Source organism: Tenrec ecaudatus, chromosome 3, assembly GCF_050624435.1.
Source record: "Tenrec ecaudatus isolate mTenEca1 chromosome 3, mTenEca1.hap1, whole genome shotgun sequence".
In the NCBI taxonomy this organism is placed as follows: domain Eukaryota; kingdom Metazoa; phylum Chordata; class Mammalia; order Afrosoricida; family Tenrecidae; genus Tenrec; species Tenrec ecaudatus.
In genome coordinates, this window is record NC_134532.1 from 107,893,537 (window position 1) to 108,470,252 (window position 576,716).

General features: G+C 42.2%; 4 protein-coding genes and 1 long non-coding RNA gene across 8 annotated transcripts; 1 reads left to right on the forward strand and 4 right to left on the reverse strand.

Annotated features, from left to right (window-relative positions):
- Window positions 1–308: 308 nt before the first annotated feature.
- ALPK1 (alpha kinase 1) lies at window positions 309–153,439 on the reverse strand. 2 transcript variants are annotated; one of them, XM_075543911.1, is made up of 15 exons: window positions 153,258–153,439; window positions 103,348–103,531; window positions 77,939–78,117; window positions 71,099–71,253; window positions 38,540–38,738; window positions 31,531–31,590; window positions 28,595–28,681; window positions 27,689–27,765; window positions 26,636–26,731; window positions 24,778–24,882; window positions 21,911–24,023; window positions 20,911–21,064; window positions 15,049–15,211; window positions 13,246–13,432; window positions 309–660 (listed from the first exon to the last, which is right to left on the reverse strand). In XM_075543911.1, the coding sequence occupies exons 3-15, from the start codon at window positions 78,057–78,059 to the stop codon at window positions 479–481; spliced, it is 3,699 nt and encodes a 1,232-aa protein (XP_075400026.1). In that variant the 5' UTR covers window positions 78,060–78,117; window positions 103,348–103,531; window positions 153,258–153,439; the 3' UTR covers window positions 309–478. The 2 variants fall into 2 exon arrangements, with proteins under 2 accessions (XP_075400026.1, XP_075400027.1); XM_075543912.1 differs by lacking the exon at window positions 103,348–103,531.
- Window positions 153,440–164,483: 11,044 nt separating this feature from the next.
- Window positions 164,484–167,760, reverse strand: LOC142442698 (uncharacterized). The gene is made up of 3 exons (XR_012783458.1): window positions 167,534–167,760; window positions 167,195–167,297; window positions 164,484–166,830 (listed from the first exon to the last, which is right to left on the reverse strand). It is a non-coding gene; the product is annotated as an uncharacterized LOC142442698 (long non-coding RNA).
- TIFA (TRAF interacting protein with forkhead associated domain) lies at window positions 166,636–180,541 on the forward strand. 3 transcript variants are annotated; one of them, XM_075543913.1, is made up of 3 exons: window positions 166,636–166,801; window positions 176,929–177,285; window positions 179,125–180,541. In XM_075543913.1, exons 2-3 carry the CDS (start codon window positions 177,280–177,282, stop codon window positions 179,698–179,700), a joined length of 582 nt encoding a protein of 193 aa, XP_075400028.1. In that variant the 5' UTR covers window positions 166,636–166,801; window positions 176,929–177,279; the 3' UTR covers window positions 179,701–180,541. The 3 variants fall into 3 exon arrangements, with proteins under 3 accessions (XP_075400028.1, XP_075400030.1, XP_075400029.1); XM_075543915.1 differs by lacking the exon at window positions 176,929–177,285 and having other exon boundaries at window positions 166,636–166,805; XM_075543914.1 differs by lacking the exon at window positions 176,929–177,285.
- Window positions 180,542–192,741: 12,200 nt separating this feature from the next.
- AP1AR (adaptor related protein complex 1 associated regulatory protein) lies at window positions 192,742–245,714 on the reverse strand. The gene is made up of 10 exons (XM_075543916.1): window positions 245,320–245,714; window positions 215,996–216,044; window positions 211,282–211,308; window positions 208,218–208,243; window positions 202,360–202,456; window positions 201,050–201,148; window positions 198,966–199,024; window positions 196,613–196,686; window positions 195,716–195,844; window positions 192,742–194,684 (listed from the first exon to the last, which is right to left on the reverse strand). Exons 1-10 carry the CDS (start codon window positions 245,400–245,402, stop codon window positions 194,419–194,421), a joined length of 909 nt encoding a protein of 302 aa, XP_075400031.1. The 5' UTR covers window positions 245,403–245,714; the 3' UTR covers window positions 192,742–194,418.
- A 42,363-nt stretch (window positions 245,715–288,077) lies between these two features.
- On the reverse strand, window positions 288,078–336,876 carry FAM241A (family with sequence similarity 241 member A). The gene is made up of 2 exons (XM_075543917.1): window positions 336,558–336,876; window positions 288,078–290,791 (listed from the first exon to the last, which is right to left on the reverse strand). The coding sequence occupies exons 1-2, from the start codon at window positions 336,711–336,713 to the stop codon at window positions 290,546–290,548; spliced, it is 402 nt and encodes a 133-aa protein (XP_075400032.1). The 5' UTR covers window positions 336,714–336,876; the 3' UTR covers window positions 288,078–290,545.
- Between the last annotated feature and the right edge of the window lie 239,840 nt (window positions 336,877–576,716).

The following is a 576,716-nucleotide window of genomic DNA, read 5'->3' on the forward strand; positions in this document are numbered from 1 at the left end:
GGGTTTTCTGTTTGCTTGTTTCCTATTTGTGTTTTGTATGATTTTCTTATATGAAATCCAGGATAGATGATCTACAGATACAGTAACTGGATTGATAATTGCCTATTGGCAAGGCAGGGGAAGATGCAGGGTGGGGGTGAGGTGGGGTGATGGGGAGCTAACAACAATGAGTATGGGGATAAAATATTCTGCAGTTGATTGTGGTGATAACTGTACAAATCTTAATATGATTGAATGATTTAATTGCATAATTTGTGAAGTGTATGCCAATAAAGCTATTTTTAAAAGACTGATATCCTAGGCATTAGTGAGCTGAAATACACCAATTCCTTTAATAAAATCATTGATAAGAACTAGCCTGATAGCCTTGCCCAAGCCTAAGGGTACCAGGTTGGAAGGAGGGAAAAACTTATTGTTAGTAAACTACACAAAGGTCTATTGTGTTACCAATCCAGATAGTCTATGACTTATTCAGTTTCTATACAGAAGGTCTAGTCAAAGAAAGACGTTGACATATTTCATTACATTTCTCATGCTGGTTATTAAAGAAATAAAATATCCCCCTCTTTCCAAAATTGGTGGTGACATCTTTCTTGTCAATAGAGTGAATCTGAGGATCTGTGAGGTAGATGAGCCCTTTTCCATTACCAGTCACCCAACCTGGAAGAGAAACAAATGCATCTGAGTATCAAATTTCCTATAAATGTCAGTAAAATGCTTCAGGGAAAAAACTATATATATGTATATATTTATTTAAAGAAACTTAAACAACTTACTTATACTGTGGCCTATGATGCCAGGGTTATGTGTTGGGCTGCTAAGTTTGAAACTGCTAGTTGATCCCTGAGAGAAAGAGAAGGTTTTCTGCTCCTCTAAAGAGTTGCAGCCTCAGAAACCCACACGGGCAGCTCCGCTCGGTCTTGAAGGATTACTACGAGTTGGAATTGACTCAGTGGCAGTAAATTTTTTGAGTTATGCTTATTAAAATTATGGTAAGGGATTTGTTGTTAAATAGGACAGCCATCAGGAGCCCTGGTGGAGTATGCATTGGGATGCTAACAGGAAGGTCTGCAGTTTGAAACTACCAGTCACTCCATGGGAGAAAGATGGGGTATTCTACTCCATGAGGATTTACAACCTTGGAAACCCAAAGTTCTGCTTTGTCCTGTAGGGCCACTAGGCGTCAGAATCAACTTAGTGGCAGTGAGTTTGGTTTGTTTATTTTATTTTTGTTTTAGTTCAGTTATGTTTAATAGGGAAATATTAGTAAATATACTTGTAGTAGTTACATAATCTGGTGTCAACTTGAGACTATTAAGAGTGAAGCGGTGGAGTTAAGTCTGTCGATCAGGTCACAGCTTGATGGCCTCATTTGGTGGTGCTATAGAGATAAATAGTTCACTGGAGGCCAGACCCACACTCTGTTGACAAGCCACATGAGCTATACTGATGGAGCCAGAGCCCTGGAGCTGGAGGAGCCACGAGGAGACCCACACCAGTGCTGAAATGCTTCTACCGATACTGGATCCACAAGACTTTCTACCTACTAGCCTGTGATCTTCCTGCATTCAGTGTCATTGCATGTGTTGCATGAGTCTGAAGAGGAATTTATAGACTGATATTGGACATATGGGCTAATATCAGACTTATGGACTTGAACTGGATGGGGCTGGAATGTTTTCTTAATATGCGACTACTCTTTGATATAACACTCTTACACACATGAGTGCCTCTGGATTTGTTTCTGTAGTCAACCCAGATGAACACAATACCAGTCAAATATGGTACTCAGGTAAGAGATTTTCAAGGAAAGAGGGAAAAATGACATGCACTTACCCAATGTATCACTACTCTTGAGTTTATTTAGACTCTCAGAGACCCTATTAGATAAAATAGACCTACTCCATAGGGTTTCCATAGCTGTAAATCTTTATGTGAGCAGACACACTCATTCTCTCACAGAGCATCTGATGAATTTGAACCACCAACCCAGAGGTTAGCAGCCTGATAAATAATCTGTGATGCTACCTGGATCCTTAAAATGAACTTAGCATATTAAAATCATGATATTGATCTCTCACTACTGCACCTAAACCTATGATATTGGCGATTTCTTTCCTATTCAGAAGTTTCTTTAGTGCTCTAGTCAATTTATATACTTATCCATTTACTCAGTAAATATATTTATTGTGTGCACATAGTCTACAAAGGGCTTTTGTAGACCGGGAATGCAGTAGGAGAGAACAAGTCAGTCTAAAATCCTTGCATCCTTTGAGCTAACTTCTTGTGATGGAGGGTAAGTCAATAAACAATATAAATTAGAGAAATATAGACTGTAAACAAAACAAAATTATATATTTACTATATAAATACATATAATATAAACCCAGTGCTTTCAAGTTGAATTCCAACTCAAGGGATTTCTGAAGGACAGGAGAGAACTGCTTCATAGAGTTTTCAAAGCATACATCTTCCCAGAAGTGTCCTGTGCCATCTTTCTGTTGCTGAGCTTTTGGAATGTGCCAATTGCAATGAGCATGTGCTTAAACTACTATTCCAATAGGACTTATTTTAAAATGTACGACCAGGTTTTATAGGGAAAGTCTTTTGAGGTGGTTACAAAATATTATTAAAAAAGTATACTAAATGTCATTTAGTATACAAGTACAGAAGAGTATGGGTTCCACTGCTGGTCTCTCAGATTGCCCAAGTGTGGTGACTTGCATATTTCTGTGAAGCTGGAAGGTGTCACTAGTATTTCAAATACCAGCAAGGTCAACCAAGAGGAACAGGCCTCAGGAGTGCTTCCGGAGGATGAAGATGATGTAGTTAAAGAGCTAAACAAAAAAGTTTGAAGGGCAGCTCGAGAGACAAGTAAAGTATTATTATAATGAAATGTTAGAAAAGCAAAAAGGAATAACTCATTCGGAATAAATTAACCTGGAAAAAAATTCGCACTTCTATTTGCAATATTGAAAGATCCTGAGTAAAATTTTGAACAACGTAGGAGGTATCAGAAGAAGATGGAAGGAATACAGAGGGTCACTGTACCAAAAAGAACTAGTTGAAGTTCAACCATTTCAAAAGGCAGCATGTGATCAAGAATCACTGGTACTGAAGGGAGAAGTCTAAGATGGACTGAAGGCAGCAGTGAAAACAGTTCAGGAACTGATGGAATACCAATTGAAAAGTCTCAACAAGCTGATGACTCATTGGAAGCACTCACTCTTCTATGCTAAGAAATCTGCAAAACAGCTGCTGGTTAACTGATTAGGAGCCATTGATATTTCACCCCTTTGAAAGAAATATGACTCAATATACAGTGGAAATTATTAAACAATATCACTAGGATCACAACCATTTAAAGATTTGGTGAAGATCATTGAACAACTGCTACAGTAGTGTAGCACCAGAAAGCTATCACAAATTCAGACCAGATTTAGGAATGGGCATTGCAGGAGTGAGATCATTGCTGATGTCAGGTGGATCTTGGCTGAAAGCGGAGTATACCAGAAACATCAGAACAAAACATTGCCTTGTCCAGTGCCATCCTCACAATTGTGCGTATGTTTGAGTTCATTCTTTTTTTGTTTTTTTTAATGAAAACATTTTAGGGGCTCATATAACTCTTATCACAATCCATACATACATCAATTGTGTAAAGCACATCTGTACATTCTTTGCCCTGATAATTTTAAACAAAAAATAATAAATCTTTTTATTGGGGCTCATACAACTCTTATCACAATCCATGAGTTCATTCTTTTAGCCATTGCATCAATCCATCTCCTTGATGGTCTCCTCCTCCTCCTTCTTTTTTTTCCTACCCCCTCTACTTTACCAAGCATGATACCTTTTTACAGGGACTGGTTTCTACTGATTTCATGTCCAAGGTATGCGAGACAAAATCCTACTACTTTTGCTTCCAAGGAGCATTCTGGCTATAGTTCTTGCAAAAAGGTCTGTTCTTTGAGCATTACTTTTAGTGCTACATTCAATATTCTTTACCAGTACAAGAATTCAAAATCCTCTTCAGTCTTCCTTATTCAATGTCCAACTTACACATACATATGAGGTGATTGAAATACCATTGCTAGGTCTGGCACTTTTTAGTCCTTAAAGTAATATCTTTGCTTTTCAATTCTTTTAAAAAATCATTTTTGGGGGGCTTATACAATTCTTATCACAATCCCTACATACATTCATTGTGTCAAGCACATCTGTACATTTGTTGCCATCATCATTCTCAAAACATTTGCTCTCCAGGACTTCCAGGAAAATGGTGACAGAGTAACACATACCAGAGGGACTCCACAGAATTCAGCCCAGGAGAGTTGCTTAGAGGGTTTACCTCAGTGGAGGCCGGCTGGGGCTTGAACTTGGCCCCGCCACTGTCTCTGCTAGAGCCGGGACTATTTGGAGCCTGTGGGGCAACTTGGTCTCAACACAGCCACAGTTTGCCACCACCTGCCCCGGGGTAGGGACTGAATCCTTGCAGCTCCACGGGCAGGGATCGAAGTTCAGCTATGTTGTTGCTCTTGTTTCCATCTCCTCTCTGCTCCCCACCCACCCCCCACCCCAGTCTTGGAGGGCTGCGCAGGGGCATTTTTTCAACACAGCCACAGCTTGCCTCTGCCGCATCTGCCTCTGAGCAGGGGCTAAACCCTTGCAGCTCCACTGGCAGTGATGGGGACTCAGCTACATTGTTGTGTTTGTTTTCATTTCTTCACTGTATACCTCCCACCACACCCCACACAGGCTCAGCGGGCTTGCTTTTTAACTCCCCCCCCTCCTTTTTGTCTCTTTCTTGGTCTCTCACACACTACTGCTAACCTTCAGACCACTCCCCTTAGCCTAGGGTATTTATTTATGCCTGTGCCACACCCAGCTAGGTGAGCTCCACCCTGTGGAGCTAGTCCGAGGTTAGGAAAGGCCCTGCTGACCTCCACCAGGGGATACTCTGCTCAACATTTTACAGGGGAATTCCTGCCTGTGTGCCTGGGGTCTTAAGGTAGCTCAGTCAACACTGCTCAATGTTCCAAGCTGCTGCAGGAACTTCTGCCCAACTTCCACAACACCAAAGCAGGCAAACCACCAGCCTTCTGGGTCACTTCCCTGAGAGGGAAGCCATAGGAGGATAAAGTGGTAGGTTAATTCCATAGTGAAATAAGCTGTAGGCAGTTTGAAGAAGCATTCCTATAAGTCTCCCAGAGAGAGCAGTGCTCTTCGACTCCCTGGAAAATGGCACCTCTAAAACAACACAATGCAAACAGCCATCAGCCCCAATGACCCGAACGAAAAAAACAGGAGAGACAAAAGGCAATCGCAGAAGATGTCTTGAACATAATGACATGCATAGAAAAAGCAGACATTGAGCTGCCACAGAAAGAAGTTTGCAGAATGCTACTTGGAGTCATACTGGATATGAGGGAAACAATGCAGGAGCAGGATGTAATTATAGAAGAGGTAAAAGCCATAAACCAAAGGGAAATACGGGAGTTTAAGGAGGAGATAACAAAAACCAGTAGCAGACTCACAGACCTTGAGAATCAACTAGAGGAATCAGAGAACCGCATCAGCGACTTGGAGGACAGCCAAGCAGACTTTAACAAACATGAACACAAATCTAGTAAGATTATCAGAGAAGCTGAAGAAAACTTAAGAACTATGTCTGATGCTATGAAGGGTAAGAACATTAGAATTATTGGCTTACCAGAGGAAGACACAACAAAGAAGTCATCTGCAACAATAGTGAGAGAATTCTTGGAGGAAAACTTCCCCAGCTTAATGAATGAAAACCAGGCAACCATTCAGGAGGCTGAAATAACACCAGCTAGACTGAATATCAAGAAGAAGTCACCAAGGCACATTATAGTTAAATTACCCAACTTTGAGGAAAAGGTGACAATCATGAGAGCAGCTAGGGAAAAACAAGCAATCACATATAAAGGTTCCCAAATAAGAATATGCTCAGACCTATTAGCAGAAACTATGAAGAAGAGGAGAGAGTGGAGTAACTATTCCAAAAATTGAAGGAAAACAATGCAAACCCAAGAATATTCTACCCAGCCAAATTATCAATCAAGATAGATGGGGAAGTAAGAGTCTTCCCAGACAAGGAAAACCTCAAAGAATACATTAGAAGAAACCCAGCCCTACAAAAGATCCTTGCCGACCCAGTATGGGCAGCAGAACAACACTTACCAAGCATAAATAAGAGACCACCACATAGAACAACCTCACCCAGAGGGCAAAAAAGAGAAAACAGACTTCAAGATAGCATTGACTTAAAGATGGAAAGAATTCAAAGGCTACTGAGGTCAGCTTAAAAAAAAAATGCAAAAGGGGCATAGGGAAAAAGCTACGGTATACAAACATTCCTGGGGTGAGTACCAGGTAATATGGCAGGGACCAGACAAAATACAGGGATACACATGGTAGACAGCTAAAAAGGAGGTGAGGAAAGGAAAAAAAATAATATAAAAGAAAAGGGTAGTGGGGCACAAGGCACTAACCCACCCAAGGGGAGGGTATTGTTTGTGTCTCCACAGGGAAAGAGGGACCAGACTTCAACCGGTGCTCCAAGATGTGAATGCAACATGCCGGCATGGAGTAGGAAACCAGTGGAGAGGTCTGGGGATCAGCCCCAACCCCAACTACTAAGTGGAACCCTGCCCTTATCCTCAGAAGAATTTATTTCAAAGGATGGCACTGAATCTACAGCTCCGGAAGATGGACATATCTGATTGGAGCACATGGGAGCAGATGAAGAGGAAGGAGGAAAGAGTGGAGTACATGATGGCCCACCAGGCCGTGAGGTCGATGGTCCCAATTAGAACAGTCAGTCGACAGAGAGGACCACATGGCTGGCCCCACTATGAGACATGATGCCCCTCACTGACCCATAGCCCTACAGGGGACAATACCAGAGACCCAGTGTGGGAATTGCACCCAATTGGATCCTGCCACACAGACACAAAACATTAAGGGGGTGCAACAGAACAGCAAGGGAATGGAGCGATGAGGTCCCCAGGGAATGTTGAAGGTGGACTTTGGGGCCAGTGTGTGGTGCCCCAACAGACTGGAGTAGAAAACACTCGTAAAGGCCAACAAACAATCCTTGAACTAACTACAAACTTTTTTTCTTGTTTTGCTTTGTTCTTTGCAATTGGTTTGTTGTTGTTGTTTTGTTGTATATTGTTGCTTGGCTTTGTTCTGTCTTAGTTGTGTGCATGTTATTATCTTTGCAGGTCTGTCTAAATAAGATAGGCTCGATGAACAAATGGAGGAGAAAACAACAGGACTGATAGTTCCAGGGGGACATGGGAGAGGATGAGGTGGGGTGAAAGGTAGTGGTGTTAATAAACCCAGGGACAAGAGAACAACAATCGATCCAAATCAGTGGTGAGGAGGGAGTGGGAGGTCTGGTTGGGCACGATCAAGGGTAATGTAACTAAGAGGAATTGCTGAAGCCGTGGTGGGGACTGAGCATGATAGTGGGACAGGAGGGAAGTCAAAGGAAATAGAAGGAAAATGCTGGGAGGCAAAGGGCATTTATAGAGGTCTAGATAAAGCCATGAACATATGCAAATATATTTAAACATGAGGATGGGAAAATAGATCTATGTGCATATATTTATAGGTTTAGTATTAAGGTAGCAGATGAACGTTGGGCCTCCACTCAAGTACTCCCTCAATGCAAGAATTCTTTCTTCTATTAAATTGGCATTCTATGATGCTCACCTTCTCTACACAACTGCTGAAGACAAAGAGCATGAACAACCAAATGTGGTGAAGAAAGCTGATGGTGCCTGGCTATCAAAAGTTATAGTGTCTGGGGTCTTAAAGACTTGAAGGTGAGCAAGTGGCCATCTGGCTCAGAAGGAATAAAGCCCACATGGAAGAAGCACACCAGCCTGTATGACCACGGTGCTGCAGGGATCAGTTATCAGGCATCAAAGAACAAAAAATCATATCATTTTGTGCTCACCTCCCTCATATGGCCGCTGAAGACAAATGGGTGCATACGAAAAGGTGGCGAAGAAAGCTGATTGTGTCCGGCTAGCAAAAGATATAGCATCTGGGGTCTTAAAGGCTTAAAGGTAAACAAGTGGCCATCTAGCTCAGAAGCAACAAAGCCCACATGGAAGAAGCACACCAGCCTGTACAATCACAAGGTGTCAAAGGGATCAGGTATCAGGCATCATCAAAACAAAAAATCTTCCCATAGTGAATGAGGTGGGGAGTGCAGAGTGGAGACCCAAAGCCTATTTATAGGCCCCTGGACATCCCCTTACAGAAGGGTCTTGGGGATGAGATGAGCCAGTCAGGATGTGATGTATCAACGATGAAAAATACAACTTTCCTCTAGTTCCTAAATTCCACCCCCCCCCCCCCCCACTGTCATGATCCAAAGCCTACCTTGCAAGTCTGGCTAGACTAGAGGATATACACTGGTACAGATGGGAACTGGAAACACAGGGAATCTAGGGTGGATGATCCCCTCAGGACCAGTGGTGTGAGTGGCGATCCTGGGAGGACATAGGGAGGGTGGGTTGGAAAGGAGGAACCGGTTACAAGGATCTACATATGACTTCCTCCCTCGGGGACAGACAACAGAAAAGTGGGTGAAGCAAGACGTGGGACAGCGAAAGATATGACAAAATCATAAATTATCAAGGATTCATGAGGGAGTGGGAGTGGGAGGGAGGGGAAAAATGAGGACCTGATACCAGGGGCTTGGGTGGAGAGCAAATGTTTTGAGAATGATGAGGGCAATGAATGTACAAATGCGCTTTACACAATTGATGTATGTATGGATTGTGATAAGATTTATACAAGCCCCTAATAAAATGATTTAAAAAACAAAACATTTGCTCTCCATTTGAACCCCTAATATCAGCTCCTCATTTTCCCACCTCTACTCTCCCTCCCTCATGAACACTCCATAATTCATAAATTATTATTACTTTGTCATATCTTACAGTCTGACGTCTCCCTTCACCCACTTTTCTGTTGTCCATCCCCCAGGAAGGAGGTTATATGTCGATCCTTATAATTGGTTCCCCCTTTCTATCTGACCTTCCCTCCATCCTCCAGGTATTGCCACTCTCACCACTGGTCCTGAAGGGGTCATCTGTCCTGGATTCGCTGTATTTCCAGTTCCTATCTGTACCTATTACATCCTCTGGTCTAGTGAGATTTGTAGGGTAGAATTGGGATCATGATAGTGGGGGGAGGAAGCATTTAAATACTAGAGGAAAGTTGTATGTTCATTGTTACTACTCTGCACCCTGACTGGCTCGTCTCCTCCCGCAACCCTTCAGTAAGGGAGTGTCCAGTTGCGTACAGATGGGCTTTGCATCTCCACTCTGCACTCACTCTCATTTACTATTTGATTTTTTGTTCTTTGATGCCTGATACCTGATCCCTTATACACCTCTTGGTCACACAGACTGGTGTGCTTCTTCCATGTGGGCTTTGATGTTTTTGAGCTAGATGGCCACTCGTTTACCTTCAAGCCTTTAAGACCCCAGACACTATATCTTTTGATTGCCAGGCAACATCAGCTTTCTTCACATCTGCTTATGCACCCGTTTGTCTTCAGCGATCGTGTTGGGAAGGTGTGCATCCTGGAATGTCAATTTACTAGAACAAATTGTTCTTGCACTGAGTAAGTACTTGAGTGGAGGTCCAATGTCCATCTGCTGCCTTACTACTAAATGTATAAATATATGCACGTAGATCTATTTCACCACCATCCTATATAAATATATTTACATATGTACATGTTTGTATTTAGACCTCTATAAATACCCTTTTGTCTCCTAGTTCCTTGCTCTATTTCCTTTTACTTTCCTTTTGTCCCACTATCATGCTCAGCCTTCATTTGGGTTTCAGTAATTTCTCTCGGTTACATTGCTTGCTGAATCCCTACCACACCTTTCACATCCCCCTTGCCATTAATTTTGGATCATTTGTTACTTCCCTGTCTCTGGGTTGGTCAACCCCACCTCCTTATCCCTGCCTTCCCCTCTCCCATGTCCCCCCGGAACCATTGGTCTCGGTGTTTTCTCCTCCAGACTGTTCATCCAGCCTATCTTATCTAGATTGATCTGTAAAGATAATAATATGCACCAAAAAACAAGACATAGCAAGACAAAGTGACAAAAGAGAACACAACGATGACAACAAAAAGAAAACCGATGACCCATAAAAGAATAAATTAATTTTTTTAAAAAAGAAAGGAAAAAATTTTAATTTTAAAAAGGAAGAAAAACCTGTAAATAGACCAAGGTCTGGTTTTTTACCTAGAAGCATGTCCTCCAGTAGAGTCCAATGGAGTGCCATGCTCTGGCCCCAGAGTCTATCCTTTGCACTCCCTCGGGAGCTCCCTGCTCTGCTTCCCCCATTGCTCTGCTGCACACTTTTCAATTCTTTATAGAAGTTTTGTGCAGCAGATTTCCTCAATGCAATGTGTCATTTCATCTCTTGACTGCTACTTCCATGAGCACTGATTGTGGATTCAAGCAGGATGACACTCTTGACAACTTCAACTTTTCTGTTCATCAGGATGATTGGCTCAATTGCGAGGATTTTTATGTTCTTCACATTGAGTTGTAACCAGTATTGAAGGCTGGCATCCCTACTCTTGATCAGCAAGTGTTTCAAGTCCTCTTCACTTTTAGAAAGTACATTTATTAATCAGCCTTCTTAAAATCCTAATGCAGCATTTTTCTTTATATAGTACAGCTTCTCAGATGACATGCTCAGAATACAATTGAAAAAGTATGGTGAGAGGATAAAACCCTGATTCACACCTTTTAAAAATTGTAAACTGTGTAGTACTACCGTATTCTGTTCCCACAACAGTCTCTTGATGCATGTACAGGTTCCACATGAACACAATGTAGTATTCTATAATCTCCACTCTTCTGAAGACTACAGTTTGTTATGGATCACACAATTGAATGTCTGTGCATAAATTAATGGCAAGTAAACATCTTTCTGGGATTCTCTTCTTTCAGCCAAGATCCATCATCTGACAGCAGCAATGATATTGCTTGTTCTACATCCTCTTCTGAATTTGGCCGGAAACTGTAACAGCTCCTTGTGAATGTATTTCTGCAACCAATGTTGAATGCTCTTCAGTAAAATTGTACATGCATGTGGTATCAATGATATTGTTCTATAATTTTTAATTCTTCTTTGAAATGGGTACAAATATGGATCTCTTCTAATCATTTGGCCAAACAACTGTCTTCCATATTTCTTGGCTTAGGAGAATGAGTGCTTCCAGTGCTTCATCAGCTTGCTGAAACACTTCAATCGGTTTTCCAACAGTTTCAGGTGCTTTGTTTTTCACTAAATAGCTTCAGGAAAGCCTTGAACTTCTTCCATCAGTACCACTGGTTCTCGATCATATATGAATATAGATTTTTCCTCATTTTGAGTCATTAACAATTCAGGCCCTAAAGGGTTTACTCCATCCATGTCATTATGGTCAACTCTATCTTGACAAGGCAGTTCTTCCTCAGGCATAGTTTGAGTGTCTTTCGATCTGAGGGCTCATCTTCTGGCACTCTCTCTGACAATGTTCCGCTGCTATTTCAAGGTTTTTAATATCTTACAGTGTTTTGAGGCTATCCAAGTAAAAAGTAGAAAGATATTCACCTGTATTGCATGGACTATGCAAAGGCATTCTTCTCTGTGGATCTGAAAAAATGATGGGTAGAATTGAGAAGAGCGAGGATTCTAGAAGACTTCATTGTGATCATGGAGAACTGTACAATCGTTAGAACAGAACAAGGGACTACTGAGTGGCTTCTAACCAGGAAAAGTGTTTATCTGGTGGTCCTTTCACCACGTTGAGTCAATCTATATTCTGATCAGATCATCTTAGAAGTTGGACTATATGAAGAAGAATCTAGCATCAGGCTCTAGGAAGGCTTATTAATCCAAACAGGAAGAAAACACTCAGCACATCTTAGCCTAAAAGAATTGGAGAAAAAAATGTAAGCCTCAATTTACAACATTGAAGGATTTTATGGGCAAAATACTGAACAATGTGGGAAACATGAAAAGAAGATTAAAAGAACACACAGAGCCAGTGCGCCAAAACCAATTAGTCAACATTCAGCCATTCCAAGAGCTAGCATATGACCAAGAGCACTGGTACTGAGGGACGACGTCTAAGCTGCATTGAAGGCATTGATTGAAACATGGCTCTTGGAACGAGTGAAATACCGATGGAAATGTTTCAACAAGCTGATGAAGCACTGGAAGTACTTATTCCAGGAAATTTGGAAGACAGCAGCTATCTGATCAACTAACTGGAAGAAATCCTTTCCTGTACCCTTCCAAAGGAAATTGTCCCAACAGAGTGAGAAAATTATAGAACAATATTATTGTTATCAAATGCAAGTAAAATTTTGCTGAATATCACTCAACAATGGTTGCAACAGTACATTCACAATGAGTCGTCAGAAATTCAGGCCGAATGCAGAAGAGGATGTGGGACAAAGAATATTATTGCTGCTGCCAGGTGGATCTTGGCAGAAAGGAGAGAATAGAGGAAGGTGTTTACTTGCCTTTTATTAACTGTGCAAAGACATTTGACTGCATGGACCATAACAAATTATGGATAGTCTTGAGGAGATTAGGAATCCCACACTACATTGTGCTCTTGTGAAACCTGTACATGGATCAAGAGGCAGATATGTGAACAGAATAATGGAATATTGGATGGTTTCAAATCAAGAAAGGTGTGCATCAGAGTTGTCTCTTCTTACTATACATAATATGTATGCTGAGCATATAATCTCAGAAATGGAACTATTTGAAGAAAAGTGCAGCATCAGGATTGTAGGAAGGCTTATTAACAACTTATGATAGGCATATGACATAAGCTTGCTCTCTCGCTGATGGAGATCAAGGGCAGTAACCTTGAGGTTTGAGGCCAATATAAAGAAAACCACAATCCTTACAACTGAGACTCTGCTCCCAGAACTATTTACAGCCCCAGGGTTCTAGGGTGGTTGTGAGTCAAAACCTACTGGACAGCAGTAGGTCTAACTCTTATAGAAGATTTAGACATTTTCTTCAACATCAAGTGCTACAGGTAGTGAAAGCAAATGACTTAATTAAAAACTGGGACAGTGTATTAAATAATGGCAGGCACAACTAGTTCTCAAGTTCACACTTACATATTAAAATTGAAAAAAATAATTCCCATTTTCCACATACCTTGCAAATCAACCACCACATCTCTATGTTTGGAAAACTCATAAGTAAAATGGCCATAAGCCAACCCATACTCAGTGGCTTCATATTCTGTCTTCACCACTCTCGTGTTATTCGATAATTTTACAAATTCTCCCAGCATATACGGTTCCACGCTGATACATCCCTTTATTGTCTTGTCCTCTAAAATCTGGGGAAAAAAACAAGAAACAGAAATGGGGAGGAAGCAGAACATTATAGTAAAGGCCTTGGGCTATGTAGTTAAGTAGCTTTGGGTTTGCACCTAGGCTTTGCCACTTGGGAGCATGGATATTTAACTGAAATTTCCGTTTCCTCGTCTATGATAGGGCTAAGTAAGAGCTACTTCAAAGGATTGTCAGTGGATCGTATGAGAAACATATCAAGTGCTTCCACTGTCTATGGCACATGGCGCTCTTGTTAGGTGACACTGAGTCAAGTTCTGACGCATAGCTGCCTTATGTACGACAGAATGAAACCCTGCCCAGGCCTCCATCATCCTCACAGTTGCAGCCACTGTGTCAATCTTTCTCCTGGACGGTCTTCCTCTTCTTCACTGCTCTTCTACGTTACCAAGCATGAAGTTCTTGGCATATGCTACAACCTAAAATTACTATCATTCTTTTATTGACAGGCTCATCCAAAAATTAGGTCTTTAGGTTACCTGTGTCCTGGCTTGCCAGCGAATGCATCTAGATCACACACTGGATTCTGGGTTAAAATTCCAGCTCCAGTATTTTTGCCATTTGTTTCAAAAGTTACAGTCGATGTTTACTATTAAATGCCTGGCCTAATGCAGTACTCCACATGAAAGAAACAAAGCAAAAACAGCAACACAACCCATTGCCATCGAATGCCTTTGGACATAGGTGCAAAACTGATGATCACTGTTCTCATTTTGAATTATAAAATATGGGTCTGATAGAGCTCCGATCCACCTTTATTGATTTTATTGTGTTTAACCTTGTATGCATAAAGTAGCTCATACTTGGGAGAGTGGAGCACTTTTAATTCAAAAGAGAGAGAAAACATATATTTAAAGCATTATCTTGGGGAAAAGCGATTAATCTCGATGGTCCCAGAAGGCAGAGCTGTGACCCACAGAGAGAAATCAGAACTGTGAATCAAAGCAAACAACTTCCTAATAATTAGGATTATTTGCATGTAAAATGGTGGTAATTTTTCTTACCAAAATGTTTAACTAACGGCTTAGTAGTCCCTTGGTTACAAGAGACAGGGACTAACACATGTAAAATGGGATTGGTGCATCTTATTGTGGAGATAATTTGTATTATATATGATCTTTACAGTATTTTCTCAGAAGGCCCAGAGGCAATGCAAGAGGAAAGCATGGTAAACATGCTAACTTGACCAAGTGAGATCACATACCAGGATGGATTGATATTTAAGGGAAGATCCGCAGGGCTGCATTCATTCAAGGTGGGAAGGTGTCATATTTCTTGCAGATGAAGCAGAGAGGAGACTGATAACTGAGTTTATGGGCTTTCACAGAATGAAGTGGAGATGAGCAGGTGGGTAATAGAAATCTACCCCAATGCACAAGGAGCACCAATATTATAGTGGTTACTTGTTGGGCTATAGTCCGTATGGTTAGCAGTTCAAGACCACCACTAGCTCCAAGAGAGAAGACTAGGCTTTCTTACCGTTTCCGAACTCACAGGGGTTGCTATGAGTCAGCATTGACTCTGTGGCAGTGAGTTTGGTGAGTTTAACCTAATTCATATGTGCAGGCCTGTTTAACTGGCCCCTTGCTTTTCTTAAACTTACCAGTAGTATTGCAGATGGAATATAGAATATCTGTGTTGGAATCTTTTGTTCATAGAGTCTCTTATTAAATTCTGTCACATAGTGCTGTGCAGTCATCTGCCGCTCCACGTCAGTGAAGTGGTGCCAGAGCTCCTTCTGCTCCTTATACTCTTTCCCAACGTATCTGTGAATGGAGAGAAGCCACACGAAGAGACGCAAAAGTAATTTCACTCACTGCAGAGTGAGGGAGAGACCAAAAGAGATATGCACAAGTGCTTGACACTTGACTCAAAAGAGATATGCAAAGGTACCTTCCCAACACAATCACTGAAGACAAAATGGATGTATAAGCAAATGTGGTGAAGAAAGCTGATGGTGCCTGGCTATCAAAAGATATAGTGTCTGGGGTCTTATGGAAGCAAGACAACTTCATCATTCTTCCACAGTGAGCAATGCTTGATTTTCATCCACAAGTGCTTCAAGTCTGCCTCACTTTCAGCCAGCAAGGTTGTGTTATCTACTTATCTCAGGTTAATAAGTTTTCCTACAATCCCAATGCTGCATTCCTCTTTATGTAATCCAGCTTCTCTGGATATTTGCTCAGCATATACATTGAATAAATATGGTGAGAGGATACAACCCTGACACACACCTTTCTTGACTTTACGCCATTCAGTATTATCTTATTTGGTTTACACAATTGCTTTTTGATTCATGTACAGGTTCAGCATGTACAATGATGTGTTCTTGAATTCTCATTCTTCTCAAAACTATCCATAATTTATAATGGTCCACACAGTCTAATGCATTTGCATGGTCAATCACACAAGTGAACATTTTTCTGTTATCCTCTTCTTTAAACCAAGATCCATCTGACATCAGCCATCATATCCCTTGTCCCATGTCCTCTTCTGAACCTGTCCTGAACTTCTGGAAGCCCCCTGTCAATGTACTGCTGCAATCATTGTTGAATGATCTTCAGCAAAACTTTACTTGTATGTGATATCATGATATTGTTCTATAATTTGCATATTCTGCTTGGTCACCTTTCTTTGAATAGGTACAAGAAAGTATTTTCTACAGTCAGTTAGCCAAGTAGCTGTCTTCCAAAATTTCTTGGTTTAGATGAATGAGTGTTTTTGAGTGTTTCATTAGCTGTGTAGACATCTCAATCGGTGGTTCATCAGTTCCTGGAGCCTTGTTTTTTGCTAATGCTTACAGTATGTCTTGACCTTCAGTACCATTGATTCTTGCTCATATGCTACCTTCTGAAATTGTTGAAACCAACATTAAGTCCAAGATATGGGACCATTCCTTGGGGAGATCAACCAGCTACTTGGTGGTAGGTTGATTACATAGGACCACTTCCATCATGGAGGGGACAGCGTTCTGTTCTTATTGGAATAGACACCTACTCTGGATATGGATTTGCCTTCCCTGCAGGTGATGCTTCTGCCAAAACTACTATTCGTGGACTTACAGAATGCCTCATCCACCAGCATGGCATACCACATAGAACTGCTTCAGATCAAGGAATTCACTTTACAGCAAATACAGTACGACAATGGGCCCATTCCCATGGAATCCACTGGTCATATCATGTCCCTCATCATCCTGAAGCTGCTGGCTTGATAGAACAGTGGAATGGGCTCCTAAAGACACAATTACGGCGCCAACTAGGTGGCAACAAATTGTGGGGCTGGGGCAATGTTCTCCAGGAATCTGTATATGCTTTAAACCAGTGGCCAATATATGGCGTTGTGTCTCCAATAGCCAGAATTCATGGGTCCAGGGACCAAGGGATGGAAGCTGGAGTGGCACTACTCACTAGTGATCCACTTGCAGCATATTTGTTTCCTGTCCCAGCAACCCTGTGTTCCTCAGGCCTAGAGGTCCTGGTCCCGAAGGAAAGAACTCTCCCACCTGGAAACACAGCATGGATTCCACTGAACTGGCAGCTGAGAATGCCCCCCTGGCCACTTTGAGTTTCTCATGTCTTTGGATCAACAGGTCAGGAAGGGTGTCACTGTACTAAGTGGTGTGATGATCCTGATAACCAAGGAGAAATTGGACTGGTGCTACATAATGGAGGGAAAGAGGAATATGTCTGGAATCCAGGAGATCCCATAGGCCGACTCTTAGTGTTACCATGCCCTGTGATTAAAGTAAATGGTAAGTTACAGCAACCCAATCCTGACAGGACTTATAATGACCCAGACCCCTCAGGAATGAAGGTCTGGGTCACCCTGCCAGGCCAAAAACCACAGCCAGCTGAGGTGCTTGCTGAGGGCAAAGGTAATACAGAACGGGTAGCAGTAGAAGGTAGTTCTACCTATCAATTACGACCATGTGATCAATTGCAAAAGCGAGGTTTGTAATTGTCAATGTATTTTCTTTTTATGTGATTATTGCATATCTTTCCTTTGTTCAGGTATGATATATCAGATACAATTTGACTCACTGTGTTTTCATTTATATGTATGACAGATGATTGATGATGAGTATAAGTGTGATTTCATCAATGTCTGGAAATTATATAAGTATATATGGCTAAAGAATTGTGTACAGGTGCCAGGTTGGCAAGAGGTGCATTGAGATAGTTAGTTTATTGTTCCAGCCTGGCCGATAAACACAAGTGGGATTAATTGAAGGGCGGAGAGATAAATGGTTTGGTGAGCCTCACCTTTCTTTTCTCTCACTCTTTAATCATTGGACCAGAATGCAGCTGCCTTGCTTGTTCTGTGCCTCGATTTAAAGGGCACACTACCTGTGGAACACCTAGCCTGTGGACTGTGTCACTGTACGTTAAGGTCTCTTTAAGCCCACATGATTGGAATGTACATCTCTGGAGCTGGGGACCGACAGTTGGTGACCTGCCTTGCTGTTTGCTGCCTGGGTATATATAATGCAACTCTCTCTACAGAGGAGGAACTGGTGGCCCTCAAGCCTTAAAGGACTGCTAGTGTCTCACTGCTTTATAATTTAACTGTTAATTTCTTGTATTGTATATCTATCTGTATATAATTTTACGGTTCATTTCTTATGTTATCTATCTATCTATCTATCTATCTATCTATCTATCTATCTATCTATCTAATTACTAGAAATTTGGTTTTGTCTCCCTAGAGAACCCTGTCTAACACATTTTGGTACCAGGAGTGCTTCTAGAGAATTAAAACCATAAATATGGGTTTCTTAAATCTTCTCTCCAACCTGATTAGTCTTAACAGCACTAATGCTAGTTCAACACCCCAAAGCACGGATGAGTCTGCTACTCTTTCTAATCCATGGTGTGAAGTAGCAAAGATAATGCCTAAAGTAGCACCACCGAAAGATGAGATGCTGCTTAAAGGAGAGGCTCTGAGTGATCGCATGTTTGATATTTTCCAGGACTTTTCTAAGGATGACAAGTAGAGGGAAGCTGGTTGGCTGGCCCTTCCTACAATGGGAAGTGTGATTAAGGAGAGGGATGATCTCAGAGCCTCAAAAGCACGCCTCAGGTGCAGACTAACGGATTTGAAAAGTTCCATCTGTGGCACAAAGGAGAATCTTCTCTCCTCTAGTAAAAGAGCTGACATTGCTGAGAACCAGGTCCAGAGTCTGAATTACAATGGCAGCTGAATTGCAGATCTAGAGTAGTGTCTGAAACCAAAGTTGAATTAGTTCTTTCTGTTACCCTGACTATATTCGTTCCATCTTCTTTTGATGTTCCCTTCAATTTTTGCCCATAGAATCTTTTGAGATTTACAACTCAAGGCTTGACTATTTCTTCTTTGGTTCTTTCAGCTTAAGATATGTTGAGTGGTTCTTCCCTTTTGGTTTTCCATCTCTAGATCTTGGAACATTTCATTACACGTCTTTTCTTTGTCTTCTCTAGCTGTCCTTTGAGGTTTTCTGTCCAGAAAGTTTCTGTCTTTGAATTCGACATCTCTTCCATTTGCCATAGTTCTTCTGCAATTAAGAACACGTTTCAGTCTCTTCTGACATCCACTTTGACCTTTTTCTTTTGCCTTTTTAACGACTTTTGCTTTCTTCATGTATGATACTCTTGATATCCTCTCACAAATGTTCTGATGCTTGAACTCTTTGCTGTAGCCATTTTGTCAATCCATCTCATTGAGGGTCTTCCTGTCCTTCTCAAAAGTCAAATGGGATAGACTCAAGGTCATATTTTGGCTCTTGTGGACTTGTGTTAATTTTCTTCAACTTCAATCTGAACTTGAATATGAGCAGTTGATGGTCTGTCTGTTCCATAGTTGCCCCTGCCCTCGTTTTAGCTGTTAATAATGAGTTTCTCCTTCATTTCTTCACACAGATAATAGTGCATTTGATTTCTGTGAATTCTATCTGGAGAAGTCCATGTATGTCGTTACCATTTATGCTATTGAACAAAAGTATTTACGATAAGGAAGTAGTTGGTCTTGCAACTTTACAGTAAGTGCATTTATGTGCTTTCCATTATCCATTAACTTTTTGAAGAAAACTTTACAAATCACAATGTATTTTTGCTGTTTAATGAATACTTCAATTTCTTTTACCCTTTAAAGCGTTGTTTTAATTTGGGTAGACAACAGGATCAAGTGTAAATGAAAAGTTTTGGCTAATGTTGTTGTTATTGCTAGGTGCCATCAAGTGGGTTTCAACTCATGCGACCCTACTCACCACACTGAGGGGCCTGCACCGTCCTCACAACCGTTCCTGTGCTGGAGCTCATTGGTGTGGCCACTGGGTCAGCCGTCTCCAGGGGCCTTCCTCTCTTTCGCTGTGCTCCCACTCTACCAAACATGAGGTCCTTCTCTAGGAACTGATCTCTCCTGACAACATGTCCAAAGGACGTGAGATCAAGTCTTGCCATCCTTTCTTCTAAGAAGCATTCTGGCTGCATTTTTCCCCCAGAAAGACTTGTTTTTTTTGGGCAGCCCATGACACTTTCAATATTCTGTGCCAGCATCAATTCTTCTTCAGTCTTTCTTACTTAATGTCCAACTGTCACAGGCATATAAGGCCATTAAAAAAGACGTGGCTTGGGTCAGGCTCACCTTAGTCCTCAAAGTAACATCCTTGATTTTCAACACTCTAAAGAATTCTTATGCAGCAGACTTACCTAATGCAGTGCATCTTTTGATCTCGATATCATTTAAAATGCATACATGTTGCAAAAATATACCTCAAACTCAATAAGAATCACTTGAATCACTAATGTTCCTGTGAGATTTCATCAAGAAAAAAGACCAAACAAAATCGTCCAACTCCACAATGAAGTAGGATTTTACAAGATGACTTTTTCTCTAAGGATTCTTGGTTCAGTACTTTGTGTGGAGAGTCTTCAAACTCTTTCTATTTGATGTGTAAGTTTTATCACTAGTGGTTCCCTCCCCATCCCCCTACACCAAACTTCTCTGGAAGCTGTCCCAAAGCTTCAGCAATCACATCCGCCCGGAGACAGGCTTCATCCCTGGAGTCGGAAGCTCTCTGCACCCTTCTTGCAGGCTTACTAAATTACTTAAGATGTGACTTTCATGGTCTACTTAGCCTTTTTGTACACATTTTTTTTAGTGAGAGTCTTTAAGAATCTTTGTTCTGGCATGTCCAGAAACTACATTTAAGAAATCTATACAGTCGGGTGAATAATGTTTCCTTAATGGATTTGAAAATAGGTACATAAAGGATCCAGTACAACAGATAATCTACCATGGATTAACTGGATTAATTAAACACATAGTGTTTAATTAATTTATCAATTAATTAGAAGGAGGAAGAGGAAATCAGAAAACATATATTTTGGCCACTTCTTTCAACTATTTCAGCCACTCAGGAATTGTTAGTTAGCAGAGTGTAAATTAGTTTTTTAACATGAATGGTATAGGTCGTTTTATGCAATACCTCCCCAGAATTTCTTCCTGATGAAGATAATGAACCCAAAAGGCCCTTCTTTGCTTTCCTTTCTTCTTAACATTCAGGTAGTCCCCCAAATATACAGCCGTTTCCTGGGCTGTCCACAACTCAGATTTCTTGGAATACTTTAACAGAAGAGCATCTAGAAAAACAGTTTGATGACAGTGGGTTTAGTTGGGAAGGCACAAGATTATGATTCATGAGCAGTTTCATCTCAAGTTCTTTACTCCTTGATACACTTTCTTCACTTCTAACCTCTGCCCCCCTTTTTTTCTTTGCCATTTCTAAGTTGTTATTAGACACATTTGACACTGTGGGATTGCCCCAACTCAGGCTCTGGAAGTGAACTTGGGCTGCCCCTTAAGCATGTGTAGCTGCTCAATCCAAGTAGAGTTGGGACCTGACCAGCTCATCAACCGACAAGAACTCTCTGAGGTGAACAGGTGTGAAAATCTCTGCCCAACAGAAGAATGATATTTAACTCGGTAAAATACTGTCCCCCTAGAATTTGAAGGGGGAAAAATAGTGAAGCCAGCTGATTGGTAATGAGTATCAAAAGAGAAGATAGATGCTGAGTCGAAGATATGTATAGATAGATGGTATGTATAAATAGATGGTATTTATAGATAGATGATATGTATAGATAGATGATATGTGCAGATGGATGATATGTATAGATAGACCATTGAGATGGTTGGCAATGACCATTCAAAGCTGCTTTCCACCCTGATTGGGGGCTCTTGCTAAGTCCCCTGAGATTCACGTCTCTTCACGGCCTCCCACCTCCTCACAATAGGTTCTCATAACATGGGGTAACCTGAACCACTTTCTAGTCTTTGTAAACGTTAGGACCCACCATAAAAAATGTGAGGGAGCCCCATAGAGGGTGTACAGTCCTCCATATACTCCCACGGCACAAAAGGAGCCTATGCCTTGCAAGAGGGTGAAGTGGGCAACATCACAGTTACACTGATAAGGGCATACGTACTGTGCGCTTGGTGGAGTTGACTGGGCTTAAACACTCCTGTATTCTCCAGCCGTCGAAACAGCCAATCATGCTTCACTCCTGCTAAGAGTTTGGCAAAGTCATCAGGCTCCAGAGTACGAGCTGCCAGGATCTCTTGCCTTGTCTTTCCTGGCAATGAAACGAAAGAGCTTCCACTGGAATTCAGGATGGACCAAGGGCTGTCCCCATCACAAGAGCCACTGGAAAACACAGATGATCCGGAACGCCATGCCAAGGATGAGCTGGAGTTCTGGCTGTAGTTTAGCATGTTTCCAGGTGGATCCCCTTCCTCTGTGGTAGTGCAGTCCTCGTTAGGGACGGGGGAAGGAATGTTGACAGAGGAATTGGAAGTCTCAGCCCCAAGAGGTGGCCTCATCGCTTTCAGCTGATGAGGGGCACATCTACTCGTGGAGTGAGCACCTGGGTGGTCCCGCAGTTGGCTCTCCTTCTCCACTGTGGTGGCATCAGGGTGGATGGGCTGCTCTTTGGCTGAGCAACCACCTCCATTTCCTAGGTCACAATTTTGGCCAGGCCAGTAGGACGTGAATGAGCTACATGTTGACATGGAGTCATCCACGACATTTGCAAAGTCGAGGGGCACATCTTCTGTATTTTCTGCTGCCTTGTCTTTTCCGCCAACCCAGAAGGGTCCACTTTTAAATGTGAGTCCTGTGTCTCTTTTACTGATTTCTTCTTTCTCCTCTTCCCCATGTCTCTCTTCAGCACTGTGGATAATTTCTGCCTTTTCTTCTAAGATGTTTTCCACCTGGACTAATGAACACGTGGGTATGTTCTTAGGCCTGTTAAGATCACAAGATGCCCAAGGCGCAGAACCACATGACAACCTGGGAGGAGCAGAAGCATGTCTGGCTTCTAGATTTCTGATATCCTGGGTATCCCCTGGGCCACCTTTTAATCGCTCTGTAGCAGAGGTGAAGAACATGCCTGTTCCGTTGGGAGGAGAGACGCTTGTCAAGGGCATGGGCCCAGGTAGTTGTCTTTGAGCAGAGTCGACATTGCCAGCCTGGCACCCCTGGAGAGAAAGGTGACTCTCTGAAGAGAAGGCATCCACCACGCGGTTTCCCTCCTTGCTTCCCGGCTCTTCAGAGAAGGCGGTGGAACACTGCGTGTCCACAAGATCTTCTTGGTTAGCTTCTTTTTCATCTGACTGATCAGCATCGTAATTGGCTTCCTCCCAACTTGTAGAAGAACTGAGCCCTGATAACTTGCTCCAAGAACTAGAACTCTGGCTGTCATTCAGAGACGAGTTCAAAACAGCTCCCCGGCCATTGGTGCAGCCTGGCGGCTCCGTCTCAACCTCCCCATCTTTATCCAGAGCCTCTCGAAATGCATCCGAATGCACCCAGTTTTTCCGTCCCGGGCCCCGCAGCGGTTTCCCCTGCCCATTCCTGCCCGCTGGGGAGGAAGGCATTCTTCTGCCTTGTTGATGAGGTGGTTGCTCGTCAGCAGTGCTCACAGTGTCGGCGCTTTTTGTCTCTGTTTTCAGAGCAGTGACACAGACCCCTCTCCCTTGGGGTCTGCTTTTGCTGCTCTCGCAAGTGCTGTCAAAAACCTCACAGACCGAAGTATGGTGCTGGGAATAGGCTTCCAGGATTTCTTGGAAATCCACTTGCCCGGGCAAGAGGACCTTATCCCAGGAGCTCACGAAGCCCTCGGGGACGTAAGACCTGCCCTTCTGTTCACAACCGTGCTCTACAGTTGGGAAGCTTTCGACTTGTAAATGATCCTTCACCCGGGTGACAGCTGACATGATTTCCCGAGACAGGCTGGCTCGGTCCTGGCCCTCGGATGAAGCACTGAACGAGTACAACTTTCCCACCGCCTCAGCACACAGCCGACGGGCTGCGGCGACCGCCTCGGTGTCTCCCCGGAGCCGCCGGTGCACCGTGGTGAGACAGAAGGCAGCTTTGACAAACGTATGGAGCTCCTGCTTCCCAGCAACTAGTTCCTCGTCTCGCTTGGTGAGGAGGCCCATTTCAAAGGCCTCTTTGGCTTCATACAGATACACACTTTTCATTTCCGGAGGGCAGTCACCGGAGCTGCTGTACGACAGGAAGCACGTGCCGCGGATAGTCTAAGGAAAACACGAATCGCACAGCGGAGTCAGAAACCGGGAGTCAGGAGACCCGTTGCCTGTCTAGAGGCCAGACAATAGACACGCTGAAGGAAAGCATCCAAATGCCCGATGAAAATGTTGGGGAAAACGCACACGGGAAGACCGAATTAAGGAACTGGGGTGGTTTTGATGTATCAGGAGGAGGGGCGGGGATAGGTGTGATTGATTGGCAGGAAGGGTAGGGCATTCCCTTGAACTACCAACCTATTGTAGCCCTGATATGTTTTGAGGAAAGTTGATCAATGTGTTGCTGTTTCTTGTCTTGTGCACATAGGTTCTATGCACCAGGCCCAGACACGGTCATGGCATGTTTCTGTGAAAGCAAGGCTGCTGTGTGTAAACACATCACTCATTTACTGCATCAGTACAACATGAGAGGTATCTTAACATGACACATGGTCTGGAAAACCAATTCCAGAGATTTACACTCACTCTCTAGGGCTAATGTAGGAATGTGTATTTTGAAAGGGCTTCCTGGGTGACTCTGGTGGTCAGGTAGGCTAAGGAACCATTGCTCTGAAGCACAGCAGGTTATATCTCATAGTCCCACCAAAAAGCTGCCCCTGGATGGATCAAAGCTTTCCATACAGGGAGCCTGGCCACCACAGGCAACCACGTGACACAAAGCCTATTTACCACGATTAGCCATTCCCTCTCCCTAGCTCTGCGGAGAACTCTGGGGAAAAGGTACAGTGAGGGCTCCCTTCTTTACCATGGCGGTGAGAACAAAGAGGGGTGTGTACGGGGTGAAGGCAGCCGCCAGCTTGCAGACTTCTGCCGCCGAGAGCAAGTGGTGGTCGAACTCCCGTAGGAGACCCTGCGGACAAGCAAGAGGCAAAGCAGAACGCAGGTGAGTGCTTATTCATCAGCAGAAGACAAGCAGGCTGGGAAATCATTTCGCTTTTGTCTCAAGTTCTGATGGGGTCCTGTCCCTTATCACATGTCAGAACAGAATGTCAATGAGCTTAGCTCTTTGGTTGGAGATGTGAGGAGCGCCAGTCAAAACACAAAATGAGTAAAATGGTGATAAGTGTTCCAAAAGAAAGAAAACAACGAAGAGAGAGGGAGGAGCTCGGTAGGAAGGGAGTCTGTTATTCTGAACACGCATCAGGGTCACCTTCATGAAGCAAGGACTCGAACTCTTTCTGTGTGGATCTGACTGCATGAGCAAGATTTAGTCCACTGACAACACGCACATGTGTTCTTATACTACACTACTTAGAACGAAGTCTAGCTACTTTAGCTGTTCTGTCTATTAAAAAAAACAAACCCAGCCCAGTATAAACGAGAACATTACCAGTGTCCAGCGAACCCCAGTGTGTTCATCACAAGGATCTGTTCGCGTGGCTTGAGGCAGCAGTTCAACCTTTGTGCCAATGCTCTGGACCCTTTTACATGATCTAGGTTTGCTCCAAAATCTGCCCGTTGCTGGCTGGGCAAACAGTGGAGATGATTTCGGTTCCCTTGTTGCTGTGGCTAGGTGCCATGCAGTCGGTTCTGACCCAGCGTGGTCCTATGCATGACAGAATCGAAACACTGCCTGGGCCCGCACTATTCTCATAATTCTTCCTGTGCTTCAGTCCACTGTTGCAGCGCTGTGTCAGTCCATCTGGATCTCCACTTAGTTAATGAAAAGACTACCTTTTGCCTTATGTGGCAGATAAGTAATCTCCTGTCAACTTGCAAAGGGGTGGAGTCTAGCCTGTCAATCACATTGCAGCTTGATGACATCATTTAGAGGCTCGAAGGAGATAAGCAGCTCACTGGAGGCCAGATTCGCTCTCTCTTTCTTTACTTCGTCGTCCTGATCACATGCCACATGGAGATATACTGATGGAGCCAAATTCCTGGAGCTGGAGGGGCCACGTGGAGACCCGTGCCAGTTCTGAGCTGCTTCTACCGCTACTGGATCCATAAGACCCTCCACCCACTGGCCTGTGATCTTCCTGCATTCAGCATCATTGCATGGCTGCGGGAATCTAAAGAGGGCTTTATGGACTCTTATCAACATATGGGGTCATATCGGACTTATGGACTTGATCTGGACGTGGCTGGGATGTTTTCTCAATATACAAGTTCTCTCTTATAAGGGTTTTTTAAAATTTTGGTGTAGGTTTTGTATATATCACACACATTTTCTAAACCATAAAGCAATCTATAAATATAAGTCATTATTTTCATGGACAAGAACCTGGAACAAGGGATGATGCTCTGATGTGAGCAAGTGATGATTAAAGTTTTAAAATAATTACTCTTTTACTTTAGAATTGAGATGGTCCAAATTTAGAAACAGGATTTTGTGGTCATTTGAAGAAAAGTAAGCGGGGTTAAAAGAATTGATCATTTCTGTGCTATTCATTCATTCAATCTTCGTCAGTCCTATTTTGGAGAACCCTCTCTGTGTTTGATTCTGTAGGAATGATAACCCCCACAGGACACATAGGGGCCATCTCTGTAGATGCTGTCACCCAGTGCTCCCTGACCCCTGAAGAGAAAACCGTTGACTAATAACCTGGACAGCATTGTAGGAGATGCCACGCTGCATCTAGTTTCCGACATGTGATAATTACCAAGTTAATGTGTGGATTGTTTTTAAGCTTTTCATACTCTTTCTTGCTCATGGAAACGAAGATATCAGCCAATATGCCTAGTGATGTGGATATGCCCTGTAAGGGAAACACAAGCAAAACATACATTAGGGGTTTTTAGTTCATTACTGTTTGAACACATGATGAAGCCTCCAGCGAATCCCCTCTGGCCATGGACCAGTGGTGTGAACAGCCATGCTCTCAGGCAGAGGGCATTGTGAAGTGGATTATTGCAGATGCAGGTAGGTTAAAATTTAACACTTTATCATTTGATCTCCCCTTTGGCCTATTTAAAATTTGTTCTGGTTTGGAGGTTTTCTTCTGTTTTACTTTTATAATGTTGTTGTTGTATGCTTTTCTCTCTACGATATCCAGAATAAGTAAATCAACAAAGACAATAACTGAGCGAATGGTTTCTTGGGTGTCTGGCAAGGAAAGTTGGGGGGAAATGGAGAAGGCATACAATGAGTATAAGAAAGAAGAAAACACTCTAAAATTGACTGTAGCCATGATTATACAACTCTTATTTATATGATGGAACTATTGAATAGTGCATTATGTTGATTATGTGCAAAAAACCCGTTTTTGTTTTAAAAATTAAAAACCAATAAAAATTAATTCCATTTGGATTGAAAACCAACCAACCAGCAAACAAACAATAAATAAAATGTGACTAAAATATTTACTTTCCCATTCAACCCAAGGAAAAATAAGACTCGTATTAATTTTACATAAAGCAATGTGGCTTTGGAATCAAACAAAAAGCAAATGTACTCCCCCCCAAAAAAAACATAGAAGAATGGACAGCTACAGATCAATACATAACTAGTTTCAAACAGAAATATATACTCAGAATCTAGATATAAGCAGAAAAGAGAAGAAAGTTACTTCAGGTCTCTCACCTCCTGCTTATGCAAAATAAATAAAAATAGGACAAATGAAATTAATAACAATAAACTGAATTATATTAAAAATGAGAATATCATTCAGAGACAAATATAGAAAAGGAGAAGAAGGTACTATAGAATAAATAACCTTTTTGTCGGGCTGAGGAAGTGTCAAATAGCCTATGATTGAGGCCCATATTAATTCTGCAGCTTCGTACCACATTCCTGGGGGGAAAGAGAGCGAGAGAGCGAGCTGTGAGACAGGGGAGAAACTGCTGGTATCACTGCTCTCCTATTAGAAAGCATCTATGGATCCGAAGCCCAGCAAGGCCCGCCCACCATTCAGACTCTGCCGACCCAGCCTGCGGTCCAGCTGGTGTACACATTCTGAGGATGCCCCGGGGCAGACCCCCAATTCTCTCCACCTGGCCTGGGAGAGGGAAGGGCTGCAGGCTGGGTTTGCTAATTAAAAGGAAAAAGAAGAGAAAAGAAAGGCAAGAAAGAGGAGAAAGAAAGAAAACCCTGGAAAATGAAGGTGACTACAGAAAGCAGACTTACTGGATCCTATTAGGAGAACTCCAGGCTGAATTAGCTGGACAGAGCAGTCTGTTTCCCCAGCTTGCTTCACACAGACACTGGGAAACAGTGAGAAGGGTCTCCACTGTGGACAAGAGTACCAATTTCCATCCTCTAAAAACTGCTCAACACTTTATTTGCATTTTAAAGCACGTGTCGGGTTCTGCAAACTTGGCTTAAAAAACTCTCTGAATACCCATCAGTGAAGGCCTTGGGTTTAGAGTGAGACATAACCATATCCCACTGAGAGTCAGAGGTTAGAAGTCATGCCGAAGGTCTTAGGGCATATATCAGTAGAAAATATGCTATTGTATTAATTTTCATTAAACTACAAAATCTTAGATGCTATTCCCTTTTGGACAAAGAAACTAAGGAAAATGGAGATGGATCAGATACAGGAAGAAAATTCCACAGTAAAATCTATTGGTCAGACTTTATAAATGAACCTCTGGAACAATAAATGTTTCATGAAATGTACCTAGCTTTTGTAGAATCTGGCCTCTGATTTGTATACAAACGGACTGCACCAGGACTTTGTCACTTTCATTTCTGTACAGCCAGGTACCTAAAATAAAGCATGGAGACAGAAAACTAATTTTGGCCTTGAATTATTGAAGAAGTGGTTTGTCAAATGAAAACTCTGGTAGATGCCTTCATGAGTATATGTGATACAGATTTCAGAAATGATCTCTTCTCTCCAGGAAGGATCCAGTTCAAACTTTGCCACAGCTCACAAACCCTACCAGACGATTTCCCAACTGGTCTCCAACTCTTCATCCTTTGCCACTGTGCTTTCTTCACCCTGACTTCATTTGTGGTCCTTGTAGTAGTAAGAGGTCTTCCCCGTGGTCTCTGTACATGCTGTTACCTCCGCCTCAGATTCTCTTTTCTCTGGCTCCTTGAGAGGCCAGCTCCTTCACTGGCTTCAAGTCTCAATATCAAGGCAATCGCCTCCCAAGTCCCATCAAGTTGATTAAGAAGATAACAGTGTTATCTCACTCATCTTGTGGTTGCTTCATGGAGGGTGTGACATCTAAAACTGGCAGGGATGTCAAGTCTGATGACTGCACACACACCAAAAAGGCATGAGGATTTATCACTCACACAATGAGGTTTCCTGGGGAGAGAGGGCAGTCATTCTATTGGACCTGAACAAAGGTGAGGAGCGAGTGGCTCTGGGTTTTACAGTGGTCAGGAGGTGGGGCTGGAATAGCAGTTTTTGAAAGCTTGGCTGAGGTTTCTGTCTAACTTTAAGAATATACTTTAACCTAAATATCCAAAATATGTCAACATGTATAAAACAACAAATGTAAAAACATTCACCTGATCCTTTTCCCATGGCGGCTTGAGGTGATCTGTCAAAATGGCTCACTACTCAATTGAGGCAGAAAACCCCACAAAATCATGCAAATTGAGAGGGTCAAATCTTTGGATCCATTATAAGGACACCCATAAAACTTCCCCGGCCATCAGGGTATGCTAAGTATTTGAAAGATGTCACTTGCCCTTCTGACATTACAATGGTGGACTTCGTAGGGGTGCCCAGACCAAACAGTGGGGTTGGACCCAAGGTCGGTGGACCAAAAAGAATGCTCAATTTTTGTAGCACCTGCTTAAAAATGCCAAGAGTCCTGTTGAACTGAAGGGTTTAGACGTGGATTCTCTGGTCATGGGGCGCATCCAGGTGAACAACCCCCCTGACATGCACCACCGGACTAACAGAGCTCATGGTTGGATCAATCCATACACTGAAATGATCCTGACTGAAGAGGAACAGAAGAGGAGGCTGCACAGAAAAAAAAGCCATCCCAGGAGAGACTGGAAGCAACAACTTATCACTTGGAAGTAAATTAATCTTGAAATAAAAGTCAATAAAAGTGAAAAACAGTCATGAAATATTTTTACATTATTTCCCCCCTTCAACATTATTGGATATTATATGAGGGTTTGCGGATTACATCATTAGTTTGTAATTGACAAGCTACCAACCCCCCAGTGACTTGGTTTGTTTCCGTCCTTTTGTCCTCTCCCTCGTGCTGTGCGTCCCGCCCCCTTCATCCCAGTTAACTTCTGTATATTCACCCAGTAACCTTCCCCTTACACTCTTGGCAACCATCAAGGTCTATTTCTGTAGAGTCTTTTCTGATTAAAAAAATATAGCAGTGGTCTCATATGATGTTTGCCCTTCTATGACAGACTAATTTCACAGGTGGGGTGTTTTCTGATCAGCTTGCCCAGACGTGGAGCCAGAGGAAGAGAAGGATTGGGCGAAAGGCTATCAGCAGTCAAACACCAAAGAGAGAGTTGGAGATTTTATTACACCCACATTCATTAGTCTTTGTTATATCACCTTCTTAATTTCTTCCTAGATTTTAGTGTATGTGTGTGTGTGTGTGACATAGTAGATGGGAAGCATATAAACATATGCCTACTATAGGTTAGTTGGGGTGGCCACCAGTGAGGTGTGTGCAGTCAATATTTCTGTTCCGAACAGTATCACTACTAGAAACGTCCACATGCTTCAAGGAGATCGGGCCTAATGTCTACTTGTACTGAGCTTAAATGTCCTACTGTCAATTGTGTTCCACTTACTGGAAAAAATGTCCATGTAAATGCCCAGACATTCAGAGAGATAGCAGAAATGTGAAATTGTGACCCAGCTTTCAGGAATGGGTTCCTTCCATGTTTACTTAAATGTTGAGAGGACATTCATTTCAAAATAATCTTTTTCTAGAGATTTTTATATTGCAAAACCAAATTTATTTCCAAAAGCTTTAAATACATTAAACTTACTCTTTTAACTCTGAGCCGTGTATTCCTAAACACAGTGATTTTAAGTTGGGAACAGAGCCCCTCCCAAGGCCCACAGAATTACTTGCTCTAACTGCTTCTTTCCATTAGATGACACACTCTCCAATCAAATGGTATTAGCAGCCTTAACACACGGAAAAGAAGGGAAGCCAGGCGGAAATGCTGCCTGACCAAAGTGACAGCACTCACCAGTGGCCAAGTCCGGCCCAGGTGGTTCTGGGTGCCTCTCATCCTCAGTAGCTATTAGGTCATTGAGTTATTCTTTTTTTTTCCTTGTTATTTCTTTTTTTAAAAATCATTCTACTGGGGCCTCATACAATTCTTATCACAATCCATATATATATGTTGTGTCGAGAACATATGTACATTTGTTGCCATCAGCATTCTCAAATATTTGACTTCTACTTGAGCCCTTAATATCTGCTGCTCATTTTCCCGCTCCCTCCCACTCCCCCCTACCTCATGAACCCTTCATCATTCATAAATTATTATTATTTTGTCATATATTACATTGTCAGATGTCTCCTCCTGAGTTATTCTTAAACTAGAAGTCTGGTACGGCCTGAGGGTACAAGCCACAGTTAATAAATAGATGTTTCTTACCTGTCGCACCATTGTTGCTTATTAGACTGCTCAGAATATACTCTGCTTTTAAAAGTTTCCCTGAAAAGACAAAGCAAAATTCAACCAGCCAACCCCAACACAAAACCTTCAAATGCCACACAACCAGTTCAGGAAGTGGGGCTTGCTGACTCATGCGAGTGGAGCTGAATGCCTTCAGCCTGAAGCTTACTGGAGTGGGGTGTCTTTGGGCACTTAATTCATGGAGCTAACTTTATTGACCCATGGAACTGGAGTGGAATGCCTTTGGGTTAAAGCTTAAATCCAAGTGCAATGCCCCTTTGGGTATTTATTAGCAGACCAAAATGTTTTGTAATATGTCCTGGTGAACAACTACCCCGAGCATTTCACACAGGCATTACAATTGGTTAACTTCCTAAATAAGCCCTTTACTCATAAATTTTGTCCGTGAATTTGTGTAGCCATTGCAATGGATATTAGAACCTAGGACTAGTAACTAATGGTATGCATCTCATCAAGGACTATGCAGAGTCTATGGAACAGGAGGACTAGGAGACATACACCTGGTTGGATTTTAGATAACTGTGGACATTGTGGTGAACCCATCACTTGTCTATCAGACTGTGCCTTGCATGTTACCAGGACACTAGAGGTCATGCCACTGGTGCTACAAATACCAGCAAAATCACCCATCATGAACAAGTTTTAGCAGAGCTTTCAGATGGAAAACACACTATGAAGAAGGAATGGGTCATCCACTTCTGAGGAATTAGCTACCCAAAATGTGTGGCAACAGTGGAGCATTGTCAGGTACCGTGCTGGTGATGAGCCCTTCAGTCGGAAGGCACTCCTAATCTAACTGAGGCAGAGCTGATCCTCAAGGTAGAGTTGTGCACGGAACTTCATTTGCTGACAGAACTTGACTCCAAATGATAAGGAAACAGCTACAGACACCCATTAATAACTGGAATGTGGAATGTACAGTATATGAATCCAGGAAGACTGAAAGTTGTCCTGGCTGGTTGAAAGGAATGGGAACGCATGAAGACTGGAGTCTTAGGCATTCATGAGGTGAAATAGGCTGGTGTTGGCCATTCTGAGTCAGGCAATCACATGGTTGACTCTGCTAAGTGGGATAAATTCCAGAGAAATGGTGCCATATTGCTTATCAAAAAGGACATTTCTTGATTTTGTTTGCTTTTGTATTTTTCTCTTCTCATTTTTCATTGAGGGATCTTACATCTCTTATAGCAATCCATACATCCATTGTACCAAGCACATTTGTACATATGTTGCCATCATCATTTCCAAAGCATTTTCTTTCTACTTGAGGCTTTGGTATTAGGTCATCTTTTTTCCCTTCCCTTTCCCCAGTTCCACCCTTGTGACCCCTTGATAAATGATAAATTATTATTTTCAAAATTTATACCATCTTCTATCTCCCTTCACCCACATTTCTATTGTTCATCCCCCTCAGGCAGGGGTGGGTGGTGGGGTTATAGGTTGATCATTGCGATCAGTCCCCCTTCTCCCTCTACCTTCCCCCTACCCTCATGGTATTGTTATTCCCATTACTGTTCCTAGGGTATTTATCTGTCCTGGATTCTGTGTGTCGAGAGCTTTTATCTATACCAGTGTACATGGCTCCTGTGTAGCCAGATTTATATGGTAGAACTAGGTCATGATAATAAAGGTGCGGAAGCATTAAGACCTAGAGGAATGTTGTGTGTTTCCTTGCTGCTATACTGTACTCTGGCTGACGTGTCCCTTCCTGAGACCCTTCTGTGAAAGGATGTACAATTGTCTATAGATGGGCCTTGGGGCGCCACTCCAACCCTCCTCATTCGCATTAATGTAATTGTTTGTTTTGGCTCTTCTGATGCCTGATCTCATTGACATCTCGTTATCACACAGACTGGTGTGTTTCTTCCATGTGGGCTTTGTTACTTCCCTCCTAGATGGCCACTTGTTTAACTTCAAGCCTTTAAGACCCCAGACATCATATCATCTAACAGTCAGTAACCATCAGCTTTCTTCACCACATTAGCTTCTGTACCCATCTTTAGCAATCGTGTCTGGAAGGTAGGCATCACATAATGCCAGGTTATTAGAACATAGTGTTCTTGCGTTAAAGGAGGGCTTGAGTAGATGCCAAATGTCCATCTGCTTCCTTAACACTTAACATATAAATATATGTGCATAGACTTATATCCCTATCATCATATATTGATATTTTACATATATGCATACCTATATTTCTACCTCTATAAATGTCTTTTGCCTCCTAATTATTTCCTCTATTTCCTTTTACTTTCTTCCTGTCCCACAATCATGTTCAACCTTCATTCAGCTCTCATAATTTCTCTAGGTTATATTGCCCTAGATCAAACCCCACCAGGCATTCTATACATTCCTTGCCATCAATTTTAGATCTCTTGTTGTTCCCTTCTCCTTGGGTTTGTTGGCTCCCCCTCCCTTTCCCCTGGCTCCTCCTCTCCCATGTCCCCAAGGAACTGTTGGTTCCATTATTTGCTCCCCGGGATTGTTTATCCTGCCTATCTTATATTGTTTATCCTGCCTCTCTCATATAGAAAAAAAAAGAGAAGGGGTGGGGGGGGGGAGCCTATAAAAAGACCCGCCTTTTGATCCTTTTGAGTCTTTTTTGGATCGAGTCTGATGAGGTGCCAAGCCCTGCTTTCTGAGTCAGAAGTCTATTATCAGAATTCCTCAGAAACTTCATTGCTTTGCTTCCCTTGCTTGCTCTTTGGCACTCCCTTTGTGTGGGGTGGGGGGTTGGTTAGATTGTTTATGTCTCCACAGGAAAGGGAGAGAGGGACCAGACCTCAACCTGGTGCCCAAAGCATTGAGGGCAACATACTGGCATGAAGTAGTGAACTAACAGAGGGCTTTGGGGGGCAGCTCCAATCCCAGCTACATCAACCGCTGCCCCAGAAGAATGCACTACAGAGGACAGGGCTGAAGATAAAGCCTATGGAGACTGGCAGGTCTGCCCAGACCACCCGGGAGGAAACAAAGAGGGGGAGAAGGAGAGAGAGAGAGAGAGAGAGAGAGAGAGAGACCCACATCCTGGCCCACCAAGCCTTGAGGATGACATCCCTGCTGAGAGCAGCCAATGCTCAGAGAGGACTGCAGGGCCGGCCCCACCATGAGACATGATGATGTCCCCTCACGGGCCCATAGCACTATGGGGGGGGGCAGCACTGGAAAAACAGTGCAGGAATTGTGCCCAGTCTGACACCCTCATTTCAAGATTTATCTTCAAGCATATTGCTGTCTGTGATAGGATAGGGTCTAAACAAGGAAAACCAATTATTCAGCCATTACTCAATTTTATACACAAACCGCTAAAGTCAATGTTGAAGAAACTGAAATATTGTACCAGTTTCATCAGTCTGAACTTGATCAAGCATGCAATCAAGGCACATTGATAATTAGTGGTGGTTGGAATGTGACAGTTGGACAGACAGAAAGGATCGGTAATTGGAAAATAAGGCCTTTATGATAGAAAACAATGCCGGAGATCACAGAATTTTGAAAGACCAGGAAAAATTTTTCAAGACCAAAGATTTCTTCATTACAAAGATCTTATTTCAACAACAGACACAGTGACAATCCAAGTGGCCCTCATTTGATAGAACACACAAGAATCAAGTTGTCTACTCTGGGAAGAGACCATGAAGCTCAGCATCAGCAGCCAAAACCGGGCTTGGGTCTGCTTGCGAAACAGATCATTATTTGCTCATATGCAAGTTCAGGGTGGAGCTGAGATTACTGAAACAAGTCTAACTCAGAATATATCTCACTTGAATTCAAAGACTCTCTCAAAACAGGTCTGATGCCTTGAACACTGAAGACCAAAGAGCAGGCGAATAGTGGGAAGACATCAATAGCAACACACATGAAGAAAGCAAAATATATTAACGAGACAGGGAATAAAAAAGAGCCCAAAGTGGAGGTCGGAAGAGAGTCTGAAACTTGTTCTTGAGTGTACAGAAACTCAAAAGACAAGAAGAAACGATGGCACGGACAATGACCAGAATATTCCAAAGAGTGGCCTGAGATGACAAGGGCATTTTCTTTTCTTCGCCAAGGGTACTTTCCATGTGGGAGAGACAAACTGCTTTTGCCAGAATATGAACTAGGATTAAATTGTTGTTTTAGGCTATTACATTTTGGGGTGCTTTGGTATGAAGCAGACAATAACTAAAAACTGGCACTTCCTTTTTGGTTTCTCTGCTATTTCTCCTTAGCCCTTCCTGGCAGGAAACACACCATGGAGTTCAATGATTTGAATACTTATTGCCTGTCTTCCTCACTAAGATGTGTTTGCCATGAATCCGAACTGATTTAATGGCAAGAAACAAACAAACCATAAGCCCATCAACAACCAAGGTCATTTTCCTGTGGAATTCCCATTATCGCCGCTGTTGCCCGGCCCTTGAGTAGCTTCTGACTCAAAGTGCCCCAGGTGGGCGAGCAGAACTGGCCCACAGAGTGATGTTTCTCCCACAGAGCAACTTGGTGGATGCCAACAACCCCTGTCGGCTAGTTGTTGCGTGTGAACCATTGTGCCACGCAGGGCTTCTTTCACAAGAGCAGTGACATCACAAGAAGTTGTGTTACCTGGTGCAGTAACTCCTGTTGTCACACTACCCACAATCCCCCGCTCCTTCCTGGGCCTGAGTGGGCAGCAAATCATTTCCTCCAACCGTGAGTGAAGCAGCCTGGCTGCCCTGGTGCAGGACCAGGCATCTTGCTGTTTGGTCTCATTCCTCCTGGCCCTGCCCACAGTGACAGCTCTCTGTCAGCCCTCCTCTCTCCCATGGACCATGGCACCGGCCCTCCGAGCCACTCAGAGGAGGGTGTTGTGAGGGACGATGTGAGGTGTGACCCTGAGTGGCAGGTGAAATCAATTCCAGTGATGCCACTGCTTGTTGGGGACGACACCTCCCCTAGCACTGCCGGCCTGCCTCCGGCCGCCGCCTCTGTGGATCGGGGTTCACTGTGGTGTTTCCTGTGGGACGGTGTCAGGGAATGTAGTCCCTCTGTACTGCTCCCACGACCCCACACTCTACCACCCGCTACTGATTCCACTGCTTGAGAGTGTACCTTTCCACATGGCCTCAGAGATTTGGGTCCTGAACTTTTTTGTGGTTTTTTTTCTGAATTATTTACCTGGGTATTGCTCCTGTTTTGAGTAGGAAACATTCAGATTGACCCATACTTAACAATGACTTGGAATTTTCATTTCTTTTTCAAGAAATTTATTATTTTTTTGTTTTCACCCCAAAGCTCAGAGCAAACAAAAGTCTCTCTTGCCACATCTCGGGGCAGACAGAGAGAGGCCCTTTTTCTTAGCCTATTCAGCCCTCTAAGGGATCTAACTTTATACAAATGATTTACTCCTCTGGTCCCCTATGAGAAACTAAGGGACAGTCCATTCCCCCCTTCCCATGGGATTATAGACAACCCCGTATAGCCATGGTGTTGTCGCCTAGTTGACCACTGTGCCAGGAGCATTTATTGAATACTCTGATTTTGAACAACTTGTTATGTCTGACAACTCACGACATGACACAATTTCTCTTTAATACACCAACAGCAGCCCTTAAGGCTCTGTCAAGTAGGTAGGATTGCTAACTGTAAGGTCGGCGGTTCAAATCCACAAGCTGCGCTGTGGGAGAAAGAGGAGGCGAGCTGCTCCTGTAAATCTTAACACACGAGGCTTGCTGCAACTCAGAGTCAACTCGATGGCAATGATTCTTTTCTCTCTCTCTCTCTCTCTCTTTCTTAAAATACACCAGTTCTATGTGTTAGAGGCAGAAGATTCTACAATGGCTCCAACCTCCATGTTGATGGATTTGGAAGTCTGAGCCTTTTTTCCCTCTAACTTTTCCTCTGAAATACATCTAAAAGCCCAGTCTTATTAAGCAGCCCAGCTTGTAATCCGCCATGGTCACCAGGGCTCCTGGGGATCAGTACCATCAGAAACCAGTTCTGTTGTGATCCATAGGGTTTGTACTGGTTCATATTAGGAGCTGGATTGCCAACTGTCTCCTTCAGGTCTGTCTTTATCTAGAAGCTCTGCTGAAACTGTCCACCATGGGTGACCTGCCAAGCGTCGAAATACTGGCCAGCACTATAGCAGTCCACGTGTCAGCAAACTGACAGATAGTTGGTGATTGAAAACAATAGCAATGGTTAACACCAACCGACAGCTGGATGAGTCCTATGTTTTTGGGGAGATGCAACTTGCTTTTTAAGATTTCATGATGTTTTTATTTAATTCATTAGTCTCTCCCTCGTGGAATCAATCATAGAAGGCTGCATATTTGTAAACATAATGGTTATTTTTAATTTAAATTATACAAGGGCTCTACAGAAGTGGATTTTGTCATAATACCAATATCATAGCCTCCCCTCCCTTGCAAGCCTCTTCCAAACTAGATGCTAGGCTGGAATGCCAGCCTCATTAAGGGAGAAAAAAAAAGATACTTTAAGATCTAATCAGGCACTGTACTGATGTTCTAAGTGGTAAAAAAAAAAAATTACTTCAGTAGGTTTGTCAGTTCTGTTGTTAGTCCAGTCAAGGGGCCCCATAGAAAAGAGACAGGGGAGCAAAGAGAAAATAGCAGAATTCTAATACGCTTTTTAAAAGTTCTTGGTCAGAAGTATAGCAATTCAGATGCCCCTGTTTGAAAGCAGCAGGACAGACTTGTTAGAGGACAAAAGCTCCAATTAGTATTTTCCACACCCTTTCACAATTTTCTCCCCTGCTTTTGGCTTTGACACTCTTTATGCCAGGGCCTTTGTACTGGCAAAGAGGCGGGTGCACGGGTATGGAGGCAGGGTGGGGGCAGGAGGAAAGGAGGCTTGAAAAGATGGTACTCGGGGGCCCTTAGGATGCCACAAGGACTCCCCTCAGAAGTCAAGTAGCTCCCAAGGGAAGGGAAGCTGAAGAGAGACAACCATTGCGGGCCAGCAGGGAGGCCAGCAGGAGGGAGCCTACCTGAGTTGACAGAGATTCGGGCTTGGCGAATAACCACCTGCGGAGCAATCGGTGTTGCTGGCTGCAGCCTGTGGAGACCTTTGGAGACCTGGAGGAGTTTGCTGGAGACATCGAGCCCGTACAGGAAGCGGTCCATGAGGAACACAAGAGCCGACGCCGTAGCGCAGTCCTGAGCCTGGATGGAGGCTCTCAGGGACTCCTGAAGGAACGAACATCCAAACAACATCCCTAACCAGATAGAAATATTGCCCAGCAGGAAGACCAAGGCAGTCTGAGGACCGAGCTCCACCTTTTAGGTATTTTCATTAAAAATAACATTAACAACAACAACAAAAACTGAAGAAATAGATCTGATGAAGTGACTGGACCAAAAGGCGGTGGGGTGGGTGGGTGGGGGGTGGGGTGGGGGGGGTGGGAGGTAACTTTTAAATGTGAATTGTGAGGCCCAGTATTTCACTCATTTTCTCGCTCCCATTGCAGTTCTGAAATGCTGTGTAGATGATAAACACGTGTTTCCCGTGCTAGCAATGCAAACGGTTCGAAAGTGTGCAGAGTAAAAATGAAGTTTCCCTTCCTCTTCTACTGCTTAGCCATTTCCCCCCTCTTGCCTCATTTTATCCCTACTCTCTTCTGATAACAGTTTGGGAGAGATTCTTCCAGAACTTCCTCTGTACTTTGGTGTACACTTAGACACGAATTGGATGCTTGCCTCACCTTCCCTTCCCTTCCTCCCTCCTTCCCGTCTCTCGTTCTCAACATCAGTGAGACCACACTGACAGACGGCTGCGCTGCTGGCTTCCTTCCATTATCACTCCTCTAGGAGACTGTACCACATCCGTTCATCAAACAAAACTGTGCTGTCTTTCTTGCCTACATTTTAATCAGGGATAAATAGAGACTTGTAAGGTAACATTGTAAATTTGAGTTTATATTATCATTTTTAGTTCATAAACAAAAGAAGAAAACAGGCAGGCAATGAGAGTGGAACAGAGTGAAAGTAGACAGAAAGCAAATCTTTATGGAAAAACTTTTGATCTTATTTTTTCCACCTTCTATTTGGGTCAATGTTTATAGGGGAATGCAGTCTCCTATTTGACAGTGTATGCAAGCTCTTTTATGAACTCAGTTGTGATCCCTTCATTGTACCAGCACTCTCCCCACTTTCTCCCCACCTTCTCCATTGCCATTCACCCATCTGGTCTCCCTCTTTCTGCCTGCTGATGTTGCTCCATCTCCTGCAGTTGCTTGTTCTGTTCTAGTGTAAAAAAGATCTAAATTCAGATACATTCTATACAAATCACCTTTTTAAGTCTTAAATAGGACAAAGACAAAGCATCATGAGGGAGACAACCAGCATGAGGCCATAATGGCATCTGTAACAACATAATCTGCTGTTAACTTGAGACTATTAAGAGTGAAAGGATGGAGGTTAGCCTGTCAGTCAGGTCGCAGATTGATGGCCTCATTCAGAGGCACTAGGGAGATAAATAGCTCACTGGAGGCAGGACACACACTCACTCCCTACAAGACATTCCGATTGACAAGCCACATGGAGACACACTGATAGAGCCAGAGCCCTGGGGCTGGAGGAGCCACGTGGAGACCCATGCCAATGCTGAGATGCTTCCACCACCACTGGATCTATAAGACTTTCCACCACTGGCCTGTGATCTTTCTTTCTGCATTCAGCATCATCACATGTGTTGCACGAGTCTGAAGGATGTATAGACTGGTATCAGGGATATGGGCTCATGTCGGCGGCCTTAATGGACTTGATCTGGCCTGGGCTGGGATGTTTTCTCAATGTACAATTTCTTTTTTATATACAGCTCTTTCTTATACACATACAAGTGTCTATGAGTTTATTCCTCTAGTCTCCCTAGACTGACACAGCATCCAAAGGGTTCACAGACACATAACTCATTACAGTGTATGGAAAACAAAAGAAATTTGCCATAAAATCACAGTGGGTGGCAGATCAAGGCATCATTTAGAGTTGGGAAGAGGGCTGTCATTGGGATCCATACACGATTGCAGATTAGAAAAGTTCATAGGAATGACTCTGGAACTTTCGGCCACTTTGATCAGTGTCTGACTCAGCACCATGTAGCCGTGGTGCCCCAATTTCCAGTCAGGCAAGTCTGAGGCAGACACTGCCCCTTCCCTCGGGCTGGCTCCGCTCCTGCCCATGCAGCTGATGCAGACTCAGCTTAGTCAGCTTTATCAGCACTGCCCGTTTTCTTACCAGGAGGCTAGGACCCAAAGCGTTGCTTTCTTCCCCTCATAACTATCAGCAGTAGCACTTCGTGGGCACCCTCATGTACCAGGCACGGCGCTATGTCCATTGCATTTGTTAATTCACTCAATTCTCTCAACTGTCCCGAGAGGCAACTTTTACTATTATCAGGAAACATTTGACGAGAAGGGTCAGTGACTTGTCCAGGGTTATCTGATCTGTAACTACAGGTGGGATTGCAGCAAAGGAGGTCGACGTCCAAATGCCATGGGCGTCATTGCCACGCTGTTCTTGAGGTTAGCTCTCACGGAGTCGCCTGGGCCCATGGGACCCCATGCACAACACAACCAAGCGCTGGCCTGACCCGCCCCATCCACAGGGTAGACACGTTGTGGACTGGATGGTTGTGCTTCATTTCGTTCTCAGTGACTAGAAGTATATAACCAAGTATTTTTTCCTAGTCCGTTTTGCCTGTGAATTCTGCTAAGCTCTGCTTAGCATTGCAGTGGCATGTAAGTCTGTACGGATGGAGTGTCAGTGACTGTGGGCAGGGTCGTCCACTCACTCCGTATGGCTTTTCTACCCCTAGCCTTTGTAATTTCCTCCAGTCGCCTTAGTGGGACATGCAAATAAAGTGCAAAGGACTCCAGTGAGGGATTGGTCAGTTCTTCCAGTTCTCTGCGCATAAGAGAGCCATTTCAGAAGGAGGCAAAACACCCTTTGGCCCCAAAGAAAGAAGAGCTATCAGTGTAGAACACACACGCCCTGCCTAAAGTAGTGGAGGCAGCAGGGGGCTGAAGCACCAAGACCAGGAGACAGGCCAGAGCCGCATTTCTGTGACTGTGAGGCAGGGTGACAGGAGGGCTGCCTGACCCACCGAGCAGCGGCCACAGAGTAGGTAGCTGAAAGGCTGAGGCCCAGCGACATGTCTGGCAGCCTGGCTGGGAAGACGTGCTGCAGGCAAGTGAACGGCATCCTTACCGTTTCGTAACGTGTTCACGCTCCTAAATAAACCCTCATAATCGCGAGTTGTGTCCGTCGGTTCTGTGCGAACCCTGCAACTCATTAGTGAACGCAACAAAGAAGTAAAGACCTTCGGAGGGATGGTGGGTGTCAAAATAGGGCGGAGCAGGACAGAGGATGGCACATGCCTACAAATGTAGTCTCTTTCTCCTTTGTGTAGCAGCTGAGTTCAGCTGTGGCCCTCACTCCATGTTCTCACTGGGCAGGATGGACCCTGGTGGGAATTGAACCTGGGTCTCCTACAGGGAACGAAAGAATTCTTCCCTTCTACCACCCTGGCTCTGCCCTCTGCCCTCTGTGTGAACAAGCTGGCGGGTCTGTGCATCGCTAGCCTGGTGCACACAGCACATCACGATGAGAATGTGGTTGGCCACACCGTGCCGTGCACTAAGCGCTGTTGGCAGTTGCCGGTCGAAGCCGAGTTTAATTGAACAACTTGGAAAGGACGAGGATCTGTGTACAGTGGAACAATAACTCCGCTTCTCAAAACCCGGCCCTACGACAGCTCGTTTAGGTTTCAAGGACGATTCGCAGATCTTCTCCACCTTGACATGCAGCCCACGAGAGTTTCTGCCCTGCCGACTCCCCTGAGGTCGGATTTCTGGTTTTACTTTTTCAGTGTGATGAGGTATGGTGACACCCATGAGACATAGATCCCTATTCACAGGGTAGTAATTATGAGAAGCAACATTAATAATGCCTCTTCTTTACCCCCTCCAATAGATGCTTGCTTAGCTTGTTAAAAGCATTTAACCTAAAAGAAATTCTTATTAAATGAGGACAACAGCAATCTGCATGCATGTGTATGCTTTCATTCTGAAGGAGTAATTATTCTCACGGAAAAGGGGATGCCAAATGTTAGGGGAAATCTTCTACTTTCTTCTGGTTGAAAACCAAAGAAGCCCATTGCCATTTAGTCCATTTGGGCCATAGGAACCGTAGACAGCCAAGGGGGAATGACTCCCTAAGGTATCTGTGGCTATAAATCTTGTCAATCCTTCTATGGAGTGGCTTGTGGGTTTGAACTGCTGACCCAAGGTGCAACCCATTATACCACCAGGGATCCTTCCATGTGAAGGAGCTCCATTGGCTGCAGTATTCTTAGCACCTCTCTGCATCACCCATCACTGTGCCACAGGGGAGCTGAAGTGGCTAATCGGAATGGAAATTTGGGAAGAGTAAACTGCACATGCCCAGCTTCACTTCTCCTCGCTCTTGGGACCAAGTTGTCCCCAGGAGACAGAGGTATAACTCAGTGTTTCCATATCATAAGCCTTGCTTCCCAGGGCATTCAGCTTCAGCCCCTAGGTCCCACAACCAAGTGGGACATTGAAGTCATTCTGAGTTTCAGTTAGCAAATCCCCTCTGCCCTAACCTAACTCAAATTTCCTTCATCTTAGTCTTTACTGGTAACAAAGATAATACTCAATCTCTTGGCTGCCTATCTCTTTTGTTGGATTTATCAATTTGCACAGAATCCAGGATGAGTAGAGCAGTGGGAATTTATTGGAGTCCCCCCCCCCCCATGCCCTGCAACGTTTAATTGTTGTCTGACTCCCATAACTGTTTCCAAGGAAAGCTGCTCTGTCCACGGGGCCTGGCTTCTACGCAGTCTGTTTTCTGTTACTTGACCTTGACATATCTTCATCCTCTCTGCAGCTCACCAGATCACGGCTAATCTGAGTAGAGAAGGGATAGCTGGCCCCATGATTCTGTGCGCCAGCTTGAAAGAAACAAGCACTGGACCCAAAGCCAGAAAGCATCGTCCAGGTGCTGCAGAGCAGAAGGTAGCAGCAGCGAGTCGAGTGCAGCTGAGCCACGTAAGGGGTTTCACTGAAGGTCCAGGACAGAGGATCTCTTCATGAGCGCTCTTCTCGGGGCACAAGTCTCTTTGCTGCCACACGTGTATCTTCTTAAGGATGTACAACCCGCTTTACCAGGAATTTTCCGGAGGGAGTCTCTGTTCTTTACAACCAAAGGAAAGTGAGCTAAAACCAAGATTCTTAAAACTGCAATTAGGAAGTTAACAGGTTGACCATTACGTTGAAAAATAATGTTGTGTCCTAAGTAGACAATTTTAAACCATTTGAGCTCTGGTGTGGGGTGGTTATGCATTGGGCTGCGGTCCTCATGGTTAGCAGTTCGAAACCACCACTGGCTTCTAGGGAGAAAGACTGGGCTTTCTACTCCTGTAAACAGTTACAGGCTCAGAAACTCACAGGGGGTCACTATGAGTCAGCACTGGCTCGATGGCAGTGAGTTTTATTTCTTATTTTGGTTTTGGACATTCATAAAATATAAATTCAAAGATGTAAAACAAGATCGATGAATTTATGTGTGCCCAGCTCTACTAATGCAGGTCTCTGAGTAAGAGCCAGAAACACACAAAGATGACAAGGTTTCCAAAAGCCCATGGAAAATCCCTTTTCCCGCCAGTCTTTTGCAGCCTCCTCATCTAGTTTTTTTATTTGGCAAGCTCAGTTGCGGAGGGCAGATTTTTCCCCTTCCTTCAACCACTGTCAAGCATTTGAAAACTTTTACTTGGAAAGAAGGACTCTCTGTGTGCCACCTTCTTTGTGACTCCGAGCCTCGGAGGGTCCCCAGTAAGCCTCGAGGACGCCCGTCTGTGCTGTGCTGCGGTGGCCCTGAACGCTCCCTCCTGCTGTGCGTTTCCGTCCCTTGGTGACAGTCACGTCTACTTAGGACACAACATTGAAAGACAGGGTCCCTCTCTCTGGAGGGGCTTCCTACCGTTTCCATATGACAAACACGAATGACTTCCGTTTGGAGAGTCAGGAGAAAGACGAGGCTTTCTACTCTTGCAACCCACTGCAGTCACAGAGACGAAGAGGGGGAGCCCTACCCTGCCCGACAGGATCGCTTTGAGTCGGGATGGCTGTGAGGGTTTGGCCAGTACTACTCGGTTGATGAAATATACTCACATCTGTTATTTCCTTTATATTTTACAATAACTCTAAATCGAAATAAGCTAAGTGTGGCAGTGACATACTCTCCTGTCAACCTGCGAAGGGGGCGGGGTCTAACCTGTCAATCAGGTTGCAGCTTGATGACCTCATTTGCAGGTGCCACAGAGATCAATAGCTCACTGGAGGCCAGATACACACAGACTCTCTGCTTCATCTTCCTGCTGACAAGACACATGGAGCTACGCTAGAGTCCTGGAGCTGATGGAGCTACATGGAGACCCATGCAAGTGTGGAGATGCTTCCACTGCCACTGGATCCACAAGGCTTTCCACCCAATGGCCTGTGATCTTCCTGTATTCAGCATCATTGCATGTGTTGTATGAGTCAGAAGAGGGATTTATAGACTGGTATCAGACATATGGGTTAATATCAGACTTATGGACTTGATCTGAACTGGACTGGGATGTTTCTTAATATATTACTCTTTGATATAAAGCTCTTTCTTATACACACATGAGTGTCTATGAATTAGTTTTTCTAGCCATCCCAGACTAACACAATAAGGAAACTGAGGCCAAGAAGCTAAGTGACTCCCCAAAGTTAAAACGTCAGCAAGGGCCAGAGTCAGAAGGCAATGGCAGTAGCTTAGTTCGCAGTCAGTTTGTCTTTGACATTGCAGTCTGAGCAAGGCGACTTGCCCTACTCTAAAATTTTAATAGCAAACCATGAAAAGATCAAATTGTTTTCTAACTTGACCGAGCCTCAAAGCAAAGTTTAAGAATATTTATAAGCAAAAACAAGATATTCACATTATGTTGATAGCCACCATAGTGTCAGATGGCAAATGTTTGTCATCGAGTCAAAGTTACTAGGGATGAAAGAACCCGCATTGCAGAGAAAAACGGATCAACACTGACAGTTTTAACGGCATGTTCAAGAAGATAGAGTAAAAATTAAATAAAAGAAGTAGAGACAGCAGAGTTGCTTCATATTTAACCTTGGGTCAGGTTATATATTAAGCCTGACCCAAGGCCTTGCTTCATATGAATGTGAAAGTTGGACATCGAATCAGGAAGACTGAAGGAGAGTGGATGCACTTGAATGGTGGTGCCGGAGAAGAATATTGAAATGCTCATGGACTGCTGAAAGGACAGACTGATCTGACCTAGAAGACATATGGCCAGGGTTCCCTGGAAGCCAGGATCGCAAGATTTCATCTTACACACTTTGAAGACCCTCAGTGAGCTGGGTGGACACTGGCTGCAACCACAGGCTCAAACCTAACCATCGGGAGGGTGGTGCAGGGCGTACAAGGGTTCGTGCTGTTGTACATCAGGTCATTATGGGCCAGAATCCATTCAATGGCACCTAGCAACCACAATATTTAACTTCTCTGCTCCTTGGTGATGTCCACTGCGCACTGTGGACCATGTCTATTGTCGTTGCTACTTCAGGATGAGAGGATGGGTGGGTAATGTAGTGGTGCCCATACAGGGCACAACACCTTATTTTTTAAAAACTGAAAGGAAGTCAGTTAATGCAACCTTATTCCCTGCATGCCCAAGGAGCAACACCAGGCAGGGACAGTCCCCTCAAATAAGCGGCAGAGGAATTTTCAAGAAAGTACAAAGGAAACCACGGGCTGTACACTGAACAACAATAAAGACACATCTCCCCAAGCAGCTAAGCCTGCAATTTCTTTTCATCACTTTCTTCTGTTCACTAACTTCGAGGAGGGATGTTACTGGAACCGAGCAGGAAAGGGGGAGCAGGCTCTGTGGCCCTCGGTGAGGGAAGCTGGCTCTCGAAAGGGAGCCTTCTCAGCCCCCCACGTGCGAGCTGCCGTTGGCTGTCCCCCATAGAGAAATCCCTACCCCAGCACCTGTAACTGACGCCCCAAACGCCCCATTCTACACCCGCGTGAACACGCCATATATCTGAGCAGAGAACATTGCCTAGTCTATTTCCCCCCTTCTACTCTTAATAGATCGGAACACAAAAGCCCGAGAGAGGGTGACCTGGCAGACAAAAGGGCCTTTGAGTCCCTTGGAAAAGTAGACTTGGAGGAGGATGGAAGGAATCCAAGTGGCCCTATTATTTCCACTTGCACTAATTAGACATTTTTCTGTCCGCTATTGAGCACCGCTGAGAGGCCAAACTCACGGAATTCATTTCTAAAGTGTTTACAGAAGTTTGCATCTGTTTGTGTCTCTTCAGGAGGAAAATAAGCACTTCAATAGCATTGTGGAAAATCTAAACGAAGCATCCTATTCTGAAGGGCCTGGCATGCCCGCAGCTGCATAATTTAGCTCTGTTCAGGGCTCAAACCTCCCTCTCTCTCTCTCTCTCTCTCTCTCTCTCTCTCTCTCTCTCTCTCTCTCTCTCTCTCTCTCTCTCTCTTCACAAACCTGCCGTCGCAAAACGCAGAGAAGTCAACCCACGGGAATCTTTTTCTTTCCTCTTTCTCTCTTTTGAAATGGCGGCGTGCTGTGCGGGACGCGCAGAGTTCGGGGTATCATTCTTGCAGCCCCTCTGTCGTGTTTCTGCCAGCACTCTGGGACATTAATACCCACTTTCATTCGCTGCCAAGTGAGCGGATCGTGAATTCCTCAGCAGCAAAGTAGAATACATCCCCATCCTGGGAATCTCCCCCAGATGTACCGGGGAGCCTCTGACTTCAGAAGGAGAGGCCTGAAAGGAGCCAGAGTGGGTGGTAGGTAAAGGACACGGAAGACAGCGCTGCCCTACATGTAACTGTGCCTGGGTGAGGCACAATTAGACTAACATGAAAGAGACCCCTCCCGCCCCCACCTCCACCCCACCCCACCCCCAAAAAGAAAGAAAAAGAAAACAACACACACAAAAAACCCTAGCCCACTGACTACAGGGCAACGCCTTTGAAATGCATATTGGTCTACATGGTATTTGATGAAGGATTCTTGTTTGTTTGTGTTTTCCTCCACCTGCAACTGAATGAACTGTCTATCACACAGGACACCAAAGTGTGATCTTTTGGAGTCGTGGCATATGAATGGGATTTTGGTATTATAATGAACATAGTGTAACTCAAGTTCAAAAATAACAGGGATGTTCTTCCTTTTGTCTTTCTACAGAGATTGGCTTAAGTGCAAGACAGTCCAAACATACTCACTAGATTGTGTTGTTCTGGTTATGTGAACACGTTTAAACATAAATGTATGTATGTGGCTAACCGAGTGGGCTGAATTTCACAAGCTCTCTCTGTCTCTCTGTCTCTCTCTGTCTCTCTGTCTCTGTCTCTGTCTCTCTCTCTCTCTCTCTCTCTCTCTCTCTCTCTCTCTCTCTCTCTCTCTCTCTCTCTCACACACACACACACACACACACACACACGAGCTGGTTTCTCCTATCAGTTTTCAGGGTGGAAATGCGGTGTTCTAATTGAGTTTATGGCACAAAGGGAGTTTCATGACTACGGGGCTGAGTCAGGTGGTAGAGGAATTAGACTTCGCACTGAGATTTCAATGCACAGATGATTGAAAAATGCTGAAGAGCCTTTTTCAAAAGGCTTTGGCTGAACAGCAGCAAGGACACGTTTGTGCTGTTTTCATGGCTCCTTGCATTAGCGCGAGCCCCTCCCAGCGCTGAGCATCAAGTTTGGGTCCCAGCTATGGGTTCAAAGCCACGATGTGTTCACAGCAATGATAATGGCAGCTGTCCTCAGGGGGGGCTGGGTGAGGGGGCTCAGAGCCGAAGCCATCTGGCATTGCAATTGGCAGGAGCGGTGTAAAGGGAAATTATTGCTGCATAGCAAATTGGGAGATTGGAGAAAAGGCAGGGGGCAGGGGGAGTGTCCTGAGGTGAGGAATTAGCAGACTAACCAGATGAAGAGATTGACGCCTGCATAGTGATAGACCCCCAGTTCAACTGAAGTCTGAGCAGAGCTGACTGATCAGGGCCAGTGGGACACTGAACATAGCGTGTTCCATATGTACACATTGGAGAGAAGGGGAAAAGGGAAAGTCCTTAAGGTCTATGTCCATGATCAGGAGTCCTGGCAGCAGAGTGGCTTCAGTGTTGGGTTGCTAACCTCGAGGTTAGTGGTTCAAACTCACCAGCTGTTCGGTGGGAGAGAAAGATGAGGCTGTCTGTTTCTGAAAAGATTTACATTCTCAGAAACCCTACGGATTGGCTGGATGACAGTGGGTTTGTGTTGTAATGCAGAATCTCTCAGTATTCACTCCACCTTTCTTGTATTATAACAGTGCAGCAAATCATTGACTAGGGCTTTTCTAGCCCTAGTCTTGCTAACTCCCACTAAATGACTTTCTCCTGATGGGTGTGGTAAGAGGAAGTGAGAGAAGAGACTGGCAGAATGGTACAATTCTGTTGTGAGTGGCTGTGACAAGCTTCATGGTGATCGCCATCCTGCTGGGCATAAAATGAGCCACTTCAGAAGCAAAACTTGTTGCCAGCAAGTAGATGTCCACCCATAGCGACTCTATAGGACAGGGTAGAACTGCCCCTGTGAGTTATGGGAGTACAAAGGCACATCTTTCTTTCCTGGAGCAGCTGGTGGCTTTAAGTTGCTGACCTTGCAATGAGCCCTACCAGCAAAAGAGAAAAGCCAGGAGAAGTGTGGTGTGACCTTTGGACCCTGAGATTCCTGATCACTGCGTCTCCTTGGCTCAGGAGACGGCTGTGACACCAGAGGAGCAACACAGAGGTGGCAGGAGTGGCAGCAGCAAAACCAAGAAGAGTCAGAGCACAAGACACATACACCAGTAGACTCTCCAGCCCACAGAGCAAGTGAGGCTGGATGCTTTGGGGTAGGAGGCCGGCTCGTAGAGCAGGTGCCTCTAAGTTCATCAATGGAAGAGGTAAGTTTGCTGGTCTCCAGAGCTAGAGCTGAGAATCTTTTAGCCGAGGCTTCTGATGGAGTGGCATTCCCTTTAAGTATTAACTGGAAATCCTGCGGGAACTTTTGTAACAAAAACAGGGCATAGGCCAAGTGGAGAGGCCAGCTGGAGGTGTGGCAGAGAAGAGGCTGTCCCCACTAAAGAACTGTATCTGGAACACTTCCTACCTAAATCATTGTCTCATGGTTTCCCTAACGGCCCCCTGGATCATACCATGAGCATCGTTTGGGAATTCTGTCTGGCCACTGCAATGAATTTCTGAGCCCATCAGAGAAGCAGCGTCCACTGGGAGGTTGGAAGGTGAAGGCATGCGGGATTGACCTCAGTCTTGTAGAAATCATCCTTGGACACTTAATGCTCACGGTGGTGATTTTTCCACCCTCTTGAATAGCTGGAGGAGGTCAAACATAGCACCCCCGTATATCCCCCCCATAATGTGTACATTCCCTCTAGCTCTATACCGAAAGATAGCAGTTTGTATCATTTCTCCCTGCCCTCTCCCTTTGACACTCAGAGCTACTAGAAATGCAGTTGGCTGCCTATTTAAGGGGCTGGGACGCAGTATCACAATAGGTAATCCCCTAACAGAAAGTTCTGGCAACGAACTGTCCCTGGGAGTTGTGGACCTGCATGCCTTACCTGTCTTCTAGACCCCAGGGTGCTGTGGCCACCCTTGCTATTGGCAATTTCAATGTCCACACTCTTGGTTCACCCAGGGGACTAACCCCCAAGTGATCTCCTCTCCTCTCCAGTGATCTTGTCCTCCACCCCGCATCAGTGGCCACGCCCATGGTCAGACCCTGGAGCCTGCCACCTGGACAGCATTGCAAGTAGAATCTCCATAGAACATTCAGTGCTCTGGTCTTCTCTCTCCTCTTCTTTTCCTCTAGATTCCAACACCAATCAGTCGGCACCCCTTCCAGGATATCCATACACTCCATTGGCCTTACTACTACTACTACTACTACTACTACTACTACTACTACTACTAACACACACACACACACACACACGCACGTACCTCCCCCCCAAACAGGGGGTAAAGCTCTGATGAAGTAAGGGGGATAGTGCATTTGGAGTTCGGTCCACCAGGCCAGGCTGTTAATCAAGCATTCTATTTAGAGGTTCTGAAAAGATTGCGTAACAGTGTGGGGCCAAAAAGGCCTGCTTTGTGGCCGTCTCAGGACTAGTTATGCCACCAAGACAATGCACCCACCTCAAAGTAATGTGTTTGTTCTTTAACACCTTAAAGAGGTCGTTTACAGAAGATCTGCCCCATGCAAGCAGTACATCATTTGATTTATTGCCTGTTGCTTCTGTGGGAGCTAATTATGGATCCAAAGGAAATTAATTCCATCATAACTTCAACCTTTTCTCTGTTTGTCATGATGTTGACTATTGACCAAGTTATGAAAAAGTTATGTTGAGTTATAATCCACACAGGCAGATACATTTGCATAATCAATAAAATACAAATACACATTTTTCTGGTAGTTTTTACTTTCAGCCAAAATCCATCTGATTCCAGCAATGATATCCCATGTTACATATCCACATCTGAATTTGGCTGGAATTTCTAGAAACTCCCATTAATCTATGCTGTAAGAGTTGTTGAATGAGAATGTTGAATAAGAGTTGTAAAAGGTGAAAGATTTATTCAATCTGTTGGATGATTGATCTTTGGCAAAGTTTTACTTACATGTGATCTTAATATTAGTAAAAAAAATCTGCATTCTGTGGGGTCACCTTTCTTTAGAATGGGCACAGATATTATCTCTTCCAGTGGGTTGGAAGAATAGGAAGACCTCTAACATTGTGAAAGTGTCAATACTACCCCCATCATTCTTTAAAGAGAGGGAGAAGCGAATTCTCAATTTTCTGTGGAAAAGAACAAGGCATTTAGTACTACTAAAGAAGAGCACAGTAGGAATCCTCTCACTCATCTGTCTCAAACATACCTCACAGTCACCTTAGTCCAAAAGCACAATGATGGACACACAAATCAGTGGAACAAAATTGAGAACCCAGAAGGCAATCCATTTGCCTACAGCTGACCTTTGATGAAAAACCTGAGCACATTAAACAAAGACTTCAGCATAAAACCTACAATTACAAAGATCATCCAAGGAAAAAAAACTATGGCCAAGTTCAGAGCCCCTAATATCTGCACAAATCCACTGTCAAATGTAATGGAGACGACACCAAAGGCAGAAGGCAAACTAGGGTGAGTGGGGCCATCTGAAAATTAGACAGTTACTGTTGTGTCAAAAATATGTACAGCACTATTCACAAGAGCCAGAAAAGATGGGAAACAGCCCAAGTGCCCATCAGCAGGAGAATGGATAAATAAATAAACATTGGCACATGCACACAACAGAAGAGCTTGTGATAGTAAAGAGTAGCGATTGAATCTCTGAAACACCTCAAAACAGGGCATTTTGCTCAATGCAATCAGTTAATCACAACAGGTCAAGTATTACACGAGACCACTAATAAAAAAAGTCCAGAAACAATTTTTTTATACTGAAAGAACCATTCTTTGATGGCTTCTAGGGCCGAAAGGGGGAAGGAGGCAGGGAGAGTCATGAGCTGGAAGACAGAGACGTCTTACCTTGGGTGAAGGGGAAGGCAAGACTACTAAGAGGGAGGTGGCCATCAATGATGGAGGCAGGGAAGACCCTAAGAGGTCTTGTAAGAGTTAAAGGCAACAGAGGCAAATACTGCTGTATACTCAATCCTGCAACAGTGGTGATCTATGCACTGGTGTAAGAGAGAGAGTGGGAATATACCAAAACACAAATATAGATGAACCTCAAACTCACTGCCATAATCGGTTATGAGTCATAGGGACCTGATTGGACAGAGAACAGCCCCTGTGCCTTCCTGAGACTGTACTTTTTATAGAGTGGAAAGCCTCACCTTTCTCCCTTGGTGTGACTGTTGGATTCCCACAGCTAACAGCTGACCTTGAAGTTAGCAGCCAACGATGCCAGCAGAGCTCCTACAAAGATAGGTGATTTGGACAAAGGATTCTTTTATATGTGTATTTAATTTTATTGTAAATATATCCGTGAATGTGACAAAACCTATAGGGGAAAAACAATGAAAATATCTTAGAAATAACCAAATATCTTGAGTTCCTGAGAGACCAGGACCATAGTCTTGGGGGGGAGGGGGAACACCAAGGCCAACTGGTACAACTGTTCGCAATGAAAATAGTCTACATTCTACTTTGGTGAGAGATAACCGGGGTCTTAAAAGTGCTTCAAGCAACCGCCTAAGAAGCGACGATTGTTCTCTCCCTGCCTGCAGGAAAGAAGAGACAAAAATGGAAAGACACAAGGAAACAACTAGTCTAATGGACTAATGGATTATCCAAACACCAGTCTCTGTAACCCTGAGGCCAGGAGAACTGGATGGCCTCTAGCTATCGCTATTAGTTGCTCTGGAAAGAATCACATTAAAAGGTTCAGAATAGAGTAGGAGAAAATGTGGAATAGAACTCAGTTATGAGGTTGGGTTTACTGGTCAGATAGAGATTGGTTGCCCCCCCCCCCCCCCAACACACACCTCCAAGGCTACGGCCCTCGTCTACTCTTCAAGTTTGGAACGGAACTCATCATCATGACAGAATACACAACCATTTAAGAGTAAAAGAGTAGTATTTACATAAGGACAAAGTTAGGAAAGATGAAGGAAGGGAAACAGGAACCACAAGGAGGACGTAGGGTAAGTGGCAATATATTGAGGGGTCATGATAAATAGTTGGAACAAAATGTAGAATGTAAACCTGACAATCTATTCCATAAATGTTCACCTAATTCACAATCAAACATTAAAAGCAAAAACAAAGACTTCTCTAACAGAGTGAAAAGAAAACCTACAGGCTGCAGAAAAAATGTTGGCAATGACATATGGAAGGTAGGACAAATCTCTAAAATTTATAGAAAAGGTCAACACATCAACAACAACAAACCACAACAGTCCAACTAAAAAATGGGTAACGGATATGAATAAACACTTCACCAAAGAAGTATAAACATGAAAAATATTGATAATAACTCATTAAAACCTCAGCCAATTGCTATTAAGTTACCATCTGACTCGTCGCAACCCTGTAGGACAAAGTAGAGTTACTCCTTTTGATTTTTGAGACTGTGGATTGTCTTTCTGGAAGCAGAGAGCCTTAACTTTCTCCCACAGAGCGAATGGTGGTTTTGAGTTGTTAACCTTATGATCAGCAACTACATCACTAGGACTAGATGATACAAAGTCAAAAAGGGACCAGGCTTAATGGTCTGATGGAGACTTGTGGAACACGGGAGATGATGGCCCTTAGGACTCTGTTCGTCTGTAGTAATAACACCAGGAGGTATTAACTCCTTCTAATAAAAACCAACCCAATGAGCTCAAAAGGACAGCAATTGCTCAGGAACAAAGACCAGAAGGCAGGGTGAGCCAGGAAAGAAAGATGACCGGAAATGGTCAAGACAGGGAGGAAGTGGGGTGAGTGCTATTGACATTTTAGGGATTGCAATCTATGTCACAAACCAAAATGTGTATGAATTGTTCAACGGGAAACCAAATTTGTCCTGTAAACTTTCACCCAGATCACACACCCTCATGAACATACAAAGATTTTTTTTAAAAGCCCAATTCCAAGGGCCTATTAATGTGCCGAGCTTAAGAATGTTCAGTATCTGCCCTTTGTTTATTTCATTAAATACAGCATGTGACTGCACAGCATGGAAGGATGGTGGGAAGAACGGGGAGTGGCAGAGAGGGGGTGGCCTGGCGTTACCGACCCTTTAACCATGCTTTATATTAGGAGTTGAGACACCTCTCAAGCTGTCTAAGCCAACCATCTGCAATCGGGAAATATAAATTTTACTCTGCAGTGTTGTCGTGAGGATTTGACGTTGTAAAGAACACGCTGTTAGTTGCTGCTGACTTAATTCGGCCTCCTGGTGAATTATATGAGATTGCCAGTGCATGACATACAGTGACACACAAAATGGCACTCTCTTATGGCTCCACCTCCTTTACACCGTGCTGGGTACATGAAAATGAACAAATACAGGGAAATGATACTGCCGAGGCAGCTCTCTACTTTGTCCATATGTTTGAAAGGGGTGGCTCGTCTCACTTGTTTGCTGGACTGGATGAATATGTCACTCACTTGCTCACTCACTCACTCACTCACTGCTAGGGAGTAGATTCTGCTTTCTAGGGTTGTCGTTGATTTTTTTTTTGTCTTCCCAACACTTTAACCTGCTCAATTTTTGATGATGTGTGAGCTGGGCTGCTTTGGCCACTAGTTTTAGTCCAATCAACTCTTCTAAGACTTGGCTCAGTCTTCAGCCCCCATTATGGACATCAGATTTATACCACAGGGTCAGTTCTCATCAAAGGGATAACTCGCATGCCTGATTCTGTGGCAACCAATGTTTCGTTGGTAGAATTTTCAGGACAAGAGACCATTTCAATTTATCTTCCATTGAGACTTGAAAGGACCATATTCAATGGACAGTTTCTTGGCACAGTTTTCGAGTGGGTTTAAGTCCTTAGCGACTTTAATCATACTCTATATTAAAGTCTGCAAATACATCAGCCTTGAGGCTAATATTTAGTCCCCCAAGTTCCTATTCTCTTGGCAGCTAATTTTTTTATTAAATGAACTAAATTGTGAATAAGGCGAACCTCGTATCCCACTACTTCTCAAAGAGAAGAAGTATAATGTTCCAGTAGAAGAAATAAACATTTTAAATGCTGAAAATGAGACGTGATGACATTTCTGTTGTATTGATTCTTCTCTGAATAACCAAGTTAACTTACAGGAGCAGAGGGAGCAGAGTGGGTGGCTATAGGGAAACAGAACAGAATGCAGCGAGAGAGAGGCTGCCCCAACCCGACAATGTTTTTATTACTTGCTCTTGATTCACACTCATGGTGACATCATATATGCAGAACAGAGCTCCGCTAAGGTTTACAAGGCTAGAACGAATGCAGAAACAGACCCCCAAGTCTGTTTTCTGAGGCATCTCTGGGTATATTTAAATGGCCAAATTTAGCATGAGAAACGTGTGCTTAACCACTTAGAGATTCCCTAGCCACACAGGCCAACTCCATTGCCTTCCAATTGATTCAAACATGCAGCAGCCCTCTAGGGCAGAGTGGCATAAGGAGTTACAGGTTGGGCTGCTAACCGCAAGATCAGCAGTTCTAAACCACCGGTCACTTCAAGGGAGAAAGATGAGACTTACTACTCCTGCAAAGAATTACAGACTGGGAATCCCCCAGGGCAGTTACACCCTGCCCTGGAGGGTCACTGGGAATTGACTCAATGGTCTTGAGTTGTGGAGTTGAGGGCAGAATAGAAGTGTCTCAGCCGGATTTCCAGGCTGTAGATCTTCATGGAAGCAGAGTGCTGCATCTTTCTCTTGCTGAGTTGCTGCCCATCTTTGACCTACTTAACCATAGGATTTCTAAACTTCAGGTGTAAACATCTCAGGATTTGAAAGCTCAACTTTGCTTCCTGTGGCTTCTACTGCTCCATTGTCCTCTGGCTCCCACTGCCGGGCTCTGTGACATCAAAACCTCCTTGGGTTAGTTTCTCCACCTATCAAAGATCTAGTTTTAAATAAATAATCTCAATATTTTGGCCCCACCCCCACCCTGCCCAAACCATGTTATTAGGGGTGGATCCAGACATCACACCATTCAATAGTCCAATCGTATCAAGTAGTGCTGTACAATTGTTACCACGATCAGTTTGAGAACATTTTCAAAATTCCTTATTTGGCTTGGGTGCTCTATCACTCAATCACGAGGCCACTTGTTTTCATCAATGTCAGTTTTATGTCTCTGTGTGTATAGGGCTAAGTGAAACAGTGTTGCTACTAGGGTTCCAGTCATCCATGCTTAGACTGATTCCCAACAGGACGGGTCTCTGCCATCAGGGCTAGGCTGCTGCAGACTTGTTCTCTCAGGATGGCGCTTGCCCTTGGCTTCAGACAAAGGTCCAATTAAACCTGCGGTTTCCAAGGAGCTCTGCTGGGTCAGGGACATTCCAGGCAGAGAAGTCAGCTCAGAATGTGTTGTTATCTTCTGTATTTGTTCTTTGGGTTTGTTTTGGTTAGTTCATAGGGTGTGCCTCAGAGGTGTTTATGTCATCAGAGGTCAGCTTCCTGAAGCTGTGTTATATACTTTCTGATATATATATATATATATATGTAGTTTTTCAGTATATGAAACCCTGGACTGGTGGGGAAAGCAAATAGAAGAAGGGCTTTGGGGGGTGGGGGATATAGTTGTGGGCAGATAAAAGAGAGATGATGTGAAGAAAGAAAAAGAAGGTTTGGAAACTGATTGTGGTAGCCATGGTACAATTCTGCTTGATGTGATTGAACTGTGGAATGATATGATGTATGTATTAACTCCCAATTAATAATAAAAAAAGAAAGTGTTATAAAATGCTTTTGATAAAAAGAAAAAAGGATGTGTTGTTGTAAGGTGCCCTCCAGTGGGTGCCACCCCAGGGGTTCCCTAGGAACAACAGAATGAAAGACCGCATGGTTCTGAAGCACGCTTACGGATGCAGCCGCGCTGCCAGTCCAGCTCACGGCGGGCCGCCTTCCTTTTGGCTGTTTCTCCACGTTAGCAAACATGATGCTCCTTTCCTGGGACTGCTTTCTCCTGACAGCATGTCCAAAGCAGGAAAGATGGAGTCTTGCCATGTTTGCCTCTAAGGCGTGCTCTGATAATAGTGAATTTAGGGGTTCCTAAGGGGTTCCTAAGGGGTGGTGATTTAGGGGTTCCTAAGGGGTAGTGATTATGTGTTGGGCTGAGATTCAAAAGGCCAGAAGTTCTACACCCCCAGCTGCTCCTGGGGAGGAAGACATGGTTTTCTACTCACATAAAGAGTTACAGTCTTGGAAACTCACGAGGGCGATTCTACCCTGTCCTGTAGGGTCACTATGAGTTGGCATTGACTCAGTGGCAGTAAGTTTGTCTTTATTTTTTGGGGGGGAGGGTCTAAAGGCTAATCTTAGTAGATTTTCTCAGAGGACACAGGATAAGCCTAAGAATTTTTATGAAAACGTTTAAAGGAAATTGAAAGCTACAAAATCCAGGGCTGTTGCTCTGAGGAATTTGTACCAACAGTATGGTGTACCTGGTCATTCTGTGAGGGGAGCAAGGGTTTCCTGAGAGAGAAGTTTGTTGGGAAGCCTTATCTCATCCACCCTACAGCCCTGATTTGACCCCATCAAGCTTTTTAAAATTTAAAAGTTTTATTGATATATAATGCACATATCATACAATTCAATAGTCAAAACATATTTAAAAGTCATACAATCATCACTACAATAAATTGTCAAACATTTTCTTGTATTTTCTATTATTTGCTCCCTGTTTCTCTCCCAGCCTCCTCTGCCACACTCTCAAGAATCTGTTCATCCAGTTACTGCAAACTTATTTTCTATATTTTTGTTTAAGTTTTTATAATTTTTATAGTGATCTCACACTTTATCATGTAAGATATGCCTTTCCAGGGACTTGTCCCTCCTGGTAACACGTCCATAATAGTGTATAGCGATGCTCTTATGTGTACTTCTGTCTTGTACATATACAGGTAAGTCACAAGAATAGAAATCCTTATTAAACAAAATGTTTCTTGACATATCTTCCATCTAGGTCTATGCACTTTTGAAGGTGTTGTTTCCATGTCTACAGCCATTCCTTGAAGGCCTGTGACCCCCAAATAATAGTTTGGGCACCATCAAGGTACTAAAATTGTGTCCCTTTGAAATGTTCTTTGAGTTTGGGGAATAGACAAAGGTCTGAGGTGACAAGGTCAGGACTATAGGGTTGGTGGAGTAAGGCTTCTCAAGAAAATTCTCATAGCACGACCCGTGCTGTCTTCATCATAATCCCCCAGGATCACCCAGTGTCCTTTGAGAAAGTCTATCAAGGTTAATGCTTTGGTGGTAAAACAGAGTCGTTTATAACCTGGGAACAAGCAGATGGATTCTGGGGCTAATTAATTCTAGCCCCAATCTAAGAATAGGTAGTTCTCATAACATGGCCCTGCTCAATACTCGCCATCATGAAGAGATCCCTGAAGACAAGGGTGCTAAAGGGAAGTGTGGGAAAGAAAGCAGATGGTGCCCAGCTATCAATTGGATTACTGTCTGGTGTCTTAAAGGCTTGGATTCTAGCAAACAGCCATCTAAGTGAGGGGTCAACTAAGTTCACATTGAAAAAGCACAGCAGCCTGTGTGATGCAAAGATGACAAAAATTAAATCCAAAAATGATGAAGGGAAAAGCATGAGAGCGTAAATTTGTGGAAGGCTGTGCGGGACAGTGGGAGCCCAAAATCCATCTACAGAGTATCCAGTCAGATTAAGCCTCTGGTAGATCCCTTCTGGTCACAGGCAAGAAACTCAAATAGCCTGACTATCAGCGATTATGGTAAACTTGGTAATAGCGGATTGAACTAAAGTATAATATCATAATTGTTCAGCTAACCTCCCTCATTACCCAACCTGAATTTGCTCTAAGCTTAAATATTTCCTGCTTTTTCCACACAAAAAATTTCTTTTCTAGATTTTTTAATATTTCTGATGGTATTTTCTTTCTTACAATTTATTTTTATGTTCTTATTACCACTACTATTATTTTTGTCTTTCTGTTTCATTTTGTTTCTGTGAAATCTCCCGGTTTATGAAGCACACAAGAAGCAAATGCATAGAGAAAATAACAATTATTTATCAGGAATGGGGAGTGGGAGGATAAAAGGAATTAGGGAGCAAATAATGAATGCAGGAGAGAGGAAGGAGCACTAACACGGATTGTGATGATGCATATAAAATTCTTTTAAAAAGCAACTTAATTATGGAAGTGTATGATGTGGGAATTTTATATCAAGAAGACTACAAAAAAGAAAGAAAGAGAAAGAAAGAAAGAAAGAGAGAGAGAAAGAAAGAAAGAAAGAAAGAAAGAAAGAAAGAAAGAAAGAAACAAAATTTGACCAATGGTTACCGGGGGTGAAGAAGGAGGAGTGTTTGGTTAGGGGCCGTTGAGTTCATGTTCATGGTGGTGGGATAACTTGGAAAAGGCTCTCAATAATGGTCTCACAGCACGAAGAGTATAATTCATGGCACTGAATTATACAAGTAGAAGATGTTCAATTGGAGAATGTTTTGTTGTGTATATTTTTGTCACAATTAAAAAAATAATTACACTAATAATAATGAGTACAAGGAAGAGCAAAATGTTCTAAGATGATTGTGGTTATGATTGTACAACTCTTCCTGATATGGTTTAATTATTGAATTGCATGATATGTGGAAGAATTATCAATAAAACTGTTAAAAATAGATAAAAGATTACCCCTTCGGTGTTATTGGAGTTTTTTTATTGCTTCTTCCATTGAGAGGATGGGAGAGACAGAGTCAAAGCTCATTCCAAAGTTCTGATATGGCTAACTGGTGGGCGTGAAGGTGCCATTTACTGAGTTGGCGTTCATAGGAGGAAAGACTTGGTTGGGAGGGAGACAAGATTAGAAGAGGGTGAATTCACTTTGGAACCTACTGACTTTTAGCTGCTCGCTTACATATTGAATTGTGTTCCCTAAAATATATGTTGGGATCCTGACCTCTATAGCTGTGGAGGCAATCCTTTGTACAGGGTTTTCTCTGTTATGGTAAATAAGTCGTGTCAAGTAATGTCATGTCAATGGGTCCTAATCCTAAAACTTTATTGTGGAGTAAGGCTTCTCAAGAAAATTCTCATAGCACAACCCGTGCTGTCTTCATCATAATCCCCCAGGGTCACCCTGTGTCCTTTGTGTCCAGAGTTTTAAAGTGCTGCATAGACGCTTAAGACAGTAAACCTGGCTAGACCAGAGCATTCACACTGGCACAGAGAAGAGCTGGAGACACAGGGCATCCCGGGCGGATAAACTCCTCAGGACCAATATTGAGAGTAGTCATACCAGGAGGGTAAGGGGAAAGTGGGGGAAGAAAGGGGAAACTGACCACAATGACCTACCTATAACCCCCTCCAAGGGGGTTGGACAACAGATAGGGGGGGTCAAGGAAGACATCAGACAGTGCAAGGCATGGAAATTAATAATAATTTATAAATTATCAAGGGTTCATGAGGGAGTCAGAGGGGGAATATATGAGGAGCTGATATCAAGGGTTCAAGTAGTAAGAGAATGTTTTGAAAATGATGATGGTAATAAATGCACAAATGTGCTTGACACAATGGTTGGATGTATGGATTGTGATAAGAGTTGTATGAGCCCCAAATAAAATGATTTATTAAAAAGAAAAAGACAGTAACTATAAATAGGGGGAGACAGATGCCATGCCACGTAAATCAAGGAATGCTGGGAGAGACAAGGTCTTCCCCTACAGGCAACAGAGAGTGAGCCAGTGCCGTGAATTCCTAAGTCTAGCCTACTAAACACGATAAATAAATTTCTATTTTTTAAAGCCACTGAATTATAATGGATGATTTCAGCAGCTCTAGGAAATCTGGGTTATTCAAATGGAGATTTTTTTAAATTGTTGACTATACTATAGTAGTCTGGATGGTACAAATGGTTTGCAAACTAAAGGTAGGCATTTGGACCCATTCAGTAGCTCCATAGAAGAAAGGCCTGATGAACTGCTTCTGACCCAAAGCCCATCTGTAGACAGTGGGACAGCCCCTCACAGAAAGGTCACAAAGAAGGAAAGCTTCAACCAGGGTGCAGTACAGCACCGATGATACACACACATTCCTCTAGTTCTTTAATGCTTCCTACCCACCACTATCATGACCCCAGTTCTACCTTACAAATCCAGCTAGACTGGAGCATGTACACTGGTACAGATAAGAGCCCTTGACACAGGGAATCCAGGAAAATAACCCCTTCAGGAACAGTAAGGGGAGTAGCGATACCGTGAGGGGAAGGGGAAGGTGTGGGGAGAAGGGATTGTTATACATGGATTGATGTATAACAACGCCCTTCCCCAGGGGGATGAACAACAGAAATGTTGGTGGAGAGAGACAGCAGATGGTATAAGATATGAAAATTTTAATAATTTATACTTTATTAAGGGGTCACGAGGGTTGGAGGGTAAGGAAGGGAGGGGAAAAAGAACTGATACCAAGGGCTCAAGTAGAAAGAAAATGGTTTGAAAATGATGATGGTAACATATGTACAAATATGCTTGAAACAATTGATGTATAGATTGTTATAAGAGCCCACTATAAAATGATTTATTAAAAATTTTTTTTTAAAGATTACCATTAAAAAAACCTCAGTGGAGCAGTTCAACTCCACAACGCTCAAGGTATCCAGGAGTTGGAATCAACCTGGTACCGGTAGCACTGGGTTTAACAATTTTTTACTTTCTCCAGTCATGTTTAAAGATGAAATAATATAGAAGGTGCTATAGTCTACTTCATCTTTTCTTTTGGAAATTCTTATTATTGAAATGTTCGACTGAACCAGTTTTGTTCCTGGCTGGCAACTGTAGTTTGAGTCATTCAGTAATGGATCTTGCTTTCTGGAACTGAACTCACCCCCCAGTTAGAATACCAGTTAAGATTCAAAGGGCAGCCTTTGCCCAAGGACAAAGTTCAGGGGGTTAGGCAAGAAGGAGGCCTGGAAACAGGAAACACAGGGAGGAAGTGGGGTAAGTGATGGCAAAGACGGTAAGTTGTGGGGATTGCAACGGGTGAGATGAAACAAAAATATGTGTGAATTGCGGAATGCAAAACTGACTATCTCTTCTGTAAACCTTCACTTAATTCACAATAAAAAGTTCTTTTTTTTTAAAAGATAATGGATTTTCCCAACAACTATTGAAGCTCAGCATACGAAAGCAAAAGGCAAAATGAGGGAAAAAGTGAAAGAAGACAGTGAGACACACACAACAGTAAAAGGCAAACCAGAACAGAGACCAACCGCCCTGCCATGGGAGTGAGTCCAGCTCCTCGTGACCCTCTAAAGGATGTCTGAGGCGGTCACCTTTCTTCTGTGGAGCCATTGGTGGGTTTTAACCGTGGACCTTGTGATTGACAGCACCACACTGATAGCTCCTTTTACATTCATAATCCTACAGTATCAAGAATAGTAAACAATAATCCACGAGTGGATACATAGACATGTAAACTGAGCAAGGCTAGGATGATGAATGGGAGGATACTCATAAATATATATATATATATATATGTTTGAGATGAGATATTTCTGCATATGTATTAGGATATGCTATAAATATATGTATGTATACAGTAGAGCCTGCAGGGCAAAGTTATGAAAATTTCTTGGCCATAACCAAATACCTTGAAGAATTGAATAGATGGATTTAGGGGTTTCGAGCCACAGTCTTGGGTGATATCTAAGTCAATTGGCATCACGTGGTCCACATAGACAATATTCTACATCCATATATGGTGAGTAGTGACTGAGATCTTTAAAATTTGTGAGCAGCCAACTGAAATACAACTAACTACTGGTCTCTCCCCATTCCGAGCAAAGAAGAGTGAAGAAAACCAAAGACTCAGGTAACGATAACTCCAGAGGACTCACGGACCATGTAACTATGGCCTTCATTAGCCAGAGAACAGAAGAAGTAGATGGTACCCAACTACCAATACCCACCTGCTCTGATTGGGATCACAATAAAAGGCCAGAGTGAGAGAAAAAGGTAGAACAAAACTCAGAATCAGAAAGAAGACCCGACTTACTTGTCTAATAGAAATTGGCGAAATCTTTGAGACTATGGCCATAGGTACCCTTCAAACCCTCAGTGATTGCCTGTCAGCCAAATAATAGATGTACACTGGGAACAATAACAGAGTGCTGGCGGCACAGTGGTTACACGTCGAGCTGTTAACTGAAAGGTCCGTAGTTCAAAACTGCCAGCTGCTCTGCGGGAGAAAGATGGGGCTTTCTCCTCCTGTAAAGAGTTAGGCTCTCAGAAACTCACAGGGGCAGTTCTGTCCTGACCTGTAGGGTCACTATGAGTCACCACTGACTTGATGGCAGTGCGTTTGAGTTTTTTCTAGTTTAACCTCAGGGAAGAGGACAGTCCTCAGGACAATGCTCCATCAGAGATCAAAAGGGTGGGCTTTGCCTGAAAACCAGTGTCAGAAGTCAGGGAGGGGCAGGAAGAGGAGGCCCAGGGGAACCCAGGGAGGCAGTGTGCAGAATACTGTTGAGAAGATTGCAAAGGATGCCTTGAAACAAGAATGTGTATGAACGACTGGATGTAACACACCTGGGATTGCTGAGTGAACTTCCCGACAAAGCCCGTCAACAACAAAAGGGAGACGCACTTGGCAAAACCGACTTGCCAATGGCATCAGGGAGCAAATGGCCCCCAGTCATGCTTTTGAATTCTCTGCCACTGAGGAGAAATCCAGCACCAGGACGAAAGGAGTCTTTGTTCAGGTAAGAACTTAAAACCCAAAAGCGCGCTCCCAAAGGGAATTGTATTGCTTCTGCTGACAGCATCTCACCCTTTCATCACTATCCTCACAGAGCATAACTTTCTTCACCTTGACATTTTCATTTCCTAATAAATTTATACTTTGGTTATTTTTAACTAAAGCTCCTCTTCAACCTCTCTGCTCCTAAGTTAATCACATTAGATGTCTTTTAAAAAGCATTGTCCTACAACCTTGCCGTGTTCATTTTTATTTATGCTGATATTTGAACTCTTGACTCTTTAATCATCTAAACTCACTGACATTGAGTCAATACTGACTCATCATGACCCCCTGCAGGTTTTGGAGGCTGTAACTGCTTACAGGAATAGAAAGCCCAGTCTTTCTCTCTCGGAGCTCCTGGTGGTTTCAAACTGTCAACCAGGAGGATGGCACCCCAACACGTGACTATCCCACAGGACTCCTTTCATAATCTAAGGAACGTGGTCATGCTTTGGACTGCTAGCTGCAAGGTCAACAGTCCGAAATCACTAGCAGCTCCTTCAGGAGTCCTGGTGGTGTTGTCGTGACATGTTGGGCTTCGATCTGCATGGTCGACAGTTCGAAATGGCTTTCTGCTCCTATGAACACTTACAGATTTGGAAACCCACAGGGGATCACTATGAGTCAGCATGGACTCAATGGCAGTGAGTTTTTGGAGACCAGGTCCTTTAGAGAAAGATGTGGCTTCCTAATCCCATAAAGAGTTAGTCTTGTAAGGTAGAATTGGGATCTTGATTTGGGGGGGGGAGGGAAAGGAGGAAGGAAACATTCAAGAACTAGAGAAAAGTTGTATGTTTCATTGTTGCTATACTGCACCCTGACTGGCTCGTCTCCTCTCCATGACTCTTCCATAAGGGGATGTCCAATTTCCAACAGAATGATTTAAAAAAAAGAGAGAGAGAGATAGTCCTACAGTCTGGGGAACCCTGTCCTACAGGGCTGCTATGAATCAAAACGGACTCGGAGGGCAGTGAATGTTTTCTAATCGTCTAAGTAGCTCAGCACTAAAATAAACACCCTCAAATTGATAGGTACCAAAGTTGCCTGGAGAAACATAGTAGGAAATAGTCTGGCCGTGAAGTGGATCAAACTTTATTCATCCACAAAAGGTTTTCACCCTAGTTACCCGGAGAAAGCAAATCGATGTTTATATTGTTGGCTCTCTTCCAATCGCTGGAAGGTAGGATAAATGTCTAATATAATGCCGATGGCATAAAGCCTATCAATCTATCAGATCTCCCGTGGTCATGATTGTGGAGTTGAAGAAGAATGGAGGACATCCTTGCTCTCATAGCTCCTTGGCCTGGGAGTGAATCAATCTATGAAAACCACCGTTTCCTTGAAGAGGCCACGTCCTGAATCGAGGGCTGATGGAGCATCCGTAGTTAATTTCTCCTTGCTTTGGTGGGAACGGACACCGGGAGAGGCTGACTCCCACCAGCACCTGGACCCCCAAACCTGCCCAGGAGATGTGCCGAATCAGGGCCTGCCAACAGTTTTTCCTGGCCCTTCAGCTCCACCTGCCCCCAGAGTCAGAGGCCTGCAACTCCAACACAGCCTTTCTCGGCCTTGCTCAAAGTGTCAGTGGGAGAGGTTCTTTTAAGTTTTAATTGCATCGAAATGGTTCCTTTTAGATGAGCAAACGCCAAAGTGGGGGGGATCGCCAAAGCGGGAGTGGGGTGGGGTAGTCACAAATGATCCTAGTTAAGGCCGCTCTATCTTCATCCCCTGGTGCCCGGGAGGGAGGACAGACTCTCCTAGCTAGAGCCACTGTGACAGCCCAAAGCGGAGCTCAGCAGAGACCACTGCTAAATGCCTTCCACGCATTCGGAGAGTCCATCAAAGGTTTCGCGGACTGGTATTGACTGGTATTTAGAAGGGCGCACTGTTCCCTTTCACAGACTGCAGGGCCCTGCTCCGACACTTGAAAAAAGTGGCCCATGCTTTTCATCTTCCCCTTTCAGAGTGTAAACATTGTTTTGAGTGAAAAGAGCCGAAGGAGCGCTTAGTTTCCCTTGGAAATTTATTTTTAAATAAGAGAGGGAGAAAATCCTTTTTGGGACTAATACTAATAATACAGGTCAAAGTGTCAGGCGATATACAATTAGATGGAAAACAAAAAAAGGTCCCCCCTCTTTTTCCCACAGTACAATGGCATTGGAATATAAATTACCGATGAAGATGAAATAATACTTCAAAGCACGCGGGGCAGGGCAGGGCGGTGTTTACAAAGTATTTTCTATGGCACGATGAGACATTAGAGACGATGGTAACCCATGCACTGGGGGGGTGTTGCTGAATAGTCTAAACTAGCATGAGGTAGGATTTTAAGTCCTCGTAGCCTGTGACCCCACGATATGCTTTGTTCCACAAGGGCAGCTGCAGTTATCAACAGATGTTTCAGCAATAAATAATTGGTATCATCTCGGAAAAGACCCATCTACCTGGGGAGAGGGCATAATACCCAAAACACTGCCCGGCTATTACAGCCACATTAATCTCCCATCTCTCCAGGTTTCTTGGGGAGTGTGCTGCAGGTGTTTTTTCTGGGAGAGAGCGGACAAACCCTCTCAAGTCGGCAAGCTTTGTGTGGAGTGTAAAAGAGGTTGTCCCCTGCCATAAATTTCTGTCTGTGGCCACACACCAAAGGGAAAAGGGCTAGGGGTGGGGGGATGGGGAGATGGGGAAGGGGGACAAGGGAGAGAGGAAATAGAGGAGGCAGCGGAGATAGAAAGTAAACCACAAAGCATATAAACTTTTCTTAATTAAGTTCATCTTCAGAGATGAAAATAGGAGGATAAATGGCCTTCATTTATGAGACAACAGAAAAACAATTGCTTATGACTTGCCTTTAAGACTGATAGGCTATTTGGGTACCGTAATTAGCTTACAGACAAAATGCCTGCCCTCCAATTGTAGTGCTTAGTTTAAAATGGAGAGCAAGAATGTAATGGGAAGGATTCGACTCAAGGCAAAAAAAATAAAATGAAGGAAAAGTTTCAACTTAGGAATAAACTGTAAGAAAGAAGCACTGAGAATTGAACAGACAACACCTTTATTTATTATGTCCTCATGGAGTGCCACGGTGAACTGGTGAGTAAAATGTGACCCAACTTTAGTAGCATTTATATAGAAAATAAGAGCAAAGTCCGTCATAACCCCAGCACGGCACTCACTCCCGCTACTCTGGAGAGCCGAGATCTTCAAGCAGTGCAATGCTGAGGGGCCTGTCTCGTATCGTGAGCTCAAGACCCCCATAGTTACAAAACAGAGTGGTTTAGCAATTGGGCACTGGGGGTCTGCCGCAACAGGAAAGCAGACCAAAAGTCTTTGGGAGGGGCAGTTGCTTGATTGATAGCTTGCTAGGTGAGCTAAGCAAAATGAGTCTCCAGAGTCCCCAAAGCTCCCTGATTAAATATATGAAGAAGGCCTAACCGATTCGTTCTCAGATCTGCCATGAAGTGACCTTGTGAATTTGCATATACCAAAACCCCAAACCCAAACGCAAACCAACCAAACCACGGCCATGGAGTGGATTGCATCGGTGAGCCACACTCCAGAACAGGGTACCATCACCCCAACGGCTTCCCAGGACTGCAAAGACGGCCACCTCTTTCCCACGTGCACCATTGACCTTTTGCTTGGCCACATGGCCCTTAACCACTGTGCGGCCAAGGCTTCATAAATCCTCTATGGCTCTACGTCCCCAATAGGAAACCTCTGTGCAATGGAGAAGAATAGGGGGAGGAGTAACAGAGTGTGAACACAGACTCACTACTATAAGCAGCTTGTCTCCCAGTTGAGTTCCCAAGTGCAGTTTAAAAGGCGGGGAGGGAGGGGAAACGATGAGGAGCTGATTCCAAGGGCTCAAGTAGAAAGCAAATGTTTTGAGAATGATGATGGCAACAAATGTGCAAATGTGCTTGACACAATGGATGGATGGATTGTGATAAGAGTTGTGTGCACCCCCAATAAAATGATTTTTGAAAATAAATAAAGGGCAGCCCTTGAATGGATTTATTTAAACAAAACAAAACCAAAAAAGCATTGTCTTTGGGTTTCGTGGTGATGTCACGACCAGCTTTGAATAGGATGGGGGGTGGGGGCGGGGAGAGGGTGTCTGGTGACTCCTGAATGGAGCTGGAGACACGGCACGTGGTTACAGGGGTATGAACACCTGCATCACATCCTCCCAGCCTGTGGTCAAAATGCAGAGATGTTTTCTAACCCTGAGGGTGAGATCGTGGACCACTCCCTCTGTGAAGCTCCTCAGCTTCCACCTTGCACATTTGTGAACTTCCTGTCAGCCTCGCACAGCTGAGTCCCGCCAGGTTCCCGAGCCAAGGAAGCAGACACTGGGGGTGGCTTGGTCTAAATAGTAGTTTTCTGAATTAAAGGACAGCAGCACTCAGTGCCATCGAGTCGATGCCTCCTCAGAGCAACCCTACGGGACAGGTAGAACGGCCCCTGTGCGGTTCTGAGACTCAGTCACTGTGTACAGGAGCAGAAAGCCCGTCTTTCTCCTGCCGCTGGTGCTTTTGAATGATTGACCTTGAGGAGGTTCCTAGCTCAATGCATAACCTCTATGCCACTGGGCACCCTCTGAATTGGTGGGAGAAAAGTCCTTTTTAGCAATTTCTTCCACAAAATGTCTTCTCCTACAACCTTCATTCTGGATTTTCCTCCTCCTGCTTCAAAACCCCTTGATGGCCCACTTGCGTCTTTTCCATAGGGCTCTTTCAGATTTCCACTGGCCCTGGCTCCTCCACTTCCCCTTGATCTCTTTGAGCAGGGCTTCACCCCAGGGGTTCTCCAATGCAGAGGGCAATGCTTGCTGGTTCGGTGGAGGGAAGGGACTGAGATTTGGTGTTCCCAACACGTTCCATAGGCTCCACGGTTGTGTTGGGACCTCGCTTGGAGAACCACCACCACACGGTTGCGTTTGTCCAATCACACCGTAGCCCCTACTGACATTTAATTATTAACTAGCAACAACGAAATAACATGGAAAATTCAGTGCCTCCGTCACACACTCACATGCCAGGTGCTCAGTAACCATACGTGGCCACCACGGCATGCAGCCCACTCGTGTCCTCAATGAAGTTCCTCCAGGGCAGAGTGGCAGGCCGCTGAAAACACGGCCGAGAGCCGCTCTGCGCTTCCAGCTTCCTCCCTTGGGCTTGCTGAGGGACACGGCCGTCAGAGCCTGGTCCCCGCGCAGACAACTCTCCCTGCACCTTGATTTCCTCATTTGGAAAACGGGGGTGATAATGATAACAACAACTGCGGGTTCTTTTGAGAACGTAATGAGCTGATGCGTGTGAAAGTACTTTGGAAATGCCACAGCGATGTACAAATTATACCTATTTTCCTATTTCCCTGCTAAGCATGCTTATGAAAGCCTTACTTTACCCTCAAATTCTTTCCAAGTATTCCCTTTCCTTCACCTGCCATCCTGTCTGCTTACATCTGCTTTGTTTGTTTGCTTTGTAGTTTGGGGAAGTAGGGGCTTATGGTTTCTACTAAATCTCTAAAGATGTTGCAAAGGGTGCGTAGAGCCAATTGCTCCAATCAGCAATCAGCTCGCAATCGCTCCAATCAGCAAAGATGGCGTTTCCACATTCATTCTGGGATGACCATGTAAACAGATGCACTAGGCTGTGATCCACAAGGTCAGCAGTTTGAAACCATGAGCCACTCCTCGGGAGAAAGACAGGGCTTTCTACTCCCACAACGAGGACGCTCACAGAGGCAGTTCTCCCCTGTCCTATAGGGTCATATAAGTTGGCATTGATTAGATGGCAGTGAACTTGGCTTTGGGGTCATTGATTCTAATGCCTGGCCTCCAGACACATGTATTTTCCTGTGAGGGAAAAAAACAAAAAAAGCTAGTAGATCTTCTTCCTTGACAGTCATCTGAGAGAAGGTGTGTGAAAATCATGTTACCAAAAAGGGAAGTAGCATATCTCACAGCATCCCCAGAACCCGAGCCTGGATCTGAAGCTCCTATCTGTGTCCTTGTGCCTTTATTGACCAAGTTCAAGAATAAACCCGGCTTTGACTTCGGAGATAAAAGGAAGGCACGGGACCTCAGGTCAGACTCTGGCAAGGCACACTCTTGGTATTCCTTCACTAGCTTAAAGAGTTGGGTCATATTGACAGAACAGCAGTGAAGTTTTAAATTTAAGTTACCTCGTTTCTAGAAAACAGCTTTTCAGAATAAAACCTCTCTGAGGTATAGTGAAGTCAGAACTATGGGCAGCAAACCAAAAACTGCCATCGAGTCGCAGCTGCCTCAGAGTGACCCTGTAGAGCAGGGTAGAACTGCCCCTGTGGGTTTCCAAGGGTGCCAATCTTTACAAGAGTGGAACACCTCATCTCTTTCCCGGGGACCTTGCGGTTAGCAGACCAACAGAGAAATGCAGTTTGGTTCCAGACCACCCAAATCCATGAAGCGAGTCACATAGTTGTGTTTTGTTTTGACCCAGTGCAAATACACATTAGGCTCTTGTGATCCTGTCATCTGTGAGGTGTGTCATGGCCTGCTGGGAAAGTTTTACATATTGTTGGGAATTGCCAAAATATGACACCGTTTGTAAGAGAAATCCGTTTGTAAGAGAAATCGGTATCTGCGAGTTGCAGGGAAGCTAAGCACATAAAATGAGGTGTGCTCCTCTGGTTCTGGCCCACCGAGAATGCCCCAGTCTTTCCAGATGGGTTTCCACGAGACACGCCCCCCCCCCCCGCACCCCCATGCTACTTCACTTTCATTGGATGCGGTTTGTCAACAGAAGGGCTTGCTGACAGGAGCAGGCAATGCCTATCCAGTAGCTATTTCCTCCACATTAGTCAATCTGGCAGAGTTAACCATAAGCGAAAGGGGCTATCTTGTTCTTAAATGAAATCTAATCTATGAGACCACTTAGGGTCTAAATGCCTCGCTGGGGGTGTCCAGGGAGGGACAGGTGGAGTGGCTCTTCCTACCAGTAGCTGCTGCAACCAGCCGCCAATCAGGTCCTGCAGGTTTGCTTTGTCCTCTGGGCCCACGGCTTGTTTGTACTGCCACTTTTCAGGCACGAAGGGCCACTTCATTTCCTTTGCCTCCTGGATCAGGGTCCTTAACTCGCTGGGGAGTGAAGCTGAAAAGGTTAAAGTTCAGGTAAGGCAACCGCATTCAAAGAAAAGGCTGTTGAGTTACTAATGTTATGATGAAGTACTCAGCTGAAAAAAAAAAAAAGCCCCTCTCTTTTGCCGGCTGGGTAAGCTGCTGGTTTTGACTCAAAGATAATGGCAAGAAGCTATCTGTCAGGGGTGGGCCTTGTCTACTTTGCCCTACAGGAAAACTGGGGTAGTCAGGCATTAAGAAACGTTTTTAGCAGGAAGGAAAGCATTTCCCTGACTATCTCTGCATGAAGAATCAGAGAGCGGGTTAGGAAATATTATTTTCCCTGTAAAATGAGAAAGGGGGCCAGATGGAATGGCATTTTAAGCTCCTGGCAGCTGGGTAACACAGCGTCCATTTGCGCAGCCCTTTGTGGCCTCTTCAAGACTTCACCTTATCTTGTACATTCACCGTGGACCACACTCAACAGAGGAAGTGAACAGCACAGACATCAATCAGCTTTTAAGTGGAATCTGTGTGTCACGGAGATGCCCATGTTTTATACTGATAGAGTGACCCCATTACTGGGCAATACACCTGTTTACACAAATTTCATCCACCGAAACGTTCTGGGGACTGAAATTTTTCTTCAGTTTGGAACCCAAACCAGACGGACTTGACGCAAGACTACTTGTAATCTTGTTTATACTTTGAAATTAAAACGGTAATAATAAAATCATAATTTTGTTGTTTTAAAAGTGTAGGTAACACAACATTGGCCAATTCAAAGATTCGCGTGTATTTAACTCAGTGGGATCACTCGCAGCCTTCATCTTGTACCACCATCACCACTATCCTTAAACAATGCTCCCTCTCCATAAACACACACTTAATGTTTCTTAAACAACAATTCACCTTATGCCTCCTACCTGGTAATTACATTAAGCTTTAATCTGTGCAAATGAAGTGGCTTCAAAAATTCATGGAAAAATTCTATTAACTTCCAATTTAATTTTTTTTCATGAGTTTTTGAAGCCTCCACTTAAGGTGTTTATTTGTAGCATCTAGCATTAGGACAATTATATACTTGTCATTTTTATGATTGACTTATTTTATTTATTTATTTTTCTTTCAGGATTGAATTTTAAAACTTTTCCCCAGCAGTTTTAAAGCCACAGAACTCACATAGCATACAATTCAATAGTTCAATCACATCAGGAAGAGTTGTACAATCTCAGGACGTTATATATGCCAATATATTGCCTACTTGCCAACATGGGTTTGAATGAGTAATCAGAGCTTAGTATCACTGTTTATCTGTGAAGGCCTTAATTCCTCTTCATAGTTCATATTTTTGCTCAATAATTTTTCTCCAAAACCATTGTATTAGGAGTTCTTACAGACATCAGACCATTCCATAGTTCAATCACATCAAGCAGTATTGGACAATTGCCGCCCCAATCAGCTTCAACATAGTTTCTTCCTTCTTGAACCCTCTGATATCAGCTCCCCTTTATCCTCAGCCTGCCACCGTACCTCCCAGGAACCTAATTCTACTTTTTGTCTCTATAGGATCATCAATTCTGAGTTTCAAATACAAAAAAAAAAAAAAACAGAAAAAAACGTAGCAAAAATTCAAGAGGGCTAACAACAATGTCAAAATACATCAGAGATAAACTCTCATATATATATAAAAGTATTGAAAACCAGATCAGACCCAGTATTTCAGAGGGGGAATCCAGTGACAAGGATCTAACTGTTCAAGTCTCTCTAATACTGTGTTTAGTATCAGCTTATTCTCATCCCTCAATTATGGGTAGAGGGACATCACCGAGGCTTTTTTCCTGTGTACATCTCGCAAACGTATCTTGGACTCTCAATGTCATCTAGTGCCTTCTACAAACTAGAATCCCACAATTTAACCTCCAATACTATTCCCTCCTTCAGTTTTGGATTACATGATTTACTTATGATTTTCTTTTTAATATAAATTCCAGTGTTACCCTACTATAGATAGGAACAGGCTGACACATAGGAACAATTGTGAGGGTGTCGCCGGACTGGGCGGTGTGTTGTTCGGTTGTGCATAAGGTCGGATCCGACCCAATGGCCCCTAACAACAAGAAAGAGACACGGAGCCCTGCTGCATGCCACAGCCTGAAGGAGCCACGAGCATGCTGTGCTGAGTCAAACATCGTCTGCTTAGCTTACTTAGTGGGCTGAAAATATTGCAGCAAAATGTTTAATGAGTTTGGTTATAGCTGGTGCCTCAGCTTTTGCTCAAATGTAAATGTAACACCTGGCACATATACCATGCCAACTGCCTAACAGTTGAAGTGTATTGAAATCCATATGACCCCCAGGGTTTGGTGCAGGGATTATGGTCCGTGGCTTGAATCCACCTACTTCTGCGCCAGGGAAAATGCCGGGTAATCTGCTCCCGAACAATTTCAGTCGGGAGGAAACCCGATGAGGCAGTTTTACTCTGTTCGGTCGGGTCACTGTGAGTTGGGATGGGCTCGCTGGCACACAACAACCTGTGTGTTTGTGACTACCAGGTAGATCAATCTCTATGTACTTGCTTCATTGGCATCTGACACTGAGTGTGTGTCTCCACCTTCTCCCCATAGTCTCTTTTTGATGACCTTTGTTGGCACCTTTTTTTCTAGCTCTGCTTGTTTCTACCTGTATTATCGATGGTGGCCGATGGCACTACCACCCACTGCACTGATTCATCCCAATCAGAAACAAGTTCAAAAGTAATTCATTTAAAAACTCTCTTCACTCTCATGCCCTGAATCGAATTGGTTATCAAATCCTGTGGATGCCAGGCCCTATTTTCCCTTCTTCCATCCCAGTGATTTTTGACAGAATCACTCCTTCTAATTCCTTTTTGTGAAACACAGGAGGATGGGCCAGGCCACGGCTCTGCATACAATTCTTCAGCCATTTTTCACACGTTGCTCTTGTTTTCAGGATTGCCTTTCCCTCGGCCCTTTTGGGATTGAGTCAAGGTTCACTGACTTCAATGTTCAACACAAATAGTGTTGCATCATGAAGCCTGCTAAGACCTCATAGTGGTTATACCATATCCCTAAAGTTACAGATGGGCCTTTCTTTTAGAATGTATCCCATTGCTATGTGGTCACAATGACTTCTCACTGGACTCTGAGAATCATGTCTTAACCTCTTCCTTAAACTGCGTCATGGTTGTTAAAAGACAGATCCGCTTCCTGTCAGCGTGGGATATGCCAAACAAAATAAAAGATATATGACAGGGGTAGCAAGAGACAAAAAGAAGGGAATGAAGAAAACCTCATGTTGTCCCGGTTCATGATAGCTTTTGTAGCCTTACCAACAACCACTGGCTAGATGTAATGAAGTCCGGCTCAACAAGGGATTGGGCGTGGGGGGTGGGATAGTAGGTAGGCCAGGCCAATAAGTGATGTAGATTGATTACTGCGGAAGACATACAAGTATCACACTGACACCAAGACCTCTTCAGCAACCTGGAACAACTGAACACGAACTGCAATGTGTCAGCTTCCTGCCAAGGAAAGCAGAGGCCCAGGGCTTGGGAACTGCCTGGTCACATTCTGTTGGAAAGTCTGGTCCTCTTGCCACTGTGGACACTCATTTCATTTCTGAATATGCTTCTAATGTTTGGGTAAAAAAACACCTTGAAAGGACGCTGCCTGATAGCCCATGAATAGGAGGACCCTTCAGTGCTGTTTGCCGAGGACGATCCTGGTCTACGGCTACAGCCCTGGCGAAAGGAATAGCAGCTCTTTTCACTCTTAGAACTGATAAGTGACATGCACATGCCATTCATGCATAAACACAGGTAGTCAAAGGACAAGAGAAATGTGATGGGGGGCGGTTTCATAAAATCTCACCATACGCTGGGACTGACCTGTTGGAACATTTTCACATTTCTTCATAATAGTAAGGAAATTTTATTATTTACAGCTCCCTGAGGGTTATGTCAGGAGATTACTGAAATAAAAACATTTGTGTGTATTAATATATAAAGCTATATATTTAAAACCTGTAAATTGCTTTCTGTTCATGGGAGGGGATTTGCAGTCTCAGAAACCCACAAGGGCAGTTCTACTCTGTCCTATGGGGCTACTAAGAATAGGGATCCATTTGATAGCATTGAGTTTAGCTTTGGTTTGGATCTCTGTGACACGCGTTATGACATGGACAAACTTTGATCTTATTCTGTTAAGTAGAATAAGACAGAAAGGGGATAGGTATTATATGATCCCACTTACATGAAATATCTAAACTAGACAAATGCATAGAGACAGGGGGAATGGGGAGCTAAATAGTTCAACAGATGCAGTGTTTCTGTCTGGAGCAATGAAAATGCTTCAGACATTGCAAATAGAATTTAAAAACATTGAATACGATTAAAGTGTAGATATGTTAGCACACACACATACACACAATCCTATCAGATTGGACCTCAGTTTCTTCTGCATCTCTGGGAAAGATTGTCACGCCTGCTGACCAAGGCCATTTCTGAGGGAAACGGACAGGGGTGGGAGGAGGCGGAGAAAACTGCAGTGTTCGTGTTCCAGAATTCACTGGACGCGCCATGCCGCCCGAGGTGACCCTGTATTAATAATGCCTTTCTCTCGGGCTGACGACATCCGCGGCGGCGGATCAGCGGCAGCATCAGCGCCTGGGCGAGCTGAGCTGCCCAGAAGCCACCTGCCGAGGAAGGGCTCCACCACCGGCCTGCAGCCAATCAGCACACGCGCTCGGCTTGCGGTCAGTGAACACGGTGATTGTCACTGGCTCGGCCTGGGAGGTTTGTCCCCTCCCTTGATTTGTGGGATTCTGCCAACCCAGGGTCAGCATCGCCACGCAAACCAGAGCCTCCTCGTCTCTTCTGACCACATAGTACCCGCAGCAGCTTACCTGAAAGGCCGTGTCGAATTTAGTGATTTTATAGCCGTGATTTGCCTTATCTGGAACTAAACTGATTATTTCTCTTGCTCTGTTGCATGTGAGGAGAAAAGACCAGGACAATGCTAGCTGATTAGGGTGTTTAGTCTTCCCCGAGAGTCCTCCGAGGTTAAAGGAATTGGGGCTGATGAGACAAAGGAAGCCATGTCTTCAAAGGGCCAGAGAGAAACTCTTCAGAAAACACACAGACCCAGCACACCGCCTCCCCGGAGCTCAGTTCAGCAGCAGGCATGGTCCAGGGTGCCCAGTACCCCCGCTCCCTCTGCTGACAACACGGGGGTGCTCTCAGCTGACTGGCAGGTTTTCCCCGACAAAGTCACACATTAATTTAGCCATTCAAGAAAGAAAAATGCATGAAGTTCTGCAGCCACTGGATAGCGGGCATTTTATCTTGCCAGAGGCACACGTGACAAGCGACAAACTTTTATAGCCTTTTAAAAGTGCCCCTGTTCCGATCTACATGCCAATCGATGAGGAAAGGGGAGCCCGGGTGGCGTAGTGGGTAGGCACTGGACTGCTAACCACAGGTCAGCAGTTCAAAACCACCAGCAGCTCTGCTGGAGAAAGACGAGGCTTTCTACTCCTGTACAGAGCCACAGTTTCAAGAACCCACAGGGGCAGTTCCATCCTGTTCGACAGGGTCACGATGAGTCGGCATCGAAACGATGACAGTGTTTGGAGCTTTTCGTTTGGGGGATAAATGAGAATGAAGGTCTTGGGGTCGCAGTGGTTAAGTACTCAGCTGCTGAGTGGTCAGTAGCCCCAACCCGCCAGCCTCTGTAGCAGAAGCGACTGTGGAAACATCACCCCCCAGCCCCCCGAAATGGTATGGGGCAGTTCAACTCTGTCCGATAGGGTGACTGTGACTTCAATGGACTTGATGACAATGTGGAGGAAAAGACACTCTTGGAACTCGATATTCCCCTGACATAGAGAAAAACTGCAAAACGCACACAGGAGATGTCTATGTTATACGGGAATCTTATTTCTGGAGGGAAAATAAGGCACTAAAATGGAAAGAATGATATTAAAAGGAAGTAAAAAGGACACATAGAAATGGAGGAATAAAGTATTAGAGTCCAAAAACTAAAGCTAACTAAAGAAGGAATACTGATTACCTTAATTATCTAGGTTTTGTGATCAAAACTTCCTAAACAACGACTTATCAAAAACTGTGAATGTGAAAACTTTGATATAAGCAAAAAGTCCAATGTGTCAGCCCTGATAATCACTCAAGTAGGATTTGTCAATATGAATAGATTTACTTCACATATAGCATGAATGTATCAAAAAAATTTTTTAAGAATAGGAGAGATTGGACTAGTGAGATGACATATTTATGGTAACGGTAGAAGTCTATGGAAACTGATGAGGCACAAAATCCCATTTGGGAAAAAAGTATGTTCCACCATTCAGAAGTTGCTTCCATTTTTTAATAATTGAAATTTACGTGCACCAGCCAACTTGGACCCTTTGTTCTTCTTGAACTAAACTGTTTCTTGCAGCCTCATGTTTACTGAAGCCTAAAATTAGAACTGACAGCAATTCACTGCAACAAAGTGGGCTTCCTCCCCTGCCTGTCCACCCGTAGCCCATGTCCCATTCATGCCCTAGAAATCCACTCATCTCTCGGTGGTCATCTGCCAAGAGAAGAAAAATAGGGCAGAGATGAGAACGTGTCATTCAGGCAGGGGAGAGGAGCGTGAACCTGCTGGCTCACCCTGTTGTCTCCATCAGGACCTCACCTCTGCCATGCTGGTCCTCGCTCTTGTCCTGCTCCGGTACAGCTGACGCCTCCAGCAAGAGCTGGTCCAGCATTTGCTTGCACTCTTGCAGTAGTGCGGATACAGCCTTTTGAATATTCATGATGCTCACCCTCCCTCGACGATGAATCGGCGTCCCTGGGTCTACAGTGATCAATTACCTAGGAAGAGACATCGATTCTCAATAAAGGAGGCCCGTCAAGGCGAGGTACCTGGTGAACAAAAGGGAAGGAAACATGATTAACAGAAGAACCATCAATTATCTGTAAGACTCAAGCAGGGAGGGATAATAGAGCAAACACATGAAACTCCCTGCCAGCCCCGAGGACTTTATTAGGGGAGTGTGTGAAATTAGTGCGGGGTCCGGTCTAGAGGGGCAGCACCTCGTAGGCATTGAAGAGCAGAGAGGCAAACTCCTTCTGGTCACCCAGAGTGGAATCACTAGAACTGAATGAAGGAGCATATCCCATGATTTCCGTATCTTCTGTGCCTCGGGATCCCAGAAGCAACACATCTGTCTCTGTGGAAGCTACGGGAAGCATTCAGCTAACAGTTCTAAGATTCAGGCCCACGCACACCACAACAGGACATACACCACTCTCATAACCCACTGCTGACTTCCCCTTGTGGAAATATTCTTCCTACTACTTAGTACCCTGTAATGGGGACCAATAAAGACCACATTTCAATATCATGTGGACCAGCGGATGCCACATTTGAAGCTCTTCAGTGCCAAGCCCGTTGCTAAATAAAATAAAGGAATAAGAATTGTCAAACACTTGATAAAGAAGTAAGAATTGCTTCGTACTCAATTCCTAGCTTGATCGCATGGATGGAGCTACTTATATCGCCATTTAGCATATATGAGGCTATATACTTATATGTGTAAATATGTGATATGAGGAACCATGCAAGCAAGGTCACTTCAAGAACAAAACTTAGTGGATGGGGAAAAGATAACAGGGAGAAGAATATAGAAATAGAAAAAGATAACATGGAGAAGAAAATATTCTGAAATTGATCATGGGGATGTTTGCACAAATCATCTTCATAAGATTGAATGATTAAATTGTATGATTTGTGAGGGGGAAAAACAAGTGTGTAGACTTAGAGATTGTGTCAATAAACAGCAGCTCCACAGATTGATATTATTGCTTAATAAATGGTTCCATGACTTTAAAAAATAAGTATAAAACCTTATTCACAGTATAAAAATACTGTCTGGTAAATAAATAAAAGATGGCTACTTTATTGACAAAAGATATAGTGTCTGGGGTCTTAAAGGCTTGAAGGCAAACAAGCGGCCATCTAACTCAGAAGCAACAAAGCCCACATGGAAGAAGCATACCAGCCTGTGCAATCACGAGCTGTCGAAGGGATCAGGTAGCAGGCATCATCAGAACAATAAATCATATCATAGTGAATGAGGTGGGGGGTGCGGAGTGGAGATCCAAAGCCCATTTGTAGGCCACTAGACATCCCCTTACAGAAGGGTCTCGGGGAGGAGACGAACCAGACAGAGTGTGATGTAGCAACGATGAAACATACAACTTTCCTCTAATTCCTAAATGCTTCCTCCTCCCCCACTATCATAATCCCAATTCTGCCTTACAAATCGAGCTAGATAAGAGGATGTACACTGGTACAGATAGGAACTGGAAACCCAGGGCAGATGATCTCTTCGGGACCAGTGGTGGGAGTGGTGATACTGGGATGGTGGAGGGAGGGTGGGCTGGAAAGGGGGAACCAATTACAAGGATCTACATGTGACCTCCTCCCTGAGGGACCGACAACAGAAAAGTGGGTGAGTGGAGATGTCGGACAGGGCAAGATATGACAAAATAATAATTTATAAATTATCAAGGGTTCATGAGGGAGGGGGGAGCGGGAACGGAGGGGAAAAATGAGGAGCTGATGCCAGGGGCTTAGGTGGAGAGCAAATGTTTTGAGAATAATGAGGGCAATGAATGTACAAATATGCTTTACACAATTGATGTATGTATGGATTGTGATGAGTTGTATGAGCCCCTAATAAAACGATTAAAAAGAGGATTAATCCACCAACATACCCATGCAATGAACAAATGCAATAATTGAAAAGGCTAGAACAGTGAATTTGGTACAGTGTTTTCTTCCACCTAATGACCTCACTTTAAACAGTTGTTTTACACTCTGAAATAGCAAAACAAACATTTTCTCTCTTCTTTGTTTTTAATGGCTTAACAAGAAGAGAAAAATAAAGAAAGAGGAAATTATGTAGCAGTATAAATTTAGAGTTTTTCATGTTATCCTTATATTTTGGGTTTAAAAACACACACACACAGGCTTTACCTAAATAGAATTGCCAAAACAAGCCTTTAGGATGCTATACAACTGTTGTAATTAGAATAATCATGTAGCTGTTGATGAAGACACAGGCACACCCATGAATATAACACATGTTCTCAACATCCACCTAAGTAAGGCCTTGTTTAAGCATAAGTTTAATCCCCGTTCTGTTCAACATATTTTGGAAAGTATTCCTGCATGGGTTGGGTTTTTGGACTCTGGTTTCCAATGCCACGTGTCAATTAGTCACAGTGTGTTTGTGACACAAGTTGGCATTAGCTTACATCTCTGAATATTTCACCCATAGGTATAGCAGTTATGAGTTGGGATGCTAACTGCAAAGTCAGGAGTTCAAAACCAGCAACTGCTCCTCAGGAGCAAGATAGGGTTTCTACTCCAGTAAAGAATTACAGTCCTGGAAACTGGGTAGTTCTACCCCGTCCTTTCGGGTCTCTACAAGTCGGCATCGACTCGATGGCCATGAGCTTTTGGGGAAGAGAGCTAATGAAGGAACTGGAAAAATGTTTCGGGAGAAAATGCAATATTAATTTGGATGGCTGTGAATGGTATTCCAGATGAGTCCCAGGTGTCTGCCTTGTTAAAGCTCAAAACTGAGTGGACAATCGTCCCATATTTTGAGACAAGGAACAAGAAAGAGATCGTGTAGGAAAAGACATAAGTACATCTTACAGTTTACATTTGGAGCAGCAAAGATAGTAAGGAAGATGTGTCATGCTGTGTTCTATAAGCAATCAGATTTTAACCATGAACATATTTCTTTACCGAAGGCAAGAGTTCAAAGATAATTACTGTTTAGGATTCACCACTTCCAAAAAATGTACCAAAGATAGTCGTTACAACTTTTTGGAAGTTAGAGCATTTCCCTGTAGATCCCCAGGATAGACAATAGGAAGAAAACGCTGTAACATGAGAAACACTTTGGAATCCAGCCATCTGTCCAGACTGTGTGGCTCATTGTTAGAGAAGCCTGTCAGAGGCTGGGCCCAGGACATTTTCCTTCAGGCAACAGTCCCCCTGGACATTTTGGTCAGCTTCACTTATAAAGGAATCATTTTCAAGTCCACACATGTCAATGTTTGCTCTTCTGAACTGTAGCATCCTGTGAGCTATGCATTTTAAAACTGAATAATGAAAGCCTTCTCATTTTTTTGGTAGCCTATAAATTGTTTTTCTACTTGAAGGCCCCCTCGCCAATATTTTTAGTGAAAAATCAGAGGCGAGCAGCCGTACAGAAACATGCAAGCCGATAACCGAACCTACAACATACTTGGCTTTACAATAGCATCAGATACCCAACAAGGGTTGAACCATATGTTCTAAGGCTCAGATGCACACACATGACCAAAGGATCATATGTTCAGATATTCTGCATTTGATTTCTATATTGGCATGGCTCAGTTCTATTGGTGACCTAGAATTTATGTGAGTGGCTGAATTATTAGAAATTTACAAATCAGCCAACGTTGGAAATAAAAATCCTCACAGACACCCCCAACAAAAAAGGAGTAAAAAATAACCCACAATAAAACCCCAACCCGTGGCATTGAATCCATTCTGATTCAAAGCAACCTTAGAGGATAGAGCAGGATTTCGAAGGCTTTGATCTCTTTGGAAGCAGACTGCCGCATCTTTCTTCTGTCGAAAATAAGCAGAATGGAGTCCAACTTCTTCTGGAATAGATGTAGGAGTGTTTGTCCCTGGGCGATGGATTCGAGGCAGGGGCAGAGAAAGTCAAAGGTCTCAAAGGTGTTGCAAGGTGTGCTGCCAGTCAACTCGGTAACAACCCAGCAGCCGGTTCATCAGCAGGCCCAAAGGGTTGGTGGAGATACATAAAAAAGAATGAGGCTAAGCCAAAGAAGATGGCTACAAATGTATTAAAAACTCCATGAAACAGAAATATCAGAATGTGAAGCTTTTGCTTCTTGACATTTCCTCCACTGACATCTATACACTTCTCAAGGGTGTGCGTCGATTTAGCTCACCATTCTTTCTTTTTTAAAAAAATAGTTTTATTAGGGACTCACACAACTCTTATCACAATCCATACATACATTAATTATGTAAAGCCCATTTGTATATTCATTGCCCTCATCATTCTCAAAACATTTGCTCTCCCACCTAAGCCCCTGGCATCAGCTCCTCATTTTTCCCCTCCCTCCCTGCTCCCCCCTCCCTCATGAACCCTTGATAATTTATAAATTATTAGTTTGTCATGTCTTTCCCTGTCCGACATCTCCCCTCACCCACTCTTCTGTTGTCCGTCCCCCAGGGAGAAGGTCACATGCAGAGTTTGGTGCTCTTTGATTGACATCACAGTAAAACGACAGTCCTCTGCGCCATGCTTTGAGTTTGAGGAACGGAAACAAGTATGAAGGGGCAAGGTGAGGGCTGTATGGTGGCCATCGGGTAAGATTTTCCGTGACATTCTCATAGGACAGCCCTTGTTACTCTTAAAGAAAGGCAGGTCCATTGCCATGATGCAAAAAAAAAAAAATCCTTGGCACAACTTCTTAGGCATTTTTAAAGCAATACAGTGTTCATTAAAAAACAAAGCAAAACAAAAACTTCATAATCAGCCTCTGTGATTCTCCTGTGTCCTTTGAGAAAATACACTAAGATGACCCCTTCTTAATCTTAAAAAGCAGTCTCTATAACCTTGAGTAAGTAAAAATCAACTAAGGAGGTGATTAATAAATAAGATCGCAAATGCATTTCAAAACAATTCATAGATGAAAAAAGAATTCATCATGGAAATAAGGAAATATTACAACTAAAATGATCATTAAAAATGCTCAAATTCAAACTCACTGTCATCAAGTCAATTCTGACTCATTTAGCCCTAATAGGACAGGCAGAGCTGTCCCTGTAGTTATCAAAGGCTGTGACTCTACAGGAGTAGAAAGCCTCATCTTTCTCCCTCAGAGAAGCTGGTGGTTTCAAACTGTCAACCTGGCAATTAGCAGCCTAATACATATCCCCTGCACTACCAGGGCTCCTACCATAAAAAATGCTACCCATACACATGTGAAATGGCGGCACAGTGAAACTTGCTGTTGTTAGGTGCCCTTGAGGCCGTTCAACTCACAGTGACCCTATGTACAACAGAAAGAGTCCTGCCCAGTCCTGGGTCATTCTCACAGCTGCTCTTATGTCTGAGCCCATTGTTGCAGCCACTGTGCCAATCTAGCTTGCTGAAGGGCTCTTGCCTTTTGCTGCCTCTCTACCAAGCAAGATGTACTTTTCCAGAGACTGGTCTCTCCTAACAACATGTCCAAAGTACACGAGAGTATATCTCCCAGATGTCCTAAGTTGCATTCTGGATGTACTTCTTCAGAAACAGTCTTGTTTGTTCTTTTTGGCAGTCCATGGTACTTTCCATGATATTCTTCCCAAGCACCATAATTCAAAGGCATCCATTCTTCTTCAGTCTTTCTTATTGAATGCCCAACTATCACATGCATATGAAGTAATGGAGAATGCCATGGCTTGGGTCAGGCACACCTTAGCCATCAAAGTATTCTCCTTGCTTTTCAGTCCTTTAAAGGTCTTGAACAGCAGATTTTCCTGATGCAATGCATCATGTGACCCCTTGACTGCTCCTTCCATGAGCTTTGATTGTGGATCCAAGCAAGACAAAGTCCTTGGCAAGTTCAGTCTTTTCTTCATTGACCTTGATGTTGCCTACTGGCCCTGTTATGAGGAAGTTGCGTAGTTTTCTTTACATTGGGTTGTAATCCATTCTGAAGGCTGCAGTCCTTGATCTTCACCAGCTAGCGCTTCAAGTTCTCCTCACTTCTAGCAAGCAAGGCTGTGTCGTCTGCATATGGAACATTAATAAGCCTTCCCCCAATCTTGATGCCACGTTCTTCTTCATATACGCCATCTCCTCTGATTATTTGCTCAGCATGTGATTGAACAAGCAAGGTGAAAGGACACACCCACGACCCACACCTTCCATTGGTCAAAGCACATTATATGGTCTACTTCAGCAACATTGGACATCACACTTGTGTTCATTGTGGATGTCAAAGCCAGCAAACACCAGCCCAAACAGGCTGTGAAGAAGCTCTGTGAAATTGATGTAGCCAAGGTCAATACCTTGATCAGGCCTGACGGTGAAAAGAAGGCATATGTTCAACTGGCTCCTGACTATGACGCTTTAGATGTTGCCAACAAAATTGGAATAATCTAAACTGAGCCCAGTGGGCTAATGCTAAGTATAAACTTTTCAATATATATAAAAAAAAGTGAGAACCAATGGTTTAAAACAAACTGGGGAGAACAGACGTCTGTCTAGAAACAAAGCAGGATATATTGAAAACTAGAAAAGATCAAAAATAGGTTAAAAGGGAGATCAAATAACCAGGTACCACATTTTCACCTAATCATACCTGCCACAATCAAGTTTACAATAGCCTCTGTCTGCCTGTCAATCCCCTCGACTGTGGTCAGAGGGGATCCACCAGAAGCTTAAATTCTATAGGGACCCTGAAGATGAGTTTGGCGCTCACACTGCCATCCATAGCCTTCTGGAAATTGGATGCTCACTATTTACACTCTGTTACCTTTCCCCCATTCAGATTTGGATTTCGTTATTTATCATCCTTGTATCACAAATTTTGATGGGCTTCTCCCATGTAGATTTAGTTCATGCCTCACATAGATGGCTGCTTGTTTGAATATAAGCCTCCCAGATGCAGTTCTTTTGATAGCCGGACACCATCTGGTTTCTTCATTATACTTTTGCTACATTATCTCTTCATGAGAGGGAACTTCAAGCAGGGCCATGTCATGAGAACTAATTTTTCTTGGATTAGAGCTAGAATTAAGTGCGAGCCCCAAATCCATTCCCTTGTATATGGATTATGTACATTTCTGGTTTACCTTAAAGGTCTCACTCTCTTTTTATAACAAAGAATATTATCAATCATCCCCCAGGGATATAAGGTAATTCTTTTGATTGTGTTATTAAATTATCTAGTGGCATAAGTTAACATACTATTGAGAAAAGGAAGTTATTCAAAGATAGACCGACTCCAAACCACAATCCTTGGGTGGTTGACCTGTACAGATTGAACTCTTAAGGGATGGAGCACTATTTACATTGGCCATGGAGGTTGGTGATAGGAGAGAATGCCCAGTAACTTCATTCACAAGGGCAGAAGCTTGTGTATCAGATTACTACATGTCATCGTAAGGAGGATATTAAATTAGCAAATATTGAATAGATGGTGGCTGGGAGCCACTTGTCATTGGACACCCACAAGGCAAGGGATCCTAACAAAGTTGCAGGGACCACTGATTCCACAGTTTTGGGATGGCAGCCATCTAGGAACAGTTTTACTAGAAAAATTTTACCAAAGTTTGTGGAAATAATAAGCTCAATGTTATGCTAATGTTCTCTACACCACCAACAGGGATAAAAGTAATTTGATAAAACACAAGATGTATAATTATATAAATATGTATCACATTAAATAATGCATATAATTATACATTATATTACTGTGATATTATACATTGTATTATGATAGAATATACAGTAGACTATAACTGTATAGAATATGATTAGAAATCATTATGTGTCCCAGAGACTGGGAAAATATCTTTAGCAATAACACATTAGACAAGGCCTATTCCTAAAATCTACAGTACTCTGCTAGCTTGCAATAATAAAAAAAATAATTGTCCACTGCGGAGGTGAGCAAAGAACCTGAACAGAAGTTTCAGAAGGGCAGAAATCCGAATGTCCAATAAACATATGAGAAAATGTTCCTGATCATTAGCCATAAGGGAAAAGCAAATTAAAACAACTATGAGATATCACCTAACACCCTCAAAGATAGCCCACTTCAAAATATCAGAAAGCAACAAGTGTTGGAGGGGCTGTGGTTAAATAGGAACTCCCGTCCACTGCTGGTGGACCTGTAGGTATGTACAAGTATTATGGAAATCGATTTGGTGATGTATAAAACAGATGGAAATCGAGTTACCATATAATCCAGAAATCCCCCTACTGGGCATATACCCAGAAGAGGCAAGAAACAAACCACAGCCAGATATCTGTGCTCAAATGTTCATCACGGCACAGTTCACAATCACAAGGAATTGGAAACTACCCAAATTTCCATCAACTGACAAATGGATTAGAAAACTGTGGTACAAAAACCATCATTGTGTGATCACCTTCCTCACATAAACACTGAAGACGAAGGTGTGCATAAGCAAGTGCGGGGAAGAAGGCTGATTGTGCCAGGCTATTGAGAGATATAGCGTCCGGGGACTTAAAGGCTTGAAAGCAAACAAGTGGCCATCTAGCCCAGAAGGAACAAAGCCCACACGGAAGCAGCACACCAACATGGGTGATCATGAAGGGCCGAGGCAACCAGGTTTCAAACAACAAAGGCGGGGGTGGGGGGGGGAATCACATCACTGTGAATGAGGGGAGTGCGTGATGAGGACCCAATGCCCATCTGTAGACAGCTGGACATCCCTTCCAGAGGGGTAGTGGGGAGGAGATGAGTCACTCAGGGTTCAGTGTAGCAACAATGAAACTCAAAACCTTCCTCTAGTTCTTGAACGCTTCCTCCCCTCCCAATTATCATGATCCCAATTCTACCTTGCGGACCTGGTTAGATCAGAGGATACACATTGGTACAGATGGGATCTGGAAATACAGGGAATCTAGGACGGATGAACCCCTCAGGACCAGCAGTGGGAGTGGCGACACTGGGAGGGACGGGGGTGTAGAAAGGAGGAACTGATATCGGGGATCTACATATAACCTCCTCTCTGGGAGATGGGCAATGGGAAGGTGGGTGAGGGGAGACGCCGGACAGTGTAAGACAAGATAAAGTAATAATTTATAAACCATTAAGGGTTCATGGGGGAGTGGGGAGGGAGGAGGGAGGGGGAGGGAAAAAAGGGCAAACGAGCTGATTCCAGGAACCCAAGTGAAAGGCGAATTTTGAGAATGACGAGGGCAACAAATGCATAAGGGTGCTTTACTCAATTGATGTGTGTATGGATTGTGATAAGATTGTATGAGCCCCAATGAACCGATTTATTAAATTAAAAAAAACTGTGGTACAGGGGATGTCCTATTATCTACATATGGGCTTTGGGTCTCCACTCCACACCCATTCACATTGGTGTGATTTTGTTCTGGGTCCTAGATGCCTAATACCTGATCCCATCACAAGGATTGACATATAACCCCCTCCCAGGAGGACAAACAACAGAAAAGTGGGTGAGGGGAGACAGCAGATGATGTAACCTATGAAAATAGTAATGTGTAATTGATCGGGGGTTCATGAGGGAGGGAGGTTAGGAGAGGAAGGGAAAAAGTGAGGAGCTGATATCAAGGACTCAAGTAGAAGAAGAATGCTTTGAAAATGATGATGGTTACATATGTACAAACGTGGTTGACACAATGGATGAATGTGTGGATTGTGATAAGAACTGTAAGAGCCCCCCAATAAAAATAGTTAATGAAAAATAAAATAAAGTGAGATCACTGTAGATAAGGGAGCAACAACAAAGTGTGGTGAAGAAAGTAGATGGTGCCCAGCTATCAAATGGAATTATGTCTGGGGTCTTAAAGGCTTGTATTTAAACAAACATCCATTTAAGCAAGAAGTCATCTAAGTCCACAGGGAAGAAGCACACCAGCTTGTGTGATCCAACGATGACAATTACAAAACTCAAATCTGGTGAGGAAAAAAGCATCAGAGCAAACATTATGAACACCGAATTTGTGGAGGGCAATGGGGGACGGTGAGGACCCCAAACCCACCTGCAGAGTATCCGGTGAGACTGAGCCACTGGCAGATCAGCTCTAGCCACAGGCAAGAGTCTCCACCAGCCTGACTATCAGGCAGAGGAGACCATTGCAATCTTTATTTTGATGGTCGGACTTCTTGCTTAGCCAGTTGCCCACCCTTTAGACCCGACCTGAATTTGTTCTGGGTACAAGTATCTCTTACTTGTCCATGACAGAAATTTCCTCCCTGGCTTTTGAATGTTGATAGGGTCTTTTCTTTCTTACTCATTATTTGTATTGCTGTCTTTATATTATTAATATTTTATCTTTGCCATCTCATTTCAATTTTGTTTTTTATTGTTTCTGTTGAGTTTCCCAGTTTGTGAAGCACAGGAGGGGTGAATGCATAGTGATAATAACTGATACAGGGTCTATAGGAGCTGTAGGGGTGGGGTGGGGTTGATAGGGAGGGAGAGGGGGTTTAGAGCATAAATAATGAGGGTGGGAGGGAGGGGCAGGGGGTTTAGAGAGTAAACAATGAGGGTGGGAGGGGAGAGTGAGCATTAGAGTGGACTGATTGCACAACGCATTTTAAAGGCTCTTTAACCAAAGGGGCAGTGGCGGGGGATGTCCTAAAATGGATGCAGTGATTATTGTATAATTCTTCATGTTATGATTGAATGATTAAACTATTGAATTGTATGATATGTAAATTATGTGCCAATAAAACTGTTGCGGGGGTGAAAACTGTGCATGCATAAAATGGAGTACTACGTATCCCTTAAAGCAGTGATGAACACATGAAGCACATTGCCACATGGGAAGAACTGGAGGAAATCATGTTAAGTGAAGTAAGCCAAGCACAAAAGGACAAGTACAACATGAGTCCACTGAGGTAAGTTTAAAAGTGCAGTCATAAGGGAAAAGCTACTATATACATACATTCCTGGGGTGAGGTTCAATTCTATGGCAGGGAGCAGACCCAATCCAGGGATACATGTGGCAGCAAATTAAAAAGGAGGGGGAAGAAAGAAAGAAAGAAAGAGACATGGGTAGTGGGGGAACAGGGCACTAACCCACCCAAGAGGAGGGTGTTATTTATGTCTCCACAGGAAAAGGAAGGAGGGACCAGACTTCAACCCAATGCGCCAAGATGTGAATACTGGCAACACACCAACATGAATCAGGGAACCAATAGAGAGGTCTGTGGGACCATCCCCAATCCCACCTATGTGGATACCCTCCACCAGCCCCCAACCCTACCAGAAGAATGCACTTTGGAGGACAGCATGGAAGCTACAGCTCAGGGAGAGAGGCATGGCTGAACAGAGCACACAGGACCAAACAAAGAGGGAAGGAGAGAGAATGGAACACACCCTGGCCCACCAAGTCCTGAAGACAATTTTCCTGCTCAGAGTAGGCAGCCAATGCACAGAGGGGCCACAGGGCTGCCCCACCACGCGTCATGAAGTACCTCACTGACCCATAGTGCTATGGGGGACAACACTGGAGACAGTTCGAGAATTGTTCCTGATCTGACCCCACCACACCAATGTGAAACACTAAGGGTGTGCAACAGAGCAGCAAGAGAGAAAAAGCAATGATGTCCCTGGGGAATACCAAAAATACTGTAGACTTTTTGGCCAGGGTATGGCACCCCATCAGACCCAACTGGCCCCATCAGACCCAACTGGAAAACACACCTAAATGTCAACAAAAAGATCTGAACTTACTTATAAGCATTTCTTTTGTTGTTTTTTTTTAAATTTTTATAGTTGTTCGTGTTTTATTTTTTGTTGTTTTGCTTTGCTCTGCCATGTTTTTATGATTATTATGGTCTCTGCATGTCTCTCTAGATAAGATAGGTGGGATAAACAATCCGTAGGAGAAAACAATGGGACCGATGGTTCCAGAAGGACATGGGACAGAGGGAGGCAGGGGAAAGGAAGGGGGTTGTCAACCAACCTAGGGACAAGGGAACAACAAGTGATCTGAAATCAATGGCGAGGAGGGTATAGGATGCTTGGTGGGGCTTGATCAAGGGCAATGTTGCTGAGAGGAATTATTAAAACCCGAATGGAGGCTGAATATGATAGTGGAACAAGAGAAAGGCAAAAGGAAATTTAGGAAAGAACTAAGAGGCAAAGGACATTTATAGAGGTCTAAATACAGGCATGCACATATGTAACTATATTTATATAGAACAATAGGGAAATATATCTACGTACATATGTTCAGTATTAAGATAGCAGACAGACATTGGGCATATACTCAAGTACTCCCTCAATGCAAGAACACTTTGTTCTAATAACCAAGCATTCTGTGACATCACTTTTCTGACGATCGCTGAAGACAAAATGGGTGCATAAATAAATGTGGTGCAGAAAGCTGATGGTGTCTGGCTATCAAAAGATATAGCATCTGGGGTTTTAAAGGCTTGAAGATAAACAAGCAGCCATCTAGCTGAGAAGCAAGAAAACCTATATGGAAGTAGCACATCAGCTTGTGTGATCATGAGGTGTCGATGGGATCAAGTATCTGACATCAAAGACCCAGAACAAAATATCATGTCAATATGAGTGAGGGGGCTTGTGGAGTGGAGACCCAAAGCCCATCTGTAGATAATTGGACATCCCCTTACAGAAGGGTTACAAGGAAGAGATGAGCCAGTCAGGATGCTAGCACCGATGAAGCATACTAATTTTCTCTAGTTATTTAATGCTCTCCCCTCCCCTCACCCCCACTATCATGACCCCAATTCTACCTTACAAATCCGACATGTACACTGGTACAGATAAGTGCTCACAACACAGGGAATCCAGGACAGATAAACCCTAGGACTAATAATGAGAGTAGTGATACCAGGAGGGTAAGGGGAAGGTGGGGGAAGAAAGAGGGAACTGATCACAATGATCTACATATAACCCCCTCCCAGGGGGATGGAAAAGTGGGTGAAGGGAGACATCTATCAGTGTAAGACATGAAAAAAATATATAAATTATCAAGAGTTCAGGAGGGAAGGAGGGTGGGAGAGGGGAAAATTAGTTGATATCAAAGGATAATGATGGTAAGATATGTACAAATGTGCTTGACATAATGGATGGATGGATGGATTGTGATAAGAGCTGTATGAGCCCCCAATAAAATGATTTTTTTAAGAGAAAGAGATAGCTTTTAATCAGCAATGGATGATGTGGTAGTTACATAATCTGGGTCAACCTGTGGAGGAATAGAGCCTAGCCTGTCTATCAGGTCACAATTTGATGACCTCATTTGGAGACTCCACATAGATAAACAGCTCACTGGAGGCCACACACACACTTCCTAGGAAACATTCCTGATGACAAGCCACCTGGAGACAGGTTGAGCCTTGGAGCTGGAGGAGCCACGTGGAGACCCATGCCAGTGTTGAGATGCTTCTACCACCACTGGATCCACAAGACTTTCCACCCACTGGTCAGTGATCTTCCTGCATTTGGAGTCATTGCATGGCTGTTTGATATTACTCATATGGGATAATATCAGACTTATAGACTTGATCTGGAATTTATGGACTAGTATCGACATATGGGGTAATAGACTTGTGGACTTGATCTGGACTGGGTTGGGATGTTTCCTCAATACAGCATTGCTCTTTTATATAAAACTCTGTCTTATACACATATGAGTGTCTATGAATTTGTTTCTCTAGTCTACCCAGACTAATAGAGAAGATAAGTCAAAAAGTATTGCTAATCCACATGTATTTCCCCTTGACTTTTTATAAAACTGAATTACCTTTAAGATGGGTTTAACTACATCTGTAACAATTGACTTACAACTTTGCAGCCACATTTTATTCTCTTAAATTGGCCATTACAATAAATGAGTTTGAGCAAAACAGCTTTCATGAAAAAATTCAGTGTGACCATAGAGAGCCTTCACGGGCGATGCCACTGGGTGCACTAACTCAGAGCAAGCTGCTTGATGCTCACCTGTAACAAGGCTATTTACATCCCTCAACTATCATTAGAAGGGATTAATCAAAGGCTTAATCCATGTGTAGACTCTGCAAATGGATTTCAGGATTCCACTGCCATCATAGTTAAAAAAGAATATTCTTTAAAAAAATCATTTTATTGGGGCTCATACAACTCTTATCACAATCCATACATACATCAATTGTGTAAAGCACACTTGTACATTCATTGCCCTCAACACTCTCAAAACATTTACTCTCCACTTAAGCCTTTGGCATCAGCTCCTCATTTTCCCCTCCCTCCCCCCCCCACTCCCCCTTCCCTCATGAACCCTTTATAATTTATAAATTATATTTTGTCATATCTTACACTATTTGATATCTCCCTTCACCCACTTTTATGACAACAGAATAACAGAAAAGAGAATATTCTTATGATCTTTACTTGTGGAAAGATTTGTTAAACATTTGCAAAAAATAAACATTTTTTTACTCTTCTTTGCTTCAGATGGAGAAATCAATAGTTGACTACTTAAAGCCCCAGTTAGTACTCACCAAAGTAGGATGTAGAACATCATCACTGTGGACCACATTATGCTACTGACCTTGATGTCCCCCCCAAGACTGGGCTTGAGTCTCTCAGACCCAGTGAGTCATTCCTTCAAGGAATGTGGTTGTTAATAAGAAGTTTTCATAATTTTTCCCCAGCATAAAAATGTTTATATGTGTTGCAGTACACACACACACAGAAATATTTTCTGTCACATTTGTATTCATGAATGGACTTTCTGATGGGATAAGTGGGGGGTGGGTACACACAGGAAACTCTCAAGAAAGTGGTACACTCTGTTCAATAAATGGAATTTTTAGCCTATAGGTGTTCATCATGTTCTGTGGATGTGGTTGTTAACTGCCATTAAATTGGCTCCATTTCATGATGATCCCACACACAACAGAAGGAAACGCTGCTCAGTCCTGCACCGTCGTGATGATAGGTTTTGGATAAAAGTGATATGACCCAGAGGGTTTTTATTAGATGATTTTTGGAAGTAGAACATTGTCTTTCACCGAAACCTATGCAGTACTACTGCAACACACAAGCTTCCACTGGCAGATAGGGGTGGATGCTCATGGGATGCATTGGGAGCAGGGAGGGAATTGAACCCATCTCCCTTATGGAGGCAGAGAATTCCACTTTGAGTCATCACCACCTGCCATGTGTTGCACCCATTACTGTGAGGTTTTAGGCATCTGCTTGCTATTCTATTTCACATCGTGCAGGAGGTTCTAGCTAATGATATAAGGCAAAGAAAGGACATCAAAGGTATTCCGCTGGGGAAGGAAGAAGTGAAACTATCATTATTCATAGATAATATGATTTTATATATGAAAAATCCTAAAAGTTCCACAAGAGGAGTACTAGAAGCAATAGAGGAATATGGCAGAGTAGCAGGTTACCAGATCAACAAACAGAAGTCTATTGCACTACTGTACACATTGAGCAAGGACACAGAAGAGGGGATTAAAAAGGGGGGTACCCTTCACAATAGCCAAACACAAATTGAAATATCTAGGGATATACCTAACTCAAAAAACAAAATATCTCTATGAGGAAAACACTATTAAAAGAAACCAAGGATGATCTCAACAAATGGAAGGAGATCCCATGCTCGTGGATTGGCAGACTCAATATTGTAGAGATGTCAATTCTACCCAAGGCACTATATAAGTTCAATCCTATCATGATACAAATTCCAGCAACTTTCTTCAAAGGGTTGGAAAAACAGATTACCAACTTCATATGGAGAGGGAAGAAAACAAGAATTAGCAGAGAACTCCTCAAGAAGAAGGACAAAGTCAGAGGGCTTGCTTTACCTGACTTTAGCACCTACTACACAGGCATAGTGGCCAAAACAGTGTGGTACTGGTATAACAATAGATATTCAGACCAATGGAAAAGGATTGAAAACCCAGAAATAAAATCATCAGCATACCGACAACTGATTTTTGATAAGGAGCCCAAAAATATCAAATGAGAAGTAGATGCCCTCCTCAATTCATGGTGCTGGAAAAAATGGATACATAGCTGAAGAAAAATGAAGCAAGACCTTTGCCTCACGCCATGCACAAGAATAAACTCTAAGTAGATCACAGATCTTGAGGTAAAACCCCAAACTATCAGGGCCATCAATGAGGGAATTGGGACAAACCTGAGAACCTTGGCACAGGGATTACATAGGCTATCAGAAATCGGGAAGGACACTAACACAGAGGAGGCACAAATTGACCAGTGGGACATACTAAAAACAAAACACTATGTACACTGAAAAAATTCACCAAGAGAGTAATAAGAGACTACAGAATGGGAAAACATCTTTAGCAATGACACATCAGACAAAGGTCTTATTACTAAAATCTATAATACATTGCTGAACTACAACAAGAAAAAAAACAATTGTCCACTCAGGAGGTGGGCAAAGGACCTGAGCATGAGTTTCTTAAGAGCAGAAATCCAAATAGCCAATAAATATATGAGAAAATGTTCCAGATCTCTAGCCATAAGAGAAATGCAAATTAAAACTATGAGATACCACCTAACACCCTCAAAGATAGCCCAATTGAAGAAATCAGAAAGTAACAAGTGTTGGAGGAGATACGGAGAGATAGGAACTCTTTTCCACTGCTGGTGACCTGTAGGTATGTACAACCATTATGGAAATTGATTTGGCGATATCTAAAACAATTGGAAATTGAGCTACCTTAGGATCCAGCAATCCCCCTACTGGGTATATACCCAAAGAGACAAAAAACAAACCACGGCCAGACATTTGTGCCCCAATGTTCATCGTGGCATAGTTGACAATTGCAAGGAATTGGAAATAGCCCAAATTCCCATCAACAGATCAATGGATTAAAAAACTCTGGTACACACATACAATGGAGTAGTACGCATCCCTAAAAAGCAGTGATGAACGCATGAAGCACATCGCCACGTGCGAAGAACTGGAGGAAATTATGCTAAGTAAGTAAGCCAAGCACAAAAGGACAAATACTACATGAGTCCGCTGAGGTAAGCTCAAAAAAAATTTTCAAAAGGGGAGTAGGGAAGAAGATGTTATATACATACGTCCCTGGAGTGAGGCCCAGGTAATGTGGCAGGGGCCAAACTAAACTCAGGGATACATATAATGGTAGCACATTAATAGGGAGGATAGAAAAAGGTATGGGTAGCCAGGGGAACAGGGCACTAACCCACACAGGGGGAGGGTGTTGATTGTGTTTCCACAGGGAAAGAGAGACAAAACTTCAACCTGGAACTCCAAGACAAGAACACAACACCCTGACATGAAGCAGGGAACCGATAGAGAGGCCTGAGGGGTCGGCCCCATTACTAACTAAATGGACAGCACCACCACCACCACCACCCCCCAAGAAGAATTCACTTCAGAGGAAAGCACTGACGCTACAGCTCAAGAAGAGGGGAAAAGGGACTGGTCTGGTCAGAGCACACAGGAGCCAATGAGGGGCATAGGGGGCAAAAAAAGAGAAAAGAGTGACACACATCCTGGCTCACCAATCCCTGAGGGCAATGTTCCTGCTCAGAAAAGTAATGCTCAGAGAAGACCACAGGGCCACCCCAACCATGGGACACAGCGTTCCTCATTGACCTATAGCACCATTGGGAACAACACTAGACACACAGTGGGAATTGTACCTGCCATGAGCTCACCACGCTGAAGCCAGTCCCTGGGGGCATGCAGCAGAGCAGGGAGGGGAGTAGAGTAATGAAGTCCCCAGGGATAGAAGCGGTGCCCAGGGCATGACACCCCATCAGAGTTGACTGGAGAACAACCATGAAGGAAAACAAATAGACCCTGAACTACTCATACATTTATGTGTGTATGCGTGTGAGTGTGTGTGTGTGTGTGTTGTTGCTGTTGTAGCTATTGTTTTACTTTCTGTTGTTGCTTCATGGTACTCTGTCTTGTGATAGTACATATTATGTCTACCTGGAAGGAAAAGGCGGAATAAACAAGCCAGAAGAGAGAACAATGGGATGACAGTTTGGTGGGAGGGGGCATGGGGGTAAGGGTGGCAGGGGAAAGGAAGAGGGTGTTAACAAGTCCAGGGACAAGGGAATACCAAGTGATCCAAAATCAGTGTCAAGGAGGGTGTGGGAGGTCTTGCAGGGCTGGATCAAGGGCAATGTAACCAAGAGGAATTCCTAAAACCCAAATGAAGGCAGAACATGATAGTGGGACAAGAGGAAAGTACAAAGAAACAAAGGAAAGAACTAGGAGGCAAAGGGTAGGCATAGGGATTTAAATACAGGCATCTAAAGATGTAAATATATTTATATATGATGAGGGGGAAATAGATCTATGTACATATAGTTATAGGTTTAGTATTAAGGAAACAGATGGACAGTGGGCCCCTCCTCAAGTACTCCCTCAACTCAAGAACACTTTGTTCTAACAACTCAGCAGTCTGAGATGCTAACCTGCCTGGCATGATCGCTGATGACAATGGGTGCACAAGCAAATGTGGTGGAGAAAGCTGATGTGCCCAGCTACCAAAAGATATAACACCTGAAGTCTTAAAGACCTGAAGATAAACAAGCAGCCTTCTAGCTGAGAGACAACAAAACCCACATGGAAGAAGCATACTGGCCTGCCCTGACTCGATCACTGAGGACAAAGTGGGTTCATAAGCAAAAGTTGTGAACCAAGCTGATGGTGCCTGGCTATCAAATGATATAGCATCAGAGGTCTTAAAGGCTTGAAGACAATCAGGCGGCCATCTAGCTAAGAAACAACAAAGCCCACACGGAAGAAGCACACCAGCCTACCCTGACATGAACGTTGAAGACAAAGTGGATGCATAGGCAAATGCAATGAAGAAAGCTGATGGTGCCCAGTTGTCAAAATATATAGAATCTGGGGTCCCATAGATTGGAAGATAAACAAGGGACCATTTAACTGAGAAACAACAAAGCCCACATGGAAAATGCACACCAGCCTGTGAGATGACAAGGAGCCGAAGGGATCAGGCATCAAAGACAAAAAAAAAAAATCATAGCATTGAGAATGAGGGTGGGTGCAAAGTGGGGACCCAGGGCCCATCTGGGGGAAATTGGACATCCCCTTGCAGAATGGCTGTGGGGAAGTGACGAGCCAGTCAGAATGCAGTATAGCAACAATAAAACATACAATTTTCCTCTAGTTCTTAAATGCCCCACCTGCCCCCGACTATCATGATCCCAATTCTACCTTACATATCCGATGAACCAGAAGATGTACACTGGCACAGATAGGAACTGGAAATCCAGGAAATCCAGGAGAGATGAACTCCTCAGGACCAGTGGGAGAGTTGCACTATCAGGAGGGTGGGGGGAGGGGGAGGGAGAAAGGTGGAACAGCTGACAAGGTCTACATATAACTCCCTCCCTGGAGGATGGACAGCAGAGAACTGGGTGAGGGAGACGTTGGATGGTGTAAGCTATGATAAAATAATTATTTATAAATTATTAAGGGTTCAGGGGGAGGGGGAGGAGGGAGGGAGGGGGGAAATGAGCTGATCCCAAGGGCTCAAGTAGAAAGCAGGTGTTTTGAGAATGATGATGGCAACATACATATGAATGTGCTGGACACAAATGATGTATGTACGGATTGTAAAAAGAGTTGTATGAGCCCCTAATAAAATGTTCTATTACCTTGACATCATCATCAACCGGTCTAAGATCAAATGGTCAACATGTATCCAAAGATGAGAGAAGGAAGGGCAGGGAAGGAGGTTAGACAACTGGGAACAAAACAAGCAGAATGGAAACAATAAGAATGCTGATACATTACAACAATGGTAACCAATGTCGTGGAACACTTTGTATGAGAATGTTAAATGTGAAGCTAATTTGCTAAAACAGACATTTTAAAAATCGTTTTATTAGGGCTCATACAACTCTTATCACAATCCATACATACATCAATTGAGTAAAGCACCCTTATACATTCGTTGCCCTCGTCATTCTCAAAATTCACGTTCCACTTGGGTTCCTGGAATCAGCTCATTTTCCTTTTTTTCTCTCCCCCTCCCTTCTCTCTCCCCCCCCCATGAACCCTTAATAGTTTATAAATTATTATTTTATCTTATCTTACACTGCCTGGCGTCTCCCCTCACCTTCCCATTGCCCATCCCCCAGAGAGGAGGTTACACATAGATCCCTGAGATCGATTCTCCCTTTCTACACCCCCTTCCCTTCCGGTGTCGCCACTCCTACTGCTGGTGCTGAGGGGTTCATCCGTCCTAGATTCCCTGTGTTTCCAGATCCCTACTGCACCGCTGTGCATCCTCTGGAATAACCAGGTCCGCAAGGTAGAATTGGGATCATGATAATTGGGAGGGGAGGAAGCGTTCAAGAACTAGAGGAAGGTTTTGAGGTTCACTGTTGCTACACTGAACCCTGAGTGACTCATCTCCTCCCCACTACCCCTCTGCAAGGGATGTCCAGCTCAGACAACATTTTTAAACACTTATTTTTTTTTAATTAGATAATAAGAACTTTTCAGAGCATGGGGAATCTAGACTATCAAAAGTGGGCCTCATTTTATTGCGATTGAGTCCTTTTAGACTCCTAGTGACCCCACAGGGCAGAGAACTGTTGCTGTGGGTTTCTGAGGCTATCAATCAGAAAGAGTGGCTGGTGGCTTTGAACTGCTGAGTGGTCTGTTAGCAGCTCACCTTGTAGCCCACTATGCCACCAAGGCTTCTCCAGGTGTGAAGGAAGGATCTGAAAACAGCATGAGCTCAGACTGCCAGGAGAAGCACCCCCTCTTATGTTAGGGAACAGTGGTTAGGTTATTGAAATAATTAATAGGATGGCGTTCTTCGAACCATTAGGTTAACAAACAAATTCATCTATGAAATGTATTCCAGAAACGTTACGTGACTTTTCATCTCATTGGCATAGAAATCAAAGGAATGGGCTATGGAGAAAATTTTAAAACAAATTATATATTACAGAAAAATTCTGTAAATGAAAATAAAGCTCCGTCCTGTCTTTCCTGTATTAAGAGTTTCAGCCTGCGGGTCGCACACACATTGTGAAAGTGGAAGAATTGGATGTAAAAACTGTCCCTCCCTCTGTCCCTTGCCTTTGTGACCCACGCCCTCCAGTTCCCTTCAGCTGAATGTGTTTACCTACCTTGACTGTTCTAGAAAGCGCAATGAGACTGTTCCGGGTCATGAATGGGTTACCTGTCGTTCTTTGGAAGAAAGAAAAGAGAAAAGAAAAAAGAAAAGGCCATCACTGTAGGGGCTGCTGCCCATCCTCTCTGGCTAAAGTTACTCACTTCATTAGCCATGGTGACATCTGACGAACTATTAGCCTGGCCTCCATGACTAGGGGAGCGATAACTCGGGTCAAGGTGAGTCAAGCCTGCCATCTGGTCATGGCTCCAGGCTCTTGTACTGATGTCTTTGAAATGGTACTCCCAGCAAAGTTTTCCTTGAAATTCTGCCCAGAAAATTGGAGAAGTGCCCTCACTTACACTCCTTTTGTATGATCTTAGATTCAGAGCTGCCAAGGTACTGGGAAGCATTCATAAAGCAGGAGCAAAAACAAGATCATAAAATTTAAAGAGTCTTCAATTTGAGAAGCATTCTTTATGAGGCAGACATTGCCCACCCAAAGACCTTGAGAGGAAGTAGGAGGTTGGGAAGTGTGCCGAAAGCCACCGAGTAGGGATATAAAGATAGGATAAGAATGAAGGGGTCTAGTCGGCTCTCGAAGAGGACGTTCTTCCTTGTGGGTTCCTCGAGAGCTCTCAGGAATCTTTGCCTTCCACCGGCATGTCTCAGGCCGAGTTTGACAAAGCTGCTGAAGAAGTTAAGCACCTGAAGATCAAACCAGCAGATGATGAAATGCTGTTCATCTACAGCCATTTCAAATAAGCTACTATGGGGGACATAAACACAGAAAGACCTGGTTGTTGGATTTCAAAGGCAAGGCCAAGTGGATGCCTGGAATTAGCTGAAAGGGACCTCTAAGGAAATGCCACGAAGGCTTCCAAAGACAAGGTAGACGAGCTAAAGAAAAAAGTATGGGATATCCTGGATGTGGTTGTGCCAGCCAAGCCTTTGGTCCCATCAGATGTAACTCTGCCTTGTCCTTTCTATTATTGCGGTTGAAGTAATGAAGATTACCAATTAACCCAGTTCCTCAAGCTGTCCAAGATAAGGCTTTTCCAGGTGACGAGCAAAAACTGGTTACTAACTTTATTTGTAGATCAATTAAATGTGAATTTGCTACTTCAAAATAAAGAAAAGAAAAAAGGATTAAGGGGTCTTAATCTACCTTAAGAAAAATCCTTTTGCTTTCCATCAAATAGGTACCAACATGTCACTTGGAGAACTTAAGTGTGCCAGACCCAAGCTTTTAAATCACCTCATATGAAATAAATAGATAGATAGATAAATCACCTCATATGTATGAATACTGAACCATGACCAAGAAAGACTCAAGGAGAACTGATGCATTTGGATTATGGTCTTGGGGAAGAATAACCTCTCTGGGGAGAAACGTCACCAGAACGCTCCTCAGAATCAGGATGGTGAGACTGTGTCTCACATACTTTGGACATGTTCTAGGAGACACCAATCCCTGGGAAAGGATTTCCTGCGTGGTAGAGTAGACTCACTTGGTAGAGGAAGAGGAAGACTTTTAATGAGAGGGGCTTTGTTCTTCTAGCCGCTCATGAAATGTTCAATATTCTTCACAAATACCATAATTCAAGAGCATCAATTCTGTTTGGTCCTTCCTTATTCGTGGTCCAGCTTTAGCACGCAGAGGGGACAGATGGAAATACCAAGGCTTGCTCAGGCACACCGCAGTCCTCAGAGACAACCTGGCTCTTCAACACGTTTAAAGTCTTGTGCAGCACATCTGCCCTGGTCTGCTTTGCTCTCCTGACTACTATTTCAGTGAACATTGATAGTCGATGCAAGCAAATTGAAATCTGTGACAATTTCGATATCACCGATCATGATGCTGTCTATTGGTCCAGTTGTGGGGATTTTTGCCTTCTCTATAGAGTGGTAATCCATACTGAAAGCTAGAGTCTTTGCTCTTCATCAGCAAGGGATCCAAGTCCTCGGGATTTCAGCAAGCAAGGAGTGCGTCACTGGCATATTGAAGGTTGCTAAAAAGTCTTCCTCCAATCCTGACGCTTCATTCTTCCACATATACCCCAGCGCAGGAAATAGAATTACTTAGTATACATAAAATATGAAGACTAATACCTAGTATGTAATAAGTGCTTAATAAGTAAATACTTATAAAATGCTTAATAAGTATCACTTATTATTCTAATAAACATTTCCAAGGAGTAAAATTTCATTTCTAAAATTTCCATCCAATTTAGCCTACATTGCTTCCTACTTCAGTCTGACTGCTTAATGACTTCATTGGCATTTATGTGTTACGAAAAAGGAAACTGACCATTTACAGGCTCCTGATATTTTTTTCCTATCATGAAGCCACGTGATACGGTGATTATTCCCTAACAGCTGCAGCTCGATCTTTAATTAGGGAATAAAATTTGAACTGTTAGTGCGGATCATAATATTACAATATTGAGCATTTTCATCGAGAAAGATGAGAATATTTATTTGCTGGGAAAACAAAACCAAAACACCCTGGTCGATTCGGGCCCATCAGCTGTTTGCCTGCAGACACACAGTCGCTCCTCTGTCTAAGGTGTCAGGGAAAAAGCTCTGAAGTGGCCAAGGGAAAGAAGAGCATCCATACGATTCGAGATCACACAGCACCCCCACACCCCTCCCCCAGCCCTCCTCTCCGCACTCTGAGACACACACAAAGCTCTTTATTTATTTTATACTTATAATGTCAAAGGCGCCTGGGGGTGGGCCTGTGGACCGGGGATTGGCAGACCACACTCCTGGGCTGACATCATAAAAGTCCACCGTGTGGCTGTGTGATTCACACAGCGTGTACATGTCACCAGCAGTCGGCCAGTCTTGGCAGGGAGCCTCCTGCTGGCCTGGGAACAAATACAGACCTACACTTCTTGAGCATCAAGCAGCTACAGTGGGAAGCGACTTGGAGAAGCATACACTTTGCAGGCCCCAAGTCCAAGGTACTGCTCAGCAGACAAGCACTCACACTTCAAATTACTTCAACATAGTGGCGACTGGGCCAGCCGGGCAGCAAGGAGCTCTGTATGACAGAGATTTGACAGCAGGATGTTACTGCCCAGGCGTGATCTTACAGAGGGTGGAGGGGGTGGTGTGTGTGTGTGTGTGTGTGTGTGTGTGTGTGTGTGTGTTGGGGGGCCTGGTGTGGGGGGTGGTAAGGGGAGCAGTGTCTCTAAAAAGAAAGCAGCACATCATTTTTCCGTTGACTCCTTGACAAGATCCCAAGCACCCCGTGGTATGTAAAAGCGTACAATCCTTAGTAAGGTTTAGCCGAGCATCTAGAAAGACCTGATTTGAAAACCAGGCCAGTTTCCGCTCTCTCCACCACCTGTGCAGTCTCCAGGCTGACTTGGAAAATGAGGACAGTTTTAGGGTTTCAGGATTCCAAGCTTTTCTTTTTTACAAGAGTTCTGTTACTGAGTAAACTGCGGCTCAGTCATGGGGCAAATGTGCTCTGGGCATCCATTGCCTGGGTTGGGGGATCACTCCATTGTTCCCCAGCCACTCCACTCACTTTCTTTGATAACTCCTCAAGCGGAAGAACTCTCATTTTCTCCTGTCTCTAATAAGGAAGATCAAGATCTGAGACTAGCGCGGAGACCCTCCCTGGCTTTCAGCTGGGGAAAGCATATTGCCAGCAGAGAACTAACAGGGATAAGAACATTAAAAGAGAAAAAAGAAGAGTAAATCAAAATAAGTGAGTCATGGTAGCTTTTTATACAGTGTATTCCCCCCTGCCCCAATTGTTTTCTCTAATAACCGATTTAGAAGTTTTTTTTAAAGATAAAATATCATGGATTTCTACCATGCTCAATGTTAGTTAAACATCTATTGGGCATCTGTTGTGTACAGTCATGGGTACTTTGGACAGTTTCCAAAGACGCCAAAATCAATATTTCCAGCCTTCAACACAACCTGGCTTGAAATAAGTTTCGGTACATGATTCAACTTGCCACAAACTCCAAAGCAGCATTCTAACCCACAAGACGAGCTACTTAAATCGGGACAAGTTGCCGGATTTCCTCCTTCCCACCGTAGTGTTGTATAGAGGCAAAAGCTTTCATTACGAGAGTCTGAAAAGAGAAAAATAGAGGAATTGAGTTATCTTACTTTTACACGACTTCAGCGAGGAAGGTAGCACGTGATGTGGTCCTCATTTGAAGAGAAAGAAAGCCAAAATTTCAGAGATTTCTCCAAGTTCAGATGGCAAATCTCTTGGATTTTCAGCCAAGAGGGATAAGGCAGGCCTTACCACGTCCCATCTACGGTGGCGTATGCTGCAGGTACTGGGCGTCTAGTATGAAAGAAATGAAAATGAAGGAAATAATCACACTCAGAACCAGGGTGCATTATTTTGGCAGAGGGTTGATTCTGGGACAGAAATGTATGTTCCAGTCTGTCTAAAGAGGCGGCTCCTGGGCCTGATTTTCAAATTAAAAAAAAAAAATCACCGAAATGACAATGGTGGTCAATTTCCTAGGGAAAGAGTATTCAGATTTTGATCTTATCCAAGCGACAGTATAATTCCAGAGGGACCAATAATGGGGAAGGAGAGAACTGATGAGGTCTAAGGGGTGATCTCATTTATAGATGGATCCTGACAAGGAGTGAATCAGTCTCCTCCCAGGAGGGACCCCTACAGTCAGCTGAGAAGCGGGGTCGTTGTTTATGGGCATAGTGAATTTCCCCCATGACAATAACCGCCTAATTACTTTAAGTGAAACACTGCTAGTGGTAGGAAGCTGAGCGATTCAGTGCCACACTGTCCCCTCCTGTTCCTTGTCAACTCTGCGGGCCACCCTCAGCCCTGCTTTGCCCCCTGTCCCACAGCAACTGGGCTGGTCCTGAGATCGTCATGGGAAAGTGGTACCTGTTTATCAAGGATACCCAAACCTGCAAATCTCCCACCCGGGGGAAGAAATGGGCCAAACGAATGGGTGTAAGCTTCACCCCAGAGCGATTCCATTTCCAGGCATGTCATATAGTGGCCTTCCAAGTGTAATTTCATTTCGAAGCTAACAAGCCTGAAAAATCCTTATCCAAATGACTCAAGAAAGGTAGGGTTGGGGCAGTATAAGAAGATACTTTTATTTTTAACCAGGTGACAAATTCTCATTCTAGGAACACGTCACAAAATCTATCACAAAGCCGACCAACCCCAGAAATTCGCTTTGCAAATTGTTGCTGAAGCGGCCCTCTAAAACTGTGCAGTCCTGAAAGTGAAACCCCTAATTTGTTAACATGAGAGCTGGATGACCTCTTTCCTTGCAGAGTGAAAACAGGAGGGTCCTGATATGGGATCGATACTAGAAAGTCACAGGAATGACATGAAGAAGGGAGCGTTCACATGTCCGGTGAACCAATAGGACTGTGGCTATGTTCAAACAGAGCTCTTATCTTTTGGACATACGTTTGGAACTATTTACAGCTATTTTATGCGATCTGAGATTTGCTGTAAATAATTTGGTGCGTGTTGGCGCGAAGAAAGGAAGGGTCTACGTTAGGTAAGGGGTACCATCGAGTGTTAAATGCTGAGGCGAGATGAATGTACAGCAGGCTGCTTGTACGCAGCTCTCTACTTTTGCATATATGTAAATGTTCTACAATAGACATTTAAAAAACGGTTCTGTTTTTGTGATGAGAAGCAATAAGGGATGGTCTTGATGGATTCTGAAAGGAGCAAGAGATGATCCTGAAATCACTTTAAATCTGCCTAGTCAGAGGTTTCGCTCACCAACAAAATTGGGTTTCAGCCTCCCCTAAGTGAAGACTATGTGTAAATGAATCTCCTGCCTCGGCCAACTCTGTCATGAAGTCCAGGTATGCACATTGGGAGTCCCTGCTTAATGTGCTGGCTCCAATGCGTTGCGTTTACAGTCACAGCCCACACCCACTTCTCTGCCCATCATATACTTCCAGACTGCCCTGCTACACTGTCCTGTAGTATCGGCTTAGAAAGAAACCCCTACTTTAAATATTACCTAAAGAAGAATACAACTTTTTGCAGAAACAAAAAGTTCAATGTGCTGTAAAACTAATCATACCAAATACTTCAAAGCCAGTAGCATGAGTAAATGAACATTGTCTGTGAAAACACGAGACGCATGCCCCCAATTGACCCTGTCAGGGGACATCAGAGGCTACCACTGAATGAGGATGGGAGTCATGTCTGCTCTTACCCAAACTAAGAAAAGCATTACTTCTATTACTCTACTTGTTACCAAGTTTAGCAAATTAAAATAAAAAATCTAACTGTGGAAAGACAATCTCCAAATTTATTTCTCTTTGAAATATTCTTAAATATGAAAAAAGTAGTCTGATGTTTTGAATGCTTAGCCTATTTGGACTAAGTTAATTAGTATTTTGAATCTGATGCTATATCATTATTGCTGCTACTGCTATCACAAAAATATATCTATAGAGAGAGAGGTATGGAGGGAAAGGATCACTGTTTATCATACATAAAGGACAAGGGATATTTTTTGTGGTTTTAAATCAGGAAAAGTGTACACTAAGAATGCATTCTTTCACCATACTTATTCAATCTGCATGTAGAGCAAATAACCCAAGAAGCCGGACTTCATGAAGAAGATCGTGGCATCAGGATTGGAGGAAGGTTCGTTAAGAATCTGCAATAGGCAGATGATACAATCTTGCTTGCTGAAGACAAAGAGGGCTTGAAGCACTTCACACTGAAGACAGAAGACCACAGTTTTCACTACTGGACCAATAAGCACATCTCGATAAATAGAGGAGCTACTGAAATTGTCCAGGAGTTCATTTTACTTGGATCCACAATCAATGCCCATGGAAGCCTCAGTCAAATGGTGTATTGAATGACAAATATCGCACTGGGAAAAGCTGATGCAAAAGACCTCTTTAATGTGTTACCATGCAAAGATGTCACTTTGTGGGCTATGGTAAACCAGATCATGGTATTTTCAACTGCCTCATAGGCATGAAAAATCGGGACAATAAATAAGGAATGCCAAAGAAGAAGACGAACTAATGCCTTTACACTGAATTTGGCAGATAGTATGGAGTACCACAAAAGCAAACCTTGAAATGTTTTAGAAGGGACACAGGCAGAATGCTCCTTAGAAGCTAGGATTGTGAGAATTTATCTGTTGATCTTTGGACATGTTGTCTGGAGGAAGCAGGGCTCAGATGAGGACATAATCATGCTTGGTAAAGCACCTCTACCAAGGTACTTGGAGGACTAGAGTAAGAGAGGAAGACCCACGGTAGACTGACACTGAGCTGCATCAATAGACTCAAGCAGATCAACAATTATGCTGGTAATGCAGCACCTGCCGGACTTCTGTTTTGTTTTCCTTGGGGCCACTAGGATGCAGAGCCAACTCGATGGCACCTAATGGCAACAGCATGTGCTGTGCAAAACACTAAAGACACAAGACCTTATGATGTAGGCTTGAGTATCCCTGCCCTATAGATAAGAAAGCTGAGGGTCAGGGAGGTTAAGTAATAGACTGCAAGTCACATATAGGATAAGGATCAGATTCATCATTTCAAGAATTTGAGCCTATTGGTGTTTCTTAACACCATTGTCTCTCTGTCTACAGCAGTCCTGAATATTTCACCATGCGTCAAAACATAAAAAGCTGTATTTTAACAGAAGCCATGTTAAATGTTCTTATACTTCCAATAAAGTAACTCTGGAAATATATTTTTTTTCCAGATATATATGAGGGGGTACCAAAAACGCTGGAATTGCGCTGGGCTGAGGGGAGCTTTCATTATGCAATCTTCCCTTCTAGGCGAGCATCAATCAACTCGCTTTGAGTTAGTGCACCCAGTGGCATCATCTGGGAAGGTTCTCTCTGGTCATAGTGAGGTTTTTTTTGTTTTGTTTTGTTTTTTTGTAAAAGCTGTCTTGCTCAAACCCTGGTTTTGTCATGGTCAATGTAGGAGAACAGCATGTGGCTGTGAAATTTTGTTTCCTGCTCAGGGAAAACTTTCACAGAAACTGTTGGGATGTTGAACACAGCTTTCAAGGACAGCGGTATGGGGAAAACTCAAACGGATGAGTGGTTTTCTCATTTCTAAAAAGGTAAAATGTCAATTGGTGGCAAACTTCATTCTGGATGTCCATCAACTTCCCAAAGGAACGAAAATGTCAATGCCTAGTGCATTTGGAGTTCATTTCACCAGGCCACACTGCTAATCATGCTTTCTCTTTAGAGGTTCTGGAAAGATTGCATATAAGATTGCACACAAAAGGCCTGATCTGTGTCAGATGGGAGACTGGGTTTGTCGCCATGACAATGCACCTGTTCACGCAGCCATCTCAGTGCGCCAGTTTTAGGCAAAAAACAGCATGCTCTCTTGTTCCACACACCTGACTTACCTGACTTTGCTCTGTGTGACTTCTTTTTGTTTATGTGAATGGAGAGGGGCATGAAAGTGCAGCAATCTGATGACGTAGAAGAGGTGAAGAAGAAAACGAGGGAGGTACTGTCAGCCATCCAAACAGATGAGTTTGAAAAATGCTTCCAAGAATGGAATTACAGATTTGACAGATGTATTAAGTACTTTGAAGGTGATAAGGTGGTTTTGTAGAAAGATTTAAATACACAGCTTTGAATTTTTTTTCAGGTTTTTTTTGGGCAGGGGATCAACCCCTCATGATGTGTATGTGTGTGTGTGTGTGTGTGTGTGTGTGTGTGTGTGCGTGTGGTTACACACTCTCTGACATTATCAGTGAACCTCTATCTAACCAAATTACATTAATCAAATTCTACAATTCCCCTGCAGATATTAGACAGGGATAGCTGAAAAGCCAGGGCCTAATCCAACTGGTCCTTCCCTCTATTTTTCACATTGGAAGGACAATGCCTTACAACCAAATTCCCCCTAGACTCCCATGAGCACCAGAGTGTGCTCCCTTGCCGCTTGCCATCTTCTCCGAGCACGGAGTTCGGTCTCGTACCAGATCATCACAGACATGGCAGTGCCACCTGCAGGGACTTCTCTCTTTTTACCTCTTATGAAAGAAGAAACTTTAGTTTAAAGATTAGACTTTCCCCTCCTTTTTTTTTTTCCTTCTAAAGCTGGGTCTACCAACTGGCATCGGCTGTATTAAAATCAGGAGAAACCTCAATCAAAAAGGCCCTCTCAGAAGGCAGGCTTTCTGGTTAATATGCACCAACATGAAAGGCTTTCTTTTCATCCTATACAACTACAGTGTGTGTAAATTGCAGGGGGCTCATTGGCATAAATCTCGGCTGCGACCTCTGAGGTAAACTGGATTTACATTACTTTCTGACAAGAATTAAATGAAGGCCTTGTGGATATCTCAACAGCCTTCTAGACGGCAACAGATGGGCATGAATGTGCTCCCTAGGAAAACCATCAGTGACATCTGTGTCCTCCAAATTCTGGTGGTCTCAGCCAATTAACAGGGGAGGAGAAAAAAGGGTGGGGGCTGGGGCGGGCACTGCACAGCCCCCAGCCAAAACCAAGGCAGAAGTGTTTGTGTTTGGAGATGGGATCAGGCTGGCCCGAAGCAGTGAGGTTAGCACTTCATTGTCGTCATTCAAATGGGGAATGTGGCTTACAAGTTATTTGTATACCACATGGAGGATAATATGATTTCTCTCATCTGACTGGAGGAGACGCCCCTCTCTGGCAGCTGATACCATATTTCAGTGCAAGCTGTTTTCGAGGGCTGTTTACTATTGTCTCTTCTGAGCCCGGGCGATGGCACTGCTGTCTGCTGGTTTCTGGGGTGCATTCAAGTGTTACAAAGCAGGTACATTGTAAGACGAAACAGAGACCTTCCTCAAAATATCCTTCCCCCAAATCTACTCCTTTCCTCCTCGGAAGTGGTGTTTACTGATTCCACACGGAAGCTGAAAGAAATCAAGGTTTCCTGGTTAAAACTGGCCAGCCAAGGGAAATCAGTTCTGAGAGTTTATATGAGGTGAGCGAAAGTAGTCTTTCCAAAGCCATGGCCCCACGAGCCATCAGCCCTACTACGTGACCTCAAATGTCAATATCTGAATGCCTCCATGTCCAAGGTACAGGTAGAAGGAAAACTGCACAGAGAGAGGCAGAGGTTAAGATTCCCCTTCAGCATCTCTGTGTTTCCACACTTCCTTAGGAAAACCCATTTGCTTGGGTTGTGTAGGGAAGACCACCAGGACTTGATAGTAAAATGGGCAGAAAGCGGCAGAGAACTAATATTTCCTAGTTCAATACCAGGAGGCAAGAGGGAACATTGATTCAAATATTCCAGTTCCTTAAAAATTCTGGACTCAAAGTCTATAAAGTTTGGATTTACCACTTTCTGCATCTGAGACAATGGGCAAATGACATAGCTTCACTACTCCTGAGTGTCCTTCTTTGTAAAACTGGGCTAACAATGATACCAACTACTTATGATCAAATGATCCAACACAACACTTGGAAAATGTTTCTGCCATTACTTTGAGACTATTTTCCCCCCAATGAGTCCTTGGTAAAGCATATTGAGGTAAAGAGTAATAAAAGATCCCTAGTGGGAGAGTGGGTTACGCATTGGGCTGCTAACTACAAGGTCAGCAGTTCGAAGTCAGCAGCCGCCACTGGGGAGACAAGGCTTTCTACTCCTATACAGAGTTACCATTTGGAAAACCACAGGGGCAGTTCAACTCTGTCCTATAGAGGACTCGATGGCTGTGAGTTAGGTTGGCCCAAGGGTAGGGTGATGAGTCTTTAAATTAGTTTTCAAAATGAAAGGCGCTGCCCAGTGCACCACCAGAGTTACTTTATGCTAATTTAACCCAAACCCCTGAGACCATTGAGTCATTTCTGGCTCATGTCAACCCCTGATGAGATTTCTGAGATTGGGAGCAGTTAGTCACAACTGTCTCCTATGCAGCTGGAGTGGCGGTGGGGGGTGAGGGGGAGAGTTAGCAATCCAATGGTCAGCCTACAGCATCACCAGGCCTCATTTATGTGAAACTCAAGGACAAAGTCACTGCCATGGGGTCAGTGCTGACTCATGGCGACACTACAGCAAAGGGTAGAACTGCCCTGTGGGTTTCTGAGACTGTAACTCTTTACGGAGGCAGGAAGTCTCATCTTTCACCCTATGCTAACAGAAGCTTTGGATATTCAGAAAACTGATTTTTCCAAAGAAACACATTTTCACTGCTTTTAGGAGTCTAAGGTAATATCTTAAGGTGACATATTTCCTTTGATTGGAAAGATTTTTAAGTCATAACGGCTAAACTGTACTTCCTAAGTATCCAACGAAGCAAATATTTTAAGTTATAGATTGTCAAGGGGCACATAAAATAATACACTTGAGAGCCCTAAAATGAAATTAAGCCATGAGTTGTAACACTCCCCCATGTCTTAATTGCAGAAACCTGGGTGGCTGACTCGTTCAGTTCTAAAGTGACTCCAGGGTGCAGGTTTAGAAGACAAGGGCTGAGTGTGGTAATAATTTGAGTGCCAACTGTTTGTATCTGTGTCCTAGGCATTAAGACACTACAATTCCACCAGACAATTGTTTGGAACTACAACGTCAAAGACAAAAGGGGAGCTTAAAGGGCCAGTAGACCTTCAAAACAAGACAATGTAATGGCTAAGCTGTGAATACTCACCTTGTTAGGCTTCTAAAGAAAAATGCCCACGCCTGTATTCTTAAACCCTATGTTCTGCTGCTGTGAGTAAGTTTCTGATGACTAAATTATAACAACTTAAGCCACGTGAGCCTCAGCACACTGACAGATTGCTTCCAGGGTAAATCAAATCACTGGGCCCCAAAGAAGGCATTCGCTTTTTCTCCAAACTTCCCAAGGCAGCTGCAGAAAGCCAGCGGCCCCAAGGTGAAGAAGCAAACAGTCACCTTTGGCACCAACTGTGAAGGACTTATCTTTATTAAACCGCCCCGCTCCGTGTCATTTGGTCTTGGTTGGTGCTCCTCTCTGTGTGGTGCGGGATCAACTGCCGAGGGCCTTCGTCCGCACTGGGATACAGAGGAGAAAGGACACCGAACAAAAGCACCTGTTGTTTCCTTCGTGTAATGACCTTAGAAGTGACCACTGGCTGCATTTCCCCCAAGCCCTCCTCAGCCCTTCCCAACACTACATCTCACACACCATTATTGCATGTAAAAGGAGAAGAGTGGAGGAGAAGATCAATAAATTTAAAAGCTCTTTAAGGAAAGACATAATGAATTTGGTACAGCACATATTTTTAGATCAAAGATGCCTTTGAAGTGACAAAACCCTAATCCATAAACTGCAGAGGCGCTTCCTTTCGCTCCCAAACTGCTTGTTGTCAAATAAAATGGAAGTTAAGGAAATGATCTTTATCTGAAAATGGCCAAAAGAAGCCATCACCTAATGACAGCCTTGTCAGAAGCGACAATTGGGGAAATTGTCAGGAAGGCAAGGCCTAACAAGCAGGGGAGTGGACTCGCTATGTGCACTAATCTGGTCACGCAGCCCCCCCACACAATCGCAGTCAGCTTGCTGTGTGAAACAGCTAAGGCTTTGTCAGTATTAACAGAGACTGGAAAGAGTACTCTTTCATGAATATGTATTGCCACCCCTTCAAGGCTACAGAGACAAACCTTTCAAAACTGAGATATAAAACACACACACGCACACACCGCTGATCAACAAAAACCAAGAGAACCTCAACTACTCAGTTGAGTGTAGTGAAATGCTAGTAACTAATGAAAGATCACGCGCGGTAGAGATTGAGCCAATGGCACCCTCCGCGGCATGTTTGCTGGGGTCTTTATTTCCCAGCAATTGAGAGGCACTCTTTACTGGGCTTTCAATATGGGGGGACCCCGTGTATGAGTTCCAAGTTGCTACACATTGCTTCATGAATGGCAATGCACACGCCTTACAATGAGTTCAGTGTCCCAAAGCCTAAGGCACCCAGAGATTCTGAATCTGTGAAAATGACTTTAATAGTCAACAAATGCACTGGCAGTTTTTCGAAGCGGATCAAGCCTCATGTTGGCTTCCAGTGAAGTAGTAATCACCCTCTACGGGGAAATAGATGATGGAGAGATCGAACTTTCTAATATTCCGCAGAAGGATATCATTGCAGAAAAAAATGAAAATGGGAAAATGAAGAATTTTAAGTTGAAATGGGGATGGGAATAGAGCTCTTCTGTAAGCCTTTGTACTCTAAATATAATAGTGCTTTATTTTTAAAAGCCATATTATGTGTATACTACCCTTTACTACAAGGATAAATTATTTCATATTCATCTCTGGACACGAATCTAAGGAAGACACATGTTTGAATGACTCAACTTCAGGTTTTCTACTAACACTGGAATTTTATTTACATATGAATCCTGTTTTGTGTTGTGTGCCTGTGTGTTCATATTTTAGAGACACGTAGGCATAAGCAGAAAAATGAAAAGATGCTTCTTTTCTTAACTTTTTCTTCTGATATGTTGAAGTTTGGTTTCCTACTGTGCAAGAGACAAAGCTCAGTTGTGAGGGATTTGGATATTACGCAATGTTTGCTATAGACATTTACATTTCATTAGCATATTCTCCTGGACGGGAAATCCAGTTCTGAATGCCCCAGTGCTCTAACGCTAATCCTCTTTAAAGACCTACCGGCTACATTACATGTGGCCACATCAGCAGTGGTACCACAGCTCCATCACTTTGAAGACGACTGAACAGACTCCTCTTGCATGCCTGTCTGTACCCAGCCCCATAAACTGCCGTTTCTGTGCTGTGAAATCCTTCTGTTTTCATCAGGGAGAATAAGAAGGAGGGTGCGATTCACATTTCCACTCTGAGAGCAAGGCTGCACTTGAAGAGGAGATGTTATGCGGACTTCACTTTATCCTAAGTGTCTGTCTACAATCTTTTCAAGTAAGATTAAAATAGACTAGGCCCAAGTATTTTTGATCCTTTGATTAGAATCAAGTGCTAACGACATCTTCTGTCTAGGGAATCTGATCCTGGATCATCAGGGACTAGAGATACCGTGATGTCACGGGTCCTTTTGCTTTTACTCTTAATTTTACGGTAGAATATTAAACATTTGGATGTAGCAATTCATACATAACTCACTCTCACACATACAAAGATTAATCCGCTGGTGGTACCCAAGGGAGCAGCAGAGAGATAAAATAACAAACAATAAAAATTGCAGAAAATGCATGTCATTTTTACGGATGATAAACAATGGAAAGCAAATGAGTTCTACTTTGCTACTGAGGATACTCTCTAACTAATGCTTAGATCAATTTTTAAGGAAAGTGCTGTGCTGTCAACAAGAATGCTTTTGTTCTTATTTTATAATATTTATTTATGGATTATTAATTTAATATTTGCAATAATTTCTATTGAAGATGTCCATTATTTGGCTTAATGTAATAATCATGCTCCCCTATGATTCATAATCAGGAGACACTGATTTTTGTTTGTTTGTTTGTTGCATGTTTTTTAAAAATCATTTTGGGCAGGCTTACTCTTACAGACCTTATCACCATACACACATACATACATTGTGCCTAGCACATCTGCACATATGTTTTGCCATCATCGTTTTCAAAACATTTTCTTTCTACTTGAGTCTTTAATATCAGCTTCTCATTTCCCCCTCCCTCCTTCATGAATCCTTGACAATGTATAACCCCGCCCCCCACCATGTCTTATCCCAACCGCTGTCTCCCTTCACCAGGTTTTCTGTTGTCCATGCCCCTTGGAAGGGATTATACGTAGATGATTATGATTGGTTCCCCCTTTGTGCCCCCACCTTACCCTTACCCTCACCCTCCTGTTATCACTACTCTCACCACTGGTCCTGAGGGTTTTGTCTGTCCTGGATTCCCTGTGTTGTGAGCTCTTCATTGTAGCAGTATACATGCTCTGGTCTAGTCATATTTGTAAAGTAGAATTTGAGGTCATGATAGTGGGGGGAGGAAGCATTAAATACCTAGAGGAAAGTTGTAAGTTTCAATGGTGCTATACTGCACCCTGACAGGCTCATCTCTTCCTGTGACCCTTCTGTAATGGAATGCCCAATTTTCTCAACCCCCACCATCATTCACATTGATATTATGTTTTTCTTCTGTGTCTTAGATGCCTGATACCTGATCCCATCGACACCTCATGATCACACAGGCTGGTGTACTTCTTCCATGTGGACTTTGTTGCTTCTCAGTTTGATGGCCACTTGTTTATCTCCAAGCCTTTAAGACCCCAGACGCTATATCTTTTGATAGCTGGTGCACCATCAGCTTTCTTCACCACATTTTCTCATGCTCCCAGAGATTGTGTCCAGAAGATGAGCATCACAGAATGCCAGATTATTAGAATTAAGTGTTCTGGCATTGAGGGAGTACTTGAGTAGAGGCCCAAGCCTTAATACTTAACATGCAAATATAAGTACAGAGATCTATTTCCCTACCATTATATAAAAATATATTTACATATGTAAATCCTGTATTTAGACCTCTATAAACGTCCTTTGCCTCCTAATTCTTCCTCTATTTCCTTTTACTTTCCTCCTGTCCCACTATCATGTCAGCCTTCATTCAGTAATTCCTCTTGGCTACATTGCCCTTGATTAAGCCCCACTAGGCATCCTATGGCCTTCTCGCCATCAATTTTAGATCACTTGTTGTTCCCTTGTCCTTGAGTTGGTTAACACCCCCTTTCCTTTACGCTGCCTCCTCCTCTCCTGTTTCCCCTGGGAACTATTAGTTCCATAGTTTTCTCTTCTGGATTGTTTGTCCCACCTATCTTATCTAGATAGACACGCAGAGACAATAATTAGCATAAAAATAAAACAGAGCAAAATAAACCAACAAAAAGCAACCAAACAGCTGGACGCACGGGGAATCCAGGGTGGACGATACCTTCAGGACCAAGGGTGTGAGGGGCGATGCTGGGAGAGTGTAGGGTGAGTGGGTTGGAAAGAGGGAACTGATGACAAGGATCCACATGTGACCTCCTCCCTGGGAGATAGACAGCAGAGAAGGGGGGAAGGGAGACTCCGGATAGGGCAAGATATGACAAAATAACAATGTATAAATTATCAAGGGCTCATGAGGAAGGGGGAGCTGGGAGGGAGGGGGAAAAAGAGGACCTGATGCAAAGGACTTAAGTGGAGAGCAAATGCTTTGAGAATGATCGGGGCAGGGAATGTGCGGATGTGCTTTATACAATTGATATATGTATATGTATGGATTGTGATAAGAGTTGTATGAGCCCCTAATAAAATGTAAAAAAAGAAAAGAAAAAGCAACCAAACAACAACAATAAAATAAAAAGACAACAACAACAAAAAGAAAATCCTGTAAGTAGTTCCAGGTCTGTTTGTTGACTTTTAGGTGTACTTTCCAGTCGAGTCTGATGGGGTGCCACACCTTGGTCCCAAAATCTATATTTGGTATTCCCCAGGGACTTCTTTGCTTTGCTCCCCTTGCTGCTCTGTTGCATGCCCTTAGTGTTTTGCCCTGGTGTGGTGAGGTCAGAGCCGACACAATTCCTGCACTATACCCCCAGTGTTGTCCCCCATAGTGCTATGGTTCAGTGAGGGACATTGGAGACACTGATTTTTTTAAATCATTTTATTGGGGGCTCATAAAACTCTTAGCACATCTCCCTCACCCACTTTTCTGTTGTCTATGCCCCAGGGAGGAGGTTATACGTAGATCGTCATAATTGGTTTCTCCCTTTTTCTTTCTTCCTTTTTTAAAAAAATCATTTTATTAGGGGCTCATATAACTCTTATCACAATTCATACATACATCAATTGTGTAAAGCACATTTGTACATTCATTGCCCTCATCATTCTCAAAACATTTGCTCTCCATGTAAGCTCCTGGAATCAGGTTCTCAATTTTACCTCTCTTTCCTCGCTCCCCTCTCCCTCATGAACCCTTTATAATTTATAAATTATTATTTTGTCATATCTTTCCCTGTCCAATGTCTCCCTTCACCCACTTTTCAGTTGTCCATCCCCCAGGGAGGAGGTTATATGTAGATCCATGTAATCAGTTCCCCCTTTCTACCCCACCTTCTCTCCACTCTCAAAGTATTGCCACTCACACCACTAGTCCTGAAGTGATTATCTGCCCTGGATTCCCTGTGTTTCCAGTTCCTATCTGTACCAGTGTACATTCTCTGGTCTAGCCAGATTTGTAAGGTAGAATTAGGATCATGATAGTGGGTGTGGGTATGCAGGGGGAAACATTTAGGAACTAGAGGAAAATTGTATGTTTCATCATTGCTACATCGCACCTTGACTAGCTCGTCTCCTCCCTGAGACCCTTCTGTAAGGTGATGTCCAGTGGCCTACAAATGGGCTTTGGGTCTCCACTCCACACTCTCCCCCTCATTCACAAAGATATGATTTTTTGTTCTTATGATGCCTGATAACTGATCCCTTCGACACCTCGTGTTCACACAGGCTAGGGTACATCTTCCATGTGGACTTGTTGCTTCTGAACTAGATGGCTGCTTGTTTACCTTCAAGCCTTTAAGACCCCAGATGCTACATCTTTTGATAGCCAGGCACCATCAGCTTTCTTCACCACATTTGCTTATGCACTCATTTGGGAGACACTGATTTCTATATTAAAATAATATATTTCTTTTTATTCGATTTTTAAGAATCAAACCTCATCATATTGTTTCCTCTTGTTTTACCTTTACTCCAAGGAAGAGGATATGTTGAGAGTCAGATATTTTATTCTAAATCAGTAGTGTCTCACAAAATGCTGAAAAAAAGAATAGTAAGGGGTGTCAGGTAGACTCTATCAGAGGCCTCGTGGTGTAGTGGGTTATGCATTATGAACTGCAGTGTCAGCCATTCAAACCTACTAGTCTCTTAGAGGGAAAAAGGATGAGACTATTTGCTCCATAAAGCGTTTATCTGTGAAATCCAATGGGACAGTTTTATTCTGTTCTACTTTCCTCTAGTTCTTAAATGCTTCCTCCCCCACCCACTATCATGATCCCAATTCTACCTTACAAATCTGGCTAGACCAGAGAATGTACATTGGTACATATAGCAACTGGAAACACAGGGAATCCAGGACAGATGCCTCCTTCAGGATCAGTGGTGAGAGTGGCGATGCCTTGAAGGTCGAGGGAATGTGGGGTGGAAAGGGGGGACCAATTACAAGAATCTACATATAGCCTCCTCCCTGGGGGATGGACAGCAGAGAAGAAAGTGGGGGGTGGGGAGACATCTGACAGTGTAACATATGGCAAAATAATAATAATTTATAAATTATGAAGGGTTCATGAGGGAGGGGAGAGTGGGGAGGGAGGGGGAAAATGAGGAACTGATATCAAGGACTCAAGTAGAAGGCAAATGTTTGAGAATGATAATGGCAACAAATGTACATAGGTGCTTGACACAATGTATGGATGGATAGATGGATTGTGATAAGAATTGTACGAGCCCCCAATAAAACGATTATTTTTAAAAAGATGCTATGAGTCAGTGAGTTTTATAATTTAATAGTTAAAATAGTGCAGTAAAGCACTTTAGTAGATGGGAATAAAAAGTCAAGGGGAGAGTTAAGTGTGGGTAAGAATTATGATATGTTAAATGAAACATTTCAACCTGTAGGCTCAGAAACAGTTTCAGGAGACAGCAAGGTTAATTGACATAACATAGTTCACAAAGACAATGTTATACATCCTACTTTGGTGAGTAGTGACTGCGATCTTAAAAGCTCATGAGCACCCATCTCAGGTGCAACTATTGGTCTCTCCCCTACTAGAGAGAAGAAAAGTGATGAAAATCGAAAGGTCCATCTAACGAACCATGCCAATATCAATCTCCATGACTCTGAGAGCAGAAACACTAGATGGTGCCCAGCTAAAACAACTAACTGCTCTAAAAGGATCACTTTACAGGATAGAGTGGGATAGAGTGGTGAGGGAGAATATGGACGACAACTCAAAATAACATGAGACCTAACTTATCGGTTGGATAGAGGCTGATGGGACCCTCCAGATCAGGGCCTTTCGGCACCTTTCAGTTCAACCTCATCACTATTAGAACAATCAACCATTTAAGATCAAAAGGACAGCATTTCCCCAAGAAGAGAGGGTTCTGAAAGAAGGAGGAATGGGAACAGGAAATGCTGAGCACTGGTAACTACACAATGGTATGCTGAGGGGGTTGAAATGAATGAGTTGAAGCAAAATGTGTTAAGTTGTTTAATGTAAACCTCATTATCTGCTCTGTGAAGTTTTATCTAAATCACAATAACTGGAACCCTGGTGGCCTATTGGGCTACACAATGGGTTACTAACCACAAGTCAGCAGGTCAAAACCACTAGCTGTTCCTCTGGAGAGAGGTAAGCCTTTCTCCTCTCATAACAATTTAGTCTTGGAAACCCACAAGGGGCAATTCCACTCTGAGGTGGAATCGACTCAATGGCAGTGAGAAATCACAACATAATGTTTTGTTTCTAACAAATTTAAAAAAACAGATAACATTTCAAATCAGTGGAGAGAAAGAATGGATCAGTTTAGTAGACAGTATTGGGCACTGGATACATATATTTTAAGGATAACTTTAAAACACACATTGGTTGAACATGTATACTCAAAAAGAGGAACTCACAGTCTAGAAGAGACATCAAATAAAAATTTCAAACTGCTTTCAGAAGAGGGTGTGGCAAAATAGTTCTCACTGTTGGTGTCCAATGGATGTTGGCAGAAATCAGAGACTAACAGAAAGATGTGTGCTTATGATTCATTGACTGTGCAAAGGCATTCGACTGTGTGGACCGTTACAAACTATGGAGAACCTCAAAAAGAAAGGGAATCCCAGAACTCTGCGTTATGCCTGTGTGGAACCTGTGGATGGATCAAGAGGCAGTGGTGTGAACAGAACAAGGGAACACTGTGTGACTTAAAATCAGGAAAGGTGTGCACCAGGTTATCCTCTCGCCATGCTTATTTAATCCATGTGCTGAGCAAGTCATCAGAGAAGCTGGCTTATATGAAGAAGTGTGCTGCCTCGGGACTGCAGGAAGGCTTTTTAAGAACCTGCAGCGTGCCGATGGCACAGCCTGGCTTGCGGAAAGTGAGGAGGATTTGAAGCATTTGCTGGTGAATATTAAGAACTGCAGCCTGCGATATGGATTACAACTTAATGTAAAGAGAGCCCAAATCCTCACGACTGGACCAGTGGGTAACATCACGATAAGCGGAAGTTGACCAGGATTTCATCCTCCTTGGGTCCACAATCAGTGCTCATGGAGGCAGCAGCCGTGTTCCATTTTGAGAGCAGCAATGCAGAAGAGTGACTTTGCAGTCTTCCCTCCTGAGTATTGGAAGGCATCCTGGAAATCACTGGCGGCGGGAGGCTAAAAGTTGAGAGACGTAATGACAAACTTCTATGTGAGCGCAACTCAAGTTTATAGAGCTGAAAGCAGACCATAACAGATAGATGTCTGCTTTTGTTTGATTAACTATGCAAAGGCATTCAACCCTGGGTCATCACGAACTATGGACAACATTGAGAAGGATGGAAACTCCCAAACACTTCATTGTGCTCATGTAAAACCTAGACAGGCCAAGAGGTAGTCATTGGAACAGAACAAGGGATACTGAGAGATGACTCCAGAACGGTGTGTATCAAAATGGCATCCTTTCACCACATTTATTCAATCTGCATGATGAATAAGCAATAATTCTAGAAGTTTGACTATCTGAAGAAAAATGTGGCATAGGGATCAGAGGAAGAGTCATCAACCACCTGCAAAATGCAGGTGACCTCGGCTGCTGAAAGGAAAGAGAACTTGAATCTTTTACTGATGAAAATCAAAGACTACACGTTCAGTATGGATCACACCTCAAGGGAAACAAAATAAGAATTTTCACAATAATGGAGAAAAGATTGAAGGTGTCAGGGGTTTCATTTTGTAATGAACATCCATGGGCAAATATGCAGCAAAAGACCTGTAATACATTAAAATACCCAAGCCATGGTATTATCAATCATCAATTGCCTGATATCCATGTGAAAGTTGGACAACAAATATGAAAGACTGGAGGAGAATTAATACATCTGTATTATAGCATAATAAAGCATATTGACTATGCCATGGTCTGCCATGAGAATGAACAATCCTGTCTTGAAAGAAGTAGAGCCAGAATGCTTCTTAGAAGGAAGGATGGTGAGACTTTGTCTCATGTACTTTGGACATGATACCAGAAGGGAAGCAACGCAATAGCACCTACAATTCCATACAGATACAATAGAAAATAACTTAGAAAACATAGATGATGATTAAATGTTATGATATCCTTAGGAAGAATGAATTTTCACTTTGTCTTTAAATAACTTATTTAAAGTTTATATGCCTTAATTTTAATCATGACTGCATCTAATGACAACTTGAAAAATTCCTGAATATGTAATAACTGGCTCCCATGAGTCAGTAAACTATAGTTCCAGCCCACAACACAGAGTCCAAGGAAAGTTTCCAGTAGGAGAGTGAATAGAAAAAAAATAGAATATAAAAAATTAGAGTATTAAGATGAATATGGTATCAGTGAGTTAATTTTTTATTTTAAAATTCTCTGAAAATATTTAAATGCACATATTAACTTACATATCTAATCACATCCCAATTCTCATTGTTTGATTAGTGAGGAGCTTCCATAGATAGACAAAAGTAAGCATTCAGAACCCATATCAAGAGGCAGCTGTGCAAACAGAACAAGGGACTACTGCAGGCTTAAAATCAGGAAAGGTGTGCATTAGAGTTGTATCTTCTCACCATACCTATTTAATTTGCATGAATTACAGCTCAATGTAAAGAAAACCAAAATGTGTACCACTGGAACAATAAATAACATCATGATAAATGGAGAAAAGACTGAAGTTGTCAAGGATTTAATCTTCCTTGGGTCTATAATCAAGGCCCATAGAAGCAGCAATTAATAAATCAAAGGACACATTGTATTGGGTAAATCTGATGCACAAGACCTAGCTAAAGTGTTGAAAAGCAAGAATGACACTTTGAGAACTGGTATAGCTGACCATGATATTTCCACTCGCCCCATATGCATGTGAAAGTTGGACATTCAGTAAGGAATCCCAAAGGAGAAGCAATGGAACTGAACTATGGTGCTAGCACAGAATACTGAAAGCACCATGGACTGACCCAAGAACAAATAAAATTGTGTTGAAAATGTACAGCCAGCATGAGTGTGAGAAATGAGGATGGTGAGACTTTATCTCACACACTTTTGACACTGGCAGGAGTGACCAGTCTGTGGAAAATGACATCATGCTTGGTAAAGTTGAAGGGCAGTAAAAAAGAGGAAGATCCTCAATGAGATGGATTGACACCAGGCTTTCACTTAACAATTGTGAAGACGATGCAGGACTGGGCAGTGTTTTGCTCTGTTGTAGAGTAGACGGCTGTAAATAAAAACTGACTTGATGGCACTTGAGAAAGTAAGAAGAAGCAATGGACGGTGTATTCTTGACTGATTATACTAAACTTCTCCATCATCCCTTTCCACAAACACAGTTGATTTGATTTTATGCATTCCATCTTAAGTTCCACATGTATAGACATGATTTGTGTCATTACAATAGGAATTCCCTAAGAATAAATCAATGTTCTTGTAGAATTCTATCATGAAATCTCTAGAGCCATTTCTATTACCCAGGTGGTATTTTCCCATTACTCACTCATTCTTCTTTGTTTCCAAGTTTCTCATTCCAATTACCGGTAATTATCTATGCATCCTGATTGCATCCAGACTGCAGCACTTTGTAAATATCTCCAATTTCTTTATTTTTGACCACATCATATTAAACAAAGAACATATTGGGTCTCTCAAAGGTTTCATTTTACTTGAATAAACAATGTCCATGGAATCAGCAATCAAGAAACTAAAAGATGCGCTCCATTGGGCAAATGTTCTTTAAAGCCTTAAAATACAAAGATGTCACTTTGAAGACTAAGGTATGTCTGGGCCCAGACATGATATTTTCAAATGTATGTGAATTGTATTTTCATATATATGAAAAAGGTGGACAATAGAAAAGGAAGACTAAAAAAGATCTGACCAACTTGAATTATATTGGATAATCTTTGTTTGTTCATAAGAACAAACAGGTATATCTTGGAGAAAGTATAGCCCAAATGTTTTAGAAAGCAAGGAAGATGAGACTTTGTCTCACTTTCTTTGGACAGGTTATCAGAAGGGACCAATCCCTGGGGAGGGACCTCATGCTCGGTAAGTAGCGTCTTAGTATGGAAGAGGAAGAGTCTCAAAGCAACGTTTCAGCAGGTAGCTACAACACTAGGCTCACACATGCCTGCTATCACGAGGATGGCTCACGATCAGGCAACATTTTGCTCTGTTCTGAATGAACTCACCAGGATTTGGAGTCAACTTGAAAGTACCTACTAGCAATGTTCAAATGGAGCTAAGACAGGCAAAGCGACTGAGTAACTTGCTTTCTGTTAAAACTTGTTTTGAATATTGTTATTGCTCTAATGTCAGTTTCTGCCATCTTATTTTCTACTGATTCAATACGAAAAGAAACTATCTAAATCTCACTTAGACTCCTTACTGATGAGACTAACTGCCACCGTGCATTCGTATCGATGTCCACTGTGTGCGGCTGCTGAGCTTGATTGCTTCGCTGCTGGCCTAAAGTGAGACGCTGGATTGCCCAAAATGAAAATGACTTGAAGCTCCTACTATATTGAAGGTAAAAGATTATACCTGAAAGTAAATATAATAAAAATCCTCATCCCATCAGGGACCAATAAACAGCATCACGATAAATAAAGAAGAAATTGAACTTGTTGACGATTTTATTCTGCATGGATCACAAATCAACATCCACAGAAAGATTCGAGAAACCAAATGATGCACTGCATTGTCCGATGCTTCTGCAAAATGCCTCTACGCAATGTTCCAAAGCAAAGCTGTCACTGTGATGGCTTAGGTGTCCCTAATCAAAGTCACAGTATTTTTAATCGCCTTATTTACATACAATGTTGGGCAGTGGAAATAAAGACTGAAGAAGAATGGATACACTTAAATTACTGTATGGCAAGGAGTGTTGATGATACTTTGGACTATCATAAAAATGAACAAACCAGTCTTAGGATTTCTCCTTAGACATAAGAATGAGGAAACGTAGGCTCATTTACTTTGGGCAGAAAGACGAATCACTAGAAGAGGACTTTGTAAAGTGAAAGGTCAGGACAAATGAAGGAAGCCCTCCATTAGAGGGGTCCACACAGTAGCTGCGACAATGAACTCAAGCACACGCGTGATCATGCAGAAGGCGCAGGATCAGGTAATCATCTGTTTTCGTTCTACGCAAGGCCGCCACAAGACGGCATTCCAGTACTGGCAACCCACAAAGCAGTACTAAATGGCACCAAGATGGCGGAAATCTGCTAATCTAATGTAGTTTGAGAAAAGAATTTAAGGAGGATTTGCTATATGTGATCTGCTTAGTGACCCCCTTAGCTATGTAAACCTTAACATAAAGAAAATAAACATCCTCACAATAAGACCAATAGATAAACGGAGAAAAGACTGACGTTGTCAAGGATCGCATTTTACTTAAAGACACAACTAACATTCATGGAAGCAGTAGTCCAAAAACAAACAAACAAACAAAGTGTTGACTTAGGGAAATCTGCTGCAAAAAACCTCTATAAAATGTTCAAGAGCAAAGACATCCCTCTGAGGACTTAGGTGTGCTTACAGAATGGTGCAGTCGCTTATAACATGGTTGGTTATGGGGCCAGCTGGATGACAACATCTTAAGAAGTCTAGATAAAAATGGATTATACTCTAAATTATTATATGGCTTTGTTTCACCTATAGACAGATGCCATGGGTCCAGGAACCAAAAGGAAGACGTAGGAGAGAAACTGCTCATACTGCCCTGCTCATTCTAAAGAAATGCTTTTCATCAACACAACTTTGCATTCTGATGTTTCATAGGTTTAACACTCAAGGAAAGAATGACCTGAGAGAACTGGAAGGTGAAACTGTAACATAGCCATGTGAGCATTGTTCACGCCCCGGGTGGATAAGCAACACATCATGCTTCAATTGATCCTGAATACAATGGGGCAGGGAAAAGTGTGTGTCTGGAATAAAAAAAAAATCCCTGTGGCCCTTCCTATGCTTGGTGGTAAAAGTCAAAGGAAAATGACTACAACCAACTACATCCACTCTATTAAGGGCTTAGACCCCCCAGGAACGAGCCATAAACTTCTGGATTCTGACTCCAGTACAGGGAACAGGGAATGCAGAGTGGAGAAAGAAAGTTAAAAATACCTACTCGTGCCTCTGAAATCCACTGCAAAACAGGGGCAGCTGAGGGCCTCGCTTTTCATCTGGTACTGATGCTGGGCTGGAGGTCCAGGGGGTTCCTATTTCTTGGAGGCTACGAAGGCCATGACATCCACTACTCCATTGCGGTAGCCAACTTCATGGCCATACTAGGAACTGAGCTTGACAAAGTGTTCGTTAAGTGCAATGCCTGCCCTAGACTCGAAGGAGGAAGGGTGGGTATTACTGCTGTAGTTTGAGAACACAACTTGATCCTCAGACTACAAGACAACTTGTAGCCCAGGATGTCCTTTAGGGCATCACCCAATACCTGCTTCCCCACCCCCTTGATGTCATCATACTTGGCAGCTTGCTCTAGGCAGCAAGTGAAGCTCCATGACTGGTACAGTGGGGGTGGGGAACATGGAAGGCCAAGTCAGTGAGTTTCCCAGTCAGCTCTGGGATAACCTTACCCACACCTTTGGCAGGACCAGTAGATGCGGGGATGATGTTCGGGGCAACCCCACAGCCATCGTGCCAGAGTTTCCCAGAGGGGCCGTCCACAGTCTTCTGAGTGGCAGTGATGGCATAGATTGTGGTCACGAGTCCCTCCGTGATGCCAAAGGTACCGTGGATGACCTTGGCCAGGGGCCAGGCAGTGGTGGTGCAGAAGGCATTGCTGACAATCTTGAGAGAGGATCATCCTTCTCATAGCTCACACCCATCGAAAACATGGGGGCATCAGCAGAAGGGGCAGAGAAGATCGCCCTTTTGACAGCACCCTTCAAGTGAGCCCCAGCCTTCTCTATGGTTGTGAAGACACCAGTGCACACTACAACATGCTCAGCCCCAGTTTCACCCCACTTGTCAGCAAGATGTGAGTGAAAACTCACTCCTGGAAGATGGAGATGGACTTCCCATTGATGATAAGCTTCCCGTTCAGCCTTGACAGTGCCAGTGAACTTGCCGTGGGTGGAATCATACTGGAGCACGTGAATCATGGAGTTCAGGTCAATGATGGGGTTACTGATTTCAACAATGTCCACCTCACCAGAGTTGAAAGCCACCCTGATGACAAAGCACCAATGTGGCCTAATCCATTACTCCAGACTCTGCCATTGAACCTCAGGGATACAGCTGGTTCTGCACACGAAATTGCAACTACCTGCCGCAAGGAGGAGCAGAGAGCCTCATTTCCTCTGTATAGTAAATATATAAACCCTTGCCTTTGGGAAAGCAGTTCATGGCCTGCCTGAATACCTTTGCCATACAATGACCATTTGCCAGGCACAGAGCCTACATTCCTGTATGTCCCATCACTGTGCAGGGTCCACATGTCCCTGGGTATCTCTATTACCTCATATCAGATTCTCATTGTCACCTCCATAGGCTAATGCGTTCCTCTTAGCTTATCTAGTCTTTCTTTCTGAGTCTATTTCCATGTTCCTCCTTCCCAGTGTGTAGCATCTTCCCTTCACCACCCTTTATGAACCTTTCAAAGCTTCTGAATTGTCTGTTAAATTCTATACTTAATATTTTAGATTAACAGCAACATTGGCGCATTTAGAAACTCCCTTAAAAACCAACATTGCTCCATCCTTAGCAAGAAGGCTTTCTTTCTATTGGCGTTAGCTGTAAAGTACACAGAATTGCATCCAGGTGCTGTCGTGAGTCCACTGCACAGATCATGACCCTCAGAAAGAAGTGCTCTCCACTAGAAATATCAAACTGGCATTTTAGGCAGTAAATTGACCTCTTAAGAATATTTTGGTAAAAATAAGGAGAATTTATTGGATACAAGCTATTGATATTTTAGCTTTATTTTTAAGGAATAATACTTGTCTCTCTGTGGTGCCATTCAGTCGCTTGCTCTGGCTCTTCTGGCCACAGTTTTAATAACTCCCACCAAATGATCAGGTGAGGCCATGCAAATAGTATGTATGAGACGTTCCTGTGGGAATTGGTTAGGGTTGCCATCCTACTAGGTAGGGATGAGCCAGCTCAGAGGTAGGAACAGGGACTCTCACGACCATCAAGAAAGAAGAAAAGATGGGAGCATAGCCTTTGGACCCCAATATCCTGGGCTAAAGCTCTTCCATCTAGGGGTTTGTAGCTGTGACGCCAGAGATGTCATGGAAAAAAGTGGCAGTAGCCACTGGCTTCCTCACCCATGGAATCATATTTGCCAACACACAGAGGCAAAGCCAAATGAACACCCTTGGGCTAAGGCTTATGGAGGAGTGCTGTGCCCTTTGGCATTTAATCGCAGCAGTCGAGGATTCTTGTAACTCTTGCCAAAGAAGGCCAGAAGCCAAGGGGCCACATGGTTAAGAAGCTAAGGACCAGAGAGAGACATGCTTTCTGGCAGGGCACTCCTGAGGGGCTGGCCCCAGTCCCAATTACATGGACTGCCCCCATCCCTGCAGAAGAATTCACTTCAGAGGACAGCACTGACACTATAGCTCAGGGAGAGGGTCATGTCTGATCAGAAGGGAGAAGAAGAGAGAGTGGAACACATTCTGGCCACCAAGCCCTGAGTTCAATATTTCTGCTCCGAGCAGCCAAAGCACAGAGAAGACCATAGGGCAGGCCCAACTAAAAGACACGACATCCCTCACTGTGAGAATTGCACCTGATCTGACCCCAACACCCTGAGGCGAAACACTAAGGGTGTGCAACAGAACAGCAAAAGCAACAGAGCAACGAAGTCCCCAAGGAATACCAAAAATAGACTTTGGGTACAGGGCATGGCACCACATCAGACTCAACCGGAAAACACTCCTAAAGGTCAACAAACAGATCTTGAACTATTCACAGGCTTTTGTCATTGGTTTGTTGTTGCAATTGTTGTTTTGTTTTCTTCTGTTGCTTTGTTTTGTTCTGTCTTGTTTTTTGTGCATATTATTGTCTCTGCATGTCTGTCTAGCTAAGATAGGCTGGATAAGCAATCTGTGGGAGAAAACAACCAGAACGATGGTTCTGGGGGCACATGGATAAGGGGGCGGAGGAAAGAAAAAGAGGGTGTTAATCAACTCAAGGACAAGGGAACAACAAGTGATCCAAAATTAATGGCGAGGAGGGTGTAGGAGGCCTACTGGAGCTTAATCAAGGGCAATGTAACTGAGAGGAATCACTGATGAAGGCCAAACATGATAGTGGGACAAGAAAGTAGAGGAAAGAACTAGGAGGTAAAGGGCATTTATAGAGGTCTAAATACAGGCATGTACATATGTAGATATATTTATATAAGATGATGGGGAAATAAGTCTATGTGCATATATTTATAGGCTTAGTATTAAGGTAGCAGATGGACATTGGGCCTCTACTCAAGTATCCCCTCAATACAAGAACACTTTGTTCTATTAAACTGGCATTATATGATGCTCACCTTCCCAACAGGCTCACTAAAGACAAAGTGGGTACATAAGCAAATGTGGTGAAAAAAAGCTGATGGTGCCCAGCTATCAAAAGATATAGTGACTGGGGTCTTAAAAGCCTGAAGATAAACAAGTGGCCATCTAGCAGAAAAGCAACAAAGCCCACATGGAAGAAACACATGAGCCTGTGTGGTCATAGGTGTTGATAGGATCAGGTACAAGACATCAAAGAACAAAAACTCATATCGTTGTGTGTTCACCTCCATGATAGGATTGCTGAAGACAAATGGGTGCATAAACAAATATGGCAAGGAAAGTTGATGGTGTCCAGCTATCAAAAGACATAGCATATGGGGTCTTAAAGGCTTGAAGATAAACAAGCGGCCATCTGACTCAGAATAACAAAGCCCACATGGAAGAAGAACACCAGCCAGTGTGATCACAAGGTGTCAAAGGGATCAGGGATCAGGCATCATCAGAACAAAAATCTTACCATAGTGAATGAGTGGGAGAGTGCAGGGTGGAGACCCAAAGCCCATTTGTTGGCCACCGGACACCCCCTTACAGAAGGGTCTTGGAAGGGAGATGAGCCAGTCAGGGTGCAATGTAGCAATGCTGAAAAATACAACTTTCCTCTAATTCCTAAATGCTTCCTCCCCTCCACCCCCCACCAACTATCATGATCCCAATTCTACCTTGCAAGTCTGGCTAGACCAGAGGATGTACACTGGTACAGATAGGAACTGGAAACACAGGGAATCCAGGGTGGATGATCCCTTCAGGACCAGTGGTGTGAGTGGCGGTACTGGAAGGGTGGATTGGAAAGGGGAAACCAATTACAAGGATCTGCATGTGACCTCCTCCCTGGGGGACAGACAGTAGAAAACTGAGTGAAGGGAGATGTCAGACAGGGCAAGATAAGACAAAATAATAATTTATAAATTATCAAGGGTTCATGAGGGAGGGGGTTGGGGGGAAGGAGATGAAAAATGAGGACCTGATGCTAGGGGCTTACATGGAGAGCATATGTTTTGAGAATGATGAGGACAATGAGTGTACAAACGTGCTTAACACGATTGACGTATGTATGGACTCTGATAAGAGTTGTATGAGCCCATAATAAGAAAAAAGAAAAAAATATCATTGTGGATGATGGGGAGTGTGGAGTAGAGACCCAAAGCCCATCTGTAGGCAACTGGACATCCGCTTACAGAGGGGAGGAGATGACCCAACAGGGTGCTATATAGCACTGATGAAACACACAACTTTCCTCTAGTTCTTTAATGCTTACCTGCACCCCCCCACCACTACTATCATGATCCCAATTCTACCCTACAAATCCGGCTTGACCAGAGGATACACACTAGTACAGGGAATCCAGGGCAGATAAACCCCTCAGGACCAATAATGAGATTAGGGATACCAGGAGGAGAAGGGGAAGGTAGGGGAGAAAGGGGAAACCCATCACAATGACCTACATATAACTCCCTCCCTGGGGGGTGGGCAACAGAAAAGTGGGTGAAGGGAGACATAGGATGGTAAGACATGAAATAATAATAATAATAAATTTATAAATTATCAAGGGTTGGAGAGGGAGGGGGAAATGAGGAGCTGATACCAAGGGTTCAAGTAGAAAAAAAATGTTTTATGAATGATGATGGTATCAAATGTACAAATGTGCTTGACACAATGGATGTATGTATGGATTGTGATAATAGTTATATGAGCCCCAATAAAATGATTAAAAATAAAATAAAATGATGATGGCAACAAATGTACAAATGTGCTTACACAATGGATGGATGGATGGATGGATGGATGGATGGATTGTGATAAGAGATGTATAAGCCCCCAGTAAAATGATTTTTTTTAAAGAAAAAGAAAGGCACCCCGGCCAGAAGAACTGTATGCTGATCATTTCTGATTCTGAATGGTAATGAGTTAACTTTATAAATAAACGCCATCATCATGAGTTCTCTGTGGCCATGGCAGTGGATGATCAAATCAGAAAGAAGTGCTATGGGAGGGGTGGCTGGTGTCAGGACTGGTCAAGGAGGAAAGAGGATGGCAGCCTGGGCCTGATGAGTTTGGTTCTCTCTCTTCCTTCTGAAATCAAGGTGGTCAGGCACAGCTTCCACCGTTTTTTACACCAGGACTCTTCTTAAGTAAAGTGCTTAGCTTATTTACACTGATACCCTTTCCTTCCTACCTTCTAAGTCTTACCAAGCACATAGATTTGTTCTTTCGTTCATTCGGGACTTTAAAGTGTAACAATGGGTTCATGCATAGGAACAGTTGTGGGGATGGCGCAGGACTGTGTGGTATTTCATTGTGTTGTGCATGAGGTTGCTTTGAGGTGATGACACCTGACAACAACGGTGGGCGGCAACTATCGCTTTGTCCATTTGTTGTCCTGTGGTGGCGTGTGTGCTGCTGTGCTGCTGGAAGCTATGTCACTGGTATCTCAAATGCCATCAGCGTCATCCGAAGTGAACAGGTTTCAGAAGTGTTTCCAGACTAAGAAGAGACTCCGAAGAAGGTTCCATATGTCCCTTTCAGAGGAAAAAGCCACTGAAAACCTTTGGGTAGCAGCAGGATATTGTCTGATACAGGGAGTCTCACGCACAGCAGAACTTTGTCAGATATAGTACCAGTAGATGAATCCCTCAGGACAGAAAAGTTGACCATAATGATTTGGATCGAATAAAGCCTTCAAGGGCAACGTATCCACGAGGAATTACCAAAACCTGAATGAAGGCCAAACATGATAGTGGGACAGCAGGAAAGTAAAAGGAAATAGAGGAAAGAACTGTAAGGCATAGGACAGTTATAGAGGTCTAAATACAGGCAGGAACATATATATGTAAATAAATTTATATACAATGACAGGGGATAGAGCTTTGTACACATATTTATTTCTAAAGTATTATAGTAGCAAATAGACATTGGACCTCCATTCAAGTACTCCCTCAATGCAAGAACAATTTGTTCTACTAACATGTCACTCTGTGATGTTCACCTTCCCTGACATGATCACTGAAGACAAAATGGGTGCATAAACAAATATGGTGATGAAAGCCAGTGGTGCCTGACTATCCAAAGATATAGCATCGGGGGTCTTAAAGACTTGAAGATAAACAAGTGGCCATCAAAGCCCACATAGAAGAAGCACACCAGCCTGTGTGATCACAAGGTGTTGATGAGATCAGGTATCAGGCATCAAAGACCCAAGCAAAAGAAACAAAAAGCCTATCAATGGGAATGAGGGGGAGAGCAGAGTGGAGACCCAAAGACCATCAGTGATCAAGTGGACACCCCCTGTTAGAATGGCCACAAGGAAGAGAAGGGCCAGTCAGGATGCAGTATAGCACTGATGAAACACACAACCTTCCTCTAGTTCTTTAATGCTTCCTACCCCCTCCCTACTATGACCCTAATTCTATCATACCAATCTGGCTAGACCAGAACATGTATACTGGTATAGATAAGAGCTCAAAACACAGGGAACCCAGAACAGAAAAAACCCTCAGAACCAATAAAGGGAGCAGCAATACTAGGAGGGTAAGGGTAGGGGGTGGGGAGAAGGGAGAACCGATCACAATAATAGATGTATGGCCCCCATCCTAGGGGGGCAGACAGCAGAAAGGTGGGTGAAATGAGACAGCAGTTGGTGTAAGACATGAAATAAAGAAGAAGAATTTATAAATTATCTAGCGGGCATGGGGGAGGGGAGGAAATGAGGAGCTGATGCCAGGGACTCAAGTAGAAAGAAAATGTTTTGAAAAAGATGATAACAACATATGTAAAGATGTGTTTGACAAAATGGATATATGTATGGATTGTGATAAGAGCTGTAAAAGCCCCCAATAAAATAAAATTTAAACAACCCTTCATTTGCTGATGGGTCATAACTCAAAATAAGAAGAAACAGCTGCAGCTATCTCTTACTAATTGAAACTTGGGATGTACAAAATAGGACTCTAAGAAACTTAGAGGTCATTAAAAATGAAATGGAGCACAAAATGATTGATATTCTAGGCATTTATGAACTGAAATGGACTGATATTGGCCATTTTGAATTGGAAAATCCTACGGTTTACTATGCTGGGAATGACAGATTCAAGCATAATGGTGCCACATTCGTGATCAAAAGGGACATACATATGAAGACTGATCTTGATGTTCAATGCTGTCTGTGGTAGGATACCATCTATCCAAATACAAGGAAATCCAGTCAATACAACTATCGGTCAGATTTAAACACAACCACTAACGCTGGTGAGGAAGAAATTGAAGAATTCTACCAACATCTTCAATCTGAAGTTGATCAAGCATGCAATCAAGATATATTGATAATTATTGGCCATTGGCATGTCAAAGTCTGAGACAAAGAGGCAGGATCCGTAATTGTAAAAGATGGCCTTGGGGATAGAAATGAAGCTGGTGATCACAATATCGGATTTTGCAAGATCAGTGATTTCTCCACGCAAATACCTTTTCTCATCAACACAAAGGGTGATTACACACAGGAACATAATACACACAGAAATCAAACTGACTATATCTGAGGGAAGAGAAGAGGGAGAAGCTTGGAATCAGCAGCCCAAAGAAGGCCAGCAGCCAACTGTGGAGCAGACCATTAATATGTAAGTTCATATGTAAGTTCAAGTTGAAATTGAAGAAAACTAAATCAAGTCCAGAAGAGCCAAAATACAACATTGAGTCCATTCCACCTGAATTTTGAAAACACCTCGAGAGTAGATTTGACACATTTAACTTAAATGACAGAAGGCCTGATGAGATGTGGATTGGATCAAGGACATAATACATAAAGAAAAGCAAAAGGTGGCTCTTCCCATAGTGGACTGAGGTGATCTTCCCAAATGGTTTGTTATTCACTTAATCCAGAAAGCCCAACAAAATCATGCAAATCAAGAGGGTCAAATCTTTGGGTCCATTTTTTAAAATCCTGTGAAATAAGGGTATGCATATCCCGTGCACCTCAAAGTCTTTGAAAGATTTGACTTTGTAGAAGCAATGCGTGCCGTTCTGGTGTTACAGTGGTGGGGTTCATTGGGGTGCACCCCAAGGTCAGTGGCCCTTTGGTAGCTATATAATCTGGTGTCAATTTGAGGATTAAGAGTGTAGGAGTGGAGTCTAGCATGTTGTATAGCCAATGAGGCCTCTGTATGGGCATGACCTTCTCCTGAGGATTCTGGGAACTCCAGCATTTCCTTCTTGGAAGTGGGATACACACACATTCTCTCTCTCTCTACTCTCTCCCTGTAAGACATCCCTATGGAGAAGACCCATAGAGACAGGCTGATGGCAGCCATATTTCTGGAACCCAAGAAGCCACATGGAGATCCCTGCCAGCACTGAGATGCTTACAATGCCACTGGATCCACAAGACCTCCGACTCACTGGCCTTTGATCTTCCTGCATTCAGCGTTATTGCATGTGTTTTGTGAATCTGAAAAGGAATTTATAGATTGGTATCGGACATATGTGCTAATATTGGACTATGGACTTGATCTGGACTGGACTGGGATGTTTCTCAATTTTCAACCGCTCTTGCATATAAACTCTTTCTTATACACATATGAGTATGTCTATGAATTTGTTTCTCTAGTCTACCCAGACTCACACAGGCTAAAAAGAGTGCTGCATTTTTTTGCTGCACATGCTTAAAAATATGCAGAGTAATGCTGAACTGAAGGGTTAAGATGTGGGTTCTCTGGTCACTGAGCACAACCAGGTGAACAAAGCCCCTAAGATGGCCTCAAAGCTGGACTTTCAAAGTTCATGGTTTGATCATCCTATACATGAGCTCCCCGTGAGGTGATCCTTACTAAAAAGGAACAAATTGTTCCTAAATCAGAAGAGGAGAAAGAAAATCTTATGGCGTGGGAGTAAATTAAGTCTAAAATAAAATAAAAGCAGATGAAAATTAAAAAACAACAACAATCAAAAGGCCGTTAAAAGACAGGAAAGAAAGAAATCATCAAAGTAAATGTCAGAAGATATTCTGAAACCTGTTCTGAATTATAGACTGGCTAAGGATACTGGAAGAAAGAATGAAGTCAAGGAGCTGAACAGAGAATGTCAAAGGGCAGCTTGGGAAGACAAAGTCACATATTGTAATGACATGTGCAAAGACCTAGAGTTAGAAAATTAAAAAGGAAGAACACACTCAGCATATCTTAAACTGATCAAATGCAAGAAAAAAATTCAAATCTTGAGATGAAATATTGAAAAAGTCTATGGCAAAAATATTCAATAGTCAGGAAACATCGAAAGAAAATGTAAAAAATACACAAGGTCACTGCTCCACAAAGAACCAGTCGACACTCAGCCATTTCAAGATGTAGCACATGAGCAAGAACTAGTGGTACCGAAGGGAGCGGTCCAGGTTGTAGGGAAGGCATTAGCTAAACACAAGGCTGCAGGAATGGTCGGAATGCCAATTGAAGCCTTTCATCAAGCTGGGAAAGCACTGGAAGCGCTCACTCATCTTTGCCAAGAAATGAGGAAAACAGCTACCTGGCCAACTGATAGGAAGAGACACATTCCAAGGAAAGGTGACCCAACAGAATATGAAAATTATGGGAACAATATTATAAATGTTACGTGCAAGTACACTCTGTTGGAGATTATCCAGCAACCGTTGTGGCAGTACATTGACAGGGAGCTGCCAGAGGTTCAGGCTGGATTCAGAAGAGGATGTAATATTCCTGGGACATAATTTCAGATGTCAAATGGACCCTGGCTGAAAGCAGAGAATACCAGGAAGACGCTGACTTGTGTTTTATTGACTGTGCTAAGGTGTGAGTGATGACACACTGTGGCTAGGCTTGAGAAGAATGGGAATTCCAGGCACTATGTTGTGCTCATGCAGAACTTGTACATGGATCAAGGGGAGGTTGAACAGAACAAGGATTAACAATCAGGAAAGATGGGTAGTCCGTGTCTTGTCCTCTCGACATACTTAATCAATAATGGTATGCTGAGCAAATAATCAGAGAAGCTGGCTTATATGAAGAAGAATGTGGCACCAGGATTGGAGGAAGGCTTATTAACAACCTGAGGTATGCAGGTGACACAACTTTGCTTGCTAAAAGTGAGGAGGACTTGAAGCACTTGCTGATGAAGATCAAGGATGGCAGTCTTCAGTAGGGGATTAAAATTAATGGTAAAGAAGAACCAAGTTCTCACAAATGGACCAATAGTTATTAACATCGTGATAAATGGAGAGCAGATTGGAGTTGTCAAGGATTTTGTCTTGCTTGGCTCCACAAGCAATGCTCCTGGAAGCATCAGCATCAAGAAATCAAAGGATCCATTATATTTGGTGAATCTGCTGCACAAGACCTCTTTTAATTGTTGAAAATCCACAAGGTTGCTTAGAGGACTAAGGTACACCTGCCCCAAGTCATGGCATTTTTGATCACCTCATATGCATGTGAAAATTGGACATTGACTAAAAACCAAAACACAGACTCACTGTTGATGCTGACTCATAACAACCCTCTAGGACAGATAGAATGCCCCCCGTGGGTTTCTGAGACTGTCATTTTTCGCCAGGGTAGAAAACTCAGTATTTCTCCTGTGGAGTGTGACCGGTGATTTAGAACTGCAGACCTTGTGGCTAGCAGCCCAACCCGTCACCACTAAGGTACCAAACTCCTTAAAGGATGAGACCTCCAGTACTTCAGACGTGTTATCAGGAGAGCCCAGTCCTGGACTAAGACAGCACACTTGATAAAGCAGAGGGGCAGCGAAAAAGAGGGCAATCCTGGATGAGATGGGTTGGCACAGAGGCAACCACAATGGCTCAACCATAAGAACAATTGTGAGGAGCGATCAGGACTGGGCGGTGTTTCGTTCAATCTGAGTCCCAGCCAACTAACAACAGCAACAACTATGTGCTAGATATAATGCTGCGGGGGCGGGGGGGAAGATGACTACAGCACAAATTCTCGATGCCAGAAGTGGCATGTGTGGGGAGCCTACTGTGCAGACAATAACTGAGCCCTAAGATAAATGACAGTGCGGAGGCCCCATGAACGCCTAGAAATGTCCCCTCACTTGACCCCAGAACTGAGAGGGACTTTGGGAACAGTGACCCTGCTTCATAATGCAGCAAAAGGTCATCCATTTATCATGTTGGGGTCTTTCAACAGCTGAAACCAAACCAAACCAAACACTTTAGAAATGTCACGCTAATTTTTCTACAACGCCACACTTCACAGGTAGTTGAGATCTGGGAAGGTAAAACTAATACTTCAAAGTAACAACTTTAAGGGAAAAAAACACACGTCTTCAGGATTGTACATAGATCAAGTAAAAGCACCAAAGAACTCCCTTAAGAGTCCTGAAAGCACAACAGCAGCCAGCCTGTGAAATGCTGCTAATAAAAGACAGTAATTGGCCTCTAAAGGATTGCCTTGGGGAGTGTACAGAACAAACACTTAACCGTGGCAGCAAGCTAGCAAGGGCACACACAAATTTCTTATATGGACCAAAAGCTGTGAATACCTTGGACATGTGGGATGTGTTTGGATAATTCAAGTGTGTTACAGATGATCTTCTGAAAGGGTAATTTTTCTATACTTCGGAGAGACTTGCAGGAAATCTATTTGCATTCCCTTCGTGGGACCCCCTTTCCTTGTTTCAGCAATGAGCAGCCTAGGAGAACACTAAGCCCCAAACCAGTTCTACAGGAAGGGAGTGCCCTCTGTTTCTTCAGCAGGGCACAGGACCGAGGGGGGATTCCCTTCCACAGACCAGAGCCCAGTGTGCTGGCAAAGAAGCATTCGGCTAGGAACTGAATGGTCAGTGGTCTGGACCGACTGGCCGCTCTGCGGGACAAAGAAAGATGCAGCAGTCTGCTTCCTAACGATTCTAGCCTTGGACGTCCATTGGGTCAGTCCTATTTTGTTCTGCAGGGTCGCTATGAGTCAGGATGAACTTGATGGTACTGGGTTTGGTTTTCCTTGCACAAAACAAAGAACACCCTTCTTGCCAGATCTTTTTATCTTTTCTCTGTCCAAGCTCGCCATCTACAGGCCATACCGTTTTCAGACTCCTTTTTAGATCTGCGGAAGAATTCACACTGCCGCCCGTTTTAAGCCAGGAGAATGCTCCTGAGGGGCAAGGAGGGCAAGATTTGGGACATGTTGTCAGGACAGACCGGTCCCTGGAGAAGGATTGCATGCTTGGTAAATTGGAGGGGCATCCAAAAAGAGGCAGGCCCTCAACGAGAGTGACTGGCACAGTGGCTGCAGCCATGGGCTCAATTGACCAAGGGACCATTGAGAGGATGGCGCAGGGCAGGGTTTCGCTCTGTTGTGCATATAGGGTTGCTATGCTTCAGAACGGATCTGACGGCCCGTAAGAACAGCAAGAACAACCTGTTTAAATGGATTGTGCATTTCATTGTGTCTGAGATGACACAACAGACAATTACCGACTGCAGACAGCATGTCTTGATATTTACTGAAGCAACGACAAGCAAGGCGCTTGCAGATGATGAGTAGAGCCAGTAGGTGGTCAGAGTCCCTGAAGCCTCCCTGGGAAAGTAGTAGACTAGTTCTGGTTGAGGTGCCCAGGGGACCACTAGGGGGAGCTGTCTACAGGAAGGAGAAAGGTGCATTCCACTCCAGAGAGATGGGGCCTGTTGAGAGTACATGAGCTGTGGGGAGTCAGTAGTAGACTTTGAGAAAGAGACAGACTTCTAAAGAAGGATTCTCCTTGGGAGACCTGTGGTGGGAAAATGCCCTTCAAAAGAAGCAGCTAGGAATGGGGAAGAATTGGACAAATAAAAGAGGTGTTCTACCGTCCATAACCAGTCTATGGGAAGACCCAGGGTCAAGGGTGGGAAGACGCAACTAGACCGAGTGACTGGGATGCCCTTGTAGATCTTGCAAACACGACGTTACAGAAAAGGGCAGAGCATGCCAGTTAAGGGGTGAGACAATGACAGGGAGAACTACAGACCGCAAATGAATTAACCACTTGAGTCCTGTAGTGTAGTGGCATAATTTCACGTCAATTTGATAAGTAAGTGTAGGGGTGGAGCTAGCTGTCAGGCAGGTCACAGCCTCCTTGTGGGCGTGGCCTTCTCTTGAGGATTCTGGAAACAGTCTGATTCTCTCCCTGCAGGTGGGCCACACACTCCCTCTGCTTCACCATCCCGCTGATGAGCCATGTGGAGCCACACTGAGACCACAGCAAGCCATGCGGCCGAGACCTGCGCCAGCCCTGAGCTGCTTCCACCGCCACTGGATCCACGAGACTTTTCACGCATCGACCTGGGATCTTCATGCATTCTGCTTCACTGTAGGTGGCTGCCTGAGCCTGAAGAGAGATTTATGGACTACCATCGGACTTATGGGCTCAGATCAGACTTACGGACTCGACCTGGACTGGGCTGGGTTGTTTTCTTGATAGACAATTACTCTTTGATATAAAGCTCTTTCTTGTGAGTGTCTGGATTTGTCTCTAGTAAAGCCAGCCTAAAGCGAGTAAAGCAAGCCCTAGCGGAAAGATTGGTGATTTGAGGCCACCCAGAAGTACATTGGAAAACAGCCTGGTGCTCTGGTTTCAAAAGGCCATGCCCTTGAACGCGCTATGGCACCTGGGGGGGTGGGGGTGGGTGTCAACGTCAACCAGCTCCTAAGAATGACTAGATTTGAATATGCTTATAGGTTAAGGAAAAATGTCAGAAGGACACTAAAAAGAAAAAAGGATTGAAGAGAGGGACTATTCATACTGTGAAATAACCATAAAAAAGACCAAAAGGTGGACGTAAGGGTACGAGGAAGAACATTGTTTCTCGGAGGAGGAGGGACTGGGGAATAGAAGGAGTCATGATTTAGACAAAATCTGAGAGTCCGTGGTCGGGAGCCCTTTGTCCTAAAATGAAAAGCTGAGCTTTGGGGTGGCAGGAGTGAGTTAGGCTTGGAAATAGGGTCCCCGAGTGAATCCATTCTGTGGCTCACTGGAAAGACAAACAAAGATGACAAAAAGATGACAGAGTATCATTACAGGCGCAGCTGTGGTTCACAGGCCCTGGATCCGCTTTCTCAGTCTGCCAGGGGACTGTCTCAGCTTGGACTAGACACTGGAGACAATCAGGTTTAGCAAGACCATACCAACCCCGAAACCCACAATTCTAACTCACAGCAACCCTTTCTATAGAGTTTCTGAGACTGGAAATCTCCTTGCAAGCAGAGAGCTTCTGTAATCCTTCTGCAGAGCACGGGTGGGCGTGAACCGGTGGGTGCTCGCCAACCTTCTGGTTAGTAGGCCACTGCTTACCCAACAGCGCCATTAAGGAACTGTATCCACCCGAGGCCAAAGGGGCAGAATAAAGTCTAAAGTGTTGTCAAGACACAGTCATCCTCTTTAGTCAAGAGATCTACACTCAGGGGGATTCTGAGAGAGACGAGAAGAGGCTCCTGTGCTGGGCAAACCGGGAAACTGGGTATCGGGAAGCTCTGGTGTGGATGGCAAATGCATCCAGGAGAAGGGAAAGAGTGAAAATGAAAAGCGAACGGGCTTTATTTAAATGTAAGGTAGCCCGGGTGTCACAGCGGTTAAGTGTGGTGCTGCTTACTGGGAAGGCACCAGCTAAGCGTAAGCTGAAGCTGTCTGCTTCCTAAAAGATTCACAGCCTGGGAAGGCGGATGGGGCAGTTCTGTTCTGTCCAGCAGGGTTGCCATGAATGGATCAGAGTCCGCTTATGGCAGTGTGTCTGGGGGTTGGTTCACATTAGCAGGATGTTTGAGGGTCACACAGAAACTACTCTAAGGCCGCTTAGATATTTTACCATGTTTACCAGTCTATAAACGTCACCGGGTCCACTTTATATATTATTAACAGAAATACATAATGCAAGTGAGTATTAAGAACCTGTTCTTGGTTCTATTTTTAATTTCACATTTTGAAGCTGAACTCTAGCAGATTTATTTGAGGCCCTCTGATAGAATGCCTTACATTTTTCTTTTCTCTCAAATGTGTGTATTTCATATCTATTTTCCCCACTTCAAGAGAGTGTACATCTGGCTAGTTTCCTTGGTCACTCACATAATTCCTAGCACATACTCATATTAAGTGCTGAAAAGGAGCCATATCAGGAGCTCTGGTGGTATAGTGGCTACACACTGAGCTTTCATCTTCAAGGTCTGTAGTTCAAACCTACCAGTTGCTCCATGGAATTAAAAAATGAGACTTGCAAAAAGGTACCATTTAAAAATGTTTATATCAGGAGAGATGGTTGAATTTAGGTACCTCTCTTAGTTACATAATCCTGTTAATTCCTCACTGCATATTTGATACATGCAACATAATTATTTTCTATTTCAGGAACATCTGTGATGTTCAAAGAAGATAAAGATGCCTTTCATTAACTAAATAATCCAGTTCTCTACAAAGTTCTTGACCTAACGAGAAGCAGCATCCTTAACCTTAATCCATCATCTAATACGTTCTCCTAAAATTGACATGAAACTTTCAGAGCATCTCTCAGGAGTCTGAAGGCAACTGTATGTCATTGTTTCTGGCTCAGAAAATGAATCTGTTTTGGATTTTAATTCAGATGTAAGCGACAACAATGGTCACATTACTCACATTACCACCTGCTGCAATGCCTTTCTGTAAGTCAACAATTTGTAAATTAGTTGTTTCTAATGCCTCATTGTCTCCCTCTACTGGTCACGCATATTAACACAGGTATAAGCGGGCAGCAAAGTAGCCAGACTGGTTCAGTGCTTATGAGCTTGGTTGCCAGCGGAAAGATTAGTAGTTTGAACCCGCCAGCCGCTCCGTGGGAAAACTAGGGAAGAAACATATAGCAGCCTGTGTCCATACGCATTTCAGCCATGGAAACCCTGAGGGCAGTCTACTCTGTCTTACAGGGTGGTTAGGGGTTAGAGTAAAGAGCAGTGGTCGTATATTGGTGATATTGGTCTAATTTTAACTTGTCAATGAAAACAAATCTCTGAGCTCTATGAAACAAATAATCAATCCCCTATAACTTATGATATTTAGCACTTATTAAGAATGTTAATTACTCTTTTTTAACTACATTTTAATAAAAATGTGGTAATCCTTATAAATTCCATTAGGAAAAAAATGGATGATTCCATTGTCTTTAAATTAGTTGATATTTCAATTTTGCAATGGTGGACATTATCAACGTGGAAATGGAAATTTGCATAGCGAAGCGCGAGCACATGAATCCGGGTTTACTAAGTCACCAATGTGTCTATGGCACATGGTTAGCCATTCAAACCTTCCAGCTGCTGTGTGGGAGCAAAAACAGAGTATCTGTTCCCATAAAGATTTGCTGTCTCAGAAATGCTGATGCGTCGGAATCCAATTTGTAGTAGCTCTAAACAGCCTTGACAAGAGTGAAGCGATTTTGAGCTGACAGAAGCCATTCTGAACTATAAATGAACTAGCTATGAACTACAAATGAACTAGCTGATGTTAGGGAGGCAGGCTGTGCTCACAAGTGCAACGGACTGCACCGAAGGAAATGTAGGTTTAAAGGGCTTGGAAGAACAACTGGAGGGATTATTGTTCAACTAAGAGCAGTGATTGTTCAACTAAGAATGGCTCACCGCAATATCCTGCTTCTGTACTCTGCTTGCTTGCACACCTGCACATTGCAAAAGTATAAGAACCTTTGGAAAATTAGACAGGCCACTGCTCAGTCTCCTCTCAAGAGGGCTGACAGTCCCTGCTCAGGTAATAAAACTTTTTCTTTTGAACTTGTTGGAGGTCTGGGTTGTTTTCTTTCTGGGAGTAGACAGTAGGATACAATAACTTGATGGCAGTGGGTCTGGGTTGGGTTTATAACGTTGAAGGACGTGCTTGAATTAATTAGGAGGAAAAAGGAAACTCTCGGGGTATTTTATACCGGTCATTCACAAGCTCCCTTTCCATTTATTGACTGTTCCGTGGGTCCTTGCACACAAGACAGCGAGTCAAGCGTGTGCATGATTTCCTTAGTCATATGATTCATGCTGCTTCCGTTGACCAACTGTCAGCCTCCCTTCATCGATATGGTCTTTCCTGCCTCAGTCTCCTTCATGCTGTTAGGTACAGGCTCTCAGATTTGCCACCTTGGACCACTAACTAGTCTCCAGAACAATCTCCCTACCACCTATCTCCTTTCCTTTCCCCCACACTGCTTCACCCTTTGCCAACACAACGGCTCCTGCCACACCCTTCTTAGACCTCACACGCAGAGAAGCTCTCAGATGAAACCCAAGCTCCTGAACGAGGCAGCGAGGACCCAGTCTTCTACACCTAGCATCACCTGCCACGCAGCAGGGCTTCTGCCCTTGTGGCCTTGCCCGGAACCAGTAACCAGTCACTGTCTAACTGACCGTAGCTCTCCACTGGGTTTCCAGTGACTGCTTTTGTAGAAGACGATCGCCCAGGCTTTTCTCCTTAGTCTTCCTCCATCAAGAAGCCCCGCTGGAGTCTGTTTGGCATCCGACTGAGGGACAGATGGTGGCTGCGCTGAGGCTGTGCCCTAAGTGTGCCAGAGGTGTGTTTCCAGCACGCTGTGCTCAATTCTGGCAGCATTTGTCAGCAGGCGCCGGCAAGCATCAGCTTCCTGAAGGACCTCCATGGACTCAGACCCTTGGGGGTGGCCTCCACATCTTCTTCATCCTTGTTTGGATGTCCACCCCCTAGCGCTCTGAGGAGTGCATAACAGAACACACCTGGGGGACCTCTGCTTCTGCTAAGTGCCATTTGGAGATGTATGACATCATTGTTTGCCCATACAAAATTAGCAACTTACAAATCAACCTGCTGTCTTTGGCCAAATATTTCATTAGCTCACCCCTAATGGGATAGCTGGAACAGCTTCTCTTTGGTGAGGCCTGTGATGTGAGCTGGGACTGATGGTTCCGTGGGCTGTATGTTCCCCACCCCTCTAACAGAGACTCAGTGTAGTGAGTGAATGAATGAATGAGGAGCTAAATGAATTTGCTTCTCTCCATTTTCGTCTAATGGAATCTGTTAGGCAGCTTAGCCTAGGGAATTGGGAAGTCCATTTACGCATGCCCAGGAGAGCCAGCAAAGGACAAAGCTGGATTTTCCCGCCGGTGGGCTCGGATGGGCGTTACACCTGGAGCAGCCCACCTGGGCCAGGTGACTGCAATTCAGCCAATGGGAGTGACCTGGGGTCATTCACCACACCTCCCCCAGGAACCCTTGAAAAGGCAGGGACCAGAAGGGAGAGGGGCTTTGTCTGGTCGTCTTCGAGGGAGGAGAGAGATCCTTGCGTGACCCGGGGCAGTCTCTGCCAGGCCGCATGGTCAGAGGAATCCTATGGGTGCCGCGTAAAACCTGAAGCTTCTTTTAACTCTCATTAAATTCACTTGGATCACGAGCCCGGCTTCGGCGTGAAATCTTTCTCGCGCGGAGCCAAGGACCGAGGCTGAAATCTAGTCCCGGAGAGAGAGACCTTACAATGCCACTTTCTAAAGGCTTTCATGATTTAGAATTAATTGCCATCTTGGTCTTTCGTTGACATTATAGCGGAGTATTTCAGAACTGGCTGCATAGCCCCTCTCCCTTGCCCGGTAAGAAATGCCCAGAGGCCAGCTGGTAGAGTAAGAGGGACATCTTTAACTTCGAAGAGGACGACATGGGCTTGGCATTCCAGCCCCGCCAGTCTCTGTCAACTTCAGCCAACAGCTACCTCACGGGGTGGATGTTACTTTCTTCATCTGGCCTAATATCACTGCCTTTAGGACCGATTTTCATCAGATTAATTTTAAAAAGTGAGAGCTCATGGTTTTCTTATTGCATTATTGTGGGAAACAGACCAGGGAAGAGAGTGTGTGTGGGCAAGCTCTCCACGTTCATACATTAAGGAGTCTGGGAGGCCAGGGCTCCTGTGGAGGGAACGTTCACGTTCATGGTCTGGTGATACATCCCACTCAAATTATCCTAAGTAAAGTTATTCCCCATCATGCCACCCCCCCCATAATAAAGCCAATTTTATGGTGCTACTTGCAAGCACATGGCTGCTACTATATATAAACTTGAAGGTCAACTGCTTAAAGGCTATCTGCATGAAGTTATCTGCCATCAAAGGCTTCAGACCCTACTGCCTGTCCCACCCAAAGTGGGACTCACTCCCTTTTGATAAGAATCATAGATTGCTCCCCTGCAGAAGAAGAGCTCACAGATACCTAAGGTCAAGACGACCAAGGTTAGGCTGCCATCTTGACTCTAGAGCCTGCCCAGCTTGTTACATTTGTGCCTTCCTGTCACATGTGTGCCCCAACTGCCACCCTTTCCTATTGTGTGTACATCCCTAGCTTGTCCCTTTCCCGCTCCGCTTATGCCTGTTCCACAGCCCCTTCCTGTTACATGTGTGTTTACTGTGGCTTGTGAGATTACATTACACTCTCTCTGATCAGACCTGCCTCTTGAAGTCATGACTTAAACGTAAGCCCTTGCATGCTTTATCTTGTCTGATGTCTCTTTAATTAACCCCTCAATACACAACCCCCCCCTTAGACCCATCCGGTTATGGGGAGGCTGGTCACCCCCAAAATTATAGTATTTATTCCTTTGCCTTAAGGATGAAAACAATTTCATTTATCTGTAGGCTCTGAGGGTCTAAAAGTTTCTCAAGACCCAGTGCCATCAAATTGATTCCAACCCATAACAACCCTGTATGAGGCTTTTGAGAGTGGAAATTTTTACAGGAGCAGATAGCCTCATTTTTCTCTCAAGGAGCGGTAGGTTGGTTTGAACTGCTAACATTGCAGTTAGCAGTCTAATGCTGACCTGACAGCACAACCAGGGTTGCTACATATAAATAGATTCTGACTCATACCACTCTACGAGTGACAGAACAAAACACTGCCCTCTTCTGGGCACCTTCGCCTTGTTCTGAGGCTGGACCCCACTGTTGCTGCCACCATGTCAATCTTCCTCTCTGACTCTCTCCAGGGACTGGTCCCGCCTGGTGACACAGACAAAGCGTGGGAGACCTCCACAAAGTGTGGACAATTCTCCATAAAAATAGATCGGCACAGTGGCTGCAACAATGAGCTCACATACAACAAGAGTTAGAGGATGGTGTGGGACCAGGCTGTATTTTGTTATGCTGCCATACGTGTGGAGAGGTTTGCTACAAGTCAGACCTGACAACGACAGACGTCGCTCCAGACAGGAGGATGGGAGTAAGAGTGTAAAGAAGAGTTCCCAGCACACCCCTCAGCCGAGGGTGGAACGTGCACCACCATCAAGCCAATTCGGACCCACGGAGACCCTGGAGGGCAGGCAGGACTGCCTCTGTGGGTTTCTGAGACGAACTCTTCACGGAGCAGAGAACCTCATCTTTCTCCCGGGAGCACGAACGAATACAATTTGAGAGCCAGCTCCAGAAAGTGGGGTTGGTGACAGGAGGCAGAGATCAGCGGACGGGACGCGAGTACCCTGGAGTCAAAGCGATCGTAACCGAAGCTTGCACGGTCAAGACAGGCGCCTGGTCCCTAATGCAGACGCACTTGCTTGTGTTTTTGGTTTTAGATTAAGGTGGCGGAAATCATCCTACTGAGGACAGTGTAATCCCAGGATGGTCTCCAGGGACTCTGAGGAGAGGGAGGGCAGTGAGATGCTTTACCTTCTCTGTGTAAAGACGTTGCTGTCGCTGTGGCCAGGAATGCAGGCGTCACGGTGTTGTGACCGCTTCGCCGCGGTTTGGCAAGCGGTGCCTTTAGAGCAGAACCTCCCGGGCTGCTGTTTGTTGTTACAGTAGCTTTAAAGGGAGAAATATTTAGTTATGGACTTGGTTCACATATTTTAAGAAAATGTTGTTAATAAAAAGAAAAGCAAGAAAAAATGAGGGGGTCAGTTAGGTAGGTTAGCGTTCAGTAACCCATGCCCAGAGGGTCAAGCTGCGGAAACAAAGGAGTGGCGCCCTGCACATGCTCAGAGGTTCAGGTTTCCCGCCTGGTGGGTACGCATGGGTGGGCGCTGCACCTGGATCGGCCCACCTAGGCCAGGTGAATTCAATTCAGCCAATGGGTAGACCAGGGGTCATCCACCATGCCTCCCAGCAGAATCCTTGAAAAGGCCAGAGTCAACCGGGACCTTTTTGCGTGACTCTGCCAGCAACTTCCAGTCTGCACGTTTGGGAGGAGCCCAGCGGGTGCCTGCATAAACCTGAAACTTCTTCTAAGGCTCATAAAACTCACTTGGATCACAAACCAGGCTTCGCGTGAATTCTTTCTCGCGCGGAGCCAAGGGCCGAGGTATATCTCTCCCCAGAGAGAGCTAACAGGGGCATCGAAAGAGAAAGTAATGTTCATACTGTATGAACAGGAGGTCCAAAGTAACTAGGACATTCCACTTTATGAACATTGGGTTATATGGCCCCTTCTTTTAAAAAACTACTCCTTTGTAGGTCTATGGTGTGGTAAACTATTTAACATGGCTCTTCTCGCTCTTCGCTTTGTAACTCCCAACAAAAGGCTTGTTCCTGTTGGGTCTGGATAAGAGAAGGTGAGGTACGATGCTAATAGAATAGCCCGGTTCGGTTGTGATGTAATGCTTGTTAACAGGGTTACTCCTGAACGCTTCACATCCTAACTCGTAGCCTTTGAACTTCCCTAATAAAGCTCCTGACCATAGCTCGGGTCTGTGAGTGCTGTGTGGTCATTTCAATGGGTGATCCAGTCCAGCTGAGAAGCAGAGAGGCTGATGAAGGGATAGCTGGTGTCAGAAGTGGTGAGAGGTTGGAGGGAGGAGGCTTAGGCTGCTGTCGAGTTTGATTCTCCATTGCCTTGGTGAGGTCAGAGAAGGTCTGACATTGCACCCATGTTCTTGTACATGTCAAATAAAGAGAAGGTAAATGTTTATCTACCAAAGACTGCGTAATTTTTAAAAAATGTGTTATCGTGTTAGTCTCAGTAGACAAGAGAACCAAAATTCATGGACACTCATATGTGTATAAGAAAGAGCTTTATATACAAGAGCAGTTGAATATTGAGAAAACATCCCAGCCCAGTCCAGATCAAGGCCATAAGTCAATATTAGCCCATATGTCCGATACCAGTCTATGACTTCCTCTTCAGACTCATGCAACACATGCAGTGACCCTGAATGCAGGAAGATCACAGGCCAGTGGGTGGGAAATCTTGTGGATCCTGTGACAATGGAAGCATCTCAGCACTGGTAGGAGTCTCCGGGGTTCCTGCAGCTCAGGGCACTAGCCTAGCTCCATGTGTCTTGTCAGCTGCAATGTCTTGCAGGGAGTGAGCCTGTGTCCTGCCTTCAGTGAGCTATTTATCTTCTTAGCACCTCCAAATGAGGTCATCAAGCTGCTACCAGATTAATCGCCTAGACTCCACCCCTTCACTCTTAATCTTCTCAAATTGGCACCAGATTATATAACTACCACTGATATACTAAGTTCTTTTTTCAAAAAGTAAAATAAGATTAGTACAGAAGCATATAGTAATTAGTAGTAAAAGTTCTAGCAAGTGGAAAGAAATCCTCCCCTAATAAACATAATTTTCCTCTAAGAAAAAAAAATATCATATCATATGGAACTAAGGAAAAGAAAATGAAATAAGCTGTAAGAAAGCAAACATCTTAAGGAATTCGTATCTTTACTTCCATATCTTTGTATGTATCTAATAGCTGATTAATCCTGGAAACTGTTTTTCACATAGTGTTTTCAAGGTTGGTGTATTCCTCAATCCCTCAGGTCTTACAGTGAGTGTACTATAACCTCTCTAGCATTTTCCTTTTGTTAAGAAGCTTCTCTTTCTTGATTATTAGAATATCAAGAATCTCTGTGACTTTTCTTCCTATTTAGAATGATGTCCTCCCAGGATGGATACCTGGCCTGCCTGGCACTCCACTGAAACCTGTCCCCAACAGGTGACCCTGCGTGTACTTGAAATACCAGTGACACAGCTCCCAGCATCACACATGCCACCAGTGTGACAGACTGTCAGAGTGAACCCACGTGTCTGAAAGAAGGAGTCCTGGGGGCCGTCAACCCCCACTCCCCCCCCCCCCAAACACCCAATGACCCTGTGGGAGAAAGATCGGCTTCTAGACAGAGTCACATTCTCAGAAACCCAAAGGGCACATCCAGCTGCTTTATAGTGTCGGTGTTGACCCTAAGAGATTCGATGGCAGTGTTTGTTTGATCGCTTGTTGTTTTTTAAAATGCGTTTTGAGTCTTGTAAGAAGTATAGCCAGGGGGGCTCCTTGGAAGCAAGGGTGGTGAGACCTTGTCCAGTTTATGTTGGACATGTCAGGTGAATCGCTACCTGGAGAAGGACCTCATGCTTAGTAAAGCAGAAGGTAAGTAAAGGAAACGAAGACCAGTGGGAAAGCACAATGAGCTCTAGGCTCAAGTATTTCACAATTGTTCCACGACAGAAATGTCTTCTCTGGCTTTTTAAATGTTGGTGGTCTTTCCTTTCTTAGTCCTAATTATTATTATTTCCTTCTTTATGTTTCATTTTGTTTTGGATTTTTCTCGTTTCTGATAGGTTACCCAGGTTTTGAAGTACAGAAGGAGTGGGCGCATAGAGACAATCGCTGATGCAATGGTTTAGTGGGAATGGGGTGGGGGGTGAGGACCATTGGGGAGCAATGGATGCATGCAGGAGGGGGGAGGGAGCATTAGAACTGATTGTAATGATGTATATACAACTCTTTTAAAAGGAGATTTAACTATGGAAGTGGATGATATGTAGATATTAAGAAAACTAAGGCAAAAAAAAAGAAAACAACCGTGACCAGTGGTTACCCTGGGTAAAGGAGGAAGATATTTTGCTTCGGGCACTTTGGGTTCATGTTAATGGTGGTGGAACAATTAGGAGAGGGATGACAAAAATGACTGTACAACACAAAGAGTATGATCAATGGCACTGGATTATACATGGAGAAGTTGGATATTGTGTATATTTTGCCAATTTTGAAAAATAAATGACACAAATAATGAATATAAAGAAGAAGAAAACATCCTAAAATTGATTGTGATAAAGCTGATACAACTCTTCTAGATATGATTGAACTACTGAGTCATAGGATTTGTGGACAAAGTGCCAATCAAATCCCTACTGTTGTGGGACTGGCACTGAGCCAAATGCTTCATTCCATTATGCACAGGGGCACTCTGATTCAGAACCAACTCACGAGTTCCTAACGACAATCATGGAACGATTCCCAGAAATGAAGCTCCCGACGATGACTGTGTTTATGGCACATTCGGGTACATTCTATGGCCTTGACCTAGGTGAGGTAGCCTGGGTGGTGCAAATGTGATGGCTGTGAAAATCTGCCCAGAGGTTCTTCAGAAGAAAGCCCTCACTATTCACTTCCCGCCAATCAGCCACTGGAAACCCTGTGGAGCGCTGTCCTACTCTGACACGCTGACCCTGTGTGTCAGGGCCTACTCGTGAGTTAGAACTGACTCTACAGCCACTAGGTCCCAGTGGACCTAGGAGGATACTTAAGCGCCCCTGGCTCGGAGCTGCCCATTCTGATGTGAAAAGGACAAGTTGCCCCTTCTGTGATCCATATTTTAACCAACAGCGGCTGTATTCGGCTTCCCTTCAATTGCGTGACAAACCAAAAAGACAGGTGAAGTACTAGCTCGATAATGTATTATCAAATATTACATGCATCTATAATTCGGGAATTTGTATTACCCATTGAGTTCTGTAACCGAGGACCTGTGAAGTGAAAACCCGCTGCGCTTGTTTAGAGAAGATTTAGGTTTCAAGTCTACTAAAAATCACAAAACAAACTCATGGCTTATCAATTCCGATTCTTGGCGACCCTATAGGACAGAGTAGAGCTGCCCCTGTGAGATTCCGAGACTGTATCTCTCTAGGGGCGTAGAAAGCCCACCTTTCTCCTGCAGAGCTGCTGGGGGTTTCAAACTGCTGACCTTGCAGTTAGCAGTCCAAAGTGTCACCTGCTAAGCCACCAGTGCAGCATATCCTCAACTTTAGCTATTTACACACTGTCTTCACAATTTTTGCAAGATCAGAATATTTTCTGTAATGCTAGTTTAATATGCTTCTTTAAAACATCAATAAATTGGCCCATTTGTTTTTGTACCTAAGACATCTTCATAAGAAATAATACCCATAAGATCGTACTCCTGTGAATGAATTACATTTTAAATTCACCTTAAAATAATCACATCATTCAAAATCCAAAGTATGGCCTGAATTCAGCAACCTAGCATCAGCAGTATGCAAACCCTCGAACCCAAAAGGAAAACAAATCCATTGACATCAAGTCCATTTTGACTCATGGCGACCCCACTCGACAGAACAGAACTAACTGCTCCGTGGGTTTTCCTGGCTACCATCATTGTGGAACTAGATCGCCAGGTCTTTCTCCTGTGGCACTGCTCATAACTCAAACCCACAGCCATCAAGCTGGTTCTGACTCATAGCAACCCTGTCGGAAAGGGAAGGAAAGGGGTTGGGTTCACACCGCTAGTCTTTAGCTTAGAAGCCCATTAGAAACTACTTGTATTGGGGACATTGTATTCAAGTGCAAGTGACATCAAACTATGATCATCCTTTCCCTATACTCCAGAAAAGGCAGAATAATAGTCCCAGATAATATCCTGACTCAGAATCTTAGAAACAAAGTTGGTATCACAACATCTTGCAAAATGATTTCACTATCAATAACAAGAAGAAAGATTTCTCCACTCCGAAGCAGGAATACCACATTATGGAACACATGACAGCAAACATTTCAGTTCAGATTCTTCAAAGTTGCTTAAAAATGGAACAAAGGAAAACCTCTAATGGTGGGAAGTCATCATTCTGTGAGATAGGCTACTCACTGCCATCGAGTCGATTCCACATCCTAGTGACCGTACAGGACAGGGTAGAACTGCCCCTGGGGCCTTCCAAGACCATAAGTCTTTAAAAAAGTAGAAAGCCTCATCTTTGTCCCCCTAAAGGATGTTAAAAGCAACACGCAGAGTGTTGTCACGGTAAAGAGATCAGTAAAATTCTTTTGGAATGCAAGGAGCTGGGACTTCCAGAAATATCTTGATGTGCACACTCATTCTCAGGGAAAGTTTCAGGTTCTAAACCCAAGCCTAGACCCCATCGTACTTACTTTCAGATTTGAGTAGTATTGGTATATAGTTTAAAGATAAGGCATGCTCATCGTTTATTTATATGAGCTTTTAGAATATCTGGCACCAGTTGGGATAAACCCTGTCTGTACCATTTAGTAGGCATTCGCTTGCAACTATGAGGTTGGTGGTTCAAACTCCCCATGTACTCTGGTAAAGATTTACTGCCTCAGAAATCCTACACATGGCTTTAAGATTCAAAACAGACTTGGTGACAGTGGGCATCATGCTTCACAAGTGGATTTTTTGGAAAATATTTCAATATACTTTCTGAAAACTTTAAGTATTGAGCCCCTTATCATTTAAGATGAAGATGCTATAAAATTGGGGCTGTCTTTTAGGGGGAAAGAACTTGTAGGATTCCTGTCAAGACGCAGGCTGTGAGGAGGAAAAGTAAGTTGCTTCCAGGACGGTTTTAAGAACGGTGTTTCCCTTGAGGCTGCAGGTTGATGGAGTTGGAAAGGACAAGATGGGAAGAGAGATGCAGATCCTTTCATCAGTGGGCCAAAAGATTTGAATTGGCCTGTGCGCAGGTCCAGGGTTAAACGCTCAGCTGCACCTCACAGGTTGGAAGTGGGGATTCTTGCCCCCTCCCCCGCAGCTCCTTAGGGAAATGACAGGGCAATATGCCTCTGTAAAGACGACCGTCTAGAAAACCCTACAGGGCAGTCCGATTCTGTCCCAGGAGGTTGCTGTAGGTCAGCATCGACCAGGTGGCACCTCACAGCCAGCCTCACTTCTATCCACTCCTACGAGTCGATTCCAAATCACCGCAGTCCTAGGAGGGAGGAGAACCGCTCCCCGGGGTGTCCGAGGTTATAAATCTTGGCAGAGGCAGACTGTCTCAACTTTCTCCTGAGGAGCAGCTGGTGGGTTCCATTTGTCGACTTCTCTGTGAACAGCCCTGTGTTTAACCCACTGTGCCACACAAGACGGACAGACATGTAATTTGCTGATACCACCACTCAGGGGTGGGGGCGGGTGGCACACAGATGCTCTGGTACCATGAGTAGTGTGCTTCACCCAAACTCAGACCGCTGGCTGGGAGGCAATCCCACAGAGAACAGAGGTGAGTGCAGCTGACGGGTCCCTGGCTATGACCTTTCCAAGATTCTGCACGTGTGTTTGACTCGCCAGCTGTTTGGATGAGTAGCCAATCCCTGCCCTGTATGCACCGCCAGGGACCCCTCTCTTGCTGTGCTGCACGCGGTGTTGGGAGCAGAGGAGCGGGGAGGGGAGCACACGGGGGGGGGGGGGGGGCGGGGGGGAATGTGAAGACAGTGCTCAAGCAACCTAGGTGGGCGTGCCCATGATAATGATTACACGTGAGACAGAAAAGTTTGCTCTTTCTCAGGAGGTGCCAGCCAGCCCAAAGTGGATCCTGGCTACACTCAGCATTTGCTACACGAAGCAAAAAAGTCAATCAAAGGGAGCAAGCGAAAGAGGGGCAGCTGAAAGCAACGTGACACACAGATGCAGCGCTGGGCTGTGACCTAAAGCCCTTGCCTTCTGGGAATCTGTCTCCGTCTGCATCCTGACCCACCTGCACACGCCAAACAATTTTCATTTAAAAAAAAACACCAATAATTACAGCTTCCCAAAGTACTGCAGAACCTCCACTTTGAAACACTGCATTTCCTAGTGAAAGACTCTGCAGGTAACCGCTTTCCCGGCTGGCTTCCCTCCTTTACAATGCTTCTCCACGCCCACAATGCCTGTCAGCTCTTCCCCAAAGTAACCGGGAAGCTGTGGAGCTTTATCTGTCGTGTCCCAGCGTCCGGATCCATGGCACCATAAAGGGATGGTTTTTATCACCACCACGTCTGGCCTCCTGGCAGGAGGCCCAGTGACGTTTTCCATGAAGCGTTCCAGCGCCTGGAAGCCTCCGATTTAACCTGGGAGCCCCGCTGTTCCCCAGCAGGTCTAGCAAGTCCTGTGACGTTCCTTTGCGATGGTGTGGGCTTCGCTTTCTCTTCCTCATGATCCCTGAAGTGGATTGACCATCGTAGCCCTCCCTGTGCCTTTTAGAGGTGCAGAGCGCACTGAGGGCGATTTCACCACGGACGCAGCGACCTACAACTTAAGCAAGCACTTCCTGGCGGAGTCAGACACTTTGGGTCCCGGAATTCATTCAGTTATGACAGGTAAAGGCTGCCACTCACCTTTATCTCGCAGAAGAGGAAACGCGTCTTCAGACCAGCACAGCAGGCTCTGTGGGGGAGGGGGGAAGGTAATTCTGACACCGCTTTCCTGAAGTGTTCTGTTTCTCCTAAACAGCCACGGTTTCAGGAAGTGGGCATTCGAAAGCAAACAGCCTGTCACTGTCTCAGAACAGGATTGTGTAATCCAGCTCCGGGACTTGGCAGCCGTTTCTCCCCCGAACACACGCCCCCTTTTTAGAGCTTGCTTCTTCGAAAGGTCTTCTGGGAGCTGTAGTACCAGGAAAAAAGTCCCGTCCCTTAATGATGAAAAGAGAAAGAAGAAGCAACACCCTCACTGCAGCGAGCCCATGCCTTAGCCACCACCACAATTCAGATGCTTCAATTCTTCCGGGGTCTACCAGCGTTCCCCCGCCTATGAAAAGGCCACGGCTTGGGTGGGAACGCTGGTCCTTAACGACATGTCTTTGCTCTTTAACACTCTAAAGAGGCCCTTTGCAACAGATTTGCCAGGGGTAATTGACTTAAAGGCAACACAACAAGCAAACAAACAACAAAACACTGTTGTTGTTAGCTACTTTAGAGTAGACCCAGACTCCTTGGGATCCCATGCACAAGAAGATCAGACTGGTGTGGTTTTCACTGGCCAAGTTCTCACACGAGAGCTGGTCAGATCTTTTTCCTCTGTCCTGCGTAAACCTGACCAGTCACCCCTTACAGGAGGATTGCAGGGAGGAGCCTAGCCAGTCAGGGGGCAGGATAGCACAGGTGAAACACACAACTTTCTTCTAGTTCTTTAATGCTTTCTCTGCCCACACCCCCCCCCCCCACCACCACTATCATGATCCTAATTCTACCTTACAAATCCGGCTAGACCAGAGCATGTACACTGGTACAGATAAGAGCTTGAAGCAAGGAATCCAGGACAGATTAAACCCCTCAAGACCAATAATGAGAGTAGCGATACCAGGAGGGGAAGGTGGAGGAGAAAGGGGAAATCGATCACAATGATCTATGTATAGCCACTTCCCTGTGGGACGGACAACAGAAAAGTAGGTGAAGGGAGACATTGGACAGTGTAAGACATGAAGAAATAATAATAATTTATAAATTATAAAAAAATTATAAATTGTCAAGGGTTCGTGAGGGAGGGAGTGGGGAAGGAGGGGGACAAATGAGGAGCCGATACCAAGGGCTCAAGTAGAAAGAAAATGTTTTGAGAATGATGATGGCAACAAAAGTACAAATGTGCTTGACACAGTAGATGTATGTATGGATTGTGGTAAGGATTGTATGAGCCCCCGATATAAAATTAATTTTAATAAATAAACCTGTCCAGCCTCACAGAAATGCTCAAGCGTCCACTGAGGGACATGGGTGGTGGTGAAGAATGTGATGAATTATTGGATAGGGATCGAACCTAAGTTTCCACGTGTTGTTTTCATTGCTGTTCTAAGGGGCTGTCAAAGTCACTCTCACTCACAGTGACCCTGTGCATGACAGACCCGGGTCCTGTGCCATCCTCACAATTATTACGTTTGAGCCCATTGTCGCAACCACTGTGTCCATCTGTCTCTCTTGCTCTCTTTGTTCTGCCCTTCCACTGTACTAAGCATGATGTTCTTCTCCAGCGCTGGTCTCTCTTGATGACATGTCCAAAGTACATGAGACAAAGTCTTGTCACCCTTGTTACCAAGGAGCATTCTGGCTGTACCTCTTTCAATACAGATTTATTTGTTCTTTTGGCAGTCCATGTTACTGCCAATATTTTTTGTCAGCACCATAATTTAAATCCATCGATGCTTCTTCAGTCTTCCTTATTCAATGTCCAACTTCCACATAATTATGAGGTGACTGCAAATAGCATGCATGGCTCGAATCAGGCACACCTAGTTCTCAAAATGAGACTTCTTTTCTCTCCTATCCTTCAATGAAGTCTTGTGCAGCCGAGTAACCCAATAAAATATGTCATTTGATCTGTTGACTGCTTCTTTCATGAGCACTGATTGTGTACCCAGGAAACCTCAAACTCTTTACAACTTTAATTATTTCTCTGTTTATCATAATTGACTTATTGGTCAAGTTGTGAGCATTTTTGTTTTCTTTTTATTGAGTTTTATTTTAGTTCTTATTGTGGCAGATTCTTATTTTAAATCATTTTATTAGGGGCTCATACAACTTTTATCACAATCCATACATACATCAATTGTGTAAATCACATCTGTACATTCATTGCCCTCATCATTCTCAAAGCATTTGCTCTCCACTTAAGCCCCTGGCATCAGGTCCTCATTTCCCCCCTCCCTTCCCACTCCCCCTTATAAGTTATTATTTTGTCATATCTTGCCCTTTTTATTGAGTTTTAATCCACACTGAAGGCTGAAATCCTTGCTCTTCATCAGCAAGTGCTTCAAGTCCTCACTCTCAGCAAGCAAGGCTGTGTCATCTGCATGTCATAGATGGTTAATAAGCCTTCCTCCAATCCTGATGCACATTCTCCTTCATGCAGTTTAGCTTCTAAGATTATTGTGGCAGTTACATAATCTCTCAACTTGCGAAGGGGTGGAGTCTTGGCTGTCAATCAGGTCACAGCCAATGAGGCCTCTGTTTGGACATGGCCTTTTCCTGGGGATTCTAGGAGCTCTGGTCTTCCTCTCTGGAGGTAAGACAGACACACACTCTCTGCTTTGTTTCCCTCTGAGATATTCCAGTTGACAAGACACATGGAGCTACGCTGACGGAAACAGAGCCCTGGAACTGGAGGAGCCAAGTGGAGACCCATGCCAGCGCTGAGATGCTTCCACCAGCACTGAATCCGCAAGACCTTCCACCCACTGGCTTGTGACCTTCTTGCAGTTGGCATCATTGCATGTGTTGTGTGAGTCTGAAGGGGAAATTATAGACTGGCATCCACATATGGGCTAATATTGGACTTACGGACTTGATCGGGGATGTTTTCTTAATATGCCATTACTCTTTACAGAAAGCTTCTTCTTATACACATCTAAGTGTCTATGAAATTTGTTTCTCTAGGACTAACACAGTGATCTAGATATGCATTAAATAAGTATGGTGAAAAGAGAGAATACTGATGCACACCTTTCCTGATTTTAAGCCACTCAGTAGCCCCTTGTCTTGTTTGAACAGTGGTTTATGTATAGGTTCTGCATGTACATAATGAAGCCGCAGCATTCTTGAATTCCTCCTCTTCTCAAGGTTATCCACAATTTTTACCGATCCACACAGTTCAATGATTTTGCATAGTGACATAAACAAAAGCAAACATTTTTCTGGTGTTCTCTGCTTTCAGCCAAGATCCTTCAGGTGTCAACAGTACTGTCCCTTGTCTGACATCCTCTTCTGAATCTGGCCTCAACCTCGAGGCCAGAGGTGGAGAACCTTTTTGGACAAGGGCCATTGGATATTTATAGCATTTGTGGGTTATTCAAAATTAGCAACTTTAAAATTAGCTTTATATTGAGTTAAACATTTAATTAACTCACCCTAATGTGGTGGTGGGAGCCCTGGTGGCGAAGTGGGTCCACATTGAGCTGCCATCGCAAGGACCACAGTTTGAAACCATCAGCTGCCTCCGAGGAGAAAGACAGGTCTTTCTACCCCATAAAGGGCTACAGTCTCTGAAACCACAGGGCCAGTTCTGCTCTGTCCTATAGGGTCATTATGGGTGGGAATAGAGTCAATGACAGTGTTTGGCTTGGTTTTACTTTGTAAATCTGGAAAGAGACCAATAGTTGCACCTTGGATGGCCACCCACAAACAATTGTGACCCTAGATTGTCTATATCCTACTCAGCAAAATAAGATATAGATCATTGTTTTTGTGGACGATGTTATGTCAATTGACCTCAGTCCCTCAAGACTATAGTCCTGAGCCCCTAGATCTAGTGACTCATTCCCTCAAGGTGTTTGGATCTGGCTAAGAAAATTTCATAGCTTAGCCACCTGCATGCTCTACTGTATTTATGGATGGTTATATATTGGATTGGTAACTGTGAGGTCAGCAGTTCAAAACTACCAGCCAATCCTAGGGAGAAATATGAAACTTTCTACTCCCATAAAGAGTTACAGTCTCAGAAACTCACAGGGACAGTTATGCTCCATCCTATAGGTGGCTGTGAATTGGAACTGACTCAATAGCAGTGAGTTTGGTTTGAGTTTGGGTGCAGGGATCTGGAGAAATAGCCTCTGTTAAACCTGTATCAGTGAGGATCTCCTCACTAATTAGTCCAGTCTCCTTCCCACCCTTGTTCAGCCTGCATGTGTATGCATCCACTCGCATCTTGCTGTGATTGCAGGATTGAGTATTGATAGAGTTTGCCTTTACTCTTGCACTCCTCTCAGAGTCTCCCTCTGCCTTGATCACTCTTCTTAGCAGATGTGGCTTTCCCCTTCACCCAAGGCAGTACGTGGCCACCCTCTTGTTAGCGATTTGCCCTTTTCCCTCCTTCCTTGGGAACCGTCAAGGAACGCTTCTTTGAGTGTGGATAAGCATTTTCTTAGGTTTTTGTAATAGTAGTCGCATACAGTATTTGTCCTTCATGACCAATCAATTTCACTTAGAATAATGTGCTCGAGGTTCGTCCCTGTTATGAGGTGTTTAGCAGATCCCATGCGATTCTTTAATGTTGTGCAGTAGTCTACTGCATGGATGTTCCATAGTTTATCCGTGAATGAGTCTTCGGGCTGTTTCCATCTTTTTGCTGTTGTGAATTGTGCTGCAACGAACATAGGGGCACATATATCTGCTTGTTTCACGGTCCTTATTTCTCTAGGATACGACAATGTGATGGGATTACTGGATCACGTGATATTTCTGTCCTCACCTTTAAAGGAAGCATCATCGTCCACAACGGCGGCACCATTTTACCACCAGCTGGGCAGAAAGGTGTCAGGCTCCCCACACGCTCCCCGGAATCTACGATTTTCTGGGTTTTGCCATTTACTGTTAATATTGGAGTGAGCTCCTTACTGTTTGGATTTGCGTCATCCTAATGGTTGTGACCTGCCAGCAGACTCATTTAGTCTACATGCTGAGCAAATCCTCAGAGAAGCCGAATTATATGAAGAAGAATGTGGTACCAGGAATGGAGGAAGGCTTGTGAACAACCTGCAATCTGCAGAGGACACAACCTTGCTTGCTGAAAGTGAGGAGGACTTGAAGCACTTGCTGATGGAGATCTAGGGTTGCAGCCATCAGTATGGATTGTAACTCAATGTAAAAAGCCCCAAATCCTCGCGATCGAACCAAGAAGTTACACCGTGATAAACTGAGAAAAAGCTGGGGTCATCAAGGGTTTTGCTTTGCTTGGATCCACAATTGACACTCATGGAAGCAGCAGTCGGGAGATAAAAAGATGTACCATATTAGGTAAATCTGCTGCACAAGATCACTTTAGAGTATTGAAAAAGCAAGGATGTTACTTTGAGGACTCAGCAGCGCCTGACTCAAGCCATGGTATTCTCCATTTTATCATATGCATGTGAAAGTTGGACATTGAATAAGGAGGATTAAAGAAGAATTGATGCATTTGAATGGTGGTGTTAGAGGAAACTATTGAAAATATCATGGACTACTGAAAGGACAAACTGATCTGTGCTGGAAGACAGATGGCCTGAGTGCTCCTTCATGGCAAGGATAGTGAGATTTCATCCTTCATGCTTTAGCCATGCTGTCAGGAGAGACCAGTCCCTGGAGAAGGACATAATACTTGGTAAAGTAGAGGGACAGTGAGAAAGAGGAAGGCACGAAAGGGAACGGATCGCCACAGTGGCTGCGGCAGTGGGGGCTACGGCGTTGGAACAACTGTGAAGATGGCGCAGGACCGTGTGGTGTTCTGCTCTATTGGGCATAGCGTTGGTCCGCATCGGAACTGACTCGATGGCACCTTCCAACAGCAACAATGGCTCATAATCACCGCTATTTCTCAGATGTCTGTTTGCAGCCAAGATGACTTCTGGGGTGATTTGTCTGTTCCTGTCGTCTGTCCAGTAGATTGATTTTGGTTTCTTGTTGTGGTGCATTGTAGTTTTCTTTGTATAGGTCTTCTGTATCTCTGATTACATTTATTTCTGAGTATTTTGCCTTTTGCATGGCTATTACAAGTGGTATTGTTTTCCTGAATTCCTTTTTTGTGTTTTTTGTTAGTTTAAATAAATCCAAGTGACTTTTTTGATCAAGTACCCTATTTTGCTGAATATTTCAATTGGCTCCAATAATTGTCTTACATTCATCTATCCTGTATTTCAGATAAAGCAAATCATATCACAAAACTCAACAGCCACAACAAAGTAAAACACAGAAAACTCAGTCTAAAAGAAAGCAGAAAATAATGAAAATGAGTACAAGTTAAAAATGGGTCAAAGGGAAAACAAATGCTAACATGTCTTGCTTCTCCAGGCTCCAGTTTTATCCTGACCATCTTATCATTTTCTTGAGAGCCTAAATATTGTCTCAAGCCTTTAACATATGAAAAAATCAGGAGACATCGAAGCATTAAGTCAGACAAAAAAACCCCCTTGTCAGGCGGGGGGGGGCGGTTGATTCCTTAATGTGGTTTACACAGGCTAAAAAAATCCCTCTGTGTGTGTGTAACTGATATATAGCAAATGATAAAAATTGCAACCGTTAAAAAATACACATAATGAAAAACATGTCCCTCCTCTAGTTATTCTTAGAATTTAACCAGTTTTTTTGGTTTTCTTGCAGATAGCTCACACATTTATAAGCATGTTTTCTCATAAATTGTAGATGTTTTATTCTGTACTTTGCCCTGCCTCTCCTTGACTTTAATTAATAAGTACTTCAAGTTGTCTGGGCTTTTAGCTAGCCAGGTTGTTGTCGTCTGCAGATTGAAAGTTGTTCACGAGTCTTCCTCCAAGGCGAATGCTGAATTTTTCTTCATCCAGTTCATTTTCTCAGGTTATTTGCTCAGCAAATACATTAAACAGGTGCGGTGAACAGACAACTCTGACACCACCTTCTCTGCTTTTAAATCATGCAGCGTCACCTGGCTCTGTTTGAACAATTGCCCCTTTGTCTCTATATAGGTTCCTCATGAGGGCCATTAGTGCTCTGGGATTTCTATTTGCAATGTTATCTGTAACTTCTTATAATCCACACAATTAAATGCCTCTGCACAGTCAATGAAACACAAGAAAACATCTTTCTGGTAGTCTTGACTTTCATCCAAGATCCATGTGAAGTCCACAACGATATTCCTCCTTGCATGTCCTCTTCTGAATTCAGCTTGAATTTCTAGCATTGTTGATGTTCTGCTGCAACCATTTTAAATCATCCTCAGCAAAATCTCACATGTGTGTATTAATATTATTGTTTGATAACTTGCATTTTCTGTTGGATCGTCTTTCTTTGGAATGGTCATGGAGTTATTCCCTAAATCACCCCCCCCTGCCATGTCTTGTAGATTCTGATTGAAAACAACTCTATATAGGGTTTCAGAGGCTTGAAAGAAGAGGCGTTGTACTCCTCTAAAGAGTTAGTTTAGAAAGAGAGAGAGAGAGAGAGAGAGAGAGAGAGAGAGAGAGAGAGAGAGAGAGAGAGAGAGCTAGTTTCAGAAACCCACAGGAGCAGTTCTGTCACGCCCTAAAGCAGTGATTCTCAACCTGTGAGTAGAGACCCCTTTGGGGTCAAACGACCCTTTCAAAGGGGTCCCCTGATTCATAGCAGTCACAAAATGACAGTGATGAAGTAGCAGCGGAAATAATTTTATGGTTGGGGGTCACCACAACATGAGGAACTGTATTATAGGGTCGCTGTATTAGGATGATTGAGAACCGCTGCCCTAGAGGGTTTCTATGCGTCAGAATGGACTCCACAACGGTGTGAGGGAAATCATTAAAAAGCAGAAAGCCTCATCTTTCTCTCCAGGTGGAGCTGGTGAGTGTGAACTTCTGACCTGGTGATTCACAGTCCAATACTTATCCAACAGTGATACCAACACTCTTTATAGGAAATGATTAAGAACTGATCATTCAAACAGTTAATCCCCCTCCCTTTTTTGGCATCAATAACACATGTCTAACTTTTTCTTTTGTTTTGCTTTAGCAAGAAATCCTAGGCCCTTTTCCAGGGTGTTCGCTTCTCTGACTGGTTCTTTTTGCTCTCTACCTAAATTGGTAGCCCCAAACTCCTTACACCTTCTTAAGAGTCATTCGCTTGTTTCGTGTAACCCCGCAGGTTTCTTTAAATTTACAAGAAAAGAACTTCAGCACAGTTTTCCTTTAAAAAGGTTTGACGATCATGAGCCGATCTGGGTGCAAGAGAAAGTTGGCATGCTGTTGGGCCACTTCAGAAAGAAAGAAGTTGGCAGAATCAGAGGTTTCTTGAGATTACACAACCACCATAGAAGCACACTCCAAATTCCCTTTGTTTTCACAAAAGAGACCTGTGAAGTGGACCTCAACAATGCTCTCCAGCCAGCATGTTCCCACCCGCAAATTTGTGAGGGCAACATGTTAGAAGCCTTACAACTGTGAACTTCGCTGAAGTGCTCTCATAGAAGTTTTATTGTTGAAAATGTGCATATTTTTAGATCTTGAGGTGAGGATCTTGATAAAAAAGCTCTTCCTGTAATGCCTACCTCATTGTGTAATTGGAGTTTTGCTACATCCTGTGACAGTAAAGAAATTTAATTTTTTAAAAGAATGATGCTTATTCTTATTTTTTCCAAAACCTTATTATTGCTCTTTTATTTATTTTTTAATCATTTTATTGGGGGCTCTTACATCTCTTATCACAATCCAGACATCCATCCATTGTATCAAGCACATTTGTGTATATGTTGCCATCATCATTTTAAAAACATTTTCTTTCTAGTTGAGTCCTTGGTATCAGCAATTATTTCCCCTTTCCCACCCTCCCTCCCTCGTGAAACCGTGATAATTTATCATTTTTTTCATGTCTTACACCGACTGCTGTCCCTTCACCCACTTTTCTGTTGTCCATCACCCTGGGAAAGGGTGATATGTAGATACTTGTGATCAGTTCCCCTTTTCTCACACTACCTTCCCCTTACCTTCTTGGTATCACTACACTTGAGGTTACACAACCACCATAGAAGCAAACTCCAAATTCTCTTTGTTTTCAAGAAAGAGACCTGCGAAGTGGACCTCAACAATGATATCCTGAGGTCTTTATCTGTCCTGGGTTCCCTGTGTTTCAAGCTCTTATCTGTACCAGTGTACATGCTCTGGTCTAGCTGGATTTGTAAGGTAGAATTGGGGTCATGATAGTGGGAGGAAGGAAGCATTAAAGAACTAGAGGAAATCTGTATGTCTTCTTCATGCTGTCTTGCACCCTGACTGGCTCGTCTCTTCCTTGTGACCCTTCTGTAAGGGGATTTCCAATTGTCTACAGATCGGCTTTAGATCTCCACTCCACCCTTTCCCTCATTCACATCAATATGATTTTTTGTTTTGTGTCTTTGATGCCCAAAACCTGATCCCATCCACACCTCATGATCACACAGGCTGGTACGCTTCTTCTGTGTGGGTTTTGTTGCTTCTCAATTAGACAGCCATTTGTTTCTCTTCAAGCCTTTAAGACCCCAGATGCTATATCTTTTGATAACTGGGCACTATCAGCTTTCTTCACCACATTTGCTTATTCACTCATTTTGTCTTCAGTAATTGTGTCATGGAAGGTGAGCATCACAAAATGCCAGGTTATTAGAACAAAGTGCTCTTCTATTGAGGGAGTACTTGAGTAGAGAACCAATGTTCCTCTGCTACCTTAATACTTAACATATAACTGTATGTACATAGATCTATTTCCCTGTCATTATACATAAATATATTTACATATGTACATGACTGTATTTAGACCTCTATAAATGTCATTTGCCTCCTAGTTCTTTCTCCTATTTCCTTTTACTTTCCTCTTTTCCCACTATCATGCTCAGCCTTTATTTGGGTTTCAGTAATTCCTCTTGGCTACATTGCCATTGATTAGAGCCCACCAGGCATCCTATGCCCTCTCCGCCATCAATTTTAGATCACTTGTTGTTCCCTTGTCCCTGGGTTTGTTGACACCCACTTCCTTTCCCCCCACCTCGCCTCCCCCTCTCCTGTGTCCCACTCAGAACCGTGGGTCCCATTGTTTTCTCCTCAGGATTCTTCATCCCTCCTATCTTATCTATATAGATATGCAGAGATAATTATAAGCACAAAAACAAGACACTATTGCTCTACTTTTAAAACCTCTACCTTGAATGAAAAATAATAAACTCTGTAGTTAATCTTAAACAATGTCTTCACTTAAAAATAAGTGTTTTGATGCTTTCATACTGAGTTTATTCATCAAGTGTCTGTTATGATTTACTTTGCCTAATTTAGACATTAACAAGTTACAATAGTTTCTTTTAAATTTTTCCTCTGGACATCTTCATAAAACTTGACAAATTGGAATTCTGTAGAGAAATGGGTACACTGCCTGGCCCTTGGTCAGGTTTCACTGTGATGAGGAAGTCAAGGCTGTGGAAAGTCTGATGATGAGAATAAGCAGCAGCAGGCAACCCGGCAACTCTTCCTCCTGCTCAAGGCTGTAAGGAACATAACCGTCTCAGGTGTGCATGGCTAACTGTCAACATCTACAAGTCATTTTCAGTTTGTGAAGTCCAGTATTTTTAACCAGTTGCCAGAGGAAGAGGGAAAACCATTACTGAGATTACGTTCTGAATCAGAATTGAAGACTTATTCAAAGTCTCATTTTAGGCCATCTAGTAACTAAAGGAAGAGTCCTGGTGGCAGAGAGTTTCGACACGTGGCTGCTATTACTGGAAAGGTAGTGTTTTGAACCCGATCAGAGGCTCGGAAGGAGAAAAACCCAGCAATATACTTCTACTGCCATCCATCAATTCCAACAGCCAAGAAAACACTGTGGGGAAATTCTGTCACGTGGGGTCACTATGAGTCAGAACTGACTTGGTGGCATCCAGCAATAACAAGAGTCAGCCACATAGTCATTTTAAGAGAAGATATAATCTACATTACCCTAAATTTTAACCATTGTGATACTTTTTTCATTAGTACTATTAATAACACCCCGGTTTAGTTTGGCCTTTGCCATTTATAAAGCACTTCACATATTTCACTTGATTCAATTTGAAAGATTATGGACCAGAGACTCCATTTCTGATCAAATCATTTTATTATATGAGTTTATTGGTAAAATTAAACTGTGTGCCTTATCAACTACCTGCTCTAATGTTCCTAGCCGGAAGATGATACTCTGGCTGTCTCTCTTCCAGCAAAAAAGTCATAAATGTTGATGATTTACTAAAGCTTGTAGTCTTTACAGGAATTGGTCTCACCCATAGGTGGATCTCTCCTTCTCTGGGACTACCACTCCTGTTTATAAGTATCTATGAGAGTTCAAAAAGTCAGCCCTCGGGTAGCGCCTCTTGATGATGGAGGAAAGCAGATGGGACTCCTATCGTTTTATTGCCCGGGAAATTTACTGCAACCAAGAAACCATCTTGAGGTCAAAGATACAGTTTAGACAAATAAGTGGCTTTATTTCTCCATTTACCAGCATCAGTGGGGGGTCCCCCCAACAGTGAAATAGGTCAGTTTGCTCTCTCACCCCAATCTGTGTCAGTCCACATTTCTCAATCTTTTTTCCTCTGGTTCAGAGTCTGGCTTCCACATTCTACAGGGTAACGATTGTCTTCGGTTTCCCACCACCCTCGTGGTCTTTGTCGGGTGCACTCTGACTGAGGGGGCCTCCCCATGTGCCCAGCAGAACTGCTCCAAAGGGTCTTCTGTACAGAAGCAGATCTCTGGGCCTCTCTTCCAAGATGCGGCGGTTGTGTTCAAAGCACCAACCTTGGGGTTAGCGTTTCAGTGCAAACCCTTGGTTCCACCTAGTGGTCTCCCTTCGCCCTTAGCTCATCCCAACCCTTTGAAGCAAAAAAGAGGTTCCTTTAATTGACTTTGATCTATAAAGAACTCCCGGGAGGTTTTGTGTTTCCGTTTCACCGCATAAGAAGAAACTAGTCTTTACTTTCGGAATTGCAGATCTTTGCTGTGCACACCCTTGGGGGTGGGGGTGGGGGGAACAGTGGGGGAGGCGGGGGACAGAAATGCAAGGGGCTGCACTGCTCTGCTGTAAGACAAGAGTGCCCTGCCTGGGTAGCAAGCTGAGTTGAAGCTCTGGAGTCCATAAACCCTGCCTCTGCTCTTATTGGCTGGTCATTTTGGCATTCTCTGGGACTCAATTTACTAATCTGTCAGGGGGATTTGTCCTCGGGACTGTCAGGATTGAATGAAATAACGAAAACCACGATGAAGGCAGGAATGGTTTGAAGCACTTGCTTTGTTCGCATGGATTCCAGTCTTTGTGAAGTCGGCAACAACGTGTCTTCGTAACTGGATGATCAGCTAACATCACGATCAATGGAGAGAAGAGTGAAGTTGTCAAAGATTTCTTCTTGCTTGGATGCACAATCAGTGACCGTGGAAGCAGCAGTCAAGAAACCAAATGACCTGTGATTTCGGGTTAATAGATCGCACAAGATCTCTTTAAAAGTCTTGAAGACCAAGGATGTCATTTCAAAGACTAACGTGCACCTGGCCAAAGCCAAGACCTTTTCCAGTCACTTCATAGTCGTCTGAAAGTGGGATAATGAATAAGGAAAGCGGACGCATTTGAATCATGGTGTTGGGGACTAATATTGAAAGCGCAGCGGACTGCCAGAAGGGCAAACAAGCTGTTCTGGGAAGAGAAGTAAGGACAGAATGCCGTTAGGAGGCAGCATGGTGAGACTCCGTCTCATGTACTTGGGACGTGTCATCAGGGGAGGCCAGACCCTGGCGAAGTTCTTCAGACTTGGAAGAGGGTCAGCACACAAAGGAAGGCCCCTCCAGGAGATGGGCGGATCCAGTGGCTGCGATAAGGTCTCAGACATAACCAACAGGGTGAGGCCCGTGCAGGGCCGGCCCGGGCTTCCTTCTGTTGTACACTGGGTCGCGATGAGTGAGGACCGATTCCAGGGCACGAAAAACAACCCACATCGGGTTGACAGGACACACTTGGAAATCAGGTAGCCCTTAGTTCAGTGCCTCCACTGCCCGTCCCCTGCACCAAGATCTGCAAAGGCGGAGTGGGGGATGGAGATAGCTTTTAAATGAGAAAGTGATTTTGTTCCCTTATTTTCAAAATCTAGAGTTGGCAAGTTGCGTCCTCTCCAGAGGTGCCCCCTGTTTGGGGGAGACGCAGCTCCTAAGTCGCTTCGCTGCAAACTGGCTGAAGGCTGCAACTGCACGGCGAACAAGGGACTCTTCCTCTGAAAGGGTGTCCGCGGGCAAGTCACGCGCCCAGAGGGCTGGGCTGGGCGGAGCCTGGGAGGGCCCCCCGGCTCGGCGGGAATATAGCCTGCAGTCGGCCGACGGCGCGCTGCACTGTCAGCCAGGCACCCGCCTCCCTCCCGGGAAACCGGCTTGATTGGGCTTTTCGAAGGGTTCTCACCCGCTGTGTTCACAACTTCTTCCCGCAGACCGGCTCCTTTTGTGAGTATGTGTGCATTCTGCTGAACAGCCTGGTCAAGAGAGGGTAGTAGCCCTGTTAGGAGAGGGCAGGTTATTCCGGTTAGGAGAGGGTAGGTCAGCCCGGTTAGGAGAGGGTAGGTTAGCCCGGTCAGGAGAGGGCAGGTTATTCCGGTTAGGAGAGGGTAGGTTAGCCCGGTTAGGAGAGGGTAGGTTAGGTTCCAGGCCCATTTAGGCTCTCCAGGAGGAGCTGCCGCCTGGTCCCTTGTGGACATCCAGCGGTGCGCCCAAACCGTCCCTCTGCCCTCCCCCCTTCCCCTTCCTCCCCCATCTGGGTCGCCCGAGTTTGCCGCCAACCGAGTCCGGAAAGCGACGGTCCCGGGGCCAAGTCCACCGGACTCCCCAGCTCCGAGCTACCTGCGGGGCCTTTTGGAGACGCCGGCCTGTTTCTCTCCTGAAGGCGCTTTCTGGGTGCGGTACCGAAAGTGTCCGCCCGCTGCTCTTGGTGGCTCGCCTTGCCCTGCAGAAGAAGCTCACGCTGTTATTAAAGAACGGCTGAGAAAGCTATGCTGAGCAGGATCCCAACGTGAGACAATGTATGACTATTTACAGATGCAAAAAAAAAAAAAAAGGAACTGCAGGAAGTGGGTTATGCGTGTTTTCTTTGAACTTAGTTTAACCTTAGTAAAATTGTTAATTCCCCCGCCTTCCCCTCCACCCCACCAATTAAGAACAAATTTATGATGTATAGCTCACAGAGCAATTGCAAACGAGCCCTCCTGCCGCCATCCCACTGACACCCTATCGCAGCCTGGGGTGGGGGGCTTCCGGGCTTTCTGGGGCGCCCAGCCTCTGCATCGGACGCCTGTGCTCCAGCCTGCCTTCTTTACTTCAGTCTGGTTCATTAGATGCGAGGTAAAACTCTGTTCGGGGACTTTCCCAGCTTTCAGATTAAAATGTGGAATTTCCCAAAGCCTCTTTCTCAAATCTTGACTCCACCATGAACCTCAGCGGATGTCCTGTCCGCAGTCTTTGTTCCGGCCAGGAGGTGGTACCCACTCAGGGCGGGAAGAAACCGTTGCTCTTAGATTTTCCTCCTGCTGTTGCTGGTTTGCACGACTGGACTCGGCTCATGCCTGTTGCGAGAATTGATTCTGCCAAACAGCTCTGCTGGCCAACAGTGACCACGACCGTGATGCCTCGCAACGGGATGTAGGGGAAACGGGACTGGAGACAGAACTTTCCTTTGCTGACCTTCCAAGTTTCTCTTCTGCTCTTGTTGGTTCAGTATTTGATGTTTGTCGGGGCTAAGTTGTGGGAAATCTTTCCATAAAAAATGAAAACTTTCTGCCTTTAAAACAATCAGTTGGGTGATGCCTGTGGGGGTGGATCTTCCGTAATGCATTACTGAGCAGAAACCATCAACACTGCTTTTGTTTTCTTTAATAAAACACGAAAACCTTTTCTTTCCCGAAGCATGCTAGACTTTGCTGACATGCATCATTGCCCAGGGCACCACATTTTCTGTTTAACGGCTTGGCCACCTGGCTGCCTTTGGCAGAAGTAGTCTCTCTTTGGTTTTGTGTTCATGGCACTTTAGCACTGCATACCCTTCTGAAAGAGTGGGCCATATAGCTCTTCATTGTTTTTGCTGGACTTTGACAGAGTATAGCGAAGGGATAAAGCAATGGGTGACTGTACACACACATACACACACACACACACACACCACCTGTATGCATACCCATTCAGCTCTTTGAGAGGAGCTCTGGTGGCAGAGTGATTATGAGTTGGGTTGCTAACCTTGAGGTCAACTATTCAAACCCACCAGCTACTCTTTGGGAGAAAGATGAGACTTTCTTTCCTGTAAGAGTTACAGTCTTGGAAATCCTCACAAGTTCTACCCTGCCCTGTACAGTCGCCTGTGTCAGAATTGCCGCAATGACAGTGAGTCTTCCCCAGGAGAGAAGCTGGAGTCATCCCACTAAATCTGACTCCTCCCTTTCTAGATCTAAAATTCCCAGGTAAGTATAAACCTCTTGACATACAGGGTGTAAAAAAGTGCCCTGGTGGCATAGTGGGTAGTCACTGGGCCAGTAACTGAAAGCCCAGGCGTTCAAGCCCATCTGACACTCCTAGGGAGAGAGGTGAGGCTTTGTGTTCCTGTAAAGATTTAGGGCTTCAGAAACCCACAGGTGCAGTTCTTTTCCAATCTACGGGCTCACTGTGAGCCGTAATTGACTAGACGACTATGGGTTGGGTTTGGTCTGTGGGTCTGTTAGACTTTTCTGACACAACAATACCTTCTCTGTTTTGCTCTTGGTAATAGTTTCTGGCAGCAATGTTTTGGTTTGGTTTTTTTTGAACATCTTTGTATATTCATCCATTGCAGTTCCTCAGTTTATAGATCTCACTATATGTCAGATACTTTCACAATGTTTTACAATTTTGGATGCCAGCTAGTCAGTGTACCAGTAAGGGATGTTTAGTTAACCTCTGGCTTTGTCTGAACCCCTCAAAATTAGGTAGTTTGTGACCTTTTACTGAACATATTTCAAGTAGATTTTGAATCATATTGACATTTTAGGGCAGAGTAAAAGGACCCTTTTGGGTTTCTGAGATTGTCAGTCTTTATGGGAATAGAAGCTGTTCCCCCATGGAACAGCTGGTGAATTTGAACTGCTGACCTTGTGGTTAGCAGCCCCCATGCATAATCCACCACACAAGCAGAGTTTTGTTTTTTTATATTAAGTGCACGTGGCAAAAAATTTCAAAGGCACACTATGGACAGTGAAAAGTTAGGCTCCTTCCTGACCCCGGAGCTTCCGTTTTCCACTCTGGAGACAAACACTGTTACCACTGTTGTTGTTGTTGTTTTCCTGTTTCTTTGATATTTTATGTCTAAGAGATTCAAAGAGGTCTTTTTGATTACCTACACACCAGGAACTTAAAATAACTCATGAACTTTAACTGCTTGCGTCTTTTATTTGTGTTTCTGTGTGTGTGTGTGTGTGTGTGTGTGTGTGTGTGTGTGTGTGTGGCGGGGATTTGTGTCTGACCACTCCAAATGTCAGGGATTCAAACCACTTTGTTGACGGACCTGTGGTTTGGGGGATTAACAGACAGATTAGTTTATCTGTTCCTTCAGATCAGAGGTCAGAGTTTATTCCATTTTGGATTGGCAAAACAACCTGCCATATTGCTAGTGAGTAGAGTCCATGGTAGTGTTCATACACCGAGGCTTTGGAGTTAAGAGTGTTCTACATAGATTGGTGCTCCAGAGCCTGGCCCTCTCGTGACAATGACAAGGCAGCACCGAGGGCTACTTTTCCTCCCGACCTGGAGTCTGGGTTGGAGGTCTTGCTGGTTCTAGCGCACACACACCACTCTGCCCCCCTTTTTATCAACTATGTACCTTATAGTTTGTGAGCCAAGGAAGCACTGATTGTAGTGGTTAAGAGTATTCCTAGGGTGTTCGATTTCGGTTTTATTCCTGTCTTTGGAACACGGTTTATGACCCAAGTTCTTTAAACTAGTTTTATGACTAGTATTTATGACGAGTTCTTTAAACCCTGTGAGATTCAGCTCCCTCGTTTATATAGTGGTGATAGTGTCCAGGCCTACTATTGTTTCATAGCTCCCAAAGTTAGGTGGATGGGTTTCTCAGCTCAGGCTCAATTGTGGTGCAACGGAAAATGCCCTGTCACATGTTTTTGTAGTCTGATTTCAGCCTTTTCCCCTGGGACCCAGGCAGAGTTCCTTTTAGAGATTGCTAATGTTGTGGCTGCTAACTCCAAGGGCAGCCATTCAAACCTGCCAGAGGGAGAAGGAGGGGACTTTCTGCTCCCAGAAAGATTCACCACCTTGGGAGTCTAAGTTCTACTCAGTCCTGTAGGGTCCCTATGCGTTGGAACCGACGTGATGGCAGTGAGTTTAATTTGGGGTTTGGAATGTTGTGACAGAGACGAGACAGATGGCCGAGCCATGTGCTGGTTTTCAAAGCGTCTGCTTCCAAGTAGGACACATCCAGTGTCGGCTTAACCTAACAAGCAAAGTAAGCACGAGCTTAGCGTGAGCTTACTGTTAAAATCCTGAATTGGATGAGACTGATGCACAGAGCAAATCAGTTTTCCAATTCATACACATTTTGTTTCCTATCATTGTTTTCCATCCTCACAATGTAGCATCATTATCTATCCCACTTCCTCCTTGTGTTTCCTGGTTCCATTCCTCCTTCTTGCCTAGCCTTCTGAACTCCGTCCTTGGGTAGATGCTGCTCTTTGATAGCAGATGGCTGATTATTCCAAGGTATGCTTACCTGTTCAGTGTTAGCATCCCCTTATAGACATATCTATTATTTGGCTGAAAATTCAAGGAGTCAGCAGGATTCAGCCCTGAAGGATGGTTAAGGGTCATTGTGGGAGTCACCTAATCTGCTGTCAATTTAAGGATTAACAGTGTAGGCTTGGAGTCTAGGTTGCCAATCTGGAGATAGCCAATGAAACTTCTGTGTGGGCATGGCCTTCTGCTGAGAATTCTGGGAAATCTGGGACTTCCTCCTTGGAGGTGAGAGACACTTCTCTCTCTGCTGACTTCCCTGAGAGACATTGCAGCTGACAAGATCTCTGAAGCTGGAGAAGCCACGTAGAGACCCCTGCCAGTGCTGAGATGCTTACAACACCACTGGATCCAAAGACTTTCTACCCACTGGCCTGTGATCATCCTGCATTCAGCATCTTTGCATGTGTTTCGTGAGTCTGAAGAAGATTTTATGGATTGCTGTCAGATATGTGGGTTAATGTCGGAATTAGGGACTTGATCTGGACTGGGCTGGGATGTTATCTCAATGTTCAATTTCTCTTGTATATAAACCTCTCCCTTATACACATATGCATGTTTATGAATTTGTTTCTCTAGTCTACCCAGACTAACACAGTCATGGTCTTAGGGGTTCTACCAGCCACTAAGCCAGCATTTTCTGGTTGTTTTATGCTGTTGAGTTTTGGTCCCTATCTTTTTGTCCACTCTATCTGGGGTCTTCTAATGTGATTATTTTCAGAGAAGGTGGTAGTTGGGCACCATCTAGGGCTTCTGGTCTCAGGGCTGTGGAGGCTGATGTTTGTGTGGTTCATTAGTCCATTGGCCTAATTTTTTCCATGCACTTTTGATTTCCCCCACTCTTTTATTGTTCTGAATGGGGAGGTTGGAATTCAGAGTTCCGACTCTAAGGAAAGGCTTTCTCTCTCCGGTAACTCTGGAGGAATGTCCATGTCTCCTTTCCACCTCGTGGGACCCAGCATTCCTTGAAGGTGTCCATGTGCCTTGGCATCAGTCTTGGGTCTAGGAGGTTGTCAGTGCAGGGCTCCTGGGTCCAAAGGATATGCTCCACTCCTACCTCTTCTTTCTTGATAGTGAGTCACTTCTTGCTCTTTCTCTTTTTCATTCCCGTAATGCAAAAGGTGATAAGAGAAACTGTGTTGCATCTCACCCTAAGCTCTTTCTATTTTTTTAAAGATCATTTTATTAGGGGCTCATACAACTCTTATCACAATCCATACAGACATCAATTGTGTAAAGCACATTTGTACATTCATTGCCCTCATCATTCTCAAAACACCTGCTCCCTACCTTAGCCCCTGGCATCAGCTCCTCATTTGTTCCCCTCCCTGCCAGCTCCCCCCTCACCCCAAACCCTTGCTAATGGATGGGTTCATCACTTATGATCACAGAATGATTGCACCATTACACGACTGCCAAACCACTGAGAGACATAGCTCAGCACATGGTCCCCCAAAGTTGGCCCATGTCTGAGGGTACACAATTCAACTTAGAAATCTGTAGTGACGAGTTCCATAAGTTTTTCATGGGAAAAGTGTACACTACAAATTAGCAAGCAGTGACACATAAGTCTGTGATTACTGGGTTTATTGGATCATCTGCACCTGGCTACATCAGTTCCATTCACAGTTTTTAGTGGAGTCGCAAGTAACATTTTTTTTAAGGGGACAGAGAGAGTTAGCGTAGACCAGATAGGGAGGGCTGGCAAATATATTGACAGTAATCTGCTCTACCAGTGTTTATGGGAAGGCTATAACTGCTGATGTGGTCCAGCTGCAACAAGGCCCAGGGGCCCTTCAAGGTGGGTTACAGCGTCGGTGAGTAGGAGACAGAAACCACACGACTCAAAGGTTGCAGGTGACTGTTCCAAGTTTTTTTAAATAAATCATTTTATTGGGGCTCATACAACTCTTATCACAATCCATACATACATCAATTGAGTAAAGCACCCTTATGCATCTGTTGTCCTTATCATTCTCAAAATTTGCCTTCCACTTGGGTTCCTGGAATCAGCTCATTTTCCTTTTTTGACTTCCAATTTTATTCATGCAAAGCTTCATCTTATATATTCTTTTTCTTGGCTTATAGCTTATGGCCTGAGGTCATACATCAGAAAATTCTCAGGCCACAAAACCATAACAAGTCATGTAATCACATATCTTTACTCTTGATTAGATACACATCATTATTCTTGGTTAAAAATTAGTACATCTTGAAACTAAAACTGTCTCAACCACAAGGGTGATAGACATAAACCTTCTAACAATAACTGAGCACACTTTATCCAACTAGGACGCATTGTTCTAACTATGAAATCAATAAAGTATTAATACATTGCATTATAAAAATTACTTGACAGGCTTTGGCTGTTCTTTCTGTTCTTCCTTAGGCTGTTCCTCTAGGGCTTTCATTTCTTGTTCTTTCTTTTCCACTAAGTTCCCATAAATGAAACTCCCAAAAGTCTTTCTGTACCAAGGTATGAGTTGCCTCACAATGGGTAGCTTTGTTTCAGTGAACTTCAAGTTGCCTCATAATAGGTAGCTTTGCTTCAGTGGACTTCAAACACCACGGAGGCCCTCCTCTTGCTAACCTTTCCATAAAACTTAAACTACTAAAAGGAACTTATACACCTTTTTTGTTAACCTTTCATATGCCATTCTTTTATAAGCCCTCGTATAATGTAAATCAGGGTCAGGAACTCAATTGTCTTCGGGTTCTTTCCTGGAGGGGGATGCCATATTCTACCCCCTATGCAGTCACCAAGATAAGGAAAGGGAAAGACTGTGGGAAGAGGATGATAAACTTTTTTAGAGTCTTGCGCAAAAGCTTCCAACCAGCCTCTGGGATTTCCGTGGATTTCGGTTGCAATAGCTCATCCTGCTCAAGATCTAACATAAATTCCTTAAGAGGGGTTACTGGCTTCCAGTTTCTAGTTTTATTATACAATACACTTTGCACACAATCAGGGCATGGATCTTTCAAAGCCATCGGAAGGGGAGTAACCTCAACTTCTGGGGAATATTCCTCAGTTGACATCAGTTGTTTCCTAAAAGGGGAAGTGATCGAAATTATCAGGAACCAGAGAGCAGCTACAATTAATCAATAATGATATCAGGCCAATAATTTCAAAGGGTTCACGGGAGGGACTTCCTTGGTGGAGCCTTCTTTGAATGCCCCTCCTCCATGCGCTGACCTTGTCAAGACCCACGGTTGGAAGTGGTCTCAGCAAACTGTGACCTCGACTCTGTAGTTTCGCCCAGAAATACATCAGATCCTGAGAATTCATCCCAACACATTCATTAAGCACTGATTATAACCAGAATGCCTGTTTGATTTCTGCTATAATAGATTCATCTGTCCTGGGTGGTGGCTTAGTCATAGGTTATACACTGAGCTGCTAAGTTCACGGCCGGCAGTTCAAACCTACCAGCCACTCTGCAGGAGAAAGATAAGGCTTTCTCCTTCGGTAAGAAGTATCCCTGGTGTATAGTTACAGTGGTAACCTGTCGTGATGAGATCCGGAAGGCCCACACTTCGAAACCACCTGCTACTCCTCAGGAGAAAGATGGGGTTTTCTACTCGGATGAACAGTTACAGTCTTGGGAAATCAAAGGGGGCAGTTCTATGCTAACTCTGGGGTCACTGTGAGTTGACATCGATCCCGCAAGACAGTCTACTCTGGCCCATTGGGTCTCTCTGAGTTGGAATCGACTTGAGGGCAGCGAGTTTCGGTTTTCTGGGGACTGCGAGTACTCACCAAAAGACCCTTTGGGCAGCTGATTTAGTTGAAAGCTGATAAATAAAACTAAGCTAAAAGCAAAAGCAGAAGTGGGAGCTCCCAAATGACCGTCTCTGTGTGGAAGAGACAGGGCTTTTCTCGTGTCCTTTTGGTACTCTTCCTGCCCGGAGTCTGAGCATGAACCGGACGACCGGAGGCCACTGACAGATGCTTGCCAGCAGCTAATTAAGTCGTCTCATAATTAAGACATCTTTAAATCAGAGTGCGTATAGATGTTAAAATTCTAGCAATTTGGATTCAAAGTCTTACCTTCCTGACCTGAGATCTTAAAGATGCTGCAATATAAAGTAATTTGCTGTCTTCCCCCAAATCAAATTTGAAAATGAATTTGTAATTAGAGAGTGGTTATGCACTAACTGTGAGGTGAGTAGCTTGAAGCCACCAGGAGCCCCACAGGAGGAAGATGAGACTTTCTACTCCGATACTAACATGCAATTGAGCGAGGGCTCATGAGAGGGGGAGGGTGGAGGAGGACGGGGTACAAAGAGGAGCTGATACCAAGGGCTCAAGTAGAAAGAAAATGGTGTGAAAATGATGATGGCTCATTGTGAATGAGGGGGAGTGCGGAGTGGGGACCCAAAGCTCATCTGCAGGCAACTGGACATCCCTTACAGAAGGGTTGTGGGGAGGAGACAAGCCAGTCAGGGTGCAGTGTAGCAACATACAACTTTCCTCTAGTTCTTTAATGCTTCCTGCCCCCCACTATCATGATCCCAATTCTACCTTACAAATCCAGCTAGACCAGAGGATGTACACTGATACAGATAGGAACTGGAAACACAGGGAATCCAGTACAAATGAACCCCTCAGAACAAGTGGTGAGAGTGGCGATACCGGGATGGCTGAGAGAAGTGGGGTGTAAAGGGGGAACCGATTACAAAGATCTACATATAACCCCCTCCCTGGGATATGGACAACAGAAAAGTGGGTGAAGGGAGACGTCAGACAGTGTAAGAAATGAAAAAATAATAATAACATAAATTATCAAGGATTCCTTGAGGGACAGCAGAGAAGGGGGGAAGGGAGACTTTGGATAGGGCAAGATATGACAAAATAACGATGTATAAATTACCAAGGGCACATGAGGGAGGGGGGAAAGGGGAGGGAGGGGACCAAAAAAAGAGGACCTGATGCAAGGGGCTTAAGTGGAGAGCAAATGCCTTGAGAATGATTGGGGCAGGGAATGTATGGATGTGCTTTATACAATTGATGTATGTATATGTATGGATGGTGATAAGAGTTGTATGAGTCCCTAATAAAATGTAAAAAAAGAAAAGAGGAGAAAAAAATGATTAGGGCAAAGACTGTACAGATGTGCTTTATACAATTGATGTATGTATATGTATGAACTGTGATAAGAATTGTATGTGCCCCAATAAATTGTTAAAAAAAATTATCAAGGGTTCATGAGGAGGTGGGGTGGAGAGGAAGGGCTAAAAATGAGAAGCTGATACCAAGGGCTCAAGTGGAAAGCAAATATTTTGAGAACGATGATGGCAACAAATGTGCAAATGTGCTTGACACAATGGATAGATGTATGGATTGTGACAAGAGTTGTATGAGCCCCCAATAAAATGATTTTTTTTTAAAGAAGAAAATGATGACGGCAACATATGGACAAGTGTTCTTGATACAATTGATTTGTGGATTGCTATAAGATCTGTAAGGGCCCGCAATAAAATGATTAATAATTTAAAAATACAGAATAACCAGGAAGAAAACAAGCGCTACAGGCTGGGAAGCCCACAGGCGTAGTCCTACCTTGCCCTGTTCTGTCGCCACGAGTCGGAATTGACTTGATGGCAGGCCGTGAGGTTTTTTGTTTTTAATGCTCAAAAACTTTTTTGCTTAGCTTTGTCACTTGTTGAGTAATTGAATACCTTGAGAGTTTATTTTCTAACTGTTGACATTGACAAGACACAAAGAAAGAAAAGATTGTATTTTTAAAATAAATGGCAGCAAAGCACAAAAAGATAAGAAAAACTCAGTTTTTTTTCAAACTTGTTTATTATAGATACATCTGCTATCCATGACACACACCGACAATAAAACTATATATCAGCCTTCCATGAGACTGCCAGTGCGCAATCCTAAATACAGCACAGGCAAGTGAGGGTCCCTGGAAGAAAGGATCCAGGGACAGCCGGCATCCCTGTAACTAACGTGTAATGTATCACCACTGATGGCACTGGAGGCGTAGTGGCGGCATGTTGTGCTGTCCGACAAAGTCAGCAGTTCGACACCACCAGGCACTCGTTTGGAGAAAGATGGGGCTTTCCACTCCTGTATAAAGTAGAGTCTCAGCAATCCACAGGAGGCAGCTCTACCCTGCTCTTTAGCGTTGATGTGAATCAGCAGCTACTCAATGGCGGTGAGTTTAGTTTTGGGGGGGGTTTTGGTGGCATTGTCGTGTATGTGTTGGCCTGCTAATCACATGGTCAGTGGTTCAAACCCACCAGCCGTGATGGGTTAAAACCCCCAGAAGAAGATGAATTTGTCTGCTGTGGGGAAATTGACAAAGCCTTGGGAACGTTAGGTAGGATCTCTGAACGGAGTACACTTGATGGTGGTGATTTTATGTGGGGGGGGGGGGAGGGGTACTCAGCCATTGAAGACTGCCCAATGTGGAAGTATGGGGAGAACATCTCTAGAGACATCCTTCCTTGACAAGCTCTATATCTAGCAGTAAGCACGGTATGTTTCTGTAGTGTAAGAAAACAAATTTCTTCTCTATGTGTAGTAGGTGGGTGTGTAGATGCCCGTGGGCGCACACAGCTCTGCGTGCTACGTAAGGAAATGTTCTCAGGTTGTGAAAACAATTTTCTTTAAGGAAAGCCCCAAGGAGCTAGTGTGGGGCAGGTCATTTCAGTTTTGAAGACTTTCTACTGAGCGGGGAAACATTTTTTTTGGTTTAGCATATATACATCTTTTTAAATAGACTTGTTTTAAAATGGAATTTCCATATCTTAAGAGACAGTCACAATGCTTTGGGAACTAGGTCTCCTGTCCTGGCATAAGACTTTAAGGACGCTGATGATTATTAAAGGTAGCAGAAGGGGCTACAGCAGGTGGATTGTGCTCCTAGTGGTTCACTGCACCCGGCCCAGGCAGCCCTTAGGAACTACGGGCCAAGATGATTTCTCCCAGGACTGTTGCAGGCTTTGATCCTTAGAATTTCCTCCTGGCTAATTTTGCATACAAAACAATTGAATGTCTGTGGTTTATGACTATAAAATAAAATGATCATGCAACACATGTATGACATTAGTCATTTACTTAATAGAAACGTAAGCGCGATAAATGAAAACCCACTGCCATGGTGAATTCTGACCCATGGTGAATTCTGACCCAGAGCAGGCTCGTTTAGAGTTTCTGTGATAGGCGCTGAGGAGAAAGCTCAACCTTCTCCTATGGTGCAGGTGGGGGATTTGAACTGCTGACCTTGCAGCTAGCAGTCTGATGCCTAACCTTCAGCACCACGGGGTTCCTTTATAAACGAGGACACCAGGATACTCCTTATAGTTATTTGTTTATAATGTTTAAAATTCCTTTCATTGGGCTGCATCTAATTAGAATCTAGTTCATCACCTGTCTATTCTTTTCTTCGGATGATCTGGGCGGGCCTTCAAACTAAAGGGAATGCTCTCCTCCTGGTTTTCTTTTGAAAACACCTGGGTAGTAGTATTTTCTAGCCCTCATTCACTATGTCATTGCGAATGCGCCCCCTCAAGTCAGCGTGGTGCGTCTGTCACAGCCTCCCAAACCACCGTCCCCTTTATCTGCGGCCTTGTGTAGCCAACTGGTGTGGCACCAGTTCCCATGCGGTTCTTGGCTGTAGGTCCCACCCTGATGCCCAGCGCCCCCGAGTGCGCAGTAGCACCGCCCCACGGTGTTTTCATGGCTGGCCCTTTAGGAAGCTCCTTGCCAGGCCTATCTTCCAAGGTGCCTTTGGGTTTGACACATCAGCCTTTGGGCGAGTCTCCAAGCCCTTGCCTGTTTATAGCCCTCGGAGCTTGTTACCACGCTTCACCTATCTGCCCCGTGTCCGCCGCCATCGGATCTGCTAGATCCTCCTAAGTATGCCACGATTGTCTTCTCACAGCCTCAATAACCCGCCACCGCCGCCGGTGATTTTTACCCAGATGTCAGCCGGCGCGTGGGCGAGCGCCATCGCCTGCCTGAGAACTAACTGGTGGCTTTCTTGTTACAGGCTGCTCCCATTCCGGTGCACACCATGTCCAGTTTCGAAGATGCTGACACCGAAGAGACGCTCACGTGCCTCCAGATGACGCTTTACCATCCCGACCACTTGCAAACAGGGAGGTTTCAAGCCATCAGGTTTTGCCACCGGGAGAAACTCCCCTCCCACAAGGTGGTCAACTTTGGCCGGCATTCCAGCACCTGCCACTATATCTTTCAAGACAAGCAGGTTTCCAGAATTCAGTTTTCTCTGCAGCTGTTCAGAGATTTCAATAGCTCCGTTCTCTCCTTTGAGATTAAGAACATGAGTCAGAAGACCAGCCTGATCGTGGACAACCATGAGCTGGGCTACCTGAATAAAGTGAAACTGCCCCCAAAGTGTATCCTCCGGTTCGGCGACTACCAATGCCTGGTCGAGAAGCAAGACGGGGAGTCGCTGACATTTTTCGAGACTCAATTTGCTCTGTCTCCAACATGCCTCTTACAAGAAAACCTCTGGCCTCTGCGGATGCCTGTGCCTGAGAATGGCCCCCAGTCAACCCTCTATAGCACTTTGCCTACAGAAATGGATGAAAACGAATTATAAACGAGGAGGCAAAGCAGAGAATCGCGGTGTACATCTGAGAGGGCTCCTGTACAGAAGACACTGCGTGACGAAGGAATTGTGTTCTCCAAACAAACCCACTGCCATCGTGCCGCCCCTGACTCGTGGCGACCCTGGAGAAGGTTTTTGAGGTCAGTCTTGACCGGAGCTGCAGCCTCCTCTTCCTCGCCCACAGTGCCTGGTGGGTTTGAGGCGCTGACCTGGCCGTTAGCCGGCCAGCGCGGACCCAACAGCGTTCACAAACCAAAGTTCTGCGGTGTGGATTTTGGCCTTGCCGACAGTTCTGTGCTGTGTTTTGTGTTGGGAGGGAACGACCCTTGCTGTGGTCGTGTCATTTCACACCAGCCCATGGTTCCCGTTGTCAGGGCTCTAAGCAGATGGAGTCTTCGCGGCGGTGGGAGCCGCTGGTTCCAGAAGTGCCGCGTGCTGGGTGGAGCAGTGTGGTACATTCGGGACCGTTGTCTGTGATACTGTGGTTTTCATATGGAAAGAATTGTCTGACAAATAATATTGTGAGTCTTTTGTGGTTGTCTTTATATGGGCTAGTAGAGTGGATTGCCCTCCAGGATGACCGTTCTCCTGATCTAAATCCAGCCTCAAAAAGGCCTAGTCATATAAATATCTTAAAGAACCACTGGGCTTTGTATTTAGAATGATTTTTTAAAATAATTTTCCTCCCAGAGTTTGAAAGTTTGTCCGAAACGGAATTCTCAAATCCCGTGAATGTAGTTTCTGACAGCACCGAGAGAGTCAGTTCCTCCCCTGACCACTTTCTGTGGACCTGTTGCTGCCGCAAGAAAAGAAGGGCTGTGTCATGTGAACATTTACAATAAAGTTTTCTAATACAGATTTTGTTTTCAAGACAGTGGTCGTTCTTTAAACGATTCTCATCCAATTGATTGTAACCGGTCATTTAAAAACAGGACGCCCACTGTCACAGAGTTGACTCTGACTCATGCCAGCTCATGCGGGTCACATCCAACTGTCCTCTGTCGGGTTTTCAAGGGCCGATTTCCCTGCAGTGGACAGACAGCACTCTCTTCTGAGATTCCCCCGAGTGGACTTGAACCACCAATCTTTCGGTTCATAGCCAATCATGTCTACTGTGGGCGGTAGCAGCCCAATGCGTAACCACCACGCCACCAGTAGAGGGGCATATTAATCGGTGCCACTGTGTTAGTTCTGGGCTGCTTTTAAAATTTTAGCTGAAACATAGTGACCTGGTTATGTTTCCCAATGGTAAGATCGTATATGCCATATGATTGTATATAACACTTTTCTAGAAAATTATGTTTCTCCAATCGAATACATTTGACTGAAATTGGGAGAAATGTTCCTTTTAGGCTCTAACCGTAGCATGAGGGGTGCAGTTTGTATGAATGAGGGTGGGTTAGGGCATGCGTTCACTAAGTTTGATATTTAAAAAAAAACACAAATATATAAGTATACAAGTATATAGGCCATAATTCCACTGCCAAGAGGTAACTAGTGCTGCTGTTTATTGTGTTTTGTGTGAGTGGACATTCATGTCAGCAGTAATTGTGCAGCTTGTGGCTTGGAAAACAGGTATGTTTTCCTCTCTCTGGAGCTAAAAGGGTAGGGCTGAAGGTGGAGCAGTCCTGCCGGTGACAATAAGCCTGCTGAGCCATATGGAGACACACCTCTGCTCTATGCTGGTTGTGGGCAGTGGCAGTTGGAAATGAAGGGACCTAGTTACTTTGGGCCCAACCAGCATCTGAGACCTGAGGCAGTGTTTGGGATACGCATAGGTGCACATGTGAATCAAGACCCAAAGGATGCAGTATGCCTGGCCCCAAAGTTGACCTAGGTTCCTGTTATGGATGCAATTGTGTGTCCCTACCCACCCCCCCACCCCCCGCCCCCTGCCACCCAAAATGCATTAAGTTGCCTAGGCCATGATTCTCAGCATTATCTTCTATTTTGTGATCTGATGTGATTATCCTATGTGTTGTAAATCCTAACCTCTCTGATGTTAACGAGGCATGATTAGTGGCAGATAGGTTAATCCCACAGGATGCAATCTCCAGGTTTAGGCTCTATCTTGAGATGGTCTCTTTTGAGATATGAAAGAGATTAAACAAGCAAGGAGGGATAAGAGAAAGAAGAGCCAGGAGAGGAGCTTGTCCTTGGACCCAGGCTATGTACAGTAGAAACTCCTAATTCCAGGCGAAGATGGATGAGAACGGCCTTCCCAAGAGCCAGCAGTAAGAAAGCCTTGCGCCTTGAATTCAGACATACAGTCTCCTAAACTGGGAGAGAATAAAAGCCTGTTTGGTGGTCCTTCTGTTCCAGCAGCATTCGGTAATATGACATTTCTATTAATCAAACTTCCAATAGCAAAGCCACACACACTTGTTCGAACCTTTAAACACACACGGGCTCCGTTCCCACTCATGCTGTGACTGAGAACTTGAGAATCTAGCCTTTCCCCTCACTTCCTGTATTCTCGAACCCCAGAGGACCTATCAGTCCAAGGGATGGTGCTAAGAATCTCTCCCCTCTCCGGATGCCATGTCATCATCAATCAAAATTTATTTAATCCACTCTTATTTACATTTTAAAAAGAATCACCACAGAGTGTAGAACAAAAAAATGTAGAACGCCTGTGCTTAGTAAAGGGCTTATATGTGTCCAGAATTTCATCAATAAATTAATAATAAGACCAAATAAAGCTCCCTGCCACCTAGTCAATTTTAACTCCTATTGATCCTTTAGGGCAGAGTTAAACAACCCACTTGGGTTTCCTAGACTCTCAATTTAAAAAAAAATAATTTTATTTACATATTGTTTTAGTCCAGATTGACTAGAGAAACAGATTCATAGACACTCATATGTGTTTAAGATAGAAGTTTATATCAAAGAGTAATTGTACATTAAGAAAATATCCCAGCTAGTCTATAAGTCTGATAGTCTATAAGTCCGATATTAGCTCATATGTCCAATACCAATCTATAAATTCCTCTTCAGACTCATGAAACACATGCAATGATGCCGAATGCAGGAAGATCGCAGGCCAGTAGATGGAAAGTCTTGTGGATCCAGTGGCAGTGGAAGCATCTCAGCACTGGCAGGGGCTGGCAGGTGGCTCCTTCACCTCGAGGGCTCTAGTGTAGCTCCATGCGTCTTGTCAACAGGAATGTCTCACAGGGCGTGATTGTGTCCCACCTCCAGCGAGCTACCTCCTGACTACCTCCAAATTGACAAGCTAAACTCCAGCCCTTCACTCTTAGTAGTCTTAAATTGACAACAGATGATGTAACTACCACACAGATAATTCACATGTCAGACAAATTCCGTAGTTAAAACACATTAAGCAAAGTTCTGCAATCATCGCAATAAATTTCAGAACATTTTCTTCTTTATTGTATTCCTTGTTAACCCTCTATTTCCCTCCCCACTGCCCACCTCTGCTGCCACACCCCTAGGAAATGATTGATCTAGTTACTGTCTTTATAGGTATACTTATTCTGGATTTTACATCCAGACAAACATACAAAACAAAAGCAAGAAACAAACCCAACATTGACAAAATAAAACAGCAACAGCCTCAACTGAGTTAAAAGGGCGCTCAAATGGTAGGCTACAATGAACCTAACTTGGTTGTGGTCCTTAGGCGTGGTCCAGTCAGATCCGACTGAGCAACATGATGTGCAACAGAAGGACACAGTGCCCGGTCCCGCGCCATCCTCCCAACTGCTCCGAGGGTTGGGCCGGTAGTCACAGCCCCCGTGTTAATCCGTCTTGTGAGGGCTCCTTCTTTACTAACAACATTATTCAAATGTGTCGGTTCTTGTCTGGTCTTCCGTATTTATTGCCCACCTTTTATATGCATTCGAAACAATTGAAAACATTTTAGTTCCATGCAGAGGCCTAGCTAAGAATAAGCAACTGAAAGTTCATGTGATTTAAGTGCTGGTGACCCACTGAAAGCTTGTTAGGCTTTCCTTGCAAGGAGTGGAAAGATTCCTTTCTGTTCCACGTTGCAAATTCAAAATTTCACCAAACCGAAACCAGACTTACCGTACCCTGGCCGATGCTGATTCATAGTGTCTTTATAGGGCAGGGAAGAACTGCCCCTGTGAGTTTCTGAGACTGTCACTAACACGTAACGGGAGTAGACAGCCCGTCTTTCTCCCAAGGAGCAGCTTGCAGTTTCAAACTGCTGATGTAATTTTCCACATTAGCATTGTTGAGTTGAGGACAGTGGTGGTAGAATGCTTGTGCTCCAGGTGGGAGACTTGGCTGGTTTCATGGCCAGCCAGAGAGGCTTGTGTGGCTATGATGCTGAACAGGTTTCTGAGGCGCTTTCAGACTAAGATGGACTAGAAGGAAAGGCTTGGTGATCGACAGGGGCCAAAGTCAGCCAAGGAAAACCCTCCAGATCACAACGAAGCTGCAACCCTGATGGGGATGGTCCAGGAAGGGCCGGTGTTTCATTCAGTTGTGCGTGTAGTTGCCTGAGTTTGTGGTCAACTCCACTCCACGTTGGCCGATGCGTTTTAAATGGCCTAGTATAATTCAGTCATGTGATGCATTTGTAAAATAGGCTATGTTTTTTGTAGTCTTAAAGTCCCAAAGTGTAGTAAAGCCTTAAGCGGTTGAATGGTGCACAGGTTAAACAGGAAGCAATGAGGGGCTACTTGAGTTAACCCCAGGACTCCACGATGCCAGATAGCTATGTCTGTCCAGAAGCTCCCATGTCCTTCCTCTGCAGAGTTAAGGAAAGATACCGTCAGGTTTAGGCGAGGCTGAGGGGCGCAAATGGAGGAAGGCAGTCACCACTCAGTTATACCCCTAGCAGAGAGGTTGGAGACAGAAGGAAGATCCATTTGCGTCTCAAACCTGACATCGACTGTCTTGAATGAGAAAATGGCCTGCAAACGTCCAGGAACAGGAGTCACTGCCTGCCGGTCTGGCCTGCTCTGATGGTTTGTGTGTTGCTGGCATGGGGGAGGCTATGCTATCAGTATTTCCAATACCAGCGGGGTAAAATAAACCACAGTGGACACGTTTCAATGTTGTTAAACGTGACTACGAAGAAAGGTCTCGATGATGTTTCCAAAATTGAGTCAGGGAGAACCTATGGACCACACAAGTCTTGTCTGATACAGTGTTGCTAGAGCGCTCCAAACAGAGACCCCCGCACTGGATTCCAACATCCGAGCGGCCTGACGCTGCTGCGGGACGTGACATTCTGGTGGACACGGGTCCCCAGGAGTGAGGGCCAACTGGGTGGAACCAACAACGATAAGAACAGGCAGCCGGACTGGCCTTCGATGCCGTGAGTAGAGCTGAATTCCTGGTAAGCAGGATGTCTTCGTGCCCACCTGCCTGGAGGTAAGGAGAGAAGAGGAGGCAATTATGTGTCCCAATAGCTCCCAAGAGTTCTCACTCACTGCCACTGAATTGATTCTGACTCGCAGTGGCCCTGGAGGGCAGAGTGGATCTGCCTGAACAGGTTTCTGAGACTGTATCTCTTTATGGGAGTAGAAAACGTCATCTTTCTCCCAAGAAGCCCCTGGCCATTTCAAATGGTTGAATTTGGTGTTTTTTAACGCCAGGGCTCCTGAGTTCGCTCACTCATTGCCAGCAAGTTGATACCAACTCAGAGAGACCCCATAGGACAGGTAGAACTGCCCCTGTGAGTTTGCAAGACTGTGACTCTCTACTAGAGTAGAAAGCCTCATCTTTCTCCCAGAGCAATCTGGTGGTTTCAAACTGCTGACCTTGCGGTTAGCAGCCCAGTGTGTAACCACTATACCACCAGGGCTCCAACCAGAAGAGTTAACAGCAGGAAATTGCCTACTTCTGATATTGCACTGAACTAGCAGAGGGAACACCTATACTCAAATTAGTTGCGGGTCAAAGGTAATAAAAATGCGGTTTGTTTCTAAGCTTTTTGGCCAGTCAGTATGGCACGGTGGTCCTGTCACTGAGGTAGCACAATCTATGGGTATTCGTTTAGATTTAAATTGGCCAAAGCAAAACAATTGGATTATTCTGAAGCCTCTTGATATGCTGTCTATTGGCTTGTCGAAAGTTTCCTCCAATTTGGCTCCTTGAGTGTAATGAACTCACTGGCACCCAGTCACTGTTGACTCCGAGCGACCCTATAGGACAGGGGAGAACTGCCCCGGTGAGTTTCTGAGACCATAACTGCCTCCGGTGTCAAAGCTCCATCTTCCGGCCCAACAAGCAACCGCGGCGCCACCAGGGTTCATTGAAGAGTATATTTTTAGTATCTTCACCAACACTAGATTTCTACCCCCAAACACTGCTCATCTGGCAAGGACCGCTGGTGATGCTGTGGGTGAGGTGTTGGTCTGCTAACTGCAAAGTCAGCGGTTCAAACCCACCAGCTTCTCCATGAGAAAAAGACAAGGTGTCTGCTCCCATTCAGATTTACCTTCTCAGGGGCAGGAACAGGGCGAAGGGAGGTATAATTAGAAAAAGATTTAGCAGCATCCTGTTGGTTTCCTTTGTAAGAGAACCCTGGTGGTCTAGTAGTTTACGCATTGGGCTGTGATCTGCCTAGTCAGCACTTGGAAACCACCAGCAGAGAGAGAAAGGTTGGGCTTTGAATTCCGTGGACAGTTAGTCTCGGAAACCTACAGAGGGTTCACATTGACTCCATGGCAGTGAGAGTGGATGTTTCCTAAATACTCAAAATAAAATCCATCCCTCTAGATTCCTTATCCCTTAAACAGTGACCTCAACAGCAGTTTGGGTGGCTTAAAAATAAGAGGAAGAAAAATAAAATTGAACTGGATTTGGAGTCTTTAGTTACGAGTTCCTCTCAAACAACGATGTAGTCTCGGGACCCTATGTAGGGTCCCGGTGAGTCAACATTGACTCGAGGGCAGAGGGTGCTTTGATTTGCTAACCTGACAGCCAAACTTGAAATCTTGTTTTAAACTGCATTTCTGAAATGCCCATGGAGGGTTTTGTATTTAATCTTAGTTATTGGCCATTGCATGGTCTTCAGGGACATAGCAGAAAGAAAGAAAGAAACAATTTGGCTTTTCAGCTTCTGTAATGGAAAGTGGGGACTATCCCCAGTGTAAGAAGGGGGTTTGGATTCAAATATCTACCAGTGTTCTTGGTCAATTTTTACATAAGGTTGTCTTTTTCTAATTGATCTAAAAGAGTCATTTTTCCCATCCTCATATATATATATGCATGTATATGTCTTTGTCTAGACCTCCATAAATGCCCCTTGACTCCTAGCTCTTTCCTCCATCTCCCTTGACTTTCTTCCTGCCCTACTACCATGCTCCGTCCCCACCTGGGCTACAGCTATACCTCTTCTCTACGCAACCTTACCCTTGATCATTCCCCACCAGGCCTGCCACTCCCCGCTCACTACCATTTTGGGTCCCATGTTGTTCCCTTGTCCCTATGTTTGTTAACACCACTTCCTTAACCCCCTACCTCCCCCCAGCCCAAGTCCCCCTGGAACTGTCGGTCCCATTGTTTTTCCTCCAGATAGTTCATCCAGCCTGTCCTATTCAGACAGACCTGTGGAGACACTAACATGCACGAAAACAAGACAGAGGAAAACAAAGCAACAGTATACAACCAGACAACAAAACAACAAAAACAAGCCACTGACAAAGAACAAAACAAAACACTTCATGAAAGAAAAGCTTGTAGTTAGTTCAAGGATCGTTTGCTGGCCCTTAGGAGCGTTTTCCAGTCCAGTCTGTTGGGGCACCACGCCCTGGCCCCAAAGTCCACTTTCAGCATTCCCTGGGGACCTTGCCACTCCATTCCCTTGCTGTTCCGCTGCACTCCCCCAGTGCTTTGCCTCTGTGTGGTGGGATCAGGTCAGGTGCAATTCCCACACTGTGTCTCCGGTGCTGTCCCCTGTATCGCCCTTAGTCACTGAGGGGCATCATGTCTCATAGTGGGGCCAGCCATGTTGTTCTCTCTGTGGACTGGCTGCTCTACTCAGGAACATCATCCTCACAGCCTGGTGGGCCAGGCTGTGCTCCACTCTCTCCTCCTCCCCCGTCATCTGCTCCCGTGTGCTCTGATCAGATATGTTCATCTCCCGGAGCTGCAGAATCAATGTCGTCCTTTGAAACAAATTCTTCTCGGGGGAGGTAAAAGAGTCGTCTTTTAAGGGTAATCTTTTTTTTTATTAAACATTTTATTAGGGGCTCATACAACTCTTATCACAATCCACACATATACATACATCAATTGTATAAAGCACATCCGCACATTCCCTGCCCCAATCATTTTCAAAGCATTTGCTCTCCACTTAAGCCCTTTACATCAGGTCCTCTTTTTTTCCCCCTCCCTCGCTGCTCCCCCCTCCCTCATGTGCCCTTGGTAACTCATACATTGTTATTTTGTCATATCTTGCCCTATCCGGAGTCTCCCTTCCCCCCTTTCTCTGCCGTCCCTCTCCCAGTAAGGGTAATCATTTAATGGTTTTACTTATCACACAAAAATTTATCTCTTGAGATGAGCCAGTCAGGGTGCAGTATAGTAACAATGAAACACACAACTTTCCTCTAGTTCTTTAATGTTTCCTCCCCACACATTATCATGATACAAATTCTTACCTTACAAATTGGGCTAGACCAGAGGATCTACACTGATACAGATAAGCACTGGAAACACAGGAAATCCAGGACAGATAAACCCTCCAGGACCAATAATGAGAGTAACGATACCAGGATGGTAAGGGGAAGGTGGGGTAGAAAGGGGGAACTGATCACAATGATCTACATATAACCGCCCCCTTGGGGGACAGACAACAGAAAAGTGGGTTAAAGAAGACATAGGATAGTGTAAGACATGACAATATAAAAATAATTAAAAATGATCAAGGGTTTCTGAGGGAGGGAGGACGAGGAGGGAGGGTTAACATGAGCAGCTGATACCACAGGCTCAGGTGGCAACATATGTACAAATGTGCTTGACACAATGGAGGAGTAGGAGGCAAAGGGCATACATAGAAGCCTAAATACAGACATGTCCATATGTAAATATATTTATGATTATGGGGGAAAAAGACCTATGTGCATATATTTATAGGTTTAGTAGTAGGGTAGCAGGTGGATATTGGGCCTCCTCACGCACACTTCCTCAACACAATAGCACCTTGCCCAGCTAAACGGTCATTCCATGATACCCACCTTTCTGACATGATCGCTGAAGATAGACGTATGCATAAGCAAACATGGTGAAGAAAGCTGATGGTGCCCGGCTATCTGGGGTCTTAAAGGCAAACAAGCGGCCATCTAACTTGGAAGCAACAAAGTCCACAGAGAAGGAGCACACAAGCCTAAGTGAACATGAGGTGTTGAAGGGATCAGGTAGCAAATACAAAAGAACAAAAACCATCATTGTGTGATCACCTTTCCCACATAAACGCTGAAGACAAATGTGTGCATAATTAAGTGTGGTGAAGAAGGCTGATGGTGCCTGGCTATTGAGAGATATAGTGTCTGGGGACGTAATAAGGCTTGAAAGTAAACAAGTGGCAATCTAGCCCAGAAGCAACAAAGCCCACATGGAAGCAGCACACCAACATGTGTGATCGTGAAGGGACGAGGAGAACAGGTTTCAAGCAACAAAGGCGGGGGTTAAAATCATATTGTGAATGAGGGGGGTGTGTGATGGGGACCCAATGCCCATCTGTAGACAGCTGGACATCCCTTGCAGAGGGATAGTGGGGAGGAGATGAGTCACTCTGGGTTCAGTGTAGCAACAATGAAACTTAAAATCTTTCTCTAGTTCTTGAACGCTTCCTCCCCCCACCCCAATTTTCATGATCCCAATTGCAGACCTGGTTAGACCAGAGGATTCATAGCGGTGCAGTTGGGATCGATATGGAAGCACAGGGAATCTAGGACGGATGAACCCCTCAGGACCAGCGGTGAGAGTGGCGACTACAGGAAGGAAGGGGGTATAGAAAGGGGAACCGATCTCGGGGATCTACATGTAACCTCCTCTCTGGGGGATGAACAACAGGAAAGTGAGTGAGGGGAGACGCTGGGCAGTGTAAGATAGGATAGAGTAATAATTTATAAGTTATTAAGGGTTCGTGAGGGAGGGGGGAATGGAGAGGGAAAAAAGGAAAATGAGCTGATTCCAGGACCCCAAGTGGAAGGCAAATTTTGAGAATGATGAGGGCAATGAATGTATAAGGGTGCTTTACTCAATTCATGTATGTATGGATTGTGATGAGTTGTATGAGCCCCAATAAAATGATTTACAAAAAAAAGTTGGCAACACCGAACTTTTGTTTCTGATCAATTAACATAGCAGTCGCAAATATGAGACCAGTCTAATCTAGGGTGCTTTTTTGTAAGTTATAAAAGCCCTTTTTGAAAACCCTCACAAAATGAGCAGTTCTGAGACTTTCTGATCGTAGAACAGCAACTCATCAAGCCTCTCATTCCGCTTCATCTCTCAGCTTACTCTGCTGGCGACGTGGCATATGACATGACACTCATTCGAGAAATAGCTATCTGACCTTTGGTTAGCACTGAGGATAAAATGCGGAATCAACACAGTAAATGTCTCAGACCTTAGACACATACCACTTCTAGTGAAACAAACCAATGTGCTTCTCTTTGAAGCTGCATGAAACATGGCCCGGTGACAGGAGAAAAGGCCATACTAGCTTTGTATAGAAAACTCCCTCCCATGCTCAGCCTTATCCACGGTAGCCATGGTTATGGGATTTACTGCATGACTGTAGGGCGATGATTGCCCAGACCTGAGTCACAATGACCACGGCATGGCCAAGGGGTTAGGTGCTGTGGTTGATCGTTCATTTTTAATCACGTGGGGAAAGTTGTGAAGGATCCAATCCTTGGAGAAAGAAGTCAGATTGCACGCTCTTAACAGACAAAACGGGCAAGGAGTTACTGGACAGAAAACAACAGAGGGTGATGTTAGAGAGCTTTTAATAACTGGATGCGATTTTTCTTAACGAGTTCAGTCTCATTGTGCTTTGCCTGGACTATTACAAAAATTTCTGTATACGTACTCATGTCTTCATTTAGTTTGGAAGTTTTCTTCTATTATATTAGAAGTTACTGCTACCATTCCCTCAAGAAACCCAAATCCACATAATACACTTAACATTCCCTACACTCTGTGCTCAGTTTTGTTTCACAGTCCTTTGCATTTGAAATAACTATCATTTTTGTTTTATTTATTAATTTATTTTATACCCACTTATCAGAGCATCTCTTGGAGGCTGGTCTGAGTAACTCACAATTTCACAGTGCCACTGTTATCTGCTGCCTTTAAAGCCTATTTTAATTAACAGGATATTGTCACTGATTTCATTTGTTGCAATGGGTAATATATATAGAATGTTTTTTTTAAAAACCAAACAAACAAACTAAATCCCTGCAGATTCCTTATCCCTCACTTGATCAGTGGTTTGAGCAACTTAAAAAAAAGAAAGAGTAAAAGTAAAATTGAATGGGACTTGGAGACCTTGTGACAAACACATTCATCTAAAAGACAAAAACAAATTTTCATGAGTCATAAGTAATGCACAGCAACAGACTCGGGATGCCGTGGTGGCTGAGCCTTGCTTCTGTGGCCGATGTGGAATAAACACGGTCGCCCGAGCACCAAGCCCGAGCTGCTGTTACCCTGCTGTTATGTTTGATTGTACACGCTCTTTTTTCACTTCCGAAATGTAGCTATTCTTCGTCATTACTGAATAAAACTCATTGCCATTGAGTTGATTCCAACTCCCAGTGAGCCTGTGTTTAATAATAACTGCCCAACAGGGTTATCTTGCCTGTAATCTTTTCAGAAGCCTATAGTCAGGCCCTTCTTCCAAGGTGCCACTGTGAGGATTTGAACTATCAGCTTTTAAGTTTGTGCCCCAAGCACCATTACATTCCAACAGTAAATATAAAGCCAAGGCACAGATTCCTATACCTTTCCCCTCTTACAACCCATTCGCTACTTAGCAGTCAGTCTTTTGAAAATGTCCTTCAGATCACGGTACCCCTGGCTTCGGAAAGCGTCAGTAGCTTCCTATTATGCCTCAGATACAACTCACTCTCAGCCAGGGCCTCGGAGGCTTTGCGATGTCTCCTCTCAGTTGACTCGCTGCCTCGAGTAGATTCAGACCCGTAGGAGCCCTACACCAGCAGCTAGAAATGCTCCTTGGGTTTGGGACTGTGACTACTGCTGGGCACAGAGAGCCTCATCTTCCTCCCAAGGAGCAGCTGATGGATTTGAATTGCTGATCTTGCCGGGAGCAGTCCAACATGAACCCCCCTACATCACCAGGGCTCTACAGTGCAGGCCCTGATCTTCCTCTCGTACTGGCTGGGACCATCTTCTCCCTTACTCATGAGGGCTCAGGCACAGGGCTATTTCTACCCTCAGAACACACCAAACGCTTTCCTACCTCAGGAGCTCTGTGTTTGCTATTGCTTTTGTTCATAACCAGGCTTTCTTGTCTACTTCCTGCTTAGCAAAAACAGGTTTTAACTCTAAGCTCAGGAGACCTCTCTAAAGCAGACACGTGACTCCCCAGCAACCTATCATCTCTTTCTAAATTGCCACCTGTCATTTTCTTATTTATAGGCTCACTTTTCTTGCCTCACAATCCCTCTTATTAGCATGCAAGCTCCCCCAGAGCAGGGCCTGGCACCTCGTTTTACTGCTGCTGTTAATGTCCTGACAGCCACAGGAGAGTCTCCAATATTTGTTGAATAAATAAGTTACTTCTAGTACATTTTAATTTTTAGACAAAAATAAATGAAGACAAGACTTAAACTGCTTTTCCTCTGTAGTTGAAACATATAACTGAACATTTTCAAAATGGATTCCATCTTGCTTTCCCATACTTTGTTCCTTTGAATCTAAATATTAGATTTAATAAATTAATGATTTTATATGCAAGGCGTAAGAACAGTTAGCATGTTTATGGAGTACAATCAGCAAATAATTTAACCATTTATCACTTTTAAATGTAAAAATGTATTTATTCACAATCCTTGAGAAGCTACCATTCCTTCAAAAAATTCTTTATGAACAAAATGCCAAGAAAAATTACAATAGTAGCTTATGTGAAACCCAAAATAGACACCTGATGTATACAAACTTTAAAAAGCATAATGCAGGCGATGTGAACGCAGATTACTTTTACAATACGACCAATGACACAGCTGCAACTTAAATTCGGTTAAGACGGACAAAAATAATAGCGCTGCCCAGTGCAGTATATGTACACATTTAGGCCACATGATTTTTTTTTAAGTACAGCAAGAACTCTTAAGTTACTATTTATATCTGGACCTTCCAATATTGTTGAGGACATGCACTGCCACTGTTGCCAGAAAAAGGAGGAGAAAACACTAAGAAAAAACAAACCCAAACCAAACCAGAACTAGTTGGCTTACTGAAATACACAGCACAATCAAGAACAAGCTTCTTAGACAGTGCTTTGTTAAGGAATGTTATAGCCTTGGCCATTTCACTTGATACACAAACTTTAGGGAAAAGAAGAGCTAATTTTATACCACAAAATGCAGTTATAGGTATCGATATGCTTAGTTCCATCTCATCGAAGCACCTTGTATTATAAGACAAAGGAAAGCTTAACAAAATCAATAAATCCTTAAGTATCAGAAAGGATTTCTGTTATTTTGAAATACCCGTATTACCACGCTTTCGACTTTCTTTTCCTAATAAATCATGCACAGAGTATGTTCTGTGTAAGGTCATTCACTGGAAATGTGGAATTAAAAAAAGGCATAGAAATTTTATATACCAATTAACTTAAGTCAGTATTCATTATAGTATGGCATGTAAAATGAGGTTAAAAACCTAACTGTGCACTTTCTTAAATATGACTTTTGATCATTATCTGTTCTAAACGTCCAGCCCCCGAAAGGCTAATTTCATCATGCTTCCTTTGCTCAGGCTGCATCAACATTATACGTGTAGGATATGCGGTCAGGGCAGAAATAAAGTGAAACTTCAGCACAACGGTTGTCAAATTGTGGGTTGTGACCCCTTTGGGGGCCCAACGACCCTTTCACAGGGGTCGCCTAAGACCGTCGAAAAACATATTTCTGATGGTCGGGGATTACCACAACCTGAGGAACTGTATTCAAGGGTCGTGGCATGAGGAAGGCTGAGAACCACTGCTTTAGCACTTCCTTGGGATCATCTGCACAAATTGATTGTGCTTACTATGAGACAATAAAATTCAAACAAGTCATTGAAACTGATAGTGCTGGAAAAGGGAACACTACCCCGAATCTGAATTTGGCAAGTCCTCCTCATGCTCCCTTTACATCTGCTGAAAAATAAATGGAAAAAAGGGGGGGGGGAAATCCAAACCCTCAGTATAGGCTTAAGACATTCCAAGTGAGATCAATAAGACTATTTTTTAAAGTGGAAACCTACAATAGGCGACAGGCATTTGGTAATGAAACAAGATGATGAAAATAAACGTGATCCGTGAGATGACATCATCTTGAAAAGCGGAAGGCAGATGATGAAATTGCACTTAATTCTGAGGCAAGTCAGAGATCTCCTATTACTCCTACTCCTTTCCAATGAGCACTTGCAACACGGCTTCTTACCGCCCCTTTACAAAAGGCTCAGCACAACCTTTCATACATTCTGGCTGGGTTTGAACATTTGGTCATAACTGATAAACACCATGTCCCCCTATCGTTTCTGTTGATCTGCATCAGATAGCTTTATGCTGGAATCAGACAGTTCTAATACAGGATTTACAAATCCAGAATACTCGGAATTGCCATTATCGTCCATTTCGGCACTGACAAAATCATTCTCCCACTCCAACCCATTGGAATCATCGGAGGCAGATGTAGGGTGACTTCCAGTCTTCTTGCTGCTGTACTTCAGTGCTGCTCGGAGGATGTCTTCCTCGGTTTTGGAGCGTTCTCTCATTGGAAGCATTCTATTCATGCCTATCATTTGACAGAGGATTATTAGAACTATTATTATAATTATTAGAAGCGAAGAAAGCTATCTTTAAAACTTCCCAGTTAACATTATAGCTTTTATTTAACAATCAGATTTTATTTCCATGTTTTCTAAAAAAAACCTCCAAAAACCTAGAAAACTAGTCCTTGGGAGGATTTCTTTAAGGGAAATTGTTAGGAGCCTAAGCACTGGGCTGCTTTGCTAACAGCAAGGTTGGCGGCCCGAACCGACCAGTCACGCTGCGAGGAACGAAGAGGCTGGCTGCTCCCTCAGGAGGAGCTCTGGTTTACCCAGCGGGTCACTATTGAGTCGGAATAACTCAGGTGCAGTGGGTTTGGTTTTGGGTTTGAGGACTCCTCTACTATACCTTACATAAAAACAAACATTAGGACCCACTTTGAAGCCGCACTGATCATATAAAATGAAATTTCTGAAGAGCCATAAATAAAATAGAATGGATGGAAGACTCAATTGCTATTACTTTTAAATGGCCAAATCAGTATATCCGCCAAAGTCTCCCTACACTGATGAGGACTTCATTTCTCAGAGAATAACAATAATTTAAGTGATGAGAACAACAACACATACTTTTCTAGCTGCTCTTGCAAGTACTGTAACTCTTTAAGGGAGTAGAAAGCCCTGTCGTTCTCCTTTGGTGTGGCTGGTGGTTTCGAACTGCTGACTTTGTGGTTAGCAGCCCAATGCGTGACCATTATGCCATCAGGTTGCCTTTAGGAAGCAATAATTCTTCACGCAGAGTCTTACAGGTCGGGTTAAAACATTCAAAGTTAACATTTATTCTCTAAATCTCAAGAAATAGTAAACATTAAGCAACTCTCTAAAAAACTTAGACCAAATGATAACCATTAAAACCTTAAGGGCATAACCATTTTTTATGCTGATTTCTCAAGGTCTTGTTTTGTTTCAGTTCAAGTACAGTAAAAAAACATGGGAGAATTATATAAATTAACACAGATTAAAAAGGTTTTAAGATACATTTCAGATTACAACATACCTTCTTCATCTTCCCATTCCAGATCTAAGGAGGTGCTGTCATCATTTCCACTAGTTGACTTAGTTTTGGTCATTAAATCACAACTGCTTTCAGTATTTGGTGTCAACACTGTGGCATCGGATGAGAGTCCTGGAATGTGCAAGTGATACAATGTAATCTGTACTGCCTTACCATCCCAGCTGTTTACTTCCCAACAATCGCCTCTTCAAGATATTACTTTTAATGTCGTAAAAATTAATTATTGAAATTATTATATTGATAAGCCCCTGAAAGTACAGTATATGGGCAGGTTGGTTTTATAGTTGTTGGTTTTCTTTTTGTTATCTTAAGCACAATCAACATGCAGATTTAATGAATGACAAAACTGTTGAATATAATGAATGTGACATAGTATTTTTAATAAGACAATTGGAAAAGGAGATGGAAATATGAAACAAAATCTTTAAAACAAATAAGAATACAGACTATATTTTCAAAAGGGATCACTACTCCTTTTCTTCCACTATTGGGAAGTGTAGGAGTTTTGATGTGAAAGAAATATTTTTACCTTATAAATAATTTGCAATCATTAAAATTATTTAACGATCACACTTTTATACTACTTCTTCCCCCCTCCCTTTTCTCTCTCTCTTTTTTAGCCTGGAGTGGAGGTTAGTAATAGAGCAGATATATTTGGGAAAGGGGTGGTTGGTCCTTATTAGACATCTACTGAAATGGCCTGACATTTCTCTTTGCTCTTCCTTCTTTATAAAAGTGCAAGATGATGCCCTGTAATTCAGGACTGGTAGGTCAGGAAGGCAGGTAGTCCTTCTCTCAGAAACAGAGCCAAGATCTCCAATGATCTGTTTAGTGCGGCGTAAAGTTAAACTGTACAAAGAAGATTTTTAAATGACTTACTACTACTTCGAAAAACTTCATACTGCGACTTTACATTTCTTAAACAGGATTCAGAATCATCTTCTGGTCCTGAACTGTAATAGAAGTGAAATACACACACACATTGCAGAGGCAACATAAATATACATCTAAATTAAATACGACATCTTGGCTTGAAGGTCTACCGCACAGAGATTCGTAATCACTGTCTGCACAGTTAGAATAACCTAGTGAAACCATCTTAATTTTTTTATTCCCCGCAACAGTTTTATTGGCATATAATTCACATATCATATATAGTTTAATTATTACATCAAGAAGCAGTGCACACTCATCACGACAATCAGCTTTAAAACATTTTCTTCATTCCTGTACTAGCTATTAGCTCCCTATCCCCCTCAAACCCCATGCCATAACCTCAAGGAACCATTAATCCAGCGACTGACTCTCCATTTACATCTTGGACTTTATATACAGAGAAACATTAAAAAATAAACAAAGTAACAAAAAACTAACAATACAAAATGAAACAGATAAAAACTTCAATCAAATCAAAAGCAGAACATATTAAAAAGTAGAACCGATTTAAATGGATCATGAGGAAGATTAAATTATAGGGTGCTAACATTTAACCCACCGGCATGGGTAACACTGCACTTTCCAATGCATTCTGCGTGAGAGGAAGGCTTTACTTTTCTTAATGCTGATGTAAGAGGCATGTAATCTTGGTTAATCCTCAAACCCAAACCTCCAAAGCTCAGCCTTAATTCCAACTCCACAATTTCCAACAAGGAAGCGTCAAAAAGCCGATTCAGATGAGTATAAGGAACTGGTAGAAATGTGACATGGAAATGTCTTTCCAGCAACAGATCCCACATTAACTTTACTCTCAGAAAGCAGAAGGGCTAAGGAACACGTAAAAGCTTATGGCACCCAGTGTACTACTGTGTCATTTTCTATAGGGAAGACGGGACCATTCTTAAGAAAATGCAATTAAGTTAGTTTAAAAAAATAATTACTTCCTAATTCTGACTTGCTCCGTTTCCGACCTGGGCCGGTTCACCCTCCTTAGGGAACCTGGTGGCCCCTGCTCCTGGGAGATCACCATATTGATGCCGAACTTAGTGCAGACAACTGATTCGCATAGCACACTGCAGCCCAGAACTCCTGGACTCAAGCGAGCCTCCAGCCTCAGCCTCCCGAGTAGCTGGGGCTACAGGCGAGCGCCACCACGCCCGGCTACTTCCTAATTCTAAGAAAGCAAATACTCTAGTGTTTCTGTTTCTAGGGAATATAAGTAAGTAAAATCATGAATACATATGCAAACACCCAAGGGTGAACTCTGGAAATAAAATTTTATATGACATCTCACCCTCATGAAGAGATCTCTGAAGATATGAGTGCTGTAGCAAAATGTGGTGAGAAAAAAAAACCAACAGATGGTGTCAGAGTATCAGAAATAGCATCTGGGTCTTAGAGGCGTATCTTAAAATAAACAGCACTCTAAGTAAGGCATCAACTAAGTCCACGTGGAAGAAGCACATCAGCCTGTGCGATCCCGATTATAAATGACAAAATCCACTTCCAGAGGAAACAACAGCCGCCTAGCTCAAACTGTGAACACCTACCTGGTTTGTAGGAGGATACGGATGATGGTAGAAAATCTACGTGCAGGGTCACACATGGACTGAGCTTCTGACAGTCCCGAGGTGTGAATAGCCTGGCTATCACACAGAAAGCATCGCAGAGTTGACCATGGTAGATGTAGGTAGATTAAAATGTAGTATCTTACTAGATCTCCCCACCTGACCCATTTTCAAGTTGCTTTAGTTTTTAACATGCTCATTCTTTTCAACTGAAATATTTCCGTTTTGTCAAGTAATTGTTGGTTTTGTTTATTTGCTTGCTGTGCTTTGTATGATTTTCTGTACATGAAATCCAGGATAGGTAAATCTATAGGGACAGTAACTGGATTAATAATTACCTAGAGGCATGACCCTGGTGGTGTAGCAGCTATGCACTGGGCTGTTAGCCAAAGGTCAGCAGTTTGAAACCACCAGCCATTGTGAGGGAGAAAAGACGAGGCTTTCTACTGCAGTAGAGAGTAAGGGTCTCAGAACTCAACCGAGCCAGTTCTGCCCTGTCCTCTCGGCTCTCTCTGAGTCAGAACTGACTCGGTGGCAGTGAGGGGCATGGCAGGAGCCAACAACAGTGAGCACGAGAAGAAAATGTTCTCAAGTTGATGGCGAGGATGATGGCATGAGTCTGCTTCAAACAACTAAAGGATTAAACTGTATGATCTGTGAAGTATATGCCAATAAGACTATTTAAAAAACTGTATGACAGAAAGGAAAAGACCTGTTTTACTATTTACCTTTGATATTCTCCACTGTGGGAAAGATGGTATCGCTGTACAGTCCTCTGCCTTTCTTGCTTTGGAAAGAAAATAAAATATAAAATCAATCTGGTATGAAATTCTGTTTCCTAAAACCCCTCATGCAATGTTGAAATGTACTTTTTTCTAGTTGCTAAAAATAAAAATGTGAGCGTCTTTCCACTATAAGCTGTGCAGAGCACAACGCGGCCGTCAAGTCCTCGCTGTTCACCCTGCCACAGCCTCAGCCTGAGGGGTAGAATCTGTGTCAATTTATGAACGTATGAACCATCACTGATCAGGAAACAGAGTTATTAAAAAACAAAGGACACTTTAAGCAGCTATGTTGGTGTCCTCAATATTCTCATTATACCCAAGAAGTTCCTAATAAACTAAAAAGATGGGGTTGGATAGACAAAGAATCAATAAACCAGCACTTGAAATTCTGTCCTGGGAGAAATGCGTGGTAATAAAACTCAAAGATCAGCAGGCCTGTCGGAGTGTGGCTCCCACAGGTAGTGGTGTGTCCCTGGTCTGCCCTCCACACGCTCCTTCAACCGCAACTACACACTCAGGGTGGGGGCGGGGGACCTCGTGAATGTGATGTGCCTGCTCCTGCTGTTTACACAGTTACGTAGTCCTAATATCGCCTGTGTAGCCAGGACAGGGAGAAACATGGGAATCATCCACGTGGAAGCTGCCTGTGGAATTCTTTTAAAGTCTTTCAAAGATGAGCAATCGATGACTTTAATACAGTAAAAAGAATTGCGTTTATTTATTTATTTTTCTTTTTATCATTTTATTAGGGGCTCATACAACTTTTATCACAATCCATACATACAACAATGGACTTACGTTTATTATAATCAGAAAAACAAAACAAAACCTTCATTGGTTAGTTGAAGGTGGGAGCTAATTTGTTAATGACTCTGCTAATGCACCTCCACCCCAACCCTGAGAGCAAGCGCAAGAGCAGAACAAGAGCAAGACCAAGGGGGCAAGGGGTGGGGAGAGGGAGAGGGGAAGAAAGAGGGGGGAGTGGGAGGGAGGGGGAGGGAGAGAGAGGGGGGGACTCAGTTTACTTAACAATCACATAACAATATGCTGGACACCATTTTCTGTCTCTAAATTACAATGATCAGTGTGTAGCCTGATCTTGCACTACGGGGGTCAGCCTGCCGGGTGTGAGCTCCGGCTTTGCCATTTATTGGTTGTATGGCCTTAGGCAAGTTACTTAACCACTTGGTGCTTCAGTTTCCTCATCTGTGGTGTGGTGATTAAAACTACTACCTGTTTCCTAAAACTGTTGTAAAGATTAAACAATGCAAGGCATGTAAACTACATAGAGCAGTTCCTACTCCTCGTCAGGATTGCATAAATATCTGTTACTAACAACCACCGTATGGCATACGGGAATGCCGTAGTCGGATACCCCAGTGCCATCAAGATTCTGAGGGCAGAGTGGACCAGCACCTTAGGGTTTCTGAGGCTGTAAGTTTTTACGGGCACAGAGTGCCTTGGCTTTCTCCCACGGAGGAGCAGCCGTGGGTTTGAACTGCAGACATTGTGATTAGCAGCCCAAATGCTTAGCCCACGGTGAAGGCAGGACTTCTCCACGTTAATTTACAATATGGTAAATTTAGTCAATTCCCTGCCGCCCCAAATCATAAGTCGAAGACATCTTAAGATCCAAACTCTCAATGACACAAGAATAAAGATGAGAAATCAACAAAATCCCTCCAGCTTACCTGATTCTGTAAAGTGTAAGAAATTCTAGCAGTTTGAGGATTGAAAGAAAAGCCCACAAGCCCAAACTTCACAAAGAGCACAAACAACCCTTTCTGAGTCACCCTGAACATCCCCTCTCTGAAAGAGCACTTGTGTTTAGAACACTGGATTCTGGAAAACTGCAGCTTTAGGGTAAACAGGAAGCAGCTTATCCGAAAGGTAAATATCATTTTTTCGTGGCAGGCGTGTGTGTTAATAGGTGGGAAACAAGAGGCCCTGGATTGGGGGGGGAGGGGGGGTCGCAGCAGGAGCAGTCGGAAAAGCAGCCCCGTGTGAGCTGGGGTCCTTCCCCTCACCTCCGAGCGCTTTCGCTGCTCTGCTGCCCTGGCTGCTTCACGCTGTGCAGCGTATAAAGCTTCTTCTTCTAGTCTTAACTTCTCTTCTTGTAAGGCTAACTGTACATGAACAAAACATAAGGATTAACAGAAAGCAGAACCTGTCTACCTGCTCTGAAAATAAGATGCTTCTCTCTGAAAAATTAAATTAATGAAAAAAGGAAGGAGAGAAAAAGAATTGATCTCTGTAAAGCACAACAGACATGGAATCTTACTGACTGCCCATGTTTCAAGTTCTCATTTTACAGAGTAAATCAAACAGCAAGCACATTATTGAATTCTTCAGAAGTTGAATTGTGAAGCAGTTCCATCTAGTTTGTATCAATACTGACTTGTTGCTTGTTTTTTTAAAATATGCAGTGATTTTCAGACGCAACAACCGCCCACATATGGCCCTGAGTAACTTTGGCATGCGTGAGTCTACGGTCTCCATAACTGAGGTCCACCACCCCACTGTCCGCCGCAGTGAACTCAGTTTGCACAACACTCATACATTGCTCTGTAACTGGCACTTGATTTCTTAATTACATTACTAAGTAGCTATTGAAAATACCCCTTCAAATATGAATTATAATAGATTACACTTCAACTCTAACTTAAAAATTAATTTTCAACAAATTTTTCCCTGTAAGCAAATAGTAGTATCAATTGTGTGTCTTAAATTAATGTTTTTGAATCATTACATATCTGTGGAAATGGAATAAGACTACTGTATTTTTATTCAAAACACCTATGAAAGATAGCATGCTTATCAAAATACCAGGGGAAATTGGGTGGTTGGAAAAAATGTGTAATATGTACATTTGTATAAAAATATAGTAATTCTAATTAGTTTAGTGAACAGAAAAACTACAATTACAGATCATTTATGTGAAAACATTTAAATAAATATAACACATGATTTCTAAAAGTACAACAAAAAATATTTTTTAAAAAGCAGGCCAACTTGTGAAATATCATGAAGCAGCAATTTTGTCAAATGTTGGTGTTTAATATATAGGTTCATGTTCTTATCAGAGCTCCCACTAGGGAATTAGAAAATTAATTACTTTTAAAAGAATGTGTTATCTTCATTTTTTTTGGCAAACACATGATGTTTGATATATTAAGTCAAACTAAAATTATATTATAATTCATTAACGTCAAACCACTTCTAATTTGCATATATGAAATTATATGCCCAATGACTGTCCACACATATTATTTAATAACACTCCCCTTAAACCGACACTTTAAGAAAGCTCTATTTAAGTTATAGAAAGATTATTTACCTCTTTTTGAATTTTTATATCAAGTTCTTTCTGTTTTTCAGCAATAGAATCATAATGCCTTTCTCTTAGGTCAATAATTTCTTCCTCAGTAAGAGGCCTGGAGAGATAAAGGAAGAGGAGGGAAGAAAGGTATAACAGAATCAAAAACAACCTCAGATGAATCTGAGTCCAAATAAAATGCTTCTAAAATGACAGTGAAATTGTGAAATTTTGCTGTCAAAAAGGGACTGAAGTAATTTGATGTTATGGTTTCAGGTGTCAGGGCAACAAGTATATATTCAAACATGGGCTGTATTCTGATATAGATATACAAGGAGAACCAGATGACATATTATTAGTTTTATTTTTAGAAGAAATGTGAATTCCATTACCTTCGATCTCTATCCATCTCTGGCACCCTATGTTCACATGTCTTGGACTTCCAATGTCCATCATAAAGTATAAATGTGGGCACCGCACGCCCTGGTCTCAGGCCTCATCCTATTCTGGGGCTTTTAGAAGCCCGCCTTTAATGCCTTCCCAACTGACTTATCCTTTACATTACTTCAAAATCTTCACACTCAGTTCCTTTCACAAACGCTTCTTAGAAGAGGATTTCCATATCACTTTGAGAAACGGGGGCATCAACATTAACCCCTTCAATTTCTTGATGTATTTCCTCTGGTTTAAGAAAATGAAAGCAGACGTCCAAAAGAATGCTGGACTTTCTTTTCATGTATTATATTAGATATAATATATAATAAAACAACCTAACCAGCTCAAAGTACTCTCCATTATACTTAATACATTTGTCAAATCTCAGATTTCATTCTTGGAAACATTTTTCAAACTCATCTATTTGGATGGCTGACGTCACCTCCCTAGTTTTTAAATTCACCTCTTCTACGTCATCAAATCGCTGTCCTTTCATGTTCCTCTTCATTCATGGAAACAAAAAGAGGTCGCTCAGAGTGAGGTCAGGTGAGTAAGGTGCGTGGGGCAAGGGAGACATGCTGGGTTTTTCTTGGATAAAAAGTGGTGCACTGAGATGGCTGAGTGAGTGGGTGCATTGTCTTGGTGGCAAAACCAGTCCCCTATCAGCCACAAATCAGGCCTTTTTTTGTCTTGCACTATTATGCAATCTTTTCAGAACCTCTAAGTAGAAAGCTTGATGAACAGTCTGACCAGGTGGAACGAACTCCAAAGGCAGTAACCCCCTCACAACAACTACAACAAACAAACGAGCATCGTCTTGATCTTTGATTTCACTTGATGAGTTTTGGGGGGGACAAGACAACAAGGATGTCTTCCTCTGCTTTGACTGATGCTTGCTTTCGGGGTTCTAAGAACAGCACCAGGTCTTCTCACCAGTAATGACCTTGGAAAAAGTCTGGGTCGCCTTGGAGCTGTTCCTTCAAAGCATGGCATGTTTCCACTGGATGCTCTTTTTCCTGGTCGGTCAGAACCCGAAGCAGAGATTCCACGGCACTTGTGCTCAAAGACCGACAACAGACCACTGAAGAGATGGGGACGGACGTTTCTGGACTACCTTGGAGCTCAGTTCCAGGAATTTTAATGGGAGAGGTCTCTGGGACCTTGCTCTGTCAATTAGCACTAATCTAATACTTTTGTCTCCCCCCCCCCCTTTTGCATCTCTCCCATGTAAAGAAAGGAGGAAAGGATGTAAAGAAAGAATAAACTTTCTTTAAACCTACATCTACTTCTACTCCTTCCTTCCTTCCTTCCCAATTCAGTCAAAATTCCTGCAGTTAAATGTATAAAATCAGTAATACATCCAGTACTTACTACATACCATATACTGTTGTAAGTGCTCATACATTCACCAAACTTATTCCTAACAATTCAATAAGGTACACAAACCAATTACACATGAGAAATTAAGACTAAGAGATTAATAATATGCCCATGTACGTTTTTGGCAAAGCTTGGGTTGTTGTTAGTTGCCATTTAGTTTCGGCTCCTAACAACCTCACAACATAACAAAACACTGCCTAGCCGACACCATCCTCACAATTAATGGTACATCTGAGTCCACTGTTGCAGGTACTAGATAAATTCATCTTGGGGAAAGCCTTCTTTCTTTTCACCACCTTTTAGTTGACTGAGGCTGCCACCCTTTGCCAGCAACTTCTCTCTCCTGATAGCACAAAGTACGCGAGACGCTCTCTTCACCCTCACTTCTCAGCAGCAGCTCTGGCTCTCCTTCTTCCGAGGCAGACTTACACTTCATCGGACGATTCCTTCACTGCTGCTTCCCGTAGCAGTGATTGTGGATCCAAATAAAATGGAATCCTCAATAGCTCGAATCTTTCCCCCATTTATCATGATGCTGTATAGAGATCCAGTTGTGAGGACTTTTGCTCTTTATATTGGTTGTAATTGAATCTTCAGGTTGTGTTTTTGATTTTCATCAGCGCATTCTCTGGTTCTGTGTGAATGACTGCTGCTTGGCTCATGTATAGGTTCTGCATGAGTAAACCAGAATTCCCAATCTTCTCAATGCTGTCCACAGTTTGTTTTGATCGGCCAGGCAAATGCCTGGAGACTTGTTTTTCACTAATACTTCGTTAGTCCATCTTCTCACCACTAACTATCATGCTTCTCTTCGCTTCACTTGCTTCAAGTCCTCCTAGCCTTCAGCAAGCAAATGCGTGTCATCTCCATGCGGCATGTTAGTAAGCCTTCCTCCAATTCTGATGCCGTGTTCGCTTTCATTATAGCCCGACCTCAGCATGGTTGTTCGGCATGCAGATTAAATAAGTGTGGATACAAGCCTGATGCACACCTTTCTGATTTTTAAACCACACAGTAGTCCCTTGTCTGTTTGAATGATTGCTTCTTGGTCCATGTATAGATGATGCATGAGCACAATAGAATTCTTATTCTCCTCAATGTTATACAGTTTGTTAGGATGCACAAGTCCATTGCCTTTGCACGGTCAACAAAACACAAATAAACATCTTTCTGGTGTTCTCTGCTTTCAAGCACGATGCATTTGATGTCAGCAGTGATACTCTCTTGCCATGTCCTCTTCTGAATCTGGCTTGAATTTCTGGCACCTTTCTGGAGGTGTATTGCTGCAGGTGTTTTTTAAATATCTTCAGCAGCATTTGACTCAGATGTGATAGTAATTATATTGTTTGTTAATTTCTGCATTCTGTTGGGTCTTCTTTCTTTGGAATATACACAAATAGGGATCTCTTCAGTGAGTTGACCAGGTGGCTGCCTTCCAAATTTCTTGGCACAGATGGGTGATTGCTTCCAGTGCTTCATCAGCTTGTTGAAAGATTTCCATTGGTAGTATGTCAATTTCTGGAGACTTGTTTTCACTAATGCCTTCAGTCAGTCTAACTCCTTCCTATTACTACTATGCTTTTTTGTTTTTACATGCAAGTCTTTTGCCTTCCACTTCATCTGTCTCTGTTTCCATAATGTCCGAGTCAATTCTAGAAAGGTATTTAGTGGCTTCCATGTCACAAAATACAATAAAATTTTGGTCCTTATTTCTTCAGTTTCATAGGAAAATCTGTCAGTCTACTTCAATTTCCTCCCTGGAATGCTTATTTATCTAGTGTTGCTACAATACAAATACTACAAGTATTTTAAATAATACTTGTTAAATTTATTACTTTATCAGTTTAACAAAAGGAAATTAATTTGTGGGTATGTGGTTAATAAGCTTAACATCCAAATGAAGGTTGACAGCTCTAGGAGAAAGCTTTTTCTCTCTGTTGGCTCTGGAAGAAGGTTTTTGGGTTATTTCTTTTTTTTAATTAAAAACGATTTAAAAAATCATTTTATTGGGGACTCATACAACTCTTATCACAATCCATACGTACATCAATTGTATAAAGCACATTTGTACATTTGTTACCCTCATCATTATCAAAACATTTGCTCTCCACATAAGCCCCTGGGTTTTTGTGTTCTTTCAACATCTATGAATCAGTCCAGCATTCCTTTTGATCTCCATGCTCTACAAGGTTCTCAGCCCAGGGATCCCACATCGAAAGGATACAGTTTGTTCACATTTTTTCTTTCTTAGCGATAATCAGGTCCTGGCCAAAAGGCAGACATTTTTTACTTTCATTCTTTCTCTGCCCCTTACAGTCTGAACTGATGGTTTTGGGGTTTCTATCTATCTATCTATCTATCTATCTATCTATCTATCTATCTATCTATCTATCTATCTATCATCTATCTATCTATTTATTGCTGTGGTAGTTGATTAGATCCATTACTCACAGATTTAATCTCTTTAACAAAGGATTGGGAAACTGACCTTGGTGAACATTTAAGGACATGGGTACTGAGTTTGTATGATAGTATTTTCCAAATATTTAGGATCTATTTTCATTCTGCACAATTTTCAAATTCTTATTCCTTTCTTTTTGCATTTTATTATAAGCAGCAAGGAGGACCCATGTGGCCTTTCAGATCAGACTTGTAAGTTCTCCTGTCACCATTTGAACATAAGTCAGAGAGGCCTTTGCTATTCCATGAGAAGTGCCTCGCTCCCTCCATTTTCCGATTACACGTTCATCATTTTCCGATTACACGTTCATCATTCTCTTTTAAAGCCTCACTCAAATCACATTTAACATCCACATTTCTAGCAACATTCTCTATATCTACGTATGTTCCAAGATAGTAGAGGCTTTCTCTGTAGCTCTCCTCACATCTTTCTGAATCCTCACCACAACTGCCTTTGATTCTTAATTCTACCAATAGTTTCTTCAAGACTTTACTATTATGCACCTTAAAACTGTACCAAGCCTTACCCACTACCCAATTCTAAAAATACTTCCACATTTCAGTATCCATTAGTGAGGCATCCCACTCCTCCAGGACCCGATTCCTTAGTGTCTAGTGTTGCTATAACAGAAATACCAAACTGTAATGTATTCTCTCCGCGTTTAGCAGGCAAGAAGTCTGGATTCAGGGTGCCAGCTCCTGGGGAAGGCTTTCTCTGCCCTTATCTCCATTCAGTATCTACTGATCAGAGTTTCCTAGAGATGTCCATGCGTCTTGGCATCAATCTTTCCCAGGCCTAGGAGGTTCTCAGTGCAGGACCCTGGGTTCAAAGGATGTTCTCCATTCCTGCTTCTTCCTTTTTGGTAGTAGTCAGGTCCCTTCTCTCTACTCACTTCTTTCTGCTTTTATCTCTTGTAAGATACAGGGTGATGTAAGCCCCCCGGGGGCCCAGGAAATCTCCATTTACATTGGATCAGGGCTATGACCTGAGTAAGGGCATATTACCACGATTTGCTAACAACCGATGAGTAAAACAAATTTTGGAATGTCCAAAAGGAAGGAAAAGAGAGACAAAGTTATAAAACTTAAAAAAACCCAAACCCTCTGTGTGAAGTCACTTCCACCTCATCAGCGACAGTACAGGGCAGAGTGAATCAAAGGTATTTGCTTGAGCAGCAGATGCCTTCCTGAGGCTCTAAGTCTCGACAGAAGCACTGACTCGTCTTCTCCTCCCACACCAGACGGTAGGTTCAAGCAGCCAACCTTTCAGCCCCACCCTTACCCACCGTGTACCATTATAGTCTTAAAAAACTTAATAGGAAAGGTATTTATCAATATGAGATTACAAATTGTTTTGGACATAACTTAGATTTAATAGGGAAGCACAAAGGCACTCAGGTAAGTTAAATTCTTTCATGCTCAAAATAATCTTTTGAGATACTTATTATTTGTCTCAAGTTTAATACAGAAAGGATAAGCAAAGTTCTGAAATGTGATCTGTTCAATGTTATCAAAGCAAACAAATGACAGAGCAAGGACTCTAAAAGAGGTTGCTACAGTTCACATAAAAGAAGAGGTTGTTGGTTTTTTTTTAAAAGTCTTACCTATGACTGCTTCCTGGGCTTTCTCCCTGTATAAAAATTAATTAAACAGATAAGTTTCACTTAGCTGAAATCTACTTAAGGCAAACGAATATAATTTTATGTAATCAAAAATATTTTCTACACATATATTTTTATCACTGTAAAATATTCATTATTAAGTATCCTAAATAATTTTTTCATATTTCTCAAAGGCAAAGGTTAGTTTAATATTTAAGCTTAATTACATAACATTCATTTTGGGGACACTTCATTCTGAATGATTTAAATTAACTTATAAAATAGCACAATATAAAATGACTCTCAACAAAACCAAATGCCAAACGTGACAAAAGATGAAAAAGAAAAAAACTCTCTCAACCAACCAACAAACAATAGCACCTTAGAAACACAAATGAAATAACAAGATGTTGGGATGAACTACATTGGAGCCTAAAAGAACTGTTCAGTGAGCACAAAAAGGTACAAAGATTACCACGATTACAGTGACCACTGGGTATGAAAAGAAACTAAATTTTGTGAAACATTAAGATATTTGGGAGAAACGTAGATGCACTAACAAAGGTAGTCCTAACACGTTCTACCAGATGATAATATGTATTATTATTTCTTAAAGGTTTTAAGCCTAAATGAATCTGAAAAATGTTGAATGAGTTTAAACAGTGTTTTAACAATAGTTCTGAAAGCCTTTAATGTGCTACTTTATACTGTGATAGTAAACAGTCTAGGACACGCTAAAGAATATCTTAAGGTTTTTTTTTTTAAAGAAAGGTTCGGTATATTTCCTCTCTCCTCAGCAAAAAAATGTGATGAAAGGTCAAAGCTTGCTGTGAATTTATAATCAGATCGATTTTTTCAGATATGTGGGAAGTACACTCGAGGGAGGTTAACCAATTTGCAAATTCACACAATTCGTCTGGTGACAAAGTTGAAAAATGGTACATAAACTAGGCCTTCCTAACTATACAGCCAGTGCGTAAGAAATATACACATATCACTGACTCTGGAATGCATCTGAAAATTGTTTTAGATGAGAAGAAATATAGAAATCAACATTTAATAAAGTGAATCGGTCTTATACTGAATAAAAAATTACTTTATCCAATAGCTAATAGAGCTGCAATAGTTAAAGTAGAAACAGACTGTACGATCAACATGTACAAGTGCCATACTCAGAAATCCATGAAAATGGCTAGAGAATGTGTCAATAGAATGACATGCGTGCTTACGGACTGGAAGACTACAGGCTCCATGAAATCAACAGGTTCCGTGTAATCCTCATCAAAAGGATTTTGTTATTGTTACAGAAACAGAAAAGCTGATTTTAAACTCACATTGCAAAGGACCTGGAATCACCAAAACACTCTTGAAAGAGCAGAATAAATCAGGGCATCAGACTTACAGTTCTGGAATTCAAAATGTACGACTAAGCTAGAAAACTCAAATCAGCACAGCGCTGAGAGATAAGGACAAACATGCTGATCAGTGAACAGAACTGAGAGTCTAGACATAAACCATACACTTGTGGCTGATTTTTCAGAAGGCACTGAGTCCATTCAATGGAGAGAGAATACTGTTTTCAACAAATGGTATTGGGACAACATGCCAAAGAAAGCTTAGACCCCTGCCTCATACCATTTGTCAAAAAAATTCAGAATGGTTCAAATACCATTAAGTCTCTTAAAATGCACTAAAGGTAAATTTTTAGAACTTTTGTGCATGAGCAAAAACAACTACCCATAGACTAATTGGGACTTCATCAAACTTAAAGAAAATGAAAAGATAACCCATGGAAGAAAACATTTGGAAGTTGTGTATCTGAGAAAGGCTTAATAGCCAGAAATCATAAAAAATTCCAATTAACTCAAGGGAGCCTTGGTGGCACAGTGGTATGTGTTGGGTTGCTAAGCACAAGGTCAGCAGTGTGAAACCGCCAGTGGCTCTGAGGGAGGAAAATGAGGCTTTCCACTCCCATAAAGAGTTATAGTCTTAGAAACCCAGTAGGTAGTTCTACCCTATAACTGAACAACAAAAAGAAAAAGCAACCCAATCAAAAAATGGGCACAAGACTTGAAAAGATATTTTCTATGGAAGACATACAAATGGGTAACAGTCATATGAAAATAAGTCCAATGTCATGTCATTAGCAAAATAAAATACAAACCAAGGCCATTGTGACATACCACTTCACTGCCCCTAGGATAGCTATTATTGGAAAAACAAGACATCATGTTTTGGCGAGGATGTGGAAAAACTTGGAACCCTTGCACATTGCTGGTGGGAATGTAAAATGGTACAACCATTATAGAAAACAGTTTGGCAATTCCTTAAAAATCTAAATGTGGAACGTCTATAACTCAGCAATTCTACTCCCAGGTATGTATTCAAAAGAGCCGAAAGCATGGACTGAAGAACACTGTTTAGTGCAGCATCGTTTGGACTTTTCAAAAGGTGGACCAATACAAATGTCCATCAAGAGATAAATGAATTAAAAAACAACGAAAGCTTGTTCAACCACAAAGTGAAACCAGTTCTGATAAATGCTACAGCATGAATGGAGCTTGCAAACTGCATGCTAAGTGAAATCAGGCGCGGAAGACAAATCTTTCATAACCCCACTTACATGAAATGTCTATACTAGGCAAACACATTGAGACCACAGTAGCTCAGTGTGACTAGAGGCTAGGTACAGGGGATGGTTATATAACACTGAAAATCTCAGTAGTGCCAATGAACGATATACTTCAAAAGGTGCCTACTCTGGACTGTGCAATATTTTCTTATCTAACGGCAAGAGAATAGAATTCCCTTTTGAAGTTCCTTGAATTCTGCCAAATGCCTAAAACCCTGTTTACATATACTTTAAATACATTGTGCATACGTATATGCAATATTACAAAGTGGAAACTTTTAATTTATTCACTCAGATACATTAATAAAGTAAGAAAATTATGCAGAACAAAATGAAAAGCAAAAATTTCAATGGTAAAACCCCAAATTAAAACTATGAGAATAAGAGGACTGATTAAAACAAATATGGGTTTTGCACTACTATGGAAATACTTACTTCATCACTTTCTACTAGATTCTCAAACTGAAAAAACCAAACAAACAAAAAACAAGAAAGCACGTGTTAGGAGGAGTATTTATCAAAGGCATATATCTCATAATAAACTATAAGCTGCTGTTTCAACTTAAAAATAACACACTTTTATATGTATAAGATAGTTCTGTCAAAGACTTTACATATCAGCTTACTCAATATATTCAAGTCTCATAAAACAGGGCAATACACCTTTTGTATTTATGTCTTTACATGAAAGATGAAAGAGAATTATACCATTTTTCTACATAGATGTTACAAAAAGTTATCAACTGGATAGAACATTTCATACTGGTGTTTTAAATCTATAATTTTAAAATTTTCACTTCAATTGAGTTCATAACAAATTATTCAAAAAGTATACAAATAATTTTTATTTAATTCCATTTAATTGGTGGCAGTCTGAACCCACCACTGGCTCCATGGGTGAAAGATGAGGCTATCTGCTCCCGGGCAGATCTACACTTGCAGTTGCTCTCAGCCTTCTGATGCCACGGCCCTTTCAGACAGCTCCTCATGCCGTGGTGACCCCCCAACCATAACATTATTTTCGTTGCTACCTCATAACTATAATTTTGCTACTCTCATGATTTGGGCAACCCCTGTGAAAGGATCCTTCAACCCCCAAAGGTGTTGCGACCCAGAGGTTGAGAACACAGTCTTAGAAATCCTAACGAACAATTTAAATGTGTTCTTAGGGTTGTTATGATTGGAAACTGGCTCAACAACAATGGGTGATTTTTGGTTTTTACTGAACCTCAATTTAATCTCTCTGCTAATCAAATATTTCAAGAACCTGGACTATATGAAGAACATGACATCTGGACTAGCTAAGACTCATTACCAATTTATGATAGGCAGATGACGCGTCCTTGCTTGCTGAAAGTGATGAGGGCTTGAAGCACGTACTGAAGATCAAAGACTACAACCTTCAGCATGAAGCCAACAGAAGTCTGCCCAACTCGACCACTAAGTGACATCATGACATATGGAGAAACTACTGCAATCGTCTAGGATTTCATTTTGTTTGCATCTACAATCAATGCCTTACAAGAAGCAGTAACGAAATCAATGGACATTCTGCTTTGTGCAAATCTGAAGCAAAACGTTCCCAGATTATAAAAGGTCATATCTTGAGAACTCCGGTGCAACAAACCACGATATTTTTACTCACTTCATATGCATGTGAAAGCTGGACAATGAAGAAAGAAGACCAGAGAAGAACTGATGCCCTTGAATAATGGTTCTGGGGAAGAACACTGGGTACCATGGAAGACCAGAAAAACGACAAGCTCTCTTGGACTGGTACAACCAAAGTGCTCTTTAGACATGAAAGTTGCTTTGGTGGTAGTTAAATAAATTACAGAACCAAGTAGACATAAAACTTGGCATGTTTGTGCTTTTCTCCAAATACTTTTAGTTCTCTGCCTTTTGGAGACACAATGGGATTTATCCACCATCTGAAAGATAATCTAGTGTACTGAATGACATTGTTTTCTGACACTGGTTTGACTGGCTCACGCCAAAACTGTATGTTTCAGAGATGAACTTTTCTATATAGTTCTTGGCTGTCCTATGTTTACGTTTAATATGCTTTATCATGTCAAAACTGAAAGTATATGAGTGGGTACCTACCCCCCGAAACCCTGAATTTTTCCTTCAAAAGCTATGTATTTAATTTTTTTTTTTTTTTACAAAACTACCTTATCACCTTCAAAGTACCCTCCATTACACTGAATATATTTGCCAAATATGTGATTCCATTCTTGGAACTAGTTTTCAAACTCATCTGTTTGGATGGTTGACAGCACCTCCCTCATTTTGTTCTTCATCTCTTCTATGTCATCAAATTGCTGTCCTTTCATGTCCCTCTGCATTCACGGAAACAAAAAGGTGTCTCACTAAGCGAGGTCAGGTGAGTCAGGTGCATGGGCAAGAGAGGCATGCTGTTTTTTGCCAAAACTGGTGCACTGAGATGGCTGCGTCAACAGTGGCATCCGCCCTCCATCTGCTACAAATCAGGCCTTTTTGGTTGCTCACTATTATGCAATCTTTTCAGAACCTCTAAATTGAAAGCTTGATTAACAGTCTGACATTGTGGAACAAACTCCACATGCACTACGAATCAACATTTTCATCTGTTTGTCCAGAGCTAGGTTGTCTTTAATTGACATTTCACTTTTGAAAGGAGAAAGCCACTCGCACACTTGAGTTTTTCCCGTAGCGCTATCGTTGTAAGCTGGGTTCAATACCGCAACAGTTTTTGTGGCATTTTTCCAGAGCTGGAAACAAAATTCACAGCCCCACGCTGTTCTCTGAAATCAGCCATCACAAAAAGCGAGGTTCAAGTGAAACTGCTTTGCGAAAAAAATTCACTGTGACTAGAGAGAACCTTCCTGGGCAATGCCACTGGGTGCACTAACTCAGAGTGAGTTGCTCAATGCTCTCCTAGTGGGGAAAATGAGTACTTCGAAAGTTCCACCCGGTGGAGTGTCTTTCTGGTATATTTTTGGGGGTACCCCCACATAGGTTCCTATTTAACAATCTCTACAAAAATGATTCAAGAATGTGTCATCATTCACATTCATCCATTTAAGTTGTGTTGTTTCCAGGACTCTAGTTTGTCTAGCCCCTTATCTTCTCGTCTTTATTTTATAGTAAATTTTGCCATTTAGTCTCACATATGCTCTCTGTTGGAGCAGTACACTGACGGGGAGTTGCCCGAGGTACAAGCCGGATTCAGGAGAGTCCATGGAACAAGGGATATCATTGCTGATGTCAGATGGGCTTGGCTCGAAGCAAAGAATACCAGAAAGATGTTTATTTGTGTTTCATCGACTAAGCAAAGCCATTTAACTGTGTGGCTCTGAAACACTGGAAACTTTGAGAAGAATGGTACTACCAGAATGCTTCAACGTGCTCAGGTGGAACTTGTCCATGGATCAAGAAGCAGTGTGCAAACAGAATAAAGGGATACTACATGGTTTAAACTCAGGAAAGGTATGAATTAGGATATCCTCTCACCATACTGATTCAATCAATATGCTGAGCAAATCATCAAAGAAGCTAGATTATATGAAGAAGAATGTGGCAACAGGATTGGAGGGAAACTTATTAATAACTTGAGATATGCAGATGACACAACCTTACTTGTTGAAAGTGAGAAAGACTTGAAGCACTTGCTGATGAAGATCAAGGATTGCAGCCTTCAGTATGGATTATAAATCAACATCAAGAAAAACTAAAATCCTCACAACTGGACCAATAAGTAACAATATGATAAATGAAGAAAGGGTTCAAGTTGTCCAGGATTTTGTCTTATGTGGAACCACAATCAATGATCATAGGGCCCGGAGTAAAGAGTTCAAAGATATTGCATTAGGTAAGTCTGCTGCCCCAGACCTCTTTTAGAATACTAAAAAGCAAGAATGTTACTTTGAGGACTAATGTGTGCCTGACCCAAGTCATGATATTTTCATTAGCCTCATATGCATGTGAAAATTGGACACTGGATAAACAAGACCAAAGAAGAATCGATGCATTTGAATTGTGGTGCTGGCAAAGAATATTGAAAGCACCATCAGCGGCTAAAAGGATAAACTGATCTGTTCGGGAAGAAGTATGCCCAGAGTACTCTTTAGAGACAAACATGGCAAGACCGTTGTCTTACATACTTTGGACATGCTTTCAGGACGCCATGTTTAGGAAAAAGAGGAACAGGCAACCATCTAGCTCCATGATCACGGCCTTGGTGAAGCATTGACTAATAAGACAGTATTCTCGACCGGAGTTTTCAGGGTGAAGGAGGACGAATGAGAAGCGGATACTTAAGTACATATACCAACTCTATAAAAAGAACAGGGCCTTAAGTAGTAATCGTACATTAGAGCTCAAATTCTGAGCACCCCATGTGCAGACGGCCAAAGCTGACAATGAAAACAAAATCCAGTTGGCTTTCCCCACACGGATTAAAGCCTTCATTGAATTCCTTCTGACCTTTGACCTTTGGGTGTGACTTGTCTTGCTCTTGGACAGAGTGCATCAGAACATGATTACTACTGCTGCTTCTCTAGCCAGTCCAGGGAGGGGCAGTGTCACTTAGGGGCTTGCCTGTGTGGGTTCTTGGTCTTGCATAGTCATGAATCATGCCCTGACTGCTTTGGTCAGAAGGCCCTGGACCAATCTTGTAAGGTCTTCTGTCTAACGTAATGCATGTGTCCCATCACGGTCCCATTCCCACTTCTTTAGTCCCACCAGTAACCATGATGTATCAATCTGCTGCCAACTACGCTTTTGTGACAGTTCCTTTGCCTTCCCATGTGCTTTTTAAAGCTCTGTAACTCAGCAAACTCTTAGGTACCATTATGACCCATGTTAAGAGTTTCCCTTCTCAGGAAGATATGCCTTTGTCTTAGGCAAGGCCTAATAAGTGTTCTCTTTAAATGACACTTGAGATTCGGGATATCTTTTGTGCCCTAAAGCAGTTTCAAACGATAGTTCTCTCTATCCCCCACTCTGTTTGACCCCTTTCCTTGTTCATCACCACCAATTTTGAAATATTAAAATCTATACTAAATTTCAGTCCAAATACCTTGCTCCTAAAAAAAGGGAAAACCACAAGTCCCTTCTGCTCTCTTGAGGGTTCTTTTAATCCAATCAAATTTGTGACTCTACTTACCTCTATAGTTAAGTGCTCACCTCTTGAGCATGTTCTAAAATACTTGGATCTGGAAAGAAAGAGAAGAAAATTAACTTCAGAAAGCACATTTAAGCCTAAAACAGAATTAACAAAGTGACATGAGATAACTTTTTCAAGAGCAACTTTAAATTCTCTGACATATAGTATCTTATATTTATAAAAAGGAAACATCAAATTTACTTAAGAATAAAAGTAATCCAGATTTTTAAAATTTTAGAGTATATAAATACTGTCTAGTTAACCAATATTTCTTCCTACTCATATTAACAGTCGCTGAACAGTACAAAATATAATTAAGCCTCCAAGTTATCTCATTTGTTTTATTGTACCAAGAAAAATAGCTTGTTAAAATACTGCGCAATATAATGTATAATAAGAGTATGTTGTCAATTTTGTTAAAGTTATGCAAAACAACATTGTGAAGGGCTTCCTTCATTCTCTTTCCACCCACTGACACATATTTAATGTTATTACATTATGAACATTTCCAGAAAAAAATCTAGTGCCCTTAGCTCCCTATCCATTCTGTGTGCCTACTCTTTCCTAGCTTCCCCATTTCCCAAACCAGAAGCATGAGTTGAACCTCCGAGTAGCACTGTGTTCGGGCCTTCAGATTGCTGTTTAAAAGTGCTACGTGCTTCTTTCCTTGCAATGATCATTCTTTTCCCCGAATGAAGCATCTGTCTCTGACTAATCCATTTCCCCACCCAGGCCACTGAATTGAACAGCTGAAAAGTGGAATAAGGTTCGGTAATACTAAGTAGAGCGTCTTAATATGAGCCATGAGTATGACTTCACTGCTGAAGCACAGCCTAAAGCTAGAGCTAAGGAGCATACTGTCCAAAGCAAGGGCTCTCATCGGTGCACCACACTTAGATGAGGAGACCACAGGACCCTGTGCTCTGTGCCAAATGGACAGAGATCTACGGCCCACGGGATGGTCTGTTACAAATACCTCCCTCTTTCTGGGATCCTGCTGCAGTGAAGACAATCATGTTACTGCCTGACTCTAACTCGCCATCTGACCATACTAGACTAGACCAGCGCCATCCCCAGACCTCATGAGGCTGGAAATGGAGTCTTACATGGAACCTCAGAGGGGAGAGTCAAGATGCTTCTAGGTAACTGCCAAAGATTATGCTCCCTCATGATCTCCAATAAGGGAAAATCAAAGAGTGCCCTGAGCAAAGAGGAATGAAGAAAATCAAAGATGCATGTAAACACCTGGTCTAAAGGACTGATGGTGCATGTGAACCAGACTCCACCACCTCGGTGCCTGGCTACCACTGCTGATGAATGGTTCTGAAAGGGGCCACATCAGAAAGTCCTGTATAGCAGAAAAGTTTGGAACAAAATTCAAAACCATAAAAAGACTGCCTTACTGATTGGAACGCCCAAGAAAATGGTCTTTAGTTACCTTTCAGGCCTGGAACTGAATTCACCCAAGGGCTCAATTTTAGCCAAACAATAAATAGACCTACATAGCGAACAACAATAGTACTGAGGTACCCACTCCTTAGAACAATCAAGCACTGGAGACCAAAAGGGTAGCTTTTTCCTGAGGACAAAATTCAGAAGGCTGAAAAGGGTAGGAAAGGAGGAAAAATGGAAATGAGAACCCCAGGGTAAAAGTGGGGTAAATGATAGTCCATGGCGGGAGTTGTAATCAATGACATGGAACAATAAATGTAAGGTTTGCTGCCTGGAAAATTGATTCACTCTGTAAACCTTTAACCAATTCACAATAAAAGTTTTTGTTTTTATTTTACAGAGTGCCCTGACAGCATTTACCATAATATGGTCGAATATATAAGCCGACCAGAGTATAAGCCGAGGCTCCTAATTATTACCTGGGAAACCAGAAAAACTGATTAACTCAAGTATAAGCCTAGGGTGGAAAATGCAGAAGCTATTGGTGTGTTTCAATAATAAAAACAAATGAAAATAAAATTGCTAAAAATTGAGACATCAGTGGGGTAAATATAAAACATAAATAAAAGGACAAGTCATTTAACATTAGTAAACCAGCACAGTAAGTGGAAAATAGGTTCAACAAAAACAATAAGGTATCAACAATGATACCTTAATAGTACTATTCTCTGAGCTCAATCAACAACCAAGCTAAAATGTAAAGAGTTAAAATCCTTCAAAACTGGATTCCTCATCATCATCCGTATCCCAATGCAGAGCTTCAGCTGGTGTGAGGTCATCATAGACACTGTCCTCACTGAGATCGCCGTCATCACCATCACTGCTGTCATTTTCATACAAAGTGCAGTCTTCACTGCCATCCATAGCATTGCTAATACTACATTTCTGGAAGGCACGTCACACCCTCTCTTCTGGAATGTCTTCCCATGCATCTTGAACCCACTTTGCTATTAACTGTATGTCAGGCTTCATGAGATTTCTTCCTTTTGTTAGTCGGGCTTCACCAGATGACATCCATTCATGCCACTGACCCATGTATAAGCCGAACCCATTTTTCAGCACATTTTTTTGTGCTGAAAAACTTGGCTTATACACGAGTATATACAGTAGGTTATTCCCGAGGGCTAGCCATATTCCTGCTGGTGTTACTGAAGACACTCAAAGCCCCAAAACAAACTAATTGCCATCCAGTCAATCCCAACTCACGGTGACCTTATAGGACAGAGCAGGTTCCCAAGACTGGAAATCCTGACCGGAGATTCAAGACGCTGAATCTTCCTTCCATGGAACCATGTGCTTTCCAACTGCTGACCTTGCAGCTCGCAGCCCAGTGCTTGTCTGATTGTGCCACCAAGGTTCTGTGAAAGAAATGTCCCCTTGAGCCCAAGGGGCTCAATTTGGGTTTCTGTCCCACAAGTGTTGCCCTGGTTAGGTGCCAGGGCATTTGTTCAGACTCACAGTGACCTCAGGGACAACAGAATGAAACACCGCCCGGTCCTGCACCATCCTCGTAATTGTCCTGTGTGAGCCATTGTTGCAGCCACTGTGTCCATCTATCTTGCCGAGGGCCTTCCTCTCTTTAGCTGTCCCTCTATTTTACCAAACAGGATGTCCTTTTTCCAGGGACTGGTCTCTCCTGATAACATCTCGAAAGTGCATCTCCACACTAGTCTTGGCTAATGCATAAACATGGCTCTCTGATATAATGTCAAAAGGGCATATGAGCAAATACCAATAAACAATTCAGATTGGAGGTTTAAGTAGAAGGTAAGCAGAAAAACACAAATAAGTTTGGGAAGCATTTAAGTGCTCCTTTTCAAACAAATTAGATTGAGACCTCATCACTCACAAAAGGCAAAGATTGGTTTCTACTATCACAATGCTAAGATTATATCGATAGATTTAAGTAGATATTGAATTTGGCAAAGACGGAGCGACATTGTTAAGAGGAGCTTTACCCTGGGATGTATCTGAAAAGAAGTTGAGCAACAGTGACATATATTTTGGACGTAATTAGAAACCCAATGGCTTGAAACTGCCATTCCAGCCAAGAGCTCTCCATTACGTACGTAACAATGGAAAGAAATCAAAAGCAAAATCTTCCCATCTTCCCGAAGGCTTAAAAGCCAGACAAATGTGGGACGTGGGTTTTTTTCAGCGTTTCCTGTTACAAGCTGTCCTTGAGATTTTGTCTTTTCCATCTCAGCTTTGTCCTGGAGGGAGACTCTTGGCGATCACTATTACTGCTTCTTGGTAGGTACACATGGGAATGCAACCAAAGGGTAAGCAGAGCAAGTGGACAAAGGAAGGGAGATGCTTAACTATTATAAATGGCCTCATGTTTATAGGTTTATTTCAAAAATACTTATTGTTTGTCTCCTAAGTGACGGGTAGTGGCAATGTTCTAGCTGCTGGCAATACGAGTACCTACAAAACAGCCCTACCTTGGTAGAAACACTCTTGGCGATGAATGACCATAAGTAAAGTGATAAATGCGTGCTGGGAACTGCTTCCAAAAACAATGAAAAATACCTGAGTAAGTCTAATGTCGGGACCGAGGGGAAGGGGTCATTTCATTTATGGCGGTCAGGGAAGGCCTTCCTGCTAGAGTGAAATAAAAATGAAGGGACCGCCCCCTCCGCAAGGAAACAAAGAACACAAATGCCTGGAGGAGAAATGTCTGAGCAGAAGAGGAGCACCAGCACAGCTCCACACTCCGGCGGGGGCAGGATGGCTGGAGTGGGGACGAAGGAAGGGTGGTGAGGAGTGGCTCAGAGCAGAGGCTTCTGTTCAGCTGTCTCCCCTACCCGCCCACCACGCAGAAGATTTCAAATGCTCTCCAGAACAGAAGAGTATCACAAACCTTCTTGTATCGAACTAAACAAATGAACAAAAAACCACACTCCACGGCCACTGGGTCCATTCACTCATGGTGACAGAGTAGAACCGCCTGTCAGCAACTGAGACAGAAGTAAGAAGGCTCATCTTTCTCCTGGTGGTTACGAACCCACGATGACCCCATCAAGTCTCAGACAAGTTAAAAATGGTCCATTGTCCAACTTACTACATTTATACCAGCCCCACCCCACCTTAACTTCTTTGTTTTGCTTAAAGTATTTTAAAGCAAATCCTAGAAAAGGTATTTTACTTTTTGCTCACTTTTAATTCGTAATTGTGAAGAGTCTTTAAAGAAAATTTTAAATCACGTTTATCATACCTAACAATTTTAAAAATAAATTCTTTAGTATCATCCAAGACCCAGTCTCCCTGATTGTTTTTCCACTTGCTTTGTTCACTTCAGGATTCAAAATCAGGGCACACACTGCATTGGCTTGGTCAGCCTCTCTTCTTGAAAGACCAAGGGCCTGTCTCACCGGGTGCCATCAACTTGTCATAGAAAAATTCTCACATGCTGGATTTGGCTGTGTTTCTTTCCTTCTTCTTAATATTGTCTAACTTTTGCCTCTATCCCCTGTATTTCTTTTCTTTGTTTGTTTGTTTTTTAAATACTTTATGGTATTTTAGGAGAAAGTTCACAGAGCAAATTAGATTCCCACATAATAATTCCCACAGAAACTATTCTAGGATGCTAATTACGTTTGCATAATATATCATCCCTGTGGGGGGAGGTCAGATACTTACAGGCCTCCTCCCTGAAGGCAGTTGCTGCCAGACTGCTGTCTCTCCACACCACAGGGTGGGGCTGCTCCTTGCTGCTGGAGACAATGGATTACTTCTCCCTGACACTAGAGACCATTAGCTTGGTTCCTATAGGTGGAGTTCACACCCTACCATAATGGTCTGTGTCAGCTGAGCCAGGGAACAGGCCAAAGCGGCTCTGTGACATCCAAAGTTAGGTTGCGGTTGCCATCCTGTATCTACAATCCACCCGTCTCTTGCCACACGAATACCCCCAATCCCTCCTCTTCCTATTGCCCCTAGATCACCCCCTTCCATTACTGCATTACCTATAGCATAACCCCTTCCTGTGATGTATGTCTTCACCTGTAATTAGGGAGCTTACATGTTCCCAGAAAATATAAAAGCCTTGGTTAGCATTAAAGATTCTCTCCCTCCCTCCACGTGGACCAACAAGCGAGAGTGAGAGTCTTGGGGAAACTTCTAGTCTCAACTGGCCCAGTAATTCTGGACTGTTTAAGAATTTGAGTTTTGTTATACATGTTTTTCTACTGTTCTATCTATCCACCTATTATGGCCTGAGAATGTTGTTGGTCAGGGTAGCGGGGCAGCATCTAGCTGTTCTGGTCTCAGGGTAGATGAGGCTCTGCCCGGAGCCTCCATTCTTTGAGTGGTTTTCTTCTTTCTCTTTTGTTCAAAATGAGTGGAGACCAATAGTTGTATCTTAGATGGCTGCTTGCAAGCTTTGAAGACCTCAGATGCTACTCACTACATTGGGATAAGAGCTTTCATGAGACTAGTCCTAAATCCTCAAATCTCTCGCAAGGTGTTGTTATGTTTAAGTACCATAACTATGTCCCTTACATGACTCATTGTATATGAAGTAAATAAGCAGTGGTGCACAATCACAGAGATCTTGTTAAAATTTTAAAATGTGAAGCTATTGTTTCCTGACATATCCTACATCTACATCTGTACACTTCAGACAGTGGCGCTTTCATCTCTAACCCCGCCTCTAAGAATTCTGTACTCTTCATTCAAAAGGGAAGTCTCAGTATCCTTCAGGGACGCATCGTGTTCCTTTTCAGCGTTCCTTGAGTTGAGGAACAAAACGAAAAGTTTCCCAACAAATTCGCCGTAGGGCAGCCCTTGCTACCCTGAAAGACTAAGCAGGTGCACTGCTGTGATGGAAAATAGTTCCTTAGTGTGACTTTCCTGACCACTACTATTTTCAATTTTCAAAAACTTCTTCCTAATAAGCCCCTGTACTCACCATGTCCTTCTGAGAAAATCTATCAAGATTATTCTTTTGGGACTCCCCCCAAAACAGTCACGTCACCATAACCTCCTCAGCTGACCTCTCTGCCTTGAATTTAACTGGCCAACAGAGCCTCCAGGAAGCCATGGTTTTGACTGGACCTTCTGAGATGACAAGTGGTGCTTTCTGAGACAATGTCGCCGCAGCCATCCACTGACCCCAGAGACATATTTAAACATGGTTTACTTGGAAAAAAACCATGCATATGTAAATTGGACAGCTAGGGGCAATACACTTTGACTTACCCTCCTATATGGACATACATACATGCACACACATACCGATATCTATACATATACCTATGTATAAGTCTATCTGTGTAAGCATAAGTACTCACATATCATACCCAAATACATCTATAACTATATATGTGCTTGTGTAACCACGCACATTTTCATTAGTGTTGGTATTGTTGAAAACTATATTGTCATATCCTTTCACAAAATGTCATTGTCTCTTGTATGCTTCTTAAGAAAACCAAAAACCCTTGCCACCAAGTTATTTCTGACTCACAGCAATATATAGGGTTTCTGAGGCTGTAAAATGTTATGGGAGCAGATAGCCTCATCTTCTTCCCATCAAGCAGCTGGTGGGTTTGAACTATTGACCTTGTGGTTAGCAGCTTGCCTGACAGCACCACAAGAGCTCCTTAGTGCACTTCTCAGTGGCATCATTTGCTTCAGGCAAGCTGTGGCACCTCACCACATCAAATGCCCCCCCTGCATTCTTCGTAAACTGCTAATGTGATGTAAGAAGTTGAGTATATTGAGTTCGGTCTTTTCAAGGCAAGAAATGGTCTTAAGTGGTATTATGTACTCACTATTACATCAAGTCCTGAAGAACTGCATTCTTGCCTGACCCCACTTTTACGTAATCTAAGATTGATCTACAGGTTCAATATGTCAGTGTTGTACATCCATTATAAAGTTCCCCATCAACATTTTACCTAATGGATGTAACATCCATTAATAATTACTGCTCAGCTCCATTATTTCAGTAACCCAAAAAACCCCAAACCAGTTGCTATTGAGTTGATTCCAACTCATGGTGCTGTTTTCACCACCCACACCTCTGGGCTTCCCATTATTTCATTAGAGGGGGCAAAATCATGACTTTCTAATGCTACCAATCCTTATAAACATATTAGCTCTGTATGGACTTTACTTGCAGATGACCTGACAAGAATTCAAAGAGGAACACGCTAGTTTTTGTGTGTTTTAGTCGAAGAGCAAGGTTAAGCAAGGACACGGGTTAGGAAGCCCTTGGAGCAAAAGCAGAGCAGAGATGCGATGATGGCTGGGCTCACAGTGGTAACAGCGGAGGTAGTGAGAAGCTGTTTCGAACGCAGGGCTGGCAGAATTGGTGAATGTGTGTGGAAAGGAAGCATCCTGGATGGCTCTAAAGCTATTAGTACTAGGTAAAACCAGGAGAATGGAGATGCTGGGAATGGAGCAGGAAGGTCATTTTCAGATGTAACAGCCTTTAACATAGAGACAGAGCTGGAACCTTGGTGAGGGCCTTCTATTCAAATGATAAAGCCATACCTTTAACATAAACATCAGTGCAAAGACTCCCTCACAAATGTTTTATAACTTAGCCCCGAGGCTACTTCTCAATTCTAGACCACTAAGAGTGCTCTTCTTTCTTGCTTGACCTAGAAACCCACTGCTATGTAAGTAATTTCTACTCACAGTGACCCTACGGGACAGAGAAGACCTGTTCCCTGGGGTTCCATGGTAGAAGGTAGCGCATTTTTCTCCTGCAGAGCAGCTGGTGGGTTAAAACTGTTGATTTTTCAGTTAGCAGCCCAACATGTAGTTCATTAGGCAAGCAGAGCTCTTTCTTGCTTGCTTAACAAGAGCAAAACCCCAAACCGACTCCCAGTCTATTCAGTCTACATAGGATTTTGAAGCTGTAAATTTCTCAAAGGTTCCCAAAGTTCATGTGCCCACTGTCCCCCTTCAGACAATAAATTAATCCGTGCCCCAGGGCAATGGAAATCTGTTGTTTATGCTCACAATTTGCTTTTGGGACCCCAGCCCCTGGGTTGTTTGAGTATCCCCAGGGGGTGGATTGCCCATTTTGGCACACACTGCTTTACAGGAAGCTTCACCTTCCCTCCCTATCTCAAGGAAAGCTGCTTACAGGCAAAGAAGCCGTGTGAGCAATTGCCCTTTCCCACATGTCTGCTTCATCCTACTACCAGCACACACCATCTACTGCTTCTTAAGGATTTCCTATGCCTGTGTAAGGAAAGCACAGTGAATTATTTCCCAAGAAAACAAACAAAACTATAAAGGCATTGCATAAGCAGTTACCTTGACAAGCTAACTTAGAGCTACCTTAGGGGAACTAGTCTAAACTGTAAGACTTAAAAGAAGCTGAATTTTAAAGAATGAATGTGTTAAGTAGAGGAAATGGAAGAGGAAACAGAAAAGTAAACGTTAGCAGATCGTAATATAATGGGGATCAGAGAGAGCCTTACTAGATTTACTGACTACCTACTATAGATCAGGAACTGAACTTAATTTTTTAGTCTATATAAAGGTTTCTAAGATGCTTCATTTTGTGTGTCAATGTGGCTACACTACAATTCTCAGTGCGTTGGCCAGACACTTGCCTGGATCCTGATGCGATTGATGTAAATGACCGCCTTCCATGATATGATCTGATGTGATCATAGGAGTAGTTGCCTTCGGGGTCTGGCCTGGCTCCAGAATGTACACAGATCTCCTGACAGAACTCACACTCTCTTTTAGGACTTACAGCCTTCTCAACGTCTGACCTACAGATCTTGGAATGTAAGCCCGCAGAAGTCCCCAGCCTGCTGCCTCACCTAAAAGTTTTAGACTTGCCAGGCCCACAACTGTGTGACCCAACTAATTCCTCTCCCTTTTCTGATATAAATACTTGTTACTAGTTTTGCTTTTCAAAAGAAGCCAAACTAAAAGAAAGAAAAAAATCCAAACAAAGACATTTCCTTTCTACAATAAGGAGGCTATACATACTGTTAACCTGTTGCATGGCAGTACAGAAAGGAGCCACAGGTCACCCATGTTATTTATTTCTTCACAGTGGGCTAGGACCATCAGCCCAAAGGCTGCAAACACCAAACTAAAATTCTTTGGCATCTCCCAAATTTTAGCCATTTAGAACTTGTGTGCTTTGTATCTCCCGCCCACTCCCATGAAAATAAAGCTAACAAATATCTGCTAACCATTGAGAAATAAACCTTGCACGTGTTAAAAGACCTCAAATTCCTCCTTTGGCACATCTTGGCATATCTGACCCTGGTGTGCTCACTTTGCTGGAAGCCTCCTCTGTGATCTCATTCCCACCCAGTCCCCTCACCCTGCGGGCGGCATGAGGGCTCTGACTGTGAGTATGCTAATGGTGTGCATGAGGCTGTTTATAATAATGGAGTTAGCACGTCCTCCTAATGTTTATTATTTTAAAAGGGATTACATTAACAATAAAAGGTTTTTATTTAAATATTAAAGGTGAGTAAACCTGGTGACATTTAAAGTTAAAAGCAAATCTTATCTAATATTCTCATCACAATTTCTTAGTAAGTAACCTAAAAAATAAAGGAGGAGATGGCCATCCTATTTTCCAGACTATTGTTAGCATCTAAATGGGTCAAAGCTCCCTAAATTTACTAAAAATAAGAGTTATAAAGTCAGTCAGTATGGAACAATTCTAAGAGTTTCTATTATTCCTTCCTTTCATATTTGCAACATTTGATTAAAGCGATTGAATTGCAATTGGATTGCATCTGTAACGATAAATCAACAACTCCATAGGAAAACACTTAAGTTCATAGAGACCAGATGGATGAATGTTGGAGGTATCACAAAAAATACACGAGAAGATGACAGCAGTCCATCCGGAGAAGCAACTTCTCCTACCCTTAGGCAAACATCCATAGTAAGCTCTTGATGATGGGAGATGGCTGGATACTCTGGTAGTTAGGATATGAAGGGGAAAAGGCTATGGATACCAAAGCTTAAAATAATTCATAGAAATACCTCTGGTTCTAATAACTCTATTTTAGTAAACTGGAACAATCACCATATTAAAAATAAAGATTTCTGGGCTCTCCTCTCGGGTTCTGATGTACAGGATCTGGCTTCTGTATTCTGTTCTGCTCACCTAACCTCCTATCCTTATGACAATACAATAGTGTTTTAATAATTATAGCTTACAATCTGATAACATGTTCCTTGGGTAGTACTAAAGTTAAGGGCTTGGCTGCTGACTAAAAGGCTGCCAGTTCAAGACCAGCCATGGGCTCCTCAGAAGGCAGGCATGGCGATCTACTTTCAATCAGTCATTGAAAACTATGGGGCACAGTTCTATCCTGACACACATGGGGTCTTCATGAGTTTATCTGCTTGCATCAGAATGGACAAGAGACCACCTTCAAAATTTCTGAGCCCTTTTGGGCCCTTTGCTCTTCTATAAAAATTGTTGCTCCATATAAATCCTGTTTGGATTTTTATTGGAATTGTACTGAATTTCCAGATCAATGGAGGGAGCTTTCACCTTTTAAGCATAGTAGACTCTAACCGTGAATATATATTGTTTTCCATTTATTTATTTTTCCACGTTGAATTTTAAAAGTATTACCTACTACTGATCTATACCTAGACTCTTATATTTTTCATTACTATTTTAGAATGTAATTTTAAAAACATGATTTCTGTATATAGGTAAATTCCTCATGCAAATATTACTCACACCAGAAAATAAATTTCTGATAATACCAAGTGTTAGGAAATGGAACAAAATAAACTCACTGTAAATGAGGGTATAACCTGGTATAATCTTTCAAGGAGTTTGAGCATATGCTAATGAAATTGAAGACATACATAACCACTCCTACATGGAGATTAAAAACAAACAAAAAAGAACTGTTGTCACTGAGTCAACTCTAATTCAGGATGTCCTTGTGTGCTGTAGAGCAGAACTTCTTCATCAGGCTTTCTTTTCTTGGCCGTAACCTTTCTGGAAGCAGATCTCCAGACTTTGCCTTTGCAGTGCTGCTGGGTGAATTAGAACGGACAACCTTTAAATTAGCAGCAGATTGCAAACCACTCACACCACTCATTTAGGGACCTCACTCATACAAAGGAGGCTTCAAAACATTCCTGGAAAAATAGAACTAAAAGATAATGGGCTATTTCCACTACTATTTTGAAGCCTTGTCGTATGTGTGTGTGTGTGTGTGTACACAGCAAGAAATATATATCAATGTTGGACAATAAACCTGGAAGACTGAACAAGAACTGATGCGCTTGAATTATGATATTGGCAAAGAATATTGAATATACCATTGATGCCAGAACAACAAACACATCTGTCTTGGAATAAATGCAATTAAGAGTGACTCTTAGAAGCAAGAACGTGGGACTTTGATCTCAGGTACTTTGGAAATGTTCTGAGGAGGGATAAGTTCCTTGGGAAAGACACCAAGCTCGATAACGCAGAGTCAGTGAAAAGAGGAAGGCCCTCATCAAGATGGCTTGATAGCATGGCTGCAACAATAGGCTCAAACACAAGGAACAATCGTGAGAATGGCGCAGGCCCAGGTAGTGTTTCACTTGTCTTGTACATCTGGTATGAGTCAAAGCTGACTCGATGGTCCCTAAAAACAACACATACCCCTCCCACAAAACATACCCTAAGAACCTATCACACAGGGATACAAACATATATTTATAAGATGCTAATAACCGAAACAGTTCGTGATAGCAGAAAAACCGGAAAATAATCTAAATGTTCAAGTACAGGAAGATGGATGTATTATAGTACTTCAAACAACGGAGTTCGTTGGCAATACACATGGTTAACATGCTCAGCTGCTAACTGAAAGGTTGTAGATTCAAGACCATCCAGAGCCACCTAAGGAATAAAGCCTGGCAACCTACTTAAGAAAAATCAGCCACTAAAAACCCTACATGGGGTCTCTAAGAATTGGAATCTTCTCAAAGGAACCTTCCCTTTAAAAAGTCCATATAATGGAATGCTACCCTGAAGTAAAAATAAATGAATGAACTAGAGCTACATACATGGAAATGGGGATTGTAAGTGAATAAATAGGTAGAATGACCACTCTCACTCACTGACTGATGTACAAAATCACCAATCCTACCTGGATTTCGAGTTACTACAAGGGGATGATGGGCAATGTCAAAAACACCTGTGACTCCAACCTAAAGTGGTTAACCTAAGGAGTCGCTCCTGCCACCGCTAGGAACCAGGGAAATCCTGGAGAAATCAGTGGATGCATGTGAAGAGAGTGAATAAATGCATGAATAAATGTTCAAGATTGAATTTGAAACTAAGTCAGAAATGATGGTTTGGACTAGCGTGGAGTCAGTGTGAGAAGTCGCTGGATTAAGGAAATATTTAAAAGATCATGTAATCAGTTTGGGAAGTGGACTGAAAATGAAAGATGCTGAGAAGTTTGTGAGAATTCTAATAGGGATATAGTATAAGACGAGAGTACAAGAGAAGCAGAAATGGCTCACATCCAAGACATAAGACTTGGACGCCAGGGGGAAACGTGTAAGGGGCAGTGTGTGGGGAGGCATTGGAAGGGTGTTCTAGGGACATAGTGTTGCCCCTGTTGTGTGCTGTTGCTTCGAATTCACAGCAGCCTTATAGACAGAGTGGAGGGGCCCTACAGTAATGAAGTAAGAGCTGTAAAGAAAATTTCAAAGGGCAGCTTCAGAGACAAAGTGAAATGTAAGGAAGTGTGCTAACACTGAAGAGTCAGAAAACCAAAAAAAAAAAAAAAAAAGGAAGAACATACTCAGCATATCCTAAAGGGAAAGAACGGAGGAAAAAATTCAAGCCTCTAAGTTGCAATTATGGGCAAAATATTGAATGATACAGGAAGCATCAATAGAACATGGAAAGAATACATAGTCACTGTACCAAAAATGTAGTCAATATTCAATATTCAACCATCTCAAGAAGTAGCAAATGACCAAGAACATAACCACTGATGACTGGAAGGATTTCCTCTACTCCTACTTCACAGGCAAGGTTGATGTTCTCAATCAAGTTGATTGGAATGCCAGGCTGTACTCTCCTGGGCTGCCTCCTGTAAAACCCAATTATGATATGACTCTGACAAATGCTTGAGTGGGCCTTAAGTCAAAGACGGATGAATGCCAAAGAAAGTGATTTCCGTTCATTCAGCGCAGCAGACCTGAAGGATCTCTCTTCCCAGCAGTTGAGTGGGTTTCCGGCAAAGATGCTTCAGAACGCACCACTTCCATTGGGGCACATAAAGCGAATGCAGTCAGAGTACAGCTGGAGTGCCATTAACAATTCGGAAATATGATTCAGGTGGTTACGGCTCTGCATTCAGTCCAAGTGGAAAGAAGCGATTCCTCTGGCTCTGAGAATGGCAACCGAAAAAGGAAGAAGTTTATGCAGCCCTTATTTAAGGATCTGGCTGCCGGTGACAGATCCCGAGATGCAGCCGTCAGCACCTATGAGCAGCACAAAGCCAGCATGCATACCGTGGCGGCCATGCTGGTGGGGAAAGACCTGAAAGTGGATTAGGCCTGGCCTCTGGCTGACCCTGGAGAGGCTTTCTTTTAAAGTGAATGCATAAAGAAATAGATGCTTTGGTTTGGATGTTATTATAAATGTTTCAAAAAATTATTTGAGAGCTATATTTATTTTTTTAGAAATGAAATCACTATTATGTGAATAATACCCTTTAAATTTTTTCAATGTCCATACATAGGGCTGGAAGCTACAGTTTGCCGATGATCCCTGGTCTGCTTGAGAAGGTGGGAGAAGATAGAGATTAGACACCATGATTCAGCTGTAAGGGATTGATTGTATTGCAAGTGCCATCCTGCTGGGTATAAAAGGAACCATCTGAGGAGCAGGAAGGGAGGCTCTCACTACTAGCAAGAGAAAAGCCGGGGGTGGAGTGTGTCCGCTGGACCTGAGCTCCTTGTGCAGTGAACCTCCATGATCCAGGAGCGGGCTATAGTGGAGCAGCAGCAAGCGGAGCCAGCACCTGAGGCAGAGTGGTGGACTTGCCAGCCCACAAAGCTGACTGATCCGGGGCAGGAAGCTGGTTTGTGGAGTAGGGTTGACTGTGGGCCCTTAATTGGGGGTGCTGGGTTTGCAGACCCACCGAGAGCTGGAGCCGAGGGCCTTCATGCTGAAGCTTACAGCCCAGAGTGGCATGACCTTCGGGTACTGGCCACCCTAATGGAGCTCTGTAACATTACCTGAGCAGGTCAGAGGCTAGGTTAAAAGGCCGTGTGTAGGGCCAGATTGAGGCCTGCCTGCAGGCACAGCAGAGAAGGGTCTTGACTACACACCTATATCCTGAGCATTCCTCACTTGACTTGTAACCTGTTAACGTCAAAATAAACCCCATCCCTGTGAATAGTGTGGCCTTGCAATCAATTATCACACCCAGCTGAGAAGGAGAGGGAACCTTAGGAGTGATGGATGAAGGGTGGAGGTGTATCAGCCGAGGCGATGCTGATGTAGTGTGATTTTCCTTCCCCAGTGGCAGAGTGGTTACGTGTTGGGCTAGCTCTTAAGATCAGCACTTTGAAACTGCCAGCTGCACCGTGGGAGAAAGGACTTTCTATTTCTGTGAAGAGTTAGTCTTGGAAATTCAGAGGGGCAGTTCACTCTCCTACGGGTTACCACGATTTCAGCACTGACTTGATGCAGTGCGATTGGTTTCTGAGAAGCTGGACGAGGTCCACGTCACACATCATTCTTTTCACAGGATTTCAAAATGTTCATGGAAAATTTCCATTCTCTTTTCATTACATTTTCCCACGAACTTTTAGGAGCTCCCTTGTCTACTCGTTTATATGAGTGAAAAGGGAGCTAGTGAAACACGGGGTAAAGCAAACACAGGTCAGTTTTTCCCTCAATAGTCTAATGCAGTGTTACCCCAAATGGATGACACCACCCTATGGGGCTCTAGGGTGACCCAGGGAGCTGCAAAAGCAGATGCCAATGCTTTACACTGGCGGGCGGGTGGGGGAGTATTTTTTCTGATTGGGGGTAGGTAAGCAAGCCAAATAAGTTTGGGAATGTATGGCCTAGTTTCCCAAAGTTACTACAGGACCAGACTATACTTTTAAAATGTTCTGTGCCTGATACAACATTCATCTGTACATAATGCCTACGTCCTCGAGAGCCAAAGTAAAGCATGCCTCTGTAAATCCATTCCATTCCATTAGGACCTTAGGCAGCAGCGAGTCTGTGGCAGGTTCTAGAAGCAGCACCCTCTGAATGACGGTGGCATGTAACAGTTTGGAAGAGTCCAAGAGGAAGAAATGCATCACACAGGTGGGAACTCTTTCTTCAGTAGACATATTTATGAATGTTTTAAACAGCAATATGTAATCTTTTATTTTAAAAATCTCATCAGGCCTGTGAACAGTTGACCAAGAGTGCAGTCTTAAAAATATTTCTGTTTTGCAGAAATATTTGCATAGCAGGCAAATCTGTATTAAAATGAAATACGTAAATAAAAGACAACTGATGAAACACCTCACAAATTCTACATTGTTACTATTAAAATAAAAGGAGAGCCTTTGCCTATATCTTTTTTGACATTATAAATAAATGATGAACCATGGTAAAATGTTCCAAGGTTTATTAAAAATTAAAAGCTTCCCAAGACTTTTTTTTCCCTGAACAAAAGATTGGAAAGGTTACATATCAGCTGCCTGGCAAAAAAACTATTACAATGAAGATGAATGACAAGTGATGTTCAATTGGAATCAAATGCTTGAGCGGAGACTTAAGCATTCTAATCTCAGGGCTGATCCATCAATAGATTTCCCAGGTCTAGATAGCAGAAATAAATAATATCAAACCCACTGCTTCTAAGGCTGTGAACCTTTCCAGAACACACTTCCCCATCTCTCTCCCAAGAGGTGGTTGCTGAATCTCTGATCTTTGGGTTAGCAGACTAATGCTAACCTGGTGTGTAACTAGCTCCTTAGATAGTGACTGTAAGGTGATATTGACTGTTACCACTACCTTCCTACCCAGTGCTATGGAGCTGACGGCCACTCCCAGTGACCCTAGAGATGGTTTGCAAGGCTGTAAATCGTTAGGGGAACTCACAGCCTCACTTTCCTGGGGAACAGCTGCTGGTGGGTGTGATCCTCCAATTTTTCTGTTAGCAGTCCAATGCTTGCACCCCCGGGACTCCCCAAGCCCCTTCCTACTAAAAGAGGAGCGCCTTTGCTGATGTGCTGTTTGCAGGCAAATTAAGGAACAGCAGATGCCCAGGAAAAGTTCACACCATGAGAGAGGACTTCTCTGCTAAGCAGGATGACGAGGGAAAAACAGTCACTCAAAATCCTTTCAAAGGGATTTACAGAACACAACTGGACGCCCTGGGTGGTGTAAATGGTTAACATGCTCAACTGTGAACAAAAAGTTGGAGGACGTGTCCACCCAGAAGTGCAACGAAAGAAAGACTTGGCGACCAACATCTGAAAATCCCGCCCTGCAAACAATGGAGCACAGTTCAGCTCTGACAGGCACAGGGCCACCATGCACTGAGAATCCACTCAACAGCACCTTTGCTGAAGTAACTGAGAGAGAACTTTTAGCTGTTCCTCGTTCGTCCTCTTTCATGTGTGTGTGCAGCATCTGAAATTGTTGATCACCTTCTTCTTTGGGAAACTTCTGCCTGGTACATACAGGTTTCTATGACACTGAACCTTTTAGTTGTTCTGGCCTGAGTTCCGGAGTGAGAGGCATGCCCTATGGCAGGTATAGTTAAGTGTTTAAAATACCAACGTGAATAGAATTTACTTGACCACTCAAGAGGATTGCAGTCGAACAGTAGAAAAGGGATAAAGTCATCATTCGTGTGCTGTGATAAGTAGGTTCAAATGAATGAAATCAAAGCCAACCTGAGGAAAATTAGCCAAAGCTCCAAATAGGGCAAAGAGATGTACCCAAGGGAGCAGCGGGTACCAAAGGGCAGAGGAGAATTGCCCCGTTGGGTGTCCAGGGCTGTAAATCTTTACGGGAACAGAGAACCTCCTCTTTCTCCCTTGGAGTCACTGGTGGAGTTGAGTTGTTGACATCAAGGGTAAGGCTTCTGGTAGGCACTTAACTAGGAGCTAGGTCTTCAAAGATTCGCAACAACTGAAATGTGCTTCCTTCTTTACACTGAAAGCAGAAAACCTTAGTCAAATAATCTCAGAGTTACAGGTATAATTATAACTCGAGGAGGTATCCAGAAGGAAAAAAAAGATGGTTCTATGATGATGTGAGGGCTTATCTCCTAGAGAGTACGGGGTATTTGGTCAGATTTCTTGTGGTTAGCTAAGTAAAAAGGAGATACATTATGTCCAGGAGAGTGATACAAGATGAAGGTGAAAAAGATGGGCAATCCAGAACCTTGTCAACTACAAGGAAGATTTAGTCTTTATCTTAAAATCCATGGCAAGCCACTGAAAAAAAACGTTAAGCTGTGTTTGATAAGTCAAAAAAAAACTATGAATACTTGTGGGTAGACCAGCTAGTGACCTACAAATATTTTTTAAGTGCCTACTGTGTGATAGGCACTATTAGCCTACTAGAGATAGAGGAATAAACAAATAAGCAAATGCCTGGTGTCTACATCATGGAGTGATAGTGAATGAGGAAGAGTTCTGTTGTAAGAGAGGATGTTGGAAATCCAGTTAAATAATGAAGCCTAAGATAAGACTAAGACAGCAGCAGTGGGAGAAGGGTGTGGATTAAGAAATGATTTAGGAAGTTAAAAAAGAAAATCACCTGTCCTTGGTGATGGGCAAGGAATGACAGGTGATTGGGGTTGGTGACAAGGCTAATGGCTCTCTGCCTTTTATTCCTTAGGGACAGTGTAGTATGAAGAGAGACTTTAAAGTTTTGAAGTACGCTAACACTTGATGAGCAAGAATAAAATGAACGTGGAGAAGGGGTAGGAAGAAGGCACACAGGCGAGTGGATGGACAATTGTGAAACTACAAAGGAAGAGTCAACAGCATCAAATGATAGTCAAAGACCAAGTGCAGACATGAAAAAATAATCTATAAATTATCAAGGGATCATGAGGGAGAGAGGGAAGGGGCGGGAAAAATTTGATATCAAGGGCTCAAGTAGAAAGAATATGTTTTGAAAATGATGATGGCAACATATGTACAAATGTGCTTGACACAATGGATGTATGGTGATAAGAGCTGAAAGAGTCCCCAATAAAATGATTTTTAAAAAGAGAGGAAAAAAAGATCAAGTGCAATGAACATTAATGATGATGAATAATGAAGATTAATAATCAAGTACTATGAAGATTAATAATGATGAATAATAACCTACTAATAATGAGTCTTGATGGGGCGGAGGAGCAGAGGGTGAATATTAATCTTGAAGACCAAGTGAGAAGAGAAGACATGGAGGAAGGCATTGAGATTAGACAATCTTTTAAGGAAGTTGTTAAAGGGGAAAAAGTAGAAGACATGGTAATAGCTGGCGGGCATATGTGGGAATGTAAATAAAACTTTGTGAGTCTAGTTTAGCTTTTCTGACTAGAGAGGTACACCCTCAAAAGGGTTTAGTGCACGGGGTAGTGGTGGTATGGTTGTTAGGTGCCTCCGAATCAGTTCTGACAGTGACCATATGTGAAACAGAACAAAACACGGCCTGCTCCTGCGCCATCCTCATCACGGTTGTCATGTGTGAGCGCACTGTTGCAGGTGTTGTTTCAGTCCATCTCCTTGAGAGTCTTCCTCTTTTTCTCTCACCCTCTACTTTATCGAGCATGATGCCCTCTTTCATCTTTTGATAACGTCTGAAGTACAGAAGTCTAAGGAGCATTCTGGTTGTACTTCTTCCAAGACTGATTTGTTTTTCTGGCAATCCAAGGCATTTTCAATATTCTTTGTCAACACAAATGCATCCATTCTTCTTTGGTCTTCCTTATTCATTGTCCAACTTTCACATGCATATGAGACAAATGAAAATATAATTGCTTGAGTCAAGCAGATTTTACAGTCTTCAAATTTAGTCAAGAAGGTTGAACTGCTCCATAAGGAAGCAGAAAGCCTCATCTTTTTCCAGAGGAGTGATCAGTGGATTTTAACAGCAACCCAAAATTTAACCCCTCTACCACGTGGACTTCCAAACAACTAATATGGTCTCTTAAAAAATGCAGAAATAAAAAGTATATGAAAGTTGTTAAGCAAGAAAAAAACAGTCGTAGATTTTAGAAACCCTAATTCCAAGGGTAATAGGATAGGATGGAGAAAAGAAAGTGGAGTCTGAAAGTCACTTAGCATGCGCTGTGAAAAAGAACAGGTCGTGTGTGTGTGTAAAAGGCGCAGGAGCCATATCTGACCTTCTCTGGCAACACAAGGGAGGATAACCCATCTTCACGTTGGTCCAAGGTCAACAGCCATAAGACAGAGGTCAGACATCTCTCAAACCTCCGTATTCTGACCATTTCTCCCATGACATTCTACTTTTCTGCTGGGTCCAATAACCTGTTACAATGACCACACAGAACTCGTATATAATACTCAGAATTCTGCAGGTTGGAGAAGCTAACAGGTGACCACAAATGGATCAGTAAATATCAAGGCTATGGTCATCCGTCCTCAGCAACATCTCTCCTCGGTCAGCAGCCAAGTCTCTCTCCAGTCCTCGGTCTCTCAGCCACATGGTTCCTTAGTCTTTGCCTCCGTGGACCAGGAAGTCAGCCCACTGCTCTTCCTTTACATGGTCTCCTTGCCTGGGCTTCTGGTCCCAGCCTGACTATTGTGCTCTGTCCCATGCTCTCTGTGTTGCAGCCTCTGGTCTTGGTCTCTGCCACTTCAGACAGATTTCAAATGTGCTCTCCTGAAGTCCTTCCTTTATGCGCCTGAGGAACTGCACTGACGGAGGTGTCTTGGTCTTACAACAGTCCACATGCCCAAGGAAACAAAGGGTGATGACTTGGTTCACACCTTCTCATAAGACAGAGATGCAGAACACATCCCATCTTAATCCTGCTGTTAGCCTAACAGGGAACTCCCTCCAAAATAGGGTTATAATCATAGGCGTACAGGTTAGAGTGTACTATATCACAATAAGGAATGATGGTATGAAGGGCCATATGAACTGATTACATCTCAACATATTCAGGAGATATTCAATAACAGAGTAGAGCGAGTTTGTGAAGTTTGTGGCTAGAAGTTGCACTGGCGTTGCTAAGGGAGTGAATACATGAAACACAGGGAAATCTACAGGAAGAGAAAGTCGATGGCTTTGGATCAGCTGAGCATAGACGTGCTGGCACTCAAAAAGTCTGCGTGGAAGGCACGAGATTCGGAACTTAAGACAACCGAAATCATAGGAATGGATGACATTTCCTCAAGGGTGGGTACACATGTGACGGGAACTAAGAAGAGAAGGAAGAGAAGGAGAGCCCCCTGTGGGATAGGCAGGTAGCGTGAGAACTGCCCAGAGAAGCAAGGAATGAGATAAAATGGAGACATCACACAGATCCAGCGCACTGTTTCAGGAGAGAAAAAAAAAAGACTTGTGCAATAGAGAAGAGTGAGTTATTAATATATGTACTCAGAAGATCCTAGGGTAGTACACTGAAAGACAGATCAACTAAACAATTCCCTACAAAATAGAGCCAAGAGCTCTTAGTGGTTAAGGGCAGACTGAATTCAGAGACCTGGACTGAAACTGTACCTTTGCAAACTTAGGCAAGGTAAGCTTTCAAAGCTTCAGTTCCCAACCTATAGTGTATACAATAAAAATGACCTTCTACAAGGGGGACCTTGAAAAAATTCGTGGAAAAATGGAGGACAAAGTCAATAGAAAATTTCCATGAACTCTTTGAAGCCCCATCAAATGTAGGATAATGTAAAACCAATCTTCAATGAAATGTGGAATCAATGATTTGTAAGTAAAGTCATGCTGCAGATAATTTAAAAATGGTATCAGCAATACATCCACAGGTGTGACAGATAAGTTGCATTTCAACTTGGGTGGGTCAGGATTCTCCTATGATGTGGCCTAACACACCATGGTCAACTTCATGATGGACATTCTTTAATGCTGCCAGCAGTCCATCTGGTCACAACCTTGATACAATGGAGGGAAGTTCTCACTCAGTGTGTAGCCTATTCTTAGTATATACTTCTACTGCTCAATCTGGATCCTGCTTCTGGTTCACTGACCTCTTTACCTGCTGATGCCAGGAGCCATCAGCACAGCCAACTTTAGATTCATTACGATAATCTTGGATTCACTCGGCTGATCTCAGATTCAACAAGTCCATGGTCTTCCTGCTTCAGTTTTCTGCTTCCTGTTCAACAGCCCCTGCAGCAACAGGGGTTTAGGAGATGCTTTCAGCTTACATTAGACTCACGGACTTGAACCAGACTGGATTTACCTACTTCTACAACTCGGAGAGCCCTTTATTGATAGAAATCTCTTTTTATGTACATACACATACAAGAGTGACTGGTTTTGTTTCTCTAGAGAACCCAGCGTAACACAACAGGGAATTTCCAGAAATGCAAGCAAAGAAGGTAAAACAAGAGGTCACTGCTGACATCTGACGGGTCTTGGCTGAAAGAAGAGAACACCAAACAGATGTTTACCCATATCGCTTGACTGTGCAAACAGATTAGACTTTAATGTAGAAGTTAGTAGTACCATTGTGAAGAATGGGGATTCCAGCCACTCAGTGTGCGCACGCAGACCTTGTATGGAAGCCAAGAGGCAATGACTCAAACAGAACAAGAGGATACTTCACGGTTTCATCTCAGGGAAGGTGTGTGTCAGGATTGTATCCTTTCACCACCCTCATTTAATTTATATTCTAAGCAAATAACCCGAAAGGGTGATAGATGCCAAAAACATGGCATCGGGATTGGAAGAAGGCCTATTAACAACCTGTGATATTCAGAGGACAGGACTTGACAGCACTTACTGATTACATCTTCGTTGGACCGATCAGCAGCATCGTGATAAACAGAAAGAGACTGACTTATCAAGGATTTCATTTCACTTTGATCTCCAATCAATGCCCATGGCAGCAGCAGCGAAAGACGCCTTGAAAGTGCTAAAATGCAAGGACATCACTGTGAGGCCGAAAGGACCACTGGCCCAATCAGGGCATTGTCAGCCCCTGTGCACATGGGAAAGCAGGGCGACATGTAAGGGAAACTTAAGAAGAACCGAGGCCTCTGATTTATGGTGCTGGCAATATTATGTACGCTCTGCACTGCCAAGAGAACGAACAAACCTGCCTGGTAAGAAGTCCAGTCCGAAATCCCCTTTGAAGCAAGCATGGCCAGACTTTACCTTACACCCTTTGGACATGTTTTCTCAAGAGGGAGAACACCTGGTAAAAGACATCATGTGTGGTGAAGTAGGGGTCACTGAAAAAGAGGAAGGCCCGCAGTGAGATGCACTGACACAGTGGCTGCAACAACGAGCTAAAACCTGACTCCAATGACCAAAGTAGGGAAGGAAGTGTTTCATTCTGTTGAACATGGGGTTGCTATGGACGGAAAAGCTTGGTAGCACCTAACAGCACACAACAAAAGTGCTTAGAACAGTGCCTGGCACATAGGAAGTGGTCAAAGTTGGCAACACTTATTAAAAGCATGATTACTGGCACAGGAAATAAAAGCACTGGGACTTATTGCCAAATGGCAACTTTGTTGCTAAAGACAAAAAAAGGCCAACAGGATACAGAAGGACAAAAAAACAAGGTCATAGCTTTATAGAAAACAATTATTACATCTTAATGAGAACATTGTGTTGTCGAATTATGTGTCAGAATATGTAATGACTTAACGTACAAAATAACTGAGGCTTTAGTCTGAAAAAGGAACCAGTAAGGGCATGAAAAAGTCTATCCAAAAGATTTCTAGTGTTGTCAAGAAAAAAAAAAAGAGCTGTGACCAGCAGGTGTAGCTGTCCAGAATGTGCAGTTAGACACAGCTCCACTGGGGATGATGGCTCACTATGGGAGTCTACATTTTATTCTTAAAGTACTAGCTCCCTATGCTTTTGCCCACACAACTTTATCAGTATTAATATTTCCACGGTCCCTCAACACCGATGTTGATGTTCTGTTAGTAGATAATATTTCAGTGGAAGAAATCACTCTAGAATGCACTAGTATGTTGTTATACATGAAAATATGGACAATTCGTTTGTAGATTGGACAGGGAAACTTGAGTGATGTGACTCTGACACTCTGGTGAAATCTGCAACGCTAAGAGAAGACCCCTAGTTCATAAAGCAGCCCTGTGATGCTCAGCCTGACAGAGCCAGGATAACGATTCTACCTGGGGTCACAACACCAAAATCCAATTGACGGCGAGAGTGGACCCCATAGGGCGGAGTCAAGTACCCCTTAGAGTTTCTGAGACTATCCATCTTTACAGGAGCAGCCAGTGGAGTGGCTGGTGGGTTTGAACTGCAACGCAATCTAGGCTTGTTGGCTGCCCAGTGCTTAACCCACTGCACCACCAAGGCTCCTTGATATAAACCAGATGGCGTCTGTGACTACTCCCAAATATTTTCCCCCTTAGGTGAATGATCAGTCAACTGTCCAGACCTATACCCGAGAGAAAATCAAAGTCCCAGGTGTTTAAGAAATAGCAACATTTTGAGAGTGATGAGGGCAACGAATGTATAAGAGTGCTTTACTCAATTGATGGGTGTATGGGTTGTGATAAGAGTTGTATGAGCCCCAATACAATGATTTATTAAAAAAAAAAAGAAATAGCAACTAAAATGAGGTTACAATCCAGATAACAGTATATCAGTGGTTCTCAACCTTCTTAATGCCCCGACCCTTTAACACAGTTCCTCATGTAGTGACCCATCCAACCATAACATTATTTTTGTTGCTACTTTTTCACTGTAATTTTGCTACTGTTATGAATCGGGTGGCCCCTGTGAAAGGGTCGATCGGCCCCCAAAGGGGGTGCGAGCCACCAGTTGAGAACCACTGCAGTATATCATTCTTTAAAGAGATGGAAGAACTAATCAACTTTATATGGAAAGGAAAGAAGTCAGGCTAGACATTGCACTACTCAAGAAGGGACACAATGTAAGAGACCTCTACTTCCCAAGCTCAAAAGCTACTACAGCCAGGGCAGTCAATACAGTCTCGCATTGGTACCACTTCATATACATGGACCAAAGGAACAGATTGAGAAACACAAAAGTAAACCTATGCATCTACAGATAACCGTTTTTTGTCAAAGGGCCAAAACATATTAAATAGAGGCAAGCCAGTCTCTTCAACAAATTGTGCTGGCAAAAGTAGATATCCATCTGGAAAAGAATGAGACTGGACCCATAATTCACTCAATATATAAAAACGAATTCAAGATAGATTAAAGGCTTATTATATACCCTACAGCTATAAGAATCATCAATGAAAAAATAGGGACAAATTTCAGGGCTCTAATACATGGTATAAACACACTTTTAAACCTAACAAAAAATACACACAAAATAGAGGACCAAGAGCTCCAAAAAATCAAACACTATGTGCATCAAAGACTTCAACAAGAGTAAGAAGAACTCACAAACGGGGAAAAATTGGGAATGATATATGGGAAAAGGGACTAATCTCTAACATCTATAGAAAACTAACACCTCAACCAAAAAAAAAAGGTGAATAATCCAATTTAAAAGAGACAAGAATAGGCAGATCATCAAAGAAGACACACAGGAGATCAAGAAGCATAGGAAGTACTTACAAAGGGAGCGCAACAGGGCAGCAAGGGCAGCAAAGTAACCAAGTCCCTGAGGACTCTTGGAAATAGACCTCCGATTTGGGGGATAGGGCTTGGCAGCTCATTAGTCCCGATTAGAAAACACTCATAAGGGTCAGCATACAGACCTGGAACTATCGTTTTTATGTTTTTTTTCTTTTACCCTATGTCTATCTATGTAAGATAGGCAGGCCAAACAATCCAGAGGAGAAAACAATGGGACCGGTGGTCCCAGTTGGGGTGGAGGGCATGGGAGAGGACAGGGCCAGGATGGGTAGCAGGGAGTCAACAAATTCAGGGATGAGGGAATACAAGAGATCTAAGGATGATGGCAAGGAGGCCTGGTGGGGGTTGATCCAGTGCAAAGTATCCAAGAGGAATTACTAAACTGAGTGGAGGGTAAGAATGATAGTGGGACAGGAGGAAGGTAAAAGGAAATAGAGGAAAGATGTAGGAAGCTACAGTTATTTATAGAGGTATAGCTATAGGCATTTATATATGTAAATATATTAATTTATAATAAAATAGAGGCCAATGTACATATATTTATATGTTAAGTACTAAGACAGCAGATGGACTTTGGGCCTCTACTCAAGGTCTCCCTAAACACAAGAACACTTTGTTCTAATAACCTGGCACTCTTTGATACTCACCTTCCCGACACAATCATGAAGACAAAATGGGTACATAAGCAAATGTGAAGAAAGCTGATGGTGCCTGGCTATCAAAAGATATAGCATCAGGGATCTTAAAGGCTTGAAGTTAAACAAGCAGCCATCTAGCAGGGAAACAAATAAGACCACATGGAAGAAGCACACCAGCCTGTGTGATCATGAGGTGTAAAAAGGACCAGGTATCAAAAGATCCCAAACAAACAATTTTATCAATGTGAAAGAGGGGAGTTGGAGTGGAGACCCAAAGCCCATCTGTAGACAAGTAGACATCCCCCCACAGAAGGGTTACAAGGAAGGGATGCTCCAAATAGGGTACAGTATAGCACTGATGAAACACACATTATTCCTCTGGTTCTTGAATGCTTCCTCCCCCCACTACCAGGACCCAGTTTTACCTTACACATCTGGCTAGACCAGAGTACACACATTGGTACAGTAAGAGCTCTAGATACACGGAATTCAGGACAGATAAAACCCTCAGGAAGAGTAGTGGGAGTAGTGATATCATGAGGGTAGGAGGATTGGGGCAGGGGGCGGTAGGAAGGAAGCCATCACAAGTTTGGATATATAGCCCACGCTCAGGGGACAAATAACAGAAAAGTGGGAGAAGGGAGACAACAGAGAGTGTAAGACACGAAGTAACAACAATAATATATAATTGATCAAGGATTCACGATGGTGAGAGGGAGCTGGGGGAGGTAGCTGATACCAAGGGCTCAAGTAGAAAGAAAATGTTTTGGAAATGATGATGGCAACATATGGATAAGTGTGCTTAATACAATTCAATGATGGATTGTCATAAGATTTGTAAGAGCCCCCCAATAAAATGATTTAAAAAGAGAAAGAAAGAAATGCTTGTGATCACTAGTCATTCAAGAGATGCCAAGTCAAAACAACGATGAGAAACCGCCTCACCTCAGCATTGATAACAGAGTTCAAAGAAACAGAAAACAGCAAATCCTGAAGAGGGTGCGGGAATATTGGAACACTCCTGTACTGTTGGTGGTACTGTAAAATGGTACACACTGTGGAAAGCAGTATGGGACTTTTCAAAAAACTGAGAATAGAAATACGACATGAGCTAGCCATCCCTCTTCTTGGTACATACCCTAAAGAAGTAAGACCTGCGACAGACTGATACACGCACAGCTCGGTTCATTGCAGCTCTATTCACAAAAGTGAAAAGATGGAAGCAAGCCCAGCGGTCGGTGGAAGAATGGCTACACTTGGGTGCATACACACAGTGGAATACTACAAGGCATTACAGAGTCATGATGAAAGAACAAACATTGCATGAAACCACTATTATAGAGTCAAGAAAAGGTTTCACACTAAAAGGAGCAGACTGTGATAGCTACCTGAGGTGGGAGGGAAAAGCAGGAGGGAGAAGGGCAAAACATGAGGGACACAGGGCAAGACAATGGGCAGTCTGATGAGGTGTTGAATGCAAAATTGATGATCTACTCTCTAAACCATCATGGAATTCATTATAAAACGCTTAACAAACAAATAAAATGAAAGATAAAGTTTAACCAATTGACTACTGTCACCCATCTTTCAATGTTCGGGTGAGCAGTTATATTATTTGAGAAGCTCCTGAAATAATGTTAAAATTATGTAAAACAGTAAGTTAACCCGAAGATTCAAAGGAGGGAGTGTAAAAAGCAAAGCTGATGGATTAAAAAGCAAAGACCTGACCTCACCATTACACAATGCCTACAACCCACTGACACTCACAGCCTCAGCAGAACTTATTCAGAGTTTTGCCTGCAAGCAGAGACTACAGAGCCCACTATCATTTTAAGGGTGTAACTATAGGCAATTAACACTTACAATGTTCAGTGATTTCCCAATACTTCCCTATGCTGTCAGACTCGTGTTCCAAGGGAGCTGAATCAAATGTCAATGCTATACTCTAAGGGGAACATAATTAGTTTGCCAAATCACCATGAAGGGGCAAAACAAAACAAAAATCCCACAGATCCCATGTAATATAGTCCAAAGTCAACTATACATGAAAAATGATTTGTGCCTACTTATCTAGGGTATAAGACCCTATTTTAACAGCTAGAATTCCTAGCAATTTTAATACTCTGCAACACAGCTCTAAATAATTAACAAATATTTTTGTGGCATCTAGTCCATAAGCACTGCTTAAACGGCTGCATCCATGCATTTTTAAAAATCACTATAAATTAGATGATACTGGTTGACAAGATAAAACAGTAATAGCCCCAAAGTCATGGAATACAAAATATAATCTAAAAGTCCTATTATTTTTCTTCTGGGGCATTTGTCATAAAACCGTAACTACTTAGTGCTAAGAACAGGAGTGGGGGTGGGGAGTGGGGAAGGGTGTGTGTGCAGCACTGGACAACGGATGAATGAGGAAATCATCTTTTATAAGGTCGCTATTATCATAAGATCCAGATCAGAATGCATCATTTGGCTTCAGTTTGCTTATGTCGAACACCTTTGTTACCTAATAACGCTGGTTAAATGGGACAGCCCTGAAAGCTACACAATCTGTCCCAGAAAGTACAACAAAGTCTTACGCTTGATGCAAAATCAGCCTGGTTCTGATTTCAATCCCGGCTTTGCATTCCTGGGAAATACTTAAAGACAACAAAGCTCATTCCAAAGGGATTGATTTTACTTTATTTCAATCTTTTGAGATTAAAAGGCAGAAAGTAGAATAATTCTAAAATTCTATCCTGTGGACTGTGTGAGTGGAAACATCAGAGTAGCCCAGTTTTTACTCAGGAGAAGTAAGGTACAGGAAGACCGACTGACTTAACGTTAGAGAGCTGGTGGGAAGCAATCAATATAAGGACACTCCTCTTGAAACTGAAAATATGAAAAAAAAATACAACCCACTGCCCTTTCTGCCTTCAGTGCAGAGTCTGAGTGGTCCAGCAATTCACATGTCTTTATTCCTTTCAAAATGTTATTAGTGTCTAGAGCCTTATTGTACTCCAGCATATGACTAATACTAAAAATCTGCTTTAAAAAAATCTGCTTATGGTGACAACTTCGGAACCAGATCCTCACCCGCAGGGCCCAGGAGGGCCAAACTCAGGGGTGCACACCTTTCGATCGAACGTTTGCAAACCCCACACGAAGCGTGTGTCCCTGTGCTGTGGGGCAGGCTCTGGCGCCCATTCTCCAGGGAGCCCCCAAGCGTCACAGAGATGATGCCCCCGCGATTCTTTCCGAGTGACAGCGCGCCCCGCGGGAGGCAGCTGGAAGCAAGAGTGACAGCCGCCCGCCCCCTCTAGCTCTTTCCCAGGGAAACGCGCGCCGGCCCTGGGCCACCAGGGCCTCCACCACGGCCGGCAGCAGGTTCAACCGCGAGGGAAGCGGGGTTCTCGGCCGCTCCAAGCGGTCACCGGCAGTCACAAGGGTTCCCAATTAGGGGTAACCTAATTAGGGGTAACCCCGCGGGCTTACCCTCCGCCGCCTCCGACTCGCTGCAGCCGCCCCGCTTCCTTGCGGAGGAGCCCGAAGCACTGCGTCCAGCAGCAGTTCCCCATCGCATGCCTCCCTGGCGGCACCGCCTCTCCACTCCTCCCGCGCGAGGCCCGAGCCCAGGCCCCGCAGCCGCAGCCGCATCCGCGCGGCGCGAGACCAACGGGGATCCGAGGTCGAGGGCGGGCCGGCGGGAGCGCGGCGCCGCGAGGGACCAGGCGTTCGCAACAAAGGCTGCGGTTACTCCAGCAGCCGCCGAGCGGCGGCCGCCACGCCAGGAATACGCGGCAGGCTGCGGGGACCGGGCTCCCCCGCGGTCCGCATGGCCCGAGCTCGCCTGGGCCCTGGCCAGCGAGCCGCCGCCTCCCGCCGCCAGGGAAGCCAGTCGCCGCCACTAGGCTCCGCAGGCCCCGCCCTCCCTCCGCCCCGCCCGGCGCCGGCCGGCCACACCCCCGAGCTCTCCCCGCCCTGATAGGTGCGTTCCCTCGGAGGCCCCGCCTCCTGACCGACCTTCCCTGACGTCATTTCCGCTGGGTCCTCGGTTCTTCGACTGCCGCCTCTGAGCGTTCCGAATTCGCTGCTGTGCCTATTTGTTTTGTTGAACCTTGACCCGGCTAGGAAACCATCCGTTCTGTTGAGTCTTCCGTCTGTGGCTCCGGGATGCACCTGGAGGCGCCTGGTCTGGAGGCTTGGGGTTCGAACTTTGTACCAAAGCCTGAGCGAGCTACCTAGAGCCTCACGCTAGGAATCCACTTTTCTGTGCAGCGTATGCTTGGCTTAGTTTTTGCTCGTATTGCACTGTAAATGAGCAATAGAAGCAGGAGCTGGGTGAAGTAACTTTGTACCAAGAATCCCGCCGACCCCCTCCGCCCCTCCCCACTTACTGATTTGCTATGCAATCTCCTTACTATGAACACTGCAGGGAAACGTATTCTTTGCGCCCTACTGGCCTTATTTTTATTTGCATTAAATCAACTCTTCCATTAATTTCGGGTGGAGCAGTTGCGGACCAGAGGATAGAGAAGGGCTGGGGTTTTTCAGGGACACCAGCCTTGCCAATTCAAACATGCCGCCCAGAACTATGTAGATAGGACTCTTTGATACTAGTGGGCCTGTGGCACCCTCCCCAAATGCTACTTCATTGCCATTCCCATTACAATCAAATAAAGGGCAGCCTTAAAGACCTAATTCTGTAGGTAGGACATGCTCATTTACTAACCAGGCACGCTGATTTTAGTCCATTTAGAATGAAGCAGAGTGAAATTGTTATATTTTAGGAAATTGTTGTTAATGGCAATATTCTTTGTTCATTTTCTTCTTTTTTGAAATCTAGACCAACCTGAGTTCCAATTTTAGCGCACACTGTTATTTAACGAATTTTGACCTTACTTGACTCTTAGTTGTTTCCGTGATCCCAATGTATGGGGTAGTGTCAGCCAGAGTCAGTTGTCAGTGAATGTCGTTGAAATGGCTGGATGATCTTTCCAGACAGTGACTATTGCTCCCCATTTCAGCTCCTGAAGTCAGGCCAGCATATTCGACATGTATTCTTTGAAATTCAACAATAAATGTTTTCAAAACTGGTACAGTAGCTTGTGGACTACTGCTGAGCAATCACAATCTATTGACCTGCCCACCAACTTGAATAAAAGCTGCATAGAATTATACCGATAAAAAATGCCAATATCAAAGATTGTTCTTGTTGCTAGGTGCCATAGAGTTGGTTGGTTCTGAACAATAGTGACCCTAGGCACAACAGAACAAAACACTGCTGAGTCCTGCACCATCCTCACAATTGTTCATATGCTTCAGCCCATCATTACAGACACTGGGCCAATACATCTAGTCGAGGACCTTCCCCTCTTGAACTGTTCCTTTCTTTACCATGCATGGTGTTCTTCTCTAGGGATTGGTCTTTCCTGACAACATGTCCCAAGTATGTGAGATGAAGGCTCCTTCCCGCTAAGGAGCACTCTGGCCATATTTCTTCCAAGATAGTTTTGTTTATTCTGTTAGTAGTCCACGATAGTTGCAATATGCTTCACCAGCACCACAATTCAAACACATCAATGTCTGTCTTCCTTATTCAATGTCCAACTTTCACATGCATATGAGGCCATTGATAATGCCCTGGCTTTGTGCAGCAGATTTACCCAATGCAATGCGTCATTTGCTCTCTTGGCTGCTGCTTCCATGAGCATTGATTGTGAGTCCGAGGAAGACAAAATCCTTGATAACTTCACTCTCTCCATCTGTCACGAGGTTTCCTATTGGTCCAGTTGTGCGGACCTTGGTCTTCTTTACATTGAGTTGTAATCCATTTGAAAGACTGAAATCCTTGATCTTCATCAGCAAGTGCCTCAAGTCCTCCTCATTTTTAGCAAGCAAGGTTGTGTCATCTGCATATTGCAGGTTAATAAGCCTTCCTCTAATCCCGATGCCGCATTCTTCTTCATATAATCCAGCTTCTCTGATGATTCGCTCAGCATATAGATTGAATAACTGTGAGAGGATATAACCCTGACACACAGTTTTTACTGATTTTAAACCATCCAGTATTCCCCCGTTCTGTTCTCATAAAGGGTCACTCTTGTTGTTGTTGTTGTTAGGTGCCATTGCATCGGCTCCAACCAGTAGTGACCCATAGTAACCCTGAGCAATCCTTTAAGACAAAGTAGAATTTCCCCATAGGGTTCCTAAGGCTGTAATCTTTATAGAAGCAGACACATATTTCTTTCGCGGGATGGCTGGCTCACTCCCTACGAGACATCCCTGAGGAGAAGTCACATGGACCTACCCCGATGCAGCCTTGGGTAGCACTATGGAGACCTCTACCAGCACTGAGATGCTTTAATGCCACTGGATCCACAAGACTTCCCACCCACTGGCTGTGATCTTCTTGCACATGGCGTCATTGCGTGCATTTTGTGAGTCTGAAGAGGACCTTATAGATTGATATTGGATATATGAACTAATATTGGACTTAGGAACTTGATCCGGACTGGGCTGGGATGTTTTCTCCATATTCAGTTGCTCTTGTATATAATAAACCTTTTTCTTACACACATGAGTGTGTCTATGAATTTGTTTCTCTCATTTACCCAGACTAACATAGTATAGAACTGTGGATAAGTATGCTGGTGCTGCTTGTGTTCTAGTTTGGTGCTTTTGCGTTGTAAGAATAGCACCATGTCGCCTCACCAGTAATGACCTTGGAGGGGGAAAAAAAGTCTGGGTTGGTTTCGAGTTGTTTTTCAAAGCATGGCATATTTCTGTTGGATGTTCGTTTTCATGGTCAGCCAGAACCTGAAGCACAAATTTCACAGCGACCTTTTCATTCCCAAATTTTCCATTAAAATTCACTAAACCGAGTTCCAAGACAGTACCGATAACTTCCCCATCTCTTTAATGGTCCATTTTAGATCTTCCAGTACAACTGCATGAATTTTGTTGACATTTGGGAAGGTAATGGGCATCAAGAATGAGGTTTGTCATCAATTGACATTATTTTGAAACAAGAAAACCACTCACATGCTTCAGTTTTTCCCATAGTGCTGTCCTTGTAAGCTGTGTTCAACATCACAACAGTTTCTGTGGCATTTTTCCTGAGCAGGAAACAAAAATTCACAGCTACATGCTGTTCTCTTAAATTGGCCATCACAAAATTGAGGTTAGAGCAAATCTGCTTTTTGGAAATAATTCACTGTGACCAGGGAGGACCTTCCCAGGTGATGCCACTGTGTGCACTAACTCAGAGCAAGTTACTTGATGCTCACCTACTGGGGAAAATGCATATTATAAAAGCTCTGCTCAGCAGAGCTTTGTTCTGTTTTTTTTTGAGGGGGAGGTACCCCCTGTATATCTGTTACCACAGTTAAACACTATGTGGCAAAATGTAACCGTGAGAGTGATTTTATTAATTTCCTTCCTTAAATTCTAGAGAGCATCCTACACAGGTACAGATAGGAACTGGAAATACAGGGAATCCAGGACAGATGAACCCTTCAGGGCCAGTGGTGAGTGTAGTGATACCAGGAGAATGGAGGGAAGGTGAGGGAGAAAGGGGAAACTCATCATAAGGATCCACATGTAACCTACTTCCTGGAGGGTGGAAAGCAGAGAAGTGGGTGAAGAGAGACATCAGATGGTGTAAGATACAACAAAATAATAATATTTTATAAATTATCAAGGGTTCATGGGGAAGGGGGGAGCAGGGAAGGAAGGGAAAAATGAGCTGATACCAAGAGCTCAAGTAGAAAGCAAATGTTTTGAGAATGATGAGGGCAACAAAGGTACGAATGTGCTTGACACAATGGATGGATGGCTGGATTGTGGTAACAGTTATATGAGCCCCCAATAAAAATTAAAATAAAATGGAGACATGGGGAAAATTACCACAGTAATCAGTAAAGTGCAGAAATAAAATCATCAGACGTAAGTAAACAGAGTTATATTACCCTATAGAGGGCCGATGTGAGTTGGAATTGGTTTGACGGTATTGAGATGAGAATGTTCAGGATACAGTGGGTGCTGGCTATATATTTTTTGATGATTATTTAACTGTTTTGTCAAAAGGATGCTAGTTTTTCTTTTTTTAAGTGCAGTTGGTAACAGATGAGGAATTGAAAATATAAACTTTATAGCTTTCAAAGCTTATAGGCGTTTTTCAGTCTTATAGTGAGTTGAATAGTATTTTCTGATGTAATTACTTCACCCCCTATTCTCAGGTGAGGTTTAAGGTGGCAGCTGGGATGACACAGAGAGCATGCACTTTCTATTTCAAACACCTCACATTTGAAGGGCAGATGACAACAATACCCAAAGGTGCAGAATCTATGGAAATGTGGAAATTGACCTGTCGATAAAGATGAGGCCTAGAGACATGAGACTTGGGAATCAAGACAGAGCAGTTGATGAGGAGACAGGGAAGCATCCCTACAATGAAGAACACAATGTGCATAAAGGATCTGCCACAGTGCCTGCGATAACCCATGGTCAGTGGGTTGATGCTGACTCGAGGCAATCCCATGCGTTTCAGAATAGAACAGTTCCATTGGGCTTTCTACAGAACTAGATCACCGGGCCATTCCTCTGCAGAGACTCTGGATGAATGTGTTTTAGTTGTCAAGTACAAACCATTTGCATACTCAGACATCTTATTATACATGGAAACCATGCTGAAAGTGGAACAGCAATTGAGGAACATTACGACAAAGAAAAAAGCCAGTCCTGAGATGTAAGAAGTGGGAGAGCCTTTTTATTAAGGACATGGGGGCATTTCTTAACATCTCTTTATTACTGGCGTCTTTTCTTCCAGGATCAAAAGCTACCCATGTGTCTGGAACCATGTGTGGAAGTTATATAATCTGTTGTCAACTTGAGGTTATTAAGAGTGAAGGGGTGGAGTTTAGCCTGTCAATCAGGTTGCAGCTTCATGCCCTCATTTGGAGGCGCTAAGGAGATAAACAACTTGATGAAGGTGGCACAGATACACTCTCCCTGAGAGACATTCCTGTTGACCAGCCACATGGAGCTTCGCTGAGAGAGCCAGAGCTCTGGAGCTAGAGGAGCCACATGGAGACCCACACCAGCGCTAAGATGCTTCCACCACCACTGGCTCCATAAGACTTTCCATCCACTGGCCTGTGAGCTTCCTGCATTCAGAATCATTGCATGTGTTTGTGAGCCTGAAAAAGGAATTTATAGACTGGTATTGGATATATGGACTAATATCGGACTTGTGGACTTGATCTGGACTGGGCTGGGATGTTTCTAAATATCCCAAACACCCCCCAAAGAGTAATATACAATTACGCTTTTTTATAAAGCTCTTTCCTTGATTTGTTTCTCTAGTCAACCCAGACTAACACATCGTGGGTAATAAAAAGATTCAAAGTTCATTGGAGAAGAAAATTAACTTCTAGATGCTGCGAGAAGTTGACAGCATTGGCAAACAGGATTGCAAAATGCAGAGGTCATGGTTTGGGAATACAACGTCCACAACTTGTAAGTTAATTATTAGGGCAAATTCTTCATTCTTGTTTCCAACGTTTTCTTTTCTTAGAAATGAAGTCTATAAACACAGTTTGTTAATGCCTGCTCCTTTTTTTTTAAGAATACACATTAAACACAAAATGGTCTTTTGAATATGTAGCCCAATTCCTAAGGTGTTGTGAACTTTCAGAAAATTGTTTTAAAATTGTTACTGTAGAAAACTGCACACGTGTACAGGGTTAGAAAAAAAAAACAGTACAGGGAATTTCCATCTGCCTGCCACGCAGACTCAACAATTACCCACAATCCGCCAGTTTTGTTTCCTCCAGCTCTCTTTTCACCCCACAGCAGGGGAGAATGTTGCTCCCATCTTCACCATGAGAAGAAGGCAAGACAAAATCGTCATTCCTACTGAGCCCATTAGCGATTAGCGAGCTCCGGCAGTAAGGCAACCAGAGAAAATTAAACTCTCACGTGTGATAAGTCCCTACCAAGAAAATGAGATTTAACCTTTATCTCAACGGTGGCAGAGCCCAGCAGTAAGTGGTTTCTGCCATAAAAACGGTAAGAAGGAAACCACTAAAATGTTAACCACTTCTTAAAGGCTGAGCGTGGGCTAATGCAACATGTGAGCTCTACATACATGGGGGGCGGGGGGTTCCTCTCTTGTCAACTCTTTCCCATGAGCCTCCAGAAGTCTTAAGAATGATCGAGTCCAGGCAAAAAGCTCTGAGAGCACCCGGCGGCAGACAGACACAAAATGTTATCTATGATATCTACTTTCTGGACTTTGCTCACGTGTTGTCTTCTAGGGGTGGGGGTGGGTGGGGGCAGGTTGCCACCCCCCCCCCCAGGGTCCCTGCAAGAATCCACTGCCTCTTTGGGAGCGGTGGCAGAAAGGGTCACCTGCTGCTGGAGGAGGCTGAGAACCCTCCTCTTCCCTGTCCCAGCCAAAGCCACAGAGCTGCTGAGGAAGTGAAGCGAAAGCCACCAGGCCCAGAGAGCCTGGGAAGCTACCTCCCCCTACCATATGCCTCAGGTAAGAGGCTTGGTGATCCTTCTGAATGGTTACCTGCTGGGCTGGATCTGCAGGGTAGGCAGTGTGAAATCACCAGCGGCTCCTCAGGAGAAAGACGGACTTTCTGCCCCTGTAAACGGTTAGCAGTCTCAGAAACTCAGCGGGGCAGTGCCTCCTGTGAGTCCGCATCCGCTGATGGCAACGAGTTTGGTTTGGGGAGTTTGGCCAAACCTATGGAACACAATTTTATTCTGACCACACAGGGTCACTACGACTCGGCATTAACTTAATGGTAACTTCGAGAACATGCCATGAGAAGAGAGACAGTAATCTGTCCCGTGTAAACGTGATCAGAAATCCCACACCAGCTCAGAATCACGGGCTGATTCGAAACGGAAGTCTTAGCTGCAAAGTCAGTGGTTCAAAATCACCAGCTACTCTGAGGGACAAAGACTAGACTTTCTGCTCCCATAAAGATTTACGGTCTTGGACCCCCACAGGGGCAGTTCTTCCTGGTCCCAGAGGCTCTCTATGAAGCTGAATGGACTCAGGGGCAGTGGGATTTGGGCAGTGAGCTACGAGAAAGGGAGGGGCAGGAAACTCTCCTGCTCAAGCCTCCTTAGACCCTGGTTTTTGGAGTGAAGAGGCGTGGAAGTAGCGGGAAGTTCTAAAATTTAAGCAGACAGAGCCTGCCTACGGCGGGGAATGGACAAGGAGAACTAAGAATTACCTCCTGGACCATAAACTGCTCTTAAATAGCAAGCAGTCGCAGTTTACTGCTGGTCAAATTGTCAGAGGGTAAATATAAATTAAATCATATAAATAATCATATTAAATAGAAAGGTTCCAACATCCCAAAGGGATAATCCCACACTGTCAAACTGGGTCACAGAGCAACACCCAACTCCATCTGTTCCCAGGAGGCCGACTTTCAACATGGAACTACCTCTAGCTTAAAAAGCAGTTCACACAGATAAAGCACACAGAATTAATTTACAGAAGCTTCAAGTGGCCAATTAATCTCAGAGCAAGTAGACTTCAGAACGGAACGTTATGACCACGATGAAGTGAAACACGACATAATGATAAAAGGGCCAATTCATCAAAAACACATAAAAGTCCTCAATGGATGAGTGCCTAATGATGGGTTTTGCAGATAGATGAGGCAAAAGCTGATGGAACTGAAAAGCAGACAAATTCATAAATATAAGTGAAATTTGAACAGATTTCTCTCTTTTACTAGGAAAAAGAAGATCAAAAGCCAGTGAGGATCTGGAAAATCTGGTCAACGTGACTCTTTGGCTCTGTGAGTCGGAGATACGTTCTTTCAAGTGCGGTTGAAATAGTCATCGTACACCTTCAATGTGCTGATGGAAACATCAACACCCTCAAAGGATGACAGGCCTGCAAAATATATTCTCTAGATACAAGCGGATTCAACTGGGAACAAATAGCAGAAATGTATCTGGGAGCTTCTCAAAATTTGGGGAATTAAATGACACGATTCTAAATATTGTATGGAGCAAGGGGAAATCATAAAGACAATGATAAAAAGAGCAATGTAATTCATAAATAAAGGTACAAACATGTTTAGTAAAATAGTAATCAAATTTGGTAATATATTTTTAAAAATACTATAGCAGAGCCATATTGGATTATTCCAGAAGTACTAGTTTGGCTCATTTAAAAAATAAATTCATCATATCAACAGACTAAAGCAGAAAAGGGAAGAGTTGATCCTCCAAACAAATGCCTAAAAAGCTTTGGAAAAATTTAACCTCCTGCATGATAGAAAGTTCTCAAGACTCTAGGAAAGGGAGATTTTTCATGCTCATAGAAAAATTTTTGGAATATAAGACAGCTAACATGATACATGTCCCTGGAGAAGGACATCATGTTTGGTAAATGCCATACTTTACCAAGCGCAAAAGAGCAGACGACTTTCAACAAGATGGATGAACTGACACAGTGGCTACATCAATGGCTTGTACACAAGACCGACTGTGAGGAAAGCACAGGACGGGGCAGTGTTCCATTCTGTTGTACCCAGGGCAGTGTGCTAGCCTGAGGACTTATTCCTCTACGTATGCACTTGATCCGGACTGGGCTGCGATGCTTTAGCGATGCATAATTGCTTCTTGATAGAAAGTTCTCTCTTACACATATATGAGTGTCTCTGGATATGTTTATCTAGTCAACCCAGTCTAACACAATTATCTTCCTTTTGACCCATTTTAAAGTTATTTTCAGTTTAAAAAAAAGTAAAAGGAAAATAGACGTGGAGCAGCGGTGTCTCGGTTCCTAACGCCATCGGAAATATGTGTTGGTCTTATGCGACTCCTGTGAAAGCGTCGTTCAACCCTCCAAAGGGGTCGCAACCCACAGGTTGAAAATCACTGCTCTGGAGGATGTCTTTTACATTTTTCTTGGAAAAAAGACATTAAAAAAAAACTACACTAGTATCATAGACTAAGAAAAGTGACTAAGGGAAGTGACTGAAGTACCTTTTTTTTTTTTAAGGTGAGAGCTTGGGTTCCATTTGTAAGCTTGGTCACGTGTTGAGAGCACAGAAATAGCCAGTAAACTTTCCAATTACTTCTATGTTTATCTACGGCTGCCATCTGCTGGCAAAATATAAAATCACAAACTTACCGAGTCTTAATTTTTGAAGGAGCCCTGGTAGCTAGTGGGTTACATGTGGGGCTGCAACTGCAAGTTCAACGGTTCGAAACTACCAACCACTCCGTCGCAGAAAGGAGTTGGCCTCCACTGGATGGCAGTGAGTTTGGCTCTCGGTTTGGAGCAGCACAGTACAGTGCACGACTATTAGCCCAGAGCTTGGTGGTTTTGGAAAGGCCTGGCTGATGATTTTCTTCTGGTAGGTCACAGCCATGGAAAACTTCACAGTTCTACACTGAAACACCTGCTGGTCCCCACATTGATGGCAGTTGGTGTGGGCTTTACTTTATAGTGATGTAAATTAGATAATCCCAGTGTTTCCCAAAGTAGGAGATACTGCTGGGGGGATCCAGGAGAACTGCAAAAGCAAATAGCTGGCCTTTATCCTGGGTGATGGGCTACAGGGCACACGTTGATAATTGCCAGTGGGTGCTGAGTGATTACCCTCCCCGAACTGGGGTGGTTAGTCAAATGTGCGGATCTATGCTCTATCCTATGGTGTGCTCCTCTGGGTATGAGTTTAATCCCACTTTAGTGGCTTGATACAATAAACATTTACTTCTCTCCCAGAACACAGTCCAGTAAAAATTAGGATGACCTCTTCTTTCGGATAGCTTCACCATTTGCAACATTCCAGAGTCAAGGTTGTCCTGGGTAGGAAAGACATGGACAGAAAAGGCAACACATCTGATAACTGGTTTAACAAGAATGCAACATGCTTCACTTTCTTCTTCCGGAGATTGGCCTCTCCTGACAACATGTTCTAAGTATGTGAGATGAAGTCTTGCCATCCTTACCTCTAAAAAAACACTCTGACAGTATTTCTTCCAAGACAGATTTATTTGTCTTTTAGTAGTCCATGATACTTTCAATATTCTTTGCCAGCACTGCAATTCAAATGCATCATTTTTTTTGTCTTCCTTATTCAATATCCTACTTTCACATGCATATGAGCCAGTAGAAAATACTATGGCAAAAAAAAAAAAATACTATGGCTTGGATCAGGCAAACTCAGGCCTCAAAGTGATATCCTTGCTTTTCAATACTCAAGAGAGGTCTTATGTAGCAGATTTACTTAATGCAATATGCCTTTCGACTCTCTCCTCTACTGCTTCTATGTGCATTGAGTGTGGATTCAAGCAAATCAAAAACCCTTCACAACTTCAACCTTTTTTCCCTTTATCATGATCATACCTATTGGTCCAGTTGAGAGGATTTTCTTTTACATTGTTTTTGGATTTTAGTTTTCTTTACATTGTGTTGCAATCTAGACTGAAGGCTGTAATCCTTCATCTTCATCAGCAAGTGCTTCAAGTCCTCCTCAGTTTTAGCAAGCCAAGGTTGCATCATCTGCACATGGCAGGTAGCTTTCCTCCGGTCTTAATGCCAAAGTCTTCTTCATACAATCCAGCTTCTCTGGTGATTTGCTCAACAAACAGATTGAACAACTATGGTGAGAGGATACAACCCTGATGCACATCTTCCCTGATTTTAAATCATGCCCTTGTTCTCTTTATACATCTGACTCTTGCTCTGTGTACAGATTCTGAATGAGGACCATCAAGTATTATGGAATCCTTGTTCTGCTCAAGGCTATCCTTAGTTTGTTCTTGTCCACACAGTCAAATGTGGTAGCAACGCTCATGAAACACAAGTCAACATATTAATGGTATTCTTTTCTTTGAGCCATGATCCATCCAACATCAGCAATGATATTCTTTGTCCCACATCCTCTTCTGAATGCTACTTGAACCTCTGGCAGCTCCCTATCACTGTACTGCTGCAACCATTGTTGGGTGAACTTCAGCCACATTTTACTTGCATATGATATCAATAATATTGTTCCATAATTCAAACGTTCTGTTGGGTCACCTTTCTTTGGAATGGGTGCAAATATGGATCTCTTCCTGTCAGTTGGCCAAGTAGCTGCCTTCCAAATGTCATGGCATAGACGAATGAGTGCTTCCAGTGCTTCACAAGCTTGTTGAAACATTTCAACTGGCATTCCACCCATTTCCGGAGCTTTATTTTTGGCTAATGTATTCAGTATGACTTAAATTCCTCCTTCAGCACCATTAGTAATTTTTCGTATGTTACCTCCTGAAATGGTGGAATGTTGACTAATTCGTTTTGGCACACTGAGTCTGTATTCTTTCCATCTTCTTTTGCTGCTTGCTACATCAGTAGATATTTTTTCCCCATAGAACCTTCCAAAATTGCAACTTGGGGCTTGGAATTTTTTTCTTGAGTTACTTCAGTTTCACATATGGTGAGCATGTTCATCCTTATTGGTTGTCTAATTCTAGGGTTTTTCACATTTTATTACAGCATTTTGTTTTATCTTCTTGGGCTGCCCTTTGAAATTTTCTATCCAGCTGTTGGGCGTCATCATTTCTTCAATGTGTGTACAGGGGAGGAAAGAAAAAGTTGAAAGCAAAGAGGAATGAACAGTAGTTGGAGAATATGGCCTCGATGATAGAAATGAAACGGAAGGTCACATGATAGGATTTTACAATACTAATGACTCGTTCATAGCAAATATCTTGTTGAACAATCCCAAAGATGACTACACACATGGATTTTTCCAGATGGAGGACTCAGATATTGATGATATCTGTGGGAAGCTCCAGTCAACAGCGGAAGTCAGGCCGGAGGCTGACTCTGGACAGACCATCAGTTGCTCATCTGTAGGTGCAGGTTGAAGCTGAAGAAAATGAAAACAAGTCCAAAGAGCCAACATACCACCTTGAGTTTATCCCACCCGATTTCAAGAACAGATTTGAGCATTGGACACTAATGACAGAAGACGTGATGAGCTGTGAGAGGACATTAAGGCCTTAATTCACGAGGACAGCAAAAGGTCATTAAAAAGACAGGAAAGAAATAAAAGATCAAAATGGATGTCAGAAGAGACTCTGAGACTTGCTCAACTGTAGAGTCGTAAAAGAAAGGGAAGAAGAACTCTATTACAGAGCTTCCAAAATTGGTCAAGTGCACGTGGAGCCATGCACAATACATATATGAAATTACTTTTTAAATGTATCAATTATAATCATGCCAACCAATTGAATTTTAAAAGACTGTGTGGTGATTTTAAAATGTATCCACAAATTCTTTAAGCTTTCTCTCTTTTAAAGGGTGGGTCCCAACTTATCTCTCTTTAGGCTAGACATAGTGAATCGCTTCTAATGAATAGCCCACGGTGAAAGCAATGATATGTAACTTACAAGTGCATGATATAAAGGCATCACATTCTGTATATATCAGTCTCCTATGACCCCGAGACCAGAAGAACTAGATGGTGCCTGGCTACAATGACCGAATGCTCTTAAGGAGACCACACTAGAAGGTCTTGGACAGAGTTGGAAAATAATGTGGCACAAAACTCAAAATCATAGAACAGACCAGGGTTATTGATCAGATGAGGACTTGTGTAACCCTAGAGACTATGGCCCCTAGTTACCCTTGAACTAGACTGGAACTCCCACCATAGCTTAATTTTCAGCTAAACAATGGGTAACTCTATAAGGAAATAAACCAGAGCCCTGGTAATATAGTGGTTACACATTGCACTGCTAACAACAAGGCCAGCAGTCCAAACCCACCAAACACTCCCCAGGAGAAATATGGGGCTTTCTACTCCCAGAAACCGTTACAGTCTTAGAAACCCACAGGGACAGTTCTATCCTGTCCTATAGGGTCACTCTGAGTCAGAATCTACTCTATAGCAGAGAATTTGGTTTCTTTCTGTGGCAGCTCAATGTCTGCTTTTGCTATGCATGTTGTTATGTTCAGGACATCTTCTGCCATTGCCTTTTGTTTCTCTTGTTTTTTCATTGAGGTCGTTGGGGCTGATGGCTGTTTGTGTTGCGTTGTTTTAGAGGAGCCAGGTGCCATTTTCCAGGGAGTTGAGGAGCACTGGCTCTCTTTGGGAGACTTGTAGGAATGCTTCTTTGAACTGCCTAAAGTTAATTTCACTATGGAATTAACCTACCACTTTATCCTCCTGTGGCTTCCCTCTTAGGGGAGTGCCCCATAAAGCAGGTGGGTTGCCTGCTTTAGTGTTGTGGATGTTGGACATAGGTTCCCTCAGCAGTTTAGAACATTGACGATTGTTGGCCGAGCTGCTTTAGGCCTTGTGAGGCACTGATGTAGACAGAAAGAATTTCTCTCAGTCACTGGGACAACAGAGGAAAAATAGACACGCCCCCAGCCACACAAGCAGGAATTTCCGAGTAAGAAGTTGGGCAGCGTATCCCCTGGTGGAGGTCAGCAGGGCTTTTCCAGCCTTGGGCTAACTGCACAGGGTGGAGCTCACCTACCTGGGTGTGGTGCAGGCCTAAATGCACTAGGGCAAAGGGAGTGGTCTGAAAATCAGCAGTGGAGTGTGAGAGAACAGGAAAAAGACAAAGAGGGAAAAAAATGTAAGCCCGGTGAGACTGCGGAGGGACAGAGAGAAGAGATGGAAACTAAAGTAACAATGTAGCTGAGCCCCATCCCTGCCCTGTGGAACTGTAAAGGTTTAATCCCTACCTGAGGTGGCAGCAAAATGTGGCTGTGTTGAGATTAAGCCCCTCTGCAGGCTCCAAATGGTCCTGGCTCTGGCAGAGACAGTGGTAGAGCTAAATTCAAACTATAGCCGGCCTCCACTGTGGTAAGCCAAAAGCCCCCAGCCCCTCAAAACCTTGTGGGTCTGTGCTTACTTATCTTTATGATGCTCCTCCTGTGATCCAGCAGTGCTGAATCTCCCTCTAAGTAATTCTCCTGGGCTGATTTCTGCAGAGTCCCTCTGGTATGTGTCACTCTGTCACCATCTTCCTGGAAGCCTCCCCAGTTAATTTGGTTTATAAGGAAACTATAACAGTAAGGAAGTACACATGCCATTGAGTCATCAAACATTTGAGAGCAAAAGGGCAGTTTTTACTCAGGGACAAAGTTCCGAAGGACCAGCAAAGAAGGGGGAATAGAAACAGCAAAACGGAGAAACTGGGATAAGTGATATTAGATTGAGAGGATATGTCAGTCAATGAGATGAAACAACGTGTGTGTATGAACTGTTAATGGGGAAGCCGAAAACCTGCTCTTTAAATCATCATGTAATTCACAAGAAAAAGTTTCTTTTAAAGTAGCCATTCTGTTTTCACTGTCTTGGATAACTGGTTCTGAGAGAAGCCCATTGACGTGTCACAAGGATGTACCAAGCAGCGGTATCTACAACGAGGAATCGAGGCCTATTTTCGACATCCTTGCATTTGAGCCACCCTGGGAGTGGGCCCTCCATTTCAGTTAAGTCTCTCGATTGTTGCTACTACAGTTAATATTTTCACAATGACTTCCTCTGCATTCCCGAATCAGAGCCATAAAACTAAAAACCAAAACCCAAACCAGACGGACATCGAGTCGATGGGGACGTGTAGCAGAGAGGGTAGAACTGCCTCTGAGTTTCTGAGAGTGAAAGCCCTATCTCTCTTCCACAGAGCTAAGTTACTTTTACATTCTCAACCCACAGTACTGTGAGATAATAATGTTTGTTGCTCAAGTCACTATGATTTTGAGTACCTTTTCATGCAGCAGTGGATAACATGTTCAAGGTTATAAGACAAAGTCTACTTTATTTGTATAAAATTTCCTATTGAAAAACTAAGCAAATGGTATTTCAATTAGCACTTTAAAATAAGACTATGAGTACTCAGAGTGTATAGGGAAGGAAGCTAACAGAAATGAGGACTTGAGAAATGGTATTCAGTAATTTTACTGTATCTTACCATATTAGCAAATAACCAAGTTAATCCAGGAGAGAGAAATGAGAGAATCTTTGTTTTCAATGAAGTATGACAAAAATATACATGGGGGCTTCAAAAAAGTTTGTGGGAAGTGTTACTAAAGGATGATGGCATTTTTTTTTCTCCATGATATTTTTGGGCTTTGTATTTATTTAAATAATTTTATTGGGGGCTCATACAACTCTTATCACAATCCATACATACATCCATTGTATGTCAAGCACATTTGTAGATTTGTTACCCTAATCATTCGCAAAACATTTGCTTTCTACTAAAGACCTTGATGGGGAAATAGATTTATGTGCATATATTTATAGGGTTAGTATTAAAGCAGCAGATCGATGTTAGGTCTCCACTCAAGTACTTCCTCAATGAAAGAACACTTTGTTCTATTAAATTGGCATTCCATGATGTACACCTTCCCAACAGGAGTGCTGAAGACAAAACAGGTGCATAAGCAAATGTGGTGAAGAAAGCTGATGGTGCCTCGCTATCAAAAGATATAGTATCTGGGGTCTTAAAGGCTTGAAGGTAAACAAGTAGCCATCTAACTCAGAAGCAACAAAGCCCACATGGAAAAAGCACACCAGCCTGTGTGACCACGAGGTGTCAAAGGGATCAGGTATCAGGCAACAAGAACAAAAAAATCATATCATTGTAAATGAGGGGGAGTGCAGATTGGGGACCTAAAATCCATCTGCAGGCAACTGGACATCCCCTTAGGGTTGTGGGGAGAAGATGAGCCAGTCAGGGTGCAGTGTATCAACCATGAAACATACAACCTTCCTCTAGTTCTTAAATGTTTCCTCTCCCCCACTATCATGTTCCCAATTCTACCTTGCAAATTGGGCTAGACCAAAGGATGTACACTGGTACAGATAGGAACCCGAAACACAGGAAATCCAGGACAGACGATCCTTTCAGGACCAGTGGTGAGAGTGGCGATACTTGGAGGGTGGAGGGAAGGTGGGGTTGAAAGGGAGAACCGATTATAAGGATCCACATATAACCTCCTCCCTGGGGGAAGGACAGCAGAAAAGTGAGTGAAGGGAGACATTGGACAGTGTAAGATATGACAAAATAATAATAATTTATACATTATCAAGGGTTCATGAAGAAGGGGGAGTGGGGGGGGGGAGGGGAAAATGAGGAGCTGATACCGCATGATGTTTTAAAGATTCTTTGTATAAAAAGACAAGAGCAAGCAAGGGAACAGACCAATGTGTCCCAGTGGATTGCAGGGGAAGGAGAGGGAGGGAAAAGAGGGCTACTGATTATAGAACACAGTTTTGGATTATAGTGAGGGACATGTTACAGGGATTAGGGTTAAGGATTAAGAAGCACAGCTAGAATGCTCCTTAAAAGTTAAGATGGCAAAACTTAGTGTACCATACTTTAGACTTGCCATCAGGAGAGACTTGGAAAAGGACATCATGGTTGGTAAAGGAGAGAGTTGGCGACAAGAAGAAGACCTTTGATGAGATGGATGGACACCGTGGCTGCAGCAATGGACACAGCAACTGCGAGGATGGTGCAGGACTGGGCAGTGTTTCCTTCTGTAGGGCACAGGGTTACGGTGAGTCAGATGTGACTAAAACATTTCTCACAACAGCGACAAAAGGTGAAGATCACACAGCTGAGGAATAGCCCTGATATCAACGAGTTGTCAAAAGTTGAATTGGAAAATGACAAGTGGTCCATCTACTTAACACAACAAAGTACCGGCTGCTGAAGCTGTTTATGTACAAACTCCTCAAGGGGTTGAGTTTCTTGGTTTGCAGTTTTAGGGCCATGGCTTCATGAGACTTGTCAGTTCATTAACTCTCCTAATTCCACCTCCTAGATCACTGTGCAGCGCTTTAGGTCTTAAAACCTTCAAATGGCCAGGCAATGCATGGTGAGTTTCTGCTTGCTTGAAGTAACAGAGGGGAAAGAGCCAGAATAGGAGAAGGAATCGGCATGTACCGCTCATTGCCTCCGTGACAAGATCCCTCCTTGGTCAGGAGACCAGAAGAATTGAGCGGTGGCTGGCAACTGTTATTGAATATTTTGATCAAAGAGTTTATAGAAGAATCCTGATCAAAGGGGAAAAGATGCTGTGATAGTCAGGATTTACATCAACTTGGGTGGACCAGGATTCCCCTTTGACAGCGGTTCTCAACCTGTGGGTCGCAACCCTTTTGGGGATCAAACTGCCCTTTCACAGGGGCCACCTGATTCATAACCGTAGCAAAATTACAGTTATAAAGTAGCAACAAAAATAATTTTATGGTTGGGGGTCACCACACTGTATTAAAGGACTGAGGCTTGAGGAAGGTTGAGAAACACTGCCCTATGATATGATCTAATAGTGTGGTCAACTTCCTGATGGGATCTTCTATGAAGCAGTCAAGCTATTGGGAGATTAGGACTAATTAATCTGGTCATAGCCTTGATAAGATTTAGGGAGTTTTTTCCCCCCAGCATGTGGCCTACTTAGTGTAAACTGACAGTATGTGGAAAATAGGGGATTTCTATTACTGTATTTGGATCCTGCATCTGATTCATTGATTTCTTGCCAATCCCAGAACCCATCAGCAGAATGCTGACCTTGGACACATCCGGTGATCTCTGATTCCTTCAGTTGGATGCCTGCCAGTCTGTGGTCTTCTTGCTTCATCTTCCTGCTGCCTGGTTGTCAGCCTCTGTAGCTATAGCAGTCAGGAGAAGCCTTCAGCTTACATCTGACTCATGGACTTGAACCAGAATGGACTAACCACCTCCAAACTATGCGAGCTATTTCACAATATAAATCTATCTATATACACACATACAAGCATCCCAGGAGAACCCCCTAACACACGTATAGAACAGAATTTCAAAGTCTCACTAAACCCAGCATCCTGGATGTTGTATGCTCTCCCTAAACTATTGCCCTGAGATATAGAAAATAAATCATTAAAAAATTTTTTTAATTGAAACATACTTTGAAAACAAATTTTTAAACCAAATAATATTTTGGCTTACTGAGTGAAGAACGTCCGCTTTGCTCGTTGTGCTCTTTAAGAATGATCGAGAAAGAATCAAGCTGAGAACAGTCACTTGGAAAACTAGCTGGGAAATGTAGCAAGTCATGAGTTTCTGTTAATGAAGAAGGAATTTTCATTAAAGGAGAGTGAAAATGCTTGCTCACTGCAGAATGTTAATGGCAGAAATGGTTTATGTAGAAATTGTTGAATTGGTGTATGTTCTGCTGCAGATTTTCAACAATAACACAAAGCAATTCTTAAAATGATTAAGATTTTAATTGAGAGAGCCACTTACCATGTTTAAAATATGTTTAAAAAATGCACAGCCATTGTGGAAAGGGATATGATGCTACCGAAACTAACTGGAAACAGACGTACCATACAAGCCAATAATATCTCTGCTGCACATACGCTCTGAAGAAGAGACAGAACAGGAAAGCTCCCATAGCAAGAAGCTGGAAACAGCCCGCGTGCCCATGAGTAGAAGCGTGAGTAAAGAAACTGGCACAAACACGCAACGGAATATCATGCTTCCCTAAAAAGCAGGGGTGAAACAGCTCATCATATGGATGGACTTGGAATCATGATGCAGGTGAAGTTTGTCAGTCACTAACGGACAACTGTTGCAGGAGTCCACTACTATAAGGATTAACACCAAGACAAAAGCCGGCTGGTGGTCTCGGGTCATGTGATCTTCTAATCTGGTCTCCTAAGCAATGAAGTAGTGCGACACCTAGTCTCCATGATCTGTATAGCATTCCCTTATTTCTACATCTTCAAAACCATTTTGAGAGAGAAGGCTGCAACCCAGTTGGGGTCAGTTCCTGAAGATGAGGGGTGTGATAGATAGGTTTATTGTGCCAACCTGGCCAATAGGAACATGTGGGATTAATAAGATCACAGTTTGATTGAAGGGAAAGGAGATAAATGCCTCGGCAAGCCCGCCCCTCTCTCTCTTGCTCTCTGATGATCAGACCAGGGTCCAGCTGCCTTAGCTTGTTCTCTGCCTCAACTTGTGAGCTACACTACCTGTGGGACACCCAAACCATGGACCGTGTCCCTAGAGCTTGAGATTCGCTCAAGACCTGTTTCACCACACTGCTGGTGTATACAGTACTTCAGCTCAGGTCTGTTGGATCCTGTCATCTTGCTGACTGTTGGTGACCCGCCCTGCTATAAGACTCAGCTGTCTGCTTCCTTGACCTTGTACTCAGCAGTCCTTGTGAGTTGAAGGACTTCCAGTATATTAACTGTTCCACAGAAGTGTCCTGGTTTTGTTCTCTAGAGAACCCTAAAACAAGGGGAGAGGGAGAGGACCAATCTGTTCCTACCATATAATGTTGTTCTAAAGTCACCCCAAATCAATACACTCCTACAAGAGGGTCTAATGAATCTTCCTGGAAATTCAAGTCTAGGTGTCTGGGGCAGGGGTGGTGGTGGTGGAGGGCGTACATGTTTGTCTGAGAGAAGACAATTACATTTCTCTTGGGAGGTAACCCAATGAGGCAACCTGCCACTGTGGGGGGACACTTAGCAGTACTTATATAGAACCCAAGAGGAGAATATACGCTATATCTGTTCCCCCCCACAACCCCTGCCTCCTATATTTGAAATGAACTTCTATGTCACTAAAGACTCTAAGACCTCTTCAGTTTTTACTTTTTTTTCTCTTCATTTTCCTAATTGGATGTTTTGTTTTTTTTTTTTTTTCCTAGCCTTTAGTGACCTAGGCCACTGTGTGTTTATAGGCAACTGGGACTTTAGACTCTGGCCTTTCGAGGCATACAACATCTGTCATAGGCCACACCAGAAGGATCTGATTTGGAATCCCCACTAAGTGAACTGGGCTTTACTTTAAACCAGTGGTTCTCAACCTTCCTAATGCTGCGACCCTATAACACAGTTCCTCATGTGATGGTGACCCCCGAACCATAAAATTATTTTCGTTGCTACTTCATCACTGTCATTTTACTACTGTTATGAAAGAGGGAACCTCTGTGAAAGGGTCGTGTGACCCCCAAAGGGGTCACGACCCACAGGTTGAAAACCACTGTTTTAAAACTCACCTGCAGCAGATTTAAGGAATCGATGTATTCTCTTGGACTTAAAGTTGAAGTGCCCTGGCGTGGGGAGAAGCGGAGGGCCGCTATGCCCAGGTTGTGGAATTGGTGGTTGTTGGATTTGGTTCGAATTTCTTCCTTTGAGGGTATTCACCGAATGGTTGCCTGAAATTACCATATATATGCTATTTTAATGCTCTCTTTGCTTTTTTATGATATGCGTTAGTCTGACAGGCATGGTTTTGGCTTTGTGAATGAACGCTCTTGATAGTTTCGCCCTATCCTCGGCCTCATTGTTCATGTCAATCCTGTCCAGGCACTTAAGCTTTCACTCGGCATGGTCAGCAATTGATGGACTGTGGTCTGGAAAGCTGACCTCTGCATGTATAATCTCCTTTCCTCACGAGTGTTTCACATTCTATACCATTGGCTAAATTAATAATGCTATCAACAGATGCTACTTTGGCGACTAAGGTGCTACTTTGAGGACAAAGGCATACCTGATCCAAGCCATGGGATTTTCCATTGCCTCACATGCCTGTGGAAGTTGTACTTGAGTAAGGAAGATTGAAGAACGGAAGCATCGGAGTGGTGGTGCTGGTGACGAACTCCAAAAGTGCCATGGAGTGCCGAAGAACAAAGCCGTCTTTGGAGAAGGCCAGCGTGCTCCTCAAGGGCAAGGGGCGGGGTGTGTGTGTGAGAATTCTTCTTACCTACTTTGGGTATGTTGTCAGGAGAGACCAGTCGCTGGAGAAGGACACTGTGTGGGGTACAATAGAGGAGCAGCGAAACAGAGCAAGGCCCCCAAGGAGATGGATTGACACAGTGGGCACAATGCACAGGAGCAATTGTAAACACAGCACAGACCTAGGCAGTGTTTCTTTCTATTGTGCATATGGTCACGATGGGTCAGAAGCACCTCGCTGGCACCTAACAACACGAACACCAAGAACATAACAGAACATAGTGAGGAAATCAGATGGTCCCCGCTATCAGAAAGAATAGCATCGGGAGTCTTAAAGGCTCATCTTAAAACAAGCAGCCATCTAAGTGAGATGTCAACTAAATCCACATGGAAGAAGCGCACTAGCCTGTGTGATCAAAGAATTGTAAAAGATAACATACAAATATGAAGGAGAGAAAGAAATCAGAGGTTAAATGGTGAACACCTGGCTTGCAGAAAGCTAAAATCCATTGGTCCACACCTAGATTGAGCCTCTGGTGAGTCTCCTCTGAATATTGCCAAGGATGTCAATAACCTTGCTAGTAGATAGAGAACAATTTAAAGTTGATTATGATAGAGTTAGTTTGGTTAAGCCATAACAATTTATCATTTGATCTTTCTCTTGGCCCATTTTAAAGTTGTTTCAGTTTTTTGTTTTTCTGCTTTCTTTTGATTGAAGTTTGGCTCTGCTTTATTCTGTCATTATTGTTTGTTGTTTTTGACATGTATGATTTTTGGAATCTGGAATTCCAGGATAGGTAAATTTCTAGAGACAGAAATTGGATTAACAATTATTTAGGGGCTTGGCAGGGAAGGTTGGGGAGAAATGGTGGAATAACAATAATGAGCACGAGAAAAAAATGCTCTAAAACTGATTGTGGTGATGATTACACAACTTTTCCTAATGCAACCGAGCTATTGCGTCATATGATATGTGAATTATATGCCAGAAGAACTATTTAAAGAAATTTGCTCTTAAAAAAAAACCCTAGATAATACCCGCAATAAAACAAAATCAAAAGGTACAAAGTGGTACATCGTGAAATGAAATTCTTTCTTTCTCTCCCAACTCTGAGCTTTCCTTCCCAGATGCCACCTCTCTGACTAACCTCTGGTAGACTCTCGAAGGGTTATTTACAACACACACTGATATTGCCTTTAAATCCTTTCCCTTTAAGGAAATGGAAAATTTAAATCTTGGGTGGGTTGAGACAATGGTTCCCTTTCTCATTCCATGTGACTTCTTTTTCTTTTTGGGTGCTTCCAATCTATCCATTCTCTCCGTTGTCCAGTATTTCTGCAGACTTTTCTGTCCATTTGTGTACATAGGTCTCGGAGCGGTCACTTCTACAGCATGTTCTGTGACGTGTCCCTAGTGCTTCCACAAAGGAACTGGTAAACCTCCAGGGATCCTATACATGTGGTTCTGAGAGCTCTATTTTGGACGCTGTAGGAACTAGAGAAGATATTTTAAGCTGTGTTTCTTTTGGCAGGAAGAGAGATTTCTTCATCAGGCCTGTGCTGAAAATGGATGCACATAGTTTTCTTCACTGTAAAATACTCTTGACATGTCCCAAGGGGTCGAACCTTGCACCATCACGTATCTATACACACACGGACAAACGGGGACAGTTCTTCTTGTGGAATTAATAACAACTCCGGCTTTCTGGAAGATTTGCAGGTGTTTTCTTGTAGACTCTTCCTGGGGTAGTGTTAGAGTCTGAAGGTGGGTGGAAAGGGGGAACCGATTACAACGATCTACATATAACCTCCTCCCTAGGGGGTAGACAACAGAAAAGTCGGTGAAGGGAGACATCAGATAGTGTAAGATATGATAAAATAGTAATAATTTATAAATTATCAAGAGTTCATAGGGGAGGGGGAAATGGGGAGGGAGGGGAAAAATGAAAAATGAGGAGCTGATTCCAAGATCCCAAGTGGAAAGCAAATGTTTTGAGACTGATGAGGGCAACGAATGTACAAATGTGCTTTACACAATTGATGTATGTATGGATTGTTATAAGAGTTGTATGAGCCCCTAATAAAATGATAAAAAGAAAGCATTTAAAATTCATCTTTCTTTCTTTTCTTCCTTCTTTTTTATTTTTAAGAAATTGGTTAGTTCATTGTTTCAAAAGGAGAGAATTTTTACCCACAGAATGAATCTCATTATGACCATTTTACTTGCCCGGAGCTTAGCAATGTCATAGCTGATCATCTGGGGTGGCCTCAGAGAGAAGCAACTTTCTTCAGTAAATGACTGAGTTGTTCACTCTCCTTTCAGAAAGACTTTTTACTTTTAAAGATTTACTGTAATATTTCTAACTCTTATTAACTTATTACTAAAACATTTGCTTAACTATTATACACAAAGAAATCATATTTGATGTATTGATAATATTTGTCCTGTATATTGAAAATAAACATGAAAACATTCTCCCCACCTTAAATAAAAATAATATTAAAAGAGATGTACACAATAAAAAAGGAATAAAAACTCCCCAAGTATAACCGAGGGATGGTCAGCATTTCTCTTGGGTGATTTTATTTCAGTTGAAGAATGGGGGCAGCAGGAAGCATGACAAAGAAAAGGAAACACACACACACACACACACACACACACACACACACACAGAGAGAGAGAGAGGAGAGAGAGAGAGAGAGAGAAAACATTTAAGACCTGGGTGCTAATCCTGAGTCTGACATGAATGAGTTGCATGCACTTGGGTATGTTATTGTAACAATCAGTGTCTTTGTTTGCTCACTTTTAAAATGACATGGCTGGACTTTAGCCGCGTGAGGTCATGATTTCAGGACTGATGAGAAAGAACCATGAGAAAGGACGATCTCTGGGGAAGACAATGTCAAGCAAAGCAAAAGACCAAGCTCAGGACGAGGACTGGCCGGAAAAGCACTGCAGACAAATTCCAGCTCTCCGTTTTGCCCACCTTTGTTAGCTCACTTTATAGCTTCTAGTTCTCTGAAGCTGAAGTGGAAGAGTCTGCTGTTGACAGTCCTTCCTGGCAGAATGACGTCGGGACTTATCGTTGGGGGCCAAGCCACATCCTGCTGGGCTGGAAGGAGGTAGGAAACATCAAATGTAGACATAGATGCAAGCAAATAGGTCAAGGACCCAAATCATACCCATCTGTTACTGGGCATTTATAAAAAGCCAGGCTTACTACCCCCAGCCCTCAGGACATCTGTTTTGAAACGACATTATCATGGAGAACACGACGAGGTTAGAGATGAAGAAGGCGAGGGTCTAAGATCTGAAGCTAGTGCTGTGCGATTTTGTGTCCATGCCCTTCCTTGATGTATGCAGTTGCCCAAGTCTGAGTAGTTCAGGGTTCACATAGTAACCGAATGCAGATGCGCTGCTCCGTAGGTCCTAATAGTCACTGTCTTCAAATTCTTCGTTCGAGAAAGGCGGGGAGAATAGCCAAAGCTCTGCTTTCTAACGGTAGAGGGAGCGAGCAAGTCTAGTGCCACCAGGGCAGGAAAATAGCAACTCCTAGCAGAGCTCTCCCAGCAGCCCATCCAGTTTTCAGAGCGGTGATTGCCTATGGACAGCCGAGAGCACAGTCCGGTGCTGTGTTGCCTATGTTCCTCTGGAAAGAAGCAGATTCTGGAGAGAGACTGGGTTTCCACTTCCTATTAAGCCAAGCTGCACAGGGTAGCGCTTACGACGGCTTAGTTACCCAGGGCTGCGATAACAGGAGGAGCATAGAGTGGATTAACAGACTTGTTTCCCCTCACCGTTTAGGAAGTCCAAATTCAAGCCGCTGGCTCTCCATGCTTTTTGCTACAATTCTGCAGAATCGTGAGCTGCTCCAGGGATGGCTCTCATCAAAGAGGAAAAAGACGTAGCTCCATCGGCCCCTTTTCTACCTACAGGTTTCCAAGAACAAAGAGCAACATTTCTTTTCATTCGTTGTCTGTCCTCTTCCTTCTAAATGGATGGTTTTCTGCTGTGGTCGTTGGTTAGCTCCATCAGGCAGAGATCTCGTCTCTTATATAATGTATGTGTAGCCACGTCATTGGTGGACAGTCCATGGTGACAGAATCTTCTACATCTGTAAGTTGTTTGCATTTTGCTCATATGGCTCATTGATAAGTGGGTCTCTTTCCTCTTGCATTTAACCAGAAGTGACATGGAGAAACGTGTCTCCTTTAAGCTCTTGCCTAGAAGTCTTCTCAAACAGATATATACCCAAGTTCATCACTGTCTAGGAAATGTTTGTGTATAATTCAGACCAGTTCTCTGCTCAAGAAGCATCGACTGCTTCCACTGTCCAAGTACATGCTTAACAGACAGTAGAACTGCTCTTTCGGGTTCCTAGATGCTAAACTTTTACAGGTGTGGACAGTCTCCTCCTGCTCCCTCAGGCTTTTGCTACCAGGATACTGCCGAAGGTTCCTGGGAAAATGCAAATGAAAGACAATGGAATATTAAAACTCTTTCAGCCTCCATCCACCATCCAATTCCAAACTGCTTTCTAGGGACGCACTCCTGCCCGAGCAAATGCTTGACTAATGAGTAAGGGAGACATTTTTACTTAGACCATTGTTTTGAAAAAATATTGCAAAAAGTAAGGAAAACTTTAAAAATCTGCCCATCAGCCTGTTACTATTATTATCATCTTTAACTGTGCAGTGTGTAAGTTCTATGGAAGTTTATATGAAGGGAAAGGGGGAAAGCAATGAGGGCATAAAGAATGCTTGTTGTTAGGCGCCATCATGTTTGTTCCAATTCACAGGTACTGTGGGTGCAACAGAACAAAACACTGCCTGGGTCTGTGCTGTCCTCACAATTGTTGCCTCCAGGCCATTGTTGTACCCACTGAAGGCCTTTCTCTTTATCACTGCCCCTCCATTTTATCGAGCATGATGTCCCTTTTCCTGCGATTGGCCTCTCCTGATAACATGTCCAAAGCACTGAGATACAGCCTTGCCGTCACTGCTGCCAAGGCTGTACCTCCAAGACAGATGCGCTTGCTCTTTGGGAAGCCCATAGTTCTTTCAGTATTCTTCACCAGCACCGTAATTCAAAGGCATCCGTTCCTTTTTAGTCTTCCTTATTCATTGTTCGACTTTCACATGCATGTGAGGCGATTAAGGAGATCATGGCTTGGCTCATATGCACCTTTGTCCTCGAAGTGGCTTCCTTGCTCATCAAGGTTTTAAAGAGGTCTGGTGCAGCAAACTTGCCCAGGGTAATATGGCATTTGATTTCATAACCCCTGCTTCTATGAGCAATGATGATTGGAGATTCCAGCCAGATGAAAGCCTTGCTTTTCTGTGTCGATCATAATGCCATCTTTCTTGTCTGTCGGTGTGCTGTACTGTGGTAGCTTGTGTGTGGCTGTGATGCTGGAAACGATGTCACCAACATTTCAAACACCAGCAAGGTCATCCAAGGTCACCCAGGTTCCAGCGGAACTTCCAGACTGAGGACGTACTGCAAAGAACGAATAGGCGGTCCACTTTTTGAGTGATTAGCTAAAGAACATTTTATGAATAGATACTAGCCTTAGCAAATCTTTGAATTTGCCAAATCATTTCGTTTCTGCCACTACATTCTGCTCCCCAGCTGTCTAGAGTGTGGCCGAGACCAGTGGATCTGTCTGCAAAGGTGCTCAAAATTATCCCAGAAGGACAGGCTAGGATTTAAGGAATAATAATTTTGGTTGTGCTAGCTGATCAGGTAGATTAAAGTAGGTGTGAACGTTTATTTGTGGGAAAAGACAGAGGTGTTATAGCAGATGATCCAGGTGGGCTTCAGAAGACACTAGTGGCTCTGATTTGGAATGATTCTGATCCTGACTTGCAATTATTCTCCATCCTAGCTTTTCGCTCTACTGCCAGTGAAGAGAGGTAGGGAACTTTCTCAAAGATGTTTTCAGGGGCTCTAGGATTTCAAGTTGCATTATTGATCCTTGGTAGAAAGATGGTTGAACAAATAGCTGTTTAAAAACCAGATTCAAGGTTATAGGCAGTGATGGAAAAGTGATTAATTTCTGTAGCCTGAGTGTCACTGCTGACCTTCCCATGACATTCAGCTCATTTTCCTAACGACCAATTATGACATTGCCTCCAGAGTGCCTCAGGCCCCCAGAGACCAAGCGCATCCGAGGCACACAGCTCCACATCTGGAGCTTCATTACCCAACTGGAAATCCAGGGATTGCCAAGGATCCCTACGTGGGATCAGGCCTGAGCGCTCAGGCAGAGCCAGTAGCACATGAAAATAGTTTGGAAATTTCCATCTTTTAGGTAACCGCTCATGGAGAACAGTGAGAAGCATTTACTTATTAATAGAAATGCAGTTTATTAACATCTTGCATGTGTTTTTGAAGCTCATTTACATTTCATGGACTAGATCATCCTTTACAAAACAAAACACTTCCTTGCCAGGCAGGGAGCAAGTAGTAGATCTAGAAATCTAATGTGCTGAATGCATAAACTAGCATTGATAAAATAATAGCCTTTTATCATTACAGTAGAGTACATACCTGTGCTGCCTTGTAGAGAAAACATACTCATAAGCAAAATTGATAGCTACCTATGTTCACCACTCAGGGTCAGTGCATTATTGTTAACACCTCACTAGGTCTCCTGAAAAATGTGTGTTAAAAAATTAAAAATACCTATAAAACCAAAACCAAACCCATTGACACTGAATTGATTCTCAAGATTTGCAAATGTTTACAGGAACCACCAGCCTGTCCTTCTTTCTCAGAGAGGTTGGGGGGCTTCGACCACTATGGTGGTGGTTAGGAGCCCAGTGTCTAACCCACAGTAAGCAACCAAGGCTCCATAAAATATAAGAATCACAAGGGTGCATGAGGGAGGGGGGAGAAGGGAGGGAGGGGAAAAAAGAGGACTTGATGCAAAGGGCTTAAGTGGAGAGCAAATACTTTGAGAATGATGAGGGCAAAGAATGTACAGATGTGCTTTACACAATTGATGTATGTATGGATTGTGATAAGAGTTGTATGAGTCCCTAATAAAATGTTAAAAAATATAATAATCATATTTCACAACAAACGTATTTAGAACACATATTTAGCCAAAGTAAATGTCTATTTTTTTCTTTTCAATGTAATTTATTTTTAAAAGATTTTAAAAGACCCAATTCGAGGATAAATAGTGGCAGAAGAACCAAAGCTCCAGAGTTTACTGCACACTTGCTCTTTGCTTCATTTTCAAATGTAGACTTAGGGCTATATTGTTTAACTACTCGACTATAATGGAATTTGCTTTTCTTTCTTTCTTTTTTAAAAACATTTTATTAGGAACTCATACAACTCTTATCACAATCCATACATACATCAATTGTATAAAGAACATCTGTACACTCTTTGCCCTCATCATTTTCAAAGCATTTGCTCTCCACTTAAGCCCTTTGCATCAAGTCCTCTTTTTCCCCCTCCATCCCTGCTCCCCGCTCCCCTCTCCTTCATGAGCCCTTGATAATTTATAAATTATTACTTTACCATATCTTTCCCTGTCTGGCACCTCCCTTCACCCCCTTTCCGTTGTCCTTCCCCTGGAAGGAGGTCACATGTAGATTCTTGTAATCGGTTCCCAGTAAACGTGTATTATAAGCATCATTCGATAATATATTTACCATCTAGAAAGTTAGATTAGAGTTGATGTCTTATTGACAGACAAGGAAACCAAGGCACAGAGGATGCCATGAGAGCAGGGGCAGAGAGCAGAGGAGAGCAGAAGTAGAGGATAGCCGGAGGTTCACTTCGGTTTTCTCCATTACATCAACTGTCGCATGTACAATTATTTTTCATAATCACCATTGGGTAGTTCAGAGTACCTGACCATAAAAAAAGGTAGCTTTTTTTCCTAGTGCCCTGGAGCTATTAAGGCAAACCGATTTTAAAATCCCATGAGCCAGTTTTCTTAATGAGGAGTAGACAGCTGTGGCTGTCGCAAGCAGCTATCCAACCTTGGAAAGACGTACGCTCCAGAGAGGACGCAACACTCATCCCTTTTCCCTGAGGAGCACCACGAAGTGACATGCAGGAATAACGAGGGTGTCCCAGGGTAGATCCTGAATACAAGGGGACGCTGCCCAGCCACAGGGCCCTCCCGTATGCTTCTGCTCCACAGTCTACTAAAGCCTCAGAATCACATTGACTATCCGGTAAGACACAGCAGAGTCTTTCCAAGCTGTTTCTAATCTGAAAACTTTTATAGGACGACTCGCTCTGAGACCCAGACTGCTGTGTTTAGGGTGGTGGGCACGGGAGACTGCTTGGAGGGGGAGGGGGTCTGTCCTGAGCAGATCGGAATACTCAGTGGTGGCGAGTCTCTTCAGGGCCTGCGAGTCGGCAGGCGCGGCTGCATGTCCAGCTGCCCCGTTTGCTGGCATTCTAGTAGGAAATGCTTAGAAATGACTGGAGAGAAACTTAAGAAATCACTCATTTAGATAAGACGTTGTATTAGGACGTTCAGATTCCTATTCTTTCCCCCTTCTCTGAACATTAATTAAGCATTCATCTTGTTCACTTGGAATGTTACAGATCAGTTTTTCAAGAATTATTTTGCCGAGAGAAAATAACATCAGAAAGAGAGGTGGAAAAAGGGGAACCACTAGAAACTCCATCTGATAGTGCAGATTACACAAGTGATTGTGTAGTCATTGACAAGGAAGGTTTCCAGCGGAATTTTCTAGAATTGCTTTAAAAAAATACCCTGTAGATCTGGGGAGAGTTTCACCTTTGTACACACATTGTGAAGATAGTGCAAGGAGGGCTCCCGTTTCCCTAACATCCAATTTGCACCCTTGCTAGCGCACCATCGCCACAAGTTGGACAGTGAACAAGGAAGACTAATGAAGAATCAATGCATTCGAATTACGGTCCTGGGGAACCGATGTCGAGAACTCAAAGCCCGGTCTTATGAACACTCCTTTAGTTTTTGCACAATACTTGTTTTTGTTCCAGAATCTCATGCAGATTGCCACGTTCTATTGAATCATCCTATCTCTTTTGTCTGCATTGGTCTGAAGGTGTCTCCTGGTCATGATCTGGACCATGTTGAGGAGTCCTGGTCAGATATTTTGCAGAATGACCTTTAATTTGAGTTTCTCTGGTGTTTTTTCATGATTAGCACAGATTTCTGCTTTCTTGAAAAGAAGTCCCAGAGGTATGATAACATTGCCATCACATCTTCTCAAAGGTACATACTGTCAACATGACCTTTTCCAGAAGATGCTAAGCTTGATAACCTGCCCGAGGTGGTATTTGCCAAGTACTCTCATTGTAAAGTGACTGACTCCTTGGTCCTTCCCCAACACCTTTCCATACTGTGCTCCTTGTAAGACAATTAGGATGTACAGGGAATTATGCTCCATCTCCTTGAGGGGGAAGTAGCTACACAAATTATCTGGGATTCTGTACAGGAGATATTATACTAGGATAGACTTTGGGATATTTAGGATCGTTTATAACTCATGATTGAGCTATAATCCAATGCTATTTTATGTAGTTTGTTGTTCAGATGGTTCTGCCTTGATCATTGGGAGTTCTTTCAATTGGTTCCTGTACCTCGCCATCACGTATGTGTGTGTTTTTAGCACTTCCTGACGGTCTGGTACTACCAGATGTTCCAAGCTAACTTTACATTTCCCTGCCCAGAAAAAGAACCAGCAATTTCCCCGGGGATCTCTGGAACCTTTCAAAATTGGAAAGTAGTATTAGAAAGACAGATCTAGAGGCAAGCGTGTTGATTGCTGGTGAGTGTTGTTGCTTATAGGTCCTCTCAGGAAATAGTGAACATACATCTTGTATAGGAACGATCATCATGCTCATGTAGAACCTGTACATGGATCAAGAGGCAGTTCACATAAAACAAGGGTTTATTGCATGGCTTAAAATCAGGAAAGGTGTGCGTCTATCCTTTCACCATACTTATTCCATCAAATGATCCTAGAAGTTGGCCCATAGGAAGAAGAACGAGGCATCAAGATCAGAGGAAGATATGCGTATATTAGACAACCTGAAATGTGCAGATGACACAGCTTTGCTTGCTGAAAACGAGCAGGACTTGAGGCACTTGCTGATGCAGATCAAATTTGCAGCCTTCAGTAGGGATTACAGCTGGATGTAAACAGAGACAAAATGTTTGAAAAAACTGAAGTGGTGAAGAATTTTTATTTTGCTTGGATCCACAATTAATGCTGTATTGCATTGGGCAAGTCTGTTGCCCAAGACTAATTTGAAGTGTTTGAAGAACAAAGGTGTCACGTGGAGATCTAAGGTGTGCCTGACCCAAATTCAAGGCATTTTCATTTGCTTCATAAGCCGTACAGAAGTTGGCCAATGAATAATGGAGACAAACGAAGAATTTATTCATTTGAACTATGGTGCAGAGGAAGCATATCTAGTGAACTATGAACTGCCAGAAGGGTAAACCCATATGTCTGAGAAGAAACACAGCCAGACTGCTCCTTAGAATTTCAGATGGTGAGACTTCATCTCCTATACCGGGGGCATGTTATCAGGAGAGACAGTCTCTGGAGAAAGACCCTTCATGAGGTGGCTGACGCAGTGTGATCATGGGCTGAAACATAACAACAATCTTAAGGACGGTGCAGGACCCGGCAGTGCCTTGTTCTGCTGTGCATAGAGTCAGAACTTTGAGACTGAACTGACTCAGTGGCACCTCACCATCCCATATTAACCCGTGCACACACATACTTATAGTTATTCCTATATTGATTCAGCTGTAACTACATAGAACTAAACATAAATTCATATTGGTGTTACCTGTTCTAGATTTACAGGAAAAAAGCTGGCAACAGATAGATGGTCTCTCACGAAGAAGATTCATTGCAGCCTTGCTAGTGGAGCCTGGCTCACACAATTGAAAGGTGGGCCGTCTGAACTCACCCAGTGACTCCACAGAGCCAAGTCCCCAGGAACCGCCTGTGTACAAATTACAGACAACAACCCTCTACGGAGCAGTTCAACTCTGCAACACACCACACAGCATCGCCATGATCTGGGCAGGGGTGTTGGGCAGCTAGAGTCCACTGAAGATGAGATTTCATTGAAAACCAGTTCTGCTCATGGGAGAAGAGTAAGCATCAGGGGAAAGAGATAGGTGATACAGTAATCTTGCCCTTTGGCTAGTTGGGAATCATAGACATAAAATACGCAGTCTGGCTAGCCTGTGATGACTCCCTTCTCGCCTTTCCCTGGCAGAATCATCTATAAAAAAGCAGTCCAGCAGCAGTTGGTTATGCCTGCTTTGGTGGGGAGGAAGCAGCTCTTGTCCTAGCACCAGAAACAGTGGCAGTAAGGTGTCTGTAATTTAAAACAAGTAATTAAAATCCAGGCCTAAATCTAGCCTAAATCTAGCACTGCAAACATAAGCCCTCCTTTGTTAGCCTAGGAGTTTTGCAAGCAGCGGTGTCAGGAATGTGCTAAAGGAAGGAAAGGCGTGGTGCATTTCCATTCCAGGGAGCAGTGATCTGGAGGGTAGGGCCGCCAGGTGTGGCAGTCCAGGCAGGTTTCTAAAAACTTGAAACAAGAAAGTTGGATCCCTCTACCTGAGAAACACTGTCTTTGGCCAGCATTACCTCTACCTGGACGCCTTATAAAAATATCGGCAAGCAGTTGAGGAACCTGTGGGAGAACCAGTTCTGAGAAGCATGAAGAGATGGCACCAAAGATATGCCGTAGCTTATCATGAGAACATTTCATACGTGAACATCTGATCTGAGAAACTCCTGCTTTTTAGGAGAAAGATATGAAAGAACAGGAAACATGAACGAGGAGCCCACGATGGAACCCAGTAGTTGCAACTTGCTGAAATAAACTCTAATTAATATGCTTTTTTAAAAGCATGTTTTCACATGACTCTATCAATAATATTTAAATCTTAAACTAATATTTTAAAAATGTAATATTTCAAAGTAAATTAAAAAATGAAAGTAAAATGTTATTTTAAAATATTATTTTGAAAATATCCATCAGTATTTTATTTACTTCTATTCAGAATGTGTCCATGGACATTTAGATACTGGATCTTCTTTTTTTTTTTTAACGTTTTATTAGGGGCTTATACAACTCTTAACACAATAAATACATACATCAATTGTGTAAAGCACATCTGTACATTCATTGCCCTCATCATTTTCAAAGCATTTGCTCTCCACTTAAGTCCTTTGCATCAGGTTCTTTTTCCCCCCTCCCTCCCTACTCCCCCTCCCTCATGAACCCTTGATAATTTATAAATTATTGTTTTGTCATATCTTGCCCTGTCTGACGTCTCCCTTCACCCCCTTTTCTGTTGTCCATCCCCCAGGGAGGAGGTCACATGTAGATTCTTCTAATCAGTTCCCTCTTTCCAACTCACTCTCCCACTGCTCTCCCAGTATCGCCCCTCACACCCCTGGTCCTTAAGGTATCATCTGCCCTGGATTCCCTGTGCCTCCAGCTCCTATCTGCACCAGTGTACATCCTCTGCTCTATCCAGACTTGTAAGGTAGAATTCGGATCATGGTAGGAGAGGGTGGGGGCAGGAAGCATTTAGGAACTAGAGGAAAGCTGTATTCTTCATCGGTGCTACATCGCACCCTCACTGACTCATCTCCTCCCCTAGACCCCTCTGTGAGGGGCTCTCCAGTGGCCAACAAATGGGCTTTGGGTCTCCACTCTGCACTTCCCCTTTCATTCACTATGGTAAGATTTTTTTGTTCTGATGATGCCTTATAACTGATTCCTTCGACACTTCATGATCGCACAGGCTGGTGTGCTTCTTCCATGTGGACTTTGTTGCTTCTGAGCTAGATGGCCGCTTGTTTACCTTCAAGCTTTCAAGACCCCAGATGCTATCTCTTTTGATAGCCGGGCACCATCAGCTTTCTTCACCACATTTGCTTATGCACCCGCTTTATCTTCAGCGGTTGTGTCAGGAGGGTGAGCATCAGAGAATGTCAATTTAATAGAAGAAAATATTCTTGCATTGAGGGAGTACTTAAGTAGAGATCCAGTGTATTTCTGCCACCTTAATACTAAACCTATAAATATAGGCACATAGATCTATTTCCCCATCCTCATATATTTGCATATGTACATGTCTTTGTTTAGACCTCTATATATGCCCTTTGTCTCCCAGCTCTTTCCTCTATTTCCCTTGACTTTTCTGGATCTTCTTTTATGAGGGTACTAGTATTGGCTATACATTTTGAGTGAGGGTACCAGGTATGGTTATGCATATTTGGGTCAAATTTTTAAAATGTGTATTTAAAACATTCCATATTGTAGCTTCAAGAATCAGTTAGATAAATCTCTTTGAAATCAAAGCAAGACACTATATAAGTATGCAATTCTATAAATATACCATCATTTCTTGGCCTATGAAATGGAGCAAAAGAAAAGCATTTAATAATAGATTTCATATTATCAATGCTGAAATCCACACCACTATTGTACATCCAATGATAACATTCGGAAAGAGCAAATCTATAATCCACACCACTATTGTACATCCAATGACAACATTCGGAAAGAGCAAATCTAAGTCCCTTGACGTTTACTAAGGCATACAGGCAACAGAAGAGGCATGGTATTGTTTAAGTGGATGCATAAAGAAATCACATTTTGATTTAGTTTAACTCCTTTGCTTCTTCATTCTTTGCTGTCATGATCATTTTAATTTATGAAGCCCTAATAGCTGACATTGATGATGGCTCGCAAAGGTTTCAGTAATGAAGCATGAGGAACAGAGTACTATATAGAATTTCATTGCATTTACCTTTTTTTTTGGCAACAATAAAATAGGTGGGTTTTCAATGGATAGTGAAGAATGTCCTCTCTTTGCCTCTGTGTAAATGTTCAGTAATCATGCTTAGCTTTTGTGGAAATCTTGCAATGTACAAGGCACTGTCGTAAGATATTCAATAATTTATTTAGTCACCACAGTTACCCATTTTACAGGTGAGAGCATTGAAGTTTAAAAAGATGTAATAAGTAGTAAAAAAAACCCACCACTGTCATTGAATTGATTGCAACTTATAGCACCTGAGATTTATCACACTCTCTGCCAACCAGTCAATTCCGACACATAGTGGCACCATAGAACAGGTTTCCAAGAATGTAACTCTTTATGGATGCAGAAAAGTCTCATCTTTTTGCCCAGAGTGGCTGGTGGGTTTGAACCACAGATCTTGTAGTTAGCAGCCCAAAGCTTACTGGAGAGTGCCACCAGGGCTCGTTAACTTGTACAAATTGTGTAGTTAGTGAATGGCAGAACAAAGTCTTAAATTCAGAGAGCTTTTTATCTGATATGTTCCTATAACCAAAGAGGGAAGCCATGCTGAAACACTGTCAAGAGTTTTAGGACACAACTGACTTGGAGTCATTATCTTGTGTGAGCTTGCCCACTTCTAAGACTTGAAGGATAAAAAATAGCAGATAGTATTAGTCTCAGGGACCTAAAATCATTGTGCCCAGCTTTGAGAAAGCTCTTTTCAAATGCCTACTGAATTACATTTGGCTTCTGAGACCCTTTGTGCTAAAAATAGGAAAGTCATGCTTTGGGATAAATCTCCAAGTCATAAATAGTTGTAATAGTATGATGGGATAAGCGTGGACTGCTCTGCCTTTGAAAAATCTTATTTCAAACATGCTCCCAAAGTCTGAGGGTTCAAAATGCTTTGGGGGAACTTGGAGGAGTCAGAAATCCTAAATTAGAGTTCTGGAGAGTCCTATCTACATCTAGGTTGAACAAAACCCAGCTGCCGGGCACACCTTAATGCTACTTCGTACTAATGTTTTGTTGAGTGCAATGTAGTGAATTATTTACTCTACTTCTCCTAGTCAAAGCTCTGTTACTGTCATCAATGACTTTCAGATCATGGTTTTCCTCATGGGTCTGGGTAAGAAGGCTGGGGGGAGGGATGGGAGGGGACGGAGATTCTGATGGGATTATATGACTCAACTGTAATTCTTAACAGACTTAATTGTGAGTGCCATCCTACTGTGTATAAAATAAGCCAACTCCGCAGCAGGAAGTGGGATCTTACTACAAGGAAGAGCGATGAACCAGGCAGGGAGGGTGTCCTTGGTCCTCAAGCTCCTGGTGCATTGAACCTCCGTGATCCAGAAGACCCTTCTGACATCAGAGGAGTGACAGAGGAGCGGCAGAACCAAGAGCCAGACCAGGAGACAAGGTGGTGGACTTGCCAACCATAGAGCAAGTAAAACTGAATACTTTCAGGCAAGAAGCTGGCTTGTGGGGTGGGGTGCCTCCGGGCACTTAATTGGGTGAGCTAGGTTTGCTAACCTACAGATCTAGAGCTGAGTGTCCTCATGTATCTCCTGCTCCTGGCTTTGAATAATGGGCTTCTGTGCCCAGTTTGTTCATCTGTCCTAATACTGTCAAGCTCTTGTTGGACCCTGGGAATGCTGATCAGTCAATTAAAGCTTTACCATACTTGAAGATTTTAACCTCACAATGGGACTGAACAACACAACAAGCTAATTGCTGTTCCCCTCTTTTTTTTTTTAATCACTCTTGACTGGTGAGTTGATGGCTCAAATGAATCATTTTCTCACTGTATTCTGAAGAGGGGGGCGGGGTTGTTGGAAGTGCTTGGAGCCACGGAGGAGAAAGAAGAGTGAAATATTTCATAGGATTGAAAGACGACAGTGTTATGAGATGATAACCTCAAATGCCAATCTTCTCCAGGGCTTGTTCTTGGCTGAAGAGCACGACCTTGTCCCACAGAGGGTCAGCCTTGAAGGGCTGTCCTACAGCGTCAACTGAAACCTAGTTCTTACTACACTGAATGGCTCCTTCTGCATCTTCCACTTCCTTTCCTCACAGGTGTTGATACCAGAGCACTCTCGGGAGACATCCTCTCTGCTGATTTCTTCTGAAAGCCTAATTCCCAGGGAGCTCAACTTGCAACAAATCCATTGTTTGCATATGCTGAATAATCATGCAAATTTTCACATATTAAAAAAAAACGTTTGAAAACAACTGACTTAACAATCGAATAAATACTCCACTTTATATGAAAAACTCTTATTGGGATTTGTGCAAGGCCAATTTATTTAAGTTAATCATTCTGAGCCAACATCCAGGGAATATTTTTTCCTTTTGAAACTTGTTTTTCTCAGTTTTTATTTGCATGCTGCCTTTACACATATGCTCACAGGCTTTTAAAAATAGAAAATACATTACTAAACATTTAAATCACGATTGGTTTAAATATTGCACACCCCATACCAGGAACACATATACTAGTATCAGTCATAACAGACAACAGAGCCTTCAGTGAGTAGCATATCTTCTCAAAACTGGATAGGGTCTTTCAATACCTCCTCACTCCAGAAAAAACAATTCTTAAGATTCTATGTTTTAAACCAACCATGGTATTAATAGATACAGAAATTTTATTATTGTTTTAAAAATATATGTAAAAGTATACTATCCACTGGCCTCTTTTACAATGGCAAAAGAAAAAAATCTCTGTAGTCCTAAAATAAAGGCCACTGTATTCCCTGGTGCTTTGGAAAACTGGCATGGAAAATTCTAATGAAGTTGTTGAAAAGTTAATAAACTAATGTTTATTATAAAAGGTAAGAAAAAACTACTGAAGTGGCTGAAAAGTTCAGTAATAAAACTTCAGTTGTTGAAAAGGGAACCACTCATTTAATAAATATCTATTTGACTAAGTTCTTGGTCTTAGCAGCTCCTGCAGAGAGCAAACAGTTCTAACTTCCATTCTAGTTAAGGCAACAGGGTAAAACTATACAGCGTGGAGGGAGGGGTTGGTCTTGACCTTCGTTTTCTAATTCTGGGAAGCTGTGCACACATCATGCTTGGGCTTCCTGCTCCAGCAATGAGGAAAATAGACAAGCTCTTGTCTATTGTGTTGCCTTGGTGATTTCCAAACTTGATGTGCCTGCGATTAACTGATAGAACCTTAGACAGGGGGTCAGAAGAGACTCAAATTCAGAACAAATTTGCTTGTATTTTCTTTACTAGAAGGAATAGCAAAGTATTTTATATACATGTTATTTAGCATATGGTTTGGGCTAGAAGACCTTTTTTCAGTAGTGAATTCACTCCAGACCCCAAAAGTCCGAGCTTAGATTCTGAGGAATCTTGCTCGAACATCTGAGTTGTTTGTTTAAAAAAATTAGGAGACAAAAGTTCAAGATTAGGTTCTTGATGATTCCTGTGCAAACATCTGAGTTTTCTTTTTTTTGTTTTAAATGAAAAATTAGGAGACAAAAGCTACTGAAAAATTCTGGAAAATATGAACTATAGGGAGTATTGATGATCATATGTATTCTAAACTTTTCCCCTAGAGAAACAGAAGCATAAAGCCTAAAAGACATTATAATCTAAAAAATGCAAGAGTATATTAGCAAGACTATCTTTGCATGTAAACAGCAATATTCTTCCATTAAAAGTGAATAAACGTTTATAAAGAATAACAGATACATCAGTCCATTCTCTTCGTGCATAGTACAAACAACGAGCTTCTTTAAGGAGAACTGAACACATAAAGTTTATGCATTCACGTGACAGCTATTTTAAGCACCTAGTACTGTGGATTGAATTGGGTCCTCCCAAAATATGTGCTGTAAATCTGAAACTAACCCTGTTTGAATATGGGTTCAGCTTACATTAAAGAGAGAAGATCAGGGTAGGTTATATCTTGAGTCAATCTCTTTTTGAGATTATGAAAGAGAATAAGCAAGTAAGTGAGTGGCAGTCAAGGGCTAAGGTAGATGCTAAAATAGGCCTGGAGATCGCCGAGAAATCAAGGGGCAGAAGCTGAAGAGACAAACTTCCACCAGCGCCAGAAAGCCTTCCCCTAAGCTGGCACCCTGAATTTGCACGTTGAGCATCTACTGTAAGAAAATCCCTTTCTTTTTGTTAAACTCACCCACTTTTGGTATTCCTGTTACAGCAGAACTAGGTAACTATGCTTCGTATGTGCCAGGATTGTGTTAGACACTGATCATGGAATTAGAAACCAGAGAGACAAATTCTGACTGCCTTCTGCTGGAAGAAGCAGACACGCTATTGCGGTGTGTCTTGGACAGTGCCGATAGAGAAGTACAAGGTTCTCAGAAAGCACGAGGCACTCAAACTGGATTTGAAATGATCAAAAGTTTTCCTGGAGGACAGGATGTCTAAGGTGAGATCTTAAGTCGGCCTCAGTATTGGTCAGTCCAGCGGGGAGGTTTTAAAGGCTGAAGGTAAAGCATGTAGAAAAATCTGAAGGAGAGCATGTCTCTTTCAAGGAGCCAGGGAAGTGGGAGGGTATCAGGATAGTGAAGTACTGGAAAGGGAGGGTGAGAGTTTCAAAAGATGGGGTTTGCAAGAATTAGTTCATAAAGAGCCTTGGAAACTTACTACGGAGCAGTGTCTTTGTCATAACAGCAATAGGAAGCCCCTGGAAAGATTTAGGCCAAGGAGATCTGAATCATAATTTAGAAAAATCACTTTGACTATAAAGTGTAAAATGAAGGGAGACCAAGTAGAACTCTGAAATAACAACCCAGGTGAGACAATAGTCATCTGGACTAATTTCCTGATTCTTGGGAGGGCAATAAAGTGGAAGGGTTAAAGAAATCTTTTGGAAGTACAAGAGACAGGACTTGGTGGTTGATTACAGGAGGGTTGTGTGGGTCAAATGTTCTCAGGACAAATTGCTTGCACACTACTATTCACCTAAAGGTTGGTGGTTTGCACGTGTCCAGGAGCACTGGGAAGGACAGGCCTTGTGATCCACCGGCTTTTACTGCTAAGAAAACCCCATGGAGCAGTTCCACTGCAAACACTCGGTGTCTCCATGAATCAGAGTCACGTTGATGACAACAGGTTTAGTTTTTTGGTTTGTTAGGGCAGATAAGGGCCAAAGATGGGATCTCTGTTTCCTGCTGGGCACTCCAGAGAAGATTGTGTCATTTGCTGAAATATGAAAATACTGCAACACCAGATTGGGAAAAACTGCTGAGTTCCTTTTTGGATATGCAGGATTTGAAGTACCATGTCATATCCAAGTGCAAATGTTGGGCAAGCGTGTAAGGGTCACCATACCTTTTATGTACAGTGCTATGAACTGAAGGTGCAGACTGGGTAACTGTCAGTACAGTAATGGCAACCAAAGCGGTGGGAGTGGTGATATTGTCCAAGGTGATGACAAAGAGATGAGAGAACAGGTTAGGCTGCTGGACTGGATCTCAGGGCAGAGAAAGTCATTTGTAACAGACTCCAAGCCTACTAGTAATTCTCAAGCTGTAATTTACAGATTTTATATTCTCCTTGGCAAAGGTTACTAGAAGCACATAGTCTTTTTGAATTTTTTGCTTTCCTTTCACCTAGTAAGGCCGTAAACTGATAGTGAGAGTCAAGTTTAAGTAACCTAATATCAATGAACACTTATAAAATAAAATCTACTAACCAAACAAGTAGTCCTCGATTGTTCCACAATTATTCTTGATTATTTTAAGCTTTCTACATTTAAATAGACCTCTACTTAGGCCATCATTTGCCATCCAGGAGTTAGATCATTTCTCATTTCCTGACGCTCGGGGAAGTCTTGAATGCATTTGCAATGCAGTTCAGTGACAGATCACGGTCTTCTGACCACAATGTGAACAGAGACACAATGGTCAGAAAGCAACCAGGCCTCATATCCTCTTCACTTGATCCTAGCCAAAATGCCGAGAAGCGGCGGCCTCATAATCCTCTTGTGGAAAAGATCCAGTGCAGCTTTAGATGGGTCGATGGGATTCACCGTGTCTACTTCCATTTATTTGACAAAGCTTGTTCTTTTCTTTCTGGATGAGAAGGAGTGGGACTGTAGCCCCGGGGCGGCTAGGCAGTGGGGTGCTGGCAAATGTTTCATAGTTGGATTTTTGGAAAATGAGAAGGTTTTACTTTTATTATTGACCAATTTCTGTGATGTTGTAAATATTTCTACCAAAGCTAATTGCAAGCTAACAACTCAATTTGACTACAGGGAGAACATGAATTTAGGTGGTTCCCGACTCATGGCAGTTCTACTCTGATGACTCTGCTGGAAGTAAGTTCTGATATAGGTTGACAATCTTTTAACTTTTCGTTGTTATTGCCTTTTATTATTCATATCTTCATAAATCTAATCTTTGTCTTTGGGTATTGGAAACATTACATAACATTTATAGATATTATTACCTACATTAGTAATGTAGTCTGTATTACTAATGATATGTCCAAAAAAACATCAGATGATTTGAAGTATGGTTCATCATAACTTGAGTATGTCATAAATTGGGGACAATCTGTACAATTGATTCTTACCAGCAGTGAAAATCGACCCTCCCACACTCCTGGACCAAGCAGGATCTGCCTGGTGGATGAGAACCGAAAAATGCTCTGTGGATGCACAGGATCTCCAGAAAAGAGTGCATGTGACAATCACTGATACTGTGGACCTGCCCAAATGTCTGACCTGATCCTAAGATCACTTTACCATAATGTCAGCTCAAAAGTACATACAGGTCCAGCTTGTTAAAATCTTCCCTTCACATAATGGCACTATAGGACAATTACAACAGGACCTTCCTTGCTTTTATTGACAAAAACTGGTCTATTTTGTGCTCAAAGTTATGTTTTCCGTGTGCTTTGACCCACGGAGCCTCTCAGACATGCAGGGTTTAGTTTTAACTTGCAGCATGCGCTCTCACAGCGGGTGATGGATTCTGTGGCGTGAACAGAAATGTCTCAGTGGAGTCCTGCTTCAGGTGGTGCCCAGAGGACGTGCTCTCCCTGCCATACGACAGACACACCTCTGCACACGCCTCCACAAATCACTGCATTTCTATATTGAGGACAAGAAATTGATTCACGTAGACTCTGTTTCTAGGTCTTGACCCTTTTTCCTCGAATGGAGGGCTGACAGCATGGGTGACCTATCCATTCATAATCTAATAATCCTACCTATGTAATTTGTTATGTCTTCATAATTAATAAGCTTCTAAAATTGTCTTATATCTGAGATCAAAATGATTGAGAATCATTTTAAATCTAATTCGGTCTCATGTCATGACCCACAGAGAGTGCCTGCTCCTTTATGCTGGAGCCTATCAGTCCAAGCCTCCTTAGAGGCGAGGGCGGCGATGGCGAGACTTGTCCAAGAGGAAGATCCTGGACAAACGCACTGACCCGGTGGCTGCAGCATTGGCCCAGGCAGAGGAACGACTGTGAGGATGGCACAGTGTTTTGTCCTGTTGCACAGAGGGTCACTGTGGGTCAGAACCAATTGGACAACACCTACCAACAACAGCATCTGTATAATCTACATTCTCTTACCTTGTACCATCGAAAATAGTCTTTTTTAGGCAAAGTTTCTTTGTTTCCTCCTAGCAAAGCATAAGATTTAATGGTTTACTGCACTAGTCAATAATTTATATAGAAAGAAGAGCAGCAAAATATCTCATTTCTTCATATAATTTAATACATGCCCCAAACAGCATTGAACAAATGCATAGTGTTGATGGCTGACTCAATGATAACTGTTAAAACTTACTTTTAAGATATTTTCTCCAGGAACCCAAGTGGAAGGCGAATTTTGAGAATGACAAGGGCAACGGATGTATAAGGGTGCTTTGCACAATTGATGTATGTTATGGATTGTGATAAGTTGCATGAGCCCCAGTAACATGATTAAAAAAAAAAAGATATTTTCAACACTAGGCACTGGTGGAACCATAGCTGTTATCATGTGCAAGGTGTCTTTTTGCACTCCAAAGGGAAATGAAAATTCCCAGTAGCATTAGAAAAGGATGTACTTATTAATATTTCATGCAGATAAAAAAACTCTCATTACTCTTACTCTGAAAACCTTACAACTCTACCGTACCAATGAAGACAGCTTTCAAACAGCTTGCACTTAGGCTTAGTACATAACGTCTTCTAGAAAAGTATTGCAAACCCAATAAAAACACAATGAAATAATATAAGTTTTTTGTTTTTAAAGTGAAGATTTTAAAAGGCATGTCTTTATACAGATACACAGTGCTTTTTAGCGCCCTCTGACAGGTATTTGCGTTTAGAGTGATCTGATCCAGAAATCATGAGTCCAACATCTGTCATTAATATTCTGCTTCAGAACAGGAAGATGTTGAGCATTGACAGAACAGTTTTTAATCTGGTCTTGGTCAAAACTTTACAAAGAGGAATAATAAGCACTCGATAAAACTGCTAAGAAGGAATATACCTTTGCCCCCGATTCTTCTTTGTATCTTAGATAATTAACGACATGTCCTTTGTCTAGATAAGTAAAGCCTTTGCGCAGAGAGTACAGATTTGATGATCTCTAATAAAATCCAAAATGTTACTAAAGCCATTTTCCACTTTCAAAGTGTATTTAAAGAAATGGTTATTTCAATGTAAAATCCCAAAGAGCTGAGACCCCTCAATAACATAGCTAGCCAATTACTTACATGGCTTTTACCTAAGAGTAATACTATTACAACCGATTGCTAAATTCCAAATTTATACATTAATAGTAATCCTAGCCATTAACTTTCTTATATCTTTATAATTATATACTGTAGGATTATATTTTCCAATACAGATATAAAAAAGAGGGAGGAGTATTTTTTCCCTTACAGAGTAGTAAAATATTTCAGCCACAAAACAAATTTAATTTAGAGGGGAAAAACAAACAGACAAAAAAATCCAAAACTATGCCAAGATAGGAAATTCATTGTTTTAAATTTTAGATTGTTATAAAAGAACTATAAAATTGTAAATTTCTGGAAAAAATACACTGAAAATGTCTCTCTACGAGAAATATATGGAGCTTGTTAGATACAAGAAAATACAGCATTATCATAGAGTACAGCAAAGTATGGGCCTGGTTTTTAAGACTTAAAAATTTCACAAAAAGTAATTAGCACCAAAATGCTTTAAAACCTAAAATAATATACTAAAGGGATTCCAGGCCCCAGTTTTAGACTTACAAAAAATTACATTTAAACGTGGTAAGTTTCTCCAACAATATATATATATATATATATATATATATATATATATACTTTAATCTTTAGAAAACATGCTAGCTTCACTGATTTCTCATAGTTTTAAGGTAGTCTATGGTAATTATCGTTTACATTGTTTTGGATTGAGCATGGACAATGGAAATCCCAACATTTCTCTAATAATATAAAATTATTTGGTGGGGATGTGAGTAAATGGTGAATAAAATTCTACATATAACCTCCTCCCTGGGGGATGGACAACAGAAAAGTGGGTGAAGAGAGATGTCAGACAGTGTAAGACATGACAAAATAATAATAATAATTTATGAATTATGAATGGTTCATGGGGGAGGAGGACAGAAGGGGACAAAAGAGGAGCTGGTATTAGGAGCTCATGTAGCAAGCAAATGTTTTGAGAATGATGAAGGCAACAAATATACAAATGTGCTTGACACAATGGATGTATATATGAATTGTGATAAAACTGTATGAGCCCCCAATAAAATGATTGAGAAAAACCTCAAAGTTTGTAGCTCCTTGCTTTCAACATTTTTACTCCCTTCTAAGATGTTTTTCTGAAAATCTTTATAGGAATTATGCTTACTGATTAGAATCCCACATCCTGTTATTTGCCTTGCTTGCTTTTTGGTGGTGGGATTTAAGATTTGGGATGGGGGAAGGGGCTTAAAAGTGGGGACATAACCATAATAATGAAGGCAGAGTTTTGAATTAGCTACACATTGTATATTCAACCCAATAATAATCAAGAGTTAAGTTTAATTTTAGACAAAATCCATTTACAAAATAGCACACAATTTTAAACAAGGCTAAAAATGTCAACTTTCATACAGTGAAATCTATAAATCCATCAATTACGTAAAATGGGTTAGAAAGATCAACAGTTCACTGCTCCGCCTGTTTACTGTTGCACATAAACGATGACAAGGCAAAGAACTGCCACTAGTCCAAGCGCTTGCAGGCCCAGGAACCACAGCATAGCCCAGAAGAAGACGACTATTACTGGTTCCACAATTCGTTCTCCGAAGTATAGTCTCGTGAAACCCATGTTGAGAAGACCTTTGTTCAGTCCACCAAACAGTGTTCCCATCTTTTTGTAGTCATCTCCAACAGGCTCGCCAGTGTGGGCTTGGGGTTCTTTACTATCCTTCAAAAAGAAAACAAGACAAAATACACTATGAAAAATACACGAATGCCTTGAGGAAATAATGCCTAGTTCACATTTTTTAACCTTTTCAAGTTAATTCAATAACTATACGCTAACTTTTTTTGTGTGTGCTAACTTTATATGATGCGATTGACCTGTATAACGATCATCTAATCGACATTTCTTTCAACTCTGTCTGGACCACCTTCCCAGAACATGAGAAACACTGACTTCTGTGGAATCGATTGTGACTGGAATTTTAACTATCTGAATGCTAATTTACAAGATGAAGGGAAGTAGCTGATTCACTTCTGTACATTTCCTGATTTCCTGGAATGGCCTAGACAGCTGCTTAAATGAAGAGTGATAAGGGTTCTATTTCTCTTGTTAGTACGTGTGTCTTCAGAACCTTCCCTATCAGTATTCTGCTGCCAAAGGTGCCCTGGTGGCACTGTAGTTAAGAACTCGGCTGCTAACTGAAAGGATGATGGTTTGAACTCACTGGTTACTGCTCCACAGGACAAACGTTTCTGTAAAGATTGTAGCCTTGGACGCCCTATCGGGCAGTCTACACGGTTTTGTAGGGTCATTAGAAGGAAGTTGGAACAGACGCAACCAACAGCTTTTTGTCCCGTCCCCCCCAGCACACACTTCTTTTAATGGGGCAGGTGCCCTGATCACTTCCTTTTTCGACCAGTCTTCTGACATGGAGACTTGAAGGGCAGCAGCGTGTGCAGGGCTTGCTGAGCAACCCTCAGATGCTATGGCTGTGATCTCCAAGCCATTTTCTTTTCATCGATGCAGCAAATCCTTACCGAGTCTCTGCTCTGTCTCAGATAGCCTTTTAATTTGCCGTGGCTAGCTCACTAACGACATATAATAAGTATACTGCAAAAGAAAAACATACATATACTGCAAAAAAGAAAAAAAACCCAGCTTTCAACGCTCAGAATTGGTTACTATAGAAACCCTCTGTAATTCTCTTCATGTACAATTTAATTATGAATTGCTGAACCTGTCTGGAGCTAGTGAAGTAGTGGATCTAGGTGAAATGCAGACATCAGTATAGACCACTGCAGTTTTCTGTTCAAATTCTACTCAAAAGCTTCTTGTAAGGAGAAACATAATTTAAAAATAGGGATTATTTTATACACGTATGCCAATAGTCCATTTAGAAGCCAGTATCTCAGAAAATGTACATTTGTGCCCAGTGTACTTAGCCAAGAATATTTCCTTTTTCTATTACCTTCCAGTCGTATTTAAGACCATCATGCAGTTATTAAGCTGCTACTGTCTCTCAACTTTAAACATACCCTTGAGAACATTTCTGGTTTCCTGTTTAGTAGACGATACCAGAGAGGCAATGCATGGGTGGGCAAAGAAGGAATTTATTCTTATTTGCTTCTGTGGGCTTCTTGATCCTGTTAGTTTTACCCTGGCAATAGTTCTTCATTCTGACAGCAGGAGGACCTTCCAGTAGCAATCACTGATTCAATGGGGGTTACTGGACACTTGCAGAACCACGTTCATTGGGTTTCCTTGAGAACCAGCTCCAAACCCATGAGCTTCTGCTCTCGGCCTGTGCGGTCTGTGCTGTGAGCTCAGACACACCTGCACCAGGCCAGGCCTCCTTCTCAGAAGTCTGAGTTTCAGTTTCAAGCAGTCATTTTCCTATCATCTCAGGTTTACAAATTCCACCTATTTTCTTTGCTACCCCAGAGATGGTATGGTGGCTGCTCTGGCTGCTGTATTTCTATGATACTTGAGTGCAGTCATTAAAAAAATATATAATCGATATCAGAATTAATAAGAGGTCCTGTTAAAAAAATTGTTCGAAATGTGCTTTACACAATTGATACATGCATCGATTGTGATAAGAGTCATAAGAGCCCCCAATAAAATGATTAAATAAAAAAGATCATTTGGCCTCACCAACCTGGGTTTCTGATTAAATTACTCTAGAGTAGGACTTGAAGTCTAAAATTTTGCATTTCTAACAAGCCCACCACTTCCCCTCCAAATCAAACCTGTGGCCATCAAGTCAATCCCAACTCCTGGTGGCCCCATGTGTTACAGCCTAGGACTGTCATCTTTCTAGAAGCACATTGGATAGGGTCTTACAAAGTTAATGGAAAAATGGAATTTAAAGATTTTTATAAAACTTTCCTACAAACGTTTTGAACTCCCTCACACATCTTTGATGATGGGTGGGTTCAGCTTCTGAATTGTCTGTCTTTAGGTGAGCAGCGCAGAGGAAGCCAGCCAAGGACCCAGCACATTTCCAGGTGATGGTAATCATACTTGCTTGGTGACCATCCCCTGAAAACCACTACCTTAGTGGTTGTTTTGGTTTTGTTTTGCTTTTGCCATTTTTTGCTTCTCAACAACTAATTAACAATCCTTTGTATTAAACTTAAAATTTTTTCATATGTTTTATTGACACAATTTACATATCATGTGAGTCAATGTTTTCAACATATTAAAGAGTTGTGCAATCATGTATTAAAATTTGTTAAAATAATTGGCATAGTTTTTCTCTCTCTGAATTTCATGGCTACAAAAGAAAACCTATGTCATAAGTAACATGCTTTGTAATTATACCTTATCAAATCTAAGTTCTTTCAGAAGCCATCATTTAAATCAGTATTCATCTATTCAACTCTTATTTGCTTATAGCTGGTATAAGATGGAGAGGCATATGTTAGGTCCAGGCCAATGGAAAACAAAGCTACTTCACTCAGAACATCAGAATTTAAGGAGAATGGATATGTGGAATGGTGTAAATTAAGACAAATAATGATATTAATACAATATATACTGAGGGTTGAGGAGAGGAGTTGATATAAATGATTTCAAGAAGAAAAGAAAATATCAAAAATGATAAGGACAGCAATAGCATAATTATGCTTGATTTAATGGAACTATGGATTGTAATAATATTTGTAAGAGCTCCTTGATGTATGGATTGTTACAAGAGCTATAAGAGTCCCCAATAAAACGATTAAAAAAACCAAACCCCAAAACATGCCCCAAAGAGCTTGGGAAAATTTTAGGACATGCTTAGAAAACATGGGTTCACTTAAATTCCTTTAGTAGAAACCCAAGGTTGAAGATTTCCATTATCAGTCATAAGTAATTATTATTATTTTATGTCTTTTTTTAATCATGAGAACTATGTAAAGTTTTATTTCTTATTCTACTCATACAATTTAAAATAAGTGATAAAGGGAAGAATGAATGAACAAAATCGAATTTTTGTAATTTTGCAAACTATGCTACAATCAGATCAGATAAATTTTAACATGACTTTAAAAAGTGATCATTCTCCACATAGAATCCCATAGTGCCACAGGAAGTTGGTAAAGTAGTGCAAAACTCGGGTTCAATAATGGAGCCATGGTTGTGTGTCTACTGTATGTTTACACAGAATTACGCCAGAATTATGTTTCAGCTATCGTTCCCGGACATCATGTCAATGCTGACTCACAGGGATCCTCTAGGACAGGGTTCTAGAGATGCTAAAGTCTTCATAGAAATAGAAAGCCTCATCTTTCTCCTACTTTCATAGTTAGATTTATGTACAAATATAATTTTGTATTGCTTTATATATTTTCACTTCTATTATAAAATGAGATAAAGAAAATGCTGCAGAAATACCTCACACCCAACACTAACTAGCTAAGTGACCTTAGTCAAATTACTTCACTTTTCTAAACTTAATCCATAAAGTATACTTATATATCTCGTTCTGATACTGATCATTTTCATTCAAATATGTTAATCAGTCCTTTCTTGATAATTTGATTTCCAAATGATTTTTTTCCTTTACTAATGTGCTGTGATGGGTCAATTCCATGTTTCTCAGTTTCCCATACTTCTCATGATAATATGCTAAGTTAAACACACACACACACACACACACACACACACACACACACACTCTTGTTCTTGCCCAGTATTTTTTTTCCTGGGAAAGCACCGGAGATGGGGATTTCATTGAGAAGTCTTCTGGTCCCTCATCCTTCCTCACTCCTCCAATGTCTAGCTCGTATTGCTGAGATTGTTCCTAACATCTTTTTCAAAACTTTTATGTCTTTCTTTGCCCCCCCTCACTGTTCTAAATTTAATCTATGGACACACATTTCTTTTAATCTACCCACATTTTGTACTTTGGGGCTTTTGTTGTTGCTGGTGAAGTTTTTTTCCCCCCTTCCAGGCATGTGGGTTTAATTGAAAAGAAAGAACCTGAAGCTGATATGGCCTCTTCTGAAGATTTGCTCTACATTCTTTGTAAGATGATCTAAATTGACAAACTACTGTGAATTTTTCAAGGGGAGAAGTAGGGTTTACGACACTTAAATCTAAACAGGGACTTAGTTAACTCCTAGAGGCAGCAATGATCACATCATCTCTGATTTTAGCTTGCAGTAGGATTGAGAATGCCAGTGGGGGATCCTATGAAGATAAGTTTGAAGAAGCAATGACTGCTGAAACTTACTGCTACAGCTTCTTGGAATTATAAAAACCTTCATATATAAACAAAATGAGAACAGTATAATGAACCCCCATGTGCTCATCAACCAGATGGAAGAGTTACAAAGATTTTGCCACATTTATTACAATTTATTAATATAGGAACTCTAAAGGAGGGGAACAGAGTTAAAAGAATCCTTAAAAAAATCCTAAAAGTGACATATCTTTCCAGGAGAAGTTTCATAAAAACAGTAAAGACATGTAGGAAAGAGTGTAAAGCAAACACTGCCTTGAGTTGATGCTGACTCATAGCAAGCCAAAGATGATGAGAACTGCCCCTGCGGGTTTTGGAGACATAACTCTTTACAGGAGTAGAAAATCCTGTCTTTCTCCCTTGGAGCAGCTCTTGGGTTCAAGCTGATGGGTTAGCAGCTCATCACAGAACCACTGCACCACCAGGCCCCCTTACTCAGGAAGGAATAAATTATCTTAAAGGAAAACCACATAAAGAAAAAGTAAATGGGTAGACAATTCTTACATAAGTAATAATTGACTCAATCTTATTATAGTATTTTCTCTAATGGGTACAAATAGTGGTATGCTGATAAACACTTAATAATAGGCTTTGTGAGGGCTGGAAGGGAGTCCTGATTTGTAGCAGTTGCCAATTCTGTTTTATAGAATTTTCTGTAGTGTATTTCCACCACGGCCAATTGCAAGCTAGTGGCATTTAGAAAAGGACTCCAGGTTGCACAGTGGTTAAAATGCTCGGCTACTAACTGAAAGGTTGGTGGTTCCAACCCATCAACTACTCGATGGGAGGGAGATGCAGCAGTCTGCTTCTGTAAAGATTGACACCCTTCAAACCCCGATGGGGCAGTAACAGTCTAAAGCTCACAATGAATTTGAATCAATGCAACAACAATGGGTAACATTGAACAATAATTATCTTCATGGACTCAAAACATACCAATGGTTGAGGGTCGTTTGGTTCTGTCACACATAAGGTCTCCAAGGAGTCGCAGTTAACTCCAAAGCAACGAGGGACAACACAAACAATATCCAACAACTCAACTCAGAAAGTTTTTTGAGCTGTGGCAGGTTCCAGCACCTGCACCACTTAGTAAATACAATATTGCCTGCTCCTCACTTATTGAGTCTCCTCATCCGATATTTCACATTAATTATGAGTAATGAAAAAATCTATCCAACTATTTTTCGAATCAATGAAGCATGTTGGTAGTAGTTCCTGATGGGGCCCTGACTTGTGGATCCAGTATGCACTTAGAAAGGAAGTGTGAAATACATTCACTGCTTAGGAGGAGAGGAAGCATGGTCAAAAGGTAAGGGGGGTTAGAGTAGGGGCTGGTGGAGATAGGATGTTGCTCAGTGGGTTCGGGGAGATGCCGGGCAGTGTAAGATAAGGTAAAATAATTATTTATAAACTATTAAGGGTTCAGGGGGAAGGGGGAAGAGGGGAGGGAGGGGGAGGAGAAAAAAAAGGAAACCGAGCAGATTCCAGGAACCCAAGTGGAAGGTGAATTTTGAGAAAGCGAGGGCAACGGATGTATAAGGGTGCTTTGCTCAATTGATGTATGTATGGATTGTGATAAGAGTTGTATGAGCTCAATAAAAAATTTATTAATAAAAAAAGCAGCCAGTACCCCCCCCCACCTCCAGTGTCAAAACAGTTACCATATATACTTGAATATAAACCGGCCCGAGTATAAGCTGGGTACCTAATTATTACCTGGGAAACCAGAAAAACTGATTGACTCAAGTATAAGCCTAGGGTGGAAAATGCAGAAGCTATTGGTGTGTTTCAATAATAAAAACAAATGAAAATAAAATTGCTAAAAATTGAGACATCAGTGGGGTAATGTATTTAAATATTTATTTTAAATAAGAAACATAAATAAAAGGACAAGTCATTTAACATTAGTAAACCAGTACAGTAAGTGGAAAATAAGTTCAACAAAAACAATAAGGTATCAACCATGATACCTTAAGAGTACTATTCCCTGAGCTCAATCAACAACCAAGCTAAAATGTAAAGAGTTAAAATCCTTCAAAACTGGATTCCTCATCATCATGCGTATCCCAATGCAGAGCTTCAGCTGGTGTGAGGTTATCATAGACGCTGTCCTCACTGAGATCGCCGTCATCACCATCACTGCTGTCATTTTCATACAAAGCACAGCCTTCACTGTCATCCACAGTATGACCAATACTACATTTCTGGAAGGCACGTCGCACCATGTTTTCTGGAATGTCTTCCCATGCATCTCGAACCCGCTATGCTATTAACTCTATGTCAGGCTTCATGAGATTTCCTCTTTTTGTTAGTCAGGCTTGACCAGATGACATCCATTCATGCCACATCCTTCACACACGGTCTTTAAAAGGCTTATTCAAAGATACACGTCATAGGACGGCTCTGATTGGTTAGATGTGAGTAAACAGAAATTCAAAGCCCTGCAGTGTCAGCAGGGCTTTGAACGAACAGCGGAGAAACGGAAATCACCCGAGAGATAACGGGTGCTCATCCCGTTACCTCTGACGGGAGGGGAGGGCAGCAAGATGTTACACCTTGCTGGGGTACCACTGACCTGTGTATAAGCTGAACCCCAGTTTTCCAGCACATTTTTTGTGCTGGAAAACTCGGCTTATACACGAGTATATACGGTACTTTCTTCTTGGACTCTTTGATATCAGCTCCCCTTTATCTCCTTCCTCCTCCACCCTTCCCTTAACATTGTTGTTATATATCATTATACAGATACATATATATGCCGCATCTTACCCCATCCAATATATCTATTCACCTATAATTCTGCGATTCACTCCCCTTGAGTGGGGTTAGACAGTCATCATTGCTATGAGCCCCTTCTTCACTCACCCCCGACCCCCATCTTCCTGAATCCTCAGGGAATCATTGCTCCTGTTGCTGTTCCTTAAGGGTCAAGGGTCATCCATCCTGGCATTGCTGGATCTGACTATCTTAATTATACATATAAACATACATAGGTCTAACAGCATTAATGAGGTGAAACCTAAGTCTTGATAGTAAGGAGATTTAGTATTAAAGAACTAGAGGATAGTTAAGCATTTCATTAGTGCTACACCGCACCTGAATTCTTTACCCCCCACCCTATGTGGCCCCTCTGTGAGGACCTGCCCAATTAACTAGCAGCCAGAATCTTGAAGGTGGAGCATTCTTACTGCTGGGGAGGAAGTGGGACCTTGGGGTCTGCGGTCAGCTCCTAGCTTTGTGGGGTGGGATGGGATAGGTTACAGTCAGAAGAAGCCCTGGGACAAGGCATCTGGGTGCCTGGGCCACAGAACTCCAGGACAGCTGACTGGTATCTGCATCCCCTTGTACTTCCTCCATGCCCCTTCCTAGGATAGCACAGGTGAAGGTGGGGCAAGATACTTTGGCTTGGGTGGAGTCAGCTGTAGTTTAAAGATAAGTGCAGGGCCTGGGCGTGGCCACCAAGGCCTTAGAAGCAGCTTTGGATTGCTATTTTCATGGGGATGTAGGAATAAAGGGGAAGAACACTCATTGCCCACTGAGAGCTGGAATGGATGGAATACCAATTGAAATGTTCCAACAAACTGATGAAGCACAGGAAGCACTTGTGCATCTATGCCAAGGAATTTGGAAGACAGCTACCTGGCTAATCGACTGGAAGAGAGTCATATTTGTGCTCATTCCAAAGAAAGATGACCCAACAGAATTTATACATTATCTAATAATATAATTAATATCACATACAAACAAAATTTTGCTGAAGATAATTAGTAATGTACTGACAGGGAACTGCCAGATTCAGAAGAGCATTTGGCAAGAGGGATAGAATTTGGATTTCAGATGACTCTGACTAGAAGAAGAGATGACAAGAATGCGGTTCACTTGTGTTCTACTGACTATGCAAAGGCATTTGAGCGAGTAGCTTCTAACATACTATGGATAACAATAAGAATAGGAATTCCAGTACACTTCATAGTGTTTACCCAGAGATTATACACAGACCAAGAGGCAGTTGTTTGAATAGAACAAGGAGATACTGTGTGGTTTAAAAATGAAGAAAAGCGTGTCAGGATTGCATCCTTTTACTATATTTATTCATTCTGTTAGAACAAAGCAAATAATTCGAGAAGCTGGAATCTTTAAAGAACACAGCATCAGGAGTGGATGAAGGTTTATTGACAACCTGTGATATGCAGATGACACAATCCCGCTTGCTGAAAGTGAGGAGGACTTGAAACATTTGCTGATGAAGATCAAGCACTGTAGCAACATGGATTTCAACTCACTGTACAGAAAACAACTTGATCAATAGATAACATCATGATACAAGGAGAAGAGATTGAAGTTGTCAAGGATTTCATGGAGTTTGCTTGGATCCAGTCAATGCTCATGGCAGCAGCAACAGCCAAGAAATCGAATGACATGTTTCATTGGGCCAATCTGCTGCACAAGACTTATGAACAAAGGTATCACTCTAAGGACTGTGGCATGTCTGACCCAACCCCATAGTATTTTTAACTGCCCTGCATGTATGTACTAGGGAAGACCTAAAAAGAGCTGGTGCAACTGACTTAAGATATTGGTAGAGAATATTGAAAGCATCTCAGACTGCCAGAAGAATAAACAAATCTAACTCGGAACATGTGCACCCGAATGCTCTTAGAAGCTAGGATGGCAAGACTTCATTCATCTTACATACTTTGAACATGTCTGGAGGGTAATTCCCTGGAAAAGGAGCTCCTGCTTGGTAAAGCAGAGGGTCAGAGAAGAGAGGATGGCTGTCTAGAAGATAAATTGACACAGGGATGGAGTAATGGGCTGAAACACAATTGTGACGATGGTGCAGGACCAGGCTGCATTTCGTCCTACGCAGGGTGGGTAAGAATCTGCTCCTCAGCCTCTCACAACACTGCTGCCGCCACCATCATGGAGCCTTGCTTACTATGACGTCAGCCTCCCTTTGTGTGTTACTGCTTCAGCCGTAAAGAACTTCTTTCAGCTTCTTGATAGGTCATGCTCTCTGGGATTTATTTGCCTAACTTGTTTTCTCTTCCTAGAATGCTCTAGCCCAGCGGTTCTCAACCTGTTGGTCACGACTCCTTTGGGAGTCGAACAACTCTTTCTCAGGGGTTGCCCGATCCCTAACAGTAGCAAATAATTTTATGGTTGGGGGGTCACCACATGAGGAACTGTATTAAAGGGTTGTGGCTTTAGGGAGGTTGAGAACCACTGCTCTAGTCTCTGTCCTTGGCTTAGTTAACACCTGTTTTTCATTGCGGCTGAGTTCAAGCCTTGGCTAACTTTCACAGCACCATATGGTCCTCTCTCAATGAATTTGAAGTGTTTAGTGTGTGTGATGATTTGATCAATGCCCTTTTCTTACACGATATTGTAAGCTCCGTAAGAGCAGGTGTTGTCTATCTTTTCTTGACTTACACCCTCCAATGTATGTACCTAGCAGGGAATCAATAAACTGAATGCTCAAAGAGCATTGCTAAAAAATCAAGAGGCTTTTCATAAAAAGAAACATAAAAATGTAGCTTTTTAAAAAACCTATCCTTCACTGAGGTATATACACTTCTGAAGGTGATATTTCCATCTCTCTTAACCCCTTTCTGGAATATTCTGTATTTTTCAAATTATACCAGGTCAAAATGGTAGTTTTGGCATAAAATGCTCTGTGTATTCAGAACAAAAATAATTTTGAAGGTAAAGATCAAGGGTTGAAAGATGGATGGTGTAAGGTTTCTCAATGAAATCCTTATAGGACAGTCCTTGCTAACCTTAATGAATGAGGGTTATGATGAAAAAAAAAATTCCTTGACAAACTTTGCTGGCTTTTTCTCACCTGAGATAGTTAAGGATTATTGTGCCAACCTGGTCGACAAACACATGCAGGAGTAATTGAAGGGAGGAGAGATAAATGGCTCAGTGAGTCTCGCCTTTCTAGTTCTTGGGTCTCTTGCTTTCTGATGGTCAGACCAGGGTGCAGCTGCCTTAGCCAGTTCCCTGCTTCAGCTGGCAAGGCTCACTTCCTGCAAGACATCCCCAAGGAGAAGCTGCATGGACATACCTTGATGCAGGAGCGGGTGCTGGAGTAGCTATGTGGAGACCCCTGCCAGCGTTGAGATGCTTACACGCTCATTGATTTGGCTTTCCTCTTGCAGTCAGCATAATTGTGTGTGTTTTGTGAGATGGAGGAGGACTTTGTAGATTGATGTCAGACATATGGGCTAATGTTGGACTTGTGGACTTGGACAGCACTGGGTTGGGATGCTTTCTTAATGTACACTTACCTTTTATATAAAACTGTCTTATACTATGGGTTTCTATGGATTTGTTTCTCTAATGTACCCAGAGTAACACATCACCAATAGAGTTTTCAGTTTTCTCACAATTTTTTCATCAATAGCCCCAGGTTTGTACTGTGTCCTTCAAGAATATCTATCAAGATCATCCCTCTGGAATGCAGAGAACAGTTGCCATAGTCTGGGGCGACCGCTCACGGCTTTTATGGCACTTTTACTTTTTCAGGCATCCTAATACAATTAAATTGAGGGTATGACTGAGAGAACTTGCCTGCAGCCATCCACTGACCAGAGAGACAGGTTTAACTATGCTTTGCTTGGGATAAACCTGTTCATGTCAGAACTGGAACTCTAGTTGCAATATATTTCTTTAACACACCATCACAGACATAGAAGCAAACAGTTTCATAATACAATACTGGGGTAGGTATGATAACATTGCCCCCCATCAACATTCACACCCTAAACTGCAGAACCTGTGAATGTGCTACGGCTGCTGTTGTTAGATACTGTTGTGTTGGTTCCAATCCAGCAACGTCACATAAAACAGAACACAAACTTGGTTGCACATCATCCTCACAATTGTTATGTGTGAGCTCTTTGCTGCAGCCACTGGGCCAATCTGTTCTGCTATGGGTCTTTCTCTTTTTCACACCAAGGAAGAAGAGCGACCGGCGGAGCACATCTGAAATCTCCGCCTGAAGTTGGCAGGCCCAGCAAAGAGACCACGAGACAGAGTAGAGGAACAGCTCAGAGGCCATGATGCTATGAGGCAGTGCGATGGAGTAGGCTTCTTGGCCCAGGGAACACGGCAGAGGCTAATAGACCTTGTGGCTGAGAGGGTGAGGATCAGGGAGAGAGCTGGCTGCTGACTGAGGAGAGGCACTGGTGTAGACCTTGGTGTTTCCTGATCCTGGCTTGTGGTAATCTGCCAACTCCTTAAATAACCTTCCACAATTGTTACTATAGTTATTGCAATGGATTGTTGACTTCAGCAGAAACATAGTGTTGTGGGAGGAACAGTGGGTGTCAGAAATGGGTAAAGAAGGGTGGAGGCATGTCTGATCTTGCTTTATGGGAATCTGCCTTGGGTTGGTGTGAAGCTGGATTCTTCTTCAGATGTAGTCTCTGTTATTTTCTAAATTTACAAATAAGGAAACTAAGTTTCATAGATGTTAAGGTCCAGCGAATACGTACTAACTGATTAATACTTGGCTGTAATATTTTTTAGTGCCTACATCATCATACTATACTCTCTTCCTGTTATCATTTTACATTACTAATAGCTAATCTTTGTGTGGTGATGCTCGGTTTTCACAGAAAGTTTTGCAAACATGATCTTTAAAAAAGAAAAACCATGGAAACACATTTGCATTTTACCCATAATGAGCATATTTCATGGTGTAAAATGAGCATCAGTATCTTTCTTGTTTCTTGTCCTTTCTCATAGTTTATACCATACTTCAAAGTGAGTTTATCAAGCAAAAAAGAATAAAACAGATGTCCAATTATCACACAGATTAAATTAAGATTTAGAAGTTAAATTTAAACAGAAGTTTGGTACATTTACATAGCTCGTTTAGTCATGATTATAATTCTTACTCAAACATTGAGGAAAAAAGAAAATAAAGACGACAACTATGAAGAAACATGCTCGGCGGAATTGCAGTAAGGCCACCACACATATCACGTTGCACACAAAGCAGTCGCCAGTGTAGAACTTAGACACATTTCCCCTGGTTTAGCATTCAGTCCTTTGCATCTTTGCCAAGGCTGCTTTTTGAATGCGAGGCCCCGAAGGATGACCAGTGGCTATAAATGCCGGCTCTTTCATCAGTACACACTAGTGCTGTGACATGTCTGCTGGACGGTATTGCCACCCAAATGAGGAGCTATTCTCTTTTGTTTGTTTAGGGTTACAGATGTACATAACATAAAGGAAGGTTCTAATTGATTCAAATTCTTTCTTATAAGACATAAATGGTTGAGAAAGTAAAGGCAAACTCGAAATAACAGAAAAATGTTAATGCAAAAGACCCTTAAGGATAATTAAATCAAAGTGTCTTGTTTAAAAACAAGAGATAAAGTCACACAATTTATTAATAAAACATACAGGCATAGGAAAGAGAATAGATTTAACTGCTACAGTTTAGAAGGGTTTATAAAAGTCTTTCTTCAATACCAATACAGCATTCTTCTTCATATAATGCAGTGTTATTAGCTCAGCAGGGTTCAGTGATTGTGCCTTGGACCGCTAACCGCAATGTCAGCAGTTCAAAACCATCAGCTGCTCTATGGAAAAAGGGGAAGATTTTCTACTCTCATAAAGAATTACAGTTCTACCTTGTCCCATAGGGTCACTGTGAGTCAGGAACAACTCAAGGGCAGTGAGTTTGGAGTTTTTAAATACAGACTGAATAAGTATGGAGAGAGAATACAACCCGGGCAAAAACCTTCTTGATTTTAAACCATGCAGCATTTCCTTGTTCTGTTTGCATAAATGCCTCCTGATCCATATACAGGTTCTCTGATATGCAGATGATACAACCCTGCTTGCTGAAAGTGAAGAGGATTTTAAGTACTTGCTGATGAAGATCAATAATTGCAGCCTTCAATATAGATTACAACTCAATGTAAAGAAAATCAAAATCTGCAAAGTTGGACCAATTGGTAACATCATGATAAAAAGAGAAAAGATTGAAGCTATCAAGTATTTGATCTTGCTTGGATCCACAATAAGTGCTCATACACTTATTCATATTTTTCCCTGATAATTCCTTTTATTTCTTCTGCTAATGATGGATACTCTTTCTGATTTCAGCAGTTTAATCTTTTTTGATAGTCCAGATAAAGTTATATTAATTTTGTGGATTTCGTTAAAGAACAAACACTTGTTTTGTTAACTTCCCTTATAACTTTTCTATTCGCTATTTCATTTATTTCTATTCGGTCCGTATTATTTCCTTTTGTCTGCTCACCCTAACTAGTGGGGCTTTCTTCTTCTTTCAGTTTTTAATGGCAGGCTATTTCGGTCTGTTTGATATAGGCATTTGCAGCTAGGAAACCCCTCTGAAAACTGTTTTAACTGCACTCCACACTTTTACTCTACTGTGCTTTTTCATTCACCTCCAAGTATTTTCTAATTTCCCTGATGATTTTTTCTTTGATCCACTGACCATGACTGTGATATTTAATTTTCACATATTGTGTGAATCTCCCAAATTTCTTTGTTATGGATTTCTAATTCCATAGTGGTCAGGGAACATATTTTGCATAATTTCAGTTCTTTTATAAAGAGTCCTTATATTAAATCCTTAGTTAAGCACTTAGTTGCTAACTAAAAGGTTGGTGGTTCGAATCCAGTAGTCATTTCATCGCAGAATGCCAGAACAATTTGTTTACATAAAGATTTATAGTCTTGGAAACCCTACTGGACAGTTCTCCTCTATCCTATAAAGTGACATAGAACTCAGTAGTAATGGGTGTGTGACAAGTTTTATGCCAATTGGGTGGGCCAGGATTTCCTCATGATATGATCTAATATAGCATGGGCAACTTCGAGACAGGATCTTCTGTGCAGCAGCCTACCAATTGTGGGAAGAACAGAGCATCACTTCCTTACCCTGGTCACAGCCTTGATTCAATTGAGGTTGGTTTTATTCATCGTGTGATCTACCGTTGGTATAGAGTGACACTGTGTGGATGCTACCTCACTTCTACTGCTGGATCTGGATCCTGTATCTGGTTCATTAACTTCCAGCTATTATCACCTGCTGATCCTAAGAGTACAGTATGGACCTTGGATCCATTTGGCCAACCTTGTATTTATTCAGCTCTACATCCACCAGCCTGTGGTCAACCTGCTTCCTGGGCAACAGCCTCTGCAACAACACAAGTCAGGAGAGTTCTTAGCTTACATCTGACCAATGTACTTTCCCTGGAATGCACCTCTGCCACTGTGTGAACCGTTTCTTGACATATATTTCTTTCTATATATGTCAACATACAAGCATCACTGGTTTGCTTCTTCTGGTCTAGCTTGTGATCTATCCTAGAGAGTACTTCATATGCATTTGAGAATAATGTATATTCTGTTTGTGGAGTGTTCTTTCTATACATGACTATTAGTCACAGTTGATTTATATTATTAAGTTTTCTATTTCCTTGCTATTTTCTGCCTCATAGTTATATTAATGAAAGTGGTTATTATTGTTCAGTTGTTTCTTTCTCTTTTTGGTTAGTTTTTGTTTGTGTTTTCTGACTTTGTTGATATGTGTTTGTAATTATTATATTATCTTGGCAGTAGATTTATTCTTTTACCATTTAAAATTACCCCCTTTATCCCTACTAATAGTTTTTGCTTTCAAATCTATCTTGCTTAATATTAGTGTAACCATTCCACCTTAATAGCTTTTATTTCTGTGATACATTTATTTTCATCCCTATCCTTTCAGTCTATTTAGATCTTTTAAAACAACAACATAGAAATCATACAGCTGGATAATTTTTAAACCAATATGAAAATCTGTCTTCTGATTTTTTAATCCATTTGTTTAATATTAATATTGGTTTTGTTGGAGTTATGTCTGCCATTTTATTTTCTATATGTCTTATGTCTTCTTTGTTCCTCTGCTCCTTCTTCATTGCTTTCTTTTTTTATTTTATGACTATTTTTTTAAAACGTTTTATTAGGGGCTCATACAACTCTTATCACAGTCCATACATATACATACATCAATTGTATAAAGCACATCTGTACATTCTTTGCCCTAATCATTTTCTTTTCTTTCTTTTTTTCTTTTCCCTTTTCTTTTTTTACATTTTATTAGGGACTCATACAACTCTTATCACAATCCATACATATACATACATCAATTGTATAAAGCACATCCATACATTCCCCACCCCAATCATTCTGAAAGCATTTGCTCTCCACTTAAGCCCTTTGCATCAGGTCCTCTTTTTTTTTGCCCTCCCTCCCCGCTACCCCCTCCCTCATGTGCCCTTTGTAATTTATACATCGTTATTTTGTCATATCTTGCTCTACCCGGAGTCTCCCTTCCCCCCCTTCTCTGCAGTCCCTCTCCCAGGGAGGAGGTCAAATGTGGATCCCTGTAATCAGTTCCCCCTTTCCAAACCACTCACCCTCCACTCTCCCAGCATCGTCCCTCACACCCTTGGTCCTGAAGGTATCATCCACCCTGGATTCCCTGTGCCTCCAGCCCTCATATGTACCAGCCCTCTGCCCTATCCAGCCCTGCAAGGTAGAATTCGGATCATGGTAGTTGGGGGGAGGAAGCATCCAGGATCTGGGGGAAAGCTGTGCTCTTCGTCGGTACTACCTTGCACCCTGACTGACCCATCTCCTCTCCTAAACCCCTCTATGAGGGGATCTCCAGTGGCCAACACTTGGGCCTTGGGTCTCCACTCTGCACTTCCCCCTTCATTCAATGTGGTATACACACACACACACATATTCTTTTTTTTTTTTTTTTGCATGATGCCTTATACCTGGTCCCTTTGGCACCTCGTGATAGCACTGGCTGGTGTGCTTCTTCCATGTGGGCTTTTTTGCTTCTGAGCTAGATGGCCGCTTGTTCCCCTTCAAGACTTTAAGACCCCAGACACTATCTCTTTTGATAGCCGGGCACCATCAGCTTTCTTCGCCACATTTGCTTATGCACCCATTTGTCTTCAGCGATCCTGTCATGGAGATGTGCAGCCAATGATATGATGATTTTTTGTTCTTTGATGCCTGATAACTGATCCCTTTGGGATCACTTGCTCACTCAGGCTGGTGTGTTCTTCCATGTGGGCTTTGTTGCTTCTGAGCTAGATGGCCGCTTGTTTATCTTCAAGCCTTTAAGACCCCAGTCACTATCTCTTTTGATAGCCGGGCACCATCAGCTGTCTTCACCACATTTACTTGTTCACCCACTTTGGCTTCAGCAGTTGTGTCGGGAGAGTGAGCATCATAGAGTACCAATTTAATAAACGAAAGTATTCATGCATTGAGGGAGTGCTTGAGTAGAGGCCCAAGGTCCTTCTGCCACCTTAATATTAAACCTATAAATGTAGACAATTAGAACTATTTCCCCATCCTTGTATATGTTTGCATGTACACATCTTTGTCTAGACCTCCATAAATGCCCCTTGACTCCCAGCTCCTTCCTCCCTCTCCCTTGACTTTCCTCCTGCCCCACCACCATGCTCTGTCCCCACCTGGGCTACAGCTATACCTCTTCTCTACGCAACCTTACCCTTGATCGTTCCCCATCAGGCCTGTCACTCCCCCCTCACTACCATTTTGGGTCCCATGTTGTTCCCTTGTCCCTGTGTTTATTAACACCCCTTCCTTACCCTCCTCCCCCTCCCCCACCCGGATCTGTCTGTCCCCCCCGGAACTGTCTGTCCTATTGTTTTTCCTCCAGATAGTTCATCCAGCCTGTCCTATTCAGACAGACCTGTGGAGACACTAACATGCACGAAAACAAGACAGAGGAAAACAAAGCAACAGTATACAACCAGACAATAAAACAACAAAAACAAACCACTGACAAAGAACAAAACAAAACACTTCACAAAAGAAAGGCTTGTAGTTCATTCAAGGATCGTTTGCTGGCCCTTAGGAGCGTTTTCCAGTCCAGTCTGTTGGGGCACCACACCCTGGCCCCAAAGTCCACTTTCAGCATTCCCTGGGGACCTTGCCACTCCATTCCCTTGCTGTTCCACTGCACTCCCCCAGTGCTTTGCCTCGGTGTGGTGGGATCAGGTCAGGTGCAATTCCCACTGTGTCTCCGGTGCTGTCCCCTGTATTGCCCTTAGTCACTGAGGGGCATCATGTTTATGACTATTTTAATATAGCCCCAATATAATCCTAAAACTCCTGGTCCATGTAGTTCAGAGGCCAAGGAATCATGTGGTTGAGAGGCTGAGGATCAGAGAGAGAGACTTGGCTACTGGCTGGGGAGAGCTGCTACTGTATCCTTACTGTTTACTGATCCTGACTTGTGGTAACCTGTTAACTTCCCAAATAAGCCCCCATGATTGTGAATTTTTGCTGAGTTCTGTGCGGCTATTGTAATGAATGATTGAACCCTGCAGAGAAGCAGAGTGTCGTGGGAGAAACAGTGCGAGAATAGGAAAGAATCAGAATAGAAGGTAGAGGTATATCTGAGCCCTTCCAGATGGCAACAGGCCTTGGGATATTGTGGAAAGGAGGTCTGAGGTTGCCCCAGTATCATTTTCACAAAATTCTCTCTCTCCTTTTTAGTGGGGGGAGGGGAGTGCTATTAGAATCTTAGATTTACAGTAAAATTTGTGAAATGTAAAAACTTTATTTCTGCCTACCTCAAATCCCCTCTCATTGGTTGTACTTTTATTCTTATACAAAGTCGTTTATCTACATGTTACAGATCCCAAACTACATTGTTATACTGATGGCCTTCTGTCCTCTCAGTCATTCCGTCTGTGTCTCTGTGTTACCATTTGGAGTCATCCCTTCTTGCAACACAGCTTTGTGTCCGCCTGCCTCCTTTGGGAGGATCTTGTCAAGCACATTATATTCTAACTTGTTGCCGGCCCAACAATACAATTATAGATACAGATTATTTTATGTAACTGCTTTTAAAATCAAGAGTGATGGCATATGTAATTATTTTGCCCTTTAAAATTATCTATATCATTATCTTTATCAGACTTTTTTTTCTTGGTACATTCAAATAATTGTCTTGTGTCATCCTGAAGAATTTCTTCTAGTATTTGTTTAAGATCAATCTACTGGCAAACATATATGATGGAGCTTCAAGAGTTTGTAGAAAAATGGAATTAAAAGGTACTAGAGCTTTTTCATGAGCTTTTTGATAACCCTTTGTGGCAGTTACATAATTGGTCAATTTGAGTAAAGGGGTGGAGTCTAGCCTATCAATCAGGTTACAGCCAATGATGCCTCTGTGGGCATGGTCTTCTCCTAAGGATTCTGGGAACGCTTGTCTTCCTTCCTGGGACACTCACTCTTACTGCTTCACCTTCCTGATGGCAAACCTCATGGAGCCACATTGATGGCAGCCAGATCCCTGGAGATGCTTCCCCCACCACTGGGTCCACAAGATTTTCTACCCACAAGACTGTGACATTCTTGCATTTGGCATCATTGCATGCGCTGTGTGAGTCTGAAGAGAGGAATTCATGGGCTAATATTGGATTTATGGGCTAATATTGGATTTATGGACTAATGGCAAACTTATAGACTTGATCTGGACTGGGCTGGGGTGTTTTATTGATGTATAATTACTTTTTGATATAAAATTCTCTCATATATATGTATATATATATCAATGAATTTGTTTCGTTAGTCAACCCTAACACACCCCTAATGTGTGTGTATATGTATACACTTAGTTTTTGTTTATCAGAGGATACTTTTATTTCATATTCAATTTTTGAAAGATAATTTTATTGGATATGTCTCTTAACTAATAGTAGACATCTGGCCTTCAATGTTTCTGAAAAGTCAGTAATTAATCTTGTTTGGGTTCTTTTTTGTGATCAACTGTTTATCTTTTGCCACTTTTAAGTTTCCTTTGTTTTCCCACACTTAGATTATGATAGATAGGATCACTATGAGTTGGAGTTGACGTTATGGTGAGTTTGGTTTGGTATGTTTGGGTTGTGGAGCCCTGGTGCCACTGTGGTAGGCATTGGGCTTCTGGCTGTAAGGCTTGGTTTACGTGCACTAGCTGCACTGTGGGACAAAAATGAAGCTGTCTTCATACAGGGTTGCTGTGAGTCACAACTGACTTGATGCAGGAAGTTGTTTTATGCGTGGATGAGGATATCTTTGTGCTTAACCTATTTAGAGTTCATCTTTGATATATAGACACATTTTTTCATTAAATTTGAAAGTTTTCAATTACTAGGTTATTTTTCCTTTCCTTTCTGTATCGACTCCTCCTATTATTCCATTACTTGAAAGTGAATATATTCAGTTGTGTCCCACATTTCTGAGGCATTGTTCATTTTCCTTCATTCTTTCCCCTCTTCCTTCTTCAGAGTGTATAACTTCCATTGATCTGTTTTCAAGTGCACCAAGTTTTTCTTCTGACAGCTCAAAGTTGCTGCTGATTCCCTCTAGTGACTTTTCATTTTGTTTACCATACTTTTCAACTCTACAGACTTTCCTGTTTTTTTTCTTTGAAAGGTAATTTATATCTCTGTATTAATATTCCACATTTAATTAGACACTGTCATATATCCTTTCATTCTTTGAATACTCTTCTCTTTAGTTTTATAAGCACATTTATTTATAATAGTTACTTTGAAGTTGCTGTCTGCTAACTCTACCACCTGGGCCCCTTCAAAAGAAACTTTTATTTCTTGGGTCAAATATTATACACATCTCCTGGTTTTGTGTCAATAACTGAACATTTTGTGTATATCATAGCAACATGAAATAGTGATTCCTTCAAGCTCCCCAGAGGGGGGATTGTTATTAGCTGTCAGCTTGGTTATTTGGTAATTCAACTGAGCGACATCTACAAACTCAACTTTCCTATAGTGTGCAGCCTCTGATGTTCCTTGACTTTATCTTCTAGTTTGCCTCCCTAGGAGGCACTCCGGGTGAGTAGCCAGTTAGATTTTCACCTTTATTATTGGATGTATCTGTGCCTTGGAGACAATTGAAAGCACGATTCAGGAAGTTTACATTTTTGTCCCATATTTAACCAGGAGGTTTCTATTCTGATGGCTTCTGAGAAGATGTATCCAGAATGTTATAGAAAACTATGATATTTTGACAAATGGAGGAAGGGTTGAAGTTGTCAAGAATTTTGTCTTGCTTCGGTCCATAGTCAATGTTCATGGAAGCAGTCATGAAAAGATCAAAAGACACACTGCATTGGGTAAATCTGCTGCACAAGCCCTCTTGAGTGTTGAGAAACAAAGCTGTTGCCCTGAAGACTGAGGTGTGCCTGACCGAAACCATGGTATTCTCAATCACCTTATATGCATGTGAAAGTTGGACAGTAAATGAAGAAGACCAAAAGAGGCTCGATGCATTTGAATTGTGGTGCTGGAGAAGAATAATGAAAGCGCCATCAACTGCTAACAGGGCAAACGATCTCTCTTGGCAGAAGCATGGCCAGAGTGCTCCGTAGAGGCAAAATGGTTAGGCTTCATCTTAAATATTTGGGCATACTGTCAACAGAGACCTGGAGAAGGGCATCATTTATGACAAAGTAGAGGGCAGTGAGCAAGAGGAAGGCTCTCAAGGAGCTGGACTGACACAGTGCCTGCAACAATGGTCTCAAGCATAGGAACAATTGTGAGGATAGCACAGAATGGGCAGTGTTTCGTTCTCTTGTGCATGGGGTTGCTATGGGTGGGAGCCGATTCAATGACATCTAACAACAACAACAAAAACAACAACAACAACAGGGTTTTAGAAGTTATCCCGAGATCATAGTAATTTATTATACATTTAGTGTTTGGTCAGAGATTTAAGGACTCAGCCTGTGTGGATATGCTGATAGGAAATCTGGGAAATGCTTTCGAGTCTGCTATATGTGCTGTTATAATTGCTCCTGAGTGGGTGTAGTCTAGCAGATACCTACTACTTTTCTACTTTCTAGGGTTCACGGTGATTTTCTTGAGACTCTTGCTCTGGTTCTCTCTTCGAACTTTTTGCTGCAGTGTTACTTTGCTTGGCTTTGGGCTGCTAACTGCAAGATTGGTGGTTCAAATCTACCAGCTACTTTGAGGGAGAAAGAGGAGGCTGTCTGCTCCCATAGAGATGTATAGTCCCAGAAACTTACATAGGGTCACTGTGAGTCAGAAACAACTGGATGGCAATGGGTTTGGTTTAGTTTAAGGTCTGTGTTATATTCCTCAACATTTTAGGCATGGAGTTCTCCACTCTCCTTTTCAAATACAGTCAGTACTTTCAGGCAGATCTATGGAATTCTCCACACTTAAAAGACTACTGTTTTTCTGGAATAAGTCCTGACACTAAATATTTTGAAGAGTAATTTTTAATCTGCATATTATCTGTGATATTCAAATTCCAGGTACTGCTTAACTTTTGAGGATTCATTTAAAGAAACACCCAATGCTAAATAAATATTTACATAAACATATTTTGTAAATATATGTAGACTTATAAAAATAAATATAACTTTTTTTCCACTGCCATAGAGTTGATTTCATTTATTTATTTTTTGGTTAATCATTTTATTAGGGGCTCATACAACTCTTATCACAATCCATACATACCTCAATTGTGTAAAGCACATCTGTACATTCACTGCCCTCATCATTCTGAAAACATTTGCTCTCCACCTAAGCCCCTGGCATCAGCTCCTCATTTTCCCCCTCCCTCCCCGCAGAAATAAATATAACTTAAAGTTTAAATGAATAAACAACAGTGGTTTCCATGTTCTCCTTCATTACCCTTTTGCACTCACCATTAAGTAGGTAATTTTCTTTCTTTATCCAAGAGAGTTTTCTAAGTATTTTAGCTCACAATTAACTTGTTTTTCTCATCAAATCTCAGGCAAAATTAATTGGATATTTAAATCTCAGTATTTCCCAGTTTTTCCTTTAGTTGCCTTTACATATACTAGTTATCACACCGAAATCTGTCTTTAAAACAAATTTTAGCATAACTAAAATACTTGTAATCAAGACTTATAATCCTCTAGGAAAGTTCTTAAAGAGGAATAAATGTTGTTAGAAGTAAATCAGGAATGCTCTGTGGGTCTTACAATTGCATTCTCGTATTTACTCCCTCTTATTAAATCATTGGCAGTTGAGAAAGGAAAAGTGAAAAAGCAGCAAACATACAAAAATGAAAACCAAACTCACTGCCCTCAAGTGAATTCTGACTCTATCAACCCCATAGGAGAGAGTAGAGCTGCCCTGTGCGTCTCTGAGACTGCGACTCTTCCTGGGAGTAAAAAGCCCGTCTTTCTCCTGCAGAGCAGCTGGTGGTTTCAAACTGCTGACCTTGTGGAACCCAAGGTGGCCCCACTGTGCCAGCAGGGCTCCCTCAGACAGCCATGACGTTGATGGTGACTTTCAGTGGCCCTACAGGGAAGGACTGAACTTCCTCAGTGGGTTTCTGAGACTGCAACTCTTTACAGAAGTTTATGGTCACTTTACTGTTGAAGTAGTTCCACTTTAGAGGGCCTGTTCCGTTTAACAAACTCCCCCCCACCCCCACCCCCCGCCTTCTTTCCGGCGCCTATAACGTATTTGGTAAATAAGACTATCCTTAACTGATATAGAAGTTAAGGTTTATATACAAATAAGTATATTTTAAAGCATAAAGTGAGTGTATTTAATAATTGCAAACTGCTTGGCAGTCAGCTCAAAAATTATATTACATCAGAAGTTAAAAAAGCTAGTGCAATGGTTTCAATGCCTTTTTGAGTATTAGATGACGTTTAAGAAAGGACATGGTATGTTTCAGTGCTTCGGTCTGTTCTAGAATAGAGAGGAGTTTATAGTGCTGACGACCACAGAATCAGTCTGCGGTTATCAGAAACACTGCTAGTCCAGCAGTCAGCTACCTGCAGAGACCTACTTCTTATATTCTACTCCTCCTCAACTCAAGCTCTGGCCTCGCACATGCTCTGACCTCGCACATGCTCTGACCTCGCACATGCTCTGACCTCGCACATGCTCTGACATGCGCAGCCTTGCAAACAACAACTACAAATGCTTACAGGAAGTTCTCAGTTTCACAATACACTTATTTTTTAAAAACACCTAATACTTTATTAAGTACCTCCAATGTTTTAAGTACTGTAATCATCAACCCTGTGAGAAAAGTAGCATAATTATCTCCAAATATGGAAACTGAAGAAGAGAAGTTACATAATTTCATCAAAATCACATAGTAACTGGAGGACTAGCCATACATTTAAGCAATCTATCTTTAAAACGTTGTTTTAAAACCTTATACTGCCTGCTTTCTTATAAAACCAACCTTGTAATTAATATTTATTGGCTTCAATACATTCATTTTTAATAGCAGCTCAAACAGTTGAATTTACTTTGATTCATTTATATTTAGCAAAACCAAATTATTTAAAAGTTGTTTTGTAGTGCTTACATTTGGCTCACTGTACTAGCACCTCATCTCAATAATGATACTTATTATTTTTCCTGAAATTAAAAACCCAAAGGAACCTCTCTGTTAATCCCACTTCTGGCACTTGGCCGTTCCCAGAAGAAAAGGAAAGCAATCGAGGTTGGTAGAAGCACAGAGCACACAGATTCCTTCAGAGGCAGATCCCCTCCCCTCCTGCATACACCACCATTTCTAGTTAAGGAAGAAAATCACTACGGTTTTATTTTTCCCCATAAAATTTCTTGCCTTAGGAGCATATGTGTCATAATGCTTAGGTAGAAAGAACAATAAACTAATGTGTGCAAAATGTTCTCCAATAAGAGGTACCCAAACTGAAAGTCTGACAGTCTCTGCTAGTTAGCGAATTTTAGCTTGTATTGCTCCTTTAAAAAAAATCATTTTATTAGGGGTTCATACAACTCTTTTTACAATCCGTACATACATCATTTGTGTCTAGCACATTCGTACACATGTTGCCCTCATCATTCTCAAAACACCCACTCTCCACCTGAGCCCCTGGCATCCGCTCCTCATTTTCTCCTCCCTCCCCACACACCCTTGATAATTTATAAATAATTATTATTTGATCATATCTTACACCATCCGATGTCTTCCTCACCCAGTTCTCTGCTGTCCGTCCTCCAGGGAGGTTACAGGTAGACCTTGTCATCTGTTTCCCCTGTCTCCCTCACCCTCCCCACTGTTCCTGTGAGAAGCTAATGCCTATGGTTTCAGCTAGGAGCTCACAGGCACATGTTGTCCCCACCAGGAGCCCCTCGTCTTCCTGCTTTGCCGCCTAGCCTGTTAGTGCATGTTGATGCTGTTAGGTTCCTATCAGAGTGACCCTGCGTTCCACGCAACAAAACACTGCCTGGTCTTTCATCATCCTCATGATTGTTGTTTGAGTCCAATGTTACAGCCGCTGTGCCAATTGACTTTGCTGACGCGTTTCCTCTATTGCCGCCCCTTTACTTTGTCACGCATAATGTCCTTCTCTAGGGACTGGTCCCTCCTGGTAACATGTCCAAAGGGTGGGAGATGAAGTCTCACTCCTCTTCCTTTCAAGGAGTAATCTGGCTGTACTGCTTTCAAGGTAGATTGTGTGTGTGTGTGTGTGTGTGTGTGTGTGTGTGTATTTCTGAAACCCAAGATGTATTCAATATTCTTCTCCGATGCTATAATTCAAATGCATCAATCCTTCTCCAGAATTCCTTATTTGTTATCTAGCTTTCATAAGCATATGAGGTGATGAAAAATGCCATGGGTTGGGGCCAGGCCCACCTTAGTCCTCAAAGTGCCATCTTCTCTTCTTTATCACTTACCAAGAGGTCCTTTGCAGCAGATTTGCCCAATGCAGTACGTGGTTTGCTTTCGTGATTGCTGATTCCATGAGCATTGATTGTGGATGCAAGTAATATTATCCTTTAACAACTTTAACCGATATTCACCAGCTGATTTCATTGGTGAAAATCACTTAGCTATGTTGATTTCTCCCAAGAGAATGATGCTTAGTGTACTTGGTACTCTCCAGGCCTTCAAAACCTTTTCTTAACTGTTCACCGAATTACCTTTATGTATTGCTCCAAGTCTTTCCCACGCCTCTATCTTTTCCTTCCTGGACGTATTTCTATTTCTTTTTATGGCTGACCTAGGCTAATAATCCCAAATCGTCACATGCAGTCACCTAAGTAGCAAAATGGATCTTGAGCTGTAACTTAAACCTTTCATCCCTGAAGGAAGAGAAGTAAAACAGAGATGGTGACTAGACCTGGGAAATTTATAATATTAGGTGACTCTGAGTTCTTTTTAAGACAAAACCAAGTAAGGTAAAAGTACCGTGTAACCAGGGCCACAGACTAGAACCTGAGGCATTAGCTAGATGAGGGCTGGTTTTTAAAAGCACTGAGGCTAACACTGATGTTGCTGCTCTGGTTGCTTAATCATAATGGACTGATAAAAACTATAAGCACGTCTGGATTTGTGAATTCCTTTTTAGAATTCATTATATTTTAGGACAGGAGTTGTAAGTTTGTTTGTACCTACTTTTATGAAAGTCTGACAACTCCTATTTTCCTACTGTATTATTATATTTTTCCACATTGTATCGAACAGTTACATCTACACATGGCGGATATATCTACTGTTATTATAGTGCCATGGTGTTGAGCCCCAACTCATGGGGCGCCACACAGAACGAAAGGCACAGTTTGCACTGATTGATAGGTCCAATTGAGATGACTGCACAGGACCGGGTGGTGTTTCATATTTTGTACATAGGGTTGATTATGCGTCGGAGCCAACTCAAAAGCACCCAACAACAACATGATTGGTTTACGTTGGACAAATATGACCCACACAATATTCATGAGCTGATTTTTTCCAAAGTAGATCACCCGAACTCTCTTCCTACTCTTTCTTACGGAAACTCCCTGGAGACCCGTTCACCATCACAGCAATCCACCTGCATACTGCTGTGAACTGTCTGGGAAGCAAGCCCCCATCTCCTGCATGGCAGGCGAGAAGTCCATGCTGAACAACTACTATTGTTATTCCTGGTGTGTTATGAATCAAGCTCTATTGCCACTGAATCTGTTCTAACGCATGGTAACCCCAGGCTTTATAAAGGGAAGTTCCTCCACAGAGTTTTCCTGGCTGCAATTCCTATGGAAGCAGACTGTTAGAGGTCTCTCCCAGGGAACAGCTAGTAGCTTCAAACCACTGACCTTTTGTTTAGCAGTTGAGTGCTTACTTAACCACTGTGCCAAAGGGCTCTGTGTCAGGGCAGCAATCAAATGCAAAGGAACCCTGTTAGTATATTGGTTAATGCTCAGCTTCTAACCAAAGATCCTCAATTAGAACCTATCAGCGGCTCCAGGACAAAACAAGTATGGTAGTCTGTCTGTTTCTACACAGCTGTGTAGCCCTGGGGACTCACTGGGGCAGTTCTACTCTGTCCTACGGGATTGCCATAAGGTGTGTTAATTAAGTACAAACCACTTGTGCACCTAAGGGCAAGGTATGTCTAACAGATTTTCAAAATGATGAACTATTTTGTTAGAATTAAGTTCTCTTCAAAATTAGCTTATTAATTTATTAAGATCTGTGATAGGACTTATCTTTTAACATAGTTAACAGAACTTATGAGTCTGACAATTGTTCAAAAATCGATGAAAACAATCTTTTAACGATGCTTGGCAGTTATTTTCTCCTCTCAGAAAGTTTTGCACCTATACTTTGTGCAAGTTGTGCTGTGCCCTACTTGTGGTCAGCTTGCAGACATACTGATTCAGCAGACTGACAGCTTCTTACTTTCAGGAAACCACACTTTGGTTTTATAATGTCTATCATGTTCTCCCTGCCCACATTAATCTTTTATTACTGAAATCTAGCTCTGATAATTCACAAGCCTCGACTCACAGAATATGCTAGCCTAAAACAAAACAAAAAAGCTAAACTAAAATGGCAAAACAAAACACTTTTAGTCAGTTTAGTTCAATTCAACAAATAATTAAATACCTTATGAGCAAGGCAAATGTTAAGGGACACAAAAATAATTTATCCATAATCCTTTCTATTAAACTGCTTAATCTAGGAGGAACGATACAAGAATAAGTAAAAAAACAAACAAAAAGCATTGCTATAGGTTTTCAGTTCATGGGTTTATTACAAAACAAAAATGTTCAAAGAAGTCTCTGAGATCAGTGGAAGCTGCAGACAAATTCTCTCTGTAGTACACTTGTCTTAGTCTTGTTGTCTTTAAAAAAGGTGGTGGTGGGGGGGGGATACTTTGTGTGTCATGGAAGACTTCCAACCTCAATGATAAAGAAACTTATTAATAAGAAGTTTTAAGAAAATAAAAAACTGTCTTGGTGAGAAAAGGGCCAAGAAAGTTGAGTGAAGAAGTTTTTTCCTATTACTGCAATGAACCTTTTGATTTCTTGAAGACCTGTTATATTAGGCAAATCTGCTACATAAGACCTCTTTTGAGTACTGAAAAGCAAGGCTGTTACTTTGTGGGCTGGGGTGTGCCTGACCTTAACTCTAGTATTTTCAGTCACCTCATATGCATGTGACAGTTGGACACTGAATTATGAAGATCGAAGTAGAAGTGACATATTTGCATTGTGGAGCTGGAGAAGAAGTTTGAAAGTCCAAGGCCAGCTAGAAGTAGGGCCAGAGTGCTCCTTGGAGGGTAAGGATGGAAATACTTCGTCTTAGACACTTTGGACATATTGTCCCGGGAGAAGGACATCGTGCTGGGTAAAGTAGAGGGCAGTGAAGGGGAGGAGAAGCCTTGAAAAGATGGATGGACACAGTGGCTGCAACAAGGGGCTCAGGCACAGAACCATGCAGCATTGGGTTCTGTTGCACATAGCGTTGCTATGGGTCAGAACGGATGTGATGGCATCTAACGACAACAAGGCACCTGATCTTTCTCGTAGGTAGCAAGGGTGGCCCTATGAGAATTTCATTGGGAAATCTTGCCCCTTCCTCTCTACAGCTCTAGTCTTACCCCTTCAGACTTATTATTTTTGTTCCCCAAACTAAAAAACCCAAACAAACCCCAAAACATTTAAGAGAACATTTTTTGAATATGTTGAGGATGCTAAAACTGCCATATTGATATAATGTAAATTGAAGAGTCCAAAGTACAACATGATTTCACTGAGGTAAGCTTAAAAAATAAAACCAAAAAATGGGGCAAAGGGGCAAAGCTACTACATACATACATCCCTGGGGTGAGGTCCAGTAACTAAGGCAAGGACCAAACCCAATCCTGAGATACGTGTGGCAGCCAACTAAATAAGAGGGGAAAAGAGAGAGAGAGAGAGAGCTAGAGAGCCAAAAAAAAAAAAAAGACACAGGGGGGGGGGGGGGGGGAGGGAAGCAGGGCACTAACCCCCCAAGGGGAGGGTATTGTTTATATCTCCACAGGAGAGGCAGAGAGAGACCAGGCTTCAACCCAATGAGCCAAGATGTGAATATAACATACTGGCATGTACCAGGGAACCAATAGAGTACCAGGGAACCAATAGAGAGGTCTGCGGAGCCGGCCCCAATCCCAACTATCAGGACACCTCCCTCGCCCTTCCCCCTCCCCAGAAGAATGCATTTCAGAGGACAGCACTGGGACTACAGTTTGGAGAGTGGGGTGGGTCAGATTAGAGCACACGGAAGAAACACAAAGGGATGGAGAAGGGGGAGAGGACATCCTGGTCCAAGGTCCAAGCCCCAAGGACGATGTTCCTGCTCAGAGCAGACAACGCATGGGGAGGCCTGTAGGGCTGGCCCCACAGGATATGGTGTCCCTCTCTGAACCATGGTGCTATGGGGGACAGCACTGGAGACACAGTGCGGTAATAGTGCACTGTCTGGCCCTAACACGCTGGGGCGAGATGCTGAGAGGGCATGCAGCAGAGTGGCAGGGGAGCAGAGTGATGAAACCCCCGGGAAATACCAAAAACAGACTTGGGCGACAGAGAGTGGCACCCCATCAGATTTGACTGGAAAACACTTGTAAAGGCCAACACACAGACCTTGAACTATTTATAGGCTTTACCATGTTTTTCAGTGACTTTCTTTTTGTATTATTATTTTGGGTTTTTTTGCTGTGGTTGTTATTGGTTTGTTGGTTTTGACTTCCTCTGTTGTTTTACTTGGCTTTGCCTGGTTTTTGCACTTAATAACGTACTGCATGTCTATCTAGATACGATAGCCGGGATAAAAAATTTGGAGATGAAAAGAACGGGATATGGTTCCAGGGGGTTATGGGAGAAAGGAAGGGCGGGAGCATGGTAGAGAGCGGGACCAACCTAGGGACAAGAGAACAACAAACGAACTAAAATCAATGGAAGGAAGATTGTAGGATGCCTAGTGGGGCTAAATCAAAGGCATTGTAACAGTCAGGGATTACTAAACCCGAATGAAAGCCGAACATGAGGGAGGGACAAGAGGAAAGTAAAAGGAAATAGAGGAAAGAACCAGGAGGCAAAGGAAATTTATAGATCCCAAAATACAGGCATATACATATGTAAATATATACATACTGAGAGGGGAATAGAGCTATGTACTCATATCTATATGTTAGTTAACACAAGAACACTTTGTTCTAACAACCTGGCACTCTGTGATGCTCACCTCCCTGACACAATTGCTGAAGACAAAATGGGTACATAAGTAAGTGTAATGAAGAAAACTGATGGTGCCCGGCTAGGAAAAGATATAGTGTCTTGGGTCTTAGGGCTTAAAGATAAACAAGTGGCCATCCAGCTCAGAAGAAACAAAGCCCACATGAAGAAGCACACCAGCCTGTGTGATCATGGGGTGTCCATGGGATCAGGTATCAGGCATCTAAGAACCAGAATAAAATCATACCCAAGGTGAATGGGGGAGGCATGGAGTAGAAACCCAATGTCCATCTGTAGACAATTGGTTATCCCCTCACATACGGGTCACAGGGAAGAGATGAGCCAGTTAGGGTGCAGTATAGCACCAATGAAACATACAACTTTCCTCTAGTTCTTTGGTACTTCTTTCACCCCACTATCGTGATCTCAATTCTACTTTACAAAACGGATTAAACCAGAGCATGCACACTGCTACATATAAGAGCTGGCAACCCAAGTAATCCAGGATAGATAAATCCCTCAGGGCCAATAAGGAGAGTAGAGATACCAGGAGGATTAGGGGAGGGTGGGGGGAGAAAGGGGGAAACGATCACAAGGATCAATCTAGAACCCCCTCCCAAGGGTACGAATAATGGAAAAGTGGGTGAAGGGTGACGGAAGATGATATAAGATATGGAAAAACTATCAAAGGTTCATGAGGGAAAGTGGGACAGGGGAGGAAGAGGGAAGAAATTGGGAGCTGCTATCAGGGGCTTATGTGGGAAGAGGATGCTTTGAAAATGATGACCGTGGCATATGTGCAAGTGTGCTTGACACACTGGATGAATGTATGGCTTATGATAAGAGATGGAAGAGCCTCCAATAAAAGCATTTTTTTTAATTGAAGAGTCCAAAATTCTTTAAGGAAGAGTAGAGAGGTGGAACATCAGAAGTGTATATCCTAAATGGGGGACATAGAAAGAAACCATAACCCCACATTTTGATATTTTTGTTTAATACAGATTTCTATGACTTGGGGGCAATAATTTTTAGACTTACCCTCATATGTACCCACATCACCACATTAAAACCCAGCTGTATTATTCACTACTCAAAAATGATACCGACTTTTAGAAAAGATTCATTGTTGTCCTCTTTCCTGTAAGTATTCTCAGCTCAGACAACTCTTGTGATGATAGTCCTGTAATGTCCAATATGAAACTCAAAATCATTACCCTACCTTGTAGGCTTCCTTCGGTGTCCCATGCTTAACTGCAAGCAGGCAGTATTTCTAGACGTCTTTGCCTCTTTCGTCCTCTCTGGGGTGCTTTTGCTGACGTGTTCCTTCCGAGTTCACGGTTGAGCCCGGTAGGGCCATTCTCTTCTCGCTGATGCACATGGCATCTACCCTAACGGTTTAATTGAGGGAAGTGCTAGATTAGGTGCAGACTTCTCACCTATCATGGCAGAGTCCTAGGCACAATTCCTGGCCAGTGCACCTCAAGACAGCCACTACTGTACTGTCAGTAGGAGCTTGTGTGTTGTTGTGATGCTGTATAGTGCAGCTTCGAGAATAACGTGAGACTAGGAAGAAAGGCCTGAAAACCAGCCGGTGAAAAATTCTATGGATAGCAATGATCCAATCCCTTTGTGCATGGATTTGCCATGAGTCAGGAACCAAATAAATGGCAGCTAGTAAGAACAATGATTTAATTACTGCTTACTAGAACAGCATGGAGGAAAAGCCATACCTGACTTGCTCTGGCTTCCCTCCCTTTTACCAAGAGGCAGGAGTCAGATACGCCTCCTTCCTCCATCTTTCTTTAACTATTCTGACACCAACTATTCCTCCTATGGGACTCTCCTTCTCTGTTGGGTTCAATAATTCGTTGCCATGGCCATAAAGAACTCACAGACAAAATTCCAAATTTTCTCAGGTAAGTTAACAGGTCACCACAAGTCAGGATAAGTAAACAATAAGGATACAGTCATTGGCCCAGAGCAGCTCCTCTTCTCAGCCAGCAGCCAACTCTTCCTGGTCTTCAGCCTCTCAGCCAGGAAACCAGCCCATGGCTCTGCCTCACCATTGCTTCGTTATTCTGTCTCATGGGCTCAGCTGGCTGTTTGGCTCTCTCCCATGTTCTCTGTGCCACAGCCTCTGGCGCTCCCCTCTCAGTGGTCCTGGGGTTTCACTCTGCTCCTGAGTGAGATGGTTTTGCTGGAGGCGTGGTGTTTATATTTTTCACCACACCATTCCCGGCACGGAAACTAAGGGTGTGACTCTACTAAAGTACAGACTGAATCCCATCCTAATCCTGCCGTTAATAAAGCAGAGAACTACGTCCAAAATAGGACTACAGCCACAGGCACACAGTCTTCAACTATACTGCATCACATTTAATTGACTACATCTCAATGCTTACGACTCAAATATTTAATCACACCGGACCAATAGAAAATCATTCATATTTATTAATCTCTTCAGATTAAAAGCAAAAGACCTGCAATTTTCATTTGATTTTCCATTTTAAAATAAAAGTATCCTCCCCCTAATTTTACTTGCATATTAGCTTTTTGTTTAATAAACTCTTAAGCACATATATTCCACACATTGGCTTCTCACACAAAACCCTTTATAATGGCTGTTTTAGGCTTTAAAGGTCAAGTGAATTCTTTGGAGTCCGGATTTGAGCCAGAAATCCTACTATAAATTCTAAACTCTCCTCTATAAAGTTAGTTGTCAATTTACAGCAGGCCCATGTGTGCGAGAGTGTACAAATGTACACCATGGGGTCTTCGTTGACTAAAATTTTTGAAGTAGAATGTCAAACCTTTCTTTCACCACAGCTTCTGTAAGCAGACTTGAATCACCAACCTCTTGGTTAGCTGCTGGCTGCTTTAACCCTTTGCATTATCCACGGTCTGTCTCTGTCTCTCTCTCTCTCTCTCTCTCTCTCTCTCTCTCTCTCTCTCTCTCTCTCACACACACACACACACACACACACACACACACACACACACACACACAGCCATTGAGTCTATTCTGACTCATAGTAACCCTACAGGACAGGGTAGAACTGGCCCTGTGTGGTTTACAACGCTATAAATCTTTTTTAAAAAACATTTTATTAGGGACGCATACAACTCTTATCACAATCCATACATATACATACATCAATTGCATAAAGCACACCTGTACATTCTTTGCCCTAATCATTTTCAAAGCATTTGCTCTCCACTTCAGCCCTTTGCATCAGGTCCTCTTTTTCTTAATTTTTTACAATGCTATAAATCTTAATGTAGTAGAAAACCTTGTCTTTCTCTTGTGGAACAGTAAGTGGTTTCAAACTGCTGACCTTGCTGTTAGTAGCCCAATGTGTAGCCAAAGGACTCTTTCGTTGATCAGAAAATGCATTTTGCTGTAGGTAACTGACTATCCTTCTTGTCCCCATCCCCTCATGTCTAGTAATCAAACCTCAAAGTCTCTTAGTATGCAAGCAGTCTGAAAGAAGAAAGCAAACTAGCTAAAGAAACCCACTACAAAATATGAGCTCTGATTCTCCGTAAGAAATGGACTTAACAAAGAAAAAGAAATTTGCTGAAATAAGGCCACAATTAATTGACCGTTTCCTCTCATCTTTCCACAAAGTAACAAGTGTAAAAAATTCAGAGAACTAAACATGGAGGTGGGTGAGAGAAACGCAGAATCTAGATGGGGAGAGATAAAATTTACCATGATTACGAATACTGAGCCTTAGATTTGGCTGTGCTCTCTCAGGGAGCCAAAAACAAAAGGGGGAACAAGTCATCTATGTAATTCTCACTTCCTTTAGGTGTTTGCTCAAATACCACCTCTGTAGGCCCTTCCATTTTCCACACCTACAGGCAAACCTCGAAGATGCTCAGTGCCAGACCACTGTAATACTCATACAAGCATCGAAATAATGAGAGGTACATGCTTTTTTGTTTTCCTGGAGTGTATAAAAGTTATGTTTAAATGTCCTTGACACAATGTATGTATGTATGATGATCAGAATTTTATGAACCCCCAATAAAATGATTTTTTTAAAAAGTTATGTTTAGTGGTTGTATGGAAGAATGCATGAAAAGAGAGGGCTAAAGGGCTGGCCCCAACCAGAGCCAACCTGACCCCCTCCCTAGAAATAGACATGACAGAAAACAATACTGAACCTACAGGTTGGGGAGAGGGACCAGCATGTCGCACCCACACAGAAGCAGACCAGGAAGGAAGAGAGAAAAGGACAGCCAGACTGGACCCCATGCCGAAACACCAGACCTGGAGGACGACGTCCCTCTGTGGAGGTGATGGGACACACAGAGGACTGTGGGGCCAACAACAGCTCGTGTCATGTTGTTCCCCTTACTGGCTCAGACCGTGACAGAGGACAATTCTGGGGTCACACAGCAGGGAGGTAGTGCGATCTGAACCCCCCACAGCAGGGCGAACCAAGAAGGTAACATAACAGATCAGCAACCAGAGCAAAGCAAAGCTACAAAGCCCCTGAAGTGCCCCCAAAACGGACTCCAGGCTGGAGGGGCAGCACCCAGAGTTCCCCCATGTCCAGTGGGGAGATAGTCATGAAGAACAGTGAATAGACCTGGAATTATGTATATTTCTTCCTTTTTTTCTTCTCCTTTTCTTATTTCAATTTTTTGTTTTCTTTTTGTTGGGGGCTATGTCGTCGTCTGTTTGCCTGCTTACTATATAAGATAGGCATGGGAAGCAAGCCCAAGGAGAAAGCAGCAGGACCAACAGTTCTGGGGGGACCTGGCGGTGAGGATGTTGGGGGAAGGGTGCGGAGAGCAGGCAGTGCCATAGACAGGGTATTAGAGATAACAAGGAGGATATAGGGGTGTGTATGTGTGTATGTGTGCAGGAGCAACAGCAAACTAGGCAAGAGGAAATATCAAGAGGTGGAAATAGGGGAAAAGTAATGGTGGGGCAGGAGGAAGGTAAAAGGAAACAGAGGAAGGACCTAGGAAGCAAAGTAACGGATAGAGGTACAAGCATAGCTGTGTACATATGTAAATACATTCATCCACAAAAAGAGGTATTGGTCTATGTACACATATTTATAAGGCAATACACTGGGATTAGTGGATGAACTTCAGGCCTCTGCTCCTGCCCTCCCTTAATACTAGAGCACTTTGTTCTTACAAATGGACAGTCTGATGTTCACCCTCCTGACACAATTGCTGAAAACAATAGGGGTGCATAAGCAAATGTGGTGAAGTAGGCGGATGATGCCCGACAATTAAAAGATATGTTGCCTCGGGTCTTAAAGGGTTGACGTTAAAAAAGCAGCCATTCAGCAGAGAAGCAACAAGCCCACATGGAAGAAGCACACCACTGGTGCAATCATGAGGAGTCATTGGGACTGGGTAATAGGCATCAGAAGACACATAACAAATAAACAAACAAACAAAAACATATTGTTGAGGACAAAGGGGTTGGAGCAGAGACCCAAAGCCCACCTGTAGTCAATAGAATAATCCTCCCACCACAGAGGGGCCACAGGGAAGGGATGAGTCAACAGGATGCAGTAAAGCATCAATGAAACATACAATATTCCTCTGGCTCCTTGAGGCTTCCTCACCCCTAACCATCATGAGCCCAGTGCTGCTTCAGCCCAGTGCTGTATACAGATATAGATAAGATATGTGGGCTCACGATACACGGAATCTAGGCACAGGAGTGGGAATGGTGACACCTGAAGGGTAAGGGGAAGGGGGGGAGAGGAAAGGAGAAAGGGGGATCACAATGATCGAGCCATAACCATACACCCTTCTCCAGGGGGAAGAGCAGAAAACATGGGAGAAGGGAGACAGTGGTCGGTGTGAGAAATGAAACTAATAATAATTCGTAATCTATCAAGGGGTTATTTTAACCTTGTGATGATGGCCTCCCTTATTGGGATGATGTGTCTGTGTTATCTTTGTCTCTTAAATCTTAACAATTATTCTCTTTAAATTAAAAGAAAGTATCAAAGGTTTTAGTGCATATAGCATGGATTTATTCCAAACAAAACATACTGAAAATGTTCGTCTCTATGATCAGTAGATGGACGCACACAGGTTTTCTCAGTAATACAGTTGTCTTAAATACCTTTAGGGTTCATTCATAAAAGGTCCAATCAAAACAGTGACTTCTGAGGAGCTCGGGTACGCCCCATTCAATTCAAGGCAGAGAGATCAGCTCAGAAAGTATGGCAACTGTTTTGGATGAGGCCTACAGGGTAATCTTGATAGATTTTCTCCAAGGACACATGATGATCACTGGGGCTTATTAGGAAGTTTTGATGAGGTGTAAGTTGCAGAGTACAGAAGCCCATGCTGACAGGCTACAGAGAAGAAGATGCCGCCTTCAGAAGTGTGTGTACACTGGATTCAAGACACAGCAGCTTCACCTTTTGATAGTTTTGCTTTAATAAAGGCTTTCAAGATTTTATGGCAATGCTTGTTGGCTTCTCCTCATATTATTTTACATCCTGACTTAGTACAAAAAACTAAGGTCTACAAAATGATGCACAGTACATGTGATACACCAACAGGTTCTAGTCTATTTTATTATACGACATCCACTTCTACTTAGCCTGTATTATCCACAATCCAATAAACAGATTATTTTGTGCCAACACTGGATTGGTGGTTCAGAGCTTGGTTGGACATAAGTTTGAATCTCAACTCTGTAACTTACTAGTTGTGATACTTTCAATATGTTACTTAAGCTCCCTGTTTTTTTAAATCTTTAAGATAATAGATACGTTATTGATTTTTTTATTGATACCAGATTGCCCTCCAGATATGCTGAATTAGTTTATACCATTTACTTTACTATCTTCTTAATTTATACATTTTTCTCTAAATTCACCCCATGCATCTTTTTCATGTCTGTCACCTTGACAGAATATTATTTCTAATTGTCTTAACTTGCATTTATAGCTCGATGCAGTTACAACATTCTTTTACACGTCAATGCCCTTAAACTGCAGAGAACTAATAAAGGAGAAAAAATATTTGGGTAAAATCGATGAGTTTATCAGCTAGTTCTTGAATTGATGTTTAAATATCTATGAATTGAAAAATACTAAAAATTTTCATCTTAATCAAGAGTTCAATATTTTACAAGTCATAAATCATATAAAATTTCCACTCTTTCAGTATTTAAAGAGACATACACAATTTTAAGGGAATCTGGCAAACCAGTGTCCATTGTGGGGAAAGAAAAGAGTACAGAAAGAAAACATGACATTCATTATATGTGAGAAGGACTTTGTCTAGACGAATAAGAAGAGTCGACCATGAAATGAATATGATTAATTCAAGTTGCAGATAAGAAAAAAATCTCTTTGTGTATTTGTACTTTTCCTAAGATCTTCTTTCTAAATTAAGTTTCTGGTGTCATTATTGTGTTTTTGTGAAAGATAGTTTATAGCTCGTACTACAAAACAGACTAGCTTCTCTACTGAAAGAATCTTTAATCAAATATTTCTCCCTTAAAGATGGCTTTTCCTCTCAATTCTCAACTTGCAACAGTGGCAATTTTACTTTTGCTATATTTTATTTCCACTGAAAACTGAGGAATAAGAAACATGAATTCAAGCAGACTTATGGAATTTGCAATGTGAATGTTTAGCCTCTGCAGACAGTCTGCATGCATGCATACATGTAAAATTCAATCAAAAGGATAAAAATAATTTTTGTGTAATTAGATAAAATGTAGAAGTGTAATAATATCTCAGAGATATTAGAAAGAGTTCTATGAAGGAGAATACAGTTAAAAACAGAAGAAAGTCACTTAAGTTTTTAAACCATTGTGTTTAGTTATTAAGTACTAATAATCACTTTTCATTTTTCATGAAGTTCAAAACATTTGCACCATGCTTTCTTTTTGATCAGAACTACGATAAGCGGCAGTTGTTGCCATAAGAAAACAGCAGCAGCAACAAAAAAGCAAACCATTTCCTCTTTCCATGCCAAGACAAGGCACAGTGCCAATAGGGATAAATGTAAAACATTGAAAACAAAATGAATTCCCTCCTCCCAGAATAGAGGGGAAAAAACAGATCAGAAGATAAAATGTATATTTTGTACAGAGTGACGGACATTTAGTCTCTGCTCAAATAAATGCTTTACATTTTAATTACCCAAAGGAATTCCTTTCTTTTTTTTGGGGGGGGGGGTCATTTCATACACACCCGTACTTATAGTTATCTATATATTTGTTTAGAAACTTTTCTCCTGATTTGGTAATCAGCTAAATATCCATCTATATTTTCTTGCATTTTCAACTTTTATGTATTTAATCTCTTTTGAATGATTTTTGACTAGGTGAATCAAACTATGGATGAAAGAAGAAGAGTAGAAATTTAGAACACTTGATTGTGTTCAAGTGAGACCTGTTGGTGGTCTAAAATGCAGCCTTACAAATAGAACACGGGAATACTGCATAGTTTAACATCAGGAAAAGTATATATTAGGGGTGTGTTATTTTTTAACCATGCTTATTCAATCTGTATGCTGAACAAATAATCTGAGAAGCTGGACTCTATGAAGAACGTGGCATTTGGGCTGGAGGAAGGCATATTAACAACCTGCGGTAGACAGAAGACACACAGCTCTGCTTCAAGCTTCCTCACTCTTGGCAAGCAGAGTTGTGTGCCTTCTGTTTACCGCAGGTTGTTAATATGCCTTCCTCCAGTCCAAATGCCACGTTCTTCAGAGTCCAGCTTCTCAGATTATGTGTAGCTTTCAGCATAGACCATAACTCACTGAAAAGAAAATAAATATCCTTCACACTATGGCCATAAACAGAAAAAAGTGAAGTCAAGGATTTTTATCTTGCTTGGATCCATAATCAATGCTCATGTACACAGCAGTCAAGAAATCAAGTGATTTACTGTATTGGGAAAATCTGCTTGATGCACATGACCTCTTTAAAGTCTTGAAGAATTAAAAAAAGATGATCATGGAACAGATGTGCCGAGAGAACCTGAGATCAGACCGTGTTTAAACCCAAAGGTGATAGTGTGCAATAAAGATTCAGATATACATATATATAAATACATATATAAAGTCTTAAAGAGAAGGGTGTCACAGAAGACTATGGTTTACCTGACCCAAGTGATGGTAGTTTTCAATCACTCCCGTTTCGTGTGAAAGTAGGACGATGAATAAGGAAGACTAAAGAAAAATTTTTTGATACATTTGGCAAAAAATACCGCAAGCACTGCCAGAAGAACAAACACCGTAGGCAGGTCTTAGCAAAAGTGTGGCTATAATGTTCCTTAGAGCCAACAATGGCAAGACTTCACCTCACGTCCTTTGCTATGTGATCAAGAGAGAGCAGTCCCTGAAAGAGGAAGTGATATTTGGGAAAGCGAGGAAGTCCAGGAAGACCCTGCAGAAGATGGACTGACACAATGGTTTCAACAGCGGATTCACATGCAGAGCAATGGTGAGGGCGGTGCACACGGGGTGCTCGCAGAGGGTACCCACTTGCAGGCACCAGTAATAGAGGACCTTCTTAGCATGTTTGTAAGCATGCTGGCAAGGATCTCGCCTCCAGCATGTTTTCTAGTCATTGGCTTTTCTAGATGTATGCTCAGTTTTTAACTGGCTACCTCCCTGGATTATTTTATTAATTCCAATTCCTCATTCTTTTGCATCTTTTAGGTATATAAGCATCCTGTTTATTAATTCAAATTAAAACCAAACCCACTGCCATTAAGTCCATGCATATACTCATAGTGACCCGACACACGCACAGGTGTAAGGTTTCTGATGCTGTAAGTCTTTCCAGGGACAGACAAGCCTCATCTTTCTCCCAGGAGCAGCAGTGGATGTGGACTGCCGTCCTGTGGGTGGTTAGCAGTCCAAAGGTTATCTGAGAGTCCCACCAGGGGTTCTCCTGCTGTCGATAATGATAGTTTTGTTTGTTTTCAAACAGTAATGTTTCATTTAATATTTTCTTGCCACTTGTAATGCTTGTAATCTTCAGAACAATACCTAGCTCATAGGCATTTTTTAACCAACCAAAATCAAAATAATCCTACTGGCATGCAGTCAATGGCGACTCATAGTGACCCTATAGAACAGGGTAGAAGTGCTAGAAATCTTTACCAGTGTAGACTGCCTCATATTTCTCTCCCAGAGCAGCTGGTAGTTTTGAATCCCTGACCTTGTGGATCACAACCCAATGACTAAACATCATGCCACCAGGGTTCCTTTGGTAAGCAAAGGAACCCTGATAAAAGCAATTTCATAAGTGTGTTTCAACAAAACTGGAGTGGGGGGCAGGTTGAGAAGGGGCCTTTAGCCTTCCCTTTTGATCTATCATTAGAGATATGTGTAATGGCATGGATTCTGGATCTAGAATACCTAGTTTTAAGTCCTGGCTCTTATACTTACTAATCGTAACTTTGGGCCATTAATTAGCCTCTCTGGGCTTCAGTTTCTTCATCTGTCTAATAGGAACAATAGTTACATCACCTTCCTAAGATAGTTGGGAGGATTACATGAGCTAATGATATATGTAAGGTACTTAGTAATCTCTAGCACATGAAACCCTGCAGTGTTCTTTGTGTCAGACAGTCCAATCTTCTTTTCAGCTGGACTCGTAATGGAAAATAAATCTATCAGGCGTCTGCGGTGGGGATCATCTTAAATGCAGATTCTGATTCATTTGGGCCGGATATTTTACATTTTTAGCTAAGTCAGAATCACCCCAATGGGAGTGAGTTTGATTTGGTTGGGGAGCAAACTCATGAGTGATTTTGGCATTGTGCCAACTACAAACCACACTTAGAAGGGCAGTGGACTAGAACATATGCCAATCCACAGTATTCACCGTGTTTGCTCTTGAACACGGTATCAGTGCCTTTGAACTCTTGGCAAGGCATGATGAAGCTTTGTCCAAGCTAAACTAACTAGTACTAGGGCGGACCAGAATCCAAGAAGCAGGATTCTTTGCATATATAGGAAGAATCTTTCCCTATGAATTAGAAGCCCTGGTGGTATAGTGGGTTACACGTTGGGCTGCTAACCACAGGTCAGCAGGTTGAAGATACCAGATCCTCTGAGGAAGAAAGATGAGGCTTTCCACGCCTGAAGAGTTACAGTTACGGCAACCCGCCGAGGCAGTTCTCTGTCCTGTAGGATCACTAGGAGCTGGAATCAATCTGATGGCAGAGGTTCTCCAACATGATAGGAAAACAGTCTTTATAACCACTTTCTTTTAAGAAGCAGATCGCAAGTAATACTGTAATAATGCAGTGAGTTTGGGTGAATTCAGCCCTCTATCTCATCTTGCCTTGTTCCTAATGATACTCTAAAGGTTGCCTATGGTAGACATCTTTTGTTCATTAAGATATATGCATCGTTGTTAAGAGCAAAACCTCTAAATCAGAGTTTTTAAACTGGGGACACTTTTACCTCCCAAGTGATTTTTGGAAAAGTCTAGAGGCCAAGGATACTGCTGTACATGTAATGCACAGAACAATTTTCCATAATGAAGTAAAAAGAAAACAAATAAAAAGTTCACTGTCACTGAGTCCATTCCAACTCACAGAGACCTAAAGGGTGGAGGAGCCCCATTTCTGAGACTAAGTCTTTACAGGAGGAGAGAGCCTTGTCTTTCTCCCATAGAGTGGCTGCTGGTTTTGAACTGCTGAATTAGCAAGCCAACCTGTAACCTTATTGATTGTCTAGCCTTTGCAGCCATATGAAGTGATTAAAAATACCATGGCTTTGGTCAGCGGTCCTCAATGTGAATAAAAAAACCCCCCCAAAATCATTTTCAAGAGCTCTTTTCAGTATTCAGTAATATATTAAATAAATACCAACACACAGATATACTTTGCTAGGACATTATAATCATAATGAGTCAGAGATAGGTTTGGGATTTCAAAGCTAATGTGAGAGTTTTCAGATTGAGGGAGGGGCGGGGACTTTTCAGACAGGAGTGGAAAGAGAAAGCAGTGATAAGGAAAGGATGTGTGTGAAGTAGCTTTCAGCATCGGGAAGGGCCCAGGAAGAAGCCTCCTTAAGCAACTTAGTAGTAAGAGCAAAACCCTCCCCGAAAGAAACAAAAATAGAAAGGGATTTGACGTGGGAAATCAGTTGCTCACAAAAGCATTTAAAAAGTGAGAAAAGCAAGAGCTTCCTGGAGCTACTGAGTTCAAGAGCACACTCCAGGAAACCCCGGCTGCCGCCACTACCTGCTCTCAACATCCACAGGCGATTCAGTCTAGAACACCAAATGAGTAATGAGAAAGGACAGCAGGAAGATGGGCTTTGCCTCATTTCCAGCTAATCAGTTTTGCTCATGTTTCTGTTTATTTCGTTTCTACGGAAAGGTTTAGTTTAAGTCCGAAATAACCAGTTTACAAACCAATTTCTCAACATTAATCCATTTATAATTTGAAGTCCCTATGTGTCAAAATGGTGTGGCAGATGCATCTGACCTCTAACTGCACAAAAGGAAAGGAGAATCTAGATCAAGAGCCCAAAGCTGATTCTTCTATCTTTTTATCAATAATTCTGGCATCAGTCATTCTCCCCTAACACTCTTTGCTATCATTCTGGGTTCAATATTTCACTGCAGTGGCCACACAGAACTTGCGATTATAGGGTTTATTAGAGAAATAATTGGTTACAATTCAGATCAGGAAAGATGTAGGATAAAGCTCTTCCATCAGGACGGTCTCTTTTCAGCCATGCCCACAGGCAAGCCTTTTTCTGGTCCTCCAGCCTCAGTCACTCACACCTCAGTATTACTCTGGTCCGCAGGTCCACAAATGAGAACCAAGAGGCACCCAACTTGGTCAGCAAGCTTTGTGCTTGAAGGCACCAACACTCTTGCTTCATGCACTGGTACGGCAACTGCTCTGTGTGTGGTTGGTTCCTGGCTCTGCTGCCTCTGCTGCAGGCATATCTCTGGCTCTGTCTCTCAGCATTCCTTTGTGTTTCTGGTGTTCCAGCTCTCCCTCCTGGTCTAGGAAGTGACTTATCAATACAAGGCCCCCCAAGTCCAAAGGACATGCTCTGTTCCTATCTCTTCTGGTTGATGAAAGTTAGGGCCCTTCTTTCTACCCCTGGGATGGTTCATGTTAAGCCTGCTGGGATAGCAAAAGTGACCAAATCTTAAACACCTTATTTGAATTTTTGGCAAGCTATTCAATCTCTTTGATTGACTACAGAATCTTATTTGCATAGTGATAGCCCATGATGTAGATTCAGATTCATAGTGACCCTATAGGGCAAGGTAGAACTGTCCTCTGAGTTTCTAAGACTAACTGCAGAGGTGTAAAAAGTCTCATCTTTCTCCCTTGGAGCAGCTGGTGTTTTCAAACTGCTGACCTTTCCGTTAGCGGCCGCATGCGTAACTACGATGCCACCAGGGTGCTTATCCAATCACTTGGTGGGACTTCCAAGACCATGGGAGAAAGGCACTGTAAAGGCAATCCACGGTACAACTGTGTCCTTACAAATAGGAATCCTGACTGCTAACCCAAAGGCTAGTGGTTCAAAACCGCTAGCGGCTCTGCAGGAGAAATGCATGGCAGTTTGCATCCATAGAGATTTACATATTTGGAAGCTTTAGGGGGTGTTTCTACTCCGCCCTATAGATTCACTACAAAACTGAATCAACTCAAGGGCTGTGGGTTTGCCTTTTGGGTGCCCTTAAAATAACCAACAAAATAAACAAATAACCAAGACACCCCCCCCCCACAACTCCCTGAATCAACCTTAAGAATAAAACGAAACAAATTGATTCCTTGGCATATATATATTTGATAGTTAATTTCATTAAATTTTCCCTCAAATTATTCCTATGCCTGTATAGTTATCTAAGCCATCATTGCAAGGTATTATATACAAATTAAAAATTCTACTTGTAGGACACAAGGTGGTGAAAAGTTAGAAAACAAACCTTTGTGATCATAATCCCAGGAATTGATTTATCACTAAAATTTGCTGCTTGCAACAATGAATTGGGTTGATAAGTTCTTTGGTAATGATGTAACAGGAAACACATCTCATCTCAGTTATTGTTTCACTTACCATTCATATATATAAGCTTGGAATACTTAATAAATCATGAAATAAAGAAAAAGTGATAAAGGCAACATTTTCAAGAGTAACAGAAAATGATTTTTTTCTGACACACAATGAAGGAAATAGGCACGCATGCAAAGTGATATTTATTTCATTTTTCCTTCTCTTTTTTTCCTCTACCAAACAATGTTGGTAAGTCCCGACTACTGACGACAGCAATGCCACAGAAACTTCCACGAAGTACTTTACAGGCGTCCTTACAAACACTTGAAAACTGACTTTGGAAACGTCACCCCTTTCTTCCAGGTGACTTTCTGTTGTTGTTTTCTTTATTTTTCCAGTTGAGCAAGTAAGGTGAAAAGAAACCAAGCCCTTTAACTACTGAGTCGTGGTACAGTTAACACAGGAAAACCACCAGGAATGGAATCCGAAAGATCTAGCTTCCAATTATTTGCTATCTCTTGTATTATCACATGAATGAAAAATGGCACTCCTTCCGTTTTCTAAGTAACGTTGATGATAGGATGAATGTATTTAGTGATGAGAACATGGCTTGTGAAATGTGACAACACGGAGGACAAATGGCGAAAGAAAAAATGATGAAAGGCGACAGCTATCAACGGACTGCTCCAACAGTATAAAAACACAAAAAACCCAAGAAAACAAAACCAAACCACATTCACTGGCCTCCAGTCAATTCGACACAGGCGACCCACTAAGACAGGGCAGAAGCGCCCCTGTGAGTGTCCAAGACCCTTAACTCTCAATGGGAGTCCAAAGCCTCTTCTCTCCCAGAGGCAGGTGGGTGCCAACCGCGCTCCTCGCCAGCAGCAGTCTCTACAAAAGGCCAATAATTATTTGAATTCCTTCCCTTTCCTGTCAGTATCGGGAACACTGATCTCAGAATTTGTGAAGCTCTAATGACTACTTGCTGGTGGAAATTCACCCCAGACTTAGTTCAATTTCTTCTGCCCACACAGTTCGCCCTCTTGCGAAACTTCTTACCTGCTACTGAACACAGTGGCTGAATGACAACGCCCCTGAGCACACTTCCAGGGGCCGAATGGAGGGAGTTTCACAAAGTACCCCACTTCCTTTCCCTCGATCGTCCCCGGCCTTTCCGAACCCCCGTGGACCGCTGTGCGGGGAGCCCTTGCTCCGAGCGCCCCCGGCCTCGTCCGCAGGCCTTCGGTAGGTAGGCACGGGCTGTCCTGCGTCCACACTGCGAGCGACCCCACCTCACAGGCACTCTCTGGGCGTGCACACAAGATGGAGGGCGGAGGGGGCAGGAGGAGCCCCCAGACGCCGCGCGGGGACCCCGGTCCCAGGCCGAGGCCGCGTCGGTGTCCACGGGAGGTTTTCCGACGCGGGTGGTCGTCTGCGAAGCGGCGTTTCCGCGGAGCCCGAGAGCCGCCGGCCCGACGGCTGGGCAGCGCCCGCTGTCACCACAAGGCGACACTTCCCTCCGGACCTCACTTCCCGCTCCGCGGGCGGCTTCCCGGGCCCCCAGCCCGCCGGCCGGCACCCCCGAGGGGCCGAGCCCAGAGGAGGCCCGCCGGCCGGCACTTCCCCGCCCGCCGGGTGGGGCCCCGCGCCGGGCCGTGCCGCGCCGCGCCGGTGGCCCCGTCTCCACGCTCACCTGCTCTCGCTCCGCCGGCGGCCGCCGCCAGGGCTGCCTGGGGATCGCGCCGGGCTCCCGCTCGGCCCCCGCCGCCGCCCGCCTCGCCAGCGAGGTCCACTCCTCCTCCCGCTCCGCGCCGCCGCCGCCCCTCAGCAGCTCCCCGGCCGAGCACATCCTGCCGCCAACTCCCGCCGTCCCGGCCGGCCGCCGGGGCCCAGTCGCCAAGCGCCGGCAGCGGCCGCCACCCGAGCGAGGGCCGATGGGCCGGGCTCGCCGCTGGCACGAGCGCCCGGAGCCCAGAGCCGCCCCGCCAGCGCCGTGGCCAGAAGTGCCGGCTCACCCGCCCCCAGCCGGAGGGGCGGAGCCCACGCTGGGGCGGGGCGGGGCAACCGCGTGGGGGCGGGGCCACCGAGGGGGAGGGGGTGCGCGCGCGCCAGTGTGTGTGTGTATCTGAGTGCGTCTGAGTGTGTCTGTGTCTGAATGTGTGTGTGTCTGAGTGTGTGTGTGTGTGTGTCTGAGTGTGTGTCTGTGTCTGAATGTGTGTGTGTGTGTCTGAGTGTGTGTGTGTGTGTGTCTGAGTGTGTGTCTGTGTCTGAATGTGTGTGTCTGAGTGCGTCTGAGTGTGTCTGTGTCTGAATGTGTGTCTGTATGTGTGTGTCTGAGTGCGTGTGTGTCTGAATGCGTGTGTGTCTGAGTGTGTGTGTGTGTGTCTGAGTGTGTGTGTCTGTGTCTGAATGTGTGTTTCTGTGTGTGTCTGAGTGTGTTTCTGTGTCTGAATGTGTGTTTCTGTGTGTGTCTGAGTGTGTGTGTCTGTGTCTGAATGTGTGTGTCTGAGTGTGTGTGTGTCTGAGTGTGTGTGTGTCTGAATGTGTGTCTGTGTGTGTCTGAGTGCGTGTGTGTCTGAGTGCGTGTGTGTCTGAGTGTGTGTGTGTCTGAGTGTGTGTGTCTGTGTCTGAATGTGTGTGTGTCTGAGTGTGTGTGTGTGTGTCTGAGTGTGTGTCTGTGTCTGAATGTGTGTGTCTGAGTGCGTGTGTGTCTGAGTGTGTGTGTGTGTCTGAGTGTGTGTGTGTCTGTGTCTGAATGTGTGTCTGTGTGTGTGTCTGAGTGCGTGTGTGTCTGAGTGTGTGTGTGTGTCTGAGTGTGTGTCTGAATGTGTGTCTGTGTGAGTGTGTGTGTGTGTCTGAGTGCGTGCGTGTCTGAGTGTGTGTCTCTGTGTGTGTGTCTGAGTGTGTGTCTCTGTGTGTGTGTCTGAGTGTGTGTGTGTCTATTGATCTCTGGTGGCTGAATGATCCGTGGTAGCTGGCAATGGAAACTTGCCGTTGTCACTACAAAATCCTCTTTGGCGTCCCCTGTCAAGTGGGCCCAGGTCTGGCGCGGTACCTGCCGACCCTAGAGACTCTTCTGACGAGTGTACTAGTGACTGCTTGTCAGTGTAATAGCTGTCTGTTCTTAATAAGAAACACACACTTCCTCTCCTGTCTCCTTTGTCTCATCTGAGTGCTTCCCTGGCACCAGCCCTGGTGTCGTTGGGTTGCTGGTGGTGTGCATGTTTGTGTACCACCACACCACACCCAACCATCCGGTTGTTGTCCAGTGGTTCCCGGCTATGTGTGTGAGAGAAACCACAACCTCCCCAGGGTTTCACTAGTTAATTTTTATTCAGAAATATATAACCAGGTCTTCCTTCCACAGTGCTTCTAGGTGGACAATGAGTAAAAATATGCCTTTCACAATATACAAAAGGGATACATCCAATTTATCATTCTTTTTCTTTTATACTATAATCACCCATTTTGTTAAACAGATTTCTTACTTAAAGAAATCAAATGTTTCCGTTATCTCTTCTCTGTACATTGAGAAAATGATGGGTAAAATATCTACTAATTGAAAATATGGATATGGGGAAGTGTGGATATAGACAATGAGTATACAGAATAAGTTATCTGGGATCTCATATTAAGATTTCATCCAGCCCACTACGTGAATTAAAATATATAGAGACTCAGGTTTATCATAAAGAACTATTTCTGGTTTGGGGAGTCAGAAAAAAAGGGTCTAGACAGCCTTTGGATGTCACAAATTAGAAAGAAATAAAGCTTTGCTTTGTTTCCTTTAAAAAAAATCATTTTATTAGGGGCTCTTACACCTCTTATAACATTCCATACATCAATTATATCAAGCATATTGGTACACATGTTGCCATCATCATTTTCTAAGCATTTACTTTCTATTTGAGCCCTTGGTATCAGTTCCTCATTTCTCCTCCCCTCACCCTCGTGACCCCTTGAAAAAATATACATTATTATTGTCTTCATATCTTTTTTCTTTTTAATATCATTTCATTGGGGGCTCCTAAAGCCCTTATCACAACCCATACATCCATCCATTGTGTCAGCACATTGGTACATTTTTGCCATCATTATTCTCAAAACATTTGCTTTCTATGTGAGCCCTTGGTATCAGCTCCTCATTTTTCCCCTCCCTCCCCGCCCCGCCCCCCTCACAAACCCTTGATAATTTATACATTATTATTATTTTGTCATGTCTTACCCTGTTCGATGTCTCCCTTCACCCACTTTTCTGTTGTCCGTCCCTCAGGGAGGGAGTTATATGTAGATTCTTGTGATCAGTTCCCCCTTTCTACCCCATCTTTCCCTTATCCTCCTGGTATCACTACTCTCATTATTGGTCCTGAGGGTCTTATCTGTCCTTGATTCCTTGTGTTTCCAGTTCTTCTCTGTACCAGTGTACATCCTCTGGCATAGCCGGATTTGTAAGGTATAATTGGGATCATGACTGTGTGTGTGTGTGTGTGTGGCAGTATTAAAGAACTAGAGGAAAGTTGTATGTTTCATTGGTGCAATACTTCAACCTGACTGACTCGTCTCCTCCCCACAACCCTTTTGTAAGGGGATGTCCAGTTGCCTGCAGATGGGCTTTGGGTCTCCCTTCCACATGCCCCTTCATTCACAATGATATGATTTTTTTGTTCTTTGATGTCTGATACCTGATCCCATCAACACTTCATGATCACATAGGCTGGTGTGCTTCTTCCATGTGGACTTTGTTGCTTCTTAGCTAGATGGCTGCTTGTTTATCTTCAAGCCTTTAAGACCCCAGGCGCTATATCTTTGGACATTCAGGCACCATCAGCTTTCTTCACCACATTTGCTTGTGCATCCACTTTGTCTTCAACGATCCTGTCAAGAGGGTGAGCATCATGGAATGCCAGGTTAACAGAACAAAGTGTTCTTGTATTGAGGGAATACTTGAGTGGAGGAGGCCCAATATCCATCTACTATTCACAGATCTATTTCCTCATCCTCATAAATAAATATATCTACATGTGTACTTGCCTATATTTAGATCTCTATAAATGCCCTTTGCATTTGTAGTTCTTTCCTCTATCCCCTTTTACTTTCCTCTTGTCCCACTATCATACTCAGCCTTCATTTGGGTTTCAGTAATTCCTCTCGGTTACCTTGCCCCTGATCAAGCCCCAACAGGTATCCTATGCCCTCCTCCCCATCGATTTTGGATCACTTGTTGTTCCCTTGTCCCTGGGTTTGTTAACACCCACTTCCTTTCCCCCACCTCCCCCTCTCCCATGTCCCCCCACCAACGGTCCTGTTTTTTTCTCCTCCAGATTTTTTGTACCCCCTATCTTATTTAGATAGACCTGCAGAGATAATAATGTGCACAAAAAACAAGACAGAGCAAAACAAAGCAACAACAACAACAAATGACAAAAAGAAAAGAAAAAAGCCTTAAAGGTGTTTGTTGAACTTTCGGAGTGTTTTTCTGGTCGAATCTGATGGAGTGCCACTCCCTGGCCCAGAGTCTATTTTTGGTACTCCCTCAGGACTTCCTTGCTCTGCTCTCCTTGCTGTTCTGTTGCATGCCCCTTTAAAAATTTGGTTGTTGATTGCTCTAGAGTCAATTAGGACTCCTGGCAACTCCCAGCTTCCAGAACAGAACTGCTGTATTCAGTGTTTTCAAGGCTGTGACCTTTCGGAAGCTGACCATTAGGCCTATCTTCCAAGCACCTCTGGGTGGGTTTCCACCAACAACCCTTACTGTAGTAGTTGAGCACTAGATCGTTTGCATCAAGGAATACCTAAAGCCCACAAGAGAACATTTCTTTATGTGCACATATATGCCAGTTTCTGAGCAGTTGGTTCCAACTCATGGCAACTTATGTGTCAAAATAGAACTGTGCTCCATAGAGTCATCAATAGTTACTCTGCTTTAACTTTCCTGAAAGTAAATCCCTGAGCGTTCTGAGGTGCCTGTGGATGGACTCAAACCTCTAACTCTTCGGTTTGGTTTGTAGGCACACCCATGAACTGCAAATGCAAATGCAAATGCTTCAAACTGGCTGAGTTCCTTAGAGGAGAAAAGCCAGGGAAATGTGTGTGTATAAATATTATCTATCTATCTATCTATCTATCTATCTATCTATCTATCTATCTATCTATCTATCTATCATCTAGCTTTCTATTGGCCTTGATGCGCGAAGTCCATGTTGCTGAGCCCATCTCTGCCTACATGCTTTGTGTGAGAGAGAGTTTTTTTCCCCCAAAGAATTGGCTCACACAGTTGTGGAGGTAGGTGAGTCCTAAATCTGGGTGGGTCAAGCATCAGGTTAGAGGATTCTTCTGACTCATGTGGTTGCAGTGGCTGATATATCTCATTCTGTAGGTCAAATGGCAGTTGGCTGATTCACATCCCAAGAATCAACAACCAAAGGTTGATGAATTGTATGCAGGATTGAGAGAGGGAAACTTGGCTAGAGTACCCATATATATTGGACACAGGCCACAGACCCAAGATTGAGTGCTCAGCATTAACTGTCATTAAGTTGGCCTTGAGGAGTGAAGTTCATGTTGCTGAGCCCACCTCTGCCACCACGCTTTGTCTCTGGGCCCATCTGGCAATAGCAGGTGGTCGGGGAAAGAAGAATGGAAACCACAAACATTTGATCAATTTATCAACTTGATTGTTGAAATCCTCCCGTGCGGAGGTCGCCTTTTGGTAAACATTAACGTGAGACAGCAAAATGCACAGGGACCTTCTTACAAGGCCACATATCTCCTTGGGAAAGACCGGAAGAACAATGAACAGTATAATGTTTGCCAAAGCAGTGGATCCTTCCTAAAGGGGATTCAGACTCCCTTCATTCAAGGGATTGTGGGTCTGTAAGCTGGCTGACATCTGGAAATAGATTGAGAGGCTATGACACTCTATTCTGGCAATTCAAAGGATACTGTCATCCACTTGACTTATCATTCTTTTGTGTATGTATACTCAAACTCATTGCCACTGGGTCATGGCTGATTCACAGTGACCCTGTCAGACAGGGCAGAACTACTCCTGTGGGTTCCTGAGACTATAACTCTTTATGGGAGTAGAAAACCTCATCTGTCTCCCATATAGTGGCTGGTGGTTTCGAACTGTGGATCTTGCAGCCCAACCAGCAACCACTACACTATCGGAGCTCAGATTCAGCAACTATTTAATAGGTTTCCCATCTATTCAACTCCTAGGGATACCATGAGTAAGTAGCTAGCACCACACATTCATGAGTCAGACTATTTTGATCACTGATTTGACTCTGCTACCCTTTACAGTGAACATGTCCTCGTTTTCCTGGTTGAGGACGTGTCATTACTCAGCTCCTAGCACCACTATTATAGGCAGGCGTCTTAGTCCGCGAGGATGGTGCCTGCCATCAACTCCGACTTATGTAAAATGAAAGCAGTATTCCAGGATGCTTGCTCTTCCTTCACAAGTTTGTTCATCACTGTTGGGGTAAAGAGTTTGTCCTCTGGGCATTCCATGGCTGGTTTTGTGGCTCCAACCTGATAAATTCTCTCTAACCTGACAATTTCCCAAAGCCCTTGGATAGATTGTAGGCTACCACTCAATCAATGAAACAACCAAGTAAATAATTCAATCATTTCTAATCCTCCTACCTGAAACGTAGAATGAAGAATCAGTGCTTAGTGGTCCCATATCTATAAGATCAGATTGATCCCACTTTATGTTCCGTGGATCATTATCTCACGTATTTAATAACCATCCCTGTACACATTTCTCGAGTTTTTGTTGACATGTATTAGAAAGTCAAGTAGTTCTTTTGAAGGGTTGTATTCCCTCTCACTTTGTATTTTGTTTCTTCATGGGGCTTTCTAGGACTTAAATCTAGTTATAGGTCTAGAAGAAACAATGGATGGTGGGGGTCGGTCCTCGGCACGTTCAGACATCTCTCGTAAGACATCTGCTCAGGCAATACTCCAGATAGTCCTGGTGCCTTCCCCAGGCAATGTCTAAGACAAAGACTCTTTAGGCAATTCTGGGCTGATCTCCTCAGATGGAGGTGGGAAAAGATCATAGTTTTACTGGGGAGGGCGGCATAACAGAGAATGATGGAGCCATCTCTTCAGAGGGCAATCAGAGAGCTCGTTCTGTTGGCCAGAGCGATTCCATGGGACTTAGTGGTTTGATGTCTCCAGTTTCCTCATTGGCTGCCTTCATGTAGCCATCTCAAGTTTAGATCCTGTTCCTTCCCAGTTAATGCCTTAGCTTCACACACCAACTGATGTTGGGAATTCCATTGGCACTGTAATTTAGCCACTCTTAGGATAAGACTCTGGGCTTGGTTTTTGGCAATATGAGGTCTGTTTACCACAAGAAATAAGGCTTTTTTTAAGGACACAAGTGGCAAATTTCAGAGCTTGTATTGCGCTTGACTCGTAACTCTGAAACATCTAATTTATACATTTGTTTTGCAAATTTATCTAGGAAAAGTAGGACCAAACCATCGGTGTACTTATGCTTCTTTAAAAAAAATTTTATTAAAACAATGTATTAGGGGCTCATACAACTCTTATCACAGTCCATACATATACATACATCAATTGTATAAAGCACATCTGTACATTCTTTGCCCTAATCATTTTTTTCTCCTCTTTTTTTACATTTTATTAGGGACTCATACAACTCTTATCACAATCCATACATATACATACATCAATTGTATAAAGCACATCCATACATTTCCTGGCCCAATCATTCTCAAAGCATTTGCTCTCCACTTAAGCCCTTTGCATCAGGTCCTCTTTTTTCCCCCCTCCCTTCCCGCTCCCCCCTCCCTCATGTGCCCTTGGTAATTTATACATCGTTATTTTGTCATATCTTGTCCTATCCGGAGTCTCCCTTCCCCCGCTTCTCTGCTGTCCCTCTCCCAGGGAGGAGGTCACATGTAGATCCTTGTAATCGGTTCCTTCTTTCCAACCCACTCTCCCTCTACCCTCCCAGCATCGCCCCTCACACCCTTGGTCCTGAAGGTATCATCCACCCTGGATTCCCTGTGCCTCCAGCCCTCATATGTACCAATGTATAACCTCTGCCCTATCCAGCCCTGCAAGGTAGAATTCGGATCATGGTAGTTGGGGGAGGAAGCATCCAGGATCTGGGGGAAAGCTGTGTTCTTCATCAGTATTACCTCGCACCCTGATTGACCCATCTCCTCTCCTAAACCCCTCTATGAGGGGAATCTCCATTGGCCGACACTTGGGCCTTGGGTCTCCACTCTGCACTTCCCCCTTCATTCAATATGGTGTATACACACACACACACACACACACACACATATATCTTTTTTTTTTTTTTTGCATGATGCCTTATACCTGGTCCCTTTGGCACCTCGTGATCGCACTGGCTGGTGTGCTTCTTCCATGTGGGCTTATTTGCTTCTGAGCTAGATGGCCGCTTGTTCACCTTCAAGCCTTTAAGACCCCAGCCACTATCTCTTTTGATAGCCGGGCACCATCAGTTTTCTTCACCACTTTTGCTTATGCATCCATTTGTCTTCAGCGATCCTATCATGGAGGTGTGCAGCCAATGATATGATTTTTTGCTCTTTGATGCCTGATAACTGATCCCTTTGGGACCACTTGATCACACAGGCTGGTGTGTTCTTCCATGTGGACTTTGTTGCTTCTGAGCTAGATGGCCGCTTGTTTATCTTCAAGCCTTTAAGACCCCAGTCACTATCTCTTTTGATAGCCGGGCACCATCAGTTTTCTGCACCACATTTACTTGTTCACCTGCTTTGGCTTCAGCAGTTGTGTCAGGAGAGTGAGCATCATAGAGTTCCAATTTAATAAAAGAAAGTATTCATGCATTGAGGGAGTGTTTGAGTAGAGGCCCAAGGTCCTTCCGCCACCTTAATACTTAACCTATAAATATAGACACATAGATCTATTTCCCCATCCTCCTATATATATTTGCATGTACATGTTGTTGTCTGGACCTCCATAAATGCCCTTTGACTCCTAGCTCTTTCCTCCTTCTCCCTTGACTTTCCTCCTGCCCTACTACCATGCTTCGTCACCACCTGGGCTAGTACTTATGCTTCTTATTCTGAAAAAGAAGAAGAAAAAAGTAGAAATATTTGAAATACACCATCTCCCAGAGTCTTATTTTTCACAATTTTTTTTATCCTTTTGCAGTGATACTTTGAGTCTTTCTATCGCCACCTCATTTCATGAGTGAGCAGCGCCTGCCCCCTTTACCGCTGGAGGCAGAGCCAGTTACTCCCTCTAGACTGCTCTGACTTGAGCACCAATTCAGAAAGCTCCGTCTTATGATTTTGTTCCTGCACAACCATTCTAAGTACAAAATGTATTGAGTTGGGCTCTCTGGAGAAGCAGAACCAGGGAGACATGTATGTACATCTAGAGTAAGAGAGAGCCCCTTTCAAGGAAATGGCTCATGCAGCGGGGGAGGCTGACAAGTCCTAAATCCGTGTAGGTCAAGCTGCAGGCAGGTGCGTCTCCTGGCTCCTGTGGTTGCAGGGGCAGTTGACCCTAAGGTCGATAGAGTGCATAAATGGCAGGCTGCTGCCTCTCTGCATTATGGGAGCTGGCAAATCTCAAAAACCTGCAGGTCCAACGGCAGGCTGTTGGATCATGTTCTCAGACTTGAAGATGAGAAGACCAGTCCAACGAAGGCCTGAAGGAGGCAGAGTTTTGCTAAATATCCAAGCACATTAAATAAGGCCACTCTCTACCCCCAAATTCTCTTTCACATGTTGCTCATATCAGATCGCAAAATGGAAGATGATTAATATAATATCTTCACCAAAATACTGAGAATCATGGCTTCGCCAAGATGACCTATAACCTTAAACATCACAGCCTCTATGGGAATCCAGAAGGCCCTTCTAATGGGTTCGTTCATTTGTCACAGATACCCAGACTGTTCATTCTGGAGTTTTGGTTTGAGTATCAGTAGTGTTTGTATATGAACCTAAAAACAAAAACAAACAAACAACTTTGGGATTATATACAGAGACAATGAACATCATCCATTTACGGTTAGTGCCATGGCGCCTATGGTACATTTTCCTTTTTTCTCTTCAGGGGATGTGTCTGTTGTCTGTTAAGTCAGGCAGCGATGCAGTACCCAGAAAGGCCAAGAAGAATGAACAGAAACTCCTGCCTACACGAGAAATCAGAAGGTACAAGTAAGACAAATAAAAATGGGGAATATTCGGCCTAGCTTTGGCTTGGGGAATAAGTATTACCAAAGTCCTTCAGTTTAGAATGGACTGTCTGGCCTCTTTTAGGGTTAGCTACTTCTTGAATCTTTGAGAAGTATGTTCATTCATTCATTAGACAGATATTTATTGAACACCACTAGGTATCAGGCCAAACTCTAGATACTTCCTCTCATGAATTTTAATGTGCTTTTAAATTCTCGTCTGCTTTTGCTGTTAGCCAGACTTTTCTGGGCCCCACTTGGAACTGAAATGAACCGTCTCTTTTTTCTCAGTTTTGTCTGCCTTCTGCTTAGGGCATGAGCTTTTCCTCTCAACTACTCTTCTTTTGTTCAGAGAGACTTTGGTCTTGCTGGGACCGAGCTCTAAGAATAGCATTGTGCACCAAAGCCATTAGGAGACTGCATCACAGATGTCACACTTTGCAGCCCATCCTGTGGGAGGAGAAGGCTGCTCCCACCCTCATGCACAATATGAATAACACGCACATAAAGATATCCCGTGCCTATTTCCCATGGAGAGCGTAAGACTGTTATCACCTAGACAACTATAACATGGCCATCTGAAATGATGCATCCTGCAGTTGTGATTTTATTAGAGGGCTACCTCGTGTTTTCTCAGAATTAATAAATGGCATGAAACAGATGCATGTAGAAGTGGGGAGAGGGCTGTGGAACACATATACTGGTGCAGTTGCTATGGGAACAAGCACTTTTAGTCATTCACCCTTATGCCTTTAATATCTTATTTTTAATGTGCTTCAAATCTTTTATATTTGTACATCTTTCCAGAGGAAGTAAAATGGACACATCAAATCTACCTCTACTTATTTGGTAGAAAAGTCTCAGAAAATCTCATGCAGTTCTTTGTGGTAGCTACCTCAAACTTGAAGGTGCCCTGGTGACAGAGTAGGTTACACTTTTGGCTGCTAACCACCAGGACGGCAGTTCAAAACCACCAGCTGCTCCATGGGAGAAAAAGATGAAGCTTTGTACTCCCATAAAGATGTACAGTCTCAGAAATCCACAGGGGGAATTTTACCCTATTTTATAGGTGTTCTGTGAATTGACTCAATGACAGTGAAAATCTCAAACTTCATTTCCACCTACCTTGTTGACATGCTCTTGTCATTGTTAGTGACCACTGGGTTGGTTGCTCATGGGAACCCTGTGCTTAACACCAGGCCTTTCTTCTTAATTCATCTCAGTCTGGAAGCTCCACTGACATCTCTTCAGCATTATGCAATATGCAAGCCTCCACGGACAGATGGTTGCAGTCTGCTCATGAAGTGCATTCACCAGAAATCCAACACAGTTTCCTTCAAGGAAGGTAAGAAACATATCACTGATGGACCAAAAAGCACTGGTTGCTAACCATCAGGTCTATAATGAAAACCCACCCAAATCTCTGATGGAGTGTCAGAGGAAGCCAGCCCCTACCACATCATTACAGGTCCGGTAGGCGCAATTGTACAGCGATAATAAGTAAGATCATAGTAAAGTTATAGAGAGCATGAGAGATAGAAGAGAAGTATTGAAATAAATGGAGTCAGACACAATTCATGGTAGCATGCTCACCTCTGCCCCACTTGGTGGTCCACGAGGAGGGAGAGAGAGATATTTAATGCTAGCCCAGGCTTTTATATTCTCTGGGGACCTGCAAGCCCCCTAATTACAGGTGAAGACATATGTCACAGGAAGGGATTCTGCTATTGGTAATACAGTAATGGGAGGGGGTGACCTAGGGATATCCACGTAATAGGAAGAGGAGGGATTGGGTGTACACATGTGACAAGATGGGTGGATTCTAGATTTAGGATGGCAACTTAATTTTGGATGTCAGAGCCGGTTTGGCCTGTTCCCTGGCTCAACTGATAGAGACCATTATTGTTAGGGTGTGAAAGCTTGGTTGCAGGCCTCAGGGAGAAATAGTTCATTTTCCCCAGCAGCAGGGAGCTAGGCCTACCCTGTAGTCCGGTGACTAACTGCCCTCAGGGAGGATGTCTGTAAAAGTGGCTGACCTCCCCCCACAATGTGGAAAAAGGAAGCCATCTCTTCCACAAAGATTTACCACCTTGAAATCCTACATAGCATCCCTACCGTGGGTTTGCTTTTGGTTTATGGTGTTATTTTATCATGCAATTTTTGTGTTTTATTTCTTGCTTCTCACCTAAGTTTTTTTCATCTATCTTCTTCTGGTTTAGCAAAACCTTTGGCATTGGGAGACGCTCTGAAAAAAGGAGACGCTCTGAAAAAAGGATCCTAACTCAAATTCCAGGAAACCAAGCGGGGTTCCATTAAATGGAAATTAAATGAAAAAACAACTATCCGGAGAACTCTTGGTGCTGTTGAGTCCCTCTGGCTGAAAGAAACTACGGAATGTGATGCTGAGCAGAAAACTCACTCAGTGTTCTCTGTCCTTCCCAGGAGAACGCAATCTGATTGGAAGATGAATAAACTTGCTCTCCTCCTTGGAGTGAATTTGCATCCCCACCATTTCACTCCCTTTGTCTCATGTGCATGTCTTTGTCTCATGTGACGTCTTTGCATCCAGGTGCTCTGCTGAGCTCAGTCCTGCTGTTGGGAGTGTCATTTAAGAGGTGTGTTTTTGATTAAAGCAAAGCAAATCCAGAAGAAGGTAGTCAAGCTCACTTGTAGAAAAGTAAGTGGAAATGTAAAATATTATATAAAAAAGTGCCGCTTAATAGCACTTAGCCATTTTTAAGATGTTAAATCAAGCCTAATATTTTATTAAGGAAATGGTTAAACTCAAGTCATTGTTAATAGTTTTGCAGACTGGTAGCATGTGTTTGGCAGTACATATTCAGAAGCAAAAAAATATTCATAACCTTTGGTCCACTAATGCCAGTACTAGAAAATAATTCAAAGAGTGAAAGAATAGTTTGTGAAAAAGTGTCCAAAGCAGTACTATAGTAAAAAGCTGAAAACCGCCCAGGTGGGCTCTGGCAGGGAAAGGACTGATTAAGCCCTGGCTTACCAACACAGCCCAAGCACAGAGGCTCTACAAGAGTAAAGATGAAAATTTTGTATCAGGGAAATACTTATTTTTGATATGATATCAAGTAAAAAGTTGCAGCCAAATTATAGGAGAGTGACTGAGTTTCTCTGTTCCCCAGAACTAAGCAGGTAAAAATGGTAACACTGAGTTTAGCCTTGTTCAATTTAGGGGACAAATCTCATAGAAGAGAAATGATGTGAACATATCACTAGTGGGAGAACTTTTTTTTAATTATTTTTTTGAGCATGGGATTATGAACGACAACTTTCTTTGTAACGTTAGCTTTAATTGATTATTTAAAAAAACTAATTTACAAGATCCCTATGCATTTTCTTTCTAAAGTGGGATTGCTGGCAACCAAAGTCTGGTTGGTTCAGCTCCATAGCTGAAAATTTCAGTACCTTTTGTTGAATAATTTAGTCCTTGAATGGGTTGAGATCTTTTATTAATGCTGTTCTCAATAATTTACAATCTTAGAGTTAGAAGGAATCTAGGAAACCGTTTAGAGCAACCTCACACCCGTCTAGGGTCTCGTCTATAACTCTCTTGACCAGATGGCCACCCTTCCTCTGCTTGGGGCCTTCCAACACTGAGAAACTCATCACGTCATGACGCCACCTGCTCCATTACTGACTCGAATTGTTTGAACAGTCTTTTGATCTACTGAACTGAAATCTGTCATTGATTTCTTAAGATTTTCCTGAAGAGAACATGTTTTGTTTTTGTTTTGCTCTTCAATCTTTTGGCATTTCTCTTAAAAGCTATTTTTGCCTTCCCTTAGCCATTTATTATATAAGATAAACATTCACAATTTTTTCAACTATTCTTTAAAAAAAATCATTTTATTGGGGGGCTCATACAATTCTTATCACAATCCATCCATCCATTGTGTCAAGCACATTTGTATATATTCTTTAAGGATAAATGTAAAAAAAAAGGATAGATTGTATAAGTTATGGATTTTACCTTCTATTATGTTTACCTATTTCTTTATAGTAACAGTATCCCAATTTTTTTAGTGACCCATCTCTCTCTCCCACTCCACCAAGAGTGGATGAGTTTAATCTCTGGGAGTATGTGACCCTACCTAGGTAAATAAACCCATTTACCCTCTTCCCTTCCCTTGTCCACATTAATTCATTTAAAGATGGGCATATGACCCAAGTTAGGCCAATCAGGGCCAATCAAACGCAAGCCTTGCAACTTTACAGAGACCACAGTTTAATGGTTATTGGTGGTTACCAGGGAGAGAAGAGATGGAGAGAAGGAGAGTTAACTGTTATGGGAAAATTACATGGATTAAGGGCAGGATGGCACACTCAATTAATGCAATTATTGTCACATTGTACATATGTAAAATGTTGACATAGCCAAAGTTGTTTGGTAGATAATCTTATAGATTGAATTATGTCCTCTCATCCAAATTTGTATTGTAAAATCCTAACCCCTGTACATAGAGTTATAATTCTACTAGGAAATGGGTGTTCCTGTTTACTAATGAGGCAGTTTTAATGTAGGGCATATCTTAAGTCAATATAATCTGAGATATAAAAAGAGCAGATTGAATAATCACCAGCACAAGTAAATAGAGATAGGGGGAGACTGATGTCACACCACCTGAACATCACCGAGGAATCAAGAAACAAGAATCTGAGAAGCTGAGAAAATACAAGAATCTTCTCCTCCCACAGCAGATAGGGAAAAAGTTTTCTCCTAGAGATGACATGCTGCCTGCAGACATCTACCTTTGTAAATGGTGAGAAACAAATTGGTCTGTTAACCACCAATTTGTGGCATAGCTGCTCTAGGTAATTAATAGAGATATATGAGGGGGCTTCCAAAAATTTGTAGAACAATTTCATTACATTTTCCGACAAACTTCCCCCATATTCACAACAATGACAAAGAAACAAACAAACAAAAAAAGTAACTATGGACGCTGCTTATACGTTACAAAATACCTCATGAAACGTTGTTGCTTCATTTAGAAATTTAGGGTTATGATTTCTTGGAACTTTCCAGTTAATTAGCCTAATAATGCATTTAATGTTTCCATTCAGCTTCCTACTTCATGTCTAGTGAATTAGTTAGTATATTGTGCCAACCTGGCTGATAAACACATGTGGAGGTTAATTGAAGGACAGAGAGAGAAATGGCTCGGTGAGCCTCACCTTTCTAGTTCTCAAATCTTTTGCTTTCTAATGGTCAGACCAGGGTGCAGCTGCCTTAGCCAGTTCCCTGCTTCAGCTGGCAAGGCTCACTTCCTGCAAGACGTCCCTGAGGGGAAGCCACATAGACCTACCCCGATGCAGCCCTGGGTGCTGGAGCAGCCGTATGGAGACCACTGCTAGTACTGAGATGCCTACATGCTCAGTGATTCAGCTTTCCTCCTGCAGCCGGCATCATTGCATGTGTTTTGTGAGATGGAAGAGGACTTTGTGGATTGGTGTAGGACATATGGGTTAATGTTGGACTTGTGGACTTGGACAGCACTGGGTTGGGATGTTTTCTTGATGGGCAATTACCCTTTATATACAACTCTCTCATATGCTTGAGTTTCTGTGGATTTGTTTCTCTAATGTACCCAGACTAACACATCTAGTGTGTGGGGTCTTAAACATTTGCAGTGGTCTCTATTTTCCTAGAACAACAAAGGAAGAAAGAGAGTCAAGAATAAGAGGAAGAAATAGAATGTGTGGCTAATTGTCTCCATGAACAACTGTCTCTTAGCAGAATAACTGGATGGTGCCTCGCTATCATAACTGACCATTTTAGTCAAACATTCTATTAAAGAATCCTGGTCAAAAGGGTGGGGGTGGGGTGGGGGAATGCAGAACAAATTCTGATAGAATCCACCACTATTGGAACCACAGAGGGTGGATGTATTTCTAAAACTATTGCCCAGAGTTAATCTTTAAACCTAAAAAACAGTTGAGTTTAACTAGGATAAAATGTTTGCTTAGAGATTGTGTATTTTTACAGTCTATTTGTAAGGGATAAAATTACATGACTTAAAGAATGCAATCAATATCACTGAATTATACATATCAAAAATAATTTTTTTATCATTTTATTAGGGGTGCATACACCTCTTATCACAATCCATACAGACATCAATTGTGTCAAGCGCATTTGTACATATGTTGCCATCATCATTCTCAAAACACCTGCTTTCTACTTGAGCCCTTGATATCAGATCCTTATTTTTTCCTCACTCCCCATTCCCCCCTCCAAAATAGTTTTTAAGACTTCTCAAACTCACAGCCATTGCGTCAATTCTGATTTGTATATTTGCTTATATTTGCAAAAAGAACAAAAATAGACTACTAACAAAAAACAACCATACAGCTTTTGTTTGTATTTTAGAAGAAGCCAACTATTGCCTACAGGATTGATATGCGATGATATAAACTTGGAATGACAGGACAATAATCTTGTAAGGCCTCAGAATGAGGTTGACACAGTATAATGCATGTCTGAAAATTGGACTTTGGTCAGTCAGTTACTCACTGGATGCTTTTGTGAATTATATATCAACTGCGATATGTGTCCGTGTTAGATGTCATTGAGTTGGTTCTGACCCAGAGTGACCTGTGCATAACAGAACGAAACACTGCCAGGTCCCGTGCCATCCTCACAGTTGTTCCCATGTGGCAGCTGCCGCATCCATCTAGCTCAAGAAGGACCTTCCTCTCCTTCACCGTCCCTCTGCTTTACCAACCACGCTGTTCTTCTCCAGGGAATGGTCTCTCCTGACATATCTGAAGTAGGTAAGGCAAATATATGAAACCTGAATACTTCTGCAACTACACAGCTGAGAATTGGGTAATTCATTAAGAACGCTGCAATGAACCGCTGAGGACCAGTGGTGAGAGGGGCGATACTGGGAGGGTGGAGGGAGGGTGGGGTGGAAAGGGGGAACCTATCACAAGGCGCTACATATAACGCCCCCTCCCTGGGGGACTGACAACAGAAAAGTGGGTGATGGGAGACGTCAGACAGTGTAAGACATGACAAAATAATAATAATTTATAAATTATCAAGGGTTTGTGAGGGAGGAGGGGGATCAGGGAGGGAGGGGGGAAATGAGGAGTTGATACCAAGGGCTCAAGGAGAAAGCAAATGTTTTGAGAATGATGATGGCAACAAATGTAAAATGTATTTGACCCAATGGATGGATGGATGGATTGTAAGAGTTGAAGGAGCCCCCAATAAAATGATTTTTAAAAATGAATGCTGCAATTGAGTTTCCTTATCAGTAAAATAGGAAGATTGAATTGTCCTTTCATTTCCAGGTACCACTGAGTCCACGTCAACTGATGGCAGCCTACGCGTGTCAGTGCAGAGCAGTGCCCGAAGTGGCTGCTTGGTTAGAAGTAGAAGTTAGGTTTTCCTCTAAGGCGTCTCTGAGTGGACTCAGTGTTTTAACATTTTAGTTAGCAGCTGAGTGTATTAATGTTTTCTGTCAACGAGGGACTCCAAAGATTGAATTGTCCATCTGAAAACCAAAGTATTTTTAATTTAAAATTCTATGCTTTCTATATAACTGAGATATAGTCTGAATACCATGGCTGTTGCCCTCTGAAGCTATTTTAATTGGTTGGTTGATTTTTTTTGGACCGAATAATTCTCAAAAGCAAAAGGAAGGGACCATTTCCTAGGCCCCTTTGTGTAGCTTTCATTTTCATTTACAATTAAATCACCCAAGATTATGCTTCCAACTCCTCTTTAGAAAAGAAGACTTTTAAAAGTTTGATGCAAATGTAATTTCCTACTAGGGATTTAAAAAACAAAAAAAAAAAAAACCCAAAAAACACCACCAAACTCACTGTCATGAAGTCAAAACAGGCTCATTGCAACCCTACAGGCCAGGGTAGAACTGAGCCTGTGATGTCTGAGACTACCTTTTTTTTTTTTTTTTTTTTTTTGCGACTGTAACTATTTTACAGGAGTAGAAAGCCTCATCTTTCTCCCTTGGAGCAGTTGGTGGTTTCGAACCGCTGACCTTGTGGCCAGCATCCCAGTGATAACCACTAAGCCACCAGGTTTACAGCATCTTTATATTGATGCTCTGTAATAGAACTTGTGGTTTGCAGCCCAGTGAGTAACCACTATGCCACTGGGGTAAAGGGGCCAGAGAAAACAGAATAGGGTTGAAATGAAGTTTTTCCTCCAGCTCATTAGCAAACCACCAACTGTACGCATATCCATTTTAGTTACCTGGTAGTAACCCCTAGTCTCTTCTACTAGACTATAGGCCTCTAGAAAGGGGAGCTGTTATTGCCCCTTGTGCTTTGTACAGTGCCAGCTATGGAGTGGGTACATAATGATGCTTATACTGATCCAGCTATAGCTAAACTTTAATTAGATTTAGGTGGGAAGTCCTTACCCTACCAAGATTACCTCCATTCTATGCTTACTCAGATACCTCCTGCTTTGCTTAGTTTCTCATTAAAAGTATCTTTGAAAAATACCAGCCTTGTCTCGAGGAAACAAGCCGCTTGCTCAGCATTCATCCCTCTAGAGGAGCATCAGTGTGTCTTGTTTGCCAGCCCCACTCTCAGAACTCCCGTCGGAGAGAACTCGGGTAGGGAGATCTAGCTCACTTTCCTCCAAATATAGCCATTTTGTTTTCATGTGAAAACCCAACCCTCCCCCAGCACAAACTGTTCCAAGCCGTACACCACTGTGGCAGCCACCTTCCTGTGTTAACCTCAGAACCCCCACCTGGCCTTGCCTGGGAGAGAGAGCTGATAAGCAGCACCTGCTAGGCTCCGTGGGCTGTGTCTCCCCACCAGCTGCTCACCCCTCTTGAACGGCACAGTGCAAACCCCGCTGTAGAACAGCCTTTAGGGATCAGCGTGGATTGACACTCAGGATGCCAGCATAACAAAGAAACAGTGTCCTTCTTGACAAAGGGGCTGCGATCGCATTCACCTCGCCTGAGCAGGAAGGGGGAGACCTGGGCAGTGAAGACACACATGTTAGGTCAGCGGTGAATAGTAACAATCCCCATTCTGCTTCAGTAACCCATTAGACTACTTTTTAAAAACTAAAACAAACAAACAAAGCCTTAACCATTCAAATTATAGGCAATCCTTCTCTCTGAATGTGTGGATATATATTTTTTGCAACTTTCACTCTTCATGTTAGAGAATGCCATTCCTAACTAGAGTGTGTACTGTGCGTGCATCATCTGGGGCGAGCTTATTTTGAGCCTTGGGTTTGGGGGTTACATTACCTCCTATTCCAGAATAGTAGTGACAGTTTGACGTTTTAAAGTGAATTTTTCCATATTTTTATAGATATAGGAGGTAGTGTGTTAAAAAATGAAAGCTTTTCAAAAGCATATGTGAGCCTCATGCATTTACAGTTGACCGAGGTTCAGAATTATTAGGATGTTCCAAGCAGCACAATTTGGCATAACAATATGTCCCTTAGTTTTAAGATGATTGTCTGAACAAGTCAATTATCAGGGAAAATAATAAAATGAAAATAATTGGTACAAGTTGCTATACGTACATATGGTTCCTTGTCTTCGAAAATATTGAGATTATGTTGTAGTTAGGTGCTATCAATTCAGTTTCATGCATACCAAAGCAAGGCATCGCAGAGGAAACACTGCCCGGCCTTGCGCCGTCCTCGCAATGGCTACCCTGTTTGAGCCCGTTGTTGCAGTGACTGTGTCAGTCCATCTCATTGAGGGTCTTGCTCTTCTTGGCTGCTGTGGTGAAGTGACGTGTTAAATGTGGCCCTTCTGTTCATGCCTCCATAGCTCCCACCAAATGATTGAGTGGGTCTATGCAAATAGGACACCTGAGATACTAATAGAGGGGACTGATCAGCTTCAGTTGCCAATGCCCTGGCTACAAGAGAGCTATCTTAGAAAGAGGAACAGAGAGAATTCTGGGGCCATCAAGGAAGAAGAGCAACCACCAGATCACATTAGAGATCCCTGCCCAAAGTGGAGGAGCCGAGACCGGTGGCACCAGATGCCACAGCACAGAGACCATGGGACTCAGTAGAGAATGACGCCATCTGAGGAGACAGAGCAGAGGGGCTGCAGAGCTGAGACCTGAAGCAGGTTTCCTGACCCACTGAGGCAGAAGCCAAGGGGCCATGTGGCTGAGAGGCTGAGGACCAGGGACAGACATGGGTGCTGGCTAAGAAGTGTTGCTGTTGCCAATGATCCTGGTTTGTCGTCAACTGTCGATTTCCCTAATAACCCTCCATATTCATGAGTGTTATCGGAGCTCTGTGTGGCCACTGCAATGGATTATCCAACCTAGCAGTGTTGGGGGAGGAATGATTTTTTGTCAGCGTAGGTAAAGAAAGATGGAAGGTGGAGGCATACCTGACCTCTGCATTGTGGCTGTGGGCCTTGGGTTGGTGTGGAATTGTATTCTCCTCATCCATTGTGTAGCCAGACGAGGCTAGGGTGACCTGCACATCTTTTACTCAGAGGCTCTTCTATTTTCTCAAGTATGATGCCCTTTTCCAGGGATTTGTCAGTCCTGATGACAAGTTCAAAATACATAAGAAGTATCGTCTCCTTGCTTCTAAGGAGTGTTCTGGCTGTACATCTCTGGTAGATATATAATCGTTTGTCAATTTGAGGATTAAGAATGTAGGGGTGGAGTCTAGCTTGTCAATCAGATCATAGTCAATGAGGCCTCTGTGTGGGCATGGCCTTCTCCTGAGCATTCTGAGAAATCCGGTACTTCCTCCTTGGAGGTGGGAGACACTTCTCTCTCTCTCTGCCACGCCCTGGGAGACATAGCAGTTGACAAGATACATGGACCCACCCTGAGGCAGAGACCCCTGCCAGCACTGCGATGTTTCCAATGAAACTGGATCCAAAGACTTTTACTGGCCTGTCATCTACGTTCGGCGTCATTGCATGTGTTTCGTGAGTCTGAAGAAGGCTTTATAGATCGGTATTGGACATGTGGACTAATATCAGACTTATGGACTTGGACTGGACTGGGCTGGGATGTTTTCTCAATGTTCAATTCCTCTTGTATATAAAACTCTTTCTTACACACTTGTGTGTCCATGGATTTTGTTTCTCTAGTCTACCCAGACTAACACAACATCTAAGACAGGTTTCTATTACCTTCTGGAAGTCTATGGTACTTTCAATATTCTCCGCCAGCACCACAATTCTAATTCATCACTTTTCCTTATTAAATGTCCAATTTCACATTCATGTGAGGCCACTGAAAATACCATGACTTGGGTCAGTCACAATTTGTACCTCAAAGTGACAGCCTTGCTTTTTAACATTTTAAAGAAGGTTTGTTACCAGCAATAGGTCATTTGTTTTCTTGACTGCTGCTCTCCTGAGTGTCCATTGTGAATTCAAGCAAGATAAAATCCTCAACAACTTCACCTTGTCTTCATTTATTATGATGCCACCTATTGGTTAAGTTCGGAGGATTTTCGTTTGCTTTATGTTGCGTTACAATCTGTACTGGAGGCTACAGTCCTTGCCCTTCCTCAGAAAGTGCTTCATATGCTTTTTCCTTTCAGGCTGCGCACCGGGGAGGATGCATCCGCAGAAGGTTGGAGAACATGCAGACAAGTTAGCTGAATGGCACAGTTCTGAACAGGCCGTCCTCCAATCTGGATGACATGTTCTTCTTCATAGACTCTGTATTCTCTGATCATCTGGTTAGCATACCAATTGATTAAGCATGGCAAAAGACGTGACCCTGACACACATTTTCTGATTTTAAATCATGCAGTAGTGCCTTGTTCTGCTTGAACAACCATCTATTAGTTCATGTGTATGTTCCACATGGGCATGTTGACATGTTCTGGGATTCTCATTCTTCTCAATTCTATCTGTAGTTTTTAATGATCTACCACAAAGCTAAATGCCTTTGAAAAGTCAGCAAAACACAAGTAGACATAACATCTTTCTTGTATTCTCCGCTTTCAGCCAAGATCCAGACGATGTCAGCAATCTCTTTCATTCTACATCCACCTCTGAGTCAGGCCTGCTGTCATCGTTGTTGGATGACTTTTCAGAAAAACTTTACTTGTATGTGGTAATCATGATATCATTAAATAATTTCCACCTTCTTCTGGGTGACTTTTCTTTGAAATGGGTACAAATATATAGTTATTCCAAAATGGTTGGCCAAGTGACTGTCTTTCAAGATTCTTGGCATGGATGAGTGGGGACACGCAGTGCTTCATCAGCTCCCTGGAACATTTCCGTTGGGGTTCTGTCAAGTCCCGAATCTTGTTTGTTGCTAATGCATTCAGTGTAGCTTGGATTTCTTCTTTAGTACTATTCATTCTTGATCATGTGCTACCTCTTTGGGTAAATACCGACCAGTTCTTTTTGGCACAGTGACTGTGTAGAATTAATTCAAAATATAACTCTAAAAACCAAACTCACTGCCGTCAAGTCAATGTTGACTCATAAGGACCCCTGTGGGTTTCCGAAACTGTAACTGTTTACAGAAGTACAGGCAGTCCTTAACTCTCAATTCAGGAATTGGACAAGGATTAACGTGGTGGTTCAGTGGGAGAATCCTTAGTGTCCATGTGGTAGACTCAGGTGTAATTTGTAGCCACCATCTGTCTGTCCGTTCAGGTCTGTCCATTACTATAGATGCTCAAAAGTATCCAGGGGCTGCCCAGTTGAAGATGGACCAGAAAGAAAGTGATCCACTTTCAAACATCAACCACGGAGAACTGTATGGATCGCAATGGCCCATCCACAACTGATCATAAGGATGTCACAGGACCAGGTAGCGCTTTGGTCTGTTGTGCATGGGGTCACCAATAATCGGGGGTTAATTCAAGGAAGCTGACAACAAGTCTGAGAATGTATACATTTGTCTCTTATGTAGGTTTTCAGAAGTCCATTATTTGCAAAAGTAGGAGCCTGCTTATATTTAGTTTTGTTGATAGTTGCCCCTGCCTTTTGGTGAAGTTTTGGTTGAAGATCTTCAGATTTCCCCTTCTTCAATGATATCGTCTGTTTATTTCATCCCCCTTTCTACTCGGAACACAGTTAAGAACATGCAATTAAGCAAAAGTCTCCTGAGGACTGTAGATCATCTTACTCCAAGAAGAACTGTTCAGACCCTCACTTCAAGTCTGTTTATCTATACTACATTCATAACTTTAGAAATCTGTGAGCAAAAGACATCTATGTATCATTTAAATTCTATAGGGAGACATACTATGAGGAGATTTGCATCAAGGGGTGGGCCCCCAAAATATAAGTTGTTAAGTGCTCAAAATCTAACAAAGAATATTAGACTTATTTTCATAATTAAGGATAATAATGAAGAAAATGTTTTAAGAATTTATAATCTGTAATTCAGATGAGTGGGAGATTACATAGCTGTCTAATTTATCTTCCTGAAGTACATATCTGAAGTAGCAAATTTGGAAAAGTATGCAAAAGTAAGAGTCTGCTTATATTTATTTTGTTGTTTAGCCATGCACACTGTCAACAGCTTCTATTACAGTTGACAAATCACTATCAAGAGGAGACTTAGTAATACTTTAGAAAGCAGGTACATGAATTTAAAATGTACTATAGTCTGGAGTCACTTAGTATAAGGGCAAGCTTTAATAGACTCTGAGGACATCATGGAATAATATAATTAGTGTCATCGTGATTCATAGACTTAAAATTAGAAGTTCGCTTGGAGACCTTTTATTTCACTGATGCTGCTTAGACAGGGTAAATGACTTGCCTAAGATGACCTGGGGTATCCTCTGATTCTTCTTTTTCTCCACCACCACCCCTGCCCACCACCCCTAGTCCCCACTCCCCACTGACCCTCAACCCACTCTTTCCACTGCATATCCTCAATCTACCACTTTGTCTTTCTGCTTCTGTTTTATTCAAATGCACCCCTGCTTTTCTATTTTGGTTTAGATTGCTTTATATCAGACTTTCAATTTCTCTAGCTTGGAATGCTTCCAGGGTCTACCAACTCCTCTTTCTCCTTCCTTTCTGATACTTCCTAAATATACATTCCACTTATCCAGTCCGTTTTCTTAGTGAAATACATCTCATGATAATTTTATACTTTATCAGCTTTCTGTTGCCAGCAAGGTAAGCTTCAAATTCCTATGGGTCATTTCCTTCTGTCTATTGCCAGCTTTTGATATTACATGTGCATTTGGGAGTGTGTTCGGACAGTCGCCCCCTTCTCCTTACTTATTATTTCTCCAAAGTCATTTGGCGAATCTCTCAACCTTAGGACTTAGCTCAGTTGTCATTCCCTCCAGGAAACTCCGGCTAAGTTGGCATCTCTTTCACTGTCCAGGCATAGACTTTCATTGCACCCTATTATTTGATTGACCTCATTGTGCCATGACTATGCATTTAGGTATTTAGCTTCCCTACTTATATGTGAAAGAGCTCTGAGAGCCCCATGATTCAGCACTTAGCTGTGAATCAAAAGGCTGATCGGTCAGAAGGTCTGCGGTTTGAACCCACAAACAGCTCTCCTAAGGAAGGCAGCCTAGGAAAAGCTGTAGAACAGATCTACGTTGCCTCGCAAGTGTCGTTAGGCGTTGGATCCATTTGAGGGCACACAATAGCAACAACAGCTAACTTGAAAATCCTGGTTTAGTCTCTGAGGATGCCAACAATACCCAGCATTGAGCCAGGATTCATTAACCAGCTCACTGCCTTCGAGTGCATTCTGTGTCATAGTCACGTGATGGGACCAAGGAAAACTGCTCCGCAGGGTTTCTAAGCTGAATGGCAGCGGCTAGTGAGTGTGCGGCACCTGTTCTCCGTTCTGACCCAGAGGGCCTCTCCCTAGGGTTTCTGAGAATGAAAATCTTGAAGGGAGCAAACGGCCTAATCATTCGCCTGAGGAGCGGATGGTGGGTTTGACCTCCAAACCCTGTGGTTAGCCCTCCATGCTTAACTGCCGCAGTGCCTCGGACATGCCATCGCGTGCTCAGTAAATGCTCGCGAGGCTGTTAAAGGAAGCCTGTCCAAATGCTGGTGGGCAGGCAGGGCTTCTGCCCAGTGTACTCATCCTTCCTGACAGCAGCTGTGAAGTAAGGCCACCGGGGAAGGTTTAATAATACAGCAGATTTCTCGGCTTCCTGGTGGCTCCAGTGTCAGGACAAGAACAGGGAGGCTGGAAAATTCCTTGGAAAAACACCCGAGGAATAAGGGAAGCGTCAAGAAGAGTTCAGCTGTCGCACTGCAGGGAAATTTACTTATTCAAGAACCCCGTGATGAAATAACCTTCTCCACCTTGAGCACACACGGTGGGCAAAGAAGTGACCTAGAGAGACCTTGTTGCCTATTATAATAGTGAAACTCCCTCGTGCCATGACAATTTACCAACGCCTGGGAGGCCACCATGGCATTTCCAACCGGACCCAAAGGGGGAAAGTGAGGAATGGACCTCACACTTACAAAGCTCCTCCGCATTGTCCCCAAGCAATCACGATGGTTCCTCATACATTGGTCAAAGCAGAATAAATATCTGTGCATTGTATCACCCTAGGTCGTCTTACCTCCATGGCGACTGACGAGCAGGAATATCCTTGGGCTTTGAAACCAATGCGAGGCTGAGTGAGACCCTGGGCCTGCTTGGATACTTTCCCACGGCAGGTTAGGAACTCAGTGTGCAGCCGCTGCGCCACCAGGCTTGCGAGAGTCTCCTAGTCTTCAGAGAAGTGAGGTGGAAGGCTAGGGATTTGAGGAGGGGACAGCGCTAGGAAATGAGAACGTTGTTGTTGCTGTTATTGATGTTTCTCAGGTGATTCTTATGACGAGCTAGCACCTGTCCTTACAGCGGGGTATATATAAATCATTGAGAATATGTGCTATCATGAGTATTGAAGACATGCATGTTATATTCTTGTTTCATATGTTGATGAATGTGTAATAACTGTTCAGAACATTTGTATTCCAAGTGGCTGAGTTCATCTTAAATTCATCTTCCTTAATGGAAGAAACGATCAGATATCCAGGAACCTGCACACACCCTAATTCGTTCACAAATGCAAGTCACTTCACTGGTAAGGCTCCTAGCGAATGTGTTCAAACTCTGGTTCTGTGGGTGGCTCTTCTGCCCTCTGGTGCGGTCTCCTGGTCCTGAGGCAACCATTTGCGCCTGCGCACTCTCCCCCTCCCAGCCTCCACAAGACTTGCCTGTGATGTCTGCGACTCCACCATGATTCCCTTTGCGGCAGTGTAAGCTCTTACTGTTAGGCATCTTTTCAAACTCTTTCAGCCTCTAAACAGTACCAGTTGCAAAGCCACTGCCGTGGTTTCGTTATTTAGTTCAGTGGTAACATCTCCCTGAGTACCGAATTCTGTCTTAGTCACGGACTGCTGCTATAACAGAAATAACACGAGTGGATGAATTTGACACGCAGAAATCTACTCTCTCACAGTATAGGAGACCAGAAGTCCGAATCCCCCCCCCCCCCCCGTTTCGGCTCTAGGGAATGATCTTCTCTGTCTGTTGCCTTTTGGGAACTGTCCCTGTCTCCTTTCAATATCTCTGGGCCTGGTATCAAACTTCTTCTGGATCTAGGGAGTTTTCAGAGCAGGGGCCTGGGGCCAAAGGGTGTATTCTGTCCCAGCTCATCCTATCCCGGAGAGGGTAGTAGACAACCCTTCCCCCCCCCCCCCCAAGAAAACTCTACCTCCCCCCCAATGCCCAGTCAAGCCAGCCCTAAGTTAATGATGCAGGTCACACACCCCAGGAGAACTCCCCTTACATTGGAGCAGAGTTGTGACCTGAGGAAGGGTGTGTTATTCCATCTTAAATCCCTTACAACTCATCAGTTGATCACAGCAGATAGCATCACGGGGCATAATTATATTACTACATAACTGCCAAATTACATCACCATTTCTAACTGTCCAACCACTGAGAATCATGGCCCAGCCAATTTGGGGGAGACAAAATTCAATCCATGACCGCAAGGGTTTAATTTGGGTTTACATCACTCTTTTCCGTTCTATCCCAAACCCCTTGACCTGGATATTATTTGTCATGTTAGTTCTGTTTGTGTGGCTATTTAATATCCTTTGCTTCTCCCTCCATTTATAACTAGGAACATTCTGTTCCTTCCTGCCCCCAATTTTCTTCCTTCATGAAATGCGCCCTTTCAGCTTTCATTTTTTAAAACTCTGAAACTTTTTTCAAGGGGGCACCTAAAGATCCATTTACAAGAGAAGCAGGCTCTGGCGGAGTGCATCCTGTGTTCTGTGTGTTGTCAGGGCACGCTGAGGGAGGCGCTGGGGTGGGCGGGAATTTGGCTGACTCCTCGGTTCTCCATATGCACCTTGGACGCCTCATGCTTGAGTAGGGAGCTGGACTCCGGGAGCAGAAGGGAGAGCAGGAAGACAGCCTCTGTGTGGGTGAGGTTGAAGAAACCTCCCTCTGTTTTTCCTGGGCCCAGCTGGTTTTAAGCTTCTGGATGATGGCACTGGAGGAAACCTTCAAGTTTTGCCTTTGACTTACTCTTAAATGTTTTGGAGTTAGGAAGGTGTTAAAATAACTTAATGGGATAGCTCTAGGGTCTTTGAAGATTTATACCTGAAGGAACATTTTTGTTGTGCATTTTAAAACAGAGTAAATTTGACTGAATCATTTAAAAACATGAGGGTAATTTCAGAGAACTGTCCTATGATGGTCTACATTTGTTAACTAGTGACAGTGTAGTCCTGAATATGTAAAATGGTACAGTGCTCAGTACTTTTTATTCATGGGCTGATGAAGTGGCTCACACTTTGGTTCTCAAATGAAATATTCTTTACCAAATTTGGTGTTTTAAAAAATATATATCTCAGGAATAGCTGTATTATAATCTTGCATGCTAACGTAGACCATTGCATTTTAATGTGAAAATATTCACACACAAAAAAGAAGAAAATATTCAAAACTAATATTAATTAGGTTTAAAATTCCCTAAGAGTCATGATGTTCCTCCAAGGTAATATAAGGTACCAGTAGTCATAGGTCTTATTAATGCATCTTCTTAATGTTAAAAGAAATAGACATTTTACATATCTGTAGGAACTTTAGTTCAATTTTCCCAAGAACGTTTTGAAGACCCTTCATATGAATAATATAGATATAGATTTAGAAAACCTTAACAGCAACTGGTTCTACGAATGTAAAAACACAAAGTAGACTTTATAGATTAGGGCTTTAAAAATTATTTCATGTGGTCATACCCCTCACAATTGCAGCTATTTCATATTCAAGGACACATTCCATTGTGAATTACCCCTTAAATCAAGGGTCGTCAAACTTTTGAGATGGAAGAGCCAGTCCTGTCCCTCATAAAAATTTAAAAATTATTTGAGAGCTATAAATATATTTTAATAAATGTGGAACATTTAAAGTTATATTATAAATTAAACTATGATAGTTTTATATTCATTTTCCATTTGATGTCAAGTGAAAAGAGCATATGGTCTGAGAGCCACAGTTTACTGATCAATGCCTTAGAAAATCAACCTCAATGCTTGGTATTTTTAGTGTGTTCTAGCAAAAACTGAATACACTGTCACCTTCCTGCCCTCCCCCCTAATTCAATCAAGGCAGCACGTGTAATCAGTTGTGATAATGAGTCATTAAGTAATTGTGCAGGCGGCATCTACTATGAAGCTAGGGTTGCTGATACTTTTGCATGCGTCAAGGCTTTCAGTAGAATAGGAGTTCCTGGGTTTCTTCAAACAACAAGCTAATCTGTTAACTGAAATGTTGAAGGTTAAAGTCTCCCTAGACGTGCCTCTGAAGAAATGCCTGAACCAAGCTCCAGAACCAACAAGCTCACTGCCATCTTCTGACTTTCGGCAGGGGAGAACTGCCCCAGTGGGTTCCTGCAACTGTACCTCTTTATGGCAATAGAAAGCCTCATCTTTCATCTCAGGCGCAGCTGCTGGTTTCAAACTGCTGACTGTGCAGTTAGCAGGCTAACTCCTAACCACTATACCACCAGGGCCGGGTGATCTACTTTCCCTCAAATCAGCAGTATAACTTAGCTAAGTTTGTAAGTTCTAGGAGTATTTTCCTTAACTGTAGAATGGATTTGATACCTACCTCATTGTAATGATTACATGAGAACATGAACGATGTACCCAGCATGTTGTTTGGAATAATCAATGCTAACTTACACTTCAAGTCAACAGTATCTACTGTGTATGAAGCACAGGCAAGAGTGGGAAGATGGTGCAGGACCAGGCAGTTACATGCGGCTGCACACAGGGTTGCTATGAGTTGGAACCAATTGGATTGCCCTGAACAATAACAATCACACCATGGTTATAATCTCTTAGAGCATCTTCCTGAGTTGAGTGCATTTACTTTTTACAAATGTACTGTGATTTAAAGAATCTTCTCTGAACAAGAAGTTAATTTTGCTCAAAATTTTTATTGAGAAAACATTTCTGAGTAACCAAAAAGACAAAAATAATTGTATTTACAAACTGAAATTATCAGATGGAAAAGCTTTATTCACAAATTTATTGGTAAAAAGTCCGAGTTCTAAAGATTGTAATGATTTTGCTCCTTCTACTCCACTCCTTGCCAAAAAATGTCCACCCCATTGAGTTGATTCTGATTCACGGCAATCCTGTAAATCTTTTTTTTAAAACCAAATTTTATGTCACAAAAGAATCCAAACTCATTTCAGTTTTACTACTCCCCCTTTTACAGCCACTCGGCTCAACGTTTAGATCAGTGGGGTAAGGAACTGGAGGGTTTTTTAAGGCTGTGATCCCCTCTCTTTCTTTTAATTTTAACTTTCTTTCTCTTTATTTGTATACATTTATTTATTTTTCCTTTTGCTTGTGAAATATAGTACTTACAAACAAAACCATATTCTATATAGTTCTATAGCCCATCCCATTAAAATATCAGTATTTTATTAAACAACCAGTATATGTGATTCTTTTATTTTTCTGCTTCTTTCCCCCCTCCCTTCATAATTTGCTGTCCTCTCCCTCTCCCCACGCCATATGCCAGCCCAGACTTCCTCGTGGTCTTTAAAGTCTTATCCTTTGTGGAAAGGCTATTTTAAATTTTGCTTTATTTTTTCTTATGATAATGGTGTCATAAAAATTTATCTTTATTATATTGACTAGCTTTGCTAAGCATAACTCTCTAATTTTGCCCCTGTCTTAAGGTGTTTAACAGAATTGTCACTGCTTTTTAATGATGCCTAATATTCCATTGTATAAACATACCAAAAGTGTGTTTATCCCATTTTTGTATATGTGAGCTTTTGATTGTTTCCATATTTTGCTGCTATAGAATTTATTGCGATAAACATAGGTGTGCGTGTATCTGTTTGCGTTTTGCTCTTTGTTTCTTTAGTTATGTACCAAGTCGAGGGATTACAGGGAAATTAAAAGGGAAGAACATGCACAGCATATGTGAAACTGAAAGAATTCAAGGAAAAATTCAAGCCTTGAATTGAAATCTTGAAAGATCCTATAGGAAAAATATTGAATGATGCAGGAAACATCCAGAGCAGATTGCTGAAAAAGAACTTCACACTGCGCTTGCTGCACTAGCCAAAACCAAGGCTCCAGACATTGGCGGAACACTCACTGAAATGTTTCAGAAGGAGGAAGAAGCACTGCAAGCACTCCCTCACCTGTACCAGGAAATCTGAAAGACAGCTACTTGGCCAACTGACTCACAGAGATCCATATTTGTGTCCATTCCAAAGAACGATGACCCAACAGAATGCTCACACCATAGAACAGTATTATTGATACCGCCCACAGTAAAATTTTGCTTAAGACTATCCTGCAATGGTAGCAGCAGATGGGAGCTGCCGGAATTCAGAAGATGGGGGAAAAGGGACATCATTGCCGAGAATATCAGAAAGCGGTTTACTTTCATTGATTAGATGCTGTCTTTTATTGATTATGCTAAGACATTTGACTTTATGGATCATAACAAACTGTGGATAACCTTGAGAGGAATGGCAATTCCAGAACACTTCATTGTGCTCATTTGGAACTTGTAATGGATCAAGAGGCAGATGTGCAAAAGAACAAACTAATATACCTAATGTAATACATCATAAAATATTATCTATATCATCTATATCTATATATAAAACCATCATATCATATTATATCATATCATCAGATAATTCCATAGTGTCTGAGGGTTTGTTTTGTAGTCCTTTTTTAAAAATCATTTTATTAGGGGCTCATACAACTCTTATCATAATCCATACATACATCAATTGTGTAAAGCGCATTTGTACATTGATTGCACTCATCATTCTCAAAACATTTGCTCTCAACTTAAGCCCCTGGCATCAGGTCCTCATTTTTAGTGTTTTGCCTCAGTGTGGTGGGATCAGATCGGGTGCAATTCCCACACTGTGTTCCGGTGTTGTCCCCTGTAGGGCTATGGGTCAGTGAGGGACGTCATGTCTCATAGTGGGGCCCGCCATGTGGTCCTCTCTGTCGACTGGCTGCTCTAATTGGGAACATCGACATCCTGGCCTGGTGGGCCATGAGGTGCTCCACTCTCTCCTCCTCCCCCTTCATCTGCACCCATGTGCTCCGATCAAGTATGGCCCTCTCCCGGAGCTGCAGATTCAATGCTGTCTTTTGAAATAAATTCTTCTGGGTGGAAGGGGCAGGTGTCCACTTAGTAGTTGGGACTGGGGCCGGCCCCCCAGACCTCTCCACTGGTTCCCTACTCCATGCCAGTATGCTGCATTCACATCTTGGAGCACTGGGTTGAAGTCTGGTCCCTCTTTCCCTGTGGAGATACAAACAATACCCTCCCCTTGATTGGGTTAGTGGCCCTGTACCCCTGCTACCCATTTCTTTTTTATCATTGTTATTTTTTCCCTTTCCCCACGTTCTTTATAGCTGTATACCATGTGTATTCCTGTATTTGATCTGGTCCCTGCCATACTACCTGGTCCTTACCCCAGGAGTGTTTGTATACAGTAGCTTTTTCCCTATGCCCCTTTTGCATAATTTTTTAAAGCTTACCTCAGCGGACTCATGTTGTACTTGTCCTTTTGTCCTTGACTTACTTCATCACTTAGCATTATCTCCTCCAGTTCTTCCCTTGCAGCTATGTGCTTCATAGTTCATCACTGCTTTTTAGCGATGTGTAGTACTCCATTTTATGTGTATACCACAGTTTTTTAATCCAATCGTCATTTGATGGAAATTTGGGTTGCTTCCAACTCCTTGCCATTGTGAACTGTGCTGCAATGAACATTGGAGCACAGATGTCTGGCCTTGGTTTGTTTCTTGCCTCTTCTGGGTATAAGCCCAGTAGGGGGATGGCTGGGTCGTATGGTAACTCGATTTCATCTGTTTTAGATATTGCCAGATCGATTTCCATGGTTGTTGTACATACTTACAAGTCCACCAGCAGTGGATGAGAGTTCCTGTCTCCCCACAGCCCCTCCAACATTTGTTGTTTTCTGATTTTTTGAATTGGGGTACCTTTGAGGGTGTTAGGCGGCACCTCATTGTTGTTTAATTTGCATTTCTCTTATGGCTAAAGATTGGGAACATTTTTTCATATGTTTGCTGGCCATTCAGATTTCTACCCCTGTGAAACTTCTGTTCAGGTCCTTTGCCCACCTCTTTAGTGGGCAATTCGTTTGTTTTCTTTTCTTTTCTTTTTGTAAGCTAACAGAGTATTGTAGATTTTCGTAATAAGGCCTTTGTCTGATGTGTCATTGCTAAAGATGTTTTCCCAGTCCATGGACTCTCGTATTGCTCTCTTGGTGAATTCTTTCGATGCACACAGGTGTTTTATCTTCACTTTGATGCACACAGGTGTTTTATCTTTATCCCATTTGTCCATATGTGCCTCCTTTGTGTGTGTGTCCTTCCCTATTTCTCATAGCCTGTGTATTCCCTGTGCCAACATTCTCAACTTGGTCCCAATTCCCTCATTGATGGCCCTAATAGTTTGGGGTTTAACTTGAAGGTCTGTGATCCACCTTGAGTTTATTCTAGTGCATGCAGTGAGATAAGGGTCTTGCTTCATTTTTCTGCAGGTAAATATCCATTTTTTTTCCAGCACCACTTGTTAAAGAGGGCATCTGCTTCCCATTTGATATTTTTGGGGCCCTTATCAAAAATTAGTTGTCTGTATGCTAATGATATTATTTCTGGGTTTTCAGTTCTTTCCCATTGATCTCAGTGCCTGACATTTTACCAATACCATGCGGTATCTTCTTGAGGAGTTCTCTGCTAATTCTGGGCTTCTACCTTCTCCATATGAAGTTGGTAATCAGTTTTTCCCATTTCTTTGAAGCAAGATGAGGGTAATTGTATTGGGATTGCATAAAATTTATATAGCACCTTTGGAAGAACTGATATCTTGACTATAATGAGTCTTCCAATCCATGAGCATGGGATATTCTTCCTTTTGTTGAGGTCGCTCTTGGTATCTTGTAATAGTGTTCTGTAGTTTTCCCAATATAGATCTTTTGTTCATCTAGTCAGGTATTTCCCTAGATATTTCTATTTGTATTTGGCTATTGTGAAGGGTACCACCTTTTTGATCTCCTCTTCTGTGGTCTTATCCAATCACACAACTTTTTCTAGTTCAACATTTTATAGGCACACAACTTGTTGACAGAAATTGAAATAGTTACAACCCTACTTTTAAGCAATGAAAAAATTCAAGCATCACTATTTGCTCCTTTCTCTCCCACCAAATTAATTTTATCTCATTTTGTCTTTGGTGGTAATTTATATTTTATTTTTTCTTAAACCATTTTATTGATGATTGTTTATGGCTAAAAATGTGATCCATTGTAGAACAGTTTCAATGTGCACTGGAAACAAATGCATAATGTGTTTTTATTGAATGAAATATTCTATATATGGCTCGGAGACTAAGCTGATTAATTGTGCTGTTCAATTCTTCTCTATCTTTGTTGATTGTCTTTCTAGTTGATTGAACTTTACTTGACAGTGATATATGGAAGTCTCCTACTATTATTACATTGTGCTCTATTTACCTCTTCATTTCTATAACATTTTGATTAATGTTTTAATGGTCTTTCCTTTGGTGCATATATGCTAATTATGGTATGGTTTCTTGTTCAATTGAAGTTTTCACGATTAAATAGTGACCGTCTTTATCTTTCATTATGGCTTTTACTTTGATGTTTATTTTGTCAGAGATAAGTATTGCTACTCTTTCTTTCTTTTGAATGCTGTTAACTTGATAATTTTTTTCCTTTCCTTTAATTTTTAGTCTAAGTTTGCCTTTATATCTAAGGTATGTTTCTTGTAACCTGCATATTAAAGGATTATGTTTTTTTAGTCATTATGTTAGCCTTTGTTTCTTAGCTGGTGAATTCAATCTATTTACATTCAATGTTGTTATTAATAAGTATGATTTTACTGCTGTAATTTTGTTATTTTTTAATGGTGATATCAGTGTCAATATTCATGACAACTTTTATGCTGTCTTCCCTTTGTTTATAGATTTTCTTATCAAGACTGCGTTTTTTGCTTTGTTTGTGCTTTACTGCTGAACATGATTGTATGATTTTTCTATTGTTTTGTTGACATTTTAATTTTTTTTTAATGACCTGTGTGTGTGTGTGTGGGGGGTTACATATTCAAAACAGTTTGTTGCCTTTTGTGAATGATTCACTAGCTGCACTGTTCCAATGTTAATTACATGCTCTGTTCCATTTACATTTTCTGTTGTTGCTGTTGTCTTCATTGAGTAATTGTTATCCACGATTCCTTGTTTTGGTGCATGTTGTGTTTAGTGTCGCTTTGTGTATTAATTAACTAAGATGTTTTCCCCCATAATAATGTCTTGAATGGTAATTTTAGGTTTCTATCTGTTGTAGTTATTGATACTTTTTTGTCTAAAGAACCCCTTTTAATATTATTTTAAGGGTTGTCTCATTTGTGAAAATTCCTTTAGTTTTTGCTTATCTGAAAATGATTTTATTTCTAACTCATATTTGAGGCATAATTTTGCTAGTCATAGGATACTTGGTTGGCAATTTTCCTTTTTTTTACCATGTTCCTAACTGTTTTGAGCTCATGGTTCCAGCCACGGGGTCTTATAAGCAACCCAACACTCAGCAAGCATAAACGAAATGCAAACGCTCCAACTGTAGGATCTCTTGAGGGTGAGCTTTATGTTCAGATTCCGGTCTAATGCCGGCATATGGTAACTGCTTTACAGATTTGAATAAAGGGAAAGCGGAATATCGAAAAGGATTTTTACCATGTGTATTCACTTCAAGAGACGAATGCAAATCAAACGACTGACTAAACTGTAGTGGCACCACGACACTCGCCACTCGCATCAAGGGCCACAAGAATCACAGGAAGGGAGCCCCGTAAAAACGCCTGGTTCTGCCTGCTGTAGGCGCCAAGACCCCAGCCACAGAGAACGTGTCCAGGACGGCCGCATTTTCTGGGGACCCCAGGGACGCGAACGCCCAGCTGCAGCCTCGGCCCCAGTCCCACAGAAAAGATGCCGCGGGGCCGTTAAAACTGCGGGCTTCCGGGCGTGGATCGCGCTCCGGCAGTTTTTCTTTTAAAAATTTTATGTATCTTTGCCTGCAGGATTTTGGTAGAAAAATCTGAACTTATCTTAATTGGTTGGGCTTTGCTTGTGATGGATCTTTTTTCTTGTGTCGCTCTCAAGATTGTTTCTCTTTCTTTGGTATTAGAAAGTTTGACTGTAATGTGTCACGGTGAGTTTTGGGGGGATTGATTCTGTTTGTAGTTCTCTGGATTTTTGAACAGTTATTTTATGTTCTGTTATATTGTGGTTGTTAGGTGCCATCAAGTCAGTTACCACCTACCAGGACCCTGTGAAAAACAGAAAGAAACGCTGCCCAGACTCACACCATCCTCACACTTGTTCTGCCTGAGCTCATTGTTGCAGCCCCTGGGTCAATACATCTCATTGAGGATTGAATGCCCCTACACTTTACCAAGAACGATGCCCTTCTCCAGGGACTGGTCCATCCTGCCGAGATGTCCAAAGTCTGTAAGGCAAAGTCACATAATCTTTGCCTCTAAGGAGACTCTGGACATGTTTCTTCCAAGACAGATTGATTTGTCCTTTTAGTTGTCCATGGTACTTTCAAAATTCTTCTCCAGCATCACAATTCAAATGCATCAATTCTTCTTAAATGTCCCTTAGTCACTGTCCAAATTTTACATGCATATGAGGCAATTGAAAATACCTTGGGTCAGGCACACCTGAATCCTCAAAGTAACATTCTTATTCTTCAATATTCTAAAGAGGTCTTGTGCATCAGATTTACCCAATCTTATAGTATTTTGATCTCTCGACTGCTGCTTCCAAGAGAATTGATTGTGGATGCAAGCAAGACGAGCCCCCAATAAAATGATTGACAACTTTAATCTTTTCTCTGTTTATCCTGATTTTACCAATTGATCTAATTGTGAGAATTTTATTCTACTTTATATTGTCACAAACCATACTGATGGCTGCAGTCTTTGAGCTTCACCAGCAAGTGCTTCAAGTCCTCTTTATTTTAGGCACGTAAGGCTCTGTCATCTGCATACCCCAGTTGGTAATAAGTCTTCCACCAATCCTAGTGCCACAGGAGATACTCCAGCTTGTCTGACAATTTGCTTAGCATTCATAAATTCTCCTTTAATGCTCCTTCAGCTATTTTCTTTATAGTGGATATTTCTTCTTCCTTTCCTGGGATATTTATCAAATGTAAGTTATTCCTTTTGATAGTGTTCTTCAGAATTCTTAGGTTTTCTTCATCTTTTAAAAATATTTTTATAGTGATCACATCGGGAAGGTGGGCACCCACCGATATGATTTTTTTTCTTTGATGTCTGAGACCTGGTCCCTTCTATACCTCGTGATCATGCAGACTGGTGTGCTTCTTTCTTGTAGGCCTTGATGCTTCTCAGCTAAATGGCCGCTTGTTTACCTTCAAGCCTTTGAGACCCTAGATGCTCTATCTTTTGATAGCCGGGCACCATCAGCTTTCTTCACCACATTTACTTATGCACACATTTGTCTTCAGCAATCATGTCTGGAAGGTGTGCATCATGGAATGCCAATTTAATAGAACAATGTGTTCTTGCATTGAGTAAGTGCTTTTAACATTATTTTTAAGGAATATTTTCTGACCCTTTTGATTTGAATCTCTTTGTGCCAAGAAGACTTGGAAACCATGAAAGAGACATTTGGTATCATTCATGTATATAAAAATGTGAGCATCAGATAGAATGACAATTTGGAATAGAATATTTGGAACACATGACAAATAATATGTTCCACCCCAATAAGTAAAGAAAAGCTTAGCACAACAGAGAAATAGATGAAGAATATGAAAATATTCAATAGGTATGTGAAAATGTGTCCAACAGCACTCATAATTTCAAAACAATAAAATGAAAATCAAAGAGTTAAAGAAGATACCACTTTTACTTATCAAATTGGCAAACATTTTAGAGTGTGTTAAAACTTAGAATTGGCAATACAGTGAGTTTTGAGGTTTCTTCTTTTTTTGCAAAAACATTTGGAAAAATCAAAGTTAAATAGAGATTTAACTCAGAAAACTCCATGGCTAGTTACTTAACCTATGGAATTTACACATATTTTTATGAAGTGCCATAGCACTTTCCACAGTCACTATCCTATTTCACAGCGTATGAGAGCTCCGGTCTCTCCACATGTGCTCCAGCATTTGTAATTTTCTGGGTTTTTTAATGTGTGTTTATTTACAACTTTGCTGTCATTACTGTTGAACAATTTTCAAAATACACTATTTGTGAAAGTTAGGGTAAGAGAAAAACTAGAAGAAATTGAGCAGGATGCTGGAACTAGAAGGACAAGAAAGAAAGCAGTTATCTGAGGAAAAGGTTAGGAGTTTGGAAGCACAAGTTTGGGGGAGAAAGCAAGCCCACAGAAAGTAGTAGGAGGGATAAGAGTCCATAGAATAAACACCCCAGACTCACCTTATTTCCTCCTTCCAGTTTGTGTGCATAAGTAAATGTGGTGAAGAAAGCTGATGGTGCCCGGCTATCAAAAGATAGAGTGTCTGGGGTCTTAAAGGCTTGAAGGTAAATAAGTGGCCATCTAGCTCAGAAGCAACAAAGCCCACATGGAAGAAGCACACCAGCCTGTGTGATCACGAGGTGCCGAAGGGATCAGTTATCAGGCATCAAAGTACAAAAAAATTATATCATTGTTTGCTCACTTCCATGATATGATCGCTGAGGACAAACGGGTGCATCAGCAAATGTGGTGAAGAAAGCTGATGGTGCCAGGCTATCAAAAGATATAGCGTCTGGGGTCTTAAAGGCTTTCCTCTAATTCTTAAATGCTTCCTCCCCCCTCCCCCCATCATGATCCCAATTCTACCTTGCAAGTCTGGCTAGACCAGAGGATGGACACTGGTAAAGATAGCAACTGGAAAAAACAGGGAATCCAGGACAGATGACCCCTTCAGTACCAGTGATGAGGGTAGCGATTCCTGGAGGGTGGAGGGAATGTGGGGTGGAAAGGGGGAACCAATTACAAGAATCTACATATGACCTCCTCACTGGGGGGTGGACAACAGAGAAGTGGGCGAGGAGATACATCAGACAGTGTAACAGATGACAAAACAATAATAATTTATGAATTATGAAGGGTTCATGAGGGAGGGGGTAACAGGGAGGGAGGGGGAAAATGAGGAGCCAATATTAAGGGCTCAAGTAGAAGGCAAATATTTTGAGAATGATGATGTCAACAAATGTACAAATGTGCTTGACACAATGAATGTATGTATGGCTTGTGATAAGAATTATATGAGCCTCCAATAAAATGATTAAAAATATAATGTTTAAAAAGAAAAAAAATCTTTTTTATAGCTTGATTTTCTTGTATTTTGCTCTCAAGAGATATGTCTTCCAGATCACTGATTCTGATTCTATTGTTTCAATTCTGTTTTGTTCTTTCAAAGCAATAGCCAGTTGTAATATTTTAGTGTTTGCTTTTTGAATTTCTATTTGGAAATGTTAAATTATTTCTATTTTCTTGGTTAATTTCATCAACTTTGTCTTATAGTGCTTTCCTGAGCTCCTGTATTGCCTCTTCTGTTTTTCTATCAATATTTTTTCTCTAATAGAGCTGGAAATCATCACCCTGAACTCCTTCAAAGCCTTTTTCTGTATTCTCCTAAAGGATTCAAGCTTTCCTCCTCTGAGATTTCCTCCGGGCCCACCTCTGCATGTATTTCAGTTCATCGAGTTATTTTTTCTTGCTTCCAGATGTGTCCAGAAATTAACTGCTGCTTTTGAGATGCAGCATTGTTATTTATTTATTTGAACAATATTTGTCTCTGGGTCCAGAGCAATTCCCATGCACTTATTGTGGACCACATATAGCCTAACACGACCAGGCAGTTCAGCAACAGCCTACCCCCAGCAGGAGCTAAAGGCAGAAAACAATTTAACACTGTCTCTCTCAAAAGTCTGGTTTCCAGCCTGGCTCCCAAATCCCCAGGGAGTGCTAGAGAATGACCAACCCAGCCAACATGCAGGAGGAGAGAGGAGACTGTCTGCAAAACTGCCTGTCAGCTCATCCAAGCGACTTTCACTCGTCCTATATGTCAGAGCATGGCCCAAATTCTATGTAGATGTGGGTTGACAGGCAGGCAGATAATCTCTCTGTGAATCCTTGGTGTGTGTCGAAATATTCAAGCTCTGCCATGCCGATTCTCTTTCCTGTAAGACACCCCCCTAATTTTTCACCTCCCAGGATCAGCCCATTCCCCTGGGGCTCCAAGGAAGTTCCTGAACAGTCTAATTCCCAAGAGTTCCAACCAGGCTTTTGGGAGTCAGTTTAGAGCTGATCTAAATCTCCCCTCCGATGCGGTCAATCTTTACTGAAGCAAAGCCTCCTTCTTGTCCCACAGATTGGCTGGTAAGTTTGAGTTGCTGAGCTTTCAGCTAGCAGTCCAACACACAAGCCAGCAAGGGAACACAAATCTATGCTTTCGACCATTTTTTCTTATGATGGTTGACTTTAGACCCTTATGGAAAGTGGAGAAATGGTGTGCTCAGTTGGGTAGTAGAGATTAGATACATTTTAAAATAAGTTGCAAATATTTAATGCAGTCAAGAAGTTAAATCCCCCATTGCATTGGGAAAATCCGTGTCAAACAAATTCTTTAGAGGATAAAAGAACAAAGATATCACTTTGAAAATTAAGGTGCACCAGACCCAAGTCCTTTTCAATCACTTCATGTACCTTTGAAAGCTGGTCAATGGATACAGAAGATTGGGTAATTATTGCACTTGAATTATGGTGTTGGCAAAGGATATTGAAAGTACTATGAACTGCCGGAAGAACAAGAGTCTTTCTTGGAAGAGGTGCAGGCAGATACATCTGAAAAGGGAGAATAATAAGATCCAGCTCACATGCTTTGAACATGTTTTCAGGAGAGACCAGTCCCGGGAAAAGGTCGCTATGCTTGGGGCGGGGGAAGAAAAAAACCCTACAGATTGTGAATTGACACTGTTGTCGCAACAATGGGCTTCAACATAACACCTGTGAGGTGTGAAGACTAAGGTGCTTCATTCTGCGGGGGTGGGGGGGTGGGGGGGACATGGCATCACTGTTGACTAGCTGGAGCAATGCAACAGCACCCAACAGTGATGACAATTCGATGATGGCATTTCCCAATATGTATATCATGGTCTTTACTTGGTTCAATTGTTATTTATTTATATATATATATTATAATTTTTAAAATCATGTTGATTTCTGATTGTTTTTGAATTATGATTTATCTACTTACACAGCCAACTAATGTCTATTCATAACTGTCATGCTTCCTTTGAAATCCCCACACGAACTATCTTCTCTCCAACTGTTTTATCTAACTAGATGTGAAATCAAAAGGAATACAGTGACCAGGAAGGCCCTTTGTGTTTTCAGCATGTTGATGCTTTGCTGAGATCATCTTCATTTGTAAGTCAAAGGGCCCCCAAATAATTTTAATAAACATAAAGCGGTCACTTGCTTCTTGTACTAACCCAGCCTTTTACTTTCCTTCTTATATTAAACATGGAGATAATTTTTCCCAGATGAAAGAAAATCTAGGTCGGCTTACCCAATAGAATCTGGCAAAGGGTTTGACCAATGTTAGAGTCTGTTTGTAAACTAAGGGCACGCTAGTAGTAAACTCCTGCTGTGAGGCCCTAGGCGGTCGAAAAATGCAGGAACGGATTTAAATATTGCAAGGAAGGGCAAAACGCATGGAGAGAAAGAACTGACAAATGAGATTGTTTTTCTCCTTATGACCAAATATCAGGCCTATAATGGAGCAGTGCTTTTGTTTATATTGTGTCATGCTATCTTTTCGGGTTTAGATATATCTTACTTCATAGTAACTGAGTGCTTTTTGAGGCTTTCAACTGTATGGTGTGTTTGAGCAGAACAGAGCGACTGGTCTGTGGAGATTTCACATGCATCTGATGTGGTGAGGTGAAGGGGCTTGGTGTGGCTGTTTTATCCATGGTCTCTGTAATCCCCTCCCCCGGGCATGGAAAGAAGGTGTAGAGGACACTAACATGGGAACTGGTCCGGTGTGCCATCCTTCAAGTGCAAGGGACTATCTCAGAAGCAGGAGCAGGAAGGATTCCATGACTGTTGGTGAAAGGAGGGACAGCAGAGGAGTGTCTGCATCAGCCCTGCCCAAAGCGAGGAAGGCAGCAGAGGTCCCAGAGACCAAAACGCCGAGGCCGTGAGACAGAGCGGAGGCCTTCCCCGGCCACAGAACAAGGCTGAGGCTGAAGAATCAAGTGGCTGAGGGGACATGGCTGCCTGCATGGCTGGGAAGAGGTGCTGCAGATAAAAGAACTGTTTCCTAACCATTTTCTCCTCTATTAGCTTCTCAGATAAACCACTGGAGTTGTGGATGTTTCCCGAGAGTTCTGTGTGATCATGCTTGGTGAAATTGGTTGATTATAACTCAATAATCAGTGTCTCTGAACGTCTCACCAAATGATTGCCTGGGAAAACCATGCACATTGGGTTTGTGAGACATTTATAGGGAGTATTGGTCCGTTTGGGCTATAAGGGACCCATCTCAGAAGCAGGAAGAGAGTGAACCCATGACCATCAGGAGAGAACAGCCACCAGCTGAGATCCTCGTTGGAAGTGGTAGCAGAGGCCATAACCTGGAGGCCAGCGGCTAGCACAGAGGTGGCACACTGGCACAGAAGGGAGGCGCCCACCGGCTGAGGCCATGAGACAGACAAAAGGACAGGTGGACTGCATGGTCCTTGAAGGCAGAGATGCTACAGAGGGGGCTGACTGGCTTATAAGAGGCACTGCTGTGGACTAATGATTGTATCCTTGATACTTTCTGATCCTGGCTTGTGGTGACCTGCTAACTTGCCTAATTGTAGGTGTGTGTGTGTGTGTGTGTGTGTGTGTGTGTGTGTGTGTGAGAGAGAGAGAGAGAGAAAGAGAGAGAGAGAGAGAGAGAGAGAGAGAGAGAGAGAGAGAGAGAGAGAGAGAGAGAGAGAAAGAGTGTGTTCTATGTGGCCATTGCAACGGGTTATTGAACCCAGGAGAGAAGCAGAGTGCCCTGGAAGTGGTCAGAATAGGCTCAAGGAGGGAGGGTGGAGGCATGACTGACCTCTGTCTTGGGGCACTAGGCCTTGGGCTGGTGTGAAGTTAGAGTCCCCTTCTCCCTTGTGTAGCTACAAGGGAGAAGGGGACCATTTCTCCAGGCCATTTCTTCATTGACCTATGTTGAAAGGTGCCTTGTGCATTTATTGACTTTCATTGTTCGATTTAAGGAGCCCTGGTGGAGCACGGTTAAGCTCTTGGTTGCTAACCTAACCTGTCAGTGGCTCTGTGGGAGAAAGAACCCCAGGAACCCACCAGGGGCACTCCGATTCTGCCATCCCACCTAACACCACAGTCTGCCGCAGATTTTCCTTTCTCCTTCTGCCTTTCTTTCCTCGGCCCCTGTTCTCTTAGCTAGCTGTTCAGAGCGTCTCTGAGGTTAAAACGAACGAAGAAACAAGCAAATCTCCTGTTGCCAATGCTCCAAGAACGCCAGAAGCCCGCTGTTCTCACTGCTGTGTTATCTTCACCGTTCCTCATAGGTTAGCTCCTCTTGGAGGTATCTTACCTCCAAGTGTGCTGTCAGCATTTCCTCTCGCCGCCTTTGAAGTGTTAGAGGCCCTTTCACGACTGTTCAGGTAGGAACCAAAAACGGGGACAAGGGGTGGGAAATCTGTATTTAGAGAAGAGGGCCGTAGAGAGGCGCAAAACCTTTCCATGGCCACTGGAATTCTAATCTTCACATCTCCCAGGGAGGGGGGCTGTGTTCTCAGCAGTCACGTTCTGCTGCGTGCAGATTGCCCTGTCTGGGGCTGGGGTGCTTTTTCTGGTGGCCACTGCCTCGAATAGCATGACTGTGACATTAAGGTTTGGGTGAAAGTGTCCACTGTGCTAAGTGGGTCCTTCTTGGTAGGGGAGCAGCAGGGACCTGGCCCAAGCATGGCCTGCAGTGTCTGAAGAGAAGCAGTAGAGGTGTAGGGTAACCGTTTGCTGTGGTTGCCCAGGGAAATCCTGCTTTAGACCTGTGGTTCCATCTTTACTATCATTAGTGCTCCCTTTACCCTTAAAAGTGTCCGCTTGAGTGTTTCTGGTTAATTGTGTTTATGTGGTGGAAGAATAGCAACCATCTGGTAAATTGTGAAGTGGGTTGATCTCAGAATAGAATAGGGTTTTATGCCTTATTCGGAAATTGGTTAATGATTATAATGATTCAATGATGTCTTCATCTTCTGTGACTAGTCCTCTACAAGACACTTACTAGCTAACAGTTTGGTTTATGAGGGGAGAACTTATTAACTCGTTGGTTATGAAAAATACGGTGTGTTTGTGAGACTTTTTTTCTATTTTGGGAAATGTATTCTCTTTTTTTTAACCTTCCCCCCCTTTTACAAGATATTTTTATTGGGGGCTCTTACATCTCTTATCACAATCCATACATCCGTTGTATCAAGCACATTTGTACACATGTTGCCATCATCATTTTCAAAGAATTTTCTTTCTATTGGAGCCCTTGTTATCAGTTCCTTGTTTCCCCCTTCTCTCCCCCAACCATTCCTCCCTCTTGAGCCCTTCATAAATTATATATTATCATTTTCATATCTTATATCGTCCTCTGTCAACCTTCACTCGCTTTTCTGTTGTTCGTCCCCAGGCAATGTGTTCTTATTCTCTGTGAGAATCGCCATGATTCGTGATTCACAAAGGCAGAAAGGGGCTGCTGTCAAACATGCAAAGCTCTTTCATGAAAATGATGAAACTGAATTTGAGGTGATGAGATACCTGAGAGGAAGGCAAGTTTACACAAAGGGAAGAAGATAACATGAAACTATGGTTTCTGACATTTTTCTGGGCAAGAGAATTCAATGCTTGGCAATGTTGGACCTGAGGACAATAACTTTTTCACGTGGCACAATTGAATAATCTCACCAGTGACTTCCTTTAAACAAACTGCGTTTTATGAACCCATTCTACAAAGTCATTGTCCAAGGGGATATTTAAGGAATAAAAATATAATTTACACATGTCCTCCTCTCAAGAAAATCTAGTTCATGTGTGTATGCACTGTGTGTGCCTACACACACATATGTGCAAAACAAACATTTATCTAACACTCATATAATGCATAGCAGAGTAAAATTAGTTTTAGAGTCTCAAGTAATGAGGTAGTTAAGGTTTATTGTGCCAACCTGGCCAATAAACACATGTGGGGTTAATTGAAGGGCGGAGAGATAAATGGCTCAGTGAGCCTCGCCTTTCAAGTTCTCGGGTCTCTTGCTTTGTGATAGTTGGACCAGGGTGCAGCTGCCTTAGCCAGTTTCCTGCTCCAGCTGGCAAGGCTCACTTCTTGCAAAACATTCCAGAGAAGAAGCCACATGGACCTACCCCAATGCAACCCTGGGTGCTGGAGCAGCCGTGTGGAGATCCCTGCCAGTGCTGAGATGCTTACACACTCACTGATTCAGCTTTCCTCCTGCAGTTTTTGTGTGTTTTTTTTGTGAGATTGAGGAGGATTTTGTGGTTTGGTATCAGACAAACGGGCTAATGTTGGACTTGTGGGCTTGGCAGCACTGGGTTGGGATGCTTTCTTAATGTGCACTTACCCTTTAGATAAAACTCTTTCTTATACATATGAATTTCTGTGAATTTGTTTCTCTAATGTACCCAGACTAACACAAGTAACATGCTAAGGAAAGGTATAACTTTTGATTCGGTGGCTACACGATAGGTTCAAACATAAAACAATTGTGAGGATGTCAGAGGACCAGGTGGTATTTCGGTCAGCTGTACATAGGATTGCTCTGAGTCAGAACCGACTCACTGTTACCTAACAACCAGGGCGATCAAGGTGAGTCTCGTGAACAGTGATAAAGGTTTCTTGTGGCAAGCAGGTGAATGATATAACAGAACTGCGGAATTTTATCTGACCTAAATTTTTTTCTTATTGCTGATTTTCTTCCCTTTCTGCCCCCAGTCAAATTAGTCCCCTTTATTTATTTATTTATTTTAAAGCCCCACACTTCCTGAAGTGGAGAAGGAGAAAAACTGGCTAAGAGGAGAGTGCATGTTTTCAGAGAGCAAAGCGCTTGACTCCCTCGGATAAAAAGTCTAAATATATAGCTCAACACAAATACAAATAGATTGGAGGGCATCTGCTATGTTTCACAGGAACACATTGGCCAGTGGAAGGAGATTTATCTCTAGTCTCTCTCTCTCGCTCTCTTAAAGCATCATAAGTTTTAAAAATGATCCCCACAAGAGAGAAATGACAGTATAATTGCTCAATTTTAAATAACTACATAGCTAGGGAGCAGAGTCCCATGAGAGGGCTGGCAGAAATAGCTTATGTTTCTTTCAGCTTCTTGTGTTTTAACTCTCTGCAGAGAACACTTGAAATCCAGGCAATCAAAGAACGCCCAAGGATATACGTATATGACTAGAAGGCCTCAGTTGCTGGGTGGGATAAAGTTCCTTCAATGAATATAAACCAGTTCAAATATCACATTATTTTAACACATAAATAATGAACTATAATTACATATTTAAAGTGACTGGTTCATTCAGGAAAAAATTAAAAGCAGAATGCAAAGCTAAGTAAAACAGTGTTGCTATTAAGGTACTAGTTCAGAGATACCTGGGTTTACTCCATATCTCTGTGATCAGTGGCTAGCTGTAGATTCATGAATGAGGAAGAAGGAAGAGGAACCAGGAAGCAAGCTGGTGGAGGCTGAGTTGAATCAGTCAAAGGTCAGTGGGAAACTTGGCAGGCTGCTGACAGTTCCCAGGGTAGGCAGAGTAGACAACATGGTGGACTGCCAGCCTACGTCAGAAGAAAAGAGATGGAGGATCTAGACTAGCAGGGATAAGGAAAAGTTCTCTACAGGTTTTATTTATATATGTGAGGTAGGGCATACTCCGAAGGAGATATCTTTAGGCAATGACCTGAGTAAGGGGTTGTACTAGACCTTAGTCTTCCTACAACTATTCTGCTCACAGGCTTCCTGTCGTGGAGTTGTTTATATTATGTTAGATCATATCATGAGGGAAGCCACAGCTGCTAACCCTGTAAAGTCGACAGAAAACCGATCACAGTCCACCCCTTGTCAATTTAGCACCTGTACATATCTCATACATTGAACTCCAAAGACAATAATAAAATTGTACTTGGGCCTAACATGATACAAATAACACACATATGAGTACAAACAAAATTCATGAACACATTTAAATCTTACATTTTATAAATGAACAAAAATATTAGATATATACATAAAAGAGGAAATATTAATAAGTTATAGTCCTGGTAATAATCATTGAACACCTGAATCCCATAAGCCTATCGACATCTTCCCCCACCCTCCTCTTTTCCCGAGACCCACCAGGAAAAGAGAAAAGTATTTAGTGGGGATCCTCTCTTGTGTTATTGATTTTGCACCTAAACACACCCATGGAAGTTTTTAAGCTAGTCACTACATGCCTTCATAACTCTCATTTTAGATATCCAAGTTCTAAATTGCCTATATGTATCAAACTAGTTCTCAGAGGAGATCACCATGTTCTTAAATCCGATGGGTTTTTATTTTGGTTGAAATTTTGAGCATCTACATCCATAAGCAAAATCTAGTCTGGAGCAGGCTGTACCTAGGGACGCCAGTATTATACACTAGTTCACATCATTACAAACCCTGCCCTTCGTCCAGTTATGCTCTGACCAATTCACTCAGCCAAGCTTGGTCAAGTGGATATCAGTAATAAGCTTGGGAATGCACACACACACACACACACACACACCTCCCTGTGCTAGCTGGTCTCTTCACACACTGTCCTTGGCCTTAGCCCCCTGGAACTAGGTCATGCTCATAAGCTCAGGTTCCATGAACCTATTTAAGTTTCAGAACCCCTGGTTCTTCTTCTTAGCTCTCATCTGTAGCTTTTGTGGACTATGTCAACGTGTGCCAATAGAACATGTCCAAGTTCAGCCCTTCTCGTCATTGCTGCATTTACCCCACTTTCAGTCCACAAGTGGGTTCAGGCGGTCATCATTACAAGCATACTAGGCTGTGTGCTCGCTGACTCCCTTTAACTTTCCATTCTAGAAGGGAGCTATCTGATGGGCAATTTGTAGATCTTCTTTGGATAAATGCCAATTCAAATAATTTTCTTACTTTAAAATGGACTTTTTTCATTATTGTTGAGTTTATAAGAGTTCATTATGTATTCTGGATAAAAGATCCTTAACAGATATATGATTTGCAAATATTTCTTTTCCCATTCTGTAGGTTTTATTTTCATTTTCTTTATGGTTCCCTTTGTAATACATTAAAAAAATTGTAGTGAAATACAGTTTATTATTTTGTGGTGCTGTTATTCTGTGTATCTGATGTCATATCTAAGAAATCATTTCTAATCCAAAACTGTGAAGATTGACCACTCTTTTATTTTAAGGGTTTAATAGTTTTAACTCTTACACGTGGGCCTGTGACCTATTATGAGTTACATTCTGTATAAGATATGAGTGGGGTCCACTTCCTTCTTTCATGGGTGGATATGCTGCTCTCCCAGTAACATTCGCAACAGCAATATTTGCTGCAAAGATCATTCTTCCACCACTCAATTGTGCTGGCACCGATATTGAAAATCAATTTGCCATAAATGTAATGGTTTATTTCTAGACTTGCAATTCTATTCCATGAATCTACATTTCTATTTTTAGGCTAGCACTACACTTTCTTTACTGTAGCTTTGTGGTAAATATTGGAATTAGGAAGTGTGAGTTTGGGGAATCAGTCCACCGTCAAATGGGGTTCCTCAGAGAAAGGGTACAATTATAGAAAAGTGGAGTTAAAAAAGCAGAGTACAGGGGACTGATCTCCAATATCCAGAGAAGAGCCTCAAGTTGATTCAACAATAGGGTAATATGGTTACAAGGCCTACAACACACACCCCTCCATCCACAACCCCCTCCCCCTTACACATGCACAACAGAATGGACAGCATGTTAATCTTGGCTATCCTCAGCTCTTTAGGGGAACACTTCATGATGAGTAGTGGGCATGTAGGAGACAAGAGGAGTAAATCACTCCTGAGTAAGAGGGACAAGAGAAGCTGACTGATCTGTGGGTAACAACCCCTTTGGGGGTCAAACGACCCTTTCACAGGGGTCACCCGATTCATAACAGTAGCAAAATTACAGTGATGAAATAGTAACGGAAATAATTTTATGGTTGGGGTGGGGGTCACCACAACCTGAGGAACTGTATTAAAAGGTCGCGGGATTAGGAAGGTTGAGATCCACTGCTTTAATTGAAGATGTGAGGAACCATGAGCCTGTAGGAGACAGCTTTGTATTAGCATTTTAATGGAGAATGTATATTGGGCTCTATCCATTGTCTGGGAACCTTGGAGGTGTGCCGGCAGGAGTGCTAGTCTTCTAAGCCCTGTGGTCATGAATATAGAGGAGGCTGCTTCTTCCTGGTCCTCAGTTTCCCACAGGGACTCTTCCAACTTTGTTCTTTTAAAAAAGTCATTTTTAAAGACAGCTGGTAGGTTTTAAGATTTATTGAGGAATAGTTCATTATAACTTTTAACCAACCACAAGGTAGACAGTTCAAACCAATCAGCAGCTCCTCAGGAGAAAGATGAGGCTATGTGGTCCCATAATGATTTACAACCTTGGAAACCCTATGGAGGGACCCTATGGAGGGACCCTATGAGTTGGAAAGGACTGGATGGCAGGGGATCCGTGAAAGGTCATTAAAAATCTAGGCATTCTCCAGACTACAATAAAGGCATCGCGTCCTTCATCTTAAATGAAGGAAGCAGTAAGCTAGAAACTACACAAATAGGCCAGTTTTCAGTTTATTGACTTTTGGACTCCAAATTCACCTTTCCTTCGATTAATTCTGTTAAGCATTTCACCTTCACACTATGATGCTAAGCTTTCCTAGTAGATGATGTATCCAAGTGCGGCATGATATGTCGACAGTAGGGAATAGGGTCTCTGCTGGAGCTCTGCTTCAGCTTGACACCCAGAATGTGTGGCTGCTAGATGACAGTACAGACTCAGCCTAGGGTGGCAGTAACCTTCCGGTGGCCCTCTTGACACCCTGAAGACTTCATGTCCACCTTGGCATATTAACTCCCTCTATAGATTTATGTAGCTTTCCAGCTGCTTGCTGCTTCACCTTCTACCTCTGCACTTACAGGTGCTTCATGATAAATTCCATCTTGCTTCCTCCTTGCCCAGCGACTCTAGCTCAGGGAATTTTTCGGTTAACCGGGCTCTGTTCACAGTGAATTTGGAACCTTCCTTGCTGAGAGAATGGCTTTCCCACTTGGACCTTCTTTGGTTATGCTCTCTTGGCCCAAAGGTTCCTAGATACTTGTTTGTCAGCGTTTAATGATTCTGTGATTAGAACTACTCTAATACAACAAATACATTTTTAAGTCAGAATGTGAAAGTGGAGGCCTTGGCGAGCTGAAAGCGGAGTAAGTATTTGGAGCCCTCAGTGTGTGGTGGCATCGGGGAGTTGTAATGAGGGAGTGCAATTTGGATGGACCTTGAAGGGTAGATAAGGGTTTTTTGTACTTGTCACTGGGGAGTTTATAGTTTAAAGATGATTTCCTCAGAGCTTCACTTCAAGGGTAAACATATTTTGAAACTGGATGGTACCATTTGTCCCAAGAAGCTGTCCCTTCCTCCTCATAAGTTCAATCCTGGCTCAGGTACTGGTTGGGGTAAAGAAGGGAAAAACAGGAGAACCCAAGAGGGTCCCTAAGCCCCAGGCAAGAGATTTTGAAATGGCATCATCTCCTCAGAATGGCATATCCTAATGTTTATGAGAAAGCTTCGATAGAATGTTTAGTATGATTAGAAACTAACACCCACAGCCATGTGTACCAATTCATTTTCTTTCCAAATGTTTTTATACGGTTGGGTAGATGTGGCCTATGTTTAAGAATGATTTTTTTTCCTTTGAATTAATCATTTCACTTCCCCCCCATAGGAATGCCAAGTACAACTTACTTTTTATTTCCCCATTTGCCTGCCAAAGCCTTGTCATTTTCTTTCATCTCTTCACAAATAGCAAATACATAATTTAGATGTGCAGGGCTAGTTGACGCATGGCCTCCAGATCCGCAAAATCAGCATCATTTGGGAGCCTGTTAGAAGGGCACCTTCTTCAGTCCTTATCTGACGTACTGAATCCAGATCTCTAGGGAGCAAGGCCCTCAAACAGATGGCTTAACCTGCTCTGCAGGTGATTCTCATATGAGACTCTAAACTAAAGTTCTGGAAGCAGCAATTAGGAACTTTACTGAAACCATTTACTTTAAGACACACTCTAGAATTTAAAAGGATCTGGAATCTTAAAGGCCATCTAATTCATTCAAATTAGTAGTATATGTCTACAACGCTAATGGGAACTCATGAACTCACAACAATCTATTGCATTCTAGAACAATTCTACTCATTAGGAACCTCCTGTATTGTGTATTTAATCCAGACTAACTTAGTTACATTCTTGCCTCATTGCTCCTAGCACTCCTTTTCAAGAGCATGAAATAAAGTTGGCTTTCTTTATGCAGTCCAGATATTTTAATATTTGAGACAGCTGTCTCCTGTCTTCACAAAATGTTCTTTTCAAGAATGGAAATTTAGTCCCTTTACCATATGAAATGCCTATGGAATCTTTCATGTTCTGAATATACATATGTGTCAATACTCTGTTTACAGTGTGGCCTTCAAAGTACGGTCTATACTGGCTTGTGGAGTATGACCAGGCAACGAGGGCTCTTATGGAACCGTTCCATCTGCTGCCACAGACTAGCAGACATATTGATAAATAATAGATGTGATAGAATATCTGTATCTGTATTGTTGTTGTAGGGGAGAAAAACTACACAACATTTAAATACAGTTTATAGAGATACATTTATTAAGTCTGAAGCAGGACAAAGACCAAGTCCAATTTATGTGGGTGAGGGATGGGTTGTCGCAAGGAGCGTTCTCTGTATCTGGCTGGAATACCCATTGTCATGGCTACACAGAACTGGCAGACAAAGTTAGTGTTTAAAGCTTTTACTCAGGAATGTAACAAATTGTAATGCAAATGAGAAATGTTCAGGTTAGAGCTGTTCATCAGGACGTGTGACAAAGTTCCTTCAAGTTTACGAACAGATGTCCAGAGGGATATCTCAATCCAAAAGTATGCAACCTGAAGGCATTCAGCTCAATTTCTGTGGGTCAGCAAACCCTGCTCCCTGAATTAAGTGCCCAAGGGGCACCCTACTCCAGTGAGCCTCCAACCAAAGGCGTTCAGCAGTACTTCTGTGAGTTAGACCAAAGGCGTTCAGCAGTACTTCTGTGTGTTAGCAAGAACGAGCACCCTTAATTAAGTGCCCAGAGATACGCCACGTGACCAGCCGGCCTCCTGCACAAAAGCACTCAGCTTGACTTGCTCTGTGGCCTGGGGCATCCCTGCCTCTGTTCCATGCTCTGGCTCCTGGTCCTGCTGCTGCGCCTCTGATGTCACAGCTGTCTTCTGTATCCAGAAAGGTCACTGTGCAGGCTTCTCTTGGTCCAGGGGATGAGCTCCACTCTTGGCTCTGGCTGGGAATGAGATTCTTCCTCCTGCTTCTGAGAGAGCTTAATTTGTTATTTATTTTGAAAAATCATTTTATTGGTGGCTCTTACAGCTCTTAGAACATTCCACACATCAATTATGTCGAGCACATTTGTACATACGTTGCCATGATCATTTCCAAAACATTTTCTACTTGAACCCTTGGTATAAGCTCCTCTTTTTTCCCCTTCCCTCCCTTGTGTATCCTTGATCAATGAAATATTGTTATTTTGTATCTTACCCTGTCCATTGTCTCTCTTCACACACACTTATGTTATTTATCCCCTTTGGGGGGTGGCTATATGTACAATCTTTTGATGGGTTCCCCCTTTCTCACCCTTCACCCACCCTGATCACCCCCCTACCCTCATGATATCACTACTCCCACTACTGTTCCTGAAGGGTTTAATCTTTCCTGAATTCCATGTGTTTAGAGTACCAATGTGTGTTTTCAGGTACAGCCAGATATGCATGGCAGAACTGGGCCATGGTAGTGGGAGAGGAAGTATTCTGCAATTAGAGGAATGATGTGTGATTAGTTGGTGCTATACTGCACCTTGGATGAATCATCCCTTCTTTATAACACTTCTGTGGGGGGATAACCAGTTATCTACAGATGGATTTTGGGTCTCCACTCCAACCCCCCTCTTTCACATTGATATGGTTGTTTGTTTTGGACCTTTTGATACCTGATCCTGTTGACACTTCATGATCACACTGGCTGGTGTACTTCTTCCATGTGGGCTTATTTGCTTCCCTACTAGATGGCTGCTTGTTTGACTTTAAGCCTTTAAGACCCAAGATGCTATCTCTTTTGATAGCCGGGCACCATTCACAGGGAGCTTATTTTATGTGCAGCAGAAAGTCATTTAAGGAATCTTGTTCACAATTACTCACAAGTGAATTCTATCAGAATCTTTCCCATCTTCTTATCAGATCCATGCAGAAAAAGGTCATTTTGTGAGAATTAGAAACTTTTGCTAAAGGAGCCACGTTAAATAATTCACTAACCTTGCAATAGAGACTATTGACATGATGTCATAAAGATGCCCAAGGGCTTACAGAGATAAGACCACTTAAATATAACACTGGACTATCGCACCACAAGGGAAACTGTCACCAAAGCATGGTTGGTGGAAGATCAATACAACACAGTTGCAGGCAGGTCTACAGAAGAAGGAATGAGGCCATGATTGGGGCATGTACATTACTCTAGAGGAGGGGTGGGCAATGACAGCCTGGGACTTTATAGGAGCCCATGATATCATCACGACCAGTTAACACCACACATTTAACCCAAGAGAAGCAGTTCCAGCCATCATATTACTGGTGAGTTAATGAAATATTTGATCAAATAGAGCAGGTTAATTTTTAAGTTGATAATTTCGTGTGACCAATGAATGATGTCATAAATATCCAAATGGCCCTTGGCAGAAAAATGTTTCCCCACTCCTGTTCTAAATGGAAAAGCTTACAGAATTTGTCTGGGGCTCTCCAACCATGGGGATCAATGAGGACCCCAGCATCCAATATTCCATCAAATTCATACCCAGAAAAGACTCTAAGTGATAGCCAACCCTTTGGATTGGGTGGGGAAGTGATAGTAATTCACTTTCTAATGTGTTTTCCCTGAAGGAAAAGCTGTTCAAATGGCCAGTTAATGGAAAGAAAGAACTCAATGGAGACTGAGACTATTTGGTAAATCAAAACTGGACTTAGGGCTTCCACTGTAAACTGTAGCCTCTGCAAATTTAGTGCTCAGAATTTAAATTATACATATATAGACTATATTTAGAGTCCTTATAACTCAATCACAGGAAACACCAACTACTTGATTATCAAATGAGCAAAACAGATTAATAGACGTTTCACAAAAAGATATATAAATGGTTAACAAGCTCTTCAAAGATGAGCAACATCATTAGTTCATCAGGAAAATTCAAAGAACACCATAACAATTTATTACTAAATAGCCACTAAACTGGAAAATTCTAAAGGCTGTGATTTGTAGTGGGAGGTATAACCTTGTGTTAGGCTGAGTTGACTAGAGAAACAAATCCACAGACACTCAGGCATGTGTTAGAGATAACTTTATATCAAAGAGCAAGTTTATATTGAGAAATTATCCCAGCCCAGTCCATCAAGTCCATAAGTCTGATATTAGCCCATATGTCTGATAACAGTCTATAAATTCCTCTTCAGACTCTCGTAGCCACTCACAAAGATGCCAAATGCAGGAAGATCACAGGCTGGTGGGTGAAAAGTCTTATGAATCCTATGGTGGTGGAAGCATCTCCAGGGCTCTGGCTGCCATCAGTGTGGCTCCATATGGCTTCTCAACAGGAATGTGAAGCAGAGAGAGAGAGTGTGGGCCACCTCCAGATCCAAAGAGGAATTTCTTAGAATCCTTATGAGAAGGCCGCACCCACAAGGAAGCATCATCCGGCTGTGTGCCGTGTTTGACAGGCTACACTCCACCCCTTCACTCTATTTATCAAGTTGACATGAGTTTCTGTTGGTTAGTCTTTCCTTGGAATGAATAGAATCTCTTCTAGTCCATCAGCCCGGTAACTGTCTATCAATTTTTTTGACTTACTAGTGAGCACTTTCAGAGCTGCATTCATGTGTTGAAACATTTCAGTTGGTATTCTGCCAATCCCTGGAATCTTGTCTTTCACCAATGCCTAAAGTGCAGCTTAGATTTTTAAAATTTAGTGTTATCAGTTCTTAATCATATACTACTTGTTGAAATGATTGAATATTGTTCAATTCTTGTTTTGTACAGCGACTCTCAGTATTGCTTTGATTCTCTTTTCTCTTTCAGCCTTTCACTATTTTGTCCATAGAATCTTTCCAATTAAGACCTGAAACTTTTCTTCAGTTCTTTTGGATTGAGAAATGTGTGTGCGTCCATTTTGTCTTTCTCACTGCAGGTCGTCACACATTTTATTATAATACTTTACTTTTGTTTCTCAAGTTGAAATTCTGTTTAGATCTTCATTATCTCATCCATTTTCTTTAGCTTTCTGTGTACAATTTTCAGAGTCTCTTCTGACAGCCATTTTTATCTCTTTTTTCTTTCTTCTCTTTTTAATGTAGAATGATGTTCTTGATGTCGTCCTAGAACTCCACTAGTCTTTGGCCATTCATTTTATATACATCAAATATACTCTTGAAATATTCTCTAAATTTAGCTCAGACATACTCAGGTTGTGTTTCAGCTCTTATGCACTAATTTTAATTTTCTTTAGCTTTAGCATCAGCTTGCATATGAGCAATTGATAGTCTGTCCACATATCTTTGTTTGGTTGATGATATTGATCTTCTCCACTGTCTCGTCCCACAGATGTAGCCAAATTGATTCTTATGATTCCCACCTGGTGAAATTCACACTTATAATCACTGTTTATATTGTTGCAAAATGGTATTTGCAATGAATAAAGTCATTGGTCTTGCAAAATTCTATTGTGCCTCTCGAACTCCATATCTACGAAAACCATATTTTCTGATTCTTGATTCTTTCTCTTTGTTTCTCACTTTTTTATTCCATTCCACTCATCAGTAATCATCAATGCAAATTGATTGCATCTTTGATCAATTTCAGACTACAGAACTTGGTAGAATTCTTCAGTTTCTTCATCTTTGGTTTTAGTGGTTGGTACACAGATTTAAATAATAGTTTCAGCTGGTCTTCCTTGTAGGGGTGTCGATATTCCTCTCTTCCATGCAGCCTTGGAGGGCCGTGATATATGGTGGACTGCCATAGGAGTGGCATGTCCGGGAGGCCACAGAGCAGGAAAGGGACCATGACTGGGGTCCCTACATAACTATCATTTTAAAAGGTTAAAGGATTGACTCTAGGGGTTGAGTTGAATTGCCTGGCTACCTTAGAGTCGGGATATGTCACACAATCCATGTGACCCTGAGTCATAGTCAAAAGATGGTTATAGAATAACAGCAGAACCACAGCTTTTTAAAACAGATTAGATAATTTGAGTGATTATTTTTGGTAAATCAGTAAGCACAGGTTCCCTAATGGTTTTTGTAAGCATCTTTCAGCCTATTAGTTAGTCTACTTTCAGTAACATTGTTTATGAGGACAAGATGCCCCTCTTGGGCTTGCCCCATCTTGTCTAAGCATAACTACATTCTTTAAATAAAATAATTCCAATGGAGTCTGGCCTTTTGTCAAGACTCAGAATGTAGTTATGGTTCAGGCTTTAGAACTCAACTTTCCACAAGCTAAGTGCTTTAGAATTTTAAACTGTCATACACAAAAGAGTTTTTCACAGAAGAGGGTTGGGATATGTGTATGTGCATAAAACTATCATATAATAATGTCTTTAAATTTATAACAATATTAGATCAATGTGGTCATATCCCAGTTATTTTTTTAGGATACCTGGAGTATATCTATCACTTTATTCACTTCTAGCTATTCCTAGTCTTGCTTTCAAATCCTAACCTCCCCTATTTGCCTAGTGATTGCTCTGTTAATACTTTTCAGATTTCTAAATTATATGATCAGACTGCAATTCTTGATTTGTAATTTGGAACTCAAAATTTCTTCATTAGCAGGCAATGTTCAGCCCTGGAAATAGAAACCATTCTAAAAATTCAATACAGGGAGCTAGGTTATTACGAAATTTTCAGAGCAGTTAGGTGAGAGGGAAGTAGAGGGCCCCCATTACAAGATGATGGGGTCAATGGCATAACATCCAGTCTTTCTACACAAGAAGGTTATTTGCAAAGCTCTGAAGTTCTGAGTAGACATAAGAATGTGAAATAAGTCTATGTGAAATTCTTATCTTTCTAACCTTTGTCTATCAGCAACCACAGCAACAAAGCCCTGGCCTTGCCTCAAGTTTGCTTTCCAAATCTCAAGTAAGTAAATCTTAAAGACAGAACTTAAAATGCATTCAGAACGGCCACTGCAAGACTGTGGTCAATGTAGTCAGTTTTAGCATCCCAGCCACTGGGATTAAGGGTGAGAATCCATGTGGAAGGTCAAACAATCATAATTAGAACACTTCTTTGCCTCACCACTTTCTTTTCAGTTATTTCCTACAAAATGATATATATCATCATTTCTGGCCAAATCAGTAAGCAGTGTTTACATCTATGTGACAATGCAGATATTGTCCAGGGCACCGCACCTCTTTCTCATATTATTCTTTTTCCTGCAGTTAATAATTTCCTCATCTTTTCATTTGCCAGTTTTGCTAAGAACCTCTTACTGAATTTTCCAAATGTTACAATATCTCTGTCACATGCCTCTTAAACAACATCTAGGATATATTTAATTCCAATATGATTTGGGGATGGAAAAATATACATGACTGAGTTGGTAGGTAAGCTTGGCTGTGGTTGGGCTAAAAGTAGGGTAGGAAAGAGTGACTGAAAGTCAGTAGCAATATTCAGATTTTTGCCCTTAATTGTTTCGCTTATTTTCAGCCTTCCACTCCTTCCCATTGTGCTGTGAATTCCTGAGCTGGTTTCAAGAGAACCAACTGCCGCATCACAGGGGAAGGAGTTCTAGGCTCCTAACTGCTTCATATAAAACAGACAGACTTCCAAGTAGATCTTGATCTCAGACCTTGACATTTTTTCTGTAAAACAAAAATGAAACAAACTCACTGTCTTGCAGTCCATACTGACTCGATAGGTCAAAGAACTGCCCTTATGGGTTTCCAAAAGTGTAATTCTGTACAGGAGTAGAAAGCCACATCTTTCCCACTTTCTACAGGAACTGGTATATCCTAGCCCTAAGCTTTTTGGGGACAAATTAGTTAACTTTCACTGGTATCCCTTTTTTTGGATACTTACATTGCACAGCTAAGTTAGCTATTTCTGACCCACCTTCTCTTCCGCTAAATTTGTTCAAATGTGACCATGAATTTGGCTTCCATTACTTTTCATGTCTTTATGTCTATATTGCTTTTTTTGAATTTCACTTAGCTTTTCTTATAAAAAACTTTTTTTTTAATTTCTGAAAAGAAAATAAATAGAAAGGTGTTCAATTTACTGTGCTTTTTAAGACATGTGTTCCCATATTGATCCATGGTTTCTTAATAAGGTTCTATTTAATCTTTTTTGATAATTATGAACCCGTAGACATATTGGGGCAGACTAGCAAAAAGAAACTCCATTTTTGTCAGCTACTAGGTAACTTGCCTATTCTTCCCTCCCATCTCAGAAAGTTGCCTGCTAATCGACCTGCCCGTTCTCCCTCCCCTGATGGGAAAATCTCTGCTGGTGATTAATTGTAGAATGTACTCCCATGTTCCCAGGTTCTGGACTCTACAATTAGTTTGAATTATTCTTCAATATGTTGTTTGTTCTGATTCAATATTGTTCCCTTGGATGCTGTGATCTGACTGGTGTAGTCAATCTTGTCATGATAACCAGGATGCTACAATATAATTTTGTTATGGTAACCTGGATGTTATAATCAATTTTGGTATTGTTTCTTTTATGATAAGAAAGGTACCTTGTCATGCATGCTTACTCTTCTCAAAGTTACAATTAATCCATTAATTTTGCTTTCTACTTCTGTTTATGCGTGCTTGAACCCTAGACAGGTGATAAATGAATTTTTCGGCCTTAAATTTGGACTGAGTTGTGGATTCGGGATAGCAATAAAAGAATTGCTGTTAGATTGTAGATGTTCAGTTTTAACCGAATAAAGACTCTTCTGGATTATCAAGACAACATAGTGGCTGTCATTTATTCGAATCTGTAACAATATTTTCATACTTTTTATTTTTTACACAGAAAGAAATTGAGACTCAAAAAGATTAAATGATGCATTCAAAATCAAATTGCAATATGGTGGCATAGTCTGGAATAAAAATTTGCGCTAACGGATTTCCATGATAGTAGATACAATATAAATATTAGTTTGAATGATTACATCGTTGTAGCAGATTCAAACATTGAATGTACTATCTCATGAATTGGGTTGATAAAGTCATGTATCTTGCTCTGGCCTCTGTATTGGAGCTTAAATTCTGAAACCAAGTTACATAGAAGGCTACAGTTTACAGTGAAAGTCATGAATCTATTTTGTGTCTCTAAATAGCTCCAGCCTCCATTGAATTCTTTTGGACGATTCAACTGGCATTGTGAACAGTCTTGCTCTCAGGCTGAGCGTATTAGAAAGTGAAAACCACTGTTACTCCCCCCAGTCTACCTTGGGCCTGTAGGCAGTCTCCTGGGTATGTCCTTGGGGGAACTTTGGGTGCTAGGGCCTGCACCCAATGAGTCACATCATGACTGCTTGTTCAGAGGGCTCTGAACCAGTCTTTTAAGCTTTTCTCCCTAGAACAGTGTATGCATCCCAAATCATAATCCTATTCCTGCTTCTGCAGTCCCACCTGAAATTGTGATATATTGATCTGCACCAATCATGCTTTTATGAGTTTCCTTTGTAATCCCATATCCTATTAAGTGTCATATTTCTATAAAACATTGGGCACCATTTATGACCCCATTTTCATAGTCTCCTTCTAGATGATGTGTCTTTGTCTAGTTTTTGTCATCTTTGATATTTAATAAATGTTCTACATGAATTTTATTTGAGATTTGGTTTATTATCTTTTTCCCCCTACAAGGACCCTCATTTCACAGTGTGTTCAGTTTATGAAAATTTGGGTTTTGTAGATTTCTTATCTCATGCCAGGAGTGCCTGGGTAGTGGTTAGTGTGCTTGGTTACTGACCAAAGAATTGATAGTTTGAAGCCACCCCACAGCACCTTGGGAGAAATTCCTGGTGAGAAACTTCCAAACAAACAAACAAAATTAAGCATTGAAAATATTGTAAAATACAGTTCTGCTCTCACAGACATGGAGTCACCAAGGGCTGGAGTCGACATGATAGCAATTGGTTTTCTCTGGACACAGAAAAGCCAGAAATTGCAAATGGGAATGGGAAAGATATTCTATAACTGACCCTTCAGCACATGCTGTAGGGAAGAATGGCTTACAGTTGGATGGGGGTAGGCAGGAGGCATTGCCCCAGAAAGCAAACAGCCCACTTCAGTTGAGCGAATTGCAACAGGGAGATGGAAGATACAGCAAGAACCAGCAAGCACGTTTAGTGGGAGAAAGGGAATAGATTGAAAAGCTGAAAGGAAAGCTCATAAAAAAGCATATTGCAGATTGGCGGTAGATACTGGGGCCAACTGCCTGGCAGAGAAGATAGGAATGACGATCCAAGGAATTGGCAGGCTTTCGAGAATAGCTGTATGATTCATTTCTTGAATTATCATCAGTTTACACATACTCTTATAAAATGATGGTGGTAAAACTCTCGTACTCTGAAGACGTGACTCATGTTTTCGTTGGTATATTACAGTTTAAGAAACGAGGTCGGCACAGAAACAGATGTGATGCGGGAAAAAGAGCTATGAACAAACAGACTATGCTTTTTTGGTATCATCTTTGCTTTTCAGCCATTTTAAACTTAAAGCATACAGAGCCGAACAAAATTGGGGGAGATAAACAAGAAAGTTGGCGACGCTGTCCACATGAACTGGTACCATTAGCATGGAACTGACAACACGGTCTTGTTCACACTTTTTATTCCAGTGTGATGAACATTCACAAAAGTGAGCCTATTATAACTGCCCAGCTCAATGAATTTTCACCTGTGAAAACTGAAACTGGAACACGCTTGTGTTATGAAACCTGGATCAAGACATTTCCAGCATGCTCAAGCTCTCCGTGAGCTCCAAAGCCACGAACCCATCTGCCACCTCTCCAAGGGGGCTGCTGTCCCGACTTTTAACCCTCATACATACTCTCACCAATTTTTACCTCTTTAAAAAAATAAATAATGCAATTTATACTGCTTGAGTGTATCTTCTTTTGCTCAATATTGTTTATGAGATTCACATCATTGGGTGTGGTAGTAGATTATTTGTTCTCATTTTTGTATATCATCCTAATATACCCATACAAGTAATGTTAAAGATAATTTAATATAATTGTTAATAGGTTTTGGATGATTAAAATGGTGCAATAGGTTGAATTGTGTCCCCACCAAATATGTGTTTTAAATGTTAATCTCTAGGCCTGTGCTTATAACTTCATTCAGGAATGAACTGTGCTTATTATGGTAATGAGGCAGAATTAGTATAGATGTATCTCGAATTCCTCCATTTATTTGTTACTTTCTTTTCCTGTGGTGGCTTGTGCGTTAATTTCAAATATCTTGGATCCATCTTTTCCTTTTTTTAAAAATAATTTTATTGAGGATGCATACAATGCTTATCCATCCATACATACATTGTGTCAAGCACATTTGCACATTTGTTACCATCATCATTCTCAAAACATTTGCTTTCCATTCAAGCCCCTGGCATCAGCTCCTCATTTTCCCCCTCCCTCCCCATTCCTCGCTTCCTCATGAACTCTTGATAATTTACAAGTTGTTATTATTTTATCATATCTTACACTGTCCAGTGTCTCCCTTCATCCACTTTTTTGTTGTCCATCCCCCAGGGAGGAGGTTATATGTAGATCCTTGTAATTGGTTTCCCCTTCTACCCCACCTTCCCACTTCCCTCCCGGTATCACCACTCTCACCACTGGTCCTGAAGGGATCATCCACCCTGGGTTCCCTGTGTTTCCAGTTCCTCTCTGTACCAGTCTACATCCTCTGGTCTAGCCAGACTTGTAGGGTAGAATAGGGATCATGATAGGAACTAGAGGAAAGTAGTATGCTTCATCATTGCTACCCTGCACCCTGACTGGCTCGTCTGCTCCCCAAGACGAGACCTTTGTATGGGGATGGCCTGTTGAAAGGCTGCGATCTTTATGAACACATACTTTTCCAGGTTTCTCTGCAGCAGTTGACAGGATTGAGTCTCTAACAAGGCTACCTAAAATGAAGATAGTAGTCTACAGGGTTAATCCCCACAGTTATTCATGTTGTTGGCTAGATTCAGTTCCTTCTGCGTGGAGGCCTTGGGTTTCTGTTTCCCTGTTGGCCTCACGTGGGGGGTGGGGACCACGTTTCACTCCCGAAGGCCGTCCACATTTCTTCTCATACGGCTCTCATCTAGAAACAGTGCACGGAGTTCCTCTCACACAGTGAATGTCTCTCGTTGACTTCCCCTTTTGATGCATCTGCCTTTTTTGGGTCTTCTTTTGCTTTTAAGGGTTCCCAGGATTGGCCCGAATGAACTCAAATAATCCAGGAAAATCTGCAGATTTTAAGGCAAGCTGATTAGCCCACTGCTGTAAAATTGATTCTGACTCGCAGTGACCTGAATGACAGAGTAGAACCGTTCCGGATGGTTTCTGAGGCGATCCCTCTTGACAGGAGTCGAATGCCATGCCTTGTACTTGCAGAGCAGTTGATGGAATTGAACCACTGACCTTGTGCTGTCTGCCCAACATTTAACCCACTCTGTCAGTAGCTTAGTTAATTAGTAAAGTTGATTATGATTTCACTTCCAAAGTGCTCTTATGAAGATAAATAGATTAGTCTTTAATTAGAGTTGGGAATGTTATTCTATACTTGCACCATTGTCACATTGTCTTAATTATAATAGATTATTATAAAAGTTTGGATGTTTGGCAATGTCAAATGTCAGATTTGTTCTTCAAGACTACCTTGGTTAACACACAATGAACACCCATGGGAGCTGCCGGCAAGAAATCAAATCGCTTATTTTATTGGACAAACCTTCTGCCCAAGACCTCTTTAAGTGTTAGAGTAAATATGTCTCTTTGAGAACTAAGGTGTGCTTGACCCAAGTCCTGATGTTTTCGAGGACTTGTGTGATATGCATGTGGACGTTGGACAATGCCCAAGGACGAACAGAGAAGCACTGACGCATTTGAAAGAGCGTGCTGGCAAAGAGTACCATGCACTTCCAGAAGAGCAAACATCGGTGCTGGAGAAAGTATCCTCATAATGCTCCTGAGAGACGAGGATGGGGGTCTGCATCTCACCTCCTTTGGGCATGTTGTTACTCGGAGAGAGCAGTCCCTGGAGGAGGGCATCATGGCGGCTACAGCCGAGCGCCAGGGACACAGAAGCCTCTCCGTGACATGGACTGACACAGTGAGCTCCAGCATAGCAATTGTGAGAAGGGCACAGGACCGAAGAGCATTGTGTTCTGTAGTACATAGGGGGGATGTGAGTGTGAGCCAGAGCAATGACACCTAACAACAACGGCAACATGCATACATCCAGGTAGTATGAGAAGAGTGATCATAATGGGGAAGAAGTGATATTCAGTCAGAGGTTTCCAAAATTATTTGGCCGACCACCCCATTTTCAGAAAAACAAAACAAAAAACCAACCCAAAACTCTGGACCCACCTGGCAATTAAAAACTTTCAGATGATAGCCCGTCACTCAGGATAAATTGTAGGTCTTTCTCTGCACCTATCGCCCTGTCTCCGGCCATCACTCATCATTCCAGCGCTCTGCAGGGGCAGTTTCAGCCCACCTTGGGAAGCACTCATAATGCTACCAACTACCCAAGATTGCTGAAAAGCCTCACAGGTAGATCTTGTCGATTGCTCTCCAGACTATGTCGAACAATTGACTGCTTTATTACCAGTGTATTGAAACATCTGTTTCTTTCAATTCATGGAAACACTGGATTTTATGGTGGGGGGAGATGTTTCTCTGATGAAGTATTTAACTTCACCACTTTGATTTTCCTTTTGAAAAATTATGATGGAAACCAAGCATTTTCTTATGCTTATTTATTATTGTATTCCTTTTGTGAATGGCCTGACCATATCTTGTTGTCAATGGTTTTATGTTGTCTTGCTTTGATTTTTTCTCATGCGGCAGGTTGAACCCTTATGAAGTTAAATTAATCCGTTTTGATTTATGGCTTCTTTGCCATTTTTAAAAAGGCCTATCCTTTTCAAAATTGAAAATAATTCCTCATTTATCTTCTGGATCATGTGTGATTTTTTTCCTGTGTAAATCTTTGATCTTCTATCTAAATTCATTTTGGGATAAGGAGTGGTCATTTACTTTCTTTGACCACTGCATAAAGGTTGCTTCTCTACCCTCAGGCAAACCCTTCTTCCAACTCCAGAATATAGAAAGCATGAAAATTGAAAAGTACCCAAAACCTCACGTAAGATAGGATCATTGCTGAAACGTTGGTTACCTAAGTGTTTCTCTTTTCTATTATGAGATTGAACCATAATAAATCACTTTTATGTGGCACTTTTAGGCATGATCAAATGATCACCCAGCAAATGATTGAATGGAATTATGTAATTAAAGTGCTTGGGGTTCACTAAAGAGATGGTGTATGGAAGCCTGTGTGGATGGGGCCATGAAAATAAGGGTCCCAGAACCTTCAGCAGGGAATCAGTTAGTGTTGCCATCTGTTAAGGTTAAAATGAGCCATCCCAAGGCATCAGTGGGCCCCGCTACCACCAAGCAGGAGATGGGGCTCGAGAGTCTTCTGGACCCTGGGATGCAGATAGAGGTGTAACGTTGAGAATGGTGTGAGATGGCTCTGTGGGTTTCCTGGCCATGGAGCAAGGCGGTTACAGTGAGTATGTTGACGCATGGAGCGTGAGACTGGCTGTAGAATGGGATGACTTGGGGCTTTCATTGACAAATTTAGGTTTAGTGATCCACGAAGTTGGAGAGCTGAGTACGTTTAGACCAAGGCTGACCTACAGAGTTGGGTGTCCCTGGGTAATTCTTGGTGGAGCAAAAGGGTGTTATGACACTTGCCTGAGGAGGGCGGAGAATGGCCTGGAAGACTAAGAGCCAGAGCAGGTCTGCCTGAGAGCATGGTGGGTAGAGAACAGGTTGTTGTGATTGAAAATCTGTATCCTAAGTACTTCTTGATTCTGAATTATAACTTGCTACTTTCTTAATAAACCCTGTAATTGTGAATATTGTTATGTTATCCTAGTGGATTACAGAATCCTGCATAGTAGTTAGTGCTGTGGAGGATGACTGTCTGTCTTTTGAAAGCAAGAGGGTAGAGGTATGTTTGACCTCAAAATTCTCTCTTTCTCTTGTGAAATTAGAGGGGATGTCTGTTCCTTGCAGAGGGGTAGAGGAGTGGAGATGAGTCATTCAGGGTTCAGTGTAGCAACAATGAAACTCAACACCTTCCTCTAGTTCTTAAACGCTTCCTCCCCCCACAATTATCATGATCCCAATTCTACTTTGCGAACCTGGTTAGACCAGAGGATGCACAGTGGTACAGTTGGGATCTGGAAACACAGGAATCTAGGACAGATGAACCCCTCAGGACCAATGGTGAGAGTGGCAATACCGAGAGGGAAGGGGCTGTAGAAAAGGGGAACTGATCTCGGGGATCTACATATAACCTCCTCTCTGGGGGATGGGCAACAGGAAAGTGGGTGAAGGGAGATGCTGGGCAGTGTAAGATAAGATAAAATAATAATTTATAAATTATTAAGGGTTCATGAGGGAGGGGTAAAGAGGAGGGAGGGGGAGGGTAAAAAGGAAAATGAGGTGATTCCAGGAACCCAAGTGGAAGGCGAATTTTGAGAATGACGTGGGCAACGGATGTGTAAGAGTGCTTTACTCAATTGATGTGTGTATGGAGTGTGATAAGAGTTGTATGAGCCCCAATACAATTATTTATAAAAAATTCCATTAGAAAAAAAAGAAATTAGAGGGGGATGTCTGATGTTTGCACCAGTGTTGCCGATTGCCAGTGTTACAGTTGAAGCTCATATGCTATCTGTAAGTGGAATGAGCGCGCAAATGCAGCTACACAGGAGCTTAGGGATTCTCAGCCGGTAGGCAAGTTCTCCTGTTCAGCAAAAGTTTCAGGAAAGGAATAGAACTTCGGACAGCGTAGAGAAGCTCAGAACCTCGCTGTGGATTGGGCCAGGCATAGGGACCTTCCCATGAATCCTTTTGAAGATAAAAGCTTTGTTCAAAAATGTTGTACTAAAAACAAGCACTTTCCAGAGACCGAGCTGTAGATAAGTTTGTAGGAAGATGCCATGGGGTCAGTTAACCGCTGGAAGGGAAGTAAGAAAGTATTGCTGCAAAAGCGTGGAGATTTCAAAAATCACGAATGGTGATGCTCTTGTGTCTAGTCGTAGTCTCCATCATGCCTCCTGAAGGCAGTACTCCGTCTCTCTAGGCCTTCTCTGGAGCATGTTGCACTCTGTACGCCACCTCAAAGCTACACTTTTGACATTCTGAAGGAATTCAAATACCTTTTCTTTTCCATGTTTCTTGAATTTGGAGAACAAAAAGGAGTCTGAATCAGCAGGATCAGATCTATAAGTTGCAAGGTAAGGTTTTCCAATAAAGCTCTCATAAGGCAACCCTCATTTCTCAGTGTGATTTTCCTTGACATTTCTTACCAACGAAGTTTTTGATTTTCTTAAAGCTTTTTCATTTAATTGTTAAAAGTTATTCTGTACTCGATGACTTAGTTCCTGAGGAAATGTAAACAGAAACCGTTGTCTAACAATCGCTGAAAACAAAGTGGGCGAATAAGCAAATGTGAAGAAAGCTGATGCTGCCCGGCTATCAAAAGATATAGTGTCTGGGGTCTTAAAGACTTGAAGGTAAACAAGTGGCCATCTAGCTCAGAAGCAATAAATCCCACATGGAAGAAGCACACCAGCCTGTGTGATCATGAGGTATCGAAGGGATCAGGTATCAGGCATCATCAGAACAAAAAATCATATCATTGTGAATGAGGGTGAGCAGTGCAGAGTGGAGACCCAAAGCCCATCTGTAGGCCACTGGACATCCCCTTACAGAAGGGTCTCAGGGAGGAGACGAGCCAGTCAGGGTGCAGTGTAGCAATGATGACGCATACAACTTTCCTCTAGCCCTAAATGCTTCCTCCCCCCAACTATCATGATCCCAATTTTACCTTATGAATCTGGCTAGACCAGAGGATGTTCACTGGTACAGATAGGAACTGGAAACACAGGGAATCCAGGGCAGATGATCACTTCAGGACCAGTGGTGTGAATGGCGATACTGGGAGGGTGGAAGGAGGGTGGGTTGGAAAGGGGGAACTGATTGCCAGGATCTACATATAAAGTCCTCATTGGGTGAGGGACAACAGAAAAGAGGGTGAAGGGAGATGTTGGACAGTGCAAGATATGACAAAATAATGATTTGTAAATTATCAAGGATTCATGGATGGGGGAGCGGGGAGGGAGGGGAAAATGAGGAGCTGATGCCAGGGGTTTGGGTGGAGAGCAAATGTTTTGAGAATGACGAGGGCAATGAATGTACAAATGTGCTTTATGCAATTGATGTATGTATGGATTGTGATTAGAATTGTATGAGCCTCTAATAAAATGATTAAAAAAAGAAACTATTTTCTAGCATGTTATAAGATAGAATATCTTAAAATTGAAAGGTATCCTTAATGATAATCAGTCTAAAGTACCCTTTGTTTTTCTGATTTCTTTAGAACAGTGGTTCTCAACCTTCCTGATGCCGCGACCCTTTCATACAGTTCCTCATGTTGTGGTGACCCCCAACCATAAAATTATTTTCATTGCTACTTCATAACTGCAATTTTGCTACTGTTATGAATCAGGTGACCCCTGTAAAAGGGTCCTTCAATCCCCAAAGGGGTTGCAACCCACAGGTTGAGACCCGCTGCTTTAGAACATGTTTGAACACATCTAAGCTCCTCTTCTTCAGTCACAGAACACTTACTGCCTTATAAGGAACTCAAATTCAGAGGAGAATAATCATGATATCATTTCATATAAGGAATAACTGAAAGAGACTAAAGTCTTCTTTTTTGCGGTTGTTGCTGTTTTGTTGTTGTTGAAGACTATACGGAGGGAAGTTAATAGAGCCGCTGAGAATACTTAGAGGCCCTTCATATGAACCCGGCTCAACTCACTGCCATAGAGCCGATGCTGATTTATAGCAACCTCTATAGAACAGAGTAGAGTGGCAACCCATGGGTTTCCGAGGTTGTAACTCTTTATGGGAGTCGAAAGCCCCATCTGTGTCCTATGGAGTGGCTAGTGTTTGAACTGCTGACCTAGCTGTAGATGATACTTAATACATTGGTTCTGCACCAACAATAGATTATGGGACTCTATGAAATCTGCCTCACTCTAACATTTGTCTCTGGAACCTAGAATTTTTCCATGTTTGCTGCTCTTAGCTTGGATCTATCATAGAAAGTTTGACCTATTAGATAGAGATGCAAAGGGGGGTCATGAATTCTAGGAGTCATGAATGGCAGCCGGTATTTTGCAAGCTATCCATTGAGCTTACTTGCCATGCAACAAATCACAACCCCCCCCCCAAACAGTGAGTTAAAATAAGCATTTTATTGTTTTAACATTGTATTGACTCTGGGAATCAGCATTTGGACCAAGCACAGTATGGGTGGCTTGTCTGCTCATCATGCCTGACGTCCGTCTCAGGTGAGAAGACTGCATCTGGGGATGCGTAGAGTGCTGGAGTGGAATCATGTGGAGCTGGAAGCTGGAAACATCGTCTCCACTCTCAAGTCTCACGTTTGATGGTATCTGTCAGCTGGGATACTAGCATGGACGGTCTGAAATAGAAACACTCCGCGTAGTCTTTCCTGGTGGCTTGGGCGTTCTCAAAGTGTGGTGACCTCAGCGCCATCCCCTTTATGTGGAAGTCGGGAATCTGAAGTGAGTTTCTCAGCAAGGAAAATGGAAGCTGTTCACTTTTTCTAGGAACATGGGTGGTGCAGTGATTATGTGCTAGGCTGCTAACAGCAAGGTCAGCAGTTTGAAACCACCAGCTTGTCCTTGGAAGAAAACAAAGGTTTTCTACTCCAGTAAAGATATGCAATCTTAGAAACCCACAGGGCCAGGGGAGCACTAGGAGTTGGACTTGACCCAATGACTGTGAATTTGGTTTTGCGTTTCGACCTTTTCTGGTCTTGCCTCAGAAGTCACAAAATATTACTTTTATGTTGAATTTTGTTGATTGAAAGCGAATCACTTGTTTACATAGATTCTAGAGGACTGAATGCATACTTTGTTTCTTGAGAGAATTTCTGAACATTAAAAATGAACACATTATTTAAAGGAAATTTAATTAAAGGATATATTGTAAAAGAGGACATATTGTAAAAGAGACCTGGTGGCATAATGGGTTAGATGTTGAACTGTTAGCCTTGAGGTTGGCAGTTCAAACTCACAAGATGCTCCAAGATGCTATCTGCTCCCATTAAGGTCTAGCCTTAGAAGCCCCAAAGGACAGTTCTACTCTGTCCCTAAACAAAGGCTCCCCATGAATAGGAAGCAACTTGATGACACGGGGGGGGGGGGGTGTTTGGGTTTTTTTTTTTAATGGTAAAAGACCTTAGAAGAGCAAAAGAACAAACTTCTGCTTTTATTCTTTTTGAGAGGAAATAGCCCACATGTAGAAAAGGCAGGCCTCACTTGGGACGTATTTTATCTTATAAGCGCCTCTTGCTCTATTGGCCACCTGTATCTTCACATAGTGTAAACGAATTGCTTATTTTTAAGTTAATCCCACACTGTTTAGCATCTATTGGACTTCCAAGAAAAATGTAATAACAAAGAATGTACAAAATAAAAATGAGCAAATATAACCCAGTTTTTCTTCCATCCGTTTCTTAGGACTATTCCCACTGAGTGTGCTAACAAACTTGTTTATGTCACCTCAGCGCCTAACTCTGAACTGGCAAAGGACTTCGCCGGCCTTAATATCATCCACAGATAGTCTTCCCTTCCTCTGTCATCCCGGTTTTCCGTGGACTCTATGAGTCTGCTTCAAACTCAACCCTCCAAGAGAGAGTAGAATTGGCCCACAGGATTTCCAAGATCTGTAAATCTTTACAGATGCAGACTGCCACATCATTTCTCCCTGGGAGGGGCTGGCAGGTTTCAACCACTGGCCTTTCAGTTGGCAGCTGAATGCATAGCCTTGTCACCGCCGGGCTTCAAAGTGCATTGTAAGAACGTGGGTGGCCATTTAGTCAAGGAAACTGGCCTTTGTGGTGTGCAGACTGTTCCGGATGTTTCCTTTCAAGTGTGCTTTTGGAGTTAGCTTTCCCTGCCCTAGATGGAACATGCATCAGGTCTAATAACAGGTTCCTTGGTTCCATCAATTACACGAAGATCTGAATTTTAGCAAATAAACATTCCTATAAAGTCTACCCTCAGCCAGTTAAGTGCTGCCCGTTAAATGAAAATTTTAACACCGCCCAGCTGCTCCCCTGGAGAAGGATGAATCAGACGGCTTCCTTCTTTCTGAGATTCACAGTCTCAGAAATCCTGCAGAGCAACTCTGCTCTGTCATATAGGGTCGCCCTAAGATGGAATCAACTCAGCACTAGGTCAATTATTTTTATTATTCTTTTTAAAGTAGCACACTGTAAAGTAGAATGCATGTCTAATTTGGGGCTCCCTTGTCTCCCGGCCTGATCAGAAGTGCAGAACTAGCATATGTTCTGGTTTGTTTTTCTCAAGATTTTCTAACTCTGCATTTACCTGCTACTACTCTGGGGCATGGTTTGCCACCACTCAGGGAGGAAAGACAAGGGGCAGGAGAGGTTTGATTTGGCTGGTATTGTTGTTTCTGGCAACTAAGTTGACCTTGAATTACTTTTTGGACCCAGCCTTGGAAGTCACATGATACCACTGTCAACTTCTGTTAGTTCAAGTAAGTGGTGTTCCCTGGGAGATTCAATGGGATGTTTTTAAAAAACATCATTTTTATTGGGGGCTTGTACAGTCCTTATCACAATCCATACATCCATCCATTGTGTCAAGCACTTTTGTACATTTGTTGTCAGCATCATTTTCAAAATATTTTCTTTCTACTTGAGCCCTTGGTATCAGCTTCTCATTTCCCTCCTCCCTCCCTCTCTCCCTCCCTCCCTCTATCTCTCCCTCTCTCATGAACCCTTAATAATTTATACATTATTAATAAGTTTTCATGTCATACTGATCGATGTCTCCCTTCACCCACCTTTCTGTTGTTCATTCCCCTTGGAGGGAGCTATATGTAGGTCATTGTGATTAGTTCCTCTTCTCACCCCGCCTCCCCCTTACCCTCTTGTTATGGCTACTCTCATTAATGGCCCTGAGGAGTTTATGTGTCCTGGATTCACTGGGTTTCAAGCTCTTATCTGTACCAGTGTACATGTTCTGATCTAGTCAGATTTGTAGAGGCAGAATTGAAGCCATGATAGTCAAGTGGGAAGAAGCATTAAAGAACTAGAGGAAAGTTGTATGTTTTGTCGGTGCTATACTGCACCCTGGCTGGCTCATCTCTTCCTTGTGACCCTTCTGTAAGGGGATGCCAATTGTCTACAGATGGGCTTTGGGTCTCTACTCCGTGCTCTCCCTCATTCACATTGATATGATTCTTTGTTCTGGGTCTTTGATACCTGATACCTGATCCCACTGGCAACAAATGATCACACAGGCTAGTGTGTTTCTTTCATGTGAACTTTGTTGTTTCTCAGCTAGATGGTCATTTGTTTATCTTCAAGACTTTAAGACCCCAGATGCTATATCTTTTGATAGCCAGGCACCATCAGCTTTCTTCACCACATTTGCTGATGCGCCCATTTTGTCTTCAGTCATCATGTTGGGAAGGTGAGCATCACGTAATGCCAGGTTATTAGAACAAAGTATTCTTGCAATTGAGGGAGTAATTGATACTTGAGTAGAGGCCAATGTCCAATTGCTACCTTAATACTTAACAAATAAATATATTACATAGATCTATTTCCTTATCATGATATAGAAATATATTTACATATGTACATGCATATATTTAGATTTCTATAATGTCCTTTGCCTCCTCGTTCTTTCTTCTCTTTCCTTTTACTTTCCTCTTATCCCACTATCATATTCAGCCTTCATTCAAGTTTCAGTAATTCCTCCTGGCTCCATTCCCCTTGATCAAGTCCCACCAGGCATCCTATACTCTCCTTGCCATTGATTTAAGATTACTTGTTGTTCCCTTGTCCCAGGTTGGTTGACACCCCCTTCCTTTCTTCTCTCTTCCCTCCACACCCCCTCTCCCATGTCCCCCGCCCCCCATCATGGTCCCAGTTTTTCTCCTCTGGATTGTTTATCCCACCTATCTTAATCTAGATAGACATGCAGAGACAATAAGCACAAAAACAAGACAGAGCAAAAGAAAGAAACCAAAGAAAACAAAAAAAGCAAAATCAAACAATGACATACAAAGAAAAGCCTAAAAATAGTTCCAGGTCTGTTTGTTGACTTCCAGGAGTGTTTTCTGGTGAGTCTGATAGGGTGCCACGTCCTGACCCCAAAGTTTATTTTTGGTATTCCCCAGGGACCTCATTGTTTTGCTCCCCTTGCTACTCTGTTGCACACCCTTAGTGTTTTGCCCAGGTGTGGTGGGGCCAGATTAGGAACAATTCCCACACTGTGTCTCCAGTGTTGTCCCCCATAGTGCTATGGGTCAGTGAGGGATGTCATGTCTCGTGGTAGGACCGGATCTATGGTTCTCTCTGTGTATTGACTGCTCTGAGCAGGAATATCGTCCTCAGGGTTTGGTGGACCATGGTGTGTTGCACTCTCTCTCCCTCCCCCTTTATTTGCTCCTGTGTGCGCTCAGCACACACACCCTTTTCCCTGAGCTGTAGTTTCAGTGCTGTCCTCTGAAGTGAATTCTTCTGGGGGGGGGGAGAAAGGGTGTCCATGTAGTGGGGATTGGGACTGGTCCCACAGACCTCTCTATTGATTCCCTGCTTCATGTTGGTTTGTTGCATCCATGTCTTGGTTTACCTGGTTGAAGTCTGATCCCTCTTTCCCTCTCCTGTGGTATACACCCATCTTTATCTTAAAAGGAAGGATGTCGAAGATGACAGATATAAAATTGCTGGCTCTTTGTCTCATAGATTTTTTTTGTTGTTGTTCCTTGGGAGTTTTGAACTTACAGTTCCCTTTAAATCAGTTGTGTTTCCACATCTGGGAGCTTTTAATGTCCTCAGCTGGTCACAGAAAGGTGAGAGGTTTGAGTCTACCTGTAGGTACCATGGAAGAAAAAGTTGGAGGCTTGGTTCTGATAAACCAGCCACTGAGAACCCTGTAGAATGTAGTTCCACTCTGACACTCGTTGGGATGGACACCATATCTATAGGGTTGTTTATTTGGCCTCTTAAGCTTTCAGCATTCTCTCCATGGTAGGGCTCTGGCTTTGTAAGGTTGACTTCTCAGGACTCAGGCTGCCTTCCTGGCCCAGGCTCTACACCTAGATCCTAAAAGGATCACACTGTGCCGGGTGTCCTTGAAAGTGTGGACCATTGTCTATTGCAGCCTCTTTTTCTTTGCAGCAAAGTTCAGAACCAATTCCATCAGGTCACAGCTTTGTATCTTTAGACTTCTCATGGTGGTGTCTTTGAACTTCCCAAGCTTCAAGGGTGGGAGGCCAAGTTCTGTGAGATATTCTTTGACGCTCCTCTCACATGGATACGGTGAGGAGAAACATCTTCCTCAATGCTTCTTCAACTCCTCTATAGCACCCAGACCTCTCTCTAAAGGAATTCTCTTGATAGGTCTTCTCAATTTCATCGTTTACCCAAATGGAGGCAGGCTAATGGTGGTAGAATCAATCGCAAGTCTTTTAAGACTCAGTGATCTAATATCTCAATTGAGATATTTCTCACAGATTTTGGTCCCAAACAAGAGAACCCTATTTTGTTATCTTGCTACCTTTGAGTTAAATTAAAAGGTAATGGAAAATTTCCATGAATTTTTAAAAGCCTCCTCTTACCTAAGGAGTCCTGTTGGTGTTGTGGCTTTGGGTTGGGCTGCTCAAAACCAGCGAGAAACCCCCAGCGGCTCCAAGGGATAAAGCTGGGGCTTTCTACTCCTGTAAGGGTTACAGTCTTGGAAACCTACAGAAGCAGTCATACTCTGTCCTATAGGGTTGGTATGAGTTAGCATGGATGGGATGGCAGTGAGTTATTTTGCTCATATATACCTCATGAAAATGAGACCATAATTGTTTTAGTCATCAATACATACTTTAGACATGTTATTAGGAGAGACCAGTGCTTGGGGAAGGACAACATGCTTAGGAGAGAGTGAGTGAAGAAGAGATGAGTTGACATAAGGACTACAACAATATGTTGTTTTTGTCATTGGCTTTTTGTTGTTGTTTTGTTGCTTGGTTTTGCTCTGTCTTGTTTTTGTGCATGTTATTATCTCCGCAGTTCTGTCTAAATATGATAGGCTGGATGAACAATCTGGAGAGAAAACAATGGGACCGACAGTTCCATGGGGACATGGGAGAGGAGGAGGTGGAGGTGGGAAAGGAAGTGGTGTTAACAAACCCAGGGACAAGGGAACAACAAGTGATCCAAATCAGTGGTGAGGAGGGTGTAGGAGGCCTGGTAGGGCTTGATCAAGAGTAATGGAACCGAGCGGAATTACTGAAACCCAAATGAAGACTGAGCATGATAGTGGGACAAGAGGAAAGTCAAAGGAAATAGAGGAAAGAGCTAGGAGGCAAAGGGCATTTATAGAGGTCTAAATAAAGGTATGCACAGATGTAAATATATTTATATATGAGGATGGGGAAATAGATCTATGTGCATATATTCATAGGTTTAGTATTAAGGTAGCAGATGGACATTGGACCTCCACTCAATGCAAGAAAACTTTGTTCTATTAAACTGGCATTCCATGATGCTTACCTTCCTGACACGATCGCTGAAGACAAAGCAGGTGCATAAGCAAATGTGGTGAAGAAAGCTGATGGAGACCGGCTATCAAAAGATATAGCATCTGGGGTCTTAAAGGCTTGAAGGCAAACAAGTGGCAACAAAAGCTCACATAGAAGAAGCACACCAGCCTGTGTGATCACAAAGTGTCAAAGGGATCAGGTATCAGGCAGCATCAGAACAAAAAAAATCATATCATTGTGAATGAGGGGGAGTGTGGAGTGGAGACCCAAAGCCCATCTATAGGCAATTGGACATCTCCTTAGGGAAGGGTCTTGGGGAGGAGACGAGCCAGTCAGGGTGCAGTGTAGCAATGATGAAACATACAACTTTCCTCTAGTTCCTAAATGCTTCCTCCCCCTCTCCCCACTATTAAGATCCCAATTCTGCTTTACAATTCTGGCTAGATCAGACGATGTACACTGGTACAGATAGGAAGTGGAAACACAGGGAATCAGGACAGATGATCCCTTCAGGACCAGTACTGAGAGTGGCGATACTGGGAGGGTGGAAGTGGGTGGGGTGGATAGGGGAAACTGATTACAGCGATCTACATATAACCTCCTCCATGGGGGATGGACAAGAGAAAAGTGGGCGAAGAGAGACATTTGACAGTGTAAGCTATGACAAAATAATAATTTATAAATTATCAAGGGTTCATGAGGGAGGCGGGAGCGGGGAGGAAGGGGGAAAATTAGGAGCTGATGCCAAGGGCTTAAGTAGAGAGCAAATGTTTTGAGAGTGATGAGCGTAACGGATGTACAAATGTGCTTTACACAATTGATGTATGTATGGATTTTGATAAGAGTTGTATGAGCCCCCAATAAAATGATTAAAAAAAAAAGAAAGACTACAATAGGCTAACACATAGTAAGGATTCTGAGGATGAAGCAAGACTGGCAGGGTTTCATACTGCTCTATGCACGGTCATCATGAGTCTGGGCTGATTGGGGCACACTTCTCAACAACAACAATATATAATCAATACCTAGCACAATACCTGAAACATATTTGAATATCCAATGAATATTTTTGAATCCAAAAATAAAACTCAGTGTTAATTTGTTTATGTGAAAACTTTCAGTCTTTCTGAAAGGTTGTATGTGTGTCCATGAATTGCCCAAGCGACAAGCACTAAGAGAATGAATGAATAATTTAGAGAATGATCTAGGAAAGTTCTATTTAGATACCCTGCAGCACACATTAAGGGAGAGATGGATGGACTTGAGGCAGGGAGTTTAAAAACTCTTTAAGTAGCCTCAATGGATTTGAGCTAGATTTGAATTGTGGAACAGGCTTTCTACCATATGATTTCTGGTTCTATGTATATGTCCCTTAGAAAAACAAATGACATCACCCACTTTGTCTCAATAAGGTTGTAACTGTGGGTTTTTTCCATTTAGTTGGGGACACGTTGTTTGCAGCAGAATATATTTGGAGCTGCAGTGATGGGAGCTTCTAATTCATTCTTCAGAGCGATTTGGAATCACATGGACACTCAGAACGCTATGTACATCACAGGACAGTAATTGGTCATGGCCACAGGATAAGAAGTGGGTTGTGAAAGGGGAAAAGGGGACCACATCTTACATTAAAGAGTTTATTTATTATTCTAGTACACAGCATGTCTTTGTAGCCAGTACCAAATCTTATAAAAGAAAGAGAAATATTCAACACTCACAGAATTGTATTTCTCTCTGTGATTAGGGAACACACCTTCTAAAAATGTCACATGGATTTCCAGGAGGCAATTATTGTGAAGTTTAGGTGGGGGTGAAGATTAGCGAGAAAGGAGAGTTGGAATAACATTAAGTATACCGAATCTTAAGAGGCAGATTTGTTTATTTCCACTGTGTTGAGTGGATTCCCAGAAGTCAAAATTAGCCAGGTCTTAGAGGAAACAGCTGTTGACCTTTATTTCTTATTCCCTGACACTGAACTTTTAGGATTAAAAACAACTCTAAACTTTCAGCCTTTAACTTTCAAGCTTCTTTTGGCAGATGCATGAAGTTTCTCCATCCCAGCTCCTCCTATGGATTTTACAGGGCCTGTGCAGCAGGGCGGACTCCTGGAATAGCACATAATGTAGCAAGTACCTAATTTTGGACTCTTATTTTGTGCGAGGTGTTATGAGTTTAGAGCACATGCCATTTAATCGTTATTAGTTAGCCACAGTATAGGATCCCTGACTGTTCTCAATTGGGCTGCTGACCACAGGGTCAGCAGTTTGAAACCTCTAGCTACTCCCTGGGAGAAATCTGAGGCTTTCTACCCTTATAAAGAGTTATAGTTCTGCTCTGTCCTATAGGGTGTCTATGATTCAGCATAAATTGGATGGTAGTTTATAGGTCACTACAAGTCAGGATCAGTAAACAGTAAGGATATAGTCATTGGGCCACAGCAATACCACTTCTCAGCCAGCACCCAAGTCCGCAGCCTCTTAGCCACATGGCTCTGTGGGTTCTGCCTGTGGCCAGGAAGCCTCTGTGTTGCTCTGTCTCACAGTCCCACAGTCTCGGTGTGCTCCTCTTGCTCGGTCCCATAATCTCCTCACCACAGTCTCTGGTCTTGTCCGCTACCACATCAGCAGAGATCTGGAATGTGCTTTTAAGACGGTTCCCAGGCTTTCTCTCTCCGCTGCTGCTTCAAAGATGGCTCATTCTTTTTTAAATTAAATAATTTTATTGGGGGGCTCTTACAGCTCTTATCACAATCCATCCATCCATTGTGTTAAGCACATTTGTACAAATGTTGCCATCATCAGTTTCAAAATATTTTCTTTCTACTTGAGCCCTTGATATCAGCTCCTCACTCTCCCCCCTCATGAACCCTTGATAATTTATAAATTGTTTCTTTCATGTCTTACACGATCTGCTGTCTTGCTTCACCCACTTTTCTGTTGTCTGTCCCCCTGGGAAGGGATTATATGAAGATCATTGTGGTAAGTTCCCCCTTTCTCACCTCCTCTCCCCCTTCCCATCCTGGTATTGTTATTCTCATTATTGGTCCTGAGGGGTTTATATGTCCTGCCTGAATTCCCTGTGTTGTGAGCTCTTATCTGTACCAGTGTACATGCTCTGATCTAGCCAGATTTGTGAAGTAGAATTGAAGTTATGATAATGAGGGTGGGGTGGGGAGCATTAAAGAACTAGAGGAAAGTTGTATGTTTCATCCTTGCTATATTGCACCCTGACTGGTTTGTCTCTTTCTTGTGACCCTTCTGGAAGTGGATGTTCAATTGTCTATAGATGGGTTTTGGGTCTCCACTCCATGCTCCTCCTCATTCACATTGATATGATTTTTGGTTCTGGGTCTTTGATGCCTGAAAACTGATCCCACTGACACCTCATGATCACACAGGCTGGTGTGTGTCTTTTGTGTGAGTTTTGTTGCTTCTGAGCTAGATGGCCGCTTGTTTATCTTCAAGCCTTTAAGGCCCCAGATGCTATATCTTTTTGATAGCTGGGCACCATCAGCTTTCTTCACCACATTTACTTATGCACTCATTTGTCTTCAACCATCGTGTTGGGAAGGTGAGCATCACAGAATGAGATGGCTCATTTTTACAACCAGGGGATAGTAACAAAAACTGAGCAGTCCTCTCTATCAGTGTCACACATGTCCTATTTACACAGTCCCATCGAATCCTTTGGTGGGAGAGAGGCATAAAGAGAAGAGCCATATTTACAAATTTCACTCCACCACAACAGTTTAGTTAGCTAATGCAAAATGGTGAGGAGACAATTCTTTCATTTATAAGCTTCTTCTAGGTTTGCTGGCAGATGTGGCCCTTGGCCTTTCAGCCATAGGTCCCTTGGCCTTTGCATTGATTGGTGGATCAAGAAGCCCTCCACATTGCCTCCAGTTTTGTGTGGCTGCTCTGCTTCGTCTCATGATCAGGATCTTGGCGCTGCCATCTCTGGTATCCTTGCTGCCTTTGTTATGTCGAACTGGGATTTTTTTCTTTCTTGATGGACATGGATGGGATTCTCTCTCTTCCTGCTTTGGAGATGGTCCATGCAGACAGTTACTGGAATGGTAAAACTGACATATGGTAAATATGGTGTGTGTGTTTCACACACACACCATATTTGTATGGCTCTGGCCCAATCCTTCCACAGTGAGGCGTTTCCTATGTGTTGTGAATCGGGTCCCTTTGCGTTGATGGCCACTAACAGCAACAACAACCCAATTACTCTGTGGGGGTTACGGAGACATAAGGAGAAGAGTCAGACCAAATAATTTCACTTCACCACCATTCAATAGAAGCCTGATCAAAAAGAATGAAGAAAGTTCCCAGACAGAATTTCAAATTCTTTGCAACTCCTGTCTTTGCCTAGGACCAGGGAGGCTGGATAAATCTCTGGAACTATGACCCTGGAATAATCTTTAAACATTAAATAAAACAACCCCTGAAGTCTTCTGAAAACCAACCAGTAGTTTAATTGGTGACGAATATTGGCTCAAGCAGTATGTGCTTTAAAATCTATCAATATGAGAACACATTGTATCTTCTTTATACCATTTTATTAGTACATAATCTGCATATCATACAATTCAATAATTTGATCATATCAAGAATGGTTGTACAATCACTAATTGCCACAATCAATTGTAGAACATTCTATTCTTTCTTGTACTCATTGATTTTAATTTCCCCACAACTCCTCTGCCCCACCCCCAAGAAACCATAAATCTAATCATTTCCCTTTTCAGTTTACCTTAGATTTCATATACAGAAAAGCATATGAAAGTAACAACAAAAAACTGGCAACAATGACAAAATAAAACAGAGAAAAGCAACAATGGAAAAGAAAACAGAAAATATTAAAAACTAGAACTTATTTAAAGTGGGTCAAAAGGAAGCACAAATGGTAAGGTGTTAAATTTTAATCCAACTGCATGTGCACTTGTAACCCTTTCCAATGCCCTCTGAAGAATAGTGAGGCTCTTCACATCCCTGGTCCATGGCTAGAAGGGATTCCCTGGAAGCTTAATCAATGTGGATTTCCCCTTCATTAAAACAAAACCAAACCAAAACCAAAATCACAACACCTTTTAAATGGGTCCAGAGGTGGTCAAATGATATTACATTTTAACCTAACTATATCTACTAGGAGTCCTGGTGGTGTAATAATTCCTCATTGTGCTGCAATCTGCATGGTTGGCATTTCAAAACCACCAGCAGCTCCATGTGGGGAAAGACGGAGTTTTCTACATACACAAACAGCAACAGTCTCAAAACCCACCAGGGTCCCTATGAGTCAGCATTGACTCGATGTCAGTGAATTTGTTGGTTTTTTAAAAAAATATATCTGCCATAATAGACTTTACAATGTTCTCAGTCCTAACCAGGCTGTTCATAACCCTACACTATCGTCCACGAGGATCCACCAGAGGCTTAATCGATGAAAATGGATTTCTGACTTCCTGAAGATGGATTTCTGACTTCCACTTTCATCCACAGCCCTCTGCAAACCAGGTGTTCCCAATTTGCTCTCTGGTACTGTTTTCTCTTCTGGGATTGGGTTTTATAATTTATAATCTTAGGAACATTGTCTGATGTGCTTCTTCCATACGGATTAGTTGACACCTCACTGAGATGGCTGCTTTTTTGAAACAAGTCTTTAAGACCCTAGATGAGGTTCTTTCTAGCACCATCTAGTTTCTTTGCCACATTTTGCTATAGCACCTGTATCTTCAGTGACCTCTTTGTGAAGGTGAGCATCAAGCAGGACCATGTCACAAGAACTAATTTTTCTCAGCTTGGGGCTAGAAATAAGGGACAACCTGACAACAAACGACGAGATTATATAGAGTGAGCTTACGTTCATAGAGGAGGGACAAGGCAGGAAAGGCGGAGGTGGTTGCACACCTTGAAGCATGCAATTGGTATCACTGAATTGTAGAAACTGTTACATTGCATGTGTCTATGTGCCTATTCTCAAATCAATCAAACAAACAAAACGATGGAACACAATAACCATAATAAACCCCCTTGGTGATCTCATCTGTCTGATCTGTCTCTGCTCATGAGGATGCCACAGGACCAGGCAGTGCCTTGTCCTGCTCTGCATGGGGCTACCAAAGTTCGGGGACTGAGGAAATGGCTGGGGTCCACATTTGACCTCTTCCAGCGACATAAGGAAAATCCAACTCTACATCTGCTCAAGGATGTTTCCAATGAGGTAGAGGCCGGACATGCCGCCATCCTTCATCTTCCTTTGTCCTATTCTGGCGCCAAGTGTCCCTCCCATGGCACTCTACTCAGCTGAGTTAGAGACTCAGTTGCAATGGCCACATCGCGCTTACAGAAAATGCCCGCTGTTATGGGTGTTTATCAGGGAAGGTTCCATTCAGGATCGGAAAGCCTTGTAAGGATACAGTGTATTTATCCATAGCAGCACCTCTCCTGGGTCCTACCAGCAAGCAGGCATGCCTCTCTCTGAACTCAGCCTTCCAACCACGTGATCTCTTGGTTAAAAAGCTCCCTTTGCGCTGATAGATGTCCAAAGACAACCCCACTCTGTAAGCCAGGCGCATCCTAAGGCAGGAAGCTTTACTTGTTCCCAGTTCTGGGAAATCACTGTTTTTTCTCCTGGTTTCAGTGCTGTGGCCTGATTCTGCTACTTCATGCAGGTATTTCAACAAGCACAGCACTGGTGCCTCTTCTTTCTTGATGGTCAGGGGATTTTCAGTGCCTGCTTCTGAGATAGCGCCTTTAAAAAAAATCATTTTACTGGGGATTCATACAACTCTTTTCACAATCCATACATCCATCAATTGTGTAAAGCACATTTGTACATTTGTTACCCTCCTCGTTCTCAAAACATTTACTCTCCACATAAGTCTCTGGCATCAGCTCCTCATTTCCCCCCTCCCTCCAAACTCCTCTCTTCCTCAAGAACCCTTGATCATTTATAAATTATTATTTTGTCATATCTTACACTGTCTGATGTCTCCCTTCACCCACTTTTCTGTTGTCCATCCCCCAGGGAGGAGGTTATATGTAGATCCTTGTAATCGGTTCCCCCTTTCCACCCTACCTTCCCTCTTCCTTCCCGGTATCGCCACTCTCACCACTGGTCCTGAAGGGATCATCTGTCCTGGATTCCCTGTGTTTCCAGTTCCTATCTGTACCAGTGTACTTCCTCTGGTCTAGCCAGCTTTGTAAGGTAGAATTGGGATCATGGTAGTGGGGGAGGAAGCATTTAGGAACTAGTGGAAAGTTGTATGTTTCATCGTTGCTACATTGCACCCTGACTGGCTCATCTCCTCCCCAGACTCTTCTGTAAGGGGGTGTCCAGTTGCGATGACTCCCTTTTAAGTCAGCAGAATGGCAAAACTGACCAATCCCTGAGTTCGAATCTTCAACACCTTATTTTCATGCTCCCACCCAATCATTTTGGCGAAGTTTATTTACAAGGACTGCAGTTAGAAGAACCATACCAAGTAATTTCACTTCGCCACAGGGACCAATTTGACCCAGCAGCTAACAGCAGCAGCAGCAGCATGAGACAGGCACTATGATTCGAGTCTGCATTTTGTGGGTATAAAGGTGAGAAGCTAGCTACTTGCCTCATTACAGCTAATAAGTAGCAGAGCCCAGGACTGAAGCCAGACAATTTTACTCTAAACTTTATACTTCTTATTTCTTTGCTTAACAATGACCTGACCCCAGGAATTCGCCCTCCATGATGGTTATGGTGCACACTTTATTTGCAGAGTGGAAGATAAAGGCTAATTGCTACACAAGGTGCACTGGAAGTGTGCAAGGGAGAGTGGAGCTGCCAAAGGTTAGGCTAGGTTTGTTTGGCGGTACATTAGAAATCTCTTGGCCCTGTGTGGCACAGATGTTTAAGTGTTCAGCTACTAGCTAGACGTTGGTGGTTCAAACCCAACCAGAGGCACCTTGAAAAAGAGACACAGCAAGCTTCTTCCTTAATAACTCTATGGGGCAGTTGCACTCGGCCCATGTGGAGTCATCATGGATTGGGATCGACCTGAGGGCAACCAACAATGGCTATACATTTCCATTGATTGATCTCTACTGAGAATCCTGCCCTTCACCTCCGAAGGCAGAATGATAGTCTTGGGATTTGGGGCCGGAGGACTAGATTAAATAAAATAAGTTTTTAAATAACTAGATTAAATAAAACAAGTTTTTATTTAAAACCAGGACTAGACTAAATAAAATAAGTTTTTAAATGTTAAAATAAGCGGTGTTGTTCCTCGGGTGTCTGAATGTGCAGGAGCTGACAGGCAGTGTATTTCTAGATCCTTCTCCATCTCTCAAGATGGGTACAAGCCCTTTATTGGAAAAATGAAAACAAACAAACAAAAAAAAACACAACTCACTGCCATCTAGTCAATTCTTATTCGTAGCAACCCAATAGGAACGGGTAGAACAGTGTCACTCTTTACGGGAGTAGAAAGCCTCATCTATCTACTGTGAAGCTGCGGCTGGTGGTTTTGAACTGCTGACATTGCAGTTAACGGCCCGACGAGTATGGGCTGCCCTGTTATCACAATTTCCTGGCCCTTACATTGGACACATATATCCTGAGGATTACCCTGGAATAAAAGGCTGTATCCTCTAAAGTTTTTTTTAATCTCTGAATTCTATTTAGGGGTTAAGACAGTAGGCCCTGGGAAGCTTTGTCTACCCAAATGTCCAACCATCTTTGAGTAGAAGGAAATTGGATATTTGTTTGGAAACTTAAATAAATCCAAAATTTGACTTTAATTTATGATTAACAGGAAGCCAGCCATACACGTATTTCCACTCCTAAGATATATATAATTTTCTTTTTGTTTACCCTAAATATTTGAATAAGGTTGTGGTGAGACCCTTCTTTCACCCTTCTAATCCTCAGACAGTTCAGCCCTGGTAGAAAATGACAGTCTTTTAAAGTAAGCCAATCAGGTTGTTCTAATTTAAAGGAAAGGCTTTTTAGTTTGATCATTGAGGTAGTTTATTGTGCCAACCTGGCTGATAAACACAAGTGGGATTAATTGAAGGGCGGAGAGATAAATGGCTTGGTGAGCCTCGCCTTTCTTGTCTCTCGCTCTTTGGTCATCTGACCAGTGTGCGGCTGCCTTGCTTGTTCTGTGCCTCAATTTACAGGCTACACTCCTGTGGGACGCCTAGCCTGTGGACTGTGTCGCTGTAAGTTGCAGTCCCTTTAAGACCACGTGATTGGAATTTACATCTCTGGAGTTGGGGACTGACTGTTGGTGACCTGGCTGACAGTTGGTGACCTGCCTTGCTGTTTGCTGCCTGTGCTGAGATAGCCTAGCTCTCTCTACAGAGGACTACCTGGCGGCCCTCAAGACTTAAAGGACTGCTTGTGTCTCATGGGAGTGAGTTGCACTGAGCCATTTATACTGCTTTATAATTTAACTGTTCATTTCTTGTATTATCTATCTGTACATAATTTAACAGTTCATTTTTTTGTGTTATATATCTATCTATTATATATATATAAATAATTATTACCAATCTGGTTTTATCTCTCTAGAGAACCCTGTCTAACACAATCACGTAGAAAACTTTGGATGAACTGTAATTTTGATGAGTTGTAATATGTTTGAGGGGGTCTCAAAAAGTTTGTGGGAAAATTCCACTTATCTCTGAATCCTCTGCTTCCACACATTTTCTGAAGCCCTCTTGTAAATTTAAGAAGAGGAAAACGAATACACTTGTTCTGAAATCGGGTAAATAAATACCTGTGGGACAGAGGCACGATGAAAGCATGTTCTGCTGCAAGAATCGTATTTGAAGTTTTCATCCTTCATGCTAGAAGATTGGTTACATGCTGCGACCCTATTCCCTGGCCTCTGGGCGCCCCACAGCTGCACCACCCTTGCTTTCCTGCCTCTCAAAATGCCCTGGGATCCTGGGCTTGCTTAGTGTTTGTTGCTTTTCCTCCAAGCGTCCCCTCTGTTATCAACCTCCTACTCTCCAGCAATTTAGGTCTTGGAGTCTGGATTACATTCTAAGTTGCTATTATTGTACTCCGCCGGCCTTTTCTTATAAACTTAGACTCTCAGACATCGTAGTTATAGACTTTCTTTTTCAGACTTAGATTCTTAGCAGGGGTGGGGGGATAGCTGTTTCTTTCCACGTTCACCCTTCCCCCTTTTGATAAACAAAGGAAGTTGCAACTCTGAAAATATTCTTTCCCATAAATTATTTTAACTTTCTGTTGCAGTTCCACTTGACCAATGTTTTGTTTACAGAGATGCGTAACTCCACTTCCCACAGCAAGGCGTCCTAGAAGGGCAAATTTCAGGGATGAATTGACTAACTGAAAATACATTTTACCCGTGAACCCATGAATCAGGCAAGAGATTCTATTTTCCTACCCAAGCCTCCGTGCTGCTGCTGTTGTTTGCTGCGGTGGAACTGGCTCCGTCTCATAGTGACCCTTTGCAAATTACCCATAGGAAGTAACTGAAAATATTTTTGTCGCAATTTTCAAGTCTGTTTTTAAGACAAGAGATTCCCAAGGGGTTTCACTTTTGCAATGAACATCTTGGGCTGCATTCTCCCTTATAGTTTCTCAAATTTATTCTCTCCTTATCAATTTTTCCCCAACACTCAAGTTTTCGTTCTTAGCATGACTTATAGTAGCTAGTGTCAAATTTCCATTCACCACAGTAGGCAGTATCTAGGGCTTAGGATACTTTTGGGGCAGCGGTGGGGGTGGGGGGTGCAAGCCAGCGCCAAATATTTTGATTTGCTTTAAGTTCATAAGGAAAGAAATGAACACAAGAGCAATAACATATAAAATGAGTTCTGTCTGGACTATGTTCTTCCTTTTCATATCAAAGCCTTCGTAGCTCTAGTGCAGGCTGTGCTTTCTTTCTTTTTCTGGAGAACGGGAAGTAAAGAGGCAAAGGTGCCAAGGCCCATGCCGACAGTTCCCACGCAGCCCAGGAAGTAGTACTGTAGTTGCTTTTACAACATCTCCTAATTGACAACTACAGTCAACATTCCCCAGAGTTCTGTTTCTATTTTTTATGGCTGTGGTTTGGTGGATCCTGTGAACCAGTTGCTGTTCCTTTCCTAGCTCAGTTGTGCAATGGATTGGCCAAGAGTTGAAACTGGAGCGCAGGGTGACATTCTGAGTAATACGTCCCTTGGATGATAAACAAGCTTCTGGATGGATCTGGAATCTCGATTTACGTTAGCCTTTCTCTTACCACCATTTAAAATAACAGCTACAACAGCAATGTTTTAAGTTAATATCATTGGCTTTGTTTTGAAGGAGTTCTGGCTGTGTAGTGGTTACTTATTGGGCTGCTAATCACAAGATCTGCAGTTTGAAACCACCAGTTTGAAACCCTGGGAGAAGGAGGAGGCTTTCTTCTCTATCAAGAGGCACAGTCTGGCAAAGCCACAGAGGCAATTCTACCTTGTTCTGTACGGTATAGCGGTGCAGTCACTCTGCATCAGCATTGGCGAGTGAATTGGTTTTCGGTGGCCGTGGTGAAGAATTCAACCCCTAGGAGCCAGTTGTTGGAACCCACCCTGTCCTACAACAGAGAGTTGGTGTGATTTACATTTATAAAGATGAATAGCCGTAGAAGCCCTCTTGGAAACTACTCTGTCTTTTTTTAAAAGATAATTTTGGGGCTCTTACAGCTCTTATAACAATTCATATATCAATTGTATCAATTATATTTGTACATGTGCTGCCGTCATTAATTTCTAAACATTTTCTTTCTATTTGAGCCCTTGGCATCAGCTCCTCTTTTTCCCTCCCTCCCTAGCCCCTTGATAAATTATAAATTAGTGTTTTCATATCTTACATCGACTGCCGTCTCCCTTCCCCCATGGTTTCTGTTGTTCATCCCTGGGCAGCGGGGGCCGGAGTGGGGGCACTGTTCTGTACCCATGATTGTGATCGGTTCGCCCTTCCTCCCCTCCTCACCCCACCATCGCCCTATCTCCGCGGGTATCACTACTCTGTTCCTAAGGGGGTTATCTGACCTGGATTCTGAGTGACATGAGTTCTTCTCTGTACCTGTGCACATGCTCCTGTCTAGCTCGAAGTGAAAGGTAGGACTGGGGTCATGAGTGGGCGGGGGAGATGAAAAAGCCTCTGGGAACAAGAGGAATATTGGGTGTTTTATCTGTGTTATACTGTGTCCTGGTTTACTCATCACGTCCTTGTGACCCTTCTGTGATGGGATGTCCCATTGTCTACAATTGGGTTTTGGGGTCTCTGATCCCACCTCCCTCATTCTTAACAATATGCTTTATTTGTTTGTTTTGGATCTTTGATGCCTGCTACCTGATCCTGTGGACACCTCAAGGCCACACAGGTTGGGGTGCTTCTTCCATGTGGGCTTGTTGCTTTTTTTGGTAACTGCTCCTGTCAGTAGATTTGGGTTGGTGGCTCTGTTTATTATTTATCAAGACCATGGCACCATCTACTGGTAGTTTAAAGAACAGACCTACGTGCTTAGATTAAAAAAAAAAAAAGGGCAAGAATTCTTTATCTTTGTACAAAACCAAGAGACAGCTCACACCACCTTTTCTCCCCTTGATGATTCAGGTCCTTCCCCGACCTCGCTCACCTCATTCTGATTCCTAATATCAGTGTTTATGTCCGAAGGCAATGCCATCTCTTCTGTAGTTTTTGCTGAGCCGTAATGCTCCAAACGCCAGCCTTATTTATAAATTTATTTTCCTGTGCTCTAGTTTTCTTTTTTTAAACTGCTTATCAAACTGGATGCCCTTTCAACTCTGGTTGAAACTTGTTCACCAGATTAAGGCCAGTTGACTCATTGGGAAATATTTTGTAGAGTTAGTAGGTCGATCTCTGCCTGACCTCTCTAGGGATCTCTGTCTCATTTTGCCTCTCTTTCTAACTCATTGACTGAGCTACTACCTTTCTAATCTACCCTTTTATGGAAATTTTCTGGTGCTGACTTACGGCCATAGAACTTCTTCCTGATAGTTTGATTCCCTGACCACATTTTTCCTCATACGGATTCTCAATGCTGCATCTTCCTTCAGTCTGCTAGGCCCTTAAACTACCAGTGATTCTCATAATGACCTCCTATGAGAAAGCCTGGGGACCATGAATAAAAGTCCAGATACCCAGGTATCTGCCCAAGGGTTTCTGAGTCAGGGATGTGATTGGAGGTCAGTGGAACCTGTGTTTTCATGACAAACAAAAAACAAACAAATAAAACTATGTCAGGAGTCAATTCCTACTCACAGTGACTATGGGGCAGGTTAGAACTGCCCCTGTGGGTTTCTGAGACTGTAACTCTTGTCAGGAGCAGAAAACTACAGCTGGGCATTTTGAAGTGCTGCCTGTGAGGCTAGCAGCCCAGCACATGACCACGTTGCCACCAGGGCTCCTGAACATGCTGGTAAATGCCTCACAACATTTCTTCCTGAGCATGCTGGTAAATGCCTCACAACATTTCTGACGCAGCTTTGAGTTTGGAAACCAGCGGGCAACAAAAAAATGTACTCCTCTGCACCCAGGACAGGAAACTTGGTGGTGTAGTGGGCTGTGATCCACATGGTCAGCGTGTCAGAATCACAAGCTGTTCCTTGGGAGAAAGACTGGGTTTTCTCCTCTTGTGAACAGTTTCGGAAATCTCCAAGGGGTCACTATGAGTCAGCATTGACTCAATGGCCATGAGTTTGTTTTTTGGGATGAGCCCAGGATAGAACTCTCTCCACAAGGGGGCACAAGTCTGTCTTGGCCTTTCCAATTTGTCTTCGTCACTTCTTAAGGGCAGTAGCCTTCAGGATGGATTAGAACTCTATGTCAAGAAGACCCAAATCCCAAATCCTCACAACTTGACCAACCAGGAACATCAGGATAAATGTAGAAAAGGTAGACGTTGCCAAGGATTCTGTCTTGCTTGGCTCCACAGTCAATGCTCATGGAAGCAGCAGTCAAGAGATGAAAGGACATGTTGCATCAGGTACAAATGTTACACAGGACCTCTTTGGAGTATTGAAAATCAAGGATGCTACTTTGAGGCCTGATGTGCCTGAGCCAAGCTATGGTATCCTCGATCGTCTCATACACATGTGAAAGTGGGACATTGTCTAAGACTGAAGAAGAACTGATGCATTTGAATTGTGGTGCTGGAGAAGAATATTGAAAGTTCTATGGATTGCTAAAAAGAAAAACTGATCTGTCTTGGAAGAAGCAAGGCCAGAGTGCTCCTTCGAGACAGGGATGGTGAGAGTTCATCTTGCATGCTTTGGACATGTTGTCAGGAGAGACTGGTTCCTGGAGAAGGGTATCATGTTTGGTAAAGTGGAGGGACCACTACAAGGCGGAAGGCCTCCCATGAGATGGATTGACGCCGTGGCTACCACCATGGGCTTAAGGATAAGAACAATTGTGAGGACGGCGCAAGACCAGGCAGTGCTTTGTTCTGTTGTGTATACGGTCTCTGTGGGTCAGATCCAACTCGATGGTACCTAACAACAAACAACAACAACTTTCTCCTAAGTATTTCTCTACTTGCCCCTTTATAGATGGAAGCATTCTTCTCATCCTTCAAATCCCAATGATAGAATATTCTCTCAAAAGCTCTGTTCACTTTCCTCCTGCCTTCCCTGTGGAATAAGCACAATACTATCACCAAACAGCATTAGGGGTCACACCCCATTGGCAGCATTACACCTGGAATCCAGGTACTTAATAAAAACACATACACCCAGTGGTTTTGTAAACATGACTCAAGACTCTTATCTAAGAATTTTCTAAAGTGTGAATCCATGAAAGGCATAGATCTATTTAGTCTCAAATCCATTGGGGGTACCATGCACAATTGGTAAAGCAAATTGTTTGGGTGAGTCTTCTGTACTTTAAAGTTTGGGGATTTATGCTCTATTAACTACAGAAACCTAATACATCCATTGCAGTAGCAATCTTTCCATCAGTTGCATCAGTCAATAAGATATGCCAGAACACTCATTGCTAATTGGCAGCAAGAGGCCAAGGGCTTGCCTTTAGTTATCAGCATTGTAGATAATGGCTAAAACAGGTAACCATTATTTTGCTTTTAATCAAGCCTCCCAAAGGAATACAATATCATAAAGAAAATATTCTTGAGAGGAGCATCATATACTTAATCAGGCCTTTGTAAAACTGTAGCATTTCCTGATTTCAGAATATTTGGACTGCCAGATGACTGACTAACTCCGTCTTAGACGATGTATAGCCCCTTAGAAGCAAGAATGGTCAGACTTCATCTCATGTGCTTTGTATATGTTGTGGGGAGAGATCTTTCCCTGGAGAAGATCATCATGCATGGTGAGCTAGAGAGTCGCTGAAAATGTGAAAGACCTTCAGGGAGATGGATTGACAGTGGCGCGGTGAGTGGGCCTAGGCATAGAAATGATTGTGAAGATGGTGCGGGGCTGGGCAGCATTCCCTTTCTATCGTGAGACTGACCCATCAGTGCCTCACAACAAGTTAAGAGGTGGATCTATGTACTAGCTCTTGCTTAATCTTCATTTCTCACTGTACGTTTGTTGAGGGAAGGTGCTGTTATGCCTTCTTGGCATTTTAAACTTGGAGTCTCTAATTGTTATACAAAAGAACACTCTCATTTTTCACCATCATTAGTCTCGAGATAAATGAGACTAAGTGTTTTGTTATGGTTCTTTAGTAAGTAATAATGAAATCACCCTGTGTTCTCTTTCTCAGACCAGCGCCAGGTTTAATTCACTTTCCCATTGACTCATATAACAACGTTAGGCATATAATCATGTCAATTAAACTCAGGCATATTTTTTGAAGAAGATAAAGAGTAATAAAACAAGTTGAAACCAACTGGACAATTCAAAGTCTATAATGTTGTTTAAGTACCAATCTGTGCAAAGAGCCAGGCATAGCTTTTGTCCTTGAGGAGTTTACAGTTTACTCAGAAAAAACCCCCCAAACAATTAGAGGTGAAAATGCTTCTTCATGATACCTATTCTTAAATCAGCAATTATAAAACTTTGGGCAATACTATCAATTAGCTTTCCTTCTTCCCCTTTCCATCATTTCCATGACCTAACAGAAACCAATTATGAGGAAACAAAGTGGAAGCTCCATCTGACCTCTTCCAGCTACACCAGGGAGGAGGAGAATCCATCTTTATATCTGCCCAAGGCGATTGCCACAAAGTGGAGTTCAGCTATATCTCCATCTTTTGTTACCTATTCGGACAACAACCATTCCTCCTGTTGCATTCTACTTTACTTCTGAGTTCAATAATCTGTTTCAGTGTCCACACAAAACTCACAGAAAATACGTATGATCAAAGGGGTTTCTGAGGGGAGTTGACAGGTCACCTTAACAAGCCAGGATCAGGAATGAATAAGATGCAGGCATTGGCTCTGTGAGTCAAGGAGCCTATCTATCGCTCGTCCTCGCAGCCTTAGCCTCAGCACTGCTCCCCGACTCTATTTCCTGGTCTCCTTGACTTGGACTGTGGCCTTGGCCTGAGGCCCTCATGGTCTCTGTGCTGTGGCTTCTGGTGCCTCTGTAACTTCAGGCAGAGATCTTAAACATGAGCCACTGGCAGACCCACTTCCTTGAGGATACTTGGACTTCTCGGAGTTTGCGTTTCTGGGATGGCTCTTTCTTATGATGGGTTTTGTCTTTCAGCAGACCATACCCACAAGGAAACCGAAAGTGGTGACCTGAGTCACACTCTCTACTATTGTGGAGACTTGGAATATATTTTACCTTAGTCCTGTAATAGAACTCCCTCCATAAGAAGATTATAACTATAGGCATAAAGGCTAGAATTTATAGTACATCATAAAGGAATTTTGGTAGGAAAGGGCCTATTAAGTAATTGACTGCATCTCACACTGTTGTACCAATGAAGGCTACTTCTAACCTGTTAAGCCCTTAGGCTCTATGCAAAAAGCTAGGAAGTAGATTAGAAGTACTGAACATTTTAATAGGCTAATTAATTAATTGAGATAGTCTATGAAACCATAACCCCCAACCTCCAAAACCAGGACTGAAATTCCATGATACTTATGATAGAATGTAAGTGGCCTCAGCAGTTACTTTGTATGGATGTGTCTGTTCATGTAAATATATTTATCACACACATTTTGTTACTTCAACATTTTATAGGTGTACAGCTTACTGACAGCCTTTACAATCAGCTATGTTATATTACCTTTAATCAGCATGACTTTTCTAATATTATTAACTCCCATATTCCCCCTTCTTCTTGCATCTTGTAACCATCAATAAGCTTTAAACTTTGGTTTCTGTACATTTGCCTTTTCTGGTCTTTTTATATAAGTGAGTTCTTACAATATTTGTCCTTTTAGGATTGGCTTACTCCACTCAGCATAATACCTTTGCGCTCCATTCATACTTTGGCGTGTATCAAGACGTCCCTCTCCTACCAGCTGAGTACATCATATGTTCACATTGTATGTTTACACCAAACCAAACTCACTTCCATGGAGCCAGTGTCGACTCATAGTGCCCCGAGAGGACAGAGTCAAACTGTTTCATAGGGTTTCCAAGACTGGGTTCTTTGTGGAAGTGAGCTACCCCATGTTTATTCCTAAGGAGCAGCTGGTGGGTTCCAATTGCCCATCTTTGAGTTAGCACCAGAGCTCTGAATCACTGGATCGTCAGGACTCTATAAACACCAGAGGGAAGGCAATCCTGAGGACAGAAACAACAGCCTCCACTCTGCACCCTGTGGCGTCCACCTGTGTTGGTGAGTCCGTCCAGTTTTCTCATTTGTGGAATGGGGGAATAATATCTACTCGAAGGTGGTTATGAGGCTTTAATGGGACCAGGTGTAAAAGTGCTGTAGTGATTCCACGGAAACTTTGTGGACATGATAGCTGTGATTCAGTAGGAAAAATCAAAGGGTACGTTATCAAGAAACAAAGAAACATCCCAGGGGATGCGTACCAGGAACGCCTGTGATACCTGTGTGGACCTTGGCAATGCTTGTAAGAAGAAGCCCCTGGCAATTTAGGGGAAGTTTTAACAGATACAATCAAGTTGTTCATACCCAGAACAATCCTCTGAAATATCTACTTAATTGTCAAATGATTACAAGCATTGCCTTATATGTAAGACATTTCACTGTGCTCATTCAGAACTTGTAAATAGATCCAGAGGCAATTGTGCAAACAGCAAAGGGAATAGTGTGTGGCTTAAAATCAGGAAAGGTGTGCTTCAGGGTTGTATCCTCTCACCATATTTGCTCAATCTGTTTGTTGAGAAAATCATCAGAGAAGCGGGATTGTATGAAGAAGAATTTGGCATCAGGTTTGGAAGAAGGCTTCTTAACAACCCGTGCTATGCAGATGTCACAGGTTTGCTTGCTAACAGCGAGGAGGACTTGAAGCACTTGCTGATGAAGATCAAGGATTGCAGCCTTCAGTGTGGATTACAACTCAATGTGAAGGAGATCAAAATCCTCCCAACCGAACCAACAGTGAACATCATGATGAATGGAAAAATATTGAATTCTCAAGGATTTTGTCTTACTTGGATCCCCAATCAATGCTCTGGAAGCAGCAGTCAAGAGTTCAAAAGATGTATTGCATTAGATCAATGTATTGCACAAGTCCTCTGCAGAGTATTAGAAAGCAGGGAGGTTACTTTGAGTAGTAAGGTGTGTTTGGTGTAAGCCATGGCATTTCTGATTGCCTCCTAGGCATGTGAATGCCGAATATTGAATAAAGAAGATGTGAGAAGAATCAGTTCATTTAAATTTCAGTGCTAGTGAAGAATACTGAAAGTACAATGACTTTCCAAAAGAACAGTCAAATCTGTCTTGGAAGAAGTATGGCCAGAGTGCTCCTTAGAGGCAAGGATGGTGAGACTTTGTGTCAAGTACTTTGGACATGTTTTCAGGAGAGACCAGTCCCTAGAGAAGGACATCATGTTTGGTAAATTGGAAGGGTAGTGCAAAAGAGGAAGGCACTTAACAAGATAGATTGATACAGTGGCTGGAAAAATAGGCCCATGCATAGGAACAATTGTGAGGATGGCATAGGACTGGGCAGCATTTCATTCTGTTGTGCATAGGATTGATATGGGTAGGAACCTATTCAAAGGCACATTCAAGGGAACCCATTCAAAGGCACATAACAAAGGCACGAAAACAACATCCTGATTAATTTTTTCTAAGGCCCTAGTGCTTAGTGCCCAAACACAATGTTACCCTGACTCATAGTGACTCTATAAAGGATTTCCAAGATTCTAAATTTTTATGGGAGCAGACTGCCTCATCTTCTCCCAAGGAGATCTTGTGATTAGCAATCTGCTGCCTACCCAACAACACCGTCATCTTATAAATAATAAAACTCATAAACACATTACCATATATCTTCAGAAAATAATGTGAATTGGATTTGTCATCAGATATTTTGGTAAAATTTGTACGAAGCCCCTAGTGCTTAGCCACCTATCATAATGGTTAAGCTTCCCATATGACGAGTTGCCTTTGTGCCAGGTTGTAAACATAGTCCAAGGATGCAGTATGACAGGAATGCTACTCTGTGCTCACCATATAGAAAGGACCAAGCAATGATCTCAGCATCTGTCCCTGGAGTATGATGGGAACGAGATGGGCAAGTAATGCAGGCCATCAGAGGTCATGTTTAAAAGGCCATTTAAAACATTATAGCCTTTGAGACTCTGCGGTATTGGAGACTCTCTCCTACTGCTACTAGAAGCCTAATTTGGCTTAAGCATTCCAGAGGGAAGTTTTACGATGTATATTGTAAGCTACAAGATGTCCACATCTCTGAGACAAACCCACCATGCTACCTGAGACATATTTGGATAGGACATCCAGATCTCCTGAAAGTGTTAAAAAGCAAAGATGTCACATTGAAGACTTCAGACCCAAGTCATGGTGCTTTATTGGCTCATGTATTTGAAAGCTGGACAATGAATAAGGAAGACTGAAGAAGAATTGAAACCCACGAGCCATGGTGTTGGTGAAGAGTATTTCACCAATGTAACATGGACTGCCAGAAGAATAAACGAATCTCCTTTGGAAGAAGCAGAACTGGAATGTTCCTTAGAAGAGAAAATGTCAAGACACGGTGTCCCAAAATGTGGACACCGCATTTTGTTATCAGGAGCAACCAGTCCCTGAAAAAGGACCTCATGGTTGGTGAAGCTGAGGGTCAGTCAAATAGAGAAAGACTGTCAAGGAGGATTGACACAGTGCCTCTACCAATGCGCTCATAGGAGCGCTGTTCATAACACAGGGAGCCAGTGCCTCGTCCGGGCCCTACTCACAACTGTTGCGATGTTTGAGCACCTTGGTGACGGCACTGTGCAGATCCATCCTCTTGGCAGTCTTTTTTTCCCACGGACTCTTCCCTTTACCAAGTCTGATGTCTTTTACCAGGTGCTGGTTTCTTCTGATAATATGTCCAAAGTTAGGGAGAATCATCTACAAGTGAAGAAATGTTAAGAATTATCAATAGACACCGGAAACTAAATGGGAAATGACTCGTAGCTTCCTAAATTTTGAGAACATACATTATTGTGCTTTAAAAACACTCCCTTATGGTATTGTGCTACAGCAGCCCTAGGAAATCTTGCCATCACCTCTCCTAGGGAGAATTCTGCCTATTTTTCTTCCAAGGCAACATTTCGTGTTCTTCTGATAGTCCACAATATTTTCAATATTTTTCACCGACCTCATACATCAAATATATCAGTTCTATGGTCTTCGTTATTCATTATCTGACTTGCACATGCATACAAGGTTGAAAAGACCATGGATTGGGTCAGTTTATCTGTCCCAGTGATGAACTAGCTCGTGATCCTGAGACACTGGAAGCTATGGCGCTGGTATTTGAAATACCAGCAGGGTCATCTAAGGTGAGCAGGTTTCAGCAGTTTCCAGACTAAGAACAAATTAGGAAGAAGGAATAGGATATACCACTTGTGAGGAATCAGCCACTCAAAAGCTTATGACTAGAGGCAGGGTTATGGTATGTTAATGAGAATGCCATTATATTTGTCATGTTAATGAGGCAGGATTAGGGTAGGATGCAACACCCTTATTTTTAGGTAGGAGTACAACCAGAATGCTCCTTAGAGGCAAGGATGATGAGTCTTTGCCTTGTACTTTGGCCATGCTATTAGGAGAGACCAGGCCCTGGAGAAGGAGAAGGTGCTTAGAAAAATGGAGGGGCAGCAGAAAGAGGAAGGCCCTCAATGAGTTGACACAGTGACTGCATACATGGGCTCAAACATAACGACTGTGAGGATGGTGTTTTGTTCTGTTGTACTTATGGTCACTATGAGTTCGGACAGACTCTGCCAAGATACATCTAGAAGTCCATGAAACTTTGTATCCACAGATGTTGAAAGGACTTTTCCCCCAGAGCCAACACAAAGAGAAAACCAGCCCACTAGACTGACACTCTGATTTCAGACTTCCTAACCTGTGAGACGATATATTTCTGTTTGTGAAAGCCATCTACCTGGGGTGTGTCTGCTGTAATGAACTGACAAAGACAATCATAGACTGCCTATCTTATTAGTCTCCTAGTGTGTTGCGTGAACTCAAATACCACAAGGGGGTGGATTTAAGGCCAGAAATATAATTTCACAGCATCCTAGTAGCTATAGGTCCAAGTAAGTTTTGGCTGTTAATTCCTCTTTTAACGTTTTCTTCTTATTTCTGGTCGACTGATAATCCTTAGCATTCTTTTTCTTGTAGCTGATTCTTAAAGGTCTGTCTTCTGTTTATTTATGTGAATGTATGCCTACATCTAATATCTTTATATTTACATCTAATCTCTTTTTATAACACAGAAATGATTAAATTTAGAACAAACCCTGTTTGGGAATGATATAATTAGCACAAAAAAGGAAAACTTTATTTCCAAACAGGATTACATTCTCAGGCACAAAGGTTAGAATTCTTACATATCTTTTGGGGGTCATAATGTAACTTATAATAACCCCATTTAGAATTCAAGCAATCATCATTTAGCATACATTGGCTGGGGATTTAATAATGCTCGACTTTCTGCTTGTTGTTATTATTAGATATCATCGAGTAGGTTTAGACTCATAGTGACAGTATGCACAAAAATTTGAAATACTGCCCAGTCCTGTGCCATCATCACATATAAAATAATATTATGTCATAAAAAATAACAACTAGGGGAATGGCTTGGTTTTATGAAAACAGAACACTACAATATGGGGGTGGGGGATAAGTGGAGCAAGCGACATCAGTGTCTGTGTTGGTAGCACAAGGACAGCCTGATGAAGCAATGAGAGATAGGCAAGAGGAGCCTGCAAAGCTTTCCTACTAATGGAGTTTGCCTGGCCTCAGAAGGAAAATTATGAGTTGTGTGATCAAACTCATGGCTATGGACCTTTAAGTAAAATAGAAATCAAAAGCAGACAAAAAACAATGAGCCAGCCAGGGCTCAAATAATAAACATCTTGTGACTTCCTCTTCGAGAAGATGAGTCATTCCTTGTCTAGGGTCATAGGGATTATGAGCATTGAGGGACTCACAGGCTTAAATGAAGTCAAGAGCCACCGAGAAAAGGTGAACATGTTCCTTACTGGATACAAAGGTCCTCTCCTCTGTCTTACTGGAATAATGTCTGGACAGCAGACATGAAATAGTCAAGAAATGTTTTCCTTCTTCTTTTTTTAAAAATCACAACAGTTCACTTAGTCATTGGGAGTTGAGCTATGAATGAGACTACTCTCACAAGTAAGGCAGAGGAGGGTGAGTGTGTAAGGTAAGCAGTGCTAACTCTTTATTTTTTCATGCGAGCAATAGGAACAAGGCCTTTCTAATAAATTCACCTTTGAACAGCTCACACATAAAGAATGCATATATCGAGGTACAAGGCCTCCGGTTGTCTCAGTGGATCATATCTGGATCAAATGGATTCTTTTCTTTGTATTAAATGCACATAAAGAATTGAATCAGAGTCAGTCATTACAAGGATTGCATTCAATATGCAGGTGGCTAATCAATTTCCCTTTTTCACGCTTAAGATTACCTTTCAAGAAACTATAGGACAATGACTACATCATTTAAATGGGAGAAGGCAGTAACAATATAATTTGATTCAAGTCCACATTGTTCTTTTACTATCTTCCTCTCCACATTTTTTCCTGTATAGTAACTATTAAAGTCCTATAGTCATGCTATTTAAAGCAATTAGACAAGCTTAAAATATAGTACCCATTTTTTTGTTTAACTTGTTTAGGACTGGAGTTTGTTTTTTAATGTAGAATAGAATAGTTTTCTTAGCACAATAGATACTTTTCATTAATAATCAATAGCTAAGCACCATCATATATTTTAAATTCTAAGGCTTTAGGGGAAGTTTCCTGGGTCTCTGTTGCTTTCATATGCAAAAGATGAGAGTTGAACTAAATTATGATTATTATTTATTCTGTTGTATTCAAATATACACAAACAAAGCATTGGTCATTGCAGCCAATTTTGCACACACAATTCAGTGACATTCATCAAATTCTGCATGTTGTGCAATCATTCCCATATGATTCCAAATTTTTATCAGAGCCCTTAGCAGAAGCCCGAAAGTCAGACCTCTACCATCAAGTCAGTCCTAACTCATAGTGACCTGTCTATGAGTTCAGAGATGAAATCTGCCCTAGAGCAGGCAGCTGCATCTTTTTCCTGCAGATTGTCAGACCACAGTACCACCAGCGCTCCTTAGTGCCCCTTCCAGAATAACTCTCCATTTACTCCTTTCACCTGACCCTAGTAATCACTAATAAGCTTTGTCTATTTTGTATGTTTAGTATAGATGAGTCATACCCTAATATACCCTAATTTTCCTTTTGTGTTTTACATCTCAGTCACTGTAATAATTTCAATATTCTATTTGGTCCCAACCATCTTCTGCTGTGTATGTTCCCTTGATTATGCTTGGTAGCCTTTGTATGCCCTGCCATACTCAAACCGAAAAGCACAATCTAAATCGAGTTAATGTAGATTCACAGTGACCACAAAAGATAGGGCAGAACTGCCCCTGTGGGTTTCTGAAAACGTAACGCTTTATGGAAGTAGAAAGTGTGTCTTTCTCCTGTGGAGCTTAGAACTGCTTACCTTGAAGTTAGCAGCTCAACTCTTAACCACTCTATCACCAAGGTTTCTATTGCTTGAAAGAGTCCCCTGAAATTTGTCCCAATTTTCTCATGATGGGCCTTATAGATTTAGGGTTTACACTTAGGTCTCTAATTCATCTTGAGTTGAGTTTTATGCATGGGGTAAGGTGTGATTACTGTTCCATTCTTCTGAAGACAGAGATCTAATTTGTCCAGCACCATTGTTAAAGAGGGTGACTCTTTCCCATGGAATGTTTTTGGTATTTTGTCAAAACTCAATTACCTGTAGGTGGATGCTTTCTTTCTGAGTTCTGTTCCATTGGACTATGTATTTGCCATCATACTAGTACCCAGTTGTTTTGACTACTGTGACTGTGTAATCACTTTGAAGTTGAACAGTGCAAGGCATCTCTTACTTTGTTCTCTTTTTGAGGAGTTCTTTGCTTATCTTGGGGTCCTTTACCCTACAGATGAAGTTTTAGTTTCCTCATGATCAGATTTTCCATTTTCTTAAAGAATGTTGCTGGGATTTGGATTATAGTTAAATTTTATTTATAGATGGCTTTAGGTAGTAGTGACATTTTCACTATGTTAAGTCTACCTATCCATGAACAGGGTATATTCTTCTACTTCTGTAGATCTCTTTAGGTTTCTTGAGGTACTGTTCTGTAGTTTTCTTTGTATAGGTCTTTAGCTTATTTTGTTGTGTTTATTACTAAGCATTTCATCTTTTGTGTAGCTTTTGTAAATAGTATTGTCTTCTTGGTGTCTTTTTCTGAGTTAATTTCACTGGCATCCAGAAATATGACTGATAGATATTTGTTAATCTTGTATGTTGCCACTTTACCAAATTCCTTGATTGCTTCAAAAATCATATTCTGGATATTTTGGGGTCCTCTATAAAACAAAACCAAACAATAACAACAACAAAATACCTAAAACTCCCAAAACCCAGAAATCAACAATAGAAAAAACAGGAACATAAAGGCATGGAAAGTGAAACACATAATACTTAAAAATGACTAGGTAATAGATAAAAATAAAGGATGAGTTTAAGAAGTTCCTTGAAACAAACAAGAATAATAACACAATATACCCAAACCTCTGGGACACAGCAAAACCATTTATCAGAGGGAAGTTTATAATAGTCAATGCACACAGGAAAACGCCAAATTCAACACCTTAACACAAGGTAGCAGCATAAACCCTCCAACAACAGAAGAAAAGAAATCATAAAAATTAGAGTGTAAATAAGTTGTAAAACCTAAAAACAATGGAAAAAATTGACAAGAAAATATATTGGTTCTTCAAAAGAATTAACAAAATTTATAAACTTCTGGCAAGCTTAACAAAAGGAAACAAAAGAAGATGTAAATATCTAGAATCAGAGATGAAAGGCCAACATTACAACAGATCTGAATGAAATAAAAAAGAATAGCACATTTCTTTCTATGAAAATGGACAAATTCCTAGACATACACCATCTACTCAAATTAACACAGGAAAGAAAACAGAAAAACCTCAGCAGACCCTTAAAAAAGGACTAGAGAACATCATCAAGAGAGGCCCAGGGCCAGATGCCTGCACAGAGGAAGTCTGCTCAGCGCTGAGTGAGGAAGTATCACCGATTCTACACAAAGTACACCAGAACACAAAAATTACCTTCAAACGTGCAAACTCATTCTGTGAATTGAGCATATCCCTGATTCCAAGGGGAGCAAAGGACGCCACAAAAACAAAAAGACAGGAAATCACCGGCAAATCTACCTCAGGGACATAGACTGAAAAATCCTCAACACAATTCTGGCCAACAGAATATATATATATATATCTCCACTATCAAGTGGGATTCAAACCAGGGAAACACAGAGGGTTCCACATCAGAAAAACAATAAATGTAGTCCATCACAAAAGAAAGGGACAAGGAATAAGAAGCACGTGATCATATCAAGAGAGGTTGACAAAACACATCGCCCATTTCTGATGAAAACACTCAACAAAATAACATCAGAAAGGAAACTCCTCAACACAATAATAGCCATATTTGAAAAACCAATGACCAACATCATGCTCAATGGGGAAAAACGGAAACTATTTCCCATGAGAGTAGGAACTAAATAAGAATGTCTCCTGTCACTACTATTATTCAGTAGCGTGTTAGAAGTTTTAGCAGGAATCATTGGACAACAGAGAGAAATCAAGGGAATACACACAGGCAAAGAAGAAGTGAAACTCTATTCTCCAATGATATCATTTTAAATAGAGAGAACCCCAAGGACCCCACAAAAAGACTGTTGGAAACATTTCATTCTTCGATTCATTTTGAATGAACTTTGATATATTATGTGAGATGTAGGAGGAGATCCGATTGTGCCAGCACTATTTATTGAAGACATCAATTGACCATGGATGTGTGGGTTTGTACTAAATTATTTTAAAAATCTCCTTTCACTTGTTTTTTTTCTTCAACTGTTCCATTTATTTTTTAAGGATGCAAACGGTGGTGTCCCACTCAACATAATTATTATTAGCTTTAAGCATTAGTTGGACTACCTAATAGGGTTTGGTGTTTAACCTTAAAAGCAGACCCTCGGGGATTTAGTCTGAGTCCCTCGGTGAGCTGGCGTTAGTCCCTTTGTTTGGAGGTCAGTGGTTCCCTAGGAAGGATTTACTCCAGCACTCTGCTTACTCGGCTCTCGGCTTCCCTTACATGTGTCTATATAGACATATTCACGAGTTTGCCACCATTTTGTCATATTATTTGGTTTACGCTTTGACTTTGAAAAATATTTAACAACTCCTATTTTGTCTGTTTCTTTAGCTTTGTTTTTTCTGTTCTTAATAACCACTGACAGTCTTTTTAATCCATAAATATTTACCATCTAAATGTTTTGCTGAGGACATCTCTCTTGTGGTTGGCATTATTGCTACTGCCGTTAGAAAACCTTATTGACTATTGGCCCTGTGGACATGAGAGTTCAGGAAGTTACTTATTTTGCTTTGTAGCATTCATTTCATACACATAAGTGAACACTTTGTTTAGAATTCAGCCACATATGTTCCGCCAAATGTTTTCTCTCAGGTTTGCATTTACATCAGTCAAAGCATCACTCACGGTAGAATCTCTGGAAATGAGAATACCAGATGAAACCCATCTCAGGCATTTATCTTAAATTTCTTCTCTGTTATCACTACTGGAGGAAATCCTACAACTTACCAGTCCTTTAAAAAAAAAGCCACACACAGGAGAGAAGGGGATGTATACAGATTGGTGAGAGCTTCACTGTGGTAAATTTAGATTTTTTAGTAACAGTTATTTGTCTTTCTTTATTTTAGGTGAAGCCATGGCAGATAGTTTGATAGAAGATATATTATATGAGTAGAAGAGTCTTGGAAAAGTTACATTTTAAAATTTCTGTCAGGGGCAAAATAAGACCCCAAATCACCTCACATCTTCTGGGAAAAGGACAAGTGAAAAAAAATCCATGGAAAAATGATTATTAATAGATTGTCAAATTCCCCATTAGCAATGGACACTTTGTCATCATATTTTTACACTACATTCATCATCTTTTCACCAGAAAAATAAATGGCATTCAAGACCTACTTTTAACGTGTAATTGGAGATGGCCTGGCTTTGTTCCTTTTGGTAAAGAAAATTTTTTGTGTGGTATAGCACAGTGGATATAGTCCATTATGTATGGATAGCCTACTACAGAGTCTATTGTTTAAAAAGTCAAATCAATAAGTCAAATAAACACTTGTTAAGTAGATGCTGAAATAAGAACTAAAAATAGTTATTTATATAGAAGACAGATCTTTCATCGTTTCCTTTGAGAAGTAGCCCATTAATTCTTTTGGGGGGAAATAATCTGAATATTAGTTAATTTTGGAATCTGTAAGAATCTTTTCAAAGGCTCAATTCTACTTTCCACAACTTAGAAGCCTCTAAAACCCTTGTGATGTAGTGCATTATGCATCGTGCTACTCACCACAAGGTCAGCAGTTCAAATCCACCAGCTACTCATGGGAGAAAGATGAGGATATTTGCATCTGTGCAGAATTACAGCTCTGGAAACCCTAAGGAACAATTTTACTTTGTCCTGTGCGGTGGGGATGACTCTGAATTAACTCAATGACTGGACTTTGTGTTTGTTTTTGTATTGGCGGTAAGTTAGCATCCAATTCCCAGGTCCTGAAAGTTTCATATTGTTTTCCTGAATTTAAGGACTAAAACATGCTTTTAAAGAGGACTTTTAGGAGAAGGAATCAGTGTATATTGTTTGTTAATTAAAAATATTTATCGAACACCAAAAAAACATTCAAATGTCTGTGTTATGCATTTAGAGTACAGTGCAGATTTAAAGTAGACATAGAATCTATTTTCCCAAAGCTTGAAATGAGAGAAGTGAATAAGAAGGATCACACTAAATTATATAAAATTCCAGTATGTATAATTCATTGAAAGGACCCAACCTAGGAAGTTATCACAGCTTGGCATCAGGGATGATTTCCTAGGGAAACGATATGTGGACAGATATGTAAATGGTGCTTCAGGTTTGACTAGGTGAAGAGAGGTAGGCTGGAGAATGGGGGAGCTACTGAAGAGAGACACAGATACACTAAGACTTAAAGAAGGTATCTATTGATTTTCCTGTATGTGTTACATTACAGGTAAGTGACACGGACCCAAGAGCAGCTCTGCTCCGTGTGGTCATTCAGGAACCCAGGTTCTCACTTACGGAAATGAGGGGAGAGAGCTAGTCTAGGGCAAACAATCTGCTTTTAAGAACGTGAAATGTAAGCTGCGTGCATCACCTCTGCTCTCATTCCGTTGACAAGAACTTTGTCACATGACCATGCCTTATACGGAGGCATGCAGCCTCTTGTTGGGAAGAAAGAAAGATTTAGGAAGGCTTTCAATGGCCCACTTCTCTTATCTACTCCCATCTTGTCCTGTAGCTAAATGCAGTGGGGATTGTCTCTGTGGTGCCTGGGGATGGACGTGGACCTGTTCGACCTTCTCTGGCTTCCTCATTACCCAGAGGACGGGATCGGAGAAGCCTCCATGGTCCTTCCTCCTTTCCTTTCCTGAGACCAATCGTTCTGCATCTTTGCTGGGGTCTGTAATTCAATGTCATTGCATTGGCCACACAGAACTCACAGACAACACTCACTGGTTTACTAGGTTTGTTAGGGAAGTGGCTAGATTAGCACATGCTGGGATCAGCAAACAGTAAGGACATAGTCATCGATCTCCTCAGTCAATAGCCAGGACTCTCTACAGTTCTCAGTCCTTTGGCATTTGCCTCTGTGAGCTAAGAAGGCAGCCCATCTCTTGTTCTGTCCCACCATTCCATGGTATCTGGCCAGTTGAAGAGAAGGTACCCCGTAGTCTTCATGTGGCTTCTCTGAGTCTCTGGGACACAATCTGTGATGTGTCTGGTCTCAGCAAGCTCGGACACTTCAGACAGAGATTTTCTACATGCTTTTCCCAGGCCCTTGGGGTTTTCCGGGTTTTCTCTCTTTGCTGCTGCTTCAAAGATGGTTCATCCTTATAGCCGTGGGGTGGTCACAAAGATAAACCAATCCCTCTGTTCGTGTTATGCATGCCCTGTGTGCATAGACGTTTCCAATCTGTGAGTGTGACAGTGTTGTAGAGTGACATTACAAAATTTCACTCACCACGGTCATTCCTGGGAAGCAACCATTTGATGTACACGATTTTTATCTTATTCACTTAAAAAAATCACTTTGATATTTTGACAGAATTGATTGTTTTATTATATCAACAGATTTATTAAGTCAGTACATTTATTGAGAAATCAATTATCCTTTCTTGAAAAACTCAAAACTTTCATGGGCATAAACGGAAACTTATAGTGCTACCTTAAAGCTATTACAGCATTAACTATAATATAATACCTAGTTTCATATTATATCTACTTTTATAAGATGAAGTTTAATATTATGAAACATTTATTATTTTATAAAATATTATAAAATAAGAGAGTAGGTAAGTGACCTTTTTGAGCTGAGAATGGGACTCATCTATCTGTGTGCAGATTATATATTCATGTTCATACACAAATGTAATTATCTATCTATCGCTTATTATCTATCCATCTACCTCTAATTTCTGAGTGCTGTAAATCCTTTCTGGAAGGAGATGAGGCATGAATAAACTGACAAATATATAAAGAAGCATACATCAGAAGAAAAGGCTGATTTTAGAAGACTGAAAACAACAACAACAACAACAAAGAGATTGGTTGTAGCTATGCTGAGACTGAAGTTCTTGAAGACATCAGGGAGGGCCAGGTGGTGGACTATTGGTTATCAAGTTCTGGTCATTGTGGGAAAAGCCCTAGAATTGCAGATGAGGATTTGGGAGCTTCATGTACATGTGGGAATGAAAACCCTTAAAATCAATAAGATCCTGTGACAATGAGGTCGGGGGGCAGAGGGCTGAGCCCCTCAGGGAGTTCAAATACACACCAATACAAATCAGGGAAAATACAATGAGAGCTGCCTCAGCGACATGGGAGGCAGAGGATACAGCCATGTTCTCAGGTTCTGTGGCTCAAATAGCTACACATATATTTCTTGCTCATTTGAGAAGTTTGACCGAGGACAGAGGCATGGGGTCAAGAAAGTGGGGAAAATGATGCATTTATTGCTTTTCTTAAAAATGGAGGAAAGTTAAGCATATTTACAATCCAAAAGGAAAGATTCAGAAAAAAGGGAGCCCTTGAATTTACAGGAGAAATAGTTGGAGCAAGGTCTCTGACTATGACGCGACGAAAACTTTAATCATGAAGAGGAGGCATGTCTCTTTCTATGATCAGGGGTCAAAGGGAGGAAGATGGTTAATAATTAAATGTGTGCTGGAGTCGAGCACCAGACCCAGATCTACTCAGGATGAGGAAATAATTAGCTTGGGAGATTTCAGGATTAAAAAAATAGCACTCCTATGAAAATATAAAGGGTAATTAAAATAACCATACAAAATTAACAATTATGTTGAAGGCTCTTTGAAAATGAACATGGGGTCTAGGGTCTAGTGGTTTCAGAGAAATGATATATCACACGGTGAACCACATTGTCTCACTTAGACAAGCAAGGAAGCGAAGCAAGGGGGATCACGGGCACTGAAGCTCAAGTCTGAAAGTGAAGGTGTAGGGAGTGTCACTACATTCAGACTTTTTGTCAGAGTGGTATCCCGGGTTGAGGTCTAGGGAGTCGAGAGGAGCCATTTTTTGCATCACCCAGAGCTCCCTTTGGGGCTCCAGGTCACATTTTGGTAATTTTCACAATCTTTCAAACTGTTTCATAATACTACTGCATACTACTTAATAGACTATCATCTAGTGTAAACATAGCTTTTATATCCAGTGGGAACCTGAACATTTCACACAACTTGATTTATTGAAATATTTGCTTTCTTGTGGCACCTTGGGGGTAATTCTGAGGTATGCCTCCGCAGTTTTTGAGGCAGTTAGAGAGTTTTATTAAAGTAGACTGAAGCCTCTGGAATTGGGGAGGTTAGAGCTCTTTGAAGCTAGGATTTAAAAAGAAAAATTCCCAAGAAGGAAAACAAACAAACAAACAAACATGTTTCTGTTGTTAGGTGTCTTCCAGTCAGTTCTGACTTATACGGGACATAAATAAATCAGCATGAAACATTGCCCCGTCTTGCACCTTCTTCACAACCATTACTATGTTTCAGCCCATTATTGCAGCCATGGCTGCAGTCCATCTTTTTGAGAGTCCTCACATCAGCTTTTTTGCTGACCAACTACTTCACTAATCATGATGTCCTCCAGGGACTGGTCCCTCCTGACATGTCCAAAGTATGTGAGGGGAAGTTTCATCATCTCTGCTTCTGAGGAGAATTCTAGTACATCTTCCAAGAAAATTTGGCTCATTCTTCTGGAATCCATCCAAGGTATATTCAATATTCTTCATCAACAACATAATTTAAATGCATCAACTACTTTTCAGTCTTCCTTTCACATTGTTCAGTTTTCATATGAAGCAATTGAAAATACCCTGGCTTGGGTCAAGTGCATGGTAGTCCTCAAAGTGATATCTTTGCTTTTCAACATTTAAAGACTCATTTGCATCAGATTATCCCACTGTAACCCCAATGTTATGCAATAATTATGTAAACATATCGATAGAATGATATTTCTTCAAAGAAGCCAATGATAGAACTTTCCACTTTAATTTCATTAAAAAAATAAACAGTCACACAAAGCTATTTGTGTATCAGTAGTGTATTCATATATTAAAATCATTAACATGGAAGAGAATAATGAAATAATTCATTGACCATAAAATGAAATTGATAGTTTGCACAGTGATCTACCCTATATTGAAGTAATAGTTCTCTAATATCATCATTGCTGTAAGCTGGGCTGGGTAAGCAACACATGTTGAACTACTAATTCAACTAGCTATAATAATCTGAGTGTTGACACTGATAAAGCATTAAATTCAGCTTAAATGAGGGTAAGCTAAGCAAGTATTGCTGCTAAGATTCCATTTCATAATACGTGGGTTTATTCTAAACAAAGCATGTTGAAACACATCTCAGAGATCACTTGATGGCTCCATAAAAGTTCTCTCTATAACATTCTTGTCTTAGTCTTACTGGGTCCCTTTAAAGCACAGGTTCGGTTAAAACCGTGGCTTATAAAGGTAACTGCTGGCACAGTTAAGTTCACAGCAGACAAGTTCATAGTCAGGTCCAGAGGTGGCGTAAACTTTTTAGAATTTGGATGGGTGGTATTTATAGATTTTCTCCAAGGGAATGGGCTTATTTCCCAGAAGTTTTAGGAGCACTGAAAACATCATCAGTGAGAAAGTAAAGTCACTCCTGGGGATTTCTTTTCATCTTTCTTTCCATGAACACTTGCTCATGTTTCTAGGGTAGCAAGGAGTGTCCTGAGGAATTTAACTGGGAAACCTTACTCCATCAACTCTACAGCCCTGATTTTGACCCTTCAGAGTTCTTTTTGTTCCTTATACTCAAAGAGTATTTCAAAGACCATGTATGAGCCCCTTGAGGATTCCCAGACTGCTGCTTGGAAGTGGGGTAAAGAGAAGAGCACAGGATGCTTTGGGGAAGGGTTGAAGAGATGGAACCATTGCTTTCAGAAGTAGATAGACATAGATTGAGGATGTGCCAAGAAACAATAATTTTAATTTTGATATTGTTGGAGTCAAAAACAAAGCTCCAGGAATTGGCGATATATCACCTGTAAACAGGCTAATGAAACACTGGAAGCACTTGCTGGTCTATGCCAAGAAATTCGGAAGAGAACTACTTGACCCAGAGATCCATATTTCCACCCATCCCAAAGAAAGATGACCAAACAGAATTCTGAAATTACAGAACAACATCTTTAATATCACACGCAAGTAAAATTCTGCTTAAGATCATCCAACAACCTTAACAGGGAGCTTCCAGATGCTCAGGCCATATTAGAAGAAGATGTGGAACAAGGGATATCATTGCTGGTGTCAGATGGATCTTGGCTAAAAGATAAGAATACTAGATGTTTACTTGTGTTTTATTGGCTATGCAAAGGCAATTGACTGTGTGGATCATAATGAACTATGGATAGCCTTGAGAAGAATAGGAATTAAAAAAAACCAGAGGAATACTGACTGCATAGTTTGAATTTAGGAAAGGCATCCCTCAGGGCTGTGTCCTCTCATCATACTTATTAAATCTGCATGCTGTGAGAATAATTAGGGAAGCTGAATTATATGAACAAGAATTGGGCAACAGAATTGCAGGTTTATTAACTACCCATAATATGCACATGACATAAGATTGCTTGCTGAAAGTAAGGAAAACAAGAAGCACTTGCTGATGAAGATCAAGGAATGCAGGCTTCAGCATGAATTACAACTCAATTTAAAGAAGACCCAAATCCTCACAAGTGAACCAATAGATAACATCGCGATAAATGGAGAGAAGATTGAAGTTGTCAAAGGTTTTGTTTTACATGAATCTACAATCAAGGCTCATAGAAGCAGCAGTCAAGACATCAATCGACATATTGTATTGAATAAACCTATTGCACAAGACTCCTTTAAAGTGTTGGAAAGCAAGGATGTTACTTTGAGGACTAAGGTGCCGCTGATCCAAGACACAATATTTCCAGTCACCTTCTATGCATGTGGAACTTGAACCTTGAATAAGCAAGACCAAAGAAGAACCAATGCATTGGAATTATGGTGCTCATGAAGGATATTGAAAGTACCAAAAGAACAAGCAAATCTGTCTTGGAAGAAGTACAGCCAGAATGCTCCTTACAGGCAAGGATGGTGAGACTTCATCTCATAAGACCAGTCCTTGGAGAAAGACATCATGCTTGAGAGAGTAGAGGGGCAACAGAAACGAGGAAGGCCCTCACCAAGATGGATTGACACAGTGACTGCCACAATGGACTGAGGCACAGGAACCAGTGTGGGGAAGCGCATGGCCAAACAGCATCTTGTTCTGTTGTAGACAGGGTCACTATGCTTCAGAACCAACTTGTTGGCACTAAGACACACTTTTAAAAAAATTGTGCAATTAAGAATTAAGGTCATTGTTCAATATGCAAAATATCAAACTTCCTAAAATAATTTAGAAAGATCGAGAAGCACTGAAAGAAGGTCGGGATAACCTGTTAGAAATATTTACTATGTAATGTGCAGAGACAAGAAGAAAAGGTAGGTGAGAATAGTGATCTCTGCTTCCTGTCAGGAACTGAGGAAGAAAAATCTGAGGTTCCTGATGAAACTGTAGCTTGATTGTTTGGATGCGTTATTTAATAATCGTCAGAAAAGGTCAATGGGTGTTACAAATACTTTGCACTTGATGTGATAACCTTTATGTTAGTACTTCAAACCCATCTTGTGGGTGTCACGGGACAAAGGCCCGGTGATTTGCTTTTGTAAAAATTACAGCCAAGAAAACCTGACGGAGCAGTCCTACCCTGTCCCATATGGGATTTCCATGAGTCAGACTTAACTCAATGGCAATGGGAATGTTCAGGAGACTTTGGCAAGCAAAGGAGTGATTCCCATGAGAACATTTCCCATGTTTTCAGTAGTTGTTTTCTTCTTTTTCTGACACTTGAAAAGATTTACATGTACATGATTGATCTTTTCTACCCAGTTCGTTAAAAGCAAAGAGCAATAATCACATCTGAATAAACACACGTCTTGTGAAGGATTTCTTCCCTTAAGACACCATTGATTGGGAAATTGCCTCTTATTATGATTGTGTGTGTGTACACACATTTTATTTTAGTCTACAAGTGACTTCATCATGATTTTCAGAAAGCTGATATTTCTTGGAGGATTTACTATAACTCTAAACCAAATTCACTACAGTTGAGTCGATGGTGACTCCCAGCGACTCTATAGGATAGGGTAGAACTTCTCGCTTTGAATTCCAAGCCTGTAGCTGTTGATTAGGAATGGAAAGCCTCACCTTCCTCCCACAGAGCAGTTGGTGGTTACCAACTGCCAACCTTGCAGTTCAACTCATAACCACTACGTCACCAGGGCTCCTATGTGGTGATAGAGAACTTAGTAATTTAATTATAGTTTTGGTAAAGAACGGCAAGCTACCTGTATGTCCAGATGGAAAGAGCAAACCACTTAGTGATAGGATTCTTTTTCAGAATCGAGTCTCTTGAATGTCCTGCTAGGTGATGCAACAGAAGGAGAGCAGACACTTAGGGCTGGGAGGAAAGGTAACAAGGCTCTTTTGGTTTGGCTTGACCAAGATTCTTCTCCATTTGCCTACAGTCAGAACCAACCCCATGGGAATTCGGCCAGTGTCATTGCCAGAATCGTCCACTCAGAACGGGGCCTATATTAGGGCGAATGCTCTGTAGCTACTGTCTTTGAATTCTTAATCATTACATCTCCGAGTTTGTCATTTCATAGAGAGATCTGATGGTACCATGGCTTTATTTGGAGACGCAAAGCTCTTTGAGACATGGCTCCTTGTTCCAGGATGGGATTTTGGCTGCCCCTGCTGGAACAGATGATTACCTTCAGTGGCCGCAAGTTCTCTGAGGAAGCAGCCTGCAGTGCAGTGAGACCACCTGAGTCCTGAGTAACAAGAGAGCCAAACTCGAAGGGTGAGTGGAGAATGCCCAGGCCAAGCGTGGGGATAGGAAGAGGCAGGGAGCACAATGCTGCAGGCAGGGGCGTAGCAGGGAAAGCAGGTGTGAGGTGGGAGGCTCAGTGATAGACGGCCAGAGTGGCTGACAATGAAGCTAGACAGGAGATTGAGACTACATTTTGTAGGGCTTGCATTTGACTGCTTATCTGAAAAACAATATGTAGATATTAAAGAGTTTTAAGCAAGGAGTGCCCTCATTAGACATTTAAAAATATACCACTCTGGCTGGAGTGAGCAAACCAGATTGTTTCTACTCGAGAAAAAACATAATAAGCAGCATGGTTTTGCCATATAAAATCCACTCCCCTGGAGCCGATTCTGACCCGCAGGGAGCGCATAAGGTTCCAAGGCTGTACATGTTTACGTGAGTAGCTAGTCTCCTCTTTCTCCCCTGGAACGGCTGGTTGGTTTACAGTTAGCCTAGTGCCTAGCTCACACCAGCAGGCTAGGATTTCTTAATTAACTATAGAAATGTTGTTGTTGTTGGTGGTGGTACCATCCAGTCAGCTCCGACGCATAGCAACCCTGTGCACCACAGAATGAAATACTGCATGGCCCTGTGATAGCCTCACCCTGGTTCTTACGCTTGAGCCTATTGATGCTGCCACTGTGTTAACCCCCCTCGTTGAGGATCTTCCCCTCCGTCACTGGCCCTCCACTTGACCCAGGATTATGTCTTTATCCGGAAGTGGCCTCTCCTGCCATGTGCCCAAAGTATGTAAGACGAACTCTCTCCATCCTCGCCTCTGCCTCTAAGGAGTCCTCCAGCTACACTTATTCCAAGACAAATCAGCCGGTCCATTTAGCAGTCCATGGCACTTTCTGTGTTCTTCGCCAGCACCACAAATCCAGTGTGTGGGTCCTTCTCCGGTTTTCCCTGTTCAATACCCAACTTCCACATGCATATGAGAAGACAATGGTTTGGGTCAGGCGCACCTTAGGTCTCAAAGTAACATCCTTGCTCTTTCATAAGCTCTTGTGCGGCACATGTACCTAATGCAACTTGTCTTTTGAGCTTTTGACTGCTGCTTCCATGCGCATTGATTGTGGAGCCAAGTAAGAGGAAATCCTTGACAACTTCCACCTTTTCTCCGTTGATCGTGCTGTCACCTATGGGTCCAGTTGTGAGGACCCTGGTCTCCTTTGCCTTGAGTTGTAATCCACACTGAAGGCTGCCATCCTTGTTCTTCATGAGTCAGTGCTTCAAGTCCTCTTCGCTTTCAGCAGTCAAGGTTGCTTCATCTGTATATTTTCATGATGAGCCTATAATATTACTAAATTACATTATTATTACTAATTTTAAGCAGGACACATACCCTGAAACTTAGAAATACCTTGGTTTGATAATTAGAAATATAGTTAGAAAAGCTATAATTAGAAAAGCTATTTTTTTCTAAGTGAATAAGTGAATATCTTGTAAAGTGTTCTATGAAGCCATGATATTGTTGGACTACCTAATCGTGCTGACTAGTGGTTAGGTCTTGGGCTGTAACCCATTTCGAAACCTGAACTGCTCTGCAGGAGAAAGTTGAAGCTTTCTACTCCTCTAAAGAGGTACAGTCTTAGAAACCCACAGGGGCAGTTTGATCTCGTCTTCAGGAGTCACTATTCATCAGAACTGACTCGAAGGCAATACGTTTGGATTTGATTTCTCTGTTGTAGTTGTTGTTGTTAGGTGCTGTTAAGTCAATAGCAACTCATGGCGATGTGATCTATATACCACAGAAGTAAACATTGCTCGGCTCACATCAACCTCCCAGTAGTTGGTGCTATGTTTGAGCCCACTGGGGCAGCCGCTGTAAGCTGCCGGTCCATTTGGATGAGGTCCTCCTCTTTGTGTGATGTTCTCCTGTACCAGCAGCCTGACGTTTCCCAGGCCTGGCTTCTTCTGAGGACACGTCCAGACGATGTCAGACAAAGCCTTGACCTTCTCCCTTCGAGTGAACGTCCTTGCTGTATTTCTTTCAAGATGGAGCTGCTTATTTATTTATTTATTTTGCAGACCACGGCTCTTTCAATATTTTTTGCCAGTATCATAATTCAAACTCATCATTTTTTTCTGTAGCCTTACTTATTCATTTTCCAGCTTTCACATGCATTTGAAGTGATTGAAATACGAATTCTTAGGTCAGGTGGTGCACCTTGGCCCTCACAGTGACATCTCTGCTTGTTAACACTTTAAAGAGCTTTGCTCTGTCCCATTGGTTTTCCTTCCACATGCTGCTGCTATGACATGCTTTCTTAGTCGCACCTCCCGTTTAGTAGATCATAATAGCTAATTTACCAATATCCCCATGTAAAGCCCTGGAGCTCACCAATCTATCGCTCACATCCCAATAAGGAGCAAAGTCTGCAAGTACGCTGTCAAACGTAGTAGCTACTAACCAGGCTATGTAGACGTAAATGAATTCTAATAAAATATAGCTAAAAGTAGGGTCTGAGATCATAATTCCCCCCTTCCCCACCGCCACACACACAGCCATAGAGTAAACTCAAACTCATAGCAACCCTGTATCTTTACTGGAGCAGATGGTCTCATCTTCCTCTTGCACAGTGGCTGGTGGGCTTGAACTGCTGACCTTTCAGGTTGCAATCCAACGCCTAAGCCACAGAGCCAGCATAATAGCTGAGGCAGGTCAGGCAAAAATAACACATGCAAATGGTCACCACATTTCCCCAATTATGAACTTGGTCTTCATGTTTCATTTAGAGCAGAACTTCATAAACATAGGTGACAGAGAGTCTAAAAATGTCTTCACACTGTATGCATAATTATATGCTCACATCTTGAGAGAGCGCTCATCCTTTTTTCTTAGCTTCTTAAAGGTTTTGTGATGCATAGGAATGTAATATTCTAAAGTATCTTTGGAGGACTCACTTTCCCCCATGAATTCAATAAAAAGTTCTTGAGGACATCCTATGGGGCAGACACTGCTTTGAGTCTGGGACCCAGCTGTGAAGCAGACAGACAAAGGTTCTGCGTTCATTGAACTGACATACCAAAGAGGGAAACATTTCACAACGAAATGTCCTGAGAAGCAGTGCGAGAGAACGGAATGGAGGCAACGTGCGCAGATTCCAATCTCAGATATACATATGTTACTTTTGAATATACAGTGGAAAAGTCAATCCCAGGGATCTTATTTATGTAGAGTCAAATAGCTTGACAGTGGACCTAATTTTTCACTTTGTACTGGAGTTTTTACGCACTGTAGACATAACTGTGGTGTCTCAAGTAATTTAGTTTTGTCATTCTAAATGATCTTGCAACTTTGCAACTTTGAACACTCTTGGCACGAATGCAGTCCCATGTGTGGATCACTACTGGCGCTTCCTGCCCTTGTGAATTCCTTTGTTCTTTCTTTGCTCCCTTATTTGGTTGGCGCGCTACTGGTCTCGTCTGCCACTGGATGGAGCTATAGCACCAGGCAAATATTCTTCCCATTGATTCAAGCAACCCTTTTCCGACCTTTCGCCATCAATTTGCTTAGCTTTACTAAACTGAGATTGCTGATTTCCTGCAATTTTACTGTTGCAGTGCTTTCTTACTTTTTTGGCTGTGTTCCATGAGCTCTTTTGCAGAATCTTAATATAGATATAAATAAATTAAGGATGTTAATTTTGTTTTGATAATTGCAGGACACTTTTTGAGATAAGTAGGGAAGGTCGGGGGTGTTGTAACTAACGTGAATACTTCCTGGGGTAGGTATATCACAGACTGCAACATGTACCTTATAAAATCTTAATAAGTAATGACAAGGCTATTCATTTCCTTATGCCGGGGCCCCTTCAGAGGTGTCCTGTTGCCTTGAGATCAATTGCAGAAAGTGCAAGTCAAAATATTTTTCAGGTTTCACCAGCATTTTTATGCTGGAAATTAAGATTTAGGAAAATTAGTCATTTTCAATACGACTACATCAGAAGCTTTGGCTGCCTTTCTTTATCATCTCTTCTTGATCATGTCCTACTCGCTTCTCTTATCTATCTATCAATCATTTCTTCTTATCCAAATTCTATCCAAACCAACTATTGCTTTCTATCCAAAATGTATTTATCTGACTTCTAATACTCGGTAATCACTCTTCACCAGTAAAAATTTTCATGATAATTTTATAATTTTTCACTTAAACAATCTATTCAATTATTAATTTGTTCCTTGCCAATGAAGGAGCCCTGGTGGGTAGTGGATTACTACCTGCTAACTGCCATGTCAGGAGTTCAAATCCACTAGGTGGGAGAAAGAAGACTCTTTTCCTGTGAAGTTTGACGTCTCAAAAGCACAAGTTCTACTGTCTTTAGGGTCGCTCAGTCGGAGATGGAATTGACTCAATAGCAGTGAGTTTGGTTGTGAGTTTTTACTTGTGAATATTGCGCCTTGAAATCAGGCCCATAATGAAAGGTTAACACAAGTGTGACTAATAGGACCGGAAACAGGTGCAGTATCATCATAATTTCATTTATGTATAATTTTGTAATTATACACAAGTTAAATGACATAGAAACATATACTTTCTCTTACATATGCATTTGTATCAGGAAAAGAGCCCACACAGTTACAGAAGTGGGCAAGTTCAAGGATATGCAGGTTCTGAGTCTCCGGGTCAGCTGTTAGGCTAGAAACTTCTATCTACTCATAATTATGGGAACGATCAACCCAAGACTGGAAGGAAGACAACAACCTGGTAGCTGCAGAGTCAAATGAATCTAAGGTACAGGTCGGATTTCAGGCCACTGACAACGTCTAGGCAGGCAATATGACAGGCCTTTAGCTCAAATCCAAAGAACTGTAGGTGGATGAGTTAGATGCAGGATGCAGTCCCAGCAAAAAGCAAAGGAAGCTTTCAAGAGCATCTACGTATATTAGGAGCAGGTCACAACCCCTAGGAATCTGCCTTTCAAGTGATTGCAACAGCACTGTGATCTATGTAGGGGTGTTGCATCCCATCCTCATCTTCTTCTGGCTGATTGACATATGTGTGTGTGCATGCACATGTCTATTTATATCAAGAAAATGCCTCACAAGGTTGTAGAAGCAAGCCAGCCTGCTCTCTGGCAAATTCCAAATTTATGGGTCAGATGTTAGGCTAGAGACTTCTCCTGACTCCGGTAGCTGTGTGGGCTGATGACAGATCAGCAGGATGATTACAGACTGCTGCCTGCAGAGAGGGAGGAATCCAAGGTGGGCAGATCAGGCTTGTTGACTGGAGAGGCGATTAATTCAAGGTGAGTACAGCAGATGGCAGGTCACTGATGACTCCAGGATTGGCAGACAATATGTCAGACTGTTTTCTCAAGTTAAAAAACAAACAAACAAACAAAAATGAAAACAGAGGTCAATGAATCATTTGAAGGATCCAGACTCAGCAAAAAGCAAGCACGTTTTCTACATCATCCACTTATATTGGGAGCAGGCCACAACCTGGAGTCAATATGCATCAGGATTTTTACTTAAGAAAAAGTGTTGCATTTTACCCTAACCTTTTTCATTCTGCTGCCTTTTCTTGAGGGGGGAGGGCAGCTCTTTGATAATTAAAATTTTTTGACAATTTTATAGGCAGCTAATTCGCATATCATACAATTCAATAGCTCAAACTAATAAGAATAAAAGAGATCGAAACCTCATTCAAAAAGAAAGCAGAACATTAAAATCTAGAGCAAATTTAAATAGATCATAAGGGAGAGCAAATGATGGGGTGCTAAAGCTTTAACCTAACTGCCATCCGAATCTTATCCATTATGGAGGTTTATAACAGCTTGCCTGCTGTGTTGTCAGCTCATGGGGGATTGTTACATGGTAGCAGCCAAACCATTGAGAAGCCTGACTCAGTGAAGGTGACACCAAGCCTTACCTATCACAGTGTATGATGTCATCCCATACTTCATGTGGTCTTCAACATTAATGTTCTGTGTGTCAACTCGATTCTTGAGATGGTCCTTAAATTCAGCTGGAATAGACTCAAGGTTGTGCTTTGACTCTCTTGGACCTATGTTCCTCTTCAGCTTTAACTTGACTTGCATATAAGTAATCCATGAGCTGTCTGCAGGCTGCCCTTTGCCTAGCTCAGACTGAGGATACTGATTTGATTCACATGTATTCCATCCAGCAAAGTCTACATGAAAAAAAACCCCATCATTTATGTTGTTGAAATGGTGTTTGCAATAGATCCTTTGTTGGTTTTTTAAAGTCTTACAATGTGAGCTCCAGTCTTTTAGGGCAAATGCCATATTTTCAAACTGCTGATGCTTCTTTGCTTCTGAGTTTCACATTTCAATCACCACTAATTAAATTATCAGTGCACCATGATTGCATGTTTGATCAATTATAGACCCCAGAGACTGGTAAAATGCTTTTATTTCTTTACCTTTGGCACTAGTGATTGGTTCATAAATTAGAATAACAATCATATTAACCTAAAATTTTCTGGTGGGTGTTTAGATGTTGTCCTATTACAGGTATTGTTGAACTTCAGGATAACCCTTGAATGTTGTTTTTGATCATGAATGTGACCCATTTCTCTCTAATTTGTCTTTCTGAGCTGAGTGGACCCACTGATTTAAAATGTTCAGTTTATTAATTCCTAGGATGTTATGTTTTACACATACTCCATTTACTTTTTGGTGACTTACCAATTTCTTAGACCCATACTTCACACAGCCTACGTCCTGGTCGTTAATGGCTGTTGTGGCTGGCTCTTCTCATTGTTGAGACACTCCCCACTTGGGGGCCAGTAGGCTTGACCTGCAGCATGCAGGTGGACTCTACATGGAGGCAGCTCTTCCTTGGGTTTCTACTGAGTGCCGTCCTGCCCGAGGGTCTCATTTGTCCAGCACTATGTCCCAGACATTGTTTCATTGCTCATCAGCTTCCCATCTGCCACTTTTTTTTTCAGAAGTAAATTGTCAGCTCCTTCATCTTTAGTGGAAGCTCTACTCCAACTGGTCCTGTTAGTGTTCTTGCTGGTCTTTGAAGTATAGCTGACACAGCCTCCAGCATCATCGCAACATAGAAGCTACAATAGCATGGAATAGAGAACTTGGCAGTGGGCATGGTGATTATAATTTTATAAAAACTTTATGACTTCCCATCCATTAAAACATTTTAATTGCTTTTATTTTGAACACTTCTTGCTTACTGGCTTCTGAAGAGAAGTACAATGTAATTGTGCTTGTACCGTTGTAGGTCAGTGTGTTTTTTCCACCTCTAGCGGCTGCCAATGAGATGACTCATTGGGCTGCTACCCAAAAGGTCAGGCGTTCGAAAGCATCAGCTGCCCTACTGGAGAGAGACTAGGTTTCTTACAGCCATAGTTCCAGTCTCAGAAACCCACAGGGTGGTTCTGCCCTGTCCGGCAGGGTCACTATGAGTCACAATCAGCTCCCTGGCACGTATTCCAGATCCTTTTAGGATTTTCTCTTTGTCTTTCATATTCTGCAGGTCAAATAACAACTTATTAGGCTAATTATTTGAAAGGTTTATCTACTTTTCATTTTAATCATTTTATTGGGGGCTCGTACAACTCTTATCACAATTCATACATCCATCCATTGTATCAAGCACATTTGTACATTTGTTGCCATCATCATTCTCAAAACATTTGCTTTCTGCTTGAGCCCTTGGTATCAGCTCCTCATTTTTTCAGCTCCCTCCCTGCTCCCTACTCCCTCATGAACCCTTGATAATTTAGAAATTATTATTATTTTGTCATCTCTTACACTGCCCAACATCTCTCTTTACTGACTTTACTGTTGTCCATCCCCCAGGCAGGAGGTTATATGTAGATCCTTGTAATCACTTCCCCCCTCTCCACCTCACTCTCCCTCCACCCTCCCAGGATCGCTACTCTCACCACTGGTCCTAAAGGGATCATCTGTCCTGGATTTCCTGTGTTTACAGTTCCTATCTGTATATTAGGTCTAAATTAAAAAAAATTATTTATCCTTCTGTGAACTTGCTGCATTTGTGATTTGGTGCCTGTCATAAATTTTGGTGAATTTTCAGCTATTATTATTTCAAATATTTCTTCCATTTCATATCTTCCTCTGATATTTGAATAACATATACATGTTTTACCTGTTTGATTGTCCCATAGTTCTTGGGCACTCATCTCCTCCTGCTCCTCCTCCTCCTCCTTCTCTTCCTCCTTCCTTGAGTCCTCTTTGCATGGGAGTACTGTGCCACATTGAATGACTGAGCAGGGGTGGTGTAAGAGGCACCGGTGTGTCTGATGCGAGGTTTCGGTATCTGACTGGGATTGGGAGTGCAGAGGACTCGGCTTCCAGAAAAATATTTGAAATTTTGGTTCAGAACTAATTGTGGAATGCGACAGTGCAGCTTCTGTAGCGTGCGGGGTGGGGGGGGGATTGCTCCTTGAAGAAAACATAACAAAAAAATTGCCTCCTCAGATTACTGTTGCTTAAACAGATCACCTCCCTTTATGAGACACGCTAATTTAGAATCATATCAGAGTTATTAGTACTCACTGGTTTTGAATGGTCTGTGCATATTCACTTTTAAAAATTCTCTTTTGGGTAGCTAGACAGATAGCAATTTGAGTAGAAGGCTTTGGAAGGAACTCACGCTTCGTTGAGGTTCTCCATGTTCCCACAAAGCTTAGTCAACAGTTTTGAGCAGTTACTGCTTGAGTGTAGCAGATAAGCACTCAGGGTCTGATACAGAGTTCTGGCGGTGCAGTGGTTCAGTGCCCCCCTACTCACTGGAAAGTTGTCGGTTTGAGTCTAGCAGCCTCTCCATGGGAGAAGTAAGTGTTGGTCTTCTTTGGGGAAGATTACAGATTGGGATATCCTACATGGCCGTTGTCCCTGACTGACCGAGTCACTGTGAGTTGGTATCAACTGAGGACAAACAATAACAGATCAGTGGATGTGATGTCATTTGTTTTCTTTGTGATGTTAATGAGTCCACATCAGTGTAGCATGTGTCTTCATGAAGGCAATCACTTTTGAGATATGGAAAAAAGTAGATTAGGCCCAGGGAAGCAAGTGTACATTGGGGTGGAATGGGGGGATAGGCCTCACATGGGGATTGAGCAAGGGGTTCCCCTCAGGGCTGACAGATCACACTTTCTTCTTGAGTTAATACCCTGAATTCAGACTTCTGGCTTCCTAAACTGTGGAAGCCCCAGTCAAGAAATCAAATGACACATTGCATCGGGCAAATCAGCTACACAAGACCTCTTTGGAATATTGAAGTGTCAGGATGCCACTTTGAGGACTAAGACGTGCCTGACCCAGGCCACGTTACTTCAGTCTCCTTGGATACACGTGCATGTTGGACAGTAGATAAGGAAGGCTAGGGAAGAATGGATGGGTTTGATTTATGGTACTGGTGAAGAACATTGCATGTACCCTGAGCTACAGAAAGAATAAACAAATCTGTCTTAGAGGAACGACAACCAGAAGGCTTCTTAGAAAGGAGGATGGTGCGGTTTCACCTCATGTGCTTTGGGCACGTTATCTGGAAAGACCAGTCTCTGGAACAGAGCGTGCTTGATAGAGTCGAAGACCAGCCAAAGAGAGAGGTGCTCTCGACAAGTTGAACAGACACACTGCCTACAACACTAGGCTCGAATAGAACAGCGTATGTGAGGATGGTGTAGGACAGGGCAGGCAGGGTGTCATCCTCTGACGCATAGGGTTGCTATGAGTCAGAAGTGAGTCGATGGCACCCAGCGGCTACAGCCTGTGAGAAGACAAATGTTTGTTTGTGACATTCTCTGTGGTACTCTTCTTGGAGCTGCACTAGGAGATCAAGATGCAGGGCGGAAAGCCCTTGGGGCAAGAAGTGTGTTTCATTTACCCTTCAGTCCATGAGGCAACATATCCAACTTCATCGGAACCTTTTTCCCATCTTATTTTTCTTTATATTCCCGAGACAATGCAAGTCTTGTAGGATTGTTCGTTAGTAATGGATTTGGAGCCAAGGCACTGTGATCGTCTCTTTCCTGTTCTGGATCCGTAGGGTCTACCAAGTTCAGCAGTGCTTCTTGACCAAAGAACTAAAGATAGAGAGGATCACTGTACTTATCTCCTCTTCCCTCTGGCTATAAAAGTCACCATCTTTGACTCGATTTCAATTCGTCGTGACTCCATTGGATAAGGATGAATAACCCTCATAGGTTTTTGAGATAGTAACTCTTTACAGGAGTAGAAAGCCTATTTTTTTTCTTCCAAGCTACTGGTGTGGATTTGAACCTCTGACCTTGTGGTTAGCAGCCCAACTGGTAACCCACTCTGCCACCAGGGCTCCTATAGCTATATATATGACCGAACAGTCACCAACCTGAAGGTGGATCCAGAGAGGGGAATATGTTTTCCCTCTATTGACAATTTTGTAATAAAGATATGAATCCTGGGAATTATGCTTGGTGATACTGAATTTCAATATGACCATACATAATTGATGCTATACTCTAATCTGAAAGAAGCCATTTAAGGGTTAGGTATGGAATGCTTTCCATTTAAGAACTCTCCTCCATAAAGATTTAAAGGATTAAGATTTAAAGATTTAATGCTCCTAGCAAAGTTACATATGAGTCATGCTCTGAAATGTTTCCCATTAAGGGGGGAAAAAAGATTGTATGGGACTTGGATTTTCTTCTAGACTTATTAACTTTCCAAAGCCACCAGGACTCCATGTCTGACTTTCATGTGCAACTTGGTGCCAGTGACCTTAAAAATGTTTCTGCACGACGACAGGAGTTATGCTGGCAGGCAAAGAACAGTGGAAAACCGTTGCTTCTCTGAGCCTATTTACCCTGAATCGTAAATCAAGTACTAGGCAATAATGGAAAGAGCAAACCTGAACCTAAGAGCACAGCTCTGAGGAAACCATAAAGAACAGCGAATAGCTTCATTTAGACAAGAAGAACCCGCCTCCCTGAGTACCACAGGGGCCGCCTGGCCCTAGCAGTCACCTCAGAGCTTCTCCGGAGCCAGACTTGGAGAAAAGGCAGCTTGATTGGGTTGGTTGCTTTAATGAGCTTAGTTATGTCACACCCTATATAAGTAGAAATTACTAGTTAATTTAAAGTGTAATTAGGCAGTGATGATTTAATGGTAAAACCTTGCCTTCCAGGTGGCAAGATTTGAACCTGGCAATGCACCTCGCATAGAGATAGCCACTTCTTGTCTGTGTGCGGAGGCTTCCATCGCTGTGATGGGGAACAAGTGTCCGTGGAGATTCCGCATTAAGACAGAGTTGGAAGAATGGCCTGGCTGTCCACTTCACTCCCTTGTGCATGGGGCCAGTATTAATAGAGCACATTTGATAGTTAACAAAAACAGCAATTAGGTTCTTAATTGACTTAACTAAATCTGCCTATTTTTAACTGAAGTTTTGTTGTCATGGTTGACAAAATCTAAGAAGGTATTAAGTGGAAGATGTGAACAAAGTGTGAAATACGATTTAAGAAAATAAAATAAATATTTTCATAGGGTTCTCTCCTAATTTCTTACAAAAAAACTGTCATCTAGATTAATGTAACTTTGCATGAGGGAAAGCTTTTCTGTCTTTGGGAAATGTACATTTTCCTAATGTTTTCATATTTAATCCTTTCGTAATGTGCAGTTTATCTTTAACTTTGTTTGTAAGAAGTCACTTCTATTTTTCTTAAGATACTGAGATTTACCAGATCATAAAGATTCATAGCAAGCTGTTTGTCAGCTTTTAAAGCCCTGGTTTTGATTTCGGTCACTCTGTTTTTTTTCCATATCTCATTAACAGACTGATAAGGCAGATATTCTCTGATAACTGTGGTGAGAAATGTTTATTTTTAAGAAATTCTTTAAAATTTGCACCAACAGTCTCTTGAAATGTTTAATTACCTTCACTCCATCTTTTGGTCCAATTATTTATCCCAGCCACTGCCATTCATTCCATCCCACTCATGGTGGATAGACGAGAGAGGCTTCATCAGGTTCCCGAGGCCGTGAATCTGTATGAAAGCAGACTGCCTCTTCTTTCTCCGTGGAGTGGCTGGTGCGCTCGACCCGCCAGCCTTTCATGAGCAGCCCATCGTTTAACCCACCGCACCACCAGGACGCCTTAATGACATCTCAGGTGGGGCCCCACCTGTAATAAACGAGGCACCTAAAAATCATCGATACCATGAAGATTTTAGTAAAATGAAGACATTATTAATGTATTTTTTCTTTAAAAATCATTTTACCAGGGGCTCATACAACTCTTATCTCAATCCATACATACATCAATTGTGTAAAGCACATTTGTACATTCATTGCCCTCATCATTCTCAAAGCATCCGCTCACCACCCAAGCCCCTGGCATCGGCTTCTCATTTTTTTCCCTCCTGCCCTGCTCCCCCCTCCTTCATGAACCCTTGATAATTTATAAATTATTATTTTGTCATATCTTACACTGTTCGATGTCTCCCTTCACCCACTTTTCTGTTGTCAATCACGCAGGGAGGAGGTTATATGTAGATCCTTGTAATCGGTTCCCTCTTTCCAGCCCACCCTCCCTCCACCCTCCCATTATGGCCACTCTCACCCCTGGTCCTGAATTTTTATTGTGCTTCTATCAAAATTCTAGCTATCCACGAGTTAATTTTTAGGAGGCAATCCAAAGGTTAACCTGATAAATATGAAAAAAAAAACCCAAAAACTCAGACCAAGATCAGTCAGCAGAAACAGATGTTGCTTCTGGAAGGACTTGAACTTTTTCCACTCTTCAATGAACATAAACCTTCTGTTGGGGATTGCTCAACTATAGGGACTTATGTGCATGCCTGTAACTCTCGGTGGTTCCTTTTCTTTTGTGGTCCAGAGTCACATTCTTTTAATTTGATGCTTCTCCAGGTATGGAAAGCAGAGGCTAACTCAAAACACAAGAGCACATGGTCTGGTTATTCTCACTTTGCATTACTGTCTGTCCCCTTCCGCCCGAGGCTGCTTCCTGCTTCTCTGCTTTGCATGTGAGAATGAATATTCCAGTAAGAGGACAAAAGACATTTTAGTATGCTTTTGTTATACCTAAGCCTCGGTTTAACTCCCTAAATAACCAAATAGGTACATAATCCCATGGATTTATTAAGGCAGTGAGTTGAGTCTGGATGGATTATGGTGTGTGTGTTTTTAAAGATAGTCTTTGCAAATGAGGAGCATTTCTGCGGACGATGGTGTTTGATTGAGACCCAATAACTGGTTTAGATGATGAATCTGAAGCAACCGAGAAACACTACAGGAAACTCACTGCCATCGAGTCAATTCAGACACACAGTAATTCTCTCTCTAGGACAGATTAGAATCAACTGTGGGTGTCTGAGACTGTAACTTTCATGGAAGTAGAAAGCCGCATCTCTCTCCTGGGGTTATAAACTGCTAGCAGCCCCTCGAGGCATCAGACTCTACCACAGAGAAATAAAGGAAAAACAAAAACAAAATAAAAAATACCAAGTGAACGCATATGATAGGCACTCTGGGGTTAGCTATCTATACATCTTGATAGTTTAATTTCTTTTGCTCAGTTGTGATTGCCCACCCCAATAAAATACATGAATAATTTCATCATTAACTAAAAGCACCTTAAAATGTTTGGTGGTGGTTGTTTCGTATTGGTGGTGGGATAGGGAGGGTAAAGTTTTAGTCTTTAGATGTGTTTGGTGAGGATGAGCTAGTCAGGAACTCTTTACATTTTAATAGAATAAAAATCATTTAGTCATAAAAATTATATTAAGGATTCCCATGAAGAAAATGTAGCTATGCAGTTGTCACCTTTAGGTTTTGATTTTATTACTTTCAATTATTTAAATTTTTTGATAATATGGCATTTTAATTTATCTATAACTGAACAAGTCACTTAATAAAAAATGAAATTCCTTATATAAATGCACTCTGTGAATATTTGTGTTCTATTGATATGCTAGCAATATTTAAAATATATACTCTCATTGCCATTAAGTCCATTCCGACGCATGATGACCCTGTAAGACAGGGTAGAACTGCCTCTGTGGGTTTCAGAGACTAACTCTTGCAGGGGTTTGTCTCAGCAGCGTCTGGCCTCAGCTTTCTCTGGATGAAATGGCTGGTAGTTTAGATCTGCTGTCCTTGCTGTTAGCCCTTCAACCTCTAGGGTTCATGAAGTGCTAACCAGGAGGTAGAGAAACTAATGGCTCTGGGAAGAAAGTGAAATGGTACAACCACTCTAGAAAAAGACCTTTTTAATATCTGGTAAAGCACAACATGAGACTAATTACTATACCATCTAGCAATTTTACTCCTAGGCATTTATCCCAGAGAAATAAAAACTTATAAACAAACACACATACGCACCTACAAATGTTTATAGCAACTATTTTTATAATAGTCAAAATTTGACCATGCCATATCATGGATCTAAGAAAACGAGTTTGTATTTTCAATAGTAGACTACTTAAAAATTCAAGTGCAATTTTCAGTGAGTTTTTTTCCTCAAAACAAAATAAAAACTCAACCCATAAAAGAATCAAAATGGTTTCTTAGCAACTCGAAGATGCTGTTTGTGATTGTTAGGTTCCATCGAGTGACTTCTCTCATAGTGACCCTCTGCAGAGCGGAACAAAACTCTGCATGGCTGTGCGGCCTCCTCACGGCTGTTTCTATGCTCGAGTCGGCTGCCTCTTCTTAATTGTTCTCGACTTCATCAACTGTAATATTCTTCTCTAGGGTTTTGTCCCTCCTGATAACATTTCCAAAATATGAAGTTTCACTATCCTCAATTCTAAGGAGCATTCTTAATTTCCTTTGGGATATTAAATATATTAAAATGATTTTAATACTACATTGGGCTCTTACAGCTTAAAAATAAATATTGAGGACCAAGCTAAAGGTTGAAACAAGGTGTCCAAAAATGGGGTAGATTAGTTAAATAACCTAGATTTTTATTAAGCCTTCTGCTAAAGTCACTCGTTTATTTAAATGATTCCCACTGGTTACGCCCTTACGTGATGGACAGACATTTGATTTCTTTGAAATGATCTAATCTCTTCTTGACTCCTTGGCATATGCTCCTTGACAAGTGTGTCTATTTGTTGTGGCGCATGCGTTTTAGAAAGGTCGTGACCTTGGGAGTGGCGGTGGCTATTATGAGCTGCTTTCCTGTGCTTTATCTCTCATCACAACTAGTATGCTTGGGATTCCGACGAGAAGACTTGGTAGGTGTTGTGTCAGTTCCAGCTCATGGCCACCTGTGCTCAACAGGCGCACTTCATCTTCAGTGTTGCCATTGTACTTGAGCCCGTTGTTGCAGGCTCTCTGTCAGTCCATCTAGTTGAGGGGCTTTGGGGATGACTGTCTTCTTTACTAAGCCAGATGGCCTCCAGCCACTGGTATTCCTAATATGTCTGACGCATGTAAGACTAAGTGTTCTCAACCTGGTTTTCAAGGAGTACGTTGGCTTTACCTTTTCCTTTTTTAAAAATCATTTTTTTGGGGGCTTATACAATTCTTATCACAACCCAACCATCCATCCGTCGTGTCAAGCACACTCGTACATTTGTTGCCATCATCATTTTCAAAACATTATCTTTCTACTTGAGCCCTTGGTATCAGCTCCTCATTTTACCCCTCCCTCCCTCCCTTCTTCATGAACTCTTGATAATTTATAGATTATTATTATTATTCCATGTTTTACACTGACTGATGTCTCCCTTCATCCACTTTTCTGTTGTCTGTCCCCCTGGGATGGGGTTATACGCCGATTATTGTGATTGGTTCCCTCTTTCTCCCCCCACCTTTCCCTTACCCTCCTGATATCACTACCCGCATTATTGGTCCTGATTGGTTTATCTGTCCTGGATTCCCTATGTTTCCAGCTCTGATCTGTACCAGTGTACATGCTATGGTCTAGCTGGATTTGGAAGGTAGAATTGGGATCGTGATAGTGGGGGTGGGATGGGGGAGGAAGCATGAAAAAATTAGAGGAAAGTTGTATGTTTCATCAGTGCTACACTGCACTCTGTCTGGCTCGTCTCTTCCTTGTGACCCTTCTATAAGGGGATGTCCAGTTGTCTACAGATGGGCTTTAGGTCTCCACTCCACATGCCCCCTCACTCATAATGAGATGACTTTGACTTTACCTTTTCCAAGGCAGATTTATTCATTCCTTTTGCAAAAATCAAGACCAAACTCACTTCCATTGAGCCAATTCCAACTCATAGTGATCCTATAGACTAGGACTGCCCCTGTGAGACTGGAACTCTTACAGGAGCAGAAAGCTTCAGATTTCTCTTAAGGATGGTCGGATCTCAGAGCTCACCTTGCAGGGAGCGACCCAACATGCACCCCCGAAATCAGCAGGGCTCCGATTCTGCTGGATGTCTATGGTCTACCGAAGATTCTTAGCTCACACAATTCAAGGGCATAGATTAATCCTCAGTCTTCCTTAGTAATTTTACAGCTTTCACATGCCTACGAAGTGATCAAAAACATCATGGCCAGGCACACCGCACTCCTTGCTTCAAAGTGGGCTTTTGCAGAGCCTCTGCCCAGTGCAACATGTCCTTCGGTTTCTTGACTGCTGTTTCCATGGGAATTATTTGTGGATCCAAGTAAAATGAAATAGTTGATAACCTAAATCTCTTCTTAGAAGAGAGGCTATGTATATCTAGACATTTTTGTTCTAAATGTGAAAATTAAATTAGCCCATGTATAGTAAGTGCTTGGAATAGTAGCTGACACGCAGTAAGAAACACATGTTTTGGTTATTCTCATAACATTTGTTATTATTGTGAAAACAGGGTGGGCCATACCTGATCTTTGGGCAGTGTTTCATTCTGTTGTGCATGGGATCACTGTGGTTTGGAGCCAACTTGATGGCAACTAACACCAACAATGACAGCATTCCCCAAGGCTACTTCTGAATCAATCTCTCTCTCTCTGTATATATATATATATATATATATATATATATATATATATATATATATATATATATATATATATATGTTACTTATTTTCAAGCAATTCACTACCACTTCAAGTGGCTGTCAAAAATAATTTAACATTTTGCTCTAACATAGAACACTATGCTACAATTTAAAATGGTTACATACAGCACATACAGAATAGTATACAAAATACAAATTTAGATGAATGGTTTATTGCACAGTGAATCTTCCTTGTGTATAGAAACAGGAAGCCCAAGGTGGTCAGTGGGACAAGTGATGTGACATTGAGGGACTGCAAAGAATGGGGTGAAACAAACTGTCTTTGAATCATCGAATGTAAAACTGGCGATCTCTATAAACCTCCGCTCAGTTTATAAGAAAAAGTTACATTCCCTGGACGTTCTTTTTCAGACCCAATTCTTCATCATTATGCTCCCCCGATCCCTTTGAAAGTGAATTCACCTGACTCACATGGTAAGTTATTTTATTGCTTTTCGTTATGGAGACACATAAATTGTTGCCATTGTCCAGTGCCATGGTCACGGTCAGTTGTTTGTTTGAACCCCCTGTTGCAGCTCTGTGGTCAATCCATCTCCTTACAGATTTCCCTCATTTTTGCTCACTCTGTTCTTGTGCTTGGTCTCTTTCCTGATCACATGAGTGAAGTAAACAAGCTAAAGTGTTCCCATCTGCTTCTAAAGTATCTCAGTTCCTTAAATCTGCTGCAGGTGAATTCAAGGTAATGCCCAGTTCACTTAGCGGGGTGTCCACATCAAATCATTCTGGGGTGACCTCCAAAGGATGCTTGACAGCACAGAGTTTAAAGTCCCAGTAGTCTATAGTGCACACGGCCTGGATCACCAAGGGCTGGGGAGAAATTAGGTCAACAGCATCCAATTAGGATCATCGTATCAGGCTGAGGTGAGGTCTCCCCTGTCAAAGTAGTGTTTATATGGTTCGTGTGCACTGAGCAGGCTCTCCACCTCGTTGCTTGGGAGACTGGATTGGATTACATGATCTGCGGGTAGAAGCATGTCTTCATCTCGGCGTTTGTCCGTATAGTAGTGGACTCATGAAAGGATGGCCAGCTTTTCTGGGACTCATGGTCTGCCTCTGTGAAGAGTGCTACTAAGAGTTTGGCCTATCACTAACCCCCTTTATTTGTGTAGTCATTTAGTGTTTAATCAGTACGAGGCAATAATTCATGTATTGAGCTCTGAGCTGGGTCTCATTATACAAGTACATATTTTAAAATAGTTTGTATCATTTTAAATACTTGTATAATTTCTTTTTCTCAGAAGTGTTTTAAATTCCACATCATTGGCTAAATTAATATAAGCCATAGATATAAGAATGGATTGTGGCCAAGGGGAAGGTATTGTTTATGTTTCCACAGGAAAGGAAGAGAGGGACAAGACCCCATCCTGGAGTGCCAAGCCTTGTAACCCTTCTGCATATATACATGCACGCGTTCACGTGCCCACGTACACACACACACACACACACACACACACACACACACACCACATTCACAACCTGGTAGTCCCCTCCAGTAAGCATTAAACTGTTAACCAAAAGGTTGGAGGTTCAAACCCACCAGTCACTCCATAGGGAAAAATAGGCTTTCTAATTCTATGAATATATACAGCCTTGGACAGCCTATAAAGAGTCTGGGTGGTGTAGCATTTATGGATTGGGCTGTGACCTCAAAGTTGGCAGTTTGAAACCCCTAGCAGCTCCATAGGAGAAAGATAGGGCTTTCTATTCCTGTCAAGAGTTACAGTCCCAGAAACTCACAGGGGAAATTCTACCCTGTTCAATAAAGTCACTGTGAGTTGATGGAAGTTTTTTTCCTTTGGTATGGAAAATCTATAGAGGGTTGTTTTATGTTGGAATTGACTCTCTGACAGTAGTATTGATTTGCTTGATCTCTCTCTCCCTCTCTCTGTATACACACACACTCACATACACACCCACATACACATATACATTTGTGATGGATTGATAACTGTTCTCTATTTTACCTGTAGGTTCCAATATCCATTGCCATGACTACACAGAACTCACAGACAAAATTCCAGATTAAGGAGATTATGAAGGAAATTACCAAGCTGTAATGACAATGAGAAATGCTTAAGGTTGCGTTGTTTCATCAGTACATGTTGCGAAGTCTGGGAGGTCCGTGAATAAATGCTCCAAGAGCACCCCACTCGTCTGCAAACCTCTACCCACCAGCACTCAGCGGAAGCTCATGGGCCAGTAAACCTGGCAACCTGAATTAAAGTTCCAGAGGCGCCCCACTCCAGTAAGCCCCAGGCAAAAGACATACTTCTCCACTTCCATAGGCCAGCAAGCCCGACTTTCTCAATTAAGTACACACTCCTCAAGAGGCACCGCGCTCTGCCAGCCAGCCTCCTGCACAGAAACACTCAGCTTGACTTGCTCCGTGTGTTGAGAAGTTTGTCACTCTTCCATGCTCTGGCTCTCTACTTATGTGATTGATAGCTCTCTCCTGGACTCAGAAGTTCACTGTGCAGGGGTCTTGCCTTCAGAGGTCATGCTCCACATTCGTGGTGTTAGGGCTTATCAGGAAATCTGGAGTGGCGACTTGTTTGGAGCAGGGATCAGTCAATCTTGTGGGTTGAATATATCTGTAACATGGTACTTTAAAACAAATTTTTGTTGAAATATCACTACTTCCACTAGCGTAAGTGTTGCCTATGGCTGCTTTTCCAGTAAAATGATAGAAACTTATTTGGTCTACCGCCCCCTTCAAAGCTTAAAATATTCGCTCTCTGGTCCTTGACAGCAAAAGTTTAACAACCCTGGGCCGGAAGACAAAAGTTGAAGGAAATCAGGCTAGGATTGGTTCACTACATATTTTGTAGATCTACTAGCAATTCAACTCTTTCTGTGGCAGCCTTTTTCTCCCCTTCTCCCGGTCAGCTTCCAAAAGCTTTGCTCTGTCCTTGCTGTTATTAGGTTGACTTGACTTTGAGCAGCCAGCTCTTTTCCAGTAGTGTTTTGAGCATTTTTGAACCAGAGGGGCTTATTTTCAGGCAATGAATCAGACAATGGTTACTGTCATTCATCCGTTTTCAGTGGCTAATTCCTCAGAAGTGGATTACCTGTGGTAGTTACAGAATCTGTTGTCAATTTGAGACTTAAGAGTGAAGGGGTGGAGGTTAGCCTGCCAATCAGGTCGCAGTTTGATGACCTCATGTGGAGGCACTAAGGAGATAAATAGCTCACTGGAGGCGGGACACAGGCTCACTCTCTGGGAGACGTTGCAGCTGATAAGACGCATGGAGCTACGGTAGAGCCCTGGAGCTGAAGGAGACACATGGAAACCCCTGCCAGTGCTGAGATGCCTCTACCACTACTGAATTCACTAGACTTTCCACACACTGGCCTGTGATTGTCCGGTAGTTGGCCTCATTGCATGTGTTTTGTGAGTCTGAAGAGGAATTTATAGATTGGTATCAGACATATGGGCTAATACCAGACTTAATATGGACTTGATCTGGACTGGGTTGGGGTGTTTTCTCAATCTTCAATTGGTCTTATATAGAAAGCTATTTCTTGTACACATATGGAGGTGTGTGTCTATGAATTTGTTTCTCTAGTCTACCCAGACTAACACATTACCGGTTCCATCTTCCAAGTCTGTCATAGTCTGGATGTTCTGTTGAAAGTTGTCTACCATGGGTGCCTCTGATGGTGTCTGAAATATGTTCGACAACATGGTGGTGGACATAACTTTCAACATCAGAATAAGACACATAGCAACAGTCTAGTGATGAGATAGAGAGAGAAGCACGGAGAGGTTACATAAGCCACATAGTTGGTGAGTGTAGTCAGAATTGAATTCCAGGCAATCTCTTTTCGTGCATTATGCTACACTATCTACAAAACAGACAGACTGATAAAGAGTATTTGTTTACAGAAACACACTAAAGTCTTCTTTTTAAGTCTCCCCTTGAACTTAAACTAAATTTAATTTACACACATCACATAAAACTTATCAGAAAAATGAGTCTTGAGTAGAGCATTATAGTTGTAAAATAATACTGGCCTCTTTTGTGTTTTCTTCATTCTCATTTTCTTGTTTTTCCCTCTTCTTTAATCATTTGTATTCTTCTTGTATTTTTGATTTACACATGCACCATCTTTTAACAAAATCCAGAAACTAAATCAAAAGTCAATACACCTTTGCCAAGGCTGAAAGTCATGGCTCTGGGGTGTGTTTTGTTGAATGATGCTTATGGATTTATGGCTGCTCTCCTGGCTGCATTCTCATCTCTCTAAGCTCAACCTTCACTCAGGTGACCCAGAGTCATCTGTTGAGCCATAGCCTGATCGCCTCTCAGCCTTTCCCCTCTGCACAGACGAATACTGACTGTTTATGTAAGAATACATCGTGATGTCACAGAAATAACTTTGGATTTCAAATCTAACCCCCTGGGTTCAAAAAATCAAGCTCCATCAATTCCTGGCTTTATAATCTTGGGCAAATTACTCAACAGTTTCTGTCAACTTATTGGAACCTGGGGTCATGGTATCCTTAGTACACGATGGCTTCTGAGCATTATAAGCTGACAAGTGGAAGTGTGTCCTGGATATGAAATGTTCAGATGCCCTTTCAGGATCTTGATTGGGTTTGCAAAATGTAAACTACACTGCTCATCAACTTCCTCACATCAAGTGTGTAAGCTTTACTTGACGGTATCCTGCCCTGCCTGCCAGAACTAATGAAACAGCAACAAAACTGACGACAGCAAGAAACACAGAGCCTCTTCCGAGATCAGTTTTGTTCAGCTAATCAGTTAGATCCCAGGCTCTGAAACACTGAGATGGAATTCTGTTACAAATATTGTTTACTTTGTTCCTCATTGGCAATGAAGAAACCAGTCACTAGACCTAGATATTAATGCTTAATGTTTTAAAAAATTTATCTCCTTTGAACCGTATATGATACAAAAGATATTGTGGACATATTGTAGTTGGGTAGTTTTTATATTTCCCAAAATAGGAATTCATTAGAGTTTTGGATATTCTTCATTTTTTCATGACTCCATGATAAGCCAAGTTAAAAAAAATCCTTGCTGCAGCTAAATTACTCACTTAAAGTGGAAATTTTATTTATAAGAAAAGTTCCTTGATATTTCTGCTTGCTCGCTATACTACATGTGCTCCTGGATGTTTGTGTTTGTGAGTAGGTAGGTGGGTGCTTTCAGCCGGGATTGTAAATATACGGAAAGCAAGTCAACACACAATCACACTAGATTCGAGGGCCAAAGGCTATTACAAACATCTTCTGAAGGGATATTTGCTTGGAAACGGAACAATCTGCCATGAATCTGTGAAGCTTTGGGTGAATAATATGTAGTAAGTATACATTTTTTTAAATGCTTGGAAAATTTCCATGATCTTTTGATTCCATTTTTTCATGAGCCATTTGCAGCCCCCTCATCTATATCTGTAATACACGTGCGAGGCCCGAAGGGTTAATACTGGGAACAGCTGTCCGTGCAAAGCCCAGCCTTGGGAGCCGTGGTGCGATTTCAGTCCTCCAGGGGCTCAGAGGCTGCACAGAGGATCTGCTGTTGTTAATGCCTCTTGGGCTTGTCACAGGAAACGAACAAAGAACAAAAAAGTTGGGTTCTTGAGGCAACAGGGCAACTTTACATCAGGGAGTCGTGCTGTTTGACAGAAAAGGGGCATTGAGCCCTAATAATTTTCCTTACCGGCTTCAGGGGCAGAGGCGAGGTGCTGACAAGCCAACCTGGCTCAGTATATTTCTTTTCAGGGAGGCTTGTGATTGTGGGCACATAGCTACTATCTGGACAGTGAGCAGGTGTGCCCAGAGGCGCTCCAACAGTAACCTTAGGCTCCTATTCCGAGAGCCTTGCTCATCTGTAATCATAGTTTTTCAGGATTTGTTTGCACCCCAAAATGGAGGAAGGGGTTATGCGCCATGGAGCATCAATTAGTCATTAAATTCCTTGTAATCAGGAGGTGAGAAATATCTCCTCTTAATATTAGCCAAAATAATGAAAGTCTAAAAGATAAAGGTTAGAGCTGTAATCTTGCCTTCAGGATGGTTCCACATAAAATGAGATCATTTTGGCCCATGCTAGACTTAGTAATTCAATTCCCAGTTTAAAATTTTTCAGATATTCCTCATGTATTCTATTTTTATAGGAGGAAAGTTTTCTTTAATGATGTATATTGCTTTCGCAGGTATTTTTGGCCTGGCAATTCTTTTGCCTTGCCATAAATTTAAAGGGACCCTATACAGTGTAGCACATTTAATAAACAGACTTTATATGGAAATAATTTTATGATTTGTAGCGAGTTAAAGTTTATCTTAAGAAGTTCTGTTTTAGGTTTGCAAAGCAAACGAATCATTAGGTGATTTAAGAGCCCCTAGTAATGATCATTTAAATAAAAACTTTAATGTAAACCTTCTGCTCCAATATTCATTCACTTTTCCTTCAAGCTAAGAGGAAACTCTGGACTATGTATCGGAGCAGTGTTTAATAAGACAGAAAAAAAACCTCTTTATGAAATTGTTTTGCTTACATTTGTAAGAATGATGGCTTAAGAGGAACTCCTATCACTCTGACGAAAGAACAGAGAAGCAACAGGTTCAGCAGCTTTTAATTGGCTGTGTCAGCTTTTGAGTTTGCATTTAGACTTACAGGTTCACCTTTGTTTGGGTTCCCGGTTTTGTATAACTTCTTCTTAAGTTTATTTATACAAGTTGTTCCTACCCGTGCCCTGGGTCATTTATTATACCTATTAACTTCTCTTTCTGAAGAGATTCTGCCAGAATTCCATAACCATCACTGAGTCTGTTTCTTCTCTTCTGAAATTGGAGATGGAGGATTTTACTGGTCAGGCTATTTCACGTCTGCTTTGCGGTTGGCCTGGTTAGCTTTCTGCCGTGGACAGAGTAAATGCAGTTCACCGACATTTTGGTGGAAACATTTTTTGGGGATATACAGCTCACACACAGACACACTAGAAGTTTTCATTATTTATTTGTTTATTCTTTAAGATCTTACCTTCAGGCCTAGATTTGATCTTAAGTTGTAGCTGGAACACACTCTTAGTATTAGATTAAGGTGTTGAGATATTTCAATGACTTCAAAGGAAAGTTTTTCATTTTTCATTGTTTTGTTTATGGGTTGAGGCAAACATTTTCTTACCATTATATGTACTTTTGCTTTTCTCTTAAAAACCTAGTCTGTTCAACCTATGCTTGTTCAAATATCTTCATTAAAAAGTAATTTAGGATAGAATGTAAATGTAAATGGACATTGTTAAATGTCGGAGGATAATTTTATATTACAGCTACTTAACATTAAACTGGCTGTAAAAGAAAAGAAAATATTCTTTAATGTTAAACAGAATTTTAAATTCTTTCAATAAACTTAAAAGTATTTTAAGAAAATTTTGGTAAGGCATTTAAAAATTGGTAAACCCGTATGAATTTTTATAGTCTCAATTATATTTTGAAACTTTTAAGTATTACAATTGCAAGTGGTTGGCTTTTAGCACAATACCAATTTGTTGCTTTTACTACAATACTTAAAAAAAAAAAGATATTCCTTAGAAGGAATATACATATTTAGTGTTTGTCTCTAGGGTGAATAAAAATCAACACCATAATTGTTGAATATAATAAATAAGCTATATGACTGATATAACTAAAACTTCTCCAATCAAGTATTATTTGTAACTATAGATAATTTGAATTGAGTCGCAGAAAAAAATATGAAGTTGTCTAGAGAATCTGGGCTTTTAATGAACACATCCCCGAAATTTCATAGCTATATAAAATATAATTACTTAAAATTAAATTTTCATCAAAAGATAAGATGCTTTGCACTGTTGCTCTGTGTTAGATCCAAGTTAAACTGTTATGTGAAGGGTGCCTTAAACATGTCCATCTGAGCATTTGCCTGACACACTACCCTATGAGTGTCCAATAGGTTTCTTCTAACTTGGAATGAATGTGCTATCCCCATGATATTTGCTATCATGTGGTCAGAAAAGCAATTTATTGAATAAAAAAACTGAACACACACACACACACACACACACACACCTGGCAACCCACCTCCCCCCAAACCCAGACTCTCACTGGGTGGAACATAGCTTTTGTCGTACGCATTTTTCCCTCTAGGCAAACACTGAGCAACTGCTCTGAGTTAATGTACCCAGTGGCATTGCCTGGGAAGGTTCTCTCTAATCACAGTGAATTTTTTTTCATGAAAGCAGTTTCACTTGAACCTTGCTTTTTTTTTTGTGATGGTTGATTTAAGAGAACAGTGTGCAGCTGGGAAATGTTGTTTCCTGCTCAGGAAAAATGCTGCAGAAACGGTTGCGATGTTGAACAAAGCTTACAGCGACAGTGCTTTGGGAAGAACTGTAGTGTACAAGTGGTTTAGTAGACAAGTAGTTTTCTTGTTTCCAGAAAGGTAAAATATCAATTGATGACAAACCTCGTTCTGGATGTCCACTAACTTACCGAATGGACTAGAATATTGACTCATAGTGCATTTAGAGTTTGTTCCACTAGGTCAGACTGTTAATCAAGCTTTCTATTTAGAGGTTCTGAGAAGATTGCATAACAAAAAAGGCTTGATCAAGGGCAATGTAACAGAGAGGAACTACTGAAATCCTAGTGAAGGCTGAACATGATAGTGGGACAATAGGAAAGTAAAAGGAAATAGAGGAATGAACTAGGAGTCAAAGGGCATTTATGGAGGTCTAAATATAGGCATGTATATATGTAAATATATTTATATATGATGTTGGGGAAATATATCTATGCACAGGTTTAGTATTCAAGTAGCAGATGGACATTGGGTCTGTACTAAAGTACTCCTTCAATGCAAGAACACTTTGTTCTATTAGACTGGCATTCCATGATGCTCACCTTCCTGACATGATTGACGAAGACAAAGTGGGTATATAAGCAAATGTGGTGAAGAAAGCTGATGGTGCCCAGCTATCAAAAGATATAGTCTGGGGTCTTAAAGACTTGAAGATAAACAAGTGGCCATTTGCTAAGAAACAACAAAGCCCACATGGAAGAAACACACTAGCCTGTGTGATCATGAGGTGTTGAAGGTATCAGGTATCAGGCATCAAAGAACAAAAAAATCATATCATTGTGAATGATGGGGAGTGGGGAGTGGAGACCCAAAGCCCATCTTTAGGCACCTGGATATCCCCTTACAAAGAAGGGTCACAAGGAAGAGTTGAGCCAGCCAGGATGCAGTATAGCACTGATGAAACATGCAACTTCCTTCTAGTTCTTTCATACCCACCCCACACCCCCTGCCACACCACTATCATGATCCCAATTCTACCTCACAAATCTGGCTAGACCTGAGCATGTACACAGGTACAGATAAGAGTTGAAAACACAGGGAAGCCAGGACAGATAAACCCTTGAGAGTAGTCATATCAGAAGTGTAAGGGGAAGGTGAGGGGAGAAAGAGGGAACTGATCACAATGATCTGCCTACAGTTCCCTCATAGAGGGATGGGAAACAGAAAAGTGGGTAAAGGGAGACATCAGTCAGTGTATGACATGAAAAAATAATAATAATCTATAAATTTTCAAGGGTTCATGAGGGAGGGAGGGTGGGGTAGGGTGGCAAATACCGAGGAGCTGATACCAAGGGCTCAAGTAGAAAGAAAATGTTTTGAGAATGATGATGGCAACAAATGTACAAATGTGCTTGATACAATGAATGGGTGTATGGATTGTGATGAGTGGTACGAGCCCCAGAAAATGATTTATTAAAATAAAAATTTAAAAAGGCTTGATTATGGCAGATGGGGGACTGGTTTTGCCACCATGACAATGCACCTGTTCACTCAGCCATCTTATTGTGCCAGTTTTTGGCAAATAACAGCATGTCTCTCTTGCCTCACGCACCTTACTCACCTGACCTCACTCTGTGGGACTTCTTTTTGTTTCTGTGAATGAAGAGGGACATGAAAGGACAGTGATCTGATGACATAAAAGAAGTGCAGAAAAATCTAGGGAGGTGCTGTCAGCCATCCAAACAGATGTGTTTGAAAAATGTTTCTAAGAATGGAATTGCAGATTTTACAAGCGTATGAAGTGTAATGGAGAGTACTTGAAGGTGATAAAGCTGTTTTGTAAAAAAAAAAAGTTAAATAAATAGCTTTGAAAAAAATCTGTTTGGGAGATACCCCCCATATATAAGGGGGCTTTAAAAAGTTCATGGGAAAATTCCTTTATCTTTTAACTCTATTTTCAAAGAATCTTTTGAAGTGAAAATGTATATGAACTATACTTCTTTAAAATATCTACCTTTCTGGGGCAGTATAATCATGAAAATTTAAATATAAATTTACATATTATAGAAGATTGAAGGTTGCTGTATAAGGACAACTAGTTGCCCATTGATATTTGCTCTCTATTTTTCCAATGTGGATTTCAGTGGATAATTTCTCAGAATTGAATAGCCTATACCTTCTTATTAGTCTGTTCCTTAGTCTGGAATCTCCGCTGAAACCCGTTCACTTTGCGTGACCATGCAGGTATTTGAAATACTAGTGACATAGCCAGAGTGCTCTTTAGCGGACAGGATGGTGAGACCGCCTCATGCACTTTGGACATGTTGTCGGGAGAGTCCAGTCTCTGGAGAAGGCCATCATGCTTGCTAAAGCAGTGGGGCGCTGAAAAGGAGGAAGACCCCAACAAGACTGATGGACACAGTGGCTGCAATGATCAGCAAGCAGCAGAACAATGTGAGGATGGGCCAGTGCTTTGTTTTGTTCACGGGGAAATGCTGAGTTGGAATTAACTCAGTGGCATCTACCAACAGCATTTCTTCTATAACGATAAATTGTAGGTAAAGTTATTGCTATTATTAGGTACCATTGAGTTGGATCTGAACCATTGTGACCCTATGCTCAACGTCAGTCCATCTCGTTGAAGGCCTTCCTCTTTTTTGCTGCCCCTCCACTTCACCAAACCTGCGGTCCTTTTCCAGGGATTGGTCTCTCCTGACAATAGGTCCAAAGTGTGTAAAACAAAGTCTTGCTCTCCTTGCCTCTATGCAGATCAGCTTGTCCTTTGAGCAGTTCCTGGGACTTCCAATATTCTTCCACAATGCAATCCAAATGCACCAGTTCTTCTATGGTCTGCCTCACTCAACGTCCAATTTTCACATGCATGTGATGCAATGGTGAATACCGTGGCTTGGATCAGGAGCACCTTTGTCCTCAAAGTCACATTCTTGCTTTCTGATATAATTTAAAGGGTCTTGTGTAGCATATTTACCTAATGCAATACAAAGCTTCCATGAGCATTGATTACGAATCCAAGTAAGACAAAAATCCTCGACAACTCCAACTTTCCTCCATTGATCTTGATGTTACCCTTTTGTCTAGTTGTGAGGACTTTGACCTTCCTTACATTGACTTCCATACTGAAGACTTCAATCCTTGGTCTTTATCAGCAAGGCCTTCAAGTCCTCCTCACTTTCAGCAAGTAAGATTGTGTCATATGCATACTGCAGCCTGTTAGTAAACGTTCCTCTCATGCTAATGCCCCACTCTTCATGTGATCCAGCTTGTCTGATGGCTTGCTTAGCATATAGATTGCAAGTATGATGAGAGGATATAACTCTGATGCACATGTTTCATAATTTAAAAACATACAGTATCCCACTGTTCCCACAACTGCTTCCTGATCCATGTACAGGTTCTGAATGAGCACAGTGAAGTGTTTCAGAATTCCAATTCTACTCAGGGTGATCCACTGGTTATTATGGTCCGCACAGTCTATGCCTCTGAATAGTCAATGAAACACAAGTAAGCATCTTTCTGATATTCTCTGCTTTGAGCCAAGGACCCATGTGACATCAGCAACGGTATCCTTGTTCCAGGTCCACTTCTGAATCCAGCTTGAGCTTCCGGCAGCTCCGTTAGATTACTGCCACCATCATTGTTGGGTGATCTAAGCAGAATTTTACTGTGTGCGATATCTATAGTTTGACCACGCTGTTGTCTCACCTTCCTATGAAATGGGTACAAATATGGGTCTCTTCCAGTCAGTTGGCCAGGTAGCTGTTGTCCAAATTTCCTGGCACAGATGAGTAAGTGCTTTTAGTGCTTCTTCAGCTTGCTGAAACATTTCAGTGGGTATTTTGTCAATACCTGGAGCCTTGCTTTTGGCTAATGCTTTCAATGCAGTTTGAACATCTGCCTTCAGCACCACTGGTTTTTCCGCACACGCGGCCGCTTGAAGTGATGGGCTGTGACCTTGTTCTTTTTGATAGACTGACTCTTTTCCTTTCCTCTTGATGCTTCCTGAAAAATTCAATATTTTGCCTATAGAACATTTTGAAAAATTCTGTCAATAAGGAAAAGACTACATAAAACTAGATCGGTAGAGGCTGCATAGTCCAGTCTTTGCCTGAGTTAGAAGCGTTCAGCTTGCTAAATAGTCTCCAATGAAAGGTTAGAGGTTATGGATAGTAATTCTGGGAACCAGAAATCAGCTACAATCATGTAGGAGAGGAAAATAGCTGAGGGGTGGTGGAAGAGCAAAGTCACGGGAACATAGTTTATGGACCATGCAAACTAGAGCCACTGCCAACTCGGAATACTGCATTTTCAGACCTGTTATGGCCTTACATGTTCCCCCTCTAGGCAAGTTTTGATTACAAGTATTAGCTACTTAATCATCAGAATTCATCGCTTGTTCATGCCCCTTTCGTTCCAAAGCATTTCTTGGGATGGTTCACAAGCTCTTCTTAGTGGGCATTGCATGACTCCTCTGAGGCTGCCTGAACTCCCCACCATATCTGACTAACTGAAGATACATGACTCTGAATTTAATTCACATGCAGTTCCATAGAAAAATGGGAAGATGACTTTTTTAAAGTCATTTTATTGGGGGCTCATACAACACTTATCACAGCCCATCCATCCATCAATTGTATAAAGCACATCTGTACATTCGTTGCCTTCATCATTCTCATTTGCTCTCCACATAAACCCCTGGCAGCAACTCCCCCCTTCTCCCTCTCCCCTCCCACATGAACCCTTGATAATGTATAAATTATTATTTTGTCATATCTTCCACTGTCCGACGTCTTCCTTCACCCGCTTGTTCTGGATTTTCTTTCATGTTGTTGTTTTCATATGGTACATGAGGCCTGATTTGGAGTTCTATGCCAACAGCCTTAAAGCCTCTCTGAGGTGTGGTAGAAGCGGGTGGAAAATTTGGGGTACAGGATTTCCTATTTTGCAACAGAGATATTTTGTTAAATAGCCATAGGTCTGATGCACTGACCAGGGTGAGTAGATTTAGCTGGCTGATCTTGACTTGCTCCTGCGACTCTCTTGGGAGGACATGTCCAAAGAGCATCCTATACGAAGAGGCTTAGCAGCGAAGATGCTGGCATCAGGCACCTCTGTTAAGATCCTGTTGGAATCAATGATCTAATCCTGGTGGAAGTGAGTTATTGACTTCTTAATGTATCAGAGAAGCGTTGGCTGCTGAGGTTTCATGCACTCTGCTTGTCCTCCAGGGTGTGGGGATCTGCCAAAGCCTTAAGGAATGTGAGGAGTTGCCTCTTAAGGGAGAGGAAGTTGGCTTTCTGAAAATCACAAAGCCAGTCAGCATTTTTGCTTCTGTGCTTTCAGTATTGAAGCTTACTACTTTAGGATATCATTCATAAAATAGTCATTAATGATATGTATATATACACAAACATAATATGTATATATAAACAGACACACACATATATATTTATACACTTGTTCAAATGCCCACCGGCATCACTAGTCCAGATTAAATAATAGAAATTTGGTCAAATGTTGTTTACAAACTTGGACAACCGATTGAGAAACAGAGATGTGCCTTCCTGAATTTAAAAATAACAGATTAAAATTTCTTCCAAGTAGAAAAATCACTTTTTGCTTTCTGCTTAGATGATATCCAACCTGTCAATCATGTCATGACCTGATGGTATCTCCTTGGGGTGTGACCTTCTCATAAATAGGACCCTGGGAACATGCCTCTCCCTCTGCCTTTATCTCTCTGGCACTGAACCTGAGAGCTTCTGGAACCCTGCTATGCCTTCATTGACCTTGGCTACGTGTGCCTTTGCGCGCATCAACCTGTGATCCTCCTGCGTCCAGCATCATTGCATGTGCTGCATACATCTGGAGCGGGACTTGTAAGACTGACCTGGGCTGAGATGTTCTCTTGATATAAAACTACTTCTTGATATAAAGCTCTTTTATACACAGATGAGTGTGACTGGATTTGTTTTTCTACTCCGCCCTGCCTAGCACATCAGAAGAATTATGACAGCGGTTCTCAACCTGTGGGTAGCTACCCCTTTGGGGATCAAACTACCCTTTCACAAGTGTTGTCCGATTCATAACAGTAGCAAAATTTTAGTTATGAAGTAGCAATGAAAATAATTTTGATTGGGGGGGTCACCACAACACGAGGAACTGTATTAAAGGGTCGTGGCATCAGGAAGGTTGAGAACCACTGCATTATGAGGATGGCACAGGACCTGCAGTGCTTTGTTCTGCTGTGCATAGGGTTGTTATGGGTCAGAACCAACTCTGGGGAACCTAACGCTACCTCCACTACCATTCAAGCTGGTCAAATATATCATGAAGAACCATTTAGACATTTGTAAACAAACACATACAAAATTCAATATATCAATATCTTAATCTGTGCATATCTTCACACAAATATTAAATTATTCTAATTGAGGACTATACATGCCGGGGCCATCCAATCAAGAATAATTTCTCAAAACACACTAACACATATGTGATGAAAAAAATACACATAGCAGAGGACAACATAGACAGCTGGGACCTTCTGAAAATAACACACGGGATCAAAAGGCTTTGCCAAAGGATAAGAAAACTTTTTTAGCAATCACATTTTGCACAAAGATCTTATTTCTAAAATCTATAGAACACTTAACTCAGTAAGGAAAAAAAATGGGCAGATGACATGAACAGACCTTACATACACCAAAGAAGTCACTCAGATGACCAACAGACATATCGTAAAATGTGCACTAACATTAGCCATTGGGGAAATGCAAATCAAAACAATGAGGAGATGTCATTTCACCCCAGTATTGATAGCAAAGTTAAAAACCAAAAGACAGATAACAGATAACCCTGGAGAGGATCTGGCAGAATGGAAGCCCTCCTGCTCCGCCGGTGGGCCTGTACAATGGCACAGCCATTGTGAAAGAGGTATGGTGCGTCCTCAAATATGGGAAAGAGAGCTAAGGTACGACCCAGAAATCCCTCTCCTTGGTACCCACCCTAAAGAAACAAGAGCGCTCTTGCTATTGAGAATGGTGGGCAATGATGGTTAAGTGGCATGCACACTTATGTTCATTGTCCCACTATTCTCAATAGCACGAAGTTGGACAACCTAAATGAAGTAGCAATGAAAATAATTTTGATTGGGGGGGGGGGTCACCACAACATGAGGAACTATATTAAAGGGTCGTGGCATCAGGAAGGTTGAGAACCACTGCATTATCACTGGCAGAATGGATAAACAAACTTTGGTAAGTGTGCACAATAGGATACAATGTTAAAGGATAACAAAGCATCTGTGAAACACTTAATGACATGGATCAACCTGAAGGGCAGGTCTTCACACTAGAACAGACTTTGATGGTGACTAGGGGTGGAATGGGGAAGGGAGGGACAGGGAAGTCAGAGAGTAGAGGGAAGGCAGGTGTTAACTTGAGCAAAGAGGAAGACAGTACTTAACAAGAGCTAAATGAGCAAAAGGCAATGCCCAGGGCAAGGCAATGGGAGGTTGGAATGGCTTTTGGATGTGATCTGATACCCTGCTGTGCAAACGTTCACGGAACTCACAAGACAGAGTGAAACAAAACAAAATGAAAGAAATGATATCTCTCCACCAGCCATTTTTAATTTGGGGCTATGTAATTTCTTAGGAGATGGCAGCAGTAAAAGGTCTAGAAGCGTGCTCCCTAGCCTCCTGTGCCTTTAGAATGTACACCCAGTCAATCGCAAACATCTTCTGTGACAGTGAATCAAAGTGGATCTCACCCCTTGTTCGGACATTGTATGGATATCTCTTGAATGCATCAATGGTTCAGTGTGTGAATTACTGCTTTTCAAGACCCATGTTCAATTCTTGTCAAGGCACCAATTTATCAGTGGGGTCTTGATGCAGTGGGGGTATTGGGGCAAGTGTAGCTATGCTGCTGAGCAGATTTCAGTAGAACTGCCAGACTAAGAAATGGGAAGAAAGGATCTGTTTCCAGAATCCAGCCAATGTAGACCCTATAGGTCACGGGAGCCTGATCCCAACTAGTCATGGGGATATACCAGGATTGGACAGGGTTTTGTTCTGTTGCACATGGGATGGCCCGGGACGGAGCTGAGGGTGGGGCCTTAACAGCACATACCAACAACAATTGATTTTCTTTTATTTTACTATTCCACTGATAAATATTGTGTTTCCCCCACCTCCCCATCCTCCCATTATTAACAAAACTTTGAAGAGCAAAGTATGTTTGATTCTTTATTTCCTTGGGGTATAAGAGATATGTCTGGGAGAAAAAGAAGGCATGCAACATCAATGCCTATTGCTAGGCTGCCCTCCAGAAATCAATAGACACTCCCAACAATTTATGGGTACTTACTGAGCACTGGTAATCTTTCCAGTCATTATCAATCTCGTAGGCAGAAAGTGGTAAATCATTACTGGCATCTGCAGTTTGGGTTAATATTTAGGATCAGCATTTGGTTGGAAGCCCAGATTCTGGAATCTGACTATCAGTTCAACTGCGAGCTGAACAACTTTTTGACCGTGTGCCAGTAATACGAACTTCACAGCACTGCTGTGACAATTAAGTGGACGAGGACACGCAAAACAGACCACTTTTGGTACATTGAGTTCACTCTCGACGTGCATTCGATATTGGTACACTTTCATTTTGTTTAACATTGCCTTTAAAGCAGTGTGCATTTGAATTCTTTGGTATATTCTATTGTGGTGGCCACTTTTATTTACAGATCTCACAGAACGCTTTTAAGATTACAGATATCAATGGCCTGTCTGTCACACACGCTGCAAGCATTTTGTCTTTTCTGGCATTTTTTTGATGCATAAAGTAATGTGATTTATGTAATTAAAAAATTTGGTTAAAAAAACCTTCTTCACTTTAAGATAAAATAATTACCTTCAAGAAATTTAAGGGTTTCATTTTTATTTTTTACATTCAAGTGTTTGGCCCATCTAGAATTGATTGCAAAAAATAGTCTCAAAAACTCTGGTTTTTGAGGGTGATCAAGAGGTCACATGTTGAGCAAAGTAGGGCCATACAAAGTAGAGGAGGCTCCGGTATTCCTTGGGCAGGCAAAGTTGACATTTTCTTTGGGGACCTCTTTTTCCATTATTTGAGGTAGTATTTTCATTTTCTTTCACCCCCCTCACTCTCTCACCCCCCCCCCCCTCGCTCTCTTTCATGTTTCTTATCCTTGTATAAAGCATCCGCTCTGGGGACTCTTGCGAATGCTTAACAGATTGTCTTCCCAAGAGCCAAGCTATTCCCAGCATATCAGGATCTCAGATCAAAGTGATTGATTTTAAATGTCACCCTTTTCGAAGATTAAAATACTTCCACATAACAATTCTTGTTACAGAACTTACGGTAAGCTGATTTGCACCACCTTAGTCATTGCCAATCAAGATGAATGGCATTAACTTCTGGTCCAAGACCCCTTTGAACTGTTAGCTCCTGTTGCAATAACCAAAGAAATGGATATGTTCATAAAGTATAAACGTGTCCTTCCAATAGAACTTCAATGAACTATGTATTATTAACACAACACAGATGTTATATATACATGTATTGGGCATCTCTCATTTATCATTACAAACCCACTTGGCCTTCCATTTCATTCACAGTTTTTTTAAACCTCTTCTGTCGACTGTGGTTCAATTTGCACAGTTAAAAGCTGAAGTTCTCCGGTCTGTAGGACATCCTGACACGGTAGCCTGGCATAGAAGCTTGGATGGCTTAGTGGGTATGCGTTGGGCTGCTAACTGCTACATCAGCCGTTTGAAAACACCAGCTGCTCCTCGGGAGAAGGATGGGGCTTTCTATTCCTATAAAGAGTTAAACAGCCTCAGAAACTCCCAGGGATAGTTTGACCCTTCCCTGTAGGCTCACGATGAGTACGCACTGACTGAAGCGTAATAAGTAGCCGCTAGGATACATGATCACACATGAGCAACCTAGACGCGAGGAGAGTTTCTGTGCTATTAGGCACCATCGACCCGTGGAGGATGTGATGTGAAAGACCGACAGATGTTCCTCTTTTCATCCTTCCAGCCGGTTTCTTGGAGTCACAATCCCTGTCTTCGCAGAAGGCCTCACAGATGTAGGGACCCGCGAGTGGCAAACTGCACGTTATATCTTTGTACGGCCTTTGCCTTCTCCCCTGCCCTTGCCTCCTCTTGATCCCTCTCTCTTGCTCCTGAGATCAGTTATTGGCATTAGGTGCTGTTGAGTCAATTCCAACTCACACGGGCCATATCTACAATAAAACAGAAAAAAAACACGACCTGGTTCTGTCTGCACCATGCTTGCAACTGCTGTTTGAGCCCAGTGTTGCAGCCACTGGATCCATCCATCGCTTGGAAGGTCTTCTTTTCCACCCACCTTGTACTTCACCAAGTTTGACGTCATTTTCCAGGGACTGGTCTGGCCTCATGGCACATCCAAAGTCTTTCTACCCTGGCTTCCAATGAGCATTTTGTCTCTACTTTTTCTAAGACAGATGTCTTCATTTTTCTGGGAGCCTACGTATATTCTTGTTTGTTTTTTTTTTGCTTACATCTTAATCCAAAGGTATAAGTTCTGTGTTCCTTATTTATTGTCCAGCTTTTGACTGCTCATGAATGATTGAAAACAACATATCTTGGGTTGGGCACATCTTCATCTTCAAAGTGACATTTTTGCTTTTTTAGCACTTTAAGGAGGTCATTTATAACATACCAAAGTGTACTCCCCCCCCCCCCCGCAAAAAAAGCGCCCAACAAAACAAAACATGAAAAAGCTCCACTGGGCTGTTTTCATAGTATGTGTTTTTCCCCTTGCTAGGCGAGCATCAGGCAACTAGCTCCGAGTTAGTGGATCCAGTGGAGTCACCTGGGAAGGTTCTTTCTGGACACACTGAATTTTTCCATCAGAGCAGTTTCACTTGAACCTTGCTTTTTTGGTGATGGCCAATTTAAGAGAATAGCGTGTCGCTGTGAAATATTCTTTCCTGCTCAGGAAAAATTCCACACAAACTTTTGTGATGTTGAACACATAACAAGCTTACAAGGACAGCACTGGAAAAAAAACTCACGGGTACGAGTGATTTTTCATTTTGAAAAACGTGAAAATCCAATGGAAAAATGTCTTCCACTTCCTGAATGGTTGATAATGTTGACCAAAAAATGCCTGATTTGTGGCAGATGGGGGACTGGTTTTGCTACCACGACAATGCACCTGCTCAGGCAGCTATCTCAGTGCACCAGTTTGGGGCAAAAACCCAGCAGGCCTCTTTCCCCACACACCTTACTCACCTGGCCTTGCCCCATGAGACTTGGTTTTGTTTCTGCAAATAAAGAGGGACATGAAAGGACAGGGATTTGATGCCATCGAGGAGGGGAAGAAAAAAAGTGTGAGGTGCTGTCAGCGATCCAAACAGATGAATTAGAAAAATGTTTCCAAGACTGGGATTGCAGATTTGCCAAATGTATTCACTGCAATAGAGAGTGCTTTGAAGTTGATAAGGTTTTTCTGTAAAAAAGAAAAATTTAAATATATATCTTTGAAAAAAATTCATAGCCCCCAAAATTCATAACGAAAAATTTTGGTAACCCCCCTATATCTCCAATGCAATATGCCATTTTGGTTTTTAACTAATGTTTCCATAATCTTTAATAGATCATTTATGCAACAAACTTTGTTTCAGGATCTGCTTTTGGAGTTTCTTAGACTGAAAAAGTAGAATAGAAAAATATTAATTAAAAATTCCTTTGAGTCATCTGCAGATTTTGTGTTCCATGAGTTATGTATTTAGTGTAAATTGTAGACAACTTAATTACTAGACTTTTGGAACAAAATAATTTTGCTAAAATTTACCAAATGCTGTATATTTTTAGTTTTATTTTTTAACTATCAGTTTGTAATATTTTAACTTGACCAATATATCCCCTCCTCCATTAACTCAACAAAGATGGATAGAAAATGAACTTGCATGTTAGTAATTTTTACACTAATGTATTTGAGATTATGCAAGTTCAGTACTATTTTACCAGATTAATATTTAAAATTTCATATCTAAATAATCATTGCTCTTGTAGAAGTGGAATACAAAGAATGAAATCTGATGATGCATTCATTCAGTGAGAATAAGTGGTGTTTGTGGTAAAACTTTAATCATAAAAATCTAAGAAATCTAAATGACATAGAAAGGACATTGCTTCAAGTCCACAAATCAAAAATTCATGTAAGAGTGAGTTATAACCCATGATACACTGTAAGAACTTGCATTTTATCCGATATCCAAGATTGTAAATACATTCTAAATTACGACTTTTACAGAGAGACCCTATCGGACAGAATCGTGTTGCTCCTTAGTATTTCTGAGATTGTGGATCTTTATGGGAGGCACATAGCTGGAACTTTCTATTATGGAGTGACTGGTGGGCTTGAACTCTCAACCTTCAGGTTAGGAGCCCTATGTTTAATCCACAGCACCATCAGGACTTCTTTAGAAAGAATAGCTTTCCTAGTGATTTGACCATGGGGACCTGGTGGCATAGTGGATTGCTAACCTCAAGGTCATGAACTTGAAACCACCAACTACTCCTCAGGAGAAAGATGAGGCATTCTGCTCTTGGAAAGATTTACAGCCGTGGAAACCCTCAGGTGCAATTTCACTCTGTTGTGTAAGGTTGCTATGAGTAAGAACAGATTCAATGGGCAGTGAGCTAATCTGACCACTAGATGTCAGGCCAGTCCCATAAAAAGCCAAAAGTGGGGGAGGGGTTGGCAGCTGAATGGATCATTTGAAGACTCACCTGCTCTGGTGCATGGAGTTGTATTATAAAATCAACCGTTTTACAAAATACAGGGTCATCATCAGTTGATATAAAAAATCAGCTACTAATTTTGGATCATTTTATGTGGTCAAGAGAATACTTGAAATGTGTTGTTAAAGAAAATGGGTTGAAAGCCATTGAAATCAAATGCTGCTTTTGGATCATGCTATCATTGTTTGGCACTCACTCAGACTCCATTAGCACAACTCCATGAATACCAAAAAGGGAACCAGTTGTCTCCAGTGAAACACACTGGTCACTGGTCAAAGAAAGAACATCTACCAGTATTACAACGATGGAAAAGAAACCACAACCCACTCATTAGTTGATACATTTCATGCTGCTTTACCTTCTTTTTTCTATATTGAGCAGATTTTTTGGGAAAAACTAGCTACATCTCTCAGGCAATCCACGTGTGAATACAAAGGCCACATTCGCCGAGATGGTGATTACTAGCTTGGCCTTTGGAGTCCCACCAACCTGCATTCTAAACATGGACTTCCCCTTACTTGTTACGGAATGTTCCATCTTCTTTTCTATAATGGAGAGTTAACAATACTCATTTCAGACATTGGACAGGGCAAGATACGACAAAATAATAATTTATAAATGATCAAGGGTTCATGAGGGAGTGGGGAGTGGGGAGGGAGGGGAAAAAATGAGGACCTGATGCCAGGGGCTTAAGTGGAGAAAATTGTTTTGAGAATGATGAAGACAATGAACGTACAAATGTGCTTTACACAATTGATGTATGTATGGACTGGGATAAGAATTGTATGAGCTAATAATAAAACAAATATGCATTTCAAAGAGTTGTTTGGGTTCACGTAACATTGTGAATCATTAGCTCTTAGCACAGTATCCTACACAGTGTAAGCAACAAATACATGGCTACTTCTCTTATGTAAATGGCCATTGGGCAAATCTGCTGCACAAGACTTCTTCAAAGAGTAGAAGGCCCTCAGTGAGATGGATTGACATAGTGGCTCCAACAGGCCCCAACATGACAAGGATTATGAGGATGGTGCAGGACCGGGCAGCACTTCACCCTGTTAAACATCGGGTCATTATGAGTCAGAATGGACTCACTGGCATCTAACATCTACCGTTGTAAAATGAGAAGCCCAATCCCTTAAAAACAAAAGGAAGATAACAGCCAGTTTTCTAAGCAAGGTATAGTCCTTAGATGGAAACATTAGGAATGATAACCCTTATGAAAATAGTTATCATGGAATAGAGCCTCCATGTGACAGCAGGACAGAAAATAACTCTGCACTGAAGTGATCATCAATATCTATGTTGCATTTTCTTCTTGTATGATTGTGCCATTTTCTAGGGGTACCTGTGTCCAAAAAGGCTCTTGTGACTCCATTTCCACCTGAGGGTTGTCCGTCAGACTCTGCAAGGTGGCCCTCAGTTTTCTGGGTACACCTGTTTCTCCTCATTCTGACAGTTGAACATTTCATGTGGAAAAGGCAGCAGAGAATAACCACAAAAACATGCCTTACATTCCAGAGGGTCGGAACCAGAGGTGATTCCCCGGCACGTTCTTAGTATGCATGGAACAATGCAATATCGGAGGTGCCAGGGCAACCGACTTCTGCTTTTAAAAGTGCTTCCCCCCAAATACTAACCTAGATGATACTTAGCCCATCCATCTTCGGGATGTGATTTTAAATAAAGCCCTCAGTATATTAAACACACTTCAGCACACACGATGAAGCATGCCCGTGTTTTCAGAGGAATGAAAGGAGAAGGAGAAGAAGGGGACGGATGTGCTGTGCTCTAGAGAGACAGCCCGGCTTAAGGAAGGTGGCAAGAGTCTTCACCAGCCATTCGTGTGGCTTTGCTGGCTTCAGCAGGATTTCCCAGTGTGTTCTTCTTCCACTTGCTAGAGCTTTCAGAAAACTTTGGTGTAACATCTGAACAAAGAGACTGAAGATGGGCTAAAAAGAGGAAAGTCTAGTGCATAAAAGGATTTACTGCAACAACTCCAAAAATCCTACCAGAAGTGAAACGATCATTTCTAATACAAGGCAGAAAATGAATCAGCCATAGCACTCACGATCACAGCATGGGACAATAATTCATACGAAAGCAGCATAATTACTGTGCCTATCAGATTAGATTTCAAAATGAGCAAAGAACACTTTAGTACTTTCTTAGCTTAGGATTAACATAATTGCTTTATGGTTAATATGAGGGCCCAGCTTATCTACAAATATATTGTATTTCATGAAGAAATGAGCTTAAGAGGGTCTTAAAAAGTTTTGTCTTTTTTTTTTTTGCATTTCTATGTGAAACGAAATATTCACATGCCAGGGGGAATAGTTGTTGGTGTCACTGATGGATAGAAATTGACTGAGCATGAGGCGTGCCGGAGCACAGCCCGTCGGGTGTAGGCCAGGCTGTAACAAGCTGAAGGCAATGGGTGTGTCTCAGTTGGAAAAATAGGATCGGTAAGAAATAGCATTTTCACTCATTTTTCTATAGACTTAGAAATAAAGATTTATTAGTGAAGGAGGAACCCTCTTTCCCCAGGCCCCATGTGGACAATGCTTTCAACTCTTCTCCCAGGGAGGCAGTGAATACCATTTAGTCCATGGTCCACCTTAAATGCCTTTCCGGGAGTCACTGGTGTACTGTGAGATGGTCAGCAATCTGCGTGTAAGGCTTGAGAGAAATTTTGTAATTCGAGATCTAGGAATGGTCTATAAATATAACTTCCATGCCTTACTAGGTTCTTTGAGCCACTTGTACTGATAGGGCTGCAGCCTTGGCTCCTCTTGCTGTCAAATCTATCCCATTCACAGGAATGCTGCAGAACAGACACGGAACAGAACTGCCGACATGGTTTCCAAGCCACTTTTTTCTCTCACTGAGTAAAGTTCACTGAGCTTTTAACCACTGGCCACCAGCACTCTTTAGTCTCTTGGCTTAATGGGCTTTATTGGTTATTCTGTGCACGTGAGTCAAGATGGGGTATGATTGTGATCAGAGATACTCAGACTTCCTTGGCTTGAATCCAACCTCCATTAGTTATAAATTGTAGCTCTTTGAATAAGTTATTTAACTTCCCTGTAAGTTAATACAGCGATTATTCAAAGTTATCCACCAACCACCAAAGCCAATAATGAAAAAAACAAAACAAAACCGGAAGAATTCTACCAAATTCGTCATCTGAAATGGTTCAAACATTCGATTAGCACGATGCATTGATAATTGCTCGTGACTGGAACACAAATGTTAGAAACAAGGAAGGATCAGTAGATAGAAAATTTAGCTCTGGCGATAGAAGAGATGTTAGAAACCATATGAAAGAATTTTGCAAGGCAATCTCCTTTATTGCAAATACTTTTTTTTTTAATAGTGTAAAAGGCTTTGCCAGATGGAACTCCTAGGAACCAAATCTGGTGTCATCTATGGAAAGACATGGTGGAGAAGTTGAATATTATCAGCAAAGGCATTCCTCAGCCCATTGCCTTTAATGTGTCCGGCTTGAATTTCTAGAGATCCCTGTCAGTGTGTTACTGAAAACATTTGAATTATTTTCAGCAAAGTTTTATTGTGTGATATTAATGATAATGTGAGATGATTTCCACATTCTGTTGGGTCATGTTCCTTTAGAATGATCATCAGTATGGATCGCTTCCAGCTGGTTGGCCAGACAGTTCTTATTCCAAATGTTTGGCACAAATGAGTAAGCACTTTGTGTACTGCATTCATTTATTGAAATGTTTCATTTGGCATTCTGTCAATTCCTAAAGCCTGCTTGTGTGTATGTGTGTGTGTGTGTGTGTGTGTGTGTGTGTGTGAATGCCTTCAGTGAAACACGAAGACCTTTCTTCAGCATCATTGGTTCTTCATCATATTCTAATTCCCGTAAAGGATGAGCATAAACCATCTATTAGGATACTGACTCTTTGTGTTCCTGCCAGCTTCTTAGATGTTTCCTGTGTCATTCAATATTTTCCCCCTAGAATCCTTTAATATTGCAACTGGAAGCCTATATTTTTCCTTCAGTTTCTCCATCTTGAGAAATGCTGAGGATATTTTATTATGATTATTAATTAAGATTTTCACATAGTTATTATTAAATTAATATTTATAAAACACTTGGCACCCACCCCTGTTATCTGGTGACCCTGATAACTGAGACATACAGAATTGGAAAGGCTTTGGAGTTCGACATGGCCTTAGAAATCATGCAGTTCAAAGTGTTCATTTCAAAGGCAAACGAGCGAAGCCTAAAGTTTTACTTGTTAGCCAAGCAGTAAAATGATCACCCCAATACAGTTTTCTTTGTGTTTGAGCTGATTTAAGCCCCTTGATCCTACATCATGTCACTCTGACTTCTCACATGTATGAAGGAAGGGTTCTTATTTTGTCATTTTTAGAAAATGCTTGCTGTGATGAATGGACTAGTGCTATTAGGAAATATCAAAATCAGAAACCAAATTCACTGCCATGGCGACAATTCCAACTCATGGCGACCCTCTAGGGCAGGGTAGAATGGACCCCGGGCTTCTCAGACTGCAACTGTTTACAGCAGTAGAAGGCTTAGCCTTTCTCTCTTGGAGAGGCTGCTGCTTTCAAATTTCTGATATTATAAGAATTCTTCTAAGAATTTTATGTAGACCATGGTATTAGCAGTCTAACAAATAATTATGTAGCGGCATCTATCTATCTATCTATCTATCTATCTATCTATCTATCTATCTATCTATCTATCATCTATCTACCTACTAACCTACTTCTCTCCTTCCCTCTTTCTCTGTAGTATTTAATAACTTAGCAATTAAATTAATCTCATATAATATGACCCAATAACAGCGCCTTACCTAAAACAGTGGTTTGTCTTTCCTGTGCCAATACAGACAGAAGCAAAGGGAGTCCAGGGCTCTTGTGGGGAAAATAAGATTGACCCCTTCTGCTGTTGTCTTCTAGCACCTGGTGAATGGCTTCTATTCCCAATATGGTTGCAGGACTCTTGCCAACTCCCCACAATACAGGAAAGAGGAGCAGAGCAAGGGCAAACAGAGATTTCTAAATGAGCTGGCTTTCTTTCAGCGGCCTTCTAGGAAGCCCATATCATATTCTATTTACAACTCAACAGGCCGAGCCTAATCACACGCCGCACCTGGCTACAAGAGAGGCAGCAAAGTGCTTTCAATGAGCTGCAACAATCTAAATGTACGAGTGTATGTCTGTGTGTCTGTGTGTCTGTGTGTGTGTGTTTGGGATGGGGGTGGGGGGAGGGAAAGAAGAGATAAAGGATATGGTAAACAGTCACTTCTCCTACAAATAGGATTTAGTTTTTTTCTACTTTTAATTAAGTATCTCTTACATATTCTCTTTCCTCATATCTCTTTTTCTCTTACTTTGAGTCAAAAAGCGGGTGCCTTGGACCCAGTCACAACTAAAACCTAAAAGCATATCGATCGAAATGATCAGTCACAAAGGGGACAAATATTGTAATTCCACTTAGGTGAGATATATAGATTAGTCTAGTGCATAAACTCTCTAGGATAGGCAAGATTCTATAGGCAGAATGTTGACTGATGCAAGAGTGCATGGAATTACTGCACCACAAGAACGAGCTGACATTCAGCCTTTCCAGGAGTTAGCACATGAGCAAGAATCAGTGACACTGGAGGAAGATGTTCAAGTTGTAGTGAGAGCACTGGCCACACGAAGACACATGGCAATGTGTCAACAGCTGAGGAAGCACTGGAAGCACTCGTTTGTCTGTGCCATGACATCCGGAAGATGGCTACTTGGGCAAGGGGCTGCAAGAAAGTCATATTTGTATCTGCGGTGGGATTCAGCCGGTTTGCGCGGGTTTGGCAAAACCAGTGCTTGATTTTCTTTGTTGAGAGCAGTAAACTGATGATTGAAATGACACTTGCAATCAGGGTTCTCTCTGAGGTGGGTGGCTGAAAACACAAATTCCTCATTCTTTTGTAACATTCATTGGTGCAACAGCATATTCTTTTTTTAAAAAAACATTTTATTAGGGACTCATACAACTCTTATCACAATCCATACATACATCAATTGTGTAAAGCACATCTGTACATTCTTTGCCCTCATCATTCTCAAAGCATTTGCTCTCCACTTAAGCCCTTTGCATCAGGTCCTCTTTTTTTCCCTTCCCTCCCCGCTCCCCCCTCCCTCATGAGCCCTTGATAATTTATAAATTATTATTTTGTCATATCTTTCCATATCTGGCATCTCCCTTCACCCCCTTTTCTGTTGTGCGTCCCCCAGGGAGGAGGTCACATGTAGATCCTTGTAGTCGGTTCCCTCTTTCCAACCCACCCTCCCTCTACCCTCCCAGTATTGCCACTCACACCACTGGTCCTAAAGGTATCACCCGCCCTGGATTCCCTGTGCCCCCAGCTCCTACCTGGTGCAACAGCATATTCTAATATTCATTCTGTCCATAGATATAAAAAATTAGAACTATGCTTGGATTAGTTATTTTTTATTTCATAAAAGTCATTATATTTGTGATGAAACACTACATTTTTATCCCTTTGAGTTGTAACATTAGTAAACAAACATATAACACAGGGAGAAAACTGCCAAACAACCAGTGGGTGGTCCACGGTCACTCATTTCAGCTTTATGCTATTTCCCCAAATCCCACGACAGCCCATGGTGAATTATGCAGTTCCTAAAAGTGTAAAAGAGCAAAAAATATTGTCAGAACAATTTCTGTAAGTTCAGCAGCAGTGGAAAGGGATTTTTCAAAGATGAGCATATTATATTCAGAGGAGAGACATTGCCTAATTGCTCCTAATATATCAGACCCAATGACTCTTGCTTAGTTGGCCTACCTCTAAAGTATTGGGATGCTCTTATAAAAGTGAAAAATATTGCAACTGGACGCCAATCTGGAAGCAATATGGAATTACCTTAAATAATAGTTTTATTATCTATCAGGTATTATTTAATGTATTTTTCCACAATGTTTTAAAACTTTCTTATAACATAATTAGTTTTGTTTTCCTCTTATTATTCTAATTTAAACATGAGCTGTATGAAATAATAAACTACCTTTCAGGATCTCTTTTTTCAAACATATATACTTAAAATGGTCATGTGGGCAGTGAACCAATTATTTGAATCCCATCACTGATTTGCACCGATTCCAAAGAAAGGTGACCCAACAGAATGCTCAAACTATAGAATGATATCACTGATATCACATGAAAGGAAATTTTGCTGAAGATCATCCAGTAATGATTGCAGCAGCACATCGACAGGGAGCTGCCAGAGGTTCAGGGTGGATTCAGAAGAGGATGTGGAACCAGGGAGGTCACTGCTGATGTCCGATGGATCTTGGCTCAAAGTGGAGAATACCAGAGAGATGTTTACTTGTGCTTTATCGACTCTAACAAGGCAGTTGACTGTTGGATTGTAACAAATGATGGACAGTCTTGAGAAGAGTAGGAATTCCAGAGCACTTCATTGTGCTTGTGTAGAATGTGTATGCGCACGGATCAAAAGGCAGTTGTGTGACCAACTGAGGGAATATTGCAGGATTTAAAATCAGGAATGGGGTACGACAGCGTTGTATTCTCTCACCATAATTCCTCAGTTTGTAGATGCAACAAATAATCAGAGAAACTGGATTACATAAAGAAGAATGTGGCATCAGGATTGGGGGCAGGATGATCAACAACCCTCTGTATGCACAGGTGACACCGCCTTGCTTGCTGAAAGCGAGGGGGCCTTGAAGCACGTGGTGAAGATCGAGGTTTGCAGCCTTCAGTGTGGGTTACAACTCAATGTAAAGAAGACCAAAATCCTCACAACTGGACCAATAGGTGACATCCTGATGACTTGAGAAATGTTTAAAACTGACAGGAATTTAGTCTTGCTTGGATCCCCAATCAACGCTTTTGGAAGCAGCAATCAAGAGATCCGAAGCACAGTAGGTAAATCTGCTGCACAAGGCCTCTCTAGAGTATGTGACTTTGAGGACTAAGGTGCCCCTGACCCCAGCCATGGGACTTTCAATTTCACGGTAATTCACAATTATGCAGGTGAATGTTGGCCCCTGACCGAGGAAGACTGAAGAAGAATCAATGCATTTGAATTGTGGTGCCAGTGAAGATGACTGAAATGATCATGGCCTTATAAAGGAACATTTTGATTTGTCTAGGAAGGAGTATGGTCAGCGTGCTCCTTAGAGGCAAGGGCAGTGAGACTTCTTTTTGCATATTTTGGACATGTGGTCATGAGAGACGGGTACCCGGGGGAGCGGAGGGGCAGTGAAAGAGAGGAAGGCCCTCAACGAGACGGATCAGCAGTGCCTGCCACACTGGGCTCAAGCCTAGAACCGTTGTCAGGACTGTGCCGCGCTGGGCAGGGCTTCGTTCGGCTGTGCGTGGGTCGCTGGGGGGTGGAACAGACTCAAAGCGCCTAATAACAACAACGGTTTCTATTTTGGATCGAAGTTGTTCTATATTTTATTTTGGTCTAGTGGCTGATTTTAAAATATGATTTTCTTTCTCTGAAACCAAGGGTAGGTAATCCAAAGGGACAGTAGCTGGATAAATACTTGCTGAGGGTTATGGGGCAGGGGGGAGGCTGAAGGCCACGAAGGGCTAATAATACCGGGTACAAGTTGCAAACAATGTCCTATAATTGATTGTGGTGATGATGGCACAACCCTTTTAAATATATGTACACAAAATATGTGGGGAGATAATTCTTTTTCTTTCTAAGGGTTTACTATCAGCTTCTGATTCTAGTGACTTTTGATGCATCTGAATATAGTGATTCTCTGTGTGGACTAGGACCTCGACATCTAATTACCAGGATCTGTAATTCTACTTGACATTGAACTCTAAGCAACATTCCCCTTTCAGATGTTATGTCTTCTCATTGATTGGTGTCACCATGCCTAACCACCGCTCTCAAATCCATAGTTTCAGCTGATACTCCCCTTCTGGGTTCAGGATGTTTGTATCACGTTTTTGGGTCTTTTCACTTCAAGTCCCTATAGTTCTCTCAAGCTCAAAGTAGACATGATGTCATTTTGAATTCCCTTACTGAACCATCAGCTACCCATTACTCCATGAATCTTTCTGCCTTTCACCTGCTATTGCCAGTTCATTACCAAGACCTACAGACTGTGTCTCCTAAAGCTCAGATTTCTTATGAGAATTACTTCATGTAATTCCCATTTAAGCTTGTTTTTCTACAATTGCTACCACCTCCCAAATCTTCTCTCCGTCTTCAGGCTCACCTATTCTTTGCACTGTCACAAGAGTAATCTTTTAAATATAGAAATATGGCTATGTCACTTCTCTATTTAAAATCTGTCAGCACTTCCTTTGGCTGACTAGACAAGGGCCAGATGCATAGCTGGCCAGAGAAGCCTGTTAATTGTTGGATTTCCTCATATTTAACCCATCTCATCGCTATCAGTTCTATCATACAAGATGTTTCCAAAATTTCATGGGAAAATTCCATTATTTTTAAATTCACTTTTACCACAAACTTTGGAAGCTCCCTTATATGTTTTGGCCCCATAGAGTGATTCCACTCGCCTAAATCCAAACTCGAACATTACATCTGTGATATCGTACACACCTCTGTTTTCCTCCATTATTGTTGTTGTTATTGTTGTTAGGGGCCATCAAGTCAGTGCCGACCTACAGTAGCCATATGCACAACAGAACGAAACACTATCTGGCCCTGCACTCTCCTCCCGAGTGTTCCTACACTTGAACCCATTGTTGCAGCCGCTGTGCCAGTCGATCTTGTTGAGCGCTTTCCTATTTTTTTCACTGCTTCTCTGCTTTGTCAAACATGATGTCCTTCTTCAGGGATGACCTTGACTGTAAATGTCCTTCCTGGGCTTAATTCTCCTAGAAGACTCCTACTGACTTTATGGGAGTCAGCACGAGCACCAGTTCTCCTCAGAGGTCTCCCCCACAAGCGTGCTCGATTTTCCTCTAGCTCATCTTCAGAACTTCAGAAGTTGGTTTCTGTGTCTTTTTCTTTCTTTCTTTCTTTCTTTCTTTCTTTCTTTCTTTCTTTCTTTCTTTCTTTCTTTCTTTCTTTCTTTCTTTCTTTCTTTCTTTCTTTCTTTCTTTCTTTTTCTTCCTTCCTTCCTTCCTTCCTTCCTTCCTTCCTTCCTTCCTTCCTTCCTTCCTTCCTTCCTTTCCTAAGGACCTAATCCAGATATACCATTCCATAGTTCAATCATATGAAGCAGTGTTATACTGTCACCACCACAATCATTCAATGTAGCAGGGGGATTGGGAAGTCAGAAGCATAGGTTCAAGTTGAGGCTACTGTTGTCTCCCAATGTTTGACGTGTGCTTATGTAGTAGGAGGATTTTGTCAGGCATATGAGTATTTATGTGAGGTTGCTTTCGAGTCCCCTGAAGTATGCATATGTCTGTGAACATATGACTGAGTTATTGCCTTTGATTTGTATAAATGCACTTTAAAATAAAGATGTGCCATTCTCTGAAAAATTCTCCCCCCTTTCTCCTTTCTGGAAGGTGGGTATGAAAAGCCAATTTTGACTATGAAGAGAGAGGCAACATCTTGGATGGCAGAGCAGTCAGACAAAAGGCCTGGATTCCTGATTCCCTGGAGCTGTCATATTAACCCCAGACAGCTGTGTGCTAAAGATGAATTTCTTTGTTGTCTAAACCCCTGCTATTTGGGGGTAATGGAGCAACAAATTCTGTAGCCTATCATATTTGATGTATTATATGATTTTAAAAAGGAGCATGGAAATGTGGATTTTTTCATTTTACTAGATTTAACACCTAGTATGGGCTTAAATCATAATGTACCATCAATAAAGTGCTGTTTATCGAAGAGATAAAAATGTGTGTGAATGCCTAATTATAACTTCACAGTGAAAAAAATTAAAGAGTAATACTTTTTTTCCCTCTGTAATTTAATCAAGCTTAGCTTTTGTTCCATTTTTTTTGGTGTTGATGATGGCCAACTCATTATTGCTACTTTAAGGTAATTAGCACTTCCAGTTAAACTTCCAGTTTCTTTTGGGAAGCAACTTAGTTAAGTAGGATCATGTAATTCTGGCCTTCCTGGGAGGTAGGTGGGTGGGTGGTAGAGGTGTTCCTACATTCTTTCTGGCATTAGGGAACCTTCTGTATTCATGATAGGTGTCTTGGTCGCATTGTCAAGTATAGGGTCTTTATAGGGCAAGGTCAAGTAAACATGGGTCTGCTAACCACAATGTTGATGGTTCAAACCCTCCAGGTACTCTGCAGAAGAAAAATGAGGCTGCCTGCCCCTGAAAAGATTTAAAGCTTTGGGTCTCTCTTATTTGGAATTGATTGGATGCTATTGGGTGGATGATGTATTCATGAGGGTCTCCACCAAGAGCCACTCATTTCTCCAGATCTTAGGTGTCGTCCTTTGTCTCTGCTGCTGAATCCACAGCTTATCATGGTCTCCAGCTGTCAACCAGCTGCATGTGGCAACCGTTTTATGTCAACTTTCCCCCCGACTGACTTTTTAAGTCTCTGTCTTGTCTGCACTCTTCTAAGGGTGCTGAGAAACGTTTGGCTGCTGCCCAGAGCTATTCTAACATGCCGATGCTCTGAGAAGACACTCGCTGGCCCATTCGTCTGAGCATCACCTTTAGTCACTGCAATTTCCAGGAGCAATATTGGATGCCAGATGTCTCTACTTAGCTTCTAATTTAAATGACTAGCCAGCCCATGATGGTTTCTGATCTGGAATTTCTTCCAACTTGTTTCTCATTTCCAGTGGTATGTCTGAAGATGCTATCATTTGTCCTATGATCTCCTGCCATTGCTTATCTCGAGGGAATGGCACGGAACATTTTCTTAAGTAGCTATCAGTATTTAGTCATCTTCCTTGTTCTATGATCTGTCTTGGTTGACATACGGCCAGAGTGCTCCTTAGAGGCAAGGTCTTACATAATTTGGACACATTGTCAGGAGAGAACAGCCTCTGGAGAAGGAGTTCATGCTTGGAAAAGCAGAGGGGCAGCAAAGGGGGGAAGGTTCTTGAGGAGATGGATTGACACTGTGGCTGTAACAATGAGCTCAGGGATGGATCGGTAGTGAGGATGGCGCTGAACTGAGCAGTGATTCATTGTGTTGTGCATAGAGTCTCTGTGGGTTAGAGCGGATTCAAAGGCACCTCACAGCAATGAGTCATCTCCATTCCCTCAGTAGCACAGATGGATCAGACTGGACTACTAACTTAAACCCACTCGTAGTCATGGATGGAAGACTGGGTGAAATACTTCCATACAGATCATTGTTGCTGATCATTGTCTTTGAGGCCATTCCGACTCACGGTGACCTCAGGAGAGCAGGATAAAGATTTTGCATATGGATTTCGAGGCTCTGAGTGATTCAAATGGCCAGTTTTCTTGAGTTGAATGCTTACCCATTTGAGACAAGATTGCAGCAAAACAAAATACCTTATGGAGCAATTCTATAAGTTGGAGTTAATTTGGTGGCAGCAGGTTTCTTCAAGTAATTTTTAATTCTTCATTTCTCATCTGCTGATGGATATATAGGAAGCTTTTCAAAGTTCATAGAAAAATTCCATGATCTTCTTATTTAAACAGTTTTATTGGGTCATAAGCTAAATATAGAATTTGATAGTTCCTTCATATCAAGAGGTGTTGTACAATCATCACCACATTCAATTTTAGAACATTTTATTTGTTCAGGTATTCCTTGTGATTGGCTCCCTGTTTGCTCCCAACCTCCCCTGCTGTGCCCTGAGAAACTCTTAACGCATTTGCTGTCTCTGCAGATTCATCTGGATTCACCCTGGATTTCATATACCGATAGACATACAAAACAAAAAGTCAAAGATATCTCACATGACAAAATAAAACAGAGCAAAAGAAAACAAAAATATGAAACACCAGAGCAACATTAAAAGGGGTCAAAAAGGAGATCAAATGATAAGGTATAAGCTTTTACCTAGATACAGCTGTCATAATCCGTTTTCCAGTGCATTCTGTACGAAGGCCAGGTTATTCACCTCCCCGACCCACGTTCAGAGGGAGGTTGAGAGGCTTCATCCACATGGATTTCTTCCTCCTTTTTTTTTTTTAAACTTCTGACACACTTTTAGATGTGTCAAAAAGAGGATTAAATGAGATGTTATGTGCTAACTACTCAAATCAGATGTTCCATTTTAATCTATTGTAATTGTCTCTGCAAGATTCCCTGTCTGGCAACCAGGTATTCACATCTATGGAGTACGATCAGAGGGAAATCACCAGAGGCTTTAATCGATTATGTGGATCCTGCAAATGGATCTTGGGCTTCCACTGTCACCCATACCTTCTGCACACCAGGAAGTCACAATTTAACCGCTGATACTATTCCTTCCTTTGGATTTTGATTATATTAGTTATAATTCTTGGATCACACAGGCTGGTTGTGCTGCTTCCATGTGGGCTTAGTTGATGCCTCACTTAGATGTCTGCTTACTTGAAGACAAGCCATGAAGAAAACCTCTTCTTTTGGTAAACTGGGCATCATTGGGTTTCGTCAGCACATTTTGCTGTAGCACCCATATCTTCAGTGATCTCTTTATGAGGACTAGTATCAAGCAGGGCCACATCATAATACTATGTTTTCTTAGATTGGAATTAGAATTAATTGTGAGCCCCAGATTCATTCATATATCCATGGCTTACATATGCCTCTGGTTCACCTTAGAGAGCTCTTTGCCATGTTATGTTGGAGAACATTATCAATCGGCTCTCTGGAACATGAGGCCATTCTGTTGGGAGTGTCATTAATTTAGTCAAAGGTAAAGGATTTAGAACATAGTTGAGCAAAGGAGATTATGCAAGTGTAGGCTGGCTAAAAATCACAATACATGAATGATTGAACTGTATAGATGAAATCCTTAAATGCCTGGACACTATTTACATAAACAATGGTGTTGGTGGTAAGGCAAGAAGTGCATTAAAGTATTACATATACGATCGTTCACTGACTGCCAGGTCTATACCTGCCAGGTCTATACCTGCCAGGTCTATAGCTGTTTTTTGTTTCTTTTCACATCATGCAGTTTCAGCTGTGAATCCTGGGCCACAAGTGCATTGCGGTAAAGGCCATTTCCCGCAGTGGGGTTTCCATATGAAGTCCTTCTGGTTTGGCCGATGAAGGAGGTTGTGCTCCACTAATTTCCCCCAAAGTTTCGCATCATCTTTGAGCTAGGAACCATTTCTCCTTTCTGGTGGAGGTCTCTTTCTCTGTGGCATATGACATAAACTTCATGAGCTTCCTACTTCGGACGGTGCTCCTGATGTGTCAAACCAGACTGTTTCTGACTCTGGACACCTTTTCCCGCTCAAAACCTCCTCTCTTGTCTTCCTGAGACCAGTGACTCTGGACCAAATTTTATAGTATGTGGGTTTAGAACCTCAAGTGACTTCATTCTGATCTTCTGTTTTCCCAAGGTAAGGAATGTCAGGGCCCAAGAGAAATGTTGCTAAGGAAACCAGCTCTTATTATCCCCAAGTGCATCCATATGACAGTAGCTGTTGCATATTTCTTAGTAGATTAAATTACATTTCTGTGTAGAAAACACAGAAAACCTCGTTATTGATTTGTGTACCAAAGATATAAAAGAGTTTCTATCCTCTCTCTCCACATTATTCATCTTGCTCAGTAGCCTGGATGGGTTGGAAAAGCCAATGAACAGAGACAATCTTATGAGGTCACCAGATGATTTTTATCTATCTCTTGGGCACACAGGAAGACATATGTCTCAGTATCTCCTTGTGTTTTAGTGGACTATATTTTCCAGGGAAATGTGAGTGGAATGAGGTGTCCTTCTTTCAGACCTGACCCTGAAAAGAAAGCCACCACGTGTTCTTCCTTGTTCTTCACAACCCACAACCTTACAACAGTGTGTTAGTCTGGGTAGACTAGAGAAAAAAATCCACAGAAACTCTTATGTGTATAAGAGAGTGTTTATATAAAGGATACTTGTACATTAGGAAAGCATCTCAACCCAGTCGAGTCCAAGCCCATAAGTCCATTACCCATATGTCCAATGCCAATCTATAAAGTCCTCTTCAGACTCATGAAACACATGCAATGATGTTGAACACAGGATAATCACAAGCCAGTAGGTAGAAAGTCTTTGGATCCAGGGGCATTGTAAGCATCTCAGCGCTGGCAGAGGTCTCTATGTGGCTTCTCCAACTTCAGAGGTCTGTTTGCATCAGGGTAGGTCCATGCGGCTTCTCCAGCTCAGGGCACCTTGGTAGTTCCATGTGTCTGATCAGCTGCAGTGTCTTGCAGGGAGTCAGCAGAGAAAGAAGTGTCTCCCGTCTCCAAGGAGGAAATACAGGGATTTCCAGAATTCTCAGGAGAAGGCCATGCCCACACAGAGGCCTCATTGGTGATATCTTGATTGACAGGCTAGGATCCACCTCTTCACTCACAATCCTCTCAAATTGGCAGCACATTCTGTAACTACCACAAACGGGAGGGGACGTGTGTTCTTTGAGATGATGGAGAATACAGTGGAAAGTACCTAAACCTCAAGGTGACCACTGCAAGGAGCTTCCTGGGAGGTCTGGCCAGGCGCTCTAACTCTGACTTTTATATGAGTAGGAATGTTGTCATATTGTATGAAACCACTGGGATATGGGGTTGTCTTGTTGTTGTTGTTAGGTGCTGTTGAGATGTGTAGTACAATAGAACTAAACGCTTCCTGGTCCCGAGTCACCTTCAAAATTGTTGCTGTTTGGGCCCATGGTTGCAGCCACTGTGCCAGTCCGGCTCACTGAAGGCCATCCACTGGGTTTGCATTTTCCCCCGACACTCTCATTGACTAGGCCCGATGCTCTTTCCAGCAATTGATTCCTACTGCTAATGCATCCAAAGCACTTGAGACAAAATCCAAGGAATATTCCGGCCATCTGACTTCTGTGCCAGATTTGTGTTTTTCTGGAAATCCATGGTAATTTCAATGTTCTTCGACACCGAATACAAATGCGCCGCTCTTCTGTGATCTTCTTTCTTCATGTCAACTTTCACAGATAGACGAGGCCATTAAAAATCCTCTGGTTTAAGTCAAGACACTTTCCTCCTCAAAGGAACAGTTTAGCTGTGTGCTTCAACAGTTTTAGAAGTCTTGTGCAGCGGATTTTTCCAATGCTGTGCATTTTCCTGTTGCTTCTACACGTGTTGTTTGTGGATCCAATTAAAATGAGCAGTTAAGGAAGATAGGAGGCTTGAGAAAACTGGTGGACCAAATGGGATTAAAAATTACTGGAACTTTTCCAAAGCCACTTTCAAGTCCCCTGTCCTTAGATCAGGAGTCGTGGCGGCCCACTGGCTTACACTCGGGTGCTGACTGTAAGGTCGGCAGTACGAAACTACAGTCTCTCCTTGGGAGAAGACGAGGCTGTCTTCTCTGACAGAGTGACAGGCTCAGAGACTCAGGGGCACGTCCACCCCGTCCTATCAGGGCAGTATGCGTGGCAAGGGATTTGATGGCAGTGAGGTGTTTTGTTTTGAGTTTGATTCTTTGGTCAAAACCTTACGGTGGCAAGAATGAAGAGAAGCATTTTCACAGCAACTGTGCTTTAGTAGATACTCAGTGAATGCTATGCTAATTAACTTGTTAAGTAATGGTCAAGTTTATCACACACGGGCTCTTGAAAGGCTTTTGACACTTGCTGTATGTCAGTACTCTTCTCTTTTCACTCCTCTTAGAAGCCTGGATAGAGAATTCTTAAGGAAGACAGATCAAAGGTAGGAAGCTGTCTTTCAATTGTGGCAATTGCATGTAATTAAAAAGAACTGATGTTTGTTTATTTGTCCACCTGTAACCCAAATGCCAGTGCTCTGGATGTGCCAAGTCCTGTACACATTCAATCAGCCTACCCTGCGATTTAAGCAAGGTTCACACTTACAGTGCTAAATCCAGGTCCCCTCTGCGTCTCCCTAGGCATTTAGGGCTGAAGAGGTGAGTTATGCAAATTTAAACTACCTCTGGCTCCCAATGACTGTTTTACATAATTCCAAACTACAATGCATGCATTAATGTTTGCTTTCATGTTACTTCTTTAGACTACCAATCCCAGGGTACCAACAGTTTTCAGGTAAAATTGTACAGATGATTTAGAGCAAAAGAATAGCCCTAGATACTTTAAATATATATGTATTCCAAAGTTCCTTATTAGTTTGCCGGTTTTTAAAGCTATATTTAAATATCTAAACATTTGAGATGGACTTTTTTGCATCGTTTCCAAAATCCATCCAGACAGTTGCAGCTTCCACAGTAATGATACAGGATCTGATGCTAAGGCTGACTCCGAGGTCCTAAGTGCTCATTTTACGATGCATCAAAAATTAAGTAATTTGGGCATGGAAATAAGTATTAAATTATAATATTAAAGAACTAAATATTAGCCAATTCCATTCTTAAAAGCTCCACGTCATTGACAAGTCTAAGAACTTCTCACTTTTGATCATCCCTTCCCTTCCGGAGTGCCCAGGCTAAGACCACGTTACTTGCCTCCAATCCCCCTCCTTCCTGTTACTCATTTTCCTATAAGGTTGCTGTAAGGCTTGCTCTACATTTAACTGAAAAGGAAAGAGGTTACACTCCAGGAGAGGAGCACTTTAGCTGGCATGATGGGATAGGTGGTCACGATCCCATGAGGACCAGACACATAAAATGACAGCGAATGGAGAAAATGTCCCCGCGGCTCCACTGCCATCAGTAATTTGCAGTGTTCTGTCACTTCCTTTTTTGAAGTGCTTATTTCTCCATGTGTTAAGTGGGAAGGATAAGCAGTACTGATCACAGAACTCTGTCTAGGATGACATAATATTGTGGATATAACTAAAATTTGACAACTTTAAGACCCAATACTAAGATATTTAAGGCTAGAAAGCTATGGAAGGATTACACTGAGCAAGACTCAAAGTTTATATAGTTCATAGATATACATGCAGCTGTGTGATTGTTTACAAAGTTTATTAAGTAGCACTTGCACTAGGCAAATCCCAGTTAGCAATGGTACTTGGTTATATGGAATTTTTCACCACTTCACCTTATAAGAAAGATTAATAACAAGCTATCAAAAGGAATAGCAATATACTTATCCATAAAATATCTATGAAATCATTCTTAATATATTATTTTTTTTGGTTACTTTACTGCGTTTTAGATATAAATTTACACAGAAATCAGTTTCCCATTCCACAATTAGTAGTAGTGAACTAGGTGATCTTTGAAATCATTTCTTGTTTTACCTGTCTGTTCTTTTACTTAATGTTTCTTAAACATCTACTCTGACAAATGTTGTTCCAAGCACTTGACACACCCTGCTGAGGAAACAACAAGTTAGCAGCTCAACTCTTCACCTAGGGGTCCACTAGACCTCCTTAGACTCAGAAGATTGGAAAACACCCAAATCGCATCCACTGCTACCGAGTCAATTCCGACGTATTACAACTGCATCCGTCACGAAGCAGAACTGCTTCATTAGGTTGTCCTGACTGTTGTCTGTGTGGCTACAGATCTCCAGGCCTTTCTTTGGCGCTGGTGGATGGATTTGAACCTCCAACTTTTAGGTTATAAGTCACTTGCAAACTTTTTGAGACAGTGTAGATCCTCAATAAATTGACATTTTGAATGCAACCAAAAATTAAAATCTTGAACAGCATGCTTCCTACAAGCATGACTCATATATTTAAGCATTCTCAGTATAATTTTTCCCAAAGATTTATTTCTAGAAAATGGCATGGCATTCTGAAAATGTAATATACAAGGATTGTTTATACACTTTGAAGGTACGCACGAGAGAGCGAGAGTTATTTGTTGAGTCAGTTTCAGCCCATAGTGCCCCTTTGCACAACAAGATTAAACTATCCAGCTCTGATATTCTCATAATTTTACCATGCCCGAAACCACGGTTGCCATCACAGTGTCAGTGCATCTTTTCTATGGTCCTTTTCCTTTTCCCTGACCTCGTGCTTTCCCAAGCATGGTATCTTTCTCTGGGGACTGATCCCTTCTGAGAGCATGACCCTTGGCAGGAAGTCTTGTCACCCTTGCTTCTCAGGAGTATTTTGGCTATACTTCTCTCAAGACTGATAAATACATTTATTTGTTTTTCTGTCATATTCTTCACCAACACCATAATCTAAATGTATAATTTCTCCCTGAAGTGATTGTTATGCTCGTTTACATTTTAAAGCAGCTGTACCCAAACTACTACAGAAGATCTGGTGGTTACAATAGACAAAATATATTTAGCTAAGCTATTTGAAATTATGTATAAAAATCCGTTTAAATAGTTTCCATTACACAGCTGTAGCTTTTAAAGAGTATTCTCTTAGAGTTTTTTTTAAATCCAACAAATATCATTTTTTCTTATCCTGAAAGTTAAATACCCCATTGAGATATATATTTTATTTATGTGTTTTCCTAAGGATGAATGGATAGAAGATTAGTATGCATGGACTTAAGGCATGCTGAAGAAAATTAATATTGGGATCGATGATGACTTAACTAAACGAGTCCTTTGCCTTTGTGCTTGCTGTGAGAACTTTGTCGCATGACACCTGACTAGGTGCGAGCACGTCTACTCTGTTGTTCTGTTCATTGTCTTTACACTTCTCTGTAGATATTGTAGGCTGTGCAGTTGACTCTCGGTGTCGTTGAAACCTTTCTATTCAACCTGCAGAGCCATGGTCCTTTGCTCCTAACCAGCTTCTAAATGAACCCTCGACCGTGGAGGTGTTTTATGAGATGTTTTAATAAGATGCAAGTGGTCCTTTTAAGTTATTGATGATAATGCTCTATCCTTAGTCCTCAACTAGTCAGATCTTCACAAACCCAGTTGAACTGATAAGTAGTATCCATAGAGTGACACAATTTTCAATGTTTTGGGTCCTCTTATTTTTCAACCCTCTGGAAAGGTCCTTTGAATAGAAGGAAAGGCAGATTAGACCTTCTGGTTTTGGCCGGTATACTACAAGCAGTGTACTAAATACATTTTTCTCTATGTCCAAACACTAATTTTTGGGTGAAATTACTTAGCATGTTGCAAAATATATATGCAGTATGCAGATTCCTCAGATGTCTAGGACCAGTAAAAGGTCCTCTTCCACTATGTCATGTAAAATAGTCCTGGTGGCATAGTGGACATGCATTGGGCTGTTAACCAAAGGATCAGTAGTTCAAAATCACCAGCTGCTCCCTGGGACACAACTAGGGCTCTCTACTCCCCAAAAGAGTTACAGTCTCAGAAACTCTCAAGGGGCAGTTCTTCCCTGTTCTATCGCATCCTATGAGTTTCCATCTACTCAATGGCGTTGAGTTTTGTTTGGTTCCGGAGGGAGACAGGCTCTTTAAAAGGCTCGTATGATTTTTTCCTTTCTGGTATTCATGCCTTCATGTGTAATTAACTCATGCTTCATAAATGTGAGCAGAAGCTAAACCTTGTTTCCAGCTGTTTAGAATATCATTGAGATGATAGGATGCAGATGATTGCATGGACAGGAATGCATGACCTGAGAGTGCGATGCTGTCATGGAAAGAGACTCCTCTGCGGGCTTTGATGAAGCAAGTTGCCCTTTTGTGAGTTCCCCCAGGGAGATGGTCACTTGGTAGGAGACTTAGGCTGATTTGGGGCTGCCGGAAAGTATGAAAGTGAGGCTTTCTGTCCAACAACATGCATGAAACTGAATACTTCCAGCAATCATGTAAACTTGAAAACGATGCACCCTCAGTCAAGGCTCTGATGAGATCACAGCCCTGACAGATACCTTGATCGTAATTTAATAAGCCCCTAAACAAACGACCTAACTTACTCATAGAAACAGATAATAAACATTTGCTATTTCATTGTGGACACATCCTGAGTTTACTCATGTTTCGCATGCCATCTGTTTTGGACGGATCATGAGACAACTCGTGATTTCTACACGCTGTCTTCAGATGCCATCTGCTTGGATATATTTTAACTACTTCGTCTATTTAGGTGTTTACATCAGTAGTGAATGTATCAAACTCGATTTTCTTCATGTTCTTTTAATTTAGCATTTTAGTGCATTTTGGTTAAATCACATAGTTACCATTAGTTTGAATTGTTTTGCAAGGAGTTGAGTACATATCATGATCAAACCTCAGTGAAACGTAAAACGTCACCTAAATCGCGCAAGTGGTCTCCCGTTACACAAAAAGACATGACGAAATTCTTAGCCCTAATTCTTCTAATTTTTCAAAGTAATATGGACTATGTTGATTATTTTACAAGAAGTTTATAATTTCATGAAGCTTATAGTTCATAAAAGCAATAATGGTCTGCATACATTACAAAATATTGTTTCATAATGAGAGACAAAGCTTTATATTAAAAAACTGAAAGTTATAAATAAATATGATAAAAAGTTGATGAGATGTAAACCCATTTATGGTTTAATGCAAAAAAACCCAAAAAACTAACAGCCAAAAATATACCCTGCCATTTGGGTAAGTTGGTAAAAAAACATCTGGTCTTTAATGTGTTAAGTCAGTGATTATCTACAGCAACCATAACTAATACAAATACCAATAAAACTGAGACTTACAAAGATTTGTCACATCTTTAGCCACACAAAAAAGTCTATATTGGAAGAACAGTTTATTAGGAATTATTAACAGAGGGAGATTCATAAATCAATGCAAAACTCTAGAGAAACTTATCTTAATATCATGGCACATTAAACAGCAGCCCACAAAATAAGCACAGGAAAGAATTTTTAGTATGTCTCCCAGTACTAGAAATGTCAGAAAGACAGGCAGAATCCCACAAGTTTTTATGTAATGAATAAGAATTTCCTCTGTAGTACAAGCAGTGGCAGGCAGGTGTGATAGATAGGTTTATTGTGCAAACCTGGCTAATTGGAACATGTGGGATTAATCAGGTCACAGTTTGATTGGAGGGCAAAGAGATAAATGGCTCAGCAAGTTTCATCTCTTTCTCTCTCTTGCTCTCTGGTGAACAGACCATCGTGTGGCTGCTTATTCTCTGCCTCAACTTGTGAGCTACAGTACCAGTGGGACTTACAACCCATGGGTCATGTTGCCAGAGGTTGAGGTTCCTTCAAGACCTGCTTTACCAGCTGCTGGTGCATACATCACTTGAGCTTGGGAATGTTAGATCCCGTCTTCTGGTTGACTGTTGGTGACCTGCCCTGCTCTTTGCGGCCCAGGGCCTGATTGCCTGCATTGCCTTATGGAAGACTCAGCTGTCTGTTTCCTTGACCTTGGACCCAGCGACCCTGTGAGTTGAAGGACTTCCAGTATATTAACTGATCCACGGAAGTGAGTTGAACTGAGCCCCCTGTACTGCTGTGTGGACTAACTAGCTATTATACTTCTTTGTGCTGTATATATAATCTATCTATCTAATCATAAGTGTCCTGATTTTGTTTCTCTAGAGAACCCTGTCTAACACAGAAGGTATGTTTCAGGTGGGATCAATAGACTAATGCACGGTGATGGAGGTAGCACTGTTTAGAATGTATTTGGGAAGAAACTATCGCAATGGCAGAATTCTCAGAAATAAGGACAGCGTGATAGGGAGACTGCTTAAGAAAAAAGGAGGTTCTTTTGTAGCTCACCTTCAACACAACCCAAGTAGCTGAAAATGATTCTTTAAGCCTGTGGTCTTTCTTCCCCCTTTCTTATCTTATTTCAAGTAGGTCTGCCATTGTCTGTTTTATGTATTGGACTTTTTCAAAAGATTTCATTTAAACAAAGGGTTCTGCAGCTCAAAACAATATATGAATTTACTCTTGAAATAGGGAGTCTCACTTTTTGAGCAGAGGAGTTAATAAGTATCCATTTTATAAACCATCTGGCTGTAATTCTCAAGTAAGAGTGACAGAGGGAAAAATTGAAGTGATGAGGACCAGGTAGCAGGTTATTGCAGTTGTTTACATTCTCAAGTGGATTTACTGGTATAGGCAAAGCATGATCTTGCAAATAGGATGCAGGATTTACTGGTGCTTAACCAGGATCCTTGTGCACAAGAGACTTTCTCAATAAATACATTTTTTTTATTGTAGGGACTTAAGAGTATGACTCAGATCCAGGCAGATGTAAAATTTACTGCAAAATATATTGTTGATAAAGCACACTAAAATATTTTTTGTGCTGGGTAAAATTTAGCTGGAGAATAACAAGGTGTATTTTGGTTATAATGGAAGTAGTAAATGTCATTAGATGCTTGATATTATAGCATCAACTCTTGATAAGAAACCAATAACTTTGCCACCCATATTTTTCTAAATTGAATTTTAAAGATACTGAATCCTAAGCTCTTTGATTTGACTGGTAAAAATCTGCAAACTTCTATTGGATTTATTTTTACTTGGAAAATTAGGTTACATTAAATAATTATTTTCTGAAGAATTCCCCCAATATCCCTTGACTGAAAAGCCAATGTTAGAAAGCTTTTTTTCTTCATCCAGGAACAGAAACCACCACTTGGATGTCAGTTTGTCCTACTGTGGTGGCTGTGTACTGCTGTGATGCTGGACGAATGTCACTAATATTTCAAACTCCAGCAGCACTACAGGTAGGTGAGCAGGTTTGGGTGGAGCTTCCGGACTAAGAACAGACTGTGAAGAAGAAATAACCTGTCCGTTCCAGAGGAATCAGCCACTGAAAGCCTTATGAACAACAGTGGAACATTGTCAGATACTAAAAACTTCAAGGATGGCCACAGGAAGTTATTAAAGATAGTGCCAGAAGATGAGCCCCTCACCGTGGGAGGAACTCAAAATATGACCGAGGAAGAGCTGCTTTCTTAAAGTGGGGTCAACCGTAATGACGTGGATGGGAGTAAAAAGCCTTGGGACGTTAATTTGCTGACAAGGCAAGACTCAAAATGAGAAGGAAACAGCTGCAAACATCTACGAAGAATTAGAACTTGGAGTGTATGAAGTGTGACTCTAGGAAAATTGAAAGTTGTCAAAAATGAAATGGACTACATAAAGCTCAGCATCCTAGACATAAGTGAGCTAACATGAACTGGAATTGGCCATTTGAGTCAGTCAATCATCTTGTTTTCTCTGCTGGGGTGACAGATTCAAAAGCACTGGTGCTACATTCACGGTCAAAAGGAACATTTCATGAACTATCTTGAAGGGCAATGCTATATAGATAGGATACTATCTATCTGCACATGAGGAAACCAGGCAATACAATTGTTATTTAAAATATACAACTAATAAGGCTAGTGATATGGAAATCGAAGATTCCAACTAATACTTTTCCATCTCAAACTGATCAAATATGAAATCAAGATGCATTGATAATGATTGGTGATTCAAATACTAAAGTTGGAAACAAAGAGGAAGAAACAGTAGTTGGAAATGTGACCTTGGTAATAGAAATGAAGATGGAATGATAAAATTTTTCAAGAGCAAGGACATGTTCATCACAAATATGTTTTTATTTTCAGCAACACAAAAGGCTATTGTAAAAGCAAGCCTTTCCATGTGGAACACACACGGATACAATTGATGGCATCTGTGGGCGTGAAAACGGGGAAGCTCAATAGCAACAGCAAGGACGAGGCCCTCATCTATTGCTCAGATGTCAGCTCAGGTTGAAGATGAAAAAGATTAAAACAAGTCCACACCAGCCAAATTACCACCTCAAGTCTGTCCCACCTGTGTTTCAGGAACATTTCTACAACAGATGTGATGCATTGAACACCAGTGAAGCAAATCTGATGAGTTGTGGGTCGACACCAAGAACATCATAGACGAAGACAGCAAAAGCAATTGTTTGAGGGAAAAATAAAAGAAATAATTGTTCTTAGATTAGGGCTATGATTAAGTGCAAGTTTAAAATGTATTCATTTATCTGTGTGATTATGAGTTTTTTTGGTATTCTCCAAACCACGGAATTCTGTTGTGTGAAGCAGAGCTTTCATGGTATGCATTTTTTCCCACTGGCCAAGCATTAAGCAACTTGTTGCAAGTTAGTGCACCCAGTGGCAGAGCCTGGGAAGGTTCCCTCTGGTCACGGTGAATTTTTTCATAAAAGCAGTTTTGCTCAAACCTCTTTTTGTGATGGCCAATTTAAGAGAACAACATGCAGAAGTAAAATTTTGCTTCCTGCTTGGGGAAAATCCCACAGAATCTGTGGTGATGTTGAACACAGCTTACAAGGACCGTGCTATGGGAAAAACTCAAGTGTTCAGTGTTTTTCTCCTTTCAAAAAAGGAGAAATATCAATTGATGACAAACCTAGTTCTGGACATCCATCAACTTTCTGAAACAATGAAAAGGTTAACTCAGTGCATTTAACATTCATTCCACCAGATCAGACTGTTAATCAAGTTTTCTATTTAGAGGTTCTGAAAAGATTGCATAACAGTGTGCCACAAAAAAGGCCTGATTTGTGGCAGGCGGGGACTGGTTTTGCCACCATGACAACGCACCTGCTCCTCACACAGCCATCTCAATGCGCCAGGCTTTTGTGCTAAAAACAGCATGCCTCTCCTGCCACATGCACCTTACTCACCTGACCTTGCTCCATGTGGCTTTTTTGTTTCTGCAAATGCAGAGGGATGTGGAAGGACAGAGATTTGATGATGTGGAAGGGGTAAAAACCAAAAAATAAAAAAATGAGAAAGGTACTGTCAGCCATCCAAACAGATAAATTTGAAAAATATTTCCAAGAATGGAATCACAGATTTGTCAAGTGTATTAAGTGTAATGGAGAATACTTTGAAGGTGATAAGTTTGTGTTGTAAAAAAAAATTAAGTATCTAGCTTTGAAGAAAATGTTATCTTTTTTTGGTATATCTATCTATCTATCCATTGTTCATTTTAGAGCAGTGGTTCTCAACCTGTGGGTGGCAACCCCTTTGGGGGTCAAAAGACCCTTTCAAAGGGGTCACCTGGTTCATAATAGTAGCAAAATTATAGTTCTGACGTAACAACAGAAATAATGTTATGGTTGAGGAACTGTATTAAAGGTTCATGGCATTAGGAAGGTTGAGAACCCCTGCTCTAGAGACATCGTTACCATTTTAATGGGGGAACATTGTAAATCATTCTCATGGGGTATATGGTGCTTTCATTGATAGTATCATTAATTTAGAGGCTACAAATCTCTTTTTTTCCTTAATCATTTTATTGGGAGCTCTTACAGATATCATAACACTCATAGTTCAATCACATCAAGCAACATTGTACAATTGCTACCACAATCGGTTTCAAAACATTTTCTTTCTTTTTGATCTCTTTGTTATAAGCTCTATTTTATCCCCTCCCTTCCCACCCTGCCCCCTAGCAACCCTTATTTATTTATTCCTATAATAGATCCTTTTCTTCTCCATGTAGAGGCTGTAAATCTTTACAGGAGCTGAAAGCCTCGACTTTCCCCTGCCGAGCAGTTGGTGTGATGACCTGCGGATCTTGTGGTTATCAGCTCACTGGGTAACCCACTCGGCCCCAGGTCTCCTAGACAAGTACTTAATGTGGAGTTAATTTAGACAAGGTGATTATTTGCGCACCTTTTTTTTTTTTGCCGACATAACCAATGTATTGTTGATTTTAGATGTCAGTTGTTTTAAACTCATAGTGACCTTGTGTATTTTAGATCAAATATGGTACTGTCCTGTGCTATCCTTACATAAACTTCTGTTATTCTTATTCTTGTTAGCATCTAATTAGAAGCAGCATTAATGTTTCTAAGTAAAAATGCAATTCACAACATTTTGAAAGTCATTTTAAGTGGAACTTAGAATAATATGAAGATTGTAATAGATGCCCACTGAATTTTGACTAAAAAATACTGAAAGACTCATATATGTCATTTATGTTTGGAATAACTCATTTTAATTGAGGCGAATGTGTGCATCTAAAGAATACTTCATTGGAATATTGGTTTTCTTATTTAAGTTTATTTTTCTCCATTGAGCAGTTTATAAAATCCAATAGATGAATACTGGTGAAGAAAAAAACCAAATTCTATTTGTTGTACTATATTATTTTCTTCTAAGATGTTTTCTGAAAAAATCTATGAATGCATGGTTCCTTGTATTTAATTATCCAACAACTTTAAAAAGGTGACTCCATTTATTTCTGTTTAGTAGCGATTGCTTTCCTGCAAAAGGTGAAGATTGAAACCAGGGCACCTCACAAGCCCATTATAAAAAGAAACAATTTTTTTAATGCTTTCAATTTCAGGTTGTGCTTCTTCATGTAACTTTGAACATCAGCCTCCAGAACTCTGTCCATTAACATATCATTAACATAATATGACAGTCAGAACTCTAAGCCCAAGAGCACAGCCTAGGATTTTAACATAAAAAAACAGGAAAAGCCAACAGGTTCTGATAGCCACACCCCAAGCCAAAAACTTGCTCTACCAGTTGTGGCCTCCACAGAGTCTTAAAAGGCTGCAAATTGTGACCAGACAGTCCAGATCAGGGCTGGTGCCTGTGCTGTAGGCCCGCCCCAACAAGGCCCAGTGGCATACGGACAGTCACCTGCCTCAGCCCAGCCTCTGAGGCCCCCACTGCCGCTGGCCACTGAGTGGCTGTGGAACCCTGCCTACATAGCAGTCCAACTCACCACCCTAATAGGTCAGAGGTAGTTCTAGAAAACACCATTCACATAGAGAAAGGACTCATTGCCCCTCACTCTCCCAGGAACATCGTACCCAGTTCTTAGAAAATGACATGCAAACAAACCACATACCTCAACACCCTCAGCAAGGAAACAAGAAAAAACAAACCACAACAGCAGAGGAAGCTGTAAACCTAAGGACGCATATAGAAGAATCAGATATGGATCTGCCACAAAAAGAAATCTTCAGTATGCTGCTTAGAGTAATACAGCATATGAGAGAAGCAGCACAAATAAGGACACAGTGACAGAGGAGATGAAGTCCACCATAGAGGGGATGAAGTCCACGCAACAAAGGGAAATATAAGAACTAATGGATGAGGTAGCAGAAGCAAAACACAAGATCAGGGACCTCACTAACAGACTAGAAAAGATGAAAAATTGTAGCAGTGACCTTGAGGATAATCAGGTAAACTTCAACAACTGGGAGACAGTCAAATAAGATTATCAGAGGTAGAAGAAAATTTGAGAAAAATAATAGATGTTATGAAAAAGAATAATATTTGAATAATTGTCTACCAGAACAAGACACAATGAAGAAGTCACCAGCTAAATTAGTGAGGAAATTCTGGAAGCAAATGTCCCCACCTTAATGAATGAGAATATGACATTCAGAACACACTATTCAAAAGATGCAAAAATAAATCACAGACTCAACAGTAATAGTAGGTGACTTTAATACACTGCTATCATAGAAAGATAGATCACTGGGAAAGAATTTCAGCAAGGAAGCTACAGACCTAACACTACAATCAGGCAACTGGATATGATAGACATTTATAGAGCTCTCCATCCAAATATATATTCTATATATATTTCACATGTATCACATTCTCTTCAAGTGCACAGGGCTCATTTTTAAAAATAGACCACATGCTGGGATACAAGTTGAGTCTGAATAAATTCAAACACACAGAGATCACTCAGATGTCCGTTTTGGACCCCATGCCATAAAGTTGGAGATCAACAAAAAGACAACCAGAAAGATGACTAACGAATGGGCACTGGTCAAAATTAGAGGGGAAATTAGGAAGTTTCTAGAAACTAATGAGAATGAGAATCCAATGTACCAAAACCTATGGTACAGCAAAAGCAGTTATCAGAGGAAGTTTGATATTGATCAATGCATACATGAAACAGGAAGAGAGACCTATGACTGACACAGTATCACAAAACCTCCAGCAATTAGAACAGTCAACAGACCAACCCATTCAATAGCAAAATAAAAAAATAAAATAAAAATCAGAGCAGAGTTAAATGAGTGGGATAGCAAGAGAACAGTGAAAAAAGATCAATGCTGCAAAAAGCTGGTTCTTTGAAAGGATCAACAGAACCTACAGACTGTTGGCAAGACTAACCCAGGAAAGGAAGGAGCCAACATCAATGAGGGATGAAGCAGGGTAAATCACAACGGACCCCAATGAGATTATAAGGGTAATCCCACAATACTATGAAAGTCTGTATTCTATTGATTCAACAATGTGGAAGACATGGACAAATACTTGGGAAAACATTCCCTCCCTACATTATCCCAGATAGAGGTCAAGAACCCCAATAGACACATAGCAAAAGAGGATACATATAGACAACTTATCTATGACAAGGGCCAGAAAAGCATCTGGTGGGAGGTAGAGGCCGTCTTTAACAAGTGGTGCTAGAAACAATGGATATCCATCTGGAGAAAAATGAAGCAAGACCCTTACCTCACCCCATGCACAAGAACATGCATAAGATGGATCACACAACTAGAAGTAAAACCCCAAACTATCAGGACCATCAATGAAAGAATCGGGACAAACTTAAGTACCTTGGCTCAGGGAATACATAGGCTAACTGAAATAAGGAAGGGTACCCACATAGATGAAGCTGAAATCGACAAATGGGATATAATAAGGATAAAACACCTGTGTGCGTTGAAAGTCTTCACCGAGAGAGTAACATGAGAACCCACAGACTGGGAGAGGTTTTTAGCAAGGATAGCACAGAAAAAGGGCTTTTTACTAAAATCTCCAATATCCTCCTATCCTGCAAAAACAAGAAAATAGTTAACCTCCCGAGGAAGTGGGGAAAAGACCCGAAAAAAAAGTTTCACTAGGGAGAAGACCTGAATGGCCAATAAACATATGAGAAAATTCTCCTGATCATTAGCCATCAGAGAAAGGCAAATTAAAACAGCTATGAAAAGCCATCTAGCACCCTCGAGGCTAGCCCTAAACAGAATATTAGAGAGCAACAAATGGAGGGGAGGTGGTGACATAGGAACTCTCCTCCACTGTTGGTGGTCTTGTAGATATGTACAGCCAGTGTTGAAAGCCATATGATGATATTTAAGGCAAATGGAAAATGAATTACCTACGGCCCAGCAATCCCTCTATTGAGCATATATCCAGAAGGGGTCAGAAGTAGACCACAGCCAGTCATCTGTGCTCCAATGTTTATTGTAGCGCAATTCACAATTTGAAAGAATTGGAGACAACCTAATTTTCTATCTGTAGATGGGTGGATTATAAAACACTGGCATATACACAAAAGGGAGTACTACGCATCATTAAAAAGCACTGATGATCACATGAAGCACATTGTCTCATGGGAAGAGTTGCAGGAAATTATGCTAAGCACAATTAGTCAATTACAAAAGGGCAAATACAACATGAGTCCACTGAGGTAAATATAATTAGCACAGTAAGTATAGAAGAAAAGACATGTATCTCACTCTATACCTGTTGAGGCACTGCCAGTTGGGCAGGGGACAGGCCAAACCCCAGGATGTACATGTCATTTCAACATAATGAAGGGGAAAGGGGGAAGGAGGAGGAAAGGTGGGTAGGAGAGAGAGACAATGGCTCTGGGGGAGCAGGGTACTAACCCACCTAGAGGGAGGATATTGTTTATGTCTCCACAGAAATGGGAGTGTGCATGCAGACCCCATCATGGCATACCAAACTTTGAGGGTAACATAACCACGTGGAGGAATCCATGAAAAGGGTGGGCTCCAGGGCCAGCCCCAATCAGAGTCTTACTGACCTCCACCCTAGAAGTATGTGCTAAAGAGGACAGCACTAAACCTACAGGTAGGGGAGAGGGACTGGCCTGCCATGCCCACATGGAAGCAAGTCAAGAAGGAAAAAAGAGAGAGTGAGGGTCTTGATCCCATATCAGCACACCAGAGCCTGAGGATGAGGTCCATGCACAGAGTTGCTCAGTCACAGAGAGGACTGTAGGACCGACAACAGTTCGAAACATGATATCCCTTTCCTGGAGCATATTGTGACTGAGGACAATAATGGGGACACACGGTGGGGAGTGAGTTCCGTCTGAACCCCCCACAGTGAGATGAACTAAGAAGGGAACATAACAGATCAGTAATAGGGGCCAAGCCAAGCCACAAAGACCCCGAGGAACCCCCCAAATAGACTTCAGGCTAGGAGGGGATAGTCTAAAGGTTGGCGGATAGATGTGGAATTATGTATGCTTTTTCTGTCTTTTTTTGCTATTTATTTATTTTTGTCATTTTGTTTCCCCTTTTATTCAATCTGTTGTAGGTTGCCTGCCTATAAAAGATAGGCATGGGGAGCAAACCCAAGGAAAAAGCAATGGAACTGACAATTTTGGAGAGACTTTGGGGAGGATGAGGCAGGGGAAGAGAATGGTGAGCAAACAGTGCCATAGACAGAGGAACAACTAGGGAATTAAAATCAATAATGAGGAGGATAGAGAGATCCTGGGGGTGTTGGAGCAACAGCAGTCTAGCTGAGAGGAATTACTAAGAGGCAGAAGAAGGGTGAGCATCATAGTGGGCAGGAGGAAGGTAAAAGGTAACAGAGGGAAGATCTAGGAAGCAAAGCCATGGATAGAGGTATAAACATAGGTGTGTACATATGTAAATACAGTAATTCATAAAAATAGAGGTTTTGACCTATGTGCGTACATTTATATGGCAATACACTGAGGTAGTGGGTGGACTTTGGGCCTCTGCTCAAGCCCTCCCTCAATGCAAGAACACTTTGTTCTAACTTATTGGCATTCTGTGATGCTTGCCCTCCTGGCATGATCACTGAAAACAACATAGGTGCATAAGCAAATGTGGTGATGAAAGCTGATGATGCCTCGCTATAAATAATATTGCATCTGGGATCTTTAAGACTTGAAGCAAAACAAGTGGCCATCCAGCAGAGAAACAACAAGCCCACATGGAAGAAGCACACCAGCCTGTGTGATCATTAGGTGTTGACAAGATTGGGTAGCAGCCACCAGAAGATCCCAAACAAAGCATATTGTTGAGAACAAGGGGTGTCGGAGCAGAGTGAAGGAGACACTGGTAGGTGGATATGAAAATAATAATAATTTATAAATTATCAAGAGTTCATGAGGGTGGGAAATGGCGGAAGGAGGGAAAAAAGAGGAGTTGATACCAAGGAATCAAGTAGAAAGTAAATTTTTAGAAAATAATAATGCCAACATATGTACAAATATGCTTGCTACAATTAATGCATGGATTGTTATAAGAGCTGTAAGAGCCTCCAATAAAATGATCTTGAAAAAGGAAAAAGAAACACATTTCCCTTATGCTTTCAGGAAAAAAAAAGTTTAAATGCTCTTAATCTAATTTTTGGAATCTATTAAGTTATTTAATGTAATACTCTATCTTAAATTTCAGTTCCTTGCTTTTCTTCTCTGAGAAATTGGAACTTCCTATATTAGAAATGCAACTTTCTAGATCCAACCAATTGGAGTCACTTGTCGTTAGTTAAGCGTGCATAGCCTTTGGGCAATGAATTACTCATGCGTATTGAGAAGGCTGAACTAGGTTCCTGATTGAACAGTTCCCCCTTTAACCACATGAAGCATTATGTGCATAGAAGATGGGCAGCAGCGAGGAGGGAAAAACCATTCAAGTAAACGAGGTCAAAAGAAAAGATACATTTTTTCCCCTTAAAAGTTGAAGCAAGCTATCCAGGTTATGCATTTTAGACCTCTAATTCTTATTCTCAGAGACAATACTGGTGTCATATGTACCTTTTATCTCTCCCCCATCCCAACTCATCTTAATACTGTCCCTAGAGTAAACTTTCAATACTTTCCAGTGAAGAAACAAACAAATGAATGCATACATTTGCTTAAAAAACACCAGAGTCTAATATCTAAATAATTGCCGAGGATTTTGCTCTTCTCACATATTTTTATTCCAATGCATGAATGCAAGCAATAATGCCCTTCCACCTGGAAGCACCCCCATTGGAGTAGAGAACTATGGGACCTGGCTTTTCCTGGCCTGGAATGGGATCAGGTTCGTGAGGGTGGGGGAAAGTGACAGCCTGAGTTCCCACACAGTGCGACTCCAGTGCTAGGGATGCCATGGACTGACTGTTTACAAAAGAGAAGAAATGATCAAAGTTAGTCCAGAAAGAGAAGCAAGTGGCATTTTCTGAGTTTCCATTTCAAGTGAAAAAGCAAAATGCCAGGAAAATTCATTCAATATTCATGAAAGATGAGCCACCAATCAAAGAACACAACTTCAGAAATCGGTATGGTCATGTGGTGGAGAATCAAAAGCCAACGACCAAGAACTTCTGTTTTAGCTTTACACGTACTTTGGATTAAACCACAAACTGTGCAACCCACGAGATGAAGACTTTCTTCTGGGTAATTTTAATTTATTCTAATCGCTCCTGACAGTTTCCTTTTACCACATCATGCATTATTCATGTGAAAGATGGGCTGTGGGCATGGAAAACTATTCAAGTTAAAGGGAAATAGAGAGAAGGGGGATGGGGGAACTGAGAGATTATCCTTTAAAACCAAAAATAGGTTATCCAGGTCCTACTGAGCTATTATTTTCTGTATGAAAAATGAAATGAAGTTGGCAAAATCACATTACATTCAGTGTTGAGAGTGTTAGCTTAATAATCTTTTGCATAATTCAACACATTTTCACCTGCAGTGCATTTTATCTGTTCAATTCTATTAAAGCAGTAGACAAATTTTACTTAGGAATTAAGGTGGTGTTTCATTGACGTCTTCATTTAAGTCATGCTTCATTTCGTGGTAGGATTGGAAAGAGCTTTTTGACATGTTTAGACACTCGGACTTTGTCGTCTCTCCTATGTCCTCACTTTTACCTCTAAAGAGAGTTTCGTTATGGCCCATTCAACCACATTCTCTTTCTTACCCTCTAAGGCAGGGGTTCTCAATCTGTGGGGCACGACCCCTTTGGGGGTTGAACGACCCTTTCACAGGGGTTGCCTGATTCATAACAGTAGCGAAATTACAGTTATGAAGTAGCAACGAAAATAATTTTGTGGTTGGGGATCATCACAATGTGAGGCACTGTATTAAAGGGTCACAGAAATAGGAAGGCTGAGAACCACTGCTCTAAGGAGAGTTTGGAAGAGTCCCTGGCTGGTTGAAAGGGTTATGTTCTTGGCTACTATGGGAAAGGATACAACTTCACCCCATCCAGAGGCACCTCAGGTGACAGATAATGGTGATCAGCTTCCAATAGGTCACATCCTTGCCAACCCTGTTCTACCCCATATGAATAACGCAGGTCTATTCTGCACGCACAGGGTCGTTATGGGTGGGAATCAACTGGAGGGGAACTAACAGCAATCAGGGTATTTCCATTGCCAACCCAATACCCCACTCATTGTTTTCTAGGAATATCCAGGGATGCTCTCATGAACATTCTAAATATCTCTTGGGCTGAATTAGTTTCATCAATCTCATGTAATACTGATTTTGATTTTCCTCTAGCAGTGACCAGTGACTCACACCATTAGACCAGCTGGCTGCTGTTCTGAAGGACAACTCAGAAGTTCTAAGATTAGATCTCTGCTTCCTTATCCTCTGACAATCTGCTGCAAAATCTTTGCCAACTGCAGCTGGTAAACCTCGGTGCCTACTAACACATTCACTACTAGACAGCCACAGCCTGGCTGCTATGCAGGTCTAGTGGTACCTGGGTTTAGCACTGCACTGTTAAAGAAGAGGTCAGCAATTCAAACCCCTAAACTGCTTTGCAAGAGAAAAAGGAGGAAATCTATTCCTATAATATTTCACTCAGTGCCATCCAGTCCGATGCTGGATGTATAGTGACTCTACACAACAGGGCAGAATTGCCCCTCGGAGTTGCTGACACGGTAACTGTTAATAGGGCTGACATTTTCCAACTACTGGCTTTGCACCTCGCAGCCCAACGGGTAACCACTGTGCCACCGTCGCAGTTACAGCCTCGGAACCCCTACGAGCTGCTCTGCCCTACAGGGAATCTATGAGTCAGAATCCATTTGTTATCCACGTATTTGTTTGGATACTACCAACTTCTTCAGTTAGTTTTATATGCTACCTAACAAATTATCACAAAGTTAACCACTTAAAACAAAAATCCAATTATGATCTCACAGTTTCTATAGGTCACACTCTCTCGTAGGGTGGCAGCTGGGACTGCAATGTCATTTGAGCCTCAAAACTTCTTCCATGCTCATTCAAGTCACCGGCAAAATTGCATTTTTTAACGTGAGTCTTCAGATCCTAGAAGCTGTCCCCCTCCATAGACAGTCCACAGTCTGCCTGTTGGTTTTCTTCCTTGAGATCTGTGGTGGAGGCTTTCTGATCTTCTATTGCGGTTTAAACCACTCCCCTAATTAGGCCAGCTCCATCCAGAACTCTCTCTGTTCATTAATGTAAACATGGACTGAGAGAGATCATTGCTGGTCTCAGATGGACCTTGAGTATAAATACAGACGACTAGAAATATGTTTACATGTGCGTCATTCTTTCTTTTTTAAGAGTTTTATTGGCACTTTATCCACATATCATATAATTCAGTAGATCAACCGTATCAAGAAAAGTTGTACAGTCTTTACCCCAGACAATATTCCAACAATAGCCTGGCACCATCTTTTTCTTCATCACACTTTGCTGTAGCACCCGTATCTTCAGTGATCTCTTCAGGAAGGTGAGTATCTAGCAGGGCATATTATAAGAACCAACGCTTCTTGGATTAGGGCTAGAATTACTTGGGAGCATTTGACCATATTTGACAGTATTAGATTATAACAAGCTATGGACAAGAAGACTGGGAATTCCAGAGTATTTTATTGTACTCGTTCAGAAGCTGTACATGAATCAAGAGGAAGTTGTGCGAATGGAGCAGGGACATATTGCACATTTTAAAATCAGGAAAGGTGGGCATCAAGATTGCATCCTCTCACCATATTTTTTCAATCTGTATGCTGAGCAAATAATTAGGGAAGCTAGATTATATGAAGAAGATATGGCATCGCAATTGGAGGAAGACATTAACAACCTGAGCTATGCAAATATTTGCTGAAAGTGAGGAGGACTTGAAGCACTTGCCGATGAAGTTCAAGGACTGCAGCCTTCACTACGGATTGCAATTCCAGGAAAGAAAACCAAAATCTTCACAGAAAAACTATCACATCATAATAAAGGACAGAGATCTTGAGGTTGTCAAAGATTTCATTTTACTTGGTTCCACAATCAATGTCTATGGAAGCAGCTGTCAAGAATTCAAATGCTATATTGCATTGGACAAATCTGCTACAGTAGACCTGTTTAAAGTATTTTAGAGTCACTTTGAAGACTAAAGTGTGCCTGGCCCAAGCCATGGTATGTTCACTGACCTTATATACATACAAAAATTAGACAATAATAGAAAACATTAAAAAAGTATCCATGATTTTGAATTATGATGGCAGGAAAAGAATAGTGAACATGCAAGGAACCTTCAGAAAAACATACAAATTTGTCTTGGAAACAATGCAGTCAGCGTGTTCCTTAGAATTGAGGATGGCGAGCCTTCGTCTCCCGGACTTTGGACATGTTATCAGGAAGGACCGGTCCCTGGAGAAGGACATCGTGGTAAAAAGTGATGGCCCTTTTAGCCATCACTAGAGTGTCAGCATAAAAAGAGGAAGACCCTCAACAGGATAAACGGACACCCTGGCTGTAACTGGGTTCACACATTGTGAGAATGATGAAGGACCCGACAGAGCATTGTGCTATTGTACATCAGGTTATTATGAGTCAGAATCAGGCACCTAACAACAGCAAGGTAGTAGCAAAGAGAAATGAATATATCAGTCAAATTATTCAGCAAAGAAATGTTGCAAAGACATAGACTGGGATTTGGTAGATGCTGAGAAATAAAGCCAAAGTTAGAGCTGTGAATAGCAAACTATGGACCTTCTCATGGTTTTGTAAATAAAGCTTTATTGGAACACAACCACATTCATTGATTTACATATTGTTTATGAATGCCATACCATATCATAGCAGCAGAGAAAATGTTTGCCAATACCTGTCGCAGAGTGTAGGGAACTGATGACTACACCAAAGGGAAGGAAAAAAATAAGCCCCATTATATTCTTTGCTTCTGTTCACGAGGGGCAAACACATGGAGGAAGCCATATCTGAGTCCTCTGGCCTCCCCATGGAGATGAGGCAGGGGTTAGACTCTCATTCTTCACCTGTTCTGACACCAGCTATGCCTCCCACATGACTCGATTTCTGTGTTGGGTTCAGTCATGAATTGCAATGGCCATACAGAACTCACCGACACTTCTCACAAGTATGTGGCATTAATAGGGAAACTGGTAGGTTATCAGATCAGGCTCCGGAAACAGAAAAAATATCGTCCTTGATCCATAGAAATGCCTCTCCTCAGCCAGCACCGAAGCCTCCGCAGTCCTCAGCTTCTCAGCCACATGTTCTCAACGGCTGTCGTTTGTGACCAAGAGCCGAGCTCGCTATATTTCTCATGGAACACTGCCTCTATTTGAGAAAGTAAAAAGTAACTAATAGGACAAATGTGGCTGATCAGATTAATAGTGGGAAATACTTTTAAAATAACTTATCACTTCAAGCAAAACAGTTTGATCCTATATATGGTCAGTGATAAAATTTGAGCTTTCAGGAGCAATTAAAATATTTTAAAAATGCATGCACCACTGGGAATTTGATCGTTTTCTTAAACTTAAAAATTTTCAAAGAAATCAGTGGTGGTAATTTTAGTGAATGTGGGTTTTTGTAATGCATAATGAAAGTGGCCAATATGTAGAAAATCTGAATAATTCATAGAACAAATATTTTCCATATGATCAATGTCTGATGTTTCAAAGTCAAAAGATACACATCAAAATGCAAGATAGACTAATGGATTTTAATATAGTAGAGTACGAATTGTTCATCTGTATGGTATCAGATTTGATATTTCAACTACTCTGCAAGAAACTCCAAACTAAACTCACTGACCTCACAGAGACCCTATAAGGCTGTATACATTTGTCCCTGTGGGTTTCCAAGACTGTGGATCTTTAAGGGAACAGTCAGGCTTATCTTTTTCCATAGGGTCTCTGGTCAACTGCTGAGCTTGCAGTTAGCAACGCAGTGCCTATCACTGGGCCCCTAGGGCTCCTTCACACTGTTAGTGCATATTGAAATGAATATAATTATATGAGCAGGTTAACACTGTCTTTTCCCAACTGCATTTCTGTGTGGGGCTGCAATTTATACATATTCTTTAACCAAACCAGCACATCCCAACAGATTGAATGTAGGAATCCTGCTGTCTTCTATCAACACAGGCATTAAAAAGATTTGCAAAACTGTGAAAACATGACACTTTGCTCTCACTAGTTTTCATTGAAAACATGTTCTACAAATTAACATGTAATGACCTTATTAATGTTATTTTCCAGGAAGCCATAAATAAATATAAAGAGCTTTCAATGAATTCCTGGATGCATTTTCCATGAACCTTTTCAAATCCCTGATATGTTAAAATTTCATAGTTTTATGTAATACATATTGTTATGAGTATCAATAATTGTAAATTATACGAACTATCTATGGGAATGCCAGTACTTTTTGAACATGTGAAGGTGTCTGGCGACCAAGTTTGAGAAGAGCTGTCTTAGGACGTCTTTCCAGTTTTCTGTTTGGTTTCTCTTTTTCTCCCCTCTTCTTCCTTCCTTGCACATTTCCTTCTTTCCTTTTCACCCCTTTTTTCTTCTATCCTTCCGCGATTCCCTCGTCCCTCCTTTTCTTTGTCTGAAAGTCTTCTTCACGTGTCGCACCGCTTGATCATTCAATCACAGTAAGAGGAGTTGTACGATCACCACCACCCTCATTTCAGACTCTTTTCTTCTCGGTCATTGTTGTTCGCACCCGACTGCCCCACCGGTGACTGCGTTTTGGTTGGTAAGGGACAATGCTCATCAGCAGACAGGAATAAGGATTTAGGTGACAACTGTAAGGAGTCCTGGCTTACCCTTCGCTGCCAGGTGGACTGTGTGCCCAGCAGCCACTCCACTGGAGAAAAAGAGGTGGCGGCGGCGTCCATAAACATTTCAGCCAGGAACTCTTATGGGCAGTTCTACGCTTCCTACAGGGTTACTTTCAGTTTATGTCCGCCTGGCATCACACAACAGGAACAACAATAGAACGGAATCCTTAAATAAGCTGAATTGGGACTTCAAGAAGCTCGTATGAATGTTATAAAATCCTTTTTTAAAGTTACTGCTTTGTCAAAAGTTATATTTCCATCAAAAGAAAGTGTTGAGATGTATAGTCCGATAAGTTTTTGGATTCGTCTTTGTTGAAAGACACTTACCTTCTTCAGTGGAAATTCTAATATGCAGACCACGTCCTGGCCTCATTCAGGCTTCACAAATCTGCACCGTGGGTGATCAGGGCCTGTCAGTCTGCCCCCAGGGGAACACCTTCGGCTGCCTAGAATCTCTCCTCCCCAGGAAGCTCTTCCATCTTCTGTCACCGATGTTGCTTCTCTCTGGAGGTCCACCAATGGCTTCTCCTTTCAGAGAGGTCGCACAGCAGCAGATTTGGTCCCAGGTGTGGTCTCCTCACCACCCGATCGAGGGGGCGGGGGGTGCACTCTGTTCTCCTGTTGCCAAACCCCAAATAACTCTGGATATCCCATTCATCATGGTTGCCAGATCTTATCTATTTGTGTGGATATTTGTGCGTGTGTGTGTATGTTCTTTTGTCTTCATTCCCCTTTAGCTTTTATTAAAAGATGATTTTATTGGAGGCTCTTACAACTCTTATAACAATCCATACACCAATTGTATCAAGCATATATGTCCATATGTTGGCCATCTTTATTGTATAAACATTTACTTTCTATTTGAACTCTTGGTGTTAGCTCCCCCTTTTCCCTCCCTCCGTCCCTCCCCTCCAGCCTCATGACCCCTTGATAAATTACAAATTAGAATTGTTTTCCTATCTTACTCTGACCACTGTCTCCCATGGTTTCTGTTGTCTGTTTACCCCTCTTGGTGTCGATACTGAGGGTTCCTGCGGGGCTTATTTGACCTGGATTCTGCGTGTCATGAGTTCTTATCTGTACCTGTGTACATGCTCCAGTCTAGCCAGAACTGACAGGCAGGATTGCGGTCAAGAAGGTAGGGATGAGGAAGCCTCAGGGAATCAGAGGACTATTGTGTGTTTCATCAGTGCTATACGGAGCCCTGGTCGACTCATCCTTTCCTGGTGACCCTTCTGGGAGGAGATGTCCTATTGGCTTCAGATGGGTTGAGAAAGAAATGTGGAATCTTACTTCTTGATACTCCCTAGATACCCATTAACTATTAGAAGTTATAAATGAACACCTGCAACCTTTTTCAAATGAGTGGGATTGAATGTTCTATTTACACATGATAAATGGGGCCAGTCTACTTCAAATTTCAAGTTGTTTTTTTCCCCTCCATTTGGTTATTTTTTCCATTCTCTTCACGCAAGCGCTACCTTCTAGATAGTGATTTATCCTCGCGTGCTCTCTCACCCCTGTTTACCATCAAAGAATGTTTCTTTTCATGTGTAAATCATTTCGAAAACTTTTTATCCTGGGGTCTTTTTGCATACACACATATGTAGTATGTGTCTGGAACTATGTTGATCCAGCATGGTTTAACTGGTAATTCGGGCTGAATGGAAGCTACTTGATAGCTGTCAGTTACTCCATGTCTTCCATGGGTCAGGCGCTTCAAGCACATTTTCTTTTGCTCACCAAGAGGAGCCACCAGCACCCATGCTTGCCGCAGATGAGATCATTATGGCTCAGAGGGGTGATGTAGCTTAGAGAAAGAAGTGCAGTAAGTCGCTCCATGCCACCCGCCTTATATATGTCAAAGCTGGGTTTCAGTGCCGGGTCGGAGGGGTTATAATGCTTGCTCTTTTTTTTTTTGGCGATGCAGCCGACCATTAATTCATTCCGTATTTTGTTCTAGAAGGCATTCAAGGCAGTTTGGTAAACAGGATCACGCAAAGCACAGATCCTCGAGGGAGAAGCACACACGAAAGGGGGCCCCCAGGAGCCTGGGGGAGCTGTAGGAGACTTTAGAGTGTCTCTGCTCTCCCCGAGCGTCCATGCTAGCGGAATGGTTCTGTTTGAACTGAGGTTTTGCCAGGGGGATAGTAAAGAATGTTAATTTCTCTTGTTCCTTGTGGCAGTTTCTTTTGTCTCCTTAGTGGCATTCAAGCTGATAATCTTTATGGGCAGATTTATTTTTGTATTCTTAACAGTCTTGCTCTTAAGTATTCTCAAAACATAGAAATATGCAGACAGCTGGTCTGAGATAGGAAGCTCCAAGATAAACGGTCAACTGAATAAAGATAGGATTCCTTTAAAGTCCGTGGCATTACAAAACTGTACCCACTTCCATACCCACGTGGGAATGACAGGGTGGTTCCTTGATCAAGCATAAAGCCAGGAGAACTTGAAGGTTTAATCCAGCTCAGCAACCGACTCGCCCTGTTGTCTCTCTCAATACTGTCAACAGGACCCTCTTAACTGTGAAGGACAGCGATAGGGCTGGCCTCTGTTGTGGTGCCTCAGTTTCCTATCTGTGAACTAGAAATCATAGTCGGAGGGACTCGGCTTCAAAGAAGGTTGTGTGAGACTCTGAAATATGACATAGAAAGGGTTTAAACATATCACGTGGCCAAGAAGACTAAGAAATTCTGGATAGAGTGTCTTCGATTCCACGTTCCCCTGCTGTGTAGTGGTTTTGTGTTGGCCTGTGATTCTCTTGGTCAGCTCTTCGGGGAAAGACTGGGCTTTCGACTCCTTTAAAGAATTAGTCTCAGAGACCCACAGGGGACTGCGGTGATCAGCATGGGCTCGATGGCAGTGAGAGAGAAAAGCGCTATCTCTTATTCACACTGCTTATAGTCATTCATCTATGAACGTGAGCAGTGTTTGGGGCTATAAAGTCTTCAGAGAAAAACAGTCAAATAGATCTGATTTTTCAAATATGTCCACTCCTATGAAGTGTGATCTTGATTGATTTGATTCTTGGTGGGACTTAGAAATACGACAAGGGGTGCCTTTAACAAATACGACTATTTTTTCACAGTTTGGGTGCCTAGATGGTTGGAATCAGGGTACTGGCTCCAGGGAAGATTTTCTGTGGGCTTTGGGGAAAAATCATAGTTTCATCTTTTCTACTACTGGCATTCCGTCTCCACACGGCATCATTTGTGCTCCCAACTCTGGGAGTCTAACATGTTCTTTTTATATTAGGAGGCCTCAAGGTTACAGGACACAAACGGCCCTGCTATCAGACAGAGCGCATTGTAAAGTCGATTATGAAAGGTACAGTTAGGTTAAAATGTAGCATTGTAAGTTGATATCTAGGCTTACCAATTTTAAAGCTGCTTTCGCTAAAAACAACAACAACAACAACAAAAACGTGAATCAAGCCTCTGGTGGATCCCCTCTGACCATAGACCAGGGGTTCAAACAGCATTGCTGTCATGCAGAGAGCATTGGAAGGTGGATTATTGAAAATGCAGTTAGGTTAAAATTTAATACCTTATCATCTGACAACACTTTGATTTATTTAAATTTGGTTCTATGTTTTTATTTTTCCTGATTTTCATTGTTGTTTTGGTGTGTTTTTGTGTATGTGAAATCCAGGATCGGTGACTCTGTAGAGACAGTGACTGATGTAACTAGGTACTGTAGCTAATGGTTTCTTGGGGGCAGAGTAGGGGAGGTTGGGGGGCAATGGGGAGTGAATAACAATGAGTACAAGAAAGAAAAATGTTCAGAAATTGATTGGGATGATGATTGTTCAACTCTTTGTAATGTGATTGAACTTTTGAATTATATACGTGAATTATATGTTAATAAAACTGCTTTAAAACATTTAAGATAAATTTATATATTATATAAATTCATTAATACAACAGAGAAAATGTCTTTTTATATGAGATTACATGTAGGGCTTAGAATTCTCGTAATTTTTTGGGGGGGACATAATTCAATCTAAATCATCAATACTGCCTAGATTAGTAAACTATTATTTCTCAAAATGGATAGAATTTTATCTGGAAAATTGGTCACAAAAGAATTACTACCTGCAAGAAAAGGATACAAGACAAATATATTCTGCAACAGTGGTTGCTTTTAATTCCTGTTTCTGTGTGGTCTTCATGGGGACACTGTGTTCAGTAGGGTTTGATACATTTTGTGGGTGATGGTGGTAAGAAACCCGTCAAACGAAGAGAAAAATAACATTTAATGATGCTAACAATTCTTGTATATGTCCTATATATGCAAACTGGGTTTTTAAAATTTGCAGTACTTTTTTTTAGGTCACAAAGCACTTTACATGTGTGGAACCATCAATGGAAGTGATTACTGAGAAAGAAGCTTCTGTTGACCTTGTTTGCACCTGCTTTCTGTGCGGAGGAAGAACTGGTACAGGATCATTTCTTGGCGGAGCTAGTAAGTAGAGGCATGGAACCTCAGACTCGGAGGCTGACCTATTTTCCTGGCCCAGCACAGGAAGCACTGTCCTGCTGGTCAGTCACGGAAGCAGCGGCTCTTCAACTGGGTGGCAGGCAGTTGCTGTGGTGTCTCCTCCATGATTTCTTAAAGCTTAAGGCTGGCGAGTGGACAGTGACTGTATCACGAACTCATCACTGATGCTGTTCCTCATGCCACCCTTTTAAACACTCTTCAGGAGTGAGCCGTCTCACCTTGTTCCTAGAAGTTGAGGCAAGTCCAGAATATGCGACTAGGCAGCATATTCAAGATGCCGGAGGTTCAATTTATAAAACGAATTTCAAGCTATTCCCTGTAGCTTGTATTGCCGTATTGGAACGGTTTATGATTAGGTCCCGTACAAATTTGTCTTCCTACACCTTCATGTGTGCAAAGCACTTTAGACCCATGTTCAGAAAGTGCTAGTGAATTTCCAAGAACCAAATTCTGTCTAGGCTTCAGTTAAAAAGGAAAAAAAATTCTTGCTCTTCTTCCCGGATTTGAGCTGGCTTAGTGACTAGACCAAAGCATGTCTTGAGGGGGCTCTTTGGGTTTCCAAGTGGTCAAATAGAAGAGTGTGGGAAGATGGAGAGAGGCCCGAGTTCCCTTAGATCTTTAGATCCCGAGATCTGTGGGGACACTCCGTGATGCTCGACCCTGGGGTTTCTTCCCATCTGGCTACAAGTTGCTCCTATTGTTGGTAGAATTATGTCTGTTTGCTCTACTGCCAAATGGGTAGAGCTCTGTTTGTGATCTATATTCCCCTTGTCTCCATTCATCCTATTATTGAGAAATGAGCTGAGAAAACAAAGTCCTTTGTGACATTTGGATCTTGTTTGCTGTGTGATTCCTTAATAGTCTAAATATAGGATATGATGCTAGCCTTTTGGATTTGGTCTTTATTGGAAGAAAAGAGCATATTTTCCTGGTTACTTAATAGCAAGAAAGATAAAGTTGAGGAGATAGGGGAGGTATGGTTGTAGAGGTGGGTGGAAGGAGAAGAAATAAATGGAAAAAGAAACTCGCCCCCAAGGGAATCTCTCAGGACTTGCCAATGCATAGATTTGAGACGGTTCTATGTTGGAATTAAAGCAGGAGGCTCATGGTGGGGATGGGTGGGTGTGGGGGGGTCTAACCAGTTACAGATCTCCTACCACCACCAGGTACTGTGGCAATGATTGGAGTCTGTAATTAGGAAAGCAATCAAGACGGCAAGATTAGACCTTCCACTTTAGAAAAGAAGGGACCTGGTTTTATTCACCAGATGATCATTTTGCTGTGGGTTTCAGAGAAGACCACCTTGGGAGAGAGGCATGCAAATCACCATTTCTCTGCTGGTTAAACAAATCAGTGAAAGTTGCAGGAGCAAACCTTCTCTGGAGTGAAGCCCGCCGTAATTACCACTGTCTCTCGAGAGAGGATGTGACACACAGGGCGAGTATGCGCTCTGACTTGCTCTTCAGGGTAAAAGAATATGCATTTGAAAAACTGGTTCTCTTGTTATTGTGTCAGAAAGAGGGATTTCTAGCAGAGGGAGTTGACAGGTCAGACAAAAGGCCTGGTTAAGTCATCAAATGTGCCTGCAGGTGTCCTGGTTTTCCCTGCAGCACTTGCACACCCAGATGAACTGTGCTTGAGCCTGATGCCCATTCTCCTTGGGGTAAGATCTTTGCATGCAAACATTTTTCACCGATGACATATTTTTATGAAGATATTTTACTACAAGGAATATAAACATTTGCTTAATTCAGGGGATGTGCGGCAGTTTCTTTGCTATTTCGTCAAACACGCATGGGACATTCGTGATGATATAGCATCCTCATTGAAGGTTATTTGTGGGCTTGCTCCATTTGCCCTTGGAAACTGCACTGTTTGGTCAAATTGTGGAGCTATGGAGGTGGGGGGGGGCGATCATTCTCCAAATCTCTCCCTCTTTTCGATTTCTTAGCAACGTGCTGTATTGTTACTGGACACCATGTGCCCTTTTCTGATTTAAGAGCTAGTTTTAATCAGGGTACCCTTTATTGCTAGGACCAGAAGTGGGCTACTCTTGGGAATAAAAGATAGGAAATGCAACCCAGCCTCAAAGGAATCACAACATTGCCATTCAGTTTCTCTTGTATCTTGTCCCTTCAAGGGTCCCGTCTCTGTTCTTTCTGCACATGTGGTCTCCTCTCCTGATTTTCTTTGTAGTCTACCTACCTGCTTACGTGCATCCATTCACACGCACGTGGCTATACTCGACTCCATGCCATCTTTTTGTTTGAGTGCTTGCTACCAAATAATTATTATTTATTTTAGGCCATATAAAGCGCAAGAGGAAGGAGGAATAGAGGGAAAAGGAGGGGGAAAAGGAAGGGGTAAGAGAGAAAGCGAGAGAATTTGATAGTTGATGAATCAATGAATTGTTCTTCCTTATTGATTAGGTTGGATAGGTTAGTAAAAAATAACTCCTAATATTCTGAAAGCAAGTTTTATTTCTTACTCCCACTGCTTGTCAATTGTGGGTCCCTACTGAGACACACTGTAGTCATGCATGAGACTAGGGCAATAGAACAAACCTAGTTTTAAACATGACTGGTTTATGCCGGACAGAAAACCAAGAGCTTTTGCGTTGCAATTACACACTAGCATTGGAAATGAGGCACGCTACTTCCTGCTCACAGCTCATTGGCTGCAACGAATGTCATGCCTTTCCACCACTTACAGGGGCTCCATCTACTGAAAGGGGCTTAGGCAACATTTGGCAAATAGAACTTATTCCTATGCCACATTAGGAGAAGGCCCTTTTCCTCATGGAATCACCTAATGTCGCCATAAACTTGCTGAGCTGCTGCTATTCTTTTCTCTCCCCCTCCGCCCCTTCAGTGTGCAACAGGGCTTGGTAGGTCTGGGTATGCAAATTATACCCGACTAGCATTTAAGCTGGCTTTGAGGTAATGCTAAGAAAGACAATATGTACATACTATAAGCCAGTCTGGTTAAATAAAATATCTCTAATTGTCACAGGAATCTTGAGGTTTGTCTTATTAACAAACATTGAGGTTGATGATACTGACTAGAAATCCCATGTTCTTGTGTTACTTACAGTTATGCCAAAAGCTATTTTGGAAAGTGAAATGCCTCAGAACTTGACACGGAAACGTCTCCCATTACTTTTTGTGGATCTTCCTCAGACGTTTGTAGAATGTAATGAAAATATGTGTCAGGATTCAACCTCTTAAGAAAGGCTGCTGGTAAGTCTAGTTCTCCATGAAAAACAGAAAAGTAGAGCTGCGTTGTTCTGAATATTAGTGAAAAATCTCTTTCGCTAGACTCTATCTGGAAGTGATATTTGTAAATAGCACAGATATAAGCTCATTTTAAATGTGATTAAAATAACTTTAATTTAGATCAGTATCAATGTACTGATTTGGGTGTTAGCTGCTAATTGAACCTTGACCCCAACTTATAGTGACCACGGAACCAGATACTGGACTGTCCTGTGCCTCATCCCATGTCAGTTCCTGTTTTGACCTTTGTGACTTGTTTCCATTAAGATTCTACTGATACCTGTTAGCTTCATCTCAAACTCAATCCCCACTACAAAGTCCATGCTGACGCCCAGTGATCCCACAGGACAGGGTAGAACTGCCCTTGTGAGTTTCTGAGACGGTGACTCTTTACGTGAGTAGAAAGCCCTGCTTTTCTCCTAAGGAGTAGCTGGCAGTTTTGGAATGCTGACCTTTTGGATCACAGCTCAATACAGAACCACAGTGCCACCAGGGCTCCCTGTCATCTCCATTGACAGACAGTGATGGCTGCTCTTGAAATGCGTTAGTTGGAGAGTGAAGCCTGAATCTCTGATTTAAAAGGAGATAGTTCCACTTCCCCTAGCAAAATAATAGCCCAGTTTAGCTGCTGCTGATGACATTGGTTCTGAAGCATTGTTTTACATATCTTACTTTTTTCCTCTAGAAATGTTATCCTATCAGATTTTATTTCTATGATTATATTTTGAAATACCCCACAGCTCCTTTTTAGTTTCCTAATGTTTCTTTAGTTGCAATATACTTTCGTCATTTCACAAATTTAGTATCTTCTCATGGCTCTTTGAAATAGTAATCACAGTTCAGAATAATCATGTATCTATTATGTTGAGTAGGTAATGCATACACACGAAAATCACTTAAATAATAAAAACGCTCCTTATAAAATACATCTTCCTTCCTTGACATCTACGATTGACTTTCCCTCACCAATGTCTTTCCTTTAGGTCAGTCAGTATCTCTTGCAATACCTAGTCTCCTGTGGGAAGTATATAAGCCTGGCTCCTTGTGTTCTGGATTCCAAGTGAAGACGGGAATAAGGATTTCTTGCATGAGGTGTCCCTTCTTTTCATTATGGTGTGTCACCCCAACAAGCTCTACATATACAATACAATGACAATGTCTACATTCTCCATGTGTGTAGACATTCTTGCTATGCTCCAATGCATTCCATCACTAATGTAAAGCCACAGCCCCCTGAGCTTCTCATCTAGTAGCTGTCAATGTGATCCCACAGAGATAACTCTTTGAAGTTCAATGCTGAAGGCAAACATGCTTTACTAATTACACTCACTGTTTGTTTTTAAACAGACTGCTGGGAAAAGTTTAGGTTTGAGGTTCAAGGTTAGAAGATGATGTCAGGGCAATAGTTCTGATGTTTGTCCAGCTTCATTGGCTCCAGGAGTTCTGGATTCCAATGAGAATTTTATGTGCTGTTTCTCTCGCCACTTTTGGGTCAAGATTCTTCTACGGAACCTTAGATCAAATTATTCAGTTGTGACCTCCAAGTGCCACCTGGTTCTTTTGGTTTCACGGAGGCAGATGTTCATGCTGACAACATTTCTTCCTCTGATTTCTGATTCTCCTTCCTCTGTTACTTCAGGAGAATTTTGACTTATTGTTAAAACTTGAATGTTTGTGTTCAAGATTTTAAGATATTGCAACAAACTAGTACTCAGAGCAGAAACATTAAAAAGATCAGGATGAGATCAAATTACTGAACCGTCTCATGAAATTATGATTTTAAATCTCCCATGCAAGAAAACAATGTATTTGGCCATACAGGAATAGCACCAACCATGCTTTTTGTTTATCTTGAAATGTGTATTATACAACATTTGTCAATTCAACCCTTTGCAGATGTGTACTCTAGTGGTTTCAAATATATTAATAGGTGTTATAAATCTTAACCTTAATCTGTGTCATTTCTTATCACTACAAGTAGAAATTTACTGTTCCCCCACCTCCCCAATGCCTCCACTTCTTCCATTCACTCTTGCTTCTAATAAATACTAATACATTTTGGTTTCTATATAGTTATCTATTCTTGTCATTTTATATAAACGAGGTCATAAATATTTGTTCATTTTGGATTGAGTTATTTCACTCAGTATAATGTTTTCAAGGTCCATCCATAGTATCTAGACTTCATTTCTGATTCTGGCTGCATAATATTACCATTACATATACATACCACATTTTAAAATCCATTAAAGTGTTGATGAATATTTAGGTTGTCTATCACTTTCGGTTATTATGCATATGCTGCAGTGAACAGTGGTGAACCTTTGCTAACATGCATGCGTGCTGCTGCCAAGGTCATAGGGTGGTTCTATTTTCATTTTCTGAGAAAATGAAATGTCTACAGTGGTGACTCCCTACTCTAACTCCACCAGAAATGGCTAAAAGTTGCCACTTTCTCACATCCTGACCAACATTTGCTATTTTCCATTTTTAAATTTTATTTTAGGATTCTCGAGAGAATGAACTGGTAGTTCACGGGGGTTTTGATTTGCAGCCCTCTGATGGCTAATGCTGTTGAACTTTTTTCCATGTGTTTGTCATTGGTATCTTAATCTTAACAGCTTCTCTGAAGTGCCCATAAAAAGGATATGATGAGGAGTTGTAACACTATGAGAAATTGAACCATAATCCAAGACATTAGAGTAAGGCAAAGTCACTAACTGAGACTTGCATGGCAGGAAAGAGGAATGGGGATGCTCACAAGTCCTGTGTTGGAACCTCCACAAACTTGACCCTTAAAACATCAGACCGATGCTTTCTTTTAGGCATACTTATCACCGAGAGTCATCCCAATACTGGAAGCTGGTGGCTGTTACCACAGGGCAAGACTGCCTTAACTTTGAGAGAGACACGGTCTGCTGTATTTATCCAGCGATCCATTAGCTAGCCAGCATCTTATTGAGAATGTGTTTCTTTCTTTACTGACTGATCTTATTTCGGAGGGCTTATATCTCCACAATTCTCACTTTATTTTCTTCATCTTGGAGGAAAAGGGAAAGACCATTCATCTCGTGTTTCATAAGCAAAGCTCTTATTCTTTGCAAATTGATCTCCTGGGTTAAATTATATCCACCACTAAGAATGAATCCAAGTCTTCAAATATTTGAATAGCAGAAAAGAAAAGGAAAAATAATGATATCTATTATATCAACTTAGAGGATGAGGAAAGTGGAGAGAAGTGATAGAATCAGCCATTACTATTAAATGGCTTAGGTTGTGCAGCAACGAGTCTATGAGGTCCTGGTAGATCCTGCTGCATCTTGAGGAAAATACAGTGTTTGAGGGAGCTACTCTATCTCATTCTCCCATAGAACAGAATTGTAATGTCTTTAACAGGTGGTTTAAAGCTCTTGCCAAAAGGAAAAATGATGAGATGTTCTGGGGGCAAAATGTTAGAACTTACAAACAAATCATTTTGTCTATTTGATGGATGTTATGAGCATGTGCTCCTGGAGAAATGGGCTTATTTTCAAAGGCCCTAAGTGGTCACAGATTTGTGATGAAACGTGGCATGCGTTCTTTATTTCTAATACAGAGTTTATATCAGCTACAAAGGGAATGCATGTACATATCTATGCTTAATAATGGCCTTTCTCAGATTCAGATCTCAGTAGTTGTACATAAACTATACACCAATGTTTTTTTCATTCATGATTTGGTAGAAAAACATGCCACTGTCTTTGAGTAGATTACAACTATTAGAAGGTTTCTGAGGAGATACATATTTACGGGAGTGAGTAACTTCCTCTTTCTTCCAGGAAGTGGCTGGTGGGTTTGAAAAGATCGCCTGTGGGGTTAGCAATCCAATGCTTACCTGGAAGTGTCCCCAGTACCCCATCCCTTTGATTAATGGAGACAAGAAAGCCTATAGGGCAAAAGCCATATGCCTCTGTATTACTATGACTTCATCTCTTGGCCATCGGGTCGAGGCCGACTCACAACGACCCAATAGGACAAGGTAGAACTGCTTCTGTGGGTTTCCAAGAATATAGTTCTGTTTTGGTTGCTTTTTTTTTTTTTGGAACAGTTTTGTTGACACTTCATCCACATATCATACAATTCAATAGTTCAACCACATCAATTCAATAGTTCAACCATATTATGGTACAATCTTTACCATAATACGTTTTAGAACATTTTCTTTTTCCTTGTACTCATGGTTATTCTATATATATATTTATATATGATTTTGGCAAAAATATACACAACAAAACATCCTTCAATTTAACAGGATCTATATATATAATTCAGTGTCATTGATTGTACTCTTCCTGTTGTACAAACTGTAACTCTTCATGGACGTAGAAAGCCCCATCTTTCTAGTAGCTGGTGGTTCTGAACTGCTGATCTTGCAGTTAACAGCCCAGTGTGTAACCATTAAGCCGCCAGGGCTTCTTACCATTTGAATTATGTAACGATGATTTCATTTGTTTCTTCAAGGATTTAAGGTGGCTGGGTACTTAATTAATGTCAACCAGATAAATATGAACTGAAGGCTTATTCTATCCAGGCATCAGTCCAGAGACTGGAGGTTTGTGAGGACAAGCAGGCTCTTGCCGTGCAGGTTGAACACAGACTAGCTTGCCACGAGGAACGTCATGCTTTAAAGTGTGCGCTCTTGAGACCAGAGCAACCGTATGATCATAGTATTACTGTACTCAAGGAGCTACTGAAGTCACCGAGCTCACCAAGGACTAACTTGCAAAATTTGCTTCAGGGCACATAATTGAATTTGCTTTCTGCACCTACTTCAAAGACATGGCCAATTCTTACACTTTAAAAAAATGTTTTTTTTAATCTATAGAAATGTGTCAACTTACTTTACTTAGAAGTCTCCTGACAAGTCATCAGTAAATTTAGTATTTCCGTTACTAAAGGACACTTTTGATTAGTAAGTATTTTATGATTCAGCATATCATATAAGGACTTGTAAAACTCCTAGACATCTGTTTGCTAAGTGTTCTTAATTTATACAAAAGTACATTTTTTAGAAACTTACTATGTACTGGGCATATTTTGGCTATGTGTTTGGGATAGAAATGAAGGCCAAGAGGATAGATCTCATGGAAATTAAAATTGCATGTGTGCTTGTTGTGTATGTGAAATCTGTAGAGGAACACAGATCAAGAAAATAAACATAGAATTCAGGTGGAATATGAAGGGGAGAGCATTGAGGAAGAGGTCCATTCTTCAGGGGTCAGAGACTGAATTCTAGGAGCAAACCATCTCTTAACTGAGAATGGGGAGGAGTGGGAATTATCCAGGGAGAGAGCGGGTAAAGGAGGCAGGGACTGTATATAACCCATGCAGAAGGAATTATATATACAAGATTAGAGACCTCAGTGTGCATGATACAGTGATCAACTAAGAAAGTAAGAAACATATTTTCTATTTTAGTTAAATCTCCACTCATAGCCAATTAAGTTTTAAAACCATCTAATAATAATATTGACAAAATAATGGTGGTCTTATATCTAATGGCACCATTTATTGCATATTTATCATTCACCAGATATTGTGCTAAGTATGTTATGAGTATTGTTTGTTTCATCCTGACATTATCCACATGAAGGCTGACATTGCTATATTCATCTTATTGATAGAGGGTATCAAGGTCAGATAGGTTAAGACACAGGCTTAACATTGTGGATCTTGGATCCAGGCAAGAATTGGAATTAGGGAAGGATACAAGCACAAAGGAGTCACAAATTGACAAGTGGGTTATATGGAAGAGAAATCCCCTGTGTACATTGAAATAATTCACCAAGAAAGTAATGAGAGCCCAAAGACTGGGAAAACATCTTTAGCAATGACACATCAGACAAAGGCCTTATTGCTAAAATCTACTGTACTCTGCTGGCTTACAATAAGAAAAAAATTAACTGCCCACTGAGGATGTGGGCAAAGGATCTGAGCAGAAGCTTCACAGGGGCAGAAATCTGAATGGCCAATAAACAAATGAGAATATTTTCCTGATCATTAGCCATAAGAGAAATTCAAATTAAAACAACTATGAGATACTACCTAACATTCTCAGATAGCCCATTTCAAAAAATCAGAAAGTAACAAGTGTTGGAGGGGCTGTGGGGAGATAGAAACTCTCGTCCACTGCTGGTGGACCTGTAGATATGTACAACCTTTATGGAAATCGATTTGGTGATTTCTAAAACAGATGGAGATTGAGCTACCATATGACCCAGCAATCTCTCCACTGGGCATACACCCAGAAGAGGCAAGAAACAAACCACGGTCAGACATCTGTGCTCCAATGTTCATTGTGGCACAGCTCACAATCGCAGGGAGTTGAAACAACTCAAACTTCCATCAAGAGATGAATAGATCAACAAACTGTGGTGCATACATACAATGGAGTACTATGCATCCTTAAAATGCAGTGATGAATGCATGAAGCACATTGCTGCATGGGAAGAACTGGAGGAAATCATGCTAAGTGAAGGAAGTCAAGCACAAAAGGACAAGTACAACATGAGTCCAGTTAAGTAAGCTTAAAAAAATTCTCCAAAAAACACGGGGCATAAGGGTAAAGCTACTACATACATACACCCCTGGGGTGAGGTCCAGCTACTATGGTAGGGGCTAAACCCTATCCAGGGATACATATGGTAGCCAGCTAAATAAGAGTGGGCGGGGGGGAGGGAGAGAGAGAGAGAGAGAGAGAGAGAGAGAGAGAGAGAGAGAGAGAGAGAGAGAGAGAGAGAGGAGAGAGACATGGGTAGAGGGGGAGCAGGGCACTTACCCACTCAAGGGTAGGGTATTGTTTATATCTCCATAGGAGAGGGAGCGAGAGACCAGGCTTCCACCGATGAGTCAAGACATGAATGCAACATACTGGCATGTGCACAGCAAATGTGGCAAAGAAAGCTGATGGTGCTCGGCTATCAAAAGAGATAGTGTCTGGGGTCTTAAAGGCTTGAAGGTAAACAAGCGGCCATCTAGCTCAGAAGCAAAAAAGCCCACATGGAAGAAGCACACCAGCCAGTGCGATCACAAGGTGCCAAAGGGACCAGGTATAAGGCATCATGCAAAAAAAAGATATATGTGTGTATATGTATATATATGTGTATGTCTATGTATGTGTGTGTGTATATATCTATCTATATCTATCTATCTATCTATCTATCTATCTATCTATCTATCTATCTATCTATCTATCTATCTACCATATTGAATGAAGAGGGACGAGTAGAGTGGAGACCCAAGGCTCAAGTGTCGGCCACTGGAGATCCCCTCATAGAGGGGTTTAGGAGAGGAGATGGGTCAGTCAGGGTGCGAGGTAATACCGATGAAGAACACAGCTTTCCCCTGGATGCTTCCTCCCCTCAACTTCCATGATCCGAATTCTACATTGCAGGACTGGATAGGGCAGAGGTTGTACACTGGTGCATACGGGGGCTGGAGGCACAGGGAATCCAGGGTGGATGATACCTTCAGGACCGAGGGTGTGAGGGGCGATGCTGGGAGATGGAGGGTGAGTGGGTTGGAAAGGGGGAACTGATTACAAGGATACACAAGTGACCTCCTCCCTGGGAGATGGACGGCAGAGAAGGGGGGAAGGGAGACTCCAGATAGGGCAAGATATGACAAAATAACAATGTATAAATTACCAAGGGCACATGAGGGAGGGGGGAGCGGGGAGGGAGGGGGAAAAAACGAGGACCTGATGCAAAGGGCTTAAGTGGAGAGCAAATGCTTTGAGAATAATTGGGGCAGGGAATGTATGGATGTGCTTGAGTTGTATGAGCCCCTAATAAAATGTTTAAAACAACAACAACAACAACAAAACCCCAACATACTGGCATGAACCAGGGAACCAATAGAGAGGTCTGCGGGACCAGCCCCAATCCCAACTATGAGGACACCTCCCTCCCTCTTACCACCTCCTCAAGAAGAATGCAATTCAGAGGACAGCACTCGGGCTACAGGTTGGAGAGATGGGCACGTTGGATTAGAGCACATGGGAGAAACACAAAGGGATGGAGAGGGAGGAGAGGACATCATGGCCCACCAAGCCCCAAGGATAATATACCTGCTCAGAACAGACAAGGCATGGGGAGGACTGTAGGACTGGCCCCACCACGAGACACAGAATCCCTCACTAAACCATGATGCTGTGGGGGACAGTCCTGGAGACAGAGTTCAGGAAGAGTGCACGGTCTGGTCCCATCACGCTGGGGTGAGGCCCTGAGGGCATGCAGTGGAGCAGCAGGGGGAGCACAGTGATGAAACCCCTGTGGGATACCAAAAATAGACTTTGGAGACAGAGTGTGGCACCCCATCAGACACACCTGGAAAACATTCGTAAAGGTCAACAAACAGACCTTGAACTATCTATAGGCTTTTCCATTTTTGTCAGTGGCTTTCTTTTTGTAATTTTAATTTTGTTCTTGCTTTCTGCTGTTGTTGTTTTTGTTTTGTTGGTTTTTACTTCCTTTGTTGTTTTATTTGACTTTGCCTGGGTTTTGCACTTATTAATGTCTCTGCATGTCCATCCAGATAAGATAGGTGGGATAAGTAATTCAGAGATGAAAAGAACAGGGCCAATGGTTCTGGGGGGATACAGAAGAAGGGGAGGTAGAAGAAAGTAAGGGTGGGGAAAACCAACCCTGAGATAAGGGAACAAAAAGTGAACTAAAATCAATGGAAGGAAGATCGTAGGATACCTAGTGGGGCTCAATCAAGGGCAATGTAGCAGTGAGGAATTATTAAATTGAAGGCCAAACATAATGGTGGGACAAGAGGGAAGTAAAAAGTAAATAAAGGAAAGAGCCAGGAGGCAAAGGACATTTATAGAGGCCTAAAGACAGGCATGCACATATGTAAATAGGTATACTGAGAGGAGAATAGAACTACGTACTCATATCTTTATGTTAAGAATTAAGGTTGCAGATGGACATTGGAGTCGACTCAATACTCCTTTAACACAAGAACACGTTGTTCTAACAATCCAGCATTCTGTGATGCTCACCTTCCCAACATGACCACTGAAGACAAATGTGTGTATAAGCAAATGTGGTGAAGAAAGCTGATGGTGCCTGACTACCAAAAGATATAGCATCTGGGGTCTTAAAGGCTTGAAGATAAGCAAGCAGCCATCTAGCTGAGAAGCAATAAAGCTCACATGGAAGAAGCACATTAGCTTGTGTGATCATGAGGTGTCGATGGGATCAGGTGTCAGGAATCTAAGACCCAGAATAAAACCATACCTAAAGTGAATGTGGAGGGCATGGAGTGGAGACCCAATACCCATCTGTAGACCATTGGACAGTCCCTCACAGAGGGGACACAGGGAAGAGATGAGCCAGTATAGCACCAATGAAACATCCAACTTTTCTCTAGCTCTTTGGTGCTTCCTTCACCCCACTATCATGATCTCAATTCCACCTTACCAATCAGATCAGACCAGAACATGCACACTGCTACAGATAAGACCCCAAAACACAGGGAATCCAGGATAGATAAACCCCTCAGGGCCAACAATGAGAGTAGAGATACCAGGAGGATTAGGGGAGGGCGGAGGGAGAAAGGGAGAATGGATCACAAAGATCAACCTAGGACCCTCTTCGAGGGGGACAAATAATGGAAAAGTGGGTGAGGGGCGATGGAGGATGATATAAGATATGGAAAAAATCTATAACATATCAAGGGTTCATGATGGAGGGCGGGTGGGGGATGGAGGAGAAAGAAATGGGGAGCAGATATCAGGGGCTCAAGTGGGAAGAGAATGCTTTGAAAATGATCATGGCAGCATTGGGCAAATGTGCTAGACACATTGCAGGAATGTATGGATTGTGATAAGAGATGTAAGAGCCCCCAGTACAAGAATTAAAACAAACAAACAAACAAACAAACAAACAAACAAAAAAGAATCCAGCAACTCTAAAATCCATTCTCTTAATCATTGTGCTACATCCTTCTCAGCCTGAAAATTGACACAGCAACAGAAAGCTCACAGTTCACCTCTAGGAAACAGTTTATCCCTGAAACATCTTAATTTAAAAAACTAGAAACTGTAATCTATATTCAAATGAGGTGCTCGCCTGCCTGCCTGATAATTCTATCACTTTACAATAAAGTAATAATGCATTCTCTGAGGTCTTAAAGGCCTGATGATAAACAAACGACCATCTAGCTGAGAAACAACAAAAATCACATAGAAATACACCACCCTGTCCAGACTCCATCGCTGAGGACAAATCGGGTACATAAGCAAATATGGTGAAGAAAGCTGATGGTGCCCCGCTGTCAAAAGATATAGAATCTGGAGTCCTATAGGCTGGAAGATAAACAAGGGGCCATGTAACTGAGAAATAACAACGCCCACATGGAAGAAGCACACCAGCCTGTGAGAATCACAAGGTGTTGAAGAGATCAGGGATCAGGCATCAAAGACTAAAAAATAAAAATAAAAATAATCATAGCATTGTGAATGAGGGGGAGTGCGGACTGGGGACCCAGGGCCCATCTGTGGGAAATTGGACACTCCCTTGCAGAAGGGCTACGGGGAGGAGACAAACCAGTTAGGGTGCAGTGTAGCAATGATGAAACATACAAATTTTCCCTAGTTCTTGAATGCTTCCTTCTCGCCACTATCATGATCCCAATCCTACCTTACCAATTCGGCTGGACCAGAGGATGTACACTGGTACAGATAGGAACTGGAAACACAGGGAATCCAGGACAGATGAACCCCTCAGGACCAGTGATGAGAGTGGCAATACTAGGAGGGTGGAGGGAAGGTGAGGGAGAAAGGGGGAACAGATTACAAGCTTCTATATAAAATCTCCTCCATGGGGGATGGACAGTGGAGAAGTAGGTGAAGGGAGATGTTGGATAGTGTAAGATATGACAAAATAATAATAATTTATAAATTTATCAAGGGTTCATGGATGAGGGGGAATGGGGAGGGAGGGAAAAATGAGGAACTGATACCAAGAGCTCAAGTAGAAAGCAAATGTTTTGAGACTGATGATGGCAACATATATACAAATGTGCTTGACACAAAGAAGGTATGTATCGATTGCGATAAGAGTTGTATGAGCCCCCAATAAAATGATTTAAAAAAAAGAAGAAATAATGCATTCATTTGAAGCGCTATATATTATTAACAAGTAACAGAGACTATGCCGGGGCACACTATGCGTTGGGCTGTGATCCACCTGTTCAAAACCACCAGCCGCTCTTTGGGAGAAAGACTGGGCTTTCCATGCTGCTTCAGTCTTGGGAACTCACAGAGGTGGCTATGAGTCAGCACTGACTGGATGGTGGCAGGGAAAAGGAGAGAGGTCTGAGGAAAAATTCGTCTAAGACTATAAAAATACAGTATGATTTATTCTTGCTATGACTTACAGCTAAAGAAAGACCAATATCTTGCTTTTTGTGTGTGTGTGTGTGGGGGTGTTTAAAGGGGCCCCTAGAACTGCCGCTACTTGAAAGGCCATTCGTGGTGCTATTTTCAACATTACAGCAAGCGCGGGCTTCTGTGTGTTTGACATCTCAAATCCCCTATAAGTTCCGCCCTGATATCCAGCTTGGTCTGTTTACCAAATCTAAATCTCTGGAAAATTCGTTCCTGCAGTCGATCTAGAGAAGATGATATATTTCTATGCTGCACACACGTCATTCACCTCCTCCGTCCCTTCCCAGGGTCTCGCCAATGTTTCCATCATCTGAGCTGATGCCACAGGGAATATACTTTCTCCTTTGTTCCCCGCTCACTTTCTTTCTGTTCTTTCTATTAACTCTGTTATCTCCACCCACAATTCTGCTTTATTGCTTATCCTTTTGTGCACCTCTCTGTGGCATCTCTTTCCCCCCAGTTCCATCTTCTTTCACCTCATTTTTACTTCATCTCCTCTTCATCTCTACCTTGTGCTTCACCTTTGAAAAGTAATGATATATACAGATTTGCAGCCTGACATAACGGAATCCCCTGCTACCTTGCCTTCAGCCTCTTGTACATTCTGGCTATGTTGGATGGATTCACAACATTCTGGCTAAGTTGGACTGCCTTTCCTGCAGGAGACGGAATGATTGCCAATTCACACTGAAGATCTGGCCAGTGGTCTTTTGCTTTTCAGCACCTGAGAGACAGCATTTTACATTTTATATAGTATGAAGTCTTCTTTTCCATTAGCTACTGTGCATCTTTCTTGGCCTAGAAAACCTTGGGAGAAGTGTCCATTGAGATACCAGGGTGGTACATGACAAAGTAACCCCTCCTTCGTCCCCACACGTCTTAAATAAATGCACCTATTTACAGATGTGGTTAACGGAAATGATGCACATCATTTCTATGCTAAAACATTCAACATTTCTTGGACAAGGAACTCACTAAAAATGGCAAGAGAGAGAAAAAAGTAAAAAATTCTGTGTTTCCAGCACTACCATCATTAATATGTATTTTTGGTGTATTGTTTATTTTATTTTGCTTCAATTTTTCTTTTTAAAAAGAAAATCTGCTCTTGTTCAGTGATGGGAATTGGGCACCATCCATGTCTTCTAGGTTCGTGGTACAACTGATAATAGTGCATGAACGTAATTTATACCTACAATCCATTGCCTTCCTGCCCATGCCCCCACCCCCAGATTGCTGACTCTCCCTTTTACTGTGCTGTTCCAGTTGAATAGAGAGCAATTTTACATCTTGTGCCCCTGGTCAATGCTTTGATGATCACAGGCAGTTTTCACTGAAGTTGGAGATATAACAGAGACTCTAAGGGCAACATTAAAGCAACTGACACAGAGCTCCTTGAAACCACTACCCTAAACTTTTAAATCAAGAAGTGATATTCAATACAATAAGTTTATTTGTACCTAAGTCATATAATTGATGTTGACTTTTTTTTAGCTTCTTTTAAAATTATGATGTTGTGTCTAATGCTATACAAGTATTTGTCAACCCACCTCCTTCTAATACCACCATCCCTTTTTAACCCAGTTTATAGCTTAGTGATGTCAGTTATAATATTCAGCTGTTCATTATGACCTTCAGTTGATGCCGATGATCTTTATCACCATTGACAAAAATTTGCTACCTCCCTCCAAATGATTCCTATTCTCCTGACAACTACTGCTATTCTTTTTGTTGCTGTTGTTGTTAGGTGCCATTGTGTCAGTGCTGACTCACAGCGACACTGTGTCCACCAGAATGAAACACGCCCTGTACCTTCCCCAGACTCACAATTGTTATGTCAGAGCTAATTTTTGCAGTCACTGTGCCAATCCAGCTCATCAAGAGCATCCTCTCTTTTGCTGAGGTGCAGTTCTACCAAGAATGATATCCTTTTCCAGAGACTTGCTTCTCTCAAGGACGTGTTCAAAGTATATGACATGAAGGCTTACCATCCTCGCTTCTCGGGAGTATTCTGGCTGTACTTCTTCTCCGGCAGGTCTGTTTGTTCTTTTGACAGTTCATTGTGTTTTCAGTATTCTTCCCCAGTACCCTAAGTAAAAGACATCCCTTCTTTTATCAGTCTTATTCAATATGTGACCTTCCCATGCAAATGAGATGAGTGAAAATATTATGGCTTGGGTCAGGTGAACCATAACCCTCAAAGTAACACCCTCACTTTCAACACTTTAAAGAAATTTTGTGCAGCAGATTTACCTAATACCACGTTATCTGATTTTTTGATTGCTTCTTTCTTGAGCATTGATTGCATTTCTAAGAAGGGTAACATCCTTGATAATTTCAATATTTTCTCCATTTACTAAGTTACCCAGTGATCTCATTGTGAAGATTCTAGTCTTCTTTACAATGGGTTGTAGTCCAAGGCTATCATCTTTGATCTGCATCAGCAAGTGCTTCAAGTCCTCCTCACTTTCAGAAAGAAAGTTTGTCAGCTACATATCCCAGGTTGTTTAGAAAGCCTTCCTCCAATTCTGATGCTGGGTTCTTCTTCATCTAGTTCAACCTCTTGGATTATTTGCTCAGCATACAGATGGAATAAATATGATGGAAGGGAACCCCCCTTCCATACCCCTTCCATACAGTATTCCCTTGTTCTGTTAAACTACTACCTTTTGATCCAGGTACAGGTGCCACATGAGAGCAATGGCATGTTCTGGGATTCTCATTCTCAACGTTATCCATACTTGGTTCTGTTCCACACAGTCAAACGCCGTTTGTTAATCAGTAAAACTCAAGTGGACAGTTTTTGGGCTATCCCCTGTTTTCAGCCAGCATCCATCTGACCTCAACAATGATAGCCCCTCTTCCACCTCCTCTTCTGAATCTGGCCTGAATTGCTGGCCACTCGTGGCAACAGACTGCTGCAACCCTTACTGGATGAACCCCAGAAAAATATTACTAGCATGTGACTGTAGTAAGAGCATTTGATACTTTCTGCATTCTGTTGGGTCCTCTTCCTCTTCAAGGATCCAAATAGGGATCCTTTTCACTCGGCTGGCCAGGTGACTGTGTTCCACAGTTCTTGGCACGGACTGGTAGTGCTTCAGTGGCTCATGAGCTTCTTGGAATATTTCAATTGGCATTCATCGATTTCTGGAGCAGTGTTTTTACTACTGCCTAGTGCAGACTGGACTTCTTCCGTCTGTACAGTCAGTTCTAGAGCATACGCTAGCTCTTGAACTAGGTGAATGTTGACTCGTTCTTTTGGACATTAAAGTGCCATCATGTCAGTTCTGGTTCACTGTAACTCTAGGTACAAGAAATGAAACACTGCTCCGTTCTACTTCAGCGTCACAATTGTTCTTATATTTAAGCCAGAATACAATCAATTGTATCAATCCATTTAATTGTGACGCTTCCTCTTTTTTGATGTACCTTCTACTTTATCAAGAATGATTCCCTTCTCCAGGCACTGCTAACAAGACTCATGCACATGGATGAAGTCTCAGCATTGTTGTTTAAAAGAAGAATTCTCACTGTACTTCTTCCCAGACAGATGTTTGTTTTGAGAGTCCATGATACTTTCAATATTTTTACTAGCAAAATTCAAATGTATTGAATCTTCTTTGGTCTGTCTTATTCAATGTACAACTTTCACATGCCTACGAGACAATTGAAAACACCATGGCTTGGGTCCTCCAGATGATATCCTTGCTCTTCAACTCTGTAAAGCGATTTGTGAAGCAGATTTGCCAAAATACAATATTTCGTTTGTTTTCTTGACTGATACTTCTATTAGCATTGATGGTGAATTAAAGGAAGATTAAGTACTTGACAACTTCAATCTTCCCTCTATTCAGCATATGATTTGTTATTTCAGTTGTGTGACTTGTTTCCTTACACTGAGCTGCAATCCATCCGGAAGACTGCTGGTCTTGACCTTCATCCCTGCGAGGTGCTATGAGGTCGGTTCTTACTCACAGCGATCCTGTGCACACAGAACCAAACACCATCTGTCCCTGCGCCACCTCCCAATGGTGCTTTGGTTGGAGCCCACTGTTGCAGCCACTGCGTCCATCCGTCTTGTTGAGGGCCTCCCTCTTTGTCACCGCCCCTCTACTTTACCAAGCACGATGTAATTCTCCAGGGACTGCTCTCTCCTGACTTGCCTCTAAGGTGCATTCTGGCTGTATTTGTTCCTAAACAGATTTATTTCCTTTTTTTGGCAGTCCACTGCACTTTCAATATTTTTTGCTAGCAGTGAAATTGAAATGTATCAATTCTTCTTTGGTTTTCCCTATTCAATGTCCAGTCTTCATCAACAGTCACTGCTAATTTCTCTATATTGATCTATCCTTGTTATTGAATGTAAGATCCACAATATTTATCACTCTGTGATTGATATTTTACTCAATATAATTATTGTCAAGTTCTTACATTTGTGTTAGCCTACCTTTAAAAGTCACTAGTACATCCATCAGGCTATCTTATTATTAGCACAGTATCTTTGAGGTTTATCTGCGTAGAGCTTGTATTATAACTTCAGTTTTTAAGGCTGAGTAATGTTCCCTGACACGAGGGACCACATTTTGTTTATTCACTCGTCTGTTGATGAGCATGTAGATTGCTGCCACCTTTTTGCTACTGTGGATCCTGCTGCAGGGAACACCAGTTATACACATGACCTTTTATTGCACTGCTTTTGGGCTCCTAGGGTTAAGTGGTTCCTATTCTTTAAGGCTTAAGATTGCATTGAGCTCTATGCTCAACATGATTAATTTTATGGCACCCTTCAGTGGTGGTCCATGGGACCTTCTCAGACCTTGTCTTGGGTTTCATGTGAGTGATGACAATGAGGGATAGAATGAAATTCAAAATATAACCTCAATGTGTTTTCCACCAATCTCTGTTACAATGTGGAACACAGAACAAGATGTGAGAAAGCCTGGGATTAAGTGTGATGAAAATAAAAATCATAGACTAAGGCTACTACGGATATTTCCAGAAATGAAAAACAGACTGAAAAGGCATAAGAATGCAGAGAGAAATCATTGCTGTCTTTCTCAGCATGGATATGGTACTGGCATGAGTACTAAGTGGGTGAACATTTCATACAGATGTTTGTTGAGCGGATAGAGCAGCATAAATTCATTAAGGGAGTCTGAGTTTAGTATGTATGAGTTAGGACTGCCAGTAACAGAAAACACAATTAAATTAGCTTAAGCAAACAAATACATATTATTAGTTCTCTTGATGAGCCATTCAGTAGGGGCGAGCTTCAGGCTGGCTTAATCCTGCAGCTTCGACTGGTTCTCTACAGTTTGCTCAGCTGTGTCTTCCATGTGGCTTCCTCTTCAGTGTAGTTTCCTTCACGGATACAAAATGACTGTCATTAGTTTAAGCTGTTCAGTTCAATAGCACAACTTCCAAAGGAAGTGGAACCTTCTCAACTGACTTGGAACCGGCTAACTTCCCAACAAATGCCGAGATTGTGACACTTGTCGGTGTGGCCATGCAATGGATTATCCAACGTTGTCCCAGAAACAGATGCTGTCGGGGAGGAGGATGGTGTCACAATAGGGCTCTCGAGGATGGAGGGGGGAGGCCTGTCTGCTCCCTGCTTTGTGGGAATCAGCCCTGGAAGCTGGAGATGGTCAGATGTGGCCTCTGTGCCATTTCTGCAGCTCATATATAACGAGTCCTCAAAATATCCATGAACTGCACATTGGAAAATGACATGCATCTCTCTCACTTTCTCATGTGCCCCGCCCCACGTCTGTCTTTGTCCTTTTCTCTCTCTCTCTTAATCAATCAACCATCAATCAACTACCTAATTGCTAAATTAATGCTTGCAATGGTGCCAAATGGGTTGTTCTTTGCGCTGCTAACCACAAGGTCTGCACTCCTCAGGGGCAGTCTACCTTGTCCTATAGCAGCGGTTCTCAACCTGTGGGTTGAGACCCCTTTGAGAGTCTAACGGCTCTTTCACAGGGGTGGCCTAAAACCATCAGAAAACACATATTTATGATGGTTTGGGGTCACAACATGAGGAACTATATTAAAGGATCGTGGCATTAGGAAGGTTGAGAACCGCTGTCCTACAGGGTCACAATGAGTCGCCATCAGCTAGATGGCAGTGAGTATTTTTACCTCTAAGGGTTCTAATATTCATTGAAATGGCTAAACAGAACTTGGACAAAATTCAGGATTAAAGGGTCTTTTAAGGAAGTCAACAAGTTGTAATGCCTGTGAGAAGCGCTCAGGGTTGGGTTATTAGGGCTAATAAATGCCCAATGGGGATACCACTCACCTGTGAGCCTCAGGCTAAAGGCACTCAGCCCCGTGTCTGTGGGTCAGCAAGCCCAACGTCGGCAATTACATTCCCAGAAGCACTTCACTGTGCCAGGCAGCCTCCTGCCCAAACATCCTGTGGTACTTGCTTACTTGCTCTGTGGGTTGGGAAGTCCATTACTTTGTTCCATGCTCTGGCTCCTGGCTCTGCTGCTGATCTGATGTTATAGCTGTCTTCTAGATCCAGGAGGTTTGCTGTGAAAGGATCTTGAATCCAGAGGATGTGCTCCACTCCTGGCTCTTGCTGTTAATGAGGTAATGCTTCTTCTCAGAAGGCTCATTTTATATGGTGCAGGGAGGCATCTAGGGAATCCTGGTCATGATTACTCACAGGGGAATCCTATCAGTATTTTCACTCACCCTCTTTGTGTGTGTGTGTGTCTGTGTGTCTGTGTGTGTGTGAGAGAGAGAGAGAGAGAGAGAGAGAGAGAGAGAGAGAGAGAGAGAGAATTCAGAAAGTTACACCAAGTCCCTTTTAGCTCAGTTCATTTTTTGCGGGTTTCTCACATGACAAAAAATATGTATTGACTTGTGCCCAGTTCACAGAGGTGGTTCAGACCTTAGTCAACATTCGATTAGACTTCTGAAGCGATGTCAACACAGACCAAGAGGAACTGAAAAGACTACTGGGACACAGTGAGGCTTACTGGGAAGAGCAAGCAGGTGGGCTCACAAGCAGGTCCAAAAATAGCTTGGAATAGTTAGGAAAGGAGTCTGATCCTGTTTTTGTTCCAGCGAGGGGGGTGGGCTCCCAGTGAGGGTCTTCAAGCACAGAGTGGGCGTTGCATGATCTGAACTTCCCGTGGAGATAGAGGAGGGAGCATTTTCTTATTAGCTTGCCCCCATGGAGAGTAGACTATGAAGGTGAGGGATGCAGCTTGGAAAATGTCGGAAGCCATAATCTATTGCAATTGTACAAACCATGAAAGACAAAGAAATTATAATGCAGAAAATAAAAACCTTTGATAATCCAGATGTATTTACATAAATCTATTCTCTTTGCATTATCCTATTGTTTTTAAAAATTTCTTGGTAATTAAAAATAACACTAGGCTTAATTATTTTTTGCCAGTTGTCATAGTTATGAATTATATTGCGCTTCATGTTGTGTGTGTGGAACCAAATAAAATGTCATTTGGCTGTAAGTCTTTAGGAAAAATAAAATTAAATTGTCCTATGGACATTTCTCCTTTAAGTCAAGTCATTGAAGTTTATCTGTAGTAATGTTCAACAAATAATATGTATTCCATATATTAATGAAATGTTATTATAACTATGTCTCTGTTATATAAGTCTGAAACCAGGGTACTTACATTAGTCAGTCAGGCAAAAATCATTCTGATTGATGGGAAGTGCATATATAATTTTAGCTTTAGCAATTGACCACTTTAATTCAGAATTATCTATTATATTTTACATTTCTTTATTTTTTATCATAATTTTCTTCTCCCTCCCTTTTTTGGGCAGGATGCTGGGCACTCACTGGTTTTAAGATATTATTTTTCCTTTAAAATCATTTTATTTGGGGCTCATACAATTTTATCACAATCCATACATACATTCATTGTGTCAAGAATATATGTACATTTGTTGCCAACATCATTCTCAAAATATTTGCCTTCTACAAGTATTTTCTCCCTTTTTATGCAAAGCTTGTTTGAAGAATAGACATTTGAAGCTATCTTTGTCTAGAAGCTATAAATAATTTCTTTATAAAGGCATCATTCTGTTAATGGCATAAATACACAATATAGGCCTTAAATACTCTGAAAGTTTTATTTTGCTCATATTAATGAGAATACAATAATATGATAAATGATACAATGCATAAATACTTAAATCTACTGGAACTTCAAAGTTTAAGAAGGTAAAAACAGAAACCCTGTGCGCATATATTCTAGTAACATCCCTTAGAGTCTTTTAATGCATTCGATGAAAATTATAAGTATTCCACTTATAAGTGTTACATAAAATTATATTCATCCATTTATTTATTCACTTGCAATGTTGATCTTGAATGCTGAGCCCCAATGCTGACTGAGGTGTATTTCTGGATGGTAGAGATTTCATTTTATTGAGGCTAGTAGATAAGCAGTCGAATAAAATGCAGTCTAGTAAATATTAGACTAGAGTAAATTGAAACCATATTATTAAGTTTCTGACAGATTCCTCATTCTGTAGGCCTTATTTTCCTTTCAAGTGTATGACCTTGGGCTTTCCTTTACCTCTCTGAACCTCAGTTTTCTCATCTGTGACAGCATTCTGGTTATGAGTGATTTATGTATTTTTTTGGAGGGCAGGGGTTTCAATCCCCGGAAAATCACATTTAAAAACTGAAAAAGAGAAAGACAAGTTTGCTGGATAATTTAATTTGAAATGGCAACCTTTCTTTTCATGAGTTTTACAGAAATGTGTCCCCAGCAGCAAGCAGTACTGAGAAAAGAAGGAGGAAAATGACAAGACATGGTTTTCCAATATTTTGGGATTTTAAATGTTCAATCACTGCAGATTCTTGTCTTCTCCCCAACTGAAGGCTCTCCTGAGAGTTAGAGGGCAGAGCATCCAGCAGCTCTATTGATGTGGGATTCATTTAAAAGACTAAATGGACACATTCATACATGCAGAGTATATAATAAGATGCTTGTCTATAGTAGATGCTTCTGAACAGTAGATTTTTATTATTGACAATATTGTTCAAGTAGTCCCATTGATGATGTACTCGTTTAGACAAATTGTACTTAGGGCCATATTGATGTTATTTTGGTGCTAATATTCTCAGATGTTCATTTGCTGATGTTCAGTTTTGGCCTATTCAATCAAATACATAGTCTGTTAAACATAAGGAAACATCTTTCTGGCATTCTCTGCTTTCAGCCAAGGTCTGTCTGATATCAGCAATGATGTACCTTGTGCTCCATCCTCTTCTGAATCCACTTGAATATCCCACAGCTCCCTGTGGATATGCTGCTACAACCACCGTTGGAGTTCCGGTGGCAAAATTTTCCTTGAATTTTTTTGCGTGATAATTTATGCATTCTGTTAGGACACTTTTCTTTGGAAAGGGCACAAATATAAATATCTTTCATTCATTTGGCCAGTTAACTGTTTTCCAAAGTTCTTGGCATAGAATGCTGAGTGCTTCCAGGGCTTCATTAGCTTGTTGAAACATTTCAATTGTCATTCCTCAAATCTTTTATTATTATTATTATTGTTTTAACCAATGCCTTCAGTGCAACATGCAGTTCTTCCTTCGGGAACGTGAGCTTTTCACCACATGCTCCCTCTTAAAATGGTGAACGTCCACCGGTTCTTTTTGACACAGTAGCTTTGTGAATTTCTTCCTTCTTCCTTTGATGCATCCTGCATCATTGCCCATTTTGCCCATGTAATCCTTCAATACTGAAAGACAAGGCTCGACGTTTTTCTTCAGTTTTCTTCAGCTTGAGGTGTGCTGAGCATATTCTTCTTCTGGGGTCTTCTAAATCCAGACCTTTGCACATTTAACAGACTAGGGAGGCATGATGTGGAAAATGGAGATTTAGATAATCAGATCATAAAATGGAGGATACGCATTTCATCACATAACTTCCAAATTCCACCACTACTCAAAAAAACAAAACAAAACTAAATCCATTGCATCTAGTCAGTGTCAACTCAGCAACACTGTTAGGCCAGAGGGTAGAACTGTCCCTGTTATGGAGACTGGAAATTTTTATAAGAGTGGAAAGCCTCATCTTTCTCCCAGGAGTGGTTTGTAGTTTCAGACTGCCGACCTTACAGGTGGCAAGCCTAACGCGTTTCCACTATTCTATCAGGGCTCCCTTTATACCCACTCCTCTACATAACTGCTAAATAACTGCATAACATAGCTGCTAAACCTCTGACTGAGACAAGCTGACACACCCCCCTAACGCTTACAGGCAATGCTGTTTCCCTTAGCAACTTGATGTTAATTGCTGCCACGTTTATTATCAATGTGAGGAAAGAGTCAGGTAGTAGAGTTTTTACTACTATGTAAATTAGAAATATTTGAGAATGAAGTCATTGATAAGTGAGGAGTAGGTGTATTACTTCTCTGCCCTAGTATATTATCCAATCCCTGCCAGGTGTATACCAATCACAGGGCAGGTGGAAGCCCAAGGCCAGGCAAAAGTCATCAAACCAAGTGTTTATAATTTCCCCAAGAGATGTTAATTAACCCGGGCACAAGTAACAGACCCTCTAGGGAAAAATAAATCTATGGCAGCCAAAGGTAACTACTTGGGAATTAGATAAACATTGCCTAAAGTGGATTTTCCATAGAACTAAAGCAAAAGGCCACATGAAACAAACAAACAATTCATCGCCCCCAATATTCTATACTTCCCTGCTTCTATTCACCCATGTTCTTTCAATAATAATACATTTTTGTAGCTGTTAGGTGACACTGAGTTGACTCCAACCCATGGCTACCTTATGGATAGCTAGATGAAACATGGTCCAGTCCTGTGCCACTTGCAATGCTTGAGGCCACTGCTGAAGCTACTGTGTAGTGACTTCCAACCCAGGGGTCTTAGCTTTCACTGCTGTGCCTGATGATGTTTGTCGTGATCTATAGACTGCCCTTGGCTAATTTTTGGAAGTAGATCTCCAAGCTTTCCTTTCTAGTTTGTCTTTGACTGGAGACTCCACTGAAACCTGTCATCAAGGGGGACCCTGCTATTATTTGAAATATCAGTTGTGTAGCTTCCAGTGTCATAGAAAAATATGTCACCACAGTGCAACTGCCTGACAGACAGGTGGTAGATAATAATGATGGAGAATAATATTTACTAAGCACTTATGTAGGAGACATAATACATGAGTACTTTATATTAAATTTACATGACAAAACTAAAATCAACCTTTGGTATTTCTGAAAATAAGAAACCTGAACCTGGTCAAGGCATATAATTCATAAAAGAAATAACTATTTGAATTTTTAAAAAAAACTTAAAATAATTCTTCCAGGTAGTCCAGGGGTGCTTGTCTTTTGAAAACATCTAGGGCACACTTAAACATATTTTTGTGAATTGGAAGTGCCTAATGCATCAGTTAGGAGATCAGAGGATGCATTGGGTGAGTCCACTACAAGATAACTCTTTAAAATGTCGAAAGCAAGGGCATTTCTATGAGGACTAAGGTGCACCTGATCTCAGATATGGTATTTTCAAGTACCTCACGTGCATGTGAAAGATGGACATTGAGTGAGGAAGAATCAATGTGTTCGAATTGTGCTGCTGGCAAAGAATACTGAGTGTCACCAACTGCCAAAAGACTGAGCGAATGGATGTTGGAAGAATGTTCCTTCATATCAACGATGGTAAGACTTTGTCTCATGTCCTTTGGACATGCCAGGAGAAACCCGTTCCTTGAACAAGACGTCAGGCTTGGTAAAGTACAAGGTCAGTTGAACAGAGAAGGCCCTTGACAAGAGGAATTGACACAACGGTCGCCACAAAGGGCTCAGGTGTAAGAACCGTCCTGAGCAGTGCTCAGGAGCCGGTAATGATTTGCTCTATTGTGCCTAGGGTCACGATGAGTCAGCCTCGACTTGACAGCCCCTAAAACAATAACAACTCATCAGTGTAAAAGAAAACAAAAATCCTTACAACTGGCCAAGCAACGTCACAATAAAGGGAGAAAAGTTCACGTTCTGAAGGGTTTCATTTTACTTGGATTCACCGTCCATGCTCCCGGGAGCAGCAATCATGCGATCACATGACATACTGCTTTGGACACAAGATCGCTGTAGAGGGCTGCAGAGCATAGATGCTACTGTGAGTACTGGGATGAGCCTGATTCAAGCCACGGCCTCTTCAGGCACCTCATATGAATGGGGAAGCTGAACTGTAAATAAGGAAACCCAAGAACGGAGGCATTTCAGTTATGGTCTCGGCAAATGTTATTGAAGAAAGTACCATGAGTTCTTGAAAGAACAATCAGATTTCTCTTGAAAGACGGGTAGCCGGAATGCTCCTTAGAAGTGAGGATGGGGAGGTTTTATCTCATGCACTTTGGACACGTTCATAGGAGGGACCATCCTTGGAAAGGACATCGTGCTTGGTGAGGGAGAAGATCAGGGGCAAGGGGAAGACCCTCAGCAGAATGCATTGTCACTAACGGACTCAATCGCATCAACAATTATGAAGATGGAGTAGAACGGGGCAGCGTTTTAATCTGTTGAACATAGGGTTCAATATAATGGAAAGAAATTCAAGGGCATCTAACAACAAAAAACGCATCACCTTGGTAATAGCCTTCAGGATGGCAGAGGGCAAAATGAAGTCTCCACTTCTCCCTTGGAGGCCTGGTATGTGCCTATGTGGTTTACCACCTGGGTTACAGAGTACAAAAATGACCAAGTGAAGGATCTCATTGTCTCCTCAGTCAGGGCACTCGTGGGGCACACATGATGCTAATCTTAGAGCCTGTTTAACTAGAGTTACACGTCTCAGGGAACACCAGCAGAAACGTCCATTTTACCCCCTCACCCACGATGCCACATGAATATGTGTGGATGAGTTCCTTTTATTTTCCAGGACAGCTTTCAGACACCAGCGGGACTGACTGTCCCGGTTCAGTCCTTCACTGACACAAAATGAGTGTGCCTTCAGGAGTCATCATGCCAACCCGGACCGTCCCTGAACTCTGGAGACTGCTCAGCAGGGAATTTTCCCTCCTTTCTGCTGTTTGCTTCCTTTGCTGGTACTTTCATGTGTTACTGTGTGTTCAGACTTTGATCCGATGATCACTGAGCAAATCATATTAGTAGTTAGTTTCCTTTTTCTAATTGCCTCCTGGGTTTTTAGAAACTGGGGACATCCTGTGAGTATCATGAAGAGTTTTCACAAACTTTTTCAGACCTCAAATTCTATCACTTTATATTTGCAATTATTTATTTATTTTTGCTTTGATGGTATTTTTGAGTTTGCCTGTTTATTTATTTATTTATCTATCATTTTATTGGGGACTCATGCAGCTCTTATCATGATCCATCCATTCACTGTGTCAAGCACATTTGTACATATGTTGCCAGCATAATTTTAAAAGCATTTTCTTTCTACTTGAGCCCTTGGGATCAGCTCCTCATCTTTTCCACTACCCCCCATAAACCCTTGATAATTTATAAATTATTATTTTTTCATGTCTTACACTGACTGATATCTCCTTTCATCCACTTTCCTGTTGTCTATCCATCTCCCTGGGATGGAATTATATGTAGATCATTGTGATAGGTTCCCCTTTTTGCCCCTCCATCTTCCTCTTCCCCTCCTGGTATGGCTACTCTCATTATTGTTCCTGAGGGGTTTACCTGTCCTGGATTCCAGCTCTTATCTGGACCAGTGTACATGCTCTGGTCTAGCTCTATTTATAAGGTAGAATTGGGTTCATAATAGTCGGGGTGAGGAAGCATTAAAGAGCTAGAGGAAAGTTGTATGCTTCAATGGTGCTATATTACACCCTGACTGGCTCATCTCTCCTTGTGATCCTTTTGTAAGGGGATGTCCAATTGTCTATAGAAGGGTTTGGGGTCTCCACTCCATACTCCTCCTCATTCACATTGATATGGGTTGTCTTGAGTTTAATTTGTGTCTTTGTTTGTTTTCCCTGCCCCAAACCATTTTATTGGGAACTAATTATTAACCTATATACTCTTCTGCCTTCTTCCATTCTGCCTGGTGAGAGGTATTTGTTCTTCCTGGCATTCTTGACATTTTGAAATCTATAGGGATCTCTTTGATGGTCTCAGCTACAGTTAATTTTCTCTCACACATTCCCAGATTTTAAGTCCAGACTTCTACTACAGGGGCTACTGCATTCTACTTCCTAGTGTTTCTCAGCTAGGGAGGGGCTTCAAAAATTCATGAAAAATTGGAAATTAAATATAATTTTTCCCTTACAATTTTGAAGCTTACTGGTAAATATCATCTAAATGCTATTATAGAAAACCCGAGAGTGGAAACCGCATCTGCACAACCTGTGGTTCTTGGAAATAAAACACAACGCCCTGCAAAGACTTACATGAATGTTTATGGCCTTGCGTTGACTTAAACTGTGACTATTACTCTAAGCTCGGGAATTATTTTGTTTTCGTGTGAAAATGTTTTTGATGAGTGTGGACCCAGGGCAGACATTAAAGTTGAATATATTCATTTCTATTCAGTAAATTCCTGCTTATTAGTGTGACTCCTAATTTAATAGCCACAAAAATCCTAATAGTGTTTTTCTAATTCCAATAGTTTATTTTTGAAAAATTATGCTCTCCATATCACACTAGACAGTGCTACTAGCTAGTAAGCTTTGGGAGGCAGAGGTAGGTGTGTCCTGCTTGGCAGGAATCCTCAATTTGTACAACTGTCTGGATGAGGTAAATCCTCCTGGGGACTGAACTGCTACCCTCTCCCCTAATATGTCCTGAACCCGGACTCATGTGCCTGGAAATGTGATTCTTTCTTTTATTAAGTTCATGAAGTCCTTTGGAGAAGGACAAACAAAAGTCAGTAAATAAATCAAATGATGACCCAGTGAAAGGTGCCCCCAAGGGCTCCCTTGCCTAACCCATGCACTGCCCAGCAGCTTCTCTGCAGCGACACTAGATGTTATCGCTAGACCAGGAGTCGCAGATTATTTCAATTGCCTAGGGATTGAAAAGCTTTCCCTTAAAATTTTGCTTTATCTTTTAATACCATTTCCCCGCACAAACTTTTTGAAGCCCCCCCCCACATATTCTGTTTTCTTTCCATGTTGTCGTCAAATGCAAAAGCAAACAAGGATGAACCAGATAGAGTTATTTTCAGATCGCACTAACACTAACGTCTTGACTCTCTCCTTGCTCGTCCCCTCTCTATCACCTCCGCGTAGTCCCTGGAGCTGGCCTCTCCGTGTGAATCCTTATCGGAAGCCCACACTTCACCACCACCGGCCTTTGGAGTGCGCACAGCAGCTCCATTTCTAGTGGCGCAACCGACAGAATCCGAGAGATAACCACATGCATCCGTTGTCTCCCGTGATTTACAAAAATAGGCGTTTGAGCAGAACTGTGCCAAGCGCCCGCATTTACAGTGGAAAGACACAAGAGTCCTGGGTTATTTCCATGTGTTTCCTGAGAGACATGCGAATTCCTAAAGGTCATATGTGAACTAGGAAATACCTCTCTTGGATTTTCAAAATGATTTTCTCTCTGACAAAAGAGCATCACTGTAATTCAAGATTCCATTGATTTTCCTGTAGCCAGTGTTATGGGCTCCTTGAAGTATCACCCGCTTGTTTCCAGGAGAACGGGAGGAGAAACATGAGGGAGACAGGAATAAGGAAGGAAGGGGAAGTGAGATTTCTGGCCTTCAGAATCCCAGTTCTCTTCATGCTTTGTTAGCTCGACATTGCTAGGAATGTTCATAAGGAAGCATGTTTACTTGACCAACTTCACGAACGGGATTAAAGTCATAGCTCATTTGGAACACTAGGAGCCATGAAGCAGCAAAAACGCATTTCTTGCCTTGGCGTCTTTTCTGGCAGGTGGCCCGCTCCTGCCTGCAGCGTGCTATTTTAATAACTGTCTTGTGATTCTTGGTTTCTTAGCTGATTGTAGTCCCAGGAGCCATAAGAAGTGACGACAGAGCATTTTCCAAGTCACCGCAAGGGTAATTCGAAGTTTCTGTCTTCAAGTTCTGTTATAAAGTGGATTTTTGGTTTTTCCCCTCAGAGGATGTACCAACTGGTAGTGTTCTCATTGGGTCTTTTACGTGTTTGCACTGCATTTGATAATGCTTAGAAAGCGAAAAGGTGTTCAGTGCTCTACAAAGAAGCTGCTTCCTATGGGAGAGAATATGTGCTGGAATCCTGTCCTCGCAGATTTTAAGATGTAATGATTTAAAGAAGAAGGCTGTCACGGGAGATACAAGTGGGAGTTATACAAGTGGAATCAGAGCTGGATTTCCTGATAATATTTCTATCTACTTAATTCCTTTTAATTTTATTTTTCTCTCTTCCCTTTCCCCCTTTAATTCTGTGCTCAAACTGTGCACATACTTCTAAGCATATTGAGAAAAGGTTAAATTGGTTCCAAACATTAAGCTATCATTCTTCTTACATGAACCTTTAACGTTTTAACTTTTATTTCTTCTTCTTCCTCAAGTGTTTAGTGTTGTGCTGATTTAACAGAGAAAGGTCCCGCTGTCCTTGGCATACATATTCCTCTGCCCCCATTTCACCCTCTCCCCTCCCCCATTCCATGGACTCAGCTGACTATCATCTTTCTATGGTGCTGAATGTATATAACTCTGAAGCACTTTGGAATGAAAGGTGCTATGAAATTGTAAAGTGTTTTTATCACCGAGTTCTGCCAATATGTCTCAGTTCTGACGGGCAACACCTCTGCTATTTCAGTGCTGTGACGGGAACACAATTGGTCTAAAGAAGGCACCTCACTCAGACAAGCCTGTGAGATAGCATTTGTCCTTGTTAGTGAACCCCAAGCTTTAGACTAGCTCCCAGGTTAGAACACTGTGGGCCATGAATGGCGAGAAACTTAGTGACTGGCTACTCACAGTGTGGTTTGTGGAAAACAGCCTGGGCATCACCTGGGCCCTAGTGAAACCAGAGAGCTGCAGATCCTGCCGCAGCCTTCAGAGTTAGACCCTGCATTTGAACAAGTCCTCTAGGTGACCTATAGCCATATCGATATTTGAGAAGTGCTGAGGTAGTCATAGTAGTAGCTGCCCTATTTGGGGGTTTCCTTTTCCCTTTCTTCGGATAACTATGTCTCCCACCTTTTCTTAACTAGTTATTCACTTTTCCCTCCAAACATGTAGTTCTGATGGGACTGACGAGCACAGGACCCCAAATTTGGACCATGGAGGTAAATGGATAATATAGATTGGGACATTCAAGTCTCGATGTGTGGTCTAGGGATGGACACATGGGACGTAATTTGGATCAGTTAGGGTCCTGCCCTGTGTATTTTCACACTGAAGTGGGAGGGAGAAGTCATTCTCTTCTGGAACCAGGAATCTCAGAAGAAGTAAACTTAGAAACATTAATAGCTATTTTCCCAACAAAGGAAGGACCCCTGATGGCATAGTGTGTTATATATTGGACTGATAACCACAGGTCAGCAGTTCCAAACCACCTGCCTCTCCATGGGAAGAAAATGTGACTTTCTACTCCTGTAAATATTTACAGTCTTAGAAATTCACAGGGACAGTTCTATATTGTCCTACAGGGTCACTATGATTTGGAATCAAATCAATGGTCATGAAGTTTTTTGGGCATTTTTTTGGTGGGGGCTCCCAACCAAGGGAAGAGGACATGCATATCATAAGTGAGAAAAACACTCACAATTGACAAAGAGAAGCACAAGTGAGAGGTTGAGATGGAAAGCGCCCTACTATTATGTGGGGGCATACACCCCTACTTATGATTTGATTCTGTGATCTCAGAAAATGTCTGTGGTACATCACTTCAATTGAATTGACTTCTACCCTTCACGAAGAACGAAGATACCTCATGACACAGACAGACACAAGGAAAGGAAGATTTCCTGTGAAAGGACTAAGCTGGCAAGTTCAAAGAGTTCCTCATAGCTCAAGATAATTGCAAAGGCAGTCCTCCATCATTCACTTACCCACACTTGGTGGCTGTCCTCATGTAAAAGATGGGAAGAATTCTTACTGGACATCTTGTAATTCTCTGTCATTTGGGGGCTTTTAAATGAAATAATGAATCAGGAACACTTATGGAAATGGACACACATACAGCAAAAGGTCAATAAATGCCACCATCATCTTTGTTTTCTTCAAGATTTAAAGTCTTGGAAACCCACAGGGCCAGTTCCACCTTGTCCTGTAGGGTTGCTTTGGGTCAGAATTGATAACAAACCAAGATAGCATTCAGAGTTGGGGACAGATGCATGCCAAGCCGCATGAAGATCACCCAGCGGCAGGCTATGAAGGAGAAAGACCTTCTAGATGTGACAGAGAGAGAAAACACTGCCTTGGAGCACGGATTTTGAAAGTGGGTCGCTAGCCTTCTAAACTATGAGGCAATCAGTTTCTCTTTGTTAAAACCATGCACTCGTGGTGTTTTTGTTATAGAAATATGACATAGGTAACACACTGTGGATTAACTAATTGGCATTAATTAGGTGAAGGGAATTTTTTTTTCTTTTTTGTAAGAGTTGAGATACCATTTGCATATGGTATATAAGATATGAAACTATTCTTGGTTTCTAGACCTTCAGTTAGAAATGTTTGCACATGGAGTGATAATTAATTTCATAAGAAGGTCGATAACTCTGCCGTTAGAGGGTCTGTTACAGGATAGGCTTCAATGGTAAGGTATGTGGCCGACCAAAATGTTTGTGAGCACAGTCTTCGTTGTTGGTGCATATTTTGCCCCCGGAAGCAAGACAGACTTTAAATTCACACCTGGAAAGATCAATGCACAGATCAATGGACCATCTCAGCAACACAAGGCTTGGAGATTTAACCAATTTATTTTTGATGGACACCATCTTGGATAAACGATTGCCCGTGATGGTAAGTATTTCATCATTGAACAGCGATTTGATGTCCTAAGACATCGTCTCATTCAAGTCGGCACCTAAATGTGAACCTTTGTGGATTATACAGTGTTAAATTAAAAGTGAGATCTTCTGAAATGAAGTAGCAATGGAGAATTAACCAACAATAGGTTTTGCCCCAAGGGAGAGAACAAAAGTTATTTTCATGTGATTTATCCCAATTTCATCATCTTTTTCTCAAATAGCAACTTTGCTCTTAAAAAGGATTCAGTCCAAGAGTCTGGTAATTAGTGTAAAGGCAAAATGTGCAAACCTTATTTTACAAGCTTCACTAGTAGTGATGAAAAGTGGTCTGACTAGTGAGGAATTACTGCCATTACATAAAAATTACAGTCTCAGGAAAGTATAGATTATCTGGTTTTAGCATATGGACAATGGGAAGTTTAGATATGGTTAGTTTTCCAACTAGTTTTACACCTTTTGACAAATATAAAGGGCAAGCTATGAATGTTTTAAATGTAAACCATTTTGTCTGGATTTAGGTACATGATATAGTTAAAATTTATTGTGCCAACCTGGCTGATAAACACATGTGGGGTTAATTGAAGGGTGGAGAGATAAATGGCTCCGTGAGCCTCACCTTTCTAGTTCTCAGATTTCTTGCTTTCTGATGGTCGGACGAGGGTGCAGCTGCCTCAGCCAGTTCCCTGCTTTAGCTGACAAGGGTCACTTCCTGCAAGACATCCCCAAAGAGAAGCTACATGGACCTACCCCGATGCAACCCTGGGTGCTGGAGCAGCCGTGTGGAGACCCCTGCCAGCGTTGAAACGTTTACACACTCACTGACTAAGATTTCCTTCTGCAGTCGGTGTCATTGTGTCCATTTTGTGAGATGGAGGAGAACTTTGTGGATTGGTGTCAGACATATGGGTTAATGTTGGACTTGTGGGTTTGGGTAGCACTGGGTCGGGACATTTTCTTGATGTGCACTTACCCTTTATATAAAATTCTCTCTTATATATATGAGTTTCTGTGGATTTGTTTCTCTAAAGTACCCAGACTAACACATTATGGTACCTTGGGAGAGGGGTACTGGAGAAACAAATCATAAGATGGAGAGTTGATGTTTGTTTGACCTCTCCCTCATAGGTAGTTTTTCTTCTTTGTCTAGCCAGAGGTCAGATAAAGCCACACTGTTTACTCAGTTGTTTGCTGGGAAAAAATATGGGAAGTAGGAAATTAGAAAGTTTGTAAGTCCACTTGCTTTGCGCCATTAAAATTTGATCTTTAGGTGAGTTTAGGCCATGCCTGCAAAGAAAGCTGTTCAAGGAAAGATATGTCCACCCAGTGCTTTGGAGTACTCAGGAATCAATGGTCTTTGTCAGAAGCTGGAAAAAATCTGGAACCATGAAGAAAACTCCTCTCTTGGACCGAATGTTAAAGGGAGCCTGTGAGCAGGCTGGAATGCTTGCTAGGTGACCACCTGGATCTACTTGTTAGTTGAAGTGGGAAAAATACAGCAATAAAGAGACAGGTTGAGTTTGACCACTGACACCTGTGGACTTGGTTTAGAGAAAAAAAGGAGAAGACGAGAGCGGGTTGACTGGTCTAAGGTTCATGACCTAGCACGAGAGGGCTAGGCTTGTTGAGTATTGGTGAGCGCCTATGGTCTAAAGCCAAGGCGACCAACGGACACCCTGTGGAGGCTGAGTGAGGCAGCCCACATTGAGTTGACCAGAAGCCGACCAGATGGAGATTTTTAAGCCTATGAACTGGTGCATATTGTTGCTGAATTTATGAATGGCCTGGCCGGATTTGACTTTGTTTATGGATGGAGACTTTACAAGGTTCCAACTGCAATGAAGAGTCTTCATGTTGGAAAATGATTGTTTCCTCAGAGCACTGGGTTGATGTAAGTGGGCAGTATATAAATTGGATACTCAAAATTTGGGGGATAAAGGCATGAAGTGGTCGGCTTACAAACTTTAATAGGTGGGGGAACATATTCATAGGATTAAGGTGTAGGTGTTACTTAATTGCAATCGTGAGGCTAAACAATTATGTACAGGTGCCAAGTTGGCAAGGGGCGGATTGATATAAAGTTTATTGTGCCAACCTGGTTAATAAAAGAGCAGAGAGATAAATGGGTAGGTGAGCCTTGCCTTTCTAGTTCTTTAGTCTCTTGCTTTGTGATGGTCAGACCAGGGTGCAGCTGCTTTAGCTACTTCCTTGCTTCAGCTGGCAAGGCTCACTTCCTGCAAGACATCCCCAAGGAGAAGTCGCATGAACCTACCCTGATGCAGCCCTGGTTGCTGGAGCAGCTGTGTGGAGATCCCTGCCAGCACTGAGATGCTTACACGTTCGCTGATTTGGCTTTCCTTCTCCAGCAGGTATTCGTTATAGTGTGTGTTTTATGAGATGGAGGAGGATTTTGTGGATTGGTGTCAGACATGTGGGTTAATGTTGGACTTGTGGACTTGGCCAGCTCTGGGTTGGGATATTTTCTTGTTGTGCACTTACTCTTTATATAAAACTCTCTTCTCATACATGAGTTTCTGTGGATTTGTTTTTCTAAAGTACCCAGACTAACACAGGGCAAAAACCTCAATTGAAAGATCACACTTCTGTCATAGGACCATCTCTATCAGCATACAAGGAAATCAAGTTAGTACAAGTGCTATTCATAGGTATGCACCAATCACTAAAGCTAGTGGGAATTCTCCCAATGTCTCCAGCTGGAAATTGATCAAATATACAATCAGGATACATTGACAACTATTGGTAATTGGAATGCAAACACTGGGTTCAAAGAGCAAGGTATGGTAGTAATTGGAAAATATGGCCTTGGTGACAGATGCAAAGCTGGAGTTCATTTAATAAAATGTTGCAAAACCAACAACTGTTTGATCATAAATATATTTTTTCAATAACTCAAACACTGACTATACACATGGGTTTCTCCAGATGGAATATAGAGAAATCAAATCGACTACATCTTTGGGAAGAGCCAATGGAGAAGCTCAATGGTTGTTGTGCCATTAAGTTGGAACATTTTTAACTACTGATCTTCTTCATTTCCAACTTTTGCATTGTAACCATCAGTTACAATAAGTGCATCTTGATGGTATGTTTTATCCATTTCAGACTGAAGAACTTGATAGTGTTCTTTAATTTCTTATCATTGGCTTTAATGGTTGGTGTGTAAACTTGAATTATAGCTGTATTAACTGATATTTGTTTTAGGTGTATACTGTGTTTTATGGTCCATTAAAAACTCAGAAAAATATTGACCTTAAGGAATTAAAATTAGATTGGGTACAGAAGTTGGGTGACTATGTAGACAACTGGCAATCACTAAGGTAGCCTGGGTTGTAACTGTGAGTATTGATTGTGGTTAGTGAGAGCAGAGAGAAGGAATCTGAGAATGCTCCACCAACACTGAAGGGAGTCCAGTGAGAAGAGAAGAGAGTGGGGGGATTATGAATCCTGGTCAATGCATTTGTGTCTATAATTTGTTATTGCTATCAATGTAATTTTCTTTAATGTTACTGTACATCGCATTTCAGAATTTAAAATTCTACTGAGGATGTTCCTACTTCTGGGACGATACACTATTTTTAGGTGTTTAGAGTCATGTATAGAAATTAACCCTTGCATGTCGTGCTTATGTTTGTGGGGATCCCCAAAGAGCTGTTCTGTGTACCTGCAACAAGAGAGCAAAGGTTGCCTGTAATGTGAGAGGCCTGGTCAAAAAGAGTTGCTTCACAGGGCACAATAATTCACTGGATGCTCACTTGCTTGTGAGATTCAGATTCATGGAGATTTGACACTCCCAAGCAGATTGTAAGTTTCCTTAAGTCAGAAACCATGCTTTCCTTCTTAACATTCATATGGAGGCAACATTTATAATTACTGACACTGAATCAACCTACGCTGCATCTGCCAGTTTCTGTGTTTCTTCTCATGGTGTAGAATCATCAGTCAAATTGAACGAAGGCCCAACCTATTCCAGTATGACTTCAGGCTAACTGAATTGATACCATCTTCAAAAAAACCCTATTTCCAAGGAAGGTCATGTCCAAGAGACTAGGGCCAAGGAGTTAATAATATTTTAGGGGGAGAGACACCATTTAATCCAAAGTTGAGAATGGTTCCGTCAAGATTCACAATCTGTTATGAGGGGATCCGTAGCCTGTACCCTTCAACACAAGCATCAGCTTACTTTCCACTTTCTGTAACCAATATCATGATAAAACATCAAGAGATCTCATGTGGGAAGAGAGTTCTAAGACGTAATAAGCTACTGTTGCTTCCCCTTCAGTACGCAGAAGCATAAAAAGAATAAGCGTTCTACAACAGAAGTCCCTGCATAGTGCAAATGGTTAACAAAGGTGCCTTTTAACCAAGGCCACCCAGAACACCTTGGAGAAATGCCTGTGGATCTACTGAAGAACACCTCTAGAAACTCCATGGGGAACCGTTCTACTTTAACACGAATAGTGTCACTCTGAGTCAACTTCACAACAATTGGCTGGCACACTCTTTAATTATTTTTACAAAGGTTTAGATAGATATTTTAGGCTTTTTTTCTCATATGATTTCTATTATAATTCATTCAACTTTGCTATTGTGCTGTGAACGCAGCCATAGATAATATTTAAACACATTAGCAGAGTGATAGTCCAGTAACTATTTATGAAAACAAATTTGAATGTTTTTTTGCTTGTCATGAAATATTATTCTTTTGCTTTTTTGCCTAATCATTTAAATATGTAAAAAGTCATGTGTTTAATGTCACTGAGTTAGTTCCAACTCATAAAGACCCTATAAACAACAGCATAATACACTGCCAGATTCTGGCATTCTGTGATGCTCACTTTCCCGACACGATGGCTGAAGACAAAATGGGTGCATAAGCAAATGTGGTGAAGAAAGCCGCTGGTGCCCAGCTTTCAAAAGATAGAGTGTCTTGGGTCTTAAAGGCTTGAAGATAAACAAGTGGCCATCTAGCTGAGAAGCAACAAAGCCCATATGGAAGAAGCACACCAGCTGTGTTATCATGAGGTGTCTATGGGATGAGGTATTAGCCATTGAAGTTCCAGAACAAAAAAATCATATTGATGTGTGGGGTAGTTACATAATCTGATGTCAATTTGGGACTTGAGAGGATTAATAGTGAAGGGGTGGAGTCTAGTCTGTCAATTGGGTCATAGCCAATGAGGCTTCTGTGTGGGTATGGCCTTCTGAGGATTCTGGGTACTCCTGTATTTTCCTCCTTGGAGGCAGAAGACACTTGTCTCTCTCTTCTCACTCCCTTGGAGACTTCCTACTTACAAAGCTGACTCCCCGAGAGACATTCCTGAGGAGAAGCCACATGGACCTACTGTGATGCAGGCCTTGGTGCTGGAGAAGCCACGTGGAGACCCCAGCAAGCACTGAGATGCTTACAACATCACTGGATTCACAAGATTTCCCACCCACTGGCCTGTGGTCTTCCTGTCATTGCATGTGTTTTGTGAGTCTGAAAAAGACTTTATAGATTATTATCGGACATATTGGACTTATGGGCTTATGGATATGCATGTTTATGAATTTGTTTCTCTAGTCTACCCAGACTAACACAATGTGAATGAGAGGGAGGACAGAGTGGAGAGCCACAGCCCATCTGTAAACAATTGGACATCCCCTCACAGAAGGGCCACAAGGAAGAGATGAGCCAGTCAGGGTGCAGCATGGCACCAATGAAACATACAACTTCCTCTAGTTCTTTAATGCTTCCCACCCCCCAATCATGACCCCAAATGCCTTACAAATCTGGCTAGACTAGCGCGTGTACATTGGTACAGATAAGAACTCATAACACAGAGAATATAGGACAGATAAACTCAGGACCAATAATGAGAGTAGTGATACCAGGAAGGGAAGAGGAAAGTAGTGGGAAAAGGGGGAACCGGTCACATATAACCCCCTCCCAGGGGGATGGGCAACAGAAAAGTGGGTGAAGGGAGACAGTGGTTGGTATAAGACATGAAAAAAAATTTGTAAATCATGGATGGTTCATGAGGGAGGGAGAGTGCGGGAGTTGAGGGGGGTAAAATTGAACTGATATGAAGGGCTGAAGCAGAAAGAATATTTTGAAAATGATGGTGGCAATATATGTACAAATGGGTTTGACACAATGGATGGATGTATGGATTGGGATAAGAGCTGTAAGAGTCCCCAACAAAATGACTGGGGAAAAAAAGAATATAAACCTGAAAAAAAAAACAAAAACAAAAAACAGCTACTACCGGGTCCTGTGACGTCTTCACAATTGTTATTATGTTTTATCCCGTTGTTGCAGCCGCTGTGTCAATCCGTCTCATTGAGTCTTCCTCTTTTTTGCTGACTTTCTACTTAAAAAAAAAATTTTCTTCTAGGCATTGGTCTCTTCTTATGATGTGTGCACAAGAGGTGAGATGAAGTCTTGCCATCTTCAGTTCTAAAGAACATCCTGGTCCTATTTCTCCCAAGACAGATTGGTTTGTTCTTTGGCAGTTCATTGTTCTTTCCCTTTTATTTGGGGACTATCTGAAAACAAGCATCTCGGTAGATTTGGGGTCACCAAATTTACCAATATCTATTTGAGACATACTTATGATAAATATACATACACACATATATTTGTGTGTGTACGTTGTTCTTGTTAGGTGTCATTGAGTCAACTCTGACCCGTAGTGACCCCATGCACAACCGAACAAATTGTTCCCGTGCCTGAGCCCATTGATGCAACCACTGTGTAAATCCATCTCCTGAGGGCCTTTCTATTTTGCATTGCCCTTCAACATTACCACACAGGATGTCCTTCTCCTGGGACTGCTCGCTCCTGACAACATAGCCAACATATGTAAGATGAAGTCTTGCCGTCCTTGCCTCTAAGGAGCACCTGGCCTTATTTCTTCCAGGACAGATCAGTTTGCTTTTAGCAGCCCATGGTACTTTCAATATTCTTCTCCAGCACCACAATTCAAATGAATTGATTTTTCTTGGGTCTTCCTTATTCCATCTCCAACTTTCACATGCATATGATGCAATGAAAAATTTTGTGGCTTGGGACAGGCACACATTAGTCCTCAAAGTAATAGCCTTTCTCTTTAATACTCTAAAGCAGTGGTTCTCAACCTTCCTAATGTTGCAAACCTTTAATATGGTTCCTCATGTTGTGGTGACCCCCCAACCATAAAATTGTTGCTACTTCATAACTGTACTTTGTTGCTACTTCATAACTGTAGTTTTACTGTTGTTATGAATTGTAATGTAAATATCTTAAATGTAGGATTTTTTTCATTGTTACAAATTGAACATAATTAAAGCATAGTGATGAATCACAAAATAATATATAATTATATATTGTGAAATATTTATTTCTAATTACAAATAAATGAAATTTTGTCTTGAAGCATGGCGTGCATGGGTGATAGTCCCATGCGGGTACTCATATATGGACGTTTCTGCATGTGGCTGGACCTGCCTGGAGCCGGATAGAAGAGTGGTGTCTCAGTTCCTAAGACCACTGGAAATATGTGTTTTCCAATGGTCTTAGGTGACCCATCTGAAAGGGTTGTTTGATCCCCAAAGGGGTCTCTACCCAAAGGTTGGGATGAGAACCACTGCTCTAAAGAGATCTTGTTCAGCTAATTTGCCTAATGCAATAAGTCTTTTGATTTCTTGACTGCAGCTTTCGAGAGCACTGATTGTGGATCCAAGTAAGACAAACCCCCTTTCCTCCTCTGATCATGAAGATCAGTAGTTGAAACCCACCATGCCCACCTTGGGTGAAAATTAAGACAGTCTGCTCCTGTAAAGATTGACATTCTTGCAAACCTTATATAGGGTTGTTATGAGGTGGGAAAGGCTTGACGGCAGTGTGTTTGGGTTGTAGGATGTACGACTAGGCATAGTGTACTGATGGGCTTGGTTTGGCAGACTCCCAAACATGTTGTCGTCAAGTCAATGTCAACTCTTAGCAACCATATAGGGCAGGGTAGACCTGCCCAGTGTGGGTCTTTGAGACGGTAAGTGTTTACAGGAGTAGAAAGCCCTATTCTCCGCACCCCCCCCCCCACCCAGCCCAGTAAATGGCTGGTGGTTTCTAACTGCTAAATTGCCAAGCTTGAGGATAGCATCCTACAACATAACCACTATGCCACTAGGGGTCCTTCAGTTAGTTTTGGGGGATGTTCTATTTGCAAGACAGATTCTAGTAACCTTGAAAAAAAGTGGAAAGAAGTTTTTATTCTTGGGTGTTTCTAATCAAAACAAAGAAATAAAACATCTGAAATATGTAGATAAAATGCTTAATCAGAAATGATAAGGACTTTAGCGAAAAAGGAATCAAATGAGAATAGGCATGGATGGAGAGGAATTGTTTGTCAGTAGGGGACTATCCACAAAGGTTAAAATGGTGTTAAGAATTTGAGTAAAGGAGGGAAGCAGCCATGTAACTAACTAAGTGAAGAACTTCTCTGATAAAGGAAGGACTACAGGAGACCAACATGACTCAAGTCAAGTGAACAAGTGGGAGAATACAAGGACATGCATTAGAGAGGTAACAAGGGTAAGGAAGTAGAGGGTATGTTGGGAAGATTATCTAAGACCTTGTAGGATTGGCCTTTAGCTTACTGAAATAAGGTGTAATTTTAGGGTTTTGAAAACAGGAATGACATCCTTTAATTAATCATTATGTTGTATCTAATCTCTCGGAATGCTCTGTCCATATTAGATAATAGGGGACAAAAGTAGAAACACAGGAGCAGTTAGGAGATGATTGTGTAATCCAAGTTAGAGGAAATTTTATCTTGGGCCAAAGCGGTGGTAGTAGAGACAATTAGAGTCAGATGTGAGCAACATGTAAAGTAGAATTGACAGCATTGGCTGATGGATCACATGTTAGATGAGAGAGAACGAGAGGAGCCAAGGATAACTCCCATGTGTTTGTCCTAAGGAGCGGGGAGGATGGAGCTGCTATATTTACTACGAAGAGGAAGGCTGTGGGAGGAGAAGATTTGGGAGGAAAGATCAGGAGTTTGGTTTAGAACAAGATAAGTATGAGACTCCGGCTAGGCCTCTATATGGAGATGTCAAATAGGCAGTTGGATAGATGAGTCTGGAGTTTAGAAGGGTTGTCTGGGCTCTGGACATAAATATTGTAATCATCAATGTGTAAATGTTACATGAAGCCAAATAACTGGATGAGATCATCAAGGGAGTGAATGTAGATAGAGGAAAGATGATATTCGAAGAGCCATGTTTTATGTGAGTCAGTAGAAATGGCATGATCGTTTCTATATTATCACATCAAAAATTATAATTAATATTAGGTATATTCAAAGTTTGAAAACATTGACTATGACAATAAAGAGATCTCATATAAAATACTGAATATTCGATGCACCTTTGTGTAAAACAAGAGAAAGTATGTTTAAAAAGCTGTATATTTTCCCAATTAGAACATTTAAACTCTAGGCGTGGAGTTGGCCAATCCACTGTTTGAATCTTTGTAAAGCCTGTCATCATGCTTGCTAAAATAGGGAAAGAGAGGAAAACCCCCAAGGAGGCGGAGTGACACAGTAGCTGCAGCAGTGGGCTCAGATCATTACTGTGAGGATTGTGCAGGGCGGCCAGTGTTTCCTTGGTTGTACATAGGATTACTGTGAATCGGAACCAACTCAACAGCACCTAACAATAACAACAAAAGCCTAGGGATATTATCTATCGCCTGGTTTGGAAAAGCAACATTATCTGATTAGCTGATATTTTTTGACTTCTATTTTGAAAAGTACCTTTTCTTGACAAGTTAGAAAAAGTGTACTGACATGCATTTTCTTTATAGGTATGCATTTGTCTCTGGTGGTGCAATAGCTGCATGATCACCTGCTAAAAGCTAAATGAAAGCCTGGCAATTCAAACCCACTGCTAAGACCAGGTAGAAAGTCCTGGCAATCAGCCTTGAAAACCCTATGGGAGACTGTTACTCTGTCTACACGGCAACTAGTTGGTATCCACTTGACAGAACAACAATAACATTTATATATGTATATCTACTTCCATTTTTACTAAATATATTAGCTACATCTTACCCTTACGTGGTACCATCAAGTCTATTCTGATTCATAGTAACAGAAAGAATCACAATTCATAATGGATTTTGCAATGTCCTTTTTGACAATGAATGCCACCCCATTTCTCTTGATTGTGACATTCCCTGAATAGTAAATCATATGATTTTCTGATTCAAAACGATGGCTAATATCTGTCCATTACAGCTCGCTAATGCCTAGGATATATTGAACCTTATATGTTCTATTTCATTTTGACCACTTACAATTTTCCTAGATTCATCCTTTGCACATTCCAAGTTCCAACCATTAGAAGATTTTTGCTGCTGTATCTCCTTAATTCGAGTTGTGACCCATTAGCAAGTGAAGATCCTGAAAGCTCCCCTCCTGCAGGCTTTTCCTGACTTATGTCACCATGGTCAACTCTACTCTGAGAAGCCAGCTTCTCCCCAGTCACACTATGTATGTCTTTGAATAGGTGCTTCCCCTTCATCTCTATCACCGGCTTCCATTCATTAAGCCTTTGGTATCTGACAAAGTGTACAAGCTGTGCATAAGATTTTCAGTGGCTCATTCTTCTTAAGCAGGGAGCTGAGCCCTTCTTAGTTTTAGGTTCATGGTCTGGAAGCTCCATTGAATCTGTATATTTTGGGTGAGCCTGCTGACATTTGACTCATAGCTCCCAGCATCACAACAACACATGAGCCACAAAAGTAAGACAAACTGAAAGACAAGTGTTAGGGACCCTATGCAGGACAGAGCGAAACACTGCCCAGTCCTGTGCCCCCCTCACAAATGGTCCTGTGCTCAAGCCCATTGTTGCAGTCATCATGTCCATGTACCTTGCTGAGGGCCTTTCCCTCCTTTGCTGCCCCCCCCTACTTTACCAAACACAATGTCCTTCCCCAGAGGGTTGGTCTTTCCTGACAAAACACCCAAAGTAAATAAAATGAAGTCTCACTACCCTTGAGTCTAAGCAGTACTCTGCTCTTACTATGTCCAAGAAAATTGGTTTGTCCTTTTAAAAGTCCATAGTACTTATAACATTCCTTTTCAGCATACAATTCAAATGCATCTTCAGTCTTCCTGATTCATTGTCCAATTTTCTCATACATAGGAGGCAATTGAAAGTATTATGGTTTGGGTCAGGCATACCTTAGTCCTCAAAGTAATACCCTTTCTTTTCAATGAGAACCACCTTCTAACCTCTTGATAGTTGTTTCCATTGCCATTGATTGTGGATCCAAGAAAGAGAAAAATCTTTGACAGCTTCAACCTTTTCTCCATTACATTCATGAAATTACTTATTGGTCCAGTTGTGAAAATTCTGATTCTTTACATTGAGACGTAATCCATACTGAAAGCTGCAATTTTTTATCTTCATGAGTGAGATAGTTAAAGATTATAGTGCCAACCTGGCCAATAAACACATGTGGGGTTAACTGAAGGGCGGAGAGATAAATGGCTCAGTGAGCCTTGCCTTTCAAGTTCTTGGGTCTCTTGCTTTGTGATGGTTGGACCAGGGTGCAGCTGCCTTAGCCAGTTTCCTGCTGTAGTTGGCACGGCTCACTTCCTGCAAGACATCCCTGAGGAGAAGTCACATGGATGTACCCTGATGCAGCCCTGGGTGCTGGAGCAGCCGTGTGGAGACCCCTGCCAGCACTGAGATGCTTACACGTTCATTGATTCGGTTTTCCTCCTGCAGTCGGCATCATAGTGTATGTTTTGTGAGATGGAGAAGGACTTTGTGGATTGGCACCAGACATATGGATTAATGTTGGACTTGTGGGCCTGGGCGGCACTGGGTTGGGACGTTTTCTTGATGTGCACTTAGCCTTTATATAAAATTCTCTCTTATACATATGAGTTTCTGTGGATTTGTTTCTATAATGTACCCAGACTAACACAATGAATAAGTGCTTCAGGTCCTCCTCACTTTCAGCAAGCAAGATTGTGTCATCTGCATATCACAGATTGTTAATAAGCCTTTCTCTGATCCTGGATAACAATGAGGGAGCATTGGGAAAATGCTCTCAAAGCAGCATTAAAGAGCCAAATTGTCAAATTCTCTACCTCGAGGGACAGTGGTATAACAGCCATTGGAGACACAAATGATTGCACTTCCAGAGATTACTCAGCCTCACTTCCATTGAGTCCACCCTGATTTACAGTGAGCCGTGTAGCAGAGTGGAGCGAGCTTGGTGGTTTCTGAGGTTGTACCTCTGTACAAGGGCAGAAAGCCTCGTGTTTCTCCCACGGAGTAACTGATAGTTTTGAACTGCTGTTCGTGAGGCTAGCAGCCTAACTCAGACCTCATTCTGCCACCAGGGCTCCACACAGAGACTCCAAGGGGAGGAATCTCATTAGTGGAGGTCAGCTTTCTCTTACAGCAAGCAGGAAACAGGGCATTCATATAATACTTGGAAAATGCGGACACTTTTGCTGGGGTCTGGCTGGCAGAGGATCCAGTAGAAAGATTTCAACACTTGGGAGAGGTCCGAAAAGGAAGGAGAATAGGTTCAGGGAGTCTAATAGGGAGTTGAGAGTTAACCCGAGACTGAGGAATGTGGAACAGAAAGAAGGGGGAATAAGGACCATGATGGAATGAATCATGGTGCCTCCAACAGATTGTGATTCTGAGACAATGAGCACTGTAGGGAAAGAGGAGCGTGGGGAGTTGGGAGTCTGCTGGCTGAGTGGAGAGTCTCAGGTTCTGGGTCCATGCCTTTCCTAGGGCTGCCAAGACAAAATACCCCTGTGGAGGTGACTTAACACATATTGTCTCACACATTGGGATGTTAGAAGTTGGCAGTAGTAACTCTATTGTAAGTATCATCCTGAGAGAAGGGAGGGGTCTGCTAGAGGGGTGGGCCTATGAATGGGCACTATTATCAACAAATGAAGACCCATTTGAATCCAGGCTCTCTAACTCCCTTCTTTCCCTGATAGCCATCCTTTCTGTGGTCCGTGGTCTAACCTTCTCCTTTTAAACTTCCTTGTCTTTGTGTGTGCTGATATTTTAACAACCAGAGGTGGTTAAGTTAAGGATACACTGCTACACTGATGTGATCTCATCAACATAGCAAAGAACACTCTATTCCCAAATGGCTTCTATCCACAAGTATAGGAGCTAGGATTTCAACACATATTTTAAGGAGACACAGCTCAATCCATCACACTTGCCGAATTAGAATCTGCATTTCAGCATGGTTTCCAGGTGGGTTATAAGCACATTAGTGTTTACACAATACCACTCTAGGCTGTATAGGGTTTTGAGTGTTTAAAAATAGGCTTTTCAACATCAAGCATAAGAAAGAAGAAATATCTTGGAAATGGTAGTAGTCACGGGCACACAATTGTTATAGATGTGATTGAACGAGTGAAATGTCTGCTGTGTGAATTAAGTATATATCTGTGAAAGTATTAAAAATAAAACTAATCTAATAAAACAGGCTTTTCTGTATGTATTCAATGAGCCTTTACAGAATGAAAAAGAAGAACTTCTTTTGTTGGACTGCATTCTCTAGAGAAGCAAAACCAATGACTTGTTTGTGCATGTATATGGAAAGAGATTTCTATTAAGAAATAGTTTGCACCATTGTTGTTGTTAGGTACCATTGAGTCAGTTCAATTTTTAGCAATTCTTTTCTCAGTAAAACAAAACACTGCCGAGTCCTGCACCTCCCAAAACTTGTCTGTCAGTTTGTCACACTCTGCTGGCGTGTGTGTTACAGAGATCCTGGAAGCTATGGCACTGGTATTTCAAATCTCAGCAGGGTCCCCCAAAGTGATCGGGTTTCAGTGGAGCTTCCAGACTAAGAGCAGAGCATGAAGAAGGAATTGGCTGCCCACTTCAGAGGAAGTAGTTATCCCTAGACTGCTTGATCAGTAAACTACTAGACAAAGGGAACCAGGGTGGGGGTGGAGGATGGTGCTTATTTTCTTCAGCTATTATTAACACAATCTCCAGCGCTTGTACCAAAGAAAGGGCTTAGTTGTATTTATTTTTTTACGGATAAGTAGCTAGCAATGAATTATAAAAGGAAAAAAGTAACCATGTGGGATAATTGACTGAAAAACAAATGTCAGTAAAAGTAAA

Bases quoted from the DNA above. Each gene is read 5' to 3' on its own strand.
- ALPK1 (XM_075543912.1), bottom strand. From the start codon at position 78,059: ATGAATATTCAAAAGGCTGTATCCGCACTACTGCAAGAGTGCAAGCAA. The intron at 24,024-24,777 runs GTAAAGAAGGGA...TGTTTTCCTTAG, and splicing joins TCTTTGTTCTCACCGCCATG to ACTATCCGCGGCACGTGCTT. The intron at 15,212-20,910 runs GTATTGCATAAA...CTCCATTCACAG, and splicing joins CAGGAAGAAATTCTGGGGAG to ATACGTTGGGAAAGAGTATA.
- FAM241A (XM_075543917.1), bottom strand. From the start codon at position 336,713: ATGTGCTCGGCCGGGGAGCTGCTGAGGGGCGGCGGCGGCGCGGAGCGG. The intron at 290,792-336,557 runs GTGAGCGTGGAG...TTCTTTTTGAAG, and splicing joins CGCCGGCGGAGCGAGAGCAG to GATAGTAAAGAACCCCAAGC.
- AP1AR (XM_075543916.1), bottom strand. From the start codon at position 245,402: ATGGGGAACTGCTGCTGGACGCAGTGCTTCGGGCTCCTCCGCAAGGAA. The intron at 202,457-208,217 runs GTAAGACTTTTA...TTATCTCTCCAG, and splicing joins AGCCCAGGAAGCAGTCATAG to GCCTCTTACTGAGGAAGAAA. The intron at 199,025-201,049 runs GTGAGGGGAAGG...TTCTTTCCAAAG, and splicing joins AGCAGCGAAAGCGCTCGGAG to CAAGAAAGGCAGAGGACTGT.